Source organism: Episyrphus balteatus, chromosome 3, assembly GCF_945859705.1.
Source record: "Episyrphus balteatus chromosome 3, idEpiBalt1.1, whole genome shotgun sequence".
In the NCBI taxonomy this organism is placed as follows: Eukaryota; Metazoa; Arthropoda; class Insecta; order Diptera; family Syrphidae; genus Episyrphus; species Episyrphus balteatus.
In genome coordinates, this window is record NC_079136.1 from 1 (window position 1) to 535000 (window position 535000).

The 535000-nt window shown below is 31.4% G+C and overlaps 9 protein-coding genes and 1 long non-coding RNA gene across 25 annotated transcripts; 3 read left to right on the plus strand and 7 right to left on the minus strand.

Annotated features, from left to right (window-relative positions):
- Positions 1-2289: 2289 nt before the first annotated feature.
- Positions 2290-3395, minus strand: LOC129914363 (uncharacterized protein C16orf52 homolog A). Its single transcript, XM_055993569.1, has 4 exons — positions 3301-3395; positions 3132-3248; positions 2669-3072; positions 2290-2601 (listed from the first exon to the last, which is right to left on the minus strand). Exons 2-3 carry the CDS (start codon positions 3232-3234, stop codon positions 2672-2674), a joined length of 504 nt encoding a protein of 167 aa, XP_055849544.1. The 5' UTR covers positions 3235-3248; positions 3301-3395; the 3' UTR covers positions 2290-2601; positions 2669-2671.
- Positions 3396-4639: 1244 nt separating this feature from the next.
- On the plus strand, positions 4640-45415 carry LOC129913102 (polycomb protein Su(z)12-like). 4 transcript variants are annotated; one of them, XR_008771980.1, is made up of 8 exons: positions 4641-4853; positions 4946-4992; positions 5054-5332; positions 5398-5575; positions 7667-8504; positions 8567-9327; positions 9588-9710; positions 11921-12030. XR_008771980.1 is itself a non-coding variant. In XM_055991588.1 (7 exons), the coding sequence occupies exons 1-7, from the start codon at positions 4760-4762 to the stop codon at positions 45397-45399; spliced, it is 2298 nt and encodes a 765-aa protein (XP_055847563.1). In that variant the 5' UTR covers positions 4640-4759; the 3' UTR covers positions 45400-45415. The 4 variants fall into 4 exon arrangements, 3 of the variants coding, with proteins under 3 accessions (XP_055847563.1, XP_055847564.1, XP_055847562.1); XM_055991588.1 differs by lacking the exons at positions 9588-9710; positions 11921-12030 and adding an exon at positions 45299-45415 and having other exon boundaries at positions 4640-4853; XM_055991589.1 differs by lacking the exons at positions 9588-9710; positions 11921-12030 and adding an exon at positions 45306-45415.
- On the minus strand, positions 13818-39099 carry LOC129913101 (papilin). Of its 3 annotated transcripts, XM_055991583.1 has the most exons (19): positions 38626-39094; positions 27396-27456; positions 27157-27332; positions 27039-27099; positions 26493-26850; positions 25671-26280; positions 25487-25610; positions 25252-25431; positions 21675-25191; positions 20823-21002; positions 19408-19578; positions 18684-19312; positions 17776-17962; positions 16089-16657; positions 15382-15532; positions 14747-15223; positions 14438-14596; positions 14259-14375; positions 13818-14204 (listed from the first exon to the last, which is right to left on the minus strand). In XM_055991583.1, the coding sequence occupies exons 1-19, from the start codon at positions 38646-38648 to the stop codon at positions 14041-14043; spliced, it is 7914 nt and encodes a 2637-aa protein (XP_055847558.1). In that variant the 5' UTR covers positions 38649-39094; the 3' UTR covers positions 13818-14040. The 3 variants fall into 3 exon arrangements, with proteins under 3 accessions (XP_055847558.1, XP_055847560.1, XP_055847561.1); XM_055991585.1 differs by lacking the exon at positions 14747-15223 and having other exon boundaries at positions 38626-39099; XM_055991586.1 differs by lacking the exons at positions 17776-17962; positions 18684-19312; positions 19408-19578 and having other exon boundaries at positions 38626-39099.
- A 2866-nt stretch (positions 45416-48281) lies between the features above and the next one.
- On the minus strand, positions 48282-52962 carry LOC129917152 (translation initiation factor IF-2, mitochondrial). The gene is made up of 9 exons (XM_055997536.1): positions 52827-52962; positions 52636-52753; positions 51762-51888; positions 51183-51701; positions 50273-50322; positions 49888-50102; positions 49629-49833; positions 48646-49306; positions 48282-48581 (listed from the first exon to the last, which is right to left on the minus strand). The coding sequence occupies exons 1-9, from the start codon at positions 52859-52861 to the stop codon at positions 48409-48411; spliced, it is 2103 nt and encodes a 700-aa protein (XP_055853511.1). The 5' UTR covers positions 52862-52962; the 3' UTR covers positions 48282-48408.
- A 79095-nt stretch (positions 52963-132057) lies between these two features.
- On the minus strand, positions 132058-136566 carry LOC129917153 (protein fork head). The gene has a single exon (XM_055997537.1). The coding sequence runs from the start codon at positions 134915-134917 to the stop codon at positions 133454-133456; it is 1464 nt and encodes a 487-aa protein (XP_055853512.1). The 5' UTR covers positions 134918-136566; the 3' UTR covers positions 132058-133453.
- Positions 136567-136707: 141 nt separating this feature from the next.
- On the plus strand, positions 136708-159420 carry LOC129917154 (uncharacterized). The gene is made up of 4 exons (XR_008772592.1): positions 136708-137601; positions 158718-158859; positions 158949-159058; positions 159137-159420. It is a non-coding gene; the product is annotated as an uncharacterized LOC129917154 (long non-coding RNA).
- Positions 159421-181396: 21976 nt separating this feature from the next.
- LOC129913819 (dynein beta chain, ciliary) lies at positions 181397-222031 on the minus strand. Its single transcript, XM_055992695.1, has 31 exons — positions 221516-222031; positions 219359-219874; positions 219155-219243; positions 214759-215370; positions 214438-214672; positions 214184-214381; positions 213894-214132; positions 213365-213837; positions 209483-209772; positions 207832-207920; positions 207544-207758; positions 207255-207478; positions 206508-206684; positions 205818-206192; positions 205548-205721; positions 205134-205406; positions 200193-201578; positions 196526-196792; positions 195397-196451; positions 192245-192701; positions 191020-192122; positions 188617-189202; positions 186911-187159; positions 186339-186815; positions 185919-186283; positions 185720-185858; positions 185493-185659; positions 184244-185437; positions 182621-184186; positions 182340-182537; positions 181397-181544 (listed from the first exon to the last, which is right to left on the minus strand). The coding sequence occupies exons 1-31, from the start codon at positions 221669-221671 to the stop codon at positions 181445-181447; spliced, it is 13644 nt and encodes a 4547-aa protein (XP_055848670.1). The 5' UTR covers positions 221672-222031; the 3' UTR covers positions 181397-181444.
- A 1543-nt stretch (positions 222032-223574) lies between these two features.
- LOC129914029 (dynein beta chain, ciliary) lies at positions 223575-253011 on the minus strand. The gene is made up of 26 exons (XM_055993058.1): positions 252782-253011; positions 249614-249787; positions 249288-249547; positions 245609-245948; positions 245289-245554; positions 244666-245233; positions 244479-244591; positions 243311-243521; positions 243072-243170; positions 242838-242991; positions 242347-242756; positions 241903-242281; positions 241577-241845; positions 241343-241519; positions 240528-240737; positions 240306-240470; positions 238143-240242; positions 237675-238007; positions 234620-236292; positions 234274-234493; positions 230148-232186; positions 229820-229958; positions 229569-229735; positions 224661-227426; positions 224404-224598; positions 223575-223834 (listed from the first exon to the last, which is right to left on the minus strand). The coding sequence occupies exons 1-26, from the start codon at positions 252878-252880 to the stop codon at positions 223735-223737; spliced, it is 13626 nt and encodes a 4541-aa protein (XP_055849033.1). The 5' UTR covers positions 252881-253011; the 3' UTR covers positions 223575-223734.
- Positions 253012-257569: 4558 nt separating this feature from the next.
- Positions 257570-316595, plus strand: LOC129914190 (ankycorbin). 5 transcript variants are annotated; one of them, XM_055993319.1, is made up of 9 exons: positions 257570-257754; positions 257828-257916; positions 257971-258597; positions 288761-289019; positions 289078-289393; positions 289449-292373; positions 305853-306132; positions 306199-306319; positions 315471-316595. In XM_055993319.1, the coding sequence occupies exons 4-9, from the start codon at positions 288938-288940 to the stop codon at positions 315869-315871; spliced, it is 4125 nt and encodes a 1374-aa protein (XP_055849294.1). In that variant the 5' UTR covers positions 257570-257754; positions 257828-257916; positions 257971-258597; positions 288761-288937; the 3' UTR covers positions 315872-316595. The 5 variants fall into 5 exon arrangements, with proteins under 5 accessions (XP_055849294.1, XP_055849295.1, XP_055849293.1 ...); XM_055993320.1 differs by having other exon boundaries at positions 257980-258597; XM_055993318.1 differs by lacking the exons at positions 257570-257754; positions 257828-257916; positions 257971-258597 and adding exons at positions 265535-265738; positions 269740-270267.
- An 8643-nt stretch (positions 316596-325238) lies between these two features.
- LOC129917120 (hemicentin-1) lies at positions 325239-453913 on the minus strand. Of its 7 annotated transcripts, none has more exons than XM_055997470.1 (18): positions 452959-453913; positions 404831-405589; positions 382388-382520; positions 375604-375818; positions 375104-375214; positions 371240-371452; positions 370917-371086; positions 365834-365969; positions 365166-365302; positions 361168-361306; positions 360710-360858; positions 360429-360579; positions 356192-356394; positions 350541-350715; positions 349072-349273; positions 335247-335422; positions 331655-331862; positions 325239-325535 (listed from the first exon to the last, which is right to left on the minus strand). In XM_055997470.1, the coding sequence occupies exons 2-17, from the start codon at positions 404964-404966 to the stop codon at positions 331777-331779; spliced, it is 2532 nt and encodes an 843-aa protein (XP_055853445.1). In that variant the 5' UTR covers positions 404967-405589; positions 452959-453913; the 3' UTR covers positions 325239-325535; positions 331655-331776. The 7 variants fall into 7 exon arrangements, with proteins under 7 accessions (XP_055853445.1, XP_055853447.1, XP_055853446.1 ...); XM_055997472.1 differs by lacking the exon at positions 452959-453913 and adding an exon at positions 407946-408076; XM_055997471.1 differs by having other exon boundaries at positions 325240-325523.
- Between the last annotated feature and the right edge of the window lie 81087 nt (positions 453914-535000).

Below are 535000 nucleotides of genomic sequence, written 5' to 3' on the forward strand. Positions count from 1 at the left end.
CTCAAACTGGGAGAACTTAAAGGTTAAAAAAAAAGTTAAGCCCGATGCTGAAAAAATAGGCATGATTTGGCGGTTTAACAGGGAAGATGAGCTTTTTAAGAATCTGACAATGTGCAATGCGCAAGCCCATGACACAAGCTACCATTTGGCATCACTGCCAAAAATTTCCCTCAAGCGGTTTAGCTTGCAGGAGCGTTCAAAGGTTCGGGGATTTTTCGAAAAAAACAATTTACCCGAACTTTCAAACTGGATTTTCTCGGAATTTTGAAAAAAATCCAAAAACCCGATTATACCACTATCGGGTAGCTGAGAATATAAGCTTTCATATGGCACCACTCCCATGTCTCTAGGTCAAAGCGTTCAACAACCAGAAGCTTTTTCGCACCCCCAACTTCCAACGCCTATATCTCCGGATTTTGAAAACGGGTAAAATAATTTTTTTGATACCCAAAGGTAGTGGGGACTCTCACCTACATTTGGGTACAACTCCCATCACTGTAGGTCCACGGGTTCTCAAACTGGGAGAACTTAAAGGTTAAAAAAAAAGTTAAGCCCGATGCTGAAAAAATAGGCATGATTTGGCGGTTTAACAGGGAAGATGAGCTTTTTAAGAATCTGACAATGTGCAATGCGCAAGCCCATGACACAAGCTACCATTTGGCATCACTGCCAAAAATTTCCCTCAAGCGGTTTAGCTTGCAGGAGCGTTCAAAGGTTCGGGGATTTTTCGAAAAAAACAATTTACCCGAACTTTCAAACTGGATTTTCTCGGAATTTTGAAAAAAATCCAAAAACCCGATTATACCACTATCGGGTAGCTGAGAATATAAGCTTTCATATGGCACCACTCCCATGTCTCTAGGTCAAAGCGTTCAACAACCAGAAGCTTTTTCGCACCCCCAACTTCCAACGCCTATATCTCCGGATTTTGAAAACGGGTAAAATAATTTTTTTGATACCCAAAGGTAGTGGGGACTCTCACCTACATTTGGGTACAACTCCCATCACTGTAGGTCCACGGGTTCTCAAACTGGGAGAACTTAAAGGTTAAAAAAAAAGTTAAGCCCGATGCTGAAAAAATAGGCATGATTTGGCGGTTTAACAGGGAAGATGAGCTTTTTAAGAATCTGACAATGTGCAATGCGCAAGCCCATGACACAAGCTACCATTTGGCATCACTGCCAAAAATTTCCCTCAAGCGGTTTAGCTTGCAGGAGCGTTCAAAGGTTCGGGGATTTTTCGAAAAAAACAATTTACCCGAACTTTCAAACTGGATTTTCTCGGAATTTTGAAAAAAATCCAAAAACCCGATTATACCACTATCGGGTAGCTGAGAATATAAGCTTTCATATGGCACCACTCCCATGTCTCTAGGTCAAAGCGTTCAGCTTCAACACTTTTCAAAAAATTTTCCCAATATCATCTCGAAATTCTATCAGCTTGCCTTAAGTGGGTTATCTTTTTACATAAGTGAGAGAAGTGTTGGAAAAATGAAAAGATTTTTTGGACGGCATGACGGCCGCGCGCGCGGCCGTCATGCCGTCCAAAAAATCTTTTCATTTTTCCAACACTTCTCTCGCTCCGCTGCGCCCTCCTCTCCGCCCCTCTCTCCCTTTCTTCCCCTCTCCACTCCCCTTTCCACCCTAACTCCCACCCCCTGTCGTGTGACTACCACACCTTCCACCCACCTGTCGTGTGACTACCACACCTTCATCTCACCAGTCGCCACTTTACTTTGGAGCTAATTTTGTTCATAGCCCACTTGCAGGATTCGAACCTGCTATGGTGAAGTTGCCGACCAACAACTATATCCACTGCACCACACTCATTCTTATGAATAAGGTTGCGGATTTTAATCAGTTTCTAATTTTAGTGGTGGCAATTAGTAGAATTATTTAAAATTTTAAATGGCTGGTAAATATGAATATTAAAGTTCAACAACGTACCTTTTGACGGCAAAAAATTTTCCCTTCGGTAGCCGAGCGCGTCTAGATGTCTGGATTCGGCGACAGGGGTCCGGGGTTCGATTCGTGGTTCTGATGCGAATTTTTTTTTTTATTAATTTGATTTATAATTTATTTTCAACTTACCCCTGATTTTTTATTCGTCAATGATCAGAAGATAAAAAACACAAGATAAAAAACACTTTTATTCATAGGAATAACCCTTAACTGGGGTGTATCTGGCTATTGAAAAATTGCCTCTTAGTGTATTTTATTTTATTTTAATGAATGCATTTGATATTTTTAATTTATTTATTATTTTAATATGCCCTTTTCAAAAAAATGCTGCGGGCCATCGTCTCGCACGGCACATTTATTTATTTTTCAAATTTCAATAAAAAAAATAATTATGGAACAGCTTCTGTTCTGAATCGATACATTAGCCCCGTTCCATTGAAGGTGGTACTTTACTCATGAGTAGATCTAGTACTAGAATTAACACATGATCTTCTACTCGAGGAGATAGAATGTGTAGTTTTTGTACTAGATTTCTACTCACGAGTAAACTACCACCTCCAATGGAATAGGGCTATTAATCATCTTTGAACTAAAGTAAATGTCCAATCCATGGTCCACAGGGAAATCGCTCATGTTCCTAATTGTTAAATGAAATAAGAAATAAGTTATTGTACAAGTTTATTTACATGCTAATGTACCTACCTATTATATTAAAAATGTGGCAAACACACTTTTCCTGCAAATAGCTCTGACACAACTGTTATCCAGAGCGCCAACACGAACATGATGTACGAGATTCCGATCTTGTAAGTATTCGGAAGTTGATATGCTTGCCCACCGATTTCATCCACATGAAAACCAAGTGGAAAAATCACTGCAGCAAGGCAGAACAATACCATCGCTGTGAATCCTACCCATCTGGCATAAGGAATAACATTGCGGTCCCAGGTACTCGATGCCAAAAGAATTACTGTGGTGGTGACACAAATGCATCCAACAAATATGCAAATTAATGCCAACAGCCATTCAATTTGCAGCTCAGGAGTGAAACATACTTGCGGCCTATTATACAAAGTCATGCAAGTCCACATTAGCCCTAGGCGGATGTCACCTTCAAAGAAATAGAAATTTTCATTTATTTGTTTTTATTAAATATTTTTATCATATTACCAGCTTCTTCTGTAACAATCCAATCGGGCATGGCTAGACTTACGATTGCAAAAACATCTGCAGCCATAAATAATGTTGCACTAATTGTTGTCAGCTTATCCATTTATTTTAATTTTCCTACGAATAAAAAATAAATTATTTTCACAAAATTTTGATGAATACAACAAACCTGCAACACACAAGACACAAACCAATAATAACAAAACTAAACAAAGTATTGGTTGCCTGATTTAACGGGAGTAGTTTTGTTTTTGCAAAAAAAAAGAAAAAACTAAACGAAGAAAAAGACATCTGTCAACTATGACCCTTCAAGCAAGAAAACGGAGTCCAGAAAAGATAGTCCGACCTCCGACCGAGAAAAGCGGGGTTGCACTCACACACTTGCAACTTTTTGTGTATGAACACAAAGTCTAAGAGAATCGTGGTGAAAACTGAGAAAAGGAAAAAAAAGTAGACAGACATAGCCAACAAGAGCAAAAGCGTCATTTTGTTATTTTTTGTTGAAGTGTTTAGTCGCGTCGTGTCTCGTGTCGTTGTTAATAAAATATAAGTGTAATTATAAACAATTATATTAAACTATTAACAATATGGAAACAAAAAAAGGTATGTTGTATATATCGCTCAAAGTGTTTGGATTAAAATGATGTGTTTCTGTTTGTGTTGTAGATGTAATCTCTAATTATGAAGAAAAAGGCAGAAGGTGAAACATGCGATTGGGCATCTAAAGAAACACCAACAACAGCAGCAACAACAAATAAAATAAAATGAAAAAATGTATTCTATTTTATATTGTATATATTGTGAAAATTTCGTTTGCCAAAATTAAATAAAAAAAAAACAGTTTCAGTGAAAAAAAAAAATCTAGTTCTTTTTTTGGTCGCAAATGCGAAACGTCCTTTTTTATTCCTCTTTCTGGTAGGTTTTCGCTGCTCCGACTCAGGTCCGCCTTCGGCTCCATTTTCTCGGAATGAAGATTTTCACCACACCAATACATATGCAATCGACTTCGCGGTGATTATAATTTCCATACTAATTTGAGCCGCCTTCGGACCAGTTTCTGACCCGAAGTCGGACTCAGCTCCGCCTCAGGCGGAGCGGATTCGGACCGAGGTCGGACCTGTTTGCTTGAAGGGGAATACAAAATGTAGTTGTGTTTACACTGAAACACACGTTGCAGATCTTGGCTTGAAAGAAATGTCTGTATTTAAACGAATAATAAGTTGGAAGACCACGTTTGAGCAACCAATTAAAACAAATTAATCAAAGCAAATAAAAGATTGTTTGAAAATTTGCATGGTTTAATAAACTAGGAAACAAGAAAAAAGGTGTTGAACATCATCAAGCATGTTTAATGATAAAATATCTTTGGTCGTCAAGCCATACTGTACAACTTGTAATCTAGTGTAAACCTTCGTTGAATGACTACGTTGCTGAGAACAGATGTACCAACCTCTAGAAAATTAAACATAACCTGTCAATTCACACACAAACGAGCCAGACATAAATAATTTTCGCGCCGCTACTTCTGTCTGCACTAATTACTTTGAAACAAAATAAATTGCTATTTAACAGCTCCAATACGATTACTAATTGTTGATAAACAATTGTTTCTTTTATTAAAAAAAAAAATGCCACCTCAAAAAAAGAGGGAAAAAGACTTGGATATGTACAAATTGAGTGGCATACAGGCCGATCAGGAACTATTTTTACAAGCATTCGAAAGTAAATATTTGTTTTTTGTTTATATAAATTTATTGCCTGTGTTTATCAAACTACAAAACACCGTTCAACAACACAATTGTTTCTCCTTGCAGAGCCCACACAAATCTATCGTTTTCTCAGGAATCGTCATGGCACAAGTGTAAGATTGTTGTTTTAGTTCCCTGCCTATTTTAATTCACCTTATTTTTAATTTAACCTAGCCAATATTTTTGAACCGAACACTGAGCTATATGAAAGACCGAATGTCAAGGAGTAATAAAAAGCGTTCGACTTTTAAAGTAAACACACTTCTCGACACGATTTCACATAAAACTGATACTGTGGGTAACTATTTGAATATTGTGTTTATGGGCCTCTTTGACAAGAACGAAGAAAATGAGGAGTGGAAAACCGGAGACTTGGTCAACGTTCACACGACAATGTTCAAAATAACAAAAAATAAGCGCAAAGAGAGCAATGCCGATTTTCAGGAGATTTTGGTATGTGTATCTTGCACCCACATTGCAAGAATATGAGAATAGGTATGATGTATTTCTTTTTACAGACTCACATTTCAAGTGTAACTATAAATCCGCCAGCGAATGTCGAGAAATATCCAGCAGTGTGCATTCCAATGCAAGCTTTGCGTCCGCTGAGCGATCAACACACCATTTACAAGGTGTTATTCAGAGTCGAAGTTCTGCCAATGTTCAACAATAATTCTGCCTTAGGAAACGACGACGGTGCGTATCATAAATCTAAAAAATTTTAAACTTGTTTAGGGTAATTCCATGGTATCTCATGTTACATTCACAAAAATTTTCAATACATAAATAGTTTTTTTGTCAATTATATTATATAAATTGATACGAAAATACTGTCCATGAATTATTAAGCATAACTATTACTTTCATAATTAAGTAAAACATTTTCTTTTAGTTTAAGCATTTGCTTGGGAAAAATAAAAGTCTGTTGGTAACTCACGTTACACAAATCGGACACGAGTTTTAAGAGTCCGACAGTATGAAGTTTTTCTGTGAAATTTTGAGTCTTAATTTGTTTTTAATGAAGATTCCATATATAAAAAATACAATCTTTTAAAGTTAGTGACAAAACCAAAAATTTATTCAAACATTTATTTTTGAAAAATTTGAAAATATTCAGGTAACTCACATTACATAAATATGACAACTCCTGTTACCTGCGATTTATTGTGGCTAAATTAAAGAATAGGTAAATGTATTTTCATTAAAGTAATAAGTAAAGTAAAGTAATATTTATTTTAGCAATCAGAAGGGGATTCATCTTGTTTTTCCGTCACGTTCATGTGAAATTCTTCTGTAGCTGGCAGGCTTATGCCTTAGATTATTTATACTCTCTGAATTTAATTTCCAGCCATAAGTTAATATCGTCGGCGTAAAGCAAAATTGTTCTAAGTACATAGGATTTCTTAAGGACTTGAAACAATTTTTCTTTATGCCGACGATATAACAAAGAATCTATCCTTGCAACTTGCATAAAAAGTTGCCGTTTGCAAATATGTAGAAATTTGCTATTGGAAAAAAGCAAAAAAGTCTGAATAATTTAATTCGTGTCCACAATTCCATGGAATTAGACTGATTAAAAAAAAAAAAAATTATTTTGTTTTTTAAAATAATTGTTAATTTTAGGTTAATTTGTTTTCAAAACATGATAATTATTTATAAAAAATATATTCTGTAGAATTTTCCCCAGCTATAGAATAGCGTTTGGTAGATATTTAGTTTTTGGACCAATAGTTTGTTGAAAATATATAAAAAAAAAACGCTTTTGGATTTATCTTTTTTGAAAATTGGATTTATCGCTTTTGAAAACAAACGGATGTGAAATTAGGTCTTAAAAGTATGTATTTATTTATTTATTTTTGTTTCATTTAAATTTTTAAAATAAAAAAAGGAAATAAAAGAAAAAAAATTAAAAAAAAAATTCTTTGTCCCATCCGGGAATTGAACTGGGTACCCCCATCCCCTGACTGATTTTTTTTTTATTTTAAATTAATTTTTATTTTTTATCATAGCCGTGTTTTATTGGTACTCAGTATTTAACTAAGTAAAAATTGTATGCTTTAAACATCAAAAACGGATTACTTTTATTTATTTTTTATAATCCTATATTGTTTAAGCGTCAAAAATGTATAAGTGTATAACAAAAATTTCTCTGTAAACCAACAAATAAAAAACTTTGTTTTATTCTTAGCAATCATTTTTTGTTGTTTACCGTGTAAAATTTTACTGAGCTAAATACTGAGTTACGAATAAAACACGCATCATCTTAAAACTATCTTAAGGCTAGACAAAATTCCATAAAAACTAGCCTACTTATCAATTAATTACAACTAACTTACTGGCCCTATACGGGCACTCTAAGTTACTGACCAATTGCTTAATATTAGCTGTGTTTTATTGATACACAGTATTTTACTGAGTAAACATTTTATGCTGTAAACAATAACAATTGATTATTTTTATTTATTTATTAATAGTCCTTATTGTTGAAGGGTCAAAAACTTTAAAAAATTTCTCTGTAAACCAACAAATAAAAAACTTTTGTTTTTCCTTAGCAATCATTTGTTGTTTTTTCCCGTGCAAAAATTTTACTGAGCTAAGTACTGATTTACCAATAAAACACGGCTAATAATATTCTTACTTTTACAGATTTTTTTTCGTCATTTCCAACAATATTTTCGATACAACAAAAAAAGTTAAATTTTTCTTTGAATAAGTCTATTGTATATCTCTCCACATTAAATATTCGTTCGAATTTAAACATTGCATTTATCTTTATTTGCATTCTAGATATGCCATCTAAGCGACCAAAACTGTGTTCAACAAACTTTGGATGCGAACTTGTGGTTTTTGAAAAGAATTGTGGAAGTATCGGGGAAGGAGAGTATGAAGCTGCCCTCCAGGAATTTTCCTCAACTAGTCTCAAGTGCTTTTCACCCAAGAAAAGAACATGGGAAACACTGCCAGACAGCTACATCCCAGTTACTTTAAAATTTGAAGTCTTTAATCAATGTCCTATGCTTAAATTCCGATTAAATTGGTCAAATACATCCATATCAAACTTTGTCGATGCTAAAAATATGTGTGAGAATGTAGTTCCCGACATGCAGAACATCGAAAGCAATAACACATCTACAAATATTAACAACAACAATAATTCCATAAACGTGCAGCCAAATGCCTTGAAACCAAAAATTTTAGTTGAGGAAAAGCTTCAAATAGTTTATAACTTTATCTATAGCAATAACACACGGCAGCAAACAGAATACACCCAGGAGGTGGTTTGTCCGTGGTGTGGACTAGATTGTCTGCGTTTGTACTCTTTATTAAAACATTTAAAGCTGTGTCATGCACGATTTAATTTTACATATCATCCAGCTGGCAACGGAGCCCGAATTGATGTAACAATCAATGATTCTTATGATGGATCATATGCTGGATCACCCTATGACTTAGTGGGCCCATCTGGATGTTCTTTCGCGAGGACATGTGGGCCAGTAAGGCGAACATCTGTTACAAACTTGCTTGTTTGTCGCCCACGTCGTCAAAAAACTTGTCTTGATGAGTTTCTTGTTTTGGACGAAGACGATTTAACGAACCAGAGACCCTATATAGCAGGTCATAACAGGTAAGTTGAATATACATGATCTCTGAATCTTCTTTCAAATAACTTAAACGAAACTTTAAAAGGCTCTACCACCACACGGAAACGTGTTTACCTGTTCATCCTAAAGAGCTTGATATCGATTCCGAGGGAGAGAGTGATCCTCTTTGGTTGCGTCAAAAAACCGTTCAAATGATCGACGAATTTTCGGATGTGAATGAAGGTGAAAAGGAACTTATGAAACTATGGAACCTGCATGTAATGAAAAATGGATACGTTGGCGACTGTCAGCTTTCATTGGCCTGTGATATGTTTCTAGATGCAAAAGGACGAGAAATAATTCAAAAAAATCTATACCGCAATTTTATATTACATATGTGTTCACTATTCGATTATGGGCTAGTTTCACCCGAGACTTTATATAAGACTATTCAAAAACTGCAAGGAATTCTAAGCAAGTATCCAGATGGCCAAAAATTAATATCCGAGTCTCGGGCAACCCAGCTGGAATTCTGGTTAAATGTGGGAATTCACAAACAAGTTGAACAAAAACTTAAATCTCCACAAAAGCAAAACGAGAGTCGAAACTTAATAGATGGTTGCTCTACCAGTTCATTAATCAGCCAACCTTCGAAAAATATGAAGCCCCCAAAGCCAAAAACTATACTTATTAGCAAAAATTCTTTAGGACTCAATGCATTAAAATCACCCTTGAATCAGACAACAGCGAAGAACAATCCAAGTAAGACGGAAAAACGATCGCCAAATGATATTAATTCATCAAAGCACATTACCGAATTATCAGTTCCGAAACCAGTTATGAAGAGAAGACTTTCATTAGTGAAAGGTGAGTGTAAACCTATTATTCATCTCCCATAGAAATTTTATAAAAACTACGATCCATATCATCTGGGTCATACTAGGCACATAATCATTTCATTTTTTTGTGTTGGTTTTTTTTTCTGTTTCAAAATATGCAAATTTTTATAGCATATTGACTCATTTGGCGCGTTCATTCAATAGTTCATTTTCACCCAAACACATTCGAATTGCTACTTCTGTATGATAAAAATACAATTTAATATCTTCTTTTTTTTTCAATTCCAGACGATTTCTAATTGAATACATTATATACATATGAACTGATTTTAATGAATAATTTTATTGTTTCGTGATATAATACTTCGGTCCTCAAATCATCGCTTTTCGAGTAACCTGTCATATACCTAGGTGCCTTTAAAAAAATATTTAAATAAATCTACTGAATGCCTCCATATATTATGTAGATATTAAATTAAAGATGATTTTTTCGATCAATTTTAATCTTAGCCACGTAAATTATTGGAAAAGATTATTTTTTGTTTGTATTGCTCTACCGTCGCACGTATGCACCTATAACCCAATAGTTCTGGCTTCGGAAAAAGTTTTTAATGCTTAATTTAAGTACTGGTGTATTGCCACTTTACCAAAGATATTTGTCTGAAATACGGGAGGCAAGTTATATTAGGCAATTGCACATGGTAACTCAAGTTATGCCCGTCGTACACCTAGCGTTCAACGCATTCAACGCAAATTTAAAACCTTAAATTCTAATTGATGGTGCTTTCAATTATATTCAAACAAAAGTTTTACACAGTTGGAGATCGCTACTAAGCTAATTTATTAAAAAATATACGTATAGTGGCGTCGTTTTTTTATAATTAATTTGTTAAATTCGCGTTGAGTGCGTTGAACGCTAAGTGTACGACGGGCATTACATTCAGAAAAGTTTCCTAAATAGATAGTTTTTGTCAATTTTAAAATAAATTTATACGAAAAATAGTGTCCATGAATGATTTTAAGCATTTGCTAAGAAAAAATAAAATTCTGTTGGTGACTCAGATTATATTAATAGGACACATGTTTTAAGAGTTTTTCAAGTTTAGAGTTTTTCATGACCCTGAACTTTGCAGACAATTTAACTGCTGGTCTTTGGACTTCTGCCACTGCCGTAAATCGAATTTCAAAAACTTAACAGCAATAGGTCCGTTCCACACTAAGTTTGCAACTGCCGAATTTAGTAATATTTGGTTATTTTTGGTCAGAGTCTGTTCCCAACTTCAAAAATTGTGTAGAAGAGAGCGCTCACGAGAGAGTAAAAAATTTCCCCACCCTTTCTGTCAAATGAAAAGTTGACGTATGTCAAACAAATAAATAAAGAAGAAAACAAATCAAACTGTAGTGATTTTTAAATTGAATCGCGTTTACGTGTTTTTTACATTAAAAAAGTGTTAATGTTTATCGAATTAAGCATAAAATATGAAATTGTGTTGAATAATGGTGTTCAACTTGTTCCAGACTTTTTGGCAGTCTTTCGTAGTTTTATTTCCTTCTGAGAGAATTCTCTCCCAACTCTCATTAATTTTACAGACTGCCGAATTTAGTGCACAAAAAGTCTGGAACAAACCTAATCGCTTCGTCTGAAAAATACTCGATGTGCCATTTTTTATTTTTTTTTTCTATTTACCGTTTTTCTATTTACCGGTTGGTGACACGTTGCGTAGTCACGAAAACTATTTTTATTTTTCCTTTTTAATCCAGAAAATCGCTAAATAAAAGAAATTTTCATTTGGCTTGGTAGAACCAATCTGATATGGGCATGAAACAAATTTGAAAACAAAATTTGAGCATATTCAATAATGAGCCCTGATACAACATTAATCGATTTAATGAACTAATAAGATAAGTAAAGAATCTTTTCTTGGATTTTCCATAAAGAGTTGCCGTTCATAACTAGCATATTGTGTTCCCACTTTATATCCACTTTTTCATAGAATTACCCTTTATTTATTCATAGCATAAGCAATTTAAAATCTGCCCGACTACTGTGCGTTTGAAAAATCGTATATAAACAAAGTCTCTGATTACTTTGAAGTATTATCTGTAAATCGTGATGTTGTCATTTTTTGTTTTTCTTTAAACAATTTGTAATTTTACATTCCGAACACTCCCAAAACAAGTCTATGTTAGAAAGACTCCACGTTCCTTAAAATTATTTTGGAAATCAAATGGAGACCATTGTTCTGAGCTCAAACCTGATAATGTAACATATCATACCATTAAAACACATTTAATTGTGTAAAGAAGATGACCAATTGTCATTATTTAATGAAATGTAACTTGCAGTAAAATCTTTTATCCTAGAATGCGAATTTTCGCAAAAAAAAAAAAAAAATGAAAAAAAACTAAATGTGCTTTGAAGAAATAATATAAAGTGAGTATTTCATTAAAATTATTTGAAATTTTTTGTTGAAATGCAATAATCAAAATTTTGTAGGGAAACTTTTTTGAATCAGCAAAAGCTATTCTTTGGTCAAGTTTTCGAAGCATGCATTTAGGAAAGAACGAACTATTTATTTTTATGAAATATTTCTTACATTATAATTTCTATCCCAAATTAGATCCACCGCCGACTAAAAAAAGTAGTCCTCAGAAATTAACTGCACTGCCACCAACGGAAAAGCCAGTCCACCAAATTATTACTCGTCGACAATCCGTTTCAGCTTTGAGTCACCAGCAAACTCATTCTCTCCGGACTCGCTTATCTGTTCCTCTAACAAAAGTTGATAAAGAAAGACATTGAATGTCTAAAGTTATCCTTTTGATAAATAATTTGCTGTATAGAACGTGCGATAAAAAATGGAGGTTAAAACTATCAACCTACTAAAAAAATTAAAAAGCGTAAGAAAACTTCCCAGTTAAACACAGTTTTTTATTGATATTTTTAAGTTTGAATCCAAATAAAAGTACTTAATAAAAGAAATCTAAAGTTTTGTGTTCTTTTTTTTCATAATTATTTATAGGCAGCCCTATTTTTTATGGGAATTAATTTCCTTTCACGAATCTCCCACGAACTTTTTTTTCCCACCGAAAAAGTCGTATAATATTCAAATATTTTTTTTTTTCATTTTCGAAGTTATTTTGACATTTACAACAAACCCTGCCACCCTGCAAAAACTTGACGTGGTGGCCGAGTGGTTAAGGAGTTGGATTGCTAAGAAAGAAAAAAAGATTTGATTCCAATTTTTTATATTATTTCTTGGTGAAAAATAACAACCATTGAAATATTAGTATTAAAATAGTTATAAGGCCGAAAGGCATTAGAATTAAGAAAAATTAAGTACATATATCTTAGAGTGTCTGTATAAAATACATAATTTAATTCAGTTCCTTGATTTTGTTATTTCAAAGGTAATAAAATAAGCTTGGTAACACAAATGCTGTGCAAAACATATGCAACTGTTGCAACTTACTATTGCGCATTCATTTTCTGCATGCCTCCGCTCATAAAAGAAATATTCAATTTAAAAGGGGGAACGTCCTAGGGGTATACTTTGTATATCTCAACTTTTTATACAAAAAAATATTTCTTCAATGGGTTTTAAAAATAAAATAACAAAAAATCATTAAATTTTTCTGTGCAAAACATATGCAACTTTGTATGTCAAAGTACATGTATGACCAACGGAAAAAGTCGCACCTTTTTAGGAAAACAACCGTTATTTAGTTCAAACGAAAGGGTAAAGTTATTAAAACCCAAAAAGGATACAACAACAATTTGAAGTCATGCATTTGATCATCTAAAAAAATTACAGGCCATACAAAAACATGAAACAGTTGCTTATGTTTTGCACAGCACTGTAGGTACATAGGTAAATAAATAAAAGAATTGAGCGCCTCCTATATCAAAACAATGAAGAATGTCCAAAAATTACCTGATCTATATTCATTCAACTTCACAGTTTCTACGTACAAACAATCAAATGTTTTGGCACGATTTTTACTGCTTTACATGTACATGTCATTGTCTTAAGCTTTTCATCTGGGTTCATTAAAAAAACTTACTCTTGTAGGTTTATTACATATTTTAAAATAAAAATTACCTGATTCTATATTCATTCAACTCCACCGCTTCTACGTACAAACAATCAAATGTCTTGGGACGATTTTCATTGCTGTACATGTACATGTCATCGGCTTAAGCTCTATAACTTTTCTTCACCGCTTTACCTTACATTTTTTAGGTTCTCACGACTTACATTCGTCATTCTTTTCATCTGGGTTCATTAAGAAAATTTACTCCTTTATATTACATATTTTAAAATAATTATTTTATTTATTTACAAATAAAAAAGTTATTGTTCTTATAATTGCGAAATTACTCTAAGGTTTGTTCAATCATACCATCATACTGAATTTTGTTTAACATTTAATTAAATTACAATTTTAATGGAATTACAGAATAATTGTTCTGTTAAAAAATGCAAATTTTAAAATACTGCAAAAGCCCATAATGTCAATAAATAGGAACAAGTTTATCTTTATTTACTATAATGAAATAAGTAATAATTTAAGCTCACTGTTATTTTTTTTTTTTCAAGTGTCGTTAAGTTTAATACCTCGGTTTTTTGGTTAAGTTTTGAAATTATAAGAATACTGGCCTGAGAGTTGTGAAAGCAAATAACATGGAATTAACTATACCAAATAACTTATTTGATTATAGTTTGTCAAATAACAATTATTATAAGAAATTGGGATGTCCACCTGGCAGTTGTCCAGCAAGAGTGCAGGATCGGCAGCAGAACTTAGCGTAATAATTATGCGAGCAATACCTTCCTTTGACTATAAGGGCGCAGTTCGCAAAGAAAATATTATCTGTACAGTCGGAGCTCACTTGTTCACCAGCTAAAAAAGCAAGATATTTTAAAACATATTGTGTTATAAAAGCTTAAAACTTACATTCAATTAACACCTTCTCCTCGCTGGTATTGAAGCTAAAAGTATTTCTAGCTGTGCATCCATAATAGCCAGAGTCTTCCGCTGTTACTTTGTAAATAACCAAACGGTACGGATTTTCTGTAGACAGATAAAAGATATTTTGTCATTTAATTTTCTTTTCACAGTTTCTTCTTTATTACCAGTTATTTGAATTCTGTTTGATGAAAATACTTGTTTGCTGTCTTTAAACCAAGTAACATTTGGAGTAGGATATCCTCCAACTTCACATGTAAGCACGACATCTGATCCTATGGTGTAATTGTTGCTTGAATCACGTCGAATAAGAGCGCTGGCACTAACTGTCAAAGCAAAAATAAAAATAAATATTTAATGCATTCATTTATACATATATTATATTACATATTATGATTTCAGTTATTAGTTGACAAGTAAATAAATAGGGTCTAAATACATTAATTTATAAGAGCAAAGCTGAACCATTTACTTACCGGACTTTCTATATGGGGGAGACGTTATAAGGCTCTGACGCACATCAAAAACTTGTGTTTGAGATGGTCTGTTCGGTCTTGATCGATTGAAGGAGTATGAAGGCATGGATGTACTAGGCATTGTAGCCGGGTCAATTATATATTTTAAGAATGGTTCATTTGGACTAATATCATGCACTGGACCTACAGCTTTAAGGACAACAATCATTGAAGCTGGTTTTCCATGTCCAGTCCAAGCTGAACACTCGTATGGCCCTAAGTCAGATATTTCTATACTACGAAATACCAAAGAGTAGTCCCGTTTTGTGTCATAACGGAGCGTAGTGAGAGGCATTCTGGTCTTTCCTCGCCACCAATTAACATGTGGTTTTGGATAGCCTCCTGCAGGGCATCGTATCATTGCTGGTTGCTTTAATGTTACGATTTGGGTTACATTTTTAGGACCATATATGTATGCTGGAATGTTCTTTTTAGAAGCTACATATCCAAATACAAAAAAACCACAGGAATACATGCAATAGAGTTTTGTTAAATAAAGTTAGTGAAATAAACAAACACCATGTTAAGCAACGAAATTAAGTATTAAGACATGCCATGCAGCTTAGTCCTTTGAGTTTTAACTTTACGACATTTACCTGGTACTTGTAAATTAATTTCACGAGAAACCGGTGCTCCAAGTCCATTAGATGCAACACAGATGTATGACCCACTATCAGATTGGTGTACTTGCACAATTGTTAGGTCGCCAGATGAAGTCAGTATATAGCGACCATTGTTTGTATCGATCTAGAATTATAATTAAATTTAGTCAATTTAAAACCATTATAAAATGTAAAAAAAAAATTAATGTCTGAAAAAGAGAATGCATCTTCTCAGTTTGAGTTATTTAATAAAGGCAACATTGATTCACCTATGTCAAATTATCTAGACAAGAGTTACATCCTAATCAATTTGAAGAAACCCGAATCCATCTTTAATTTGGGTAATTGTTCTATAGCCTTAGAATTTAATGTTTCAGGGAACTTATATGACCATTCTGTAATTTTATCTTCGTTATAGACGTAATTTAAAGATTCCTCTATAATCAAGCTGTCATTCAATAACAGGACAAGTATTATTTCATTCAAATGTAATCTATATATTGATTACCTTTTAGTCATTTTAATCCTGTATAAGCTTAAAGTGTGATTAAAAAAACACATTCACCTTTATCATTTACACGAGTATTTAAAATTTAACAGGATCAATCACAGATAGGTAAAGGTTTTCTCATTTTTTCAAGAGAATATAATTAACATAGAAACTAAATTGTATAATAAATAATTTGATCTTGATTACTTACCAAAATGGCACCGCGTTTCCAGGTTACAACTGGTGCTGGATTTCCAGTAGCAAAGCAACGAAGAAGTGCTGTGCTACCAACTGAGCTCGTGACCTCAACTTCCTTTGATGTTTTTGGTTCTAACCCAGCTGCTGATTCTCCGGGTAGAGTTATTTCTGTTTTTGGAGCGGGTGGGCTAACTGTTGTTGTTTGTAACGGAGGCTGATATGGACGAACGCAAACGAAGCTGCAACCTTCAGAGCAACACTTGCTATCATCTCTACAATCAGCATCGTCATAGCATTCCCGACGACAATCTGAGCTATTGGAAAGTTTTGGACATGTTCCGATTTTGTTAATTTGTCTACAAATTGGAAGGAATTTTGTTTTCGAAGAAGGATCGTTTGATAAATCAACTGCGCATTTTTCGTCATCAGGACATGTGTAATCTGCGCAAGGGTTAATACAATCGCATCTTTGGCAACCGTCAATTCCTTGTTCAGATCGCACACCAAATGGACATTGTAATAAACGACATTGATCTTCTGCAGATTCACATTTATTTACTGCTGGTGCCATTGTAGTTTGATCTAAGAAAGTACAAAAAATAAAACAAACAAGTTTTTAAAATTCTTATTTTTTAAATTTTACAAAAAATTTAACTTCTTGGTGCAACATAAATATTGTATGGTGATTAAGAAAACAGAATTTTGTTTTAAACTTTCACATATTAGAAGTGCGAATGTAACAATCAGGTGCGTAGGTACATTGTACACTTTGTAGCAAAAATACATTCAATTTCAAATACATTGTGCAGGATAGAAAATACAAAGTATAATATAATATATTGGTTGTATTAAAATACAAATACAAAGACAATCAAAACAAAATTAGAAATAAACAACCAAACATGGGATACTGCTCATATAAAAAATATATACATACAACATGCATACATAACATATGAAGAGAGTTAATTTTCTATTAAGTATAATCAGGACAATAGCTATATTTATTTTTAAATGATAGATACACATTGAAAAATAAAACATTTTACTGCGTCAAGTGTCCTAGAAAAATGACTTCTGATGGTTGAGCTATCAGCTATGACTACGTAATCAAAATTGCGGGAAGTACATCATTCTTAATAATCTTATATAACATTACAAGTATTTGACTATTAACGGCCTTAGTAAACTTGACTGTTGCTTACTATTTTGTAGACAAATTAACATAATAGACATAAGCAGGCTACAATTCGCTGTGGATTTGGGCCTCAACCAACAAGCTTCGCCAGCCAGATCTATGCTTGGCTCGCTGCTTCCAGTTTCGTACGCCAAGTTGATTGAGTTCCCCTTAAACTGGGTTGCGGTACGTATATAACATTAAATAAACTTGACTATTTAATTTTTTAATTTATATTGTATTTTAAAAAAAATACGATTATGTTTCATTAAAAAGAAGAATTCATAATTCTGGGGCAAACGGGGACGTAATTAGATAGTTTTTATTGTGAGCAGAAAATATCCTAACACAGGAAGTAGCTCATTACCATCATTAATATTGGAAACTAACTAAGTTGTAAACTTGATTTTTGTTAAATGTACGACATCATCGTACCATTTTTTTTTTTACTCTTAATTATAAAAAATATTTTGATTACTTGGTTGGGTTTGGAAATTTCACTCATTATTATTATAAAGCTTACCAGTTTTTTTTACTTTAATACACTTTCTTTCACATTGATCCTGACTTTCAAAGCGATTTTCATTGCCATTACAACCTGCGTAATAAAAGTATTGACACTGCTGTGATTCTTTGTTGTAATACCAGGATAAAATGTTGTCGTTGCAGCCACTTCCTCTTTCCAAGGGTAGGTTACATTGGTTTTCATCCTATATGAAATTTAAACGTTTTAAAGATAAGTTGTTATTAAGATACACATCATTTTATTTTCTAGTTTAAAGAAGGCAAGAATAATTGACCCATTGAAAAAAATATTATATTTTTGATTTTTTTTTAATTATAATTTGTAATTTTTTTTACAATGGACTTATAAACTTCTTTAAACTGGTGCTTAATGAAATGTTTCCTTCTCCTCAAGAAAAGATAATTTGAATAAAAATAAAACGTATAGCTACGTGTGGCAACAAGGAATAACAACATTAGTCAACTTATGTCGAAATTGAGTTTTTTACAAAATCTGATGATAAGCGATTTCATATACCATATTTTTTTTGTATTTTTATCGTAAGCGGTTTATGAATTATAGGTAAAAGAAAAATGACATTAGCATTGATTTGTAAAAACTGACTTATGTTGTTTTTCCTGGTTGCAAAAATTTTACGCCACTATAATACCTATAAACACGGAAAATAGATTTTGCACAAAAAAAAAAATTAATAAAAAATTTAGTTTTTTACATAAGTTGTATGAGTTGAGAATTAGCATTAGGCACTAATGACATTATTATATTTTATTCATAGTTTTATCCATATACATATGTATATCATATTTCGTGTTTCATTTACCAACAAAAAAGTTCTATATCAGAGTTAGATCTTAAGGAGCAAGTGAAAACCATCATACATTTATTTTTTCACATTATTTTCTTACCGGATTTGTTTCAGCGTCGTACTCCGTGCAGTAATCCATACACTCTTGTTCATTAACGAAATTGTTACGATTTCCACGACATCCACTAAATTCAAACTCGAAACAACGTTTACTTTGTTCGTCATAGTGCCATCTTGTTGTATTATCAGTGCATCGCCCATATATTGGGGGTAGTGAGCAGGTTGAATGCACGTAAAAGCAGCTATCCTCACATTCTTTCTCTGAAGCAAAGTTATTATTGTTCCCACCGCAACCCCTGTAAATAAATTGATCGCAAATGCCTTCAGCAGCGTTATAGAACCAACGATGTAGATATTCATCGCAATCGCCAGCTTCAGCTGCTTGGAAGCACTTTTCTTCACTTAAAATGGCATTTTCGGGTGGAGGACCAGCCGTAGTTTTAACTGCAGCTATGCTAGGAGGTTGGCGAGGTGGAGGGTTAATTGATTCCTGAGGCCTCTTTTCACAACGCTGCAAGCATTCGTCTTCGCCGTTAAAATTATTTTCATTTCCACCGCATCCACCATAGTAGAACTGCCGACAGCGGACGTCCTTTGTATCCCAGTACCATCGCGCAGTGTAGTTTTGACACTCACCTACCTCTGCAGGTATTTCACAAATATCCTTTTCTATAAACAAAAATGGGTTTAAAAACAGTAAACATAAAATTCTTCCAAAGTCCCTTTACAACAACAAAAGCTTCATAGTCGAAAGTAACGCTCACCTATATTTTTAGGACAATGCTCTTCACAAGACTCCAAATTTTGGAAGTTGTTTTTGTTTCCCCCACAGCCAGAATAGTAGAAAGGTAAGCATTTTTTATCATTTTCAGAAAAGTGCCAACGTGCATGGTTACCATCACAATTACCAGTTTCTTTTTGAAGTGAACAAAATTCTGTGGTTTGTATAAATGAGCATGCATGCAAAATAGTGCAGAACATTCATGTGCAAAAATAGACATTTGTTAGATCATTCAGTAAAAAGAAAAAAATATGTTCACATAATTTAGATACATTAAAAGGTGTTTGCTAAAAATAAACCCAAACAACTTAAATTTAAAAAAATGGTGGCTACTTAAAAAAAAAAACAAAAATAAAGAATGAACTTGATCTATTAAATTGAAATTACTTTCATAATTTTAACTGGTACCTACATAATTTACCTACAAAAGTTGCCTAAAAAACTTGCTGTAATGTGCAGCTTAAGCAGCTTGCTTCACACTGCACTTTTTCCATTGATTACAACACAATGGCCCGTATGCATACAAAATAGTAAATACTAGCAAAATGAAATTAATAAGTATAAACTAGGTTTGATATGCACAAAATGTGGATAAAAAAGTTCATTCTTTACAATTTTTCACCAAGGACAGCTAATAATGTTAAAAAAGGAATCGTCTCCCACCGGATCACAAAACTTGACACAACGATTCATATGTGATAATAGAAATAATTATCGAATTTTTTTACTTGGCAAGTTTAAAAACATATTATGTTAGCGATGTAAAACTTAGAAATTTTTTAATAGAAAAAATATTTGACAGTATGACTTCAAATGATATTCAACATTAATTTCACCATGTGACCATACTTTGTAGAACAATGGTAAAACACTTTTTTTGTATTGAATGTGAGGATAAAAAGAAAATACAATCAAACTCTTTAACTGAAAAAAAAAAAAAAAAATAAAAATAATAAATACATCGTAGGGTTATTACAAAAAGTCATTAAGTAACATTTTATTGATTTTGAGATAATCAAAATTATAAAAATCATTTCATTACCATCTGTACGGAGTGAAATCTTTTTTCGCGTTTAAAAGGATTTCTGTTGTTCTGATTGCTTTGATGAGTTATTTAATCGATAGATATGATCGAAGAGAATAGCTTTGCATTTATAGATTAAAATCCATGGAAAGTTTACTTAAAGTGACTTTTTCAATAACGCGACAATATATTTTAAAGCTTCGTCAATTTAATTTGCTTAAAAAAGTAACCACCACCTTATAGCAATAGTTGCAAAATTTTCCCCAAAAGCGTCTAGCAACTGCTTAAAGAATACAGATATAATATAAGCAGAGGTTTTTGAGCCAATTAAATAATCAATCCAAAATATATTAGCATATTACATATGAACAAACCTTTGTGTACACCAGGTTGACGGCAATGATAGTTGCAAGCATGTTCAGTGGCATAGTTGTTTTTGTTGCCCTTACAACCACCATACATGAAACGTTGACATGTGTCAGTTTGATTATCATAGAACCACCTCTCAAAGTTACCCTGACATGGCCCATTGTCCATAGGCTGTTCACAAGTTGCTGAAAAAAAAATTAATATATTTATTATAACTAACTGAAGTCACAGTGTAATTCTGTTGTTTGTTAGTTTGATTAATTTCACTTTCCAAGAAAAATTCAAGACAGTTCTTTAAAGACTTGAATCTTCAAGATTGAGGTCTTCCCGCTCAAAGAAAAGACGTGGAGTTGAACTTTTCCTTTACACATAGTTTGCAAAAGTTTCGTAATAGAACTTTATTTTTAAGCTTAAGCAACGTTTACGTTTGTTCCAGATAATAAATTGTTAGATTGAAAGGATACTTTCCAAATTAATTTTCGCTTGTGAATCTTTAAATTCAGAAGACAAAACTGTACTTTTTTTTATTTACAATTGCATTTTAAAATTTTTCTATGTTTTGATTTACTGCAATATAGAAATATGCTATCAAAATAATGCGCTCGCGAAAACGAATTAAATTGTTTTTTCTAAGTCTATTGGATAAGTATGTATGTCGACTTCTTCTAAGTCGAATTTTCACAAGTTGGTTCGAGTTAGAGGAAGTTTGACTTTGAGGGAATCGACATAATTACCAAAAAGAAATGAATAAAATACAAAACCACCGACGAGTATAAAAAAGGATTTGAAACTTATTGAATCTTAAGAACACGACTTATAACTTATCTTCATAATATACACATTATTAAAATACTTACGCAAGCTATCCTCCACAGAACATTGCGCTTTGCACTCTTCAAGGCTATCGAAGCGATTGCTTGTACCATAGCATCCGCCGTAGTTAAACTCTTCACAACGATTTCGGTCAGAATCGAAATACCATTTCTTCTGAAAACCTGGGCAGGGCCCAGCACTTTTAGGCAACAAACAGGTATCTTTACCTTTGTATTCTTGGCATGTGTTTTTACAATCACTTTCTGTTTCAAATCGGTTTCCGTTTCCATCGCATCCACCATACCAAAATCGAGCGCAAGCACCATACGATGTATCAAAGAAGTATTTAATTGTGAAGTTGCTACATTTTCCTGTATCCTTCGGTAGTCCACATGCCTTTTGAGGAGACTCTTGTATAATGGCACAACCTTCAAATTTATGACCTTGTGCATCAGTAACACCATCAGGACAGCATCCAAATTTACTCTCAGCACATGTGCAACCTTCATAATTCGGTCCCTTTGCAGGAGTTTTTTCATCAGAACAGCATTTGAATTGTGTTTGAGAACAATGACAACCATAGTGGTGGGGCCCTTGTGGTATGGTTATTCCATCAGGACAACATCCAAATTGCATTGTCTGACATGGGCAACCAGAAAACTTCGGTCCCAGTGCTATTGTTAGTTTATCCGGACAGCAACCAAACGTGGATGATTCACAACCACATCCTTCATTGTCATAACCACGAGCAGAAGTAATGTTGTCGGCACAGCAGCCAAATGGTGAATATTTACAGCCGCAATCTTCGAAATTAGGTCCCCTTGCTGCATTAATATTATCGGGGCAGCAACCAAACTGGGTCTTTAGACAACATCCCTCACCGTTTTGACCATGAGCTGGAGTTAAACCATCTGAACAGCAACCATACGGTTCTTGTAAGCACAAAGCACATCCCTCCTTATTTGGTCCACGAGCTGGTGTTTTGCCGTCATTACAACATCCATACAATGAATTAGAACAATCTTTTTCAACGTTGGTATCTGGTATTATTGTACTCTCAGTGGTGTCTGTTGATTCTGTGTAATATTGGGGACTTGTTGAATCTGTAGAAATGGATTCTTCAGATGAGCTTTCGGTTATACTTGTAACAATAGTTGTCTCATCACTTTCCTCAGTTGAAAGAATTGTTGTGGGTGCAACTGTTGTAGGTTCAGGGCATCCTTCGTAGTCTTCACCTTCGGCAGGGGTAAATTTGTCTAAGCAACAACCGAACAAGGTTTCTGTGCACAGTGAACTTGGACATCCTTCATATGCTTTGCCCTGGGCAGGTGAGAGACCATCTAAACAACAACCGAATTCCGAATCAGAGCAAGTTTTTATTACTGGACAGCCTAAGCCGAAAGGTCCTTTAGCATTTGTTTTCTTATCAGGGCAACATCCAAATTTGGAAAGAATACATGTAAGTTTCTTTTGTTTTCGAGGTTTACATTTTTTAGATTTTGGTTTCAATTCTTTCTCTATAACAGCAGTAATACTATTAGGAGTAGTTTTAGAATCATCTTCAGTGACATCGGAACTCCATATATCAACCGTCGTCGATTCAACATCACTAATGTCAGTTGAAGAGACAAATGTCGTACTTTCTTCAGAGGTTGAAATCTTTTCAGAGGTAGATAATGTTGAACTTGACTCGTCTTGTGTGAAAGTTGTATCTGAACTATCGTCAGTGGTGAGAGTGTTCATTGGTGTTGAGTCAGTTGTTACAAGAGAAGAGCTTTCAGTATTGTCAGATGTTGCTAGTGTATCCAATGTCGTTTCAGATGACTTATCTTGTGTACTAGTTGATGTGTCTTCTAATATACTGCTACTGGAGCTCTCAATAATTGTTGAGCTTTCCGTGCTTCCCGAGGATAGGCTTGAATCTGTTACATCAACGGTTGTTTCTGAGTTTGCATCTGAGCTGCTTTCAGTAAATTGACTTGATGCTGTTTCTGAGCTTGTCGATTCAATATCGGTTGTTTCTGAGTTGTAATTTACAGTTGTGCTTATGGTCTCCGAGTCATCTGGTGTGATTGAACTACTCTCAATTGTTGTATCTGTGTTACTGCTTGAGGTTGTATCTGTTGATTTATCTGATGTTGAATCAGTGTTGATATCTGTAGTACTGCTTGTGACAGAATCTTCGGTGGTCTCTGAGGTGTTGTCAAGTGTTGTTTCTGTGCTTACTACTGGCGTTGTATCTGTGATCTCTTCAGTTGTGGAATCGGTGTTGAGTTCTGTTGTTGAGCTGTATAACAGATCTGTATTTGTAACACTGCTAGTGGCAACATCTTCTGTGGTATCTGTACTACTCTCTAATGTTGTGCCAGTGCTACCAATTGATGTTGTGCCTGTTTCTTCATCTAATGTGGACACAGTATCTCCATCGGATGTAAGATCCGTGGACGCTTCGGTCGTTGTTTGTATGCTAAACTCAGATGTGATTTCTGTATTCGTACTTGCTGTTTCATCTGTAACCAAAGTTGACGATTTTTGACTGTCGGTTGTTTCATATTCACCAGTTACAGTCGAATCACTATTTAGTGTAGCCGGGCTATCTGTTGTTTGTTGTGAAAAGGCTTCAGTTGATATTTGAAGTGAATCTGAACTTATTTCGGATACAGTAGAATCGGTTAATAGGGATGAAATTGTCTCAGATGAATCAGTTGATATGTCTGTGGTTGAATCATCAAAAATGGATGTTGTACTGCTTTCAAGATCAGATGTTGAATCGCTAGAAATAGTCGATACTTCACCTTCACCCCCATCTTCACTGCCACTTCCTTCGCCAGATCCTTCCCCTATTGTATATTCAGCAGTCGTACGCGTCGTTCTCAAAAGCTTATCCATTTCTAGAGTCGATGGTTTTGAATCATCAACAGGGTCAATTTCAACACCTTCGCCAAGTTCCAAGTTTTCTTTTAGTTTAGCAAGTGGGAATTCTTCTTCGTCGTAATCTTCTTCACATTCTTCTCCACTTTCATTATCCTCTTCAATGGATTTGCTTGAATTATCTAATGGAATAAGCTCATCATCCGTGCAGGCTTCGTTATTGCAATTTTCGGATGCAAATTCTAGTTTCGATTCTTCACATGTTTTAGCTTTTGTGCCATTTGCAAGACAAAGCACTTCTCGATATCTTTGTCCACCACCACATAATTTACTGCATTCTCCCCATGGTCCTGTGAACCATTCACCTGGACATTCTTTCTGGTCTCCTTCACAATTTTGCTCATCGGTCGGTTTTTCTGATGCATTACATTTAGAATCATCAAGAACTTGTGTTACTTTTGAACCATCGAATTCTCCACATATGACGATGCGAGACTGGATTCCTTCACCGCATTTGGCGGAACATTCACTCCACTGAGAAGTGAACCATTGAATTTCGCATTTTGTGGAGTTGCAGGATCTAGACAAAATTGGCTTTTCCAGTAAACAAAATTTATCATCGTATATTTTTCCAGACTTCGAACCACATAAAGCTGTTCTGGTTTCTTTTGTTTGACCACATTTTTCACACTAAATATTTAAAATTGAGATTTAGTTCCAGAAAGTTATATGTAAGTAAATGTATCTCACCCCACTCCATTGTGAAACAATCCAGTCAACTCCTTCGCAAGGAGTAATCAAACAGTTTTCTTCGGTATCTGGTTTTTCTTCTGAACATTCTTCACTAGGCAAAACTTTTTTTCTACCTCCTTCTTCCTTAAAACATGTCACTACTCTTGTTCTTTTTCCTTCACCGCAAAGCTTGTTGCACTAAAGAGAAAACATTTAATTAGAATTGGCATCTTAAGAACTAAATACAACTTACGGGAGTCCACGGGCCCAAGTGAAACTTTGGACAGTTTTCTACATCTCTGTTACAATCTCGAGTTTCAACTGGTTTACTTCCAAAAGCTTTCAAGCAAATGCTTTCATCCACAATACTTGCCACACTTAAAAAATATATTTATATTTTATATATCAAAATTTACTTAAATTGAATGCTAACATACCCGCTTGGTGAAATACGCTCACAGGATACTGTTCTGTTCTGGACGCCGTCTTTGCCACAACTTTTCGAGCACTTTCCCCAGGGTTCTTCTACCCATCTGGGAGCGCATTCTTCAGTTCCACATGTTTGCACATTACTTGGTTTTGTATTTGTATCGCAAAGACTTTCATCAACTTTTTCTAATGTAAGTCGGTTGTTGCAAGTTACGTTTCTGCTTTGACTACCACCACCACAAGACACACTACATGGTCCAAATTCCATGTGTGTCCAAGAATACGTGTCCGGAAGGTTTTTAGAAACGGTTTCTGGGATACTGTATTCATACTTAACACCTACGTTTCGGTCTTGTATAAGCATAACAATATATATGGTTTCAGTAGTTGGGCCACTGCATGTAAGTTGGTCTGGAGCAGCAAAACCTGTTGGTTTTCGTTGATAATGCCACCACGATCCAGCAAAGAACATGGGTCGAGGGAAATCTATTCGCCAATTTCCATTGAGATAGAAATGTCCCGTTAGATTTCTGCACGCTAGGTAATTATTCGAGGGTTCTTTCTCTTTAAGAACAATATTCGTAGCTCCAGTTGGAATTAAAAGAATATCATTGTAACCTTCAATGAAAAGTATGTCAGTATATTTATAAAAAAAATTAAAAAGATTACGGAATTAAACACCAATGTCACACATATCGTTTGGCGATAATCGTGACATGAACTTTTTGTAAAAAAAAAATAAATATGGCAGCTTCTAAGAACTTGAAGGCATGCTTACAGCCTTCAAGCTGACTTTCTATTCTTTAACTAATAATTAGATTTTAAATTACCTGCTGCTAGGTCATTTGTATCAAATGATCCAGAAATCGTTTTGCAGGAGCTTCCATCACCTGCGCATTTTCTGCACTTATCCTCTCGGGCATTTGAGCCTAGCATCATGTCGCATCCCACAGGTTGACATTCACCATCCACGCACACATCCAAAGATTTATCATTACACCTAGTGCCATCTATAACTTTTGCCTTATGTCTATAGTAGAACCGTTCGCCCCTTGGCATACAATTCAGCTCACATGGATTAGGAGCGTTTGTATATGGAACCCATTCATAGCGTACTCCATCGAACGGAACACTGTCAAACCTAGAGCACTGTTGCGCACGAAAGTCAGGTTCTTCATCCGGACAATCCTAAAAATGCGCAAACAGATAAATTCATTTAAATGTGTTATTTTTTAAATTCAAATAATATTTTAAAAAATTGTTAAAAGAATATGAATCTAATGTTCTCCAAAACTTTAAACTCTCGCAGATTAAAAATTCGAAAAATATAGTAAATTGAAAAAAAAAAAAAAATAAAAAAGATTTTGAAAATTTACCTGCGTATTACAAGAAAAGTATTTTCGGGAACCTCCTTTACACTGTTGTGCTCCATTCGATCTAGGAAAATATGGAGTTATAATAAGAACAAGCAAATACATAAGTCAAAATATTTACGCATATTTTAAGCACTCCCTCGTTTGAAAAGAAACACCACCGCCACATGATCTAGAACACTCAGATGGTGAACTCCAATCACTCCATTCGTGAATATCACCTTCACCGTTCGGTACTATGTAACTTTCTGGAAGATACATATGTGCGCCATAATGTCTTTTGTGTCTTTTTCCATGCTTCGGGTTAAATTAAATATAATTACAATCATAAAATATTAATTTAAATCTGATAAAACTTACATATCTACTGAATGAAGAATGTATGAGTGCAATCAGGATACAAGTAAGTAGTGTAGCTGATCTGTAAATAAACAAATGTACTTAATTATAAGCAATTCTACTAAGGTACCTTTAAAATTCTAGGCCAGTCAAAATTCATTTAACGTACATAAGTTAAATATTAAGATTTTTTAAATATTTTTATTGGAAGAAGGCACTTATCTTATTTCAAAAAGGGTCCGATTTATTCGCATACACATTCTACTAACGTTTGCTTCGGACGTTATATGATAGCCCGTTTCGACTAGCCAAAATGTGATAATTTCTTATACAAATTTCAAATGAAGTTATTTTCGCTCTATTAACCGACTCCAAAAAAGAGGGAGGTTCTCAATTCCACAGATATTTTTTTAATTATTTTTGTTACTTCAGAACGGATGAACCGATTCTACTTTTTTATTTGAAAACTGGTACTTCAAGTTTAATCTCATTTATATTGTGCCCAGTTCTGACTTTACCACACATCAGAAAGAAGTCGGTTTGTGTATTTCTTAAATTCTTCGATTTCCAAGTGTGGATCATTTAAAAACATATAACCACCAAGTGTTAAGAATGTTTCATACATACTGATAAGTAGACTTTTTCGGTTTCCTTTTTGTCTTAATATTGTGCCCGATTGTCATCTAGAATTTCATGTTTTTTACGATTCCTAAAACTCTTTTATTCAACAAAAAAAAAAAAATAATTAAGACATACCTACCTATTTTTTTTTTCTTTTGAGTTGAGTTACTTGTAATTACAAGAGTAAATTAAAACCTAAAAATCTGATTTGAGTGATTTTCATTAAAATAAATTTGTAGTAATTTTATGTTACATCACGAAAACGACGAACATGCTGACAGAACTATAAGCTTGAGTTAACAAATATGCATACAAATAAAATCTAATTCTTTCTTTTAAATTAGAAATTATAAAATATACATATAGGTAGGAACAAAGTAAGAAATAAATCTAACAAAGAAAGACGCAATGTGAAGGTGAATTCATTGAGCCATGTTAAGTTCATTCTAAGCTTATGAGGCTTCACGTGAATCGTTGTCTGAGTTCCAATACTTTTAAAATGATGGAGTTCAAAGAATGCAAAGAAAGATTTCCATGATATACTTAAATTAATATAATTTTATTTTTTCTAAGGGCAAGTATTGGTTTTGTGTGCAAGAATTCAGCAACTGCTTATTGAAACAACTTATGCCTAAGTTGTGTGCATTTGATAAATAAATAAATACGTCGTTCACGAATGAGAATAACGCTAAAAAATTAAAAAACGTACTAGTGACAAATAATTTACATAATTTACATGACACCTTCAGTGTCAAAAAGTCCTAATATAAACGGTCAAATAGGAAAATAAATAATATTCGTTATGACGCGCCAAAAGAAGTACAATCAATAGATAACGATACCGATGAAGTTAAAATGGATTTTCGAAAACAAAAACATTTTACCTCAAGGTAGACCTTCTCTAAAAAAAATGCACAAGTTCTTCTTTTATCAAAATCGTAGGAGCAGTTTTTGAAAAAATCCATATTTTCCATAATTGGTCCATGGTAGGCACCGTTAGTGTGGTCCAACAAAAATCTCTTGTAGAGAGCTAGGAACGCTATATACCAAGTTTGAGTGAGGCAAGATACGTTACAGGCAAATGGGTTTTTTTTTCGAATTGTTTATAATCAGAATCTCATGTTTTATAACTATATCAAGTTTGATTTTTGTCACAAATGCTTAACATACGGATTGGATATGGAACCTGCCTGTATCGTTAGTAAGAACTTTATCGAACCTGTAAAACGTTCGAAGTGAAATTATTCACAGACTTGTCACCTTGTCATCTTTAACCACGAAAGCCAGTACGTACGACCCAATTGTACATTTTGCTACCTTTGTATACATTTTGAAGATGTAAGTTTTACCAATTCCTATTTTTGGATTCACTTACTTCCTTTGCATCGTTGCGTTCACAGTTTCTTTTTCAATGAGTTTCTACCATACCTGTGTCAAGTATTTTAACCTATCATGTTTCATTGATGTGGTTTGCCTTATCGACGAACAAAATAAACCACAGCACAAGAAATTGCAAATATCTTAAATAAATGAATAAAAAACCAAGTATGCGCATCTAGAGGCGATCATCCTGAACTACCTGTTGGTCATGAGTATCCAATTCCAAACAAACTATAATTAGGTCATCCCTTCATCACCTCACTTGGTATCTGTTATTTGTGAATTAAATCATCCTATTTTTCAATTCTATTTTTTGACCATTTAATCAAATACTGAAGGATGTAGGTAATGAGGCGTACTCATAGCTAATGGTTAACTTATGATTGATCCACTCTATTTAAAAAAGGATAAACTCCAATTTTGCTTAAAAATAGCTTATTTAAGCTGTCTATGAATACACCATTTTCGTTTTATTCCAAGAGCAAATTGTGTGTGTTTTGGAAAATTGTATTTCTTCAAGTCTCTTGGCGAAAATAAAACGATCACAAACTGTAATGTCAATGTCACTCATTTTTTTTTTAATCTATAACCAACCCCATACTTTCAATGCAAAAAACATAACACAAATTAATGTTAATTTGCTTATTTTCAAATAAATTTATTATATTTGAATATGTACGTTTTCACAATAAACTTTTGGATTTTTAAGGTGATTAGATCGACTGGCCTTATACCTCATACAAATAGTTTACTAGTAAACCACAATTTTTCGAAATATTTTCATAACAAGCTAATTTTAATTTGAAAAGACTTTTCAAGGCGTTAAAAAAACTCTCAACACTTTTCTTTTAAAATTAATTCTATAGTTTTTGCTTATAAATACACCCATAGGTATCTTACATTAGAAAACATCTAAGCTAAGTAGGTATCTACATCACTAAGCATCTACAACAGTTCGCGTAGCTATTTACTTCGTTTGCTTTGAATATTTCTCTGCCATTTGACTTATTTTAAAATTGTTTGAAGTGGATGAAAATCTTATTTATCACTGGCTATGGAATATAGTAATGTAATGTAAAATCTATATTTAGAAACTCGGTCCCTTCACGAAATAGTTTTAAAAAAAACTATACTTACCCCATGCCGAATGTGCACTTAAGAATAGTTAAGTGAAGTCCTCTAAGAATCGAAAAACTAAAACATGAGATGGATGCCTCTGAGCATTTTAAAAACTCTGGCACATTTGATATGATTCATCGACCTTTAGGTAAGAGAATATCACCCAAAAAAGAAATACAAAAAAAAAAAATAATATGAAGAAGAAAAATCCTCTTCAAATGAAGGCTTTTGTCTCCAACAAAAATAATTGTTTTAAAAAATCCAAATATATTTAGGCTTAGCAAATCACAGTGAAAACTGGTTTTATATTGAAGAAAAACTAATTCATTCAAAGAGTCAAAAAAGGAACCTGTTCTTCCAAATATTTTTCTTTTTTTGCAGTTCTTTTGGCAGACATTTATCCATCCACCTGAAATGGAGCTCCATAACACTTACATATAATGGAGCATACATTCTTCACTTGTCTGGATTTGCTACACATTTTCGTTCACAATTTTTTTTTTCGTCTGCGCTGTCTGAGGTTTAAAGTATTTGCCAGTTGCCGTACTTTGTTGATACAAACGTGAACCATAATAATATAACGTAGGTACAAAACAAAGGTATCAACCTATAAAAAGTAATAAGGCCCAGCTAAAATTTCAAATGCAACATACGTAGATATACTTAGAAGCTTATACTTAAAAAGTATACGAAATAAGAATGAAAACAAGGACAATCAACTTCAAACCATTTTTTTTTTGTAAAATAAGTCAATATGTAATTAAAATTCATCTAGCTACTCAAAAGTTAAATTGCAACATCCAACATCAGTTTGTTTCAAATTTCCTGTAGAAATACCTAAGGTTTAAATTTCATTTTCTTTCATAGTTTCCACGAAAACATTGACATACTGACGAAACAAGACTATTCGCATTGTGTATCTATCAGAAAACTAGTCACCAAGATTTATCTTAAATCGTAGAACATGTGTATATAATTCTGTTCTACATACATAATCCTATTCATTCATTGCTGGAAGATATTTCGCTTATTCTTGTGGAGACTGGAGATAAAATCCTTGATAATGTGCCTAAGATTATAAACAAACTTGTCTAAAATGAAAGCATGAACTATTTTCCAAAGACGACATTTTTTTTTATTGAATTAATTCTCCCATTCGCAGCTACTTGAGATATAAGTGCAATCACTTGAAACTCAGCAGTTCATTTAAATTTTTTAATGATTTTATATGTGTGCATGTATGTACGTATTTTCATTCACAAAAACAAAAGTATGTTTGTTCTTTTTCGAGTGAGAATAAAAAAGAACAAAACTCAAGAGTACGTCTGGTATTGCATTTTGCCTCTTTTTTCCATTCCCAAATAAAAAAATGTATAATTAGGCAGAACAATTAGACGTACGAAATAAGAAAAAAAGATGATTTGGAACTGCATGGGTAAACACCTAATGTGACAAATCTATCTACTCCTACAAAATATCATCAGTCATAGTTTTTTTAGTATATGTAAGTTTTAAGATTTAATACATACAAATGTTTCCGTTTGTATTTTGTGCATTTAAATTAAAATTATAAATTTTTAATATTGTAACAGGAACGATAATTTCCGAAAATTTGTCCTACCGTTCCATGTACATTATATACGTAAATATGTACTGAAGAGTTGTTAACACATACGTTTGCCCAGCCTGCAAGATCTAAAGCTTTAGACTTCTTTTTTTAATGTTTTTTTTTATTATTTTAGCCATATGGTCATAAATATACATTTGGATTCAAATTCGTTGAATGAAGCCCACTAATCATATATTTTATTTAGCCAAGAAGCACTTTCATTAAAATTAATGTCTTTTTGGCTATTTCAAGCAATAAGGTAACTAACTTCTATACACCGGGTACGTTGTTGGATTTCATTTATCTTTGGTAGAACTTCACTTATGATCTTTTATTCTTCATACGACACTTTTTTGTTACATTATTTTCATTTTAGAGGGTTCAATATACTTCGGTCTTGCCTTGTCTTCATTTCAGAGAATCAATAAAACATTCTTAGTTTTTGGAAGTGTTTGTTTTTTAGTACCATTTCAAAGTTATCTATTCCTATCTTTAACGTGAGATCTTTGAACATTCATATACGGCTATTGTGCTCAACATCCTATGTGAAGAATTAACCATTTTTTTGATACAACTAAACGAGTTCAGTTTTAAATAGTGTGGGTGGAAATTACTATGATAGCCAATTAGGCTATCAAACAAGTATGTTTAGATGCATATCCAGTATGCATAACCTTGTTTAAGGGAAAAGATTATTTTTTCAAAATTTTATATTTTATTTAATTTTTTGTGATTATTCCTCAATGAAAAAAAAAATAGAAAGAAATTTTTATATTTATAAAACGTTTTTTTGCAAAGAAAAACCAGCAGTAGGTATAAGTAGTAGAAATGTTAGAATTCGAACAATGTAGCTTTCGTCATACGGCTTGAAAATTCCAATTTTTCGTATTAAGCTGTTTTGGTGTATTAGCAATTCTCAATTAAAAAAAAATTTAAATGTTTTTTAGTCTTACTTTTTAAATTTCGTACCTTTTTTGTCCAATTGTATTTGTTGAACATGTTTTTACGAAAATACGTTTTAAACTTTTGAGCATGTTTTTAAATTTAAGATAGGTGTTTTATAGATTGTTTAGAATATCTAGGCTTTGACGGTCGGATCGGAATAAAAAACTTGCTTGATTTAGCCTTGGGCTTGGAGTGTAAAAATCATTTCCTGTCCGTTCCGTACATGAGTAACATTTACAAGACAAATCATGCGAACTTGTTAAACAAAGATAGCCCACATGAAATGTCAAGAGCTACAATCTCTACAAATAAGCATTTTTGGTTATCATACAATTTATTAGTTATTATATTTTTTTTTTGCCAAACAAAAAAACAGCAGTTCGTTATAGGTATTCAAATCCAATTTTTTTTTTTCTAAAATCAAATTGTCGTTGACGCAATAGTAATACTAATGAAACAAAAATACTCATTTTCAAATTTTCATTATTAAAGAAACAGTTAGGTATAAACTGAAATAAATATAAAGCACCCGATTGGCATTCAAATCATAGCCAAGGTCACGAGATGGTACTCATTCAGTTAAAAAAGGCTTTTAAAACGAACACGACGTACCACTAAAAGAAGCAGCACCTTTCTGTTTTAAGTAAATACTGAAATGTTTACAAGCACTTAATAATGAAAGAAAAATATTAATGATGCAATTAAATAAATGCGTGAGAAAAATGGGATGGATCCATTTCAAATTTTAACATCATTATCAATTTATCATATTAATTTAAATTAATCTTTTGATGTTAAAAACACAATTATAAAACCACATCAAAAAGTGCAAAAATAGCTCTACCGTATCTAAATTTTTAGTGCAGTAGGTTGTGTTTAAAAAAAAAATAACTTTTCTACATCTAAAAAACGAATTCCAGCATCAAAATTTAATGTTTGCTTCGGCGCGATGGGTGATGGGTAAATAATAAACATACCTAGATATTTTTATGCCTTTAGTTGAATTTTGTTTACAAAAAGACTCTTTTAGATTTTGATACACTGAAACTTTTAATTCTTAAATCTGTTAACAATCTCAGAAATATGTTTGAATTTGGGGCACGAATGTGAATCAGCATTCTGCAAAAACGTTGTAAAAAATTTAAAGTTTAACACAATTTATGTATAAACAATTCAAAATAGATTTTGAATAAATATTTATTTTTGAATTCGCATTAACCCGAGTGGAATCCTGTATTTTTTGTGGGATGGTGCTAAAAGCTCGTTTATACAGATATCTATTCTATGGAAGATCGCACATTAAAGTATGCTTATTACTCAGGTATTTTATAGCCATATTGATCTTCGCAGACAGTAAAAAAATGTGTATCACATTAGAAACTAAAAAAATTAGTTCATTTTTTCAGAAACAAACTCAACAGGACGACTCTTCTAAAATTTGATTGTTTGAATATTTAGAGCGCCCACATGAAAAACTTTTATCTGAGTACTATTAAGAGCGGAATTCATAGTCGTTACTCAAGTTAAGATTTTTCTCGACTCCAGTAAGTTGAGAAATATTTCAAGCAATCGCTCAAGGGAATTGAAAAAAGGGCTGTCACTTGAATAAAGAAAAATCTTGAATTGAGGAAAATTTTTTCTCAAACTCGAAAATTTGACTGATTTGAATTAACTGTCATAAAAAAACATGTTTTTTTTTCTCGCGATTAAACAATATTAAAAAATAAATAAAACAAACTACATATTTAAAATATCTTTCGTCAAGAGAGTCCAAAATTAAGTTGTTAAATACAAAAAACAAACGCTCGCGATGACATTTGCGATTCAATGTCCACTGACTGAAAAAAAAAACTTAAGCGTTTCCTCAAGTCAAAAAACCTCTTCAGACACCGGCGGATCCAGGGGGGGGGCACGGGGGCACGTGCCCCCCCCAGAACTGGTTCATACTTAAAGCAAATCAAATTATAAGAGTTGTTAAAATATATGAATAATAACAGAAAAAACTTAAGTGAAACTCTTGTCTATTTCTGGCTGAAAATGCGAATTTATTTCACAAATAAATAAACTACTATTTGTTGGGTAAACACGAATTTTTTTTCGATTTAAAAAAAGTGAATTTTCTAAGTGTTTTTTTTTTAACTTCAAAGTGATTTTGGTGAAAAATTTTGATATGGACATGGACTATTAAGGTATGAATTGTATTCTAAAAAAAATTTAATTGTATATGCAACTCTATTTTTCCATACGAAGGGGTTGAAATACACACTTAAAAAATGTGCACTTTTTTCGTTATTTTTTTCTTACGTCAGTGTTTTTAAAATAGCGCAACCCGCCACAAATTTCAAAAGAATCGGTGCAGTAGTTTTGAAGTTATAAAGGGCACCGGCTTGAAAACATTAGTTGTGGGGAGAACGATTTAAAGTTTTGAACCCTGGACTAAAACGTTCGTAAGCGAAGTATTAAAATACTCATAACTTGGTCAATTTGGCTCCAATAGACCTACAATTTGAACACAATATTCTTGAGATATAAAAAAATGTATTGCAAATAAAAACAACAAAACTTTTCCCAGAAAAAAAGTACCTACCTATGTTTCAGTTTTTTTTTTAATCTTAGGAACTTTAATATTTTTTATTAGAATGAAGTCTCTAGTATTTGACTAAAAACTACGAGGTCATTAAAAAATGGTATAAATATGTCCATAATATTGCAAAATTTTATACAAAATCAATTAAAAAACGAAAACATTTTTTTTTCTACATTTCATCTTTAAAACTTAATTTCTCAAAAACTATTTAGGCCCATTTGCTCATACGGGTCATAAATTTGAGTCCTAACTACATAGGTCCAACATAGTTCTTAAGTTCTTCTTATTTTATTCTACGTTGCTAAAAAATATTTATATGGAACTCAGCAATGATTTTCTTTCATGATATAAATCGCTGAGAACTTCAAATCCAAATGTCAAATCGATAGAAAAGTAAAAAAATTCGAATTGTTTTTGAGAAAATTAAGCAGTTAGAATGCAACAAATTTGTTGTTAAGAAAAGTGTGTGTCTTTTTATTACAGAAAAAAAAGATTCAACAGTGAAAGTGACCAAAAATATATGTTAAATTTAATTTTGAAAAATATTCATTTGAAAGAATTTAATTTTTAAATGTGTGCATTTGACAAAACTAAGAATGAAAATTATTCTAACAAAAAGTAAACAGTGTTTCAAAAATTTGTGTTGAAAGTTTTTCCATCTGTAGATGGTAAATGCTAATGAAAGTGAAAAAATTTCTATTAAATTGATAATTGATGTAATTTTTGACTACATACATCCATTTCTTAAGCCGCATTCTTTTCTTTTTTATTTAATAAAAATACTTAAGTAGAACGCTAACTGCTTATGTTCTTAAATTTCTTCCGGCTAAGTTATGTTAGTTTTAAATTCGAGCAAACCGTTATGTGAAACTTAGCTCTTTAGGTTTTACTTAACTATTTAAGTTTCGTTTCAGCAAATGGGCCTTAATGAAACAACTTGACTCAAAAAATAAAATAAATAACGAACTTTAAGAAAAGTTATAGTACAGGGTTATACGTGCATTTTATGATTTTTAATATTTTTTTTCTCCCGGCTAATCGGGAGGTAAGTGGGTAAGCACTTAAGTGGCTTTTACTGTACCAAGAAAATGAAAATTTTTCCTTCCGAATATTTTTTTTGTAATTTGGTACCTATTTGATGTGGAAAATGTGCCCAAATATGTTTGGCCAGGTTTTAGACTAAAATACCGCACTGTGCGTCGTTAAAATTCGCTGCTTGTCAGTCAGTCGTATGATACTTCACTTTATTTCTAACTGTTATTGCTGATTTTTTTGCCAATCCGTCCCTTGTGCCCCCCCCCAGAAAAAAATCCTGGATCCGCCCTTGTCTTCAGACGTTCACTTAAGAAAAATTTCGACTCCAGTGATGACTATGAATTAGGATTCGTTTGAGCGAATGCTTAAGATATTTCTCAACTTGAGTGACGACTATGAATTCCGTCCTAAGAAAAAATGTTCTAAGTTGAAACAATATTTGCGTATACAAGTTAGGTTCTAGAAACCGTAACGAATAAAATTGAAAATCAATTGAATTAGGCAACATTTGTTTTTAATCTATTCTGCTAAAAGCTACTGGTATGTCTTAATTGTCAAGCATTTATACTAACTCAAAATAGGTAGCTTACTTTTTCAAAATCAGGAAATTCGTTCACTTCGATTGCGAATAAAATCGTACGATATTTAATTTTGGATGTCGAGTGAAATGAAGTTGAATATCCTTTTCAGAAAAATGTATTTAGAAAATGCAATGAATTCATTTTGAGGAAACTGAATAATAAGAAATAAAAATTTTCTAAACTATCGTAAATAAAATAAAATTAAATTGAAGACTTCATAACTGTGAAAAAAATAAAAGAAATCATAATTAATTCAACATCTCCTTTGATATAAAAAGTCGTTTAATTGTTAAAAATGTATTATATTTCAATTAAATTAACACATCAAAAAACCTAAAACTGTAGAGCTTCAAAAAAATACTACGAGTAAATTCAATATTAAAACGACTTTATATAGATGAATAAATCTTTAAATTGAAAAATCTGAGTTCTTCGTTTTGATTTATAGAAGTTACTAATCAGACGAAATAAAATGAATGTATTTTTTTTTTTAAATTTTTGTCAACTTGAATTAAAAATAAAACGAAGAAAAAATGTATTTAGAAAAGTTTCTTAGTTTTAACTCCAAATGCAATGAATTCATTTTGAGGAAACTGAATAATAAGAAATTAAAATTTACTTAACTATTGTAAATAATATAAAATAAAATTTAAGACTTCAGAACTCTGAACAAAATAAAAAAAATCGTAATTAATTCAACCGAATTTAGAATAATTAAATATTTTAATTTTTTTTTACTTTTCATTTGATATAAAAAGTCGTTTAAAAACGTGTTCCCTTTTGCAGTTAAAGTTAATAGGGAATTTTAGTTTTGTAATCATGTAAAATCATGTTTAAACATGCAGTTTTATAAAAATTACATTAATTTCGTTCTTAAAATAACTCAAATAATTTTTAAAAGTTTTAATAAAATAACATGGTTCTTGGCGATTATTCAAAAATATAGATCAAAATTTATTTTCAGACCTAGTTATTTTTCAAATACTATTAATTTATCAAAAACCCTTTTCGAATTTTCAGAAATAAAATTTAATTTCCACTCAAAAATGACTACACAAGACATTCATCAATAAAGAAAAAATTCGTATGTCGCGTTTGATTGATATATGGAATTCGGAGTTTTATACGATTCTTTATTTGAAACAGGATATCCTTTTGAAGATTTATTTAGGATAAAAATAATTTTCAAAAAAGGTTTACAGTTTAAAAAATTCCAACCAAAAAAAAAATTCAGTTTGGTTTAGATTGAATTTAAAACGAAAAAAATATGATCCGATTAGAAAAAAAAAAATAAACTCTAAATAAGTCCTGATCGTATCCCAAGAATTTATTAATTTTTTTCTTAAAATAAAAAAAAAAATTACATTAACTCACCTAATATTTTTAAATAAATCCATATTGGTTTTGATGTATTTTTATTTGTGTAATCCTTTTGGGTAAGTGATGTTTAAAATGTCCACATTGGTATTTTTTTATTTAATAAACCTTTAAAACGCGTTTTTTTCTCGTTGTGACTTTAATCACTTTTCGAATTATTTAAACACACAGGATATTGAAGTTAACTTAAACTATTATTTCGGTTTTGCAGAACAGAAGTATCACCCTCTGCTGCAGAAAACTAGCGGGCAACTGACCATATATCCACGGGATCACTTTAAATGTACCTACTTCCTCGCGAGTAGTGAAATAACAGAAAAGTATAAAGCCGATTATAAAATAGCATGGTCTCTAAAAAAAATCTTATCATACAACACAAGTCACACTTTATCCGTTTTTATTTTTAATTGAGGAAATAGCAATAGTTCTAATGTGTTGAGTTCCAAAGTAATGAATAACTGAATTTTAAGCAAATTGTTGTTTTATTTTTCTTTTTTAATAAAATGTTGACAGTATAAGTATCAGTATGTAATTTTTTTAATCTCCAACAATATATTTTTAAAACACTCAAATAAAGAACACTTTTCCAACTATCCTACTGAAAGGGAACTGGAAGACTAATTCAAATGTGGTGCGACGATGATCATTCAACTTCAATTTTTCTCTTGTATATCTTTGAGATTTTATGGCCGTTCATTCTACCATCAAACGTTTCCATGATTCATGTCTATATTCTCCGTCTCTGCGTCCCAATACTTTTTACACTTGCATACAGTATAGCCTGGTACAGTGGATGTCTTTTCCACAGTAAGCTGTTTGACCCATAGGCCGTTGGATCATACCGAAAGGGTTCCAATATTCAATTCCAAGGGCTTTGGATCTGGATGACGCATTGCACAGTTGCATTCTACTCTTGAATGGACAAGTGTTTGAACTTCGGAGCATCAAACTTGTGCTGGTCACTTTTTATAGAATCCGCATGCATACCACAGCGTAAATTGTTATGACTTGCAAATAAAAGAAAAGGATATGAAAAGTTACATAGATGATCGGTCTATGTTTTCATATCTTCAGTATGTGTAGCATATCATTTATTTTTGCTCTTTGTCTTGATCTCTCCCCCTAAGTGTAAATAAAAACTAAATGCGTATCTTTAAGGCAATATGCATGTTACTAATAACACTAGTGTCTGAGAAGTCGATGGTTTCCAGGGAATTCCGTATTTCTTAGTAGTCAGCCGACCGACGACGACGCGACGATGCATTGTACATGTGTTGACAATACGTATTCCTGAATGATCGCCGAAGTCCCACAAGCGGCACTTTTGTATTATTTATACTTGATGAAAAACTTTTCACAAACGCATTCACATATGTATGTAATTAGAGGAAATCCTTAAATTAAAGTCGGGTATACGTTGTACACAGCAAAGGATTTGAGTTATTTTAAAATATATAATTAAAAAAAAAATATATTACTTTGCTAAGTAGATAAATAAATGTGTGGGCCCAGATTAATAATAAACCAATGCTGGGGAAAAAAGTATTATTTTAATATTCTTCCAGAATGAGTAAAATTGGTTTTCAAAAACGATCAGTATCATCCATCACATTGTAAAAACTCGAACACATCTTGAGTTGAATTTTGACTTGTGCGATTTTCCCCTTGGACAATCTAAATATAGAATTCAGTTGAAAACACTAGTTCTTATTGGAAATTACTCTTGCAAGCATTGGAATTAAATTTTTATTAAATTGTGCTGGTTTTGGGAAATCTTTTTTCTTAGCATAGCTGATAGTTTATTGTTCGAGAATTAAAATGAAAACTCGGCTATATTTCGTTTTTTTAAATTGCCGTTTATTTTTTGTAAAAATCTCTCTTTTTAAATTAAAAAAAAAACGTATTTTTTCAGAGTTATTACGTAAACTTTTATTCTATTATTTATGACAAAATATTAATTTAAGGTATTTTCTTGATTCCGCGTCGAATAAAGCTTTAATTGGTCTTGGTCTTGATTTTGCAGGAGTCTTCGACTCCTTCCTCTTACTTCGCAGCATTATATTATTATTATAAGAGTGCAAAGGGTTGCTAATTATAAAGTTCTAAGCCTATTTTTATCATATCAAAAAGGAGGTATAATTTGTGATTGTGAAACTTATACTGACAGAGAAAAAGCACGCGAAAAACTTTGAGAACTGCAAACGCTTTGATCAAAATTTTAATTTTTTCCCAAACGCGAAGAGATACCACCGTCAAAAATAAGGCGAAACTTATAAAAGAACGCGATCTATTTCGATTGTTATACAAACATACAGAGGTTTTTCATGTGAAAGCGAACGGAGTCATGACCGTTATGCAGTACAGGTTTTCTTGATGATCTGATTTCAGTACACCACCATCCATGTGGGAAAGATTTATAAAATATACTTGCATCCATTCATAATAATTGTTTCATTTTAAATTCTTAATTATTAAAATGAACAAAAAATTGTTTTATTGACAAGTTAAATATTTTATTATATAATTCTTCTTCTGTTCGACGATTGTCATCATCTCAATTGGGATCAAAACTTTAGGCTCGACCTGTGATGCTCATCTTTATTGAAAAAGAGGATAAACCTTAGGTGTTTTGAGCCATCCAATTTTTTTTTTTTTGATAATATACTGCATATAACACACTCAGATATACATATGCATTTATATATCTCAAACGAGGCAACAGAATTTTTGTCCTCTATGATTTCAAATGTTAATTAACGAATGAAATAGAATAGTCAACTAATAATTGCTTTAATTAATATGGGAGTAATTAATGTTCATGCTGTCGGGAGTAAAAAGAAACTTACAAAATGCCCAGTTTAAGCATCCAACAGTTGATGGAAAATGTTTCCTAGTCTGCTGCATTTTTAGTGAACAAATGAATGCAGGGAAATCAGACACCACTCACTGGTTTCCACCAGCAGTTAACTGCTGGACCTAAGTCGTTTTTGAAATGACCGATTCAATTGTTTGCACCTTTAGCGTTTTATATTGTTTTTTCTCTAACTAAAATACCTTTACTATTTCTTCTCCTTGGCTTGGGGGTAATTCCATGGAAGGGTTTTGGCAGATTTTTGTATGTTTTTCGCTTTTATTTATTGAACTATTCACAAAGTTAAGTATCTTAATACATTAACACAGGATATTAATTTGTTTCATTGTCTAAAATATTAAAAGTATTCTAATTGTTGTGCTGTCTGAGAATATCTTAAAATAAGATGTAACGGGCGTGACTTTCTTAATAAACATTTTGAGCTATTGCATTGCATCGACTTTTATCCTCAGCAAAGTATAAAATAAAAAATAACGATCATAAAGTTCCTTTTCAAATTATTTATAAAGCCATATGACCGTTATGGAAATTCTATAAGAGTGTGAAAGAAAAAGAAACAAAAATAATTTTTCTAAATTTTACTTTAATGAGGGAACTATTCCTAATTTTTATTGACTGTTACTTTTGGTAATATATAAGTTGTAGATAAGACATTTTTCAACTTTTTCATCTCGAAAATTAATAAAGTAAAACCACTTCACATTGTAGGTGTATTTTGTGTAATGGAAACTCAACTTCCGGCCTCTGGCTTTTTTTAATAATTTATAATATTATAAACATGTAGGTACCTATGTACATTTCGTCTTATAAATTACATATGTATATTGCAGAACATCGTGAAATCGCTCTGCTATTACGCATTTCGCATACTCTTAAAAGATGCCTTTATCACACAAATAAAATTACAAATACAAGAATAAACCCCCATGCTTTTTGAACGGATGTGAAAAGTTGCACAGCTTTGGTTAGGTTTTCTACATAAATTATTACTTATCAAACCCCAACTGCCCTAATTATTTCAATTTTCTTATCGCAGAAAAAGCTCAACACACAAATTAATTCATTTCTGATTTATGAATGAACGCCAAGGAGTCTGCTTAGAACGTGTATTATTTCAAGAATGTGGTTATAACCACACGAGGAACGAAAAACTTATTGCAATTATTTTCATTAAAATAAATATGATTTTGCCTTAAGTGGATGTAATATCGGTGATACGAGAAAATTCTTATCAATGAACAGTTCCGCTTGTAGTGTTTTAAATTTTTTTTTACTATTTACAGTGTAGAGTATAATTTATACGAAAAAAAAACAAAAGCAGATTTTATATTTAGAAAAATAAATGATGGGAAGAAGAATCGAACTAGGTATATAGGTATATAATGTACATGGTTTTTGCCGCAAAAACTTATTTAAGTGTTATAATTAAAGGAAGCCAAACAATATTTTGTTTCTATGTGGGAGTAAAATTTTTGGAGATTTTTTAGAGATTGGTATAACGGAAGTTATCTTTATTTAACGCCTCCGTGCAATAAAAATATTATAGTTATTAGAAGGTCAAAGTCACAAAAACTTACATATTTCTTTAAAACAGTAGGTTTAAAACAGCAGAAATGTTCTTTATGTATGCAGTTAAGTTAATTTTAATTTAATTTAGCCAATAGAATGTTGGAGTACGTTTCTGTGTAGTTTTTTGAAGGGTTATACCATAGATAAAAAAATTCCTTGCAGTGCATGTGTTTACGATTGCACTTCAAGGTTTTACTGCTGATTTGATGGAACGTAAGTTGAAATTATAAGCCCTATTATGGGAAAAATTTGTGGTATCAAGATAATTCACCTTTTAAATAGCGACTCATCTTTTTAAAAAATTATATTTGCTTATCACTTTGATAATTTTTACTGCATTACTGGGATATTGTCGTCGTAGTTTTCTAACCGGAATATTACGACATGAATTTTTCCCAAATCGACACGCGACTCATACTATGCCCCTATATTTGGTATTTTTGTGTATTTATCAATTTATGCGGGACATTCTATATCTTGGATGCACTTTTTGATGCAATATGTTTTCATTTGTCCATTTTTTACAATTATCCACATTGCCAATTTAAATTTAAGCTAATAGGTATTTTATATTTATTTGATATCGATAACGATTTTTGAAAATGTACAAATTCTGTTTGTTTGTATGCAATAGAAATTATTTGAAAATAAAAAAAAATATACATAAATTGTCTGTTATTAGCTTCATATAATAAAAAAAAAATAAATAAAAAACTATTTTTTTAAAGCTTGAGACAACAAAAAAAAAGTAGACTGATATTTTTATGAACAACTATAGTGCGTTTTTTCCAGAAAATGTTAGGCTTATTGGAAAAGTTTAAAACCTTAGTGATCATGGTCACGACGAATGGTTTTGACGAATCTCAGAATGAGATTTGTGAATTTGACAGCTGAAAGGGGGGGTGAAGAGGGGAAATAGTGGACAAATCTCAGATTTCATGATCTATTTGCGTCTTGAGATTCAAAAAAATGACAAAAAAATGAATCTGAGATTCAAGATACTGATTCTGGATTTTTATCTAATATTGCATAATCGCAGCTTTTTTCGTAAACATAACTGAGGAGTGAGTTTTCAAAAGGAGATACAAATTTTTTTGTCATTTCTAATTTTGCTCAAAAATAGCTAAATTGATGTTTTTTTATACGCGATTTTCAGTTACATTTACATTTTCACCTACATTAGATTTAAAAAAAAGAGGGCACAGTGATTTTAACCCCTTGTGAGGAGTCACTTCTGAACTGTAAATTTTTCGTTAAAAAAAAAATAAAACATCATCAAAATCGGAGCTGTTTGGTCCGGCTCCTAAACAATGCAATTTTTTAGATTAAGTGCCCTCATTATAAATAAGTACCTACGTCAATAAATCTAGCCCTGTTTTTAATCAAAAATTAATCATTTTTTTACCGAACATATGCATAACAATTAAAACAATTAAAATTAAAAAAAAATTTACTTTCGGTTTTAATTCTTCAGAATGGCTCGTAGTTCAGTATTTAAATAAATATTTGGTCATATTACGATGCTTTTTAGTTGGAAGTACGGAGGTAAGGCCACATGGAAAAATGCTCTTTGACAATGACAGTAAAGCACAATTCTCGTTTACAATTTGTTCAAAGTACCTAGGTACATAATGTACGTATATGAGGCGATTCTCATTTATATGATAACATTAGAACACTACCTAATCAAGACACTTCAAAAAGTTCTTGCATTATCTTCAAAAGTCCAACTTAAGACTCTTGACATCAAATTACCTCTTTAATATCCAGGGGTTATGGAGGAATTCAAAATCCAGTAAAAATCACTTGGACGGAGAGGTGGTGAAATGGTGATTGGAACAATAACCATCTCACACCGCTCAGTTCCAATGATGCAATGGATGGTTCATTAGAAAACAATGCTCTCTATGCAAAAATTTTTTGTAAGAGAAATAGGAATAGATCATTGCGGAGCATTGCTGCCTTTTTTTGTATTTATATAAATGAATTAATGCAACATTGAAATTGAATACCTAATGAATACAATGAAAAATATAGCTGTAGCTTGTAGTAGTGTCAACATTTTAATGAGCGAAAACTGTAATAAAGTTGGCTTCAGCTGAGGTAAGTTGAGATTTCTTCAACTTTCAGCTACAGCTATAGAATTGTAGAGACCGAAATCGAAAATATGAAGCAAGGAAGCTAGATCAAAAAAACTCCTGGTATACACAAAGAATACAAAAACATTAGCTTTCAGTTGGCCTCGGAAATGGAACAATACACAACCCGGAGGCTTGCCGCCGATTTTTGAGGTCAACCAGGCGAACACCAGACACGGATCACTAATGTGAAGCAGATACGGGAGAGTTATGAATGGTCATTACATCGACGAATTTAATAAAGCATGAAGTTATAAATAAAATAAATTAATACGTAGTGTTTGTTTTTCTGCTTTATTATTAACTGTACTAAAACAAAACAAAAATGTAATGAAATTATTATTATATACCTTCGCAATAAGTCCTTTTTTTGTTCTTTTTTCAATTAATAATTATTACACATTGTTTATTACCAAATTATTTGATTTGTTTAACCATTTTTTTTTTTCTTTATTTTGTTTCCCAATTTCAATTTAAAATTTGTTAAATATTGTTTAAACATTGCTTTGAATTCACAGACAAAAAAAAATTCTTTGCTTTCTTTTTAGCAAATGAGCACATCCAATGAATTATTATGAAAATGAATGCATTCACCGAACAAATCGTTGGGTTGGTGTATCGAATACAGACAGCATTCAAAGTAAACAATGGAATGGAAAGTTTTCATTTTGTCGTGTTGTATGCAGCAAGTTGCATTTCTTGGGGATTTTTCCATTAACCTAATATTATATTCACTTTCGCTCTCTCACAGCTTCACCAAAAAACTAAAATTTAACTCGTGATGTTTTTCTTTCAATAAAAATGTAGTAGATTCGCCAAGGTATATTCAATACACAAACCAAATTGTTTATCACGGAACGCATTCATAAAGTCGAGGTGCATTCACAGTGGGTATTTTGATTTTACCGTTCCTTATTAAAAAAAAATAAACAAAAACATCTAAACAACTTTTGAATTATCGGTCGGCCTCGGAAAAAAATTAAATTTTGAAAAATAAGAAATGTGAAAAAACAACGATAATATAAATCCATTCCATAAAACTACTATTTAGATTGAATTGAAAGAAAGAAAAACAGAAATGGGAAATCAATGAAACAAAGAGCGAGTCATAGTGAGACCATTATTTTTTTTATTTTTAATTTTAGAGTTTGAATTAAAGTGAAGTGTGAAAGCAAAATAAATCTTAAACTGATCAATGTATGTATAATTTTATTTATTTATATACCTAATGGTGGCATCCTCTTAAAGCTTATTAAAAGAAAATGGTATTAAAAGAGTGTCTCCATGCGAGAACTCTAACATACTTTTGCCTACAACAAAGTGGTGCAGGATAAATCACAAAATGGTTCAGAAAGTGGTTCTCACACACCTCAAAGTTAGGACGACAAACAAGCCTTGTCGGCTACGTTACGTTTAGGTTTTTTTCACTTTCCATCTCCCCAAATGATCAGCTCCACTTATGACACGTACTCGCAGTGCCAAACTATTGGGAACCTCGGAGTCTAACCTTATTTTTGCAACTGAATCGTGTGAATGAGAATCATCTAGTGGGGGCCCCATCACTTGATGCGATCGAGTATCGGCAGCATCTTTTTTAGTTAAATCGAAGGTTTTCAATGGAGAACGCTCGATTCAATCAAATAAGGTAGTGCCACTGTTCAAGAGTTTTTTTAATTGTACAAGATAACTGCTAGCTTGGAACCCTAAATGAAAATTGTTTCTAAATGTTTTAGATAGACAGATAAAGCGTGTCCCAATATGAAATAGTTTGCAGTTGTTTTCAGAAAATAACTGAAAACCATTTTGAGAGACAAGTTTCTCGATTGAATCTGTTAGGTGCATGTGTCATAAACTTAAATTATTGTTTTAAATGACAACGTTTGCATCGTAGACTTAAAATCCGTCGCAATCTTGTGAATAAGTCTTTGAATTGTGTGTTTGTATGAGATGTTAAATTCGTTCAGAATCTTAGTGGAGGCAATTCCAAGTTGTAGTATACCTACTAAAAATGCAATTTTATTCGATTTAGTTGCAACACTTTTTTCGATTGCAAAGTTTGTGCATCATTGCATTCCTACCTAAGCATTTATAAAAACTGTCTTTAAAAAGCGGTGTAGATATATTGAGGTATTCCTCATTTTGTCATTATACCTTCGCTGCATTTTGCATTTAGGTTCACTTAACCATTGTTTTTTACTTGCGATGCGATATAGGAGAGCAAATTTTGGATTCGTAAAAAAAAAATCGAATTGGAGATAACAATCAGGCAGGACATTACGATGACGGAGAATGTCATTAAATGTGGTCCGGCAATTCTATATGTACCTCAAGCTACAGCCTAAACTATTGAGCGATTTTCTTCAAACTTGATTGTAAACAGTTTTGAGTGATTCCCTTGTGGGCAAATTGAAATTTGTTTTGAACCAAAACTAACGTTCCCTGCCATAATATAACGGAAACGGCTCAAACGATGTTAATTAAAATTTTTGTGTGTATGTAGTAAATAAATATTTTGTGTACTCTTATTAACGGTACCTGCCATAAAACGATTGATTTTATATTTATGAATTTCTCGTAAACGACCGGACTTAGCCGATTTCAACCTGAACTTGTATACAAAAAACGTTAAGGTAATCGTTTTAAAAAATTTGACATAAGAGTTACTCTTACCATTAGGTATAGCAAATGCGTGCGACCCAGTCGTACATTTAATTTTTTTTAAGAGCCCTTGAGATAAATTTAATGGTTAAATAGGAATTAAATATTTAAGTACAGAAAATATTGATATTCCCTCCTATTACTGTTATCAATTGATAATAAATTTGATATAAGTAAAAAATTTAACTCAATTTATAAAAGTTTTTGTCATTAAAAATGATGATGGCCATTGAAAATTGTGATACAATTCATATTTATTAAAAATAATACCAAGTGCATAGTAAGTTTAGATTTCTAAGGAAAAATTTCAATACATACATATTTATAAATTACTATCAATTAATAGTTAAGAAAAAGATGTATGAGTTGAGTAATAACAAATTGTTGGATGTGAACTTTCGAAATTAAAAAAAAAATTGAACTAATTTAATTTGTTTTTATTTGTTGTCATTTGGTTTTCATATTATCTAATTTCACTAAATTTATTGCGTTTACAACTTAAGCAAATACAATTTTACTCTCTTAGGTTAGACAACCTCAACTTTAGAATCCAGGATCCCAATCCGTCTTCTGATTTTCCATATGTGTCGTGTAGCATACAATTACATCACCTGGCTGTGGTACAACTTTAGCATCTTGCATTCGTATACCACATTCCACGTCTTTTTTAATTGTATCAACTTCATTCTTTAAATGTCTTATGGATTCAACTTGACCTGTCATAATAGAATTTTGTCAATTAAATATTTGTTCATAAATAAATTACTATGTTATATTTACCATCGTAAATAACTTCATTATTCCTAACGAGTCGAAATTTACTAGACTTTTTGAGAGCTCCTTTTGTACAACGGCAGCCAGCTACAGGAACTTCTTTTCTACCTTCGGTTATAAAAAACTGCTGTAAAACAGCAGCTTCACCAATTATATCCTCTACCTCTACTGGTTCCAGCTTTGAGCTTATAACTTCTTTTAGATCATTTATCAAGTGATAAATAACATCAAATCTTTTAACAGTTACCTCACTGGTATCTTTGGAAGCAGGGCTCAATGAAAAGGCATATATGATAGCATTGAATGCTTTTGCTAGTTCAATATCTCCTTCAGTAATATTGCCTACACCATAATGGACAACGTCTAATCGACATCGTTCATTGCTTGCATAAGTCTCTAAAACGTCTAAGATTGCCTCAACAGATCCATGCACATCTCCTTTTAGAATTATGTTAACACGAGGAACCAAACTGTCTGGTGCCGACTCCTTGGTACGCTGCCCTTGCTGTCGAAGTCTGAACCTGCCAGCCATCCGTCGTGCATCGCGTTCTTTTCTGTACTTTTCCAAATGTTCTTCTTCCTTTTTTCGAATTTCCACCAGGTCTTCCACAGCCTTTTCTTTTTGTGTTTCAGCTTCACGCCATCTTATGACAGAGTTAGCTTTTTTCTGAAATAAAACCGGGTCAATATTATTAATTTGATTTCAACGATGTTCAACTCTATTGATCAAGGCTCTTGTACTTAAAAACCAAGGAAACTATCCACAATTAAAGCAATAAAAAATGTTTTAGTAATCAATTGGTAATGTTCAAATTTCACAATATCAATCTCAATTTTTAATCAACGGTGAAGTTTCTTATTAATGTGTTCTTATCAATATTATTATAAATTAAGTGATGATGATTATTTTTATTGACCAAAACCTTTATCAATTGACCTATTAAAAATTAATTTTGATCATTTCGTCTTATTAAAAGGACTATACAAACCTCATTCTCAACTTCTAATATAATATCTCCTGATATAGGTAACTCCCGCCAACCAATAATTTCTACAGGAGTTCCTGGTGAAGCAGATTCAACTGGCTTTCCATTATCATCAAAAAGGCCTCGAACCTTTGCGTGAGCCAATCCACTTACCAATATTGAACCTTTTCTCAATGTCCCTCTTGTAACAATTGCAGTTGAGAGTTTTCTGAAATTTAATAATTACAAAAAGTTCAATAGCCTTTAAAAATATAAAAATTACCCTCGCCGAGGGTCAGTTTTGGACTCTACCACCACTCCTTCAACTAAACCCGTTGGATCAGCTGATAGGCTCATTAATGTGGCTTGAGTGCATATAGTTTCAGTTAGAAGTTGAAGGTTTGTCCCTTTCAAAGCAGAAACAGGTACAACTTGAATTTCTCCACCGTTTTCTTCTAAAGCTAATCCCATTTGCATTAGATCTCTTTTGGTTTTTTCCTTAAATACAGAAGATGCATATTTGTATTTTAAATTAACTTTTCGTTTTTTTATTTTAAATAATTTAAGATTGTCAAGCAAAACAATTTATTATAATAAATAACATTATAAAATTAGGAAAATTTATAAAGTTCCAAAAAAAAGTGTACCTACAAAATAAATGAACTTACAATGTCGGCTTCAGGTTTATCAATTTTGTTAACAGCAACGATTATGGGTACTGAAAGAGTTTTAAATAAAATTAATTTTGTTTTCTAAATATTTCTTCTAAAGTTAAAATGTAAAGACTATTTATTAAAAGGTGCATGTCTTTTAAAATTTAAAATACTGTCAAAAGTTGTAAAGATTTTGCGAGTTGAATTTTGTTAACTATGAAGATCCTTGACGAAAACAAAAGATAAACTGGTAATTTTTTAATTTATAATTTTTAAGTAATTGGTTGAAAGTTTTTCACCAGTGAGCTTAACGCAAGGGAGTTATGGGATCGAAGATGTCCTTTTTTGGTATTTCGTTAATAATTTGAAAAGTAAACTAACTAAGCAATAATCATGTTCATAATAATGAAAAGAATTCAACCGAAAAAATTGCATTTCACTTTTCTTCTATTGTGAGTTCCGGCAAAAAGTTTCCGAAAACTACAGTTCGTTTTGAAATTAAATTTTCGTAGCAAACTGAGTATAAACATGTTAACCGAGTCGCTAAATGTCAATTCCCTTCTTGTGAAACTTACGATAGCTTTTAAAATTCCGTCGAAAATATTTCGGGTGGAGAACATTCCACTTATATAATGAATAATCATCACTACGTGGAAATCATGCATAAATCTGGAAACACCGACAATCATATTTAAGCTCGACTGAAATAATTGCCTCAAATTTTTGTAATATTAGACCCATTTATTAACTGTCGGAATTTTAAGATATTGCATGACCTAACACATTTTCAAATACATATCTGAACAAAAAACAAGATAGTATACCCTTTAACCAAACCATTACACATGCTATATTGATATAATTCTTTTAAAAAACTTTAGTATTATTAACAAAAACGGTCTCGCTAATTTTTTCAAATACATACCTTTAGTATCCTGGGCTAACCTAATAACCTCTTTTGTTTGCGCCATAACACCATCTTCAGCAGCAACAACCAGGACAATTATATCGGTTATATTTGCACCCCTAGCTCGCATAGCACTAAAAGCAGCATGCCCGGGTGTATCAAGAAAGGTTACTTTTTCCCCTGAGTCTAGAATTATAGTAAACGCGCCGATGTGCTGTGTAATTCCACCAGCTTCTCCAGCAGCTACACTTGCTCCACGTAGAGAATCAAGCAGAGTTGTTTTTCCATGATCAACATGTCCCATAACAGTAACCACCGGTGGTCGTGGTTTTAAATTTTCTTCGGGTGCAGGCGGTTGAGGCATTATATCGCGATCTTTAATTTCGCTGGCGATTTCTTTTTGTGGTGCTGCAACCACTCGTGACTTCATGCCACATTTTTTTACTATTTCTTGAATTATTTTCAAGTCTTCTAGCCTGGCATGAGGTTCTATATTATCAGCTCCGTCCACATATAACATTACTTCTTGTACATCATCTTGGATACAAAAAAATATTATTTTTAAAGAACCCAAGAATTTTCAATAAATGTTTATACCTAGGCTGCGACTCAACGAATTGGCCAATTCTTCGACTGTCATTCTTCTCCAAACATCAACTACACCAAAGGTTAAGATTTTATTTTTAAGTTTTTTAGGTGAATACTCAATTATTTTTGGAGATTTCTAGAAATGATAAAAAAGAAAAAATTATTTTAACATTAACTGAATTATGGGATTCAAATATTTATTAAACACATTTTTAAAAAGGTTTTGGACATAATAACAATAATTTCATTTGATGCCGGTATAGTTTTTTTTATGAAAAATAAGCTTGTTCTTTTTTAACACCTTTAATCGCGTCTTCGGATCCAGGTTTTTTAACTCCGTGTAAGGAGGCTTCCCAGATTGCAACCTGAGTATTTGTCCAGTAGTTTATATGGAAACAAAATTTAGGGTCGTACTTTTGACTCGCGAGTCGAACGGTTTGGGAAACACTGATATGTATCGTGGTATTCCCATTAGAAAACTATCGCTGCCATGCAGTGAAATTAAGAAAAATCAGCTAAATAGCTTCTTAAGTGTTCAATAACTTTGGTTCGTTAAATGTTTCTAACGGTATGCAAGGCATAATAGGACCATTAATTTGAAGTTCTTATCATTTTCTAGGACAAACATAATAAATTATGTTGGAGGGTTAAATCCGATCTTTTTTTGTGTAGGTATCAAGAAGAAAATTTTCCAATGCATGTCTACAAAGAAGCATTCACTGTTAACAAAACAAAACACCAAAGAAATTTATTAGATAGGTAATTTGTATCACATCATTTCATTGAACAATATCTATTACTTCAACTTTGGTTTAATATTTAAGATGTAGGTAACTGCTTATTTTAAAACTACCTTTGTATATGAAAACAGATTTGAACTTACTTTTTCTTCTGCCGTTTTTCTCCGTTTATATAAATAATTGGTTGTGTAAAGGTGACGAGTGAGCATAGAACTTCTGGTCCATTTACATGTTAAATTAAATGGTATATGCTGGACAGCACTGAAATTGTTGTTTAATTTGTTGTTTATGATTATTTAATAAATAGTGCATGAATTTATAAATTAAATCTTACAAAAAAATTTGTGAACGAAATGATCCCATGAGCATTTTTACGTAGACAAGACTTGACGTTTAAATTGAAGTGTCAAATTTCCTCTTTGACAGCCGACTAAATGGCAGTATCCAATGAACTGACATTTCATTGAAAAGCTGAATGTAATGATTTAAGGTTAGTGCGCAATAGAAGATGAGAACATTGGTATCCGCTGTACACTTTACTTTGCGGGAATAGCCCTGTTCGTTTGGTAGGTGGCAAATAACTACTAGTACCCAGCAAACGTAGAAGTACAGAAATAACCAGTGAAATATGTATGTTTCAAGAAGTACTTCTTCCCACTGAAAAGGATAGGCACTCGGGAAAAAACTTAGTTTGTTTACTTCGTATACATAAAAATACGTGAAGTAACTATCTCTTTCTACCATGAATTTCCCCGCCATTAAAAAGTACTGATATGGAATGGAATAAGAAGAGAAGGTATGATTTTATAAATAAAAATAATTTTCTTCACAAAAAAAATTAAAACAACCACCCATAAAGAAAAATGTAGAAGTATTGGTAATCACTCCGTCACTTCTTCAAAATTTTGGGAGTGAAGAATTCACTCCTTTTTCAATTTTGGAATTTGAAATCACTCCTTTTAGGAGATAGAAGTGACACTTTTTGAATTTTGGACGGTGTTCACATTGGCCTTAGTCAACCGACTCATTTTTTCTTTCATCTAAAAGTTCTCGATATAGACTTTCTTCGCGTGATCATTCCTTCTTTTCTTATACCATGTGTTATATGTTATGTAATTCCAAAGTACATCAACGAAGTACTTCTGGATGTACTTCGTTGACGCACATTCAGCAGTACTTCTTATGCAGATATTTATCACTGAGATGCGTTTTTTTTTCTAACAATAGTTAACTATTGTTAACTATCGTTAACTTTTATCGTTCCTAAACTACAAAATAGTTACGATTTGTAACTATTTGACAGATGAACATCGTTCCTAAACTCGTTTTGAAGTGTCAAATAGTAACAAATCGTAACTATTTCCAACTCACCTCCATGATATGAATTGAACATTCATGAGATTGTTGATGTGTCAAAGTGGATGTTTAATTTACAAAACGAGCACAAAGATTTTTTCTTTTGAAATAAGCGGAAAAAAATGAAAATAAAAAGAGATTATTGTAATTTTATGATGCGAGAGAATTTATTTTGATTAAAAAACATGATTTTTTGTTATAATTGAATCATTTATTTTCAAAACATGATAAGTCCACTTTTTTTTAAAATTCGTTTTTTTGACTAAATTTGTACTCCAGGGATAACCACGTCTGTCTTCAAAATATGAAGTATCTACTCCAACTATTACAGCTACGCGAAATATTTTTTTAGTATCAAAAACAGAATAAGTCCCGGACTTATCATGTTTTGAAAATAAACAACAGCTTCTTTTTGTGTAAATGCTATATTTGACTAATGATTGAAAATCTTAAGTTTAAAGCTATTTTAAAGCTAAATATGTAGTCCGGACATTGTATTTTAATCTGAAATACAATTGTTTGATAGACTGGGGCTAAAAGCAAAATTGTATATCAAAATTTCGCATCCGTTTATTTTCAAAGTATGATAAGTCCAAAAGCGTTTTTATTTTTTATCTTTTGAACTATCGCTCCAAAAATTAAAAACGAAACGGTATTTTGTAGCTAGGCAAGAGTTCTACAGAATATATTTTTTATAAATTTTGCTACGCATATCAAAAGAAAATAGAACGTTTTTTTCTTCTCCTAAAAAATTAAAAATCATGGACTTATCATGTTTTGCAAATAAATGATTCAATTATGCAAATAAAAGTATTCTCAAAACAATTTAACAATTTATGGTTTGACAGTTTAACAATATCTAACAATAATTCGTTCCTAAATGATTTGTAAAAAACCCAACAATTTCTAACAGTGACACATAAACAATATTTTTTGACATAACAACCATAGTTGACTATTGTTAGAAAGAAAATGCAGCTCTGGTTTGAATTTGTAATGGGGTTATTTTTTTTATTAATTCGTTTGAGTTTTGATGTGGATTTTTTGAAATTAGCTTAATTTTGGAAAGCTGAAATATTCTTTTTAATTCATATATTGATAAAATGGTTAAAATGTAACATATTATGAACATGAAAACTTAATTTTTGTAAGAAAGCTGTGTTGTAAATTTCTAAACATGAACAAAGAAAAGACACTTTGCATAGTATACATCGCTCTCGTTCTCCCGTTTGCAAGTGAAGTGTTTATTTTTTGTTTAGAAGGGAAAATTCCTTGGTAAATAAAAAAACACATACAGTTACAGAATATTTTTTAGGTTGTGTTTTAAACAAACTACTGAGTTTTGGTTTGCAGGGTAGTTTACCAGGAAGTCTCAATGGAACGCATTTTCAACGAATTCAATACAAATCGTATCTACTCGGAAAAAAGAGCATGAGTAGGTGATAGTACTAGATTAACCAAAACATTTACTATTAGTAGTCTACCACGCCATGCTAAAAAGCGTTATGAGATCTATAACGTGTCTTGTGTCTTCTCTTCTTGACTGATTCAAAAACTTTATTGAAGCTAAGCAAAGGGGGTAATAGTTCACTACATCTTGTTTGAGCCCCGATATATCTGAACTGGCCTAAAATTAGCCTACTAAGTGTGTCGATTGAGTACTACAATTAACACATGATCTTCTACTCGAGGAGATGGGAATGTGTAGTTGTTGTACTAGATTTCTACTCATGAGTAGTTTACCACCTCCAAAGGAACGCGGCTAATATTTGACTTAAAGATTTCACCTTAGTTAAAATTTTAGCCTTCTACGGCAGGATAAATTTAAAGCTATTTTGTTCACCACCCTAGTGTCGAAATTTAGCCATGGTGAACATTTTAACCTTAATTTTAAAGCAGTTGAAACACGGCCTAAATGTTTTTAAGGCAGTGCGTGAATCGCGTTATTGATTGTTAATCTCTTTTTCCAATTGTTTCATATTAAAAAAAAAAACAGAAGTAAACTTCTTTGGATTTAAAAGGCGGACAAATAAGGAACGGTATTATAAAAAGCGGTATTTTTGAAATTCCGGAATAAAAAAAAAAAACATTATAAAAACGGGACGACTGTAAAAGACTGGATAGCGTACCCAAGAATTGTAAGTGTTGCCGTGGTGTTCAAAATTATATTGTGGGAAAATTGTTTTTACGACTTAAACCACGAAAAGTGAAATTCAGGGGTTGAAGTAACAGGTATAAGAATTAACAGCTTAAAACCAGTAAAAGGTAACAGAAATGAAGAAGATAATTATAAGGTAACAAAAATAAAAAATACAGACTAATTTAACTGTCAGTTTGGAGTTTGGGATTGCCATGTTCGAAGAAGAGACCATGGCAACAATACAGAACAGAAATTCTTTTGAGGTCAAAAATTACGCACATTTCATCGTTATCTATTTTCAAGAAATCCGTGAACACGTTTCGGCCCTTGGTTGATCTGCAGATGGACGCAAATACCGACGGATGGCATGCGAAAACCACTCTGAAGTGCTGGTTTCGATTTAACCGATTTTTTTCCACGTTACCTATAAAACAAATAAAACTCTACTATCCATACATGAACCATGTAACCATACCTACACATAAATGCTCGAATAAGTAAGAAGATATACATTCTCGTACATAAATAAGTTAATGTGGTCAGCAAATTTTTGAATGAATACAAATTAATTCATAAAGTTTTTAATTATACCACATTTATGTAGGTTCTCAATATTTCAAAAAAGTTTTACCTTCCATCCATAACAGCGGCATCCATATAAACCAGCTGTTAAGTTTATATTTTCAACATAACAAAGGTAAAGATACCTCTATCCGTTTAGCAAAGCTCACCTTTCCATCATTAGCTGCCGCATTTAATTCTGTTCCAAAGTGAGTCGCATGTTGAAATGATTGCTCTTCTGCAAATATAGCATCTGTTTAAGTTATGATGGAGCGCAAATATTCCAGATGCAAATATTTGCAATAAAACTAACTACACACTTGAGTGATGGCGCTGGCATGCATATTGGGGCCATGCCCATGCCCAGGCCCAGGCGCATATACCGGATGTTTTGTCGTGAGAGAAAGACGACAACATCGCCCGACTCAGTTATCACGATTTACCGTAAGGAAAATTGTGAAACGAACACTGAACACTGAAGCAGCCATCAAATGCAGCACAACAACAAGAGGAGACATATTGTTGATATGAATTCATACATACAACTTACATATCTATTCCTGCTCATGTTTACGGATTCAGTTACGTTCGAGGTTCGACCACTGTTGCCACTTCCTGCATTTTATGAACCCAAATTTAAAAACAATTTAGGTATCCTTTTTTCTGATTCTCGATTTGAATGGAAGTTTTCTTATTTCCGAATTCAATAAAGCGTGCCAGAGTTGCCGCTCCATATCTCGACAGGAGTTAAAAACTAAGTTTGTAACACCCCCCCCCCCCCCCCCCCCGGTATTATATTCATAATTTTATTGCATGGGTATTGACAGATTTACCACAGCAAAAATAAACACTTCATAGGGTTGCCATGGTTTATTTTTTTTAAACAATCCTGTTCCAGGGTACTGGGACAGGAACATCACGTTTAGCTTTTCTTGACCATATGTTTCCGAAAAGTTTTAGCGTAGTATTTGGTAAATGAAGATAGACGGATTGCAAGATCTTACAGTATTATCTTTTTTTTTACATTTCGATATAGGTAATATTTTATTTACCTGTTTACAATTCGGTGTCTGTCCCAATGAAAGTGCAACTAAAAATGGGGAAACATTGAATATATCTAATTATTAGTTTGGATGTTCAAAGAAGTGGTAACCATAGCTTAGAAAATGGTAAGAGCTCAGTGAATATTGAAACCATTTTTAGGGTGGAACGCAGGGCTGTCGTCTACAGTTAATTTGTGATTACATTTTTATTATTTTGATGTTGAGTATTTTTTATAATTTAAGGAAACTGAGTCAATTCTGAATAAACAGTTAGAGCTAAATAAATTGCAAGAAAAAAATTAGAGACAATAATTCTTATCCTGTTAAGTATTTAAACTTGGTACCAGTGGCGTGATGGTAAGTGCAATGAACTATTATGCCGGAGGGAACAGGTTCAAATCGAGATTTTTCATCTGGCTAGGAATTGACAAAGCCGTCAATGTCATTGTCATTAAGCACTTTCACCTTAGTTGTTTTGACTAGGCTTAAAACTGTAGGACTTCTCCATTCTTGAAAATTACATGCACACAGTGAAAGTTGTAAGTCACTAGGCTCATGTTCTGCAAGCGCTGATTGTGTTGCTGGCTTTATTTAACTTATACTGTGTCTCATGTTTATCGATAGCATAACATTATTTTAAATCACAGACATTTTTGTGAACTTCCTTTTTTTTTTACATAAAATGACAATTCAGGAACCTATGAGTACCTTTCAGTGGTAAGTTATGATAAAAAGATTTATCATTTTAGCAGCACTGGCAGTGCGTTTGCATTGTGCAAATTTATAAAATAATGGGAGAAGAGGAAAGGGAATACCTATTTGCTTCCTTCCTCTGTCGTTCACACTAAACGGATGTAGGAAGGATTTCGCGTCTAGCGTTAAATGTGTTTACATCCTGATGCGAAATGTGTATGCGTTGCAGTTTGTTCTCGTTTTTCCCTTCCGAGGGAAGCATTTCGATTGCTAGGATGCATGGCATCAAGTCAGCTTGAGGACTTGTGTTTGCTTTTACTAAAAAGCAAACAGTGTTCTGACGTTCTGAGGAACCTTAAAATCTATCAAGTAAAATGTAATTAGGATGGGAAATCTTGAAAGCTTTTGCAAAACAAGGACACGATGAATAAGGGGAGAAGGAAAATTAACGAACAAAAATATTCAAGTATGTATACTAGACTGATTCAAAAAAAATTTTTTTTTTTTTTGTTCAAAGCATTGTTGAAAATATTGTTGGAAATGACAAAAAAAAAATACTGTAAAAGTTTCAGCCCTTAATGTTAACATTTAGTACCGCCGCATCGCAATTTTCTATTTCCCATACGATTTGTATGGGAAAGATTGTGTATTTGTGTTTAGAATTTTGTATCTTTTTAATGGTTCATCCAAAAGGCTTGACAAAATCATTTTCTTTTATAAAATTGTCCGCTCTACAAAAAAGCTTTTATTAATTTTTTTGATTTACCCCCGCGTTTCGAAGTTATTCAACTTTAAAATATAAAAAGTAATTTTTTCTCATTTTTTTCCGATTTTTTGACGAAATTATTATGTTTTTCAAAAAATTTGGCAAAATTTTCAAATATTTGTATTCTATGTTGTGTTTTGGTTTCACAGATCCGTTTATATAACTCACAAACCCCTAAAACTATCATATTAGATTTTTTCAATAAATTCGAATTATTCATTTTTTCAATTAAACATTATTTTAATTAATTTTTCGCGTCCGTTTTTTTAAATTTCATAAATGCAATCTTGTAGAGCGTTCAATTTTATACAAGAAAATGAATAAATCTAGCATTTTTGATGAACCATTAAAAAGATACAAAATTCTAAACACAAATACACAATCTTTCCCATACAAATCGTATGGGAAATAGAAAATTGCGATGCGGCGGTACTAAATGTTAACATTAAGGGCTGAAACTTTTACAGTATTTTTTTGTCGTCATTTCCAACAATATTTTTAACAATGCTTTGAACAAAAGAAAAAAAAAATTTTTTTGAATCAGTCTAATGTATACATATTACAAATTATGTATAGAGGTATATAAGGACATATGTATTCTAATGCCAACCCCCACAAGTTGATTCACAAGATTAACTAGACAATTATATTTTTATTTTGTGATTCTAAATCGGCATATTTCGCATTCAAAAATGATACCTGATGAATATTAAGTAATGAACTCTGTCATTTTATTTAACAAGTTTATAGAAATTATTATTTTCTAGTGGCGGGTTTCGCATGAAAAATCGTTGTATTTCACAAGCATAAGAGACGATGGGTTTTTAAAAAACATTTCAAGTAAGAAATCCTTGGGAACATTTTTGCTAAAAGTTTTTAACAATTGAAATTTGATAAAAGTTAATGTTTTGCTGGTTTATACTTTTTTTCTTAAACAAAAAAAAAGCGCTGACTTTGTTATTGTATGGCCTTGAACTACCAGAGCTACCCTGTATTTATTTCTTACTTGTAAATCATTCGCACACTTTCTTTTCTTCTGTTGCGCATCTTCCGCAGCATGTGAGAAAGAGCACAAGTGTAATAAGGCGGAGTAAAAGTAAATAAATATGGCCGTCGATGTTATCATCCTTTAGGTATATAAAAAAAGTAGGGAGAAAAGTGATTGGTCAAACACAAGATAATTCCAAAATATGTACGGATCTTCAATCGGCTCTTGTTTGAAGGGAGATTGAAAGAAAAAATCATAGTCATCAAAACTGCTATTGATGAAAATGTAGATGGAATGACAGTCAAAAGCATAAACTAATTAAAATTTTTGAAGTTTATTTGCCTCCGAGATGTGAAGCAGTATACAATCAATTTTTGACAATTTATCAATTTTAAATTTTATAATTCAATCTCGACTGGGAAACCAGTGACTCTGAAAAAAAATGAAAATGTCCTAGCTAGGCTTTATACAGTTGTGGGAATAAGTATAGGATTAATGATGAATGAACTGAAATAACAGCCGCATCATTAAGAGGTGAGACTCAATTTTAGCAAAAATCACATGGTATGAATCAGAAAGTTAAATGCTGTGAAAAATTTTTTAAATCTAGGTCCTGAACGTTTTAAATGTTTCTTGCTTGACGAAATAGGAGGGCGATTGTATTGTTGGGGCTGTAATATTAAGAGGGAGATGAAGTAGGTTTGTTTGCCAAAGTTCATTAACAAATTCTTCATAGGTGGCGACAATATTGTGAGTGACTTTAAAATGAAGCTATACTTTCCAATAGCTTCATTTTACTTAGGCGAAGTATTCGACTTCACAGTCGAAGAAGTTAGTAAGGCGATAAAATACTCCAAAAAGAAGAAGGTGTTGGGCAAGACGAAATCCCCTTAGGTCCATTTTCTTCACTCGGAGTTGAACAAAACTTGAGAATTTTTATATTAAAAATTTTCAAGTTATGTTCAACTCCGAGTGAAGATAATGGACCTTAGAATATTGGAAAAAGATGTGAGACATCGGGTTTAGATGGCTCATGATTCTTGGAAGGATTCTTAGTTTTCACACAATAAATTGTGCAAATGATTCCTGGCATGAAATACTTAAACATCAAAAAAAAAGAGAATGTCAGTTAGAAATTGAACAATAACATCGAACCCTAAGCATCCGAATACGTAAATGCATGTGGTTAACTATTGCTTGCTTATAATCAAAAATTCTTCAGTAATGATTCAAGTGTCATTGAATAAATTGTTTGTATATGTTGTCAATCAAACTTATATCACTCACAGGATACAAAAAAAATCATCTGACCACTTGATAAACCGCTTGTTTGCCGTATAATAAAAATGATCTTAACATTTTGTAGCTTATAATTGTGAATAACTGTTAAAGTTGCATTTCAATTCATCCCTTAGCATAATATTGTACGCTCTTTTGTTACTTCTACCTCTCGGCCTCACTACTAATGCTGGGTGAACACAATAAATATATCTTTTTGCCGGTTTTACCCTCACAACTCATTGTTCACTTCCGAGGCTTAAAGAACACTTCTGGTTACCCATTGAAAGTCTATATTGTTAATACCTCTGCTATTTTACTAAACTGTAGTGCAAGTGACGTGCGAACAAAAATCATCAGTACGGTACAGCACGCACTATGTTATAAAAATACTAGGAAATGCTAACAATAACATCTCAAAAATTCAGAAGAGTTACAAGTTATGTGAAGAGGGTGGCTGTCGATGAGTGCATAACATAGGCACACTGTAACACTCCAAAATGTTGACAATAGGTTTGTGAAGGGCATTTTTAGGTAAAACAACTCATTTTAGTAAAAATTTGTTAATTGCCAAGAAAGGCTTTGTGAAAAATTCATCCCTGGCAAGCTCACATTTGTTTTATCAGATCTACAGTAAGATGCACAGAAAAGAATAAACAACATCGTTTTACAACACACGCAATAATATTATAGACTTTTATACAAGTCTACAAGATGCGTTGACTAAACACTTTAAGATTCGATTTTCTGTAAAAAAAAACTGTTAAAATTAGTCTTATACAAATTTTTCCACCGCAAACCTTAGAATTAATAAGAATTTTTCTTATTGAAAAAATTAAAAAAAAAAAAAAAAAACATACGGGGTGCATGCCATAGCAATGCCATCAGCGTTGTGCAAATGTGCCCAATTGGGCCATTTGGCCCAAGAATTTATATTTTGGCCCCGTGCCCAGGGCCAACAGCAAATGGCCCCATTTAATGAAATTCTTTAATTAATACAGGGATTTTTACAAAATAAATTAGTTGTATTAACAATTTGATGATTTTTTAAGTAGTTATCGACTAAAGATCGATTGTCAAAATATTTTGCGAATGCATTCACTGAAGAGAAAGGACGACAAATGATATTTGTTTTCCTTTATCTTTATATCTAGTTTAAACCTGATTGATAAAGGCTTCTGAAGTATTCAGTCCACTGTTATTTTTATTTCATTGGGAAAAAGACTAAAATGATTTTAAAAAGTTTATGGCCAAAAAAAAAAACAAAAACATTTAATAAAATCCAAAATAAATTAAATATATTAGATTGTTAAGAACCAATTTTCCTGGCCTAGTTCGGTAGTTCGGAAGCCCCGGTTGTTCGATCTTCATGAAAACAAATTTGGGGACTTTATTTATAAAGTTATATCTAACATAGAAGAAACAGTTTGGATCAAATAACTTATTCGGTCAAACCAATAGGCTGCGAGTTATAGATCAATTACAGTTTTCCAACATTGCGGAATTCGCCATTTGGTGATGGATGAAATGATCCAAAGACCAAGGCTTAAGTTTTTCTATTACCTTCCTTTTATTAGACTATTATTATTTAGTGACCCTTTTTTGCGACCGTTTTGAGTTTCCCAACGGCAACACTGCTCAGCGTTACCGCTAAGCGACTTTAGTCGCTATAAGCGACCTTTTTGAAGCCTTAGCGACCAAGCGACGACTTTTTATTCAAAGCGACCTTTTCACCAATTTCATAATAGCGACTTTTTTTTCTAGAAATTGTATTTCTTTTTACCTCTGAATATTTAGAGCTTCAATTTCTTTTTTCGTTACGAAAGTATTCTGAACTTGTTCAGAGCGCGAATAAAATAACTGAGCAGACCGAGTTGAATGCTGAACACAAGCATTTAGCAAGTGATATTGAAAAAAAGAATTTCAAACAAATAAAATAATGGTGCAAAAGTGCAGTAGTCGGTCTAGTTTTTTTTTATTTTAATTTAAGTTTTAAATTTAATTTCTTGTTTCTGTAAAAGAAAATTTAAGGTAAATAGACAAATGTTCAGAGGCTATTCAGAGCGTGCTCCGAATGTTCTGGTTCTGTTCAGAGCTTTTTTCTGAATTGAAAAAGAAAAACGCCTACCCATAAACTCATCCATTTTACCTACCCACAACTTCAATTCAAACTCAAAGAACAAAAAGATGGAATTTTCAGTGAAATTGGAAAGGGAAAAAAATATATTGGGAAACTTGAAAGTCTTTTTTCATTTAATATTTTATCATTGTTCAAATTAAATGTTTCATACTTCAAATCTTAACGGTCCAAGCGTAGCGTCGAACTAAATTTAAGTTCCTAAAATGAAGACTGTTTTTTTTTTTGTTTCTAATTTTGTTATTTTTTTGTTGTTAATAAAAACTTTGTTTCAAGACAACTTGAGTTTATTTTTCTATGTAAAAACATATGAAAACCGTTTAGTGACCTTCTTTTTTAAATAGCGAATTCTTCGACAAAAAAGCTACTTTTTTTCAATTTTTTAGATTAGCGACTTTTTTAGCGACCTTTTAAAAATATAAACGGTAACGCTGACACTGCTTACTTGTATCTATAGACTATAGTACCTACTTATGTATGTATATATTTAGTTTGTGTTTAACTTATTAGAAAAAATAATTAAATAAACAAAATATACCTGGTTTATGTGTTTAGATATGTGTTTTAAAAAAAAATTTTTACATGAAAAATGAAATGGCCCCTAAAATGTTGAAATGGCCCCGAAAGTGGCCCCTTATATTTATTTTCCAAGAACAACGCTGAATGCCATATCCTCCCCTTCGACTCCAAAAAGATGAAGGGGCAAGGCCCAGCGACTCATCTACAACTCCCAATAATTGCTATATGGGTATATTTTTAGTTTCCATGAAACGAGGGAACAATGATACAGTGATACTATTGGAGGATTTGTTAATTCTTCGTAAGAGTCAAGAGGCAGAACCCATGATAAACGATGTCTAAGTGATGGAGGCTGGGTTTGAACACAGAATTCTGGCGTGACAGTCCATGGCACTAAATATTGTACCCACAACAATATAGAAAACTATGTTAACACAAAAAAAATAATTACAAAAAGTAAACTAATATTTAACACTTTATGTTATTTAAAATTGGTAGCCAATTAGCAGTTTTGTTATCATTGTGATTATTTGACTTGCATTTGAAGATAAGTCGTCGACTTGACCAGATATATGTAAGTAGTTTTTGTAGAAAATCCTTCAGACCGTAAAACACAACATTGAAGCATCTGTCAAATAAGAATTTCGTTCTTTTGGTACCTATAAGTACACAATTTTGTAAATAATTCACTTGAAATGTGTGCACATGGCATGACGTGACTGAACAGTACACTATAACAGTCCTCTTGTCTAGTGTTTTCATAAGACAACTATACACATTTTCGCCCCCAATACAAGTGCACACAACTGCCAGTAGGTAAATTTTAAGTAAAGAGCCAGGGTAGCATTTTTCAGCAAGCACTCTTTTACCACACAAAAGTTTTCCAAAGACTTTCAACCTACCCTTTTTGTGCTGAATGTTTTTTTTTATTATTTTTGGTTTAGCTTATATAAGCGTTCTAAGGAGTTGAATTTTACAACAGATGTCCAAGAGTTCAGAGCTCTCCTGTTCACGATTTAACATTGATTGACGTCAAAATGTCATGCAAGGTATTAAGGTTTAAGGTATGTGTAAATGCAAAGGTGGAACAATGAAATATCTTTAGATTTTTTAATTATGATTTATCGAGGTATGTGCAATTGATAATACCAAATTAACGCGAAAGATTTTTATAGGCTTCTTAACAAAACATCAGGTGCTTACAAAGTTCAAAGATTGATTCAGCACTTTCAAGATTAGTGGCATTTTCATTATTTTGTTTTAAAGTCTAATTCTGATTTTCTATTGAGTTACTACAAAAACTCTTTTGGCCTTACCTTAACATTTGCAATTAAACATTCAAAAATATTAAACAAAAATCCATTCGATGTTTGAGACAAATCGATCTTTCGTTAAAAAATCAGTTTCTTGAAATTTTCATTCCATTTTTCATTTATCCATAAAACATATTAGGTAACTGAAAATAATTATTATGCTTTGAGTACCTGTCTATGTATGTATGTATGTAGGTACTCATACAATTTCAATGAAATGACTCTGGCGACACAAGTTTAACGGAGTTTTTTTTTCATTTGGTAGAATTATTCAAAACGAGTGATGATGATAATGATGACGAAGCTGTGTGTCTCAGATGCTTGACAAAAGGAGGCGATGTGAACATCATTAAAAAGCACTTCCGTTCCACTGCTACGAAGTACTTTTTTAATAAATAAGTAGGAGAAAACGAGGCGCCTAATGATGTTCGCTTAATGGAAGAGCCAAGTTCCATCTCATTCATTACCCATGCCAAATTCTCGAACAGAATAGTAAAGTAGAAGACAAAAATAAGCCTACTACGGAAACTATACTTTTTTTTAAATTAAAGAGAAATGTACACTTTGTGAATTTTAACAAGCTTATTATATAAAGTTCTGCATATCCATACAAGACACGATAAAGAAGCCGACAAAAGAGACTTTTCAATAGTTCTTTATTTTTTAATTTTTTTTTTCTTAGTTCTTTTGAAAACTGAAACAACCTGCCGATTATGAACTCTTTTATTTTTAAAGTGCTGCTAAACAACTTCACCGCTTTTTTAAAAGAAAAATAAATGCATACTGTTGAGAGTTAAATGAAAGTCTTTTATAAATTATTTCTGGTTTATATTTAAATTTGGTCTTTTTGATTTATTCACTTAAATTAAAACCTTGTCAAGAAACAACGAAAAAGTTAAAAATGTTTTTAGTCATGATCCTGGCAAATTTCTGGATTAGGTATAGGAAAAAATGACTGATTTATAGCAAATTGTAGCTATATTTCAAAATAGTAGTAGTATTTTGTATTTTGTATTAATTTCGTATTTTTGTTAACGTCAATTATTCTTATAAAGCTGGATCCACACTAGGTTGATCAACACGTTCAACATACTTTCCAAATCGACATAAATTGATCCTTCAATTAACTGGAAAAACAAATTTTCCATGAAATATTGAAATAGACAATTTTAAAACAATCACATTCTTATTAGCTATCATTTTTAATGTTTGGCCTCCTTGTACTTAGCGAAAAAAAAAATAATTCAATAGATTGCCAGAGTTCATTCAGAAAATATCACAACAATTTACAAATATGTGTTTTCATTTTAAAATGCATAACAAAAGCTATTGATTTCAAAATAAAAGTAATATTGTCTCTTTTATTGATTTTTCATCAAAAGCAAGAAATGTTCATATGTGCTGTGTTACCCAATAACTATTGTTTAGTCAAATTGATGATTCATTATATTTTTTCTCAAAGAAAAAGGAAGCAAAAAGAACTTCCGATGTCAATTTACCAGTATTTAACCTATGTTTGCCTTTTTCTGTGACACTTTGTCTGGTAATAAAAAGAACCCCGTTGTGCTATGTTCACTACACCACTAATTTTTAAATCAAATTATACGCCTTTTGACAAAATGCCTATACAAATGCAGTTACGGGCTATCATTGATGTAACCAGCAGGGGTCTCAGCTTGACATTTGGTTGCTGCTGTTGATAACTATGACAATACTATGTTTTTTTCGTTTAGGTAACAAGGGTTTACTGCGAATTTCTTGAAGAATTATTTCATTACCTGTTGGAATTTTGTAGTAAGAATTAAATTCGGTGAAAATAAATGATCATTTTTATTTTTCATGAAAAGAAAGACTTTCACTAGAAAAATGTATAAAGGAATGTTGAATAATTTGAAGAATCTATGAAATTCGATCGAAACTAAATTTGTACTTAATGAACACGAAGCTTGTTTCATATGTGTTAACAGCACTTAAAAAGTGTGAGTTAAATTTACATTTCACCGACAAAAAAGCATGAAAGCATGTATTTTGAAATTTTTAAACACAATTTTTTTAAGATAATGTTTCAAAACCTCGGAACTATAAAAGTTTTAATAGCTGCATAATATTTATAGTGTTCATTTACCTTAATAAAATCGGTCCCTGGCAAGAGTTGGGTTTAAAAATATATATGTTTTAACACTTCCTTTTTACACAAATCTTGAAGAATTATTTCATTACCTGTTGGAATTTTGTAGTAAGAATTAAATTCGGTGAAAATAAATGATCATTTTTATTTTTCATGAAAAGAAAGACTTTCACTAGAAAAATGTATAAAGGAATGTTGAATAATTTGAAGAATCTATGAAATTCGATCGAAACTAAATTTGTACTTAATGAACACGAAGCTTGTTTCATATGTGTTAACAGCACTTAAAAAGTGTGAGTTAAATTTACATTTCACCGACAAAAAAGCATGAAAGCATGTATTTTGAAATTTTTAAACACAATTTTTTTTAAGATAATGTTTCAAAACCTCGGAACTATAAAAGTTTTAATAGCTGCATAATATTTATAGTGTTCATTTACCTTAATAAAATCGGTCCCTGGCAAGAGTTTTGTTTAAAAATATATATGTTTTAACACTTCCTTTTTACACAAATCGTGGGCACAAAGCCAAAACCACGAATCTGTTAAATTGAAGTTTTGAGGAAAACGGCTTCAAAGTTTTGGAAACTCATGCAATCTTATGAAAACTCGTGCGACGGAATTTGATAGCTTGGACTTCTAGGAAACAGATAGAGGATTGGGATCGACGCAGTGAATAGTAGGACCGGTAACAAGAAAATGCCGCATTAAAGTGAAAATGTCCAAAAATGCAGATTCGCGGTTTTCGCTTTGTGCCGACGACATGTACATAAGTTGTTGAAGGTAAAGTTGTCGCACCCAAAAGTTACCAAGGTCCTATTTAACAGCTTACTACAACGTTACATCAGCTACACCAACGACTTTAAACATAGGTATTGAACTAGGTTTTATATATTCAAGGCTTTTTCTTAGTAATACTATGTAATTTAGGTATTATTAAAATAATGCTTTTTTACTAAAAACAAACTATAAAGACAAATAATTCTTATTGTGTGTTTGGTTTAAAGCTCATTCTTGTTTATAACTCAAATGTTTGCCTAAAATTTACAAGCTCTAAAGAATTTATTTGCAACATGCATTTCAAGACTGTTTTCTTTTATATGCCGAAAACTTGAAGTCAAGCAGAATTTATAATAACATTGTCGTTAAAAAATACCAGTTTCTTCTCATGAGATGAGACTCACATGCCCGATGCCCCTTTGAAAAATCATAGGCTGTTAGTCATCTCTTCAGACAAGCCAGCATTCGTAAATAGACTACGGGCTATTTGGCGTGAAGGAAAAAAAACGCTATACTTTCTTCCCCTTAGATTTAATATTGAAGAAGCCATGCCAGAAGTAACTATAGCCATATTGCATTAGATTGCATTTCTTGGTACACCGCTTCATCTTAACGATAAGATATTTATAAGGCGAATGCAAACAAACATTTTCAGTATCTTTTCTAGGACACAGCCACCCTTCTTGTCCACATTGTGTCTGTGCAACAAACGTTCATCAACATCTCTACAATTCTACATACGTTCACTTTTTGTGTTTACACACATACACACACACCCATATAAGTATGTCCTGGCGAATGTCATCCTTTTGTGATGGAGCTAACAATTTTCAAAGAAAAGACAGGCATCTCTGCCTCTGCCAAAGGTAGGTATAAGTACACTGTACTGTACCAGTTGCTATTATATGTGGGTCCATTTGTGCCGTAAGCAACAAAACGCCTCTTGCCGGATATAATTTCCGTCCACAATGGGAAATGGAAAAATGTTTGCTCTAACCTACAGATAGGTACTTGTAGGGGTTGCAATGAATAAACTATAGAGAGGCGAACAATTGCAGAATCAACATTTTAAGATAGCAAGGACCAAGGAGCAATATCCAGCTCTTAGAGAATGAAAAACCAAACACATTTTTTATAAAAAAAAATGTATCTCGGGCACGTATTGAAAATAATGTTCGGCATGTTCGGCTGCATACACTCACTCCTATATTCAATCCTTCAGATTGTTTATGTTTTGCCTTTTCCAATGTTGAAAGTTGAATTAAAAAAATAAAAACCGAAAAATTTCATGGCCTTACCTACCTTTATTTCTATTCATCAAATTATAATGTAATGAAGTAATCTTTTACATTGGGCAATGTTATTGTATCTAATGGTATACAGTGTCAGTAATGTGTCATGATGTATGGAACTCATTTTCGAACAGTTATTGATGATGTCGGCCGATTGCCTAAAAAAGTAGGTGTTTTGGGGCCAGCATTAACCAGACACAAGTTGTAGCATAAAAATAGGTAAAACCTATGTATAGTTTGTCAAGGAGAAGGAAGTCAGTTGAGTCAACAAAGACACGTGTGTTCAATTCTTTTGTGATAAAAATTTGGTCCAATGTTAAATATGAAACAGAATCGAGGTCTATTCAAACGTTTGCGTGTCATGAAATTATATGTTGTTTACTTTCCAGGTATTGCTGTTCAAGAAAAAGAATATTGATTTTGTGTTCTTTTAGAATTGATGTGATGTTTTGGAACAAAAAAACGCACGTTCTAGGTACAACTGTTTAAACAAAGTTCTAAATGACTTGAAATATGACGGCTTTATTCGTTTTCAAATAACGAGGGCCTAAATTTATCAGAAGTCTGGATAATACTCTAAGAAATTGGTGAAGGTAACGCCAATTTTATACATTATAAAATAATTAAATACAAGTCAGTTAGTGAAATCAAATGTTAAATGTATCAGTAAACTTGCCTTTATTCTTTTTAAACTCAATTAAGATAGGAATATGATTCTAGATTAGAAAGAACCGAATTGAAAAATAAAAAAAAAGCGAATATAGTTAAATTATAAGTAGGTATAATAAATGATAAGTTTTTTTCTCAGAGTTCGAAAATATTAGCCTTCACGATTTTACTCAAAATTGTTGTTTGTCTGAAACGATCAAAGTTACAATACGCTCTGGAGGAATTGGATCAAAAACTTGAAACAAAATACCTCAAGCATTTTCGCTGGTCATTTTGAGCATATCTCATAAAACTCTGCTCAGAATTTACATAAAGGTACTTATAAAAATTTGTCATCAAAGCATACAAAAGACCGAGTAATAAGAATTACCTATGTGCATATTGTGTCAGCATCAATGACGCCAAGTAAAACTTTACTTATTTTAAATAGTTTCTTTTGCTTTCTTAGTCAGCCTGGGGGTTATTCAGTAATTTTTAAAATGATAATCAAAAAGAGAATCTTTAGGAAATATTGAATCAGGCATGATTTCAAATAGCTTTAAACGGTTTATATAAATAAAAGTCGTGTTAGTCTAGGTTACTTAGTAGTAGCCTCTTACTTGAGTGGGCGAGGTTCGCCTCCCAAACTTGGAATTGTTTTTTTTCTGTAAGTCAATTTATCCTCAATATTTAAAGTCTTTTGCCTTTTGTTGATATAAGTCTTGAACCCCAATTGGTGTGTTTCGCATAGAAGTCTCCACCAACAAGAAAGTTATGCCCAATCTAGAAGATTTAATAGATCTGTATAGTCATCTGCTGCTATCTTAAACTCTTTCTTTTTCATACCAATACTAATAGTTGTTACTTGTATATTTTCAGTAGTAAGCTTGGTTTCTTCATAATGTTTTAAGCTTTCTTTTATAAGAATAGTCTTGTTTTCAAAAATTTATTCGTGCAATAGTGTATTTTATAAGTATTTAGGAATTTATTCCAATCACCGATCAAATTGCAAACTTCACAAACAAAAAAAAAATAATGATTAATTTCTACAATGTACCATAGTGTTACAGTTTATAATTTTAATATGTGTAACGAAACATTATACGCATTTTCCAAAATTGTATTCAATGTACATTAGGGTGGGTCAAAAAAATCGAAATTTATTTTTTTGGTTTGGTACTCAAAAAAATCGATTGCTAGACACCTCTAGAATATACACACCAAATATGAACTCTTTATATTAATGGGAAGGTCCTCCGCTTCGCAATTTTCCATTTTTACATCAAGCTTCTACTAAAAAAAAATCATTTTTTTATTAATTGACTTTTTAGCAAATTTCTTTGCATATTCTTGTAGGAAATTGAACGCTCTACAAAAAAGGCCTTATACACTTTTTTCGTTTATCTTACCGTTTAATAGATATTTGAGGTCCAAAAATCGAAAAAATCTTTAAAAATTCGTTTTTTGTTCTTAATTTCGTAAAAAATTGAAAAATTATAATCATCAAACGCGCAAGACATATTCTTGTAGGAAATTGATTACTCCACAAAAAGGTCTTATTAATTTTTTTCATTAATCTTACCATTCTAAAGATATTCGAGGTCAAGGTTAAAAAAAATTATAAAAACATTTTTTACTTTTAAAAATTTTCCAGTTCACTGAAAAATTATTATTTTCAAATTAGCAAGATATATTCTTGTAGAGGCTTAAACGTTCTACAAATAATTCCTTGACATCAAATTGATTGCTTTAACCGTTTAGAAGATATTCGTATCCAAATCACAATGCATGCGGGTCATAAGAAAACTATTGAAATCAGTGGGCATTGGTTTGGATTCGAATATCTTCTAAACGGTTAAAGCAATCAATTTGATGTTAAGGAATTATTTGTAGAACGTTTAAGCCTCTACAAGAATATATCTTGCTAATTTGAAAATAATAATTTTTCAGTGAACTGGAAAATTTTTAAAAGTAAAAAATGTTTTTATAATTTTTTTTAACTTTGACCTCGAATATCTTTAGAATGGTAAGATTAATGAAAAAAATTAATATGACCTTTTTTGTGGAGTAATCAATTTCCTACAAGAATATGTCTTGCGCGTTTGATGATTATAATTTTTCAATTTGTTACGAAATTAAGAACAAAAAACGAATTTTTAAAGATTTTTTCGATTTTTGGACCTCAAATATCTAATAAACGGTAAGATAAACGAAAAAAGTGTATAAGGCCTTTTTTGTAGAGCGTTCAATTTCCTACAAGAATATGCAAAGAAATTTGCTAAAAAGTCAATTAATAAAAAAATGATTTTTTTTTAGTAGAAGCTTGATGTAAAAATGGAAAATTGCGAAGCGGAGGACCTTCCCATTAATATAAAGAGTTCATATTTGGTGTGTATATTCTAGAGGTGTCTAGCAATCGATTTTTCGGAGTACCAAATCAAAAAAATGAATTTCGATTTTTTTGACCCACCCTAATGTACATATATGTAAGTTTTGACTTTTGGGTCAAAAAATTCAAAATGTTTATATGTACGTTTAACGCACTAAACATTTTTTACGATACGAATAAGGAGGTCACTTAGAGACAAATCAAATTCTTTGTCTCTTCCAACGCATATCTACAATGTAAGTGCACATGAGTATTTTGATCTCATATTAACGTTTTTGAATATTATATTAATTTAAATTATATTACTATAATTCCCACAGATTTGGAATATGCATTTTGAAGTAATGGTTTAGAAATTTATTAATCGATTTTTGGAAAAGCTTAGCTAAGTCAATATCTAGATATTGTTACATGACTTGAGCCCTTATTTTTTAATGTTATTTATTTTTAAAGTAATTGAATGTAAGAGAGAACTACGAGAACTGCTTTTAATAAAAAATACAATTAAAAGAGTCTTATACCTATGTTCTTGTTCATTGTACATAGAGTGTAAAATATAAGAAGATGGAATTGCGATCTCATTTCGTTTTGTAAACTAAAAGACAAATACAACCATGTTGATCGAGTACATATTTATTAATTTCAATAGAAATAATCTTTGGTTTGGGTATAGATTGTGCTCGTACTACCCTTATTCCTTAATAGAACATTACTCCCCTTTATATTCCAATATACACAACACATTAAAGTTTTCTACCATTCAATTTTAAGCGCTTTTATAGACGTTGTTGAATCAATTTGTCCAAAGCGGCGTAAATCCATTTTGAAAACTCTTAATAGTCAAACATTTTCCCACACAAGTCTTTCAACACCGGTATATACAAATGTATGAACATAAAATGGCGATGTGCAAACCACCCATAGGGTGGTTGTTGCAAGTTTTGTAAAATTGAAATCTAAACGCAAATAAAAGAGGGTGTGGAAGGCGTACTCTCCAAACAAATGCACGCGCTCGTAACTACTTCGACTATGTTTAACCTTTGGCGAAATGCCAACAATGTAGATTATTTGTTGCATTTCTAAAACCGTTTTTTAATTTGAAAGTATTGTCTGGGGATTTGAATTCATTTGACGTGTTTATTTAGACGTTTTTAATAGTAAATCAAAGTAGCTGCCCCTGGCTAGTCCTTTTAATCAAGATACTCTTCAAATCAAGATTGTGCAAAGTTTTATTGGTAACTTTTTCATTGGCGTATGCTTGCTGCTGCCGGTCTACACTTAACCCTCAGGAATATACATATAATATTTTGAATTCCAATTAAAAAAAAATTCTTTCAAATTAACAAATATCTGTATAATGTGGCTATAAGTATAGTATAGACAGATACTGAAATAAATTGAATGTTGTTGTTAATGACAGCAAGAAAATTATTGTAAAATAAAATCAATCTGCATAATTTGTAACTTTGTTTACATTCAATAAACATTGGATTGTTTAATGCGCACAACTTTTCCCAATTAGCATGGATTTCGAATGTAAACATCTCATATTTATAAGCTTACAAAATCTATTTAATTTAATTAGAAAATTGTGTCATTGCTCATTTGCGCAGCTGAAATAAGTTAAATAAATATGTAAGCAGGAAAGTCATTTTTATATCGAAACAATGATTTATATTCGATTGGTTTTACAAAATGACTTTAGTCTATTGTATGGTCATATGTATGGAATTAAACATAACAAATTCTACAAATTTTTGTTTAAAAATAATTTCATATTAAATGCATTTACTCATGTGGATTTGATTTCGTTTAAAAATTGCATCGATTAAAATCGTAGTTAAAGTGGAGTAATCATGGACGTCAGTTTATGTTCAATCCAAGTTAAAAACGCCTATATTGAGTTTGTTTGTCGGCCCGTTTAACATTGAAAAATAAAAAATAAAATGAAAATTCCTTATTTACCTATTTCTAATGAAGCTTCGATGTTTTTATCAATAATTTGATCGAAGCAATTGACATTTGGCAAGTTCCAGATTTCAAAACGTCAATAAATCATTTGAAAGTTAAACAAAATTTGAGAATTTAAATTCAACAGTTTTTTGTTGGCTTTTAAAATTAAATCTCCTAGTACCGATAGCAAATTAAGGAATGTAGGCATAGCAAAAACGTGAATACTTACCTACTTTTATATCATTATAACTGCTCTGAGATCGAATTCAAAAGTCCGCAGAAAGAAAACTTGGAAACATAAGTCCAGATTCAGTAGGTGAAAACTTTGAGTTGAAACCATTATCTCATTTACCAATTGTGATATTTGAATATATTCTCATTGGTTATAAAAGAAACGATTCCATAACTCAAAAACTGAAATAAAACATTTCTTCATGCATTTTTTTTCTCATTTAATTAAAGTTGTGTAAAATGATCCAAAACAAAATATCGTTAAATGTTTTGCCACTAACCATATCCATATTTCCTCACAGAAAAGATAATCATTTTTATCAAAATAACAAAACCGAACTTATCAAAATAGAATTAGGTATGAATCGAAACTTGGATTTATGGTTTTCTCTATAAATTCTATAGTCAGAACAGGACGAAATTGAAATGGGACCGCAGTGGTGTGGTGTGGCACCAGCTTTCGAATACAAAAAGAATTATCAAAATTGGTTCTCCCAATCAAGCTATGACGTAACAAACATACAAAAAATACAGACGATTTGATAACATCCTCCTTCTTGGAAGTCGGTTCAAAAAAAAATATGTTCGCTTTCTTCCTTCCCTTTACCTTCAGTAGCACTTTGGAATATTGGTATATATATGACTGGATGATACATACTGGGATACATTCAACTTCAGAACTGAGATTGTTTTTAATTATAAATTACCACCATTTCAGTCAAAAATATGATATCCTGAAGGACTGAAACACACAATGATTAGGTAGGTACTATATATGAACATTTTAATTAGAGCTTCCTAAAAAAATAAACATAGACAACATACCACAGCAGAAGTTCATTTAGGTAAAACATACAGCGTATTCCTAACTGCGCCCTTAAGGGTTTAGTTTTACAACTCCTTGCTTCTGGAATTTTTAGGCTCTGAAAAGCGGCTTCCTGCCATCGGCTCTTGAAAGGGAATATAAAGGAAAAGTTTAAATTAACTGGTGAAAATTTTCGCGGGCCGACATTAATTGTTTTTTTTTTTTTTTCAATATTTGGAAAGTACAGAACGGACTGTTTCTCTTGTTTGTAGGCAATTTTAAAAAAACTATTCGCACAGCCAAACCGTAGATACTTTAGCTTTGGACTAAAATCGAAATGTCTATGTACAAATGTTGGGTATACGGATTGTGTTGCAGAGTTCTTCTTTAGACCAAATGACTATTTTATTAACTAAGAATTGATTTGCATTTTTTTTTTTTTGATAATTGAATTAACCTGAAAAATCCTTTTTCAAACCCAAATTATAAAACTACATACAATCTATAAGGAATCTTAAAAACTGTTTAACTTTAAACAACCTATAAACTGATTTATAATCACAAAACTCGTATCTCGTATGCTCGTGCACGGCTCTTACCATTTCTCCATCGCCTAGTTTCTTTTTAGCTAGCATAGAGTGCAAATGAGCCCATTGATATTCGGATTTTCATTTTTCAAAAACTCATTTTTGACATTACGAACGTATATTTATAATAAAATGTAGGGAATCTATTAAAATTTGTATACCAAGAAGCAAATCACGGCATTGATTTGGTTATACCTACAGATGCGCAAAAATTGTGGAATCCAAGTTTTTCGCATTCTATATGATCGTATTTTATTTTATTTCAGCTTCACTTTAACTGTTTTTGTTGCATATTTGAATGAAACATTTAACAACAACAACAAAAACCAGTGTTTTCTATTCGCCTTCTTCAGCTTTTTTTCTTTCTTTTTTAATGTAGTGCGTTTTCTCAAGCTTCTGGTAATATCCATAATATTGTCTCTATAACAACTAATATATATTAAAATATTAAAATAAAAGGGTTTCTTTTGCTTTTTATGAATACCATCCAACCAACCAAATATTAGAAATATAGGGAAAAAACGATTACATCCTACAAAAGAAAGTAAACGCAATGAATGTCGAAAGTCTGTTTGCTTAGCCCTCTGGCGAAATATAAGAAAACATCTCTTATGAAATTAGGGTTGAATATCAGTGTAATTACAAAAGTAAAGTATTACTATGTAGGTATTCACGTTTAAAGGCAGCGAAAATATTCAACCCTTAAGAAGAATTAACTTTGTATATAAGTTGTGTATAAGACTAAACGGATGCGTCTTTTTTAAATGTTTTCACAGATACCTATTGCAAAATTTTTAACACAAGAACAACAACAAAATTAACCAAAAAATAATAAAATGTTTGTATTAATGGTGGTACATACACCATTAAAATTTCTTTATGTACCTAGTACCTACTTATTTCTTATTACTTTGGGTATTATTGCGTTATTCATATTAAAAAAATCAAAAAAATAATTTAATTGTTCAGTAATTAATATACATATTTGTTTGACTATATTTGACTGAAACTAAGCGCCCGCTGCTTTTAAGAATGTCAATGAAATTTAAAAAAAAAAACTAGGTTAAAAGGTTCAACATATTTCAACAACTTATGTACATAAAGTTCCATCCAGATCAGTCTTAGTCGGGTTAGCTCAAGAACTTCTGCCTTCAAAACATAATTGCGTATCTATTATTTTTTGGATAAGAACCTTTCTGGATTTACCTATGAATCTTAAATTGAATTACCTTGTTATTTTTAAAGTAAAAGTTCAAAATAAGCAGAGATATTAAAGTTTGTAAAAAATAACAACTTTTTACCTCAAAATTTTGAAATTCTGCGTGCCTTCAAATTTAAATATTTTTTTTTTATCGCAAAATTAAAACTTTTCGCAAAAAAAAAAAAACAATTTCGTAGAAATGAAAATCAACTAAATTATTATACCAACAAACAATATTTGCCGAGTACCAAGCGGTCTTTCTTATTTGTTAGATTTCCAGCAATTCGTTTGTCGGTATTGTTTTTTTTTTAAGTCGAAGGATTAAAAAACTTCACTGTAGCTATGATGATCATATGATAGATACATGCAGTCTTGGCAGTAAAGACTGCGTGGAGATACACGTACCTCTCTAAATGTTTCTACAAATAAGGGACCTTCTCTCAATTAGCGAATACTTAATAAAAATTTGCGAATGCATACCGTAGATATTTGCATCGTAGATCTTTACTTTTTTGTTCAAATCAGTGAAAGAGGATATGCAGTAGATGTGCTTCAAATTAGTTTGTACTCTTTTTACATGGGTAGGGTCACGTAGAGTAATATACTTATATTTTTGTTTCACTGAATTGAAATGGCATTCCACGTACTGAATAACCTGGTAATAAACCCCACACAGGTCGCAGTAGGTATGTAATGTCAATTGAACTGGGTGCACATTGCACAAATCACAATTTGGATTTATGAACAAAAATTGCTTTTTTTTCAGTTCAGCCATTACAAAAATTTTAGATTTATTAATTTTTTGTTTTAAGAAAAAAAAAAAATTAACGTTGTTTGGCATCCAAATCTTCGAATATCTGCTGAGTTAAAATCTTTTAAAATGATTAAGGCGTTCACCATAGTGTCACAAAAAATACCTTTTTGGATTTAGAAATACATACCTAAATATAACACTAATAGTCTTCTTCATTCGGCGCTGTTAGATTATTGCCCAATGAACATCCGGACTCGAGTGTCAAACGCAAAAATGTAAAAAAATTTTAAGATGCTTTTAGCCCATTCAGTGTAAAATTTCGTCTTTCACAAGCCGAATTCGTATGAATTTTGTAACATATTTTTTGGATACTCTCATGAAAACTACAAGAGCTCGACAAACATTTTGTGTTAAAAATTATCACAACAAAAACATTACTGTTAAAAAAAGAGCCAAGTTCTCCTATGTTGAAATTATGCTAGCACAAAAAGTACTGAAATGTAAAAGTGTACAAAGTTCTAAAGCTTGGCTTTAAATTTGTATAAATAAAATTTTGGTTGTTCCCTTGGCAATTTAACTTTAAATTACCGATTTTTAAAGCTATTTGAAAAATTGCCAAGTAAACAACCAAAATTTTATCTATACAAATTTAAAGCCAAGCTTTAGAACTTTGTACACTTTTACATTTCAGTACTTTTTGTGCTAGCATAATTTCAACATAGGAGAACTTGGCTCTTTTTTTAACAGTAATGTTTTTGTTGTGATTTCACTTCTTTTTGCAAAGTTTTGCTGTAGAAATTAAAATCTCTATAATTGATGAAAATTCAGATAAAATGGGTGGTTACCACGCCCCTTGTCTAAAATTCTCAAATTTTAAATTTTTTTCTTTTGTAATAACTACCAGATCTACCATTTTACCAAGTTTCAAGATTCTACGATAATCAGAAGTGCTCTAAAATATTTGATGTAAATTAAGCGAAAATGGGCGGTTACCACGCCCCCTGGCGAAAATTCCCAAATTTAAAATTTTTTCTTTGTATAAACTACCAGTTCTACCATTTTATCAAGTTTCAAGATTCTACGATAATCAGAAGTGCTCTAACATATTTAACCCTTAAACCACTGACATTAAAATATAAGATATTTTTTTATAGGAATTTTGATTCTTATATGATTTTAGGCTACAAAATACGAATATGAAGTCCGTTTATCCAAAAAATGTCACCTGGAAGCGCCAGGTGGAAAAAACGGAAGACCGTCTGTAGACGGTCTTAGTGGTTAACTACTAAGAAAATATGACAAATAACAAATGATTCAAATCCAAAATAAATGTTTTATTCATTTCAAAATTACAAATTATTTTCTAAGAAATGTTATAAAAAGCTCTTTAATTTTGAAAAAAACACTAATGCGTATTGAATTTGATACAAAATGTGTGTTTTGGACATTTTATTCAATGTACAATTTTTTTTCGTTCCCCATCTTACCCCAAATCACCTTTCTTTACAAGTTAAAACTTGTCGTTGAACGATATAATATTTTGTGAATTTGCTCAAATTTGTTTTTTGATAAACAGTCAGATATAAGCCGAAACCCATATTCGCTCCAATGCTCGATGTTGCAATAAGGAAAAATCGACATACTAATCAAAACTCAAATATACCTTCGGAGTCCGTGTTTGGCAACCTGGAATTTTGTTTAGACTTTTTTTTTATATCATCCCGATTTGTTACGAAGGATATCAAATCTATTAGACCGTCTCGGTGGAGAAATATGAGAAAAACTTAAAAGGTGTTTGAAGTTTTTTTTTTATTTCAGACGGAAAATCAGCTTTCCCCCTAAACGTAACTTCATTCCTCCATTGAAGCGACCAGCTGATATCATAATTGAAAAGCTTGAACTTTCTTCGGCGATGACCGAGCAATATTTTTGACTTAACCGGCGTTGCCACATCTTGTTGTTACTCTTGCACATGCATATTTTCATATGTGTGCAATACTAACCAGCTACATTGAAGCCACCAGCTGATGGCATAGTTGAAGGTCCTGAAGCTTCTTCAGTAGTTAACGGGGACGGAGTCCTTTTTCGGCTCTAACAGAGTTGCCACATCTGGTTGTTGCTCTGATAAAGTTAGCTCGATTAGAGCTTCATCGTGTGTAACTTTTTTTTACAACTCCTCTTGACACTTGTGGTAATGCGTCAATCAAATTCAAGCTGAGGTTGCTCACATTCTAAGATAAAATTAACAACACAAATGACGAAGTGTCTTTGAGCTGCAAGCAGTCACGAATAATTGCTGTCTTCAGGTGGAAGCTCATCACAACTATAGCCCAAATCTCCAATGTGTTTTTTGAAAACCTTGTTATAATCTTCGGATTCACATCTGCAATTTCTTCATCATTGAAGGCAGATAGATTTACTTTTTTACACCTATGCAAGCCTTGTTTCTATCACTCCGACGAGACATTATTATTTACTGAAAAAAAAGCATAGAAACTTTTGATTCTGGTAAACAAAACAAAATAACACTGACAAAATAACTAAGAACCAATAAGACTTTGGTGGATAATTTTGGACAATTTTTCACTTCTTAGCCACTAAGACCGTCTACAGACGGTCTTCACAAAAATTCGATTTTCACAAAAATTTTGTGTTTCACAAATCAAATAAAAAACAATATAGGAAAATGTTATACCTTATTATTTACCAAAAAATTCCCGTGTTGATTGAACTATTGGAAAATATTTTTTTTAATAATTTAATTTGACCAAATTTTCCAATTAATTTTTACACCTTTTCGCATCAAATTCTTGATAGAATTGACTATATCTATAGAACTATTCTACCCATAGGCTTCAAACTGGTACTGTTGTAGAGGTAAATTCAATCTGCATAAAACTTCTTTGGAGGTGGGAGCGGAAAAATTATTCAGTAATAAGACAATTGGATTTAAGCGAAGACCATCTGTAGACGGTCTTAGAGGTTTAAGGGTTAATGTAAATTAAGCGAAAATGGGCGGTTACGACGCCCCCTAGCTGAAATTCTCAGATTTTAAATTTTTTCCTTTGTATAAACTACCAGCTCTACCATTCTACTAAATTTCAAGATTCTACGATAGTCAGAAGTGCTCTATAATATTTGATGAAAATTCAGCGGAAATGCGCGGTTGCCACGCCCCCTGGCTGAAATTCTCAGGTTTTAAATTTTTTCCTTAATATAAACTACCAGCTCTACCATTCTACTAAATTTCAAGATTCTACGATAGTCAGAAGTGCTCTATAATAATTGATGAAAATTCGGCGAAAATGGGCGGTTACCACGCCCCCTGAATTGAAAATCTCAAATTTTCGATTTTTTCCTTTGTATACACCACAAGTCCTATCACCATGTAAAATTTCAAGTTTCTACGATAGCGGGAAGTTCTCCATAATTTTGATGATCTGTCAGTGAGTCAGTGAGTCAATGAGTCAGTTACGGTTTTCGCTATTTTTGAAGTCCTATATCTCAGAAACTGCTCATCGTAAGAACCTGAAATTTTGTGAGGAATTTGGGTTCGGCGAGCTCAACAAATGTAGCGAGTTTGAAATTTCTGACATATTTGGTGTGGAAGTTAGAGGGGGGTCGAAAATGGCCTAAGTTGTTTCCTGTAAATAAGGGTGTAGTGCCAAAGTTGCTAGAGAACTTGGCTGGGCACTACCGTCCCCCTTGATAATATCGGTTGAAAACTCGCGAACCTGCTGAAACTGCAGAAACTCGTTTTTTTGCTCTTAAATTCAGATTTTTGGAATGTACCTTAAATTTTTACATACCGTTTGATACACCGAAAAAAAAATTTACAATAAACCACCGTAAAAGTAACATTAAACGCTTACCAATTCGAGCTGATGTTGTTTAATATCAATTTTACATTATTTTCTTATCAATTTTGATTTCGAATTTTAATTTCGAATTTCGAAAAAATATTGATATGAATAATGTCATTTTAACATTATTTAATATCAATTTTACGTTGAAATTCGAAAAAAAAAATGTAGAAATGATATGAAATCAACGTAAAATTGATATGAATAATGTCATTTTAACATTATTTCATATCAATTTAACGTTGAAATTCTACAAAAAAAATGTAGAATTGATATGAAATCAACGTAAAATTGATATTAATAATGTCATTTTAACATTATTTCATATCAATTTTACGTTGAAATTCTACAAAAAAAATGTAGAATTGATATGAAATCAACGTAAAATTGATATGAATAATGTCATTTTAACATTATTTCATATCAATTTTACGTTGAAATTCTACAAAAAAAATGTAGAATTGATATGAAATCAACGTAAAATTGATATGAATAATGTCATTTTAACATTATTTCATATCAATTTTACGTTGAAATTCTACAAAAAAAAATGTAGAATTGATATGAAATCAACGTAAAATTGATATTAATAATGTCATTTTAACATTATTACATATCAATTTTACGTTGAAATTCTACAAAAAAAAAATGTAGAAATGATATTAAATCAATGTAATATTGATATGAATAATGTCATTTCAACATTATTTCATATCAAAATTACGTTGAAATAATATCTTAATAATACTTACATGGTTTAATTATAGTACATTCACGGTTTCAATCCATTCCTTAATAAAAAGAATTCGTTTACTTTTTCCTGAAACACTTTATTACGATTTTAAAATAGGGTTACAATAATAGAATTGGTTTATTTTTTTTTTCAAAGTCTATATATGTAGCTTAAAAAGAATTAAAAATATAATAACAAAAATGCAATAAAAACACAATACAAGAACATTTAGTAAACCTTAATAATTTAAGTTAAATATTTGAAATACTTTAAAAGAACTATCAAAGGCACATAAAAAGCAATTGAATTTAAGATAACTATTTCTAAAACTCACATAAAATTCCCGTAAATCCAAGATGTCCGTCACAATAACCATTACCAATATTAGATAGTGTTTTTGTTTTTGATGGATGTCTTCATTTTAAGCTCTCTAGCTTGCTTCAAATCGTTCCCTGTTTTGAGATGCAGGATGAAGCTGTTTAAAGCATTCCCTAGTGTTGCTTTCTGGACAGCCGATTTCCCCTCCTTTTTGGAAACAAAGCGTGAAGTCGGTTTTGAAACCGTGTTTTAGAGCTTTGTAACAATACAATCTCTTGAATCTAAAATAAATTGTGTTTTATTAAATTGAATAGGTTTTTTATTATTAACAACATACTTTTATTAAGATTTTCATCTTTCAGGGAATCAAACAAACGCCTGCACTGACCATCTTCAATATTGGCATTGTAGTACGAATAAATGCTAACGTACAAATCATCCCACTTGTTCATAAGTAAAATTTTTTCTTATTAGGGTACATAGCAGCAAAGTCGAAATCAATCTGTTGTGAGAGATAATACCTATAGGTAAAACGAAATAAAGCAAAAAGTAAAGTAAAGGGGAGTAAAGTAATATAATACAAGAAAACTTAATTGTTAAACGTACTTACAAATTGTTCCCGCCAGATTGTTTGTAGAAAGGCCATTCGTCTAGAATTCCCATCAGAGTTTCCTCATTGCGAATATTTCTTCCTGCCGAGTGGTTATGGTGTTTTTCTATAGCTCCACTGCCTCGCTATCGCCGTTTTGCATGAGTTTCATAAAAAAAAAAAAAACAAGTATACAAAATTAATAGATGGTGTCTCCGCTCGGAAAAGAAATCAGCGATCTGCAAATATAACTTTTTTCTCCTAAGAATATGATTTCAAGTCGAATCCTTTGGACAAATGTGATTTAATCTAGAATTTATGTTTAATTTTTTCGTTTTTGCAGTCCGGTGAATAAAATAATAAGAATAGAAGTAAAAAACTTACCAAAAAAAGCGTCATAAGCTGAAGGTAGCTCAAATTCCTCCTCAAAGTCCTTTTGTTTTGCACAATTGCGAGGATCTATAATTTAATTTTTGTTTTTTGTGTTGCACAATGGCGAGGATAATTGTTTTGTTTTTTTTTCCACAATGGCGAAGATAGAAATAAATTAATACTTAGTTATTTTAAAATCACGAGTAATTTCGCTGCTAAAAATCAATCGAACCAATCACTCGAGAAGCCAAACTCAGAATGAGAATGAAAATGAGGGATGTAAGGGCCAAAGCCGATAAAATCCATGTATGTGTAAAATATTTCTGTTTATTCATATCATTTTCACATTAAACATATCAAAGCTACATTGATTAATGTGAAAATTACATTTCTTTAATGTGTAAACTACATTTTTAATGTAAAAACTACATTTTTTAATGTAAAAACTACATTATTAATGTGAAAACTACATTAAATAATGTAAAAAACACATTATTTTTTTAACGGAACACGAAAACGTCTATGGATTTGTGTCTAGATTTCTCGTCGGTGAAATTTGGCGGATTTTGTGCGCAGGGATGTCGTTGGTAAAGAAATAGTAGTAATATTTACAAATATTGAGAACCAAAAAGAGATATGAATCTTTATTTTGTATAAATTATTAAATAAAAGGAGGCTATTAACTAAGTTATACCCTGTTTCGAAAGTAAAAAGACATAAATACATAGTTTCTAGAAAAAAAAGCTTTATAAAATCACCCATAATTTAGCAAAAAGGAATAAAGAGTGACCCAGCAACTTCGTGCTACATTGATTAATGTGAAAATTACATTTCTTTAATGTGAAAACTACATTTTTAATGTAAAAACTACATTTTTTAATGTGAAAACTACATTATCAACGTAAAAACTACATTAAATAATGTGAAAAACACATTAATTTTGCAACGGACCACAAAATGTCTATGTATTTTTGTCTAGACTTCACGTCGGTGAAATTTATCGGATTTTGTGCGCAGGGATGTCGTTGGTAAGGAAATAGTAGTAGTATTTAAAAAAAATTGAGAACCAAACAGAAATATGAATGTTCACTTTACATAAATTATTAAATAAAAGGAGGGTCTTAACGAAATTATACCCTGTTTTGAAAGTAAAAAGACATAAATACATAGTTTCTAGACAAAAAGGCTTTATAAAATCACACAAAAGTAAGCAAAAAGGAATAACGAGTGACGCAGCGACTTCGTGCGTGGAAAGTATTGAAATATTGAAACGATTGTTAAGCTGCAATTTGCAAAACGCATGAATTTGTAGATCGGGGGGTTTTTATTGAAAACTGACTAAACACTAGAAAATTTGACTTTCAAATAATCTCAAAATACATTAATGTATTGTGCGTCACAAAGTATCTCCTATAATAAAAAAATATTTTTCTACCATTTGGCGCGACATGGCGACGCAGCGTCAAAAAATCTCTTTGATGTGGAAAGCAGAAAATTGTGGACCATAGGTTTATGATCTATGCATACCTTAGTAAAAACCCCTTTAATACCGACCATATGGCGGGACATGGCGCTGAATCAGCGCGCCGGAACGGCAAAATATTCGCGTGCACAAAGTAGGTACTTAGAATACTTGTTTTTTAAGATGGTTTAAATGCATAAAAACATAAATTCTGAAAGCGAAAGGGTTATGAAAGCTATACGGAAACATCAATGAGAAAGTACTTCCTACCTTCTTTTATACAAATAATAAGTAGTAGGTAGTAGAAAAAGTAGTAAAATGAAAACCAGCATATTTAAAGAGAAAAAGCAATTTAAACCTAATTGAAATCATTCGAATAAAAAATCAAAAATCATTTGAAAAACTAAAATTGTACTGATAGATTTTAATGATATGATATAGCTATAACTGATCCCTTAGTTATGAATTTGTTTCATACTACTTATTAAAAATCTTCCGAATCCAGTGATTGTCACACTTGACAATTTTTGTGAACCAAAATCAAATCATACTTTTTGACGCTATAGCAGTGTTTTCGTGAGAATTCAGTAAATCAAACAAAAAAAAACTCACAAAATCCATCCATTTTCATTCTAGTTGGAACACGTTTTTTTTACATTCCATAGTTTCACATTGTTGCAAAACATTTACGTATTCCAACTCACTTTTATTGGAAGTAAAAAGATAAAGTTACCTATTCCCAGTAAGATTATATAAGGATGTATGAAAATTTTTTATTTAATTGTACTACGAAGTCTCATGAAAACATGCTTGCTTATCCAAAATATCGGGTTTCGACAACCACAGAAAATGTTATTCGTTTCATAGAAATAAATAAATAAATTTTTAACAAAAGCTAATAAAATTGTTCGATTGTAATATTTCTTTTCAAAAACGTTTCTTTGAGTCATTTGACATTGATTTATGCTGTATTTGTGTTTTAAAACGAGTAAAAACAACCTAAACAATCCATTAGAGTAGAGTTAGAGTAGTTTTCCTGATCAATATACATAACTGACCGCATAAAAAGGCTTCTAATTAAAATTTATAATTTTAGAGTAGAGGTCGATTAAATTTTTAAATTGAAATTATTCAATCGCTTCACTTTAAAATAAAAATAATTTTCATTTTTCTATTTTTCTATTTTTCCTTTATATAGGCTTTTATATTATTCATATACATTGTTTCAATGTGAAAAATACATTTTTTTTGCAACGGATCGCGAATATGTTTATGTATAAGTATTGACTCCCACTCACAAAAATTTGGCGGTTAAAAATCTTTTTTATATTATTCATATCATTTTGATATTAAAAATGTAAAAATTACATTGATGCATAAAGGCCTCAATATCAAAAATATATCAAAATATTGGAATATATTCAATGAAACTATCATTTACAAATTCATTAAATTTAACATTTCGATTATCAACACCTTTCTATTGATTGAGAATTTGCATTCAATATATTTTCAATATTAAATATGTAGAATTAACATTATTTGCATTTCATATCAATTTTACATTTTCAATATCAAAATCTTTCAAACAATGTAGAATTTCCATTTTTTTTTCTTTTACATTTTCATATCCATTTCACATTTTCGAAAATGATTTTCATTTTCATATCAATTTTACATTTTCAATATCAAAATCTTTCAAACAATGTAGAATTAACATTTTTTTTTTTACATTTTCATATCAATTTCACATTTTCGAAATCGAAAACTTAAAACAATGTGAAATTACCATTTAATTTGGATATTTACATTAAAAAAATGTCCAATTGATATGGCAGATTTTCGAAGAAGATTTGATATTTTTTTTTGACATTGAAATGTGAATTTGCCATTGTAAAAAAAATGTGAAACTAACAAGAAAAATGTGAATTAGACATTTTTCAACGTATAAAACACATTTTTTTCCGTTAATTTCAGTTATTTTTAAATTTTTGAATAAATTTTGGGTTGATATGACGAAATGTTAATTTTACATTGCAATTTTTTTTTCGGTGTATGAACAGCTCTACAAAATGTACTCTACCAGCAGTAGGTACTCCTACTCAACATCTTATATAGAAAAAAAAAAAAAAAACTTTTACTCTCCAATAAATATTGAAGAAAGAAAATCATATAAATTAACAATCAAGACTTAAGAAGGATTATCCCCAGCTTTGATTTGAGAATTCACTGATTTCATTCCCGGTTCGCCGGTACTAATCAACGTTTAAATGAAAATAGGGTTGCATGTTATGATAAGGGATTTTCCACGGCACGTAGTACATACATACATTTATATGAATCTCAATACACATTGTAAACTATACACATACTTATATTTTTATCCAAAAGACTGGATAATGGATTCCGTTGATTGAGGTCAATTGAATGAATGAACCTACCCTTCGGCTGCTGACAAATTTTGTTTTTCCTTTGTTTGGCAATTCATCATGATTCAGAGGAAACGTAAGGGTTGATTGTATGTAATAATAAATTAATTTTGATTACATTTACATGCCTGTTTCGTGGATCAATAGTGGCTCTCAGTGGAATTAAAATCGCTATTGGACTATTGTTTCATAATGATACAATATTGTTTGCAAAACAAGTAAACATACTTTTAAATGAATTTCGATTATTGAACAAATATACCTACGTGCAAACGCATTGCGAGGTTATAATCATTGCAAGGCTTTGAATTTCTTTATTTTGATTTCAAAAAAATAAAAAAAGCAAAAATTCTCGGCCATCTGAGGATAAGTTAAATAAATTAAATCTTTACGTTCACTCTTGAGTGCTCGCTCCCAAAACTAAAAAACTTTGAGCTTAAAGTGTAAGTTAGGAATACAGGAAAACGGGTGGTGAAATTCAATCTGTCAGATACGTTTTACGAAAAATATCGTCAACTAAAACGGTGCTTGGTTTAAGGATATTTTTCGAAGAGTGTTTGGTGAAGATGATATCACTTTAAAATCTACCAAGTTACTGTGCAGTATTCTGTGTAAGTATTTTTAAAAACTTATACTCAAAAGAAAAAAAAGAATTGTAGGTACCTTTATAATCGGTTTTTTTCAAAAATGAATAATTTTAGAAAAAAACTGTCAACAGATAAATATATATTGTTTATACCAAGCAATCATTTGTTGTTGTTTATCATGCAAAATTTTAATGAGATAAGTACAGAGTTACCAATAAAACACGACTGCTCTTTCATATATAAGAGCAAGTATACGTGTGATTCAAAAGTGCTTTTTACGAAACTAATGGGTTTGGTAGTTTACAAAATGCCAAAACTAGGTCTTTTTTCAGCCATTTACTTTTTTTTGTAGAGTACATTTTTACATTTCTTATAAAAATAGGTAGATTAAACTATTCTTTAATGAATAATAAAATAATAAGCTAAACCTAACATTCTAAGCAATTTAGAGTTTCCATTTTTGACAGGAACAAATTAAAAAAAAATTCTTTGAAACTCTTCATGAAATTAAGTTAAAAATGTTTCCTTCTTAAAACAACGTGTCAATTCAAATTACATAAATCCTAAGACATATCTAAGACATATGGTGATTATATCATGCAATAAGAAAAATAATAGTTTATTTAGGTAAGCTTTTATATAAATAATTTATTTCAAATACGAAATATATGAAAATCGCACCTTTTTAAAACTAGATTTTTTTGATGATGCGAACCAGAAATATCTACAAAAATTGTTATTAATACACAGAGAAAAAAATGTCTTTTTTTTCAAAAACAGATGTTTTATTTAAGTACATATTTCAAAATTTCCATAGACACAAATATACTTTATATCTAACTACGAGTATACATACATATTTGTAGAGAAATTTTAACTGGACTTTGTGTTGTGAATTTTCCCAAAGCTATCACTCACACCTCCCATATGGATAAGAGTAAATCCCATGAAAATGAAATTTCATATCCATTACCCATTAGGTCTGAGTAACCGCATACATAAAACAGCAATAAAGCGACTCAGAGTTTGCCTATTTCCTCTGTGTGTGTACTCACCAAAATCTGTAGTTAAATATTTTGCAGGAAAACAAACTTCCCTCTTAACTAGGTAGTTTCCACTGCAGTACAAGACACATTATAATTTGTTGATTTTCCACTTAAAACCCATGGAACATGAATGGATCTCTCGCTACAAGCAACGAGCTTCTGAATCCAATCCACAGGTGTATTTGCTGTACATGTGTGTGCGGTATGATGTGCATATAAGAACTAGTTCGAAACGTTCCGGAGCTGTGGCCATTATTTATGTTTCCTCCGCCTCTAAACCCCTTTGCTGGTCACCAGTGTCCATGTTCTGCCATAGACATTTTAATATTAAATCCCCTTTGAGTCTGTGGCAATGGGATTTGAGCTTAGGTAAGGAAATCCGCCCACAACTGGTTGATGTTTCGTCTACTAAACATTTCTATAGATATAGAGATGCTTGCAAAACGTGTAGCAGAAATATCCTTCAGAGTAAACTCAGTTGCATATATTGTAATTGTATTAGAAGCTATACATTATGTTGGTATATAACTTTATCTACTTGTTTTGTTTCACACATAAACGCATGTATGTTATGTATACCTTTGATATATTCACATACTTACAGTAATTAGTAAATTATTTACCTCGGAGTGTGTTCTCCTTACCTTTGAATAATAAAAAAAAGATACATTTTTCTTCTTATATTTATTAAAAGTTAGTACGGTGAAATTTAATAAAGAACTTTAAAGAAAACTTTATTTGATAGAAAGTCAGAGAAAATTGTTTTTTTGCCTTATTTAAAAAAAAGAACTGTTTGCAGGCTATAGCCTGCTCAGAAGAAATTTATTTAATTTAGCCCTGATTTTTCAATCGTCAGTTAAACTATCAGAGGAATAAATGTCAATATAAAAAAAACTTTTATTCCTAGGAATAAGCTCTAACTGAGGTTTATCTGACTATTGAAAAATTGGCCCTTAAACGAACAATAAATTGTAGTTTATTACAGTTAAAGTTTTTTTTTAGGTCTTCTAACTATTTATTGACTCTTTCTGGTTTGTAAAACGTTTTTTTAGCACATTTTTTTTGTCTTTCCTACCAATCTGACAACATTTACACTTTAACAGCATTATAAATAGGTATGTTTAACATTTTGTGTGACCTAAACACAAATTCTATTTATTTTATACTAACGAAGAAAAAACAACAAAAATAATAAAAAATTATTAAAATTACTTTTATTTTAAATGGAGCGATTGAATTTAATTCAATTTTAAAGTTCAAGTGACCTCAACTCCAAAGCGTTTCGCCCAGGTACGACAGTGGGCTCATCAGTAAGATCTGTAGTACCGTTACTAAGACGACTTATTTTGGTCGATGTTTACCGACACTATACAGGGTGTCCCAAAAGTAATGGATCAAACGAAATATGCTGATAGGCCAACTTAAGGGCTCTCAGAATTTGGTAACTTGTTCATCCCAAATATTTACGGTTTTCGATTTAAGGCATTTTTTGTGAAATTTCGAAAAATTCCTACTTTGCAACAGTATTTTACTTTCTCCGCCCCCAATTGATTTTTGTTTTTTATTATTCTTTTACTAAAACATTGTCCAACAATAAGAAACAATTAATTAATGAAAACATTTTTTATTTCATACGCCATTTTGCTGCAAGTTAATTAACAGTTCCAAGTTTTTTCAAAACTCAATTTCTTACATTTATTTGAGAGCAACACACCGAAAAAAATTTGTGTGGTGTGATACTGGTTTATTACTTAAAAAACTTGTCCCGTTATTGCAGTTTTCAAAAAGGTATACAAGTTTCCAAAGTTGAAGTTAGATCGAAAAATATTATAATTTTAATTAAAAAAAAAACAGGGGTTTTCAGAGCAAACTACAAACAAAAATAACACAGTTTCTCGAACTGTTGTTTGTTTATTTCTCTTTGAACAAAAACCTCTATTTCTGTTTGTATTTTTGCTCTGAAAAACCCTGTTTTGTTGAACTAAGATTGTAATATTTTTCGATCTAACTTCAACTTTGGAAACTTGTATACCATTTTGAAAACTGCAATAACGGGACAAGTTTTAAAAGTAATAAACCAGTGTCACACCATACAAATTTTTTTCGGTGTGTTGCTCTGAAATAAATGTAAGGAATTAAATTTTGAGAAAACTTGGAACTGTTAATTAACTTGCAGCAAAATGGAGTATGAAATAAAAAAATTTTTGTTTAATTAATTATTTCTTATTGTTGGACAATGTTTTAGTAAAAGAATAATAAAAAACAAAAATCAATTGGGGGCGGAGGAAGCAAAATACTGTTGCAAAGTAGGAATTTTTCGAAATTTCACAAAAAATGCCTTAAATCGAAAACCGTAAATATTTGGGATGAACAAGTTACCAAATTCTGAGAGCCCTTAAGTTAAGTTTTATTCTAAGCTTCTGTTTTCCAAAATTCTCCTTTTGTTTTAGTACTGACTTAATAATTATGGTACATCATGGTGTATACTTTACTTTTTTGGAATAGATAATATTATATTTAAGTTTTATTATTAGTTGGATAATTTACCAGATCAATGATTGACTTGGAGCCTGTTAATTCTAGTACATTCCTATAACTAAACTAATTTAGTCATATGTATAAAGATAGCTGGTATAAAAACAAAACTAGTTAATTGAAATTAATAAATTTTAATATGTTCTTCTTAACATATTACATATGTATATGTCGAATTATGGAATGATTTGTTAGATATAATGATTTCAGAATGATTTGCTAGATAAAAATAGATGGAACAAAATTAAACTTAAAAAATTAATGTAACACAAATTTACACCTCAAGAATTTTGACCAATAAATTGTTAGTTATGGTGTTATCTGCGATTAGATGTATTCGAACACTAATAGATAGACAATCCAAATAGAAGCTACGAACATAGAACACACACCTAAAAATGGCTTATTGGATGACCGATGAAGGCATATATTTCTATTTTATTTCTATTTATGTTGTTGTAGTCTTCGAAAAATGAAAGGTTTCACAAAAAAAATCCTTAAAAATTCCTGGCAGACCATAGCCTTATATTTTATTAACACAACGTGCTCATGAGAGATTTTGAAATTGTCATGCTTCAATTTGATGTTTATGGCTTATATTTACTCGATCAAATAAAATATCAAATCGGTCAAATGTAAAAAAACATTTTTAGTATTATGTATTTATATTAAGAAAATACTTACAGTTAAAAAAGAAAAAGCGTGTTTCTAATAATTAGTTTTCCACCACAGTATTTATATGTTTTCGCAAAAGTTAAAAAAAAAGAAATTTGCATCCTTGGAGTAAAATAGAATTCAGCATTAGTTTTTTCTCTTTAGAACATTTGATCTTATGGCAAGAGAGAAGAAATATTAAGTTTCATTGAATATCCAAGTTGTCTAATTAGTTTTTGGAAAAATAATAATAACAAAACTTAAAAAAGATACGTATACACCACGCTGTACCATAATTAAGTTAGTATTAAAACATAAGGGTTTTGGAAAACATAAGCATAGTATTAAAAAATTAAATTCATGATTAGGTGGTACATATTGATATATGTGTATTTAATGCTGTTGTTTTCGCAAAAGTTAAAAAAAAAATTGCATCCTTGGAGTAAAATTGAATTCATCATCAGCTTTTTTCTCTTATCTTATGGCATGAGAGAAGCAATATTAATTAAGTTTATTTGAATGTCCAAGTTGTCCAATTAGTTTGTTGAAAAAATAATAATAATAAAACTTAAATAAAATATTACCTATTGCAAAAAGATACGTATACACCATGGTGTACCATAATTAAGTTAGTATTAAAACAAGAGGGTTTTGAAAAAAAATTAGTATTAAATAAATTAAATTCATGATTAGATTCGTCGGAAGGACAACAACAAAAATGTGCTATGAAAACGTGTTTAAAACAACAAATGAAACAGTCATTAAATAGTCTTGAAAAAAACTTCAATAATAATAAAATTTAACTTTTAACTTTTATATTGTTTAATCTTACCATTTCCTTTTTTCTATCACATTCTATGCCACAACTGATAAAAAAATATTGACTGTAGTAATACTGGTACGATTTCTCATTTCAATATTTCTTGCTGTAAGTAGTCATTCATATTGACTTACTTATAGGTATGTTTAAACAACAAAAGCTGGTCATGTAGATGAACTATAGGACACAGAAAACAGAAACTTGATTTCCATCACTCACGCCCATAAAATGCGAAGGGACATGTTGTTTTGTTTCGACCAAGTTGGAGCTTTTAAAAAATATATGAATCCCCACATTGCAGCTCAACGCAGTTGTAATTCCTTCATTTCGAATCACCCTCAACGCACCCAGATATAAACCCATTCCAATGGCATATAGAAGCCGCCTCGCCACCGACCAGTGGACCCGAGACCCAACTCGACTGGTCGTTCGTTTACGTTATGTATATGTATGTGCGAACATTAATCGAACAGAAGTGAAACGAAACAAATTGGAATGTTTGCTATTGCGCTGGCTGATGGTTGTGAAGGAGGCCATTAAGGCCTTTTATTTGACTAGTGAATTATTCAAATTACTAATATTGATTCGAAAAAAAGGTTGTCCAACTTTTTCCCTTCATGTTTAGTTGTTGCTGGGTTTTAACTAAAGCAAATATGTCATGGAAATGCAGTAAGAACACTTTTGTGTTTACTGTCGTTATTTTGGATTTATATTCTCAGGATCGAAATGTAAATAGTAAATACAATAGCACTTTGATGGCCACGCAAATAAATTTGGATACATTTTCTGAAGCATGTCTGCCTTATGACATTTTCAAATAATAATGATGCTGATGCAGTAATCACAGCTAAATGGTTAACATATCGAAGTGTTCGATGATACTATTAAAATATGTACTTAGATTGTAGACATTATTATAATTATTCTAATTAAAGGCTTCTTTGCGTTTAGGTTTTTAAGGAAAACACTGGTTGTTTGCGAGGCACAAATTCCTTCTACCAACATAAAATGTCCAATAACTTCTTTTTGTGGATATGATAGGTAAAGAAATAACTAATATATGTAGGTTGCTTTAAACATAAATTCAAAGAGAAGGAGCATAAATGTATTTGAATCAACAACGGGGCATTTTTTTACATTGAATGGTTTAAGGATAGATTTGGTTAGTTTCAAATTAATTTTTTGTCATTTTCTCGTCTCTATTAACATTATTGCTTATAATAATCTAATGAATGTTTATAACTGTTTTATTTTTAAAACATACACCTAAAATTCGTTGAAAATTGACGAAGCATGTGAATTTTTGCCAAATTTGTACGTATGCAGTTTTACTATGGTCAACAAGCCCTTCAAATGGGTACAAGCTCCTAAGAAATGTGTTTTTATTTTTTTATTTTTATATTTTGTACCCTGCTCGAATTTCAAATTTCTACAAATCCTTAATATAAAATGTATTTCAATTATATTATCTGACTTAATATATTTTTTACACCTGTAAGGCCCATTTGCTGAAACGAAACTTCAATACCTATGTTCTTAAGTTTAACTTAAACACAGAGGATAAGTAAGGAATAATTTAATTTTTCCTCTGCGTAAACTGAGAAAAAATAGTTTATAAGCCCTCAAAATATATTAAATCAAATATTGAAAAATATGAAATCGCATTTTTTGCGGGACAAATTTTTTTTTCATGGAATGTGTTAGGGTGAATGTCCTTATCATAAAAGTCAATTTTATGGGATTATAGGATGTTTTGAAAAAGAGGTTCGTACCGGTTTTATTTAATAACTTCATTTTAACTCATTTTATCTAAAAATTTCCATGGACAGACTTATTCACAATAAAAATGAAGTACAATCGAGTTTGGTAAGTTAATTAAATTTATAGTTTGTCAAAGTCCGGGTTTGTCTCGCAAGATGAGGGCAAATGACATTTTTTCAAATATCTGACGTACTTTCGATTTGTTTGTGTAATTGTTCAAGAATGAATTGTAGAACTTTCAATTAACTGTAAAATGAGAATTAAATGTTAGTTTTTTTGTTTAACCGAGCTTTAACCTTAACTAGACTACTAAATTGGTTTTTGGTAGAGCGCAATATTTTGAGCTCAGTTAAATAACTAAGTGAGCTTTAAATTTGATTATTGGTAAGGCCCTTGTTATCGCTAGACAATACATGTGCAAACTTTTCTTTACATACCGTATTTTGGACTTCCAACTTGTAATATCCGAAATTATTTTAACAACACATAACAAAAGCAGCACGCCTTATAATTATCGTATTTTAATGGTGCGATATAAAAACAAAATATTGTGGGTTATTTTTCCTGAAAGCGGTACCATGTTCTTTAGTTGACTTCATAAAAACTGGCAGCAGCAATAGGTTATTACTCCGACGCGATGTGGTTCGGTTTATAGGTACCAAATTATCTTAAGAAAAAAAAATGTACATATCAGAACAATGCTTGAATCCAAAACAGTATAGAGAAAGAAATGAGATCAAACTGCTTATAATTTTTGTATTGATTTGTTTGCATATAATGCACATAATCATTTATATAAAAAAAAGCGACTTGTATGAAATTTGGACTTTGGTTTTCTCACAGATTATATAATGAGAACTGAACGAAGTTGAAAAAAGGAACCACATTGCAGGCACCAGCTTTCGAATACAAAAAGAATTATCAAAGTTGGTTCAACCAGTCCACAGTTATGAGAAAAAAAAAAAAAATAAAATACAGACTAATTCATAACCTCCCCTTTTTTTGAGATCGGTTAGAGTTAAGAATATTTTGATTGTTAACCTTCAGATTTCCATGGATTTAATAAATTCAAACTGCGGATCAAGAAATTAAAAGCAGGATAACCCGAAGTCCAGTCCTCATGCCCTGCTGTATAGCCATTTAATGGTCCTTTTCCAAATCAAATTTTTATTAAAAAGGTGTTCGAAAATTTCAAAGGCCTTTTGAACCTCGGTAAGTGCACCGCTCATATACCGCGGTGCCTGGCAACATAAAAACGAGAAACCAAAGTAAAAGACGCTCATTTATTCGTCACTCTATCTTAATTCCCTCTTATTTGAATAATGATAAGTTTCCAAGACCAAGATATCATATAGAATTGTAAATCTTTTCATCTCCTTTGTGTTGGTGATATGTCACGGCTTTCATTTCACACGGCTTTAAATTCCAAGCAATTAGTTCGAAATAATTGTTTGTTTCCTTATATTAAACGATAAGAGAACAAAGACATACAACTAAGAGAGATATTCAAATTGTTTTTCTGTTTGAATAAGATTGCGATGGTACACTACGTTTTTATTGTTCGCCATATAAAACATTATTTTTATTTGTTCATAGAAGGTAACTACGTGCGTTCGTATACGAATCACCTCGTAAATTCGTTTCGAGAAGATATCTCTTGCTTCGATGGTTGTTTGCTCGAAAACAAAATATTTTGATAAGAAGGGTCCTCAACTGCTGATCTCCTCTCAGGATTGGTGGTGTTTGCATCTTAGCATTGCGATAAGATAAAGGTATCATGTTTTTAACTTCTCTGCCTTTATCAAGACTGATACAAAGCTTGCAAATGTCACTCATCCGAATGTACTTACAAATTTCAGGTCAGTTTTTTTTTTTATTAATAATTAAATGATTATTTATATACCTACACATCAAGTCATAAATGACAAGCCTTCATTTTTGTCTTTTTTCTTCTGTAAGTTAGTTATTTAAGTGGACACATATGTACATATGTCATGAATGTGTGAAGCATGTTGCATGTAAAGCCTATACGAACGAACGAACTGCTAGCAAAGGTAAGACAACTGACCAGAGTCCAAAGAGGATTGTTTTGTTTACTTAACTAAAAAGTCATTCGATGTAGGAAATATGGTGTTTTCCAGATAAAAGGTCGCATCGCTATTTTAAATTAGTCAGAGGCTTTTCATGCAATGCAATCATCACCTTTTCTTAGCCAAGAAAGGTTTGACGGATATTCGAACTGTAATTGATTTAGCAAATAAAGATGGTTCGCTGGCCGATCTGTCTGTTAATATTTTAAAATGACTAGATATTTATGAAGGCCCGCAAAAGGGTGTTCAAGAATATAGCAGTGTAATTTTGTAGAGCGTTCAATTTTATACAAGAAAATGATTAAATCTAGCCTTTTTGATGAACCATTAAAAAGATACAAAATTCTAAACACAAATACACAATCTCTCCCATACAAATCGTATGGGAAATAGAAATTTGCGATGCGGTGGCGGTACTAAATGTTAACATTAAGGGCTGAAACTTTTACAGTATTTTTTTTTTCGTCATTTCCAACAATATTTTCGGTAATGCTTTGAACCAAAAAAAATTTTTTGAATCAGTCTACTGTATATGGTATCCTGGCTACGACGTACATATGTAGCTATAAATAAAATTGAAAGTGTTCAAAAACGATTTTTACTATTATTTGCTCTTCGTCATTTCCCTTGCGACCCGAATCTAAATATTCCGCCTTATAAAAATCGTTTAAAGCTTCTTGGACTATCGACACTCAAGAAACGGAGAGAAGTTACCAATGTTCTTTTTATCTACCAACTTTTATCCGGATCAATCAATTCACCTAATATCCTCAGTTTGCTGAACATCAACACTCGCCCAAGACATACTCGCAACCCTTCGTTTTTTTATACGGCTTCAGCCAGAGTTAACTATGGAATTAATGAGCTTCTTAATATTATGTGCATGGACTTTAATAAATACTATCAAAGCATTGATTTTAATTTATCAAAAAAATATTTTAAAGACAAAACTATTGAACTGTTAATAATAATTTGTTAAATTTTTTAAAATAATTACTGTCACTATTTTGAACAACTTAGACACTTAGTCTGAAGTTCAATAAATAAATAAAAAACTGTGCTCAGCTATAATGCTGATTCAGAATGAATCCATTGAAGGATTTCGATGAACACAACGTACTGGATCTGGTAGTGTTTCCATGATCTTGTAGTTTAACGTACCTATGCATAAGTATTTTTTATTTTTTTGTGTTCTTAAAATCTATGGTTCATTACAATTTATAGGTATTCCATGATAAAGTGAGCCACCAAAAATGTCCAAAAAATTCTAGTTTGGATTTTTCATTAATACCAACCAAATATTCAAATCATTTTTTTTTATTTTGTAGGGATTTTTTACGTGTCTCACCCGTGACACAAAGTTTTCCATCCCGGGATTTAAAATTAGGACTAAAATTTGAAAGTGAAACTACAAATTAATTGTAAATGTGTCCCACCCGTGACGTTGGAATGCCTCCTTCATATTAGGTTAAAAATTTCTTTACAGTGTATATTAATAGTGTGTGTTTTGCTTAAAATTTTATTTAGTATACATAAGTGGTGACTGAAAAACACCCTGTATGTATCAACGCTTACAGACATCATAAAGCGATGAAAATTTAATGATATAAAAATCTTAAGTATTTATTTCTAATGTGTCCGTATTGGTTAGAGAACAATTTTTAAATTCATGTTACTCTTCAGATTAGAAGTACCTACCTTACTATAAATTATTTAAAATTTTAATTTTTGCTTTAATGAAGTAAAATCCCCATGAATTTGAATAGTATTTTCCTAAAAAAATAATAATAATTCGCATACAGAGAGAGGTATAGGCATAGATAATTATTGTGAACACAAAAATGCACCAAAAATCCATCAGAGTGTAAATACATTAAGTTATAAAACTAATAACTAACGTTAACCATTAAGCGAGTTGTTTTCCATAAATAGATATTGATGAAAATTAAATGAAACGTACCAACAAATATGCGCATCGCTAGTGATCACTTTATACATTAATTCAGAAATGCAAATATTTGATTTGCAATTGTTTTTTTTCCTTATCCATTTGCTTTATTTATTTATTTTTAAATTGCAACTTCAAATAAATTTATTTTTCAGTTATTTTTTTGTGTTTTTATTATTTTTTTTGTTTTTGCTATTAGGTTCCAATTGCGATTCTGATGGCGAAGAAATTAGTCCCGCAACACTTTCGTTAAAATTTATTGCTGGTTAAATAATACGCTCGATTGGACTACGAGCATGAGCTATTCGATTTATAGCTAAAGTTTTCGCTTAGTATCGCTCAAAGGCATACCTGTGCACTTTCCCGGTTAGCACAACAACAGAAAAAATAAAATAAAAACAAAAAAAAATAACATAACATAACTATTGAAACAATAAATGCGGGAAACGGCATTTATTTATTAATTTAGTGTACACAAGCAGTCCTAACACACACAGTGTTCTCGTAGTTATCATCAGTGGTGATGGCGGCAAAAATGTCATGTTTGTGTTTCCGCCAAATATCCTTTTTCAAATATTTGGAGTAATGATTTTGACTTGTTTTTTTTTTTTCGCTGTTATTTTTGACTGTGGTGACAAGGACTTAACGTAGTCGTCCTTGCCGGTTCGATTCCTTGTTAGCCACTTTGTGTGCTTTGTGCAGCTTTCCATGCAGGATATTTATTCAGCATTCAGCAGGAAGAGTTTTCGCAAATAAATGATGATGAGACCGGAGGCTAGATGTGTGTATGTGTGTTTTTCCACGATCTGGGATGGGTCTTCGTCGGTCGTCGCGTCAGGGTATTGACACTTCTGTGACAGCATATGAAGACGTGGTGCCCGCCATATACATGATAAGACACATGAAGAGGCATCATAGACCTTTATGCAATGTTCGAAGTTTGATGTAAAGGAAATGAAGGAATTTTTCATGCAATAAATGTACAACGAACGTATACTTATTTACGTTACACCATGTTCGCATTGGTGTTTTTTTTTTTTTTTTTTATTTTAGAATCTTCAAAAGAACCTATAACTTACAATTTGAATGCATAATTGAACGTTTGTAACAGTTTCTGTTTTGCAGCAGTTGATAACTTTTTCAGAAAATGCTTCTGAAAAAATTAAGAAAAAGAAAACAAATTTTGTATACCTACCTACAAAATTAATTAGGTAACTAAATTCAAACAAAATTTTTAATTGTTTATAGACGGTTACGCCACAGCCTACGAATTTTGTTTTATTCTATTACTATTTTTATTTTTATATGAAGAGTATCAAACAAATACATGTATTAAATGTGAATTTTTTTAATAAAATATTTATCTATCAATTGAAATTTTTAACACCTCAGACGTCTCCGCATTTTAAAAGAATTCTGAAATAAATGTTGTGTTTAAAAAAAAAGAAAAAAATACTCAAATAAAAACTCAATTTGAGTTTTGCACCAAAAATAAAAACCTAAATATAACAAAAATAAAAACCTAAATAGAAAAATAATGCCAGAACTCAATAGAACAATATTCGAATTTAACACATTTACCTATAAAAATGTGATCTGTAAACCTTATCCAGCTGAAAAACGTAAAAGCTATGAACCCCAGTCCCACACGGAGAAAAAAGTGTCACCTTAAAATAAGATGATGCGCACATTATATTTCAAAAAATAAAAATTTTAAAATTATAGTCACACTTTAGTTTTTCTTATCATACTCATTTCCAATAGTGGGTCAACACAGTGGTAAGGCACTGGCCTAGGCACCCAACAGTTGTTGTAGGTTCGATCACCGGTGGCTGTCAGTTTTTTTTTTTTTATTTGCGCATTCAAGAAATTAATGTGACTTGTCACCTTAATTTAAAGTGATGTCACTTTAATTTAAAATGAAAGTCATCTTAGCAAAAAAATATGCAGAAATCCGCTTAAATTAAGATGCGATACGCTTAGTTCTATGTGGTCTGTTTTCTCCGTGAAGAACTAATAATTCAGGAGCGCAGCGATCGGGCAGATAAGATAGATAAACATCTAAAAACTTAAAGTTAATTAAAAAAAACTTATACAGTCTTTTCAATCTTATCAAATGTTATATAATATAAAGGAAGAATCTAAATTATGCTTAGAACAATAAATTCTACTAAATTTTTCCATGCATTTCTTTGAGAAACCTCTTACTTTTAAATATTTTCGGTAACTCAAAACTAAGGCGAATTTGAGAATTCAAGCAAAGATACAAGGAAATTTAATACAAACTCTGAAATAAATGCTCAAAAAAAAAATGTTTTTCGTTAACCATCTAAAATTCTATACTAGAAGACCACTAAGTATACCTACCACGCCGTTTTTGAAAGGATTGCAATACCTCGAATATTTTATCTGAGGATATCACAAAAAAAAAAAGAAATTCATTTAATCCAATTTCCTTAAGTTAGTCTTCCAAAACCAAAACCTTAAATATGTTAAGTTACCTGTCCAAAGCTTCAATCGCTTTTATATTTTATAAAAGATGGTTGAAACAAATTATGATATCAGTGGAATTTTAAATTCAAATTTGGAACATTGAAACCAGGGTTGTAAAAAATAATGTTTTTAATGTATTTGGTTCCATTACATATTAAAAAAAATATTTTTGCATTAAATAAAATCTTATTGCATGTAAAAAAATGTTTGCATTTCAAAAAATTCAACGCAAAATGTGTGCATTTAATAATTTTTTTTTTTAATTCGTCGAATTTCTCAAAACTTTTTACATTAAGTAAGGCAAAATAGTCAAAATTGTAAAAAAAAATCGACGAATATTAAACAAAAAATGGACAAATTTAGCATTTTGTTTTTTAATCCAGAATATTTTTAAGTGTTAACATTTTTTTTTTTTTTTTTGCAAAATATATTTATTTGCAATACAAATAATTTATACTAATAAAACAATTTTTTTTGGTTAGGCATATAAATATGTATTTAGAATTAGTTTAATAAATTAATATGAATATTATTTGATTTGATTAAATAAAAACTTATTTAACTTTAATTCAATCGTCACAGTAGCTACCATTTTTTGTTAAAGAAATCAAAAATATAACAATTGACCAAAGGAGTGTTTTTCCATTTTAACATCACTTTTATTGCTCAACATAAATAAAAATAGTTTATAATCCAACTGCATTGCACTTAAAAAAAAAATAAATATTTTATCTAATGTTAATATACCCACTTGGGTAGGTTTTAAATGCAAATAATTCTTTCCACTTGTCCCATAAATAAAAATAACATTATCTGTTTTCTTAACTTTGTTTAAGCGAGTCGTCCAAGAGTAAGGTTCCTTCCTGAGTAAATAGGAAATGTAACCAGTGCCATAATCAATAATCGCCAACCGCGCACCCCAGAAGCTAGAAAGGAAAAAATGCTCTTCAACGCCACTCAAAGTTTGCATTTCCCTGATCTCCGCTTCGACTTTACCCGCTGCTGTAGAACCTACACGAATAATAATATTTGCAATCAAAATATTTGTTAGAAGGTTTACTTTCATTCGTTTGTTTGCCGTATCATTGTGAACTTTTTCGCTTCGAATGGATGGATTCCTCATGGACCCACGCTCGTTGAACTGTGCAAAGCAAAGCAAAGTAAAGTAAAGCAAAGCATTTGGGCTAGGTCATGACCAATTGGTAATTTACATTTGATTATAGGAGTCTAAAAAAGAATAGAAAACATTTCTTTCATTGACATAAGCTGTATGTTGCTTTGTCGTAAAACAGTTGACTAAGAACTTAGGAAGCGGCTTTATAAATGAAGTGTTTGTTGTTGTACCTAGGTATATTTGCAAAGACATTTAATGATTTATTTCAGAGTTTATTTATTTATTTATTTTTTTTTTGTGTTGGTTTGGTTAACGTCTTGATTTATTTACATTGGGGTTGGTTGAATTGTTGCTGTAAAATTAGATTTTAATGTTGAGTTTTTAAACGTTAGTATTTCTTTGCAGTAAAAGGAGAGCTTCTGAATAGTCAGTACTTTGGGTTACATCTATATTATTTTATCCCTTATTGCCTATCAGATTGTTTCAATTGCTTGGAGCTGTTGCTGGAATATCCTTCAGTAAAAATAACAAAAGATCAGCCCTATCGTAAGTTTCACGTGGAATGTTTTTGTTCGCCCGGAATTTCAAAAGCTATCATGAGTTTTACCCGAAATAAATTTACATTTTCCGCTTAACTAGTTTCTTGTTCGGCACCAAAATTTTAGTGAGATAAGAGCACACCTCGCAAATTACCTGAACAAAGGTTAAAAACAAAGGAAAATGTGGGGAAAAGTGAAATTAAATTTTTCCGTGTGGAATCTTTTTCATGTGAAAGTCACGATAGGGCTGAATGTGTTTTATCACAATGCTTCGTAAAATTCAAAATATCATAAATTAGAACAAACGGACTGGTACCGTATTGACAAAGGTTGTCTTGAAGGTAATAGTTCCGTGGGATTGTTTTTAATTGTCATTGAGTTGATACTTTTTGTGGAAAGACCAATGTAACAATTAGTATAGTAATAAACGCCCATAAAACCGAACAATTAACACTGAATTGATCTGATTTTAAAATTCACATCGGGGTCATCCTTACCCTCACCCACTGCATTTAAAAATCAACCACCCCCGTATTAACATCATGAACTGTGAACACCATGAAAAATTATAAAACTAAATTGAGCCATTTGTCAGGGCTAATTTTCACATATGCTATCAAATGTCAAAGACACAGAGCTTGCCACTATCGGCAAAAAGAACACTCTAACACCTACTCACACATTAAGTTCAACGCATTTTCAAAACAACAAACCTCCAGCCCCTTGAAGGGTACAAGCAATAAAGCCAAAACAAACCCAATAACAAACCACCCATCAACACAGTTCACATTAATTGAAGGGAGTCCCGAACTATACAATTTATATGGTTATCTTAAATCCAAAAATCCAAACCGGCAACCATCAGGGTATACGACTAGATGCAAGACTAATGCAATGTTGTTGTTCTTTCATTAAAAACGTCAAAAGTTCCGAAAAGAACTTACGAGCGACAATGACAATTCACATTTATAGTCCAGTGCAAAAGGAAAACAAAGAAAAATCGCACCCCTCAATTTTGTATTATTTCGAACATTAAAACCCTTAAACGTTAAGGCGAGTCGAGCGAGGGTTGTAGAATAAAAGTGCAGACGCGACTCCATATAAAGTTCCAATTGTTAACACAGGAAAGAATAATGTAAAAAGGATTTACACATTGAATACTAGGCCGCAAAAATGCGTACAATCGCAATCACAATGAGGGCAATAAAATAATTGTGACAATAAGCGTCTTATTATTGTTTTTCTTTTTTCTTTCAATTCATATGATTCAATTCACCTTGTGTCTATTTGATGAATGTTGATATTATTTGGGTGCTTGGTGTTGCAGGGGTGGAAAGACTTGGAATTTTGACTGGGATCGCTCGAATGCTCGTCCCTCCTAGCAAAATAGTTTTTCAATTGAATGTTAACTCAACGAAGATTTGAGATTTGAGCTGTAGGAAGACTATTTTCCACATCAGAAAACGTAAACAGTATCGTGGTAATGTGAATAATAGCATGTGCGTTGCAGGATTTACGTATGTGCAAACAAAGAGTGATTAAACTGAGTTTAAGGCTGGAATGTCAGTCAGGATTTGTCATATTTGTATTAAGAATGTTGTTCTGATTTCGAAGATGCAAGTGCAACTGTCTGCAAATGCTCGAAATGTACACAAAACTGATTAAGCATTAGTATGACTCTGCTTATATTTGTGCATGGCGCTGAGTGTTGCACGGTAAGGAAAAGAGTTCTTAAATTAAAATTTTGAAATAAAAATCAGTTAATTTCGGAGAGATAGTCAAAAGCAAAACAAAAATTCTGTGGGAGGTATACACATAATTATAAAAAAATGACATGCTATTAAAAAATTTGCATATTTTCACATTTTTTTTAGTTTATATAGAAAATATTTGTAGTTACTGCGTTAGAATTTGGATCTGCCTAAATAAAAAATATAATAAGCTACCCCCTTTTGATGCTAGGTCCAAACCAACAGAGATCCCACAAACGCTGTACAAACTATACCTATATTTCTTCTTTTGAAGCTCATAACATAATTTTTAAATATCGCTTTCTCGAAATACTACACCATGCTTCAAATTAATTGCACCAATAGTTTTTATTTGGCATTTAATGTTGAATATAAATACCTAGATCTTATTTATTTCTTTTTTAGCTCAAGCTTTTATCAATTAATAATGTATTTTTAAACATAATATTTAATTTTAATTTTAATTCCAAAAAAAATATATATTGAACAACTGTAAAGCATTCACTATCTATAAGATTCTTCTTAATGTGAAATCATTTTTTTAATCAATAAATGTAAATGTAAATGTAATTTTTGTACTCCTTAAATTTCGAAATAACTAAGTAAATAATGAAAATATTGAATTTCTAAAAAATGCGTGTTTTATTATAGTTAATATAGTCGAGTGACATAATTTATTCAATTTTAAAATTTACGACCTTGCGTTACATGGGGTTAATTTAGTTCAAATTTATTGGAAAATTTTTCGGTTGTAACTTGTGTTAGAAGTTTGCGATTGCCTTGTTGCTGGTTAATAAATTCAAAAAAAAATCTTGAGAACATGTCGCGCCTTCAAGGAAAAACGGCATAAGTTGAAATTTTTCATTTTTGAGCTTATAAGGCACAGAACTGATTAAAAACAACCAAATGTTTCCGTGTAATCAGCGCTTTCCTACTTCTTCTAGTTTCCACGTTGTGAAAAAGTGCCGCTGTTAATTTTCACAAACATCTCTGTCATTTTGTGTACATTAATGGCATTTCTTTAGTTATGCTGTAATGCTCGATAAGATTGGTTTTGTGTGTTCGAAAAAAACGGCACAACTACGTCCAATAGTAAAAGAGGAACCCGGTAAGATTTTTTCATTATTTCGGCTTTTTTTTTTCGTTTCATACGGTAAGTAAGGAAGATGGTAAGTATTCCATCTCATAGCAAAAAAATGCAATTTTTTAGTGTATACAACTTGAGTTTGTTTTGTATTGACAACGAAAATCATTTTTTAATAATTCAAAAAACTTTAAATGTCTCTCCTAAAAATTAGCAAATTCCGACTTATGCCACTATGCCGTGAAAGCGACGATGTATCGTTCACCTTCAAACTAGTATAAACTGTTGGGTTTTCATAGATGCCGTTGATGAGTAGAACCTCTTCTAGGTACCCCCATAGTTTTCATTTTAATATTAATAGAATGATAAAACCAAAATAGCAAATTTCCAACATTCATCGGCGGCCATTTCGATCCAAATTGTTTTTTTTTTTTTTTTTGAGAATAATATTTGAAGTAGGTATAGCTAGTTTCACTTCAAATCATAGGTATACCGTGGAAGAACCCCTATTTAGAATAATTAAAGAAAACTGAAACATTCGGAGAAAAATTTCAAAAAAAAAACAAGTAATAGTTATACAATGTTTAAGGGCATATAGCATTGAGGGCATCAAGCATTACTTGATTTAGCCGTCCTTATTGCATAGAAAAGAATAAACATTGGTTTTCTGTTTTTTTTTTTCAAAAGTCTGTTTTTATCCTTAAACAAAGTAAAAAAAATACTCAACGAATTAATCTAAAGTACCATATTTCCGCGACTCAGTTGTGGATTTAATAGAAATTTTACTTTGTTTAATTTTCAGAATATCGCTACGTATTCCTGTAAAACTATGAAGTACATAGTAGATAATTTAATTTAATTTTAATTGCAACAAAATTCAAAAAAAATGATTAAACCAACAAAGAGCGTACAAATCTTAACAATAAACTGCATAACTCCCCATTTCATCGCAATGGAAAAAAAAAATGGATAAATGATGACTGTAATTTATAAGGATCTCTCATTCCACAACACAACGAATCAACCAACCAGAAATCAATTTTTTCAACAAAAGGAAACTTAAAAATTTCGTTTTTATAGCTGATTAATTGGCAAACTTTTACTGCTGTTTAAAAAACGAAGGCACGCCTGCCTGCCATAACGAATTCAAATTAGAGTGAAGAAAACGGTCGATGGTGTCCTCTTTGTGCGCGTTATTTAATGAAGTAAAGCAGATTAAAAAGAATTAGGAGGAGTAATGATTTGGAAACTTTTGAAATGGCTTGCAAAAGCTTAAGCATTTGCAAATAAAAAAGAGTTGATATATGTAAATATTTCTTTTTTTTATTAACTTTTTTCAGTTTATTAAACTGTCTAATAAAATCCTGGGGTAAAATCGGCCAAGGCGATATTCGATCGCTAATAGTCAATAAAGGACAAATTTTGGAGCAAAATTGTATTTCCTTACTACCGCGTTAGCGAATTCCACCTCTGCATTTTTATTGTATTTAAAAATCGGGAACTTTATCCCTTATATCCTATATAAAATATCTACTGACCTAATGGTATGTGTTCAATCTTAATTTTTGAGGCGTGGATATTTGAATTGAGCTTTAATTTGCATAACTTTTTTCCACTTTAAATTAGCGAAGCACCAATCACTGACATTAAGCACTTACTTGAATATAAGAATTTATACTTTTGTGTAATTTAAAAATGCGACCTTGCTATGACTGCGTGAAGATGTTAAGAATGGAGAGCCAGGTCGCCATTATGTCTGGTCTTATCTATGTCCTTTTTGCAGTTCACTGGTCAATAAATTATTATAGGTACCTTAAACGTGTACCTACCTATACCTAAATGTATACATATGAACAAAATCAAAAGGTGAGCAGTGAGCATAGTTCTGAACCCGGAAGCTCAATTCAATTAGCAATTAATCCTTACTCTAAAGAAAACAGAAAAAGATTTTTCGCTCAATTGCGCCAGCCAGAAATCAAGCACTGTATATTATAATAAAGAATCAAATGAACTGTGTTTGAAGACCCTTCAATCGTTATCCTTTTCTTCCTTTTCAAGTAGTGATTATAAGTACACATGCCTTAAATTGGATTGTCCGTTCCTGATACAAACGTAGCCATGTATCTCTTTCAGAGTCCTAAGTCTTATTTCTCTTTGGAATTAAAGTCGGAAATTTAGGATTATCCTGTTTCCTTCTTGGTTTGCGGTTCGCGATTGTTGTGTGAATGTTTTTATAAACACAAGAAAGCCAGATATGATGTTCTTTTATCACGTAAAATTCAATGTTGTTTGTTTTTTTTTTTGCTATAGGATTTGCCAAGTGTAATGCTGGATTTTTTAGGGAATTTTGCCGACAGGTAAGTTTCGTCATGTGCAATTGTGCATATACGTGATTGTTGATTGATTCTAGACGAAACGTATGTTAAGCATATGTGAAAAACTATAAAGGTTTTTTCTTTACAGTAATTATGTTTATCTTAATATATTTGTTTTATTTATGTAATTTGACACACAAATTGAAATATGTTGGAAACGCTTGTCAAAAAGGTGACTTGTAGTGGTTTATCTAGCGCGTGCAATTTCATTGGTTTTTGAATATGACAAGCGGATTTTCTCATTAGACTTAATTGACCAGGTACACATGTGACTCTTAAATCTTTAAAATTTGAAAGCAAATAGGAATACCAAAAGCAGAGCTCACAAACAAGCTCATTATTTTGTTATCTTTTCATCGACCATTGGATTGTTTGATTTATTACCCAAACAACAGTTTAAGGCTAGAATTTATAATATTTCTCACTTTTTATTAATTTATTTTACAGTTTTTAATCACCTATGTTTTTATTTTCTAAAAATCTAAAAATGTTACCTAAAAACTTTATCTTGAAACTTTAATAAATTTAATAAGACACTTACGGGCTTCATTGACAAATTTCTAAACAAAACTAGTTTATTTAATGCTTACGGCCATATTATTACCAAAACGTTGGTAAACAATGGACACTGAAAGAATTTTGCATGAATCCCTTTGATTCCATATTATACCTAATTACAAATTAAACGTTAGGTAGTGCCAAGCACTACTAGCTTTTTTATTAAAGAAAGTGTTCACAAGCCTCCTACACAGCGAGAATAATAATACTACCTGAAATGAATAAGATTGCCTTATAAAGCTGTTTTATAAGAAAATTTTATTAAATTCAATGACAAAGATGGTTTTTCCATAGAAATTTCTCATTATTTATATAGAGAGTATTTTCTTAAAATTTAAGTAAAAAAATTAATATATAAATTATGACCAATATTTTTAAAGTAAATTGGTTCAAGGGTATATACTATATGCATTTGTATATACATAAATAAGGTGCAATAACCGGCAAATTAATAAAAGTATTTTAACTCAATAAATTTGTTTATATTCTTTCCAAAATTATTTCTTTATTTTTTGGTATGGAAAGTTTTTGTTGTTATTTTTTTAAATAATGTTGAGTTTTTCAGTTATTGCACTGTAAATTGCTTTAATTTACTGTACATAGATGGGTAATTATTTTTTTTTATAAACTCAAATGAACTTCCTCAAGTTCAGCAATATCAAATGAAATGTGTTTGCTCGAAGAATTTGTTTATCGATTTGTATGCGCTATATAAAATATTTGCTTTTATTTAATTGAGACGTGCTGGTGATGATCACATGAACCCATCAACAACCACATCCCACACAGATATCATGACTGGGTGTCCCTTCTGAGTTTAGGATAACTCACTTGTTCCCAAAGTGTGTACCACGTATGTTTCTATTTGACAGAGCGTGTTTGTTTATTTGGGGAAAAGTTTTGTCATTCCACCTCCATTTGGTTGTCTTAACTTTTGCCAGACGGACAGTACATATTTGCAATAATGTATTTTGTGTGCAAACATCTGGGAACTAATAACAAAATTGGGTTATTAGGTGAGTTTATTTCTGTGTTTCAAACAGTTACGTGTTGTTTTATGTAAATTTGATTATGTTAAGAAAATTTAAACAAAAAATTGAGAATTTTAAATTTATTAAAGGGATTAATATTTTAAATAAAATTAATATTTTACCAATGCATCTGACATGCTTGTCATCAACTAAGGTTTCTTCGACACACAGTTAACTAGCCAGAAAGTAAAAGTTTAAATCTGGGAAGTCGAACCTAGCTAAATATCTAAAGATAAACATCGCCCAGCCGATCTCGAGTTTTTAAATGTGTAACTAACACGTTTTTGCCTAAATATTGAAGAAGAAGGTTAACATCATGATGTTATCTTTTTTTTTACTTGCTCTATAGGGCAAGTATTGGTTTCGTGTAGAAAAAAAAAAATTGGAGGGGTTAGGTAATCAAAACCAAGATTACGATAATGGAGAAGACCAAAAAAGTGGTTTTCGTCATGCCGTCCGTTGGTCTGTTCGTGTGTGTGTCTGTGAATCGAGCTGGAACCTAAACGGATGGTTGAATTTGCTTGAAACTTGGCACAGATGACTTTTGGGTAATTTCCTAGGTCCGTTTTTTTTTTTTTTTTTTTTTTAATATCACCTTTTTAACGCATATCTTCCATATACCGTTTTCGAGGTATTGCAATTTTCTCAAAAACGGCTCTAACGATTTTGATAAAATTTAGTGTACGTAGTAGTCTTATTCATCTTAACAAAACTGCGCTTTTAGTTTTTCTCAAAAAATTCGGAGAACGGAAATATGGCGTTGCCGTTTTTCAAAAATTGACATATATTTTTAGGTTCATATATTTCATCAAATTATAAGCCAATTTTATTCAAAATTTACAGACATGTGTTTCGTATTATTTTGCAGTGTAAAATAAAAAATTAAAGTTTTTGAAAAAAAAATTTTCAAATTTGGTTTTATTAAAATTTTTTTTTTTACAAGAGCAAGTTCGTGCGACCCAGGAGTCCATTTTATTTTTTACTTTTTTCCTAAACCTTAGCTATAATTTTTTTTTTTCAAATTTCAGGAATTCTGGGTTGTCAATTTATTAAACTAGAGTACAAACTTAAAAAAAATAAAACAGTGAACACCAACTAAATGATTCGGTGCGATGGCATTGCAAGACATACACTATGAGCTATGAGACATCTGAAAGATCAACGTGGTGAGTTTTTTTTTTATACAATTAGGTCTTTGATGTAGTTTTTTTTTGAGAATATCCAATCCAAACTCCTTTTAATGTAGGTACATATAAATTAAAGACATTCAGTTAAATTATGTAGGTACCTACTCAAAACTGGGCAACGTCTGAAATTTGAGCTAAGAATTGATAGATACATACATTTCGGTCGTATTCGTGTCCCGAAATTCGAGTCCAGGCATCAACTTTGTGCCAAAGATTAATAATGCTTTAGGAAAAAAAATATACCTATAAAAATCATATCTTGAAAACTTACCTTTTCGGAGGGAGAATAACATTTTTGTTTGCTCTAAATGTTCTATGAAATGAACTATTTTATTTTTGTGTATAAAGGTCCTATGAAGTCTGCAAAATAAAAGAGTTTGAACCAAACTATAATTTTCTAAAGAATTTTTGTGTGCTGCGAAATTGTCACGTTCTTATAGATTTATGTATTATAAAAAAAATAATTAAGAAAAGTCTATACCTACCAGATTTCAAGCTAATTAATTTGTCGTTTAGTTGAGATCATGAACAACTTGTTCTATAGAGAAAATTACAAAGTAATGAAGATTATTTATAATACAGATTCGTAAATCATAATAATTATAAAAACCAGAAGAAAATTGCTTCAAATAAAAAATAAATCACTAAAGCATGTTTGTTTGAAGCTACAACGTTACTTGAAAACCACCACCAGCTTAAACGATTTTTTTTCTCAAGATGCAGGAATATTTTTATCAATTTAACTGTTATTTGTCACTTAGTTTGATTTTATCTTACCCCACACAACAACCGAACGCAGCATCAAAAGCACAACAGAAAACTTAAACCCTTATCTGAGATTTAATTGATCTAAAGCCTTGGCAATTTGCTAGTTGACGACGACGACTACACAACAAATTGAAATTAATCCGGGAAACCATACGGATATTCGCACGTTTTATAAATGTAGGCACGTGGCGCTGGCTCTTGCTCTGCCATTTTTCCAACTTTAGTACAATCTTACCATTAAAACGTTCACAAACATCTGATTTTAAATGTTGTTTTTAGTGTCTGACCTAATCCGACGTCATCGTCAGAGTGAGGGTGAATTTTTCAAAGCTAAGGGGTGGATCTTTTAGCCGAAACAATATGTTTGTGTAAATAGATAGCTCACTATTTTGGTTGGTATCCAACTGAATGGAACAAAACGTTCACTGCAGTTTAATGTAATACAGATACTTTAAGAATCGCATTAATCACGTTCTGCTTAACGCTTGGTCATGTGCCTGTAGAAAATTTGAAGGGTGTGACAATGAATGATGGGAATATTCATCATCTTATCGAAAGGATACGAAACACACCTTTAGAAGTGTGTCGATTATTGAATGTTAGGTTATCAGCTAGGAACAAGAAGCACTTTGTTTTTATTTTACTTTAAGCTGTTTATGTGTGTGTGTGGGTTTATAGTTAAACCTAAGCAGTATTAAGTGAACCCATTTTTCTCCATTAAAATATAATCGCATAGGTTCTATGAAATACAATGCATGCATATTGTTTAGCTAAAGAGAGATATGGACTTGTCAAATAAATCAAAACGGTTTTTAAAGATAAAAAGCATTTTTGCGGTATGTAATTGTAAAAGGAAAATATGGAAAAGCTTGAAAGAAAATTTGAAAAATCGTAATTTTTTCGCAAACAAGCTTCATTGAATGTTAACATCTCTGCCTATGCCATCCCGCGATGTTTTAAAAATTTAACATAAATCGATGGGAAATTCTTCTTTTTGTGATTTTAAAATTGATTTTCAACATTAAAAAGATTAAATAGCAATAAAAGCGAAGATTTAAACAAATGCGTAGTAATTTATAAAATGGCGCTGGTAATAGATTTTTTTTAAACGGATAAATACTATGCTCATTTAAAATGAAAGCATTTTACCAAGAAAAATTACCAGAAACTTGAACAGAGACAACTACGTTGCTATGCTGTAATCTATTTCGCCCGTCTACGAGTATGAAAGCCGAAATATAACAATTAGATAAAAATAAAATAAACAAAACATATCTGAAAATAAAAACAAAATTAAAAATCTCTTAAATATTCGGTTTATTCTTGTTTAACGGAGCGCTTACCAATATAAAAAATTAATGTTTCGTCTTAGAATTTCATCAAACGTCAAAAATAATGGTTTTTCAAAATTAAATGTTCTTAAAAATGAATTTTACCTAGTTTGTATTTAAATGTTTTCATATTTTTTACACTCGCGATTCCAATAACGTAGAAGCGTTTTAAAAGTGCATTTTTTTATCTCTTAAAGAGGGAACTGTGACCAAAAAAATCATAGATTTAGAAATATTAAAGATCGTACATTCTGTTCCAAGACTACGATTGAAGAAATGAAAGCAAAGGAATCGCATTTGATTCTTGGAGAAATTATTGACAAAATAAAAAAAGAAATACTTTGTAGACAAATACAAAATCACATCAATTGACACACATAAAGAAAGAAATCTTATGGCCAATTTCATAAAGCTCTTTTAAATATTTATCAGGCTCTTACGTCCTATAAATTTAAAAGCCTTTTAAATGTTTATGAAATCGGCGTAGGTTTGTTATAAATGTGTCTAAAAAAAAGTATGTTTAAGGCACAATGTACATTTGAACATATGCACCACTTAATTATACTCTAATCTTATTCATAATTTTAATTTTGCATCTTTAAAAAAAATATATATATTCACTAACTGTTCTATTCGTCAACTTGAAAGCAAATTCTCCTTAATTGCTTTTTATGGTATGTACGTAGATTTCCGGACAAAGATACAAACTTACATTAAAATGCCAGCAGTTCAAGCGCTAAATTTCAGCCACAGCTCCAACCCCACATCTTATCATTATAATTTATAATTAGGTTTTCCGAAAGTTAATTAAAATTCGGTTATAAAAGCGGAAAAAGTTGCTTGGTTCGAGGAACAAAAGTTTTCATTTGTTATTCTGTTAAATTCGTGCTTTTTGTCCTTTAAATCATCTCCGTTTCTGGGATGCCGTTCGTTCGTCTCCATTATCCTCGTACCTTCTCATGTAAAACCCCTTTTCGTTTTTCTTTTAAGTTCCGTTAAAACAGAAATAGGTTGTTTATAAAACGAACAAACCTTAGGGTATAAGGTACATACATATATATATGAGGTATGGGTATGTACAAGTACATGCAAACGTTGTATATGTTTTATAAAACAAAATTAATATATATTATATTATGTTTGTGTCTGTAGTAAATCCAATATTTCCAACAAAAGAGAAAGACGGACATTTTAATTTTTCTGGATATATATAGTTAAAATGGCTCTGGAGAATCTGTTATCTTGCCTGACCAGCTCAGTTAAAGCAATTGCTCCAAAAATTATGTTGAACTGCATACAACTCAATAACGATAATACAAGTCAAGCCCACGACCCACAAGTCCCTAGTTTCAATTTCACAGAAGCAAAATAATTGCGCGACAGCCCGACAATGAACGTTAACGTTGATAACCCCATGGGCAAAGGGTGTGTCGTGTATATATCGCCCCATTGTTATGGCTAATAATAATTGCCATGGCTTGAAAGGGGCTGATGGGATGTGCTCTATCATCGCTTTTTGAATTTTCGTCCGTGACCGTATGCTGTGTTAATGGATTATACATACCAACAAAGACTGGATCTACTCATCATTCAATGGATATTATGGCAAGCAGCTTTGTTGTAAATATAAGGACTTACGTCAACGATACCGAATTCGTATTGTTGCCACTGAAACACTCGACTATATCTATTGCTTGCATGAGTCTCATTAAAACGGACTTTCTTCGATGACGATGGTCAACATAATAGCATATTTACATATGTACCTACCTACTCGGGTTCCATAGGTACTTGTTAGGATATATGCTAATGGCGATATATTCTTTGTTTAAAAATTAAAAGGATTACAGATGACATAGTTATTTGAAGATAGAAATAAGGCAGAAAATAGAACTAAGTAAAATGGCTTATCACGGTTCGCATCATTAAGCACCTACTTTTCAGAATTTGAAAAAGTTTTGTAGGATGAATATAATCATAAATTATGATATAAATATTGCAGCTGACTGACTTTTTTTATTTAAAAAATTGGAATCAACTCGGTCCTAAACTGCAAAAAACAGTAATTGTGATAAATTCTTCCTTATTGTGATGGGCTATTTTCTTGTATGCTAATCAAAAGAAAGAATGATCACAAAAAAATCAAAAACTTCTCCTTCAAAACCTTTTGAAATACAAAAAAAGTACGCCGCACACTGGGGATTTTGCGGAAAAAAGTCCAAAATTTAAAGTTCCTCGGAGAATATTTCAATAGTATTTCTAAATTCTAGAATAAAATCTGAATCAAAATCAGAAAGAATTACTAAAATCGGACTTGTAGTTTACTTTTTAGAGCTTTGTAAAGGGACAAGTTGTTGAAAGTATAAAAAACGAAGTGAAAATACCCTCAAATTAAAGCTGTGTAATTTTTTTTAGCTTGAGCCGACTCATACACTTTTATTTTTCCGTAAAGAAGCCATCGTTTGTCTATTGTAAATCGAAGAAATTATTAATTTTAAAGATGTTAATTATTTTATATAATTATTTAAAGAAAAGAGAAAAAAATGGCTTGATTTTTTCATATTTTTGTATATATTATTTTAGCTACACTTGCCTACAGTTAGAGACTATTAAAAACTTTTTCCTTATTAAATTCCCTTTCGATGAAGGCCAAATTTGGGTGCCACCAGGTGCCCCTGCGTTTTTTATTGGCAATTGAAAACTTCATTTGGTCGCAAAAATCATTTTCTTAAAAATTACTTAAAATAACAAAAAAAAATATTAAAAATCAATGGTAACACTTACAGTTATAAATGATACTTTTTTTAAAAGCCAAAATATTAGGCTTAATTTGAGCTTTTAAGTTAAGATCTTTAAGTGAATTGTTTTTAAAATAATCGATTTCAAAGTCAAAATTTTGAAAAAAAAAATAAAAAAATAATATCAAATACTATTTTTGACAAGGCTGGGGATTTGAATTCAATTTGAATGATAAAGAACACTGCCTTAATAAATTCCTTACCAAACACTGAAAACCATATGTTTCTATGCCTTCTAGTTTTCGAGAAAATTGAAAAGTAAAAAATCTCCTTTTTGTCAGATTTTTGTTTTTTTGGCTGCAAGCTTGAAATTCTTATCCGAAAGACAAAAAGACAAATATAGAAAATAAAATTAATTCGTAACACATTTTTTTAACAAATCTATGTACTACAATAAAATTACATTTGATTTTTTGAACTTGGCTCAGAAAAATTAATTTTCGTTATATGTAACTGAAATGTATGTATATACCTATTGAAAACTATTCAAATTAAAAACGAGTGAAAAGGGATTATGAGTCTTATTATTATACATTTTATTAATATTGGGAATTTTAAGCATTTCATGCGAAGATCCAAGCAGAAATTGAAATTATTATTGAAAAATACAGATCATCTGACCCCTTCCTTTATTAAGAAGAATCAGAGTCATTTAATTGAGGAAAAAATGTCTCTCTTAAAAGAATAAACTTTTGAAAAATTTGTATAAAAAATGAAAAAAGTGTTTTTTTTTTTAAATAATTTTTAACTATAATTTGGGTTTTTTATTTTGCGTGGACGTGGACCTCGACAACAGTACCTACTATGAGTTATTCTTTTCCATTTAATGTATTTAACATCGGTAAGGTGGTTCCAATAATACAGCAAAATTTAAAAAAAAAATGCTATAAGTAGGTACAAGTAAATTGAGAATCGGAATTCTTTATTACTTTCACAAATTTTTTTAAAAGGGCGTGGCAGTGGGCGGAAATGAATAATAATAATTTCTTACGACGAAATCTATTCAGTGGTTCAGTTTTTATTTAATTTTTTCCGCACTCCCATACAAATTTCCCCAGTGTGCGCCGTCGCACATAATGGTATTTGACTCAACATTATGTGTTCGTATTTTCAAATGAAAAAGGTTTTTAAGAAGTGTAAATAATAAATACAAAAATTATTTACCATAATTAACAATTTTTGTAATAACATATTTCAATATAAAAAAGTTACACATACGCAACAGTGACCCGCAGTAAAGACGCAAACAAAAGCAGTTGTTGACCATTAAATAAATGTCTAAATTTGATAGGAAGTGTGTTAAATTAGCAACTCAGTTTTAAATTACAGTACTTTACTAAAGTATTTAAATTTGTAGATTTATCAATTACTTGCCGCTTGATGTCAAATAATAGAAAATAAGGAGCTTATTTTAATAAGATCAAAGGTCTTAAAATGCAATTGTGTGACCTTCTATATTCTAAGATCTAATATTACAATATCATATTTAAGATAGGTATAGAAAAGAATTATGATGAACTTAAACAACTAAAGACGGCACCTTCATTTATTTTTTTTATAATATAAATATGGGTGTACGTTACCTATGTGTTTACTTTTTTTCTAAAACACAAGTGTGTTAATTTCTGAAGTTGATATTTCAATTAACTTTGGTATTGGTCATAAACGGAGTCCCACTTTTAATAAGCACATAGTTTCGGTTTCATTCTCTTCAAAAGTAAAAAAAATACTAGGCACGGCATAACTTTTTATTTAGTACCAGTTCAGAAATCTCATTTCCACATACCTTGCTACGAGTAGATAGATATTTTTATGTCACCTGATGATGGCAATGCAAACATTATTCTTGCTGAACTGAAGACCTTCACAGCCACTCAGCAAGAGAACTCGATTGATGAATGATGAACCACTTGTGGTTTTGTATGTTGTTGGTGTTGTTGTCGTCGGCGGCACTTTCGTTTGATTTCCAGCATACCTCTATGTAAAACATTTAAGTATCAGAAGACTAAGAATACCTAATGCCGTCCGCTCATAATATCCTTTTTTTTTGTTTTGTATTTTTAAGCGAAACATACTTGTTTCACGAGTACCTTGGTATATATACTGTTATTTTACTTGGCGTAGATATATATATATTTTTTTTTATTCGTTTACACTTTTGTCGGATGTGTCCCAAGTCCCAACTGCCATCAGACAGACAGTTAGAAACAAAAGATAGAAAAGAAAACGAAGGCAATGTCTCTTATCGTCACTTGCCACTTATTCATGTAGATCAATTGCACAAACATTTCAATTTTTCAATTACAAGCCTACGAACATACATAGAAAAGCCATAATATTGACTGACTTCAGGGCGCATGTCCCCCCGGTATTCGTCGTTTCGTTTCGTTTTCGTGTATGGCTTTGTCGGCCATATTAACGCTGGGTGGTGAATCAGTTCACCCCATCTGGAAATCTATTTACAAAAGTCTTCTCGAGTATCTATGGTCTATTTCGTCTGTGCACCCCCGAGCGATGTAGCTTGTAGACGAGTTTGCCCCTCTTTTGGTTTGTACAAAATGTCGCTTAAAGCTGAGCGAATCGATGTCTCCTTGTAAGGACTCCATAGAACTTTGAAGGTATACATACCAACATATAGTATATATGTATATCTTATTCATTCTGCTGGTAGTCATCTCTTTGAGTGTTAATGTTTCGACGATAGTTCAGGGAGAATCTTCTTGGTGAGTCGTGTCGTGTTCCTAGTGTCGTCGTGAGCTCTTCTTTCTCTCGCTCTCTCACTGTCGGTCGTTTTGCCCCTCTGCAAACAAACAGGTATCCTCTTGGGCATACCAAACCAGAGTCGGGGTTTATTTACACATGTTGTCTATGTATATACACATCCGAGTGGTGAAAACGTCTTACATACATATATACATTTGTGTGAGCTGTATAAAGTGGAGGTTTTGTCTTTCCGGAGGGTTTGTGGGAGCCGAACAATTTTATACTGGGACCCGCACGACCGGAACCCTTCCCTTTCTTTAATATTTTCTATATAAATATTTATGTATATGTATCTGAATCTATATATCTAAGCCTAGGTAATGACATTTTATTGAAGAGACTTTAATGTCCTATATCCATGTATACTAATGTAAGTACGTATATGTTGGAAAATCGTCGTCGCTCGACGTGGCATTAACGTCAGTTTGTGTATCTTATGCGAACAATGTGACATCATGGGTATAAAGCTATAGAACATAGCACACTAACCGCCTAGAACGCGGTGACATTTTACTTAAGAATTTTAAGGCAAAGCCTTGCCTCTGTCATTCTTCTTTTTTATATATTATTTTCTTTAATATTTTTTATTTTTTGAAGGTTTTTTTGCAATTTTAGTTTTATGATTTTGAATTAATTTATTAGATTGAAGAAAAAAATAAAAAAAAGAGGAAAAATCGTTAATCTTTTTATGAGTTTAAAAAGTACCTACGAATTTTTTTTTTTTTTTCAATATTGTGTTTGACACAAGTGGGAAATTTCGTGCTTCTGAAGGTGAATACGTTTAATTTTTATTATGTACATTAGGGTGGGTCAAAAAAATCGAAATTCTTTTTTTTGATTTGGTACTCCGAAAAATCGATTGCTAGACCCCTCTAGAATATACACACCAAATATGAGCTCTTTATCTTAATGGGAAGGTCCTCCGCTTTTCAATTTTCCATTTTTACATCAAGCTTCTACTAAAAAAAAATAATTTTTTTATTAATTGACTTTTTAGCAAATTTCTTTTCATATTCTTGGAGGAAATTGAACGTTCTACAAAAAAGGCCTCAAACACTTTTTTCGTTTACCTAACCGTTGAATAGATATTTGAGGTCCAAAAATCGAGAAAATCTTTAAAAATTCGTTTTTTGTTCTTAATTTTGTAACAAATTGTAAAACTATAATAATCAAACGCGCAAGACATATTCTTGTTGAAATTGATTCCTCCACAAAAAAAGTGTTGTTAACTTTTTTCATTAATCTAACCATTCTAAGGATATTCGAGGTCAAAGTTAAAAAAAATTATAAAAACATTTTATATTTTTAAAAAATTTCCAATTCACTGAAACTTCATTATTTTCAAATTAGCAAGATATATTCTTGTAGGGGCTTAAACGTTCTACAAAAAATTCCTTGGAATCAAATTGATTGCTTTAACCGTTTAGAAGATATTCGTATCCAAACCAATGCTCACTGATTTCAATAGTTTTCTTATGACCCGTATGCATTGCGGTTTGGATACGAATATCTTCTAAACGGTTAAAGCAATCAATTTGATTCCAAGGAATTTTTTATAGAACGTTTAAGCCCCTACAAGAATATATCTTGCTAATTTGAAAATAATGAAGTTTCAGTGAATTGGAAATTTTTTAAAAATGAAGTGAAACATCATCTGTATAAACAAATTGCAAAGCTGATTACTTATACCGCGATTTCCCAGATAGGGACACAATTTTATCTGCAATCAAAAAGTATTATATACCATCTCAAAAATCAGTTATAGTAAATGCGCATTATTTCTTAATTCATTGGTTGTTTTGGACTTTCATATTCCCAATTTTATGAAGATCTTATTTGTTTGAAAAGTTTATCAACAAACGAATCATAAATCAGTCAACCAGAAGTACCTTCTGCCTACTATACACGGTTTGAATCAAAGTACCTACAAAAAAAAATAAAAAAAAAAATTTGATTTTTTTCGCAGCATATGCTCTAAAGCTATGAAACTATGTGAGGGCTTTACTGTATTATTATGTCTGACTAGCATGTTTAAAAAAAACTTTTCTCATTTTGTGCGGGTTTGCTACTCTTTAAAAAGTTATTCATTCTCAAAACTCGCTCGCTTAACTCGAAAATTAAAAACCAAAATGAGAAACGAACAAAATTAACCCAAAGCAATGGAAAATATATCCAAATTCGAATCACGAACTACTGCATTGACACAGATTGTTCAGCACAACAGAAAGACCACGTTTGTACATTTAAAATTCTATATTCCACGACTTTGCTATACCTACTTGCTCCTATGTATGTGTTTCTCTATAGTCAACTACAACATCATAGAACCTAGGGGTTGTTGGGTTAACGTAAGAACTAATCGATGCACTGCCAGTGTGTATCGAACTGCGTTTCTACGGTATAAATTTTTCGTTGGTGCAATGCTTTACCATGTGGCTGCACGAGCCTGATGGTCATAGAGCAATGCTTTTACCTATAGGTTTTGTGTTAAATCGCAGTCGTGTGCAACGATAATGGAGTGGTTACCCTGACAGAAATCGAAAATCAAGCTTCATAATATTTTAGTGAGCTTATCAGTTTTCATTTTCACGATTACATCTATCTACCTACAATATAATAGGAGTCGAGTATGTATAGTGAACTCCATCCGTGAGCAATGTCCTTCCTTCCTCTATGCCACACACTGTTACATCTATCTTTAGAATAATAAAGATAAGGGTTGGCTTTTGAATTCGCGGTAAAAATCGATAAGAACTTTAATTAGTTGACAAACAATTTTACACTCATCTTCACCAAAGTGCACCGGGGAAAACACTCGGTGTAAAAATATTATTTTCTTATCAGTGCTTGTGTACATATGAGCGTGATTCAAGGTGTGCAATTTTCTATGGAATCATACAATGTTAGCTGGCTGTAGGTACTTTTCCTTTTTTTTTTTTTAATTTTCTACCCCTCATTATTTTTTTTTTTGCATTGATTCTAAAAACAAAGCTTAGCAGTTAGTGGAGTACTTTAATTTTATATTATACAACTTTTTTGATATAACAAATTTTTCTGCTTTCATAAGGTAGGGCGAACTTAAAATTTTATTGAAGTGGTAAAAAAATGAGATACGAAAAACTTCAAACCCCCCAATTCTTTTCCACTACGGCTATTAAATTTATTTGACAGACTTGACAAACTTGATAGGATAATATTGTTTTATTCTGATAGCCATAAAATTATATCGAAAGTTTATATTTTTGAGAAGAACTAACTTTTATTATTACTATTTGTTGATAAAGACAACTTTTGATAAATGTTTGTATTGCAATTATATTATTTGTTTATATATTCAAGTGTTTTCAAATCTATAAGTATTCTGATTAATGTAAGATGTGTTATACGAGGTTAGTAAGGTGGTTTAGAATTGGTCAAGTATTTAAAACTGAATAAAATGTTATGTATGCGCTAGCAATATTGCAATTTTTATTGTAACCATTACATTTAATAGGCATTTATATCATTTTATTTACAGATACCTTCAACTTAAATAATACAAAAGAGTAAGTACCTGTTTTTATTTTTAAACTCCTTCTGGGCCAGCAAAAGAAAAAAATTATTCGTCGATGAAATTTAAGAACATGCAATAAAGACTTGTATACGGTATTAAATTATACCTTATTTCATAGCACCGTAATTCAAGGTTTTTTTTTTTTTTAAGCGCGTTGTAGCTCTAGTACGAAAAAAACTGCCCAATAATAAATGTATTTATTTTATATTCTAATTCACTCTTAGTCCTGATGTTTTTAGCCTGTCCCGATATCTGTCCAAATTTACAAAAGGTCTCAATTATTCCACAAATTTCGTTGCTTAATTCTTCTTCGTTTGAAAACATTCGGGATGAATAAAAAAAAACTGACTGGTACAGTAAATTAATAATATCAAATGTCAATGTCAACCCTACAGTGTCTATTAATTTCCGCCATTTTGTTTAGCCAGCAGTTATAGTTTTTTATATTTACAACGACATTTAGATCTGTCTTTAAACATGTAAAATAAAACTACAAATGCTTTAAGCGATTGGAGATTACCTACTCTTAAAATAAAATGAAAAGTAACATTAATAAACCTCAAACATGCTGCCACCCATAAGTTAGAAAGGATTATTAGGTACGATTTTTGTGATTTTGTCATCTTTCGAAAAGTCATACGATGTTTAGTGCACTAAAAAATGCGAGCAAATTTTCCATGAATTGAAAACGCATGAGTAGTTTGGAATATTTTGTTGAAATTTATTTTTTTTTTTTTTAATTTTTCGCTGCATTTTTTAAGCAATCAAAATGTTTTCCAACAAGTTTTCAATCGGAATTTTACTAGTCTTTTTTTTTAACTTTTGACTATTTTTGCTTTTGATAAAGTTTTAGTCGAATTTTAAAGCATTTAAGACACTTATAAAATTAAATAAGCACATAATGAAATTAAGCCCTTTAGGCTTTAGGGTAATTCCATGAGAGCATAGGTATATTCTCATTTTTGAATGTTTTTTGCTCTTATTTATTTAGGCACCTATTCACTAAATTAAATATTTTAATACATTAACAGTAAGCACCTATATTAATTTGTTTCATTGTTTCTATATAAAAAGTATTCTAACTATTGTGCTGACTGCGAAATTCTTCAAATAAGATGTAACGGGTGTGACTTTCTAACGTCTATTTAAAAATGCTTTATTTTAAATTGTTCTTTTTTGCGGTTTGTTGAAATGAATTTTCTTATAAAAAAAATTTTTTTTTAATGCACATGTCCTTTTTTGTTAAAGTGAGAAATAAAATCTTTAATTTTCTTGAAAAGTAAATTTTTTTGATGAATAGTTTAAAAAAAAATTGGCTTATTAATTTTTAGTCAAGCAATAGAATATAGCAACATTATATAGCAACATAAAACATTAGTTCAACATAGGAAGAGAAAGCAGAAAAAACAAACAACATACAGAAGGAACTCATGATAACAGCCCGCAGTTGGTTTTTACGTTCCTCCATATTTAAATTAACAGCACTCAATGCTGCTTGTTTTCGATTATCTACATTGGAAGCCGATGTTTTATTAGTGACAAATAGGTATGGCAAACGCTAAATTTATTAATTTTAAACAAAATCACCTCAGATAACACCATTAACTTTAATAAAATAGTTAGATTTTTTGTAAATCTCATTCACAGAAGTTTCACTTTGTTTCATGGTTAAAATTACACTGGTTTACAGCCAAAATGGACACTCAATACTCGGAATTGATAAAAATTACAATGGTTTTCGAGATATGATTTTTCAAAGTTTTTTGTCATTGTTTTTCCATGATTTCATAGTATTTGGGCTATATCTTGAGTAATAAATGACCAGTCTGAACTGAAGAACCGGTACCTCAAAGCTGAATAAATTAAAAAGAAACACTAACTAACTATTAACTTTTGTGGCCCACTTCCAATATTTAGGTGCAATGAATCAAAACTTTTTTTTTAAATCGATTTTTTAAAGAAAATTTTTGAAAAAAAAATTCTTACTGGATGAAAAATTAAAAATCTTTCGAATCCTTGTATTTTTAAATGTATATAGTACACATACAAGAATAACAAGATGATTTTTATCAAAATCGATGAATAGGTTATAAAGATATGACGATTTTTGTAGCGATACAAAATTTCGACTCTTTTTGGTACTTTTCGAGAATTTATAGATAGTGAACATTTGAAAGAGAAAAGAAAATACTTTACCTTTTGGCATACCTAAGGAAAAATAAATTACGGGCGAGCCGAGGTCGGGAAGTGGGTGGGTTGAGTTTTTAATGGTAAAAAATGGTATATCTAGATTTTCGGCAAAACTACAAATCCTATAGAAAAAAAATCTGTGGCAAAGTTGTAGGTAATAAAAAGATCTTCAACTTTTGTATCAACAATTTTTTCACATAACCTCAAAATGTATGTGAAAAATTAAAAAAACCGAGTTTTTGGTTTTTTATTTTTATCTTTTTCAAAAACAAAAAATTTTTCTACGAAATTTGGTGAAAACTTACCTTATTATGTCCCAAATATACTGTAATTTATTTGATTTAAAATATTAATTTGTTCACCTTATTTTGACTTAATACCAAAAAAACACCCTAATTTTCAATCGAAAATTCACGTGTCAAAATACCAGCTTTTTTCAAAAAGTCGGTGGGCATTTCCTCCGTTAAAATGTCTATTTTCTGATGGTGTAAAAAAAATTTACATTAGTATACTATATAACATGTTCTAGTAAAATTCAAAAAATGAAAAAAGCTTGAATTTGAACAAATTTTGTCTATCATTGTTTACAATTTTGGCCTATTTATTCAAATTTACACGTTAATTACTCAAAAAACGTAAGATTTATCAATGTTACATGAAATCTTACGTTTTTTGAGTAATTAACGTGTAATCATCATATAATTAAACGGCGAGCATGGTTTTTGTGGTAGAAATTACCGGGCCCCCAAAAACCGAAGGGGCATAAATTATACACGGAACGAAAGAGAATGACGCGTAAATGTGCAGAATCACATTTGTTTTTACTTTTTATTAACCGAAATAACGAAATTAAACAAATTAAAATTCGATACAAAATAAAAAAAAAAAAAAACAAAAACAAAACAAAACAAAAACAACTGGAATTCTATTGGAAAATTTCCAATCGACTGGAATGAAATGTCATTCATGACTGAATGAATGAATGAAAGCATTCAGCGAAAATCAAAAAACATTAAGATGGGTTCACATTGGTGCGTTGTTTTAAGATCGCACGTAAACTATGGTTAACTTTCATTGTTTTAGTTATCTAAGTTTAGAAAGTAAGATGTTTGTTTTATTACCATGAATTTTTTTGTTAAAATCGAATTCTATTAAAATCAAGTCTATTACTAAGGTCCAATCTTTTGTAAACACTTTTGATACCTTTTCTCCTTTTCTCTCTTGAAAGAACATAAGAATTTGTCAGCAATTACATGAAGCCTCAAGAGGCGCGACTCTTTTTAAACATAATGAGTGCAAAAGAGAAAAAAGATGAATGAAAAAATTATCCGACCGGAGAGTCGTGGGTCGTGAGTACGAGACTCTTTTTTGACGTTTCTTTTTCCACTTTTTCTTTTTCAACATTCCCTCACATTTCTTTTTGCTTCTTGGTGCGATACAACAACAACAAATTTTAATTCAAAAGATAAATGTCAAATTTGAGTCCTTGACTAGAGGCATCGTGTAATAGTACGCGCCTCACAGAATGATTACACACCCGACAAACAATTTTGGTTCTATAAAGCTTTACAGATGCAATTGTTGCTTCTTTAAAGCATTATAGAAGCAAAATTGTTAGTAGGGCAGCCACACAAAAAAATATAAAAGTTCTGACCTGGGATTGCGACTAAATTTTTCATATAGTTTTTGGGTCGCTGAAACCGAATCCGAATTCCGTTTTACTCCATCACATCAGGTTTTCGAGATAACCTCATAAAATGTCACAAAAACAAAAAATTTGTTTCTCTGATCTGGATGTGCGAATATGTTAATCATATAGTTTTTGGATCACTGAATCTAGATTCGAAGTCAATTTCGCCCTATCACGTCAGATTTCTGGGATATCCTCAAAAAAGTGTCAAAACCAAAAAAACAAAATTTTTACCTGGGGTTGCGACTAAATTTTTCATATAGTTTTTGGGTCGCTGAAACCGAATCCGAAGTCTATTTTGGCGTATCACGTCAGGTTTTTGAAATATCCTTAAAAAATGTCTAAACTAAAAAAAGAAGTTCTTATCTAACATTTTTGGAGGATATCTCAAAAACCTGACGTGATACGGAAAAATAGAGTTCGAATTCGGTTTTAGCAACCCAAAAACTATATGAAAAACCTAAACGCAACCCCAGATAAGAAATTTAGTTTTTTTGTTTTTGACATTTTTTTGAGGATATCTCAGAAACCTGACGTGATAGGGCAAAATTGGATTCAGCGATCCAAAAACTATATGATTAACATATTCGCACATCCAGATCAGAGAAAATTTTTTTTGTTTTCGTGACATTTTTTGAGGTTATCTCGAAAACCTGACCTGACCTGATTCGGTTTCAGCGACCCAAAAACTGAAAAATTATATGAAAAACTTAATCGCAACCCCAGGCCAGAACTTTTATTTTTTTTTGTGTGGCTGTGTATCAAAAGAAGAAAATTCGAAAAAAGAATCAAGCCTCTTGAGGCTTCATGTAATAGCTGACTTTGACAGTTCCTTTACCATTTTACCAAGTTTTCACTTTTAGACGTTTACATTTTTGAATAAAAGTCACTAATATTTTATCGCCGCATGGCAAAGCGTTTTTCTTATGAGGTTCAGGGAAAACTAACAAAAACGTCTTTTTTCTTCCTTATACCTTCCAGCAGAAAGCTTATTTTTTGGTTTAAAAAACAATTTTTGTAGTTTTTCCAAAAAAAAAAAATAGCGCTAGAAAGAAATAAAAATTTTTTTACTTTTGTAAATTTCCCACTTTTTCACTTATTTTTTGGTTTGAAAACAATTTTTGTAGTTTTTTTCAAAAACAAATGGAGCTTGAAAGAAATAAATTTTTTTAACTTTTGTAAATTTCCCACTTTTTCACTGTTTAGGTCATTGTAGTTATGGCTTTAACATGAAAAAAACGTTGTTGTGCGACGTTGTTGTGAACGCATCTTTAATAAATGTGAACCTATCTTTAATCATTAATAAGTATCTGAACGCATTCATTAAAATTTTAATGGAAACCTTACCACAAATATCATTCCAAACTGGAAGTGCGATAAATAACGCCCTCTCCCTTCCGGAAATTTAAACTTCTACAAGCTAAGCTAAGACGAGAACCTACAATGTGAATGACAAATTTGAGTGAAGTTGGTGGAAGTTGAATGATTGAATGATGGAATTTGAATGAATGGAATATGAAACAGGTTGAATTGAATCGCAAAATGCAAGGTGCAAACACGATGCATTAAGGCGATTACACTTCGCATTTTCTTTTTCGATACTTTTTTTACGTAGTTGAGTGCAGTGAAAACGTAGTTCAACAATATCTAAAGCAGGTTTAAAAAATATCAAAAAGTAGGTATATTATATATACCTGTGTATTTTGTCTTCAAAAAGTGTAGTTAATCGCAATAACAAATACTATACAAAATAATGAAACTATTTTGGTATAATTGTGTTTAAAGTTGTTGCAAACAAAAAAAAATAAAGAAATTGGCGCTCGAATTTTGAGGGCGGGGTCAGCTAGTTTGAATAAATTGGCCAAAATTTTAAACAATGATAAAAATTTTTTTTCGAATTCAAGCTTTTTTCATTTTTTGAATTTTACTAGAACATGTTCTATAGTATACTAATGTAAATTTTTTTTTACACCATCAGAAAATAGACATTTTAACGGACGAAATGCCCACCGACTTTTTGAAAAAAGCTGGTATTTTGACACGTGAATTTTCGATTGAGTGAAGTTGGTGGAAGTTGAATGATTGAATGATGGAATTTGAATGAATGGAATATGAAACAGGTTGAATTGAATCGCAAAATGCAAGGTGCAAACACGATGCATTAAGGCGATTACACTTTGCATTTTCTTTTTCGATACTTTTTTTACGTAGTTGAGTGCAGTGAAAACGTAGTTCAACAATATCTAAAGCAGGTTTAAAAAATATCAAAAAGTAGGTATATTATATATACCTGTGTATTTTGTCTTCAAAAAGTGTAGTTAATCGCAATAACAAATACTATACAAAATAATGAAACTATTTTGGTATAATTGTGTTTAAAGTTGTTGCAAACAAAAAAAAATAAAGAAATTGGCGCTCGAATTTCGAGGGCGGGGTCAGCTAGTTTGAATAAATTGGCCAAAATTTTAAACAATGATAAAAATTTTTTTTCGAATTCAAGCTTTTTTCATTTTTTGAATTTTACTAGAACATGTTCTATAGTATACTAATGTAAATTTTTTTTTACACCATCAGAAAATAGACATTTTAACGGACGAAATGCCCACCGACTTTTTGAAAAAAGCTGGTATTTTGACACGTGAATTTTCGATTGAAAATTAGGGTGTTTTTTTGGTATTAAGTCAAAATAAGGTGAACAAATTAATATTTTAAATCAAATAAATTACAGTGTATTTGGGACATAATAAGGTAAGTTTTCACCAAATTTTGTAGAAAAATTTTTGTTTTTGAAAAAGATAAAAATAAAAAACCGAAAACTCGGTTTTTTTAATTTTTCACATAAATTTTGAGGTTATGTGAAAAAATTGTTGATACAAAAGTTGTAGATCTTTTTATTACCTACAACTTTGCCGCACAACTTTTTTCTATAGGATTTGTAGTTTTGCCGGAAATCGAGATATACCATTTTTTACCATTAAAAACTCAACCCACCCACTTCCCGAACTCAGCTCGACCGTAATTTATTTTTCCTTTAATTTTCATCATATTCACCTCCTTTTCCAATGGGTTTCATCCTACTATGATTTTTTTGTACTTTTTAATGTTTTTTAAGGCATCGGCACTGGTCTATGAAACATATTATTAAATATATTTTCATTTGAGTAATTTTTATAAAATAAGGATTTAGGATAAACTATATTAGCTGCGTTCCTTTGGAAATATTTATCTACTTTTTAGTACTTAAAACTACTTTGATCTACTTTGCTATACTGAAAAAGTAGTTCAAAGCAGCTTTAAGTACGTACTAAAAAGTAGATAAATATTTCCAAAGGAACGCAGCTATTATGTGAGTTTGAAAATCTATAAATCCTCCAATGCTTATGTTCAATTTAAATTATTTAAGTTTCGTTTCAGCAAATGGCCCTAAAACAAATAGTAAATATATTTTCATTTGAGACATTTTTTATGAAATTAGCATAATGGATAAACTATATCATATGAGTTTTTTTTTTCATTATACATACATATTAAAATATGAAGTATTTTCTTTCCTTTTTCACATGTTCAATATCTATAAATGCTTAAATCATAAAAATAAACTATTTAGTAAAAACATTTTTTCTCATTTTTTTAATATGTACTTTTTATTAAGGTTATTTTTTTTTTAATTTTTAAAAGTATCCATATTGATAGGAAATCTAATTATCTATAAAAAGCTACTTAATACAAATTTTCAAATTCACCTTGCTTTTCAAGTTATAGAAAAAAACTCGCCAAAAATGGTCATAACTTTATATCCTATCCATTGATTTTGATAAAAAGTATCTTTTTAGAAAGTGTACTTTGTACATACAAAATTTAAAACTCCGAGGATTCGAAAGATTTTCAATTTTTCTTTTAGTAAGAAATTTTTGTTGCCAAAAATTTTCCTTAAAAATCGATTTTAAATAAAATGTTTTGAAAAGTCACAAAAAACTTTGAAAAATCATATCTCGAAAACCTATCCTTAATTTTTTTTTTTTCGATTAGATTTTCTCTGGGATAATCTATGTTTTTTGAATGTATTACGGCACTTGGTGTCAAAAATTTTATTTTTTGTAAACAAGTGTTATACAGAGCTGTGGTTACGCGCAAATTATACCAAATGTTATCTTCTTTAACTGATTCTTACAAATTTTGTCCATAATATACAGATACACTTTATAATTATTTAAAAGCTAAGAATTAAAAAAAGCCTGAAATTTTCTTTCGGAGCTGCAAACTTGATTTTATGCGTTTGGCACAATATTTGATACAAATATAAAAAGTAATGCTTGATATGATGACGTTTCTAAAAAAGAAATGTAAAGTACATAAGAGTATTGACAAAACTAAATAATTATTTACATATTATTTGGGTTTTTAACCTCTATGTTCAATGTATTTTAGGAAAATATTTGCAACCATTTATCAACACAGTTATCAAAATACTGAAGTTGTGTTTCTAGAAAAAAAAAAAAAAAAAATGAGCAAGTATATTATTTGTTCAAATATTTACTGTCATAATTAAAAAAACAAAAAGAATTAATAAAAAAACAAAATTTTGCTTGACTGAACAACAAAAAATAAAAGCAGAATTGCTGTTTATGGAGTTTGGAAAAACAGAGTTTTGAAGTCATCTCCCTCCTTTTGCGCCAACTTCTATGATTAAATAATAAAATACCTACGAGTAGGTATATGTAGTTTTTAAGGATATTAAAATCGACCGCAACTGATGAATCATGGACTTATAATTTAGAGCGGCAGCTAAGTGCACAGAACTCCTTGATTTTAAATGAGAAAAATATTTTATTAATTTAATCTTTACATAATGGTTATTGAAAATTTAAGAAATTTATTAAGAATTAGTTTATTCAAACTCCATAAAATTTAAAATTATAAATCGGTAAAATCGCATACAAATTTTAAAATTTTAAAATGGTGACTTTAAATTTATAATTTTATAAAAAAAAATTTTGGTTATACAAAATATTTTTCAAGTAATTAAAAAAAAAAATTAAAAATACATTTCTTTAATGTATTTTCAAACACCTTTAAAAAATAAATTGCATTTTCAGAAACTTTCCTGCAAAATTTTAAAAATGTAGCACTTACTTTCTTTTGACATAAGCAAACAAAAGTCTTTTATAAGATTCTTGTAAAATAAACCCCGGCATAAATCAACTAGCTAATTTACTTTTATAACTGAAGCTTTTTTATTAATTGTTAAAAAAGTATGAACATTTTCTTAGTTCCAAAATTTGTCACCAAATAATTAATAAAAAAATGTTGTCAATTGTATAAATTGTTAAAGTTAATGTCGCTTTTACTACGTCATCAATGAATTAGATCTTCCTTCAGATCGTCCTATTTGAAAAATTAGCACATCGATATAGGATTCAATACATCAGAAACAATTACTTCCATGATCAATTTGTTTTTATGACTTAAAATCAAATTCAACGAAGTCAGATCTCCCAGGACCAATAAAATTGAACTCTCTTAATAATTTTAAAGAGTTCATTAAAACGCATCTATTTTAAATTTTAAACATTGAAAATATTTGTTTTTATTTACTGTGTTTATTATTTACATCTTTTTTGTTTTTATTACTCATAGTAATATGGATTCGTGACAAAAACGTTATTTGTTTAATCGTAAAAGTTTACTTAAGCTAATAAACTTATTAAATAATTAATAATTACAATAGCTACACTTTGTTGACATAACTTTCAGTGGATAATTTATGTTTTTTTGTGGCTTTTGCTGTATGGTTATACATAAATTGCATTTAATTACATTTTAACAAGTTGTTTTCTTTTTTTTTTTACGTTGGTATAGAATGTATTTTTTTTAATGGAATAAGTCATTTTTTTATTAACTTTTGCTTACTATCTAAGTTTTTAAAAACTGTACCTACCTTATGAAATAACCAATTTAAATTGCCTATTGAATAATATTTTTGAATTCGTTAGTTATCTATTGTTTAGCATTGATAGTAGATACTTTATGTGTTAAAAAATAAAAAAAAAATATATTATATTACAATGTTTACATGAAAACAAATCAACAAAATTATATTTAAGAAAAAAATACAAATACAAAATAATAACTGTAAATATATATGTATAAATGTTTTATGTGCAGATTCTGTATAGATAGTTTATATAATTATTTAATTCGATTTGTAAAATTCGATTTTGCTTAATTGTGCTCAAATTGGAAACTTAAATTGCACTTTTAATTTATTTATTTATTTATATATTTTGTATGTTTTATTTACATAGGAGAAAGTTATTGATTTTTACGTTACGTTTACGTTTGAAAATAAAATCAAACAAAATGGCGTAGATGTGACATTATGAAAAACCCAATTCTTGTTTTCTTGGAAAAACGAAATGCTTGAGTTTTGGAGTGTTTGATTTAGGTATTAAAATTCAGGAAGAAATATTTTTTTGTTTACCGCCAAATATTGCAAAAGTTTACTTTAAACAAAAAAAAAATTCAAAATATCTTACACGCTACGCTTATCATCTAAATCACTTTTGATTGTTGCTTATTAGAAAAAAAATTATAAGATTCTGGTGAAAAGGCATTATCGAAAACGGAAAAGTTATTTTATTTACATTTACGAAAACACGATTTGGGATTTACGTTGGGGAATATCTACAGCAATATTATGTTGGTAGTTCTACAGATTTTAGGTGCCATATCATCGTTGTTACATTCTATATAGATAACGTAAAATCGAATAACGTTAAAAATTCGTCAGAAACCGAAAGCCCGCCAAACACGCGAATATTCTTCGCAGCCCGCTGTGAATGAGAGATTCAGGATATTTTTTTTTTTTTTTTTTTTAATTTTGAGGTTTGAAAAAGCGGCATTAGCTTATGTTGCAATAATAGAACTTATCGGAATTCCAAATGCGCTTAAGCTAGGGGATACTGATGTCACAAGCTGGTAGTTCCTGTTGGCCCATGATAACCTAAACTTTGGTAGTAGGAATCTTGACCCAAGGCAGCGTGTGAGTTTGTGAGGGGACTGAGAGCGTTGTAACTAGCGGCATATTGGCTCATATCGTACATCTTAATATCCGCCTTCGACTCCGTCGGTAATAGGCGATTAATCGAGAACGGATGATTTGAAGGAGTGTAGCCAGTGGGTTCCTGCTTCAAGTGATGCATCGAGGAATGGTAGTCACTTATGAGCGATGGGTGACATCGGTTAACCATGGCGGATATTTCTTCTGGTTGCATTTGCTGATGGTGATGGTGGTGATGATGGCCGGGTGGAATATGCTGTGACGCTTGCTGTCCTAGACACAATTCGGCGTTGGCATGTAGCATTGCTAGGGTTTCGGCATCCTTGCTATGTGAGGATCCTAGAAGACCTCCACCTGAACCGTCTTTACTATGATGGTGATGGTGGTCTCGATTATGATGCTGATGATGATGGGAATGATCATCGTGATGGCTGTCTTTCTTACCGGGACTTGTAGCATCTAGACTGCTGTGCGAAGGGCTTTTGTGAAGTTGTCGAATAGCTTCTTTCTTTTCGTCTTTGAAACGCTTTTGACGCCTTAAATAGCAGCCATTTTCAAACATATTGCCAGAATCTGGGTGTAACGTCCAGAATGATCCCTTACCGGGCTTATCCGGAGTGCGAGGGATTTTCACAAAGCAGTCGTTGAAACTTAACGAATGGCGAATTGAGTTTTGCCAACGCTGTTGATTCTGCCTGTAGAATGGAAATAGATCCATAATGAATTGGTAAATTTCTGAGAGTGTTAGCATGCGGGTTGGATTGTTTTGTATTGCCATTGTTATGAGCGAGATGTAAGAATACGGAGGCTTAGCATGAGTGTAACTCCTTCGATAAGTTGTGGGCTTTTCAACCCGGGATCTCTGTAAAACACTTGAATTCGGGGACCCTGCATCTAGGTCCCTAGCGTTTGCCATTGATGTGTAGCCGCCCATCGCAGCCATAGTCGACATGCCACCTCCACCCATACATGAGCCCATGTTGCCAAGCGGCGAACCCATAGATGCGTAACTTATGGAACTAGGTGTCATGCAGTTGTTTGCCATTGAGTTCATGGCTGCCGCAGCTGCACCCATGCTGCTCATGCTTGCTGCTGCTGCAGATCCAAGTACACTGGAGCCGAAAGTTGCCGCACTTTGTGGTGAAACGGATGTCATGCCACCAACTGTCATACCCATTGGATTCATTCCGTAGGCCGACGGTGTCAAAGGACTCATGGTGCCGCCATTTGAAGAGGGATTTGTAACAGCTCCACCACCACTGCTATTCCCCCCACCACCTCCGCCTCCCGTGCCTCCTCCGCCACCACTGTTTCCCCCGCCCGCCATGCTGACAGAAGCGCTAGTCGGTGCGTCCGCATACAGCTTCTGCATGATGTCAATTGTAAGGGCTTGAGGAGGATATCCTCGGTCCGTTTGGAGCTTAATGTTTGCAGTTGATTTGTATCACTTGATTCAAGAAATAAATGTGTGGTTTGCTAAGTTTGTTTTTAGATTTTGCTTTTATTCAAAACACAGTACAACTATATTCATTGATGGCTTAAGGTTGTTTTAATAAGTCACAATTAAACAATCGATAAAACAGTTATCAATCAGATCACACTATACAATTATTATTGTTTTGTTTGTAAAATTTATTTAATTACAAGTGGGTAGGTAAATACACTTGAGCGAGCGAATCCACACCGAAAATTATCGAAATTGGGCTGTCAATGATTTTGGTAAACATAGTTCGATGTGATTTTGTGACCCGGCAGCGGTAACGTCAGGTAGTAAACACATTAGACAACAACAATAACAACAAATACAATTAATACTTTATGTATATTTAATCAATTAGACAATCGTTTGATAATATTTTCGTTAATATATCTTTTGTTTATTTACACAAATTCGCGTGGTACAAATGAGCGTAGACCGTAGAGGGTTTTGGTAGGCCGACCTACCTAATAGATATTATTATTTTATTTTTATCTATGGTCGTCGCAACAGGTTCGCGTTTGCGTTCGCACTCGCTTTCGCCCCTGCAAATTTAACTTAATTTAATCTAAGCGAATGTTGGTTCATCTTTATTGACAAATGCACAAGATTAATTTATTTATTTTAACCGCAATCGATTCGCAATAGAACAACAGCACGATATATGTGCGATGCGATTACAATGGTCGGTCGGTCGGTCTCGTTCTCGTATTCGTACTCGTACTCTACTAGGTGGGTATCAGTATAGAGATATATTTGTGGATATAGAAAGTAATTTCCGAAAACAAAACTTTTAAGAACCGTTTATTTTTGGTTGCAAATAAAAAAACCGAAATATCGACATAAAGTCGAGGTGATGACAATAATAGCAAAGACAACGACGGCGGTGATGATGCGCTGGTGATCTCTAGCTGCTCTCGAATGCGACTGTTTGCAGAGGGGAATACCTACTTACTATTTGGCTTACTAACAAACATTGAGCTCTCAAGTGTTCTTTGAACGCGGTGCTGGTGCAGGCCGCTGTTGTACGTTATGTTAACGTTAACCCACCCCAAGTCTTACACATATTTGTCTGCTAGCTATCCCGCCCTTCCTCACCGGTTCTACACACTTGTACACACTTTGTCGAAATTCAGCTACTCTGACTGGATTTGTGTGTATGTGTGGAAAGCGCGTGCGTATCAACCATTGAAAACCAGTTGCTTGACGTCCCCTCTACACCGCAGGGCGTTTCTTTGCTAGTGAATCAACCTCTGTTTGGTTGCCAAGGTGACATTCGATTGGCTCCTCCCATTTCTTGCCATTGGACACACCTCTGGTGGATATTTTGGAATGTCGGAAATTATAGGTGTAAGCGGGCGTCTCTCTGCTCTCAATGTACACTAATGACGTAAGCTCGCACATCCCCGCAAGTCGTGATAAAGTGCAGCAGCTGTTGTCGGAAGAAAGCCGTCAAAACGATTATCGGTTCTTCTGGCTCTGGGATGATGTATGCGATTCGGACTGGTTCTGTTGGATCTGCGTGGCGATATACCCCTGTCTCGCTCGATGTTTTCTATTTGTTCAGAGAATGATTAGGAGATATCAGAATGGAAGTCGAACAAAAAAAAAAAAAAAAGTAGGTACAAAAGAAAAAAAAAAAAAGAATACAGCAAAACCTAGAAAGAGGACAAACGGGAGGCATGTATCTCTATTGATGTTACTGCGTCCCATCTGCCACCCTTCACTCTCGAAGAATTATTATTCTATTCAATGAAGGACATGAGGCGCGCATGCAGTTGACACGCCGCAAAACCAGTCTAGTCGCCATCTCAACTCGAATTTGACGCTTATTGCTGTTTTTTATGGGATTTCAATTTTTCGTTGATTTTTTTTTGCACTGCGAGAACCTACTTTTGGTTGGCTAACAATAATTTGATAGATCCGAAAGCTACTTTTTCGATTTAGACGCCGTTGCTTGAATGTTTCGTTGAATTCTTAAACTTGATTGCATTCGCGGTGTAGGATTTTGTTTGATTCATACTTCTGAGGTACCTCAGAAGTAAATTTTTTTTTTTTGCATAAGGTGATGTTTTTTGTTTGGTAAGAGGAGAAGAGGGGTCCGCGAATATCTATAAAATATTCGCGCGCACTCGTAGGTACGCGTTTGTGTGGCCTTGACGATAGAAATAAGCATCCAGGAACATAAAACCAAAAAAGAAAAAAATATGTTCTCCTCGCTACAGTGACTCAAGTTTTCCAGAGCGTCTTATGTTTAAACGTGCCTCAACACTTTTATTTAACATGTGGTTGGCGATGGCAGCTTCGAGTTGTGTTTCAAAAAGTAAAATTCGTCTTGATAGTGAAATTATTTTGAATCGAATAGCAATGCGATACCTAACTAAAAAATCACTACAAAGAAATAATTCAATCGCGGAGTACCTACCTACCTAAAGCTATGTTTTTGAATACATTTCTTGTGACAAATAGTGATTCAAAAAAATAAGTGAATGGTTTTGTGATTTTTTCTGAAATGTGAAAAGTGAATAAGGAGTAACTTTTCTCTACTTAACCGGAATTGCTTTAAAAAGTGAAAGGAGGTTAGCTTTGTTGAAAATTTTATATAAAAATCTCTCTTCAGTATCTTATATGTACCATCAAACCGTCTTTTCATTGTATCCTTTTAAAGTGTTACTAAGTATTTCAATATTTTAAGATAAAGAATGATTTAGAATTAAAATTGAGCACTAATTTGAAGTAAAATATGATGTGAAAAATTTATTGCGTAAAAATTAACAATAGCGACGGCTGAGAATCCCTAGCGTCTGTGACAGATTTTTCTACAAAATCAAAACAATCGTGTAGTTTTGTTTCAAAACAGCCGTCATAAATAGAACATTTTCATTTAATTGTAACTTCAGAGATTTTTGTTACTTAACTTATATTTTTGAACCGGAAAAAGTAATCTTTCAATCTATTTTGTGTTTTTTAATAGTTCTACGAAGGCTCTAAAAATATGTTGCAGCTTAAATAAAAATTGACAGATCTTAGACTAGTATACTTATTGCTACAGCTACACAATTTTAATCCAAGGGCTAAGGACTAGTTAACAGATGGTTTTGAAAGTATTGTGTGTATTGATAAGATTATTTTGAAAGCATGTTCTAACCTCTGTCTGGTTTCTTTAAATGACATACTATACCTATATCTGGTTTCTTAATTTTTCAAAAAACCAGAAAACTTAAAACAAAAAAAAAATTAAAAGATTAGTTTTTGATTTTACTTGAATTTCATGTGATATAAAACTGCGTACTTTTGTCTTGTCTTTTCGTAATGAAAAAGTGTGACTCTATTTATTATCTCAAAATCGATTTTAAAAACTCTTAGATCCGTTAGTTAAATTTAATTTTGTTGGGTGTGTTATAGAATTTTTATTTGAATTTGGATGTCTTAATGTAATTTTTAACAAATGACTTTTGTATTGATTGTTAATTTTTAATTTTTGGTACTATCATTCTATCAAAACATTTAAGCTGTAAAATGATTATAAAATGTTGTAAACCAATACAGTTTGATTTTATTTTCTCTCTATGGTTTTCTTCTTGAAGTCAAACGTAACTTGCAGGCCCTTAAATAACAAGAATATTTTACAGTTTGATTCTAAAAGAAACTAAATAATTCATCAGCAGAAATTATAACAGATCTCTTTACTGTGCATGTGCATAATATCAGAGATGTAGCCTAGAAAGCCTGCGCTTTAGAAGAAAGAAATAGGTACAGCCTTCGGGATCATAATATTTCAGAAAGAAATTTCTAATTCTAATATAACTAATTAAGGGCCAATTTTTCAATAGTCAGTTAAACAGTCTGTAAGTATTTATTCCCCAGATAGAAAAAAATCAATTTTTCAACAGTCAGATATAGCTTATTCCTTGGAATAAAACATTTAATAGAGGAACTAAACTATCTGCTTCTTTCAGAGACGAATAAAAATTATTGTAAGGAATAATGTCAACAAAAACAGTGTGTCAAATGTCAAAACTGTTTTGAAGAAAATATTGATAAAAAATACAGCGGAACACAAGAAATCAAAAACAATTATGAATAAAAATGACAATTTATTTGGAATATTTTTGAATTTGACATTTTGTTATTCTTAAGAATAGCTAACTGGGTGATCTTTCCTGATTAAAAAATTCAATGTTTGTTATCTGATTGCTTATGAGCCTAATATCTTTATTCGTCAGCCAGTTAACTGACTGTTTATTAGAATATTGAAAAATCGAGTATAAGAAATAAAAGAATTTATTTCGTATTTTAAACCTTATAAAATTGTACATAAGACTCAAATAAAAAATATTTGTAGGTACAGTTCGAAACAAAAATGTGATTCTTTAGCTGGAACTGCACACAGTTCTGTTGACTTTGAGGAAAATTTCGTAGGTGAACTTAAATTAAGATCGATTTGGATACTTCAATTTTACATAGCACCAACACACGAAAAACGAAACTATGAAGATAGATTATGATTTTTTGTAGTTTGCGCACATTTCATATAATCTAATTTCACAAAAGACAGCGGAAAAAAGGGCTTTCAGCTTCGAAAATTTGCGTGCGTTTTAACAATCCTCTCAATAGGTTTGAAAACTCATTTGAAGTTGTAATACAAATATGCTAAATACTTCCACTTTATGGTATACCATGCATTGGAAACAATTCACTAGAAGAAAAGACTTCTATATTTATGTCAACCTCGAAACCTTCTCGAAATTATGTAACGTAACAGTCCATCAAATCTGTACTTAACTGTTAAGTTAAAAGTATCACTATTTTTTTTATAAAAAAAAAAGTTACGAAGGAAACTTTCATTTTAAAATATAAGATGTATGAAAAGTATTCAACTAAAGTAACTAAAGCAAATTATAAATGAACCCGGCCGAACAGCTCTGATTTTGGCGTAGGTAATTAAAAATACTTAAAAGTCTATAGATTAAAAATTGCCAATGTTGCCGTATTGTTTTTTAAAATTAAAATTAAATTTTTTTTGAACAAACCCATTTTCTTTTCTTAATGATAGCTAAAGATTCTCTAGGTAATTTAGGGAAAAAAATATAAGGGAGTAAGGGACAATCTTCCATCGTTTAAGCGATAAATGCAATTTTCTCAGAAACTGACTTTAAACACAAAAAAGAATATTTTGAACACAACGGCAACACCTACAATATTTACAGAAACGTTTTTAAAAAGCCAGAATCTCATTTCTATCTGAAAATTTAAATCCACTAAATGTAATCAAAAGTTTTTGAAAGAATAGTCCTCAACTCAAAATTTTGCCAGAAAAAAAAACGTTATTACAAAATTTTAAATGGCTTTTTTTTAACTTTTTCGTAGTAAAATATGAATTTATTTAGAAAATTTTTTTTGGCCATTATCAGTTATATGAAAATTACTTCAATTTCATCGGATTTTCTTGATAAAAACTGAATTTTTGCATTGATATTATTGAATTTCTCAATGACTTTGGCAAATAATAACATAAAACTTTTGCTGAATAAAAAATAACTTAGTATTTAAATGTTGAACTTTAAAAAAAATAAGTTAAATTTTTTTCAAAACTTCTATTAACAAAAATTTCTTCGAAAATTAAATACTTTTTAATTTTTTTCATAAACCGTAATACATTTTGACATTTCCTTTTGTAATTTCAAATCATAATAAATGTGGCCAAAAAAAATTGAATATAAATGCAATACGAACAAAATTTTTAAAACGACATGTTAAAATTTTGTCAATAATTTTCTTTTCAAAAATCTGAGTTCAATTACCATTCTTTCAAAAGCCCTTCATTCAATCAACTTAATTTTAATTTTACAAATATGACTAAGCTTTTAACTTTTTAAAAATGTATATTTAAATATTGTATTTGTTGCCGTTGTGTTCAAATATTTATTTTTGTGTTTGAAGTCAATTAATAAGAAAATTGCATCTATCGCTTGAACGATGGAAGATTGTCCCTCACTCCTTTATATTTTTTTCCTTGAATTTCCTAGACAATCTTTTGGCATCAATTAATTTATGAAATTTAAACAAAATTTTTGAAAAAAAAATGTTTTTTTGTTCACAAAAATCTTCAATTAAATTTAAAAAATCAAAACGGCAACACCGGCAATTTTTAATCTATAGACTTTAAAGTATTTTTTATTAAATACGTTTGAAAAAAAAGATCATCAAAATCTAATCTGTTCGGCCGGGTTCCCTAATATTGCCATTTTTTGAGCCTTATTAGTTACTCCACTAAATAATTTTGAGAGAAGAATACAAAATTTGCCTTATAAATTAAGAAAAAAAATCAAGACTTAAATTAAATATGGTGGTAATGTTCGATTTTGAGAATTGTCCACTTCGCTAGGTGAATCATAGACAATTTTATTGATTCATGTAGAAAATTTGTTCAAAGAAACGAAAATAAATTCAATCGTTTGTGTTTCTAGAAAAATAAAAACAGTATAAATTCGTATTATGTTTACTGCTATCACTCGTAGTAATACATACCTACTTGTATGTCTACATTGAGTACAAACTTATATTCAGACATTATTTCAAGATAAAAAAAAAACATCTAACGCTATAACCAATAACTTCAATAATTATAATGATTGTTTACATTCATTTACTGGATAAAAATAACCTAATTATGTACGCTGACTATATAACAAAAGAAATTTTCAAAACCCTTGAGTAAACATTTCACCTCTGCTAATTAGGAAGACATTTGTTTTATTGTACATAAAGATGCCTTATTCGTAATTCTTCTTGCATTTACTCGTTTTCCTATACCAGGCGGCGAAGTTATGAATGAATTGCTTAGGTAGATATATACATATTACTCGACGGACCAGAAGTAAATGAGAAATTGGATATTATATTCTGGTTTATGACAGGAAGAAGAAGGCGTCAACATCTTATACAAATTCTTAGGTATGTTTTAATGGTCATTAAAACTCCGTTGTTCTTAACTCATAAAAATTAACAAAAACAAAAGTCTGTCATTCAAATGTTTGTGCTGCTGAAGTTGTAATAGTATTTATTGTTTTATTTTAAAATATCCAGCAGTTTTTTATGAATAAAATGAAGAAGAAATATAATTTTAAGGAATGACAAAAACCCGCAAAAATTTTTACTGGAAAAACTTATTTCGTCATTCCTTTGTATCTACTAAATGACAACCAAAAACGCATTCAAATATTACAGCCTCCAGTAATTATGATAGAAAATTCTTCGTAGTGATTTGATATCCAAGAAACAAACAGAATTTCTACTTTTGTAAACTATTTATAGAGAAATTAATATTGATGTCTATTTAAACTCCCGAGGTGAAATAATGTGGGCCTAAGTACCGCGCACCAACTACCACAACATCACTCGCACTCGGCTTTGGCTTCAAGTTCTAACAGTAATAAGCTTGTTTGATTCAGTGTATAATCCCAACTTGCCATCAGTCAATGTATTAGTGCAGGTTTTTCCTATAGTAGCTTTGTAGCGGTTAAGTGCCTCTCGCGCGTCTTTAACGCACTCGGTGTTATTTACAATTTAAGTGGATTCTAAAACGTCGAGCAAATATTGAATTTTAATTTAAAAAAAGAAAAAAAAAACCTTCAGCCTCACCCGTACCACTCTGGCTGGCTATTGGTGGTTGTTGGTTGATGGTTGGGCCGGATTCCGTGCTGCTTCAGTATTAGGCACAAGTCGGTGTATCTCTTTTGGATATAGGAAGGGGTCAGACGAAAGATGTGGAACGATTTTTTCTGTTAGTTTAAATTTTAATTTTTGTGTAATTTCTCGAGTACCTACCTTTATGGATAATAGCGGTGAACATTGGCTTTGGCAGATAGTCTGGCACCATCTCCACTTTATCAACCTGTTACGTAGGTTGGTCGTCGTCGTCATCGATTTCGATTCTGTTTAGTTTTCAACTTTAGCTATTTGTTTAGCTTGGGAAGAGACTTCAATGGATGACGATGAACAATAATAATATCGAGATGGATAGAGGATTGTAAGTGATATGTATCATTTGTTTATATCTACTTAGCGATAGTTTTTTTTTTTTTTGTTTTTGTTTTTAAATAGAAATGGTGTCTTTAAACCGATGAGCATAATGTATACCTACTTGAATTTCTTAAATTTTCTATTGAGTATGCTGCAGATAAACAAAATGAGCATAACTGCAATTTCGTACTTTCCCTTATAGGTGTTCAAAAATAATTTAATTATTAAAAAAAAAAAAACACTCTTCAGCGTAGTCAATGGTGGACCGGAAATTTTCTTTCCTTTTATTTGTTAAAAGGTTTTTTGTATATTTTTAAAAATACTCATTGGCATTCGATATTTGTAAAATTTCGTTGAAATAGTTAACCATTGTCTTTAGTATGAATTTAAGAAAAGAGCCAACGGTTTACATCGATTAGGTTTAGGTTATTGGTACTCACAGTCGGCTCCTTCTAAGTCGAATTTCCCTCTAACTCGAAATTTTTTACCATTTACAATAAAAAAAATTTGAACACTGAGAGAAAAAACGCAACGTAAAATGTAATATGTTCAACATTGATTTAATGTAAAAAAAAACTAACATAAAATATCTCTAAATTAAAATTGAACCAACAACGTAAGAATTTGTTTTATTTTTGTCGGATTTCTGCTTTTGTTGCATTTTATCACACTTACCTATTTCCAACAGTGAGATAGCATGTGGTAGTCGAATGTAGTTATTTTGCTTATAACGCCTTTAAAAAAAATATGTAGATGAGTACACTGAACCAAAAAGGTACATAAAATTAATGAATTTGTACATTAAATTAATGTAAAAATTCATGGCAAATGAGCCAATGTAAAAATTCATTAAATTTAAGAATCTTTTTAAGAACAAATTCATAAGTGAATGAATATTTCTTAAAAATTAGGAATAAGTTCTTAAATTTTATGAATTCTGTTCATACACGAATTCGAAAATTTTTGAAAATTTTTAAGAAAAGTTTCTTAGATTTTAAGAAAAATCAATTGAATCATAAGTTGTAAGAACAGAATAAATGCATTTGGAAAAAATTGTTGAGAAAACAACTGAAAAGCTTCTTTATTTTATTGTTTTCAGATGTTTGACCTTCAGATAAAAGAAAGATTATGTGAATTTGAGTGGAATGAGAAAAAAATGCATTTTTATCGGGTTTTGGTAGACAGGTACAAATCAGCGTTTGAAATTTCAACTTAAAGTCAAATTTATAATGAAAATAACATATAATTTATTTAAAACTAAGGTTTCAATGATAACAAATTAACTATCGGTAGAGTTTGAGTAATCAAAAAAAAGTGTTATGCATAAGAAAATAGTAAAACAAAAACTTTTATTGTGGTTTAATTTTTACTTGAGTAAAACATAAAATGCGAAAAAAAGAAAGGTTCGAATGGCTTCCTTCGGTAAATTTTCACTGAAAAAAAACTTTTTGAGCCCAGCATTTCGAAGGAAAGGAGAATGGGCAAGTTTGTATGAAATGTGGACGTTGCGCGGCCATTAATGAATTTGTTATTTTTTGATGTAATTAAGGTTTACGTATATTGTGGAGAAGTTTTATCCTTGTGACGTACTCCAAAAACGGATAAAATGCATTTTTGCATATAACACTTTATGCAGATTGTCTCAAAGTTGTATCTTATGTGTGTATTGTAAGTGAAAAATACCATACTCTCTCATTTTTCCTAAATCTGAAGACCTTTATCTTGAATATCCAACCACTAGAACCCAAACTATAAGCATTTTAAAACAACAGTTTCAAAACTATTTTGAGAGTTTCGTTATTCAATTTTTTGTTAGTTTGAATTGTTTGAAAACTTTCGAACAAAATCTTGAAGTGGTTGTCTTAAAAATCTTATATTATGAGTTCTATTGGTCGGATTCTCAAGAGTAATGACTTCAGACTCAGGGAAAATGACAGAGCATCATATTTTATATTCCACATAAAAATATAAACCAATTTGTAGTTCATACATTGAATAATGCATTAACGATACTAATACTGCATTTTCTTACATTCTTAACGCAATACTGCGAAACGTCCATAGTAAAAGTTTTTCCTAAGTTATAGTCCTCTCATTTGACTAATTTTATTAATGGCCGCTCAACGTCCAAAATGCCCATTTTCCTTTAATCTTCGTTTTTTCCAATAAAAAAAAAGTTTCTCTACAAATATTTTAAACACAATATAATCAAAATTATGCTTTATTTACGAGATATGTATATTGAAAAATTCAAATAGGGGACTTTTGCACCCATATCTTAAATTTACACCCTCTCATTTAATAGCACTCAACGGTTTTATCTTCTTTTTTAACACATTCAACGTTTTCTCCGCCTTAAGCCTGTGAACGTCTTAGTTGCTTTCTATAAGACATAATCGATAGATCCTGGATTTATTCTGTTCTTCAAACTTATAAGATTTTTCAACCCTTGTAACTTCGACACCCAAAATATTTTTTTTTTGTTTTTGGTTTTTTTCAACTTAGACTTAACTTTTTCAATGGACGATTTAAATCTTGATTGGTATTTTGTAGTATAATAGTGTATAGTAGTTTATGGGTCCGTCTGCAACCTCCTGTCTTATACCTACATTATATTTTAACACAAAATTTTAAATATATTCTTCAAGTCGGTGTCAAAATCATCAATTTCGTTACCTAATTAGTTCTTTCACCAAATTGATGTGAGAAAAAAATCCAAAATCATCAGTTTGTTTATTTTCCTCATATCAACGAAAATATTTAAGAAAATAACAACACACGTTCCTGATCTTCTGTTTAACTATAAATGCACGCTGAAGATGAAGATGAACAACACCACAAAAGCTCTTAACGTCTAATTCAATAGGTAGTGATGATGTAGGTAGTATTGGTCTTGAATGAGGATTCAAGACCAGATTCGACTCATCATCGTCTCCATAGTGTTACATCATCGATCGTAAGAAGTCTACAATACCCAAAGATCAAGAATGCCATGCACAGAGTTAAAAAAAGATTTCATATCTTAGAATATTCGGATTGGACTGCTTCTGATCATTTATGCCTTACACTGTCCTCCTGATGAGATGCTTTTAAAAGATGTGGCGCTTATAAGAGACTCTACTTGACCCTTGACAGTGAAGGTAAATGCACTGCATGTTGATGAAAGACCAACGACTGCGTTAACATCGGTGTTATTTTAAACAAAAATTCGGGAAAATAATACAGCAAGAAAGTGTGCTCAGTCAACCCAGCAGCGCGTTTCAGACCCATGGCAATAATGAAGGTTAAGGTGCTTCCTTCACGTTCAATGGCACTCAATGGATTAAAAAAAATATACGCTGAGAGAATCTTTCTATCTTGCCGAACTTTGAACGCCTTGGGTGGCCATAATGTTCATAATGTCCGGTTCATACTTCACCTTATAGCAATAGAACGCAGGTGCACGGCCGATAAAAGACAAAACGAACACGTAGAGATGAATTGTGTCGTCGCTCTCTTCTGATAGTTAAGTGGGTATAGGTAAAATATTTACCCAAACACTTGAGCGAAAATGGATTTATTGTAAAATTTTGAAATTTTAAAAAATACCTATAAAAAATCGGTGAAATAAAATATGTCTTTCAAGAAAGTGATGTTTAAATTTAATGGATTTATCTTTTGGCTTTAACCATTTGCCTACATTTATAAAATGTAACTGAAAAATTATAGGTGTTGTATTACCACACCTTAGAGTTAAGGCATAAGGATCCAAAATATTTCAAATCGTAATGCTGTAGAAAATGTGTAAATATTTGAGACTGTTAAACCTCATTAAATATACGAAAAAAATGGTCTAACAGGAAATATTACATAGGTTTCAAGTATAGTTTTCAACATATAAAAGACTTTAAACTTCCCATTGTACTTCTTAAAGTCTTTTATAAATTAGGTGACTTTTCTTATATTTAAAATAAATTTTTACATTACATTACATTACATATTAAACTAGTCTGAAGATAAATCTCCGGACTAGAAACACTGCAGCTTCGGAATCTAGGTCCATTTTGCTGATACAACACAAGACATTAATACAACACAGAAAGACAAAGAGAGAAAGAACGAGAGAAGAACATACAACACTGAACTACGTGGCACAGAGGAGGAGACATAGTTGAAAATTGTCTCATGTTATCGCACAGGTGTCTTCAGTTAAGCTGGCGATTTAGAAAAAACTTCTGAGCCGACCGCTGGGTTTGAACCCACGATGTCTGGCTCTGAAGTCATCCATCTATTCCTCTGTGCCATGGCCACCTGCAATAATAAATTTTTTTATTGTAGACTTAAAGTTTTTATTTTAAGTTTATTTTTGGCTATCCCCTTCTTTAAATTAAAATGTTAAATAACTAATAAACTATTTATAAATATCAAACATGGAAACTTACTAGATACAAAGAATATTTGTTGAAAGAAAAATCATTTATGATTTTTACAAAATAAAAGATACAAATAAAATAAAAATGACTTTAAGCCTATAATAAAAAATTTTATTTTAAATAAAATATAAATTATAATATAAATTTATTTTAAGTACTTCTTGAAGTAAATTCAATTCGTCTGTATTTTTTTTTTTTTTTTTTTTTTTTGTATTGGAAGGCTGGTGCCTGCAGGTGGTCCCATTTCAATTTTGTTCAGTTTTGGCTACAGAAAATATGAAAAAAAAACATAAAACCCATTTTTGATCCATGGAAGTCGGTTTTGTTTTTTTGATAAAAATTATTATCGAGCCAATGTATGTAGTTGGACCTTAATTCTGAGTACGATGGCAATGACGTCACAGCGAGCTGCCAAAAATCTATCGAGCATGCCTTGTTTTCTGTTTATCATGTTTTATGTTAGTTTTATAGCTTTAAGCCATACTAATAATAGTACATTACCTTGAAGTGAGGTATAGAACTATTGACGCGGTTTACCCGAAAAGCACTCTTCTTATAAGTTAACTAAAAGTTCTAAAGTTCTAAAAGTTCTTATAAAAATAATCTTTGCGTTTACGAAATTTGATGTCAAAACTGTAAGTTTAAGCTGGAAACTAAAGATTTCGTTGCTTGAAACTGTTATCTTAGGAATAGCTATATAACATTTCCAAGCTGAAGTAATTTAGAAAATAGAGATTAGTTTTGTAGGTGAATATATGTATATTTACTTTATATCATCTGAACTTGGTTTTATCTTAATGTAGATAAACATCCAAATGTAACAGGATGCTGAATTGATGTTATTTTGTTTTTATAACGTTGTTGGTGAATTTCATGTCGGCAGTGTTCACAAAATAAAAAGAAAATAAACCGCGGTTACTTTTCCAACAAAGAACTATGAAAACAAAAGAAGGGAAAAGGAAACAAAGTCCTCAACATTCTACATCCTATACATACATCCATAGGTACATAAACACACATACAAACGCAAGTTAGGCATAAAATATTGAGATGGGGATGACCAAGACTGTACGTCCGTTGGTCGGTCGGTCGACAGCAGCAGCGGCGCGGCGGCGACTGTTTATTGCACAGACATAAGGACGTAAGCAAGCACAGGCACACAGTCTCTATTTACTCAACATGCTTTTACGCTGTTCGCAGGATAATGGAATAGCATTTGCTTAGGTAAACTTCCTTTATGGCTCTCTTTGTCTTATGCGGTGTTCCACTAAAATGTTTTGGAATCTGGTTCGGATTGTTTTTAAGTTGTGTGGTAAAATTAATATTGTTTCTCTTTTTTTTCATTTGGTTCTGTAATAATTAATTAGGTACTGTTTTTCTAGACTAGATAAAAGTGTTTATGGTTTTGTCTCGCCACTTTGAACGAATTGTTTTATCTGGGGTGTGAATTTCTATTGTATCTTACATATATGTTTATGGACTTTGTAGGTAGTATTTTTTGTATTTAGATACATTTTTCCAAGTAAAAGTTATGAATAAGCTAAACTTTAACATTGTGTATGGTATATAATTAAATTATGTATGTTGTATGGTTTGAGTACTTGTTTGTAGATACATATTGGCCCGTATGCATAATTTTTTATATGCACAAAATGTGGATAAAAAGCATTTACTATTTTTTATGCGATTTTTCAAAATACAGCAAAGTTCAACAAATCTCAAAATTAAAGATTTTTAATAGTTTTGTTCAATATTTCATTGACGATCAATGTGAAGTAAATAAAGCTGAAGATAGTTGCTTTTAATTTAGCGAAGAATAAATTTAAAAATATTGAGTTACCACAAAAACACTGCTAATATAATATAAAATATAATATTTTTAATAATTCCTGTTAAATCATAATATCTTCAATCATTTCATTGTGAAAAACGATTATTTGAGAAAAATTTAATTGAAGTTGCAGTGAGGAGAAATATTTCCAACTGAGGGAAAATCTAGAAACATTGTCGTTAACTATGTATTTCTTAAGTTATTATCCGAAATGATGACTTAAGCCCTCATCCTTTGGAAGTGGTATTTTGCTCATGAGTAGATAATCTAGTACTTTTTCTATTTAAACTACTCTACTCATGCTCTTCTGCCGGAGTAGATGGGAACTGTGTTGAAAATGCGTTCCATTGAATATTTTATTCAGATTTAATAGCTAGAACCGTGGTTTTCTAAATTGAAAAAATGTTGCTGAAATTAATTGAATTTTAAAATCTTAATCCAACATCATGCAAGTCAAAACTACGGTTTTTCATTGTAAAAAAAAAAACACTGTAACTAGGACATGAATTTAACTGTTTAGAGTACAATTTATTAAGTAACGATGTTCTTAACCGACGACGTCCAAAAAGGAAGAGGTTACCTATCAATTTGTATGTGTCTGTGGGCTGAGTGAACTTATTTTGATAATTCTTATTCGAAAGCTGATGCCTACAGTTTCGTCTAGTTTTGACCAAAGAACTCATGAAAAACCATATAAATCCAAGTTTCATAATTTAAAAAAAATTGATAAAAAATTTGATAAAAATAATAAAAGATAAAATCGAAATGCATATCAAAATAGTGTTATAACAGTTTAGAAAATAATGTAGGTACTTCAATAAATTGTTGAGAATAATATTAATCTCAAATCTTAAGTTATTAATTTATTTATTTATTACCATATGTAAGTTTACCAAACTTTCTTAAATAATTAAAAAGCAACAAATAACTTGGAACAATCATGTTCATGATATAATATTCGAACATATTGTATTTCTGTTTTGATCAAGGTCGAAAATATATTCATATTCATTGACTGTAATTTGATGTTTGACGAAAAATATGACAAAAATCATTGTGCATGTATGCTAAACAAGGCTAATTTAGCAACTCATATTACCTGCCATTTGTGGTTGCAAAAGTAAAGAATATATGCATTTTCACTAAAGTAATTTAAAAATCGAATATTGTGAAACAAAGCTGTCTTGAATGTAAATTTATTTTAGCAATGAGGGAGTATTTATCGAGGATATTTCCACTGTAAAATCCTCTGAAGTAAATCGTAAGTTCTACTGGTTATAACAGAAATATAAACTCCTGCTCAAAATTAACGCACACTTTTTTCTTCTTAAGTTATACCCCTGTATTTTATTTAAAATGGCTTTAAAATTCTTTGGTACATTTTTTTGTGATTGCATATTGTTTAGCAAGTTGAAAATATGCTAAACTGCAACAGTATTACCAACCAAAAAAAGATAACCCAATTTTAGCAATTTAAGGTCAGAAAACTGATATTAAAATAATTTTAGTTTTTTAAGAAAACAAATTTAAAAGAATGCAAGGAAGTGACAGTTCTTTCCAATAAATTTATTCAATACTTGGTATTGTCTCCTCTAGCGCATATGACAACTTGGAGTCATCTGTTCATTCCACGAATTAACTTTAGAAGGTTTTGATGTAACTTTTCCTTCACTGCAGTTTTCAGTTCATCAAGACTGCTTGGAGGTACATTTCGGTCGCAAATACATCTTTCAACATTTCCTAGACTTGTTCTATTGAATTTAAGTCCGAATTTCTGTGTGTCAATCCAAAGCTGACATATTAAAATCTTGAAGATATTCTCAAACCACTCTAGCATGCATTATCGTGCATCAATCTAAACTGTGGACCAAATCTAGTAGTGATTGGAACTGCATGCTGTTCGAGGATATCAGTCAAGTACCTTTTGGTACTTAACGTAGTTCTAGCAGAACTCACTTACTCCGTACGTGTTGTAAACCAGGTTTTACTGCATGAAAATTTATGACTCTGCTCTAAAACGTTCGCGGGATGACAGACACTTCAGCAAATCTCTCCCAAAATCTTCCCCACAAACATTATATTCGATACCTTAAATTTAAGATCACTCCTGTCTCGTTTGAGAAAATAACCATGATACTGTGACATAAAGTTATAATAGGACTTTTCTGTAAAAAAAATATTGGATGTGCGATAACTTTGAGCAGGAGTGTATATAAATAAGTTTATCATTTAATGTGTATGTAAATTCAAAAACCTTTTTATTATTTATGTAATGTAGTTTTTCGCATGATATAATTTTTCGTAAGTTCTAATTTTAAAAAATTAATTTACTAGTAGAAAAGTGCTGTTTCCATTTTAAGAAAAAATATCAAGCCGCATTATAAAAACTACCTTAAATTTTGTATAAACTAAGTTTCAAGGACTTTGTGAAAAAAAAATAAATAAAACTCATTTTTTTTTAAATTTTAAAGCGATAGATAACGTTTATCATGCAGTAAACGCTAAATATATTATTTATCACTAAGCACCTAGGACCTAACCTTTTTTTACTTGGAATTGTTGCAGTGATATAAATAACCTTAGGTATGGTTATGATTTATGAATCATCACTTCATCAGTGGCACAGATATCTTTTTAGGGTTTCGTCGTTTCGAAACTTCAAGATGTGTTATCTTCACAGAGACGGTAAACAGTCATTATTTGTTCAAGATAAAAACTTTAATATAATATATTTGATACTCAAGCTAGGTAGATACCTATGTGTATGTGTCTACCCGTGAATTAAAAAGAAGAAAGATTTTTTTTCTTGATTGTTATCCTAAAATAAACAACAACTAATTTACATCGTCATGTAATATCTGTACATAGAAAGTATATACAATATACAAAATCTTTGAAGTAGATACCTACCTACTTATCTTTGTATGTATATAAGTATTTCCGAAAACAACAATAACAAGAACGACTTTTCTGGAATTCGTGACACCAGCTTGTTCGTGCCAATTCAATAAACTCTATTAATATCAAGTCAATGGATTGATATTATGATAAGTGCCACAGGAGCCAGATACGAGTCATTCTCTGCAATAGGAACAAAAATATCTTCATGTTGTCGTCTTAAGGTCGGTTGGAGTACTTATTATGTTCGGTGTTTTTTTTTTACATTTTTGCTACAAAATGTGGCATGAGAGTGCTAATTGGTGGTTCGTTTTATCAAATTAACAACTTGAAACTCTCATGAGTATCTGTAAACTCAAGAATCATCGTTTCCAGTTAATTTTCGTAAATTGAATTTAATTTGTATTTTGTTGGTTTAGACCCAGGGAAAGGTATATTTTAGACAAATATTTAACTTTTCTTTTTTTTTTACAGTTTTATCATGTGTTGATGAATGTGAAAAAAACTTAATTGTTTATTTTATTTTTTTAGGATTATGAAAAAAAAAACTTTTTTGGTAGGTATGTACCAATCTCGAAACATTAAAAAAAATCAATTATGTAATTCAAAAAAATAAATTAAATTTTGTTTTTTAAATAAAGGCTTTAATTTAAAATTTTAAAATAAAGACAACGGTCTTTATGTACATGTATATCCTTCGGTCCATATTTCTTCTTTTACTTTGTAGTCCATTACAATCAAATTATGTCAATATTAAAAAAAAAAACATTTTTCTCCGAAAAATTATCTATGTACCTACCTATGATATAAAGCGGGTAGCGTGCACTTAAGCCTTTCGAACCCAAGCTATGAAAATCAATATTAAAATTTGTTTTCATTATTATCGTGTCAAAAACATTATAACTAAGAAATATGAATAGCAAAAAGTTATGTTCCAAAATAATAAATAGCAAAACTAATGTGTTATTCTGTTACATGTAAGTAACATACCTACACTGCCTATGACTACCAAAAAAAGTCGGAAAATAACTTTTTATAGAACAATAATGTATGCTACTTCTTCTAAGCCAAAACGCAAAACGCTTTCTGGATCACTGAAAATAATAAATTTCGTAAAATTACGAAAATCGTTTCATACACTACATTTTCGTTGGCCCAACGAAACTTTCGTTGGCTCAACGAAAATATGTAATTTTTCGTAATATGAAAACCTTCATCAATTAATGAAAACGTTTCATAAACTTTTTCTCCCTTTTTCGTGACAAAAAATCCAATTTAATGAAAAAATTCATCGCTTTACGAAAAATTTCATACTTATTTTAAAGAATAAAAATAAGAATTTTTTCCTTACTTTATCAAAGTTTTAATTAAGTAACGAAAAAATTCATTAATTTATGAAATTCAATATTAACTAACGAAAATCTTCATAAGTTTATGAAAATAAATAATTGTCTTATGAAAATTCTTCATATACTAATGAAATATTACATCGGCTTATGAAAAAATACATCAGCTACGAAAGTAACGAAAAAACACATACAAGGCACGCTTTATTTTCGTTTCTTTTGTGCCTTTCTGGAAGTCGAAGTCACAGCTCAAGCTCACAGTGAATATTCAATAATCCCAAAAGTGCGAAGATATATCTATCACGCGGAAGAAACAAAAAAAAAATATTTGGTACTGAAAAAGTTTAAAGTATATAACCAACTAACCAAGAGGAGTACAAAAAACTGGAACTTGGGCCTCGAGCATTAGATAGGTAAGATAAATTGTTAACTAACTCCCAATAGTTTTGATTATTTTTCATCTTTTCAAAAAGCAGGTGTGCGTTGACGTTCTCAAAATTTTGGAAAAGGGACACATTTACCTGTACTTATATTCTACCCCCACCGGTGAAAAAAAATGGAAGGAATCAAACGGAATTTGTTTCGAAAAAGGTCTTATATTTAAGTTTGGAAAAAGGAAAGCAAGTAGGTACCATTCGATTATTGCTTCCTATATTAAAAAAAAAAAACTATATTTTTGTTTTTTAAAATATTCTAACTTTTTGGTTTTGGTTTGGTTTTTCTACTTTTGTTTTTTTTTTCAGATTCCATAGATGTCATTCTGATGTATGTACCTCTAAGATAAAGTTCACCATCAAAAAATCCCAAGAAGCTTTATTTTACACGTGTAAAACCTCTAAAGAGGTGGACGACTAGCTGGCACAACTGAAAAGCCGATCTCCAGCATCCAACCATTCATGATCGGCATTGGAGATCACATCAAATCCCTGAAGGACTGTATAAAATATTCATTTTCCTCCTCCTTATTTAATTTATTTTTTTTATTTCATGTATGTATTTGGTTTAAAATATCCATTCTCATGATTAAAAACTCAAATTCAAATTAACAAATGTGTTTTTTTAAGGTTACAAATTTTTGCTCCGCTCCACTTTTTTTAAATTCCAGGTTTTTTATTCCAAAGTTAAGGGAAGAAAATGTATGAAAAATTTCGTAGGTTAACAAAAAAATTCGTAATTCTACAAAAAGAATGTAGTAAATCTACTAACAAAGTAATTGATACAACGAAAAGTTTCGTTAGCTAACGAATATTTTTTCGTAATTTCATTAAAATATTCATAAAATTTACGAAAAAATTCGTTAGCCTACGAAAGTTTACGTTAATTGATGAAAAAATTTCGTAAAGTGATGTAAAAATTCATTAATTCTCGATACAAAATTTTTATGAAAAATTTCATTAAAATACTACAGTTTTCGTTAATTGATGAAGTTTTTCATTAACGTATGAAAGCCATTTCGTTGAGCCAATTAAATTTTTCACCGGCTGAAAATTAATTAAATTTTCGTTGGCTCAACGAATTTTTTCGTTGTATTTACGTAAGGATTTGGTTCAGTGATTAACATTTTTTATATCTTTTTTTTCAAAATTATGACCATAAAAAAAAAATGTGGATTTCAGTCCCTTTTTTGATAAAAAAAATTTAAAGTATGATATTTGACTGATTTTTTGTACTAATCCAAACCTACAAAATTATTTAATGGAATATTTTTTACGAATTTTAAAGATACCTATGTTACATGAGAGTAACGCTGGTACCGAAATAAATCAGACACATGCATTTTATAGCGAATAATTATTTTTTATATATTTGAGAAATTGATAAATAAAATAAATTTTTTAATGCAAACAAATTCACGTCTTCAAATATTTGTTACAGGAAAGAATTAGCATTTCTTTTTAGTTTCCCTGACATTAAATAGTTTATTTTGCGGAAATTTAAAAGTCTGTTTTAAATTCAAAGTTTTTTGAAGCCTTTGAAGTTTACAGATCGAATTTAAGTAATTCGATTTATAGCACTAGATTATTTTACTTTTAATTTTACGAAAAATATTTTCAAACTCAACGATGTTTTTATTTTAGGAAAATCGATTGAGAATTGACACAAAAAAAAAATCCAATGTTAAATCAAATTAAAAAAATTGATTTTTTTTAAATAACGATTTTCAAACTTTTATATATTTTTTTTTAAATACGATTTGTAATGGTTTCGTGTTCAAATGACATGAATAATATTGAACAATGTAAGAACAAGATGTTTTAGTTTAGGTTTTCTTTTTAAATTGAAAATAATGTATTTTTCGAAAAAAAAAAAATTGAGAATAAAATCAAAATTAAATCAACCACACTCATTATTCCAGCTGTGCCTCATTGGTTAAAAGTGTTGCTCGGAAGCAAAAGTATTCCAGGTTCAACTCCAGAAGTTTTTTTCACATAAATATATGTCATTGTTTGCTATTAAGAAGAAAGACATGAACGAAATGTTGTTTTAACAGGAACAAAATCCTTTCAATAATCCGAAACAGTTATAAAGCAAAATCATAAGTTAAATATGATTAAGCATGTTTATTTTTATTGATTTTACATTGATTTTTTTTTCTGTTTGTTACACTAGCCCTAAACATAATACAAGGACGGGAAATCTCAATCAAGTTTATAAAGAAACAATTTTGTGACTAGAAACCCTAAAACAATTTCATTTCTCTAATAGAGTTTTTAGATCAAATTTAATTAATTAATTAATTTTGTTAATTTTTGTTATATTTCAATTCAATTGTTAAAAGAGGTGTTAAAGTTTTAATATTTGTGTGCCAATTTTACAGCAATAATACATGTATTTAAGACAAACATAATTATTCATATAAAATTTAGTGAGAACTAAATCATAAACAAAAAGATCCCTATTGAAAAAAAACTTCAAACAAGCATTACTGTCATTACCAATAAAAAAAAACTTGAATTACTATTATCTCAATAAAACAAAGCTTGTCCAAAACGCAAAACGCTTTCTGGATTAACATTTTTTATATCTTTTTTTTTTTTCAAAATTATGACCATAAAAAAAATGTGGATTTCAGTCCCTTTTTTGATAAAAAAAATTGAAAGTATGATATTTGACTGATTTTTTGTACTAAAACCTACAAAATTATTTAATGGAATATTTTTTACGAATTTTAAAGATACCTATGTTACATGAGAGTAACGCTGGTACCGAAATAAATCAGACGCATGCATTTTATAGCGAATAATTATTTTTTCATATATTTGAAAAATTGATAAATAAAATAAATTTTATAATGCAAACAAATTCACGTCTTTAAGTATTTGTAACAGGAAATAATTAGCATTTCTTTTTAGTTTCCCTGACATTAAATGGTTTATTTTGCGGAAGAAACTCAACGAAGTCCTTTTTTAGGAAAATCGATTGAGAATTGACACAAAAAAAAAATCCAATGTTAAATCAAATTGAAATTTTTTTTTTTTTTTTTTAAATAACGATTTTCAAACTTTTATATATTTTTTTCAATACGATTTGTAATGGCTTCGTGTTCAAATGACATGAATAATATTGAACAATGTAAGAACAAGATGTTTTAGTTTAGGTTTTCTTTTTAAATTGAAAATAATGTATTTTTCGAAAAAAAAAAAAAATGAGAATAAAATCAAAATTAAATCAACCACACTCATTATTCCAGCTGTGCCTCATTGGTTAAAAGTGTTGCTCGGAAGCAAAAGTATTCCAGGTTCAACTCCAGAAGTTTTTTTCACATAAATATATGTCATTGTTTGCTATTAAGAAGAAAGACATGAACGAAATGTTGTTTTAACAGGAACAAAATCCTTTCAATTTCAATAATCCGAAACAGTTATAAAGCAAAATCATAAGTTAAATATGATTAAGCATGTTTATTTTTATTGATTTTACATTGATTTTTTTTTTCTGTTTGTTACACTAGCCCTAAACATAATACAAGGACCGGAAATCTCAATCAAGTTTATAAAGAAACAATTTTGTGACTAGAAACCCTAAAACAATTTCATTTCTCTAAGGCCCATTTGCTCATACTAGTCATAAATTCTCATCTTAACTAGGTCGAACATAACTCTTGTGTTTTACTTAGTTTATTCTAAGTTGCTAAAAAATATTTATGTTTAACCTAGCAATGATTTACTTTCATGATATAAATCGCTGAGAACTTCAAATTCAAAAGTCAAATCAATAGAAACGTCAAATAATTTAAATAGATTTTGAGCAATTTAGCAATTAATATACAACAATATCGTTAAATTTTCAAGTTTGTGTCTTTATCTTGCGGAATAAAAGTGTAAAAAAGTATATTTGAGCCAAAAATAAGTGTTAATTGGTTAAACAAAAATTATTCGTGTGTGTGTGTAAATGTGCTGGTGTGTCAAAATTAGTCAATGAAATATGACAGCAAAATAGTGCCTCATACAAAAAACTGTGGTGTAAATTGTACCATCTGTGGATGGTTTAAGTTAATGAATGTAAGTTTATTTTTATTAAATTGATAATAATTCATGTCCTTTGTACTACCGACATCAATTTTTGAGCGACATTCTTGCTTTTTTCATAAAATAAAAGTGCCTAGGTAGAACATAACAGCTTAAGTTCTACTATTTCTTCCCCCTAAGTTATGTTAAACTTAGAGGAATTTATGACACAGTTTGAAGTTCGTGCAAACCGTAATGTAGAACTTAAGGGTTTATGTTTCACATAAATATTTAAGACTCGTTTCAGCAAATGGGCCTAATAGAGTTTTTAGATCAAATTTAATTAATTTTGTTAATTTTTGTTATATTTCAATTAATTTGTTAAAAGAGGTGTTAAAGTTTTAATATATGTGTGCCAATTTTACAGCAATAATACATGTATTTTAAAACAAACATAATTATTCATATAAAATTTAGTGAGAACTAAATCATAAACAAAAAGATCCCTATTGAAAAAAAACTTCAAACAAGAATTACTGTCATTACCAATAAAAAAAAAAACTTGATTTACTATTATCTCAATAAAACAAAGCTTGTCCAAACACTCGTCTCTAGGTTAAAAATATCTAATATGTCCAGTGTTCTGTTTATACTTTTCATTTAACTGTACACATAAATAAAATATATGTACATCTATATCGTCAATAAAACAAATATTATAAATATGATTCACAGATCTAAACCAACAATCTGGATCTGGGAAAAAAAGCAAGCCGTTAACGTTAGTCCACTTCTATTATTGACAGATAAGCCGGTAAATTGTAAATCAACGAAAAAGCCGGCCGGTTGCCAGAAGCCGCATATCGTGATCGATAAGGTAATTAAATTAAGTTCTTATCGGGAGATCCAAATTGTTTTAACGTGTTTAACATTGATTTCATTTGTTTTCGACAACAACCATGGTAGACAATTTGTTAGCCGATAATGTTGCGGGTTGTGCTCGGTATACATATAGTGGGCGAACAGCGAATACAAACAGATCTGGTTCCGCTACGCTTCTCAAATTATTATTTAAGGTAGGTCGCTACTGTTTTTCTGATACTAACATATTACCACTCAACAAATACTGATTATTTTTTTGTTTCTTTTGACAGATAACGAATCATATCGATTCTAGTTGCGCTATAAGTGTCGTTCCACATGTCAACTTGGCAATATGAATAAGTAAAACAAGGGAGGAATGGCTCATTCAAAACGTTAATTTTGACTCGTGGTTCGTTCTTCAGCTGTCATAACCAATTTGAACACTGGGACTATAATTTGGTTACCTACTTAGCGATCTGTAACCACTTGAGTTCTGACATTAAGTGAAATGAATTTCCAATATTGTACGAACGAGTGAAAATAATAAAAAATTGTGCAAGTCACTGGACAATGAGTTTGCGTTTGAGTATTAATAAGGATATGGAGCGGGCGGAAAGTCGAGGACACGAAGAGCGTAAAGTTAAATGTCAGAACAAATTCGTTTTGGAAGGACAGCTTGGTTAGCGCGCTTCGTCTCGATGCCGTAGCGTCGATGAAAATAAAATTCAAAATAATTAAAAAAAAGTACAAGAATATTGTTGATGATGTACATAAATTGTATTTATGCAGACAACTTTTTTGGTTGAGTTATAAAATTTTATTTGTTATACTATTTTTGTTTTATAATAATTGTATACTCTTCAACCTTACACACATACACACATTATTGTCATTGTCAGTATTCTATTAAATTTGAAAACAAAAATTTCGGGTTTTTTTATAACGTGGAAATAAAACAATTTTCATAGATCACATTAAAATTATTTAAATTTTATTTTATTTGAAACTCAACATAAGCCACGAGAAAAAATTACAAAACAACTAACAACAGTACGTATACATACACACTTATTTTGTAGAGTATCTAAAGTATGAATCTGTTGGTTATAACTTCTGTTTTTAGTTTGTATTTTGAGATGTGTTAAAATCCTTTTTTGTATGCTTTACATTTAACGGTAAGGTCGACTTAAATTTCAAATGTTGGTGGATGTAAGTCTTGAATTTAAGAAAGCCCATTCTCAGAATCTTCTTTTATTTTTTTAAAAAATGAATGCTTTGTTTGTTTAACCCGCCAATGGTGACGCACTGGTCTGTGAGACTGGGTGTACTAAAAATTGCGAATAACTCTACTCGCCGTTATTGTTTTTTGTTGCTGTTTGGAGAAACTATCCCGGTGACCGTGCGTCACCGTTCATGAAAAAAAAATAATTAAGGATTTAATATGAAGAAAATGGGCCTAAAAATCGAATACTTCAAAATACCAATTTTTGTTTTTTTTTTTTCTAAGTTTCTAATGTCGAGAGACAAAAAAAGCCCAATTTTCATTAGTAAATATTTTATGTTTTATTTTATTTTAACAAATGTAGTATTAAAAAACTTGTTATTTTGATTGCACTAAGAAAAAAATTTTTTCAACCCAAAAATAACAAAAAAAAAATTTTTTTATTCAGTGTTAAAATTGTTGCTTTTACACTGTGATTCGTTTGTCCAACGGTAGCCCAACTTTTTTCAAAACAAATTTTTTTTCATATCAGAAACGGAAAAAAATTGTGATTTTTTTTTCCTGTTGTGGGCTAACGAAAAATAGTGATGTAATTTGTTGGAATCAGCATGGTTAATTGAGAAAAAGTGTAAAAAGGACAATTTTTACACAGAAAAAAAAAACGAATTTTGATTTTTAAGAGGTTGGTACTTTGAAAAAAAGTTTGGATATATTTTACTAAGCATGTAGCTTTTCTAGGTGATATATTATGGAAAACCAAAACTATCAATGACTTTTACACTCAAAAAAATATTTGTATGGTGTGGTTTTTAAGGTGAAATATCAACTTAAGCTTCTTAACAGGATTGTTATATGGACTGCATTCACTCAAGTAAAAATTTTAAGTCAAATAAATAACATTTGGGGTGCAATGCAAACACCAGTGGATTTAATTTATTGTTCTTAATTATAAATTGAAAAAAAGGTCACTGTGGTGTATACGTACTTTTTTTTGGTGTTTTTGATATGAAAAAAAGTTTTTTGTTGTATCTTTTGAAAAAATAGTGGAATAAAGAAAAAAACAAGTTGGGCTATCCTGGGCTAACGTTGGGCAAACGAACCACAGTGCAAAACCAACAATTTTTACACCGAATAAAATAAAAATATTTTTTTTAATTTTTGAGGTAAAAAAAAATAATTCCGTTATAATTTTAAAACTAAGGGTGTGCTAGCGAAAAAAAAAAATCTTATTCTGGACTAATCTTGGGCAATCGAACCAGGCAGATTTGAAGAAAAAAAAATAGCATTTAGGGGTGCCAATTTCACATAGCGGTGAATTTTTCCTTTTCCCAAACATGAAAAATGGTTTGATGGATAAAAACTATCGATTCTACAAATGCTTATTTCGCAGGTTTTAATAAATCGAATCGCTCTAAAAAATACTAAGTTGAAAAATAAAGTCGATTTCAAAATAAAAAAAAAAAATTCATTTTTAAGTTATACCTAAAGTCCGAAAATATCGTGCACTCAAAATAAAAACTTATGAATAAAACAACAATAATGGGAAGAGGAACTTAAAAAAATGGAATTTAAAAAAGTGGCCAACAGTAGATAAGAGAACTATTTTAATGCAAAAAGTGATGAATATTGTCACCTAAACATTTTTAACAAAAGTATTTCGCTAAATCCTGGAGGTACTAGAAAGTCGATATCTAATAAGTGTATTTATTACAAAAAAAAACTTAAAAATCTAACTTAAGTATTTCAACGGTGTTTCACTATACCATTGTTAGAATGGATAAGTCAATACACATTTTAGACAATACTTCACAGAGGAAATGACTCCATTTACAAAGAAAACCAGTAGTAATTTTTCTAAATTTTTTCAAACGAAGCTTTTTAGCACTAAAAGTTCATAGACTGATTCAGATTATGGAAGTACATAAATTGTTATGCCAAAAAAGTTTCGAAGGTGACTTTTGGTCTAACATGGATTAGTCAGGTGTTATTAATATTTTATGGGGTTTTCTCTGTGGAAAAAAAATTATGTGACAAACATAATTTATTTTCTTGTTGTTTGATGACTGATGACACTAAAAATAAAAATTGCCTTAAGAATTCTTGTCTTTTACAACTTATCTGCTACTGGTTCATTGTATTGAGAGCTGTGATGTGACTAAAGAAACCATTATTTCCGACTTTTATTAGATGTGCCGCGCCGCCGGGTAGCCACGGCCGATGTTGACGACTACGCAGCGCACAAGTGTTGACAGGTACAAGAGTCATTTGTATTAATTTTCATTGGTTTTGAAGTTTTGTGTACAAATGGACACTGCTTTCAGTTTTACATCAGCCGTAAACTCTCCATCAGACCAGAGTTGGGGTCCACTACAGCATTTTATTATTTATTGTTTTTTTCTTTCTTTTAATGAATGACAGCTATAAAGTACCCAAAAAGGTGCTAATAAAGTGACTGGCAGTGAAGTATATACTCGTATGGATGTTTGATGGCTTTATCACACCGCTGCTAGTGCTGCCTTAAGACAAGATTAATGCCCTCTGGACCGTTGTCATCGTCGTCGTGCCTTACCATCTTATTCATATTTTGATTGTACGAGTAGGTTAAGTCCTGTCGAAGTTCCAGAGGAGCTCCCAGCAAGAACATCTCATCATTTTTATTTTCAGTAGCTGTACTCATATTCAATGTTGATTTCTCGGGTATCGTATTCAACAGAAGTTTAAATTAATTGCTGTCCATTTGTAGTTTTATTGTGGTGGCTTCCTGCAAAGTGATTGTCAGGGCTGCGTGAAATGTTTTTATGATGAACGATATCGACAGGTAGGATGGCAGGTAAGAGTTCATTTGCGCTGAAGTCACGATGTAGACTATTCCATAGGCTAAGGTACACCTTCAAGTGGGATAAGTGATGTCGGCAATTGTTTCATCTGCGAGACGTGTGGTCGGTCGACGGACGGAATTGGTTCGGTACTGTGTAAATGAGTGAAAAAGTGTAAAAAGTCTGCACTAACAATTGGCTTTGTTTCCTTGATTAATACACCATTATGATATTGGAGAATAATGAACAGACAAACATGTTAAAAATTCTAACTCTTCAATAGAACTTCTTAAAAATGTCACTACGTGCGGACTGTGGATGTCTTTATTACTTTTTGAATAGGTATACTTTTTTATTTTGTTTTCTTTCAAAGATTTGGACTTCTGGAGTAGCTATGTAAGTTTTATTGATTTTTTCCTTGCGTGCATCACTTGTATTTTTTATAAGTGGGGTATGACACGCGCATAGTCCTCTTCAATGATGATCAATCTACACAACATTATATAATGGTTGTCTTCTTCGTAACTTTCCCATCATTACAAAATAACGTGTATCAGATATTTGTCACGAGATATGCAATGGCCAAGCGGTTAAACTACAAGTGCATACTTGAAATAATCGCATAATTTTAAATAAAATTTCATGATGTAAAATGACACGAGTTTGAATAATTAATATATTGCATTATGCAATTTAACTGGGAAATATGGAGTTGTTCGGTTTTGTATAATTGCATACGTGCGTGACTACATTTTAGTTTTAAATTTGGTGTGGTTTTTAGAAAATCATAAATCGATTTGAATAGTAAAATCATTTTTTTAGGAATTCAGAAGGTTTTGGTAAATCCATACAATTCCATAAAGTTCAGGTCAGCTATAATCGTCTGGGAAGGAAAGGATTTAGGGTCAAACAAATTAATTCATAAATTTGTATCATTGGTATCGACGCAAAATTTTACAAAAATAGGTCCAGTCTATTCAGATTACCATGTTGACTTTTATAATGTGGGAGTAAGAAGTTGTGGTTTATATTGATACAATTTAAGAATATGACACTGAATTTTACTGTATTTTTAAATAATAATAAATTATTTGAAAGTAAATAAAATAGTCTGAGAATAAAATAGTCATCAGTTCTGATATTTTCGCAGAAGAGTGTTTTTTGAAGGTGATGGGAAAATCTGGAGGTAGTACCTAAAAAACTTTTTAAATTATGTTTTGTTCAACTTATAAATTAAAAAAAAAAAACCTGAATAAGTAGAATAATAAGAACAAGTGGTTTAATTTTCTTTTCAAAAATATTTTACTATACAAAATTTTTTTTGAACTACGTAATATGCGTAAATTAAATATGTAATGTTACCTTGATTTTACAATATAAATAAATGGAACAAAATTTAAGCTGAACTTTTGTTGTTACCTTTTCTTTCGTACGAACTACGAAGTCTTCATTATGAGCTTTTTAGTCTCTTTAACATTGCATTGATTTATTAAATTTCATCTGAGAAATAAAAAAACTATGAGATTTTCATGAAAAGGGTTTTCAGATTTTAAAAAACATTTAGTAGGTATTTAGACATTATTCCTCAGAACCACTAATAAAATGCTTATAATACCTACTCAAAAAATTGAAAACTTAGATATTTCTTCATTTTTCTATTAATTTTTTCTTTTTATTAGTTTCCTATCGAGAAAGAAAAAAAATCACTTTAAAATCATTATATGGTTTATAATAAAACCTTCACACAAAGATACATATTTAAAAACAAATTTTGTCGCTCCCAGTTTAGATTTTATCTCAGCGGCACACCATCGGCCACTTGAAAAAACATGCATGTGCCGTGTGCCTATGCAAAGTAATTACTTTGTACTTTCCATCTTCACATTTCCCAGCGAAAATATTCGATGAGTTACGGTGCGTGGTTCATGCTGATTTGTTTGTTCATTTCGGTTCAGCCAACTGGTTAGTAAGTACTATAACCTTCCAGCGGTTTTTGGGTGTACCAGTTTAACAGCCACCCTCAAAGGGAAACTTAAGAGGGTGTTTTTCGTTATTGCCTATTAAACATTACCTAACTTCTTTTGTGAGGGATAGAAACTGATTGATTGAAGGAAGAAGTAAAAATCTCAAAACACCCTTCGGTCAATTGGAAAGATATTGCTTTATGTTTATGCTATTTTTTTTTAAGGAAGATTTTGTGAGCTGTACGCAAATAGAGTTAAATCTCCTTAAATATCATACAAACTTTCATTCGTTCCCTTCTGTTTAACATAAACAAAAATTAAACTAACAACATTGATCTGGGTAATATTTTTCTTTATTTGTGATTAAGCTTAAGACCTTATTTCGATAAAACAAAATAAAAATAATAATAATAATTGTATTACCGTCTTGTTTATACTATTGCATGTGATTTACAAGGTTAAGGAGAAGATCAACTTATGCGGTAACAATAGGCAAGTACCTAATCAGTTACACGTCTAAAAGTATAAAAAGAAGAAGATTTCAATTATAACATCCTAAGCGGTATTAAAATTTTTTGAAATTTCGAAAGTTTAAAAAACCTGTTTCAAGACTTTCAATTTTTTTAATAGGTATTTCAGAAAAAAAAAAAAAACTTCGTTTCATCAACGAAAAACTGAATATAGGTAGTACCTACATATGTTACAATTCGTAACGACTTACAAAATTCTGAGTTTTAGGAGTATTTTTTCAAAAACACCGCATTCAATTTACTTGATTTTACATATTGAGGGCTCAAAGCTGAAGTGGACCAAGTCAAAAAAACGTGATTTCGGAGATATGTACATACACCGAAAAAAAAACCAATATCAATTTAACATTTTTTAAATATCAAATTAACATTTTTTAAATATCAGCCAAAAATGCTCTATAAAATGTGTTTTATGATATTTTAAATGTTAAAGCAACATTTTTATTATCAGGATGATATTTAAATGTCACATTTTGGAAATTTTTTTTGATATTTTATTATCATTTTTTCATATCAATTTCTCATTCCAAATTATTGAAAAGTATTAAATAAAAAATTGTTAATGTGTACTAATTTAAAGGCGCTTTGTGTTTTTTCGAAGTAAAATGTATGATTTACTGAGAAAATTTGATCGCCACTAAGATTTTACTTCACATAATTTGGGAGAAAATAACAAAACAATTATATCACCTATAATAGAAAAAATAATGTCACCATTATTTTGTAAAGAATATTTTCTTTCAGTAATGTTTTGAAAAAAGAAAGAAAATTCTTAAAATAATAAAAATGAAAAGGAAAGAAATAGGTTTCATTATAATAAACTAAAACGTAAAATCTAGTCAACATTGATATTTTAATTGTCAAAGTAAAATTTTCACTATCCACTTAAACTTAAAAAAATGTCAAAATGATATTTTAATTTTCAAAGTGAAATTTTCAGTATCCCACCTGAAATTAAAAAATGTCAAAATGATATGATAAAATATCAAAATTGATATTTTAATTGTTGGACGACTTTTGTCACTGAAATATGTTAATTTGATAGCTGTTATTATCAAATTTTGTTTTCGGTGTAAAACGAGTTAAAGTTAATAGGTACTTTACCATTGAATCATATGGTAAATATTTTTCTCAAAAATATGAAAATTTGAAAAGAAACACTTTTTGACCAAACTAATGATAGACCTAAATAGAGCTAAGCCTTGCGCAGATTTTGGCACCATATTTGTATTTTTTTATTTTTTGACTTGGTCCGTTACAGCTGTGAGAACTCAATATAAGAATAAACTTCTGACTTTGTTGTTTGTTGTAATACAGTTTCTTTACTTTTGAAGTCGATTTGTGAGAAAATTGCTTCTATTGCCTAACCGATTTAATCTTGCCCCTCACTTTAATACATGTAATTCTTTCTTTAAATAATCTAAATAATCTTTTGATACCATTCAATATACGTTTAAGAACAGAAATTATTAAAATTGGAACTGTAATTTGCTTTAGTTAATCCTTTAAGTGGATAACAATGCATACAAAAATCCAAATTGTTAAATAAATTGTTCGAAATTTTGTATTATTGTGTTTATGCTGGTAGAAAATAACGTTTGAGCAGAATTCATAGCAATATTAACAAGAAAAATGACTTTAAACCGTGCAAAATGCTTAACTTATGATGCCAATCGGTGAAACAGTCAATGGTGCAAATGCCTAGATTTCGACTTTCACAGTGTAATTTTTAGTACCTATAATTGTGCAAAAGTAGAACAAAATCGATAAACCGTAAGAGAGCCGAACGAGTAAGGGGTAGGTATAGATAAAAATTTAAAAAAATTAGAGGATTTGTTATTTATTCGGAGACGATTGTGCTGATGTCATCATTAATTTTGTGTACACTAATATATGTATATACTAATATGAACCAATATATTGATATGATAACAATTTATACCAAATCTTAAACCGACTTTTCTCCAAGGTATACTAATTCATTTACATACATATTTCAAGAAATCGAATAAAAATTCTAAATTTTAGAACATAACTGTCAATCGTTAAAACAAAAAAAAGGTTTGGCCTATCAATTAATCTAATAGTTCTTAGTGTCCTCTTTCTATTTTTATATCGCCACGAGTTCTATAATTATTTCCTTTAACATTTTCATCAACCCCTGCTCCCTAAATTGTACTAACTTGATGAGAAACAGTTCACCCCTGCTCTTTAACACAAATTTTTCAAAGGGTCATCATCATTATTATAACTCGAGCTTCTCCCACGATAAGGTAAGACTTTCACACACAAGTATAATTGCATTTATGTATATCTTTAACTGACATGAATAGAATAAAAAAAGTCACACTACCAACAACCGCCCGCCACTAGTGCGTCGGTCGTCATCGTGTCATAAGTAAACGCATCCTTTTGTACTTATGCCTATTCATGACCATCATGAATCACATTGTAATGCAGATAATGATAATGACTATTTACCTCCGCTGGCGCTCGATATTATTTATGCTGATGTTCATATATGATCTGGACAAACGCATCAACTCACCTGCAATTAAATTGTCACATAAAAATAATTTGAAGAACGAACAAGTCACGTGCCAATAGAAGAGAACTTAGGTGATGCAAATACTAATAAAATACTTCAACCCTATTTAAAGAGCACGAAATATTGATGGAAGTCCATACTCCCACAATGTCACAACTGTTCACCTCTTCAACAAATATTAATGAATATATTATACCATGCCTATACAAAGGATTTAAGAAGGCTTTAAAATGAGCTCACAAAAAAGAATGTTAGTAATAAGGGTTGATATTCACTGTCAATAATGTTTTGTAAAAAGGCTACTGAAAATCCTTGCTTAGGTTTAAATAAGCTTCTATAAAAGGGGATTGCGAAACAGGGATTATCGGACTATATTGCACCCGCACAGAACGGGATTAGTTTTTAAGAAGTAAAAATATTCTAATTAATAATGCACACATATGTATGTATATATGCTGTTATATTCCAAGAAAAAGTTAATAAAGACTGAAGAAGTCAGGTATCAAATTGATCCTTTCTTGATCTCTAGCATCGAAGCATCGCGTCGGTGACATTCTTCGCAATGTTAACATATTTTCAAATTATAAGGTATTTAGAACAAAAGATTCCTTTTATTTATTTTAATCGTTTGTTGTTGAAGGGTGAAAAACTTATAAATACTTTTTTATTCTTAGCAATCGTTTGTTGTTGTTTACCGTGTACATTCGCATATACCTACGCATTTTTTTGTCATATTTCTCTAATAAATGCGAAAAATTGGATCCGGTAATTCTGATTCTGTATTCCTGGGTGTCTATATATTTGTCTTTATCTCGAGCTGTAGCTGTAGCTCAAACCACTAAAGCTTTTTGCTTAAAACTAAATAATTCAAAATTAGTGTCCTAGATAGGAAATTGATGTTTTCAAAACTAAAATGCGTTTATTCACTGCGTCTTCGATCCCAATCCTCCATCTGTTGCCTAGAAGCCTAAACTATCAATTTCCGTTGCACGAGTTTCCATAAAATTGCTAAGTTTCCAAAACTTTTCAGCGGTATTCTCAAAACTACAATTTTGCAGATTCCGGGTTTTGGCTTTGTGCCCACAATTTTTTGATATGAAAATCATATTTTTCTGAAAAAGTGGCTAAGACTCAGAATTGTGCCGAAAGCTTGTAAGTTTAGTTGAGACAAGAAAGCAATCGTATGGGAAGAAAAATTGACCTAACATTGAACTTATTACTTAACTTAAACAAATAAACACTCAGAGTTTTATAAGAATACAATAAAGTACCTACCAAAGTATTGGATGAAACATGAATTAGTTTCCCTTTTTCATTGAAAACGCCTCAAAACTGATCTATGAATTGTTAGTTAGTTTAGTTACTTAGATTTAAAATCAATACCAAAAACAAAATGATTACAAAAATAGAAGTTTCTTTTGGAATCTATGTAGGTATATAAAACTGTAGGTCAGTTTTTGTATGGAACAATATTAAAACAAAATATGTACAAAAATCTGGATCGGGATAAGAACGGTTGGGACGAATGGGGTATTTTTCAATCAAATTTTAAACATAACCGTTTGTTTTATTTCCTTCAATCAGATAAAGGTTAAAATGTGGTTGAAATCAGTAGATATATCAATCTTAAATTTGATATCATAATTAAGTAGGCAGTGCATCTAATCATGGTCTCCGGTCTATTCAATTGAACAAAAATAAAACCACCCTTCTTCCTTCACACATCATAGAACTTGGTACTTATAAATCGTATAAACAACTCACTATGTACAGAATGACTCTGCGGTAAGTCTAAATTCAACAAATTAACGTCAACCTGCTGCTCGTGTCGCTTATGTTCTTCATAGAAGTCCCTTGAGTAGTCGTAGCCTTTTGTGTTTTGTAGTGCAATTTTCAACAAACCGTGTACGAGATAAACTTTGATTGCGTTCCGTTTCACTCAGCAAGTGTTTGCCCCGGGCGGCTGGCTGGCACACAACACAACTTTCTCTGTTGAGGCTGAGAGGGTGCTTTGAGTGAGAGATGATGAAAAGGGTGGTGAGGTTTTTTAATATCTTCAAGGACCTGCGTAATGTCGGAGATGAAATAATAAAATTGCTTGTTTCCTAACAAATAAATATATATAAACCGAATAATAGTCGCCTAAACATCCCAAGGGCTAAATCTTCTTTTGATTTCAATCAAAATGAATAAAATACAATTTTTTGGGGTGAAGACCAAGTATCTTTCGCAATCTCACGCTGTTCAGTAGGGCATATACATAAGTATGAAAGAACTTAGGACGGATTCGTTGAATTTAAAAAACAAAGCCATCTTTACATATTACGTAGGTATATCTTTCTTAAGATTTAACTCAACTTGACGTACAATTTGAAATCGTTTAATATATGTATGTTTGCGTGTATTTTATAATGAAATTTCAAAGCTTAAGATTTGAAATTTTTTACTGAGACTTTCTAGTTTGTTTTGCTGGGAATTTTGAAGATGGTAACTTTCAGTCTAAAAAATACTGATGTTATACAAAAACAAAAACTGTTTGCCTTTTCTTTAATGTTGAGAAAAATAAAAAAAAATGTATTCTTGTTGGAAATAAATAAAAAAATTAATAGCAATAAGTAGGTACATATTGTAATAATATGATTAACGCGCATGAAAAAAAAACAATATCAATTTAACATTTTTTAAATATCGAATAAACATTTTTTTAATATCAGCTAAAACTACTCTATAAAATATGTTTAATGGTATTTAAAATGTTAAAACAATATTTTTATTATCGGGATGATATTTAAATGTCACATTTTGGAAATTTTTTTTTGATATTTTACTATCATTTTTTCATATCAATTTCTCATTCCAAATTATTGAAAAATATTAAATAAAAAATTCTTAATGAGAAAATTTGATCGGCAATAAGATTTTACCTCACATAGTTTGGGAGAAAATAACAAAACAATTATATCACCTATAATAGAAAAAATAAAATCACCACTATTTTGTGAAGAATATTCTCTTTCAGTAATGTTTTGAAAAAAGAAAGAAAATACTTAAAATAATAAAAATAATAAAAAAAGAAAAAGAAAGAAATAGGTTTCATTATAATAAACTTAAACGTAAAATCTAGTCAACATTGATATTTTAATTGTCAAAGTGAAATTTTCACTGGGTATCCACTTAAACTTAAAAAATTGTCAAAATGATATTTTAATTGTTGGACGACTTTTGTCACTCAAAAATTTTAATTTGATAGCTGTTTTTAAATCAACTGTTGTTTTCTTTTGTTTTATTTATGTAAATATGTATGTACTTTCACCTGTAAGGTATTTATTTTAGTTTTTAAAATCATTTTTTCCTTAAAAAAACGACTCAAAATAAAAAAAAATTAATTCAAACCATCAACAAACTATTATCTCACTTTCTCTCTTACTATTCCCATGAAACTAAGCATAGAATGGTTTATGGGAGGGACTGTCACGCCAGAGGTTTTAGGTTCATATCCAGTCCCTAGACATCTTTTCAGGGATATTGCCTTTTGCAAGATCCAAGACATAATTGTCATGAATAAGTGGATCCAACCATAGTCTAATTTATTCGGCAGAAAATTGTAGTTCCCTCTATTTTTCCAAATTAATGGACACGCACATAAGAATGGTTGATCCCATTTTTGTTTTTCAAACTATCTAAGAAATTGCAACGAATGGACATATTTATCGCTCGTAGCAAGAGCAAAACTGTATGATTACTCTGGTTTACAGCTAAAATGGACACTCAATACCACTATTTTTTTCTAGAATAACTTTTTAGGGTCACCTCAGATGTTTAAGTCCAATGAATCAAAACCATAATTATTTTTTTTTTAATTTTTAAAATGATTCATATCGATAGAAAATTCAATTTTATACGGACTTTTTGCTTATCTGAACATTCTAGCGTCAATTTTTAACCGATTTCTTACTTATTTTCAAAGAAATTATTCAGGCTGTAAAGCATAAGGTTTTGAAAAAAAGAGATAGTAAAACCATTTTGTTTTCCTTAATGCAAAATTATGTCCCAAAATATTCTCACACAAACACATACCATTTACATAGATATGAATATACTGTGTGACATTTAATATTTTAGTTTGAAATTGATATCATATTCGATATTCCTTTAATTCAGTCATTGATGGATTAAAAGGCGCACATCGACTTATGGACAACTCATCCATCACATCCACTTAACTGTTTAAATATTTGCCAAAGAATAACTCTTAGGATTCTTGAATTTCCTTTCTGCAGTGTTAAAATGTAAGGCAGTAATCGCAATGCTTAATGGACTTTCAGATCCCTCTGGATTGAACGAATATTTTCAATGGAGAATATTTTACTCACATTGTAAAACTAATTGGACATGTGAACTGTGAACAACGAAAACACAGACTTTGCTCCATAATATTCATTCCTTCCACCCTTAGCATGATTTGTCGTCATCCATTGCAGTAATTTCCCCAAAAAGTTAAAAACATAAAATCAAATCCCTCTCTAACAACTTAAAGGATATAATTCCTTTGAACAATCTTGGACAGAATCAATAGTGTTGTTCTCGTGCTTGTTTCTTGTCAAATAAGCGGGGACCTCCCACGTTGATTTAAACTAAGTAAACAAATAAACATCACATCTTCGGTGCATCATCAAAACTAACGTGAGTGCTGAGTGGAAAAGGACTTATCCTTTTATTCAAAACAACTTGCTAAAAGCAAAAGGTTACCGAAACGAAAATAATACTGACCGGCTCGAATAGTTCAAAGACAAGAATGAATACGAGTTGAGTAGTTTTGAAAAGGTGAGAAATTGAAGATTCCTATGTAAATAAAATTGTAGGTTCATGAAAAAATCGTGTGTTTTAAATTAGACATTAGACATTCATTTGTATTCTTTTTTTTTGACAGAATCGGTAAATACTCGTTATATGAAAATTAAATTAATTAAATAATTCAGAATTCGAAGGTTCGACTATTCCATTGACTAAAAACACAAAAATGGGTTTTTCTTGAAAAATGTTAAACCTACAAATCTAAAAAACGTCAATTTTTTGTATCGAAAACTTAAATGCTATTATTTCCTTTTTTCATAAAACCAATTTCAGCTAATGTGATGGAAGCCATTCTTAAACGAAGAACACTTTTCATTAACGAACTTGGTATATAAGCCGATGGGGGATAAATATTAATGAAATGAAATTTGATACTTTTTTCCCGATGACGGTGAAAGCCAATCAGAATGGACAATGTTAATAAGAAAATACATTCATTGCCTTGCTCACTTAAATTAGAATGAAATATGATACTAACAGTTACTTCCATTTTGTCAATGGGAATAAACCAAATACATTTTTGGAAATGTATTTATAAAAACTGTAAGGTAAGTGAGATACAATATTCTGTTTTATTATTTTTGTTTTCTTTAAAATCATTTAATTCATTCTTCAAGATGCAGGAAAAAGGTGAGTTTTTTAGGTTCTTTTTTAATTGAATTAAAAAGTGGGAGCAAAAAAACTTCTTAAAAACGTATTATGCAGGTATTTAAGTACACCGAAAAACAATTTGATAATAACAGCTATGAAGTTAACATTTTTGAGTGACAAAAGTCGTCCAACAATTAAAATATCAATTTTGATATGATTATCATATCATTTTGATATTTTTTAATTTTAGGTGGATAGTGAAAATTTCACTTTGACATTTAGAATATCGTTTTGACATTTTATAATTTTAGGTTAATACCTAGTACAAATTTCACTTTGACAATTAAAATATCAATGACGTTTTACGTTTCAGTTTATTGTAATGATATTTTTTTCTTTTTTATTATTTTTATTATTTTAAGTATTTTCTTTCTTTTTTTTTTTAAATCACACAAAACATTACTGAAAGTGAATATTCTTTATAAAATAGTGGTGATATTATTTTTTCTACTATAGGTGATATAATTGTTTTGTTATTTTCTCCCAAACTAATGTGAAGTAAAATCTTATTGCCGATCAAATTTTATCAGTAAATCATACATTTTACTTCGAAAAAACACAAAGCGCCTTTAAATTAGTACACATTAACAATTTTTTATTTAATACTTTTCAATAATTTGGAATGAGAAATTGATATGAAAAAATGATAATAAAATATCAAAAAAAATTTCAAAAATGTGATATTTGAATATAATCCTGATAATAAAAATGTTGTTTTGATATTTTAATTATCATAAAACACATTTTATAGAGCATTTTTTGCTGATATTTAAAAAATGTTAATTTGATATTTTAAAAATGTCAAATTTATATTGTTTTTTTTTTTGTCGGTGTATAAAAACAAAAACTAATTCATGAAAAAATATTACAAAATGGTGTGTCTGCTTTGAATCTGTACGTACCTTGTGAAAAAAGTGGCTCAACGGCACGTAACATACCTTACTCGAGCATTTCTGAATTTGAAAATATTAAAATTTGGAATTATTGAACGCATTTGAAGGTACTTTGTACACTGAAAATAATAAATTTCGTAAAATTACGAAAATCGTTTCATACACTACATTTTCGTTGGCCCAACGAAACTTTCGTTGGCTCAACGAAAATATGTAATTTTTCATAATATGAAAACCTTCATCAATTAATGAAAACGTTTCATACACTTTTTCTCCCTTTTTAGTGCCAAAAAATCCAATTCAATGAAAAGATTCATCAATTAACGAAAAATTTCATACTCATTTTAAAGAATAAAAATAAGAATTTTTTCCTTACTTTATTAAAGTTTTAATAAAGTAACGAAAAAATTCATTAACCTATGAAATTCAACATTAACTAACGAAAATCTTCATAAGCTTATGAAAATTCTTCATATACTAATGAAATATTACATTGGCTTATGAAAAAATACATCAGTTAACGAAAAAAATCGTTGCCTTACAAAAAAAAAAACGTAGACTTGGGTGCATTTCTGTTTTAATGATTAAAAATTGAATCTTGCTTTATATAGTTCACATTAGGTTTTTGTTTAAAAATCTATGTAAGCTGAGCTGAATATAAAAAATATTTGCGTATTGACAAGGTGTCTCACGATAAGTCGGACTCATCAGTTGACTTAAGTGAGCTCCACCGGGTCGAAACGCCAATTTTTGGTTTGGACTATTGAATCAATGATTTAACAGGTCCAATTAAATATTTATAAAAATAAAAATGAATGAAAAAATTCGTAGGTTAACGAAAAAATTCGTAATTCTACGAAAAGAATGTAAAAATAATCTACTAAAAAAATAATTAATACAACGAAAAGTTTCGTTAGCTAACGAATATTTTTTCGTTATTTAATTAAAATATTCATAAAATTTACGAAAAACTTCGTTAGTTAACGAAAGTTTTAATTAAATTTTACGTTAATTGATGAAAAAATTTCGTAAAGTGATGTAAAAATTCATTAATTTTCGATCAAAATTTTTTATGAAAAATTTCATTAAAATACGAAAGTTTTCGTTAATTGATGAAGTTCTTCATTAACGTATGAAAGCCATTTCGTTGAGCCAATTAAATTTTTCACCGGCTGAAAATTAATTAAATTTTCGTTGGCTCAACGAATTTTTTCGTTGTATTTACGTAAGGATTTGGTTCAGTGTAGTAGGTTTTTTTATAATTAATTCCAAAAAAATACTTTTGAACTTTACTGTTCAAAATATCTGCACATATTTCTGTAGAGAAGAAGGTTGAATAGTGTTTAAAAATTTGTATCTAATTTCAACTTAAAATATTGAAAACTGCACAACAGTGGAAATTTATATGTTTAAGTATTTAAAAAATCGAAGCCAGGAGAAATCGAACCAATAGCTTTATATAAATCAAATAAGGCTATTACGTACAGGATTACATCGATGAGATTCTTTTGGAAATGATATATTTAACTGTGTGTATTGTGTTAAATTTCGAAACAGATTCCGAAAAATATTAATGCATTTGTTATTAGCTCGTATACATACTGAGACATATAAGGCACTTAGAATTAAAATAATGTTCTTCATAAATACGGTCGTCTTAAAATAAAAAGATTTCTATAAAGAATAAATGGAATCCTTTTAAATTCTTTTTAAAATGAACTTCACTTCATTTCAATTAAAGGAGAATGGGCAGATTTGTATGGAACGCGAACGTTGCGCGGCCAACAATGATTTTATCATTTATTGATGTAGTTAAATCATAAAAGTATTGTGCAAAAGTTTTTTCCCTGTGACGTGCCTAACAAATGGATAAAATGCATTTTTGCATTTAACACTTCTTATGGATTTTCTCAATATTACAACTTAAAAGTTTGTTTAAAATGCAAAATGCTGATACTCTGTCATTTTTTCTGTTCCTGAAGGCCCTAACCTTGAATATCCGACAAATAGAGACCAAAATATAACATTTTTAAAACCACACTTTTGAGTTTTTTACAGTTTTTGGTTCAATATTTTGTAAGTTTGAAACACATAAAACTCTCAAATAAAAAATCTCGATAGTGTTGGTTTAAAAAGCTTATATTAAGAGTTTTATTTTCAAGATTAATGTCTTCAGACTCTGGGAAAATGACAGATCATCATATTTTGTATTTAAAATCAATATATTATTCACATTGTCCTTTTCACATTTCACAATGCATTAACACCACGAGTATTGCAATATGTTACATTCTGAATGCTTTGCAGCAAAACGTCCATAGTAAAAGTTATTACTAAGTTATAGTTCTTTCAATTAACCCTCTGTCGGCACACAAAGTGGTCACAAAAAAGTGTCTTTATAAAGGTGAAAATAAATTTGAATACAATATTCGAATTCCTCGGAATATTCTACATCAATTTCATATATGATACTCTATAAAATAGGGAGATCGAAAAAAGTTCTAGCGACATGAAAAAGTATAAACCAAATTCGCAAAAAAGAGGTGTGCCTGAAGAGGGTTAATACTAATTTCATTAATGGCCGCCGAACGTCCAAAATGCACATTCTCCTTTGTCTTCTTAAAAAAAAAATTAAGTGAACGGTCTTAAAATTATTTTTATGTTGATGCTTATTGAAATTAAGAGATTAAACAAAATTAATTTGAAGAGGAATCTTATCTTTTTTTTTTAATGGCAGTTTTCTTGACAAAAAAAAAACTCTGCAGAAATGCACTTAATTTAATGCAGATTCTATTTTTTGTTTTTAGAATGTCTTTTCGCCATGCAGTTGTATTCAGGTGATTTGTCATCTGAATTTGTCATTTCAAACTCAAATGTAACACATGACATTTTGAAAAAAAAAACACAATTTTTTTAAAAAGTTAAGCATGCTTGAAAACTTTTGAATTCTAACGAATAACTACTTATTTATTTCAATTTGTTATACCTCTGGTACATTATCTGGGTGCCAATGGTTCTGGAATTAAGTTAAACTTTCTAGTCTATGGTAAATGTCCAGAATAAAGAGTAAGAGAGAAGAAGAAAAATGAAAGCTTTATAGGGTTTTGTTATTAGCATTCTTCAAGTGTATATGGCAAAAAAAGTACTATAAAAATTATATTCAAAAAGTGTACTAGATTAATAACATGTTTAAGGGTAACAAATTCTTTTAATTTTCTTCTCTTTGATGACCTCATGTGACGCACACTAATAAAAACTTTTACATATTTTTATTTATTCAGTGATTTTCAATTTTCGGAACTACTCCGTCAACAATATCTATATTCATCTATGTTCGAAATGTCATTATTTTCCTTCATTCTAGTACAATCAGATAACTGATATAGAGATAATAAAATAACAAATGAATTTCAAACAATAGATTTCTATGCCTTAACTTAATTATTGCACCGCCATCTGTAAACACTGAAACATTGTATAAAAGACGTATTTTATTGGTACTCAGTATTTTACTGTGTAAATATTTTATGCTGTAAACAGCAACAAACGATTACTTTGATTTGTTATGAATAATCTTTTAGAGCCCCCGCACACTACAAACTTTCTATCGGCCGATAGTTTAGTCGGGTTGGGCTCTTAGTGTGCGCACAATCAGGATACTAAATATTCGGCTGGGTACAAATAGTTTAGTTTGAAGGCAGTTGTGTAGCAAAACAAACTTTTTTTTCGATCAAACAAACTTTTTGATCGGCCGATACTTAATCGTTGTAGTGTGCGCACTCTCATATATTTTCATAAATATAAAACTTTTGTTTATCCTTAGCAATCATCTGTTGTTGTTTACCGGGTAAAATTTTACTGAGCTAAGCACTGAGCTACCAATAAAACACGGCTATATATTGCTAGAAATATACTTTTTGATGTGGAAATCGACTTTTTGATGTGGAAATATACTACGAGTTGCCACGTTTTGGTACCATTTTGGTTCTTCTATCATGTATACAAATGAAACTAGAGCGAAAATAAAATTGTGCAGTCCATACATTTCCTCGCAGAATAATTTTGTTTTTTGCGTTTCCTGAACAATTTTAGAAATGTCGCTGAATACATTCTTACGGGAAGGTATCGATATATACAACGAGGGAAGCATTATATATATACAGGGTGTCCCACAGTCACCGCCCCAAACGAAAACCATGGATTCCTGAGGCCATTTTAAGTCGAAAAACTTAAGAGGTAATTTTCTCGTTTTCGTCCCGTTTTCGAGTTACCACGGTTTTTATGATTTTTGTTCTCATTTCCCTTATCTGGCTTTATCTTTGCCAAACTAAGTTTGATTTGAAAGTTTTTTTTTACAACCAATCAAGAATTAATTACAGTTTTAGTTTGTCTCAAAACTTTTTTTCTGCGGACAACCGTTTCTCCACAATTTTGCATCAAACACAATTTTCTTCGTTTTTTAAGTTGTTTTTTACACTTTCATATCATTTAAGTCAAAAAAACACGTTAATGAGTATTAATTTTTTGTGCTTTTTATTAAAGCCCAGTTTATTTTAATAAATAAAAAATAAGTTTTATTTCATAAAAAAGGCTACTGAAAGTAATTAAAAAAAATAAACAAACTGAGTGAATTAAAAAAAAAATAATTTTTAAATACAAAATTTATTTAAATGAATTAAAACTTTTTCTGAGCTTTATTTATTTGTTCTTTTCTTAACCACAATAGCTCAGAAAAAGTTTTTAATTCATTTAAATTAATTTTGTATATAAAAATTATTTTTTTTTTAATTCACTCAGTTTGTTTATTTTTTTTTAATTACTTTCAGTAGCCTTTTTTATGAAATAAAACTTATTTTTTTTTTATTAAAATAAACTGGGCTTTAATAAAAAGCACAAAAAATTAATACTCATTAACGTGTTTTTTTGACTTAAATGATATGAAAGTGTAAAAAACAACTTAAAAAACGAAGAAAATTGTATTTGATGCAAAATTGTGGAGAAATGGTTGTCCGTAGAAAAAAAAGTTTTGAGACAAACAAAAACTGTAATAAATTCTTAATTGGTTGTAAAAAAAATTTTTCAAATCAAACGTAGTTTGGCAAAGATAAAGCCAGATAAGGGAAAAGAGAACAAAAATCATAAAAACCGTGGTAACTCGAAAACGGGACGAAAACGAGAAAATTACCTCTTAACTTTTTCGACTTAAAATGACCTCAGGAATCCATGGTTTTTGTTTGGGGCGGTGACTGTGGGACACCCTGTATACTTCTATGGTATCAACTATCAATCGAAGAAAATGTATTAGCCAAAAGATGTCGGTAGATCTGCATTTCAACTTCCTGCAAAAGTTTTAAATTTTAAATAAATTAGCGATCCCAGCGGTGGTCAAGCAAAACAGAAAATTCTAGTGAGAGTACTATAGGAATATATATACAATGGGGGAAGTGTAATCGGTTTGTGTCGAAACTAAAACCTCATACACGAACCTAATAAGGTGTGTATTTGCTATAAGCTAAATTTGCTTGAGAGTACGTAACCACAACAAAAACAATTTTGTTGTTTACGTACCGGAAAGAAAATTTAGTTTATAGCAAATACAGACCGTATTAGGTTCGTGCATGAGGTTTTAGTTTCGACACAAACCGATTACACTTCCCCCATTGTATATATATTATTGTGTGTGTATGAGGTTTTTGTTTCAAATGTCCCTTACTTTAAGCTGGTACAATATTACGGTTCTAGTTTCTGGTTATCACTATACAGATGATGTGGCAATTATAGAAGAATTTCCGTTATCCTTATGTATTTAAATGTAAGGGTTCTGGTACCTGCTAATTAATTCACAGGGTGATGTGGGCATTTTAAAAATTTTAAATATATCTTGAACAGATATGTATATGAAAATCAAATACATTTATTGATATACATACAATAAATAACACTGGCCAACAAGGTTTTTGCCACTAGAACCAAAATATACTTTTCTAAAGGTTTTTGATGTGCTGAACTAGAATGAAGTCAGAAATTTTTTATTGGCCTCCGTTTTCAAAATATTACCGTTAGAAAAGTCCAAAAAACGTAATTTTGGCTGTTTTCGAGGTTATGTTTTTATGTGGGGTAATTCATAATGAATAAATTTGTAACGGTGCCTGGTTTCATTCTTCCAAAAAATGTTTAAATCTTTCCGATATCTCTTTTACTGCCCGAGATATTTTAAGTTTAAGTAGCGGTCTTTGACTAAGAAACAGCACTGGCCAATCAAGTTAAACTTTTTTTGCCACAAGAACCAAAATATATTTTTCTGAAGGTTTTTGGGTTTGTAAACTCGAATCCGCAATCAGAAAAATTCTATTTGCCTTCGTTCTTGAAATATTACCGTTATAAAGTGCAATAAAGGTTATTTTATAACGGTAATATTTCAAGAACGGAGGCTATTAGAATTTTTCTGATTAGGAATTCGATTTCAGTAGCCCAAAAACCTTTAGAAAAATATATTTTGGTTCTTGTGGCAAAAATTCTGTGACCAGTGACTTAATCTTTAGATTAAGTTTAGTTTCTCTTTGGTCCATTAGCTGAAACTTGAGATATCTCGAGCAATAAAAGAGATATCAGAAAAATTTAAAAACAGTTTTTAAAAGAAAAATATCTGTCTTTTAATCACCGTTACAAATTTGTTTATAATATATTACCTCACATAAAAGTATAGCCTCGAAAACAGCCAAAATTAGGTTTTTTTTAGCATTTTATAACGGTAATATTTCAAAAACAGAGGCCAATCAAATTTTTCTGACTTCAGATTCGAGTTCAGCACATCACCCCCTAGAAAAGTATATCTTGGTTCTTGTGGCAAAAAAGTTAAATTTTGTTGACCAGTGTAATTTAACAAATAAATAAATAATTTAATAAAAGGCGTGTTTTTTTCTATTACTCATTAGCTACTCTTTTTTGATATTATTCGCAAAACAATAATAAATATTACACAAGTAAGTAGTTGTTTTTATTGTTTTTCGAATAAAAAAATGAGTAGCTAGTGAGTAATAGAAAAAACACGCCTAAAATAACTTATATTATTTTTATATTATTTATCCTATTAATATTTATGTAGTTTAAATCTGCCATTTCAGCACTGCAAAATCAAGGCCACCCCTCCTAAGATCCATTTAGATGGTTTCTCCTTAGTACTGAGGTTGAATGTCCACACATAGGTAGACCCTCGTGATCTACAAGAATAAAACAAACATAAAAAATAGACTTAGCAATTTCTATGTTCAAGCTTAAGTTATTTAAAATATTTCATTAAATATCCAAAAACAAAAAAAAAAAAATAACGCATAGGAATTGCGATTTATCAACATTAAAATTATTGAAAGATTTAGGTCACTGTAGTGTATACGTGTTTTTTTTTAATGAAATATTTTCTTTTATTTATAATTAGCAATTAACTAGTTTGGACTAGGTTTTTGATTATATTCAAAGAATATAATTTAAATTGTATTCTTTTTTATATAATATGTAACATTTTAACTGTTTTCGTCAAATATTTGTATGATTAATATTTACTGAACCAAAATGAAAATAACTACATTATTTCGTTAAAAAAATATCACCATTTTTGGTTTTAATTTTCGAGTATGTGAAACAAAAGAGCCGAGAAATTAATACATAGTTGCCTTGAATGTCCATTTTGCTCGCGAAGTATACCACGTCACTAATAAAATATAGACATACAAATGTGTTATCATATTTTCATGATTTCCTCGTACATACTCCCACATAAACGATAACATTAATGTATTATTTTATTGCTTTGAACCACGAAGGTTTCATAAAATAAACAGATAGGTACCTAGTATTTGTTAGCCGCTAATTATGTTCCACTACACACACTACCATCTGCTTTAAATTTCTATTAATACTCAAATAATATCCAACTTTCACAAAATGTTCTTTAATAGAAAAATAAATGTAAATTAAAACAATGCAAACATTTACCTCCCTTGCCAGTCTTTACATACCTTGTTTTATAAAGTGGACACTCATAAATTCGCCTAATAACATCTTGCTTCTCTTGAACTATTGATTTTATGTAGATGACCGGCATAGTGCAAATAATTTCCTTCGAACGCAGATTCACAAGAGTTTTTAAGTTACAATCCCAACTGGCCCCATCCAAGTAAAGGGAATGCACAAATGCTCCTTCCATTGGGGGTAAGCTGAAATGAGATTAAAAGCAAGGACTTTTAAGGTACACAGACACACCCACACACCCGCCAGAGGCAAGGCAATTCCATCTCACTTTATATCTTCTTTATCCTTTTTGGTGACATCGCAGCTTAGGCACATTCGGTCGAGGGGTAAATCATGCTTCCTCGCTGATTCCTGCATAATTGCTGTTAGAAAGCTTTGCGGATTAAAAAGGCCACCTAACCAAATGACACATGGCAGCTTAAAATCGTTAAGCCAGATTGCTAACTCTTTAATGCGATGGATCAGATCTGCAAACCATCCCTGCAGGCCCATCATACTCGGGTATGCTAATCTTGTCCAACTGTTTGGTAAGTAATTGTAGAAGATGGCATTATGCAATTTTTCCATTTCCGCAGTGATTGTTAATTCTCCCTTGAGACCAAGTAAAAGCTCTCGAAGAGATCTCTTAATCTCCCTTATGAGTGTATTTGTTCGTTCGCATTCCTGCAAGGCAACTACTACAAATGGAGTTTTCTTTTCGATTCGATTAAGAAGGCTATTTAAATTGAACTCGTCCTGTAATTTGTCTAAGAAATCGTCGATTGCAATTTTGACCAACTCTTCTCTCGGGGCTTCGTAGCTTGAGTTTAATTCAGACTCACGGGGCTGTAGTTCAAAAATCGATGTCAGAAGGGTCTCCGAAGCGGTTGTAAGAAAACTTATTTCGGCATTGGGATGGAGGCCATAAAGCACGGGGGACTCATTCGGCAATATTTCATTGATATACGTGTGATAACCATTAAAATCCATATTGGGAGGCGATGGAAAACCTGGGCAAAGTTCAAATTCCCCGTCAATGAGGTCTTGTCTCAATAGCTCTTCCAAATATGTCTGACATAGTCTACGATCCCAATCGTCTGTTATATGCCCTCCATACATTATTTCGCCAAAGAGATATCGAAGATCTTCCCAGGGTATTCGATTGCTACCCTCTAAATAGTTGTACAGAACATAAGCACTTATATTAAGGTCACCAATGTTAAAAGGATAAACCTTGTTCCATCCCAAAGGCCCAAATTTCCTTCGTTCTCCAACGACAGAGTGAAAATAACACAGTGTAAAGAGAATAGACTTAAATTCGGCTTCTTGTGTACATTTCTCCAGAAACTCTTGATTGAAATTGTCCCAAGCCTTGTGAAGATTTGAAGCCATGCCTGTCGGTGGCTCATTAACTATTTTTGTTGATGATTCAAGCACTCCTTGGGGAATTATATGGTATTGCGGATCAAGAGCCGGTTCAGCACTTATGAAGAGCCTGAAGTCTGGATGCACACTTTCGTCAATGTTTTCAATAATCTTGTCAAGTTTTGGTAGCCAATTAACTACCAGATGAATGTTTTGCAGGATAACCCATTGACCAAGTTTCAGAGCAATTTCAATAGCTTTCTCAGCTGCAATCTCTTGGCCTTGTCCGAGGGATATGTTGTAGAGATTTCCCTCTTCTACTGAAAATTTTAGTTGAATTCCAAGTTTCTCAACGTTTTGCATGGGATCAACACCCGATGACAATATGAAGAGCAGAGGTATTGTAGGTGAGACTTCTTGAAAAGTTTCATAAAACTGAACAACTTTAACATTCGAATATTTCTCACCCATGGTTTTTTCAACAAAGTGTCTTAAAAGAGAAAAATTTTTGAAAATCAATATTATTGGCAATGTTAATCAAGATTACCTCATAGAATAAGTCAAACGATCTGGCCGAAGAGCGCGTATAATGCAAAGCTTTTGTAGCGGACTTCTGTGTTTCCATTCACCTGGGAAGGTTTCTCGTTCGGGAACATTGGTTTCAAGAAACTTTTTCCAACGTTTTGGATAGTTTTCAATGTCCTTGTCTATGCCATAAAAATGTTCCATTGATGCAAGATGTCGAATACCACCCCAAGCTGCCCGGCTAAGAAAATCAACTGGCGAAATGGCATTAGGATCATGTGGATATCTGAGCAAAAAATCTATTTCGTCCTTGGTAATTGATTTTGAATGAAGCATTATGCGAATTATCATGTGAAACGTGAAAATAAGCTTATCCCGTTCAAACAGTCCCCTCATTGTGTATCTGAAACATTCATATGTTATAGAATCTACAAGTGAAGCAACGCGTTTCTCTAAGCTTTTCTGATAAGTTGGTGCCAATGCTATTGCTCGTCGAAAGACAACCATAAAGGTTTTCAAAGAAAACTTATACATAGGGTTTATTTTGTTGAGGTCACTTAGGACAAAAAATAATATTGAAGCTCTTTGAGCTGCTTCACGGTAGATGTTTCGTGTTTTATCTACCTGAAGAGTTGTAATATTTGCTTCTGCTACTTTTATTTCGATTTCGTCGACCGTGTTTTTGGTATTTTCGAGATTTAGAACTAATGCATGATCTTCGAGTACATTTTCACCGGAGGATGCAAGTCTTGCTAGAAGTTCATCCTCCAAGTCCTTAAGAGATATTTTAAATTTGTTTTGCTGGATGGTTACTTCAATTTTCATTTCCTCTAAATCTGGACGTTCTATTCGAACAACCTCGGCAAGGAGTTGTTCTTCAAGTCCATCTTGGGTGACAGTGAAATTAATCAAAGTCATCTGAGCTTGAAGTTCAGGTTTGTAATGGGGATTCGCTAATTTTGTTTGCAAAATTAAACGGAAATTTGTATTAAAGTCAAGTTCTTTATCTCCAATTTTTATGTAACGTCCTTTTTTGATGAAAGCACGATTTAACAATGGTTCAAGGACTGTATCGATTGTTTCTTCAATTTGCTCAATAAGAACTGTGTCTCCAGTAGAAATTGATCGTTCTAAGGTTTCTAAATAACCTTTCTGATTCAATCGAATGACAACAAGTTTACCAGCAAATGTATTCTTAATCCATTTGACACCTTGTCTGTTGAAATAGAAATTTTTAAGTTAAAAAATGTGGTATAATTTCGATATCTTACAATTGGGGATCAATCATTAGAGGCCATCTACTTGAGTATGTTAATATTGTTGCATTTTCAGTTGACATTTGATCCATTGGCAATCCTTGATTATTCCAAATAGCAATACGAGCTTCATCGTGTAAAGATGTGAAGAAGTCAGCATTTTCTGAATGTGGTATTTTTGGCTTTGAAAAGGATTAAAAAACTTAGCATTCTTTTTGTTTAAAGAATTGGAAATAAATTACCAAAATACTTTTGAAATGAGGCATCCACATTTGTTCGCGTAGCTCAAGTCTATACCTTCGGGTAAAACTCCCAACATACGAAAGAAATGAAGATATAAGAAGAATGTCTCCTGGAAGAGCTTCAATTTTCTCCTTGAGACTGTATGGATAAGGAAAAAAACTGATTCAAAAAAAATTCATCCGGTGGAGTTTTATTTACCTGAAAACAGATTCCTTCCAGCGCACATTTTCACTAGCTAGACCGTTGACAAGTCTACGTGCCAAATCAATTGTAAAAGCTGTTCTATCAGCTTCTTGCTGACACTTTTGCTTTTGAGCTATGGCCTCTTCAAATTCACACTGAATTTCGTGTAGTTTCTCTTCCAGATTTGAAATTTTAGTTTTCAAATACTTAAGACGTTCTCTAGCTGATTTAAGTTCATCTTGAGAATCTTGCAGAGCCTTCTGCTTAGGGCCAACAATAAGAAAAACTTGATGGTATCGATGTAAATTTATAACCCAAGCACAAAGTCCTGCAGCTGCAACTGATTTTTGAACAACCTTATCCGGATTAAATTCCGGATCCTAAAATGAAAGGGAATACATTCACCAAAAAGTCCCTTTATTTTACTACTCTTACCCTTAAATATTCTTGTAAGGTCTCAATAATATTAGGGTGTATATTATCTCGGTCATAATTTACCAAATCATTCAAGAATTGATCTACACGAGCCATCATCAGCTTTGCTGATTTCCAGCTACGATCGCGTGGTATTCGTCCATTCACAGCTAGAAGTACCATTACTGCTGCACATACATTGACGACAGCTTTTGGAGGTGAACCAAATGACTTCAACTCGGTTATATTGTTTTTGTTGAGTGTATTCAAAGCAGCCTGTGCTGCCACTAGAGCTGGTTCAGCTTTACGCAAATCTTCTTCGAACATTTGAGTTTTGATTGAAACATCCTCCTCAATTATTCGAACACGTTTTTCTTCTTCGGATGCTATGAGTTTTTCTCTTTGAACTTTAGTACTTTCGTCAGTTATGATAACAATGAGTTTATCGGCTGCCTCATTTTTTAAGTTCAATTGTACCTCCTGAATTGCGAGTTGATTCTTTAAAAGAAAATTGTAGTTTTGAATATGTCGTTAATTAAACTTTTATCATTCGTAGTATTGAGTATATTTTTACGCATATCAAACAAACTTACCTTCAATGTATCAACTTGTCGAGCACATTCTGCTAGCTTTGACATTCCACTTTCAAGCCTTTTGATGCGGCAGCAATGTTCAGTATTTTTTTCCAACATTAGCTTGCGATATAAGAAAATGTACTCTAAAAATGTTTTCGGTGTCGTGTAATTAAAACGTTTTTCATTCTGTAGATACATTTTTGATATGTGATTGACTGTTTCATGAACATATGCCATAAAGCTTCCAACTGGCGCAACAATGTTTGCCTGTTGAAAAGTATTCATTCTATTATTCATAGGCAACAAGATAAAAAAAAGTTTAAGATATCTAAATCTCATTTTATAACCCAAACGCGATGTACGAAAAATATGTGAAGTTGGCACCCCCAAATGCAAATTTTTTTTTTTTCAAACCAGTCGGGTTCGATTCCCCAAGGTTTGCTCAAGATAGCCTAAGACTTTTTTTTCGTTAGATCACCCTTTGTTCTAATATATAACGGAATTATATTTTTTTCACCTCAAAAATTACAAAAAATATTTTTTTTATTCAATGTAAAAATTGTTGGTTTTGCACTGTGGTTCGCTTCCTCAACGTTAGCCCAGGATAGCCCAATTTTTTTTCCACTATTTTTTCAAAAGATACAACAAAAATTTTTTTTATATCAGAAACCGAAAAAATTGTGATTTTTTCTTTCCTGTGAAAAAAATAGTTAGTTTAAAACCGTGGTTTGTTTGCCCAAGGTTAACCCAGGATAGCTCAACTTTTATTTTCGCTATCCAACGCTTAGTTTAAAAATTACAGAAGAATTAGTTTTTATTCACACAAAAAAAAGTACGCATACACCACAGTGACCTTTTTAATTTATAATTTAGAAAAATTAAATCCACTGGTGTTTGCATTGCGCTTCAAATGTTATTTATTTGACTTACAATTTTTACTTGACCAACCAACAAATATTTTTTCAATTGTAAAAATCATTGGTTTTTTGATTTGCCATATAAGCACCTAGAAAATCTACATGCTTATGTCATTTTCGATTGGACGCCCAGAAGCGTCCGAAAGCATCCAGAAACCGTTTTATTGACATGAAAATGACAGCTAGAACGCTTCTCAGAAGAGAAATTCTCTACTCGATTTCAAATCAAAGAAACACTCAATCATGTTTTTTTTTTTTCATTTCTGAACTAACCTTGGTAACTCCAACAAATTACATCACTTTTGCTAGCTCACCCTTAGTTCAAAAATTATGGCAAACATTTTTTTCAAATTACTAACCGCTTAAAAATCAAGATTTGTTTCTTTTTTTTTTCAGTGTAAAAATTGTTCTTTTTACACTTTTTCTTCTCTTAGAAATTGGAACTTTTTCAGCGTTCAAAGACATAAAACTCTTATTTAAAGCGGCATGCATTTTTGTAAAGTATTATATTTGATACATTTTTATTTGTTCAACAATAAACATGTACAACTTAAACAATTCATAGCTTTCAAATTTCATAATTACTTATACCACACTTCTTTAACCTTGACATGAACAAAATGTTTGAAACATAAGATCAATAAAAAGTATAACCCACTGAGCAAAAACAATTTCGTTTGTGTATATAAAACCAAAACAATTTCTGAATTAATTTTCACTACACAACGAGTATTTGTTTTCACATCTCTTTTGTTTCCTTTGTACCTTTTGAACTTTATTTTATATATCCTAGATACTTTTACTCACCGGCAAAACCATATCGATTTCTGATAGAAACTTCTTTGATACCGACTGCAAGGCTGTGTTTGGCCACTCATGAAACCAATCAATGCTAGTCCTACTAACAATAGCTCGAAATTTCCTGACTCTTATTCGTAATGTCGGTCCAACAGGAGAAAAACTAAGAACAATTTTAAGCATCCGTCGAACTTTATTGATGAAAAACCGCCAACAATTATCCTTCGTGTCTATCTGTCCACTTTGTTTTACTTCATTGCGTATTCCATTGTATATCATTTCAACTTGGTCCTCACTAAACAGTTGGGGAATGTCTCCGGACGCAAGCATATCATTACACAGTGTCAATAGCGATTCATTGGGTATCTGAGCGTCAGATAGTAAAAACACAGACATGACATTCTTAAGACCAACTTTAATATAAAGACTAGCAATATCTTCCTTCATATCCTGTAGACAATATCCTCGTTTCATTTGCATTTGAAACACAGTGAGTGAGGATATAAAGGATGCAAGACGAGCAAGAGTTTGTTTGCCAGAGCCACCAACACCAATGAGAAGTGCATTGCCTGCGTTTTCAAGGATTCTGTTGATTCTGTAATAAGTTGAGGGTATTATTTTACATAAAATTTATTAAAGACATTATATGCTTTTTAAAGGTTTGTATTCACTTACAACATTTTTTTCAGAAAAAAACATACAAAAAAATGACCGACACGTGAAGAAAAAATATTTTTTTTTACTGAAATATATAATTCGATATACATATTTATTGGTTAGTAAGTATTTAGGAGTACTTTCACGGCAAAGTATTTGTCGTTGAAATGGTCGTTTCTAAATTTTTAAAAAGCCAATTTTAATGAACTTGAGATATTTTCTAGCTGGTAGGTATTTCAAAACAAAAAAAAACATAGTTTTGCTTCTTTGCATACATATTATTGTTTACAAAACATAGTGGCATAAATTCACTTAACCACCTCTAAACTGTGTTCTATGTAATAAAATAAATTTGTGTGCAAGATTTTATTCAAATTCGTTAACTTTATGTAAGGGATCGTTACCGTTTTATTAATTTCTACAGGTTTTGTGTGATCCTAAAATCCTAAAAATTAAAGGATCGAAAAACAAATGTGTTCTGTTTTTTTTTTTAACAAATAAGTAATTTATTAAAATTTCAATTTCTAGTTTGTTATGAACATCTGTCCGTTTATAGGCTATGTGAAGTTGGCACCTGCCTGGTTCGATGCCCAAAGTTAGCCCAGGATAGCCCTACCCTTAGTTCAAAAATTATAGGTAACAGAATTAAATTTTTTTCACGGCAAAAATCAAAAAATAATTTTTACAGTCAAATATTTCTTCAGTGCCATAGCAAGGAAATAAAAATAGCTGCAATTTATCTTCTTTGAAGACTTGTAGCAACTATATAATTCGCAGTTGCTCTATGCAGCTCGGATTATATGGAGTCTCGATTTATTCGGGAAAATATGCGTCAAGACAAGGTGTAATGGTCATCTTCTGATGAGCCCAACCATTACATCGGGGCGAAACGCATATATGAACACTTTTATGCTGGTTTTCATATTTTTTTATATTTTTTTATTTTTTTATATTTTCATGATTTTAAATCATAATTATTAAAAATTTTTAGTTTTGCACTGTGGTTCTTTTGCCCAACGTTAGGGCAGGATAGTCCAACTTTTATTTTCTCTATCGCTACGCTAATTTAAAAATTATAGAAGCATTTTTTTGTCATTTAGAATTCCATTCATATATGTACATATATGGCAAACCAATAAAATCAATGATTTTTAACACTTGAAAAAATATTTGTATTTTGTGGTTTTTGGTGAAATGAAACTATTTTTTTTTTTTTTTGCGAGGTGAATAGAAAATAATTCTAATTCTATAATTTTTAAGCTAAGCGTTGGGTAGCGAAAGGACTGACGAACCACAGTGCAAAGCTAACAATTTTTACACTGAAAAAAAAAGTTATTTTTTGTGATTTCTGAGGTGAACAAAATTATAAAGTTATAATTTTAGAACTAAGGCTAAGCTTACGAAAGTTAGCTAATATACAGTTTTGAAAAAGAAAATTTTATTTAAACGCTTCTTCTGTCATCCATATTGGAACCGCCTTTTTTAATTACCTATATAAAAGTTTTCAGTTTTTCGTATTTCCTTTATTATTATGCTATGTAACAAATTTCCCGACTTTCCGTCAAGAAATGGTCGTGCAAATGTTTTTACGTCAAAAAGAACCAAAGGCCCGGCCTATATTGACCCTCGAATGCTCACATATTTTTGCTCGATCGATATGGATAAAAGGTAATTTTATTTCGGGATCTTGTACTATTTGTCGACAAGCACTCAAATATATACGAAAGTACTCAAAACAAACAATTAACTTATTACCTGCAAACATGCAGCATAGCATCCTCAAACATGACGAGATTCATATAGCCCACCGACTCGTTATAACTCGCCTGAGCTTCGTTGAGTAATTGATAGAGAGCATCCCAAGTAGGAATTGGCAGATATTTTTGATCCACCAAAGACTGTCCAAAATGACTATAAATTAGAGGCTGTGCAAACACAAACTCCTCATCGAAATCTTCAAAATTCTTCTTGAGAACGTCCCTGATGATGACATCAAAAGCCTTTATGTCATGCTGGTCCACAAGTCTGTCTTGGTATACGCGAAAAGCTTCATGCACATAGAGACGCACTAATTCAATTGGTTTTGTGCAGGTGGCTCCGGAACAGTTCATTAGTCCCTGGTAGATGTTGGTCATGTCCTGTAAGTTAAAGATGTAGTGAAACTTTAATGCGGTTGGGAGGAAGGCATTCTCCACACGACATTGCAAACACACGCTCACGTTAACTAAGAGTGAGCAGAGCGATCTAATTTCTTTGGAGAATCCATTAAGAGGGTTGTCGAGATGATGACTGAAGATGGTCGAGTAAATTCTATTTAGGGCTGCCTCATTTGGTGTATGCACAGAGAACACACAGAAATGGCGTTGGAGCCTGGGATCAATGGTAAAGGAGCCAGCTGTGGGATTCATGGAGGCAACAAATTGGCAATTCCGAATGTCCTTCAAGGCAAGCCGACTGCGGTCATACCACTGCCGGTAGTCCATAAACTGCCGTATAATTGTGTGGGGTTGAACAGTACCGTATGCATCAACTTCCGGCATATTCAGGTCGTTTATATAGTAAATCAAGTGTTTGTTTGCATTTGGGCCATAACATCTACCAGACTTCTTTTCGAGTGGTTTGTCGAGGACCTTTTGAAACATTTCCGAAGTAGTGTAAAAGTTGAAATGTGTTGTTTGTAAGATTCGTTCTGGGTGTGAAGTTTGCCATTCTGAAGTTGTCGTATTGAAAATGTCCCTTAGAATGGCACCCTTGCCACAGCCAGATGTACCGACAAGCAATATTGGAAGGTTACGCTTTATTAACAGCTTCAGGAAATATTCCAAACGAATGGTATCAGCTGTTGGCACCAGTATATTCTACGAGTTTAAGTATATACATATAGAATGAGTAGAGAGTGTGAAACAATTATTTATGTGTCTCTGTGTGTATGTATGTATGTGTGAATAAAATTGCGGAAGGCAATATTCAATATAAATACCTGCAAGGGAACGTCTGGCTGAACTTTAATTTCCTCAATTTGTGTCTCCCAACGATGGAACTTTTGAGTTAAATTATCTGGGAAGTAGTCAAAGATGGTGCCATGCGATGGGAATTTAATGTCCTTGAATTCACTCGTCCACCATTTGTGGAATTCCCGATGCCAATCTATTATGTTATCCTTGCATAGTGCTGAGCCGAATCCCCAAATTGCAGCGAATGCGAAAATAATCTCCAAGGTGGTTTCCATAGACTCAGCCTCAATTCTTTGATTGCTATCCAATAGACTCTCTATTAGGTGGCAGGTCATTTGGATCATTGCCATATCGGTGATTGGGGTTGTCTTTCGGAACTCTTGGCTTCGGTTTACCATACTGGGGAAGTATTTTTCAAAAAAACGGGTTAATAGACCGCGTTCAACGATATCCGGGCGAGTTTCCAGCCACGATGACACATAACTGCAAGAGTTTTCATTTATTTATAGAACTTTCAAATTATTATTGTCTCATAAAATTCAGTCTGAATGGGATGTCTTTTATTAAAGAAAAACAAAAAAAAAATATCTTAGCTTTTTGGTGAATAAGTAAATGTGTTCGATTAAGTTTAGATAAGATTTTTCCTGACGAGCATGAGGACTTACATTTCTCAATTGAATGATATTGAAATGCTTGCGGTTTTTTAAAGCTAATGAGTAAATGATTTTCTGTAACGTGTATGATTTCAATTTAAATTATTGAAATTAATTGTTGCAGTTTGTGGATAGTGTTTGCGTTGAAAATAATGAGCATAATATCTCGAGTTTAGTGTATTCGATTACGAATGAAAATTAGTTTAATTAAGTCAATTAAACAACATAATTAGTTACTGAAATGAGCATTCTAAGGCAGTTATAGCTAAATCTTACTCTTAGCTGGTAATTATTGTGAAAAATATTCAGCTACTTAGTTAAATGCCTTGTTCAAAACCAAATTTCACTGAAATAAATTGAATCTTAAAGTTCTAATAATTAAATCGCTTCTTTTCTATTGACTAAGGGGTCACAGTTTTTTTTATTATTGTTGGAATTGTATTTTTAAAATTATTCTTCATATAGAAAATACTTTTCAAATAGAAAATTAGTAGATAATGTCATTCAAATAAAATAATAAATTAAAAAAGAAAGATGCAAAAAACATCATCGACCTGTTTAACAAAAAAAAAAAAATAAAAAAAAAAATCCAAAAAGTGCTTTTCCAAAATTTTGTTGTTTTCCTTTTTTTTTATTTTACTAAAACATGTTGGTATAAAAATTTTCATTTAAATCGGTTGAATCGTTTACGTGATATAAAAAAAAGGTTCTACAAATGACAGGTGCCGTTATCAACGGTTAAATATTTTTTAAATTATACCACAGGTCGTACAAAAGTTTTAAACAAAATTGTTAGAGCACCGTTTATTAATGTTGGTCTTAAAAATCAAATTTCAGTTTAGCTTACACTGCAGGTCCAAATAGGTATATAGAGACAGAAATGCGGGACCCACTATGTTTGCAATCTCTGCCTATTATCGTAACATCATATCTGAATGTGAACTCAAGTTCGATTTTTACTTGCGATATAAGTACTATACAGGGTGTCCCAAAAGTAATGGATCAAACGAAGTATGCTGATAGGGGATCTTAAGGGCTCTCAGAATTTGGTAACTTATTCATCCCAAATCCTTACGGTTTTCGATTTAATGCAATTCTTGTGAAATTTCGAAAAATCCCTACTTTGCAACAGTATTTTGCTTCCTACGCCCATTATTAATTTCTGTTTCTTTAAATTCTTTTACAAAAACATTGCCAAATAATTAGGAACAATTAATTAATCAAAATATTTTTTATTCCATACGCCATTTCGCGGCAAATTAACTTACAGTTTCAAGTTTTATAAAAAATCAGTTTCTTACTTTTTTTTGAAAGCAACACCGTTAAAAAAATTTGTACGGTGTGAGAATGGTTTATTATTTTAAAAAGTTGCCCTGTTATTGTAGTTTTCAAAAAAGTATAAAAGTTCCCAAAGTTGCAGTTAGATCGCAAAATATTACAATTTTAATTCAACAAAACAGGGTTTTTCTGAGCATCTGTATATCAAGTTATGCATTCGTACAAAAAAAAAAGAGATAACATTTTTCCATGACATTACGATGATAGAGAATGTTAAAAAAGTGGGTCCCGCAAGTCCGTCTGTCTGTCTGTCTGTCTGTCTGTCTGTCTGTCTGTCTGTCTGTCTGTCTGTCTGTCTGTCTGTCTGTCTGTCTGTCTGTCTGTCTGTCTGTCTGTCTGTCTCTCTGTCTGTCTGTCTGTCTGTCTGTCTGTCTGTCTGTCTGTCTGTCTGTCTGTCTGTCTGTCTGTCTGTCTGTCTGTCTGTCTGTCTGTCTGTCTGTCTGTCTGTCTGTCTGTCTGTCTGTCTGTCTGTCTGTCTGTCTGTCTGTCTGTCTGTCTGTCTGTCTGTCTGTCTGTCTGTCTGTCTGTCTGGAAAAAGTTAATTTCACGAAAACGGCTCCAGCGATTTTGTTAAAAAAATTCAAATGCTAGTTTTTAATGAAGGTCTATCTTTTGAAGAAAAAAAATTTGTTTGAATATCATTATTAACGGTACCTGCCATAGGACCGCTTTTTTTAAATCGGATTTTCTGCAAAACCGCTTATTGTATTTCAACAAAATTTGTTATACAAAAGCACTTATATACTTTAAATATAAGCCAAAAATAAAATGTTGAAAAAAATAATTTTTGGATTTTTAAAAAAATTTTGAAAATTTTTTTTCTAAAAATGCACTCTAATATATCAAATAAAACTGCGTACTTGTTTTGTAGGGCGATTTGATTTCAGATATTGTTTTATTTTTTTGAAAAATGAATTTTTTTTTATTTGTTTTTTTTTTTTTATATACCTACATTTCCCAAGTTTCTATATAAAAAGTCTAAAACTTAAGCAACTTGAACTCCAAGAGCAAGCTCGTGCGACCCAGTCGTGCATTTTATTTTTTACGAATTCAAGACTTGCCCTATAGTAGTTACTTATATTGCCTTTTGGATCAGTCTTTCTTCATACAAGCTTAAGTCAAGTCGGATCATTGACCTTTCAATATCCTTTTATTTTTTGTTTAATCAAACACTTTATTATACTTACGGAAACCATCCCAAGTCCTGAGGATTTATATACAGTACTCCAGCCCGCGATACAGTTGCAGGTGTAGCAGCCTTAAGGTGACCTACCTCGAACAATAATCGCATCTCCTTTGACAAGACAATTCGTTCATTACTCGCCAATGTTAGGACCTTGTTATCATCCATCAATGTATTCAAGCTCTCAATCCACATTGGATCAATATCGCCATCTAAAACAATCCATTTGGGGCTGTTCACTTGATCTCCTTTAATATTTGCTTGATCTCGCATTATCGACGAAAATAAACCATCCTTCCACTCTCTTGTCGTAGGATTAACAACACCAAAAAGCTCATCACTTGACATCGCCTTTGGATTGAGAACGCTGCAAAGCGGCTTAATTTTTTGAATAATATACGTTTGCAAAAGAGTTTGCCAAATTTTAGTCTTCCCCGTTCCAGCGTCACCAACCACAAACACAGAGTGCCTCACATTCAGCAATTCCTGGAGCTGAACCACCTTCATAAGAAAACTTTCCTGAGGTTGTAGTTTTAATTCATGCGCTGCTTTGCGAACAGCTCTCTCAAAGTCAAATAATCTTTTACGGGGAACTTCAATTGCAGGAAACAAATCTCCTATTAAGCCCATAAATATCGAAACATCCTGCGTTACAATTTTTGGTATATTAAAGTCCCGCAGCGCTCTCATTAGCACTTGATCCTCAGGGCGCGTATGGTCCTCTCGCTTCAGTCCTCCCGCGACCACTAACACCGATTTAATGGCTCTCAAACCCCAATCGTAGTGATCTTGTTGTGACAACAATTCGCGACACAAAGTGTACAAGGTTATAAATTTTCTCGCCAACAATCGTGCGTCCTGGAATCCTTCGGCTACAAGCATTATTTCGCATATAAGTGCAAAATCCGGTACAATCATTGCACACGGACGGAACAACATTTTTAAGTTCTCTGGGAGTTCGGTACGTCCGGCATAGCCTGGATTCATGGTGATGAAGATACCCACAGTGCTGACCAGGGATATACTCTCGCCCATGAAGGCAAATTGTGTCTTCTTCATCTGAAAATAAGTGAACAATCACATGAAATTGGTATTGCAAAACTACTTTGCGTTCCCAGCCCTGCAGTGTGTACCTTTATTGCTTCTTGAATGGTTTTCACCTGCACTGCAACCACGGATAAAACTTCCACTGATATCCGGTTGAATTCGTCAAAGCATCCCCATGCACCGGTCTGTGACAGTCCTTTATAAATATTTCCACAGGACTTGTAGTCCATTTGTTCAGAACAGTTGAAAACGTACACCATCACTCCCAATGCCCGACCCAGATCCTTTGTGGTTTCGGTTTTTCCAGTTCCAGCTGGGCCGGCAGGTGCACCACCCATTACCAGATGCAATGACTGATGGCATATGGAATGGAAACGAAATGTTTAAAAATAGGTAGGTAGAAACGTGTGGTTGGGCTTGGGTTGGATGGAGCTTTGAAAAAAAGGAAAATGAAAAAAAAAATATTTTTCCTAGAAAAAAAAATCCTGCAGCACTGCACCCTCTTTAAAGGCTCATACACATTCAGGATTCAGAGTTTTGTATAGTGGATAGTGGTAGTGCATTATACAAAAAAAGAATTCGCAGCAAAGACTTTTTGGGAAAAAAGATGAATGTAGACTAGCCCGCATTTGAAATGTCTAGAAAAATTTGCTTAATTCAAATACTTGCAATATGGGTAAAATACTAGGTCTGCACAAATTGCTAGGGATTTAAACTGGGTTTGTGGTATACCTCGGTAATTCAGGTTTCTGTTTTTTTTTTTTTTAACCGTATATGGTCGGAGAATGTTTTATGTGTTCTTGAAAGCCTTGTGGCCTACCAAAGATAGTGTGTTGATTAAGTACGAATGCCAATTTCTATCTTAAATGGAAATGAACCAATTCGCGTGTAGCTTGCGAATAAGAGAAACGTATAATGACCAATTTGCTGGTATAAAAATAGGAAGAAGGACCTTTTTTTGCATAAAAATGCTAAAACTTCGGTGTTAAAATTAAAGATCCCGCAAAAAATTCGACACATTCGGCCGAATAACAAAAATCAAATGTACTACACAAAAGACAATATTATCTTACAGGTACTTTTTTCTTATTTAAAATTTACTAAAGAAAAGTTGTTGTTTTTAAACTTTCGTTGAAAAAGTGCGAGATTAAAATTTTTACCTATGTTAGTTACTTATTGAGAAGAAAGTAGAAAAGTTCCAAATTTTTTGGAAGATTCAGTATCCCTAAAAAAAATGTGTGTATGTGGCTGGGATTGGAACCTTACCCTCTGCCATAATAGTCCATCGCACTTACCATTGCACCATTACCATTACATGTCTATTACGCCCATATTATTGAAAAATTTCAAAACAAGTTTTATATAACAAAATTTTTTGTGAATGCTTTAATTTGGAATACCTCGACCGAATGGTAATCGAACCGAAATTTTATGTAAGATGTTGTCTTCTAGATGTCAAATCTTTCGATAATTGTGCCAATTTTGGAAAAATTTGCAACTTCTAACCAGTGGCGTACGTTGATTCGCCGGGGCCCCAGGGCAAGACTACATTTTGGGGGCCCTTTGATATTTGGGGGCCGCTTAGATACAAAAAACAAAAGTACCTACGTATACGCCATACTTTTTTTTTTGTATGGCTTATTTATTTTTAGGTTTATTTTAATGTTTTAATATGTTCGTAATGCACTTTGCTATACTTACTATAAAATTTCTATCATAAAAGTAGTAAAAAGTTGTACTAGGGGCCCCTAAAATTAAATGTTTGGAGACCCCTAAAATAATTTTTTTTTTAGCTTAGAATTGATAGTTCTTGGTGCCTCTGTTCTGAAGTAATAAATACATAGGTATTTGATTTTCCATCATCAGACATATTTTTTTTATTTTGGGGCCACTGAAAAAATTGGAGCCAAGAATTAATAGATATTGGGGCCTCTGTTCTGAAGTAATATTCGGAATGCCCTGATGTATTTATGTTGGGGCCCCTGAATTGATATTTAATTTTCTATTTGATTGTTTTGAACCACTGAAGTAATAGCTTTTGAGGATCCTCAAATAATATTTGTCATGCCATCAGAAAATTTGATGAATATTTTTGGGCTCCTTAGTAATACATTTTGGGGCCCGAAAATTAATATTTGATTGGCTCTCAACTAACGGGGTTCCTGAAAAATTATTTTTAGGGACCCTTCATATAATATTTTTGGAGCCCCGAAGTCATATTTTTTGGGGCTCCTAAAGTAATATTTAGTAATCCATGAACAAATGTAATTTAATTTAAAAAACAATTTTTTTTAATTTAATTTTTTTTTGCCGCCACGAAGTAAAGGCTTTTGGGGCCCCTGGCCTGAGGTTGTTTTTTTGCTTTTTTAGGGCCCCTAATGTATTATTTATGGTTGCAAAGATTTTTCGAGTAATATTTTTTGGGCCCTAAGATAAAATTATAATTTTTTCTTTTAAAAAAGCAGTTTATTTTTTTGTGTCCCCTGGGGTAACCTTTTTATTAAATCAATATGTATTGTTTGGCTACCAATGCCTTATACATTACACTGAATGATATAATTTCAAATTAGTTCAAGTAGTTCAGTTATTCATCGTTACAATACGATGTTGTTGGGAATTTTTTAAGCAACATATTTTCTTATACAAAGTATGCCTACAGTTTTTGATATTACCAAGGTTTTTTTCTGAGTGTCCTTGGCCGAATATTCGGCGGACGAATATTCGGTATTCGGCCGAGGAGCGTGGCCGAATATTCGGTATTCGGCCAAACCAATGTTCGCGGCATCTCTAATATAATTTGTCTCCCTTGTATCCGAAGTGATTCAAATACATTTTAATTTACTTCGTAGCTCAATTTATGCTAACAGTTTTCTTCTCTGCATTGTCTCCAGTTGGGGCCCTGGGGTCAGTCGGGGGCCCCGGGGCGCCGCCCCGCTTGCCCCAAGGGAGTGTACGCCCCTGCTTTTAACATTCACTAAACATGTTTTGAGATAAAACTTGTTTTGCAATCCCCAATATTGCAAAAGTTATAGGGGTTTCGAGTAACGTGGATGAGCCTTTGATCTTAAGATGTTTTTACTTCTGCTCGAAGAACCACAATAAACGAAAATCTGAAAACCTTAAATAAAATTTGGAACAATTAACAATAAGCAACATCCCATTTTCAGAGGTGTACCTATAATGGTGAGAAATTCGAAGCCGGAGTAGAGTTCAATAGAATATAGGTCGTTTCAAATCAAAAGTCCTGACTCTGAGTTTATTTTCTCCCTTCCAATAAAATTGAGAACAAACAAAAAACTCAATTTTATTGGCTCATTGCGACAAATCAACTCAAAAATAACAACAAATCATGCTTGTTTGAATGAAAGAAATGCTAGAGAATCAGGGGATATCAAGAACTGTTCTTCGTTATTTTATCGTAATTTTAGAAAAAGTTCAGCTGCCTCATAAATGCTTCCTTCCAGTAAGCTAATGATTTTTTTTTCATTTTTGCTCAATTTTTCATGGGACTTTTGATTTGAAACGACCTTTAGTAATAGTTTTTTTGAAGACCATTCCCAAATTTTTAGTTTTTTTAAACTATGTATTTTATTTTAATTTTAAACTACAGCCGAGCATTCATTTGAATCGAACTCAGACCTCTGGGCTCATAGTCCATCGCAACTACAAAGTATTGGAATGGGCTTATATTTTATTTATTTTTCAATTTAATTAACTGCTACCCAATAACAAGTGTATATTCAAAAATCTTACTTGTGTGAGTGTAATATAGCAGCGATCTGTGAGTGGCGTTATTACCAAACGCGAAGTATTTCCAAGGTATTCGAAATCATATTGAAACTCAGCGTCACATATGTTCGCAAAACAGTTGTCGACACTGTCGTCCCACCGATGCCGAAGTTGGCTTTGCCATTGAAATGCCAAAGCATTTTCAACCTTCTGTTGAATTATTTTTAAAACAACATCTCGATTATGCACATCAATCGTACAAATGGTCATAATTTTCTGTCGATCCCCTGGCTTAAGTTCACGCAAAAGTAAATTGATAAGAGCATTTAACTGAGCAATCTGATGTTTCTGAAGATCTTTCATTGCACTTTCATAACCTTCTTCCATCCATCCAAATGCATTGTTAACTGCAGATGTCCAACAAATCTGACTGCAGCAAAGTGCAACTTGTGCAGGCCAATCCAACAGCCAATTTTCGGTAGATCTGTAAGCGATTTCCTTGAGGGCGTTTTTGAACAATAAATGCAAAGTACTCTTCATTCGCTTGGTGATTTCATTAAGCCAACTTTCAACCTGTCCTGTGCATTCCACTACGTCTCCGGTGAAATCAACATACTCATCATTCTCCTTGGAATGGAAACCTATAGCGCTATTCGATTGGTCATGCAAGAACTCAAGAAGTAGAACAGAGTCGAAAAGTTTTATCAGGTGACGACATACAACTCTGGGAGAATTTCCATTTGACAGTATATCAAGGAGATCCGTCGATGATATAAAATAGAATCGAGGAAAAGCCAAACGCTTTGTTTCCAAGTAATCGCACAGTGCCTTCTCACAAATACCCAACTTTAGTTCCAATTCTCCCAGAAGAGTGTAAATGTGTTTATTTTCTGCTACCCGAACAACCAACTTAATTGTCTCGACCTCCTTGAGAAGACGAATGAATTCAGAGTCAATCGCCTCGAAGCGTTCCGCATCATCGGGCAATTGTGTTCGAATGTCCTCGGAGCCAATGAAAATACTTTCCAAATAAATCCATTTTCTTTGCACATCGAACCAGCGCGTTATGACCAAATCCACATTCGATAGAATCTCTTGCCAGTGATTAAGTTTGGGAAGCAAATAGTCAATGTGCTTGGATGTGGATATGTTTTGCAGTTGCATTTGATTATCATCCAAAGTTTCGATTAACTCCTCGGAGACTCGGAGTAGTTGGAGCTGCCTTGGCTTGTGTATTTCACTGTTGAATTTCATCTGGGCCCAAGTTGTTTTGATTTCTTCCAGAGCTTTGGTAACTGTTATTTCCTTAATGGCCTTGTCAACTGTACTTTTGACTTCCTCATCGAATCTGTGCAAACCCAAGTAGAGCAAGTCGCTTAATGTCGTTGTTTTGTCGCAGTGAAATTGCATCTGTGAAAATTTGTAAATACGTTCTTAATTTATTTAGGAAATTATAATTTAGGGTTAAGTTTTAATGATAATAAATGAGCGAAAAGTACTTAGCGTGAAGCCGTGAACATGTAAGGTGGTGCAGAGAGTTACTATAGTTTTTGAAAGATTTTATTTAAAATTAATTCTCAAGTTTATATATGACTACACATAAAAAAGGAGGTTTATACACATATTTTCACAACAAAAGTAACTATTTTAAACCACTTTTTCTAATTAATTAAGGGAAGTTTTGATTAAAACAATTTCATAATAAATTATCATTATGAAATGATACAAAATGTGTGGTTTTTCAATTCTAAATTATTTTCTGGGACAAATGTATTGAGGATCAATAAAGATTTATCGAAAACTTAACAAGACAGTTTCTGGGTATTTTAATTACTAAACGATGGTGGTAGACTGTTTTTATTTTTGTAAACGCCATGATCTTCTTCAAGCAATGTACCTACTCAAATATTTCTCATATTTTACATGACTTGCGAACTATCCCAAAACTGTCAGTATAACGGTATAAACGAAAGCTTAGACAATCAAAGCTATACACGCAAGCAAAATCAAATCTAAAACTAAAAATGGGCAACAAGAGAATGGATAATTAATTCGGAGATAGGAGAGAATTTTGATACTCATGAGAAAAATTTAGCTATAATAAAACACGTATTTTTTAAAAATTCAATAAATTCATTATTTGCTTAGTTATTTCGAAATTTACGCAGCAAAAAAAAAAAGTTTAAATAATTTATTTTTGTATATAAATGCAAAAATTCAAAAAAAAAGATATCTAATATTTATTTTTAGGCGCATTCCTAAAATCCAAAAATAAAAACCCGTTAGTTTATGAGTTTCGTAGTTTTTACATAAATTTGCTTGTTTTCCAAAAAAGCCGAACTTTCAACATTAACTGCCAATTAAAAACTATTGGTGCTATTTATTTGAAATATGACGCTTTATTTCGATAAAGCAATTCTTAAAGATTATATAAGAAGCTTTAAAAGAATAAAAATATGTTTTTTACAGCTTTTTGGCGATCTTTTTCGGTTTGTTACAGAAATGTCACATGGGGCTACAAGGGGTTAACATCCCGTTTCTAAAGTTCCTAGCAGTTCCTACATGTCAAAAAATGGAAAAAAAATGCATTAAAAAAAAAAAAATTGCATTGAAAAAAAAAAATGCTTAATAGAAAATGTGGTAAATATTGGATTTTCTTGAAATTTGGTAGAGATGATTTTTTCGTAATTTCCAAGGTTGTTTTTTTTTGTTTCTTAACACTCTACTGCATGAATTAATATTATCGGACGAAAAAATTAAAAAATGCTTTACATGGGTTCTTTGGGTTGTTTCAAAACGGTTTTCATTAAAAAAATTTGTTTAAATTAATTTGTTTAAAAAATTTGTTTATAAGCCAATAAATATTAATTTCTAAATATTCATCATTTAAAAACAAAATAAAGTAAAATAAATACATTGCATTTCAAAAGGTTAAGAATTAATTCAAATTTGGCGCATTTTAAAACATGGAACTGAGAAAAGCAATTTGTTTTTGTCCGTTATATATATTTTTTCTGGTTCATATTCTTTCCACTGTCGAAGTGAGTCTTGCTCCAATATTTTCACCCACTCCCAGATCTTACAAAAACTAAAAAGTAATAAAATGATTGAAAAATATTATAGGTGAGCCTACCTCCCCCTTAAATTTTTGTGGTTACGTCGCTGGAAATGGGGTTAACATAAGAAAAATGTCTCTAAAAGCGAAGGGGCTCCATTTCTGAAGTAAAACATAGCTTCCAAGCAAAATAACAATGAAAAGAAACAAAATTTTCCAACAAAATAAATTTAACAAAATTGTGTAGATTTACAACCCATTAATGCATACGAAGCCAAATATGGCTTCCGTACTTTTTGCCCTTCCAAGACCAGGCCAATAATTTTTTTTCAATAAAAATTGGTTAATAGCATACACAATTAGACAATCGATCAAAAATAAATTTTTAATTCCACTTCTCTTTCCAAACAAACGCAGGAATTAACACTTAAAGTATGAATATATTCTACACTTCCGATTTCAATGCACACGACTAATCGACTCACCTGTGATCATAAAATACACCTTTATTTTTTGTCGGAGACACATAAAATACAAAGAAGAGGATTGTATTGAATCTTTACCATTTTTTTGTGACAGAGAAGAGAAAAGTGCATACAAACAGACAAAACCATATTTGGCTTCGTATGCAGTAGAGGGTTTATCTCGCTTAGAACTTATACCTCCCATACAAAGTGTTCGAGGTATTGCAATTTTCTCGAAAACGGCTGTAACGATTGTGATTAAATTTGACCTACGTAATGCTGTAGATAAATCTAACATAACTGCATTTTTAGTTTTTCTCAAAAAATACGGATAGTGAAAATATCATATTACATTTTTTTTTAAATCGCTGATGTCGGCTCTTCCCGTACATCGTTAATGAGTTATTGCAATTTTCTCGAAAACGACTCTTAGGATTTTGATTAAATTTGACATACCTACAATATGCTGTAAGTGATTTAAACATAACGGAAATATGGAAAAATTTACATATTTTGGCATTTCTTATGAAATTCCTTAAAAAATCAAATTATACCTAACTATTTATGTACCTAATTCCAAATATTTTTCCTAAAAAGCTTTGACATTAAAAGCTACTTTTATCATAAGAGCAAACACGTGCTACCCCAGTCGTGCATTTTATTTATAGTACAGAGAGCTCAAATAAATCTGTGAATAGATAACTGCTAACTCTTTTTTAAGTTGGATTTTTGGAAAAACTGGTTGTTTGAGCAAAAGGAATATTTATAATTATGATTAAGTGTCGAATGTTCATGTTCAATTTCCTACAAGCTTTTTAAAATAAAACACCTTGTGTTGATAACAAAAGCGGAGTTATAAAAACAGAATTTAATTATCGATTGGTAAAAAAGCGGGATTTTGAAAAATCAGGATTTTAAAACTCAGTATTTAAAAAAAAACGAGATTTTAATATCAGAAATTTAAAAAACAGGATTATGAAAATCGGGATACCGATCTCAACCCATTCTAAAGTGTCCCTATTTTATTTTAAGTTTCAAATGCAAATGAAATTTTTGTTTTATTATAAGAAGATTAAAATTTTGTCTTTTGTCTATAACATTTTTTTCAAATACTGGAAAAATCAGGACATGACTGTGTTTATTATTTATATGTAGCAAAATGGGTTTATCCCTATTGAAAACATTAAACTCGTAATGAAAAAAACTATCTTTTCAAAGTCAAACAAAAACCAATGCAAAAAATATATATAATTTTTGCGCATTTTCAATTTAAACTTGTGTGCTTTGACAAAAAATAATCATTATATTTTCAGATTTCTTAGAAAAAAATCCCAACATACCAAAGTATTTATTCCATGTAAACTAGTGAGCTGAAAGTTTCACACAAAAAAAAAGAACAAACAGAACATAAAAAACTATCAAGCGTTGAAAATTTGAACAACTTACTCTTGTACATGTCATCAATTCCATCCAATGTCTTTCCGTTATTGCTGGGTTTTGAAGTTCGGTGATTACACGTAATGACGAAACTAAATCCTTCAATACAGAGACGATATATTCGTACGGTTTCCATGTTCGAACCCCCTTATCCAGCGTCCTTAGTTCTCTGGTGAATTTCTTGCATTCATTTTCTACATCGTCGGTGTCGATTTGGCACCATGGTGTTGATTTCCAATCAATAATACAAGACTGAATGACATGCACAAAATCCCACAGTTGCTGCACAATAAAAAAAAAAAAAACGAGACAAAAAGCACAAAATAGAAAACACACAAAAAAGAAAGAGAGCAAAAAAAAGAGAAGGAAAAGGAATTCCGTTTTAATGGAGCAGCCTTATACGCGATTGATGGAGTTGTGTACTTTAACCCTTTTTACTTCAGCTTCGCATAGAACGAGTTTTGTGCCATCAGAAGTTGGTATTTCTAAAAGCCTCGCACAATGCAAAATCCTCTTTCGAGACTTTTTAAATCCAACCAACCGTCTATACACAGCATCGCACAGAGAATACACTCCATCACATGGAACCGAAAAAAACTGCGAAATAATACCGTCATGTGTTAAAGTCAGCGTAACAAAGGGATAATTAAGTTCCTGGATGAGAAACTGACACAAAAATGACAACAAGCTTACCTTTATCATCAGAAAAGACTCATAAAAGCTATTTACTTGGCTGTTAAAAATTTCCACAATACCCCGAATGGCATTCTGTTGGTATTCTTTGATTTCCGCTAAGCCGTCAATTTTAGTCTCGGCAGTGTCCTTTAGAGTCTTCCATTTGATTGGCAAATGGTCGATGTCTTTCAGCAAGCCAGGATCAAAATCTGTGTTGTAGGACTTCAGCAGTGCTATTATATCCCTAAGCGGTTTAAATATATTGTTGGCTAAGCATTCTCGTTCCTTGATTTCGAACTTAATTGCCAAAACCTCTAATAGAGAACGGAAATCCTCCAATTTGATATCAAGCGATAATGCCTTTATACCAGAAATGATAAATCCCTCAAGCTCCTGCGGTTTTGAAAAATTGAAATCAAATTTACTGAAAAATTATTATATCCATTTTATTTTAAATTGCAAATCTATCAACAAATTGGATGTGCAGCATGGATTCAGATTCGGATTGTTGTTTTCTAATTGTTTATTTGCGAGCAAACCAAAGAGACGACGAGATGGACAATGCGATTAAATATTTGCAAACAAAGTGGTTCCGTCGCAATTAGCGAAAAAGTGTCAATGCAAACAATCAATAACCGAGTATTTCAGGATCCAATCTGCACCCAGTTTACCGCTATTTACATTGCAACCAACACCCAACACCTATACCTCTAGAGTGTCCAGGACATATTGCAGCAACCATTGTTTGAATGAATTAGCCCATTTGCAAGCGTGATTTAGCAGAGCATGTTTAAGCGGATTAACGTCAATTGCCAACCAGCCGTTGATTACATGATAGTTTTCGAAATGCTCAATATCCTCGTAGAGGTCATTGTAACGGTCAATCTATAAAATATTGAAAGCATCTATTTTTAAATCAAAAAACATAAAAAGATGTAGGATATGGTGGAACTTTAAGATTTAAAAAATACACTGAAGTGCAAGTATAACATCCAGTCTGTGTTTTGAAATATTGAAATTACAATTAGGAACTAATTTAGGATTGGTGAAAAGGAGGTTTAAAAATTAAAACAAAAACACAGGGCACAAACACATCTGTAATTATAAAAAAATTAAGGGAGTTTTGGAAAAACCACCCGCACCTCGTGGATATCTTAACAACCAATGGTCTTACAGAAAATTTAGGGTAACTCGAAAAAAATCTCTAAAAGCGTTGCTTCTTTTCAATTTCACAAGAAAGGCTTTCGGTGAATTTTTAAAAATAAAACGCTCAAATTAAAAAAAAAAAACTTGTTGGACCACTTTAACCATCTGGGGCTATGAAATAGGTATGAATGTTTGCCGATTCACAGACCTAACCGATATGCACACAAAATTTCAAAAAAATCGTCGTTTTTGAGGAGATATGTAGATACTTTATTTAAAAAAAAAAATACAAAAATACTTGGTGCTTACCTCTTTTTTGAAAGCTTCAAGAATTAAAAAACCATTAATGTTTGAAGAGTTGCCACATATTTCAACCTTTATAGTTTGCAAAACCTTTGTCATTGACTCAGTCCATAAAAATTCCATGCTTTCAAATTTCTCAGCAAATTTCTTTGCTTCTTCAATTGTCATTGAAGTTTTGTTGAGAATATCCTTCACACATTTTTCAAGTTCAATGTTTTGTGTATAATCAACTGAAATATAAAATTGCTCCTATATCTAATTTTATACAATTGAATACAATTGAAATTGATCTCACTTTTTTCATCAAATAATGTTGGTACACTCGAAGCTGCATCAAAAATGTTATCTATTAAATTGTTTACCATTATTTCAACACTTTCATCTGAAGTTGAATCCAGAGGTGGTTTAAAGGCAATAGTTTCATCTATAAGTTCTAATTTAACTTCAAAAATTGGGTTTCTTTCAATTTCCGAATCTTTAGATGTCATCTCTAAATTCAAATAGTCTAAGCTGTTTTATTAAAGATTAAAAACATTTCTTTTAAAAAGAACTATAATTTTGTCCAAGTATTGTATAGTTGTACCTTTGTTTTATTGAATCGTAAATTTGAACTTTTATCAAATCATTAATAAATCGAAGATAGTTTTCATTTTTTGTGTCAAACTTTGAGACCTGGAATTGTAAGAAAAACATAGATATTAAAAATGTTATCTTCTAGTAACCAGATAATATTTAAAAACATAATAAAAAAAAAGACTGCATCATGAAGGTTTCCTTTGTTAAAGCATACTTTTTATTCTACTTTTCTTTTCAAAAATATCTTAACTAAAGTAAAAGTAAACACGGAGGAAAAAAAGACTTACTTAACTATACGATTTCTCTAAAAAAAGAAATTTATTGAAAATTTAACATTTTTATCTAATTGGATTTAGATCAATCATTTGTTTTCCTCCCGAAAAAAATACCCTTTTAAAAAAGATATGTTCATTAGTTTTATTGATTTTTAATTGTTTTGAACAAATAATTTCCGCGACAAAATGTATACCTTTTTTCAAAGAGTATTCCATAATATCTTGAATCGTAAAATACATAAATAAAGTTTAAAGGTCAGTTTATCAAAGGCTAGCGATGTCTGAAAAAAAATGTTAAGCACCGTCGAATTAAAAAAGCTTGTGCATTGATCAGCTAAATCAAAAGGAACCGAGTACATAAAAAACAATATCATGAAGAATAGTTACAAAACCCAACAAGTATTTTAATAAAGTTAAAATTTAACTTTGTTTTATTTGTTTTTTTTTTTTTTTTATAAATTCAATCCAAAAAGTGCATTTAAAACAACAATGATTGATGCAGTGGTGTAAGAAAAATGTTTTTATATTGATTAATTTTAGGTTATCCTAAAATTGTTCTTCTTCCTCATGCATCTATAGTTACTCATTTTTTTTCTTTTTTCATTTTGATCCATATTGGTACCTTCTATAGGTACATACAAGATAACAATTGGACACAAGTATTTCATTAGCAGTCAGGTATCGAATTTATTCAGATAAAATATACGAAAGAGGATGTGTACCTACTTGTACGTGTACATGCAAACATATATACATATATTTGTAAATGTATCATTTTTTTTCAGTATACTTGCTATCGTAAAAGTAATTTTATATTGAATTCTGTATTCCTTTACCCTTTTAATAAAGATTGGTCTCAATTTTATTTGCAGCAATAAAAAAACTCGTTTAATTAATTGGGGATTTATTGTGGGAGTTGATATCTCTTGAAGGCATAGTTATTTTTTTAGCCTTTAAGATAGAAGTGCAGGAAGATTTTTGAAACCAACACTAAAACAGTAATTAACTTTTCTTCTTTGGGCTTTGTATTGCCCTCTAATCCGTATAACAAGATGAAGTACACAGGATTAAGATTAAATTCAAATTTACGTTTAATAGCTTTTTTTTATTCAATTAATCATAGATTGGATTTTTAATAGCTACAAATAGTTTATCTTGTTTTTTTTTTTTTTTTTTTTTTTTTTTTTTTTTTGAAAAAGTTATTACTTGGAATATAAATATACATAGCAAATGGGATTTCAATTAAAAGTCACCTTCATTCTTTTATCCAAAAATTCGTGTTTTTGTTTCTAACACAATTAACTTTTAAATATGCTTTTTATAACTGTTTAATTTATTTAAATATCATTGTTTTAAAATTTGATTACTAACACAAAATCATACCTCATTTTCAGTATATTCCTTGGAGCTGTTGTAAAAAAGACTAAAGTTTTCTCGTACTAGCTCATCAACAATTAGTTTACTTTCGTTGCAACGTTTTTTGCGCAAGTGTAATCTTTCCTTTTGAAGTTGTAAATTCAATGTACTTTTCCCAAATGAAGAATGTTGGTGCAAAGGTTCAGTGCAGCAGTTACTTATGACCTTAAATAATTCTTCTAAATTATATTGAGTACGAAAAAATCTCCCGTGAAGTGATGAAACTTTTTCCAAAATTTCATTGACAAGTCCAGAGTCTGATAAATAAATAAAAAAGAGTGTGTGTACACATGTACACGCGACTGAAGTTATACTTCTCATTCAGTATATGTAAATGAATTTCATTTGATATTTTTAACTTCTATTATTAAATTAATTAATCCACAATTCGTTTTTTTACATTTTTATCAAGTAAACAATAAATTAATTCTTTCATCCTCCTTGCGTCCATGTAGTTTTCAATTTATTCTGTGAATTTTATGAGAATTGTGTGTGCTTCAGCACTAGTAGTAGCAATATGGAACTTGCAGGGTTGCTACAAAGCTCAAAAGTTAGCTGAGCTCAGCTCACAGCTCAGCTCAAATTTTGAGCTAGCTCATTTTTGAGCTATGTACCATAGCTCAGCTCATTTGATCTGAGGTGATGGTTGAGCTGAGCTGTTGGGTGAGCTGAGCTGTCGGTGAGCTGAGCTGTTGGGTGAGCTAAGGTAAAGTAAGCTGAGCTGAGCTGTGATGGGTGAGAGGATACATTGATTTTTATTTGGAAAGTATAATGAAATATGAAGATATTTTAAACTTTTATAAAACACCATAGCTTAAGATGTTTAGTTCTAGTTATTAATGGAATTATTTTAACACATGGATATTTTATAAATAAGACAGATAATTTTTCGTGATCTTTTCTCTTGGTTTTTTTAATAGTAAATATATTTCTATTTTTTTAGTAAAATATTTCTTTTTTTATCATAAAAAAAAATTCCGGTACAATCCGGTTTTTCGACTTTTTTCAAAATTCCGAGAAAATCGCGTTTGAAAGTTGGGGTAAATTTTTTTTGAAAAATCCCCGTATCTTTGAACGCTCCTGGAAGCTAAACCGCTTCAGAGCAATTTTTAGGAGTGATGCTAAATGATAGCTTGTGTCATGGGCCTACGCTTTGCACATTGTCAGATTTTTAAAAAATCGCCTTAAATGTTAAACCGCCTCATCATGCCTATTTTTTCAGAATCGTGCCTATTTTTTTTTACTTTTAAGTTCTCCCGGTTTGAGAACGCGTGGACCTACAGGGATGGGAGTTGCACCCAAATGAAGGTTAGAAAATTTTATTTTCATTTTCTTCAAAATTCCGCGATATAGGCGTTGGAAGTTGGGGGCGCGAAAAAACTTCTGGGAGCTGAACGCTTTGATCTAGAGACAGGGGAGTGGTGCCATATAAAAGCTTATATTCTCAGCTAGCCGATAGTGGTATAATCCGGTTTTTCGATTTTTTCAAAATTCCGAGAAAATCGCCTTTGAAAGTTGGGGTAAAATTTTTTTTCGAAAAATCCCCGAATCTTTGAACGCTCCTGGAAGCTAAACCGCTTGAGAGGAATTTTTGGGAGTGATGCCAAATGATAGCTTGTGTCATGGGATTACGCTTTGCACATTGTCAGATTTTTAAAAAATCGCCTTCCATGTTAAACCTATTTCCTATGCCTATTTTTTCAGAATCGTGCCATTTTTTTTTTTACTTTTAAGTTCTCCCGGTTTGAGAACGCGTGGACCTACAGGGATGAGAGTTGTACCCAAATGTAGGTTAGAGTCCCCGCTACCTTTTGGCATCAAAAAATTTGTTTTCATTTTCTTCAAAATTCCGAGATATAGGCGTTGGAAGTTGGGGGCGCGAAAAAACTTCTGGGAGCTGAACGCTTTGATCTAGAGACAGGGGAGTGGTGCCATATGAAAGCTTATATTCTCAGCTGGCCGATAGTGGTATAATCCGGTTTTTCGATTTTTTTCAAAATTCCGAGAAAATCGAGTTTGAAAGTTGGGGTAAAATTTTTTTTCGAAAAATCCCCGAATCTTTGAACGCTCCTGGAAGCTAAACCGCTTGAGAGCAATTTTTGGGAGTGATGCCAAATGATAGCTTTTGTCATGGGCCTACGCTTTGCACATTTTCAGATTTTTAAAAAATCGCCTTCCATGTTAAACCGCCACATCATGCCTATTTTTTCAGAATCGTGCCTATTTTTTTTTTTACTTTTAAGTTCTCCCGGTTTGAGAACGCGTGGACCTACAGGGATGAGAGTTGTACCCAAATGTAGGTTAGAGTCCCCGCTACCTTTTGGCATCAAAAAATTTTTTTTTCATTTTCTTCAAAATTCCGAGATATAGGCGTTGGAAGTTGGGGCGCTCACTTTCAGCTCAGCTCAAATGAGCTAAGCTATGGTACCTAGCTCAAATTTGAGCTGAGCTGAAAAGTGAGCTTTTTGCAACCCTGGCAACTTGCCACATGGAAATTACCACATGCAACTTGCCACATGCAACTTGCCACATGTAACTTGCCACATGCAACTTGCCACATGAAACATGTTACTTGCAACGTGTTGTGTGTTTTATGTTTGCCGTACTGCGGCGTACTGCATTTTTAAATACTAAAGTACTGCGTACTCTAAAGGTGAAACGACAGCCCTGCTACCCAGGGTGATCGCGTCATAATCCCTTTGACATTCTTGTCAAAAAGTAAATTTTCATACCCACCCTCCCATAAGAAGTATAACTTCAAAAATATAGAATAATAACAAAAAAGAAAAGTGTGTGTACTGTACACGTGTACACGTGTTCACCTAATTGAAGTTATACTACTCACTCACAGAAATTCACTAAGTAGGTTCACACCATAACCAACAAAACTGTTTAATCATAATGAGAACTAGAAAGTGTTAAAATCACTAGTTAATCCTTTTGACATTCTCAACGCCGGAAACTTCAAACATTTTTCGATTGCAAATAATACAGAAACCAAGCGTACAAGAAACTTCTGGTTTTCAGTGATGAGTAGAGCTTGAAGAGACCTTTCTTTCGATGTATGACTCAATAGATTTAGGGGGAATTTTTGAAAAAATATTTTTTTTTGTCAAGGGGTACCCCTTGGATTTTTTTTTCAAAAATCCGAAAAAAAGTAATCCGTAATTTTTGTGCCAAAATGCATATCGTCGGTGAAACCAGAAAAGTGTGTAACTTCAAATCAAGAGCAAAAAAACAAAATCCTTTTGAAGGCATTTGTATGAGTTTTCATTTTCTAATTTGCTAATACAATAAAAACTATGAACTTTAAGGGGATTCCCAGTTTAAGGAACGATAGATATCAGGTTTGTCTAACAGATGGCATTCAAATCTAATTTTCAGAAAATTTGGAGTTAAACACTTTTCTGGTGTCACCGATGATATGCGTGTTCACTGTGAACTTATACCTGCAAACCAAAACTCCGAGACTTTGGCTCCAAATTATCTGCCTTTGAGTATAAGAAAAAAAATTCCATTGCTCATCAACCAAGAGTCCAAAAAAGTTTTGGTTTTTAATGATGAATAGAGCATGAAGAGCCCTTTCTTTTGATGTCTCACTCGATAGATTTTAAGAAAATTTTTGAAAAATTATTTTTTTTCGTAAAAGCGTAGGTACCTTTGAAAAGCCGAAAAAAAAACAGTGAACTCATAACTGCAAATTAAATATTTTTCCGAGCCTTTGGCTATAAGTGATCTTTCAAATTCCTTTGATATTCTTGTCTAAAAGCAAACAATTTTCACTCTGTACAAACGCGAGAGGGGAAGTACAACTTCAAATAAATTGTCGTCTTATTGATTTAAGCTTACCATAAGATTTCCAGATTATAGTTGCACAAGACAAGTCAATGAGATCATTGATATTAACAATTTCATAAAATATCAAATCAAATTCACAGGGCTTAGAAGAATCATTTATCTCATTGTAAGAGTCTTCAATTTGCAAAAGAATATTCTTCCTTTTCCACATCTCCTCTCGCAAACTATAAAGTTCCAAGCTCTTCGGTGTTAGCAAATCCACATCGACCCCGGTGCTAATCAAGTATTTCAAATCTTTGGTTGTTGTAAAAATTGTATTGGGAAGGTTTGCTGACAGTCGACGTCTGGATTGATCGTCCTCAATCTGCCATCGAAATATAGGCTCATTTAAAGAGCTTTCAATTTGGTCGTCTATTGATTCAATCCAACTTTCCCATGCCTCTGAATAAAGAGTTTTAAAGTTTTCCAACAAAGCATTTCGTTTTTTCTTAATTTCTTCATACTCGTTATTACCATCGATGAACCTTAGGAATTAAAATGATTTTAAATAATATATTAGAGAAAATGGTTCTGTGCCTACAAAGTATTTTCAAAAACATCACTGCATAGTGCTTCGGCCCGTTGTTCAACTTGATGGATCCACATTAGAGTGGATGGCAATGAAGAGAAATTGATTTTTTGAGGTGTTTCAACTTCATTTGCGCTCAGGAGCAAGCTTTCCAGTTCTTCATTCAAAATTTTCAAAGTCCCTGAAATGGTTACTTGAAGTTCGTTTCGAATAATCGTCCTTTGAAGAAAATCTCGAAACATTATTACCAACTGCAATTAAAATTCTCATTAAAAAAAAAAATGATTTAAAATAAAACTTACCTTCATAACTTGCTCAATATTGCAACAGTCTTCAAATGCCTTAACTAAAATCGTCGCTAAGCGTTTTTCCAAAATTTCTGTCTGCTGGAAAAAGACATAATGTTTCATGCTGTACTTCTTGCATTTGGGGTTTATTTTGTTGAGATCTATTTCTTCTTGAGACCAGTTGGCCAAAACTTGTTTAAAGTCTTCATTAACCTAAAATGCATTTAGTGTTGTTAAACATAGAGACAGAAAAAAAAAATGCCACCAACCCTCAAGAGAAGGTCTTTAAAGTATTTGCCACGAATTCCACCAATTTCAAGTTTTTCCAAACATTGGAAGGACGCTGCCAACTGAAATATGTTTTTCAACCCAGAAAGCTGATTGAGAAATCCATCCAGTCGAGCGAAAACTTCATCGGCAGAAAACTTCCACAGCTCTGAAGAGTTATGGGAGTTTTCCGAATGTCTGGTTGCATACTGGTTTTTATATTCGCACATTTTCGTCCTAAAAAAAAAGTCAAAAAAAAAGAAGAGAGAAAAATCATCAGATAAAAACTTTAACGTGTTTAAATGAATCATGTAATCAATTACTTAAAATACTCCAGTATGTTCACTGTTGAGGTTATTTTTGCAAGCCCCTCATCGGCTTCAGCTTCGCCTTGGAATAAAATGGCAAACTCCAAATCCTCACTTGCTCTGTAGACCAACAAATTACATATTGATTTCAGCAGGACTGTCATCCTTTTTAATGTACAATAGTAACGAGAGTTTGTCCAAATTAAATGAATTATGTGGACCAAGGGCTCTACCAGATCCATAGAATTAATAAAATTGACCGCACTAAAGGCTGTGGTGTGTCGTATAATCGGACTGAGCCATAAAGTTATGTCTTGGGCTTCGTGGAGTGCCATTATTAGATCCTTGAATATTTTATGAAAGGATTCTGAATAAACTATTGACCCGAAAGACTCGAGGGTTTGGGCAACAGCAACGATGGCAGGAGACTTCATTTGCTCATAAACATCTTGTAAATGAAATTTTCTGTTATTCCAAAAGGATACCTCGTTAGCAGGAAGTAAATTATCGTTATAATTATTAATGCTTTCGGATTTAACACTCAAGATTTCATGAATTTGTGTTGTCCAATTTATAATCATTTCTTCGAATGTATTAAGAAATTGGTCTTGGAATACAGATGTTTCACTGGAAAAGTTTATTAGGTTTAATTATAAATTAATAATAAATTATATTTTAATTTTTGTCATAAAATGAATAAATATGTTTTTTTTTTATTAAATACATTTTTTTATTTTGCTTACAGAATGAATTTTCGGCAATGGAAACTTTTATGATGCAAAAGTCCTTCGTTTCAATCAAAAACACGAATGTATGTATGAATACTATTAAATGTTTGAAAAGGGTCAAGAATCAACCTTAGCAACTGATTGAATTTTTACCTGACACTAATGACTTTTCGGATTGGTACATTATTCGTTTATTTGTTTGAAATTGAAATTTTTGTGGAGAAAAAATATTGTTGTAAATAAATTTATTTTATTAAATTCGGTTTTGGTTCATTAATGGATATTCGCTTACAAAATAACTTCTTTCAATTTCCGGTTCTTGATTGAACACACAAAAGTTGGGCGCGCTGAGGCGAAAGTCGCCTGTTCTGACCCAGGTAAGAACAGACATTTCAGTCAAATTTACATAATTTTTTTTTTTTCTCAGAAAAAATTATCAGCACAAAACGAAATTATTAAATAAAAGTTATTTTCATTTAAGTTAAAAAAAAGAGAAACGCCAGCTACCTTTCAAATTTTTTTTCCTAGAAAGACTTTGTTGTTACGGACCTACTATCGAACCTTCTTTTAAATTTTGACTTTCTCGTTTCAGAAGTTTCAAAATAACAACATTTTTCCTAATTGAAAAAAATTCCACAAATTCTTTTAAATGTATGTTTATTCATATAATTTTCTATAAATGGCAGATCAATTTTTTTAGCGATTCAAATTAAAAATAAAAATGTTTGAAGAAAAAAACAACGAGTATTTAGAAACTATTTTTAATTTAAGGGATTTTTAAATGTCTTGATTTTTTTTTCTAATTAATTTTTTCATAAGAAAACAAAAATAACATCTCAGTTAGGTTAGGTTAGGTTAAATGGGCTGACAGTTGATCTTGTTACCGTCACACTTAGATCAATGTAGATCCCTTGTGATACCCTGAAGTATTGTAACTTCATGAAAAAGTGATAACCTATGAATGCTATGGTTGTTCGAGCCATTTGGAGGACTTTACAAAGTTCAGTAGGCTATTGCCTGAAAGTTCCGAAAGTTCTTCTAATTCATTAAAGAAGTAGTTTCCTAAGAATTTTTTCCTAGTGCGACAGAGTGCTGGGCAGTGACAGAGGAAGTGAACAGTGTTTTCCTGTTCGTCCTCATTACCGCAGCCTCTGCATAGATCATCCGTACTAAGCCCCATTTTCTTTTTGTGGTATCCTAGTAGGTTATGTCCCGTTAAGATGCCTATTAGGGATCTTAAGGAAGGTTTACTAAGTAGTAAGATCTTGTTTGATTTTTTCTCGTCGAAGTTCGGCCATAGTTTCCTGGTGTGACCGCAGGATTCTAGGAGGTTCCATCTTTCATTTGTTTTTTGTGAAATATTGTTGACAATATTTCGTTTTATTTCACATTGTGGGATTCTGATGTTATGGTCTATGAGAGAGGGATCAAGAACTGAGCCCTCCCTTGCAAGCTCATCCGCTTTTTCGTTGCCGAACACATCACTGTGGCCGGGAACCCAGCAGAGTCTTACATTATGCTGCATACCAAGAACCCTAAGCTCTTCGCGACAGCAAGAAACAAGCTTTGACTTGATTAAGGTGGCAGAAATCGCTTTTATTGCCGCTTGGCTATCAATGAAAAAGGTGATGTCAGCAGGTGATATCGCCATCATGGATATTTGTTTAGCAGCATTTTTCACTGCCAATATCTCGGCTTGGAAGACACTGCTGTGATCGGGGAGCCTGAAAGAACTGGCAAGGTTAAGGTTTTCTGAGTAAAAACCTGCACCAACCCCAGTATTCATTTTCGAACCATCAGTAAAGATGGCGATAGTCGACTCATTTGAGAAAGGTACACTGTTTTCCCAATCTTGTCTGTTTGGGAAACTGACATTAAAAGACTTGTTGAAGTCTAAGTAAGGGGTCATGTAATCTGTACTTACGTTGTTGCCAACGTAGTTAGAAAGGATCGTAGTGTGGCCGTTTTGACTAGTATTCCAAATGTTGGTTTGACTGAGTCGTAGGGCGCTGTTTGCTGCTAATTCTTGTACAAATAGATCTAAGGGAGTGAGATTAAGGATTGCTTCCAGCCCTGCGGTTGGAGTGGACCTCATCACCCCCGTAGTGCTAATGCATGCTGTTCTCTGTACTTTGGTTAGGGTCTTCAAGTTCGTGGATTTCTCCAGAGCTTGCCACCAGACTAAGCTGCCATAAGTCAGAATGGGTCTGACAATGGCGGTATACATCCACATGATTATTTTAGGATTTGGTCCCCAGTTTCTGCCAAGAATTCGATTGCATGAGTAAAGTGCAAACGTGGCTTTCTTATATCTTTCTTGAATGTTTGGACCCCAGTTAAGTTTCTTATCCAAGATCACTCCGAGATATTTCGCTTTATCCGAAATCTTAAGTGGGGTGCCATCAATTTTTGGCACTGCAAAAGGAGGAATTTTCCTTCTGTTTGTGAAAAGTACCAATTCTGTTTTAAGGGGGTTTACTTTAAGACCGCATCTCCTGGTCCAGTTACTGACCTTAGATAATGCGCTTTCTAATTGTTCGCTTACAGTGGTTAGGTATTTACCTGTCGCTAGAAGAGCTAGATCGTCTGCGTAGGCTATAACCTTGACACCGCTGTTATTCAGAACATCTCAGTTGGAGATCAATAACTTTCAAATGGTAGTTATGGCCTTGAAAAAAAATGTATAAAATACAAATATATAATTTAATTCATTTATGTAGAACCAATCTTTCAATAGCTTGATAAACCCCAGTTAAGGCTTATTTCTACGATAAAGTTTTTTTTTTATATTGGCACTATTCTTCTAATATTGTAACTGACGATTGAAAAATCAGGGCTTATAATTTTTACAAAATTATACATACCTACTTACAAAAATTTTTTAACAAAAATTTATTCCTATACAATCTTAAAAGCTGTATATGTATAATTATCTTGTAAGTTTAGTTTTTAAAGCCGTATATTTATGGCAGTCGTTGAATACTCAACAAAAGTACACATTACACACTTTTTATTATTCAGCCATTAGTGATTGATTATTTATTAAATTAAAAAAAAACTAGGTCACTGTGGTGTATACGTAACTTTTTTTTGAAAAAATCTTACAAGCGGACGGCACAAGTTCGGTTACTCGAATTTGAATAAAAATTGGCAAAATTGTTTACTATTAGAGCATTTATATGGCAAAATATTAAGATGCCATTCCCGTCCATTTATGAAGGAATACATTTTAATTTAAAGAAAAAATTTCGAACCCAGACGAGAACCTACAAGTGAAGGCATTGACCTTATCAATGAGGTTAGCTTGACTGTGGTATTTCGATTTACTAAAATGCATATGACCTGCTTTAAAACTTTGAAGGCGTTCTTCTAGGTTCTGAGCAAGTAATGTGTTGTCATTTAATACTCTAATATTAAACTATCAACATGCCATGTTTCATCCAAACTCCCATATTCGTGGCTTCCCTATGTTAAAGCAAATTGTTCTACTCTTGACTCTAGTTTGCCATTCTGCTCTGCGGTATTCAAAACAGTTGAAATGAACATGCTAAGACTTACAAATGGGATGAAAATAGTCACTTTTAAGTTCTGCTGGTATTTTAACTATTTTAATATTCTTAAAGATTGGGGACAAAACTAATGTATTTTCAATTTTCTATATTAATTCAAATAAAACAACTTACCCCTTTTCAACTTTGTCCCTCATATCTAAGATTAAAGATGATGAAACCAATAACGATAGAATGGTTTTATTATTCGTCTTCCCCTTGATCTGTAATTTCAAACACGAGATACAAAAACAATTCAAATAGTGAACCTTATCCAAAATGAAATTGCCAAGAATCATCAATTGTTATCACACAAACGTTTAATTAAAATGAACTTACCTCTTGCACTTTGTTCCGGATGTCCTTCGTTTGAGCATTGAGATCCTGCGATACTGTCTCCGGCCACAATTTGTTATTGAGCGGATTGCTAAGCAATGGAATGTAAATTTGTTCCAGCAATATAGCCAAAGTTTCCACCTTACTATGCATGGGCAAGTCACCAAATAAAATCTCATTATGGAAATTGTGCAAAGTTACAACCAGAGATGTCCTTTTTAAAAAGAACGCTGCCTTGCCACGTGGTACACCATCGAGAGTCGAGAAACTGCTTCCAGGCAGGGGGAGAGTTATGTTACTAATTGCATTGATGGTGGGGGCAATTGTTACTGAAGTTGCAGCAACGGCAATGCTGGTAGCAGTTTCTCTGCTGAACATTGCAGTGGAGCTGGAGTTTTGTGAAAAACTCGTCCTTCTGATATCGCTAAGCGAATTTATCGGAACCAAAAATCCTGCTGGGTTGAGGGTAAAGAGCAGAACTCTTCTGTTTGCATTATTAAGCCAGTCTAAGACAATGAGCTGGAAAATTCCATTCGAAATTGGAAACATTAAAGTTTTGCAGTAGTAGTTGGCAAAATGTGTGTACGATGTAGATACGTGTTCCGGTAATTAATTGCTCAAAATAAAGAGAATGTGTTCCTGTTTAGTGTAGCAGGTATGTTTTTATTACTTTAAAGGAAAAAAAAAGGAAGTTTAGTTTGAGCTTACAAGTTTTGCATTAAATCTTAGAAGGGCAAAAAGCTGTTAAAATGGAAGCAGCATTGAGAAAAATTCTTCTTCACTTTTCAAAACCAAGAAAAATAAATTCTATGTACATAGATACTAGCTTAGTGCTCAATATATTGTTTAACCCTTTCGGACCCAGCGTTACTCTCATGTAACATATTTTTAAAAATTCGTAAAAAATATTCCATTAAATATTTTTTTAGGTTTCGATGGCTTAATTTGAAAAAAAAAAAAAAATATAAAAAATGTTAATCCAGAAAGTGTTTTGTTTTTTGGCTTAGAAGAAGTAGCATTATTGTTCTATAAAAAATTATTTTCCCAGTTTACTGACTTTTTTTGGTGGTCGTAGGCAGTGCATGTTACTTACATGCAACAAGAGAGTGACACATTATTTTTGCTATTTATTATTTTAGAAAATAGCTTTTTGCTATTCATATTTCTTAGTTGTGATGTTTTTGACACGATAATACTGAAAAACCATTTTTTAATATTGATTTTCATAGCTTGGGTTCGAAAGGGTTAAGTAGTTCACATATACTTCGATTGATGGTAGAGGCAATCTACTTCCTTTCTTTTTGAAAATTAAATATTTTTATAAGAATTATTTTATGTTCTCGAAAAATATTTTTAGAGATCGTCTGCATATACAAAAAGATAATGAAAAATAAATACATTTTTCACATTAAGGTTTAATTTTTATTTGCATCCTTTAGCTTTTATTATGTGATATATTTCCCGCAAATCCTCACTCACAGGTATTATGTTACATTGAAAACAATACAATATGTATTTTTCTTCCATATTAGTAATTAAAAAATCTTGTTTTCTAGAGCGATTAATTTAAAATGCATAAATTAAAAAAAGTACGCATACACCACAGTGAACGAGTTTCTGTTAGATCGACTGTATGGTTTGTGAATGATAATCAATTAGAATTATGGAAATGTTAAGAAGTGCGGTGGAAAAAACGCCAAGGCACTTTAAAAAAAAATTTAAGCTCGGCTCCAAAAATCGAGTGATAAATAGTCGACATTGAAAACAGGATGAAATTATTTTCAGAGTTCTATTCTGTTTTGTTCATTTTCATTGTAACTAAGAAATATCATGTACTCGACAACGTTAAAAGTGAATTATAAAGCAGCAGTTTTCATTTAAGACCGAATCCAACTCCGTTTGCAGCTACAGTGAATTAAAGAACCTTAAACATTAACTCCCGTATTTATAAACGTTGTATAACTTTATACAACTGTTTAAATTTGGAAAATGTGATGTGATGTGTTTATTGTTGTCTTATAGCTGTCAAACTTATACACAAGAATAGATTGTTTAAACCGCGAATAATGTTATTATTATTTTCATTAATTAAAATTCCAAATTCCAACAATTTGCAGTGTATAAGTAGAAAAAAATCAAATAAATAATTTACACACTGACCTTATAATTTCCGTTTCCTATCATTGTTTGCCACTTTTCAAGGTTCAATCCCAAAGTCATTATCGTATACGAACTAATTTTATCCAACCGAGCATCCTCAATCACAGTTTCCGAAGTTGTAATTTCGTCTAAACTCAATTGTTCTTCGTCAGTCATTTAAAATTTTTTTTTTTTATTTTTTAAACTTTTCACTTTCAAAGACGCAAAACTAAAAATGTGTTGTTTAACTTTCAATTGCAAATTGCATATTGAAATTAATTTGGATTGCCCAATTGGTGCTTATATGTGAACTGAACACCGAACGAGATTGAAAGTGACCATGGATGTGAGCTGCTATACAGCACAACTGCACTTTTGCATATCGATCAAACGAAATATGCTTTTGCAATTAAGAACACCACCTTGCCAATTATCCAGGCATCTAATCAATGATTATAAACTGAATTTTCAACCTATGCAGGCGCTGCTGTGGGTATAGTGTAGTTTGGTTTGGGTTTTGAGGGTTTTGACAGAATGTGTTGAACTTACTTATAGATACAGGAAGGTACGAACGTTTGAAAAAAAAAAAAATGATTTGTTAGAAAGTTACTCGTTACATAATTTGGAACACAAGAAAAATAGAAGTTATGGGCAATTATGCAATAAGAGAAATGAAAATTCACAGTTAAAATCATAGATAGGTTCAAAAAGCAAGTCATGGTGAGAAACTGTTAAAAAGGATCTTATTCAGATATATTGATTATTTCGTTTGAAATTTTTTAGATAAAAATTTATTCTCTGACAACTAATCAAATTCCTATAGTTGGATATGGAAAAAGTAGTTTTTATGAATATTAAACTACTAAGTATGGAGCTTCAGAGGGACCTACTAATAGTAGTGAATGAAGATGAAGAGTTTCTACTATTCGACATAAACATTTTGGAAGCTTATACAAAATGTTGCGTTACTGTTATTTTTTTTTTCAATCCCTTTTTTGAAATAAAAAAAATATGTAACAGAAAACAAAAATATATACATAAAAAGAAGTGAACTTCCCTTTTTTCTCATTTTTGACTGGTACACTGTATACTTTGACCTAAGATTGCTTCTACAATATGAAGGTGATAATAACGATTGAGGGCTCATTTTACTAATTTGCCTGAGCTATTTCGTTTTCATTTCACTCGATTTTAGGAACCGGGGGGCAGTTTCTCTTTTAAAGAGCTTTAAGTGTGGACGTATTTTTCACTGCATTTATTGACATTATCGATATAATAAATAATTAAATATACGAACATAAAAGCATACAGGCGATTAAACAAAAATCTCGTTCACTGTGGTGTATACGTACTTTTTTTGTTTAATATTTGTTAATCTATACTTTTTATACTCATCGCTTCAAAACAAGATTTTTTCATAAGTTATATCGAAGAAAAATACTCATTGCATTGTTTTATGATTCTTTATATACCTACAAAATTTTCCCGTTATACCTAACAAATGTCCGCTAACACTAAGTAATAAAACAAAGATTTCAAATTTTTGTGTAAATTGTTTCAGTAGTAACACTTTGTTTACAACTAAAGTGAACTCAAATCCATAATTTAATGAAAGTTTATCATCTTAAACAGGTTTGCAATTATTTAAATTATTTCATCTTGCGATATTAATGAAAATATATACATATATATATTTTTTTTTTTTTTCAAAATCTTTAGTCACGTTACCAACTACTATAGAACCGTTTAATAAATTTCTGGCTATCTCTTAAATGACTGATTGAATTTTAACAAACTTTATTATTTATTATGCCCCAAAATAATTCAAAATATTCACAAAGTACATTTTTGGATTTAAAAAAAAATGTTCTTCCTTGATTCGTTGAGAGAAGACTTTACTGCTTAAATGCATTCTAAGATCGAAGAAGCAGCGATGTGTAAGGTTATATTATACTTAAACAAAAACTTTATATAAATACAAAATTCCGAAGTATGAAAACATTATTCCTGAAAATTGTTTTAAATTGAGTTTTATTTGAAGGACATTGAAACAAAACCAATTGCAACGGAACAAAAAAAGTGAAATGCAACGAAAATAATTTAATAACTAATCAAATCAATAAAAACTCACAAACAAGATAACAAATCAGAGAACAAAATTAACAAGAAATGAAAACATCCCCAATTCGGCATTGGGAACCATTGAATAGATGGTACAGTATTTACATTCTTTCTTTTATTTATGTTTGCAGAAGGAGACAAACACCCGCAAGAGTCCATTTCGCAGCCTTCTCTTTAGTCTTCAAATTGAAAGTCCACACAAACGTTGGACCTCGCATTCTGAGTCATTCAACAGGAAATGAGTTTGATTTCAAGAGTCCGAGATTCCGATTCCCAGAGACGCCAAGTCGTCCAATGCAGTGTTAACATTTTTTTTTTTTTTCGATTTAGTTTAGTTTGGCAGAGTGTTGGGGACGACAACGACGACGACAAGGACGACCATCCAAAGAGTTTGACGAAGACATTCAACGAATCCAACATCGAAGGACAAAACCCACCATCCACCAGCCCAATGACGAAATAACGAAGTGGTGAGTGTAAGAATTGTTTGCGTTTAGGAGCACGTCCGTTACCAAGCACCACAAATCGTCCACAGAGAAAAGAAATAAATGAAAAGAATTGAATTCAATTCAATGATGATTGAGAAAATGTAGTGAATGCCAAAGAACACATTCTATCTTCAATGAAGATAAGAATATGGCCGTTGACGACTTAAAATCATTGAAATGCTCTAAAGAATAACCAATAAAGTGATACATTATATTAAGAGAGTGAGAGAAAGATTGCTGATCCTTTATCCACCCACCTACCCACGTACATCTCCAAACACAATAGATTCTTTTTCGTACCTTATTTTATAGACAGGACATTCGTAGATATTTTTCGTGTCCTGCTTGTCTTGGGTGACAGCCTTTATAAATAACACCGGCATTGATGGGAAAAGTTCCTTCATAAAGGCTGTGGCAATTGTTCCCATTTGAGTGTCCCAGCGGGCGCCTTCCATATACAAACCGTTTATGTATGCTCCCTCCCTCGGTGGAGCACTAGAAAAAAAAAATAAATTTAAATTTAAGTGGATAGGTTTTTGTGTAACACAATTTATTACCTAATTTCTTCTTTCCTTTTCTTTGTGACATCACAATTGAGGCACATCCGATCTAATGGCCATTCATTTTTACGGGCAGTCTGTTGCATAATAGCGGTAAGGAAGCTTTGAGGGTTGAAAAACCCACCTAGCCATACAGATGAGGGCATCTTGAAGTCAGCCACCCATCCTTCTAGCTCTCTCAGACGCATCATAAGATCCGCAAACCATGATTGCAATCCCCATAGACTTGGATAGGCCAGTTTTGTCCAGGATTCTGGGACTTGATCCATGTAAAGTGATTGCATTAGGTTCTCCATGTCAGAAGATATAGTCAGTTCTCCTTTTAATCCCAGTTCGAGTTCCTTGAGAGACCGGAACAACTCCCGCATAAGTATGTTCATGCGTTCACACTCCTGGAATGCTACGATTATGAACGGATTTCGGTCTTCAACTCTTGCCATTAACTCAGGAATATTGAATTGTTGAGGTATTTTGTCAAGCAGGTCCTCTAGAGTTGCTTTTACAACATCATCTTCAGACTGTTCGGCTCCTCCGGAAGATCCGGTACCGACAGGCAGGCGTGGTTGTAGCTCGAATACTATGCGGAAAAGACGCTCAGATACTGTGGTAAGGAATCCAATTTCGGCGTTCAAGTGTAAGCCGTAAAGGTTTGGACTTTCTGGTGGCAAGTTTTCGTCAATATATTGATGGTATCCATCGTACCGGAGTATTCCCGGGGCCGGAAAACCTTGACAATACTCCAATTCACCATCAACAAGTTCTTGCTGCATGAATTCCTCCAGATACGTGCGACATAATCTACGGTCCCAGTCGTCCGTAATGTGACCTCCGTACATTATCTCGCCAAATAGATACCGCAAGTCTTCCCATGGAACTCGACTGTTAGCTTCCAAATAATTGTACAACACATAGACACATATCGTCAGGTCACCGACATTGAAAGGATACACTCTGTTCCATCCTTGAGGCCCGAATTTTCTTCTCTCTGCTACCACTGCATGGAAATAGCACAACGAAAAGAGGATCGCCTTAAACTCAGTTTCCTTTGAGCACATTTCAAGTGTTTCGTCACTGAAATTATCCAAGGCCTTATGGATGTTTGCTTGCATTCCAGTCGGTGGTTCGTTGGTAATCTTAATAGCTGACTCAAGAATTGCTTGAGGCAGAATGTGGTAGGCCGGATCTCCAGCTGGTTCGGCACTCAAAAACAGTCTATAGTCTGGGTGAACGTTAACCAGTGTAGCTTCAATTTTCTTCTCAAGACTCGGCAGCCAACGAGCAACTAAATGAATATTTTGCAAAATTACCCAATGGCCGTTTTGAGAGGCGATTTCCATAGCATTCTCAGCAACGATTTCTTGTCCTTGTCCCAAGGACACACTGTGGAAATTTTCGTTGTCTGTCTTGAACCCAAGCACCTTGCCTAGTTTTTCAACATCCTTGAGAGGGTCCACTCCGGGTGAGAGAACAAAGAAAATATGTGTTTCCGGGCTCGATTCTTCGAAAGTCTTTGCAAACTCCATCATGCGATTGTCGGTGTACTTCGATCCCAGTTTTTCTTCGATGAAAACTTTTATCGCATAAGACATTCGGTCTGGCCTTAAACATCGCATGATGCAAAGCCTTTGGACTGCTGTCTTATTCTTCCATTCTCCGGGAAACTTTTCGTTTTCGGGACACTCGCCATCTATGAATTTCTGCCAACGTTTTTGCGAAGTTTCAATGTCCTTATCTAGACCGCGGAAGGCTTCAAGATTACTAAGAGCCTTGATACCACCCCAAGCGACATTTGTAAGAAATGGAATGTTCGATGTTACATTTGGCGAATAAGGGAATCTAAGGAGAAAGTCAAGTTCAGTTGGTTCGATTTCGCCAGAGCTCAGGAGAATCTGGATAGCGACTTGAGTGAGGAATATGAGTTTGTCAGCTTCGAAGAGGCCACGTGAAACATACACAAAGCTGTAGAAAGTTATGGAATCTATCAAATTTTCCACTCGTTCTTTCACCTTTTCAGCTGGTGCTGACTTGGCTATAGCATTCGAGAACACAACCGTATAAGCTTTCAGGGAGAACTGATATATCGGGTTGATCTTGAAGAGATCATTCAATATGAAGTAAATAATGGAGGCTCTTTGAGAGGCAGGTCGATAATGCTCACGAGCCGAGTCAATTTGAACAGCGGTTATCTTCGCTTCCGCAACTTTGACTTCTATTTCTTCAGCAGTCTTCTTTGTCTTTTCAAGATTCATAACCAGAGTAACATCTTGCAGGACATTTTCGCCAGCTGAAGAGAGTCTTTGTAGCAAGTCATCTTCTAGAAACTTCAGTGTGATCTTAAACTGATTCTGCTGTTGTGTCAAATTAGCCCGCATTACTTCCAGATCTGGGCGTTCAGCTTTTACGACTTCAGCCAGAAGCTGGTCTTCCAAGCCATCGCGGGTGACAGTAAAATTAATTAACGTAGTTTGTGCTTGAATTTCCGGCTTATAGTGAGGATTTGCTAATTTTGTATGCAAAACTAATCGAAAATTTGTATTGAAATCGATTTCCTTGTCGCCTAATTTTAAGCACGTTCCCTTCTTAATCAACATACGGCCAAGCAATGGATTCAATACTGCATCGATGCTCTCGCCGATATTTTCAATCAGAAGAACATTTCCGTTGCTGACTGCACGTTCGACTACGTCCAGGTAGCCTCGTTGAGTTAAACGTAAAACTACTATGTTATTATGGTACTTTTGTTTGACCCATTTGATGCCTTGCCTATGTGATGATGATAAAAACCAATCAAAATTTCGATTCAAAATTAGGAAAATCAGGGTATGGTTTGTTTTGTTTGTGAGTAAATGAGAATTGGCACAGTGAAACACAGAACTAAGCGTATGTTGTCGGTGGTTTTTTTTGTTTTGTTTGAATGAAAATGAATCAGAAGCCCAAACAAAAAGAGGTGGGAAGTTTAAATCAAAGAAAATAACTATTTGTTATTTTTTGTATTTGCATTTATGTTTTTGTTTCATAAAACAACACTGATTGTCGGAGCCAATAAATGCATATATTGACATAATTGTATATGTGTCAACAGTTTAAATTGAACGAAATGGTGCCGGGGTACTATGAGTGGGGATGCAGGTACGTGTGTTTATAAATTATGGCATCAGTCAAATTGTTATGTTTTAATTTCACAAAAGTCATTTAGAGTTATTATAAAATAATGTATTTGTTTTTTTCTTGATTTAAAAAAATAAAAATAATTTGTACAATAAATTTTTTGAAAATTCATGCCGAGAGCAAACTGGCTGTTTTCTTTTCTATAGAAATGTTTTTTTACTATTTCCGCCGTTTTTGATTAAGTTCTTTCCTCTAAGATTGCATCAAGGATTCCCAAGAAAAATCGATCTCGAGAGAAAACTGGGAAGCAAAAATGTTAATTAGGGTGGTGCAAAATATGTTTCTTTTTTTCATTTTTCGAAAAATTTAGATTTTGTTGACACCGAAAATTTTTCAGTCGTGTTTTTGGAGATAATGAGTTTGAATTGAAATACAGTCTACTCCCTCTAAGTCGAACTTTCACGGGACTCGAAAATCGGTTCGAGTTAGAGGGAAATTCGAGTTAGAGCGATTTATTTAACATTTTTTCTTCAAAATTGTTCATTAAAAATGGTAAAAAAGTTCGACTTAGAGGGAAATTCGACTTAGAGGGAGTTCTACTCAGAGGGAGTTGACTGTATTTCATATTAGAATGGCTCAAACATTTTTACTTTCTACAGTTCCTTGTGAAATTTAAAAAACTCAATGTGAATATTATTTTAAGCAAATTATCAAAAAAAAAAAAATGTCAAAACATTTTTTTTAATTGATTGAAAAAATTTTTTTAGATTAAAATAATGTATTATTGCACTATGGGGCTCAGCAAAATGCTACATTTTACATTTACTCTTGGAATTCAACTAAAATCGATTTGATTAATTTGATATAATGTAAGTTTTATATTAACGTACCAAAAAACGTATTTTACAAACTTTTTTTTTTCAAAAATGCAAAAAAAAAATACTTTTTTGAACGCCGCAATTGGAATAATTTTTCTTTTGTTCATTTTTTTCTGTTTTATTAAAAACAGTAGACAGAGAGCCAAAAAAGGAAATATTTTTTGCTCAACCGTTACTTAACAAAACTCATTCTGTGGTCATTTTTGATTTTTGGTGCGGTTTATGAACATTCGGTGACTGCTGAAAAATGTACTAAAGCCGCCTTACCAACGTTCTGCAGAATTTGTGTATTAATTTTTGAGGGAGCCGTTAAAAAAACAATTGTGTAGGTATTCAAATTTCAAAAACTTTTGAAATAAAAATGGCACGACGTCCTGCATAAAAATAAAATATTTTTTTTTATAAAATTTCAAGAAATTAAAAATTGGAATGCCATGATACATAATAGCAATTTTCACATTAAACAAAGTTTCGAGAAAAAAAATATTTATTTTTATCCATTATCGGTGTAGTCGTTTTGGTCCCATCTTTAATGAACTTTACTTGAATGATAAATAACACCCACACCTGTGCCTGCAGCAACAAACATTTCACATACCTAAGCTGAACATCTGAAAGCGACACTGTGGAAATTTTCTAAACTACATGGTTTATAGCTTTGTATATTCTACCAGTACCCGTCTGATATTACATCCTTTTCCACAGAAAAATTTACAGTCATTGGTTTAATCTATAGGTACAACATATGGCTAATATGTTGTGAGGTTTTAAACACACATTTTCTAATTTTTAAAATGTACTTTCATAAATAAATCTATGATACAACCCTTAAATTATGAGTAATGTCTGTAGTTTGTTCACATAAATGTGACATCAAATGACTTACCCACATGATGAAAAACATTAACCAGATACTTACAGTTGTGGATCAATCATTAGTGGATACCGCTCTGAGTGGACCAAAATTGCGGCATTTTCAGCCGACATTCGATCGCTCGGCAGACCTTGGTTATTCCATTCAGCTATCTGGGCATCATCACAAATCATAGCAAAAGGGTCACTGTCTTCCGAAACCGGAATAGGAGGCTGCAAAATAAATCAAATTGATAAATTAACGAATCAACTCTATTCACTACGCTAAATAACGTAATTATCTATCTCTCTACCCACCTCTGATGTCTTAAAAGTAGGCATCCATAATTTTGTTTGCAACTCAACCCTATACACTCTCGTGAAACATCCGACGTACGATATAAAACATGATATGAGCAGAATATCTCCAGGCAAGGTAATTTGACTAGCATTTAGGCTAAAACGAGAAGAACAACAGGCATTTTAGGGCTGGAAATTAATTGAGCACAAAGTTAGCGTTGCCATGACTCCGCACTGAGACAATAAATCCTGCCCACAGTACGAGTAAATATATCGTGTGTTTGCGAGTGTGTTTGTGTGAAAAATTGTATTGTTGGATTACCTTGCACCTCCGCTCCGCACTTACCTTTTCACCGATTCCGTCCAACGAATCTTCTCCGATGCAAGTCCACCAATCAATCTGTTTGCCAAGTCAATCGTGAATGCGGTTTTATCGGCTTCGTCCTGGCATTTTTGTTTCTTTGCCAGAGCATTGTCGAAGTCTGCCTGCAAAATGTTCAATTTCTCCTCGAGTTCATTCAGGCGATTATTAAGCGCTGTTAGTTTATCTCTGGCATCTTGCAGTTCTCGTTCGGCATCCACCAATGCTCGCTCCTTTGGCTCCACCACCAAATACACCTCGTAGAATCGATTAATGTTTATCACCCACGAACAGAGACCGGCTGCCGCTTGCGACTTCGAAACAATTTTCTCCGGATTAAATTCTGGGTCATTAATGTACGGCTGTAGAGCCTTAATCACATCCGGGTGGATGTGTTTTTTGTCATAGTTTATCAAATCGTTGAGAAACTTATCAACATTGCCCATCATCACACGAGCTGCCTTCCAGCTTCGATCTTTTGGTATCTTACCTTTGGGAGCGAAAAGAACCAACACTGCCCCACACACGCTGACTACGGCATCGGGGGGAGAACCAAATGATTTAAGTTCGGTGAGATTGTTTTTGTTCAAAGTATTAAGGGCTTCTTGTGCGGCCAGCAATGCGGGTTGTGCCTTTCGAAAGTCTTCTTCACAAAGTGAAGCCTTTGCCGTTACATCTTCTTCTATTTGCCTGACCTTTTTTTCCTCCTGTGTCGCAAACACTCTCTCCTTGGACACCTTTTCATTTTCTGTACTCACAACGACGATTAGATTATCTGCTTCTTTATTCTTAACTGCCAATTCAACTTCTTGCAGCTTGAGGACGTCCTGCAGGCCATCAACTTCTTGCGAACAAGATGCCAATTTAATCAGTCCATTCTCGAGACGAACAATTCTCTCTTTGTTAACTTTGACCTTTTCCACCAACAGCTTCGTGTATAAACTTATGAGTTCTAAAAAGGATTTGGGCGTTGTGTAGTTATACCTCTTGTCATTGAGTAAGTAAAGCTGTGATATATCGTTCACCGTTTTGTGGACATAGGCCATGAACTTGGACACAGGAGGGGCCAAATAAGTTGGTAGAGATTCGATTTCAGACAGAAAGCGGTATGCAACATTTTCCAAGGCTTCCCTTGGCCATTCATGGAACCAATCTATTGTTGTGTTATTGACAAGAGCTGGGAATTTTCTGGCACGTATTCTGAGAGTGGGCCCGACAGGCGAGAAGCACAGCACGACTTTGAGTAGTCCACGTACCTTGTCAATAAAAAATTTCCAACAATTTTCTCGGCTATCGAATATGCCAGCTTGTTTGACTTCGTTTCGTATTGCTCCGATGATGTTTTCTATTTCTTCGTCGGGGAAGAGTTCATGAATATCGCCCGAGGCAAGCAAATCATTGATAAGGACAAGGAAGTCCTCTTTTGCTACTTCGGCATCGGTCATAAGAAAGCAACACGGATTGGACTTGATGCCGCATTTCATGTAAAGCACTGCAATGTTGGATTTGAGGTCATTTATGCTGTAGTCCTTGGTCAATTGGATTTGAAAGACGTCCAGAGATGAAATAAAACTTGCCAATCGAGTAAGTGACTGTTTTCCCGAGCCGCCTACGCCAATAAGTAGAGCATATCCTCGTGAAGATTCAATTATGCGACTGATGCGGCAAACGTGACTCATGGCATCTTCGAAGAGGACGAGATTCATGGCACCCACAAAGTCATTGTAACGTTCTTGAGCTTCTTCGAGCAGTTTGCTTAGGCGCTCCCAACCTTTAACGGGCATGTATTTGACATCGGACAATCCTTTTGCGTAGTGGAAGAAAATGTGGGGTTTTTCAAACACAACCTCTTCATTATACACTTCGACGCCCTTGCGAACGTTCTCGGCAATCAACTTTTGGTAGGTGGCTATATCAGTTTGGTCGACCAATTTATCTCCATAGACACGATTGCATTCATGCACCCATAGACGGAGAAGCATATTGGGATTAGGACATGTCTCTGCGTTTGAGTATAACATACCCTAAATTAATTTAGAAAAAAAGGAAGATAGATATTTGAATGTCCTGGTTATTTAGACATTTTTTAAACATATTTTTGTATGTGTGTCGAATAAGGTGTTCAGAATAAAAAAGGGACAAGTTTATGTGGTTTTATTTCAAGAAAATTTGCTGTATTTTTAAAATTCTATTTTATTGATTTGTGTATTTGTATTATTGTGTGTCCCATTTTGAATTTTTCATGCAAATGAATGTTATAAAATTAAATAAACCACGACGGGGCATGGCCTTTTTGGCAAATCTCAACCATTCCTGTGAGCGTTTAATTAGTTTGCAAGAATGGGGGGACCTTTAATTTTCTGGCGCGTGTGAAGGGCTAAAGTGATATATACAAACATGCACTTATTCATGAGAAATATGTCAATTCCTTGCAATAGTCAGTACCTCTGAATAAATAGATTGTGTGTTCACATTTAACCCCGATAACTCACACAAATTCACTTAGGAGGTGCCAACATAACAAACAACGACTTTCCTATATACAAAATTGCAAACTTTTTGAAATTTGTTTCCTACAGATCGAAAACGGTCTGTCAAATCGAAAAACCGTTAATCTTATAAATGAAGGTAATAAAAAGATCTACAACTTTTACTTCAAAATAATTTTTCAAAAAGCTCAAATAAAAGAGATATGACGAAAATAAGAAAATCACCCTTTGAATGCTTCAAAAAAACCACCCTAACTCTTAAACCGCAGGTTTAATCGAAAAAACTTATTTAACATATTCTGTAGGAACTTAAATTATCTTTAAGATTGCTATAAAATTTTTTCTGCTAGGTCCAATAATACGCGAGTTATGTGAAAAAGTAAAATAAATAAATTTTCTGAAAAACTGCATTTTCGGGAGCGTCTGCCGGGGGTTTGGCCGCACTTAAAATGTCTGCCATGGGTATTTTTGTCATCAGGGAGTATGTGGCGTTGGTTATCTATAAATTTTAAGTGGTTACCCTCACTAAATCGATTTTCAGAAAAATGGTACTTTTGATGCGCTTTTTCTCGACAACGCCCCAAATAAATGCAGGCAGACTAAGGTATTCGTCATCACCATGACCCAGACTACCTCTGACATTCATATGAATCGGTTACCTCTCACGCAAGAAATCTGCTCCCGGCTCTCGGTCTAATAGGTATATTCTATGCATTTTGAATGAATTCTGTCAAGGTCCGAAATTAAATGAAAAGTTGAAGTTTTGATGAATTTCATTTTGTCTATTTCACAGGATTTGAAAAAAGGTCTCTTTAATAATGTTATTCAAATTTACCAGTTTTAAGTGTTTTTGATTCATGACTGTATCTTTATAAGCCCTTAAAAAGACCAATGGAAACATGACACTTTAAAGGCATTTCCTGAAACTTTGAAATACAGTAGTGTCATTAATGCAATGGAGACGAAATAAATTAAACAACTTTTTTAAAACCTATGAATAAGTGAAATTCATCTATGTTAGTATAACAATTTGGTTGCTTTATTACTGGAAACTGTTTCCATTAAGGTGTGTTAAAATTCATATTACATATTTGCAATCAAAACGCTTTCTAAAAACATTAATCACTTCATGATATCACTCATACGCAGCTCTGGGCTCTTGCATTTTAAAAGTTAGTATTAAAAAAAAAGGTTTAACTATTTATTTTACAACTCAATTATCCAAAAATAAAATTTCAGCTGAAAAACCTACACTTTTCCTTTTATTCAAAAGGTAATTTTTTTAATTCCTAGTTTTTATACCTAATGCGACATTTTATTGAATTTTGTGAATGTGGGAACAATTTTGAAGGAATTCTTGGAATTAACCGGTTCTCTCATATTGTCCCTATTTTTATCCGTTTTTCCATTGAAATATGTTAACTTTTTCATGAATCGATAAAAAAGTAAATATGAAAGAAAAATAAATTTTATCAGCTACTACACACACATACACACATAGAACGTAGAACAAATTAATGACAGAAATATCTCGACTTTATTATCCTTTTAGGACTACTTTTTTTTATATTATTGCAACCAACACCAACAAATAATTGATAAAATACCACAAATAAACTCACCGAAAATATATTTGCTAGATCCCGCAAATTAAAATTGTAATGAAATTTAACGGCAGTCGGGAGAAAAGTCTGCGAAATTTTCTGGTGCATTGCAATAGCTGCTCTGATAAGTGGCTCGCATATATCCTTCGTTGCCTTGGAAAACCTATGCTGTGAAGCATTCATGTGTTGGGAGAGGATTGAGTGCAAAATGTGGAATAAGGCTTCTCCACCAGGAGCGCTGTATATGAAAATTGATGAAAATTTAAATTTGATACTGTAAATCGTAAGAGCAGTGGCAGTGGCATGGCGACGGGCACGGCGCGGCGCGGCGGCCGACCGGCATTGCAGAGATGGGTTCACTTACTTTACGGCAAACGAACAAAAATGTCGCTGCAGTCTCGGATTTATGGTAAATGAACCAGCCGTGGGGTTCATGCAGGAGGCAAACTGGCAGTGATGGATATCCTTTAGTGACATTTTTGCACGGTCATACCAGTGGCGATAGTCCATAAATTGTCGTATCAAAGTATGTGGTTGTACGGTTCCATATTTGTCAACTTCAGGCATATTCATATCGTCGATAAAATAAACCATCTGCTTATTGCCTGGAGGACCGAAATTGCGACCTGCTTTCTTTTCCAGTGGTTTCTCCAGAATCCTTTGCAACATCTCAGAGGTTGTGTAGAAATTAAATGGCACGTTTGTAACAGCGAACTTGGCTTCAGGTAATGCGTTCAATTTCGCTCCCATTATGATGGTTTTTCCAGATCCAGGAGGTCCAATAAACATTATGGGATGGTGTTCGGCAATGAGAATGTCTGTAAAGTATTTAAGGCGAGTTGTTTCTGATGTGTGAACCAAATTTGATTGCAAAGGAACGTCGGGGTCTAGTTCAAAGTGAGGCACAAGATTTGTCCATGGGGCGAATTTTTTTGTTTCATTATCCACATAGTAACTGAATACATTTCCTCCAGGGGGGAAAGTTACGGTTTTAAATTCATTAATCCACCATTTATGGAACTCGTTGCGCCAATCAATTATTTGGTCTTGAAAAAGGGTGGATCCGAAACCCCAGATGATGCAGAATACGAAATATATTTCATACCAATCCTTTGGACAGTCTGTGGGCACATTTTGAGGCGTAAGCAGGCAGTCAAGCAAGTAACATGTCATTTGTAGCATAGCTATGTCAGAAATCGGGGTTATTTTCTTGAGTTTGGTTTTCAAGGCTTCTAGCAAAGGTGGGACATACTTTTCGAAGAGAATTATCAAGATAGATTGTTCGGTGTTATTCTGTCGTTTTTGTAACCATGAGGCAACCGAAGGATTCCATCCAAGATCTTGGGGATTTATGTAGAGGATTCCAGCTCGAGATACTGTTGCTGGGGTTGCTGTTTTGAGATTAGCAATTTCGAAAAGTAGGCGCATTTCTTTTGTTAAGGCAATCCGTTCGTTACTGGCTAATGTAAGAACTTTATTATCGTCCATGACGGTGTTCAAGCTTTCAATCCACATCGGATCAATATCACCATCTAGTACAATCCATTTAGGTCCATTTCCAGGGGTGTTAGCTTGATCCCGCATTATAATTGAGAAAAGACCATCTTTCCATTCTCTTGTCGCCGGATTAACAATACCAAAAAGCTCATCATTTGTGACTGCCTTGGGATTTAGGTCATTGTAAAGAGGTTTTCGCTTTTGGTTTTGATATGTTTTGAATAATGTTTTCCAAACAGCACTTTTCCCCGTACCAGCATAACCAATGATAAACACTGAATGGCGGACAGCAAAAAGTTCTTCGAGTTGAACAATTTTCAATATGAAACCTGCTTCGGGTTGTAGAGATAGATCTACTGCTGATTTTTTGATAATTGCTTCAAAGTCCAAATTTCTTTTGCGTGGGACATCTAGAGCTGGGAATAGATCGCCAATGAGACCCATGAATATACTAACGTCATCGGTTACAATTTTGGGAGTATTAAAGTCACGCAGAGCACGCATAAGAACTTGATCTTCTGGGCGATATCTATCATCTCTCTTAAATAAAAAAAAAGGGTTTTAAAATCAATAGGAGACTAGTTTTGTAATATTAAATCTAATATTTCAAATTAAATATGTACACAAAATCAAAAAATTAATAAAATCAAGAAAATATCGGCCATTAGAAATTTATTTATTAATGCTTTTTAGTCATATTCATTCATAAGAATCAACAAGAACGAACATTTGCTATAACCTTAAAGGACTTTTAATTTAACGAATACTTCGATTAAACAAGTGTTTCCTCTTACTCTTAAGTTTAATTTATTCAAACATCTATTTTCAAAACAGTTGACCTATCCCAAATGAATAGAGTAATTTCAATATTGAAAAAAAAACATTTTTTGAATACTCGTTATATGTTTTCCTGTTTTGAGCTAATGATAATGTTCAAAAAGTTGAACTATTGTGATATGTGCTACACGGTTAAAAATTGTTGAGTATTTTTTTAAAACAGCTCTTGTTTTAATGCAATTTGCAATACAAAAAGTATTACATTTTAATACTTTCAAAATATTGGAATTATTTTTATTTTATTTTGTATTAAATTGAAATATTTAAGTACAGTCGACTCCCTCTAAGTCGATCTCTCATGGGACTCGAAAATCAGTTCGAGTTAGAGGGAAATTCGAGTTAGAGGGATTTATTTAATATTTTTTCTTCAAAATTGTTCATTAAAAATGGTGAAAAAGTTCGACCTAGAGTGAAATTCGACTTAGAGGGAGTAGGTAGACTGTATTAAATTTAATACTTGAAATACAAAAATTATTAGAATAATAATATAAAAAGATTAAATTTAATATGCAATAGTTAAAATATAATACATTTGTTATTTAAATTGTAATATAAATGTATTATTTTTTAATAAAACTTTTATTGAAAATTAATACAATTGTATTATAAAATATTCTTTAAATGTATTAAATTTAAATATATTTTGTATTACCTACAAAATTTTAATATTTCTTGTGTATTAAATTTTAATACATTTCTGGTGTAGACTTATTTTATGTTACCCAAAAATTATTAAAAAATACTCCAGAATTTTTAACCGTGTATGGTGTATGTATTTATGCAGTTCACGCGGTATGTGTCTGAAAAAAATTTAATCAATTGTTTCCTACCTTATAGATTTTAGAAATAAAAAAAAAAAAATTGTTTCTTAACTTACAAAACCCTTCCAGAAAAAACATCGAATGTTCATTGTATGTATAGATTACCAATAAATGTACATTATACACTTTGCACCATACCTATACACAATAACGAAAGAATGCATTACTTATAAGAGATTTATCCGCGTTCTCCTAAATGACATCTTCCCGCAAATGACATTAAATTAATTGCAACATTAAGACTTGCAAAGAGATATTACATACCCTTAGTGATCCGGCAACCACCAGAACTGATTTTATTGCCCTCAGTCCCCAGTCGTAATGATCCTGCTTCGATAAAAGCTCTTTGCACAGAGTATATAATGTAATAAATTTTCGAGCCAAAAGACGTGCTTCTTGAAATCCCTCTGCAACCAACATGATTTCGCAGATTAGGGCAAAGTCGGGCACAACCATTGCACATGGACGATATAGCGCTTTTAAGTTCTCTGGAAGTTCAGCTCGGCCTGCATATCCTGGATTCATTGTTATGAACATTCCCACCGTTGGCCTTAGTGCTATTATCTCGCCAAGGAAATTGAACACAGACTTTTTAGCCTAAAATATATATATTAAAATATAAAACACGAATAGACAAAATGTTCACATGTGTATGTATAGGGTCTACATACCTACATAAATATGTTAGGAAGGATAAAACAAGAACAAAATTGATTTGAAATTATGGTGTACCTTTATTGCGTCCTGTATGCACTTCACCTGAACAGCGACGACAGACAGAACTTCGACCGAAATTCTATTGAATTCATCGAAGCAACCCCACGCCCCCGTTTGAGCTAATCCCTTGTGAATGTTGCCGCAGGATTTGTAATCCATTTGTTCAGAGCAGTTAAATACATACACCATCATTCCCAGTGCGCGACCTAGATCTTTGGTAGTTTCGGTTTTGCCAGTTCCAGCTGGCCCAGCGGGAGCACCTCCCATTATGAGGTGCAGAGACTGTGTGAGGGTGATGTAACAACGGTCAGTTAGTGGTGTTATAACCAAACGTGGAGTGTTCCCAAGATACTCGTAGTCGTATTTAAATTGGGCATCGCAGATGTTAGCAAAACAATCGTCATGTTTTGTGTCCCATCTGTGGCGAAGTTGACTCTGCCATTGGAATGCCGTGGCAACATCCACTTTTTGTTGGATTATTTTCGAAACAACATCTCGACTGTGAACGTCAATTGTGCAAACGGTCATAATTTTTTGTCTTTCCCCGGGGGTCAAGTCGCCAAGTAGAAGTGTGATGAGGGCGTTCAATTGGTTGATTTGCTTCCTGTTGTAGTCCTTTATGGCGTTTTCGTATCGCATGCTTACTTTAACAAAAGCATCGTCTGTTTCGGTTGTCCACCAGATTTGAGTGGTCACCAGGGCTGGCTGTGCGGGCCATTCGAATATCCAGATGTGTCGGGGTTTTTTCTCATAGGCAATGACTGCTTGACGAAAATGGTGACGGAGGGTGTTTCGCATTTCATCAGTTACACGATTTAACCATGTTTCAACTTTTCCACTGCAATCACATTTTTGCATGAATGGAATAAATTCTTCGAGTTCTTTAGCTACCATTCCTTTTGAAAGCTTTGTGCCCTCGATAAGTGAGAGGCTTCCAAGAGAATCATATAGTTTTGTCAAATGACGACTCACCATTTTTGGATTGTTGCCGTTCGACAGAATATCCAGTAAGTCTGCCGAAGAGACGAAGTAAAACCTGGGATATGCAAGACGTTTTGTTTCCAAATAATCGTTTAATGCTTTTTCGCATAGCAAGAGTTGCTTTAAAAGCCTTTCAAGGGTATCGTATAGTTTTCCCCCACCTCTGTTTGTCGATCTAACGACATTGCGGTCATTGGCCATTTGATCTAGAAGGTTTTTGAAATCTCTGTCAATTGAATCAAATCTCTTCGAGTCTTCTGGCAGCTGATTTCTTATGTCTTCAGAGCCGATGAATATACTTTCCAGATATTGCCATTTCCGTTGCACTTCAAACCATGCTGAAATAACTTGGTCAGCATTCGAAAGTTTATTTTGCCAATCAGTGACTTGTTTCAAGAAATATCCAATAAATTTGGAAGATAGCATATTTTGCAATTGAACTTGATGATCTTCTAAAGTTTCTATCATTTCTTCCGAAGCTTTAAGCAGCTTAAGTCCAGTACGGTCATGGAGTTCTGTGCCAAATTCCATTTCAGACCAAGTCGCTTGAAGATCTCGCAACACTTTTTCCATTGCCATTTCTTTCACCGATTTGTCGACAATATTCTTAACTTCTTCTTCGAACTTGTGTAAATTAAGGTCTATCAAGTCTTTTAGGGTGGTTGAGTCATGCATGCTGAACTTGACTTTCGTAGTTTGCATTAGCTCCATCCAGTGGCGGTCTTTGATTGCAGGATTTTGTAGCTCAGTAATTGCTCGCAGGGAAGTCATTAGGTTTTTTAATGAATTCTCCATATAAACATATGGAGCCCATGATCTCATTTCCTTGCCAAGACCGCGTAATTCCTTGCCAATTTTCTTGCATTCCATATCCATTGCTTCGATGTCGATCTTCTTCCATGGTGTAGTCTTCCAATCTGTAATAGTTGAGTCTATGCTAATGAAGTAGTCCCACATCTGTTTCAACAGAGCTAGGTCACTCCGGCAGCGGTTTATTTTCGACATGTCAGGCCCCTGCAATTCGAACAAAACAGCTGAACTGGCAAGATGTTGTTGTCTTTTTTCGATTTCATTTAGTTCCAAGCTTGTTTTATCAATAAGACGATAAGGAAAGTCACAAGTAACAAGGAAAAGCTAAAAAAAAAAACATAAGTTTTGAGCATTTAGAGGTTTTGAAATGTCAAAAAGCTGACTTACTTCTCCACTTAGGAACCTATTTCTATACAAAGTCGACATATTGTTGAACAGAGTAATTCGTTTCTCAATCAAATCCACTTGATAAGCCTGCATTGGTCCTATTGTTTGTTTAACACTCACAGCATCTCGTTTAGTTTTAAGCCACATGTCTGGCAAATCTGTCAACTAAAATGGAACAAAAGTTGAAATTTGGTACTTTTGAAAGTGACAAAATTGTTTAACTTGTGTTAGGACACTATTCGGGAATTCATAGCTATAGAGTTTCAGTAGTTCTACAATTTCCTTGATTGGTTCAAACATTTCATCGTAAATGAATTGTTTTTCATTGATTGCGCTCAGAATGCCCATGATCTTCAGTAAACCATCCAAATCTTCCTTATCCAATTCTAATGATAGTGTTGTTTTTGCTTCATTTATAAAATCTTCAAGCTCCTAAGAACAAAATAACAAATTATCACATAAGAAATATAAAAATTAAAAGCTGCTTTCATCAGCTCCAAGAAAATTAGACTTCTAAAATTGCAATAAAGTCAGAAACAATTTAGGACCTTTCTCCAAAAAGAGAGGAATTGCGTTCCAAAGTGTCAAGGGCCAACAATGCAAACAAATTTGTTTCCAACTATTCTTCCTTAAAAACTACAAAAATACTATCAAAGAACGGGTTCTCAGCTTTCAGATGAATCAACAATAGCCCTTTCAGCTTCACTTTCAAACTCAAGGATTGAGGGCGAACAAAAAGAAAATAAGCCAAAGAAGAAGCATATCAGTCGAGTTTACTGAGGTTGTAGTTCTCAGTAAAGGGGTCTACGATGAGCTACAAAGGACCTTGCAGTGACGTCATCGTTATATATGGGCTTAACAAAACCCGATTTTTCTAAATAAAACCAGAAAAGATAAAATGTTTGGTTTTCAGAGGTTTCGAACCCTGGATCTTGTTTTTGAAAGACAGTTAAAATTTCTTCTGACTTTATTGCACTCGAAATTTGGATTCAGCATCATTTCATGGCGATTGCAAGTATTTTAAACATCATACTGACCTGTAATGAATTCTCTACACGATCAATCAAATCACACTTAAACAAACTTATCCATTTGCCTATTTCATTCAGGACACCATTTCGAAATCTTTTTTTGTTGAGTCTTAACCAAACATTAAAATCTTGGAAGTACTCCCATTTCTCAACTTCATCTCGGAGGGCTATAAACTTGTTCAACTATAATAAGACCATTTATAGCCTCAAAACTTAACCATTAAAAAGTTAAAAATTCACCTGTTCCTTGTATACACTCAAGGGAGGATGAACTTCTTTAAGTGGGGCAACTTTGATTTCACCCCCGTCTTCAGGATCTCGTTCGGCAGGTGTTAAAGGTCTTCCGTACAACTTAATTTCTTTCAAATAATTGGGTCTTTCTTCGACCCAGATGAAACTATAATCGGAATAGTATTTGACATGGGTACGGATAGCTTGAAGCCCATATTTAACTTTTTGCAAAATATCATTACGGGTTTTGTGAATATCCAACTTGTCTCTTATTTCATCTTAAAGATTGACGCATTGTACTAATTTAATTTTGTTTTGTTTAAATTTTATTTTACCTCTGAAATCATCGCCTCTTGAATCCTCGCCTGGAACGACTACATTCGGAGACACTCGTTTGAGCATTGTAAGCTGCTGGAACATATCTTCCATAATGCTCTCAATCAGAAAAGTAAAGCCATGCCTTTGGGAAGTCTCTATGTTGGGGAAGAAAACAATGTGAGATAACTGGAGTTCCATCAGCACTTCAAATATTGGAGCATCATTTTCAAAGCGGTTCTCAAGTTCCATGCGAAGATAGGTCAAACTTGTGACTACCGCATCCAATAGTTGCTCGGCGATTTGCTCATCAACATAATTCTCATATTTATGGAAATTTGCAACTTTATCTTGTGGGAAATTTTGAAGTAATTCAAATCTTTGCTTTGAAGTAAAAAGCTTTAAATGAAAAAAAAAAAAAATTGAAAAATAACTTCAAAGTAGTAGAAATGATGATTTCATACCACTTCATTTGAAACGGATCCGTGTCTTTGAGCAAACTCAGGATCTAATTCAGGAATAACAGTTGGCTCAGCCGTGATACTTTCCACCCGTCTCACAGTGTCATCATCTGGAGTCACTGGCATTTCTGAATCCTCAATTGGCAAATCAAAAAACAATTTCAAATTCAGCATCATAAGCTGTTCTATCAGCTTCATTGTGCCGTTCGCTAAATGCTTTCGGCGCTGAATAATGGATGTCCTGTCCTTGCAGTCGAGCAATGCTTTTGGATTCTTATCTTTCCTAAGGTACAATGGAATTTTTCCCCACGATTGGATACTCCGCTTGATTGCATCAATATTATTTTGACTTTGCTGAAGTCGCAAGTGTAATCTCTTGATAGTCATGAAAATTCCGGCAATATATTCAATATCTTTAAAAAAAAAAGTAAAAAAAAATATATTTCCATAAATACGATTTTGAATTTTTGTTTCATAAAGGGAATTGCTTATACTAAATTTCTTCCATAGATCTGTGGTTAAAAGAGGAACCAAACGTTCATCGATTTCTGCCATTTCCAAGCGAAGCAGGTTTAGTTCATAGGAGTTGGCTCTGTGGTTGATATCATTATACCACTCAACAATTCGCATTAATTTTATCCTGGCCTCCTGAGAAATTAATTTTGGTAATGAATTTCGTTCACAGTTTTTGTTGATGGGTAATTGTGTAAGTTGGATAGAATACTTGCCCATAGTTTATTGTCTCTGTTGTAGAATTCCAATATAGGCTCGGAGATAGTGCTGCCAAGTAGAAGTAAGGTCCTTGTGTTTTTGAGGGTGGTTTGGAGCTGCAGTTGACAAGACAATTAAATGAACATTTAGATAATCATCAATCCCATTTCGAAATTCATCGTTATCGAAATGGCACAGTGAATTTATACAAAGCATTTCGATAAGGATGAATTGTATTTTTGTTTTATATAAAAACCTCAATATCAAAATTAACAACAAGTTTGAATTTGTCGACATTTTTTCCAAGTTCTTCTTTTTTCAAAACTGGTTGATTCATTTTTATTTCAATAACTTCTGTTATATGATATTGCCATTTTTCTAGGATTTCAAGTTTGAGTTCGTTAATGGACTTCAAGAGTTGGTCATATCTGGAGAGAGTTTCAATGCCAAATTCGTTTTGAAAGAACCTTTGGGGAGACATTAATAGAATTTCATAAATTTCTTTTGTGAAAACAATCTTGGTAAATAATTTTGTTGCGTGTCGAGTGTTCATAACTCATTTTTATGATTAAGTTTTTTTTGGCACTGAGTAAACGCAAGTTATTGCTGACGTAAACTATAAGAAGTATATAAGCAAACAATGTGAGAAGAAGGATTTCTTCTCGTAGCAAGGGTACAGTTTTTTTTTCTGGGATAAATACAGAATCATGTTTTTGCTTATTAAACAACAGAAATATAAAATTTGCAAGTAAAAGTTTCTATGTTATATGAAGTTTTTTTTGCTTTTCAGTATTTAATGTCAAATTAAATTTATTTAAAAAAAAAAGAAACAAGAGTTAGTCATATCTTTTTTTCCAAAACTTTAGTTTGATTTTATCAAATAATAACAAAAAATTTAAGGTTTAAGGAAATACTTTAAAATGAATCAGGTAAAAGTTTCTTTTTGTTAGCTTATAAGTTGAACCTATTTTATTGGCCGGAAGTATCTATATGAAAAGTACATTTATTTCTCAAAAATTTTGTGTCCGACCAATAAAAACTAAGATATTTGGCAAAGACTTAAATCCATGATAGTAGTTTATATTGGCTTTCGATAGCTCTCGCCGATAATTTTCCAATGATAAGGGACGACACCATTTTCCCATTTGTTTCGGAAGCGGAAATATATCCAACGCAAAGTAATACAATATTTTGAAATTTTTTGGTACCTGTTTTTGTTTAAAGCTCAAAATAATACAGATATGGTAAAAAAAAAAATGATTTTTGTGGTTTTATTGCAAATTCAAATTCATGCACGAAGAGAACCAATTCAACATTAAAATTTTAAAAAAGAACAACATAATTTTTTAGATCAATTTCTTTGTTTACTTTGCTAAATTCGATTATTTTAGTTTTATATTAAAAAATTGCATAATGGTACTTACTGAACATCATAGAGTCCAAAGTCGGTATTCATCGAAGCCACACGATTTCTAAGTTTTGTAAGCCAAGAAATTGCTCCTGAAACGTTCGGAAAGTAGCTGCCAGTTGACATCGCCTAATGAAAAAAATAATAAAAAATGTTAAGCATGAGGATTTCATTAAAATTTCAAAAATTCACAAAGAGCATACCTCGATTCCGTATCTTTTGAATATTTCAGCAAATTTTGCAAAATCACTTGCAGTAGCATCTAGCTCATTATTAAAGTCCTCCACAAAAGAAACAAACTGATTTTCTAGTTGTTCCTTAATTATTGGTCGATTAAGTAGGCTTCCACAAATTTTAAGTTCTCGGCAATCCTCAAAAGCTTGTTCAAATAAAAAAGCAAGTCTTCTTTCTAGAATTTCAGCCTTAGTGTCAAATTTTTCTTTTTCCTTGGTGAAATCTTGTTTATCTGGGTCTGTGTCGAGTGCATTAAAAGCAATATTTCCCCACTCTCTATAAGCGGTGTTATATTCTTCCAAAATAACATCAACTGAATGGCTTATGGAGCGACCCTTAAGACCACCGATAGTAATTTTTTCCAACTTGTTAAAACTAATGCCAATCGTGAAAATTTCATTCATCTTGTGAAGTCTTTCGATAAATGCATCGAATCTTGAGAAGATCGTATCAAGTTGCCATGTCCAATCTTGAGAATTGAACTCGGTGTTTTGTTTGAATTTTAACAAATCTGATCGACATTCGTGATAGATTTTCCTAAATGAAAAATAAATTTGATCAAAGTCTATTGACCATTAAATTGAGTTAGTACCTGTAATGTTCCAAATGGCCAATTACCAAATTAACTCTATTGTGAGCCTCATCAACGTCACCTTGAAATATAGCATCGGGCTCTATAGTTCTACTGGCACAATCGATCAATGTATTATTAACCAAGATAAATAGCAATGACATATTGTCAACGGTATGAAAGTACTTGGAATTGGCCCAAACCAATCCAATATTGAGTAAGAGTGGTCGGATGTCTTTGGTAGTTTCATTCAAATCATTGGTTTCAAAGCGATCCACAATTTTTTTCTAAAAACAAAAACTTTATTGCTTTAAATTTTTGAATGTCATGAAATTATTTACCAATGGTGACAAATATAACTTAATATCTCGTGCTTCAACTAAAGCTTCCATTATCTTTTCAACAATAGATCTAAATGACATTTCGAAAACGGAATTTATTTTTTCTAAAACAAATCCAATTGTTTTGATCCTTATGTCACCCAACTGGTCGACTAGATTTTCCAAATTTTCTAATCGAGCTTCCCAAAAGTTTATCAAATTTTCAGGACGTGGGTATTTTTCTTTTTTGAATATGTATTCTCTTGCAGATACATTAATGAAATCATTTATAGAATCAATCCATTTGACGATCATTCCTTCGAGTGAATGTTTCATTATGCTTGTGAATTTTGAAAAATTACTGAAAATTTGCAGGAAATTGGAGAATCGTTGATTTATTACTGCTTTTTAGATTGACTTACAATAAAAATTAAATATTAAAAAAACCGTTTAAAATGATACCTTAGTGGTGCAGAAAACTTTTTCGCGAAATTTTCGGAAAATTTCGAGCATTATGGACAATCTTGCTAATACGAGCAGCACTACCCCGCCAGGCAGTACAGATGCTTCGCACAATACTGATCCTGGACCGATTAGTAATAATCGGGTCAGAGCTATACGGATTCCGGGGGCTAGCAAAGTAATGCACGAGGTGAGAAGAAAGTTAAGAGTCGCGAGTTGGAACGTGGGCAGTATGAACGGCCGAAGCTGTGAATTAGAAGAGATGATGAAGAGGAGGCAAGTGGACATCTTGTGCGTCCAAGAAACCAAGTGGCGAAACACTGGAAACAGAGCCCGTTTCTTAGACGTCAAGACAAAACAATACAAGATGTTCTACTACGGAACAGAGCAAGGTAGAAACGGAATCGGTGTCATCCTTGCGGAAAAGCTTCTTGGAAACGTTTTGGCTATTTCGAAGTCCAGTGACCGATTGATGTCTCTAAAACTGGTGATGGAAGGAAAGGTGTGGAATATAGTCAGTGCATATGCTCCCCAAATTGGATGTGAGCAGGTGGAAAAAGATGCATTCTGGCTAGACTTCCACAACCTCATTAAAGACATCCCAAAGGAAGAGCTTTTGTTTGTGGGTGGAGATTTAAATGGACATGTAGGGAACGGCAACGAAGACTATGAGGACTGCCATGGTGGCCTTGGATTCGGAGCTAGAAACCCTCCTGGCGAAGAAATTCTAAGCATGTGCAGGTCACATGGTCTTATAGTGTTGAATACCATGTTCATTAAACAAAGCCGACACCTTATCACTTATAGCAGCGGTGGAAATGAAACACAGATCGACTACCATCTGGTATCTAGTTTCATGAAGCCGCTAGTGAAAGACTGCAAAGTGATATTAGGAGAAGCGATCGCCCAGCAACACCGTCTCCTACTGACAGAATTTTTTATGGAGACGAAGGCGGCAAACAAACAAAGAGAGGCTACCGGAGGTATCAAGTGGTACAACCTGGAGAAGGAAAAAGGCGATGCATTCATCTCTGTTATGAGAAATTATCTGTGCGAGACCATCAGCAGATTAGAAAACGAAGAGTGCAGAGTACAAAATATGTGGGACTCTCTGCAAAGAACTTGCTTGGTGAAGGCGAGGTCACTGCTAGGAACATCTAAAGGAAACTACCAACGGGAAAAAGAAACATGGTGGTGGAGCGACGAAGTCAAAGCAGTGATATCAAGGAAAAAGACCGCTTTCCAAGCTTGGTCCAAATGCCCCTCTCATAATAGAGATGAAAAAGCACGACTCGAAGTGGACTACAAGCGCTACAAGAAGGAAGCAAAGAAGAAATTCGCCCAGCATAAGGCAGAGAGTACGGAAAGCATGTATCGCGAGCTTGGGGAAATATCTGATCCAGCTGCTGATGCAAACCAGGCTCTCCAGGAACTGCGACATGCCAAGATGAACAAGGGTGCAGCTATCTTCAAAATTGCCGCTCAAAGGAGAAGGAATGCTCAGGAAATACGTTCACCAAAGTTCATTAACGATGCTCAAGGCCTACTACTTGTGAATGACGACAAAATTCTCCACAGGTGGCGACAGTATTGTGATGAACTCCTAAATGAGCAATTTCCCAGGATTTACTTTCCAACAGCCGAACCTAATTTAGAAGAAGTACCCGACCTTACAGTCGAAGAAGTTAGCGTGGCGGTGAAAAACTCCAAGAAAGGAAAGGCGATTGGTCCAGACGAAATACCATCTGAGTTCTGGAAGAAGATGGGAGACATTGGGTGTAAATGGCTCACGATTCTCATCTCCAAACTCATTAGCGGTGACCAAATGCCAAATCAGTGGAGAGAAAGTTTCCTTCTCCCAATCTACAAAGGAAAGGGGGACACACGAAACAGTGATAACTACCGATCGATTAAGCTGATGTCACACACCATGAAGATCGTTGAGCGGATTTTGGACGGCCGACTACGAAAAATAATACGGCTGTCTGATGACCAGTGCGGGTTTGTCTCGGGTAAATCAACCACAGATGCCATACAGAGTTTAAGAATCCGAATGGAAAAACACCGTGATTCCTCGAGGGATTTGCATATTGTGCTGGTTGATTTCGAAAAGGCATTCGATAGACAACCACGAGATCTGATATGGGTGTCCCTGAGACAGCGAGGGGTTCCGGAAATCTACGTGCGGATGATCAAGGACATGTACGAGGAAGTAAAAACGGAGGTAAAATGCCCCGCAGGAGTCACCGAAGAGTTCCCAATTAAAGTCGGTGTGCACCAGGGAAGCGTCCTGAGTCCTTTGCTCTTTATTACCGTCCTTGACTTTCTGCTTGAAGAAAAAGTGACGGATCCGAAAGTGAGTCAGTTATTCTTTGCTGATGATGGCGCCATCATAAGTGAAGATCCAACATCCCTGCAGCGAGCACTTGATGTATGGGTGGATGTTCTGGAGGGAAGTGGGTACCGGATAAGTGTGAAAAAGACAGAATATCTCTGCTGTCCATTTTCTGACCCAGACGGCCCTATTCCGGACATTTACCTGAATGGCACAATACTTCCCAAGTGCGAAAAGTTCAAATACCTTGGATCTATGATCAACAACCAAGCTTCTTGTGATGACGACATCCATCACCGAATAATTGTAGGGTGGATGAAGTACAATGTACAAAACGTATGAGAGTAAACTGACAGCAGCAGAGATGAAGATGCTTCGTATGACAGCAGGAGTAACAAAGCTTGATCGAATAAGAAGCAAGAAAATCCGAGGAAGTCTTCACGTCAAAAATACCGTCTTGGATAAAATACAGCATGACCGTTTAAGCTGGTACTGTCATGTACAAAGAAGAAACCCTGAGAACCCAGTTCAAAAGGCGATCGCATACGACGTTCCAACGCAATCGCGAAGAAGAGGCAGGCCTAAGAACTCATGGAGAAGACAAATGCAACGACAACTGCATTCAGTTGGCCTTAGACATGGAACAATTCAAAATCGAGAAGCCTGTCGACGTTTCCTGAGGTCAACCCGGCGAACCCCACATGCGGAGCCGTAGTGTGAAGCAGTAGAGTGGGAGAGTTGTGACCCCATCCGAGATCATGACTATCGTCGATAATGGAGAAGAAGAAGAAGTGGTGCAGAAAACTTAAATAATCATGGCCGAATTAATAAAGAATGTGTTTTGACTAAATTTTCCGGAATATGCTTTTAAACATCATAAACAAAATTCATATTATTTCTCACCCTTGAGCCATGTTTGGTACCATTTCCATCACTTCGTCAATACAAATTGGCAGTGGTAAAATTGTTCGATTGATCATTTGTCCTTTCATTTGAGCTATACAATTTCGAAATTCTTGACTTTCAGTTTTCATATCATTTACCATAACAGAAGTCCATCCGTTTTGATTTGCTGGATTATTTAGTATTGGGAAAATGACATCATCAAATAGTACGACCAAATTCTCAAGAACATTTGGTAAAAGATCGCCGTAGAGTAGAGCCTTAATGAAAGAAGTAAATGCCAAATTTAACAAAGATTAGAATTTTGATTTATTTTGTTTAATTACTTTTCTTATATTTTCTTCGGTCAATGTTGTTGGTAAATTTTGTCGAACAAAAAATACTATTTTACTTCGTGGCTTTGATGGAAAGTCATAGGATGGAACAGGTAATGATGCAGCATTCATTGTAAATATTAGTCGCTGCTGATATGGTTCGTCTAGGAATCCCATAATAGTTTCCTATACAAAAAATAGGTATGAAAATTCAAATACAAAATTAAAAACTTAAATTGTACCAAATCACTTTTCGTAAGCATTTAAGAATAATAGTCGAAAACCGATATTTTTGGTTCTTTGGTGTCTTCATTTTACAAAAGTCTCACTTTGCAAGAGAAAATTTTTGATTTTTGATTTTTGATGATCGGTTTAATCTTTCAATCTTTCCTAGACTTTTACCGTTTAAGAGCAGAATGCAAATAAAACTCATATTTTCCACATTTAACATATTTTAAAATTAAAAGAGATTGCTCGTTAGAGTTATACCTACTACTTTCTTATAGCTTCCACTGGGAAAGATTTATACATAGGTTAATATAAAAAATGTTTTTTTTTCGACTTTTAACCCTTAATAACTTTATATTTATGCAGAAGTCAAATTAATTGGGAGTTTTTAAAATCTATTTTAAATGATAAATCAATTAAATACTGGGCACGATTTAAATATTTTTCGGGGAAAATATTTAATTGAAACAAGATTATTCAGACAAAAATATATAAAAAACATTATTTTTGCTTAAGAATCACTCTAAATAATTATTATTTATTTAGTTTAATTTCAGGAAAATCTAATTGATTAAACTATATACAAATTTAGAAACGAACGCAAAATAGTAAGGAAAACAATGGATAAAATCAAAAATATTTCAAATAATTTCCAAAGAAAGTCTTCTAATACCTTCAATATTATATTTCCACTGCCTATACCCATTTAAAATAATTTGATTTACATTCTGTTGAACTCCAGAGAATATTTCATCGACATTCCCATCTTAATTCCTGGATTTGCCTTAGTGTAGAATGCGTTGAATGAATCATTTAATTAAAGTCAATTAAAGTTGAAACCAAATTGATAAATGACAACTGAAAGGCAAGGTACTCGCAGTTGTCTTGTTTCGTTGTCAAGAATAAGTAACAAATTAAAAGATTCTTCAGGCAAACCCATGTTGCCCCACTTACGTAGATATATTTGTAGGTAAATGTCTTAAATAAAGAACTATTTAATTTCTTGGTGTTTTGAAATGCACAGTTATTTATACTTGTGCCCACAATCTCATTCCACTTCTGGGTCTGAGTCTGACACAATTTCTTGGTGAATGCAGTGAAATTGTTTTCCAACAATGGCATCGAAAATTTGTACATTTTTTTTTAAAGAATTGCTACTTTAAAGTATCAAAGCTTTATCGGAGTAGAACAAACCAGGTGAGAAGTTCAGTAGGAGTAATGTGGGACTAAGTCGGTGAAAGATAAACGCGATAAAATTCAATTTAGTTTAATTAGTTACAAAAATACCAAAACTACCAAAACTTTTCCTTTTTTGGCTTGGTAGCTTCTTTTTAAGGTCATGGAGAAATCAATACAATTCACGTTTTGAACTATTCTGGAACGAAACTTTGAATCAATTTAACTAATTTCACTAGTCACATACATTAGCTTCCGTTTTTTGAAATATTATCGATAAAAAAGCCAAAATAAAAAATGTTTTTGAGGGTTTTTCTTCTTTCAAAAACTTTTTAAATCATATCTCTTTTATAGTCTGATTTCTTAGGTGTAAATCAATAAGCCAAAGACTAACTTAAATTAATCTAAAGTTTAAGCTAATAAGCCAAAGATTACTTAAATTTAAGACATCTCGGACAATAATGAGTTATCACAGTTATCAGAAAGATTTAAAAAGTTTTTGATTAAAAAAAATAATTCTTTTATACCCCGTTACAAATTATGTTGAAATTAATTACGTTACATTTTAAGCACAACCTTAAAATGAGTGAATATAACGTTTTTTTTTTGCATTTAATACCAGTAATATTTAAAAATTGGAGGCCAGTAAAATAATTCTGAATTCTTTAAACCTTTCCCTTTAAACTTTTAGAAAATTATGTTTGGGTTCTTATGTAAAAAAAAATAATTTTAATGACCAGTGATAAAAATTGATGTTTAAGAACACTACATTTTTTCCACTTTTTTGAATATTTTGTACATACTTGAAATAAAATCAATGATTAAATTAGTACGAATTATTTTTAAACAATAAAATGAGAGAAAATAAAAGGATTTATTTCCCAAATCAAAATTTTGTTTGACTAGTCTAATTATTTTAAAAGGCAATATATTTTTTTGAAAACAGTTTTTTTAATTAGGAATAACGTTATTTTAATTTAAAAAAAAATAAAAAATAAGTGCTTTTAAACTTTAAATCTAGAAAATATAAATCCCGTTGCTTTTATTTATTAGAAAATTTCGATTTTTTTTTTCAATATTTTGCTTACATATATGTATGTAACTTGAAACGCAAGATAATTTGAAAATTTTAGTTTGCTTTAAAAAAAACCATAAGAAGTCTTACTTTATAACCTCAAAGTAAACAAAAATTCTCTTATTAAAATTCACTTAATTTCATTGGTGGTGGAAAATATAGCAAAAATATTTTGATTATTGTGAGTTGAACACTTTTTTTTTAAATTAACCCAAAGAAATATTTCATAATTGTTTTTGTTTCAATATACGAATTTTCTTCACTAACAGTGTATCAAAAACCAATAAAATAAAATGCAACACTGGGTTGCAATAAGCGCTGAGGATCTTAAAATATTTTAGACATATTAATATTACGGCTTCTTAAAAGCCTTTCTATAACAATTTTCGTTTAGATCGGTCCAGCCATTTGTTCTATTACAGGTATTTTTAAAAATGATCCAAAAATACATTTTTTAAATTTACTTTCTCATCCTCACAATTTTTTTAATTCGAAAAGGTTTGTGGAAAAAACAAGATTTTTTTTGGTTAATGAAGAAATAAGAAAAAAATCCTTATATACATAGGTATAATCAATAATGGCTTTTGAAAACAAAAAATATTCAAATTGTATTCTTCTATGAATGTACTTTAAGCTTCAAAACATACAAATTTATGAAAATTCTCAATTATCTTATGCAATGCTTTGATATTGCTTCATACCTTATAAATATCCGTCGTGATCATTTTGGCCCATTTTTCTTGTTTGATTCTTAAGGTCTTAAGAACATGGTTCTCGAAAAAAGCCAATCGCTCCCCCATCAGTGGTAAGGTTTTTGATTTTCTACTTTTTTCACTTAAATTATTTAAAATTGCTTTCTAGAATTTCGCTTTTGAAAAATATTTTTGAATAAATAAATGGGAACGCCTGCTTCAAAAAACTAATTTATGAAATTCTGTTGTAAGTATTGATTTGATTTAGTTTTAAAAACAAGTAAGAAGTGTGTAGATTCTAAATTTAAGTGTGTTTCAGACTTTACTTTACCTTTTATGGAGGCAGACAATCACAAATAGACTATTTTATAATTAAATATCTCTCCCTTCATTTAATCACTGACGTCACATATTTTCATAATTTCCATTCGATTTAACTTGTATCAAAGAGCTATTTTTAATAGTGATAAAAATAAATGCTTTATTACAGGTCTTGTTCGACATAACGTGCAAATAATGAACAAGTCGATTTCTCTACTATGTATGTATCTCCTCTGCATCCAGTTCAATACTACAGCATAAATGCTCTTTTGATTTATTAGTAGATAACTGTGTGAACTACTGTAGGTAAGGGCTATCTTTTGAAAAGGTAAAATTCAATAACTATACCATTATTAATTAGCGTTCATGCTTTATGAACAACCTTTAATTCATACGGCAAGCATTGGTTCCAAAAAAAAAAAAAATTCGGGATTTTAACCAAATTTAAAATTGATGATGTAAAAGATCAAAAATGTAGTTTTCTCCATTAATTTTACTTTTCCTTTTGCTAGATTAAAATTGAGAAAATACTGATGTTCTTTTTTTGTCTAGATTTAAGATACAACAATCCAATTAAATAAAATGCACGACTATGATCCAGTGTGACGAACTAACTTTTGTGTTAAAATTGATGAAAATACTAAAGTTTTTTAAAAATTCGTAAAAGTTTTTTTTTTTTAATTAAATTTAATAAGAAAATTAATCAACACTTAAAATTAATATAAAATTAGTTTATAAAACTACAAAAATATCTCTTTAAATACAGTTTTGACCTTCAAACGAGGTATATCATAAAATGCCTTGTATAATAAAGAATTTTGTAGATTTTATTTGTTTTCAATATCGGAAGACGCGTTAAAAAAATATTTTTTTTTTTTAAATAGGGTAACTTCGGGCATTATGGCGCACCGGGCATTATGGCGCACCTCGCAACTACCATACTTCCAATACTCGCATTTAAATAAAACCAATGCAGAAACTTTGGCCTTCGTCGAACACTAGCCTTGTGACGATTGCAGGTCAGTGCTATTATTTTTGTGCCAAACAAAAAGGAAAACAAAAAAAATATACCTGTTCTGGGTTCCAATATAATATCGCTTTGTTTTTTTTTGTGTGTATCTCGGTTAGTATACAGTGCACGTGTTTGTTGTAAAGAGTGAAACGCAGAGTAAAGTTTTGGTTTGGTTATATCACTTGTTATATTTTAACTGAAGTAAGAATTGTGTTTAGTTTTTGGAGTTTTGTGAATATGTGTATATTTTGCAATATGGCGCAGATGTAATAAGGGCATTATGGCACTATATTATACCCGACTGCGCCATAATGCCCTTATGTAAAACTAATTTCAAAAGTAACTCTGCATTTTTTTAAATTTGAAAATAACCTCAATTTAACGTTAATTTTATGAAACTTATTTACAATTATATTTCAGAAATGCTGAATATACGTAAAAAAAGTAAAGGGTTCCGAAGTAAATGGGGTTCGCCATATTGCCCGTACATAGGGCAATATGGTTTTTTTTGGACTATTTTTAATTTAATTTATTTTTTGTTAAAAAGCTTGAATTTTTATTCTTAAATAATTTATTTATGTTACGTTTTTATGAAATTTGATTAAAAAAAATGATTGAAGTAAAAATTGTAGTCCGTAGTAAAGTTATTTGAGTTTGTGCTTAGGTATGCCATAATGCCCTAATTTACCCTAATAATATTTTTAATATCAACGTAAAAAAAAATTTATTGAACCGTTTTCAAGAAATAGATTTTTAATTTATATTTTGATTTTTTTTTTTATCCAAAATATTTTTTTTGTTTTTTTTTTTTTAATTCCTCTTTTTTAAAGACCTTTACGTGAAAGTAGGGCTGTAAAAGTAACGACAAAATGAGTACCCGCATGTATACGTTACTTTTGGTTTTAGTACCCGCATCAACGATATCGTTACTCGTTACTTTCGTTACTTTAGGTATATTTCGTATGTTTCGCATGTTTCGTATGTTTCGTATGCTTCGTATCCTTCGTATATTTCGTATGTTTCGTATATTTCGTATATTTCGTATATTTCGTATATTTCGTATATTTCCTACATTTGGTATTTTTGTTATGTCTCACGATTTACGTTAAGAACTTATTATTTTAGTTGTTTTTTTTTAATATATATTAAAAGTAAAAACGACATTAAAAATTTAATAATGCAAGATTTTGAATGACAAGAAATCTTTTTTAAAATGGTATACAAATATTCTCTAGCTCAACTAGCTTAGCAAAGAGTAAAGATTTCAAGAATCTGCTTTCAATATCAGATTTTCGATGTACCTAAAAGTATTTTTTTTTTTTTAAGATATGAATGTGCCGGGGCTGAATAAAGTTTTTACCAGATATAGTTAAATAGAATCATAACTAACATAATTAAGAAACCAAACAATTCAAGATTCAAATAAGAATATACGAACACGCCCATGTTTCGTTTCCTCCCGGTCCAAACTTAAAAATTGTCATTGCAGCCAACCTAAAATAAAAAACCCATTCAATCATTTCATTCAATCACATTCATTCCATATTCTCATTCAAAGTTGTCGTCACTCATGTCAGACACCACCTCACCACACACAAGCAAGAAAGTAGTACCTACTTGAAATCAAAAGAAAAAAAAAACAAAAACTTTAAACCATGAATAAAACCAAAATTGTAATTATTTGTTTGAATCAAACTAAAGAATAAAATAAATTAAACAAATCAAACAAAGGAAAAGAAAAATTCTTTTTATTAATTACAAAAGGAAAAAAGGAGAAAACAGAATACAAGTACGGCTACGCCCCAACAGATGCAGTGTGTACCATTTTGTTTTTGTTTCACATTTCGTATACCTATCCAAATTGGTATTCTAATTGGAATGTATCTACACTACACTCAAACACACTTTCACATAATTCACTCCACACGCACATGTCCATAAAAAAAAGGTACGAAAGAGAAAGAAACAGAATTCTTATTTACCCCTTTTGATAAACATACACAAAAACAGAACAACAAAATCGTAAAATACATAAATAATGATACCGAACCGATACGAGATGCGAAATAATGCGCACACGACAAATGCAGTGTACCATTTTGTTTTCGTTTCGCATTTCCAAATTGGTATTGGAATTGGAGTATCGTCGTTACTCGTATGTTCCGTATTTTTCGTATGTTTCGCACGTTTCGTATGTTTCGCATGTTTCGTTACTTGTTCAGTACTATAGTAACGAAACATACGAGTAACGAAATTATTTGGGCAGTAACGTTTCGTTACTCGTTACTGAAGTGAATACCCGCATTTAAGTAACGAATACATACGGTTTGCTACAGCTCTACGTGAAAGTACAATTAATGACGCCTCAAAAATATTTGTTTTATTTAAAAAGTAGGGCCTTATTTTTTACGAAATACGTATTTTGTTTATCAAAATCGTTAGAGCTGTTTTCAAAAAAAAATCTCTTCAATTTTGGTCGTATGGCAAATAAAGTACCTACCATTAATTTTGGTAGCAAAAATAAAACCTAATTCGATTTCTCCGAATCACCAAAAATCCTTGTTACGAAGTTTGAAGTAAATCGCTTCAGTGATTTAGACTGCAGCTTAAGATAGGTACCTATACCCAACCCAGCCAGACATAATTTCGAATTCCACTTTTTTGGTATTCTCTATTATCGTAATATCATGTTTCGAATTCGAGTTTTTTTTTTTTTTCAAATCATGTAGGTAGATACGTCGTCGCAAGTAAAAAATGTTTCCTTTGTAATGGCTTGTGTTTTTTTTTTAACTTTGATTTAATGATGTTTTATAAATAAAACCACTATAAATTGACTTGATTCTAATTTAAAATTAGTGAAATCAAGATATTATTTTTTTAAATTCTTGCTGGAATGCTCATTTCTAGGTTGCAAACATTGTTTGATTAAGATGATTAACAACGCACACCAAATTAGTGCTTAGTAAATTTTTTCGTAGTCTTTATTCCTTCTTTATAAAAAATGGAGATCGATTGTATCGCCGTTGTAGCCCACTCCTTAGACGATTTAGATGGCTTTCAGAGTCCTCACACAGAGTAGACGATATCGATCATATACCAACTCAATTTATATCGCAAGTCACACAAAAATTGAAGTTATTTCTAGCGAGCGGTTGTAAAGTTCGAAAAATGCTACCTTCTTGTAAATGTCCATTTCAACGACAAGACTTTCTATGGTAACCCATCGTTGTAAACGATTTAAAGCAAAAATTGTTTACGGTAAAGCCTTAATCAAAAATTACATATTAATTTTTGCAACTACTCCATTATTAATCAAGTGCGGCTATTCAACAATTTTTCCCATTAAAAAACAACTATTTAAAACACTGACCAAGAACAATTACAATTTCAATAAAATAAAAAATTACTTGAATATTTACGAGTATATCAAAGCTATTAAGATTGTGTGATAATCATTTCGAAATCTAAACTCAAATAATAATATTTACTTAGGTATAAGAGTCAACTATTGCGTAATCTGAATAATATTTGATCTAAATATTGTATGAATTCCTCACACCCATCGAATAATTCTCCTCAAAAACAACTATTAACCAAGTAAATCAAAGCGGCCTCAATTCAAACATGAAAATGAAAAAAAAAAGGAAAAGTTTGTTTCTATTGTCACCAATAAATTGAATAAGGACGAAGCTTATAACTTTTTCTTTTTTTACTCCTAATAGCAGCCAAGGCTATGACCTAGAAATAGTTTTGGTAACAAAAATTTTGTTCGTCATTCTTGCATGTCCATAAGGATCCAGAATATACATAGGTATGTATATAAATGGAACTTCAAGTTTACTAATAATAATGAATTTATTAAAAGCTCATTTAGTGTTTGCGGTCTGGTCTGGTCATTGAATGTGTATATACTCCTGCCCCGATAGTCTTGTACTTATTCCAATAAAAGTCTATATATCTGGTGTTTGATGTTGTTTCCAAGTCCAACATTTATATTTAGGACAGCTCATTTGCATAATATGCATAATTGAGATCTAGGGCATCGCGTTAAAGAAAATCGAAAGTTTCGACTCGACCCTTTCGAAAAAGAAATGAAAACGTTGTTGCTTAGAATATAGGTAGGTGTTATACTGTTGACCAACACAATGGATGAAAAAAAATCCTTTCTATGGAGTAGAGCACGCGCGAACTTACTCAATGAACACACTAACATATAACGAGGACTCTTACTAAGTAAACTGGAAATATAGAAAAGAAAATGCTCAAGGAATCGTAACATGTTTTGCCTCTGGCCAGTGATGTACCTACTTGCAATGCAAGGATTCATTCGAACGAACAAGTGAAAGTAAGAGCTGACTGCTGCTACTGACTAGTGACTGCCCATCCGAGAGGATTTAAGTTTTCATGTGGATAATAAACGAAAACAAAACTAGTGAATATTCAAGAGTTTTGTTGAGAAGTTGTGCCTAATCTCCTGGTCCTAAATAAATATGTGAGTAGTTGCTATTCAATTTGTTCAAAATGAAACTTAAAAGATAAGAGTACCTAAACTTTACATACCTGTGCTGAGATTCTTCAATCAGCAATCTTATGTGTGTTCTTAGAAGTGAATTGAAAAGATTTAGCCAAACATATGATCCTAATAAACTAGTGTAATATGATTAATTTGTGTTCTATGTAGTTTTTCAAATTAAAATTTTCTTGGTAATAAAATGTGTTTGTAGAAGAATTTGATTCTTTAGAAGGAAAAAATTCTGCTCTAGTAAAGTATTCATTTATGTGGTATTGAATGTGGAAAAGTTTCAATATTATACTAAATACCTATTATTCATGTCAAATTCTTGGTCTTTTGCAAATGTTCGGTCAGCTTGTTCTTTTAAAATGTTTGCTAGAGAAGTTCAAGACAAATCCAGAAATGGATAGCTTTGTTATTAAATTCCATGTATTTGTAAGTTCACTTATAAACAACAAAATTTTACATACTCACATTGTTCACTTAACTTTTGTTCTTCAGTAATTGATTTGAAATGAAAGGTCTGATAGTTTAGAAAATGACATCATTGTACTCAAGAAACTGAATCTGTTAAACAGGGTTATTGTACATTTAAAATTAATTTTCAAACAATTCTTTAGTTTATTATAAGTTATACCATCTTTAGCTAGCTAGTTTTCATTGAAATTTTGTTAAACAAAGACTATTACTGTTTACCTCAGGACATCGTTCTGTCGACTGGTATTAATTTTGTGGTTCTAATTTCGAACCTAGAAAATTAGCACCTCAATGGCTTACTTTTTGTAGTCAGTGTTCGACGGAAAGATGTTTAAGGACCCCTTACGAGAGTATCAAGTTTAAAAATGATCCTTTGTATTAACTACCAGCTCTTCTATTTTCCCAGGTTTTAAGATTGATAATTTTGCTAAATGAAAATCTTAAGTTTCGTTTTTTTCATGGTTGTACCACGACACCCATCACTTTACAAAATTATATGTTTTTACGGTTCCGGAAAGTTCTCCATTATTTTGATGATCTGTCTGTGAGTGAGTGAGTACGTTTGTGAGTCTGTTACGGTTTTTGTGATTTTTGAAGCCCTATAGCTCTGAAATTACTAATGTCAAGTAGCTGATATTTTCTAAGGACATGGTTTTTGGCTAGCTCAGCAAATAAAGCGAGTTTGAAATTTTGTCCATCTTTGATGATATAAAGGGTTACCCAAAAGTCAACGTCGAAACGAAAACGGAAGATAGGGTAGGTGGTGACTGTTATCAGAAAAATAATGTAAAAAAATCGCAGCCTTACATTTTGGGAGTAATGGGCATTGAAAAAAAAAAAACAAAAAATTGTCACCCTGTGACGGTTTTTCATGCGCTGTGACTACAAATCTTAATTTTTCTCAATTTGTTCTTTTGACTCTAATTTAATGAACAGTGGTCTACAAAAAATGCACTACGATATTTCGGCAAGTTACCTTAAAATTTGGTGTGTTAAATTCTCTTTTCAAAATGGTACAACATTGTTGAGAATATTCAATAAATAACGGAAATAAAAATGTTTTTTTTAAGCAATCTTTTCTTATACGGTAATTTTTCCTTTCAGAACTGAATTTGTATTTTTAGAAGTAGTAAAGTGCTAATTTTATAAAAGATAAAACAAGCTTAAATAATACTCTAGGGGTAATAGTTGGTAGACTACGTTTTAGTATAGGTTTATGAATGAAAATAGTAGCAAAACCTATCTTTTCGGTCTTTTGACCGGAAATGGCGATTTCTGTCTGCGCTCGTCAAAAAAATGCTATTGAAAACAGAAGCCTTGTCTTTCAAAAGCAGATCCCTCTTCTGTCCAGTTTCCCCTTCTTTTTTCTTTGACGGAGATTTTTTAACGTTTCCGCAGCAATGTTTTTTTTGACACCCTTTACAATATCGTTTTGTATCTATTTTATACTATTAGGCTAACTCACTGTTGAAAATAAGTATGATAAACTGCACCCGGAGTATTGTCCACCACTCACTCAATAAATTGAGTGGATTCCGTTTATTTTAATTAGAAATCTTATTGTTTGAAAAAGATTGGATTGCCTTGTATGTTTCTCCGTGCAAAGTTTGATTTTGTGACTAAAGACTTAGAAATCCGACTAATTTATTCTTCGCAGCAATACACTCGACATCAAATCATGGAGTTTTCTAATTCTTCGCCTAGGATTGGGATGAAAAGACTGAGCACACGGCACTTAAGGTTGAGATTCTCGGGAAGATCAAATATCGTCCTGGGTCTAAATTCGGGACAACCAACGTTGAAAAAATAGTTGTGACAACGAAGGGTTAAAAACTTATTTGTCGGTTTAAATGAAACTTTTTTGTACAAGCACTTAGAATTGGATTGTTCAAGGACAATGATTTTATAATGGAGCCAGGCTTTCAAACTAAAGGTAAACAATCGCATCACATCAGAATTTCTCTCATGAAGACAATTTTTGTCCACATTGAACCATTTTAAGAATCGTCCTTCACTTTAACATTTTTGGATTAATTCTTATACAAATACAGATTACAAGAAAAAAAAAACTATAAATCAAATTTATATAAGTTTTTCATTTCGCAATAAGCACTACTCAAAGAACCAACTTAAGGAAGTAACTTTTTTATATACACAAATTAAAATTATATATTCTCAAATAAAAAGCATACAAAGGTGAATCTTGAACTTTTTTTACACACAGAAATAAACATATCTGAAGAATATTATAGCAGCAGCAAAAATCGAAACTGTGTGTTTTATTTCATATACAACTAGCAAACTACACAACAGTCAACTTAAAGTTTTAAGCTGACGTTAGGTTAGTCCTTCAGCAGTTGTTTAGTACTGTGATACTGAGTATATCTTCAGTTCTCCACATCCGTATCCTCAATTTCCACTTTTAACGTGTTCATGTAGTTTTTATATACTACAGCAGGTTCAGTTCAGGTTCTGTGTGTGTTTCTCTTTTGGATTTGTTTTTGTATTTTTTTTTTCTTTTATATTTTTTTTTTAGTATTTCGATTGTGAGCTCTTATCGTGGAGCTATGGAGCCGGAGTAAAAGTTTTCTGAATGAAGTTTCCTGATTTATCATGTATAACTTTTCTCTACTGAAACAACATATCTGTACAAGGCGATTCCTGTGTTCAGAGCAATATTATAATGCGAGAGTCCTTCCGTTTGTATGTTTCGAATAAACATTGTAGAAGGATACCAATGCATTATGTAAGCAAAATCGTGTGCAAGACCAAGAAAGTTGCAAAATTTATATTTATACGTTTATCAGGTTTGCATTTGATCCCCTTCTGGATACATGATATACGCTCTATTCGACATGACTCGCCTGAAGTATGAGACTACGAATACAACTATATGAAATTCCTTCTTCTTCTTCTTTATTCTGTCAAAAAAAAAATAAAATAAAGTCAAAGACAAGAAGTGTGTTGTTGGAAAAAGGGTTCCGACATAGCATTAGACAACTCGAATTTAAGTTTCATTTTATTTTTCCTTAAAATACTTGTATTAAACTAAACAATATTCGAGCAAAGGACAGACAGTTAAACGTTCTTTGTTTAACTTTATGCAAGTGTAAACAAAAATATGTAAAGTTTGTAAAGTTCATGCAATATTATTGACATAAAGTGTAGAAGTAAAAAGTAAATGAACATGCAGAAGGACCACTCAATTCGATTATCACAAGTTTTGATATTTAATATTTCAGAAGTCAGGATCTGTCTGTAGTTTGGAATTATGCATAACACACCTCACCACCTCAATATTGGAAAGATTCAAAAAAAAACAAAACGTATATCTTGAAGAAAAAGACGTTAGAAGTTGTGTACTATCTGGGATAAGTAGTTCTTGAGATATTTCGAGCTTTGTGCTTTTATTTTATTCTTCTTTTGTGACATTGGGTAGACAAATTTACTTTTTGAAAAGAAATTTCAAAGGTATTTAGCAAGTAGCGCCATCTAGTCCTTAGGTGAATTTCTGTGAGTTTGAAGTTAACTATAATCGGTTGTATGTATGTAGGTACCTACACTGCCCTTAGTCTCGTAAAGGCTGAGTTATAGAGGGAAACACTAAATCTAATATCGCAATTTGCATATAAAAATGAAAAAAAAAAACAAAAGTAGGTACATTTTGAATTTTCTGACTTATTTGAAGACCTAGGCTAAAAAATAAATGAGAATAAATCAGAGACAATTCCCTTACTCCAAATATGCAAAAAAATCAAAATCGAAAATTTTGTAGTAAGGGCCTTTACGAGATTATGGGCAGTACAGTGTACACCAACTGTTTTTTTTTTCGTTCAAAATTGCGAAACCCCATATTCCATAATTCTTTATGTAAAATATGCACGGAGAAAAAAAAAACGCTACGCATAAGTTTATTCTAGACCATTTAATCATAACACAGTTAATAATACCTGATATATAGTTAAATATACCAGAAGTAAAGTTATCCCAGAGTTATTTTCTCTCTGTGTGATAATTGTCAGATCTTCTTCAATACTGTACTGAGCATCGCATAAGATACCAGAACTGATTCGCAAGGCCGATCACAATAAAGTGAAATTGGGAAGTTTTAGATGTTTAATAGGCCTTAGCTGCTGGAAAGTGCATAACAACTTAGTTCTCTACCTGATCATATTTTCGCTAGAGAAAGTTTTCAGCCGTGTCCTTCGGAATAGAAATTGTATTATGGCAATTTTGCAAAAGATAGAATTCGCGGTCGTTGGGATTGTACGGAACTAGTAGGTAGTTGTTGAAAGATTTCATCACCAACTGATATAGGGTTTTTTTTTTTTTTAAGAACAAAGTTGGAGTTTTGACTGGGTCCTGCTAACTTCTTCGGTTAGCTCCTCCTACAACTACTTTCTTATAGGTCTTTTCAAATCAAAAGTCCCATGGAAAATTGAGCAAAAATAAAAAAAAACTCATTTGCTTACTGGAAATAAGCATTTATGAGGCAGCTGAACTTTTTCTAAAATTACGATAAAATAATAAAGAACAGTTCTTGATATCCCTATTTTAATTAATTGATCCGTCTGTGAAAAAGCGGAGGCAAGTCTCCCGGGCTTGCATCACTCCATATCCGCGGGCAATACAAAAAAACATACAATTATTTAATTATTTATCATTTGAAGGCAGTTGGGATAACTTTGCCGAAGATATTGTTATAGGACTAGGTGAAGATGGACCAGAAATGGCCAGTTTATATGATAGCAATTCATAACTTAAAATTCTATTCACATCTTTTCATTTGTATAATTGGGCAGTAAATATCTTATTTTTATTTTTCAATTACTTTGGAGTCGTCACCATAAAAATCATTAATAAACAAATTCAGATTTTTCGTTTGCTTATTTTTTTCTCTAGCATTTCTTTCATTCAAACAAGCATGATTTGTTGTTATTTTTGAGTTGATTTGCCGCAATGAGCCAATAAAATTGAGTTTTTTGTTTATTTGTTCTCAATTTTATTGGAAGGGAGAAAATAAACTCTGAGTCAGGACTTTAGATTTGAAACGACCTATAACATGCTCTATATAGAAATTGGACCAAAAGGAAACAATTCAGGACAGGCTTAAACTAACACACTAACTACCCTAGAAGTAACCAACAAACTTCTGGGGTAGTTAGGGAACTCAAATCCAAATTTGAGCTTGTTTCTTGTAAACAGTGTAACCAATTTGTATTGGCTGTCGTGACGATTTTAACAGTTCCTAAATACCTACTTCCTATGGTACTTCTGGTTGGGTATTTTTTGGTGACAGGAAACATCAAACCCTAACAACAGAAATAAGATGCCCGTAAACTACTCCAAACTCTGAATTTGTCAGGACTTTAGTAGAAGCTCATGTAAATATAGACGTTGCCGTGATCTCATCTAAAACTAATTGCATTTTCATATTTCCTTATTCACTGATACCAACAGTTGGAAAACTTTAACGCCATTCTCATTGCTTATCCATATTTGTTCTACACCATTTTTCGAATAACATGTTCCATTACAATAAATATCTGTCCTGAATTTCATATACAAGCTTAGTGATTCCCCGAATCTACCAGTTTAAAAAAAAAATCGCTTATAGTTTATCATTGAACGCATGAACGAATTTCGTCTAACTACTCGAACCTATGCACATATACATTCCGATTAAAACTGCAGTGAAAATCACATTATTAATTCAGAATATTTCTGCCAAAATATATGCCAAATAAAAAAATAAATTTAATTCAATTTACCCAATTCAAGCCACAAAATTGTTGCTTTAAGTTCTTATCTTTCACTAACAACTTTTTCTTGCCTTTAATTTGTGGTTAGAAAAAAAAACTTTTCCGATTTAAATCGTATTTTTTTTTTTTCAATTCTGTTCGACCCCCCAATTTTGTCATCATTTCCTTCTCAGCAATTCTGATATTTTTTCCTTTTTTTTCAAATTTTTGTTAAAAAAAAAAACCTAATGAATCGTTATCGTCTCATCTTTAAATCGTTCCCCATCGCCAAATAGTCACTTCGAATTGAAAGAAAATTGCCTTTGCGTTGAAAGCTTTTCCTCGCCCAGCCCAATGCTTTGACTTTGGCATTGCTTTTCCTATTCCTACACTGGGAGTGACCACTTCTACAGGCAGTGTGTGTTTCCAGAGGGAAAATGGAGAAAAATATCATTTCCCTCCCTTGGGTTATACGACACTGACTTGTTGGAAAGTGGTGTATACGAGTATATACACTTGCTACCTACATACATCACTGTCGTGTTATGGACGAACTATTACCATAGTTACTAGCAAAGAAAAGTTTTCAATTGCTTGATTGCTGGCTTATGGCTATGCACAGGTCTATCACACTAACATCTCTTCTTTACACCATAACATAGATGACTCCACTCCTCAAGTCGTAACTTCCATGCCACCGCATCTAAACCTAGTAGTTGTGTCGGTGTTTACCTACAAGTCTATCGTGCACTAGAGGTTTTAATATTGATGCAAGTCAATCTGGCCTCTGATTTGTTTTCAATACCGTTGCTCAAACAGTTTGCTAGAAATTTTGAAATACTTTCACGCACACTGAGCACCGACTCTTAATCACTCTCGATCCCCAACACAAACACCTTTCGGTAAGTCTGTAAGGGCGATTTGATGTATCAGTCGGTAGTGGCGGTCGAGAAAGGTCAGAACTTGGTTCTGCAAGTGGATTTTTCCAACAATTTCTTTCGCGTTCGTTGTAATAGTCCTTGAATTATTGTTAATATATTTACCTAAAATAAAGATTTCATAATTCTATTTTTGAGTGGGTGAAATTGAGCTAAATCACGCAATCTTTTGGTGTTACTTATATTTAAATTGGATTCGATTCCAAAAGGCGGTGGTGGTGACGGTGGCGGCAGAGCAACTGTGTAAACCTACAAGCTTCAAAAGTTATGGAATACAGCAGACATCTTTTCAATTTGCATTCATGCTGAAAACATTTATAAATCTCTCCCCTGAGATTGTAGATACTTCGCATGTGTTACATACATTCATTTATTTTTGTGTTTTTCTTTTTTATTTTTTCAAATAGGGATAAAGGCACCACAAATGGTTCCTTTGCCATTGCCTTATATGCTCCATAATAAACATGCATATTTCAGATGAGGAATAAGGATGTGGCAATCTTTATTTTTTCTTTTGCCTTTTTTTTTGAAGAAGGAAGAATATATGATTTTATATATTTTTGCTTAAGCGGGTGACCTTCTTAGTGTATATTCTGTGATCTCACTTTCGTAGAACTTAAATGACAAAGCACCCAATCGATGTCGCCACAATAAAGAAAAATTCAGTCCGCACACTTAAGCATTTCCGGCGGAAGAAAAGTAAAAGAAAAAAAAACAGAAAACATAAAGGAGAACGAAATATAAACCACCCCATTCAATATCGACGTCGCGTCGGAGGGAGATGGAGACCATCAAAGTCTATTATGTAACGCAATAAGTGAACTGAGAGGAAAAGTAGAATAACAAGAAGATTTTTTTTTTTCATTCTTTATTCTTCAGGCTTAGCGCCTCATGTCCATGGCGGTCTTATATCCTTCGTTTCATGTTGGGTGTATATAGTGGTGGTGTTTGTCCTCGGGTGTGTCACGAGTTGGATCAATTAAATTTCAAATTTTTGTTAAGTTGCTGAGCTGCTACATAAATTTAAGGAGACATTAAAAAAAAATTCCGCGTAAACAGTGCTGTATGAAATAAAAAACACTTTTTTCAGGTACAAAAATTGATAGATTTTGAGCTTTTCCTAGTTTGCAAAGAGATTTCCTTTAAGAATTAATTTTGCTCGTGTCCCACGCGTGACAAACAACTGTTCATCTCACAACCATTTTTAAAGGCTCTGTATAAGACATAGATACTCTAAATCAAAATCACTTGTTTCTTTCGCAATTAGTTAACTAACTTTACAGTTGGATTTATGAAAGTATATGTTATACAATGTAGAATCTAAAAGGGAGACAATAAATTCATAAGGTACACAAGTGTATAATGACTTGGAATGCTAAATAAAAAAAAATCTTTTTTTGGGTCGTGTACATAAAAGCTATGCTGTCAAATCGAAAACTGTTAAAATTGAATATTATTCTTTAATATCTTCACATAAGTATTACCTACTTACCTACCTATTATTAAAATATAAAATACTTAGGTTTTAACAACTGTCTTTGCATCAAAAATCGTTATTTTGCTCCAAATTTAAATAGGGTTTGGTGAAAAAATGTGTTTTTATTTTACTTACGAAGAATTCTGTCTGCCAGTGTATATTGAATTTTTGTAATGAGACTATTGCTTTACTTTTACAAATTTTAAAGGCCTTTTTCTTGAATCTACGTTTTTTTTTAAGGAGCTATGGCGAGGTATATTTTTAAAATGTTTGAGAGGATAAAATGCACTTCTAGGGTTCCACATATTAAATTTGGATACAGTCAGAAATTTAAAATGTTCGAGATCAAATTTAAGACTTGGCATGACCAATACAACCATTTTAATTTGCGTCAACTTTGCGTAAAAAAAAATGTTCTAATAAAAATGTTACGCATACGCCTCAGAGCCTTCAAAGTTCAACCGCAAACAAAATATAATAACATTTTTGTCTGCTTATGTCCTCCCTAGTCTCCATCAGCTTATTAAAAGCCTCTACCACATTAGTGAGAAATGTTTTCGTGATCTGTGTGGTATCACAAACGAACTTTTTTTTGTCTCAAGTATGTATGCCTGACGCAGTTTTCTCCGTAAGCTTCTAAGTTTCTAATAGTTTCTATAGTTTCTAAGCCAAAACTGAACGAAATTGAAATAGGACCACACTGCAGGCACCAGCTTTCCAATACAAAAAGAATTATCAAAATTGAAAAAAAAAAAAAAACATACAGAAGAATTGAATACCTCCTCCTTTTTGTTTTCCATCCGGTATTTCTTAGAAAGGAGGAATATTGTTTTGAGGGCAATCATATTTTACCAAAAACAGGAGAACAAAGTTACCTTTTATTTTTACCGAATTAAAAAAAAAGGAGGAGGTATTGAATTCGTCTGTATTTTTTATTTTTTTTATGTTTGTTACCTCATAACTTTGGACTGAGTGAACCAATTTTTATATTTCTTTTTGTATTGGAAAGCTGGTGCCTTAAAAATAAAACTTAGTTTTGATCCATGGAAGTCGTTTTTTTTTTATAAAAATGATTATCTTTCATCATTTTGTCGTTTTTTTAATATGAAAAGCTTACAAAAAAATATACCATCTAAAACCCTATACTTTTTTCTAAAGAACAAAACATGTTCTTAAATAACCTGTACATATAAGGACTATTAGGTTTAAGATTTTGTGCAAGCTTTCAAAAATTCCTTAAAATAAAAAACAATTGTTATTGTCATTATTCACATTTCGAAGCATGGGGCTTTAGAAAAAAATCCGTATTAGACCTGTAAATTTTTTTCATTTTCTTTCTATTGGTATAAATAATAACACGGTGTAACACTCAAAATATACGCGGGCGGAGACCTATCACGTTTTGTAGAGCTAGTCGCACTGATAACGAAACGGTATTTAAAAAGTCCCTAACACCCCCAAAATCTGGAATTAGGGGCAAAAAACGGTTTTTTTTACCTTCACCCATTGAAAAAAATCTTGCTCGAGTTTTAGAAATCTTTTAATTGATTCACTTTCAGGATACAACTTTTCAAATAAGTTATAGTATATTTTGTCTTCAGTTGGACTTGCTGCGTCATATGATATGAGTTGGCCTTTAAGATAGAATGGCAACCTATATTTCTAACGGGATAAGTCACGCATTTTCGAGCATATAGCCAGGGTTGTTCGATTTATAAGACGTTACCACGTCAAAAAGACATTTTTTTTGACTGAATATACAGAATTTAATATTATTCTTCTTAATTACTTTGGTTAAATCGATCTGGATTTTTGCATTTTCTTTTAAGACTATTTAAGATTTTTTCTCAGCTCTGTAGACACATAGCGTTGCCGCCGATTAAAAGTTTTTTTTTTGCCTCAGCCGGCTTATGGGGCACTTGGTATGGGACCGTATAGATAAACACTGGCTTCATTTTATCTTTATATGCAAATATTTTTGGTATGTACACCGAACCGAGTACGAGTACATATCATCCCCTTAGGTCCGGGGAACAATAACCATATTTTGCACAGCAGAGACATGCAAATAGGGCATTGTTCAAAGTCAAAAGTTTTGTGGGCGAAGCCACATCATCACCCTTTTAAGCAAACGTCACAATTGTTAAGTCTTCACGTGATACGTACCGTACATATATACGTGTGACTTACACGCAACTTGTTTTTGCATTAAATAGGTCACAATCGCAAAAGTTTTTGGTGTTCATTGTCAGCCTAAGCAAGTTTCACACCGAAGGTTGAGTGAAATGGAATAATTAATTAAACTTTTCCGTCTTCTTTAAGAATTAACACAACTCGATTGAGTGTGTCTGGGGTAAAAGGTGGGTGCGAAATATTTAAGGGTGAAGGAAGCGCGGTTAGCAGGAGACATAATATTTTCTGTGTTATTCTCACTCAAAGAGATGCGTGATGCGGCTCCATTCATCTCCTCATTACATCTTTTTCTCAGACGTCTAGTTGTTTGCACAGTATGTGACATTAAACCCAACATAGCATACATATTGTAGCAGCCAGCAACATACAGAAGGATCTTTCTAGTTCAAAAACGCGGCGGCGGCGGTGATAAATTATCAAACTTATTCAATGAAGTGTAATAAGTACTACAGTGATGGTGTTAAGAGCTGGGTAAAAGCGAAGAGTAAAGAGGTCATTAAATATGGGTGGGATAGCGCCACCGCCAAAACCTCCGCGCTGCTATAATAATATCCTGTCGGTGGCGACGCGAACGGCGGCGGCGGCAGGAGTCCCATTGCAAGCTGAAGCAGTCTCTGGAAATATTACGACTAAAAGTGAGTTTGCAATAAAAACAAACGAAAATTTGTTTGCAAGTGCTTCAGCGAAAACAAATGAAAGTAGATGGAATGAAAATAGCTGCAAAGCAAAATCAAATTATCGATTGGCGAGGGGCTGTTCCCGTTTAATGTATGCTTGTCAGCATGGGCTAACGGACACTGTTGTTCGCGAACTAAGAACCAAGGTATTATAACGATCCCTTTTTAATAGAATTTTCTCTTGTTTTTTTCTATTTTTTTTCTTTACTTACAAAATGTTATGCCTGCAAATGGGCGTTAATTAATGAAAATTATTTTTTTGAAGTATTTAATTGAAGTTTTATTTTTTTAAGACCGAGTCAAATTAATTATTTAGGAAATTGTTTTTTTTTTTTTGTTTGTTCAAGTTCTTAAACTTAAGATAAAAGGTCAGTCGGAAGTGGTGTGATATTGGTGGTATTCCTAAAACAGTAAATAATAATAGAACTATTTTTGTCGGCTATGAATTTGGCATTAATTCACCTTGTAACTTTTAAATGTAAACGTTGGTTTACAAGGACAAAATTATTGAGGAGCGGCTTCAAAATATTTGTTGTAAATTAAAGTGGTTTTGTATTCTATAGTACAAAACTACTTTAATTTACCCAATTTGACATTTCTGAGAATTTTGTCTTTATAATATTAAAAAAAAACATCACGGCCAAGGTAAAGACTGCAAAATTTTGTGTAATTTAAGTTTAACCCACATCACTACTAGGTAAAGTTGGCAATAGAATTAATTTCTAAACTGTTTTAGCTGTACACAGCTATGCCAACTGAGGCATAATTATGCCTTTTAGGCATAATTTTATAAGCTAAGGCATTGAGGCTTACTTTTTGCCAAAAAGGCATAATTTTTTTCATTCTACTCTTGATTTATATTTTAAAAGTTTCTTATAATTTTTTAAATATTTTGATAAAAAGACTAAAAACTAATATTTTCTATATCTTTTAAATAAAGGTTGTTCGAAATTTTAGCTGCAGAATTTGTTTTTACCATTTATTTTTCGAAGAATTTTGTTCACACTAATCCCTATTACTAGAAAAGAATCTAATTTAGTTGCTGTAAAAAGGCCTAAAACGCTTGCAAATAGGCTAATATTTTGTATTGGTGAAAAAAATTGGCCGCTAATTTCTTCCAATTATATGAAGCAACGTCTTAAAATTTTCCTTTCGAAGAATATAAGTTTCCGTTACGTGACAAATAAGTTGCCTAAATTTTTCAATCGTCAGTTAGACTAAAGAATAAATTTCAATGTAAAAAATTTTATTCCTAGGAATAATCTCTATCTGAGGTTTATCTGGCTATTGAAAAATTGGCCCTTAATGTATAAATTGATTAAATAAACATTTCGTTTTGTGTACTTGTGTACTTTTTGTATACAATTTTTAAGCATAAACTAAGAAATTTAAATTGAGGCATAATTTATTTGAAAAGGCATAATTTTTTTTCAAGTGAGGCATAATTTTGACTGAATGGGTTTGCAACGCTGACATATGAGTACCTATTTCGATCAAAAACCTGGACAAAATTATTTTTTGAAGTAAAACTAATTATTTTTGCTAAAAATTATTATTTATGCAAGGAAATAATTTTTTTTCAGCAAAACTTTAAAAACGCTTGTGAGAAGAAAAACTAAAAAAAATAGTATATGAAATTTAATACACCCAAAATGTGAAAAAATTAAATATCTAAAATAATAGACCTTCTAGAATGGAACCATTGTGATTTTTAGGCTTAGTGAATCCAAATGCATTAATATCAATAAAAAAATTTCTGGAAAATGTTAACAACCAGTTAAAATTAAACGTAGGGCGTATGAGTGATTTTTCTAAAAGTGAAAATTTCACTCGCAAATTATTTTGTTAATCGCAAAAAATCGCACCCAATTTTTTGACATTAAATTTAAAGAATAGTCAAAGTTATCATAAATCTATGTATCGAAGCAGAATAGGAGGGAATACTATAACAAAACACTTAGACTTTAAAAAAAAGTAATAAAAATATCTATATGTGGCAGACTCTTTTCCCACTGTCATTTACTCAAACAAAAAAAATTTAATATTTCCATAACTACTCTTTAATTATTATTCAATACCTGCAATTGAATTTTTCATATGAAAATTTAATGTTTAAAAGCATACTTGCTCACAATCAATCTCTAAATATACTCACCAAATCAGCAAAAATTATACAAAAAAAATTCCAGAAAATAAACAGCTGACTTTGAACTTGTTTTGACACACCAAACACTTTACCACAAAAAAAAAGAAGTGCATGATATTATCTCATGTATATTTAGCATCCGCTTTGTAAAAACTTTAATTCAAAGTTAGATTTTTAGAAAATCGACTTTTGTCTAGCTTTTCGACCAGAATACTCCTATGTGCGCTGGCTGTACATCTAGTTAAGTAGCTGAGTCTAATATTTCGGTAGAATATTTGTTTAAAAGCTCTCCTATGAGGGAACTCCTTTCCAGTCCTGCTATATTCTATCCCGAGCAACATCACAACAAATTGGAAGAGTGCTAGTTTTTCCAAAAAAAAAAAAAAATAAAATCTTTTGTCAAAGAGGTGTCTTAAGTTACAAATAAGAGAATCAAAAACTATTCGTTTTCCATGTGGGATTATCATTCAGTTATCATGGTTAAATACTAAAAATATGGGCATGATGTACCAAGGAATTACTCTTTTACTGATTTTATTTTAATGCAGTTATCATTTTTAGGTATACCGTATACCTAACACCATCAGTCACTTGCTAATAAACATTATAGTTGTTTATATGCACTGCACCTTATTTAAAAAAAAATCTTTCTATATATAGATTTCATGTTTAAAGTAAATAAACATAAAATGTAAAAAAAAAGATCCAAAAAAGTACGTATACGCCATAGTGAACTTTTTGTAACTTTTAACCTCATTGTGTATGTGTATATTTATAACTCATTATTTCCCAAAGACACAAAAACATCCATCTATACGTAAAATGATCATTTCAGAGAAAAACGTAGGAAAAATATGATTTTTCAATTCTAAGAAATAACTAATTTCAAACCCTTGCCATTAAATATTCCTTGCCTTACCAAATTGTAATGAAAATTAAGCAACATAGAATTAAGAAATTAATTATTTTATATTTTATTTCAATGAAATATAAGATTAAAATGTTTTTATGTCATGAATTTATATGGTAGTACGCCCCCGCAAAAGACCATTCATAATCTACTTGGAATTTGTATTGTGTGAGGGTGTGAATAAAATTGTCTCAAAGATTTCATGCAACCATAAATTCATGGAAATTGCAATTATAGAAATTCTTTTGAAATTAAAACATAAACAATTCTAGTAAATCGCAAGTAGAAATTTTACTTAAGAAAATCTAAAATAAATTCAATGGAATTCTAGAGAATAATAAATTTATAAGCATTTAACGAGGAAGGTGCTTTGTCTACCTATGTATGTATATTGTGTGAAATTTTTTAAGTTTTGCAGATTCGGAAACAAAAAATAATGATATTTATAATATTATAAGATTAAATGCATCTTTTTATTCCTATGAATAAAGTACAATAATTATGTATACTAATTAATTATTAAAATAACATAAAAACCTTTTAATGTTATTCGAGTTAATTCTTTCGCTAAAAAAATGAAATTTGAAAGATTTGAAAAGATTTGCCTTAAAATCAATATATGAATAAATATAAAAACTTAATTACTTATTTATGTTCCAAAACTGTGATGTAAAACGAACAAGTTTCACTAAGCAAACACAAAACTAAATTTCTTGAAGAATTGCTTCGACACTTCTCAGCTTAAGAATTTAATTGAATGGTCTACTCAAAGCTTAGTAAATTCTTAGAACTTGTCTATACCTTGCTTGTTTTTGCTATGCCTGACTTAATGCAAATTATAATTTTCATGGTAGAACTTTGGCTTTTCTTTAACACTTGATTTTTGGTTTCAATCTTGCTCTTATTCCTTTACGGACCTAAAACTTAAAGCCATTGAAGAAGAGATAAATCATTTTATTATATAGCTTCCATCTTCGATTTCTTTAAGAATATTTCAAACAAAATCTTAAAATTTTCAAAATTCAACAAATTGCTAGTTTTAAATTTCAACATCAGCTCAGCACTATTTCGTGGAATTAAGGTACAAAAGACGCGCTCTCTTCTCACAATAATTAATATCACCACCTTTTATTTAACAGGCGATAAATTGCGACACTTAAGTTAAATTATCTTGAATTATTTGTCCCTTTCTTTTGTTTTCTTTTTGTAAGTCACTAAAACGAATAATGTATTATACACTTTTTGTGGATAAATAAATTTAAATGTTTTACCTCTATGATTTATCTTCATCAGGAGTTTCTTTGTTGTTGTTGTTGTTGAACCTTGAATAATGCTTAGCCAATGTAGGTATATAGGTTTGTAGGATATAATTTTACATAGAGGTGCGGCGGTATAAAAAAAAAATTGGAAAGGTACCTAAATCAATTTTTACACCCGCGAGCATTCGGAATGTATTTCAATCTGCATAGTCGTATTACGTGGTTTGCACTAAGGGTTGCTAAAGAAGCTTAGCAATGCTATTAAATCTTAATGATAATTGCCTGTTAATTTAAGTGCATACCAGTTGTCACGCAAAAAGGATTTATGGGATTGGTACGTGTAATAAGCTTTGATGCATTAAACAATAATATTTAACGTACACGTTTTATTTTTTTTTGTTTTATTTGAAAGGTACCTATACATTTCACAATACTATTTAAAGCGATTAATAAATATCTTTAAAAAAATTAATTAAATCAAAGGCCGATCGGGACACACGAGATACAAAGAGGATTGTAAAATTCAAAAAGGCTTAGGAAAATTGTGATAATATTGCTTTTAGTGACAAATTTTATGATTTTGAAGTCGTTGAATACAAATATTGAATTGTCAAACATTTATTTTAAGGCAAATATGGCACTAAAACGAGAATAAAAAATTCCTAATTCTTTTTATGTTTAAAACAGTGCAATTTTAATTAAACTTCTATACCTACAATTTTTCATTGTTGTCTAAGAGCCCACAGCCAATTTTAGGAGTAGAGGTATAACCAAATTCAATATATCTTCTCAATCAGTGCTCAGCCTTAAAAAATCCAACCCAATCGAATTTGCTTGGTCTTTTTGTTTATATGCAATGATGAATGTATGTAATGCGATCAAGTGAACAGGGAGAATATTAAAAATGTTCTATAATCTTAAGGATTTCACTGCTTTTTTAAGCAAAACTGCTCTTTGTTCTTTGTAACTTTACTGTTCTGCTCAGAAAATGTTACCGGCTATTAAAAAAATTCACAGATTTTTGTCATTATTTTTTTTTCCATACCTACCTAATGATTTACTTAACTAGATTACCATGATGATGACGTAACAGAGAAATTCAATTTGAAATACAATTGTGCCACTCCTTCAAAGAGTTATTTCTTATTATAAAAATTCGAAAATGGTCACTTTCCTTTTATACATTTTTCAATCATATTTTAAATCAGAAAGAAACTTAAAGAATAATTTACGGCGTAAACTTCATTTTAAAGAGTGATTAAAAAAACAGTTATTTAAAGCTGCTCTTTTTTTACGATCCTCACTGCTATCCCTGCTATTTAAAAATCACTCTTTAGCACACCCCTAGTTCTTATAACGAATTGTCTGGCAGCTTTAACTCGTGGCGTTACATTGTTGTCAGGGGCCAGAAACATGAGTTTTTACATTTATATCAGTACTTTCCCTAAATTCACAATATTTCATCTTCGCCTGCCAACGCCCGAATATATACATAACAAGAAAAATGTTTTTTTTTAGAGATCGTTCAGTGATAACTCTTGCTGAATTCTCAAGACCCCAAAGCAATACTTGCAAAACCTATTTATTGTGTAAGTAACAGCGGTTATTGTGGTAATAAGTTAAAATAGTAATATGAGAACCTTCAATATTCAATTATGTTTATTCTGTACTTCAAATACTATTTTTTTGCATTATCTATTCCTTATTTATTTTCTTCCAACAAATTTCGTTAATCTTATAAAGAGTTAACAAGTTTTGTGCACTTCTTTTTAATTTTCATTAGAATTTAGTTAAACTTCACATGAAAAATTATGTTTTTCGCCAAGTCGAACAAAAGCGTTTACCAGGACTTACTTTCCGGAGCTTTATTTCCCTGCACCACTGAGCACATTGAGCGTTACGCCAGAAAAAATTTCTAAAAATAACGTCAAAAGCAGCTCCAAAAATATAAGATGGTTATCTTGTGTTCTTGAGGGGTAGCAGCAGCGGCAGCGTACAAAGGTCTTAGTTGTTGTTACGTAAAAAACTTTTTAATTTGTTTATTGTTTGCGCAAAATATATTTAGTACTGCAGGACCTATTAACATAACAATGCTTATCAACAAGAGAGTAAACACCCATTGGTTTGCCCAAAAGCACCATCGCACCCGCCCGCCACCCATTCTCTGCCCAGTCTATTGTGTTGTTGGTTCTGAAATCCTCTGAAGCGTGCTTTGTACCAGCATAAAAGGTTGAAGAACAATTAAAAGAACCATTTCCTTTTGAGAGATTATTTTATTATCCTTAATAGGCCCACTCTCTCTTTCTCTCTCTTCACTCTCGCCCGAATAAACAGGAGAGGGGAGGTATACAGCAGTTAACAAACAATATGATAACACAAAAGGAAACTGCAAAAGCCCGATAAAAGAAATTTAAACAAAGAGCTCAGAAGATGCTATAACGTTACTGGACGGCTTTTTTTGTATAAACCTTTTTCTCTCTCACTATCTCTTAAGATTAAATAGTTTCTTTGCAATTTTGTTCAAAGTAAACGTTTCCTAATAATTATCATTATTAAATTGAGAAAGGAAAACTTTGCTTTTACGAGTACAAAAAAAAATATTATCTGTCAAACTCAAAGCAAAGATAGTCTTTGACCTTCGTCAATTGACGTTTGTCTATAATTAAAGAAAGTAAACCTCATGAAACTGTGCATGCGTTTGCAGTGAAACACGAAAAGGATCAAAGTTTACTCTATGTTACGGCAACATATCAAAATCGATACGAAACTTTCTGTTGGCTGCGAACTCCGATATGAAGGCAAGCGAGTCCCTCTATTTCTTATAGAATGTATACAAGGATGTATATAAAACACCTTGATTAGAAAAGTTCACTTTGTTATTGCTTTATTGTATATGTATAAATTATGATGTTGTAGGAGATGTAGGTAGGTGCTTTGAGATTGAGGAAAATTTATTGGATAGGAGCTGTTAACGAGTCTGTTCGTACACAATCATTAAGCTTTCTTCGACACAAGGTGTGTGGTGTGTGTGAGGAGGGTTAAGTATTAAGTTAAATATATGAAGTTTTAAAAGTGCCACGGGCTTGAAAATGGGGCACAATCAATTTCTATAAGTAGGTACTTTTAATGGAAAGAGACCTTTCAATGAGTTCTCGATAACAAACCTTTATTTTTGTAGAAAGTTAATATTATTTTTGTTTGTCTTTTCAGAATAATTGATTATAGATAATATTAAGAAGTCATGTTAAAATAGAAATTTGAAGAGAAGCTGTTTCTCAAGTAGCACAAAAGTCTAAAATACACCAAAATATTTGGAGTATTTTTTGCACTTTCGTGATATGCATTTTGAATATAAAAAATATACCATTTTCTCGTATATAATAAACTCCGCTGGTTAAAAAATTAAACCGATTTTGGTATATAAATAGAGCTAGTGGTATAAAAAATTAACTGGTTTTTGGTGAAAAATTATTCCTTTGAAATTGAAAAATACACAATAAATCTATGAATAAAATACACCATTTAAATTATTCTGATTTATAATTTGAGCCAAAGTTTATTTTTTAACCTTAAATAGTTTGATGAATTAAAATGTATACACTATTTCTTATGAAATAAATGAAAATAAATTATTCTCTATCACAATACAATTAACTAATGATTAAATATGAATTTGAGTGCCTAATTTAAGAACGAAACAAATTCCATCTACTGATTTTAGATACTACCCCGTCTAAAAATCGAGCGCCTCAAAGATTTCAATGAATTAATGATTTTTTTTTTCGATTTTAAAAATAAGTTTTTCAAAAATAATAATTTTTTTGTTGTTTTTACATTTTTTTGGAAAATTCTCTTATTATAATATAAACGAATCGAAAAAAAGTAAGAATGCGGGATATTAGGCCGATATAGTACTATTATAGTAAAATAACACTGTGATAGTTCAAAAAACCGACAGAGGGCTCTCATGTCTACTAAAGATAATTCGAGTATGCTGAACACGATGGCGTACTCAGTTTTTCTGGATTAGGTCAAATAAGAAAGATTTTTGCGTTTGAAATTTTGTTTGCACATGCCAAAAATGAGGGTATAAAACACAAGATATTTTCCAATTTTTGATTTTGTATGGATATTAAATGATGGAAAATCTATTTTTTGGAAGGATTATACGTAAAAGAAGTTATTTGAAAAAAAATCTGTCGAATGACATTTTAAATCATTATTTTATGGCAAAAAACGTCAAATTTTTTTCACTTTTTCTTAAATTTTTTAACTATAAAGGTACAAATTTATACGAAAATTCAAAAATTTTTTATGTGTTAGTACTCTGGAATATTATACATATGTAGATATTTAATTACAAAATTAGGCATGGTATCAATATTTTAATTTAAATTTTTTTTAAGTTCAAAAACTATTTTTTTTCTTAAGGTTCAAACCTTTGGGATTCACTCTTACACAAAAAAATACTCTTGAATATCCAACTTTCATTATAAAAAAGAATAAGTTAAAAACTTTAACTATCTCACTGTTAAAGTGCAACTTACTTTTAACATAAACTGTAATGATTGTTGATCAAATCGTTGCCACCGAGTGCTGCATTTTAATTTAAGTAAAACGAAAAATACAAGAAAAATCGAAGTTTTTTTGCCATAAAATAATGATTTCAAATGTCATTCGACAGATTTTTTTCGATAACTTCTTTTACGAATAATACTTCTCAAAAAATAGATTTTCCATTATTTAACATCGATAAAAAATTAAAAATTGGAAAATATATGGTGTTTTATACCCTCATTTTTGGCATGTACAAACAAAATTTCAAACGCAAAAATCTTTCTTATTTGACCTAATCCAGAAAAACTGAGTACGCCATCGTGTTCAGCATACTCGAATTATCTTTAGTAGACATGAGAGCCCTCCGTCGGAAAAAAAAAGTTCCATTTTCGAACACAGTGTAATTAATCGCTGTCTTCATTATTTAAATGGCGGCCATGGAAAAATATGACGTCTCCCACTTATGCAGTCTGGTGAATTTTATGTCCACAGGGTGTACTTACTACACCAAAGAGAGTGTACAAAATATACCGTTTCGGTTCATTTGAGAATCGAATAATTTTATGCACCAATAATGGTGTATTATAAAAACAATTGAATATCGGCGTATTTTTGCACGGAATCTTAAAAGAAATGTTGAAATTTTGCACAGAAAAGATGATGGTATAATTTTTATACCATCTTTTTTGATAAATACACCATTTTATTCAAATTTCTCAATTTTACACCAAAATTAATGAATTTACACCAATTTATACACCAGTGTGCTACTTGAGTTATGTTTTACTTGTAATTGAGAAGGGCATTTAACTTTGTTTATTTGATAAAGAACGTTTAAAGTATAAATTGGTAAGAAAAGGTAGTAGTAGGAATGAAATCTTTGAGAGAAACTACGAATTAGAGAAGTACGCCTCATAAAGGTCAGAAGGGGAAAAGAAGTTTTTACATCACCTGAGAAAACCAAAATATTTCACTGTATTTTTAACAGTATCTACATAATACCTAAATGGACATTGGTTGATCAAATGCTTTTTTCCAACCACTAAGAAAATGAGCCAAGGAATAGGATTGTTAAAAAAGGTTACGAAAGGGTTTTGCTAGCTTAGAAAAGTATTTCTTGAAAACAATGGGGGAATTACCATCTGAACCCGCAGATTTGTGAATGTTGACATATTTGAGTACTCTATTCCCTTTCTAGCGGTTCAAAGCCCAGGTGGACTCATTTTGCTACTTGATACAGTGAATTTTGAGGCAAATTGTTAAGCAAATTGTCTTTATCAATATACAAGGTTATCATTAAATATGAATGCGGAAACCAATTTTGATTATGATTTTTTGACATTTTTAACAAATGACCAAAAGTTCTTACTGTCTTTAAGACATTGCAGTATTTTCCTTCTGAGTATTTGTTCGTATAAGAATTCGGTTCTTATAATCAGAGCATAAAAGGTATTTCTTGCTTCTGTTTTCCTAAAAAAACGATTCTCGAATTTTAATAGTATCCTTACAGGTGGAGCAACACCAAAAGTTTGCTTTGGGTCTGAAGCTTTTTGTTCTGTGAGGCACAAAATTTAACCCAATCATAATGTTCTTAATTAGTTACCATATCAGTAAACGCATCCATCTGATAAATGATTTCTGGATGCTTTGTAAGTTTCGTAGCCATAAACGTATTTTTGTCAAGTATCTTTCGTATTAACAAAACAAAAATTCTTTGAAATATTAACCCAGTAGGTAAGTAATAAAACAAATTTTTTTTTGTAAATAAATTTACTATCTTCACTTCATCTAACGTTTTATCTGGCAATCAAAACCTAATCAAAGCCCAAAGATGCCAGACTAAATTTATGCCTTCAAAACATACTTCTTCTTTTTACGATATTTACTTTGACTCGTCATTAAACATCCGGTCTATCACAGCAAAGATACTTAATATTCCATATCAAGACCAGCTTGCCAAGAGTTTTATTAGATGCAAGAATATTCAATTTTCGGATCTCAAGCAATCCGTTGAACGTCGACGACCGACACGACGACGTTAACAAAAAACAAAAACGCACAATGTTCCCCCAAACACAAAAGAACATAATTATCAAGAGAGAAGCAATTATGGCCAACAATAAAACTTCCAATTGTGCTGAACTCATCGACATTTTCATGACATTTTAATTCCCAAAATAAACCAACCGCAAAGAAGCCCCCAAATCCTAGCATGTAATCAACTTGAAATGTAGATCAATTCAATATTGAAGACGAAGAAAATTTATATATACCTATTTTCCCTTTTTCCTTTTGGTAGGATTGTGTTGGAGAAGGTAGAAGGGAAAGGCTCCTATACATTAGGCTTCAGATGGGGAAACCAAAAATTAAATTAATTTCTACCTTTTTTCCAAGAAAAGTGAAAAAGTTCCGACATAAAGGATAGGGAACGGCTAGTCAATGCGCGACATGTCAAATGTCTAAAATGTCTGTGTGTTGTCGCATAGTCGACGTAAAGTCGGTCTTTGGTCCTTTTTTCAATTTTTATTTCTTCTTCTTTGCTAAATACTTATCGTGTCGAAAGATGACAAGAAGAATAAGTTCAAATTATAAATTGCTTCCTCCATTGCGGCGGGTTTGAGAACCACACAGCGCAGTCAATCGAGGAAGGTCTTTAATTGAATTTGATAAAATCACTGAATTCTTAGATTTAACGACATGACATAAAGTTTGAAATCATTGCTTGCACACCACCATTTATCATGGAATTGTGCGAAAAAATATATATCTCAAAAAGGATATGAGATTTGCTGTTGTGGAAAAAAGAGATAAAAATTTGTTTTATGAAAGCGTGGTTCGAAATGGAGGAAACCTAACATTTAAATTTATGGATATGTCTCCTGTCTCATTCCGATTTTTATTCTTGGTATAGTTTGAGCTGAATAGTTCGTTTGAATGAACAAAGATTGATTGTATTAAAGCTTTAGATTGTGAGCCAAATCAAACAAAGAAAATTAAAAAAAAAAATAGTTTAAAGCTAATTATTAGTTTGTATCAGAGTTATATAAATTGATTTGGAGTTGTACACTACACACACACATATATTTTGCTTTTGAGCAATACACCCTTAGTTCTTGGAACCAAGACAAAATTAATTTAGAAAATCCAGAGAAGAGTATGAATGTTTGGTCGTATGTGGTCAATAAATGATTTATTAATTGATGATGTGGGTTTATTGGAAACGGAAATTTGATATACAAAGACTTTGTAGTTTGTGTTTGTGGGACTAAACGAAATCACAATGGTAACAGTATACCGATAAAGGAATACGGCTGTATTTTTCCAAAGGTCTGAGAGACATACATAACCGAACCATACATAGAACCATACCACAACCTAAATCATGGTATTTTGACTGATAGTCAAGCAGTTATTATTTGGTATTACCGGACCATACATTATGGCACAAAGCAGAGGAAGTGGCTTCAAGCACGAATTAAGGAACAAGTTAATGGTGGAAGTGACCCAATATTTGAGAAGGACTTGAATGTGATTTCATTTCGCAGCACCATCAGCCGAAGCACAGCACCAGTATATGTTAAACAAAATGAATAACAATTATGCTACGGCAACACTTCATTTAACTATGCCATCTTTATTTAAATTATAGTAGGTACTTGAAAAAATTAAACTGTCAAAAATGTTGGCTTGGATTCTATGAAAATTTGGGTTAGGTACATATGAGCCAACACCAAAATTTTAATACTTTGAATGTACATTATTTCATTTATGAGCCTGATACAAGTTTTATTGAAATTTAATATTTTTGTATTAAAAATCAAAGACCTTTTCATTAATTTTAAGTTTCAGTTTATTATAATGAAATTTCTTTCCAATTCTTTTTGTTTTTTTAAGTATTTTCTTTCTTTTTTCTTGAAAATGAAACAAAACATTATTGAAAGGGAATAGATACTCTTTATAAATTATAATAATGGTGATATTATTGCCTTTATTTTTCTATGATATAATCGTTTTATTATTTTTCCCAAACTTTGTGAAGTAAAATATTATTATTTTACCTTTTTGTTTTACCTCTTAAAGTCCATTAAAAACGCATTTTTTTATTTTTATATAATGTATATATTTCTAATCTATATTTTCTAAGTAATTCATACATTTTACTTCGAAAAAACACAAAGCGCCTTTAAATTAGTACAAATTATTTTTAATTTATATTTTTTATCAGAAAAAGGGTTACCTAATGTTTTTTTTTTAGAATAAAATACTATTGTAGGTAACCTCAATTTCAATTTTAAAAAGGCTCTTCGTTTACATTTTTAATACTAGTTTGATTTGAATTTACTATTCTTGTATTATGAAAACGAGTATTAAATTTCAGTTTTTAACAAGATAAAGTTCTAGTTTAGGTGCTTATGTCTAGGAATTATTTTTGTTAATTCAAATTAATTACATTTAAATAATTTTGATTACATTTGAATGTTTTTTGCATTCAAAATAAGGTTTTAAATACAAAAATATTTAAAATTAATAAAAAGTTTATTTAAACATTGCGTAATAAAATCGAAATATTAAAAACTAATTTTTTAGAAGGTATTGAAAAAGGCCAAATTCCAAAGGCTGTCTTAAAAACTACGAATTTGTAACCACGTACTTACTAACTTGTAAATAGCCATCTTGTTTAAACATTGCGTAATAAAATCGAAATATTAAAAACTAATTTTTTAGAAGGTATTGAAAAAGGCCAAATTCCAAAGGCTGTCTTAAAAACTACGAATTTTTAACCAGGTACTTACTAACTTGTAAATAGCCATCTTCTTCTTCTTCTTCCTTTTTCTCGGCGCTGTTATGATCTCGATGTCGAGGGGATCATAACTATCCCACGTAACTGCTTCACACTAGTGATCCGACTGTGGGGTTCGCCGGGTTGACCTCAGAAATCGGCGGCAAGCCTCCCGGTTTTGTATTGTTCCATTTCTAAGGCCAACTGAATGCTGGTGGTTTTGCATTTGCTTGTACCAGGAGTTTTTAGGCCTACCTTTCTTTCTATTTCGTGTTGGAACGTTGTATGATATTGCTTTTTTGATGGGGTTCTCAGGATCTCTCCTTTGAACATGGCAATACCAACTGAGTCGGTCGTGTTCAATTTTTTGGAGATGGTGTTTTTAACATGAAGGCTTCCTCGGATCTTCGTACTTCTAATTCTATCAAGCTTTGTTACTCCTGCTGTCATACGAAGCATCTTCATCTCAGCTGCCGTTAACTTACTCTCATACTTTTTGTACATTGTCCAACATTGTGAACCGTATGTGAGTGCTGGACGCACAACTGCGGTGTAGAGTCTTCCTTTCAGCTTAGGGGGCATTTTTCGATCACAGAAGATGGCAGAATTTTCCCGCCAATTCATCCACCCTACGCTTACGCGATGATTGATATCGTCATCACAAGTACCTTCGTTATTTATCATAGACCCCAGATATTTAAACTTTTCACACTTGGGAAGCCATCTTGTTTAACTGAATTCTTAAATCCGCTGCAATCGCCGTTACAAGAATATAAGTTCTATATAACACATAACTTAGATTGGTTATTTTCTTCAAACAAAGTAAAGAAATTGGCTATTCTGGTAAATTTGGATTGCTGGAAATCCTCCGTTTTTTTTTTTTAACTTTTCCAGCAATTTCTTAGCCTATTCAGAGCAGTACATTTTTGCTCGGTAATTTAATTGCATAACACCTATCCTTTTCTTTTCCAGCTAATCTCAGACTTGCACAAGTTTCCCCATTGGATCGCCTGCATCAGAAATCATCAATTTTTAAAAATAAGGCTTTCCAAAATATGTTCGATATGTGATGAAATATTCTTTCCGTACTTTTCCATTTTCTTAATCCAAAAGATTCTCCCAAAAAATTATAACTCCTAGGTGTTTCTTTTAACGGAAGTTATAGTTACCTACACTGTTTAATGTTTAGTTACTGCGTTCCCTTGAGTAAGTAGACCTTGCTCTGCTTTCTATTGCAACAATGTCTACTAAGTCCTACAGTTGGCTTAGTTCCATGTAACTTGTTTCTTTACACCCGCTGCCATCTTTTTTTCGATCCTGTGCAGGTAAACATTATAATGTACATTTATTAAATCTCGTTTAGGTTACTCCTTATATTATATTAGCTTATATTAGAAAATGAAAAAAAAAAAAACACATCTTCAATTAGAAGAACTCTACGAACAACGTTTAAATTACGAACTAGCATGAACTGAACATATTTACACCTTTTTACCATTTTCCGTGCCAAACGAACGTTCTACATGAGCATGTTTAGAGGTATGAAAGGCATGTAAGCCTGAAGTAACATAACATTGCTCATAAAAAGAACTTTTCCTCGCGCTTTTATGTTTAATCAAAGCTAAATCTATGTTAACCCGGCGGTAATTGTTAATTTATTGCCTTGCACCCACACATGCTCGAAGAATGCAATACACTTAGCAAATAGAAACTTATTCTATGTTAGCAGAAGTAGAAGCAGCAGCAGTGGCAGCATCAACTCCATTTTTACGTCAAAGAATGGTAAAGAAGACCAGGGTATAGGTACGCGGTAACCGGTGTACAGTACATATTTGTTGTCCCAATGCGGAAAGGAAACTCAAAAGTTTTTGTTTTTAGATCTTTTACAAAAGTTTTCATACTCATCTCCTCAGTTGAAGTGCTTATGACGTGACAACTACAATGAAGCCAGCCACCAAATGTTGTTCGGTTCTGTACTGATATAGTATAAAACCAACGTTTACCGGGCAGTTCCAAACAGAATAATGAAACTATGGCATTCGGAGTCGGAGCCAGAGTCGGCAACTCGGGGAACAAACCACAGGAAGTAGTCCACCATGTCTACCAAAGTCGTTCACTCATATGCACTTCGAAAACAAAAGGCTTATGTTGCTTCGCAAGACAAGAATAGAACTTTATTATGGCAGTTCAGTGTTCAGTGTACAGAAGGTATAGGTGTATGTCCTTTTGCTTTTGCAACTGCTTTTGGGGACGATGCGATGCTTTCAACTTTTAACGTTATAGTTGCATGATGATGGGAACGAATGGGGCTGAAGCTGAAGCTTCGTCGGAAAACATGGAACATTTCCGTGCATCTGCTGGGTGCTGTGTTCTTGATGAGGGTTTGTCGTCGTTCAGTATTCATTCTCTATCTATCTCTCTCCCTCCCTCTCACTCTTGTTTGTTTGCTTGCTCTGTTTTAACGGTCATTAGGATGTGTCAGGAACATTAGCATAATAAAGCAGTGAAAACATAGCAGGACATCGATGGCAGGACATAAACAACAACGTGAATAATATAAAATAACACTGTCTACTTGATGAAAGGAACATCATCAAGCTGGAGGAGGCAGGATGCGAGTGAAACAGCGGAAGTTATCCTGCTGGCTGCTGCTGTGGGTGCTCTTTCTTCTATATTCTCTATATCCCTATCCTCTCTGGTTTGTTTTTAGAATGCCATAATAGTGTTTATGATGATGGGCGAACGCGAATGGATATTTGTGGGATCCCTAACGACTTCACTCGGCTTAGAGTTCACATTTTGTATATCCTTTAATATTTAATAAAAAAAAAAAAACACAAACAATAACAACGGATATAGCTAGGTATACAGAGAATGATGTTTAAACTTTTCACATCAAACGAGCTATGCAAGCTTGAGATTGACCCGATTAAAAGTCCTCCACTTAAGATGTATTAGAAAAACTTATACATCAAGGATAATCAAGGATGTTATATAAGCAAGTCCATTGTTTTTTTTTTTTTTTCATTTGAAATGTTTGATTGAAAACTATTGGAATCAATACTTATTTCTTTGAAAAAGCAAAGCAGGTGAAATTTGCTGACCCGTATGATGAAATACTTCATTTCTTAAGTAAAGTTTTTTAAGAAGGACACAGAAGATTTGTATTAAAATAAAACACATAACAATTGAGGTAGGTATTAGGTTGAAACTTTTGTATGACTTATTGGTGCATTCATGTTTAATTTGTGGAATTCTATGTCTTTTTTATTGATACCATTAATTTATTTGAACTAATTTTGCAAAAATATCGACTGGAAAGTTGGTTTGATATTATTCCCGAGCTTCTATATAGATTCGGTGGATTGCCAATAATATAAAAAAAATATTTAGAAAAACATACCTATTCGAAATAGTTAAACGAAATAAGAAAATTGTGGAATTTGTGAAGAGCTTGTGGTTTCGTGCTGCTTTAATTTCACTTTTTTTTAAAGATAAAAGTTTATGGTGCTTTTCAAATATTTCGAAGACGTTTAATTTCACTGTTAGTTGGGACAACATACTTTTCTCTTCAAAATAGCTCACACTCAAAAAGAGAACCTTCTATTTTTTGTTATATCAGGGGTTATTAAATTAGTTTTAGCGAATGATTCATTTTATTTTTGGTTTCGATGACAAATTGAACGTTGACGCTTAAGACGTTTTACACGAATTATTGTTTTTTTATGACCTATTACAGATTTTACTGTCTCTTCAAAAAAAAAAACACCCTTTCACCTAAATTTTATTTATGATAACGCTTTGTTCTTGCTCTCTTTTCCAAATTCAAAGTTTTCACCAAATTTCATTATGGTGGCCCAACATTTTTGCTTTCACTCAGAAAAAAAACACCCTTTCAACCATGATATTCTTATAGAAACTTTAGATTCTTGTTTCTAATCTCAAAAGTAACAGAATTGCTGAATTTCAATACGGTACCATTATTATTACTTACTTTTTTCAATATACCCACATTTTCTCTACACCAAAAAAAAAAAACACCCTTTCGCATGAAAAAAATGTATAAACTGATTTTATTCGTAATTCCCATGGGAAAGACAAAATTTTTAATAAATTTCGTGAGTGTAGGTACCTTATATGTATTGTATAGCATTGATTTTACCGGACCTATCGCAAATTTCCCTTATTTCCCAAAAAAAAAAACACCCTTTCACCTAAATTATTTGTATAGACTGCTTAGATTCTTGGTTTCTGTTATCAATTTTTGTACCAATTTTCATTGGTGTAACATTTTTTTCCCAGTTTTTGTGGTCCTAATTCCGAGTTTCATTATTTCTTTTAAAAAAAAAACCCTTCCTCCCAACTTTTTATATAGACATTTTTGATACTTGGTTCTCACCCCGAAAGCGAACTTTTTGGCAAGTTTCATGAGTGTAACAATTTTTTTTTTATTAAATGCCAATTTTATCTGTACTACTACCTACTAATTTTCGTATTCAAAGTTATTATCGTTCCTTTGTTACACTCAACTTCTTTATGTATACCTACAAGCAGAAAATGGTAACACCATTTGCTTTGGCACCACTGCTTCTAAGCAAACAAGCTTAGTGATGGTTGCTATAGAAAACAGAATGTTGTTTGTTTGAGGTTTTTGTTATTTAACAACAGTCAGTAGTGTGGTGAAAATTAACAAAACACCAGTAAGAAGTCTATTCTTTCCGTTCACATTTTCAATTTATGTCAATAAAAATCGACTGAAGCTCTTCTTAAAACATGTCATCTATTTTATTTATAATTGAAAAGCACTGAAATTTATTAACCTTAGAAAAATGTTTACTCTGTGATAGAAACTATTAAAAATAAATAGTAAGGTTCGGTTTAGTTTTTTCCTCTTCATGTTTTAATCCTTCTTTACAAAATTTAATACATAAAAACACTTTATTTGTTCACTAACATCATCATTAACAAAGCATTTTTATCTTAACAGCCCGAACAAATCCGTCAGCGTGACAACAGCAACAAGAGCGTTCTTCACTATTGCACAGGACAATCGGACCTCGTGGCTGCCGCAAGTGTTGCCGTCGCAGCTCCAGATCTTCTGGAGTCTGCCGACGAGGATGGGTTTACACCGCTTCACTTAGCTGTTATTCAGGGTAACTTGGCTATGGTCAATTTACTTCTAGCGAACAAAGCTGATGTGAATGCGGTCGACAATGAAGGACATTCTGTTGTCCACTGGGCAACTGGTAAATAGAGTTTAATTTTTCCTAATTTTCAAAACCTCTTATCTTCCTTTGACTTTAGTTTGCGGTGAAGTTGAAGCATTGAGATCTGTTTTACAAGCAGGAGCCAATGTCAAAACGCCAGATATTAATGGAGGAAGTCCTCTGCACTACGCAGCCCAAATGTGTGGAGCAAACTATGAAAGCAAATTGGGTTCAGCAACTTCATCCAAACTAGCCTTTGAAATATTAGACATTCTGTTATCGCATCCGCAGTCTTCGGTAGACATCACCGACAAAGATGGACGGAAGCCATTGCTTTGGGCAGCATCAGCTGGTTCGGCAAAGGCTGTCATAGCTCTTGTCAAAGCCGGCTCAAGGGTGGAAAGTGCTGACAAGTAAGTGAAATTTTGACATTGACCCATTGAAATTTTCCATATATCTTTTCTGTAGAGATGGCCTTACAGCACTCCACTGTGCTGCTTCTCGAGGGCACACTGAGTGCATAGATACATTAATCAGCTTGTGCGGTGCACCAACAGACCTGATCGATTCTAATGGCTGCACAGCTCTTCACTATGCAGTAACTCTTGGACATGCAGATGCCACATCCCGGCTTTTAGACCTTGAAGCTGATCCGAATCGTCAAGATAGAAAAGGTCGTACTCCCGCCCATTGTGGTTGCTCTAAGGGTCAGCTAGAAACAGTCAAACTTTTGAAAGAATGGGGCGCCAATCTTTGGTTGAGAAATGCAAAGGGGGACCTGCCGCTTCATGAAGCTGCATCATCTGGTCGCAGAGAGTTAGTTGAGTGGTTCTTGGAACAAAAACCCAAGCAAGTCAATACAACTAGCAACGATGGTCGCAGTCTTTTGCATATTGCCGCTTCCAATGACAATACCGATATTTGTAAGCTCCTTCTTGACTATGGCGCTGATGTCAACAGCATTTTGAGAAATTCCAGAGGAGTTTCTATCACTCCACTTGACTGTGCCCTTCAAAAAGGCTACAGGTCAACTGCAAAGTTCCTCCAATCCAATGGAGGACTGCCAGCAACTAAACTTCGTCTTTCAGCAAGACGCTCAAATGCCTTCAATGATCAAGAACAAGTTAAACCTCTTAAATACGTTGAAAAAGAGGAACTTCAAAACATTAAAGATTCAAAAAAGTGCATAGTTTATTCAAACCGCTCTGAGTCCGAATCAGGCGGACGCTGCAGCTGCAAGGAGCACATTTACAAAAAAGAACACACCTACAGTCACACCTGCAGGCATCACAGAAAACGATTTCGTCGACGTACCAGCAGCTGTGGAGACCCAAAAAACGTATGCAGAGAAGACAGCTGCAGCGACATCTGTCGCTCCAAAAGCAACATCGAAATTCACCGGAAGAAATCCCGGGAGCGCGTCTTCACCAGTGAAAGTGAAGACTCATGGGAAAACTGTTGCCATCACCGAAAAAAGCACAAACTGATGAAACGAAGGGAACGAACCTCACGTAGGACAAGGAGCATTCAAGATCTCCGAAAATACAACGACGGAAAAAATCATCAAGAACAAGGGTATGCAGACACCACACATCCTGATGCCAAATTTACAGCCGATGCCTCACAAAGACCTTTATCACGTCCATCTTCCAATAAAACATCAGACAAAAATAACCCTCAATCTGCCAAGAAACAGCAAACTGATGATAACGTTAAACACATTCCACCCATCCAACCAGTATCCATGAGCTTGACCGATGACGATGGAGAGACTGCGGAGCGGGCTGAGCAGGTGGGAATCACTCAGGCGGACATCCATGCCAGTGCAGAGCCACAAACCACAGACACTCATCCACTTACAAATACATCCGAAACTACTTCCAAAATTCAGCAGCAACAGAAGGACCTCAACAAAGCTGAAGAAGTTGTGAATGTTGAAGCTATTTCAAAAGAAATAAACAAAGTCTTAGAGACTGCCGCTGCCACCGCAGTAAAAACTGCGGTCGACAACGACGCCACCAATCAAGAAAAAAAATCAACTGGCGATGGTCATGTAACTGATAGCACAACAACTGAAATCCAAAAACCCCAAAAAATAATAGAAAACGCCTCTCCAATTCAACCACTACCACCAGCAGACACAGTAAACGAACAGAATAATGATGAAACTTCTGCAGATAAACCCAAAGAGGACGAAAAGAATTCAGCCGAACAATGCACCATTCAATCTGATTCCTCCAAACCCAAGGATCCAACTGAAAGCAATGAAATTCCAACATCACAACCCACTACGGAACCCCCAAAAATTCAAGAAATTCCGCAACAGTTGGCATTGGTATCCGATAACGAGGGCAAGGATTCAAAAGGAGGTGTTCGTCCTTCAGATCATCCAACAAAAGAAAAGCAAGAAAATCCTTCTGATGTCGAAGCACAGGCAAAAGCACAAAAAAATGCTGCAGCAATGAAAGGAGATAAAGTTAGCCTTAACAATGAGGTATCACAGCCTAAAATTGAAAATATAGTTTCGAATGAAGTGGTGGCCACAACTCCACAACAGGCACAACCAGCACAATTCAGTCAGCCAATCCAGCCAACAAAACCAAAGCAATCAATTCAATCTCCACCAGGCTCTATCTCTGCCTCTCCATCGGCCTCTGCATCTCCGACAAACGAAACTACGCAAAACATCCGTGACCAGGAATCCCGTCGTTCCTTCACCCTGCTCCCTGATTCACCCATTGAGGTGGTCGAAGCTCAATCGCGAAAGAGTAGCTTTCAAGTTTTGAAAAGCGATGAATCAGTGGACGTCGATGATGTCATGGAACAACTGAGGGAATCCGATGTCAGGACTTTTCAAATTGTTTCGGACGAACAAGCTAAATCTGACTTTAATGGCTGCGACCTAAGCAGCGACGGTGAAGCCGCAATGGATGACGATGAAAACATTGGTGACATTGGGGGTGACCTCCCTCCCAGAGAGAGAGCATTTACACCCCATACCGCTGCTTCTGTGGCAGTCCATAATGGGCACAATGAGTACAATAATGGCAGGAAGCGACGCCTAAAGAAACGCATTAAAAGCGGTGGCACAAGAGGGCGCAGTTCACTCAAAGTGGCATCCAGAGCTACAAAAACAAACCACCAGCATCATCATCAGCATCACCAACAACTCAATAAAGACCAAGATTCTGGCTTTGAGCCAAGTCCACGTGCGGCAAACACTAAAATCCCTACACCCAGGAACACATACACAGCCCATGTACCACGAAAAGCCATCTACACAACTCTGGATGGCAGATTTTGCAGCAGCCGCCTCGAGAACCGAAAGCCAGGAGACAAGGGTGCATGTGATATGTCTGCTGTCACCCGTTCAATTCAAAGGAATATCCGCAGGTAGGTTTTTCGTTTTACTTGATGATAATAAAAATAATAATAATCGTTTGTATCCGGTCCGGAGTAGTTTTGCAATTCAAATGAGAAAATAGTGATGTTTACCTACTCTCTGGGAACTGGGATTCGGATTTGTATTCGGATTCGGTTTCGGTTAAGGAAGTACTTGTGTAGCCCATTTTTATTATTGGCCTTGCCTTCTCTTCCCTTATGAATATTAGATAAGTGTCCGATGAGGGAAATTGGAATTTTAGCAAGGCAATTTCTGTCTCTTCGAATAAGGAATCTCTTTTAAAAACTTAATCTTTGTTAGGATTTTTGTTGAGGAAAATAAGAAATGTTTTCAAGTCTTGGAGGAAGGAAAATAAATAAATGCTTGCTTCTTATCTTCACATTGTTTGAAGTGAATAAATTCTTTTAACTGCATAGCAGATAAAACCGCTAATCTTAAAGGCTTTGATGAAGAGAAGGGATTTTATCCTTTACCATTAATTAAATTAACGTTTATGGGCAATAAAGAAGACACAAGAGCCATTCGATATGAAACAAAGTAAAAGCCACTGACCAGACCAGGTAATGTCAAGTTTAATAATTAAGTCATATTAATCTCACCAAAAACTCAATGACAGTATGAATTCTGATGGAACAACCGCAAATGAGTATTGTGGCGGTTTGTGTAAAATATCTTCCGGAAGAGAATTAAAATTTTCTTGTTTATCGAATTATAAAATATAAATCCTTTGGCTGGGGTAGATTAAAACTCCAACCAATCGCTATAAAGTTCAGTGATAAATCTGATACCAAGAAAGGCAAGAAGGTCTTGAAAAAATGGTAGGTCGGGCGTGTTTGATATTTATGTGTAAGGATTATAAAATTTCTTTTGAATTGGAGGTTCAAATGAATCAAAGGATAATGAAAGACAACAATGTCAAAGTTTAAGTAGATATGTTGTCAACAATTTGGTTAAGAAAACAACTACACCTGACGTAGGTAAGTAGATTAGAAATCTACTTTTTAAAAATTCAGTTATTGCGACCTCAGAGAGTTGAAAAAAAAATACATTTTCAAATATATAAATCAGCATTTTGCTCTTTTGGATACATACAAAGTTCAAAAGCATGACATAGTTTCAAAAATCAATCAAAAAACATAAAATAATATAAAAACTTTAAAAATAAAATATAAAACATAATTGTCTCAAAAGAGCGAAATTTTCCTATACGTCAATTTGAGTTCACACGGACGACAAGAGAAAATTGTTAAAATTTGGTCACCGCCACGGAAAACTTACTATTACAAAAATGTGACTCGGTCTTGGAAAAAATAATAAAAAAACAGACATTTTTTTCTGCTATGTTTTTGGCCACCCGACTTTCGGCTAAGGTAAAGATAAGGGTGTGTGAAAGTGCTCAAATATGAAATTTTTCAATGAAAATTAAATTTTGCGTTTACAGTTTTAATTAATATCTGTGGCCCGCTCAAAATATATGTAGCAAGAAATTCAAGAAATTTGGATTTTTCGAAATTTTTGAAATTTAAATTCCGCCATGTGGATACAAAAAAATTAAATTAAATATTTTTAGGCTTTCAAGTGAAAATAATTCCAAGGATAATTGTTTGTAATTCTCAAAAACCAATGGTATCACCTACATTATGCTGGTTTATATTTTTGTAAAGCCAAAAACTCCTTTGTTTTGTGTTTTAAATCAAGTTATTTCATGAACTACTTTTCGAAGTTTTACGTTGTTATGTACCTACTATTTTTACTTGCTCTATAGGGCAAGTATTGGTTTCGTGTCGAAAAAAAAAAATTGAGGTTTTAATCAAAACCAACATTACGATGATGGAGAATTCCGAAAAAGTGGGTCTCGCAATTCCGTCCGTGCGTCTGTGCGTCTGTGCGTCTGTGCGTCTGTGCGTCTGTGCGTCCATCTGTACACATTTCCACAGCCTAAACGGGTGGACGGATTTTCTTCAAATTTGGTACAGATGATTTTTATGGAATTCTGAAAGTTGGTTTTTTTTTGTTTTTTTTTATCTCGTTTAGAACGTATACCTCCCATACAAAAAAATACGATATTGCGAATTTCTCGAAAACGGCTCTAACGATTTTGATTAAACTTTGTATACGTAATATTTAAAGCAGTGGCAATAAAACTGCATTTTTATTTTTTCTTAAAAAAGTCAAATAACAAAAAAAAAAATTTTTCATTTCACAAAATTTTGCCCTAAATGTCGGCTCTTCCCCAATATCATTTTTTTTTAAATTTAGAGCCAGCTTTTAAAATCTACAAGTAGACTAACATAAAAGTGCTTTGAACTGCAAGAGCAAGTACGTGCGACCCCAGTCGTGCATTTTATTTTATTTCAAACAATGTAATCAATTTAAAGCTGAAGCCCAGATGTTTTTAGAAGATTTAAAGAGAGAAAAAAACTAATTTACTTATACGATTATTACTTAATAGTGCCTATATTTACTGTCTGATTTTAAAAACTCATTACTTTTAGGTTTTGTAATAAAATTATATTAAATAAAAAAAAAAAAAATACAAAAAAAAATAAAATCATTTTTAAGGTCTCACACCTTCAAAAATACAAAAAAAAAATAAAATCATTTTTAAGGTCTCACACCTTAAAAATGATTTTATTTTTTTTTGTATTGTTTTTTTTTTAGGTATTCAAAACAAAAAGTGTTATTTTGAAAAAAATAATTTTTTTTTACAAAAAAAAAAAACAACAAACAAGATTTAAAAATATTTTTCTCAGGACCTACATAGCAAGTAGATTTTTTAGGGCTAATTGAACAAAATTAAAATTGCATACTTTTTTATAATTTACCCCAGATATATGGGTTTAGGTGTAATAAATGATTTTTTTAAAACTTCAGTCCTTGCCAAAAATAAAGCTTCGTCAAAAATCCGTATCCATAAAAGTATGCTGTTTATTATGTTCAATAAGCCCCACAAATACAAACTAAACCCAGAGAAAAATATTTTAAGTTTTAATTTTTTTTTTAGTAAGCAGTTTATTTGAAAAACAAAAATATTATAATTTTTTTAAATAAATAATCCATAGAACTCAGTTAAATGCCAAGTTACGTGCCAAGTTAATTCTTATGACATAAAAGCAGTTTCAAATACATTAACCTATGTTAATTTTTTGTGAATTACTTCTCATGCCTCGAACTCGACGGTTTTGAATTTTAGACGTTAACACCTCTAGTTGTAGATTTTCAACAATTTTCGTTTGTATGTGTGACTTTAATATAATTTATAATATCTCTGGATTTCAATATCAATCTTTTTTTCTATTACCTTTGGTTAAGAAAATAGATTTTTTAACTTTTTCTAAATTTACCTTTGTATACTTTACTAAAATTTCAAATTTCGGCTACTCAAAAGTGATACAAGGGCCTTGAAAATACATTTTTTGCGCCTAAAAACACCAAAAGCACCACTCTGCGACGGTATAGCACAATCTTTTCCTGTTTAGCTATTTTAGTTAAAGTTTTCATTTAAACTTTAATTATTTTTTTTACAATATCAAAATTTACTTTTTGAAAAGAAAAATGTGTTTACTGTGGCGTAAACGTACTTTTTTATCATATAAATTATTGTTCGATTGAAGCATTGAAGAAGTACATTAAATATAACGATGCGCAATTTAAGAAGTTGTCTATTGTTAATTTTAAAAAAGGTACCTTACCTTTGTTCTATTTTCATCACATAGAAAAAATTATTCGAATTCGCATCAGACGTTAAGCTTTTTATTGTGCTCTTGGTTTTTGCATTTATTTCAAAATACTTTTGATTGATTTGTGTGCTCTCCATTGTGATGAGAATAAATCGTTCTTTTGTAGAATCTTCTACTCTTATCCAATGTTCTAAAATGTTTTCAAGTGCTTGTTCATAGATTGTGAGCAGTCTAATAGCGAAATTAAACCATATGAAATATACCATAAATGCAAAAAAATAAACAATTAAGTATGTTACTTGATTAAAATCAATAAACAAATCTTCTCATTGTTCCACATATTTATCTACCAACACAATAGAAATCAATCTTCTTAGGACATCCACACACATAAACTTCTCGTATTCAATGCATTTAAATAGTTGTTTTTTCATGAGAAAAAGACAACCACATCAATGGAAATCAGCTCAAATATACAAATTTTGTGAGTAGGGTATAAATGAAATTCTTTGTCCTGACAACAATAAAATTGCAAATCCAAAATGGCTAGCCATCAGGCGTTTGCAACGAAACTTTTCAGGCGGAGCTATGCTAACCACACTCAACATCCAAACCAAATTTTCAAACGCATTCACATCCGTTCGGACTTCGGAGTCAAGTGGGAATGGGTTCGTTTGGTAGACATTTTAGTTTTATTATTGGGACCTAGTCCAACATTTCGGATGATATGGTTCGGCTCTAAATGCAGGGTTCTTTGGGCCAAAAACATTTTAAAATTAGATTCAAAATGAGAGAGAGAGATAGAGAGAGAAAGGGAAACCGGAAGTATTGAAAACCCCACACAACTACCAACAAGCAAAACAACACCAATAGCGATACAAATACAGATATCGAAATCAGACGCAATCTGAATCAATTCGGGAATAATATTTCCACAATTTAAAATTAATCAGACTTTATTAGTTTGGTTGTAATTTTGCTTTGCTTTGTGTAAGTAACAGTCAATGCATGCATTCCAGCTGTTCATCCAATTGTGGAATTTAGGTAAGTAAAGGGTTACATTACGATATTGGGGAATTGATTTTAATTAATGCATCCATAACGGCAACGTTGCAAATTAATATTTGGTTTTGCACAAACAATGTGCTATACCATCCACCCTAACAATCTACAAACACCAACACACATATAGAATAATTCAATTTCAAATCGACCTGGAATGCGAACACAGGTGAAAATATGCGATTGTTAGCAATTTATAGAATCTACAAACAAAATTACAGAAGTTCGTAAACTTAGTCAATAAAATAAACGTTTTATGCTCGAGTTAGGATTTTGCCAAAGTTTAATTCAACATTAGGCTTGCAAAACAATTAAATGGCAGCTTAGTGAATGAACGCATAATTCTAAATCATACTTGGAACTTTTAGCTTAACAAACAATGACTTTGACTTGAAATAAAAATTAAATTATACGAATAGGTATAACCATGTCAGCAATAACTGCGGGTTGCCTTTAAGAAAAAAACTTTTAATATTTGAGATGAAAACAAAGGTCCTTGACTTTTAGACATTTTCAGATTTTGCCTTAATCTATTTCGTCTTATTTCTATAGAAGCAAAAAAAAATGTTCATATTAACTCAACACACAAATTAAACAAATACAGTCGAAATCAGAATCTACTTTTTTGAAGTCATTTAAAAATAAAAACTTTAGTGAGCAATCCGTGATTTTATAGGGGTGAATCATGATCTTCCCATGTAGACCCGTGATTTTACCACGGAAACTGTGATATTACTGGAGAAATCCGTAAAATCCCGGTAAAAACCGGGGAGAACCCGTGATTTAAACCCCAGATAAACACCATTTTATTAGATGTCTTTGTTACGAGTATGTTAAAAACAATTTGTTTTAATTAATTTTCACATACCTTAAAACATTGATTTAAAATTATTCGTTTATCATTCAAAGCATTTTTTACTATAACAGCAAGTTGTGCATTTTATTTCAAACCTAACTAATAATGATTCGTTCTTCGAATCTGCGGAGTCAGTGTCTGATTTTTGCTTTAAAGCAGAAACACAATCACGCTTTGCTAGACGCGTCATAGCGTTACGTTGAGAAATCCTCAAAGCGCGCTTCTGTCACTTTGACTTCGAACAGCTGATTGAAACATAAAATATGCTGTCAAATAAAAAAAACACAGTCACTTACAAAATTATTGGGCCAAGTCTTTATCTTGAGTTAAATGTGGAAAAATGAAGAAGTGTTTAAAAAATGCATAGAAATTTGTTTATTCCTTAATCCTATAGTTATAAAAACAAAACCAATAAAAATAAATTGTTTTTTAACCAGAACAAACAATAAAACTCAGTCTACAACATCATTAAATTATTGTTGTTTTTAATACGTAAATTGTTTTTATTTAAAATATCTCGATGTCGTTTTTTTGTGCAAAATCTATATAGAGAAACAAAAAAACACACCTAGTTTTGTAATAATTTATTTTTTTTTTATTCACATTTGGCTCAATAATTATGTGAGTGACTGTAACTATGTATGATAAATGTCAGAAAGCGAGCAAAAGTTCAGTCTGGTTGAACTTTTGCTTGCTTTCTTACGTTTCCTTACGTTTGTCAAAAAAGCGTACGTAGAAAAAGCGTCATTGTGTGAGGTTACTAGAGCTGTAGCAAATCGTATGTATTCGTTACTAAAATGCGGGTATTCACTTCAGTAACGAGTAACGAAACGTTACTTTCTAAACAGTATCGTTACTCGTATGTTTCGTTACTGGGTACTGAAGTAACGAAACATACGAAACGTACGAGATACGAAACATAAGAGTAACGACGCGATTCCAGTTTCAATACTAAATCCGATGTAAGAGATACGAAATGAAGTGATACACTCAATTTGTCGCATTTCGCATCTCGTGTCGGTAGCGTAACCATAGTCAGAATTCTAACTGCAGATAATTATCTGGAGTTTACTTTTGTCTCGATTAAAACAGTAGTGCCAAGGTTCAATAATCATTGTGTTATCGATAATTTATACAGAAATATCAAAAGAGACGTTTTTGTATTTTCTCTATTTGGCCGAAATATGTATATCCACGACGACGCAACCAATCTGTTTATGGCCTTGGTGTTAATGGTATTGATATTTAGCTTAAGAATGTAAAAAATTTTTTGGTTTTTCAAAAAATTAGTTTATTTTCGGTGCAAAATTTTCAACACAAAAAAAAACAGAGAAAACGAGGTTTGAAAATCACTCTCAATAGAAAAAATAAATGAAAAATTGTTAGACATGGTTGTATTGAAGTGTTAATATTTCGAGATCTGCGCGTTGCACTTTTGAAATAAAGGTCTCTAAAGAATTGTGATAAGATTACTGAAAGAATATAAGCAAAAAATTACCAAAGTTTTGTCTAAAAATTTGGAAAAAAATCAAAAAAGTTTCCACGTTTGATTAAAAAAAAAAACGAAAAAAAATCAATATAGCTACCTTTAAACTCTTATTACATGAGAATGCCACAACTAATTTTAATGTTTATGAACTTAAAATGTAGCTTAGATTATATAAATTGTTTTTGGTTTTTTTTCAAAAAAAAAATTTGTACACCCTTATACCAATGTACGAAACATACTTCAAATACGAAACATACGAAACGTATCAAATACATGAAATATACGAAATGTACGAAACACACGAAGCATGCGAAAGTAACGAAACATGCGAAACACACGAAACATACGAAATATGCGAAAAATGCGAAACATACGAAAGTAACGAGTAACGATATTATTAATGCGGGTACTAGTATCAAAAGTAACGTATACATGCGGGTACTCATTTTGTCGTTACTTTTACAGCCCTAGAGGTTACACAGATTTCGTATGGTTGAACTTTTGGCAGTTGTCAAAATCGACGGCAAAGCGTGATTGTGTTTCTGCTTTTAATTCTTTTGGCTTATAAAACTGATACATGCAAGGCTTTCGACATAATATACCCTGAAAGGCAATTCAAATCCTTTTTTCATGTAAAAACAGGTGCATATACGCGTGTATGCACTACTCTCTGCTGAAAGGAATTGTTTTGTTTGTTTCACCTAAAAATATTCAATTTCTAATTATAATATCTGCACTCCAGCTGCTACGTAATTTAGTTGTAATAACTAAACAAGAATTAAGTCAAAAGTAAAATTTTGTATTCAATTTAAAATCAACTTTCATGCTGTGAAACTTTATACATGACTAACTCTGCCTGCCATGAATTTTTCACTCTTCTATTTGGCAGGATTCAATTTTCCGAAAATAGTATAATTACAGAAAATAATTTCTTTGAATTCGAAATTTATTTTTCGAACTAAATATTTTGTTAACAAGTACGAATGAAAATTTTAGTGAGAAAAGCTTTATTTTAACAATGTCCTTTTGAAACGTTCGTTGTTGGGGAGACAAAATTTATCAAAGCTTGAGTATTTTTTATTTTTCAATGAATCACCCACAGGTATTAGTTTCAGAAACTAACAAAATAAATATGTTCATATCTGTAATTTTGAAATATTGAAACCATATTCATATGAAATCAATTTAATCTTTTGTTCGAATGAAATGGCATTAGAATCAAAAACCCCAAACTTTTATTGTCTATCAACAAAAATGTTGGGAAATCAAATTTTATTCTTTTAAACGCTATTGAATACAATAAAAAAAATGGATTAACTTTTACTGTCTGCTGTTAAAAAATATACCTGGGATTAGTGGTGTGCTAAAGAGAGATTTTTAAAGGTAGCGATTTTTAAAGGTTTTAAAGCAGTGATAGCAGTGAGCAGCATATACAAAAAGCAGCGATTAATAGCTGCTATTCAATCACTCTCTAAAATAGCAGTTAAAGCCACAAATTATTCTTTTATGTTCTTCCTTATTTAAAATGTGATTGAAAATATATGGAATACATTTTTACATGAAGAACAGAATGCTCACAAAAAAACATTAGAGTTTTAAAGAGCTCAGGACGTATTCTGAAAAAGAGCAATCAACCAATCTGAAAAAGAACAAACTGCTTATAAAAAAGCGCAGAAATCTTGGAGCATCGAAAATGTTTACTGTTTTCCGTGTTCACTTGGTTGCTTCATGGTTATCATTGTAAATATAAGAAAAAAAAAGAACACGGCAAATGAGATTGATTTGGATTTGTGTAAGGCTGAGCTGCTTTATTGAAGAACAGAGTCATTGAAAGCAGCTATCGCAATAGCAGCCTCAGCTCTGCCTGGGATAATCCTGACAATTTATACAATTACTGTCAGTTTAATTCAAACTTCAAGTTTTGTTTCTCCATGGTTGAGTACCATATTGAAGCTTTAAAATGTACTTTGAATGGAGACTACCGAAGGCGAAGAAAATAAATATATTTGAGGCGCGATACCCCATAAAGGAGCAACGTTTTGTAACTAATAACTCTCAACCATTCATGTGCAAGTTTAATTAAATTTAAAAGAGTACACAGTACTGCCGCAGTGGCACGATCGTGCACTTTTTATTTTAAGCGGCACTGTGGCAATTAAACGCTTCAAATGGCACTGTAGGATAATGCAATTTTTAAAATAAAATATTTCATAGAACATGTAAGCAACATTTACTTTAAAGGCAGTGAACGCATTGTAATAACGTGTAACACTGCTCGAAATTCAATCCGCAACTTTTTGCTAAGTCTTTGAAATTTAACTCATCGAAGTGATTCTACGACCAAGTTGGATCTTCTTCTCAACTTTTCCAACTAGATTATAAGCCTCTGCTTGTTTCTTTCAACGAGAAGTATCTAGCTCATAGTAGATGCTAGATCCCAAAAGAAGTTATATTGGTTAAATTATTGTTCTATTTTGAAAACCCGTTTATATTTATATGAGTTACTTAAAAATTTGCTTTTAGTTAACTACGACTAACTCTATAATATTTCAGACTTAACTAATTCTAAACTCAGCAGTGATAAGGAGGATCAAGGATGGTGATAATACATATATATTTAAATATTAGTAGATATGTATTTAATGGAATGTGAATTTGTTGTTTTCCTTCGTCGTTGTTGGTCGTTTTTTTGCAAATTTGAATAAACCACCCTAATTGAAAAACAATTTTTTCCCTATCTTGAATCTCGAAAATGAAATTTTCAATTTGAAATAATTTAATTCAAATCTATGTTCGAAGCTTGCGAAATATTCAATTGCAAATGGGATTTCTTGAGTGTTAAGTCCTTTGGTTATGTTCAGCTGCAGAGTACAAAGTTCTTATTTTCCACCCAGTCATCGGTCAATCTGCTGCTAATCTCATTTGACGCTATTTTAAATAATGTCACCATGGCATAGCATCGCATCATCGTCTCACTGAAGAAGAAGCTGGAAGAAGATGAAGATGATAGGTTACAGGAAATTTAAATCGATTTTTAAATAAACATCCGGTTAACCACCCACTTCGCATCACAGTATACTATGTACCGTATCTGTATAATATTGGAAAGATGAAGAATATATCGTATAACAACAATGTACAGGAAGAAAGAGTGCCGGGTGTTGGGACTTGGAGTATAATAATGTTGGCGATGATTTTTAGCAATAACCCTATAAAAATTCAGAGCAAATTTTGCGAATGAAGGAATCTCGTTCAGGTTGCGGTTCCCAAACCAGCTCAGTTAACCAGAATGTTGGATGAGAACGTCTTTCTTGTACAGACAATCGTATCTTCATATGTTTGACAGGGTGTGTTGGAAAAAAAATTGTAGACTTCATCGATTATGGTAAATTATTTTAACTTATGGGTTTTCACTAAAATTGTACTCTTATTTCTTTCCTCATAAATTCAATTTCTATATCAGTTTCTATCATTTTCCAAAGTCTGAATTAATAACAAGATTTATAAATATGATTTTTGTTTACTCTTTTGTTGGTTGATTCATTAAAACTCTCATAAATCCTTTCTCATTCCATAAATTGAAGATTACGTTACCAACTTTGTTGTGCAAAAACTATTGTTTCAAATCACTTTACATTTAAACACTAACACCTTGTATGGATTCAGTGTGGTACTACAAACTTTATTGGTTCCTTTTTTGGGGAGCTGTGGTTGTTGAGAAGATATTATACGAGTATGAAGAGCTTTTTAATACAGTGTTCGCATGGCTGTCTGTTGGGGTATGCATCGATTGTTCCGAATTCGCATGAATTTTATATACAGCCAAGAGTGTAGCAACGCTATTTATGTCCTCCTTAATGTAAATTTCATTGTTGCAAATTGCGATGTGCATTATCTACTTTATGGTTGGTTTTCGGTTGAAAAAATATATTTTCTCCTCTCTTATATGATCCTTTAATCAATATTCTTTACTAAGAGTATGCATATGAATTCGGTTCTTTAAATATTTGCTAGCATTATAATTTTTTATCAATGGTAATAAATCAAGCATTTTGACTTAAATATTGTCTATTAACCTTAATGTGAAAGCCAAGAAGGTAAACTCTTTGATTTTCGAATAATTTTTTTTAAGATCTATGTTTTCTTAGACCACTGCGAAAAATTGAGAGCATGTTTAAGCAAAGTTTTTATTTTATCAATCGTAGAACGATAACATTTAATTCGTTCGTACTAAAATTAATAGGTGATTTTGTTTCCAAAAATTTGATTATAAAAAAAGAAATTCCACTTAAAAATTAATCTTTTCGACACGTCAACATTCTAAACCAACCAATTGAGTCAAAAAATGGTCATGACATAGCATTTTTTTTTTCGCTGGACACAAGAAGCACCTTAACTGACCTATCATTCTTGGACTATTAAAGGACCTGGCCCTTTTGGTTGGACGCTCCTGGTTTCGGTTTAGGAAGAAGTTATAGATCGACGATAGGCTTTGGGTACGGATATATTAACTGATTACGAAACCTACAAACGAAATATAGTCGTCATATTAGGGTGGGTAAAAAAATCGATTTTTTTTTTATTTTGTACTTCAAAAATCGATTGCTGGACACCTCTAGAATATACTCACCAAATATGAACTCCTTATATTAATGGGAAAAAATAATTTTTTTTTTATAAATCCGGTTTTATAGCAAATTTCCCTATACGTATTTTTGTAGGAAATTGAACGCTATATAAAAAGGCAGAATACACTTTTTACGTTTAGCAAACCGTTTATAAAATACATATTTGAGGTCCAAAAATTTTGAAAATTTTTATAAATTTGGAAAATTTTTTAAAATTCGTTTTTTGTTCTTAAATTGAAAAATTATAATAAAATCAAACAGTCAAGATATATTCTTGTAGGAAGCAGATTGTTTCACAAAAAAAAGTCTTGTAAACTTTTTTTATTAATCTAACCATTTGAAAGATATTCGGTGACAAAGTTAAAAAAAAAAATTATGAAATTATTTTTTACTTTTCAAAATTTTCCAATTCACTGAAAAGTCATCAGGCATTAAATTGATTGCTTTAACCGTTTAGAACAATATTCGTATCCAAATCCCAATGCATACTGGTCATAAGAAAACTATTGAAATCAGTGGGCATTAGGGTTTGGATACGAATATTTTTTTAATACATGTGAAAAAAATAAATACTAATTACAGCACGTATACGCCGCAGTGTACCCAGAAAACGTGAAAATAATGTGGTGAATTACAGCATTAAATAAATACTTTCTCGTCTGTGATAAATGTTAACAAATAAATAATAAAAACTTAATATTTTCAAACAAGAATCAAAACAGTCTCGCATCGTCTGCTTATTTTAAAAATGTAAAAAAAAGTAAGTACATGCAAAACTTACACAAAACAAAGCAAATAGGAATACAAAAAATGTAAATAGTATTTTTTGATTATTGTTTCGATTATTTAGTTACCAAAAAGTCCTTTTCAAGGAACTTTTAGCAATTTAATACCCAATCCAGAAATGCAATAATATAGCAAATATTTCATTCAATTTTTAGGAATTTCAAGATCTCTTCATTCATTTTGAACGATAACTGAAAATCACTATTCATCGCTTACTTCTTTTTCTCCTTCCTTCCCTTTTCTTTTAACACTGGCAACGAACAAATTATATTAAAGATTATCAAAAACCGCTTTTGTGTTTGAATTTAGAACATTATTAAAGTGTGCCAAGTTGTGAACTTGCCAAAGACAACGTTTCAAAATTACTGAATAGAGTCTAATATTTTATTTGGCCATATGCATTGCTTTTGAAGGAAAAAATAAATTATAAAATTAGATTTTCCTTGCCACATACATAACTTCCTCATGGCTCATCTTATTTAAAATAAAAACTGTCATCCAAAAATAAGTTGCTATGAAATATCAAACATTTTCCTGTCATCCTTTATTGTCGTCGTCGTCGTCGTCCTTGCCGAAATGAACTTGCACTTTTTTGTGTATTGTTCCTTTAGAATAAAAAAAAGAGAAGTCAATATATACATAATGCTATCAAAAGTTGAGCATCAAGCTCATTCATTTCCCTTTTCCATTGAGAGAGTACATCCTAGTGGGGTATTCCGTATTCCCATTGTCCTTTGTCTGAAAACTGAAAAAATAAAATGGCAATTTACTCTGTTATTTGTTTCCTTGAATGCAGAAAAGAAGAGACTGGAAAAAATGTACATCAGAAGCTATTTTATGGAAATATCTTTAGCACTCTTTTATTTGTTTTGCATTTTCAATTGTGTGCTTCATCTTCTTTATTTTTTCATTTTTTTTGTATAGCTCCAAATATTATTATCTTGATGGGTTTTACTTTTATTTCATAGATATTACATGGAAAGAAAGATATTTCAACATCTGTTGGAGCTAAAGGGCCTACAAATACGTTCCAACAAGCTCAACGAAGCTGTCCTGGTGAAGCGTGCTGTTGACGAGTACCACAAATCATGCGTTGCCTTAGGGGGTGAGACTGGTACCACTCTGCGACGATATTCTTTCAGCGAGTATACTTTTAAGAATTTCGAGCTCTTTTTGTATGAAACACTCAAAACTCTCCAGAGGCCGGGAACATTTAATTTTCAAAATATAAATGATGTCTACGAGGAGGTAAGACTTTTAACACTTCATAAGATGAATCTTGTGATTAAGTTTTTTTTTGTTTTTTGTTTGCAGGCAGAAAGAAGACTTAGTCCGGACTATAATGCTTACGAAAAGGCCTTGCAGTGTACCACAAAAACTCATAGATGTTTGCATGCAGCCCATGCCTATACGGGTATCCCTTGCGCTGCATACAGTAAGTATATTTACAACAAAATATGAAGAAATGTGCATAACTTTTATTTACTGTGGGTAGCCCTTAGTTTTTGTGTCAATTAAATGTTGGAAAAAAATGTGCACAAGTGGGTCGCACAAACTTGATTTGAGCGGTTAGGAACTGTTTAGGAAATGAGTACATCCAAAGTGTAATTTATTATATTTTGACTGGATTCCAAGCTTTAAAAAAAAAAAGTCGGTCATTCTTCAGATCTTAAAACTTTTAACTCAAATTTGATTTGACGTGATGATTTCGAGATCTATAAAAGCCTTTCCAACATTGAGTGGAAAATCTGCGGGGTAGGGTTGAAGTTGGTCTTTCTCTCAAACAAAGGTTTGTGTCTTGGCTTAGTGTACGTTTTGCGTTATATAATTTTTGAGGACAATCCAACCGAGAAAACTTTGATTTCACTATTTTCGGAATAATAAAACTTGGAAAACTAACATTTTTAAATCAAGGTGGAACGATGTTAATTTTAGATTTTTCCTTTGAAAATAAAACTTTTCAACTTAAGTACTTTTACAGTACTTTTCCTGGTATACAAGATTAGTTTCTTCACTAAGGGCCATTCATTTGTGAAGAAAAACTTGGCACCACTTCGTCACAGTACTATGTTATAAACCAATCACTGCATAACTAATCATAAGGCAAGTCATCATAAACAGCCCATCGAAGGACAATTCAACACATCGAACTTTTTGTATCAAAAGAAATAAAAAAAAAAAAACTATAACCACCAAAACGTTTCATTCAAATAAAATGAACAAAAAATGAATTTGAATTGAACCTTGTGATGATGGGTTGTCCATGATGAGTTGTCTTATGATGATATGTTCTGTAATATGTTGGGTTGATCCTGTTATTTTAAATATGCCCTAAGATATGTTTAAAACTACGAAAAAAGGTGTTTTGAAGTTGATATTAGAATTGACCCTCATCATCGCCATAACCTGCACCGTCATAAGACTTTTCACTATTGTATTTTATTTATCGAATTAATAACTTACCTTTAAAAAGCAAAACTGAAACACATACAAATACACATATTTTCCATTACTTGTTATTTTGTTTAAGTTGAAATTTAACAGGCGTTAAGATAGGTACCTAGATAGACAGACTTTAATAAAATAACGGAAGCAGAGCATCATTTTTTTTATATGAACTGACAGCAAAGAATTGCAAAGAATTCTGAAAAAGGTGTAAGAAAATAGATACTGAAAGAAGGAAGGCAAAAAAAAACTAAAAAGAGTTATAATTAGGATGTCTATTTGTCTTTTTCAAGTATTATTATTCTTCAAAGAATGCTAAAAAACACGAGTGCTGCATTTTGAGTTGCTGCTGCTGCTGCATTTTCTGGTTCAGCCTTAATGAGATGATTCTGAGAGGCAATGTTTATGCTGTTTTGTTGATTTTTCATTTGTATAAAATTGTATAATGGGCTGTACATAGTATATCTTTCGCACTATACGTACGTACTACACGACTCCTATATCTACCTACCTAAGTACGCCTTGAGATCATGTTGAATTTAATGTGACATAAAGTTCTTGTTTTAGGTTTGGAAAGCGGAAACGAATGCGTTTAAATGCATTTCCGTGGTGTAAAGTTTTATGTAAATATACATTTTTTTTATGTCTTTTTTTATATGCAGAGGTTTCTTTACGGTTGTTTTTAGGACAGTTCACGAGATTCTGAAAGTAAAACAATTTATCTTAATGCCAAATGGAATTCTACATCGTTATATCGCTCATTAAGAATATTATTATCTCAAAAATTCAAAATTTTTCAAAAAAAATAAAAAAACAACACTCAAAAATGTATGGTTCTTAACCATTTTCATAAAAGTCTAAGAGCTGTCATCAGATTTTTGGCGTGAGAAGTAACCGATTCATATTAATATTGAAGTTAGTTAGACATTGTGTTGTGATGACGAAAACAAACGTCTGCCAGCATATTTCGGAGCCTTTGCAGAGAAAAAGTGCATCAAAAATAACATTTTTCTGAAAATAGATTTATTAAGGAAACCTACCTAAAATTAGTTGGATCCTCTCCCCGTTTCAAAAAAACACCCATGTCAGAGATTTTATCGGCGCCGGAACGCCCGACAGACGAGCTTAAAAATGCGTTCTTTTTCGCAAGAGCACGGACTTGGCAATCACTTGAAATTAAATGATGGACGTGCATAGTAATCGAACCATTTATAGGTGGCAAAAATGTTTGTCATGAGTATTTTTGCAATAAGTTAAATAAGTCCTACTTACTAGCAATCACTGATGGGCGATTTCGTGTTAAAAACTGTTTTTGACATTTTTTGTGTAAAAAACGGTAAGAAATGGTAAATAATGTGTAAAAAATTTAAAAAACGTAAAAAATGGTATAAAACGGTAAAAAAAATGGTAAAAAAACGCATTCGTTTTGACAGCTTGCCATTCGAAGTACATAATACTTTATATAGAACACTTCATTTTGCGGCATTGAATTCTAATAAACGTTTATAAATCATAATTAAAATATTTCCAAAGTCAATAATGGTCTGCTTTTTCTAGAGCCCAATAGAGATAATTCCGCAAATATGTAATCTCATTTGAAAGAAATTTCCTTTACGATTTGACATTCAAAATGAACTAATTTATGAAATTATCTCATTTGGACTCTAGTGAAAAAATGCTGTAAAGATCCAGTTCCACAAACAATAAACTTTGAAGCATTGAATTGTGTGCAACTCAAATCCAATGCAAAATTTTTTGGTCTCTCTTTATATTATTTGTATCAATTTTTCTTCTGAAAAATGTTGACAAATTATCAAATAACTTTAACTTTCTTCTAAGAAAGTTGTCAAGAGAGAGCTTTGATAAGAAAATCTTAATTTTAAGCAAAAAAGTGGACTAATAGAAAAATGTGATGTTTTTAGAACCACGACTGAAATAAAACGCGGTAAGATTTCCAAATTAGCTGTGAGGTTACTAAATTTTCCCGTTTCATCAACCCAAATCGACCAAAATTTAAATTAGCTGCAAGTCCATTAACATTTAAGGTCGAGGAAATTAATTCACATTAATTTTAATGAATTAAAAAAAATTGCAGTGTTTTTCTTTTCCTCCAAATAGTTGTAAAAAGCATAAAAAGAACTTTTTGTTTTGGTTTTCTAAAATATTTAATTTTTTGCCATTTTTTACATCAGTGAGTTTTTTACATGTAATTTTGAATTTTTTTACATCGAGTTTTTTACATGTAAAAAACCCTGTAAAAAAATCGATGTAAAAAAACCGTCAAAACACTGCCAACACCATCAATCAACCATTTTTGTACAATCCTTTCCATTTTCCAACCTTATATAATTTGTTTAAAGTCTCTCACTTTTTCTTATGGTACACAATTAATGAATAAATTGCCTTGAGAAGTTGTTACCTATAAATTCTAAGAACTCTGAGACCTGATTCTTCACGAACTTGCCTATTTTATCAAATCAAAAATATGTGAAAATTGCGTTTGCATCACAGTCTTTGATGTAAGCCCATCTTAAAAGACACAAAGTGTCAAATGTGGTATATAAAATTGTGAAATTGCGTTAACAATTTATATAAGTAACTTTCTTGAAACATATATCGTAAAATTTTCCATTTTGCAATGAGGAAAACCAAACAACGTTGTTTCAATATCCTTAATACCTGTTATGAAATTACGCATTTCATTCAAAGTTTTTTCACTTTATAACAAGCCTTAAGCCTCTTCACTTAAAACAAGCTACCTTGCGTAGTGAATTGAATAATTATATTCTACAACTGCATTCACCATCATCAGCTCAAGACATTCATTATCTTGAGAGTTTTGATGAGAACTACATAGATACTTACATCCGTCATAGTTTTCTGTATTAATCAGCTTTAAATCCCTCAAAGATCTTAGCGATTATGTTTTACGTTAGATAAAATTCATTTTTGACGTTTAACTATGGCAACAACTATACTGTTCTACTATACCACTGCCACAGCCACTTCTTTAGAAATATAGGTACTCTCATTATAATTTTAAAGGTGGGTGTTCTCCTTTTGTGACTTAAGGAAGTACAAACGTACCTACAAGATGTTTGTAACAACCCTCTGAGTAATTTCATCTTTGCTTTTTAAAGAAACTTGCGGAATGCTTATTTGCACAAGTTATGAATAACGGAGTCTGTGTTATAGCGGTGATGGTGGATACTGGATGCGGTATGAAATAAAAAAAAAGGAAGCGGAAACTGTAAAAAGGAAATAATATTAAAATGAAGTCTTCCCTCCATTAATGGCTCTAGATTTCTAAGGACTCATTGCCTGTTTGCCTGTCTGCCTGGCTGGAAGCTGGAGTTCTCTAGTAGGAAGAGGCAGAGATACCTACAAAACCATCGTTCCGCATATTGTGGGTAGAATTGAACTATATAAGAAACCAGTAGGAATGAGAAGAAGGTGCACTCAACGATGAAATATTACAATTTTTCACTAAGATATCAACTTTCCCGCGTGTCATCCAGAGAGTTTTATCTTTCTCCATTTCGTGTAAATTGAAGATAACTTTTCGTATAGCACTTAAGTGTGACTTTGAAGAGAAATCTCTCTTTCTCTCTCTTACTTTTTTTTTCTGGTGTAGAATAGTTAATCTTAGTGTAGCAAATAATCCCGAGGGATTGTTTCCTTCCCTTCCCTGATGCTCTTCATCACAGCAAAGGATACCTATTCGAATAGAAAAGAAGGGTGCAGATTTCTAAAAGACAAGCTTTGACTTGGCACTTTTTGCTTAAATCCGTTTTTAACAAGCTTCAACTTTTATGAAGAAAAACTAGCGCTACTGCTGTCTGTGTGATGTTTTGAACAAAATGCAATAAAATCAAGCTCGCACACAATTTCTTTCCTTCTGTTTCTCTTTGTTTTCAAGAAAACTTGTCATGTGTGATACTTTTTTTAAGTTTTCTGAATCAACTTGAAAAGACGTTCGTAAGGTACGAAAAAAAAATATCATTTTTGTTGCGGGCAAAGTTTTTTTCCTCTTTTCTTCTGCAAAACTTACAAAAACAAATATTTTTTTCTCCAACGTTCATCTAATACCTAATAGTTAATTTATCTCCTTCAGCATGATAAAATAGAAGAAAAACCTCATGTCATCGAAATAGAAATTCCTTTAATTTTTGATGACAATAGACTAGCTTACTGAAAATATACATCCTTAGGTCCATACAGACGTTTTTTTTTTGGGTAGCTTGATAAAGGTACCTACCATATTAAAGGCAAATAAATAAAAAAAAAAAAACAGCATATTTTTTTTGTAATAAAATCTGAAAAGTTGCCTTTGCCATGGCTTCTTCCCATGGCTCGTGCAGTTTCACAGTTGCATAAGAGTATTGACTTTTATCAAATAATAAATTGGAATGAAATGGGAATTTTCTGGGGAATCTTGTGGATTGTTTATTTTTCATTCACTTTTTTATTGCTTCCGTTCTTATCCTTTTGTGGGCAATACTGCTGAGAGAGAAGGATTTTGCGTTATGACAACCAAACTTATGCTTTAGTCTTTATTAAATGCTGATGTAACTACACCACCTTCACATTCTTAAAAAGGAGAAATAAAAAAAAAATGAAAGGAAACAGAATGTAAATAAAATTTTCCGATAATGGATTCATTTAATCGAAGTGCTTGAAGTAGTTACAGTTTAAATTGGAGAATCAGGAATTGAAACAGAATTGAAAACTTTAAGAGGATAGGAATTATTATTACAAAATGTCGTTTTTGGAAAGAAAATATCGTAAATAGAGGAAATTGTATTATGAACGCTTTTGTTATTTAAAGTGCATTAAATTTCGGGTATAGACTAACCGATACGAGGGAAGTATTAATAAGGCTATTGTTGGCACTGAAAAACAGCAGGCAATTTATACCTTTGGTTGATCAATAGCTACAATTCGCTTTGAATTATTACACAGGTCGACAAAAATAAAAATATTTTTTGTGCTTGGGTTTAATTTGCACTTTTTGGGTTCATGGTAAACCAAAACAATAGATAATCACGCTTTCCCCTACTAAGATTTGCTTTTGTAGTGTTGGAAGCAAAAATACTATTTTCATACCCTGTGAGCCTAACTCCAGTTTTATGAGCTATAGTGCAAGAACCGGGCATTGTACAAAAAAACTGTGAAGCTATAAAATGTAGATAATTTAGAGTTCTACATTTTTGCTAAAGCACTTTATTCGACTTAAATCATTAGAAAAAAGTTATGATGAATAAAAGGCTTTTTTGGTCCGAAAACCCCCGTTTTGTTGAGTTAAAACTGTAATATTTTTTTATCTAACTTCAACTTTGGAAACTTTTATACTTTTTTGAAAACTGCAATGCCGAGACATATTTTAAAAATAATAAACCAGAGTCACACTATACAAATACTGTTCGTCTTGTTATTTTGAAACAAAAGTAAGAAATTGAGTTTTTATGAAACTTGGAACTGTTAATTAATTTGAAGAAAAATGGCGTATGAAATAAAAAATATTTTTATTAATTAATTGTTTCTTTTTGTTAGGCAATGTGTAAGTGAAAGAATCGTAAAAAAAAAATCAATTATGGGCAGAGGAACCAAAATACTGTTGCAAAGTAGGGATTTTTCGAATTTTCACAAGAACTGCATATTTAATCGAAAACCTCAAGGATTTGGGATGAACAAGTTACCAATTCCAGAAATATCTAAAGTTGGCCTATCAGCACATTTCGTTTGGTCCATTACTTTTTAGACACCCTGCATATGCAACAAAATAATAAAAATACTATGCAAATAAAGAATAAATAAAGAATTTCAGTATAAACTAGTTTGGCTACTGTTTGGATACAGTTATTTTTGTAAGCAATTATTTTTGTATAATAAAAATACCATCGAAGTGAATTACTTTTACCATAAATATTGAAAATAGAAGGTATATAATGCCTCAAGCTCCCATCTGACAAAAATTCGAATAAAACGAAAATTTCGATTTAATTTTTCTTTTTTCTTCTTAAATTTCCTGATTTTTTTTTTATTTTTTCTGAATATGAATATGAAAACAGCATTAAAACGAAGAAAACAAAAATCAGCCAAATCGGTTAAGACGTTCTCGAGTTTTTGCCAAAATTACGCACGACAATTTTTGTAAAAGACAGATTTACTTGAATACTGGAAATTGCTCTGCTGACTTCAAAAGCAAATTAAAAAAAAAAATAAAAAATGTTTTCCAGAAGAGAATCAATATATCTATCATAATTTCATAGTCACAACCCAAGCACAAATTTCGTGTTGACCTGTGTCATGCCTTCCAAACCAGAATAAGAAAATAGAGTTAAAGTAAAAACCTATTCCATCTCAACGTGTAACAAATTGTGTAATTTTTTAACCAATGCATAAAACTTTGGAACATTCTCTAACAGGAAAACGATGAAAATATCCAAGCTATGATTATTATGCCCTGAATACCAAATTCTTTGAGAGTTTGATGAAACACAAATAAAAAAAAGTGCACAATTCGTTTATTTTTATTTGATCACAGCATCAAAGGACTTGAGTTTCATTCATAACTGCTTTATTTTTAATCCCTAAAGGGTTTTTTCATCATCTGTTTTGTTCAACATGCGATTCGTTCTTCGTTTCAATCATATTTTCGACTCATAATCAAATGTAGGGCAATGCTTTGCTGCAAATAATTGGAAATATCACCTTTATAATACTTTCTTTTGCAAGACGAGTACAGTTCTACTTATTCTGATATTCAAAAGTTGTTAATCTAAAAACTAATATGGAAATTTAAGATATACAATACAATTTCTGTTGTGGTTACTTACTTCTTCAGTATTATTGCTACATAAGAGCTGTCTTCTTCTTCTTCTCCATTATCGACGATAGTCATGATCTCGGATGGGGTCAAAACTCTCCCACTCTACTGCTAAAGTATGGAATTTTCAAATGTAATAGCTTTTAAAAATTGCATTACTTATCAAAAATAAATCCTGCGTTCACAATTTTCATTTTAATTAATATCTTTGGCTCGCTCAAAATATAGGAAGAAATTTGAATTTTTAGAGATTTTTTAAAGAAGCTGCGGAATAATATGCGAAGAACAAAAATCATTTTTTCATATAAACTCGTTGTTTTCCTAAAAACTTCAACCGATTTGAGCGGGCCAAAGACGAACGATATTTTAATTTTTGTTTACATATTATTAAACCTTAGACCCTAATTAAACTGTTGACCACTATTACATTGCAAAATTAGTTTACTTTTTTTCGGCCACACAAAAGTGACACACCCTAATGTGGGGTTCGCCGCTACCTAAGAGTTGTCACATGTAAAAATTAAACGAATGACTTCGTCGCACGTACTTCCTCTAACAGTTAAAAGACTGATTTTTTATGAAAACGTGACCAATTTGAGGCCCTAAAAATTACAAAAATTCGATTAGTATTCGGCTCGTACGCTGGAGACCTGGGTTCGATTCCTATCGATGTCAGTTTATATTTTAAATAAAAATTGAAATATTAATTCAATATTTTTTCTTAACAAGAAATCATAAACTAGGCCACAGACTAAAATGTTTGTTTTAATTAAAATTATAATGTAGTGGTCGCTCCCATACATTTTCTTATGTTCAGGTCATTCTTACGTTCATGTCATTCAAGTACCCTTTTATTTGGAAGGCACGATTCTAAGATATCATAACTTTTAAAGAAAAAATTACATACCTACGTGAAAAACTTGAAAAAAAAAATAAGTGTTTTGGTCAATACTTGTACTATCTCTTAAAATTATATTATCTGCAGATCTTTTTTTTTTAATGTGACAGTATTTTTGGTTTTAACATTTTTGTGCTATCGCATTTGAATTAATCTTCATCAAGAGCATATAACTTCCAGAAGCTAGAAAACTTCTCAAGTATAAGTAGACACATTGCTAAGAGAGAACAAAACAAAAAAAAAAAAACCTTAATATCAATTTGTCATATTTGAATGATTAATGTCGTCGCAAAAGTCCCTCTTTTAGACAAATCAAGTAATAATTATTCACCCAGCAAACATAATCTCCCTTTTGTGTACTAAAAAATCTTGTTTTTCTTTTCTATTATTTTTTTCCTTTCGTTCTTTTCACAGTTCCCATGATGAATCATCATACGATGCCGAAATTTGGCTTTGGACCTTACAAAAAGACCGGAGCCGGAAGTTTTTATCTTCCAAAGATTTTAAGCAGCAACCCCAGTTGTGGGAGTAAAGTCTCCCTAGAGCTGTCACATGGAAAAAACAAACAGCTTATATCACTGCCTTCAGAGAAGTTGGATAGCAATAAACGCTATTATGTGACATTTACTGTTAAAGAGTCTGGCGGAAAGCAACAAATTCACCACCAGTATCAACAACAAAAAGAACATTCCGCCCCCACCACCACCACCAACACCGCCCACAGTGGGGAAGCGGCGGCTGCTTCGGCTGTTGGGACTGGCAGCGAGAAAACTTGCGACCAGAAAAAAACCAAACAGGACAAGGATGACAAATAGACATCCTTAACTACTTACATACAGATACACAGCAAGATTTCTACAAAAGTATATTACCATCAACCTGCTAACTGCCAGTTTCATGAAAGAATAATAAAGCTGGCATAATAAGGATATCGAGTTTGTAGAAAAGTCAAACTCATCCAAAACAACACTTCACATATACATCTTTATATAGGAACAAGGACAGGGATAGAAGGGACATACACGGACTACCTACACACATTCATAAAGAAGGAATAGGTTCATTATAATAAAGCGAACACCTGCCAAGGATACTGTGTCCAGTTGTACATTTAAGTTACCTATAGCGACTAAGGATGCTGATTTTCTCATTAGAATGGCAAACAGGCAAAAAAAAAACAGAGGCAAAGGGACGAACTTTTACCTTGAGGAGCGCAAGGATATCTGAAATTATATTTATTCAATGTTTTTATTGCCATTTTCCGTGTTTTTCCTTTTCTTTTTGTTTTTATTTATTTTAATTTTCAGTGTTATCTGGCTGTGTATTATAAATATACAAATGTATGTATTTCTCTACACAGTTTTCTCGCTTATACATTATATAATAGTAATAATAGCAATAAATAAATATGGTTGTTCAATAAAATGTCTTCTAACGAAAGCAACTAAAATATATAGAAATAATAAAAAACAAAAAGGAATAAACTGGGTAACTAGCACCTTTATTGAGGTTATTCCAGGTGGATGAAGAACACATTAACATTCGGTGTCTCAATAATTGGATTGAAGGCGTTCCCAGTTGTTAAAGATATCGGTTGGAATGGCAAGTATTGTGCAGTGATAATACACTAAGTACTCCCAGGATCGTAGGTCGCAAATTCTTTTTATTGTTAAGCCCTACAACCAATTATGTTAAAGGAATGTTATATGAAAAAGTAACGGCTAAAGAGATGATATTTATATGAAATTCTAGAAATGAAAGGCAATGAAAGCAATGGACTTAGACTTAAATTCAAATAAGCTGTTGTTTGTTGATTTTGTTAAAAAAAACTTTAATACTACTTTTTTAAGTCTCTAGCTAAGGCTTTAACTACATCCTTCTTCGCCTCGGCCGACGCAGAGTTGTGCCTTTGGTGCTTTTTGGAGTCAAAATTCATTTGCACGGCCATTTTGTGACGAAATGTCATGAAATTTGGTACACTGAATTATATTTGTATGGAGAATACTTACGAAAAAGTTGCCAGCTCCTAGATTTTTTTTTACTTCAGATTTGAATTCAGAATATTAAAATCTATTAGAAAAGTATATTATCTTGGTTCACCGAAAAAATAAGTTCTCAGTTTTATTGAACATTGAAATTTTTCAGTATATCACGTTTTCTTATGTTTACTTAAAAACATAGTTGGCAACCATATAACCCCAAAATATGAAATTTTTTTATGAAACATAAATAGAAGAGACTTCAAAATGATGTTAATTAAAAAAAGTATCCATGAAATAGCGTAATAAGAGGTCTAAAAGTGTGTTTTACTAATTTTGCAATTTTTGGACTTTATTTAAAAAATTTTAGTTCGTTTTTATGCAATATGAATCTATGAATTCTAAATTTAAGATCTAAAATCTTTTTGACCTGAATGAAGTCAAATTTCCAGCTGGATAAGGAAAAAGGCGAAGCTTTTATTTCGAATATGCAAAACTATCTGTATAACAACACCAATATATTTCGAAATGAAGAGAGTACAGCACAAAGTATGTGGGACCTCCTACAGCGAACTTGCATAGAAAAAGCCAAAACACTGTTAGGGGTTTCAAAAGGACATAACCAACAAGGCAAAGAAACATGGTGGTGGAATGATGAAGCTAAAGCAGTTGTAAGTAAAAAGAAAATGGCTTTCAAAGCTTGGTCGAAGTGCCCCTCTAATAATACAGAGCAAAAGTCACGCCTCGAAGTGAAATACAGAAACTGCAAGAAAGAAGCGAAGAAGATATGTGCCCAAATTCAAGCCAAGAATACGGAAGACCTGTATCGGGAGCTAGATGAAATTTCTTCCCCGACTGCTGGTGCTATTCAAGAGCTACGACAAAACGTGAATAAGGGCGCAACCATCTTCAAAATAGCCGCTCAAAGAAGAAGAAATGCTCAGGAGATCTGTTCGCCAAAGTTTATTAACAATGCTCAAGGCCAACTACTTGTGGAAAACGAAGAAATCCTCCACAGGTGGTGACAGTATTGGGACGAACTTCTAAATGAACAATTTCCAAGGCTACACTTTCCAATAGCTTCACCTAACTTAAGCGAAGTATCCGATGTCACAGTCGAAGAAGTTAGTGAGGCTGTAAAATACTCCAAAAAGGGAAAAGCTGTTGGGCCAGACGAAATACCCTCATAGTTTTGGAAAAAGATGGGAGACATCGGGTCTAGATGGCTCATGGTTCTTGTTTCCAAGCTTATACGAGGTGATCGAATGCCTAATCAATGGAGGGAAAGTTATCTACTTCCAATATACAAAGGGAAGGGTGATACTCGAAGCTGTGATAATTACCGTTCGATTAAGCTGATGTCACACACCATGAAGATCGTTGAGCGAGTCTTGGGTAGCCGACTGCGAAAAATAATAAGGCTATCTGATGACCAGTGCGGGTTTGTTGCGGGTAAATCAACCACAGATGCAATCCAGAGTATCAGAATCATTATGGAAAAACATCGAGATTCCTTGGAGGATTTGCATGTGGTATTGGTTGATTTTGAAAAAGCATTCGATCGACAACCACGAGATCTGATATGGGTGGCCCTCAGACAACGAGGAGTTCCGGAAACCTATGTGCGGATAATTATGGACATGTATGATGGAGCAGTTACTAAAGTAAGATTTGCAGCTGGAGTCACCGAAGAATTCGAAATCACAGTAGGTGTACACCAGGGAAGCGTCTTGAGTCCTCTGCTCTTTATTACCGTTCTTGATTACCTGCTCGAAGGCAAAGTGACGGACCCAAAAGTGCATCAGTTATTCTTTGCTGACGATGGAGCCATCATAAGTGAAGACCCGATATCCCTGCAACGAGCACTTGATGTATGGGTGGATGTTCTAGAAGGTAGTGGGTACCGCATAAGCGCGAAAAAGACAGAATACCTATGCTGCCCATTTTCTGATCCACACAGGCCTATTCCTGACATTTATTTGAATGGTGTAGTGCTTCCCAAGTGTGAAAAGTTTAAATATCTGGGGTCTATGATAAATAACGAAGGTACTTGTGATGACGATATCAATCATCGCGTAAGCGTAGGGTGGATGAAGTGGCGGGAAAATTCTGCCATCTTCTGTGATCGAAAAATGCCCCTAAGCTGAAAGGAAGACTCTACACCGCAGTTGTGCGTCCAGCACTCACATACGGTTCACAATGTTGGACAATGTACAAAAAGTATGAGAGTAAGTTATCGGCAGCTGAGATGAAGATGCTTCGCATGACAGCGGGAGTAACAAAGCTTGATAGAATTAGAAGTACAAAGATCCGAGGAAGCCTTCATGTTAAAAATACCATCTCCCAAAAAATTGAACACGACCGACTCAGTTGGTATTGCCATGTTCAAAGGAGAGATCCTGAGAACCCCGTCAAAAAAGCAATATCATATAACGTTCCAACACCAACACGAAATAAAAAGAAAGGTAGGCCTAAAAACTCCTGGTACAAGCAAATGCAAAAACACCAGCATTCAGTTGGCCTCAGAAACGGAACAATACAAAACCGGGAGGCTTGCCGCCGATTTCTGAGGTCAACCCGGTGAACCCCACAGGCGGATCACTAGTGTGAAGCAGTAACGTGGGAAGGTTATGATCCCCTCGACATCGAGATCATAACAGCGCCGAGAAAAAGGAAGAAGAAGAAGTCAAATTTCTAGCTATTCTATTTTGAAAAGAAAATTATATTTAAAGACTTATTGTGACCGCCATTTTGAATATAAAAAGTTGGCAGCTTTTTCGTATTCTCCATACAAATATCCTTCAGTGTACCAAATTTCATGACATTTCGTCAAGGAATGGCCATGCAAATAAATATTGATGCCAGAAAGCACCAAATGCACCACTGTGCGGCGGCGGCGGCACAAATCTCGAAAGATAAAATTTTTAAAATTATTAAAATAAGAACATTAACTACATAATTTTCGTAATATTTGGTAGATTTATTTTTTATTTGGCAACAAAGTCAAAAGAACGTTGTTTAACCGGTACGTAATATGAATGTTTTTTGTTCATCTTTTCCATCATAACTTCGAAACTATTTATCCTAGGTCGAGAAATGAGGTATCGTTGACTGTTCTAGAAGGGCTCTAATATAACTCTAATGTTTCAGCAGATTTCAATTTCTCAGAAGAGCTATGACTTTGGTATTCCGAAACCAAGTGATATTTTTCACTAAAGGTCTTTCAAGTCAATAAGGTATTAGATTAAGTTGTTACAAATATACCATTCTACCCAAACCTAACCTTTGAAAGAAAGTGAAAAATATTACAGCTTATTTGAAGTTCTATTGTCCTCAATGAGAGCCACTTGTAAATATTATAATGACTACTTACTTCACAAATACAAGCAAAATGTGCTCTTATTTTTGTCATATTTTTTTTTTAGTCTATCTCATCGCTCATCCTCTCAAGAAGCTCGAAAGATAATCGTTTTCATTTTTCAAGTATGGTGTTAAGCTGATTTCGCCGTCGTCATCGTCATAAAAAAAATAAGAAATCACATTCTCCTGGAAGTCTAGACATCAACAATCCCACTTATACTTTGCGTTTTGTTCTTCTCCTTTTATTTAATGTTGCTGGTTGAGAGTACAAGAGTTTCATACATTTTTTTTATAATACGGAGTACAGAGATGATGTTGCTCAACACAATAAGTAGGAATAATGTGACAAATGTAGATGAATATCCTTAAAATAGAAATGTATGAGTTGAGTTTTAATTTCCAACAAAACATGACGTGTGCAGTGGTATATCTGCAGAGATACTCGACAGTACATTCACATTAATCAGATTTCATAATGATGGGAGGGAAATAAGGATATAAAATGCTCCTGCTCCTGCTCCTGGATTCTATACCACACTCTTGGAGAATAGCAGTGATGGGACAAATAAAGATTAAAGATATCTTCTTTCTGAAACCCGAATTCCCAATTACTCTGACTGTGAGTCTACTCTGCGTTCTGCTTTAGGTTAATAAATGGATGTCACTGGAAATAAATGGGATGGTCTGTCAGCAAAATGACAAAATATAAAACTATATAAAACTCCCTTCGTGTCTCCTCTTCCTTGGGAAAGCCAAGAGGGAATGCTCACAAGATGTATTGATTCCAATATAAATAAAAATACTCGAATACTATGGTAACGATAATTATGTTGAAGACTTTTGATGACAACATTCACCAAGCAGTTCCAGGAGATTAGGCCCTTAGATTTCCTTATCGATCCCTTACTTTTCTGATATGTTTGATGGTATAAAATTAAGTACTGCCATGGGTCGCATGTTTTAGTTGGATATTCTTTGAATGGAACTTTAATGTAACAGACAATATTAACCCTGAGAAATACAAACAGGAAACTTTCAAAGAAAGAGACCAATGTTTGTCCCTTAAAGATGGTATCAAAATGCCTATAAAAGCTAGAAGTTTGCTTAATAAGACGTTATGTTTGGATTTATTTGAATGAAAGAACTCAAGTGTTGTTGGATTTAATATAAACGCTACATACATATAGAATTTATGTACCTACTTCAACATAATATATCCACTTCCACATGTTTATTTTGATTGCAAAAACCACAGTGACTGCGTGGGGAATATTCAGAAGGTATATTGCAGAAACTTTTGTTTGTGTATCCTTAAGTGGAATCCAATTTTGAAATTGAGTTTCAAGCCTTTAAGTTCAATTATCATTATGTAAAAAAAAGTGTTTGTAGTCATGTACTAACATAATGCGGAATACAAATTGTCTCCAAACATCACATACATATATAATTTATGTTAGGTAACGATTAAAAATGTTTGTTTATAAATTCGATCAAATCTGTTGCCTCTGTTGTACCAATTTGAGAGATTGTTTGGATTGTTTTTCTTTTTTTTTTTATAAATTTTAAAGCTTAAATTTTAGACTTATTATATTAGGACCCTGCAAAATATATTCTTTTAGAAATCGTTGAGTACCTCTGTGGTACCAAATTCGCCAGCATTTATAACTATCTGGTTAAGAGAGTGGAGTATAAGCTTTTGACGTAGATACAAGATGATTCATATTCAATGGAAATATGTGTGCAAAGATTGGGTCAAGAATAGAAACGAAAAAAAAAATCATTATTAAATAATTTTTTTTACTATCATTTTATTGCAATTTTTATATTAAAAGTTGTTAAATGTACTTATCATTTATCAAAACTATTTATCTTTGACTTTCTTGTAAAATAAATAATGTTTTTATTGCTATAGAAATATAAACATATTTTATAGCTAATACACTGTTGACTTTGATGACCCTATAAGTGGTGGTAATGAGGGTTTAGAGAGGACATACATAAAATCTTGAGTTTTTATGCAAGGAAACAAAAAATAATCAAAAAAAAAAAAAGTAATTATGTAGTATTTGCAATTTAACTTTTTGATGTAAGAAATAATTTATTTTAATTTTATAAACAAATTGTTTAAAAATGTTTTATCTTTAAAATGTATCCAAATAGCCTACTACGGAACAAATATGCAGTAGAGTTCTTATCAAATGTTAAAGTCAATATAATCACCGGTCACTGTGGCGTATGTGGAATATTTATTTTTTTTTTTATTTTTGTTAACCATATTCTAAATATTTTATATTATGTAGTGATTTCTTGGGTTTTTAATTAGGAAGTTTTGGTTCTTGTCCACTTTTCAAGTCATTGCATCAATGGGTTCATGCCATTCTGTGGTATAAAGATCTATTTAAGTGCATTGAAAGACATTTTCCTGATATATGAATTGTTTAACAAAAAAAAATAATTTTCGTTCTCAAAGTTTTTATAAAAAAATTACAATTTTTTTCTATAACCTAAGAAGACAGCCAGGAGATAAAAAAATTGTAAAAAAAAAGTATAAAACTCATATAGTTTTAGGACACAACAGAAATATAGAATTTTAACTTCGAAAACCGTCGGTAACTGTTTCTCTTTCAAACGTGAAAAACCGTTAAATTTTAAGACTTTATGGAAAAAATCACAAGAAAGATTTGCTATAGTATTAAGTGTAACCATAGCTCTTTAGGTTCAAAATTTCTTGAAATACATCACTCCAAAGATTGGAAATTTTTTCCACATTATAAATGAGACCTAAGTCAAAGGTAAACAGCCCTGAGCAGAGGCATTAAATGACACATTTAAAAACTGGTATTTTTGAGCTCTATTCATATGTAAGTGAAAAAAAAAAGATTCTCGGAAGTTTGGTTGATGAATTATTTCACATTCGTAAACCGATAATTTGAAGCCAAAATCTTGAAAAAAAATTTGTTTTACAGATATGAGTTCACAGTGAAAAGGCGTATGCATTTAGGTAAAAAAAAATAAAAAAAATTTGCCAGTTTTTCGTTAAAATTAAAGGGGTATCAATTGCCAAAAAAAAGATAAGCTTTATTTAAATTAAACCCAAGAGTTTCTTGGAGTTCTGGTTGCTGATTTATATTTTATGTACTATATTAACAGGATTCTTCACTTCATGATTCCTTGTGGGGTCTTGGGAACCATTAGGAGCCCCGGAACACTGTCTTACCTTACACACTGGTATTATCCTTGCAGTGAGACTGGTGTTAAATCAAATCTGAAGGCTACTGCATTTAAATTATGAAGATTTCTGAAAATCGTAATTGTGGTTTTGGAGATATTATCGTGTGAAGTTCATATTATGAATGCATTTTCCATTTGAAGTCAAAGACCTCCAGCTCGCATAAACCTAATCTGTTTTCGGCCGAAGTATCCTCGGGCTATGTCGACCGAAATCGCACATGAACCAAGTATATAGGAAGGAAAGAGATAACGCCTTATTACATCTGATAATAATCAGCGTTGAACCAACATAATCTGAATATGTTCGGATTTTTGTGTCCAGTTGATTCTTGCAAAAAAAAGTTTTTTTAGAACAGGCAACCTTTCTTGGACAAATTTTCTAAAAATTATAGTAAAAGAGATGGATCTGACTAGTGCAGGCAAAAAGAAATACTATACCTAGAGTAATTTAACAGATCAATTCTTCCATATTCAAAAAAGGCTTTGTTGTAATCAAGTTTAGAGAACAACTTAACCAGAAAAACGTTTTACTATTTATTTTTTTTCTTGATGTTTAAACAAGGAAATAAGTTTAACAATTTAAATTACTGACATTTTTTCAGTGAAATCATTTTCAATCTTTTGTTTCCTTTTTTTTTTTTTTTTCAGTAAAAGGTTATATTTATTTAATTAAGAGTCAGCTGGTCTCACCCACAACTGATTTCTTCTGAGAATTAAACATCGTAGCTCTCACAAAGATCTTGATACGTACTTGCAACACATTTCAAAGGCCACATGGATATAGAAAAATATACTATACCTACAGCATGTTTTCGAAACAGAATATCACGTTTCATATATTATTCACTTAGTTGTGGAATAATTTGTTTCAACAACCATCCAACACATTGGATTTCATCCCATGAAATTATTATTGTATAAAAGGGAAGAATTTTCTATCTGCTATTTCATATATATCTATCTACTCACACATCACTGTGAGATACTCCTTAACTGAAAAAAAAAAAAACATATCACATTACACGTTAACTCATCATAAATGATAACAGCAACCTCATTCTGTGTGAATTCAATAAAGATAAACAACATAAAATGGTTCTTGTTTTTAAAATGTACTTTATTTGATTTACAATTTAATTAGTCTTTATGCTTAACACTCAATATTTTCATTTGTTTTAATAATAATAATTACATCATAACATTACTTTAAAACACAATTTGAACTTTTATTAAAAAATCGTAATATTCAGTTAATTTTATAATTATTGTTTTTTGTATTTATTTATTTATTTTTTTTTTGTATCTTTTATCGATTAATTGTTTTTTTTTTTTCTTTTTGTTTTGATTTATTTCAAAATACTACTTTCAACAGTTCTTAAAATTTAATTTAACCTAATACTTTATACAGATTTATTTATAACTTAATAATGTGCTAAAAGTCTATAGATTTATTTTATTTTTTTTGTTTTAATTTATTATAAATACGTTTATTTTTGTAATTTTATTTATTTAAAAATATTTTACACTTTTATATATAAATTCATTGTTAGTCTAAAATTAAAAAAAAAAATAAAAATAAAAATGAAAATATTTTTGGACTTTTCATGTTTTTTTTTTTTTTTTTTTTATTTAAGTATTGCTAAAGTATACGTCATATTGATATTTAATAACAAAAAGCACAATATGCACCTGGTAAATACATTCGAAGTTCTTCTCTTAAAATCTATATTTTTTTCTATTCCTTAAGAACCAAACACGCAGTCTAATACTATCGAAGTATGTGTTAACAGAGAGAAGCTGCATTTTGTGTTAAGTATTTTTTGTTTTCTTTTTTACTTGCAGTGTCCATCGAGAGTGGTGAATTCTATTTCTCCTCGCGATAATATTAGATCCGGGTCTGCAATATATACTGCTATGCAAATGATTTCGAAAGAACAAATTCAAAGGAGGGCAAAAAATCAAAAGGATTAATTGTTATTTAATGCAATTCAATTAGTGGAAACACACAGATAGTAACAACTACATACTAAAAAAGTAGGATAGTTAAAAATAAAAAAACAATAATTCCATTAACATAACAATTTAAACAGAAATACGTTACACATTAATACATTTATTACGATGACATATAAAATTAATTTCATACATAAAAAAATATTCTTTGATTTTCACTGGGCTACTCGTAAAGTCCGAAATATGCCTTGTAAATGTCTCTAATATTTAGATTGGCAGTTAAAGATATTCGATTTTTTCTTATTTATCAATAACGGAAATAAACGAGTTTTCATGCATATACTTAATTTTAATTTAAAATGGCAGGCGTTTGTGTAAATCATTGAATAAAGATATGAATAACGAGAGTTGTTACGGTAACTCGGACAACATTCATATAAAAAAAAACTCTTGACGAGTCAGATATAGAAGATGTACCTACTTGTTCCACGGTTTTAATGCAGCGTTGATATTATTTTATTTTTTGGCAGGACTATTTTTTAAAAAATAATCTTACCTGTGGTAGGATTTAAAAAAAAAATTTATATGAAGCTCGATTCACATTTTATCGGTCTTTCGAAAAAGTGCTACATTTGTTTGTAGTGTCTTTTCTTTTTGATTTTGATTTAAATTTTAGTTTTAGTGATTTTTGGCAAACTCCACCAACAGCGTTAAGCTTTTTTCATTTTTAATTTTATTCAACATACATAAACAAAATACTCTAAAATTTCGTAGATGCCTTTTCCTCAATTATTCAAAAATTGATGTTATCTTGATTTAAATCGAATAGGAGAATAATATTATATTGTCTTTAAATTAACTATTTGTTGTGTATATATAAGCCAAATTTGTTTCAAATTAATGACTATTCATAACATATTAAATAGTATTACGAAATAATAATTAAATTTCTGGTCAGTCATACAAGACCAATGATTGGTATAGTCTGTTTCTGAAATTTGTATGTTATTTAGTAATCACGGATAACCTCAACGAAAATATGTTACAAAATGAATTGATTTTCATACGAAAACTCTGTTTTTGACTTGTTGTGTCTTTCTGTAGCTCCTTAAGTTCTACGAACTTATCAAATTTCAAACAATATACACAATATCATAAATTATAACAAAACCTAAGCCATTTACAATCTGAAAAGTGCTCTCTTCTGTAAGTGAGTGAGTTGAATTATTTATATACACAATTCCATGTCATATTTTAGAAATAAACATATCAAAATATATATAAAGAACAGATTTCTTTTTATGTCATCATCATAATCATCATCAGAATCAGAATAAAATCAAATGGAAAAGTTACTTCGCACAAGGATCAACACAATGTCAATGGCTTACATATTGTTCTATCATCCACCTACAAATGTCATCTACCTTAATCGAGTATATAAATATAACAACAATATAACACTCTTTCTCTCTCCAGAATACACTAGAACGATTTGTAAATGACAGATATCAATTTTGGACATGTGTTCCATTTTAATTATATGTCAATTGTGCACAGGGAGGTTATAACTCTTCTCAATAGCTAGCTACACTCTTGTAACATAAAGACTTGATTGATGAATGAAATCCAATTTCAGAAAGGTGACTGTATATGTTAAAAACCCTCAAACAAGTGATGAAAATATTTGTATTAAAAAGCTTTAATGAAATATAATAATTAAACAAACAAAATACAGTCAAAGTTCTGTAATCTGAAAAGTATATTCAAATTGAAAGTCCTTTTAATATGGAACATTTTTTTCTGTTGAGTGTTCTTATAACTGCTTGCCGAAATACACAGTTACTTCTCGATTTGATATAAGTTGAACCCACACAAACAGAATGTTTTTTTCTGGAGGGTCATTCCGTAATTTTAGCTATCGTTTATTTATTGACGATTATTGACTCACAGAAAAAAAAAAACAAAAAAAAAAACAAATTTAATTTACGGGAGGCGAACCTCGGCCACTCGATTAAGAAGCGACTACTAGCTCCCTAGACTAATACGACTTTAAAGGAAATATAAACTGTTTTGGAAATATTGAATCAGAAATGACTTAAAATAGCCTTAAAGATTCTTAAACTGTAAAACGATTATCGTCAATTCGATTATCATTTTCAAAATTACGGAATGACCCCCCTGTTAATGTTAAATTAACATGAAAAATGTTGATTTACGATTATATTCTGTTATTTTACTTTAAATGTTAATTCATCATTTTTTCATTCTAAATCGATATTTTAACTTTTATTCAATCTAATTTTCATTTTATTTAACATTATAAAATGTGCTTTCAATACGAAAACATGTTGAATCAATTCGAATCGGTTCGAAAACTAATAAATGTTGAGTTATATTTATTTTTGTTGATTTTACATTGTTATTTTACTGTGTCCAATCTCTGCAATTTATTCAAAATTCACAATAATTGTTAAATTAACAATTCACAATAATATCAATTTTTGTGTTAATACATATAACAACCAATGGGAAATTTTTTTCTCAAATTTTTTTATTAAAGAATATTCTTAGATCTTCAAATTTATGTTTGTCATTTTTTATGGATAGCTCTTCTATTAGATCTCGTAAAAGAAAAATTCCCCAGACAATTGCAATTCCATTCCCCCCTTTAAGAAAGACAAAGCATCAGTAATCAATATTATATCATAATTTTCAGTTTTATTTCAGTTGTTTTGCAGTTACAGAGTTTCTACATCGAGAATAAAATACTTCCGCCTTGCTTTTATTATTTCCTTTTATAGCGTCAATACGTAAATAGAGTATCTGGTATCCGTATCCTGAAAATATACACTGTGCGTACTCTGTTTACATGGCGTCACTTTCAAGCCATAAAATCAACCATTTCTACGCGCGCTATATTCAATGAAATTATTATATTGATGTGACGAATCCATAAAAAAGGGAAGACAAATCCTAATAAAGTATTATTACCCTCTCCCTCGTCATCGTCGTCGTCATTTGCCCTACATTTTTCTTTCTTCCTTGCTTCATTCATTTTTGAATGAACTGATGTGTATTATATAGAAACCGTTTTATTTGGATTATGTTAATGCATAATATATATTTTTTTTTAATAGAAGCTTTTTGTCTTCTACTTTTGGCCTATTATTCTCTTAATTACACATGGCGGGCGGCAAATTAATACTACTATATATCGCCCGCCATCTTGTATACTAGGATATGCCTCTACTATTCAGTGGTTGACATTTGACATTTATCCACACATAAGTGCAGAAACAAATATTTGCTTGTTACTCTATATGAAGGACGTGTCTGCGTTAAGGTTGAAATAGTTCAAGTTTTATTATATGAAGAAGAAGAAGAAGAGCGAGAAGGCTCTTGAATTGAGGAGGATCTTTGAAACTTAATGGGTTTTTTTCAGCCGTCAGCTACACCTTATTGCAAATGCTTTGAAAAGATGTTAGATGAATGACAAAGAAAACCTATTTCCTTAGATAATTTATATTGGTTTTTGAAATTTAACTCTCTGACAACTGACAGTATAATAGTGGTTTGTGCGTGTGAGATTTATTTATAGAATTCGATGTATGTAAATGAAGTTGGAAGAATAGATAAGTACTTTAATGGGAAATTAAGTGTTTGTGAAAATAATATTTTTTTTTTTATAAAAATACGGCATTGTTTCAGATTGGGTTGGAAAAATTTAGTTAGTTTGAGTAAATTTAATTAGACCTGAATTTCAAAAATAAAGGAAAGGTGAAGTTTTACTTTTACAATACAAATCCAAATTTCAGAAATAAAATAGTTGAAGTCTGAAGTAGGAACTTTTGAAACATTATTTATTCTGCTCGTAGAGTTTCTTTTTCGTTTTTTAATTGAAAAAAGAAGCCTTTCATAATAAATGAAAACCTCTTAAATCTCAGACAAATGAGGAGGAAAACCCTGCACAATGTTATCAGTTTATTCTTTTAAACGAACATACAAAGTACTGAATGGTTTCATCGTGTACCTTTCACATGCTTCTAAAACCTTTGAAACGAAAAACTTGTAGCTGTATAAATAGAAAAAAGTAAAAAGTTTGAAAATAATTTGGATTTAGTTCAAGAAACATGAAGGTACGCCAGGTTTTAACATTTATTGACGTTGGTAAGTTTCTCTGTTTTTATGAAAGTCGGTATCAAGCAACATGTAGCAATAATTGGCCGTGTGAAGGAATGTCATTGCCCAAGCTATTTGTAATACAAAAATATTTCGACAAATTTCTACAAAATTGATAATAATTGAATAGCTATCCTATAGAAATTAAACCCGTAAATCAAATCCAGTTTATTTAAAATGTTGAAAAACATAAATTTTGTTAAATAAAAGCCTTAATTCAACAATTTTAAAATTAAATAAATAAAACAAATATAAAACTTAAGCTAAAACTAATTGAAGATGTTCATGTATTTACTTATATTTTTGTTAAGTCAAAATTAAAATAGGGCTAGGTGGCCACCTTGGCTTTGGTCCTTGTCATGCTTATGAGTAAAAATTTGAAAAAAAAAACACATGAAAAAAAGCCATAGGTATGTGATTATTCTTTCGTTTAAGGAAAAAACAATATAACAAGTGTTTGCATACCTGCCCTTATCCTTAAACTACAATTCAAACTTCCAAATCCTAATATTGGGCACGTGTCTTTATACTGTACAACACACAACAAGAAATGGAACTGCGTACATCTTTCAATTGCCTCTTCATTTTTCTTAATTATGTATCAAGGCTTACTTTAAAAGGTAAGGAAGTCCCTTTCCGAATACTTATTATCAAAAAAGGGATATTACTCTTGGTCTTGGTATCCCTATCTTCCTACAAAATATTTCTCAATTTAAATAATAAAGTAGCCTCACAATTCTAATATATTTTTCGTGACCGTCCATTTTAAGAAAGGCACTATTTTAAGCAATAATTCCTCTTTCCTATAAATATGACCAAAAAGCTTGCCAAAAAAAAAAATAAAAAACATATCTTTTTAGATAAGAATAGAAAACTTTCAATGCATGAACTCTGAATAGGAATTTTCTAGGATAATTTACCAAAATAATTTGAATGATATTTTTATATATAAGATAACCAACATAATATATATACATACATTTATGTATATCTCAGTACATATGTGAATTTCTTATATCATTTTCTGTTGTGTGTAGGGAGGAGTAAAATTCATACCATGAAGCAGATTGATATTCTTTTCCTCGTAGTAACTCATAAAAGCAAACATATTGGCTCTGGAATATAACACTAAATGTTGAATGAATTTTTTTTCACTATTCGACCGAAACGAAGAAGGCGGAACACAAAGTGGATTGTTGTAGTTCTCAGAATATAATAATACAATTCTTTTGGTATTTTTTTGCAAATGAGGAAAGACTTTGACTTTTGTGTCCAACTAATAGTTTTCTTTTGTAATTTGTGGATACAAATACTCGTCGTCTTAGGTAAGTTAGACATTTTGTTTGGTTTCTTGATGAACAGATCGCATTTCCTGTATCATTATTTATTCTTTTGTTCTTTTATGTAATTGTCAGGACAAATTCAGAAAAATTGTATGTTTTCATTTTTAATTGACATCTGATTTATTAGTGCCAAGTTTCAATTTCACCAAGAAATTTATGTTTGTTTAAGGACTTAAACATATGAAAGAATTTAAGTAATTAAGAATGGATTTAAAGTGAAGTCTTTCAAGAAGTTCTTAATCCAATAATTGATGGTTTTGTTTAACTTTTACAGATGATATGAAATTGTTTGTTTTTTTTTTTTTTTATACATGATATGGTGCGGAAATACAAATTCCGGAAATATAAACAAAGCCCAAAGCATGCTTCTTTTAATTTTTTGGGAAATTCATATCTAAACATAAATTTGGCACAAGATTAATGGAAAACAAAAACTCATAACAGAGGGAAAGAGAGACAGAGAGATATGTATTTTGAGACTGAACGAACCACATGCTATACATAGGAATTCTGTGGGGTGGGTTAAAGTCACAAAAGGATGAAACCTTACCACGTCTTTTTCTCAATGAGATGAGATTTAGTTTAATTTGAAGAGCAGAGGTACTCGAAAGCACGTGTTTGTTTTAAAGCACATTCAAATTATTATTTATATGATTTAATTTACACATCCTTTTAGGAAGAATCTTCACTTGTTTCCCAGAAACTATACAAGATGCAACCGTCAAGTCTTTCGCATGTTACATCAGTCATCCACCTACCTAAAATTGACAAAGAGATAAATCATTATTTCAGTCACTATTATAATAACAAGATTGCCTTAATTAGGAGCAATCTTTACATTAAGCTAGGTATACTAATAGACTTCTAATGTCTGGAAGAGTTTCAACTTGATAAAGGTATAATAAAATCATGTTTAAAAAACTTTAATGAGAGATTTGTTGTTTTAAACTGTCAATGAATTTTTTTTTATTTCTGATAAAACTTGAATGGGGGACAAAGCAAGGATTTCTACTATTAAAAAATGCTTCAGCTTAAATATACTTATTAAGTACTTTTCACTAAATTAATTTTCATAATTAAAGGCGTTTTTAATAAAAAAAAATATATATAAAAAGGTACTCAAAAGGTCGTTAAGCTCGAAAAAGAAGGTTGTCTTAATTGAAGAGATGAAATGAATATTGAATATATTTATAAATGAGTTTGTTAAAAAATGGGTCTTCTTCTAAAAGCCTTCTTAACATGTAATCAAAATATCACTCATACCAATACTTTATTGGGACAATGTTACTTTTTTTTAAATATTTATAAAAAATAAATATAAAGGTATTGATTTCATGCATTAAATGGCTATACCCTCGTTTCTTATGTCAAATATTCAGTTGTTGCCCAAAGTAGCAATTTCATTCTACTTAAACAAACTACAGGCTTGTTTGACTCTTTTTTGTATTCTTTTAAACTCCTCTAGACTTGGATTCATATAGATAGATAAAATTTTTGCCACCATCTTCTCTCATTACACAAGCAATCAATGCAAAACAAAAGAGGGTTTTTATTGCTTCATGAATTTGATAGAACTTTTTAATTCGCCCCTTTTACCTCAAAATGTCAATCAAAACAATAAAACACCTACCTTAGAGCTACTCCCAGTGAGATTGACATTATTGTCTCTTGGGACTGACCTTTACAAAACAAAAAAAAAAAAAAAACAACTCAATGGCGTTGTATGATGTTGTGTTGTGAAAAAGGGTTTGACAAAAAAATAAAACCATAAAGGTTTTTTTTTACGATAGACAGCGGCATATTCCTAACAAGAGCAACAGGACAGACATTGAGTGTTTACGAGAAGAGGACACAGCAGTTAAAATGAATTTCCTACTCCAAAGATACGAGTAGCTATTTGACATTGTTTTATTAGTTATATATTTTTGAGTATATTCGCTTAAGGGGGGAAATCCCTCCAAACGACACCTTTTTCACTATTTTTTTATGAAAAACTGAAAGCACTTATTGAAATTTGGAAAAAGACAAGATATTACTGACATTATCAAGAATTGAAAAAAAAATTTTTGAAATGAAAAAATAACAAAATGGCGGCTCTGGAGCCTTTCAAAGTTGACGCCTCTAGTTTGCGCCGTGCAATGTACAGGTCCAGGAAATCATCTTAAATCCAAAAGGAAATTTTTTTCCGTTTGATGATATTAGTACGCATTGCATGAACCTACATTTATTTTTTTTAAATGAAAAATAAAAATTAGAAATCAAACGAAAAAAACATGTTTTTTTTACAAAGAACTAGTTAAAAAAAATATTTACTGTACAAATTTTATTCAACTTTTAGGTTCATGTTGTGGCCAATGATTTAAGGAGTAATTTGCTTCAAATTTCAAGTCGATAGCTTCATTAGTTTTTGAGTTACATTGCTAATTTAGTTTTAGTTTTAGGTTTTTGATTCAAGTTGTTTCATTGAGTAGTTTTTGAGAAATTAAGTTTTAAAGATGAAATTTAGAAAAAAAATTTCGTTAATTCATTGATTCTGTATAAAATTTAGCAATATCATGGACCTTTTTTATCATTATTTGATGACCTGGTAGTTTTAAGCCAAATACTACAAAGAATTCATTTTAATAAATATCAAAGTTCCTAAAAAAATTAAAAAAAAAAAAAAACTGAAACATACTTTTTTATTGAGATATTTTTATTTGCATTAAAATTTTGTATTTGCATTTTTTTCTCTGAATGTATTATATTTCAAGAATATTATGTCAACATTTTAGGACGATTGGAGTCAAATTGACCAAGTTATGAGTATTTTAATACTTCGCATACGAATGTTTTATTCCAGAGTTCAAAACTTTAAATCGTTCTCCTTACAACTAACGTTTTCAAAGGATTATTACTTCAAAACTAATGTTTAAACAAAAAAAATTTTTTTAAATGTGTACTTCAACCCCTTCGTATGAAAAAATAGATTTGCATAATATGCAATGCATATACAATTAATTTTTTTTTAGAATACAATTAATACCTTGATTGTCAATATCCATATCAAAATTTTTCACTAAAATCACTTTTAAGTAAAAAACAAAATACTTAGAAAATTCACTTTTTTTTAATAAAATTCGCAGAAAAAATCGTGTTTACCCAAATAGTGCAAGTTGCAACTGATGGTGTGGCGAACTGGGTTGACCAATTTATAGATTGATTTGGGACATAAGCCTAATCCTGGATGGCAAAATTGAGAAATTTGATTTATGACCACGTTTTAAGTCAAATACCGCACTTTGCGTTGTCAAAATGAAGATAATGCTTTTGGTGACATAGGTAACGATTTTATTGACTATTTACTATTAAACAAATTCCGTCATTAAACGTGTATCTCTAAATATTTCAATTTTTAGTTATTTTATCAATGAAAATAAATTCTGAAGTATTTCATAATACAATTTAATTAATAAAAGTAGTGTAAATTCAATTTTACAAAAAAAATCAATGTATCATTTATACGTATAAAAATTAAATTCTAAGAAGCAGCCATTAGTGTGCATATTCCTAATTATATTTATAATCAAACTTATTAGATACTTCATTATAAAGCATACAACATAAAATGCAAAAAAAAAAAAATTAATTAAAAATCAAGCACCTGCCATGAAGAATAATTGAAATCACTATACCACCCAGAATCTGCTATAACTAATTTTCCTATGATATGCAGGCCAGGTGATATGGTTTCATTTGGTTATGCAAGTGTATGTGTGTGTGTTTATCCAACGCAACATCCGGTGCAACGTAGAAAAAAAAAAACTCTACAGATTTAGTATCTACTCTCTACATAATATATACAAAGGTTTATGTGCATGAAATAGAAGAAATAAATCTACAATCTACGTTCTACGTTCAATGCTCTACATTCTACAGCTGCATGGCGGGTATGATTAAACTATACTGCGAGTGGAAAAAAATTAGATAAAAAATAATAATAAAAAAAATATATGTGAAACAGTAATTTGTACTGCATAGCATTAATGCACGAGTATCAACTAGCATGCAGTCGCATATAGAGTTTAAAGCTAACACTCAAGGCTCCATGGTTAGTTTACTACTTTAATGCTATAATTTATTGTACAAGGCTAATGGAATACCGTTCAGACTCGGTTGCGGATATTGGATAAATCCTTCGGAGACATAATGATGACTACTGGTGCTGCTCCTCGGTCCGACAACTCTGCTGTGTCTTATGTCCGCCGGTCTGGGATTTTCCTCATCATTAAATTCGTCTTCTTCTATGTACATCGAAGGGACATCCGTGCGGGCGGGTCTGGAATGGAATGGAACGAAAATGTAATTAAAATTATTAATACAAGGATTAGCTGGAACACACAAAAAATTGACTTTCCCCAGAAATATGTATGTTAACCCCATTAAAATCTTCTTAGCAGAGCATTCCAATTGGGAATTTATATAGTTCTGGAGCCAGAGTGCCACCCGTATAAACTTAGCATGACAACTTTTGAAAAGTTAATTTTTTTTTGGCTCAGTAATTGCCGCATAATTGCCGTGTTTATGCCGTGAAGTCAAAAAAATTGCCGCGCTCTTAGTTTGGTCAGAATCGGTAAACCAAGTTTGTCATGCTAACTTTATATAAAGTTAGCATGACAAATTTTAATTTTTGATCAATTTAAATTTTTTTTTCGCTAATTATTTAAAGTTTAATTGCCGTAATTATGCCGTGAAATCGAAAATAATATATCTCTTTTGGTTTTCTAAAAAAAAAATAAAATGTATTTTTTGTTAACCCTATTCCATATAAAGTTAAGATGACACACCCTGTATTTCTTAAATCCTTGGTCAATTTTTAATTTTTTTTGGCCAATTAATTGCCGCATTGGGTTAATATAAAAACTGCAAACTCAAAAAAATTGCCGCGCTTTTGGTTTTTTCAAAAAAAATTAAAAACTGTTTTTGGCCTCATATCGTATAAAGTTAGCATGACAAACCATCTATTACTTAAATCCTTGGTCAATTTGAAAATTTTTTTGGCCAATTAATTGCCGCATTGGGTTAATATAAAAACTGCAAACTCAAAAAAATTTCCGCGCTTTTGGTTTTTTCAAAAAAAATTAAAAACTGTTTTTGGCCTCATATCGTATAAAGTTAGCATGACAAACCATCTATTTCTTAAATCCTTGGTCAATTTGAAAATTTTTTTGGCCAATTAATTGCCGCATTGGGTTAATATAACAACTGCAAACTCAAAAAAATTGCCGCGCTTTTGGTTTTTTCAAAAAAAATTAAAAACAGTTTTTGGCCTCATATCGTATAAAGTTAGCATGACAAACCATCTATTTCTTAAATCCTTGGTCAATTTGAAAATTTTTTTGGCCAATTAATTGCCGCATTGGGTTAATATAAAAACTACAAACTCAAAAAAATTGCCGCGCTTTTGGTTTTTTCAAAAAAAATTAAAAACAGTTTTTGGCCTCATATCGTATAAAGTTAGCATGACAAACCATCTATTTCTTAAATCCTTGGTCAATTTGAAAATTTTTTTGGCCAATTAATTGCCGCATTGGGTTAATATAAAAACTACAAACTCAAAAAAATTGCCGCGCTTTTGGTTTTTTCAAAAAAAATTAAAAACTGTTTTTGGCCTCATATCGTATAAAGTTAGCATGACAAACCATCTATTTCTTAAATCCTTGGTCAATTTGAAAATTTGTTTGGCCAATTAATTGCCGCATTGGGTTAATATAAAAACTGCAAACTCAAAAAAATTGCCGCGCTTTTGGTTTTTTCAAAAAAAATGAAAAACTGTTTTTGGCCTCATATCGTATAAAGTTAGCATGACAAACCATCTATTTCTTAAATCCTTGGTCAATTTGAAAATTTTTTTGGCCAATTAATTGCCGCATTGGGTTAATATAAAAACTACAAACTCAAAAAAATTGCCGCGCTTTTGGTTTTTTCAAAAAAAATTAAAAACTGTTTTTGGCCTCATATCGTATAAAGTTAGCATGACAAACCATCTATTACTTAAATCCTTGGTCAATTTGAAAATTTTTTTGGCCAATTAATTGCCACATTGGGTTAATATAAAAACTGCAAACTCAAAAAAATTGCCGCGCTTTTGGTTTTTTCAAAAAAAATTAAAAACTGTTTTTGGCCTCATATCGTATAAAGTTAGCATGACAAACCATCTATTTCTTAAATCCTTGGTCAATTTGAAAATTTTTTTGGCCAATTAATTGCCGCATTGGGTTAATATAAAAACTACAAACTCAAAAAAATTGCCGCGCTTTTGGTTTTTTCAAAAAAAATTAAAAACTGTTTTTGGCCTCATATCGTATAAAGTTAGCATGACAAACCATCTATTTCTTAAATCCTTGGTCAATTTGAAAATTTTTTTGGCCAATTAATTGCCGCATTGGGTTAATATAAAAACTGCAAACTCAAAAAAATTGCCGCGCTTTTGGTTTTTTCAAAAAAAATTAAAAACTGTTTTTGGCCTCATATCGTATAAAGTTAGCATGACAAACCATCTATTTCTTAAATCCTTGGTCAATTTGAAAATTTTTTTGGCCAATTAATTGCCGCATTGGGTTAATATAAAAACTGCAAACTCAAAAAAATTGCCGCGCTTTTGGTTTTTTCAAAAAAAATTAAAACCTGTTTTTGGCCTCATATCGTATAAAGTTAGCATGACAAACCATCTATTTCTTAAATCCTTGGTCAATTTGAAAATTTTTTTGGCCAATTAATTGCCGCATTGGGTTAATATAAAAACTGCAAACTCAAAAAAATTGCCGCGCTTTTGGTTTTTTCAAAAAAAATTAAAAACTGTTTTTGGCCTCATATCGTATAAAGTTAGCATGACAAACCATCTATTTCTTAAATCCTTGGTCAATTTGAAAATTTTTTTGGCCAATTAATTGCCGCATTGGGTTAATATAAAAACTGCAAACTCAAAAAAATTGCCGCGCTTTTGGTTTTTTCAAAAAAAATTAAAAACTGTTTTTGGCCTCATATCGTATAAAGTTAGCATGACAAACCATCTATTTCTTAAATCCTTGGTCAATTTGAAAATTTTTTTGGCCAATTAATTGCCGCATTGGGTTAATATAAAAACTGCAAACTCAAAAAAATTGCCGCGCTTTTGGTTTTTTCAAAAAAAATTAAAAACTGTTTTTGGCCTCATATCGTATAAAGTTAGCATGACAAACCATCTATTTCTTAAATCCTTGGTCAATTTGAAAATTTTTTTGGCCAATTAATTGCCGCATTGGGTTAATATAAAAACTGCAAACTCAAAAAAATTGCCGCGCTTTTGGTTTTTTCAAAAAAAATTAAAAACTGTTTTTGGCCTCATATCGTATAAAGTTAGCATGACAAACCATCTATTTCTTAAATCCTTGGTCAATTTGAAAATTTTTTTGGCCAATTAATTGCCGCATTGGGTTAATATAAAAACTGCAAACTCAAAAAAATTGCCGCGCTTTTGGTTTTTTCAAAAAAAATTAAAAACTGTTTTTGGCCTCATATCGTATAAAGTTAGCATGACAAACCATCTATTTCTTAAATCCTTGGTCAATTTGAAAATTTTTTTGGCCAATTAATTGCCGCATTGGGTTAATATAAAAACTGCAAACTCAAAAAAATTGCCGCGCTTTTGGTTTTTTCAAAAAAAATTAAAAACTGTTTTTGGCCTCATATCGTATAAAGTTAGCATGACAAACCATCTATTTCTTAAATCCTTGGTCAATTTGAAAATTTTTTTGGCCAATTAATTGCCGCATTGGGTTAATATAAAAACTGCAAACTCAAAAAAATTGCCGCGCTTTTGGTTTTTTCAAAAAAAATTAAAAACTGTTTTTGGCCTCATATCGTATAAAGTTAGCATGACAAACCATCTATTTCTTAAATCCTTGGTCAATTTGAAAATTTTTTTGGCCAATTAATTGCCGCATTGGGTTAATATAAAAACTGCAAACTCAAAAAAATTGCCGCGCTTTTGGTTTTTTCAAAAAAAATTAAAAACTGTTTTTGGCCTCATATCGTATAAAGTTAGCATGACAAACCATCTATTTCTTAAATCCTTGGTCAATTTGAAAAATTTTTTGGCCAATTAATTGCCGCATTGGGTTAATATAAAAACTGCAAATCGGAGTTTACACTCTAACTGTTGCAAAACATACTTTTTGCTAAAAATTAGTGTTAAAGCCATTTTGAACTCATACTCGCCACTTGTTATGGAATTTATTTTCTGACGAGAACAATTTTTGATGTATTTTCCCTGATTTTATATTTTCCTGATATAGGTAAAAGAGATATGGAAAAAGAAAATATTTTTCGGTAGGTGCATTTGTACTTTTCGATTGACTAATTTGCGTTTCACCGAGTTTCAAATTAACTCGTATTATTAGGCCCATTTTTTCGATAAAGCAGATTATTTCCATCCGAATAACAGGTAGCTACCTATTACATATATTATAAGATAGTAATTTTTCGTTTGAGCAATTAACATTTCACTGGCTAACAGAATAACGTTACAGACGTCCATCCCAATAACAGCTATTAAAGACTATTATTACTTTTATTATAATAGAAGCAATTATATATTACGTCCTCGCAGAGATTTTTTTCTCGTTTATTACAATTTTAGAAATGCTTAAAATATTAATACTTAGATACTTTGCTTTATGAGCAGTGAGTTGTTGTTGCCACTTAAAAACCCATCCTTCCAATACTTGTTATTGAAAACAAGTCATTGGAATATCGCTTTAACAATAAAAATAGTTATTGGAATACAAATTATGTTAAATTAAAATAAAAAAAAAAATAAAAAAAATAAATAAAAAAAAAAAAACTCGTTCCCATCACCGTACTCGAACTCATGTACGTCGTGTAAGAGGCCGACATCCTGTCTATCATACTATCACTCAGTTATAAAAATCTATGTCCTAGAATGTACAATAGTACAATAATAAATGGTGTATGTGATTGACCTACAAAATTCAAGAACACCTTACATTGTAAACAAAAATGTTTTTTTGTATGACTTTATAGGAACCACTTAACAAAGAATGTAGTTACATAAAAAATAGTAGTTTTTTTTTCCTTTACTTTGAATAAAAAACTGGCCAAAAAGAATTTCGAGTTTGCATTTTACAAAAAAACCAAGTGTGGCAATTATTTCGCAAAAAAAAAAAAAATTAAATTTTAATCAGCGATTTAACAAACAGAGGGTATGCCCTGCTAACTTTATATGGAAAGTGACTCAAATAATAAACTTAAACTTTTTTGCAAAAAAAACCAAGAGCGCATCAATTTTTTTGAGTTTGCGGTTTTTATATTGACCCAATGCGGCAATTAATTAGCCAAACAATTTTTAAAATTGACCAAGGATTTAAGAAATAGATGGTTTGTCATGCTAACTTTATACGATATGAGGCCAAAAACAGTTTTTAATTTTTTTTTAAAAAACCAAAAGCGCGGCAATTTTTTTGAGTTTGCAGTTTTTATATTAACCCAATGCGGCAATTAATTGGCCAAAAAAATTTTCAAATTGACCAAGGATTTAAGAAATAGATGGTTTGTCATGCTAACTTTATACGATATGAGGCCAAAAACAGTTTTTAATTTTTTTTGAAAAAACCAAAAGCGCGGCAATTTTTTTGAGTTTGCAGTTTTTATATTAACCCAATGCGGCAATTAATTGGCCAAAAAAATTTTCAAATTGACCAAGGATTTAAGAAATAGATGGTTTGTCATGCTAACTTTATACGATATGAGGCCAAAAACAGTTTTTAATTTTTTTTGAAAAAACCAAAAGCGCGGCAATTTTTTTGAGTTTGCAGTTTTTATATTAACCCAATGCGGCAATTAATTGGCCAAAAAAATTTTCAAATTGACCAAGGATTTAAGAAATAGATGGTTTGTCATGCTAACTTTATACGATATGAGGCCAAAAACAGTTTTTAATTTTTTTTGAAAAAACCAAAAGCGCGGCAATTTTTTTGAGTTTGCAGTTTTTATATTAACCCAATGCGGCAATTAATTGGCCAAAAAAATTTTCAAATTGACCAAGGATTTAAGAAATAGATGGTTTGTCATGCTAACTTTATACGATATGAGGCCAAAAACAGTTTTTAATTTTTTTTGAAAAAACCAAAAGCGCGGCAATTTTTTTGAGTTTGCAGTTTTTATATTAACCCAATGCGGCAATTAATTGGCCAAAAAAATTTTCAAATTGACCAAGGATTTAAGAAATAGATGGTTTGTCATGCTAACTTTATACGATATGAGGCCAAAAACAGTTTTTAATTTTTTTTGAAAAAACCAAAAGCGCGGCAATTTTTTTGAGTTTGCAGTTTTTATATTAACCCAATGCGGCAATTAATTGGCCAAAAAAATTTTCAAATTGACCAAGGATTTAAGAAATAGATGGTTTGTCATGCTAACTTTATACGATATGAGGCCAAAAACAGTTTTTAATTTTTTTTGAAAAAACCAAAAGCGCGGCAATTTTTTTGAGTTTGCAGTTTTTATATTAACCCAATGCGGCAATTAATTGGCCAAAAAAATTTTCAAATTGACCAAGGATTTAAGAAATAGATGGTTTGTCATGCTAACTTTATACGATATGAGGCCAAAAACAGTTTTTAATTTTTTTTGAAAAAACCAAAGGCGCGGCAATTTTTTTGAGTTTGCAGTTTTTATATTAACCCAATGCGGCAATTAGTTGGCCAAAAAAATTTTCAAATTGACCAAGGATTTAAGAAATAGATGGTTTGTCATGCTAACTTTATACGATATGAGGCCAAAAACAGTTTTTAATTTTTTTTGAAAAAACCAAAAGCGCGGCAATTTTTTTGAGTTTGCAGTTTTTATATTAACCCAATGCGGCAATTAATTGGCCAAAAAAATTTTCAAATTGACCAAGGATTTAAGAAATAGATGGTTTGTCATGCTAACTTTATACGATATGAGGCCAAAAACAGTTTTTAATTTTTTTTGAAAAAACCAAAAGCGCGGCAATTTTTTTGAGTTTGCAGTTTTTATATTAACCCAATGCGGCAATTAACTGGCCAAAAAAATTTTCAAATTGACCAAGGATTTAAGAAATAGATGGTTTGTCATGCTAACTTTATACGATATGAGGCCAAAAACAGTTTTTAATTTTTTTTGAAAAAACCAAAAGCGCGGCAATTTTTTTGAGTTTGCAGTTTTTATATTAACCCAATGCGGCAATTAATTGGCCAAAAAAAATTAAAAATTGACCAAGGATTTAAGAAATACAGGGTGTGTCATCTTAACTTTATATGGAATAGGGTTAACAAAAAATACATTTTATTTTTTTTTGAGAAAACCAAAAGAGATATATTATTTTCGATTTCACGGCATAATTACGGCAATTAAACTTTAAATAATTAGCGAAAAAAAAATTTAAATTGATCAAAAATTAAAATTTGTCATGCTAACTTTATATAAAGTTAGCATGACAAACTTGGTTTACCGATTCTGACCAAACTAAGCGCGCGGCAATTTTTTTGACTTCACGGCATAAACACGGCAATTATGCGGCAATTACTGAGCCAAAAAAAAATTAACTTTTCAAAAGTTGTCATGCTAAGTTTATACGGGTCAGAGTGCCACATCAAAAACACAAAGTTATTACGTTTATATATTTTTGTTTTGTAAATATACAGAATGTGTGTGTGTGTGTGTGTGTGTACACACGTATAATTCCTTCCCCAATGGCTTCACAATAAGACCACATTTTGCCTCACTAACCTATTTTATCTTGTTTTAAGGGACTTTGATTCCCTCGAGGAATTAAAAAGAGATTTTTCATTAGTTCGAGAGTAACTTTTTTTTTTTATTTTTTTTTTTTTAAACATCACCATGTCAATGTATCATATTAAAAAGTACTATTTTTTTCACATACACATATTTATACTTATTTTGATCCTGGAATTTAAAATATTTGTTGCATAGTATGTAACATTAAAAACGAGTAATCCTTTAATCCCCGCAACGTGTATAGGGGAGCAGGTGAGTCTGAGCGTTAAACATTAATTAAAAAGACAACAAAATGGGAGAACGTTTTTAAAAACATTAACTAGATTCGAAAAATGAGCGTAGGATTGTGATTTATGTTAAGAATCACTTCGACTTTAAGAGGATTCAAATACAAATAATTACAAACAGTTTCTATTTGAGGATGCTAATTTTTAACTTACTTTTTTTCTGAGTAGCTAGTTGTCAAATGTGTTTCGTTGTACCTTGAGCTCAGATAATGCAACTCCACCTAAGAAAATTGCTATTGGAACAATATTTTTTTGTGAAAAAATTCATAACAAGTCTCTTATTTGCTCTTAAAAAATTTAAATCAAAAAAATCTATATAAAAAAAAAACCTAGTCTCTCGAATGCAAAATGTTATTTTTTAAGAAAATTAAAAAGATAATTTGCTTTAAAAATAAAACATTTACAGCAGTATTACACAAGTTATCATAAATACATTATATAAACCGATTAAAATTATCAATGAAAAAAAAGTTACGCATACACCACAGTGAACATTTAAATTAAAAGCAAGAGTTTGTGGTGATTTTCGAGGGGAAATATTCAAGTCTTTATTTTTTTTTTCTGAAAATAATTTGTTAAATAAGAAATGCTTGGTTTGGTGTTCAAAATATTTTAAAAGATATTTTGAAGATAATTTTACAATTTTTTAACAATTTCTTTTTAAGTTTTTTTTTGAATAAATTTCTCGTTAAGGTAAGTTAAAAATATTCTTTAATAAGTTTTTACATAAAATGCTTTAGTATTCCGAACAACTTTTCCCATAACTGCATATTAATAGTATTCCAATTTGTTTTCATGAAAAGCTTTTAGAGCTTCTTTTACCATAAGAGGAAGTACGTACGAAGAACTTTCACAATCCTGACACTTTTGAATTAAACAAAAACAAATCTTTAAAAAATCCAGTTTTTCCAAATTTGAACAAGCATGAACAGTATTTTCCAAGAATACTCGCATGGGTTGGATTTCATTCCATATCTGAAAGAAAGGAGCTCATATTTTGTACAATCTCACAAAGTAAACGCGAACGCCACTTTAATCACAAGCCCTATAGGTCTAAAGTGAAATACTGAGAAATCTACCTCTAAAATCAAAGTCTTTTTTCTCTTCACTTTTTACAGTTGGAAAAGCGGCTATGACCATTCCTGGAATTCACTAAGCAAAAAATACTCAAATGTATTTTCAGAAAATCCAGCATAAAAAATGCACTTAAGTGGTTGTATGTAAAGTGTAATTCTGCAACAGGTATATCAATTATTTTTTAAGATACTGTTTTTTTTTATGACAAGATAAACAAATGAATTTTGATAAAACATTTTTATTTAAATTCAAAATCTAAAGTGTTCTTCAAAAATGAAAAAAAAAAAAATAAATATTATATACTTTTACGCCACATTTCAAGTATCTTTGAATTAAATTTTCTGCAAAGGGTGAGCCCTAAGGATAAATCTCTTTGCCCATTTTTAACTTAACACTTTATTCAAAAAAAAAAATGAGAAAAAATCTAAAGTACATTCACCTAGATTAAGGTTTCTCTGTGTTTTGCTGCTTCGTGCCCCCAGGGATGGAGCGTAGGTTTAGCTACTTTGCGAGTGAAACCTACAGGAAAGTTCTTCTATGGCGAATGGGGTCAAACTTCTGTGCAACAAAATAATGCAGAAAGTTCTTGTTTATGAAACCAACAGCACTAACGATTTCCAGATATTTTCCACTTACCTTCCCTTATTTTCCTTTATTTTTTTTTTTATTTTTATTTTTATGATAGCTTAGTACCAACATCCAACACACACACAGGCACAGCATAGAGAGAGAGGGAGAAATGCATTCACATTTTTATCATTTTGCAGTTGCAATGCAAGTAGGTTCAAATAAGCCAAAGCTATATAGTGACTTGATTTCGCATGGATGCAGCAAGAAGTAAGTACTTTCCAATTTGTTTAAGTGAGGCAATTCATTGATTTAATTGAACCGTTGTTGGGAAAGGATTCTAATTTTTTTTATTTTTTTATTATTATTACTGTGCTGAGCGAGCTTTAAGTTTTTTTTACTTTTAATTTAGCAATTAAAATTTTATTGTAATGTGAGGTGAACTGGAGTTGGCATTGTTTGCCAACCAATGCGTTAATCAGTTCAATAAAGCTGAAGAATTAAGCACCACTCAGCCTGAATAAAGTTTACTTAATTTTCTGCTTCAGTGTTCGATTAATATTTAAAATTCACTTAATTTTTATTTGTTTTGCAAAAACAAAAAAAAAAAAAAACAAATATAACTTAAAAATATTTCAATTTAACACTATTCGAAATGATTAATGATTAGATCTCGAATAAGAAAATAATATCCATTGGTTGATGATTTTCAAATTCCGTTTTCGATTTTCAAATTTCGTTTCAAAATCCTATGTTTAAGAAATGAAGTTCTTAATAACATCGAACTTTGGGAGTACGAATCCGATATTTATTTTTAGAAAGTGTACGTCCCATAGAATTTAAGAGCTCAAATGCTCCGAGATCTTAGCATCCCGTTCGAAATTTTTGTAAGGGTTTCTATGGCGTATGTGCAATTTTTTTTAACTTTTAATGAAAATTGCTTTATTCCGAGTAGACCTTTGTTGGATATGAGTATAAAGAAAACTAGATAATGCATACCCAGCTTAAAATTAAAAAAAAACTTCATCTATACGAAAAAAAGATTCTGCATTAAATCCTAGATTTTTAATTTACAATTTTTTAGGTTATGATTCAACAGTTTATATATTTTTTTTTTTTTAATGCAGCTTCAATGAAGCGTTAGGTAACTTCTACACGTCTTATTTAATACAAAGAATATAAGTTTGAAATTTGTTCCAAAATTATTATCATAAATTTAGATTTTATCACTTTTCACAAATCAAATTGGGAATAGTTTGTTATTTTCTTGCTTACTGGCTGGTTGCTCTAGTTTCTTCTTTTTTAAGGGTGCTTCGTGAGGATCATATTTTCAGTTTGTACATGAGACATATATGTATAACAATGAAAAACTGTGTAATTGCGGGAGAGATGCCGCGTCGGGAGAGTTGCCGCAGGCAACTGAAATCATATATCTAGTCGTCCAGGCAAAAAATTTTTTTTGTAATTTGTTCGTTTAACATTCAAATTAAAACGTAGCAAAAAAAATCTGCACATATTGTATATGTAACGGAAGTTTTTGTCGTTTGTTTTGTTTTTTGCTCGCCTTTTGACTATGGAAATTTTTCAGCCTGTGGGAATTTTTCGTTTCTGAGACAAGTTATTGCGTTTTTTTTCTAAATGTAATGATTTTGTTTAGTTAATATGTGTTTCAAGAAGTGATGGGTGTGATTTTTTTTTTTTGTTCTTATTTTTTGTTGTTGTGTGGTGTCGTGCGGCATCTCTCCCTCACAAAAGGGAGAGATGCCGCATTTTTGTTGGGAGAAGATGCCGCATTCTGATTTTAGTGTCTTTTTTCGTTTAAAAGAAAATATTAAGCTTTATTAGGTCACAAAAATGTATCTGTAAGAGTTAAAGAGGAAGTTAGACCAAAGATGTCTTAGAAAAAGCTTTAAAATGCATCGAGAAAGGGATAACCCCGCAACATCTCAGCTTTCAGAAACATCTCTTCTTCCTACAATAATTTCAGAACTGACATTCCCACGTAAGCAATCACGTTCACTCTTGCAAATCATTTTGAAAAGGGAATTCACACATCATCTTGTTTCAAAAGCGCTGCGCCAATAAAATTATTTTAAGAAATTCACCACTTCCTGAAAAACCGATGCCCAATTTTTAAAAACTTAAGGTATTTTCAGACGTTTTACCCACTACCTAACTACCTCGTTAAAAAAAAAAAGAAAAACAGGTTAAAAGAAGACAACTACTGAAAAGTGAATGTTGCTTTGGCTGAGCCCGCTGAGAACCGAAAAAATTGTGACCAATGTTGAAAAAACTATTTCTCAACAAAAAAAACAAGAATGTATCCAATGCAAAAAATGTAGCAAACGGGTACTAAAAAATCGTACCCTGTACAAAAAAAAAAACGAATTCATCAATCGTACAGATTGTAGGCGTGATGAATAAAGAATACAACACGTTCCACATTAATTAACAAATACAAATTCAATGCATTTACTATGCGGCATCTCTCCCACACATGAAGGGAGAGATGGCCCACTTAATACTTTTTTCTTTATTGTTAATTTCATAAAAAAAATAATTTTTTTTTAGGTTAAGTATTTTTTTAGGATAGTAAACAAACCCATTGTTTAGTTTTTTTAAAAAAATTTAAAATTTTTCACCATTATATAATTTAAAAATTAATTTTTCAAAAACCGCGGCATCTATCCCGCAATTACCCTAACTATTTTCGTTTCAAAACTTTCATTAAGTTTCGGGTGTGACATTCAATACGTCACGGGGTGTGATAAAATAAGTTACGGATGTGACATTTATGACCGTATCTTTATTGTTTTTATAAGAAAAACTTTGTTATACAGATAAAAATTCTATTTTAAGAACAAAATGATAGACCAAAGAAATTTATCGCATACACCACATATTTCGACTTGTTCTCCAAAGTAATAATTTAAATTTCGACTTGAGCCCAAAAAGAACCAAGATTCTTTTAATAAATATAAATTATCAGCAACATAAATAACAAAGTAAGATCTCCATTTGCATATAATTACGTAATTAAACCCTTCAAATAAATATTCAAGACACAAACGAAAAAATACACAACAATTTATTTAAACATTTACTTTCGTTACTGATGAGACCGAGCATTATAAGCTTGCATCATTTGTAGTTTAAAGTATTTTAAGTAGGAGATTTGTTTTGTTATTAAAATGAGTGTCCATTAAAAGGTCTTTGTCGTGGGTGGAAAGGACGCCCGACAAACAACGAGCGGTCGAACCGATGGATACGGATGTCCAAAATAGGGTACCTTTTTTTTTGTATTATCCTTGTACTTGGTGCAGACAAACTTCATTCATTCAAATTGTGTATGTACAATGGACAATGTATACAAGAACAAGTTGCAAAGTAGTCACAATTTATGCGAATGTTTTATCCATGTTTATTAGTCAGAGTTTACAAGTTATTTTTAGGAATTATACAAAGTAAAGGGGACACCCAACAAATCCACTCCAACTCCATCCCACCGAATTATACGCTAAGCTAGGCAAGCAACACTGGCTATCCCTGGAATTTTTGTAGCGAATTTATTTGTATATGGTTGTGGCGGATGTTGGACAAAGGACAATAAGGACAACCAACGACATAAGCCAAGTATTTTCTTTTCCTACAGTTGCTAAGAAAAGAAACCATTTTCGTTGCTATAAGACACCACTTTCTATAAGTATATAGTTGAGTTGAAAATAGAAAAAAGAAGAAAAGAAAAAAAAATATTAAAGCAAGGACTCGTATAAATTTCAATCACAGGATAAACTTTTAACAAGTTGAATGAAAACAAATAATGTTCCTAAGTCCTTTCCCCATTCTGTATAGGTACCTTTTCTATACCAAGAAAAGTGACTTTCGACAAAAGGACACAAAAATCCTGACAAGCACATCCTTCAAAACTGAATTTAAAAGTAAAAAAAAAAATGACTGCTTTTCAAAAGCAAATTGCCTGCTTTTCTTATACAAAATTCCTCCAAAATGGCAACTTCTAGGTAGGCACTTTATTTGAGCTTTAAATTTGGACGCTATTTACTCGTACATCAGCGAGCAAGGGGTTGTTGAAAAGGAAGAGTAGGTACAAAATGAAAGTCAGCATCCCAGTTAATCAGCGATGAACCATCTCCAAGGTTTCCATTTCCATATTTCCTTCCACTTCCACTAACCTACACACACTTTGGGGGTCATTTATTTTGTGTTTCATGCAACGCACCTCATACTCTTTCGGACGTCCTGGGGCTCAGGTGGTCTCGGCCGGTGTTTGCAAACGACTACAATTCCAGCAACTATAATTGACGTAACTATAACGGCGCCTATCGCTACCACAGCAGCCAGTATAAGTAAAGTTGATTGCTTCTCATTGCCCTGATGTGTTGTTTCAGCTGGGGTCGGATCCTCCGATAGGATTGTTTCGTCTGAAATTAAACATGAAAAAATGAGTAAGGCATGACGCAAAAAAAAAACAAAAACAAAAAAAAAACTGTTGTTGGAATGAAAATCTAATAAAATCTGAATGGCTATGAGCAAATTGGGTGAGGGAGTATGAGAGATTGGAATTAGCATCATACCAATTGGAGAACTGGAGTTGAGTCTAATAGCACGTTTTCCAACTTCAAGACCCTATAGCCTATTCACTCTCCCAAGAAACACGAAATGGATATCTTTGTAAAGTTCGCTACAGCTGGGATGGAAAAAAAAGTAGTAGACGTTCCGCAGAACAGCTTCTCTGCTTGTCTTTAGCCATTTGCCATTTTGTATCGAATCTAATGGGGGGTGAAGACATAAATAACATCCTGGCCGACTTGGCAATTTTTCTTCTCGTATTCGTAGGCACGTGTGTGTGTGTGTGTTGCGTTTCACGGGAAAGTGAAATATTGTTGTGTTGAAGAGGCACACACTGCTCAACATTTGGTTAGCATGTGCACGTATTTAGGTATAATTTCTTCAGCCTTATAACTTTCATTCCACCTGAAATTGTTTTCGATAAAGGTAAAGAAACACATCTGGTCCTTTGGTTTGGTTTGAAGATTGGAGTAACCCCACCTTGTCTTGTGTTGTGTTCTCCATCTTATAGTAGGAGGTACACAGTTTTCCCTGGAGACTGACGAGGCTTGTTATGTGATTTTCAGTGGAAAAAATTAGATAAATAATTCCCAAAAGGGGTCTTTTTCTTTGCTCTTTAATTTGTTTGAGATTTTGGCAGGAAAAATGTTTTCTTTTTTCCTGCGAGGTATAAAGTGAAATGAAAAATGTGTTTTTTTTTTCTTTGTTTGTCTTGATTGAAAGTTACAATAAAAAAAATTCTCTAAAGAAGGTTCTTAATTGATTTCAAATTGAATCACAAAATGTAGCCAAATAACACACAAAAAAAGAAGAAAAAAAAATGATTCATTTAAGTGATGTGTTGCTGAGCAAATATGAGGCAATTTGTGTGCTTTTATGTCCAGCAAAAAAAAAAGCCGAATGTCCTTGCAGAACTATTAGGATTTTTTTTTTATTATTTTTATTGTGGGATTTTAGAGAGTATGGTATTTCGTTTATTCCTTGACACAAAGTCTAGACAGAAAAGTTTGAATTTTTATTTAAAATGAATAAAGTTTTATACTTATATGGAAATAATTAGGCTAAGATGTGGTTAAGGTTAATGGGTTTTTTTTGGATTGATTTTTATAGACTACTCACCGTATGGTCCCAATTGTGCGGCAACTCGAACTCTTTCGATAACTACTGGCGGCTCACTTCTTCCTTTGGCATTAACAGCATAGACTAAGAATTGATATTCCCTTCCTGGCTCAAGATTATTTAATCGAAACATTGGGTTAGATTCTTGCATACGAAACAGTGGAGCAAGCGTTGCCTGGATTAAAAAAAAATTAATTGTAAATAATTTATTTTTTTTTTATATTTTTTATAGAAAAGTATATCATTTAAAGAAATACAACAACAATTGGCAAAGCATATCAATTTCTCAAGAAAAATTGTGAAGATTGTTCGTTTGAGCCGGTTTTGAGAATAAAATAACATTTTGGCAAGTACCTATACCGTTAATAGCAAGTCAAAAATAGGATTGCAAACTTTTAAAATGGGAATTTCTAATCCTATATTGAAATTGCTACACCACTAAACTATAAAGCTATTTGTCATAATATTTTTAGTTTGGGCAATTACTCGGCAACACTATTAAAATGCAAGAAATACTCATTATCCAGTCAAAATGTATGATATTTGATAGAATTGAAGGCTTAAATCCACAACAAATTTTTCCGTTCCGTTTTTATATCTAAAAAATTTCGGGTGACATCTTTTTATCAACAGCAATTGGCAACCCTAATCGAATGCTAAAAAAATGACTAAAAATATATGATAGATATGAGATAGTTAATCCTTATAACTTTTTTTGCGATTTTTTTTTAAGCAAACGAAATATTAGCTTTGAAAATATGTATTCGATTTTCCTAGAAAAAAATAAGTTTTTGGAAACATCACTCATGTTACTCTATTCTAAAACACAGATTTTTTTCCAATACCAATTAATTTTAGGTACTCTAAGAAAAAGTGTTCAAAACTTAGTGAGGTGTTTCGTTTTTTAATAGTTATTCAAAAACAAACAAAAAAAATATGGTTTGGGATTTAACTCTCAAAGTAATAATACCAGGAAAAAATATTTTATAAAAAATTTAATTAGCCATCACAGCAATTTGAAAATCCCCATGTTTGACTTTCAGTTGGACTTTTTTTGTATTCTTCTTCAAATCCGATGGAAAGATTAAATTTATAATTTTTCAATATAAGTGAAATTTTTGGTTTTATACTTTCTCTGAAATGAGACAAAGCAATTCCCAATTCGACACAATTTACTTTTTGGAAATGTTTAATTTGGTTTCTGTTACAGAAAAAAAAATTAAAGCATTTGTTGACCAGTTTCATTAGTGCAAAATTTTAATTAGTTGAAAGTTTTTTTTTATTTTATTTAATGACAGATAATAAATCATGAACAACAAAAAACAAGAAATCCTTGAGTTATTTATAGGTCCCCGGGTTTGAACATTAATTTGATTGCAAGAACTGTGAATTAGTATGAATAATATTTATTGATAATTCAGTTAATAAATTTATTTTCAACTGAAACTATAATTCCTATTCAACAAATCAATTTAATGAATTGTTTTAAATAAATTTTAATTATATTTAGAAAATGAGATTTTGTTTATGTAAAAAAAAATTCCTAATAATATCGATATTAAAATAATTATAAATTAAATTAAATTATTTTGACAAGGAAACAAATAAACATCAGATATATACATAAATCAAAAATCTCATTTCAAATTAATTTGTTTTTTTTGTTTGAAAGATATGGAACAATTTTCAAAATCCTCAGAACAAAACAAATAATATTATTTTATTTGAATAATTTTGTCAATTAAAACGAAAACAGAACAAAACCTTTTTTTTATCCCTATCAATCCTCAACAAATTGAATGAACTCAAATTAAAACAAAAAAAAAAACGTAAATACAAAAAAAAAGGGATGATTGTTTCGGTTTGGCCTCATCTCGCAAATGATTTCATATTCATATTAAAATTCACAAACTTTTTTCCTCGGGGTTCATTGAGAAGAAAAAAAAAAAAAAAACGCAAAACAAAAAAATACTTGACTAGGTCTTTTCTCATTTGAAATAATTGTTAATTAGGAGTAAACGTCGCTTAGACGTGGGATAGACCAACTTCAGTTTTTTAACAAGAATAATTACAAAGAGAAATATGAAATAGCTGAAAGAAATTACCTTAATAATTCTCTGGAAGAATTTTTTTTTTGTTTCTATTAAATATTCACGCAAAAGATAACATTTTATTTAATTACGAAATAATTAAAATTGAATTTTGACTTTAAAAGCGGTCTTTACAGTTTTTGTTCGGAAAAATTAGTATGCAAAACATTTCTTTTCTCAGAAAAATTCTGAAGCTATTAAAAAAATTATAACACTCTTTTAGCAGAGCCTAACTTGACAAAAATTGAGGGTAGATGGTTCATCAGAATAAAAGTTATCAACAGGTTTGGCTTTGTATTTTAATGTTCTTTCAAGTCTGCACTTCTGCAGGTTACCACAGAAAGTTGGAATATTTCTTTTAAACTCTCCATTTTATTAAGCCCTTTAATCGATTTTTTTGTTCAACTTCTATTGGTAGAAGTATAGTATACAAATTTGTGGCAAATGGTATGAAATTAATTTGCATTTCACAGCACAGGTAGGAGTTTTTGTAGTTTGTATTTATTATCGTTGATTCAGAGAGGAAGACAAAAGACTGCTTCCCAAGTTTTACAAATGATTTCTAATACAAATATTTTGCATCTAAGCTTAAAACATAATGTATGAAAATATAAGAGTATCTAAATTATTTACCTGAAATAGCTACTATGTGCTATTGCACTTTTATATGCACATTTATTTCTCTTTCCGATCTAACTGAAACCCGGAAATTTTCAGAATCCCCCCTAGTCCTTACTAAATATTTAGATTTTTGGAGCTACTTTACCCTAACTTTATTAACACATAGATCTGACACTTTTTTAAGTGAATTAGTTACCATGTCTAACACACGTACATAAGATCGCTAATTACTCTCAATTGTCTGAAAAACTAGTAAATTTAAAGACACACTATGCTAATTTTTTGTCTATTACACACAACAACAAATTCTGAACTCACAAGTGTACTGAAACTGGTAATGGGTTTAACGGAAAAATTCAATAATAACTAGTACATTTCAGCAGATAAATTGTAAGTCTAAAAGGAAACTGTTAAATTTCTGGAAAAAAAAAACTGGTGAATTCGAAACTAAATTAGTAATCTCAGAAGAAGTAAGTTTCTGACAAAATTGGTAAATTTCAGCTCAAATAAAAAAATGGTATTGTATATTTCTGGATAAATTGGTAAATTAAAAAAAAAAAATCAAATCTAGAAAAAAAAACTAGTAGGTACCTACGTAAAGCTTAGTCAAAACTTGGGGAAAACTGGTTAGAGCCAGCGCAAGTTATTAACATTAATCTTGATTGTTAAATTTAATTTAAAAAAAAACTATAAACTAATAAATTTAAGTTTTAAGTTCTAATTTAAAAGACTATAAAAATTTAAAATAATTCCAACTATTAATAATTTTAGTGTTCAATTATTGTAAATTATTATTGGTTTTATAAAGTTGGAAATTTATTAATATAAAAATGGTGGATATTGTAGACATTTTGGAAAACACTTGTATTAATTTGTTCAGTGGTGCATTACAATTTATTGTTTGTTCTTTTTTGTTGGAATACCCGTGTTGTTAAGTAAGAACATGGAATTTTTATTATTTGTACCACTTTCATAAAAAAAAATCATTTAAGTAAAAAGTGTACTTAGTAAGAAATGATTACTCCTTTCAACTGATGTTTTTATCTTGTTCCTTAATACCTTCTTTTGAAAGTTTTCATAAATTACTGTCAAGAAAAGTCTGCTTTTTGAAAACCCAACAAAAATTTAAACAACAATTTAATTTATTATGTTGTTTTCTGTGATTCGATTTACATCAATTCGAATCAATTTCTCAAATAAAATGTTTTAAATACATTTATCAGTTTAAGTAGCAATACCTTTGTACATTAAAAACTAAGATTTCTTCATAAACCCAAAAAACGGTAAAAATTTAAATTCAATTCCTCCCTTTTTTTAAAAATTTATTTCACACCATAAAAACGACTGCTAGCCGCGTTCTGCCGCAAAAATATTTTTTTTTCTTCTTATACCTTTTTTTTTTGTTATTGGTGTTTTTTTTTTGCAAACCTTTATCTAGCCTGTTTTTTTTTCAATCCCTAGGGTATTTATTTTATTTTGGGACTTATTGAAGCCTACTTGTAAATGTTTATAGCCAACCATTTCCGATGACTTTTCAGTTAAAACGTGACCGTTCGTTATCAGTCAATTGACTACGAAATTATATCGCATTGGGAACTGAAATGGCCGAAACTACCCTCATTATCATCGACCTGTGAATTTATATATTCTCCTGCTCCCTTTGAGCCATTATTATACTCTGGTTACATTATGAATTTCTCAAACTGGCCCTATGCATATATGAATGTATGTTTGTGTAGTATTTTTATATTCCTACACAAAAGATAAACACTTAATTGCCAAACCTTTGTGTATAGATATTATATTCAACTCAAGTTCTTTTACGATAGAGTTGAGGTTTTTAGAATAGGGTTACCATCAAACTAAACAAATTCTATGCCAAATGTGATATTTTATTGTTTTTTTTTTACATTTTTCAACGTCAAAATTCTGTGTTCCTTTTATAAGACTTTGAGTTTAATTTTTGGAGGCACACAAATTGTCTCTCTTAAAAACATTCACAAAAAACTTAGAAATTTGTGTTCACTTGGCAACCCTATCTTCGGCTATCTAAATAAATAGCCATATTTTGATTCGACCAGCAAAATGGCAGACAAAAAAAAACGGTTCAACATGCGCATACATTTCACAGAACAACGGGTTTTAAATCAAAACGAACATGAACTTGAGGAAGGAAAAATTAGGCCTGTCGGAATATTAGATAGGTATCTCTCTACTTATTTACTGAATAAATTCACAAATTCACAAACAAAAAAAAAAAATAAGAAGAAGAATTTTATTTTCATTTATAAAATCTTTTTTATACATTTTTGAAGAAAGGTCACTAAATGGCCCATGAATTGAACGAAACAGGATGGATACCTAACGAATAAGAAAATAAAAATCCAAAAAAAAGTACAGAAAATCATTCAATCAGAGGAGAAAAAATAAGAAGAATTCGAAAACAGGATCCGCATCCATGTGTAAAATATAAACAAAGCAAAGAAGGCCAAGCAAATCGTCGAAAGAGTCCATACATTCCAAGATTACTTGACGAATTACAATTCGACCGGAAAATGGTTTCGCATCCTTATTTCCGATGATATTGTACGGATTTCTCTTTTGAAATGGAAACAATTTATGTGACAGGGATTGGTTTCACTGTCAGTTGGGACTGAAGACCAAGACACTGAAGACTGTGAGAACAGAGAGGGAATGAGTTGAATTGAGTTGAGTTGAGTCTGAGGTCTGGTTTGGTCTGTTCTGGTCTGACTGACTGACTGAATGACTGAACTGACTGAATGTATGTATTTTGTAGTTGAGTTTTCTGATGGTGATGCTCGCTCGCTTCAGTTCAGTTGAATCGTATTCTCTTTCGTAGGTATGCGCTCATGTTTATAAATTAAATTCTCAAACCTTGCCCGCCACCGCCGCGCCGTTAGCTGCCGGAATAACCCTCACCTGATCATTCATCGTTGAAATCTCATTATCGTTGGTTTCAGGTTCGGTGAAAGTTCTTGTTGTGTCGCTCGAGTAGATTGGATTTCCCCCGATAACCTCGAGAAGAAAGTGTTGCAGGAGGCCTCCATCACTGCCAGCAACGCAAACAACCTCCAAGAATGTATCGTTACGCAATTCACATCCCTTCGGGGCCTCAGGTGTATCTGAAATATAAACAATTCTTATCGTTATATTATATCTACACAGTGAGAGAGAGCCTTGCGGCACATCAAATTTAAAATAAAAGTCAGTAGGTGCGGTGCGTTAACGTTAAAATGTATGTAATGTTAATGTGCCATATTAAAAATGTTTAAAATGTTAAAAATGTCCTGTCCTGTATTTTTCTTTTTTTTTTTTGTCATTGCTTAAGCATTCGCGATGACGATGACGGTATAACATATACACACTGCCGAGACTGAAGGTCCTGATTAATACAAACTCATCATCGGTGTTGTCTTTTCGTGTCACACTGTTTCAACCCTAAGTATTTTGCTTTACAGTTTATCAGGAAGCGAAATACATATAACCGTGTGCTTTTTAATTGCCAGGACCAGGCGTTATCAAAAATGGCCAGATAGAAATAAAGTGTTGTATGTGTGTGTGTGTGTAAGGTAGGTGCTTTTGTGATATGATGCCAGAGTGTAATTATATACACAAGATAGGTAAATGTGTTTCTGCTCGTTGCGCGCTCTTAAAGGTTACTAAAACATTTGTGAATTATTATGACCTGACCTCAATTAAAAACAAAAGTATCACCTTTTTTGACACTTGGCTGGATGTATACCAACCTAACCGAAACAAGGAACCTTTTCATGAATTTAATTATATTTCTTAAAGTGGGCAAATATTTTAAAAGGTACCTAGCATTAAAGGGAAAAAAATTGTGATATTCCTTTATATGTAAATCTCCACATCCTTATAAAATTATTTATGAAACATTAATGGATTTATTGAAAGTTACTTAATATTTAAAGTTGAGTTTTTTTTTGTGGAAAAAAGGCTTTTATTTATCGAAATCTTAAAATTTACGAACAATGTTATGAGCAAAAATTAATTTTGTAAAGTTACTGGAAATTGACTGATTTCGATTTGGAAGAAATTTTTGAAAATGTTTTTTTCTTAGGCAAGGGGTTAAAGTTGATTTTTTCTCGAAAATCCGAAAAAATAAAGTTTGAGTTTTTTACATAAATTGATAGGTATGCCAATGAAAAAAAAAATTATTTCGATTGCAAATAATTCAGCAACCAGACTTCACAAGATTAGAGAGACCTTTCTTATGATTTCTCATTCGATGGATTTGGAAAAAGTTTTTGAAAATGTAATTTTTTAGGCAAGGGGTTAACCTTCATTTTTTCTTAAAAATATTGAAAACATTATTTTTAATTTTTAACATTAATCTCACAATGAAACAATCTGTAAACCAAAACTTGTTTCGGGACTTTGATCCGAAAATATCTTTTTCTGAATGAAAAAAAAAATTATTTCGATTGTAAATAATTCAGCAAACAGACCTCTTTTGGACCTTTGATTTTTAGCTTTATATAGAGCTTAAAGAGACCTTAATTAAGATGTCTCATTGGATAGATGTGGAGAAAATGTTTGAAAATGTATTTTTTTAGGCAAGGGGTTAACTTTGATTTATTCGTGAAAGTCCGAAAAAAAGTTTTAATTTTTTTAAATAAATAGTTAGGCATTTCAATTGTGAACTCGTATCTGTAAACCAAAACTTGTTTCGACACTTTGATTCAAAAATATCTGCTTCCGAATGAAAAAAAATTGGGAATTGGATCGGGATTGGAAGCCCTAGGTAGGTGGTACTTTTCGTAAGTCGTTATCGGCTATTGGCTTTGTTCGCTATCACTCTCAACAAAAGTCATTTAATTTTTGATGGGACTCTCGAAGTTATAAGATCGTGTGGTCAAAAATATAGGCTTGTCATGTAAAAAAATATACTTAAATGTAATTTGGGCTATTTTTGTCACTCAGAAACCAGTCGCTTCTGAACGATTGATTAACCGTACCCCCTTCTTTAGTATGAATTATTTGTGTGTTCTTGACCTTTTTTTGTCAAATATTAACTGAATAAGCAAAAATCTAATTTTTACAATACCGATCTTTATGCCCAATGAAAAAATATCTTCTAATTGGTGTCATTTCCGTAATTTCAATATTTTACAAAATCCTTATTTTCTTAAGTTAGAATTTTTACTTTTGATCAATTATTTATTTATTTATTTATTTATTTATTTAACATCAATTAGAGATAATTAAATCTACAATTAGACCACAAAAAAAAAAGAATATCAATTAATGATTTATTCAACAATACTTTGGATTGGATCAAGAAAACAGTTGCAGATAGAAGGTACAAATATAATCTGCAAAGTCCTCTTTATCAGAATCATCAATTACAGTATTGTTTGGCGCCTGTTGCTTAGCTTTTTGGAAGATTTAACGGTGAACTTCTTTTTTCACTTTGTTTGAGCTACCAGAGCTTCCAATTTCGCCCATGGACGGACTTGCCCAAGTCAGATCATATTTGATGTTCTGTATTATTTTTTTTTTTAATTTATCTTTATGACTCCTTCTTTCGCCGAAAATACTTTTTAATATTCACTTTCTATTATAAAAAAAGGAAATGTTAAAAATTTTAATTATTTCAGTGTCAAAAATACAACTGACTTTTCACATGAACGATAACAATTTGATGAAAAATCACAAAATTTATTGTAACTCTTCGGGGTCTTAACCAAATTGGCACCTATTTTATATTGCAAGTGTTGCCAATTTTACTTTTTTTCATACAACATAGTACGAAAACCGTCTTGCCCCCATAGGCGGTCTTGCCCCACTTCCCCTACTTGAAAATTTATTTGCAAATGTGAGATTTTCCTTAGATACTTACTAGATATTGTGTTGTGAAAATTTTAACTAAATCGAAGAAGGTATTTTTTAATACTTTAAACAAAAAAAATATCACATAACAAAAGCTAAGGAATTATTTAACGATATTATAATTGCCAAAAGTTAGCAGGAAAAGGATTACAAACGAGCTTAAATCTTCATCTTTAGCTTCATTCAATATCTCTCAAAACTCACAAATTATGTTTTCCTAAAATTTAATCAACAAAACAATACAGTACGAGTAATTTGATTAAGCAAGTTATTTGAGTTAGCTTGAAGCCTTATTGCATTATTAAGCCTTCTCATCACATCATATATCCACTTTAATCTCTTTATCCGGTTTTCTGTTCTGTGATAGATAATAATGAAAATGAATATAAGTACACCATACTTTTGTATGTATATTTTGAATTTCAAAAAAATATTTACCTCTACCTACACCTACCCACAATTTAATTTTTTTATTTCACAATAAACATTTCACCCCTTTGCATCCCCCCCCCCCCCCAACCAAAAAAAAAAACATCGCATACACCTGATCAACAGTTTTATTCAGAGACTTGACAGCAAAATTGATTATTTTCTTTAGTCCTCTGCCGTTGGTTTTGGTTGCCGTTACCCTATATACTCGGGAAGTTTTGCGAAATTAAAATCCTGATACAGGATAAACACACACCCACAAAATGCCATCCCTACAGGTGTAGGTAAACGAGTAGAGGAACAGGTAGGCATCAGGCATCTCCGCCTATATCTATGCGTGTGTTCATAATGTGTTTGCGATATGTTAAGCTGTCTGGTTTAAATTATTCCACTTTATTGAACTTATTTCGGAAATGATATAAAACCCCTTACGAAAAATAAAGAGGATTGTCAGTTTAACTAAATTGTTGTTAGCTTTGTTGGTTCGAATTGGAGTTCGATGCGACGCCACACAGGAAGAAAAGGAGGTATAGAGGTTTTATGTTTTCATGTCGTGTCATATCGCGCAGAGAGCAAAACGTTAAGACGAAGAGCCTAAAACCCAATCGGATTTGGCTTGGGAAATGATTTTTTAAAACGTTTTTAAAATATACAGCACAGAGTCGTTTGCGTTGTGAAAATGTTTTATCGTTTCACGTTCGCATACATTGAAATCCCTAAGGGCCACTTAATATTAATTTATATTCGCCTGATAATACAGTCATGATAAATACTGAAGTTGTTTATCCAGAGCAAGTAGATTCCGATTCCGATTCCAATATACATTATGCATTACGACCCCAAGGAATTTCAAAAACGAATCAAATAAACTTACTGGCAGGCAGAATATGAACCAAACAGGGCGTCGTTTGACGTCCAACAGCATTGCTAGCCCAGCAGGCAAGTGTTATTAGCTCGGAATCGGTTTGGGGTAGATATGTCATTGTGCTCACCAATCCATTCGATAGAATTCTTGAATTCAAAACCTTGAAGAGAGAGAAGAGAAGACATTTTAATTTAAATGCAAAATAGATCAAAGTTATTACAAAAGCCTAAATGATGTGTTTTTAAATAGCAATTAACTATGGACAATGTCATGGATGGAATCTTACTTACCGGAGATACATTTCTTGTGTTGTTGTATGTCCAACTGAATTTAACTGAATCTGATGGATCGGCATCTACCTCACATTTGACAGATATGGAATGCATATTTATAGCACCCACTGAGGTTTGTTCTGTGCCAGGCTTGCATCTTGGAGAGTCTGTAATTGCAAACAGTTTTGACCACAAGTATTTTTACGGTATTTGGTTTCAAATTGCTTAATCTGTTATTAAAAGTTCTATTTTAATATTAGATCTTATTTAAGAAAATCGATTGTAAATCATATTAAACTTTATTTTTAAATTAAAATTTAGAAAAAAAATAATGAAAAAAGAATTGGAGAAAGGACAAATTCACAAAAATTTATAATGTGAAGATCGAAAAATTGTACCAAACCAGACACATTTCTATGGAATTTATTCAATCAAAAGATTTCATTGAAGACCTAATATCAAAAAACGTTACTTACATTGCACTTTTAACGTTAGACTAGAACTTCTGGTTTCTCCTTCGGTATTCGTTGCTCCACATGCATAAGAACCTGCGCTTTCTCGTTCCAACATTGTCAAATGTAATATTTCCAAGTTTTCCCCAGACATTCGCATTCCCTGAAAGAGAAAAATTATTGAATCTAGGTTTATTGGTCTAAAATTAAAAGTCTACTAAATATTTAAGTGTTTTTTCTTCACTAACCAATAATATAGTAATGGGACAACATTTATGTATATTTTTCAAGTTTTTGTATGTTAAGAATAAAGAAATCCCCACAAACTATAAAATTCTGTTTAGCAAAATTTGTCAGAGCATTTGAATATTAAAAGTAAGAAATACCTAAGTAAAAATGCAGCATCGACGGTATTTAATACTGCCCATAATCTCGTAAAGGCCCTAACTACATTTTTCTTACTTCTGAGTTATAGAGGGAAACACTTAATCCAATATCGCAATTTGCATATAAAAATGAAAATTTGAATTTTCTAACTTATTTAAAGACCTAGGCTAAAAAAATAAATGAGAATAAATCAGAGACAATGCCCTAACTCCAAATATGCAAAAAAAATCAAAATCGAAAATTTTGTAGTTAGGGCCTTTACGAAATTATGGGCAGAATACTACTAACTTAAGTATTTGTATCAACCATATTTGAGCAATGTTCTTTTATTTTATGTAGAATTTTCTTGGAAGGATGCTCGTTTTTTAGATATTCTACTAAAATATAATATTTTTGCCATCTTTTCATGAATTTAAACTGAAATAAATTTTTTATGTGGGACTTTTTAAAAGAAAGATTCCATTAAGTACCTACTAGTACTACGTAAATTAGTTCTTTAAAGAATTTAAAATGTTTTTTTTTTAACTAAATTTCTTTTAAAAGTGTACTTTTTAATAAATTAAAAAACTGTAATGGTTTCGTATGAATAATTCTGAAACTGCGGGCTTTAAAAAAAAAAAAAAGAAAATCAGCTTCACCAGCAATTTGTCGTTGAATTGCAAATAAACTAGAAATCGTTTTAAATGCTTTATTTATAAAAGAAGTCCTGCTCTTCAAATCCTTACACTTACACTACGAATCTTTGGTTTTATAGGCTCAACATTTTTTTGTTGAAAGTGGATTTACTTTTAAAGCAAACTCAACTATGTTTTCAGAATAACTAACACAAGAATAGAATAAGTAGTATTTTCTGTTAACGTAAAACAAAACGAGTTTTTATTCGAAGTGATTGCATTCCACCTATGTATATTGTATTTTATGGTCATATATTTTTAAATAATTTAAGAAATAATTTTAAAAAAATCACTTCAAAAATCATTTCGTTACAAGGATAGATATTTCTTAAAAAAAAAAACAGATGCAAATACATTTTGGTAGGATTTTAGTATGATGTAAAATCTGAATTACAAATCTCGGATTATGATCGTAGGCAATAATTCATATTTAAAAGTCAGAGTATGACAGTCTTAACTTATTTCCCTTCTTTAGTTCTTCCAAAATCACATTTGAATTAAAAAGATAAATTTGGTCACTGTGGTGTATACGTACTTTTTACTCGCGTTATAGGTAGTATACATATATCAAGTTATGCATTCGTACAAAAAAAAAAAAGTTGAGATAGCATTTTTCCATGACATTACGATGGTAGAGAATGCCAAAAAAGTGGGTCCCGGAAGTCCGTCTGTCTGTCTGTTTGTAAACGAAGCTACAGCCTAAACGGATGAACCGATTGATGTCAAACTTGGTATGTGGAATTATTTGGCGACTCTACAGAGGGGTTTTTGGAATTAATTTTTTTGGACCAAAAATAACGGTACTTGTCATATACCGATTTTAGTAAAATTGAAATTGCTCAAAAACGGCTCCAACGATTTTGTTTAAAAAATTCAAATGTAAGTTAAAAAGACAAGGTCTATCTTCTAATAAAAATTTTTTTTTTGAAAATCATTATTAACGATACCTGCCATAGAACCGTTTTTTTCAAATCCGATTATCTTCGAAAGTTCTTATTCGATTTCAACGAAACTTTTTGTAGAGAAGCATTTATATGATTTTAGTATGAGCCAAAAATAAAATTTCCAAAAAATAATTTTTGGATTATTAAAAAAATTTTGAATTTTTTTTTTTTTAAACCAAATTTTCGAAAACGGGACATTGAATTTTTTGAAATTTTGTTTTTAGATGTTGATTAGTGATTTCTACAAAATGGCCTACCAATTTTATTTTAAAACTTTTTTTCCAAAAAATTTATTTATAAAAAATTAGTTTTTTAAAAAATGGCTCTACACAGAGAAAAATAGACCACATAAAATAGAACAAAAACAATAAGATTTCTCTATGGTTTTCATCCAAGAAGGAAACCTTATTAAAACAATCGGGTTTTCCTTATTGTTTTAAAATCTGCAAAAAAATAAAAAAAAACGATGACCAGGCTGGGAATCGAACTGGAGACTTCAAATCATTAGTCGCCCACCTTACCACCTGAACCAACCTGCCATGAAAATATTGATCGCGATTTTTGTTCTAGTGCTAAGTTGCAAAAAAAATCAACTTTTCAGTCAAATTTTAATAAGATTTTCTCTATAAAAATAATAAGAAATCTCCTTAAAAAAACCTTATTATTCGTTGATTTTAATAAGATTTCCCTATGAAATGTATGGACGGTAAAACAATATGGCAATCTGTTAGTTTTTAGCGGGTCATATTTTTCTCTGTGTAACGATTTTGAAAATTTTTTTTCTAAAAATGCATGTTAATATATCAATCAAAACTGCATACTTGTTTTGGAGGGCAATTTGATTTCAGATTTTATTTTATTTAAAAAAAAAACGAGTTTTATTTTATTTTTTTTTTTTTTTTTTGTACCCATATAGTAGGTACCTACATTTTCCAAATTTCTATATAAAAAGTCTTACAAAATTAAGCAACTTGAACTCTAAGAGCAAGTTCGTGCGACCCAGTCGTGCATTTTATTTTTTCTTGAACAATTAATATAAAATGCTAAATTGCTTTGATTTTTTTACATTTACTGTCAATTTTCTGAAATAGTTTAATTCTATATTAAGCTTTTTGAGTATTCGCCAAAATACATAATTTTAAAGCTTTTAAGGACTTTATTTTATTAATTTTAAAAGTGAATTTCATAAATTGTTTCCTTACATTTTTCAAGAAGTTGCACGTTGAATAAATTCAAATTATAATAAACTCAAATATAATAAACTCAAATATTCTCAGCATCTTTGAGAAGCAGAACAAGTGTGTACGTGCAAACTAGTCGTGCGTTGCGTTTTATTTTAAAATGAATTTATGAGTCTTAGTAAAAAGCTTTATATAAATTGTAACCCTTTTAGAGAGATCAAATATATGTATCATAAATATTGAAAAAAACGTATATCGTTCAATAAATACTGAACAACTTGATGCATGCATTTACACAAGAAAAGTCAAATAAACTTGTTAAGTTAAAGTTCGAATTTAGAATTACAATTTTGTATCTTTGCCAAATTAAGAAAACTTTGTTAAAAAAAGAAACATGAACCTAGAATCCTTAATGGTTAGGTTAGACCTACAATTCCATTTAAAAACTTAATATGCTAAATTGCATTTCATGTAAATCAACATGTTCAATTTAATTTCAAAAATTCCCTCAAATATTTTCTATAAATCATAAAAGCTTCAACCTAAAACTATATTTTTTTTTATTTTGAGCAAATTCAGTAGAAAAAAGTCAGCAAATAGACAGTAGATTGTAGACACACAAGACTCTAACTTTAAATGTGTAACTTTTTACATTTTTTTTTTTCCTTTCCACTATTTACTCAGCACTCAATTGAATATGTTTATGAAAAAATCCTACCAGCTTTTAAATTCTTCCCTTTTTATACTCGTGTACAATCGGCATTTATTTTAAATTTATGTATCTATAGGTACGAGGAGTATCTAGTATTTTATATATCAGCACAAAATATACTCACGTTTTTGAACCATGAATAAGTCGACACGGGTGGTCTTGCATCAGCTCTGCACTTAAATGTGACATTCTGTCCCTCCGCCCTTGTAACCACCCGACTGGGATCTTCGTTTGCCAAATGCACCGATACACTTGGTGGATCTGAAAATGGAATAAATGTAATGGAATGGTTAGAATAGAAAGCAAAATGCAACCCAGTAGCACAGAAAATTGAATTTCACTCTTACACAGAGACAAGAGAGTAGGTTAGTATAGTTTTTAGAGTATATTTGAATATTCTCTATGATGATGATGATGGTTCTGGTGAAAGTTTGTTAAGCTCAATTAAAACTCAAAAAGAGCCCAAAACATTTTACTGTCTACTCAAATTTAATACCTCAAATAACTTTTAATCAGAATGAATGAAAAGGTATTGCAATTATATAATTGGCCAAAATATGAATATTTTGTATTTTACAATGCGTCTGTGGAATGGAAAAGAGTATAAGAGATTGAAGCAATGATACAATTTCCAAACCAATAAGAATTCTTTGGTAAACAACAAGAATTTCGGATTTAGTATTTGAAGTTCCTCGGATACCAAAAGTTCCAGCAATTGGAATTTTTTAAATTTTATTTTTTTTTTTTCGTTTCAAAAATATTTGTATTAAATTCAAAGTAATTTGTACTTACATGCAACTCGGATTATCCTTTTGTCCTCTATAGCACCTCCAGAAAACCAGGGGTTCGATGCACGACACGTGAGCTCTGAGTTATCATTTTCCGAAGTTACTTTTAACGTTAATATGCTTGTGGTTAGATTAGAATCCTGTAAGAAAAATTAATGTGTTTGTGGTCATAATATAGCACAGGTCAAATACAATATAGGCATTTAGAAAAAAAAAATAATATTTTTTTTATTCTATAATGACATAAAAATAAAGTCAATACGATTGCTCTCAAGAAAATTTTTAGTGAAAGGGTGTTTTTTTGAAGGGTTGAGTTATGAGTGAAAAAGCTATCATAACAGCAGATATAATTTTGTTTTTTTTTTTTGAACTACTTGGTGAAAAAGTATAAGAACTAAGAAAAGTATCTTGAGTGAAAGGGTGTTTTTTTTTTTAACTAATGTGGAAATTTCGAATTAGTACGACAAAAAACTGAGACAAAAATAGTAGCTTAATGAAAATTGGTAAAAATGATGCATTAATTACAGAAACAAAGAATCAAGGCTGTCTATAAAAGTATTTAAGGAGAAAGGGTGTATATTGGGAAACCATGAAAATTCGCTATAGGTCCAATAAAATCAATGTACATATAAATGGAATTATTTATTAAAAATGTTTGTCTTTGCCATGGGAATTATGAATAAAATAGATAAGTGTAGGGGAGAGTGGGGCAGTTTTGAACACGGGGCACATTTGAACACTGCATATAACATTTTAGTATATCAATCTTTTTTAGAAGTATTTCGATATTTGAACCCGTCAATATGATATCCATAAATGTCAATGACTTTCCATCGTTATCTCGGCTGACTTTCAGATTTATAGGTGGAAGGTGGTTTTTATAGTGGTTTTGCATTATTTCAGTTTTTTAGTTGTAAGAGTTTAAAAAAAAATTGGTAGGTGATTTCAAAACGCAATACAATTTTTGTTAATGGTTAATGAATTTTAAACTAATTGACCGTGAATTTTTGAATGAATATATTAATGTTAAATATTTATTCAACATTTTATGTCGTTGACACAGTTGGGGCAGTTTTGAACAAGTATGGTGGTGCACTTTTGAACATGTTCAAAACCGCCCCGAGCAGTTTGTATCAGACATTTTAAGGATACTTGAATGTGTTTTATTTAATAAATCGTAATGTTCTTATACAAAAAATAATGAAACTAGCATTTGTGGGCAAAATTAAAGAAAAAATAGGAATATGTACAACATAATTGTAGATTTAAAAAAATGCCAGAATTCTTCAAGTTCTGCTAGACTGTTCTCGATGAGAACTCGATTATATACCGCTTAAGCGTTATAAAAATTAAAGTCAAGCTACCTACACCAATTAATGCTCCTGGTACATGAAGAACATCCGCTTTGTTAACATTTGGATTTAATGTCTAGAAATATATCTATATATATACCTATTGAAAATAAATCTATTTTACTGTGAGAAGCATAAATGGTATGAATACCATTTTTCTAAGATATATTTTAAATGAATTTTTCTTGGTTTTTGTTTTTCTTTTGAACTTATAAATGTGATAAACTGATAACTATAGTTTAAATTTTAATGTTATTTTTTCTGAGTTTTTATTATTTGTTGGTTAATTGAATATGACATAATAATCAATTTGGAGTTTTTGTATGTTCTTATTAAAAAAACTAATAAAAAGTTGATTATTTATTCATTACAACGAAACTAATACTGCTGTTCAAAAGTGCCCCTTCCATGTTCAAAACTGCCCCATACATGGGGCACTTTTGAACATAAGAGCCTATATTTTTAAAACATCAAAATTCAATATAATTAATTTGTTTAACTAACCAAATGTTCTTTGAAATCGAAGTTCAATGTTACTGTTCAATGTTAGTAAACTTTACAGATCAAGAAAATGAACATATTTCGTTCATGCAGTGGCGAAAGCAAAAAGTGTTCAAATGTGCCCCACTCTCCCCTATACATTTTTTTCATGTGTAAGGGCATTTTTTTTTTGAAGTGTGGACAAAATGTGGGTCTATTGAAAATACTAAGTAATAATAACGGTAGCCTATTGAAGTTCAGCAATTATGTTACTTTTGAGATTGAAAAGAAGAAGAATATTAAGTGTTTATAAGAAAATCATGGTTCAAAGGATTTGTTTTTTTTTTTTTTTTGAAAAAAAAAAAATTGATGGGTCACCCCAATAGAAATTTGTGGAAAGGTTGCATTTGGAATAAAGAGCAAGAATAATGAATAAAATTATTTTTGGTGATAAAGTGCTTTTTTCGAAGAGACAGTAAATTATTTAATAAGACCCAAAACCCCAATGAGTCGTTATAAGAAGAGACACCCTTTCATACCTTTTTTTTTAGTTTGGACAACTTTCTACCAAGTTTTATTGAAGTTCGGATTCAAAAATACTTTCTAAAAAAAAATTATTGGTCTTATTTTGTTAAAAAAATTACTTCAACTTGGAAATCGAAGCATATTCAAGATAACTGGAACGACTTCAACCTTTACCCAACTTAAATATAAATCGAAAACATCATATAAAATTATGCATTGTATCGTCCATCCACAAACTTTAAACAATGACGTGAACTTAAACTGGTATCTCATTATCTTAAAATTGAGGTATGTAATACATAATATATTAAATACAAGGACATTGTGACATAACTCGATGATATCTCAAGAAACCGCCATCGGCCATAGATTGTGGCTCTCTGATATCCAAAGTTTACTGCATATTGAATGTGAATGACATGATAATAGTTCCCACATAAACTGAATTATGTGCTGATGAATCACATAAAAATATATAAAAACAAAAAATACGGTTCTTGCCACATCTTGCAAGAACTGCGACAGATTGTATTTTTATATACCTACACTTCTAACAAGTCAACCTTTTATTAATAAATTTACTCTAAAAAACTTCTGTTTTTTTTTTTTTTTTTTCATTTTATTTATTTATGAAGAAGACTTGAATATTCACAAAACTTGACCTTGTGGCAAAGTTTTTTTTTTTTTTTTTTGTATAAACGCGTTAGAATTTTAGAGAGATACCAAAAATCCTACTTTTATGGGGTTTCGTGTGTATATAAACTTGCGGGTGGGTGGATAAATTATGTAGATGCATAAGTATATTATATTCATGGGGGAGGAAAAACGACTCTCTCTTTCGTTATGTTTTTTTTTTTTTTTTCTTTAAAAATGTCTACAGTGAACTAAAACGCTGTGCCATATTCCAGTCTTTTGATGTGCATATATTGCGCAGTATTTTTGTCAAAAATACGTACGCCATAAAATATAATGATATACCGCGCACAAGGGCTTAAAATGTGTAGTTTTGTTTTTGTTTTCTTTACATTTAATAAGCTTAGTTTTTTTTATATATAAAATCGTTCAAAAATATTATAAAAAGGAACAAGAAAGTCGGAAGTAAGTGAAGAAAAAAGAAGAAGATAAATTGAAAATTTTGAATTTTATGACCATTATATTTTTACCTAGGAATGAACATTTTGTTGGTTCTTATCAATTTGAGTATATGAGTATAAGAAAATAATTCTATATCTTTTATTTAATTTAAAGACTCATATAGTTTCCAAAAAAGTAATTTTTTACTTGTTCAAATTTGAAAATTGTAATTAGTCCAAGCCTTTTTTCTATTTTATTTAAAATCGTCATTAAAAATGGAAAATCTTTCAACCTCATACACATTTTCAAAATGACTATTTTAAATGACCACTTCAAATTTAATCGAATGTGTGTAAATTGGGACTAAGTTCTGGTCCGGTTTTCTGGTTCCATGAAAACTGAACGTAAGTCTGGAAGTGACATTAATTATTTGTTATAGTACTTTAAAAAGCTTTGGAACAAAATTTCAATAAAAATTTAAGAGCCTTTAAAGAAAAATTTCCATGTTATCATGTTTATCAAAAACAGAACTGATATTTCTTTTACAATACAATAATTCCTTAAACATTTTGGTTCTTCATGCCAGTTCTGATCTGAATTCTCTTCGTTTCCATTCTAGAATCTCTTGTACATATGTAGGACTTACTTGTGGGTTCCCAAAAGAATTCTCTCAAAATTGTCTTTTTGAGATCTAAGGTATTTCACATATTAGAAATACCAAAAAAATCCATCGAGTTACTCTTCAAGGAACACTTTTTATGGATAAAGGTTCTCCTAGCCAGTACCAACCAGATTTTTCTCTCCGAAATAAATATTTTTATAGAAAACTGAATTAAACGTTATGATGAAAATGTTTAACCAACAAGAATATAAAGATGAAGCTGATGTTTCTTTTCATGGAAATCGGATCATTCAATCCCAAGTTTAGTTGCTTCTTTAGAAATAGTCCTGGAAACCACTGAGCAAAAGAATCAGAATAACAAAAGACGAGATGAATACATGGGATAAAATTTAAAGTTTTCTCTTTAGAAAATTTGTTGGAATCACTTATCAATGCTTTATTTTTTCTTTTCTATTTTTCTGTCATATTACTTGCTAGAAAATTCACTCAGATCTCACTCATTTTATTTATTGTACTTTCTATAGTTTCATAAAGGAGGATTCTTTGCTTCGAAGTTTATGATGAGTTGTATAGGTCTCTCTTAAAATAATCTAACTTAACTTTTAGCTTCTTAGCTTTATCTTGGTATTTCAGCATAGAAACTAACATTTCTTAACTTATTTTCTTTGGTAAAAGCAAAACAACTGTGTACACTGTATAACCTATTTAATTTTAAAGTGTTAACCTACCTGGTAACTTTTCCTTTAACATTTCAAAATTAAACTTTTTGCCACAAGGAAAGTTTTGTAAGGTTGCTAGCAACTAGCTCCATAAAAATATTCGCTTTCATGTATAATATCTACTCTACACCTACATTCCACCTTCATACATTTATAAAATTCATACGTAAAGTCAAGAACTTTTCGTTAGACAAGCTAAAGGAATGACAAGTAAATGCTTTTAATACACAAAGCCTTAACTTTACATATATATTCGTATAACATTAATGTATGTATGTGTGTGTACATGACATTGTGTGGAATTTTCATTTATACCTCTCTATCACTATGTACGGTAACGTCAGCACTTCGTATAGGTTCTCCATCAAGCAACCATGTTATTTTCGCTGCGGGATATGATCCCCACGATTCACATCGCAAAGGCACAGGATGTCCAGCTGTAAGTAGGTCATTGGGCGTTATAATTTTCACTCGCACTGGTTTCACTGCAACGATATTGAAATGGGGGAGGAAAAGTTTATTTTATTACAACGTTCTTTTCAGTTTTTTTTTTTTTGTTTTTTTTTTTTTTAATTTCTTTGTTCAAAGTGGATTAAAAAAAAAATGTGGTAAGTAATTACGAGAATGATATGACTTACGATGAACTTGTATAGTGACATCTTTTTCTACTGGAGGTATGAGCCTTGTTCCCTGAGCTCTGCATTGTATCTTCGAACCATAATACTCTCTCGTCACTGTTCCAATTAGTAGTTGATTTACCATCACCGCAACACCTTCTTCTACAGATGAGTGACTGGCTCCAATCATTTCCTTATCATCTCTCCACCACGTAACCTTTGGTGGAGGCCGACCTATTTTAACAAATAAACAAGGTATTTTCGTTAATTAATAGTATTATAAATTGTACAATATAAAAGCTTCTTACATTACAAAAAAAAAGGAGTGGAAAAATGAAAATGCGAAAATTCAACAAACCAAAGTGCAAGATACGAACCAGGACAAAATTCATTTATTATTTCAAATAGAATTACAAGAGTAGGTATGGCATGGAATTCACAAATAAGTTGAACCCAATTAGCAGTTTATTTATTATAATTATTAAAATAACTCTACACTGAGTGAATTATGTAAATTTTGAAGCATTTCTACAGGGTTGAATAAACTTTTTAGTGTCAGGTTAAACTTTTTTTTAAATGAATGAATGAGACTTTTTGGGAATATTTTATAGGAAAGTTACGTGAACAATGAATGTTACAGATACTTTTCTTTTCTTATGACAAAAGCATAAATATGGCTTGTTTTCCAAGTTGCACACGTAGTTCTTTGCAATGCAACCATTTTTAGAAAAAAGCTAGAGTAATAAATTTCGTAATTTTTGACATTTCAGCACTAAATGTAATCATGTTAAGCAATTTCTTATTTATTTTTATCTGAACGACACATTCGTGTCAGCCATATTTGGAGCTACATATCTATGAAAAACAAAAAAAAAATATTATTTTTTCCACTCCAAAATCCAAATACCTTTAAAATTGCATTTTCAAACACACTGAAAATAAACTTTTTTTTAAAGAATATCCATTTTTACACCCCTACTGAAGTCATTTTAAAGTACACACATTCTAATCAAAACATTTGAAGGCGATTTTGAAAGAAAAATACGCTTTCCCAGAGTTGCAATATGACAGGTTGCCATAATTTCATTCAAATTAAGAACGAACAAAAGCGAAAACTAAGGTAATAAGAGATAAGAAGTATAATCTTAACAAATTCAAGAATTCTTTTTTATTTGCTCTATATGTATATTCAATTATTCAGTTCCAGCTTGTGTTTGTCAGGTTGAAAAGCTACACCAGAACAATGAACATGTGGAAGAGTAACAAACCCAACTAAATTTCAAAACTTTTAAGAACATGAACAATTAAAGATTACACAATTTCAAAATTATTTAAAATAAAATTAAATCCTTCAAAAACAGCTCTCACGAATTTGATTAAAAACAATTTAAAGAAATTAACAGTTTAAAAAGTTATAAGCCCGTGTTCTTGATTTCTGACTTCCTCCTTAACAACTTAAATGATTTCAACGAAAGTTATGCCATAAAATCGTTTAAGAAATCTTGATTTCAAAATTAGGAAAAATTAAATCTTGTTTTTTGAAGAATCAGTATTTTCAAAACGATCCCATAAATTTTGTATCTGTCCCGGATTTCGTTCTTAGAAATATTGTCACAGCATCAATAGGGAAAGTATTGATTTTTAAGGTTCATAATCGAAATGTGCATACAATTTTCGACAATGTTAAAATAATAGTTGGGTAGTATAATTTCTTTGCTGTCAGGCATTTCAATTGCTTTTATCGTTTTTTGATAGGTAAGAATGATCTCTTTGTTCTGTATTATTATCAACAACATAAATCTTAGACAACTGCTTCATATAGAAATAAGCGTGTAATTGCTTAAAAAGTTATCGATTCGCATGCATTTATAAAACTTCAATCTCATTTTCTGAAAAAAATTTAATTTGTAACTTAGAACCTTATCGCCTAACGCTAAAAATTTGGTTTGAGAAAAAAAAGAAAAATAATCAAAGGCGTAGGCAGGATTTTAATCAGGGAGGAGGAAACTTTTTCGAGAACAAATTTAGCATAGTTATTGTATATTTTTTTCTGGGTTCTCCGGAAATCTGTTAAATAGGTACAATTGTACAACCTCAATGATTTTCTCCTTTCTTTCCGAAACTAAATTTTTTTTTGTGTAGACTCTGCATACATCCTATAAGTTAAAACATTCAACAAAAGAAACCATAAATGAAATCGACATTAATGTGGAACATCATTGACATTTGCATCATTTCCGAGAATGCTTATGTAGGGTAAAAGCGGGTGAGATGGCATACCTTTTTTGTTTTTGTCTTTTTTTTCAAAGCAAACCACATTTCATATTTCTAACAATGCAAAAATGTTCTATATTCAATATCCAACGTATTGTTTGTTTTACAGAATTTTATATTTTAAATTTATATTTTTAAATTAATATAGAAAAAAAGTTTTAAAAAAACCATCTCCCCCTATAGGGTGGGTGAGATGGCGCATGAGTTTGTTTTAGATTTCTATTGCCAAATTCATTGCACAAATGGTTGAACGATGTGAAGGAGTCAAGCACCAATGCATGCCGTATAATAGATTGCAACTAGTCGTCTTTTTTTATAAAATTTGAACTTGGCTGAATTACTTAAAAAAATATTTGTAGGGTGATATGGCACATGCTAACACTATACTCAATTAAAAAATTCTAGTAGGGAATGCGCCATTTCACCCGCAAAAAACTGCGCCATCTCACCTTTTTGCGCGTAATTCATATTCGTAAGCACCCATAAAAAGCAGATAGAACTAGAGCTCAGATTTCACACGCAATGCATAACTTATACTCTCTTGTATGTATTGGTGTATCAAGGACATCTAAGATCCCAACGACTCACAAAATATCAGAACAAAAAAAAAAGGGCGAAACAAAATTTGAAAAAAATCATCACACGATTTGCTTTGAATTTTTTTTTTATTTTTTGTATCATAGATAAAAAAACGCATACTGGCTACTTCGATTTAAAATATTTAAAGACAGTTGAAAATATTTTTCATACATTTTTAGAGCAATAAATGTAAAAGATATTTAAAGTGCGCCATCTCCCCCGCCGCGCCATCTCACCCGCTTTTACAATAGCAAAATAATAAATTTTTACTAATCAATTATACTATCTCCCTATATTTTTTGTAATTTGAGACTGTTAGTTCAGATAGAAATAATCATTGTATTAAACTTTCTCCCTTCGCAAATACTGTGGCAAACCATCTTTAAATTTTACTAAAATCCCTATAAATTAAATACTTCTTCAAAAGACCAATAATATTTGCCTTACACCCTCTCAAAGATTTATACACTTAATGTAAAATTCAATTCCATAAAATAAATTGAATACTGAATCTTAAAGCCAACAGCAAATCCATAATCAATTCTAAATTTAATTATATATACAGCTTGAAGAGTTTCCATGGTTCCTTACTGTCTCATGTTTAAATGATTTATATTACCAAGTCCAAATGTCCTTACAAAATCCATTCATAAACAAAAAAAACAAACACAACAACCAGAAAAACCACCAAAGATGCATTAATAAAATGAATGACAAATTTCAACATTTAAATTGATGACAACGCTCAACAAGAGAGCATTTTTTCATCCCATTCTATCCTCTATCTTCCATCCGTAATCCATCCATCGATCCACAAAAAAGCACTGGATTCTGCACTTATTGCAATAAATGTTTATCTTTATTGTTCTGTCCAGAGATTAATTAAAAAGGAAATTTCTTCACACAACACAAAACGAACAACAAGCGAATGACGAAGAGAATATTCTCTATTCTATAGTACACAAAACACAACAACCACAAAAGAATAGTAGGAAAAATGTGACAAGGGTTTGACTTAAACAAATCACTTACCTCCCTTAACTTGGCAGCATAAAAAAAGTTCGTATCCTTCTCTGAACGGACCGGCCACTTGGGATATTTCCTTACCCTGTGCATCGAATATACGAGGTTCGTCCGGAGGAACTTAATAAAGAGAAGAAAATGAGAGGGGGGTTTAGAGAGTTAAAAAGTGTAGGTACATCAAAAGAATTAACAAAAACAAAAAATCGAAAGACGATATTAAAAGTTTAAACTTTTCTTAAGAATATAGATAGACTCGCACTCGTCCCGCATCGTACCCGGCCCAAAAGCCGAACACCAAAGTCCAAGACCAAGCCGAAAGTACTAAACAAGAAGCTCAGCTGAAATTCTATTAGAGAACCAATGAATTTTAAATTAGTTTCGGATCTTTTTAAATTTGTTTCTTTAGTTTTTTTTGTCGTCTTTTTATTTTTTATTTTCCTCTATTTCCTCATGACTATAATACAAACGAGAAGGAGAACGAAAATAAGAGTCCTTTTGTACAAACTTACCTACTAAAGTTAAATTTATTCTAAAGTTTCGTGTTGGTGAATTAAAAAAATCTATCCTACAACGGTAGACGCCGCCATCGGATGTCTTGACGTCGCTAATCTGCAATCTTGAATCTTTGGGGTCGTCGCCGATTGAAAAAAACAATCGTTGCCCCAAATCGCTAGCTATTGCTGAATGTGGTGCTAATTTGACATTTCCTCCGCGTGAATCCAAGCTAAAATGACAAATAATAGAAAAAAAAATTAGTATGTAATAGAATAGATCATTTTGATTTCAAATAGTCAAGAGGGGAATGTTTCCTCTTAATCGATAAATTTTTAATTTGGAAAACAAGAAAAAAATGGAAAAGTGACAGACAATTCAATTTTTATATTTTAAATGATTTTTTTAATTAAATTTAAAATTAGAACACATTTATAGAAAAAAGTAGAAAAAACTTGAACAAAAAATTGAGTTTGTGTCAGTCAAGGCCTAAAAAGTTTTATTTGATGATTTTCTTTTAACCCAAATTACAACCTAACATCTCAGAATATAAAAGTATCTTGAGTTTAAGAAATAATATATCATCTTTTAACCTAAAAAACTGAATTAATTACTTTTTTTTTTCTCCGCAACTTGCAATAGATACTAACCACATGCGGCTTGCATAACGTTATTGCAATGCATCATCATATATTGCCAGGAAATTATATGAAAACTTTCCCCATCACCACGACAGCGACGCCATGAAATGAGGTAAGTTTTTTTTTTCATTCAGAAGCAAAAGGGGGGAAAGCCTGTAACTGGACACTATTACCATCTTTAAAATTAATCTCATATTCTCATGGTAGAATGTAATGAACTTTTTCATTACGTCAAGGACCTATATGATGCTGCAGGTTTGCTTACATTCTATCCGGGGAACCCAGGGCCATGGACGTTCATTGACTTAATATCCCAGAGGTAACCGAAAGTGACGTGCTCTTGTGATGATGGCGGGGATGATGGCAGGTGCGGGCTTGGTTTCGGATAACACCAAAGTTCTTTTGGAGGCACCTAATGATGCTATCGTTCAAATTCTGTCTAGCCGGGTAATACGAGGACTTTTATGTCAATGGTTTTTTTTTGTCTTATTCGAGAATATATGAACCTTTATGTAAACAAAATAATGTTATGGGAGTGAAACGTAATAAAAATTGAAAGGTCACGTTTCTGTGTAACGTGTAAAATATACTAAGAGAACTATCTATTAATTTAAGCCAGAGGCTTTGCAATTAAGTTTGAAATAATAAAGCTAGCAGATGTACCAGCAGATGCTTACTTTTGGAAGGAGAACAATAAATTGAGGCAATATGCTTCAATATAATAATTTCAGTTACTTTGTTGTTTCCGAAGAAGAAAAGCGTGTAGCAAATCTAATAGTTTTGATTTTTGACAAGTGATTTATGGTTGTGGCCTTATAACATTCGACTCTTCATCAATATTTCAAAATTGTCAAAATTACAGAAAATTGTTAAAAATAAAACTCTAAGGGCCATTTTATTCACTCTCCATTAAATTTAAAGTCTCCATTAAAAAACGGATATTTTAAAATTTGTATGTAATTTGACAGATTTTTTATTTTAAATGGGGACTTTAAATTTAATGGAGAGTGAATAAATTGGGCCTAATTTCCTAATTTAATATTGTTTAGGTACCTTTTTTTAGTTTGACTTAATTTATAGGGTTGCTGCCCAAAATGTCATCATAGCAATTTTTAATAAATTTTATTAAGAAATTACATTTTTCGAAATGTTCTGTTTTCCACGAAGTCAATTGGAGGTGTTTTAAATTTTTGGACATTTAATTCAAACTATTCAAAGAATTGATTTTAATATTCAAAATTTCATAAGGTGAATTTTCCTTTGAACAATATGTTCATCAGCTAGTTGAAGTATCATAAATGTTTGTGGACAACATTAGTTTTGAAAGCTTTCTACAACAATGTTCAACAATCGGTTCATGTTCAAATGAGTATGACTGCATGTGCATATTGAATACTTCTTTAAGTTTATAATAAAATTGAGATGAAATTCTTTAAGTTCATAATATCATAATATTATTATGAGAAGCAAAGCATCCTTTGAATGAAGAATTACCATTGTTGAATGCTTCCACTGACACTCTTGGTGTGAAAAACTTGCGATTGGCAGTCTTGTTTCATCATCTCACAAAATTGTAAATAATTCGTTTAAAGGATGGAGGTTTTTATCTTCTGTAATAAATAATTTAAATTTATCGTTAGGTATGGGGTCAAAATTCTGCTGGGGTCAAAATTCTTTTGTCAAAATTCTGCTTTACAAAATTCTGCTTTTCAAAATTCTGTTTTTCAAAATTCAGTTTTTCAAAATTCTGCTTTTCATAATTCTGTTTTTCAAAATTCTGCAAAAAATTAAAAAAATGTTTGGAAAATGTTCAAAAGCGCGCGCTTTTTAACATTTTCCAAACCCTTTTTTAATTTTTTGCAAAATTCTATAAAATCATCTTCTTGAAAAATTATCTGTTTATTTGATTACTTACCTACATAATTTGCATTCTTTGAATGTATATTAATTTTTGTTTTATAAATGAATAACTTTGAAAATATTAAGAAAAGGTTTTGTAATACTAGTAGAGTAACTAAAGCAAATTATTAGGGAACCCGGCCGAACAGCTCTGATTTTGACGATTTTTTTTTCAAACGTAGGTAATTAAAAATACTTTAAAGTCTATAGATTAAAAATTGCCGGTGTTGCCGTATTGTTTTTTAAAATTAAAATTAATTTTTTTTTTAACAAAACCATTTTTTTTGCTTAAATTTCATAAAACAAATGATAGCAAAAGATTCTCTAGGTAATTTAAGGAATATATATATAAGGCAGTAAGAGACAATCTTCCATCGTTTAAGCGATAAATGCAATTTTCTAACATTCTGACCTCAAACACAAAAAAAATATTTTGAAAACAACGGCAACACCTACAATATTTTAAAATACATTTTTAAAAAGCCAGAAGCTTATTCTTATCTCTTAAATTTAAATCCATTAAATTTAATCAAGACTTTTTGAAAAAATGGTCCTCAAACTCAGAATTAAAAAAAAAAATGGTATTACAAAAATTTAAAATGACTTTTTTCCAAACTTTTTCTAATAAAATATGAATTTATTTAAAAAAAATTTTTGGCCATAAATATTATCAGTTTCGAAGCAAAAAAGGTAAAATATATCACACTTTTGAAAAAAAAAATGAAAAATTACTTCAATTTCAATGTTTTTTTTTATTAAAACTGAATTTTTGCATTGAAATGATTAATTTTCTCAAAGACTGTGGTAAATAGGAACTTTAAATTTTTGCTATTTAACTTTCAACAGTAAGGGTTATTAAATGAATAAAAAATAATTTTATGTTTAGATGTTGAACTTTAAAAAAATAAGTTACATTTTTTTTCAAAACTTTTATTAAAAAAAGTTCTTCGAAAATGAAATACTTTTTAATTTTTTTCATAAACCGTAATACATATTGACATTTCCTTTTATAATTTGAAATCATAATAAATGCAGCCAAAAAAATTTGAAAATAAATGCATTTTATATTACGACCAAGTTTAAAAAACGACATGTTAAAATTTTTTCAATAATTTTTTTTTTCAAAAATCTGAGTTCAATTACCATTCTTTCAAAAGCCGTTCATTCAATTAACTTAATTTTAATTTTACATATATGACTAAGCTTCTAGCTTTTAAAAAATGTATATTTGAATATTGTAGGTGTTGCCGTTGTGTTCAAATATTTTTTTTTGTGTTTGAAGTCAATTAATAAGAAAATTGCATCAATCGCTTGAACTGTGGAAGATTGTTCCTCACTCCCATATATTTTTTTTTTGCTTGAATTTCCTAGACAATCTTTTGGCATCAATTAATTTATGAAATTTAAGAAAAATTTTTGAAAAAATTTGTTTTTGTTCACAAAAATCTTCAATTAAATTTAAAAAATCAAAACGGCAACACCGGCAATTTTTAATCTATAGACTTTAAAGTATTTTTAATTACCGACGTTTGAAAAAAAAGATCATCAAAATCTAAGCTGTTCGGCCGGGTTCCCTAATATTGCCAATTTTTGAGCTTTAGTTACTCCACTATACTAAACATTTCCGAAAATAATTCAAAACTTTTTAATTTGTCAAATAAAGATGAATATTCAAAAATTTGAATAAGAAAAGGAATATCTTGTATCAAACAACATCGGTTCCAATAAGTTATAGATTTTATTTGAAAGAAAGTCAGTCTATGCATTTTAAAAAATATTTGCGACACTTAAACAAAAAAAAATTAAGAAAGTGCCAATGTTGAATTACATTAATGAGGTGTATTTTTCTTTAGTCAGCGCATATGCTATAAAAAAAACAGAATTCGCAGAATTTTTTTGTTCAAGTATAATGCTGGCAGAATTTTGAAAAGCAGAATTTTAAAAAGCAGAATTTTGAAAAGCAGAATAGAAAAAAAGCAGAATTTTGAAAAACAGAATTTTCTTTAAAAAAGCAGAATTTTGAAAAGCAGAATTTCGAAGCCAGAATTTTGACCCGATCCCTTAAAGTATAGTTCGTTCTTGTTGATTGTCATAGAATCCAATGACTCTATTTTTGTGAATTTAGTAAGTCATTTAATTCGAACTGCTTTTAATTATTGTAGTTTTTTTTTTATTAATTAATACATTAAAAGGCATTCTCACACAGTGTTTTTTTTTTAAATTCAAACATAGGTACAGCTTCTTTCAATTTATCTCAAAGTTAAAATCGACTATGTTAAAAATAAATTGTCAACTAAGATTAATATAGGTATTATTTCTATTGTGTTTTATTATTGCTAACTTTCGCCTTTCTGATCAGAAAATTGCACCTCGGCTCTTAGAAAAAAACTTTTTTTTTGTACATAGATGAAAAATTTGATAGAGAGAACAGAGCATAAAATGTACTGATTGAAAGAAAGCAATAGACCAGGCCCTTTAAGTCCACTGTTTCCAGTGCAAAAATGCTTTTAGAACTGTTACATTCCGATGGTTGAGGGTTCAATGCCGAATAATATCCTATTCATCACCAAACTGAAAGTATACCTACTGTAACGTTCGTGGACGACTTTAAAAAAAAAAGTATTTCTTCCTAGAAGTTTAAGTGAAAAAATGCAATTCAAAGTTTTAAGGATATTTTTTTTTTGGTGAAAAATTCAACACGAAATTTCAATCCCACTGAAAGGTAAACCACCAATTACGAACGAATATAATTGGAACGAATACATTGCATGTTGTTTGATAGCAATTTTTTTTCGTTTTTCTTTTGGTTTGTTTTTGAGCTGAAACGCCACTAACAAAGTATCAATCGCAAATTTATTTGATTTGGAGTCTTTGTGAGATGAAATTAAAAAAAAATCCAAAGAACTACGGACAAATGTTTGAATATGATGTGCGGATCCAGTTATAAAAGGTGATACTGCGAATTCCACATAAATATAAAAGGTAAAAAGATTCAAATTCTACAATGTGATTTATTTTTTTGATAAAGCACTGAATCAAAGCTTTATCATATGTGAACAGTATTAATATTACTCACACAAAACTTAATACGAGCTGTTCTCTCTGAGAATTGCTGGGCCGAAAGAATAATTATAATTAAAAATAAAAAAAAATTGAGAATTTTTTATTTTATATTAGAAAATCTAAAAAACGATACAAGAGTTAAATAAAAGAATATTCGAAATGGTTTGTGTATAGCTTTGTAATACTGGCAGGGCAGCTGCTTGTGTAATCAATTTTTATTGAAGGTTTTGAATGAACAACAACTTGTGTGTGTTACCACTGTTGTTGTTGTTCATTCAAAACCTTAAAAGAATATTTATTTATGGAATTTTGAGAGCAGTCTTTTTATTTAAATTGAACTTTCATAAAATAAAGCTTAGATGAAAGCAGCCTCGAAGCGTTCGTTGAGCTGAAGGAGAACCGAGAAAAAAATATTTTTTTCTCTTGATCAAATGGGACACCTAAATTTCATATAATTTAATCGAGAGAGATATCAAAAGAGAAGTGTTTTAAGCTCTAGTCATAACTGAAAATCAAAAGATTCTTGGAGGTGTGGTTGCTGAGTTATTTGCATCCAAACATATTTTTTCTTACATTCGGAGGCAGATATCTGCGGACCAAACATATTAAACTTGGACAGCTGTTTGAAAAATACTCATCGGAAACTAATTATTCAAGTTACTGACCAAGCCAAACTGGAAACTATCGTAATTCACGGTTTCATAAGCTCAATAAAACAAAAAAAACTATACCATTTCAAACTTTAATGAATTGGACTAATTTGGCACGTATACGTAAAAATGTCCTTTTTGGAAAATTAAATACGTCACTAGTTTACAAAAAAAAAAAAATTAACGAATAAGGCTAAGTACCTACTAATGATAACGAAAAAAAAAAAAAAACAAGCAAAAATTCCAAAACTAAAAAACAAACAAAATGAAAACTAAAAAAAAAAAAAAAAACTTCACCACTAAATGTCCCTCGTCTAAAAATCAATAAAGCGAACAAGAAAATCAAAGTCCTAATTATAATATTCATTGAGGACACAAGAACGTTAAAGCAAAAAAAAAAAAACACACAGAAAAAAAATGCTAATCAATTTTCTGAGTGGTTAAGCCCATTTGCCAAAGAGGCACACAAAACGACAAACGAATCGATTTACACAAAAAGTTTAAGTATTCATTCAACATTTGGAGTAAATAAAAGAGCAGTACAATACCTGTAGAGGGGAATTCCGGTTGTGTCCTTGAACCACAGAAGTAGTTTCACAGAATCCTGTTCTGTGGGTGGGGTTAAATCGCACGGAAGATCTACGCTCTTTCCCACAGCCGCCCACACAAGTCGTGCTGGAACTAAATGAATAAAAAAAATAAAAGAGAAAACTTATTAAAATTCATTTGAATATATACCTACGATACCTAAAGTATAAAAACACACTTTTTCAAAAAGGGAAAAAATACATAAAATGAATAAAAAATTCAAAGTCACTATGCCAGTATTTTTGGGGTATTCTTATTCCGTATATCAGGGACTTTGATGTATTAACTTAAATCGAAGTAATTTGATATTATTGGCATGTTAAAAACGTATAACTTAGGTTAAAGCAGTGATTTAAGGGAATTTCGAATCTGCTTTTATGGTTCTTGTTTTTTTATTTTTTTAAATCTCAAGTGCTGTGAAAAATATCTACTCAAAGATTTCAATCAATTTTGACACTATGATGAAGTAGAAAATCTCAAAATGGATCACGTACTTCTATTTGCTGTTGGATATGTATATTTTAGCACCTGAAACCCAAATAGATGTTCTCGATTGCTATCAACCGCTCTAAAAAAATTCGTGTTACATCTCTAAAATTGTGTAGAGGCAATTTTTTTGGAGAAATATGATAGGTACAAATCTTGAAAAGACCCTCATGATTGTGTATTTCTGTTATAGCTATTCTATTGAAATTAAACATTCCTATTTACAAAATTGCTAAGATAAATGGACCGGACGTGACTTGATGAATCAAATTTATCTTTTCAGAGTCTCGCGCGGAAATAAAAGAATATTTACGTACACTTATTTAGGTATTTATTTTCTACGAGTATAACATTTGACATATTTTGGCAAAAATAAACAAACAAAAGAAAAAAATAAACAAAAGCATTTATGCAAGTAGGAAACTTCGTAATATTAATAAGACATCTTTAAAAGACAGTTATGAATGTGATATAGTTCTTAAATACATAATTCTTTTCGTTCCTTTTTTATACTAAATCAAGTTTTTATATGCATTTTAAGACAACTTAACGTATTACTGAAAATATTCATAATAGGGGTACCTATCAGAATTATCCAATTATGTAACAACTGTATTTGGCAAAAACATCTTTCATTTTCGAGGAAAATGATTGAACTCTTTATTTTTATAAAGAGATTTTACATAACAAAGAAACGTCACGTACAGACACTAAAAGACAACCAAGGAATTGTATATATGTATAACGTCTATTATACACTAAAGTTCTTTGAATATTACATGAATTGTTGGGTTTTTGGATTAACTGCCTCTTTGAAAAAACACCCTTTCTTTATTATTTTTATTTTATTTTATTATTAAGGGGGTAAATCCCTCTGGAAATTTTTTATTTTTGCATTAATTTTTTTTTGCCTTATAAATTCATTTATCAACCGATGAATCTATTTTCAGTGGTCTAAGCCTTAAATGAAGCCTCAAATGCCCCAAGATAGTCCCGAAACCCATGCCCTACCTCAGTACGAAAACGAAAACTTTAAACGCTTTTTCCTCAAAACGCGCTTATTTCCGCGCCGTGCAACAGAACTCAAAAACTAATGAAGCTATCAACTTGAAATAAATTGCAAATCCCCTTAAACGAGAATATTTTTAAGAAAGTTGGCCACCTAGGTTTCTATAGATTTATTTTATACCACAGGTGTTTAAAATTTTTCATAAAATACTTTTTTTACATTTTGCATCAAAAAACAGATTTCAAAATTTTTTTTACAAAAATGTGCAATAGCTGTGCAGTTTTTTAAGCATTTATGTACTCATACAATTATTGAAGAAAATTATAAAAAAAAGAAATAAATAAAATTCATTCATTCGGGGTTGTAGTGAATGAAAACACAAGATGATAAAATTTAAAATACACTGAACGAAAAAAAGCCAATATTTTATGAACTGGTTGCGATAGAACTTTTTTCTATCTGTTTTTAAGAACAGTCATAAGTGTAGCTATCAGCCGTTTTAGAGTTGTCCATTCTCTATTGCACACCCTGTATATATTCAGACATATTATAAACAAAAATTCCCAGGGAAATGGTTTCGGGAGAAGGGCCCCAATCGGAAAAATGGCGAAAAATTCCATTTTTTTTTGCTTTCCCATATTCTTAACCGTTGAAGAACGAAATTCAAGCTTAAATAAAATGCACGAATGGGTCGCACGAACTTGCTCTTAGAGTTAAAGTTGCTTAAATTTTTAAGACTTTTTATATAGAAATTTGGAAAAAAAAAAATTCGTTTTTTAAAAAAAATAAAATAAAATCTAAAATTAAATTGCCCTCCAAAACAAGTATGCAGTTTTGATTGATATATTAACATGCATTTTTAGAAAAAAAAAATTTCAAAATCGTTAGAGCCGTTTTTTAAAAAACTAATTTTTTATAAATAATTTTTTGGAAAAAAAGTTTTAAAATAAAATTGGTATGCCATTCTTTAGAAATCACTAATCAACATCTAAAAACAAAATTTCAAAAAAATTCAATGTCCCGTTTTCGAAAATTTGATTTTTCAAAAAAAAAATTTCAAAATTTTTTTAAAAATCCAAAAATTATTTTTTTCAAAATCTTATTTTTGGCTTATATTTAAATTATATAAATGCTTCTTCACAAAAAGTTTCGTTGAAATCGAATAAGTAGTTTCGGAGATAATCGGATTTGAAAAAAAAAACGGTTCTATGGCAGGTACCGTTAATAATGATTCTCAAAAAAAAAGTTTTTCATTGGAAGATAGGCCTTAGCTTAAAACTAACACTTGAATTTTTTAAACAAAATCGTTAGAGCCGTTTTCGAGATATTTCAATTTTACTATAATCGGTATATGACAAGTACCGTTATTTTTGGTCCAAAAAAATAATTCCAAAAACCCCTCTGGAGAGTCGCCAAATAACGCCACATACCAAGTTTGACATTAATCGGTCCATACGTTTAGGCTGTAGCTCCTTATACAGACAGACAGACAGACAGACAGACTGACAGACAGACTGACAGACAGACAGACAGACAGACGGACTTCCGGGACCCACTTTTTTGGCATTGTCTACCATCGTAATGTCATGGAAAAATGTTATCTCAACTTTTTTTTTTTGTACGAATGCATAACTTGATATATATATAAGTACCTATATCGCAAGTAAAAATAATGAAATTTCAGGAACTTTTCAGTTAGGAGTTTTTTTTTTTCAAAATAGGCCTGATTATGACGATGTAGGCTTTAATTTATGTAACCGAAGTGTTACTTTCGTTAAAAGTTATTTTATAACATCTTTTATTTATTTATCGTATGTATTAATGTTTTAATGTATTAATGTATCGTATGATTCAATTCAAAATATGTTTCTAATTATGTATAAATATACATATATTCTAATTAGGCTTAATGTATTTTCTAAATATTACCGTATGCCCTTTAATGTACTTTATTCAAGTAATCGTATCATGCACATGCAACTCTAGTTAAGCTTGACAATGTAATCTTTAAGAAAAATAAAAGCTCAGTTCTTGTCCATCGTCTGAAGCGATAACATCGTGTTTTCTTTTTAATTATGTTATATGTTTGGCCGTCTTACAACGATTACAACTCAACTTCAACTTTTTGAATCGTTATACCTAAAAACGGTGAGTCTTAGGAAAAAAAGTGTCATGACACTTTTTATATATGATAATCTGATCTACAATTCTTGCATTGAAAATTTTTTGATGAGACTTACCGTTTTGCTGAAAATCGTGAAAAGCCAGTTTTTGTGACCTTTGACCCCCCGTAAATTTTTTTCCAGACCTCGGATCGATGAGGACTTTTTAAATTTAATTTATGATGGTGTTTCCAACAATCCTTCCAATTTTCAGCTTGCTGGGAATTAATGTAACCTCGGATGTCTAAATTGACCGGACTAATATCACATACTTTCCCAAATTTTAATAAATGCTTTCAGTTTTCCAAAAAAAATTATTGAAAAAGCTGTCGTCCAGAGGGATTTCCCCCCTTAAAAATTTTCATTGGAGAATCATTTTTGTCATAGTTTTTAATGTGGTAATTTGAATTTCACCTTACATTAATAAAAAATACCCTTTCATTCAACATAATTTTCTACAGTCTATGGATTCTTTGTTCTAATAAAAAACGAAACTTTTTTAAAAACTAAAAAAAAAACAAATTTTTTGTCAGCTGTTATGAAGCCTTTCTGACCCATAATTCAAGCCCTAAAAAAACACAAAAAATATTTTTGACAACTTTATGGATTATTTTGTCCTTGCTTCATCTAAAACCTTTACCTATCCCCAATTACATCAGTTATATTTTACTTGCTATCGTCAAAAACAAGCACCTTTGCGTTAAATCAGCAATAACTTTTTTTAGAGCCTTTGCTTTCACCTAATTTTGATGTCATTCGATTCATCATCAAAAAATAACTTTTAAACATTGTGTCATATGATTATATTTTTTTCAATGTTTTGTTGACATACTCTCCACCCAACCTCTCCACCCAATTTCAGTGTGTCATTGAATTATCTATAATTGTGCGATAGATATTGTTATCAATTGAATATTTCATAAAGTTACTTTTGAAAAATCATTTCCAAACCCTAAACAAATTTCAGCCCACGGCCTTGACCAAAGATACCCAGAAGTAGATTGGAAACTTCTGACGTCATACTGGTTTGCCAAAAAGCTCGGATTGATACTTTTGGCTAAGTATGTGTGAAAACACTGTGGTTACACAGTGTGTATTTTACATTTTATCCGTGATACAAAACAAATTACAACAGCACGAAACAAACAAATGGGTTTTTGGGGGGTAAAATGTACGAAAGTTTTCAATCTCCTTCTGGGTGCGCATTCAAAAGTTCTTGTTCCTGTGCTAACTCTTGAAGCGGTACTGAATCTTCATCAATTTCTAATATTTTCGTTTGTACCGTCAGACGGCCCCCTAATTACTGGGCTTTTGTTTGATGTTTTCGATAGTTCCAGGGAACATATTAGGTAAATTCTTTTGAAACTCCAGAGCGAATTCGTAATGTTAACGGTAATCCACCATAAAGCAAAAAATACATCACATCACTAAGAATATTGGAAAAAAACTTCATTGTATGTCAAATGATAGCCAAAAATGGAACAAAATCAGCACACAATTTTTATTAAATAAATGGAGGTGCTTATAAACTTTAATAACATAAGCTCTTAAAATCACATTAAAAAAAGAAAGAAAAGAAAAGAAATCACCACACAGATTTTTGTGTCGAACTTAAAAATGTATGTCTTTTCTGAAAGCAAACGTACCTATCTGAATCTAAATCAAACTTTAATCCAACATTCTGCAAAACTTCAACTTGTGACTCTAATCTCTTCTCTCTTACGCCAAAGATTTATTGTTGATGTTTTAGATCTTCCTTTTTGTATGTGTCATTAAAGCAAATTCAAGAATCAATAATTTTATCTACCGCGACACTCTTGTTTTTCTAACCATCACTGTGGTTTGTTTATTGATGTGTATTTGTGTGTATCTATGTGTGTTTTATCATATACATAAATGCAATGTAGGTTTGTGTTTCATTTAACTTTATTTGCTTTAATTTGAAAACTCAATTTCACCTGCAATCTGCAACAAAATACCACAAAAACAATCATAATTTTTCCCAAAAAAAGAAATTTAAAAATGCATAGATTTTCCGCTGCTATATTATTCACTCATTTGCATTTTAAAATTACTTAATTTTTCCATCCGCTTAAAATGAAATGAAAAATTTAAATAAACCCCTTTTTTTCGCACACAACAAAACCCACACATTATAAGCTACGACGACGCCAGTGAGTGTGTATGTATGTTGTTTACATTGTTCGAAAACATCAGGAAACGGAAACTGTTGTGTTCGCTGATTTTTTCGGGAATGCAAACTCTGCTCGATGATTCTGAATAATCATCTGAATTTTTTTTCCTCTTCTGATTAAAAATATTACAAACACTTATATAATTGAATAACTCTACTTATTATTTTTTATGAAAAATAAAAATAAAATATTTACAAGAGTTGTTTTCCTTTACTACAAATTCATGGAAAAAAAAAAAAAACAACCCTCTTTAAATTCCAATGGTTTAAATGCAACTTATTATACCATAAAACATGACACACAAAAAATAAAAAAAAAAAATAAAGAAAAGAATGAAAAAAAAAAAAACATGAGAAGAGATATTATCATATCATTTCAAGTCTATAAAAGAGGCTCTATGTCAACCCTTCTTAGAGACATAAAACCTTTTTATTTTGAATTGCAAACATATTCAAGTCTTATAATATGTTCCATCGCTACTGCTGTCCCCCGCCCGATAAGTTATTGATTATGCTTATACTTGAAGAAAACAAATGTGAAAACACTCACAGCACAGCCTGCCATAGGGACTTTTGTTTACTAAGGCTTTTAAGGTTCAAGATGAAAAAAAAAAAGGAACAAAAATGTAATAAAAAAAATATATTACCATGCGTTGGTTGTTCTTCGAAAGATTTATAATCCCACGTCAAACAGTGGCCATGGATACGTGGAAAATTGGACAAAATTTAAAGAAAGACAAACATTAGCCTTATCTTTTATGAAATGTTATTTTAGCCTAAAGTTTTTTTTTTTTAATTTCCAGCGAATTTTGGAAGAAGTTTATACCAAAAGGGAATTTTTTCGTGCGTGACCTGAAGAGAGCATTCTAAGAAACGCAGTTAAGATAAACTCATAAGAAGAAGGCAGTTTCTTTATGGTTCAGTGAACTTTGAAAAGCTAAGCTCTTTTAATAGAAATTTCCAACAGGAAATCAAATAAATACTTTGCTCCATGAGACTTTTTCTTTTATTGGTGGTAAAGCTCCCAAGAATTGATGAAAACAATAAAATCTAATACTACTATCTACACATGATTTTCTGGTCGAGAAGATTGAAATTGGATTGATTTACATGAATGTTGTTTTCCATTGGAAATTTAGTACGCTACTTGGAAAGGATTTCTAGCGTTTGGAAATTTTGGCATGCTATTCTTAATTGTATATTCAACTAGAGAGGACCTCATCTATGGAATCATTGGCGGTGTCTATAATGAAAAGTATTACCTACGACTAGGTAGGTACTTTAGTATTATATAAAATTGGTGAAAATATCAAAACTTTAAGTACCCTTTCCCAGGGCATACAAATCCCTCTTCCACGAACTATCTTTTTCACAGAAATCAGAACTTTTTATTTTCAAAATAGTTCTTAGTGATTCAGGTCATGAAGTAGTACAACTATCGAGTAACCTTAAACAACTTCAAGAATTACAGAAGGCTGGATGTTGAAAATGTATGTAAGGCAACCTCAACCAAATGCATGCTAGTTCACTAAGTGAAGAGTTTTGAATGTGATGTACGTACCTTAGAATGTGTGCTCCTATAAACGATATAGAAAAAGGGTGAGTCGAAACAAAAATTTTTCTAAGTGCGTGTGTGAGTTGCGTAAAAATTTTGTTTGAAATTTGACGTTTGGATACATTTTGACTCTAGCGTGGTGAATAAAATGGGTTAAAGTTTATCGAGCTGTGGGGCAGGTTTAAATGGGTTAAAATTTGACGTTTCTCATGAATGATAAAGAAGTTTGCATCTATTTTGTCTTAATCAACCAATTAAATAAAAAGAGATGAAAAATCAAGAAAAATAACGGAGATTTGCAAGAAAATTTATAAGAAACTTTAAATTGATCACATTTCAAAATCGAAATACGAAATAATTGTTTTTTTTTTTCTTTTGAAAATGATGACATATCAGCTGTATAAAATCTAGTTTTCAGTGTAACCATACACAGAGAAAAATATGACCCGCTAAAAACTAACAGATTGCCATATTGTTTTACCTTCCATACATTTCATAAGGAAATCTTATTAAAATCAACGATTAATAAGGTTTTTTTAAGGAGATTTCTTATTATTTTTATAGAGAAAATCTTATTAAAATTTGACTGAAAAGTTGATTTTTTTTGCAAATTAGCACTAGAACAAAAATCGCGATCAATATTTTCATGGCAGGTTGGTTCAGGTGGTAAGGTGGGCGACTAATGATTTGAAGTCTCCAGTTCGATTCCCAGCCTGGTCATCATTTTTTTTATTTTTTTTTAGATTTTAAAACAATAAGGAAAACCCGATTGTTTTAATAAGGTTTCCTTCTTGGATGAAAACCATAGAGAAATCTTATTGTTTTTGTTCTATTTTATGTGGTCTATTTTTCTCTGTGTACTGAATAAATTCCAAACGAGGAATTTTCGTTTGAAGATTTTTTACTGTTGTATCAAAAAATCAAATTTTCAGTTCAAAATCGAGAAAAACAGAGCTTTTTATAATTTTTAGAGTTTTTTTATTAACTTTGTTTTTTTTTTTAAGTTTAATTTTGTATAAGAATTTATTTTACCTGGAAAAGAAAATTGTTTGCTGAGAGAAATTTCTTAAATCCTTGCAGAAAAGTTGGTTCAAAAAATTCTTTTTAACGCACTTCACACAGAAAATGGCTAAATTTGATCCTATACAAAATGTCAACTTTTAATCGTGGTAGAAATTAAAAAAAAAAAATTCGTTTGGAGGAAGAAAAGTGAGCTGGACAATGAAATGTGAGTTATTTAACACTATCCATATATTCTAGTATAGGTAAGAACGAAAGCATAACAAAATCTTTGTTTACGATTTCGTTGCGTTCGTTTTCAATGAAAATGTTCGTATCTCTCCAGCAGCATACTTTGCTCTCGCTTAAGATGGAGCTCTATCTTCTATTCAGTCTTTACCTAACGAAGAGATCTTCGAGGCAACTTGTTTGGCCAAGGGATATGTGGAAATCAAATAAAAGCCTTCGATATTGACTATAGGAAGTTTCAGAAGGTGCTGAAACAGGGGCTATCCTGGTAGAGATCTGTGATAAATTTAAAGGAACTTTCATGCTGTTGCTAGACTCTGGATACGGAGTTGTCCATGGCTATGCAATAAAGGCCGGATATAGTAGAAAGTTTGATTTTGAAAGTAAAAAGTTTCAAAGATTCAAGAAAGTCCAATACCATATTTAATTAATCAGTCCTGTGTTATGGAAAAGAGTAACGGACACTTGTAGACAAGAGTCCAAGAATAACTTCTGGTTTGATTTAATAAAAAGATTCTTTGACCTCAACCAATCATGACCATGCCATCAGCTGGAGAGACTTGATGAATGACAACTGTGGGTGCCATTCGACGCATGTCTTTGGCATGCGCCCAATAGGTTGGTAATAATTTCCCACTTTTGTGCTTTTGATCTGAAGAGTTAAACTCCAGTGCTGCATGTCTTTGACATGCGCCCAATAGGTTGGTAAAAATTTCCCACTTTTGTGCTTTTGATCTGAAGAGTTAAACTCCAGTGCAGAAGTTTATCTAGAAACAGCAAAAATAGGTTCCAAGTGTCAATTCAAAGTAGCCAAAGGAATTTTCTTTATTTAAAGCATCTTTATGCAAGGCATGTATTATTATAGGCCTCTATAAAATATGTAAGAGAAGTTTCTAAGAAACTAATTTGAATTTATGATTTTTGAATAAACATAGTCATATAACTGTTTCTTCTTGCGTGACCTTTTTTTAAGAAAAATAAATTCTTCTGTTTTATTTTGTTTTGTTTTGAAAGACCCATAGCCCACAAAACAGAAGAATTTATTGCACAAAGTTATACATATTTCACATCGGTTGCTGGCATCAAGAAATTAAGCTAATCAAAGCTAACAAGCAACAGGATAGCTTCCGTTAAGCAAGAAATAGATTTTAATATGCATTTCTTCAGAGACAATTATTAACTACTCTTAGAGCACTCATGAGCAAAGGCGGCAGTCAAAGAGATTCTCTCGAAATACAGCATTTAAGCATTTCTATGAAAAGACCGTATTGTCTCTCTGTTTGTTAAAAAGCTTCTTGATTATGAAGAAAAGTTTAAAAGGAATTCCTCAATTTATCCGGAAAAGTCGGTTCGGTACTCATCTCTATTAGTCGTTGTCTTCAAAATTGATCCTTCCACATAATTAACCTACATGCAACTGCCTGCTGTCTTCTAATATGAAAGGTCATGGTTTATGCTATAAGCATGTGTGTTTCTTTTTTTGGTTTTCTTCCAAATTTTAAGTTATACTGACCCACTGTGGTTCGCCATGCGTTGTATAATTTGTTTTGCTCGTATTTATTTCTTTCGCTGTTGTGTTCGATACGACACAATTATGCAAATTTAAATCAAGCTACAGCCAATCTAGGCCTCAGAGATCCAATAGATGAATCAGTGACATCGCTATTTCTATTCAACATTTGCTCGAGTATACAAAACAGTACACTCTCTACCCACCACCGTATCGTCTATACCCGAAGGTATTATACAGTATTCTAACGAGAACAAAAACCAAACAACGAATCGAACAAAAAAAAAACTGGGAATTTAGATTGAGTGTCCTAAAAATAGATACCACAAAAATAAATTAACTTTTTGTCGTTTTTTTCTTTCGTTTATAAGGTGGAGGATGGTCGCTGCCTCTTGTGTGATGCCGAAATGTCGAACGTCGTCGAAGCCATATAGCCAAATACTCAGCTGAAGTATAGTCGAGTGTCGAGTCGGCCTCGGCAGTCGCAATAAAAGGCGCCTGGGGGAATTAGTAATTGACTTATGCTTTCTGTAAATATATATCAATTAACATAAATCGGTTCTATTTAGGGCTAGCTTCGGCTTTGGAGTTGAATACGTTTTGAAAAACTTCATTATCTCTGATGAAAAAGTGTCCTAATGTTGTGAGTAAATGGAAAATGGATGGAAATCTTGTGTTTTATTTGATAAAATTATATCCCAGAATTAGCTAATAGCTAAATGACACCAGTTCCAGTACAGAAGAAAAGATGAATAGATTGATTTAGGGTTGAATAGGAAGGAATTGGTTAAATGAAATGCTTCATTAGATGTTGACTTTACCTTTTAATTAACATTTACCGCCGCTTCAGCATAAAACACTACTTATTCCAATCCCACCAATCCCATTGCCATTGAAGCTTGTGATGCTTGACAAATATATACGAGTAAGGGTAAGGAATACAAATGTTCAAGTATTAATTTCCCCTTTTGCTGACTTGAGTTTGAGTATTCAACCAACTACCTTCTACCAACTATGTTATGTATAGGTACCTAAAGGATAGGCCAATTTTCTTCTTATGTTAGCCAAATGAGAAAATTGTTACCGACGACCCACGACGATAGGAAGGAACTTAGAAACGAAGGGTAAGCACAGCGCAAATGGTATAAGGATCGAGCTCTCGAGCCTGATGGAAATGAAGCGTAAACATTTTAGATCTGTGTCCAAGTTCATGCACAACTTATTATTCTGGCCACGAACTGGTAGAAGCAAGAAGGTTGAATAACTTTTTGTGTCACGCAAAGAAAATTGATTTTTTTTTTCTGTATTTGGTTTTTTTTTTATCTATCTTTTTTGTGTGCAAAAAAAAAAAAAAGGGAGATATGACAAGAGGCCTTCATATCATTTAGCACAGGGACATCTTAAAACTTTTGCCGAGAGTTATATCTCTGCCTTGAAATCTCTTAAATTCAGATTGAATAGAGGATTAAAGTAAAATATTATCATGTACAATCTTATCCTTTAGTTGGGTTAATGTTGTTTTCATAAGATTTATGATATCATCTGATGCTTATTACATTCCAATGCGGAGTAAATGAAGCTTAGTAATGTTTGCATATTATTGATATTTTGACCTTTATGACAGAGAGTAAACACATTATTTTAGGATTTAAAGTTCAAACTGCGGGCGGGAGGAGAATGACATTTGTTTGTGTAAGATTGTTATTCGTTTTCATATTAAAGGTCGAAGGATATCATAATAAAGACATTCTAATTTTATTATTTTACATAATTAAACGTGTAAAGATCTATTTTTGAACTGTATTTAGAATTTATTTTTGGGACTAATAAGATATTCACAATGAAAATGCTAGATTGTTAATATTGTGAAGTTAATTAGAATGTTTAAATGTTTTATTCTTTTGTATGAAAATTTATAAGGGTGTACTTTTAAAGAAATATCAAACAGCGTGAGATTCATTATTGAAGAATTCTTGAAAAAAAAAGTACAAAACAAGTGTTTAAATATGAAAACTTTCGGAATTTTGTGTTATAGAATGGTTAAATGACCACCTTCTGACTGTCCAAAGTGGTCTCTTAAGTATAGAATTAGATTGAATAGGTACTTAATTTATACATAGCTCATATATTTTTATAACAGAAAAAAGCATGTGAGGCAATCCTTCATAAAATTCAATTTCCTGCAGTAAAATTAGTATAATTATTTTGTTGCTGAGAAGCTTTTTTTTGAAATATCGATTTTTCACTTTTTTGGAAAGGAAAAACGCGATTTTTAGTGGAAAAAACGGCTTTTTTGTTACTGTCAAGTAAAAACTAAAAACAAATTTGAAAAAAAAATCTCCAGCCTTACTTCCTTTAAAAAAAAATTCATAAAAATAGTGCTTTAAGAAATTCAAAATTCGATATCTCGATAGAGTAATTGTGATACTAGATTGGAGTTCAGAAATTCAAAGTATCATTTGGTTTTCTATGACTAAATCTGGCTGGCCAATATTGCTGTTATTAACGGAAAAATCCATTTTAAAAATAATTTTTCTGTTTCAGTTTTTTCCAATATTCTCTGAAATAAAAGGGGAGTTTTTCTACATAGTCTAATTTAAAAGGTGTTAATCTAAAACTTTTCAAAAACCAAAGATTTTTTCGGTAACTTTTTTGATTGAAAAATAGGCTATGTTTTCAAATTAAAGTACAAAAAATAGTATTTTGATGAACAAAAATTTTAAAGAATGTTAAATAAAACAAAAAAATAAGTTTAAAGAAAAAGGTTTGTTAAAATATAACTACTTTTCCAACTACGATTCTAGCAATATTCCAAGGTTTTGTAATCTAATTTGTTGGTGTTTTTTTGTTTGTGTTTTTTTGACATAACTTTTTTATTAACGAAAATAAAAAATACTAAACAGCAATTGCTGTTTAATTTTTGAAAATCAGCCGAGCTTTGCGACTTTTGTGGCTTTCTAAACTTCAGAAGACAAAAAATTCTGCAAATTTCAGGATCATCAACTCCAAACATCTCTGGATGACCCTCAATCCAAAGAATAAGATACTCATTCTTGGAAAAAAGACAAATTCATAAAAATGTGTGTCAGAATGTTGATTCTTAACTCGCCTATTTAATATAATAAACATAAGAATGCTAAGCATATGGACTTATTGGAAAGGCGTATGCTGGATTTTATTTAAATTTTGTTTCGCTGGTTATGTTGTGAATTTGCTAAATTCTCAGAAAAATTTAATTTGATCGCCCTGAGTCATATGGAATTTTGCAAATTATGACGCATACCAAATGTGTTCGAAGAATGTGCCCAGATGTTTGCATAAAAAACAAAACTGCCTCCACATTCACACGCATAATAATCTACACCAACATTAATATGTAACTCAAAAAATATTTCAAAACAATCTCTCAAATAAATTTTGGAAAAAAATATGAGTCTTCTACGTTATTTTCTTTTATCCCACGTAAAAAAAATTCTTCCAACGCAAAAAAGCGTAAAAAATAAATTGCATTACGTAATAAAACAAAAAATAAACAAATAAACACAATAAATAAAGTCCTCACTCTTCTTCGACCGATTTTTGTAAGAATTTCTATTTTTACAATTAAAATTTTTTTTTTGTTGCTTTGCCGCAAAGGAAGCAGATGTCAAAATACTCAAGTGCAAAGATCAACATGGTTTTTATTTTAAGTTACGATGTGAGTATATGAATTTTGTACAAACGATTTGGAGGCTTTCCATGAATGAAAAGACTCGTCATGCCCAGCACTCGTACACTCGTAGTCAACAATCTGCAGGCATTTCAGTGAAACGTTGAATGGAGAGGAGTCAGCTTATTTTTCTTTTATAATTATGGCACTGTCCACCCCTTGTATCACTGCATGCCGCTATACCATCGCCACCGCCAACGCCATATCGCCACCACAAATTGTATACACACATTTTGTCCTGTCAAAGGGTTGTAGTTGTAGATAAAGAGCCACACATGTCAAATCCGAAAATAGCATTCCATAAAACACTCGCATTAACTGAACCAGATGAAAGTTTACATACTTGGGAGTCAATGCCATCAAAGAGCTCATTCATTTGATTTTCATTTTAATTTTACTTTCAGAGGAAATGCTTCAGTACAAAGCACATTAAATCTGGTGCCTCCATCTTCGTGTCCCGTGGGTACCTATACGACTACGTACTCCTACAAACCCGACTCTGATTCCATTTTTAGAAGAGAAAAAAAAAAGGATGTTTAATTGAATAATTCAATCTGTATGACTTGAGATTTCAATTAACGGGAGAGCACTTTAAAAGAATCTTTTTTACCTTCGACTTGAACAGGCATTCTGGAATTTTGGTATAGATACTCGTAAGTAGGCAGATTGCTATCAGATTTTGCTTCACAAAACATCTCATTTGTTCGTCCTGCATCATACATATATGTTTGAGTTTGTATGTTTGGTAGGCATTTATGTTAAGTCTTCACCTGTGAACTTACATCAGCATCAGCATACGTACAGTTTAAGATGGATGTTCATATATTAGAAGAAGAAGAATCTTGAATCCTTGTTTTGTATATATTGTGAATGTCTGTACTGTATATGTATTTTTACTCAAGAATTTTGCGATCTTAATTTTATCTAGACAACATACCAACATACAAACACATTCATTATACTAGTATGATGATAATAAGTCGTTTTCTCTGCAGCATATACATATTTCAAGAGTGACAAACCTCCTGAATTTTGCTTTGAGGCTTTTGTGGTGTTCAATGTTCAACACAGTAATAGGATTATAGAATAATATGTATATTGTGCTGATGGTGATGATGGCTTTCTCTACCAAGGACCTTTAATTTTGTTATTTTAATAAAATTGGAGATTGAAAATGTCAGCATCATATAATCGTTTATAGTAAATTGTGTAAAGCTCTTTTATTATATAAAACCCCTTTTATAGGAGACTTTGCTGAATTAAAATATCTATCCTATTGGACTATGGTAGTGTAGAGTTAATTTTTATGGTCAATATTTCCACAGAAAGAGAGAGATAGAGAGAGAGAGAGAAATTGTATTTAAGTAATTGAAACCAAATTTTGCAGCACAATTTTAGTTATACCCTACCAACAGAAAAATTAAGTTATTTTGGTTAGTTTTCGCTCCTCTTCAAAACTTCTACCACAAAAATTAATTATTTTGATAATTTATTTTGAAAAATGGTGAATTATGGTAGAATGGAATTTAATAGAGCGAGGCTAGGGTACGTGGGAATAATTAGGTGCAGATAGTTTATGAATTTGTAATTTTTGATTTAAGTAAAAATATTTAGTGATTTCACTTGTTTTATATAGAGAAAGTATTGGTTGTGTGACAAAATATAATTTTCGTTATTTTTATCAAAACCAACTTGTAGATGTTGGAGTAGCTCTAAAGCGATTAATTTTTTATCGAAAATCGTAAATGATGGTTTTAAATATGAACTTTGAAATATTTTTAGTTATTCAATTGTTTTTATTTTTTAATGATTTTATTTGAAAAACTGCTTTCTTAATAATCTTTTAAGACTGAAGACAAAAATTTTTAGTTTTTTCGCAATTCAGTGCTGCTCTTTATTTATTCCTTGTATGTGCTGTTTGCCGTCTGATGTATTTTTTGTTTTAATGCCAATCAAAGGCCCTCACATCACAAAAAAAGTCTGACGGTTTTACTATTCAGTCAGTGATTAAATTGGAGGAAACTAAGAAAGTCACTGTGGCGTATGAGTAACTTTTTTTTATTTCATAATTTTTGTGCATTCACCTAACTTTTTATTTTGGAATGTCACTAGACAAATAGCTATAACAATGAAAATCTGAAATTGTAAAAAGTTAAGACTTTCTACTTCCGTCTCTCATAGTCATTGGACTTAGAAGAAATCAGTTTATCTGAACATCATAATTTCATCTAAAAAACACAAACATCTAAATTATCTTTTTAATTCCACACCTTAAAACCTCTTGAAAATCTTTTGTGGAATGAAATAACACACATAAACTGTGTAAATTCAACAACAACAGCACTCACTCGAATTAAATACTCGAAAAAAAAACAGAGTGTTTATAATTGAGTAAGAGAAAGATAAGTAGGTAGATAGTGTGTTGCTAAGTTTAGTGATTCATTAATTCCTTTTTTTTGTATGTTTATTATAATTTTGTGCCATTCTACCTAATTCGAAAGAGTGTAAATGTAGTGTTTTCATTATTTTTTAAAAGGGGTCAATTTAATGTCCTTAATTTTTTTATTTTAATTTATGTACATTTCCCATTTATCGGGATTACGAACGATTTTAAGTTAAAAATAACTTCGAACAAAAACACTTTTGCACTTACAGTCTCATGTGTTTTTGACAAGTTTCAATTTTTGTTTTTTTTATAAAATACCTCAAAGCTGCTTTCAAAAAAGCAAAAAAAAAGTTTAAAAGGAATCTTAAATCATAGTGCTTTGAGTTAAAAGCCTCATGTGTTACCAATGTCAGGTCTCCTGTCATAGAACAACTAGAAGCCTTTTTCCCTTTCACATCCTTTATTTATTACCTTTACAAACTTTTCAAGTCCCCATCAATTTATGTCAGTAAAAAAAATTAACATTGAGAAGCTTTAAATATTCAAGAATAATTTATCTTAACACCAATAAAACCCCAAAATGTCTAAAAAATACAAAAAATTTAAAATCGATCTTTTAATGCGGTCAACATTTTCAGATTTATTATTCCTTGTATTTGGCCACCCACGACTCCAGCTTCCGCACTCCGTTTCATTAGCCCATTCCATCATCGTGCTTGATGATAAACCCACTTGATCCAAGGATTCGAAACTTTGTGCACGTCAAACAGAAAATGACCTGTTCCCAACCAACCAACGTACACTACATCAATCAAGATTTTTAAATTGGAGTAAGCGAACCTGCCAAGTGAAAAACATAAAAATAAAAAAAAAAAGTTAAAAAAAAAAACAAAAACAAAAAAAAGTGTGAAGAGGAAAATTTATCGGTAGGACTAAAATGTCTTCTGATTAACGTCGTCGTGACGTTTTTTTTAAACTGTTTGGGCAGGCAACACTTAAAGTGATGGCGGACGACGGATGTGGGTGGGGATGATGGGTGGACACATAAGGGATGGGACGGTTTGCAATAAAACAAATAATAAGTTAATTAACATCCGCAACAATCGACAACATACAACGCTCCTTAAGTGTAGTCTTCTACCCGATAACTCCGCATTTAGTTTAAATTGTTCACCCACTGGGTGTACTCAACAGCCTGCCATTACATACTTTTTTATGTTTTGTCAGTTCATGAGCAATGAAGGCGAACCAACAGAAAAAAATTAAAATAAAAAAATAAGAGAAAAAAATAAGGAAAAAATGCGAAAATAATTTGAGAGCTGGATTTTCGTCCCTTATCGTTCTGCGTCAATCCACTAACTCAGATATTCAGATCAGGGGCGCGTGGTGGAATTGTGAGTTGGGAGTTGCTTCGGGGCAGTGCCGCATTTCTTCACATTTTCAGAAATTAGGTCACATTTCCGTAATGATACCAAAAAATATCGAACAATTAATTTGTAACAAAAAAAAAGGGAATCATTGCAAGAAATTCCTTAAATGCATGTAGATTTAATTTTTTGAATAAATACCTATGGGATGGACTGACAGCAGAAATCGTACATTCAGAGCAAGGACGACGAGATGCGGGTAGATAAATGAGTTTTTTTTATGGTGAAGAATTATTTTACCTTTTGTTTTCAGTAATGAAAAACTTTCTTAATGATTTGTAAAACACGTACGAGTAACGTGCAAACTTTTTATTATTACTATACCTACTTAAAAAAAAAGGATTTGTAATAGATAATAATAAATAAACACAGCAAAAAAAAAACTTTCAATATGATACCGAATTTGGAAATCTGCTTTATTTTGTCAACTTCTTCAAAATAATATTTTTAGCCTTATTTTAAAATTATTTTCTCATAAAAGTTTGCTCACTGATGGGCGATTTCGTATAAAAAACTATTTTTTACATTTTTTTGGGTAAAAAATGGTAAATAAGGTACTCAAGCATGCCTTCTGAATTTAGATGATGACGATGATGACCGAATTTAATGAAATTTATAAAGTGCCCATCGTTCAAAATCTGTAAAATTTTTCTTTTTCTCCGAATAGTTAAAAAAAAAAATACCACAAAATAATTCAATCATTTAATTTTTTGTTTTGGCTTTCTAATGAAATTTCATTTTTTTTTTTACAATTTTTACCTCACATTAGTGAGTTTTTTTACAAGTAATTTTGCAGAAACTCGATGTAAAAAAATGGCAGAAAACTGGTTTGCTAAAAAATCTTCACGTGAAAAAATTGCAGTTTACAAAGCTCAGCTTTCAAATTTCTATTGCTAAAATTCTGTTAAATGAGTCGTTTTTTTTCCATTTTCTTACTTTCTCTCAAAAGACATTCATTTATAAATCAAAACAAATAATTTTCATAATAAATTAAATAAAATTGAAACTGTTTCATTTAGTATTTTTTTTTTTAATTTTACGTGAGATTATACAATGGCTTAGATACTAAATAAATATTTGAGTTTTTAATTACTCTTAATGTTTGAAATTCCACTCAATACATCTTAATTAATAAAATAAGTTGGGTAATTTTTTTTAGTTTAATAAATCAATGATTTTCCTTTAAAGAAGAATCGGCGCCGATACAACCCGAAATCTGCAGCCAGATCTCGGTCTAACTCTTTCTACTTTCAATAAAGTCACTAAAAATAGATTACGAAAAAGCAATAATATGTATCTTATGCAAAATATGGGCTCAAGAATCAATATTTCTTTCAAAATAACGACAGCAAACTCACTTGTAATGTATCCATCCGCATGTAAGTGCTTTTGAGATATGAATAACATTTGAATTTTCACAGTTAAAAAGTTGAAGTTTATTGTAGCAACATGAGTTTAAGAAGTAAAGGCAAGAGTTCTAGCTTATTCATGTAAAAATGAATTTATTACCTCTCAACTTTGCGAAGTGAATGTCCCTTTTCAGCTTTTACGACTAACAAACCGAGAACCATAACCTAATTCAACATATACAAAGTTTCAAAAGAAATGAGTTTACTCGAAACTTGACGAATCTAAATTCAAGTTGATTAATATCATTAGTTAGGTAGATGGTACTCAAATATGCAATGTGATATGGAATAAAAATGTTATGAAAACAAAATGTTTAACTCTATTAGTTTAATGAGTCCCTGAAAAACTGTGCAGTTTCTAGCTGTTGGATTCTAGAAAGCTATGTTAGATGCAATTGGAACTTTGAAACTTTCCCCTATAGATGTCTCAAAATAACCAAGAATGGCATTCTAATTGAGAAGTATGAAGAAAGAAACGTAAGGCCCTTAAATACACAAAACAAAACTTTAAAAATTGATGTCGTCTTAATCCGGCACTGCTTAGGGATGACTACTCTGGGTGGTATAAGTAGAAAAGGACAAATTAAAAATCAAATTAACACTAAAAACGGAGGAAAATATTTTAATTTGGGTTTCGTAAAAGCTCTTTTTATGTGTGAATGAGTATATATCTCTTTTTGTCATTTGTCGGAGCTCGGAGTGTCCTTTCTTCTGCTCGATTACTTACGAAATGAATGGAGTGAAAATCTGGCGACACGAGATGAAAATGGCAGCTGCTCATTTTTGTAGGTTGGCTGTTCTTCTTCTGTACTTCTGTTGCCATTGCTGGTTGCCGTTGTTGTTGCCGTTCGCGTTGCTGTTTGCCGCGAATGGATTGTTAATGCAATTGTGATGTAATTAAATTAAATATAATTACTTTCCTTCCTTAATTCAATGTGGAACGGACAATTAAAATGAGTGAAGACATCCCTTTCCAAACAAATGCTTCACATGTATACACGAGAGTATAATAAATGCAAAGTAAAATTTAGAAAAATATCACAAGAATGTGGTGTGGTTTTTTCGTTTTAGAAAAAAAAAAAAAAAAAAAAAAATAAAAAAGAAAATGTTACGATGGGAAATTATTGTTGTTAACACACACACATGTTAAACATTTGTCGTTACTTTGATCTATTTAGTGTGTGAACCAAATTTGTTGGTTTTGTTTTTATTTTTTTGGGAAATTCTTTGTCACATTGTTGATTGTTGGAAATTAAAATAATACACATTTTGTGTGTGAGTTTGACAATCATTTAATTTGACTTGGGTCACTGAGTTTTTTTAAATTACATTTCTAGGAATTTATTACATTGCGAGGCTGTCAATGTGTGTGGAAATTACTTTTTTTTTTTTTTTGTTAATGTTCTCATGATGATTTCAAGTGCAGATTTATTTACAGAAAATAAAAATAAATGGATTTTGTTATTTTTTATTGAGAAATTGATTTACATAGTGGAAGAGAGTGTGGGTTATTGTATATTCAGCTTTCTGACTAGAATTCTTTTTTTTTTATATTAACTAAGGATTTGTAGATACATACATGGTTGGTTACATATGTGAATTTAGTTTTAAACTTTAAAAAAATATTGATTTAAGGTTTATAAAAAAAAAGAAATTAAATACAAAACTGGAAGCATTCTGATGATTTTAAAGTATGAAATGATCCGAGTCCACTGGATTTATAAAACAGTCCAACAGTTATAGAAACCACCCCCAGTTTTTTTTATTTTTTTCATAGTATTCCTACTAGTACTTTCAAACTTCATCACCTTGAATCCTTAATTGTTTAACTTAATGTCTTGCATTCTGTTTATTTATACTAAGAAAACTTAAGGATGCAGTTTGGAATAAATATTATTTACATGATACCAGAGGCAAGTCGACAAAATATTGATTATGATCCTCCTGAAAATGATTATGAATTTAAGACAAGAACACCTTGTGGTTCTAACCTTTTTTGCACTTCTTCGATTTCAAAAACAAAAAGAAAAACTTCACAAAATTCAAAATGATTTTGGAAAAAAAACTGCTTTCTTATTCAATAACAATAAACCGTTAGTAAAATAAAAAAATCAAAAAAAAAACAACCAATTTTCATGAGTTTTATTTTCAATACTGTATACTTTCAGATGTTATTTATTATTGAGAACGTTTGACCCCTTTCAGGTTGAAATTCAAAATACTGGACGACCAAGTGTGTACCTACCTACAAAAAAAGCAAACATCATAAAAGAGTTGCTTTTCATGGAAAACCTCACTTTGATCAGATTCCAAGAAAAAATTCATTTGGTTGAGAAGTTAAATTTGATTTTAATTGCAAAAAATACTTCACTCCGATGTTGATGAAGGTGAAGTGAAGAACCTACTATGTAGTTCCACATGTGAAATGATTAGTTCAAATTTGAAATCAACTTCAGAAGAAATTTCATATGACGTTGAGTTTAGTTGCTAAGCTATGTTCATTGAACCATTTTCGTATGAATTGAGACAAAACAATCATTGAAATGGGAGTCATTGCAATACAATAAAATACAAGTTTTGAAAAATATATTGACTCTCTGAATGTTCTAAGCCTGAGATTGAAAAAAAAAAACGAATGTACGTGAATTGCAGTTAATACGTCAGGATAACATACATTTTTACAAACATAAAAGAAAAGGATATTTTCTCTACAATATCATATTAGTCCAGTGCATTTATAATTTGACCCCCAAATTTTTTTTGCTCATTTGATAGAATGATTTGGATAATGGATTTTAGTTTTTGTTGAATATCTCGATTTCTATTTATCCTACATAAAAGTTGTGCATACAAGAAACGTAGGCAGTTAAATTTCGCGTCTTTTATGTTAAGAACACTTTTTCGATATTCTGAATATCAAAAAAGTTACAAGCCAACAAAGTAAAAAAAAAACAGAAAAAAGTGACAATTTTAAAGTTTTCAGCACTTTTTATCAAAATTATGAAATAGAAATCGAGATATTCAACAAAAACTAAAATCCAAGATGGCGGCCGAAAGGTGAATTTCGCGAGTGCGAAAAATGAGGGCAATGATATTCAGCCAATGTTCTATCGAATGAGAAAAAAAAATTTGGGGGTGGTACAAACTGCTGGGTCGCCCATATATGAACATCATAAATGCACTGGACTATATGCCTAAGTAAATTTTGTTGGATACCAACTATGCAAAAATAAACTAAATTATCATATTCATTTATTATTAAAAATATAAAAATGTATAAGCGGATTAGTATAAAAATATTGACTTACTGTTCTTTTGGAAATCCTGTGTATCGTCGCATCCCGTTCTTCCAGCCAAAGACGTGAGTACAGTTAAAAGAACTAGTTGCTGGGAAACGATACTCCAAAGACATTTTGTAAGTATTGAATTTTGATTTGTTCCCATTTTTCATAGTACAACACATGGATGGGATGGATTCTTATCCTTGAAAGCTTCGTTGTAATTGTTTCTTTTTTTTTGGTAGTATTTTAAGTATTATAAAGCCTTTAAATTGTTTGATCACACATCATCTCTTCACATAAAAGCACTTTTTTTTTGGAAAGCCGATTATAACTTCTTTTGATATGTTTTTTTTCTTTTATTTTTTTTTTGTAAACTTTCCTACAGTCAATTAATTCATTAGAGGGATTTAATTTTTTACTTTCCTTAACAAGGATTAAGCTCTAATTCCATTATTTTCATTTATGATGGGAAACAATTTGGGACATAACTTTAACGTAAGACAAAATATAAAATTAAAAGGAAGAGAATTTATACTATCACTTAACATGTTTGCGCTTTCAATAGGCTTTTTACTTTTTTTTTTGTTTCACTTTTATCTTCGCATTAAACCGCACAAAACAATCATTCCTTTTGTGTTCGACCCACACAAAGGACTTTTTGCCTTGGGATAGAATTCACGTTGTTATTGTTGTTGTTCTCAAATTGTCGTTCTTGACACATCGTGCTGATCAAAACTTTCCTTTGCCATCCAAACGACATAATAACATTCATGGGACATTTTAAATCTAGAAAAAAAAGAAAGCATATAAATGATATTTAATTACTTTTGTTTGTTTCAAATGTGTTCAAAAAAAAAAAAAACAGAGGAGAATAAATAATTGTTCATATAGTTTTTATTGCTACATGATTGTGGTGGGTTATATTATCATGATGAGTGGTAAAATGTATTATCCTTTTGTTTAGATAATTAAAAAGGTTATACACTTTTTCAAAGGGTTAAAAGTTAAAACAAACAAAAACTATGATGAATGTTAGAAATAAAGTCATCACCAACCCCCATCATATTAAACAGGGTGATTTTATATTTAACCCAACAAACTTAATTACGTAATATATTTTTTTTTTTTTTTGAAATAGGCATTATTTGGGTAGTTAAGGGAACAAAAAGTGCTATACAAGGTTTTGGTTTTTTTTTTCAATATCTAGATTTTGGTTAACCATAGGTTGATAATTTTATTTCTAAACGGGTTTGGAAACTTATAACTACATACTCTCATAAAAATATTTGTATGTAATAAAAAAAACTATTTAAGGCAATAATCAACTTCATGAGGCGTCATCGTACGGTTTAAAGTTCTTCTTCTGTCTATACAAGGTTAAAAATTCTATCGTAGCTTTTAAGACAACTTTTGCAATAATTATATAGTCCAGTCAAATTGTATTGAGGCTCATATAAAAGTGAAAGGCTTAATAAATTAAAATGGCTAACTTTATTAAAAAAAATTTTTATCTATTTTATATTTTGATTTTATAACACCAGTTTTTAAAAATATTATTTTTATTTATTTCAAAAGTTTTGTATTAAATTCTTTGAATTAAAAACTAATTCTCTAGGACCCAAATAACAACTTTTCTTTGTGGAGAATTAAAATTAAATATTTTAGAATTTTTTTTAAATCAAACAAAATTTTAAATATTAATACAAATTCTTTTACAGTTTTGTTTTTTTTGTAAATAGGAACAAATGAGTTTTGAACAAGTGAACTTTGAAAAAAAAAAAAAAAATTCGAATATTTGAGTCTAAAAAAAAAATAAAATATGGAAGCAATGGATTTTAATATTTTTTTTAGTCATAATTTTTTTTTTTTTTTTCAGTTTAAAAAATAGATTTCTTTTAATAATTTTATTTACTTATCTAAAAACAATTTTCAAAGTGTGGTAATCTAGAAAGTTTGTTACGAACTGCAAATATTCAAGTTATTAAAAATATACCGGAAACTTGATGTGCTTTTGAGTAATCCACCATCCACGCCCTCTTGAAAAATATGTGGAAATACATGTATACAGGATGTAGAGAGAAGAATAAAATAGTTCAAGGCAAAATGAGTTTGAAAAACCTGGAATAAAAAAAATTGAGGCCGTTTATGACCGATCTATAAGCTTATTTCTTATTTTAAACTCGACCGATGCTACACAAAGAAGCGATAACGATGTTTCAAGTCACATTTTCAATTTGAAATATTATTTGATTTAGCGAACCCTCCACATTTTATACACTAACTACTCTGAAGCCCCATTTATTCGCTCATAGAAATTTTCAAATAAAAGCATTTACTACTTTTTAGGTATGGACCAAAAGTGTGTACATTATGTAAACCGTCTACTGTATTTAGGAGTAGACTATTCTCAATAAACCTAAGTTTCCTAAACGTAGGCATCCAAATATATTGTTGATATCAGTCATGCTATATTTTATATTAAGCATCCTTCTAAAGCACAGAAGAAGAAGAAATATCATGTATCGAAACAATTTCACTTACATCTTTAATTTGTATACTTTTTTTTTGATGATAACTCTAGTTGCTTATAACTAATTCAGAACGACAGGAGATGTTAGGAACACAATGCCTCATTAAATAAGTTTCTGACTCGCAAATAATTGATTAAATTGAATATCAATTGACCCAAAAGTCTATAATTTAGAATTAGAAACACCCTGTTTACATATTTAAAATTTTCTTTCATAAATGATTTTCATCTATTTACAAATTTTTTGTTTTTTGTTTCGTCTTACTAAATTTTACTACCCCACAATCCTTTTTGCAACATTTCGTGTCGTCGTCGAGGACATTCATATTATAACCATTTCAGCATCATGATTGTTTCAGATTACCAATGCCAATCGGATAGTCCTTTTGACTTCTTTCCCACAAAAACAAAAAACAAAAAAAAAAAAAAAACTTTAATACCTACATGGATTATGGTGTGTTCTATGGTAATTATTATGGTTGCGGATTCAATGTGAAATGTAATAAAAAACTTGATGAAGGTTATGTACGGTTTTGAGGAAATGGGTGAAGCATGCAAATTTTATGACACTTTGTCTCTCACTCTCTTTCAAAAAAAAAAAGAATATTATACCTTGATATCCTCTAGCGGTTGATTTTGAATGTTTAAACCAAAAACGATGAAAAGAGAAGAGAAGGGTCTTGTTATCTTCCACGATGAATGATTATTATGTTTTTCGATTCTCTGGGATGTTCGCAACTTGAAGTTATAGATATTTTGAATAAAAATTCAATAAAAAAAATATTGCAAAGATATGGATTTTGTATTTTTATTATTTTTTTTTATCTTGTTGTTGTTGTTGCCTATTGAATTATTTATTGTATATCTGTTAGATATTATTTTGTCAACATCAGACACCTTGTTATCTCGGATGTATAAAATTTCTTGATTTATCATTATAGCGTCCTCTGGTCTTTCTTGGTATTGATATTTCTTCTCGATTGCGAAAAGCAAAATCAGAAAAAAAAAATCGAAATAAAAAATAATGGTTGATTTATAAGCTTAAAACAGAATGAGAATAAAAAATGAAAATAAAGGTAAAATATAACAGTTTTGACCTACTAAAATATGTGAAGGAGAATTACTTTTTCGAAGTTGGTACATCGTTTGCCCAATGAATAATGTCTTACGAAACATGAAAAATATGTTTAACTAAAAAATTAAAATAATAAAATACATTATTCAATTTATTCAATTGAGCTTAAATGTTGTGGAAAAATCTAGAAATTGAGCTTAAAAGTCCAAATTTGATTTGTGTGTGATAAAATGGCAATTGGGAATCAATTTTGTCATCATTTTAACACATCGAATACCAAGAATTTTGATAACTTGGGCTTTGAAAATGTTTGAAAACAATTTATTCCTAAATAAAGAAGATTTTGAGAAGGGTCTAAATTTATAAATTAAGAACAAAATTTATATGAAGATGATGATCTGCATTTGACCACTACAGACAAGAACGGAGGCATTAAGATATTTTAACAAACAAAGAAAACTGCATGAAATGGATTGAGAAAGAGAAAGAAGGCTCGTCCTTTTCAGACATTTAAATAAAATTTTGCAAAGCATGAAACTAAAAATAAACTCTTTTAAAACTAAAAAATCAAAAAAAGGCTTAATTCCTACTGGTGTCAAATCGAAACTTACTCCAGTTACGGTCTGAGATAATATTTCTTATGAGGACAAGAAAATCATGAACAAAGTTTCTAATTTTAAACCTATTTTCTCATTTTCAGTATCAATATTATGTATCTTTCATTTGGTAGGTACTTATATTAACCTCTTACATTATAAAAAGGTCATCGAGTTGAAAAGGTATATGTTTTTTAACTTAAACACGATCGTAATTGATATTCTTAGTAAATCCTTTCAGACATTGCACCCTTAAAAACAAAAACAAAAAAAAAAAAACAAAAAAGTTAAATGCCAGTAAAAGTTAAAAATAACTAAACGATTTATACCTTCGTCAGAATTTGGATTTAAAAAAAATCTTCTTCTCAGTATTCAAAATAGCTTCCTACGCTTAACTTAACTTCGATTTTGTGACTAAAGCTTACTCCTAAATAAATATTATCAAATCTCCTACTGCAGTTGGTTGGTGTAATCTGTCCGTTTTAAGGATACCCAATACAACTACACGCACCCATGAGCCACTCACCAACAATACACTCGTTCGTAAGTACAGAATTTGATAAATCAATATCCAGTACACCCGCACCCCTACCCCCAACCCCATCAACCAGCCACCACTCAATAATCCAGTGCGTGACAATGCCAAAGAAGAGAATCTAACTATCTATTATTTCTCTCTGTCGAAACCATTATGTACATTGTACATATTTCTGTGACGTAAATTGATTGTGTTGGAAAAACAATGGACAAGAATGTGAATGTTTGTAAATAATCTATTTTTCACTAAGCTCTACTTACTCGAACATAAAATAAAAATAAAATAGAAAAAAAAAGAAAAAAAAATACAAAAATAATAAAAATAGTTTGAGTACTTCTATGTTCTTTAATCGCAATATATCGTTCAAATATTTTATACGATTTTCGAGAAAATGTAGCTCCGGGGATATCCTGTCGACAAAATGGGACTCTATTACTTTCAAAATAAAACAAAAACAAAAAAGTTACACAAAAAAAAGTTCTTTTTTGTGTTTTCTTGTTCTGAAATTTATTCAACCCTTATTTATCACCATGTTTGAATGAATGAACGGATGGTGTTCGAGTGAGGGATTTGCCCAATTACTTAAAAAGCACAGCATCACACAGGACAAGGACACAACTCTACGATGCGATGCGATAGTGATGGTGAATGGTGGACTGGACAGGACAGTATAGTGATTAAGAGACCAATACTGAGCATCATTTCATTTATCTCCTTTCCATTGGCATAGATATGGCGTCCTATTTCTTAATGTATCATAGTATATAGTTCGAACCTAACATGAATGTAGGCGAAGGCAAAAGCGAAGGCGAAGAAGTTCGGTTAATTAAATGAGGGAAAACTCTATCACACCCTAGAGACGATATAAACCAGGGTTACCGAAAGTATATTTTCATCAGTAAGGGTTTTCCGTGTGGCATATCGTAAATTAATGAAACTTCTATAGGACTACTATGTAATATTAACTTTTTCGCTATAGACAATAAATTTGTAGGTTTGAGTGTGTCAACCCTGAAAGTTGAAACGAAAGGACCTTTTATGTGGAGAGGATACCTACAAAGTTCTCTCATTAATTTGAACATACGATTACTAGGTTTAATAAAATTAAATAACTTATTCCTGTGTTCGCTGAAACAAATCACAAATATTTTAAGTTGAACATAAATTGCTAAAGGGAGGGTTTTTTTTTTTTTGTTTTTGTTGAGCCCATTAAGTGGAATTCGTTTTTTGTTGAAAATTAAATTACATTTGGAACCAACAACAAAGGGTATGGTTTAAGTTAATAATATAATAATCGAGAGCGTTGACACTTTTTTTTATTAACACTATTTCAAGTGGCCACAAAAATCTACTTAAAAAAAATGTTTAAATAATTTACAAATGTATTTTTGTTTGCAATTAAAACAACGTGTTTTTTTTTTAGTTTTCAATGTATTGGGTATTCCATAAAAAGGACATTTCTTTTTTATTCTCACAAATAAATGCACAAATAAATATTTTTTAATTGAAAAATGACGCTCTGCAATGCATATCTTGTTACCGTAGGCTCAAACCTTCAAAATATCTGGAATTTAATTAATATTATAATAAGGTCACAAAACTAATTATTTTCTATCTTTAACGAGCTTTAGTTTGTTATCATTTAAATATAAATATATATACAGGGTGTCCCATAAGTAATGGATCAAACGAAATATGCTGATAGGCCAACTTTAGGGCTCTCAGAATTAGGTAACTTGTTCATCCCAAATCCTTACGGTTTTCGATTTAATGCAGTTTTTGTGAAATTTCGAAAAATCCCGACTTTGCAACAGTATTTTGCTTCCTCCGCTCACAATTGATTTTTGTTTTTTACAATTCTTTCACTAAAACATTGCCTAATAATAAGAAATAATTAATTAATCAAAATATTTTTCATTTCATACGCCATTTTGCTGCAAATTAATTAACAGTTCCATGTTTTATAAAAACTCAATTTCTTTCTTTTATTTCATAGCAACACCCTGAAAAAAATTTGTATGGTGTGGCACTGGTTTATTATTTTGAAAACTTGTCGTGTTATTGCAGTTTTCAAAAATGTATAATAATTTCCAAAGTTGAAATTAGAACAAAAGATATTACAATTTGAATGCAAAAAAACAGAAGTTTTCAGAGCAAAATAACAAACAAAAATCGAGGCTTTTGTTCAAAAGGAAATAAACAAACAACAGTTGAGAAAATGTGTTTATTTTTCTTTGTTATTTTTCTCTGAAAAACCCTGTTTTGTTGCTTTTAAATTGTAATATCTTCAGTTCTAACTTCAACTTTGGAAACTTTTATACATTTTTGAAAACTGCAATAACATGGCAAGTTTTCAAAATAATGAACTAGTGCCACACCATAAAAATTTTTTTCAGGGTGTTGCTCTGAAATAAAAGAAAGAAATTGAGTTTTTATAAAACATGGAACTGTTAATTAATTTGCAGCAAAATGGCGTATGAAATGAAAAATATTTTGATTAATTAATTATTTCTTATTATTAGGCAATGTTTTAGTGAAAGAGTTGTAAAAAACAAAAATCAATTGTGAGCGGAGGAAGCAAAATACTGTTGCAAAGTCGGGATTTTTCGAAATTTCACAAAAACTGCATTAAATCGAAAACCGTAAGGATTTGGGATGAACAAGTTACCTAATTCTGAGAGCCCTAAAGTTGGCCTATCAGCATATTTCGTTTGATCCATTACTTTTGGGACACCCTGTATATTTTGTGCAAGAAATATTAAATATCAATTTCTAGGAAATAACTCTTGCTGGTTGGATTTATTTAAATATTTCCAACAATTAAAAAATTGATTTTTATGAGAACGTCAAAATTTAAGCAAGTGTAGTTACAAAAATCTACCCAACGCCATTACCACTTCTTATTTAGTCAACATCTTTAGATACGTTTTCGATAAAATTGGAATATATTGAAAATATTTTATGGAAGGTACACATGCTAAACAAGATATTAAAAACCAATAAACCCCACCTTGTAAATTACAAAAAAAAATTACATTATTTCCAGAAAATCTGTGCTCTAGCTCTAGCTAATTTACTGTGCAAATGGATGTAAAAAAGCGTTCACTAAAAATCAGATTACAATCCATACGAATGTTGGTTTTGATTAAAACCACAAAATTTGTTTTCACATGAAACCAATAGATGCTAGTAAAATAATAAAAAAAGATTATATTTTTTTTTTTGACAATTTACAACACAAGAAAAAAAGAACAAAACTAACCTTTATATTAAATTTCACATGATGAACTTTTTATTGATATAATAAACAATAATAAAATAAACTCTTTATAACAGCTATAGAAAAATATTTATCAAACGTTTATGTTTTTTCAATAAAAAAAAAATGTTACTCATACACCCCAGTGACCCACAGATTAAAACTCAAAATAAATACACAAAAATTACATCGGTTAACAAATATAATGAAACTAATTAACCTATGTTGACTAATTGATTGATTTTCAAAGCTTATTATGCACAAAAATTATTTAAATAGAGTACACTAGTTTGAAGGCTAATAGAAAATGAATAGTAGCGACAAAAATTAGTATTTAGAATTTTTTTTTGCTGATTGATATTAAGATTCAATAGCTGGTCTAATGTTCTCAAAAAGATCCTTATTTGCAATTTTGTAAATGGTTTTGGTGGTCGTCGTAAGAAGGGAAGGGGGCAAGGATATTTAATGGCTTTTGAATCTTGAAAACTTATGTACTTAAGTTTCGACAAATCTCAGTTGTGGTTTCACTAATATGCTGAATAAATGCAAGCATTGTTCAGTTTTCATAGATGTTGCTTTTTCCAGGAAATTTAATAAAAAACCAACAATATACAGGGTGTCCCACAGTCACCGCCCCAAACGAAAACCATGGATTCCTGAGGTCGTTTTAAGGCGAAAAACTTATGAGGTAATTTTCTCGTTTTCGTCCCGTTTTCGAGTTACCACGGTTTTTATGATTTTTGCTCTCTTGTCCTTTAACTGGCCTTATCTTTGCCAAACTACGTTTGATTTGAAAGATTTTTTTTACAACCAATCAAGAATTTATTACAGTTTGTCTCAAAACTTTTTTTTCTACGGACAACCGTTTCTCCACAATTTTGCATCAAACACAATTTTCTTCGTTTTTTAAGTTGTTTTTTACACTTTCATATCATTTAAGTCAAAAAAACACGTTAATGAGTATTAATTTTTTGTGCTCTTTATTAAAGCCCAGTTTATTTTCATAAAAAAAAATAAGTTTTATTTCATAAAAAAGTAATTAAAAAAAATAAACAAACTGAGTGAATTAAAAAAAAAAAAAATTTTTAAATAAAAATTAATTTAAATGAACTAAAAACTTTTTCTGAGCTATTGTGGTTAAGAAAAGAACAAATAGATAAAGCTCAGAAAAAGTTTTAATTCATTTAAGTTAATTTTGTATTTAAAAATTATTTTTTTTAATTCACTCAGTTTGTTTATTTTTTTTAATTACTTTGAGTAGCCTTTTTTATGAAATAAAACTTATTTTTTTTATGAAAATAAACTGGGCTTTAATAAAAAGCACAAAAAATTAATACTCATTAACGTGTTTTTTTTGACTTAAATGATATGAAAGTGTAAAAAACAACTTAAAAAACGAAGAAAATTGTGTTTGATGCAAAATTGTGGAGAAACGGTTGTCCGTAGAAAAAAAAGTTTTGAGACAAACTGTAATAAATTCTTGATTGGTTGTAAAAAAAATCTTTCAAATCAAACGTAGTTTGGCAAAGATAAGGCCAGTTAAAGGACAAGAGCAAAAATCATAAAAACCGTGGTAACTCGAAAACGGGACGAAAACGAGAAAATTACCTCATAAGTTTTTCGACTTAAAATGACCTCAGAAATCCATAATTTTCATTTGGGGCGGTGACTGTGGGACACCCTGTATAACCACCTAAAGTTTCACTTAATGAATCAAGAAAAAGAAAAACCTTTCATACAATTTTGAGCTTATACCTGTATTCAAAGCACAATTTTTAAGGCTAATAACTTTGAAAAAGTTAAAATTTTATAGTTTTGCATATAGTCACTCCTCTTTCGCAATATACATGCAAATAAACAGAGAAAAATCATTGAAATAAATAAAAATAATTTATACAAATAACCAAAGGTTCACTTAACCAATACTATTTAGCAAAAAAATTTTTTTATTTCGTTGTTTTTTTGTTTATTTGGAATACTTCGAAAACCTCACGTAATTATTTTTGAGGGTAGAGTAACACATTATTTACATTGAGAAATGTACTCTCTAAATTCGGCTATAACGAAATTCTTAAACTTTGTTGACCCATGTAATGAACCTAATCAAAAACGAAAACAATAATAAAAACAAAACATACAATTTTCAAAACTTTCAACATAAATGCAAAAATATTTCTGTTGCCTAGCTCACTTCAACTTTATAGTCAACACAAGCGAAATAATATCAAAAAACAAACATGAGCTGTGTGAGCTCCCATATCCCATCAAGCATGTTTTCCCGCAACAGCACCGGGCACCTCATCAAGTTTTATTAATAAACAAGCATCAGTTGCTAGAAACAACGAAAATAGTATTTTACAATATTCCATCATTTTATTTGTCGGAAAAGTTGTTTGCGAGTTTCATAGCACCCAACTAGCGCTCAACTCTCGCTTATTTCCATACAAACACACCAAACCATATCACCCAAAGCAGCTGTTGGCAACATGTCAAGAATTTTATTTTTGTTCGCATTTACGAGAAAAGAAGGGAACTCTCGACTCGACTCGTATTTTTATATTTTTACAAAAACTCAAAATATACTTTCGAAAGATACAAAACCAAAACTTTAAAAATTCTGAACACGCTTGTGCCTATTTTCGACAAAAAAATGCACCTGCGAGCCGCGACTACGAGCATCAATTGTGACGTACATCAACACATGGTACATGTATTTAACTTTAATTTGTTGCATATATGCAACAACATTTAAAAAAAATTCCCATATTCTTGCGAAAATAGCAACAATTTTATTCTGAGCTTCATATGATGCGCGCCATCATAGTCGCCGTGTGTAAACAATTGGGCTGGGCGTTTGAAGAAACTCCGCATAGCTACCAACGAACTTCGCGCTGTGCCTGCGTTCCTAGAGTTCATATACAGAATGATTTAATTGGAAGAGATACCTCGCTGTACATCAGTAAAAAGATCCAAGGCGAACAGATGGAACTTTTCCTTAATGGAATGCGAACAACATTTTGAGTTTTATTTTTTTGTTTCAAAGTGTTTTTTTTTTTCTGACTGAATGAAAGTAGTAATTAATCAAGAGGAACAAAACATGCTTCCACTTCCAAGAAGCACCTATGAGAGAGCTGCTGAAAATTGAGAGATGTACCCCGATCCATGCTTTTAATAAAATTCAAAAGTTGTGTTTTTTTTTGTATTTTTGTAGAGTGCCGGCTTTGTTTTTGGTACGCCGCGCTAGTTAGATTGAGTTTTAATACAAAACAGAAAAGTAGAGATGTATTTTGTGTTTCCTTGCTAATGAAATACAATTATAGAACTTTATGCACACTTGGCTTTGTGAGCATTGCAAATGACGTTTGCAGCTTGTCTGGGTTGTTTATTTATCGCAACTAATACTTGTTTCAAAATGACATAAAACAAGAGTTGAAAAGAAAAAAGCACGTTAAAAAAACACTAAAGGAAGAAAAAAAAAATAAACAAAATGGCGTTATTTCTATGGCGGAATGCAAATTAAAAAGATGCGGTGATGACAAGCAACTCCTTGCATTCAGAAACTAACTAATGCCCAACACTTCCTGAAAAACCTTTTTATTTTCTAAATTTATTTAATTGGGAGATGAAAAAAGTATAAGAAAATGTATCAAAAAGTCGTCTGCGTTTTGAAAGTTTGTAAAAGTTTCTCATTTTCTTCTTAATTAAAAATATTGTAATAAGGGTTGACTCACTCTAACTTGACTTTAATACAAAAAAAAAATTAAACTTAATCTTACTTTGAGATAAAAAAAAATATGGCCGGCATGGGTAAGGGCTCAGTTATAGCTATCAGTAAAATCCATCAGTAAAAATTGAAACGTCAGGAATCTGAAATGTTTTACTGATGAGCGTTTATAGCAACTAGTAAATTTATACGTCATTAAAATAAATGCTTACTTGAAATTCGCTCTCCAAATAATTTTTTTACTGATCATTGCATCAGTAATTTTTTTAATGATGGCACCGGAACAGTAAAAAATGAAATGCCATCAGTAAATCGAAATTTAATTTTTTTTGGCATTTGTAAATTTGCTGTTCAGTAAAATGAAACTTCATCAGTAAAATTTATAAAATGAATTTGTGAATAAAATTTGAATAAATGTATTGCTTCTTTTGAAATAAAATACTTAACATCAATATTTTGCTCAAAATAAAAGTTTAAAGTATTCAAAACAGCTAAACAAAATTTTTACTGATGGATATTACTGATAGCTATAACTGAGCCCTAATAAGTGCGATTTATATCTATTTGCTATTGACTCAGTCATTTTTACCCTAAACCAAAATATACTTTTTTAATAGATTTTAATATTCTCAATTCAAATCCGAAGTTGAAAAAAAATCTATGATATCACGTTTCGTAGATAAAAATTCATTTTTAAACTTCTTATATCTCAAAAACGTGACGTCATAGATTTTTGTTCGACTTCGGATTTGAATTTATATTTTTATATTTTAAATTCTCAGTTTAATGGAACATTCATCAATCAATATTTACCTTGAACATAGTTGGAAACCATATAACCCCAAAATATTCATTTTTTATGATTTTGTATTTATATTTAAATAGAAGAGATGTCAAAATGGTGCTAAATATAAATAAAAATATCCATGAAATAGAGTAATAAAAGGTCTAGAAGTGTGTTTTACTAATTTGGCATTTTTGAACTTTGTTTTCAAAATTTTTGATTTTTTTTATGAAATATGAATCTATTTAAAATCTAAAATTTTTCTTACCAAATTTTATATAGCCAAATTAATGGTTTATATAATATTTAAAAAAATAGAATTCTAATTCTGGCCACCATTTTCAATAAAAAAAAAAGTTGACAGCTTTTTCGTACTCTCCATATACAAATATCCTTCAGTGTACCAAATTTCATAACATTTCGTCAAGAAATGTCCGTGTAAATGAATTTTGACGCCAAAAAGCATCAAAGGCACCACTGTGAGCCCTATCTCAGTAAAAACTCTTTTTAAGTAATTGATATTATTTAAATAATTTGTTTTTACAAATAACGTGAGTTTTAAACATCTTTCTTCTTTTCTAAAAAAGTTAAAAAAGGGCGGGTGAAAATGGAATGAATTGCTTCTTAAAATGAGATTGTTGTGCCAAATTTTTGTAGGTATACAAAAAAAAAAACATGCATGCAGAAAAAATAACGCCAAGAATAACACTTTAATTCTGGTATATTTAATCATAATATGTATGTAGTTAAATTTACCAGAAACAGCTTAAATTTAAGTAAAGTTATCCCTGCGTTATTTTGTCTCTGTGTACCTAAACTTTGAATTTCGGATAACGTAACTAATATAGAGTAATTTAAAAGCTATGAATATTTTCAAAAGCAGATAAAGGAGAGAGGTTTTAATTGTTCATGAACAACAATTAAATATTGATTTTAAGGTAATATAAGGATTTTCCGCTGTAAAAATTAAAATATCTGCCTACACGATTCCATTGTGCATTCAGTTTCAAAAGAGTTTCCAAAATATATAGGTAACCCTCCAATGTTACTTAAATATCAAATTTCGAAATCACTATGTTGATGGTATTATTATTTTGTTGACACAAAAACAAATAAAAAAAACCGTGAAAACAGGATGAGTACGTACTTCAACAACAAAAATAACAACATAAATCAGAGCACAAGAACCTACTTCGAATCTCGTTTAAACAACCTTCAACAATATGGCTAGGGTTTCAAAATTACTCGCTTTTTTAATTTAATTTATTTAAGTCAAACTTGGGCTTCCCCCATTGAGCCTTTGATAATGAAAAAAAAAGGAAAAAAAAGAAATGGATGCTATTGTGGCGAAAATTAAACAACTCCTACACTTTTACGGCTTCCAGCAAGCTCCAAAGCGCACAATATCTAGGAAAGCAACAACAAAAAAAATTAAAACGAGAAGAGGTATAAAAATAAATGCACCCTACCAAATAAGATCACATACACAAAGTGATGAAATTTTATTGCAGTCATAAAAGTTAAAGCCTCGAGAGCTCAAAGCAAATAAATCTTTTTTTTTCAGAGTAATAGGAGGAGTGTTTATTTTGTGTTGAACACACACACATTTCTAAGAGATAGATATAGATACATTCATGCAGTCAATAATGATGAAATTTAATTAAAGTCGAATTTTCACCTTCGACATCATCATGGGAGACTGGTGAACGTTCACTCAACGAGCCACGACTTAGATAGAAAAAATCCCCAACAGTTTCAACATCAGGAAATTAAAAATTCTAAAAGCTGACCAAAAAATCAATGCATGCGCTTTCCACATCAATTGGTTCAACGTTCAACATAATCTGTTGCACAGCAATGTCCTCCACTTAGAAGTATCTCTGCTTTCTGCTTCTGCTATCTGGTGGAAAACTGGGACTCGGGCAAAAGGAAAACAACCAGAAAAACGACTACAACGCCCATTGCATGTGTTTCATAAGGTAAATAACTTTCTGAATGTAGTCTTCCGGGAATATAAGGGACGAAAACAGAGAAAGTTTTAAAATTGCGCTCTCCTTATGTGGATGTTGAATGTTGGATGTATACGCTTTAAGCAGTAACCAAGAAAAGTATATTTTTATATACCCTCAAGTGTATAAGCATTTGTTTCCTTCTTCCCGACCGATTTCTTATATCAACCAGGGATACCTACCTACACATGTACAACATTTATATAGGAGATATATTTGTATCCATGGTTATAAGAATTTTTACTTGAGAATTCGAATTCCATCAAAATTCCACTTTACTGGAGAAAGGAAAAAAAAGTGAATTCAGCTTCAGCATGATGGCGATGGCTAAAAGGTAAAGTTAAAACATTTTTAACAACTTTTACATTTTTGTTCTTTGCTTGACATTCTTAGTCAGCTCCTTGTCGAATGGGCTCTGAGTGAGAGTCGAAAATATGATATAGAAATGGAGGCTGTTTACGCAAAACTGCGAAAGTGTTTTGATTGACTTCATTGAAAATGTGTGATTTTATTCATCTTTTGTTGTTATTCTTCTAGGAAACGGTTTATGCATGTTTACTTGAAAATCATTATGCATGTCTTTCGTAGTCTTAAATGCAAAAGAGTCCTTAATACAACATTTCCAATTACTATACATTTCTCAATTAAACTCCAAACAACTTTGTATTATTTCCAATTTGTTTTGTAGTATGGGATTTTTGTGTAATCTTTTATTAAAAGGAAGGTATTTGCTTAGAAACAACTTGCATAAAAGTCTGTATCTTTTGCAAATGAGATTAATATCTCGCTTTCAAGTTAAAACCAACAAATCTAATTTAAATTTTAAGATTTTCTTTTCTCGCACAATATGCAATGCGGGATTCTCTTTCCAGAGGAATAAGAAGATTAAAGTCGTTAAATACCTCTCAAAGCTTTCAAAGAGATTCGTTTATCCCTTTTACAAGTTTTTAGCTTTGTTTTTTTTTTTTTATATTTTTTTTCTTCTAGGTATGTCGTTATTATGTTGTAGTTTTTGTCTTTTTTTTTATTGTATGACTATACAATTGAATTTTTGATCCTTAGAGTAAAAAGTGTATAATAAACCTAATTATGAATTTTTAAAAACTTAGTTAAAAGTTGAAATTAAATTTCTGCAACCATGTACGTTATTGGTTTTGAGAGTGTTTGTTAAGTTGTTGGCGATGATGAGGTGAAAAGAATCTAGAAAATGTGCCGACAAAAGAGCCTCTTGAATGCCATTTCTTAAGAACTTTTATTATTTTATTTAAAAATTTTCATTATATCATATCATTAGAACATCGTTTACTCAAGTAAATTTTTCAGCGTTTGATTCTTGAATTTTAGGACTAATAAAATCCTCCCAAAGTGCCACTAGTAACAACAAAAACTAAAACTCTGTGACTTTTACATTTTTAAATATTTCTATAAAACAAGACATGAGTTTAAATTAATGAATTTAACAGCTGAACAAAAGAGAGGCGCCAGTTTTCCGACTACCCCATTACCACAAAGTATTTTTTTTTTTTAATATAGTTAATTCTAATATTTTATGTCACCACTCAATTCGATTCAAAAGACGACAGGAGTCTTAAAACTTATAAATATAAACGTCAATGTATTATATCATATTTGTTTTACATTTAAAATTCAAAATAACCCATTTTTGAGATTAATCAGCCTTCGGAAATAAATCAACTTCTGTGTATATCTGTTTATTCAATTTTCTATATTTTTTCGTTTATTTATTAGCTAAAAACGGGAGGGCACAAGACACAAGATGATGATTTATACAAAAAGAGAACTAGAAGACCGATTGTTTATTTATCAGCAATAATTGTGATTACTTAGAAGAAGTCTTTTCATCATTTTATGTATTTTTTTTTTGTAGGACGAAACGCCCCAGGAAGAGATGTGATCAGAAAAATTAAAAAAACAAAAAAAAAACAGAAAAACTTTTATAGATGTTGCTAATATGCACTAAAACCTGGTAGTAAACTTTTTTTTACATTTGTATCAAAACAAATGGCGGCGTATTGTCGGCAAACATTACTTTGTTAACTTTACAGAGTTCTTAAAAAAGTAACAGCTTAATAATAAATAGAATAATAGGTACACGTGAAGAATTAAAAAAAATATATTAAACTGAAAATTGGATGTTCGATTTCTTGTACTAATTAACTTCGAGTTTCTTAAATTTATTAAATAGAAAAAAATCAAAATGATACAAAATCATTAAATTTTTTCATTACGAACTTTTTCCTTTGGCGTTGATTCGATAATACTGTTTTCTTCATAAATTGAAGATGAATGATATTAAGTATAAATTAGACAAACTTTTCCTGATTTTAGCTATAAAGTTTGTTGATCTATATCTATGGCAACTTTTTAAGGGGTCAATATAAATATTAATTGTTTGTTATAAAACTCGGATAATGTTGGTCATTTCATGGGCAATTAGATTCTATATTTTAGTGACGGATTCTCCAATGACGCATTTGCGATTTGATTCATTTCATATAATCTTTTTAGAAATGATATAATTTTAGCATAGAATGATGGGTTTAAGATGATAAATGATGTATTGAGAATAAGAAAATAGTAGAATAAAAGGATTTTATAACTGAAAAAATAAAACGTTTATGTTCAATTTTTTGACAATTAATCTTTGTATATTTCCTTTAGGCAAAGCTGTTGCGTTGTGGATGAAACAATTTGTTCTAAGCTTATTATAACCACATCACATTGTAACTATTACCAAGAAAAATTCAAAAAGACCAATTTTTTTTTAAGGTTGGGACGATTTCCTCCCAATCAATTTTATAATGACTTTTTAGCCGAACCCCTTTCTAGACAGGGATACTCTCAGTACATAAATGGATCAGTGTTCAAGGACAAGAGCTCTTTTTTAATGTTAAAAATGTGGTTAATTTTGCTCATTTGACTTTTGGGTTGGACATATGAATTTATTATTTCTCTTTTTAATGTACAAAATTTACGTAGACAAATATTTCAAGTCGATTCAAAAACACAGGATATTTTTTTCTGTCACAGATAAGACATACAAAGATAAGACATACTCCAGTCAAAGCGTCGGAAAAAAGGGCCTCACCTTGCGATGAGAGGCACTGTCAGTTTTTATTTCATGGATCGATAGGGGTATATTTAAAAGGCTTAAACCCAATTTCTCACCACCTGATCATTCTTTTTAGCGGAGTTATTCACAAAAATGCATTTTTTGGGATATTTTACTTCTAAGCTAATATCTTTGCTCCAGATTATCGTAGACCAAAAAATAAACATACATTCTCTTCCTTATAATATTTTCTATCGTTGTATGTAATTTCATTGTATTTGAGTGAGTAAATATAAAATGGCAACCATTTAAAGTCAAATTCTTGTTGTTAAAAAACACATTTTTGTCATTATTTCGAAAAAAGCTTATATCATGATTGACATTTTTCCAACCTATTTTGTAGTCCTGTTCATGTCCTGCATTTTACAGAAAAAATCAGCTCTGTATCACCAATGATGGCCGAGCTATTGATAAATGAACGCATGCAAAACCGGTGCGAAAACACCCAAAAATATCGTTTTTTGGGAATAACTCGACTTCAGAATGTCCTACGGCAAAAAATAAAGCAATGAATTGTTCATTACAACATTTTCTATCAATTTAGTGCACAATCTTTTTGTTGAAACAAATAAAAAATAAGTAATATTAAGTCAAAGTCGTTTTTTTGTTTAGCAAACGCTCACCTTATTATTTTGCAAACGGTGCGAGTATTGGCTAAGAAAATGAAATATTATTGTAGTCCTTTAAATTATCTACAATTTAAAAAAAAATTAGCTCTCTATGACCCACACGAGCCGAGTAATTAATTTTTTAAAAAAGGTCCAAATGACCAACGAAAAAACATAAGACAAATTCTCTTATAACAAGAAACAATGAAAACAACCCCTCTCACTGAGAACTAGTATTCGAATCATAAACAAGGGAAATTTTTTTGAATTTTCGTACGGATTAATGCTTTCTTAAAATTATAATAGCTCGGCTCCCGTGGGTCGTAGAAAGCTAAATTTTTTTTTAAATTGTAGATAATTTAAAGGACTACAATAATATTTTATTTTCTTAGCCAATACTCTCACCGTTTGCAAAATAATAAGGCAAGAGTTTGCTAAACAAAAAAACGACTTTGACTTAATATTACTTATTTTTTGTTTGTTTCAACAAAAAGATTGTGCACTAAATTGATAGAAAATGTTGTAACGAACAATTCATTGCTTTATTTTTTGCCGTAGGACATTCTGAAGTCGAGTTATTCCCAAAAAACGATATTTTTGGGTGTTTTCGCACCGGTTTTGCATGCGTTCATTTATCAATAGCTCGGCCATCTTTGGTGATAAAGAGCTGATTTTTTCTGTAAAATGCAGGACATGAACAGGACTACAAAATAGGTTGGAAAAATGTCAATCATGATATAAGCTTTTTTCGAAATAATGACAAAAATGTGTTTTTTAACAACAAGAATTTGACTTTAAATGGTTGCCATTTTATATTTACTCACTCAAATACAATGAAATTACATACAACGATAGAAAATATTATAAGGAAGAGAATGTATGTTTATTTTTTGGTCTACAATAACCTGGAGCAAAGATATTAGCTTAGAAGTAAAATATCCCAAAAAATGCATTTTTGTGAATAACTCCGCTAAAAAGAATGATCAGGTGGTGAGAAATTGGGTTTAAGCCTTTTAAATATATTCCCATCGATCCATGAAATAAAAACAGACAGTGCCTCTCATCGCAAGGTCAAATGACGCTTTGACTGGAGTATTTTTCATTACGAACTTTTTCCTTTGGCGTTGAGTCGATAATACTGTTTTCTTCATAAATTGAAGATGAATGACATTAAGTATAAATTAGACAAACTTTTCCTGAATTTAGCTATAAAGTTTGTTGATCTATATTGATGGCAACTTTTTAAGGGGTCAATATAAATATTAATTGTTTGTTATAAAACTCGGATAATGTTGGTCATTTCATGGGCAATTAGATTCTATATTTTAGTGACGGATTCTCCAATGACGCATTTGCGATTTGATTCATTTCATATAATATTTTTAGAAATGATATAATTTTAGCATAGAATGATGGGTTTAAGATGATAAATGATATATTGAGAATAAGAAAATAGTAGAATAAAAGGATTTTATAACTGAAAAAATAAAACGTTTATGTTCAATTTTTTGACAATTAATCTTTGTATATTTCCTTTAGGCAAAGCTGTTGCGTTGCGGATGAAACAATTTGTTCTAAGCTTATTATAACCACATCACATTGTAACTATTACCAAGAAAAATTCAAAAAGACCAATTTTTTTTTAAGGTTGGGACGATTTCCTCCCAAGCAATTTCATGATGACTTTTTAGCCGAACCCCTTTCCAGACAGGGATACTCTCAGTACATAAATGGACCAGTGTTCAAGGACAAGAGCTCTTTTTTAATGTTAAAAATGTGGTTACTTTTGCTCATTTGACTTTTGGGTTGGACATATGAATTTATTATTTCTCTTGTTATTGTACAAAATTTACGTAGATAAATTTTTCAAGTCGATTCAAAAACACAGGATATTTTTTTCTGTCACAGATAAGACATACAAAGAAAAAAATAATAAATAAATTTTTGAAAAATCAGGTTCTCGAAAACAGGACATACATACATCATTACATTTTTTATATTTTGATTTTAAGTGATTGATTCATAATTTTGTTTTTCATTTTTTTTTCAAAAAATTATTTATAAAAAATAATTAAAAAAAAACGAACGATTTTTAAATTTGTTAACACATTTTCATAAACGAAATTGAACTGCCTACTTTTTTAGAGCTAAATTTAACGAGCTGTTTTTTATTTGAAGAACGAATTTTATTTATTTTTAATTTTTTTATTTTCTTATACAATTACCTACGATATTTTTGTAAAAAGTCTTAAAATTTAAATTCTAAGAGTAGCTGTGACCCAGTCGTGCATTTTATTTAAATTTTATTTAAAACTTAACCCAATAACTAATGATGTCAATATTAAAAAAAAACATTTGCTTTTAATAAGTTAAAAAAAAATAAAAATACGCTTTTTCCCCTCACTTAAAATGAGAAAATTGACTATATTGTTATGAGATTGCTCCCAAGTCTTCTCTCTTGCACCCGTACTAGCAAATCATTGATCTTACATTCATTCGACACAATGTACCTACATCCGAAATATTCCAAGTTTCATTTCAATACGATAATTGGAAGAGTATGACTTCTAATATTTGATTACATTGCTAGTTACTTACATAGTTACTTAGTTTGTCAGTTACAAGTGAAGCTAATAAAAGCGTATTCAAATTTAAAAGCATACATCGAATATATTTCCACTAAAACCCACAAATAGCTGACTGATTCGAGACAGAATCCAAATGAAACAATATAATGGTTTTTGAACGGCTACGTATTTTGTATTTTCTTATCAAAATAAATATAAACCTCAAAACATGATAATGGCTTCAAATTAAGATCCCACTGCCAACTACTAATTGGTGTCTTAAAACTAGAGATGCGAAGTCAAATAGTTGATTCTTCAAATATACCCTATTAACCCTTTAAAAAGAAAATAATAAAGGTAATAAACCCTGTTGCCAAAAATTATTATGAAATCTATGTCTAAGAGTATGATTTATACAGTTTTAATAAATATATCAACCTACATAACATACATGTACACCATACACTCATAAAGTTAACAAAAATAAATGAAAAACCGAGAAAAAAAATTGCATAACCATGATTATCTCTGATATCCGTTTAATTTTTTTTTTTATTTTTCAACCATATACAGCTTTTGGCAAAAATATGGGAACCCCAAATGAGAAAACTTACAACACAAAACCCTTCTATATCAAAGTTGAAAAATGATAATTTCTCTTTCTCCTTGTCGTAACATTTTCACATACTATGAATATGTACGGAGTAGGTTTATATAGAAGATATGCACCAACTGTGAATGAGAAAATAAACTTTTTTGGCTATGTTCGATGCTCTCTTTCTATATTGAATCTTATAAACCCTAGATACTTTTTCAACAAAACTAACTATGAAATTGGCAATTAAGTTTCTGGACTTTTATTGGGTTATAAAGCTACATATTTGCTTTTGCTTTTCGGTAAAGATATACATTTTCATGAGTTTTTGTTTCACATAAAATACACAAAACATAGATAAAATATCCTTAAGGCATGAACCAAATCCTTAGTTGTTGCCTTGCCTTGCCTAGCAAAATGTATTTATATTGTCGCTGAGCGGATTAATTTAAAGGGTAATTTTGTTATCCTTCCTATCGATTGCCCCAAACAATCCGCACATTTTGTCAAAATTATTCACGACCCAAAAACAGTTTAATCCTCGCAAAACGCTGCGAGCCTCCAATGTCAACCCCTTTTACATCCTTTCAGCACCTATACCAATACCCCAAATACCAATACCAATACCAATACACCCCGCAGCCACACACAGTGTCTGGATGGTGGGAATTGCCTCAGTGAACCCCGCTTGCCAGAGTTCAATCCAGATCTATCACAAAGCGATTATTTTTGTATAAATGTCATTAGCATCCTTTTGAATCGATCCCAAGCACCAAGAGCACACAAAAAGTCCTTGGAAATGTCGAAACATTAAGGCCAGAATAGCAGAACTAAAATACTTCAGACCTTTTCATACCCCGTCACAGTCCCCGTCATCGTCAGTCGTCAGCAGCAGAGCCTTTTCCGTCGAACAGCAGCAAAACATCAATTAAAGAATACAACAATGTAAAACCAGTCAGTATCAGGATTCGTTCATGCAGATAATAGAATTTACATCACAGAGAATTTCAATACCAACGCCATTACATCAGAAGCTCCAACGCCAACACCAACACTAACTCCAAGCAGAGTAAAGTTCGAAATTAAGATGTGAAAAGCATTGCACAGCATGCGGCGGGCGACGCGGCACTGTGCGACAGATCACATCACAATTAAATCCTTGACAACGGGACCTGAGCTGAGACTGAGAAAAAGGTGTGGAAAAAGGTGTCCCGAATCTGTATATATCTGAATCTGAATCCAGAACAAAAACAAAAATACCGATGAGATACACATTGTCTGATGGCATTCATTTAAAAGTTCAGACGAATCTCGACGGGGCAAGGAGCTAATTAGGTGCACGTTTATCAATACCAATGTGCTACCAATTCGTTGTCACATTCATCGGATAATCAGAATTCAAGGCGCGTATAGTCCCCATGCAGTGCTGCTGACACATTTTGCAGTCCTTTGAGTTTCCTAGAAAACGAAATTAAATCGGCAGCGAAAACTGGAAACTACTGAAACACACTCTTTGCCCAGTCATGTTTTTTTTGACGTGATTAAACAAAACTACTTCCCCTTTCATTGCTTCCATGGATATATCCTTTATGCTAGGAACATTTTTATTCATTATTAATGATAATTCTACCGTTGGCAATGGAAAAGGAGAAGAGCGGAGAAAAGGCCAAGTAGTGACTAGGAACCATTTCGCTTCTAACCAACACTTTGCCGGCCGAGATAGATGAAATAATTGGAAAGCCAAATTTATAATTCTGCTTTATGGTTCCTTGGAAATTTGATCCTTTTTTTGGAGAAGTATTTTGGTTTTAGCTTGGGGAACGGTTCGTTCTTGGCTATGCTTTAATATAATGTAGTAGTATTGTTTGTAAGTTGTGTCCAACCTCAATTCTTTGATCTTATCGTTGGTGAAATTCAAGAATTGGTATGCATAACATTGTTTTAAGTCGATTGGGAGCTCTTATAACTGGGGCTTTTATAACAAAAAAAAAATAATATTTTTTTTAAGGAACACATCTCTATAATAACCATAACCACTGTTACTTATCCTGAATTCAAAGTAGTAGATTAAGTATCTTTGCTGATTTTTTTTTTTATTCTTTATTTTTTAAATTTCGAGATTATTCTCAAATGGGGCTTTAGGGAATGAAACCTGATTATAATTACGAAGTGGCAATATTTTACGTGGAAGTAAAAAAGTGAATCAAAATGTAATGAAACTTTTTTTGGCAAGGTGTTTTGTGTTGTGCTTGAAATTTAATATACCTGAGCTCAGATGGTTCATTTCAACATTTATTTGAAAAATGTTCATTTACTTGTTTTTTTTATTAACTGGTGAAATTAAGTAAGGAAACTGGTTGTCTTTATTTAAACTATTATTGAGTTGTAAATAAATTAAAAAACAAAACTTGTTATTAAAAAAACAGTACAGGTTGTTCCAGCATATTTTGTTTAAAACGTCAATTTTTCTTAATTTGGGTTGATGGTGTCTAACATATTTTTCTGTCTGTCTGTCTCAACTGCAGCCTGAACCACTTAAGTAATTTACTTTAAACATCCTAGTTAAGAGTTTCTGGTGAAGTTAACATTATTTTAGGACCAAAATTAACGGCCAACAACCGAATGAGAAAAGGTTTTTTTTTTCTCGAAAATAGCTCTTCAGATTTCAATTTTAAAAATGCATTGTTTGTACTTTGGGAAGAAAGTTCTTACTTTAAAATATTTTGCCCTGAAAAAAAAATTTTATTTCAAATAAAAAATTTTTGGCACTGAAAAAAAATTAAATGCAAAATATGTGCATTAAATATTTTTTTTTTTATGATCGTCCAATTTCTTACAAATTTGACTTTTTGACCTTATATTATCAATATTATAGTTGGAAAAGTGTATATGGTCAAATAGCCAAAATTTTAAGAAATTCGACGAGTATTAAAACAAAATATTTAATACACACTTTTTGCATTGATTTTTTTTTTCAATGCCAAAAATTTTGTATTTGCAATGCAAGGTTTTTTTTTTAATGCAAATATTTTTCAGTTGCAATAATTTTTTTTTAAATCCAAATATTTTTAAGTTGCAATAAATACTTTTTTCAATGCAAATATTTTTTATTTGCAATTAATATTTTTATTTTTATTTCAAATGCATTTTTTTTTAAATTGATATTTTTACAACCCTGTTTTGGTCCCATATTATCACTTTCACCTGAGTAGTAAAACTGAGTTCGACGACAATTTAAGTAGAATCAATGCCAAAATAAATTAGAGTTTTCAACAAAAAATAAAATTTGGATTTAAAAAATAACTCAAATTTCTTTTATTTTTTTGAAAAATCAATTTTCAAAATAGCTCAGTGATTACTTTTTCAAGCTTTGCCTACATGTGTAGATTAGATACTATTTTATTTCTTAGCACATCATTTTTTTTTTGAAATATGTATTTAAGAAAATATTTAATATGCATACAAAACTTTTTTTGAAGAAAACAATTAAAAAAAAACAAATACAAATATTCTGAGAAATTTTGTTGGCCAACTACAGGGTTACCAACAATTATGAAGATTTGTTTGCATATATGTGCCCATGATTATGAAAGTGGACTAAGTCACTTTTTGCATTGTTTGAAGAAAAACTTACATAATAATTTTGTTACAACGATTTCTTTTATAAAATCACTAGAGGAGCAATAAAGAAGTTTATTTACTGCAATTTCGCTTTCAAATAAACTTTACCCCTTAAATAATAATTATTTTTAGGCTAGATTTGATGCCATTTTTAGGAGTGACTTAGTCCACTTTCATAATTAAGGGCACATATAGTTTGCAGATAGACCATATCTGCTTTTATATACTGCACTCGATCTCAAACATACAAGTTCTTAGGTAAACTTAAATATTTAAATTCAAATTTATATAAAAATAAAAAAGTACGTATACGCCATAGTGAACATTAAATTTAAATTTTTTTCGTTCATAGTTATATCGGAAATATTGTTGCTTCTAAAAAATGTAAAAGTTACCCTTAATTACACTGAGGGAAAAGCCACCATAAAACAAGGTAATATCAATGAAAATCACATTATGGTTTAACTATTATTCGGAATGATTTTGCGTTGAAAATAAACACTTTAAAATCAAAGTGGAAAAAAGGTTAATGTTTGGTGGTTTCGTATCTTAAAGCAACTTAAATTGAAGTAGGTTATCTTTGAAAAAAAGACGTTTCAACTTGAATTTATTTTTTCCCTCAGTGTAAGTACTGTCGCATCGCAAATCATGATTTACATGGGAAAGATTGTTTTTTTTTAGTTTTGAATTTTATAACTTTTTAATGGTTTATCAAAAAGGCTAGATTTTATCATTTTCGTATATAAAAAAAACCGACGCTAAAAATTAATACAAATAATTTTTAGTTGAAAAAATAAATAATTCGAGTTTATTGAAAAATTCTAATACGATGGTGTTAGTAGTTTGATAGTTTAATTAAAGGATCTATGAAACAAAAAAACATTATACATAATACAAAAAATTCGAAAAGTTTACCAAATTTTTTGAAAACCCTAAAAATTTCGTCAAAAAATTGAAAAAAAATGAAGAAAAAATTACATTTTATATTTTAAAGTTCAATATCATCAAAAACGGGGTTGTTTATCAAAAAAAATTTCTTTGGCCTTTTTTGTAGAGCGTTCAATTTTATATAAAAAAATCTAGCCCTTGGTATCAGTAAATTTTGTTTTTGTATTATTCGTGAACAAAAAACTACTTCCGGTTAATTGAACTTGCGAGTTGTCGAAACTCAGTTTATGTTTAAATTCGAAAAATAAAATAATAGAGCTTGTTTCGAAATTAGTTCCCCATAAAAATGTAAATGTATTTTAAAACAACATTTGTAAAGGTTAAATAAAAAACCTTTAATTTTCAATTACAAACAAACAGAACAATTGCAATTGATATGCTTATAGCTGCTTAATAAACTTCCTTCTAGCTGACCACATTTATATCGATTAATAAACAAAGCATTTAACTTCTAAACCACACTAATCATGATATTTTAGCATCATACAAAATTAACTACAAAAACACATAATTATTATTGCATAAATGCGCATTGTTTGCAAATTCCCAAAAATCATTTATAACTTTTTGTGAAATTCTATTTATTGGCAGGACGTGTTAAATTCTCATAACCATATCCATACGTCCTGTATGATATACTTGCATTCTTCACTAAATTAAATATAATTTATTATAAACATATCAGTTACGAATTATTATATTGGCAAGCGAAATAGCTAAAAACCAAAAACAAGGATTTAGTGAAGTATAATTAGAGCAGATAAAGTTTATATTCAATAAGTGAGATATGTGGTGCCTAAAATGCAATTAACATCATACTAGCACCAAATTATTTTGCGGTAACAATTTTATTTCGTGTATTCAGATTTATACGCAGTCATTTTTAATTTATTGCTTTACTTACATGTGTTTTATGTATATCTACTATCCTACTCGTATGTATAGATACATTTTAGAGGTAAAACCATTTGCCAGGGATTTACAAACACAAACTTATAGAATATTCATAGTTTAAATCCGTGAATCCATGGTGCGTATAAACAGGCTATAATGTGGGTCTAATCGCACCTGTTTTTGAACGATGGTAATTTATCGATTTCATTGCTTAGCTGGAATCATACCCTTGGGTGAAATTTAACCCGTTTTTATTTTTTAAATTGTTTTTACCTTTTTTTTCTCATTTTATTTATTTTGATGAGATGGAACATATGTTAATTCATGCAGGGACTATAAATAAAGTAAAGTTTTTTTTTACGTAAGCAATTCAAATAAAATTATTCAATCACGTTTTTTTCTTATTTTAACTCACCGAAGTGTTTAAAAATTAAATTAATTGGTAAACGAATTAAAAACAAAAAATATTGAAATGCGGATGTTTTGGAAAAATATATCATATTTACAAAACAGGTCTTTAATAAATAATTTAAAATGAACTGTGAAATCAATTCGAGAATACGATATGATTTATTAGATTAAAAAAATAAAGCAAAAAATTGTCTCATTTTAGATTTTGCTCAAACTTTGTAGGGATGTTCTCTAGGACTGTAAGAAAGCAAATTCATGATGATTTAATTTTAAGTTGCGTGGTTTCCCCGCTTAACGCATTCGGACTTTTGGAAAACGTCATTTTCATGTTACTATAGTTTTGCGTCTAGTGAAGATATCTTTTTTTTTTGAAAAGGCATTTTAAAGCTTAAGAATAGTAATTTTTGGAGAAATATTAAAAAATTACAATTACAAAAACAATTTTTGAAAAACTGGTAATTTTACTGATTTTTCATGGTTTTTGACTGGGTCCAGCACCTTTGCTATTTTATGTACGAGGCTTATACTTACCAAATATTAAATATATGTAGATATTTTTTTTTTAAGTTTCGTATGCTTCCATACTTGCAGTTTTGCTGCTGTTTTATACCGTCAATTTCATTATAATCTTTGAACAACAACAACATTTTGAAGGTGCTGCCACCAAGTGTTCATGGCTAGAGTTACAGTACTGTTTCACGGATGCCAATCCGATCATCAGACTCCTTTATTCCATTTGTGTGTGGTGCTTAGTCTAGTAATATTTGGTAATATAATATTTTTCAACAAAATAATCTTAAATCAACTCGATAACTGTACTCCTTAGCAAACATTTTAAGCTCAAAGTATTGAGTTGACCTTTTAATAATGCAGCCCTATACACAAGTTTTACAGATTCACCGACTTTCCCTGGATACCGAGATTTTACAAATTTTATGCTTAATTTTACTCGACTACAAGGAATGTATTGAAAACAAATTTTATTTAGTGTGCAGAGTTAATGAAGATCTTTCAGCTATTTATAACTGGTCTCTAGCAAACAAACTTACCTTGAACGCTGCTAAAACTCAAATACTGCCTATTTCTAAGAACTGCTTAGATATAACAATTATACCCCCAATATTCTTGTCTAATAACAGAATATCGTTTGCCGATATTGTCACTACCCTTGGGTTCAAGTTAAATCGTATTTTACCTGTAATCAGCATATTATCTATGTTGTTGGTAGAATTTATGGTGGCCTTCGTAAACTATGGCAATCTGCAGAGTTTACACCACAAGAAACAAGACTGAAACTTGTAAAAATACTTATTCTCCCTTTAATTTGTTATGCAGAAACTGTCTACTGTAAGCTTGACTCTGTGTCGCATAACAAACTCTAAGTCTCTTTTAACAATTCTGTTCTTTACATAAACAATGTTCGCCGCTTTGAACACATTACGCAATACAACTTACTTTTCTTGGGCTGCTCATTAACAAATTTTTTAAATGCAAGGAAATTAATAAGATAATTGTAATTAGTAAGATAATTTGCTGCAAATAAATTAACAATTCCATGTTTTATAAAAACTCAATTTCTAACTTTTATTTCAGAGCAACACCCTAAGAAAAATTTGTAAGGTGTGACACAGGTTTATTATTTTAAAAACTTGCCGTGTTATTGCAGTTTTCAAAAATGCGTACAAATTTCCAAAGTTGAAACTAGAACGAAAGATATTACAATTTGAATGCAAAAAAACAGGGATTTTCAGAGAAAAATAATATAATAAATTCATGCCATACTGCATGAATGTACTATACAGGGTGTCCCAAAAGTAATAGCCCAAATAAAATGCGCTGAAAACCCAACTTCAGGGGTCTCAGAACTTGGCAGCCCTCCGCAAAAAATGTATCGTTTGTCCCCGGTTTATAATTTCAATAACTTGGGTTGGTATTGCAGTTTTCAAAAAAGTAAGAGAAGTTAAAAATCTAAATTTCGTACGTCCAATTGCGAGTTTGCTCTCGAGATCAGTTTGATAGCTTCTAGCAAATCGTTTTAACAGGGATAGCCACTCTACGAGCTGACAGAAAAAAGAAATAACAATGCAGTTTTATAAATATTTATGGAACAAACAAAAAATGTTTCCACTACAACAGTTCATCTTTCTTTTATTACATGAAACCAAAACTTTAAGTTCAAATGACGTTAGGTACTTGAAGCCTTATATTCCTTCAATCAAAAAATTATTCTAAAAGTGAAAATTCAAGTGTCTTCATTTAATCTTTCATAAATCAGTTTTTGGTTTTGTATTTTGAAAAATACAAAAATCTGCTTTCTACTCTCATTCTACGAAAAATATATAGAAATAATTCTACTATTTGAATAAGATTAAACATTTTAAAGCCAATTGTTTATTTGTTTATTATTTATTTCAAGCTTTAAGCAGTTTAAAGCGTTACAAAAATCCATTTGGTGTAAAACCACCTTCACTAATATTATTATGTCTTTGCGTCCCGACTTTTTAGTCACAGTCATTAATCTATTTTTATTGTAAAACTTTACCGCCATCATCACTTCAATCATCATAAGATTTAATAAATTTTAATAGGCACCATGATAATAATTATCTGTTATTGTTTTATTTAACAACAAATTTTCACATTTTTATTGTTTAAAACTTATCTCTTCAACACACACATCAATTTCCAAAATGGATACTCTCTTCAAACCACTGTTTATTGTGAGTATTTTAATCTTTTTGCCAAGATATAATGCTTTCTCTGTGAATATCATTAAGCTCTTATCTACTCAGCATAAAATTAAATTACTACCAAGTTTAACCGCTAAAACGTTTTAATAAGACTTTCCTAACTTTCATAAACCAAAAATGGCAAAGTGTTTAATTTGAAACTCTGTTCATTACTATACAACTTCTAGTTATTAAATATTTTATGTTATAGGCATAGAGCATAGAAACAAAACATAGAAGAACCCTTTTTCCATTATCCTTTCTTTTGGATGATGATGATGCCTTGATGGGCCCTGGCTCGAGCATAGAAATACACACGAGTTCAAGTACCAAAGACACTAAAAAAAACAAAAACAAACTGTTTTTTTTTCTCATACGAGAACAACCTAAAGTGGTCAAAGTCATGTGTATCTTTTATAGCAATTAGCAGCTAAGAGTGTGTCTAGAGAGTGTATGCGTTCTCCATAAAGCTCAAGTGATATGCATGTAAAAGACAAACGATTCTTGGAACAACACACAGAACATAGAGGTGATATGCTTCCAACCAAATATAAAACAAGGCAATGGACACACGCCCGAAGGTATCCTGCAACATTCACTTGGCAACACATATAACAACTAAGGGTGAATGTGAAGCGCGTTGAAAGAGTGCAAGGAAAATGAAGAGAATAAAAACAAAACAAAAAATAAAAATATAAAAGAATTTCACACACAATGCCTTTTACATTGGGTTCATATTTCATGGCTATTTTGTATATAAATAATAATAAAGGACAATTTGCCACTATGAATTTCATGACTAACTAGCTTTGCAATATAAAATATGCAAGCGAATTTATGACACCTTCAGCCACATAGTCGAAAGGAAGTTTTTAACAACATTCTGTTCTGTACTGTTCTATGAAATGTGTTTTTTTTTGTTGTTTTTTATTTCTTTCCCGGAGAAAGTTTGTGAAAGTAATTATGAAAATTTACATTAAATTTAAATACAACGTTTTTGAATTGGTGTTTTATTTTTTTTTTTTTTTTTTTTGTGAAATCGCTTCGAGCCTTATTTCTATAAGGATTATGAGTTGGTACCTATAACGTATAGTTGAGCCGCAATTTTCTGAATTTTATTTATATAGCGTATAGGTGAAGGATATGTGAGCTTGAAGGGGATTTAAATTGAGTTTTAAATAAAGTTAAGTTGTTATTATGCATATTATACATGGAAAAGCACCTTTTTCATAGATGGAGACCATTAAAAGCTTTAAAACTTTATTCTTACATCTAGGTAGACAGAAAAACTAAAATCTCTATATGCATATTTTTACGCTATCCTTTTGTTCCAGGTTCCACTTTACCCTAATCATGTGTTCACACTATTTTGTACAGAACATAATACAAATTTACAATTTTTGTAAAATTGTTTTGAACTTTTTGCAGGCAAACTTTTTAAACAATGTATGCATTGAAATTTATGTATACAGTTGGTCTTGAAGGCTTTCGACTAAGAGGGCATCGACGGTGTTAAGAAATGTTAATTGTCCAATGCTTTTATAAGTATAGTTTGTACCATCCTCAATTTTTTTTTCATTCGATCGAGAATTGATTTAAATTTCAAAACTTTAATTTTTTGCACTTGAGAAATTCATCCATTTTTGAAAAATGGATAATGTATTAGAAGATTTATTGTTAAATATGACTGATCAAAAAAACTAATGGAATCCGTGCATTTGTGTTAGCAATGTGAAAAAACTTAAGATTATAAGTTAAAATAATTTATTAAATTAATAGTCTTTTTTTGCAATTTGGTACCAATAACTTCCTAGTAACTCTAGATTTGATAAAAACTATTAATATTCTGCAATCCCCTTTGGACGCGCATATTTTTAGAAAAGTTGGCCACCTACGTTCCTAGGTATGGATTTTTTTTATACCACAGGTGTTTAAAAATTTTCAAAAAATATTTTTTTTTACATTTTGCATCCAAAAACGAATTTCAATATTTTTTCAAAGAAAAAGTGCAACAGCTCATGGTTTTAGTGAATTATTGTAGAAAATTATAAAAAAAAGAGTGTGTGTACATGTACACGCGACTGAAGTTATACTTCTCATTCAGTATACAGGGTGTCCCACAGTCACCGCCCCAAATGAAAACCATGGATTCCTGAGGTCATTTTAAGTCGAAAAACTTAAGAGGTAATTTTCTCGTTTTCGTCCCGTTTTCAAATTACCACGGTTTTTATGATTTTTTCTCTTTTGTCCTTTAACTGGCCTTATCTTTGCCAAACTACGTTTGATTTGAAAGATTTTTTTTGCAACCAATCAAGAATTTATTACAGTTTTAGTTTGTCTCAAATCTTTTTTTTCTGCGGACAACCGTTTCTCCACAATTTTGCATCAAACACAACTTTTTTCGTTTTTTAAGTTGTTTTTTACACTTTCATATCATTTAAGTCAAAAAAACACGTTAATGGGTATTAATTTTTTGTGCTTTTTATTAAACCCCAGTTTATTTTCATAAAAAAAATAGGTTTTATTTCATAAAAAAGGCTACTGAAAGTAATTAAAAAAAAATACACAAACTGAGTGAATGAAAAAAAAAAATAATTTTTAAATAAAAAATTAATTTAAATGAATTAAAAACTTTTTCTGAGCAATTGTGGTTAAGAAAAGAACAAATAGATAAAGCTCAGAAAAAGTTTTAATTCATTTAAATTAATTTTGTATTGAAAAATTATTTTTTTTTTCATTCACTCAGTTTGTTTATTTTTTTTTAATTACTTTCAGTAGCCTTTTTTATGAAATAAAACCTATTTTTTTTATGAAAATAAACTGGGGTTTAATAAAAAGCACAAAAAATTAAGAAACATTAACGTGTTTTTTTGACTTAAATGATATGAAAGTGTAAAAAACAACTTAAAAAACGAAAAAAGTTGTGTTTGATGCAAAATTGTGGAGAAACGGTTGTCCGCAGAAAAAAAAGTTTTGAGACAAACTTAAACTGCAATAAATTCTTGATTGGTTGCAAAAAAAATCTTTCAAATCAAACGTAGTTTGGCAAAGATAAGGCCAGTTAAAGGACAAAAGAGAAAAAATCATAAAAACCGTGGTAATTTGAAAACGGGACGAAAACGAGAAAATTACCTCTTAAGTTTTTCGACTTAAAATGACCTCAGAAATCCATGGTTTTCATTTGGGGCGGTGACTGTGGGACACCCTGTATATAAATGAATTTCATTTGATATTTTTAATTTCTATTATTAAATTAATTAATCCACACTTCGTTTTTTACATTTTTATCAAGTGAACAATAAATTAATTCTTTCATCCTCCTTGCGTCCATGTAGTTTTCAATTTAATCTGTGAAATTTACTCATGTTGTGCGGTTCAGAACGTACGGTATATGCTTAACGAAAGTAAACAAATTGCGGATAAAATATGCTATATGGTAATTTTATGAGGATTGTGTGTGCTTCAGCACTAGTAGTAGCAATATGGAACTTGCAGGGTTGCTACAAAGCTGAAAAGTAAGCTGAGCTCAGCTCACAGCTCAGTTTAAATTTTGAGCTAGCTCACTTTTGAGCTATGTACCATAGCTCAGCTCATTTGAGCTAAGCCGAAAGTGAGCTGAGCTGATGGTTGAGCTGAGCTGTTGGGTGAGCTGAGCTGTCGGTGAGCTGAGCTGAGCTGTTGGGTGAGCTAAGGTAAAGTGAGCTGAGCTGAGCTGTGATGGGTGATAGGATACATTGCTTTTTATTTGGAAAGTATAATGAAATATGAAGATATTTTAAACTTTTATAAAACACCATAGCTTAAGATGTTTGGTTCTAGTTATTAATGGAATTATTTTAACACATAGATATTTTTATAAATAAGACAGATAATTTTTCGTGATCTTTTCTCTTGGTGTTTTTGATAGTAAATATATTTCTATTTTTTTAGTAAAATATTTCTATTTTTATCATAAAAAAAAAAATTCCGGTACAATCCGGTTTTTCGACTTTTTTCAAAATTCCGAGAAAATCGGTTTTGAAAGTTGGGGTAAATTTTTTTTTTCGAAAAATCCCCGAATCTTTAAACGCTCCTGGAAGCTAAACCGCTTTAGAGCAATTTTTGGGAGTGATGCCAAATGATAGCTTGTGTCATGGGCCTACGCTTTGCACATTATCAGATTTTTAAAAAATCGTCTTCCATGTTAAACCGCCACATCATGCCTATTTTATCAGAATCGTGCCTAATTTTTTTTTACTTTTAAGTTCTCCCGGTTTGAGAACGCGTGGACCTACAGGGATGAGAGTTGTACCCAAATGTAGGTTAGAGTCCCCGCTACCTTTTGGCATCAAAAAATTTTTGTTCATTTTTTTCAAAATTCCGAGATATAGGCGTTGGAACGCTTTGATCTAGAGGCAGGGGAGTGGTACCATATGAAAGCTTATATTCTCAGCTAGCCGATAGGGGTATAATCCGGTTTTTCGATTTTTTTCAAAATTCCGAGAAAATCGCCTTTGAAAGTTGGGGCAAAATTTTTTTTCAAAAAATCCCCGAATCTTTGAACGCTCCTAGAAGCTAAACCGCTTGAGAGCAATTTTTGGGAGTGATGCCAAATGATAGCTTGTGTCATGGGCCTACGCTTTGCACATAATCAGATTTTTAAAAAATCGTCTTCCATGTTAAACCGCCACATCATGCCTATTTTATCAGAATCGTGCCTAATTTTTTTTTTACTTTTAAGTTCTCCCGGTTTAAAAACGCGTGGACCTACAGGGATGAGAGTTGTACCCAAATGTAGGTTAGAGTCCCCGCTACCTTTTGGCATCAAAAAATTTTTTTTCATTTTTTTCAAAATTCCGAGATATAGGCGTTGGAAGTTGGGGCGCTCACTTTCAGCTCAGCTCACTTTCAGCTCAGCTCAAATGAGTTAAGCTATGGTACCTAGCTCAAATTTGAGCTGAGCTGTCAGCTGAGCTGAAATGTGAGCTTTTTGCAACCCTGGCAACTCACCACATGGAAATTACCACATGCAACTTGCCACATGCAACTTGCCACATGCAACTTGCCACATGTAACTTGCCACATGCAACTTGCCACACGCAACTTGCCACATGCAACTTGCCACACGCAACTTGCCGCATGCAACTTGCCACATACAACTTGCCACATGCAACTTGCCACATGAAACATGTAACTTGCAACGTGTTGTGTATTTTATGTTTGCCGTACTGCGGCGTACTGCATTTTTAAATACTAAAGTACTGCCTACTCTAAAGGTGAAACGACAGCCCTGCTACCCAGGGTGATCGCGTCATAATCCCTTTGACATTCTTGTCAAAAAGTAAATTTTCATACCCACCCTCCCATAAGAAGTATAACTTCAAAAAGAAATTTATAAAATTCATTCATTCGTGGTTGTGGTGAACGAGAACGTAAGATGATGAAATTTAACATACACTGAACGAAAAAAAGCTAATTTTTTCTAAACTGGTTGAGAAAGAAATTTTTTCTTTTTGGTTTTAGTGCAGTCATAAATTTAGCTATCAGTCATTTCAGGCTTATCCATTTTTTACCGGACACCCTGTATACATACCTATTATATAGTTTGGCGTTAATAAAAATATATAAAAACATACAGGGTGTCACAAAAGTAATGGATCAAGCGAAGTATGCTGATAGGGGATCTTAAGGGCTCTCAGAATTTGGTAACTTGTTCATCCCAAATCCTTACGGTTTTCGATTTAATGCAATTTTTGTGAAATTTCGAAAAATCCCTACTTTGCAACAGTATTTTGCTTCCTAATGGGAGCATTATCGATTTTTGTTTTTTACAATTCTTTTACTAAAACATTGACAAATACAACAATTAATTAATTAAAATATTTTTTATTCCATACGCCATTTTGCTGCAAATTAACTAACAGTTTCAAGTTTTATAAAAAATCAATTTTTAACTTTTATTTATGAGAGCAACACCAAAAAAAAATTTTTTTCTACGGTGTGAGAATGGTTTATTATTTTAAAAAGTTGCCCTGTTATTGTAGTTTTCAAAAATGTATAAAAGTTTCCAAAGTTGCAGTTAGATCGCAAATAATTACAATTTGAATTCAACATATCAAAGTCCATATCTGAAAAAATAAAAAAAAATTGTAAACACTATATACAATATATAAGCCTTTGAATCCGGATACCTAACAGTTTTATCTAGGAAGTTAATTTGGGATGCCTTCTACTTGAAAAATGCACCCCAAAAATTGTACGTAAAATGCAGTTTAGTAAAGAGCATTCATTGAATTCTCAAAACATTGAATATTTTTCGAGTACGAATAGAATACATTTTATACAATTTCATTACTTGGAAGTTTTTTAAATCTTTGCAAGAAAAATATCGTTTGTTTTTCTTTACCATAACCATTTAGTACTTGTACATAATTCTCTTTTATTTACCAATTTCGATAGTACCTATCATTTCTTGTTGGTAAAACAGAAATGTCATTCCTAAAATTGTATAATAGAATGAAATCGTAATTTTCAATGTCGTAGAATATAAATGTCAAAACAGTCAAATTTCCTCCTAATCTTAATCTACTTTTCTCCAAGAAAAAACTTTTGCATTACCAATGTCTTACAACATTGGAAATGAGTTTAACTAAGAGAAAAATAAATTCTAATTTCATAGAAATCAGTTAAAAGTCCTTAATAAATATTTTAAAAATTTCTCAGAACTAAAATCCTTTTCTAAAAAGACAAGAACAATACAAAAAAAATATAATATTCCCATACTTCTGATTTTATTTCAGCGATGGAATTAACTTCAATCTGAAAATATCTAAATCATCTCAAATATTTTAGAAAATAAAATAAAAAAACAAAACAAATATTCTAAACTCAAACATTCATATTTTATGTTCATCATCAATAAATACAAAAAAAACAACCTCTTTCTCTGTTTGAAAAGTGCTTAAACCTCAGGGCTTATAAAAGTACAAACACAGCGCCTTAAAATATTGCTTCGCTCTCTAAAATATCCAAAATGGAAAAAATAAACATCTTTTAGATCACCGACGGCAGCGATATACCATAAAGGGGCCCTCTGTCTGTTCTTTTTAGCTTAAAATTCTATTTCGCCAAACAAGACAACAAACACAAAAAAAAGTATATATAAAAAAAAAAAATCTCCGGGTATTAAACGCAACCCTCACAAGAAAAGTTCAAATCCGGTTCCGGTTACTTCATTTACATCTTCAATGTGTCAATAAATACATAAAAATATATTCATCCATCTCTCCAGCCCGAGGATGATGATTATACACAGAATTGACCTTTTCTAGGCTAAAACTTTTTTTTATACAGGGTGTCCCACAGTCACCGCCCCAAATGAAAACCATGGATTCCTGAGGTCATTTTAAGTCGAAAAACTTAAGAGTTAATTTTCTCGTTTTCGTCTCGTTTTCGAGTTACCACGGTTTTTATGATTTTTGCTCTCTTGACCTTTAACTAGCCTTATCTTTGCCAAACCACGTTTGATTTGAAATATTTTTTTTACAACCAATCAAGAATTTACTACAGTTTAAGTTTGTCCCAAAACTCTTTTTTCTGCGGACAACCGTTTCGCCACAATTTTGCATCAAACACAATTTTCTTCGTTTTTTAAGTTGTTTCTTACACTTTCATATCATTTTAGTCAAAAAAACACGTAAATGAGTATTAATTTTTTGGGCTTTTTATTAAAGCCCAGTTAATTTTCATAAAAAAATTAAGTTTTATTTCATAAAATAGGCTACTGAAAGTAATTTAAAAAAAAAAACAAACTGAGTGAATTAAAAAAAAAATAATTTTTAAATAAAAAAATAATTTAAATGAATTAAAACTTTTTCTGAGCTTTATCTATTTGTTCTTTTCTTAACCACAATAGCTCAGAAAAAGTCTTTAATTCATTTAAATTAATTTTTTATTTAAAAATTATTGTTTTTTTAATTCACTCAGTTTGTTTATTTTTTTTAAAATTACTTTCAGTAGCCTTTTTTATGAAATAAAACTTATTTTTTTTTATGAAAATAAACTGGGCTTTAATAAAAAGCACAAAAAATTAATACTCATTTACGTGTTTTTTTGACTAAAATGATATGAAAGTGTAAGAAACAACTTTAAAAACGAAGAAAATTGTGTTTGATGCAAAATTGTGGCGAAACGGTTGTCCGCAGAAAAAAGAGTTTTGGGACAAACTTAAACTGTAGTAAATTCTTGATTGGTTGTAAAAAAAATATTGCAAATCAAACGTAGTTTGGCAAAGATAAGGCCAGTTAAAGATCAAGAGAGCAAAAATCATAAAAACCGTGGTAACTCGAAAACGTGACGAAAACGAGAAAACTACCTCTTAAGTTTTTCGACATAAAATGACCTCAGGAATCCATGGTTTTCATTTGGGGCGGTGACTGTGGGACACCCTGTATATGTCGGTTGGTTGAGATTCAAAAATGTTGGCCTCTTTAGCGTCTGATTTGGGGATGTTTGTTAACAAATAGTTTCCACAGGCATCGGAACCAGAACCAGGGCCAAACAATTTGAGAGCTAATATGGAGAGCGTCAAAAATCCCAAACACACAAAACTAATTCCAAATCAAATGAATGTTAAATTGCGGTCTATGTATATGTAAAACTATAAAAGCTAACTTTTTCGAATCTCTTCAAAAAGCTTTGAAAATGGTAATATAAATATACACATACACAAACCAGTTCACAGGACGAAATATAGGTATGCATTTGATGGTATCGTCTGTACGACGTACGTACACACATATGATGTCGATTGACCCTTATCTTGGATCGGAAGCATGAGTAAAGGACTTAAACCACACATTGTTCTTAGTTAAGATAACAATCCCAAACGTGGAAATCCAATTATATCTGCAAAAAGGGTTTGGGGTTTTTCAATGTGCTTGTTTCTATCAAAATATATCGTTCCCAATTTCGTATTCACATTTCGCACCCTGATTTCACATTGAATTCGGTTTCGTTCGTTTCGGGCCCACAGACCACATTTGTAAATTAAATTGTACGAATATTTCAAGACAAGTAACTAGAATCCGGAGTAGGAGTCGTATGTAGCTCGAAGGATTTATTTGTAGGTTTCGTTTCGAGTAGGTGTACACCTTCATAACATTTTAATATGAAGTATGATATATTAAGAGGAAGAAATATCCTTCAACAGGATCCCAATCCTGAAACCTAACTTATCTCCTATGAACGCAAGTATAAAGGGAAGAATGGGAAACCTTATTTTATTTTCTGGTATTGAAAGCAAGTTGAAAAGAAGCCTCTCATACACACGAACTACCTACCAACACTGCATACAAATACATATATCTCTAGATACACATATTATGTTCTCAGTTGTTTTAACACATCATATTATATAGGTATTGACATTCTTATCCCATCATTCTGATGATTCCTCGGTTGGAATCCTGGCGCCCAGATTTCTTTCTTCTTTCAACCCTCACTCACATCGTCCCATCACCACCTGCCCTGTCCTCTGAGAGCTGAACTGAATTCCCTGTGCTGCTAGTCTTTCAATCGATACATTATGATGTGCTCTCTGCGATGTTTTCACAGACAAATTATTATTTTTTTCTGATTTTGTATTATTTTTTCTGGGATGCCAACGCCAAGCCAATGCCGATATCGACACACCTTAATGTCAAAATTCCTAAATAGAATTTCGAGTTGACTGCAGAATATGATGTGAGTGAAGTCCCTTCACCATAGGAATTATTTATGTCAGTGTTTGCGTATGGAACGTGTTATTAAAAAAAAAAAAAAGTAAATAAAATCATGCCGCAAAATCAAACGTAATGTTTCCAATATATAGAGTATAGAGAGTTCTCCGTGCAGGGCCGGTTCTCGCACGTAGGAGGTTATTGGCTGGAGGGCATAAAATATAGTGGGTCAGTTTGAAAGCAATTTGGATCAGCAAACTTTGCAATTTTTGTGAATGTTAGGGGAGACCAGGGATAATGGTAACAAGTTTTACTTATTATATGTAGGTATATGTCTTCTCTTAGTACTAATACCAAGACGTTTTTTCCATAATTGACTAAACACCGTTTTATATGATCTTTGACACAAAACCAAGTATACCATTTGATTGTACCTATAAAAAAAATTTTGAAAAAAATTTTCGAAAGTTTTTTAAAAAAAGTTTGGAAACCAGATGATGAAATGTTAATTCCGAAACTCGTTGTCATATTTTTAAATATAAGTTGTGTAAAAAAGACTGAGTTATATTAAAATAACCATTTAAATATTTAATTTATTGTATTTCATTTTATTTATTTATTTCATTTTTTTTTTACTATAGAAATTTTCTAAATTTTGAAGAAATAATTAATTTCCACATAAAAACGAAATTTCAAAATTTTTCACCAATCCGTTTTCAAAAAATTGATTTTTCAAAAAAAATATTAAAATATTTAAAAAAAAAAAATTTTACTACTACCCTAAACTAAACGCTTTCGTTAAAATCGGGTTAATCTTGTAAGATATTCAGAAACAAAAACTTTCTATGGCAGGTACTGTTAGTAACGGTATTTCGAAAATTGGCTCTTACGTGTAATACTACACACAAAAATTTTAATCAAAATTTTTAATTAAAATTTTTAGACCTGTTTTTAAAAAACTTTAATTTTCTATTTCCGTTATATGGCAGGGATACCGTTAGTTTTGGTCATAAATAAAAAAAAAAGTCATGTGTGCAATTCACACGTGGTAGAAGTAAAACCTTAAAAAAAAAATCTACCTATTTTTTGTACTGTCTCCTTTAAATACATGTTTTTTATTTGACAACCTATATTAATTTTATATCATCTGAAAGCTTATTGTTTCAGCTCAAAATATTTATATCGTCCATGTCTATACAACATCTACAAAAAGAGCTTATTTTTTCAAACCAAATCACTTTTCATCAAAAAAGCAAAAAAAAAAATCAATCTTTTTTCTCTTTTAACACCTTCTTCTTCTTCTTCCTTTTTCTCGGCGCTGTTATGATCTCGATTTCGAGGGGATCATAACCTTCCCACGTTACTGCTTCACACTAGTGATCCGCCTGTGGGGTTCGCCGGGTTGACCTCAGAAATCGGCGGCAAGCCTCCCGGTTTTGTATTGTTCCGTTTCTGAGGCCAACTGAATGCTGGTGTTTTTGCATTTGCTTGTACCAGGAGTTTTTAGGCCTACCTTTCTTTTTATTTCTTATTTTTTCTCTTTTAACACCATTAAATATATTTTTTAAATGACAACCTATAGTAAATTTTATATCATCTGAAAGGTTATTTCACATTTTATATGACGTATATGAATCATATTTCTACCATGCCTAGAAAAAAAATAAGAATTTTTTGAAGCCAACTATGTCGAAATTTCAAGCTGAGATTACGGTACTTCCCACACTGGTCATCGTCAACAGATCTCCACAGGTGTTTTGAGGTATTTTTCAAGTTTTTCAATTTAAGATTGTGTAACTTGTAGAGCATGTACAGTTAATTGTGATATATCAAATGAAAGGTTATGTTATCAGCATGAGTATTAAATTTAAATCAAATTATTATGTGCACTTGATCAAAAGATATAATATATATATATATATGTGTAGGAAAAGAACATCTTTTTACCGTTATCTCAGAATTTTGTATATGAAATTTATTGAAATTTTGTACATTTATAGTTTATTTAATTACCTATCTACAGTACAAATTTCATTTATCTATCTATTTAAACAAAAAAGTTATAACAAGTTGAATGTTCGTGTCACGTTTTCGTTTCATCTTGTTTCAAATCACTACGATACTAAAGAAGTTTTCACTTCAAAAATTCAATTTCCCCCCTAGAGAATCTGCCAAAATTGCTAACTGCAAGGTTTCTTCACTCGTTTTGGCTGTAGCTCGAAGTACAGACAGACAGCCGAACCCACTTGTTTGGCATTCTCCATCTATTTAATTTAGCCCAAAAAAAAATATTCTGCTTAGCTTGATCAGTCTTTCATAAAACTAGCAGAGTAGCAGGTGTTATATGTACAATTTTTTTCTAAAAAAATTGATACAAACAATCTTAAAAAAGATGAAAAAAACGTATAAAAAAGAAAAAAAAAAGCTGTTTTTTCCCCCCGATAACTCCCGAATGACTGACGTGAATGTTTTCTTATTAGGGGTTAGTCTTCTTGATTCTTGAGCCAATTATCCCCGGTTACTATAATGTGAAAAAAAAACTCTTTAGAAATTTTATACGGCTAAGTTTCCAACTCGGCAAGAAGTGTTTAACTATTTATTTAAATGTAGATTTAATTCCGACTTCTTACAAGAATTTTGTAAATATTGAACTAAGGCGCCATGATTGTTTCGAGTCGGCAATGAGTTCATGTAATTTTTTTTTTTTTTGTTTTTTTTTTTTCAATGTAAAAATAAAAGCTCCTTTCACTTTTACTCATGACGAGGCTTCAATAGGTTTTCATAGACCAAAAAAAATAAAAAAAAAAAAACAGAAAGATACATACATTTATAAATATGGGAAATGTAAATATAATTTAAGTTATTCTCCATCAATAAATAAATATGACAGAAGTTACATAAAAATCGAACGCAAATTATGGAGAAATAATTTTATTTTGGCTTTGTTTGTTTTTTATTTGCAATTCCGTCCCGATATGTTTGTTTACTTTCTGATTGATGTCAGTTTTAATTAACTGCCATTTTCCAAATGTTTTCTTTTTTTTTTGTATAATTTAATGGAATTTAAAGAAAATCCCTAAAGGTGAATGTGCTAGGCGTTTCGTGTGGATTATTTCTTTTTTCTTCAATTTACAGTGAAGTTGATTTAAAAAAAAGTTTTCGAGTGGCAGTTTTATTTATCATTTAGGATTTGGGGAAAAACACTTAATGAAAGCATTTTCCCCTCGCTATAAAAGACTTATAATTTATTAATGAATAGTTTATTCCCAAATAGCCCTTAAATCATACTTCGTTTTTTGAGTTGAAAATAAAGGTTAAGCCAACAGTCCTATTATACCTAACAGAAAAAGTGCTTCCAACCATTTATTTATTCTTTCATATTTTTAATTACTATTGTAAGTTTTTTTTTTTATTTTCGCAGGTATTCAACCGTTTTCTGATATTTTGTTTTTCTTTTCATATTTTGTGAACATTTATTTTAATATACTGGATTGAAATCACTCGAAGTGAGATAAATAATCATTGGAAAAAAATTGTGAATAAACATATTAATTATGAATTTATTCAAATGAATGAACTTGTTTGATTGTTTTCAAATCATTACAAAGCAGTTAGGTAAGGAATAATGAAATAGTTCAAAACCGTTAACAGTTGTTTAGCAATTCACATATTAAAAGATTTGTCGGCATAATGACTAAGGCTTTTTGAATGAACATCACATAAACAATTTAGCTATCTGAAATATGTTTTTAATGCATACTTTTTAGAGCGTGATTTTGGAGTAATCTGGTTTTAGTTTTAAAACTTTTTTTTTAGACTTAAAAGTTATATAAAATTTATATTTTTATAATAAGGATTTTGTATGCCTTTTGTATATTAAAGAAAAATAATAAGAATTGGGTCATGACTTTTTCCTCTAGAGGGCAACGTCTAACAGCATGTTACCATCGAAGGAATAAGACGCTTCTAAAAATGTCTTATTTTTAATATTTGGATAAGTAGTTCAGGAGTTATGATGGAACAGATGAACAAATATATATACAAAGTGAACATGAGAGCGAGTAGAATTAAACTGAATTTCAAAATTATATTTCGAAATTTCATATTTGTAGGTACCTTAATTTTTATTTTAAAAAAGCAAGTTAATAAAATACAACAATTTTGAAATAAAATTATGAAAATAAAAAAAAAAATAAAAAAAGAAAATATTTACAATAAATATAGGGAGGAAGCAATTTAAAAATTTAATTTAATAGTTTTGTTCAATACATACGAAATTTGCAATGTTTGAAATATTATATGGCCAGAAATAAAAATAAAAATAAATATTAAAGAAAAAATGAAATAAAAATTAAAGCATAGCAACAAAATTGATATTGAATATTTGAAACTAAATTCAAATGAAATATTTATTCGCAAAGTTTGTGGAATGTGTTGAATTCCGAATGCACTTTGACATTTCAAGGAATTTATATTATTAGTCGCACAGTAAAAAACTAAAATGTGAAATTTTGTAATTCAATTGACTTGATTACTTCCTCGAATTGTTAAACCGATATAAGAATATTGAATTTGCTCTAGAAATTCCTAAATTCCATGTCAAAAGTATTAATATCGTATGTTTTATATTAATTTTGTTTTAATTAACTTTTTATTGTGTGAAATATTTCAGTTAATATTCTCTTGTTTCAATAATACCCTGTTGGGCAATATTTTGTGCAATGGAATGTCACACCAGAGGTATTTTTTTTTTTTAATAGATTATAAAATTGTAAGTCCTGGTCAAGAAAAAATAAAATATCTACTCGCAAGAATATTAAACAATGTTAACAAACCTTAAACTAACTCAAGTTCTGGTTTTTTGTTTGCCAAGAAATATTTCATCATGTCAAAGCTGTTTTCAATATGTCAAAGCTGTTTTGAAAATAGTTCCAAAAATTAAAAAAATTAAGCTACAATGCCAACAATGAGTGACACTCACAGGTACCTTCTCAAGCAAGAGACTTGTTCACACTACCAAGCTCACGCAGACATTTGACCAAATTAGGCCCAGACCAATAATTTCTCAAAACCAAAACGATCAATGATCATAGTTTTTGTATTTCATGGCCAGAACCAAACTCAAGATCAGAAAAGCTATGTTATCAAAACGGGGCAAATCAGTTTGCTCTGATAAGACTGAGTACGTACATAGTTGCTCACAGAGAAATCTTATAACTGAATTATGGATTTACCATTTTCTTTGGGAAAATTGACATTTTCCGTTTTTTAACTAATAGGCTACCAAGACAAAAAATCCGTTTTAAGTCACAAACAAATACCGAAATTGTTCTTTGGTAAATCATTATATGGTAGAAACCAATACTATATAATATATACAATTTGTTCGTGCAATAAAGCGGATTTTATAACCAATTTTTCAGCTTTGAAAACCCTGTGCTAACTGCTTCTAACTCGAAAAATCTATAAGTTTTCAGGTTTTTTTCAGTTTCCAACTACTTATGTATAACTTCAAAAAGTGGATCTTAGGAAAAACAAAATTTGAACCGGATATCAAAGACAAATTTTGGAACTATTTCAGGTGTAGGTATAGGTCCAAAAAATCTAGAAAACTTATTGAATTCAAAAGTTGGAAACTTGTTCACACTGTGATGTTCTATGACATGATTATTTATCATAGAACATCACAGTGTTGCCATAATTTTCTATTTTCAAAACTTTTGTTAATTAGGTAGTAAGATATCGAAATTTAACGTTTATCAACTATCAATTAATTGATAGTTGTTAATCTATTATTTTCACAAAGCACTTTCGTTTTGTTAATTTTGCAATTAACAGTCGAGAGATCGCTAAATGTACCTACTGTTTTATTAAAAAAGAATATCCCATCTTTTTAGCAGAAATCTAATATTTTCATCTGATCTAATGCATTAAAAATGAGAAAAAAAAGCATCATGCAGGCCTTACCTACAAGAAACTAATAAATTTAAAGTATTATAGAGGAAACAATTTTTTGCTATATCAAAGTCTAACATTTACTTAAATTAACTAGAAAAACCAATTTGCAAGAAATTAGATCACAATTAATCTAGTCATAAGGAAGTTATTATTAATTTACCCAAGTAAAGAAGGTAAACCGATTTCTCATTAAAACACAATTTTTAAAAGAAATAAGACGTTTTTCTAATTTTTTGTACTCAAGCTTGATTTTTTTGGAAAAATATACCTAGGACATGTAAGATAGCTGACCTATTAAATCAAATAAAGTTCCAAAAAGTATAAAACTTCATAACTAAAAACTTACACTCCATTCACCTGTGTGCATATATATATATCTTTCAATTCAATTATGAAACTCAAATACTTCTTTTTTTATTCATTTTTCCAAGTAAACCCAACCCCTGAGGCACTTTAAAAACTATGAAACACAATCTCGTTGAAGCTAGGTATATTTTCTGTCATATAAAAGTACAAAAACTGAATCATCTTAAATGCTTTACGATTCCTATACTCAAATTCGAATGTATCCAAGCGTATTGAATTGGATGGGGGAGGTAGGTACCTAAACCTATACTATATGGCAACTTTTTTAGTTTTTTTCAAAAAACCAGGAGGTGGAATTTAATATTTGCTCTATACATCAGCATCAGTACACAAAAAAATAAAAGTTTAAATCCTTCGAATGTGTATATATGTATGTATCTGTGTATCATTGTATGTGTATGTGTGTATGGTACAGAACGAACAGGCCTCAATTGCTTCATTCAACTTTTATAAAAGAAGCTTAAGAAAAATAAAGAGGTTCACGGTTCGCCGTACAAGTTCGCCACGCAATATAATTTCGCAAGAGTTGAATTGCAAGGTAAGCTAAATTAAGTATAATGAAAATTGTGAGGTAGGGTAGGTTAGCTAGCTGCTATATAATACGCTACAAGAAATTGTTGTTTGACAGTTTTCATCACTTTAAGCGGCTAAAATTTTATATTTTTCTTCGTGCGAAGAATTCCCTTGCCAGGGTGGTCTCTCCTTTCCTCTCTTTAATACATAAACAAACATATATGTGTGTTTGCGGTATACTCATTCTAATAATTATTTTAAAAGCTAAAATCTTGGAACCACATAACTCTGCTACATTAAAGATGAGGACTGGGAACTGGGGGAAGACTATACAAATATCCTTGGTCTCTCTACGGGGCTCCAAGTCCTTTTATTTTTTAATTAAAACGCGTTAAGGTTTGACTTCTTTTTTTTCCTCTCAAAGCATAACACAAATATACTACTACTCTATATATGAGGCTTAACTTAGCTTGACTTACAAAATTGTGCCACAATAACTTACTGTTAAGTTGCAATAGAAGAACCAACAAACCAATGTCAACCCAACATGACCTTAATATACTAAAGTGCTCAAGTACTTAAACGCAGGTTAAACTCTCACAGAAAATAAAAAAAAAATGCAAGAAGAAAAAAAAATCAGGGAAAAAAATGAGAAATAAAAATCTCAAGGATAAATTTACGTGTGTTTCAGATATAATGAGCACGAGACATGGTGTTATCTTTTTTTTTGCCATAAGATGTATCTGTGAAAGATCAATTGCATGGATAAGCTACTTCCGCTGTGTATCATCGTCCTTGTCGTTGTCGTCCTTTCATTCTCATGTTTTATTCGACACGGATATTATTTGTGTACAAGAACTTTTGATAAAATGACAAGGGATTTTGCTCTTAGCAAGAAATATATATGTAAGGACATTCCCTAAGTATAGAGGTAATAGGTAGAGTATCTATATAAATGAGTACCTACATAATCTAATACGAACGAAGAAGAACCAGCAAGATAATACATAATCATTTGTCAACGTTCTATTAATAAAAGTTTGCCACCTCAGTAACGTCACACGCAAGTGATAGCAATACATCAATCAAATTGGAAAAGCAAGAAACTTATTTTGACATTAATTTATTCAAAAGGTTCCTACTCCTGCACAAGGCTATTTGAGTCGTAGGAATCGTGATGGCGTTCGATGTATGAGTATACCTATGTTTTCTATTGAAACTCTTGTGATGTGTATCCAACTATAGACCGAACACCACTCCAGAATTGCATTGACACAATTTTGTATCTTTTGAATATAGTTTGTGCCTGCCATTCGACTAGAGAATTTCACGCACCATCTCACAACGAAATTACTGTTTATAATTAGCAGTGATTCCTATGTAGTACGATTGTTAACGAGCACGATGATGATCCATCAGCTGCTGCAGCAACAGACCAAACCAAGCAAGGAATTCGTTTAATAATTTTCTAAAGGATTTATCAAATTCACGAATGATGGAATCATTAGTGCATATGTGTGCTGTGATTCCAATTAGGGTTATCTACCATATTGGCATAGCAGAGAGATTGACATATTATACATAAGTACTCGTACTCACCAATTTCCAACTGGTCGACAAACCAGAAGTTGCTGCTATTTTAATATCCACATTGTGCAATGCAATTTATTGATAGTCCAATATAATTAATCCAGTAAAGATGATTTAATGAAAATTATTATTATATTGCAACTGGGTTATGGATGACCTCGTTTTTCACTCGCTCGCAATTACCGGTGAAAACACAAATAATAATTATTCAAATTAATGTAAAGATTATCCTCTTCCGCCAACACGTTACCGTTACGAATTCCCATAAACAATTTTTACGTAATTTTTGAAAAAAAAAACTGATTTCAAAACTTCCACTAATTCAATTAAATTTATTTTTTTTTTTTGTTTGATTTTATTTGAAATGAAATAGCGACGGCAGATGAAGTGAAAAGGGAAAGTTGGAGTAGGTCTGGTAGTGAAAAACTTTCATTTGGGGTAGAAAACGCATATTTTTCGAAAACGACACACGCAATTTATTTATTTCTTTTTTTTTTTGAAAAAAACTTAATCCACAAAAATTATTTCGCGTACTTATAGTACACAGAGAGAAATGCAGAGAGAAAACAAATTATCATTAATCACAATTTATTGCTAAAACTGTATCTGTATCCATTACCAGAGTAGCAGAAGCAGCTCCCGCTTAATGGTGCTGTTGACTTTTTGTTGTTATTATTTTGCTCTCATGGAATCGTTATAAACATTATTTTCAATTTGAAAATTTATTTGTTATGTATTTTTTTTTTTGGTTTTGGAAGAAGTCAGTATGTCTTATACCGACACATTGCACTTTTGACAGTGAGTGAATGAAAATATATAGAAAAACGAATTCCCACTCACTATGCGCTCACTGAGATATAATAATTTTATTTTTTATTTATACACGAAAAAAATTGCTGGCGCCCCCGATGCATCCGATAGAACGAACCGACCAAATCAACCCTCGAATCTAAACTAAAAAGTACTAAGTGCGGCTGGTATCCGTATCTTTTGTATCAGACATCGTCGTTCTCAACATTTTTCTCGCCCAGATAGAAATGTCTTTTGATGTGAATGTGATGTTGTTGGTGAAATTGTGTTGTCGGATTTGGCTTGGTGGTGATGCGCTGGTGGTGTGGACGGTCGGCGGGGTGGTTGGTTGGTTGGGTGCTTTGGTGGATGGACGCACGACGACGACGAGGGCAAGGCAGATGGGCACAACTGAACAGTACTGTGTGACATGACAGTATTCTCGCCGGAAGCTGAGTGAATTACCGCTGCAGCGCGCATGTTAACTGTGACTATGAGGCTGCTTGTTTTGCTCTCTTCAACCAAAAATGTTGACAGCGACAAAATGTTGCTTACATTTGGAATTCGATTATTTTGTTCCTTGTTGGTTTTTATTTCAGTTTTTTTTTTTATTATTTGGTTGTGGTTTTAAGAGATGCGTGAATTCGCAAGAACTTAATTTTATTTCAATTTCAATATACAAGTCCAGAGAGATTATGTAGAAGAGAAAAGATACTAAATCTGCGTTTGGGAAAGACATTTACGTGACAACCAATAATTTCAGTAGAAAATTATAGGAACTCCTACATACCAATTGCTTTGATATTCGAATTCTATAAGAACGCCTGAGACGATTTTAGTGAAAAATATTTAAATGTCTTCAAATTCTCCCATTTCTATACAAGACCAAAAAACAGGCTACTGAATGTTTTCGTATCCTAATCATTTCCCGCAGCAAATTCCAAACAGTGTTCAATAGGATTCTTATCTAGGTTCATCGAACACTTAAAAAATTCCAATCTTTAGAGCCATTTTTTAAAATGTTTTTTGAAATTTTCTAACATTTTTCAACACAAAAGTTGGTATGCCCTTTTTCCGAAAATATTAAACAAAATAAACAAAAATTAAATAAAAAAATTCACTAATTAATTCAAAACTAATGGGTTTTTTTTTTTTTTATTTAAATATTAAGGTTACAAGAACTTTAACGCTTATTATGTGGTCGAGAAATTCAGAAATAAAAAAAAACTATTCTTTGGCAGATACCGTTTATACATAATGATTTAAAAAGTATTCTTTTTATCAAGAAAAGTATTACCTTATTTGCAAAATTAAAAGCTAAATGACCAGACCTGCGATCTCAAAATTTTTGAACCTAGTCTAAATCGTTAATCCAACTTTTATAAAAAATTTAGAAATTTTAGGACGCTAAAATTTCGAGATAGATAAAACAACTTGCTACATGCCGATTTAACGAATTTTTATTAAATCTCAATACAATGAAACAATTCTTTAACCACATTAAAATTAAATACGATATAGAAACATCTATCACATTAAAATACTAAAGCAAACAACAAAAAGACTCATGAAACGGAAAGTAAGACTAAAATTTTTACTTTCTTACTTAACTTTTATATCAAATTTAACAGATTTAGGCCCAATTTATTAACATTCTATTAAATTTTAAGTCTCCATTAAAAACGGGAAATATTAAAATTATTTTGTGATTTGACAGAATTATTTTTTTTAATGGGGTCTTTAAATATAATGGAGAGTGAATAAATTGGGCCTTAGTAAAATACCCCTGATGAAGACGAGAAATTACGACGAAGCGTAGGGAAAAAGTATAGAACAAACATTTTAATTTGCATATAGAAGGAAGAGACCAAAAATCCTGATTCAACATAAACATCAATTGCTACCGTTTGTCCACCCTGGGTTCTTTACACATACCAAAAATCATTGTTTTTCCGCCCTTCGTTTATGAGATATTCAAAAAAAATAAAATTATTATAGATACAAAAAAGTTACGCATACGCCACAGTGACTTTCTTAGTCTCCTCTAATTTAATCATTCACTGAATAGTAAAACCAACTGACTTTTTTGGTCATTCATTAACTGTTTAAAATTACACAATTATAATTATTGTAGAGTCAAAATTTTAACTTTGAGGTATACAGATACACAGGGCATAATTTGCCTTATCATAAAAATTAAAAACAAAACAAATAGGCTTGGATGATGTCATTTCCATTTGCAATCTAGAGTTGTACCGTCGTGGTCCTAAGAAAACGTCAACTTCTTTTCCAGGGAATTACAATTGCAATACCTCAAAATTGTTATATGGGCTGTATCCGTTGCAAGCGAAATAATGCAAGTAAGAATATACATATAAAGTAGATATAGCGTAGGAATAAAAACATGACATACATAAGTGCTAAGGTTGGCAAAGGTTCTTGCTTTACTTGGAACCGTTTAATACAAGTCGATGCACGCGACGTGTCAAGTGTATTCATTATATTCATTATATTATTTAACAATTAAAAATCTCTAAGAATTCAATAAATTTACAAATTGGTACTGAAAGGAAAAAAAAAAACATATTTTTAAACGGCGGTAAAAACCAATAAACATTTTTCTTTCGAAATTTTCATTTAATATAAAATTAATTATTAATTTCATAAGAAATTTTAAATTATTTATGGATTTTCTTTTTAATTTTTTTTTTGTTAATTTTGAGTGACATTAATACAATAAGGGCACAAAAATGCATTTTAATCATACGCCAACAAAACTTTAAAGAGAAAATGTAAATTAAACGACTGGATTCGTTTTAATTTCGAAATTTCATTTCATTAAAATTTTAATTTTCGCCAAAACCTCACACCCAGAACAGAGCATAATATATATCGTTTTCCAAAAATACACAAATACATCTCATTGACATCAACTCAACTCAATATCAGGCATCATGTGTGTGCCTTTGCCTTGCCGTTGCTGTTGCCTGTTCGTTCTGAGTAAATAATGTTATGTGTTTGTTGAAGTGTAAACGTATCAGCCTCAGCTCAGCAGCGTTCAGCCTTCAGCCAGAGGCAACATTATTTATATATGCAATTATTTTAATAAATTCTTTTCACGGAATGTAGTGCAAGTTATTCGCTCTCAGTAAATTTAGGTCTCGCAAAATATGTTCTCCTTTTTTCTGAATTAGTGTAGAGAATATTTTACCAGCACCTACTATAAGAACTAAGAGTTTCGTTGAGTTTTTAGGGTGTCGTCCTCGTCTTTGGACTGGACTAATAGCATGCGTATGTGAGCTCTGTGCACCCACATTGCTTCTCTCTTTGGACTCAAATGTTTTCCAACAGCAAAATCCCCAACGAAAACTTAGGAATAAACAACAACAAAAAATAGAAGGTTGGAGGTGCCACTATATATAGCTGGGTTTGCTACACAGTTTGTCTTTTTACCTTCCTCAATCTTTGGAAATTGTTTCTGTCTCACTGTTAATGTTTTTAACACACTACACACTCCAAGACCTTGTGGTAGGACACTGTGTAAATATAAGGAGCAAAGGAGCTGCTAACTAAAGGTGGAACTGGAACTTATGCCTAAGTATTTTCTTTTCCGTCGGTCGATGGCGGGCGGTGGCAATGGGTAAAGAAAGTAGGAAGGACAGACATAAGGGTATGATACTTCTAAGGGTAGGTTGAGGTTGTTTGGTACACAACTTGCACAAAAAAATGAAGAAGAAGAAAAAAAATACTTATAAGGGTGAAAAGTGTAAGTGAATTTTAATTGAAACGAGTGGATGATGATATTTATTTCTGGTTTCATGACACAGGTTCATAAAAATAAACAGATTTTTTTATGAGATGTGTTAAAGGATTTGGGGGCGGTTTGGTTCGGTTCGGTTTTTGGTTGCCTGATGTGCTGATACTGGTGCTGGATGGTGTGTTGCGAACATGAAAACATTTTCCTGTTGTGCGGAAATTATTTTAAGATAAAATACATACTCACATTATGATAAACAGAAATTATTCTGTCGTTTGTGTTAATCACAAAAGCTTGATTAATTCAAATTATCAACTTGAAATGGCTTCAGAAGTTAAGTATATGAATTTTGTGGATATAAATCTCAGATATTGGTATCAAAGGGTGATGCGCAGCGAAATCAATTTATATGAATGGAAAAAGTTGGTATGTCGCATCATTTTGAACAGAACAGAGAGGATATTGGTTTATAAGGATGTGCAAATAATTGAAAAACAAATGAACACACAATGCAAACAAATTTTAAGCTTGATTGATGATCGATTTATTTATTTTTTTTTTTTTTGTGAGAGAAAAAAAATCTGAACTTCATTAATTGATAAACAAAAGTTATAGTTTTCAACGAACTGATCCGAATAATTGTGTAAATAGAACAACTTGTTATCTTTCAGGCCGTCTTCAGCGCCGTACGGTGACGTCCCTGATGACCCCACCTAAAACTGGCCCTGATCCCAACGATCAATAACTAGATACAACACTGTAAAAAGGTATATAATCGGCTCCGCTTAACTGTAAAACAATAATTGCAGAAAAATTGTTTCAGTTAATTGGAGATCTCATTCAAACGACCTTTGAATAGCTGAAACTACATAGCTTACAAGCGGAGTTATACAATTTTTTTTAAAGAACGCCTGAGCCAAAAAATAAATTAAACTATAAAATCAACAACCGGTTAGGGAATTACAGAACATACGAGAATGAAGAAATAAAAAACATTTTGAAATTTCAAATTGAAAAGTTGTGTTTAATTGAACATTTTGTGGCAGTGTTCAGCGATAGTTTCTGTTATGCGGAGCTGAATAGGTGAAAATATTCATTTGAATCAATTGTTTGTTTCAGTTAACAGATTTTTTCAGCTAAGCGGAGTCAACTGTATCGTCGAAAATAAAGGTATTTTTTGGATACTCTGAGGTAGTATCTCGCCTTAGAAGATTGATATTCTCTACTGAAATAAAGGGATTAAATAATGGCCGTATCTTTAACTAAGCAGATAATTTCAATTTTCAAAAAATGCTATTTTAATGGTAATCGTAAACGTAAACGTATATTCGACAATGATTTAAAAAAAAATATAAAAATGGAATTGAAATTTTTAACTTTCAAGAGTCACAAAATTGAGAAAAAATTGATATCTACTAAAAAATTACCTTTTTTTTAACTAATGTTAGTTAAAGTCTATTGACGCGCCAATTTAAGTTTTTTTTTTTTTAATATCTTTTTTTTAACCACCTAAATATTCAACAAATAGATTATCAGTTTAATAATATTAAAGGATTTCAATTATAAACTTATGATTTAACTTCTGGTTTCCCCATCGCCATCCGTAATCATCGTTTTATTTGAATTTACCCGTCTACCAAAAGCATCCGCTTCGAAGTTTTACCTACTTCAAAGGTTTCACTTTGAAAGATTTGCACTCCATCCAAAAAGTAAACTTAATCAGGTAGTCAAATTAATAGGTATTCTGTTTTAATAGTTTTATCTTCCTTCAACATACTTATCAATCAAGTTTTCCTATATAGACTAACTACTTTTCATGGAATGCATTAATGTTTGCTACCTTTCTGTATGCACAATTGCACATAATTTTCTAAGATACCTACTTTCATGCGATAAAGTCAGGTGAAATAAAACAAACATTGGACCTGTTAAAGGCATCTGCTCTATACTTTCTAAGTTGTTTAGGTTATTTAATATTTTATACTCGATAAGTTAGTTGGAAAAAGACTTATAACAATAACAAGAGGAAAAGTAAATCAACTCATATTTTTCGATGCAGAAACTTTTTCCATTTTAATATTTTTACCCCTGGAGTTAATAGTAATTACATGAACTTTAAGATATTATTTGTTCTTTTGTTGAAGAAGCACTTATTTTTATGAACTATACAATAACTTACAAGTCTAGTTAAATTAACGGTGTAATTGTGCAACTAATAATATAAATTGTCATCTAACAAAGTAATTGAAAAGAAGAGTACTCACCTTCCGTTGAGTAGAAATAAGCAGGTGCTTTTTTAAGCCCGTACAATCTACTTACAGCAAAAAGGAAATGAAAGGTCCCTCTTTGGAATGTATTTGAAAAAAAACTCCATCAATGGGTCGCTCGTGTCAAAGCAATGTTTGCTCACAAAGAATCAACGATAAAGCAGAAGGACTGACTGTTCAGCGACACGGGTATTTTTTTTAAAAAGAAAACTCACATACAGTGATCCCCCCCCCCCAATCCCAAGGGACAACGAGACATTTGCACCCTCCGCTGTTGATGGAGTAAATAGGGGACATTGGAATACCTATAGAACTGGCAGCATCTGGCATTACACAGATCAAAATGGTTAGATACAATTTTGAAGGTCAGGAATAACTGAGAAGACCTCATAGTCAAGGAAAGAAAAAAATTAAAAAATTACCACAATTATTAACATTTTGCGGGCTTTGTATATATCTCTTCATCGTGGATTCAACTTTATTGTGTAAGAAAAAAAAAAAAAACATTTCGAGTTCAAGGCTTTCATTAACTGAAGGACAAATTTTAAAAACTTAGAGCTTTTAAACTAATTAATATTTAACCATAAGTAGGTAATCTAATTGAATTATATTTTTTTTGTATATTTATTTTGTTAATGTCCTGTGCCCTCGAATTACAAGATAAATCACCAACTGTTATTAATTCATCAGTAGCTAGTCGTCGTGTCGTCGTCATTCTATTTGACGATGAATGTTCATTTTTGCTTGTTTATGAAATCAAACTGTCACAAGGTTCATTGATGAAGGTCAAATGCGATTAGAGAGAGCATATGACATGACATACTTTAGCGGCTCAAAACACATTAAAATTAAATGCCACATGAAATACTTAGAGAGACTCACGGTAAGGCAAGGCAAGCAATGGAAAGCAAAGGCAAACATCCATCCCTTGACTTAATCACGTCAGCACCCCAACATCCGAACATTTGAGTTTCTGAGTATCTGACTTTATCCCTGAGTTATTGATTTTGCTCCCTTAGGGAATTGTGTCAACACAGAAAATGAAGGAGGACAACGAACACGAGAAGAAGGAGGAAGGGAAGGAGCTCTCATCGTGTCGTTGTCGTTTTCGTTTGGTCGGTCGGTGTGTGAATTATTATATACTCTATCGCCCTGTGCAAGGAAATTAAAATACATCACCAACCCTGATGTTCTGCTCAAACACTCAAAACGCGGGTAAGATTTATATATTTTTTTCCATCTGCAACTGCAGCATCAACAACTGGACCTACGGGCAGTAGCATTTTCTTTTAATTACACTCCTTTGATCCTTGCTTGTGTGGTGTGGTGGTTGTATATACTCCGGGGATGGTATTGGGTGCTGTTGGGTGATGATGATGCTGATGCAATGATTTCCTGGAAAAATGAACAGAAAAAAAACACTGAAAACGCTCAGCAAGAACGTCGTCGTGTCGTCCTTGGCTGAAAGATATAAACTGTTTATCAGAAACATGTTTCGCATTTTCATTTTCACTTTAATAATAATTTTTACCTTATAAAAATAATATAAAATACACTTTTCTTTTTGTTCGTTTTGTTTATTACTTGTCCTCAGTTTTTTAATGGCAGTGGTAAGTTATATGGAAAAAAAAAAGTTTAAAACGCACGACTGAGTCGCACGTACCTGTTTGATGTTCAATGGTAATGAAATATTTCAAGAAAATTTGAATTTTTATTTACAAACATTGGGCTCAAATAAATTAGTGGATTTTTTATCATTTCCATTTGCATTATTTATCGGAATCTTATCTGAAATTCTGATGATTTCCTGGATAAATCACAAAAATAGGTGAAAAGATGAGTAATTAATAGTCACACAGGGTGTTTCTAAAATCAGAAATTCGAACTAAACGATGGGTTTTTTAGATAGTTGTTATTTTTTTTTATTAAGATTATGAATACGGTTTTTAGCCCAGTCATTTTAGTCATTTTTAAGCCCAATCTGCGGAAAAATTCCTACTGGGCTGAATTTTGGAATACAGCTTAATGACGGCTTTGTTATGAAGATGTGAAAAATCGACATTGATATCGTGTCCGCGTTAAGAGTTATAGGGGTCAAAAGGTCACAAAAACTGGTTTTTCACGATTTTCAGCAAAACGGTAAGTCTTATCAAAAAATTTTCAATGCAAGAATTGTAGACCATATTATTATATATAAAAAGTGTCATGACACTTTTTTTCCTAAGACCCACCGTTTTTTAGGTATAACGATTCAAAAAGTTGAAGTTTAGTTGTAATCGTCATAATCCTATTCCTGAAAAAAAAACTCCTAACTGAAAAGTTCCTGAAATTTCATTATTTTTTTAGCTTGAATTTCGTTCCTTAACTGTTAAGAATATGGGGAAACCAAAAAAAAATGGAAATTTTCGCCATTTTTCCGATTGGGGCCCTTCTCCCGAAACCATTTCCCTGGGAATTTTTGTTTAGAATATGTCTGAAAATATACAGGGTGTGCAATAGAGAATGAACAACCCTAAAACGGCTTATAGCTACACTTATGATTGTTCTAAAAACAGATAGAAAAAAGTTCTATCGCAACCAGTTCATAAAATATGGACTTTTTTTCGTTCAGTGTATTTTAAATTTTATCATCTTATGTTTTCGTTCACTACAACCACGAATGAATGAATTTTATTTATTTCTTTTTTTTATAATTTTCTACAATAATTGTATGAGTACATAAATGCTTAAAAAGCTGCATAGCTATTGCACATTTTTGTAAACAAAATTTTGAAATCTGTTTTTTGATGCAAAATGTAAAAAAAGTATTTTATGAAAAATTTTAAACACCTGTGATATAAAATAAATCTATGGAAACCTAAGTGGCCAGCTTTCTTAAAAATATTCTCGTTTAAGGGGAATATTTTTATAGTCTATTTAATAGACCCGAGCTCCAGAGCAAAAATAGAACAAATTCGTTCAAGACTTTTTATTGGCGATTATGGTTCCTTGGCATACAAGAATACTCCAGCCAAAAGTGCTACTAAATCCATTGGTGCATTTCTGAGAAAACGGCAACACTGGTCGGTTTTCAGTTTTTTTGATTTAACTCGAAAACCAAGCCTGACTTTGAAATTGTTCAAAGACACTTTTCATAGCAAATTAAATTTTCTGTCAAGTTAAGATGGTTAAAAAATTTTAAAAATTATTTTTGACTAAAATTCTAACCTAAAATCAAAGAAAAAAAAGTTAAAAAATTGACAATTTTATTTTTTTTTACTAAATCAAGGGGCATTTTGTGTATGTAGCCGAGACGTCCAAACTTTGAACTAATGAAATAAAGTAGAGGTAAAATCCTTTGATAATATGCAATTTTTAATTTTTTTTGTCAAGAAACAACTTAAATGTACCTATTCAAAAACTAGCACTTTTTCTAAATTTTTGACTTTTTTAGTGAAAAGCAAGTTTTTAAAACTCGATAAAATCCTATTAATTGGTAACTTTTAGACTTTTAAAGTAAACATACTTCGAGGGATTGATTTAATATAAACTAAATATGACAAACAAAAAAATTTATTTGCATCCTTATGGCCTTTTGTGCAATTTTGTGTATGTGCATTTTTATAAATACGGGTCGAATGGATGGACGGAGAGCCATTAGCTTTGGTCTATTGCATAGAAGAACATTTAATACCAACTCATTTACTGTTTTCAATGGCCTGAAAAACAATTCTTGTAAAATCCGCGACCAACGAAAAGTTTCTCTTGAAAAACGAAAAAAATACTGTAATGAGTTTGAAACAAAATAGCTCAGGCAAATTAGTAAATCAAATTGCACTTTTCGCGGGACAAATTTTTTTCATGGAACGTGTTTAGGTGAATGTCCTTATCGTAAAAGTGAATTTTTTGGGATGATAAGATATCGGGAACAGCCGCCATCTTGGAAAAGAGGTTGGTGCCGTTTTTATTTTATAACTCCATTTTTACTCATTTAAACCAAAAATGTCCGAGGATAGACTTATTCACAATTAAATTATCTAAAAAATGATATACAAATGAATTCCGTGAGTTAGTTAAATTCAATTTTATAGTCGGTCAAAGTCCAAATTCTTCTCGCAAGGTTAAGACAATATGATATTTTTTCAAATATCTGAAGAACTTTTGATTTGTTTGGGATTTTCTTCAAGAATGAATTATAGCACTTTTGATTATCTATAAAATGAGCCCTTTATCTAAACTGTAACCAACATAATGTATAAGCCATCTAACGTCGAAGTTCACATTCTACTAGTCAAAAGTGAGAAAATAACAAGTTTTCTTCTATTAGACCGAGCAAATTTTTGAAGTGGAGGTATAACCAAAATATAAGTAAACAGTTTTTTAACTATATTCGTCTAAATATTGAATTCAAAGTTTGAAATCTTTAATGTTAACCTTTATATGGTTTTCGAGGTTTTAAATGAAGTGAATTTTCCAATTAACGTGAATAAGCTAAAGTGACACTATTTAAGATTCTAAATATAAGAACTGATGCCCTGTCATTTTTCCAAAACATGAACACCTCAATCTCAGCATTACGATAAGTATAACTCAAGATATGAGGTGTGTAAGCCGTTACCTTTTCGAGACTATTGTGTTTAATTTTTGATTGTTTATTTGAACTATTGAAATCCCAAATAAGTTCAGTTAAAAAATCGTATATCATGACCTCGACGTTTGGTTGCTTCTACAATGTGATGGTTACAAAAACAATAAAGGGTTCATTTCATAGATAATTAAAAGTGCTATAATTCATTCTTGAAGAAAATCCCAAACAAATCAAAAGTTCTTCAGATATTTGAAAAAATGTCATATTGTCTTAACCGAGCGAGAAGAACCCGGACTTTGACCGACTATAAAATTGAATTTAACTAACTCACGGAATTCATTTGTATATCATTTTTTAGATAATTTAATTGATAATAAGTTTATCCTCGGACATTTTTGGTTTAAATGAGTAAAAATGGAGTTATAAAATAAAAACGGCACCGACCTCTTTTCCAAGATGGCGGCTGTTCCCGATATCTTATCATCCCAAAAAATTCATTCAGGACATTCACCTAAACACGTTCCATGAAAAAAATTTGTCCCGCGAAAAGTGCAATTTGATTTACTAATTTGCCTGAGCTATTTTGTTTCAAACTCATTACAGTATTTTTTTCGTTTTTCAAGAGAAACTTTTCGTTGGTCGCGGATTTTACAAGAATTGTTTTTCAGGCCATTGAAAACAGTAAAAGAGTTGGTATTAAATGTTCTTCTATGCAATAGACCAAAGCTAATGGCTCTCCGTCCATCCATTCGACCCGAATTTATAAAAATGCACATACACAAAATTGCACAAAAGGCCATAAGGATGCAAATAAATTTTTTTGTTTGTCATATTTAGTTTATATTAAATCAATCCCTCGAAGTATGTTTACTTTAAAAGTCTAAAAGTTACCAATTAATAGGATTTTATCGAGTTTTAAAAACTTGCTTTTCACTAAAAAAGTCAAAAATTTAGAAAAAGTGCTAGTTTTTGAATAGGTACATTTAAGTTGTTTCTTGACAAAAAAAATTAAAAATTGCATATTATCAAAGGATTTTACCTCTACTTTATTTCATTAGTACAAAGTTTGGACGTCTCGGCTACATACACAAAATGCCCCTTGATTTAGTAAAAAAAAATAAAATTGTCAATTTTTTAACTTTTTTTTCTTTGATTTTAGGTTAGAATTTTAGTCAAAAATAATTTTTAAAATTTTTTAACCATCTTAACTTGACAGAAAATTTAATTTGCTATGAAAAGTGTCTTTGAACAATTTCAAAGTCAGGCTTGGTTTTCGAGTTAAATCAAAAAAACTGAAAACCGACCAGTGTTGCCGTTTTCTCAGAAATGCACCAATGGATTTAGTAGCACTTTTGGCTGGAGTATTCTTGTATGCCAAGGAATCATAATCAGCAATAAAAACTCTTGAACGAATTTGTTCCATCCAAAAGGGTCTATTCAATAGACTATTAAGAAAGTTGTCCACCTAGGTTTCTATAGATTTATTTTATACCACAGGTGTTTAAAATTTTTCATAAAATAATTTTTTTACATTTTGCATCAAAATACAGATTTCAAAATTTTCTTTACGAAAATGTGCAATAGCTATGCAGTTTTTAAAGCGTTAAGGTACTCATACAATTATTGCAGAAAATTATAAAAAAAAGAAATAAATAAAATTCATTCATTCGTGGTTGTAGTGAACGAAAACACAAGATGATAAAATTTAAAATACACTGAACGAAAAAAAGCCAATATTTTATGAACTGGTTGCGATAGAACTTTTTTCTATCTGTTTTTAGAACAGTCATAAGTGTAGCTATCAGCCGTTTTAGGGTTGTCCATTCTCTATTGCACACCCTGTTTATATTCAGACCTATTATAAACAAAAATTCCCAGGGAAATTGTTTCGGGAGAATGGCTCCCAATCGGAAAAATGGTGAAAATTTCCTTTTTTTTTGCTTTCTCCATATTCTTAACCATTGAAGAACGAAATTCAAGCTAAAAGATAGTAAAATTTCAGGAACTTTTCTGTTGGGAGTTTTTTTTTCAAAATGTGCCTGATTCTGACGATTACAACTCAACTTCAACTTTTAGAATCATTATATCTCAAAAACGGTGGGTCTGAGGAAAAAAAGTGTCATGACACTTTTTATAGATAATAAGCTGGTCTACAATTTTCGCATTGAAAATTTTTTGATAAGACTTTTCGTTTTGCTAAAAATCGTGAAAAACCCATTTTTTTGACCTTTGACCCCCCGTAAATTTTTTTCCACAACTCGGATCGATGAGGACTTTTTAAATTTTATTTATGATGGTATTTCCAACAATCCTACCAATTTTCAGCTTGCTGGGAATTTATGTAACCTCAAATGTCTAATTTGACCGGACTATTTCTGAATTTAAAAAGGAGTAAGAAGCTGCACCAAAATATTAAAAAGAGGAGTTTTTGAACGTTTTTTTTTTTAAGTGGAGGGAAAGTGGATTCGAAGGTAGGTCGCATTAAGGTAAGCCTAAGAAACTATTTAAATATTTTTAATATTTTATTTTCAAGAATTCTTTGCTATAGAAGAATTGGATGGAATATTTTGTTTGGTAACCAAAACCGGTTAAAAAATTTCTTATAGAATTACATTAAATATATTTTTTAATGAGTTTTTATTAAAAAAGATTTATAGTTTTAAGCAATTTTTTACCATGAGAGCAGGTTTAGTTGCTCTGAGGGAAAAAACGAACTTAAAATTAACGAAAAACACTTTGATTTAACTGTTTTTCGGAATAATTCTGCGTTGAAGACGAACATTTTTAAATCAACGCCGAACGACGTTCGTTAAAAAAACGTTATTTCAAATTTGAAAAAAAAAAAAGAAATAAAAAAACTGGCAGCGAATGGGGATCGATCCTTCCTTCTTTCAATTGGTGTAATGTTTTATTATCAGGCAAAATCAGGCACTGTTCAAAATTTCTCTGTAAAGTGAAAATATGAAATTCAAAATTAAAGTGTAAAGTGAAAATATGAAATTCAAAATTAAATTAAATCAAGAAAAAAAAACATTCAAAACATAGGTTCTTAAACAAAAAAATTTTAATTAAAAAACTATCAACAAGATCAAGGAATATAGTAAGGTCTCAGGATCAGGACAGTCAAATGTGAGAGACAGTAGAAACTTTCAAAATAATATAGTATAGGTAGGTAAGAGTTTCGTTTGGTAAACTGGGTAGTGTGAAACGAAATTCACAACGAAATTTTTCCGTAGCATTTCGTTGCGATATTTTAGTACAGCATTTTTCGTTTCACTTAAGCAGCATACTAGGCTTAAACAAAAAAAAACTACATATTTATTTGAGTATTGTATTAAATTATTAATTATTCTTTTGGATGAAAAATCGAAAACGAACTAAACTCAACGCAAGCAATTATTTCGGTCTTTCTTTAGTTAAGTGTTCGGCTTTCTTTTCACTTATGTACCTACATTTATCAAAATCCACCCTTTTTAAAAATAATCTGATTTAAAATTTAACATTTCACATTTGAACATTTATGTACGATTTCACCCAAAAGGATTATATTTTTCTAAAGACTTTGGCGTAACCAAGAATGGCGTGATATGCGCATCATGCAGTTAAGAACTCTTTGAATTAAATTTTGTGTGAAATGGACAAAATACTGTTTTCCTTTGTTTGACTTTTTCCAATACAATTCTCCAGTTAAGTGTTATTTTTGTTTAAGCAATTTTTTGTCCTAACGAAAGCGCGACTCATTTAAAAACTTCCCATAACATGGTGAATGCAAGATAAAACGTTGATACTCACTGCAATCGTTTTCACTCGTTAAAAAGCCAGAAATTCACAACCATATTTTTCGTATATCTTCCTACCTTTTTTTTGCAATGCCATGCATCGTCGTGTTGTTTTACATTCAATTTAAATATCGATGTAATTTTCTTTCTTTTTTTTTTTCTACCAATGCACGATTCACCCTTATTGTGCCTTAATCATTAGTAACAAAAAAAAAATTATTTTTCTCGGCAGCTCGTTAACTTAATGAAATATTATCATTTTTATTTTAAGGGAAATTCTCGCAACGAAAAGTTGTTTAAAAATTTATCTGTAGACTTTAATTAGTTCCGTTTGTTCTCCAATTTGTGATACGATCTCGGTATTTACTTTGACCATATGTGTGTATATTTTGACTTTAATTTCACACACGCATGTCATTGATTGTTATCGTAAAATCATTAATTGATTATGATTGATTAATGTACGGCATTATATGTGAAAGTGCGTTTTTGTTTTTTTTTGTTTCAATTTAAAATCAAATGTCCTTTCTTCTTGTATCGAATGACAAAGCCTAAAACCTTTCACAGTTAAATTGTCATTGTCAACAAAAGAAAGTAAAATTAACTCTCATTAAAAAATTCTTTGAAAGTTTTTCTCAAAAAAAAAAGGATCGAATATTGAAATCAAAGCAAAGTTAAATCGAAATGAAAATTGTTTGCAATCGGATATAGGGTTCATTAAAGTTTATTCGAAAAACCGTTAATTGCAAAAAAAAAAACATAAACTAGATCATTTTGACCATTTTTTGTTTCCTCTTCTTGTATTGCCTTGCCTTTGAAAAGTAAAGGACATCTTGAGAGGTTCGAAATAATGGATTCTTTGACAAGGATTCGGATGATGATGAGAATTATTCAATTGTATCTCATCTGGTAGTTGCCATCAACCCGTTGTAATTTGTCGCACAAGGATTCGAGTTAGTTTTCGTTTAATTAAAGAATTTTTTTGTTGACTTTGATGACATTTGTTTTCTTTGTTTTGGAAATATACATAAAAGCTAAAATATCAAAGCAAAGGTATATTTTTAACGACCTAGTATCGATTAAATGAGATCTAATGACATAAGTGAGATCATAAAACGAAATAGCTGTTCCCTTCTTGACAGGTAAAAAAATGAACCATTTATTAGATTAAAATTAAACTATTTAAAAAACCAACTCATCGAGTTAATGCTTAGAATAAAATCATGAACAAAAAGTCAAAAAATATCAGCGTGCACACATATATACCTAAGCATTGCCTAATGCAACAATGTTTGCGATTTTCTTGTTTTTTTTTTTTTTTTTGTCGAAAATAGACAAATCTTACTAAAAAATATTTTTTGTAACTTTTTTAGCATTGATGCTAAAAATTCAATCCTCCTGTCTCTATAGTTCCCTTTGATGTTGTAGGTGTCTTAGGAGCATTAAACATCGTGTCGACGTATGAAGAGATTCCTGTACTAAAAGTATCTGAGATTAGGATTACATAACTCTTATGCAAAAAGTGCGGAATACCAGAAGTTTATACTTTGGAACCAACAAAACCTGAACAAGTCCTATCAACTTTAGTTTTCACAAGTGAAAAAGTAAATGGGTTGACATAGCAACGTAAAAAAAAGCTGAATTTGTAGATCAAAAATGTGCAGTTCATAAATCAAGATGTGTTAACTTTGTGCAAAAATGGATTTCTATTAGTATTTCTATCCCAACTGAAAATGGAACTCCGCCGCCGCACCACCGCTGCACCACATCCGCACCACTTTTTATCCACCGCACCACGTCCGCACCATTTCATTTTGAATGAAAAATTCGGTGCAACACCGCCGCACCATGATCAAAAATTCTATTCTCGTATTTATACAAATGTTTAAGTCGTCTCAAAGTTATTTTGACCTAAGCATCAAATTGCCAGTTCGTACATACATGACTTGTTGGTCGAGTGGTTAAGGCGTGGACTTCTAATTGAAAGTGCATTGGATACTTTGGATCGAATTTCCTTCTCGTCGGTAGTTTTTTTTTATATTTTTTCAATAATCCAAAATTATGTATCATGCAGCAAATTTTTCATACAAAATGAAATGGTGCAGTCGTGGTGCGGCGGTGGTGCGCTGAAATTTTCCGCCAAACTATTTTACTCGGGATAATCCTGAGAAGAAAACAAATAAGTACACGAAGTTGCCACTTAAAATCGGAACAATTATGCTTTTAACAGTCTATCCATGAAATTTGCATAGAAAAATGTGTGCTCATAAAAAATGTCTCAATACTTGTCCATGCCATTTCAATCTATGCTATCGTTTCAACATTTCAAATAAACTTATGAAACTATAATTTACAAAATTGAACTCAATTGTTGATTAAAACCTCGTAAATTTGGCCAACTCCTCTTTTACTTTTATCTACGGGCTATATTTTTGATAATTTATGTTGATTTTTTTTTATTTTGTTTTTGTTCAAACAAAAATACTAGATAGAAGTTATAAGAGGGTATCTAACCTATAATACGCTTAAAATTCCTGTTTCCACCTTTCTCGTATAAATAAATAAAATATATATCTTCCCATACCTATGACCATCCTCAAAATTTGCCTGAAAATGACAGAGATTTAAATTATTTATTTAGGATTATTTATTTGCAGAGGGACAAATCCTATTAATTACCATGGTTTGAGGCAACAAAAAGAGGGGGCAAAATTGTTCAGTTTCAGCAAAATAAATGATTTTCATTCCATTTTCTCACTCAATCTTTTGGGTTTGTAGTTAAAATTCCCAATAAACACTCTCATTCAAATCAAATTTTGAAAGTGTAAATAACATCCAAAAAGCAACTGTTCAAGCATTTTATTGTTAAGTTCTCAAACTTGTGTAATCAAGAAGAATTTATGGGCACCAATATAGGTTTGGTAGGGACCCTTCCTACCTGTGCCTATAAAATTTTTTGATTAATTAAATGTTTCTGGCCTACAAGAGGAGATCAAGCACCCAGAAAAGGTCTATACCCTACCTACCTACCCTAACTTAAGCCTTTAGAATTACAAAATTAATGATTGCTATATATTGGAGATTCTTTGATATTTAATACACAACTTCCAAGAAAATATCGTAGAACTTTTATATTAGAATTTATTTTTAGGAGATTTGCAAGTCTTGAAAGGCAAGACTCGCACTCTCTTGTAATTAAAATTATATTTGCATAGCAAAAGCTGAAATCCTTGCTGACAGGCTACACAATTATCTCCGCAACCATTAATTATAGTTAACAGAGCAACAACACTTCCCTTTGCTGTGCGCATTGCAACCTACCACACCTTCATTATATTTCTATTTATGTATCGTGTCAATGTATGTCGTCGGTCGAAATAGGTAGGAATTGAGATTAGAAAACAAAAACAAAAAACAAAAAAACTGAAAACAAAAAAATACCTGATCTGTATTCCTCAATTAAATTTCTCGGGGTTGCTTTATATTAACGGGCAGACCTTAGCTAATTAAAGTTAATTAGTCCTTCCAGATGTCGTTGCTTTATCCCGACACAGTAAAGTCACCAATTATCTACCATAGCATCGCAACTTACATCCCCACACTGACAAAAATATAGTAGATATAAGGCGAAGGCCCAAACATCAAATGAAGGAAACACGCATTTCATCACTTGAAAATATCCTTAACACTCACGCAACACATTTGTATTCCACTTAGGTAGGTATACTAACATCTAGGAGGCTATATATTATCCCTCTATAACACACATCCAACCTCTGACAGTTTTATTCATTTCCACCTTCCTCTAGTTCCTATTCCTACCTATATTTCTATTGCTGCTATAGGTACATTTTGCTCAGTTGGTAGGTATTGTGAGTTGGTGTGTCCTCGTCCTCGTCGAGTTTTCGGTGTTGATGTTGACACAGCCCCGACACCAAACAAGGATATGCCCTATGCTATAGAAAGTGTGATGATGAAATCCCATAAAATATACAACAGATGTGTACCATTCAGGTTATAAAAATACGAGTCATTCTAGAACACTGTGCTGATGATGGTGTAGGTAGGTGTTGTGTTTTGGGTATGGGTCCTTACGACTTTGCATTTGGTTCAAAGGTGGCCCACTATTTTACTAGAAATAAACAAAAAAACAAAAAAATAAAATAAAATAAAAATGCAATGTTCATTCAGTCTCCTGTGCTTTCTATGGCTCTCTCTCTCTCTCTTTTTTTTTTTTTGTTTTAATGGAATGACAAACGAAGGCATAAATATAGTCTCGAATTTGACTGCGAGCACAATAAAAAAGGACGAATTAACACCACACATGGCGATATATTTTCAATTGCTATACACTTGGGTATACAAATACACATCATGCCCTCACCCAATACTTTATACTCGAAACAGCACCTCCAATTTCTCTCCACAAAGGATTACATAAATCATTTCCCATGTTGTCGAAATAACCTCTGCTATTGACATCTGACCCAGTTGCCATTGCCATTGCAATCCACCGACCAAGTATTTGGCCATGCGGCTAACAAGCTAGAAACAATAGATTGCAGGATTTTCCCCACAATTGTTTATACATTTTTCATATTGATATCTCTATCTCTCTATATAAATTTCTCTGATTGTAAAGTAATTATTATTAATATTATTATTTTATTTTATATTTTATATAATTTCGAAAAAAAAACAAAAAATTAAATATTAAATAGTCAAAAACAATGCCAGATAAATGGTAAAATGTCAATATTTTAAGTAATTTTGCATAATTTGCATTGAAAGGATTTGAAATTCAATATTCGGATATGGATACATATCACATGTCTATACTATATACATTATACCTACATGAATATGGTACATACATATATGACAGTATTTTGTTTTGTTTATCTTTTAGAACAATCGACAAAACCAATTGTTTATGAATGGAAAAAGAAAAATATTTAGTAAGCTTTTCAAGTTAATTTACCAACCAATTATTGAAAATATTATAAATTCTATAGATATGAGAGTTGATTAAAACTAGAAAAAAAGCCAAATAATATTCTAGGAAATATTCATCACATCAAATTGTGGTAACTATTTAAATACCTATACAAAAAAGGTTTTGTTTGGAAAATTTAGTAGTTTTTTTTTTGTATCTAAACAAAACAAATGATTTCATGGAATAGATTTCAAATTCTAAATAAATTCTTTCATGTGTGAGTAACCTTAAAAACATGCTTTGTCAATAAACCAGGAGTTGTTTTTATTTATCATTAAAATCAATGTTTTTTTTTGTTAAATTAGTTTTTTTTTAGACAAGGTCAACACATCAAAAGCAGCAAATCCAACTACATAGGCGTTACCACCAATAATGCCATTAATTACTGCCAATGGATAGCAGCTCGGTTCTATGCGAAAACACCTGAGCACCTAGAAAATTAACTAACTGAAGACGAAGAATATCCATATCCACAAATTTTCATTTGTTCGTGAAAAGAATGGAATAGCTTGAAAGGTTATGTTACTAAAACATGTCCACTATAGGGTGTGTCACTTTTGTATGGAAAAATAAAAGTACCCTAATTTTCAAATGGAATAGTGGTCAAAAGTTGTATTAGGGTCTGAAATTTAATAATATGTAAAAAAAAATTATAATACCGTTCGTCTTTGGCTCGCTCAAATCGGTTGAAGTTGTTAGGAAAAAAAAACGATTTTATATGAAAAAATGATTTTTTCCTTGACTTATTATTATTCAGCTTCTTTACTAAGTGTTCAATTTCAACAAATATAAGCTTAAAAGTTTTTTCTTGGAATTATCTTTCACGTGAAAGCCTAAAAATATTAAATAAATATTTTTTGTATCCAAACGGTGCAGATTTGTATTCAATCGGTGCAGATTTCTTTCTATATTTTGAGCGAGCCAAAGATATTAATTAAAATGAAAACTGTAAACGCAGGATTTAATTTTGATAAGCAATGCAACTTTTAAAAGCTATTACATTTGAAAATTCCATACTTTTGCATTTTGACACACCCTAATGTCCATCACCATCATTCACGTTGAAGATGAATTTAAGATCGAAAAACTTGTAATTGTAATGATACATTACAAAAATAAGTACATACCTACCATTCACTCTGCTATTAACCTTTTGCCATGTGAACGATCGCAATTATAACGTCGCTGTACTCCCTTCACAACACTAAACAAACAACAAAAGGTCAACAATAGAAGAAAAACACAAAGTGAAGCAAAACATTGTGCTAGATTTTGTCTGTGTCTTACAGTTCACATCTGGTTATTACAGAAAAAAAACATAATACAACGTTAAAACCAGTGCAAATCGAGTTGTGCTCGAAGTTAGGGAAGTACCAATCGTGAGTACAGAGTACATCTCCACTTTTTGAAGAACTAAGGTTCCACAAATGGAATTCCAGGTTCTAAAAAGCGACGTCTGCTATGCCAGACTGTACTTAATAGTGACGTCTGCAAACTGCAATCTCAGATTGTATATTGTAATTTTATTGACGTGAGCTATCTTATGTCGAATTCCTTTCAATTTTTTGAATCGCCTCAAAAAAATCGAATTTTTGGTGTTAAAAAGGAACATGAAAACAGACCGAGTTCTTTATGCGATTGTATGTGTGTCATTTGACAACAATTTCTACACGAACGTCAAGCTGAAACCAAAACAATTTCTGCAAAATAAAACCAGAGATTCCTTTGATCAATAATTTTGTTTATTTTCTTCGGTAATATAAATTTATTTTAATCAGAATCAAATGGAAATTGCAGTTATTACTAAGATCTGAGTGAAGATGAAGTAGAAAATTATTATTTTGGCCGCATGCTGTGGTTTTACAGAGAAAAAATTTTCTGACGACAATTACGAGAAGAAAAGTCACAGTAATTTGACTTTTTCACAAGAACTATGCCAGGAAAAATATATATTGATCGCACATTGTTTTTTTTTATTTATTTTATATTTTTCCGCAATAAAAATACGATATTCTATTGAAATTTACTCTTTATTTGAAGTTGGTGTTCTCAAATGAACAAACAACACGAAGAAAACTTTCAGCTTGACGTTTGAGAAATATCAAATGTTCCAAGTGTGTGTGCAAATCCGTGTAAATCTCTCAAAAAAGAGGGATTAAAAATAATTCGAATTCTGCTTCGTATGAGGCGAATTTTTTTTCTATTTAACATGATTTTCAGAAAAAATTCGCTTCGAGATCGCCGAAAATTCGATTTTTCAATTGAAAGGAATTCGACATTAGATTGTAATTTATAATGGGTACTGCTATCACAGTCGAACTAGATTTAAGAATTGAACTGTGTAAACATTTTGTGGAAACATTGTAATTTGTAAATCATTGTGAAAAACCTGGTGAAAAAAGATAATAAATAAAAAGAACCTCAAAAACTAAAGTTTGTTGTTTCTTTAGTAAAACCCTGGACGATGAACTAAGCTTCGATCACAGAGTTTCTCTAGTATTGATCGGTTTTTTACTGTAGACTTGTAATTTTCAAGCAGAACGATTTCGGATTTTGGAATGTCGAGTGTATTTATTGAAAACAAATTGTAGGTCAGGATTTTGTGAATTTTTACAGAATTTTGATGATATTGTGAAGAGAAATTTTGACTCGTAGTTGAAATTGTTAGTCCCGTTTTTCGATATTGGAACGAGCTTCAAGAACTTGTGTTTCAAGTTGAAGTCAACTCTCAAGTTCGCCAACACGAGTTTGCTTTAAATTGAGTAATAGTTAGTTAGGCAGGTGCCATAGAAAAGTTTTGATATTTGTTCAACTAATAACCTGCGACAATTTATTTAACAAGCTTTAGTTTTAAATTTCATTCAGACATTAAAAACATTCTTCATCTTCATCACAAAACTTATCATTCCTTGCAAACAATAGAAACCCAATATAAAAGAAAGAAGAAAACAAAAAAACAAAACAAAATAAAGGAATGAGTTGATGCATTCTGACACAAAGTCCTTTGTGCATATACAGACATTTTTAATATCGTTTTAGAGTGAAAACAATTTCACAAAATGTCTACTTCATTATTGTATACCCTGACATAAAAAGGCTTAGATGTTTTTTTATTGCCATATCAAAAATCGATTTCATTCCACTCAGAACTGAAAAAAAACTGAAACAACAAGAAAATACTTATAAAAAAATTTCTGGGCACGGGTAACGGCAACGGGTACGGGTACGAGGAGCATCGAGCATGTATATATAATCCAGTATTCTCGGTTGGGTTCGGTAAGATATTTTGCTTAATGTTCCGGTATGCGAACATTGTTCGTCCTTCTCATGTCATCCGCTTTTTTTTTTTATTCTAGATCCTTTTTCTTGTCGCTTGTCGTGGCACTGTTTGCATCGTGGTTGTTCTAAATATTCAAACGTTGTACTTGAACAACAAAAACCACTGAAAACTTGTTGAATGCTGTTAAGTTCGTTTCGCTTTGTGTATTCCGTTCGGTAAGAGAGTGGGTGGTAAAGGAGAGGGTAAAAGGGAAGCTGAGGTTGTTTTTGGGTTGAGGACTTTGATGGCTTCGGGGAGCTTGAGGGGAAATATTTATTTTCTTTCAGACCGTGGAATCAAAATCATTTCAAAATCTGTATCTTTATGTGTGTACCTACCACCTTCCAACTGCTTTTACCTATAGAATAATGTGCTTTTCATGTAAACTTAATATCTCGAGGAGACCTAAGAAAACTTAATCGATGCGATATCACCTAGTCGTTAGTTATTACCCAGACGGTGTATTTTTTCCTTCTGTGGGTAAGATTCTAATGTAGACAGAAACGTTTTATTTTCCTCGTTATTGTTTTCTGAGGTAAGATAGAAGAAATTGGTAATTGGAGACACTATAAATAAGTTTGGTAAAGAATAAGTTTCAAATTTGAAATGAAAACAACGTTTAAAGCATAAATAGTATTTTTTTTTTCTGTAAAAATATAGGTAATTTTCTCCAAACCGGTCCCTGCGATTTTGATAAAAAAAATTAAACTGCAATCGCAATATAAAATGTAGTATGGTCAATATTGAAAAAAAAACTACATTTAAAAATTATGGTCGTCAACTCATAATCACTCCGAAAATAGTTATATCAAAGTGGTTTCCGTTTATTTTAACTAGATTCGCAATTCACAAAGTGTAGAACGGTTCTTAACTTCTAACTTTGTTCCAAATGACAGCCTCAATAATTTCAACAGATTTTTTAAACTAAGGCCTTGATTGTATTTATCAAAAAATAATTATTGAAAAATTAATTTTTTGGATAAAAATTAATTTTAAATATCAATTTTTCGAAAACGGAACTTTTTTTTCAAATCATGGTTTTTAGTGTGTAAACAATTACAATTAATGGTATACCAACTATATTTTAAATCATGATTTTTTAGTTTTTTTAAAAAGCCGCTCGAACGACTTTAAAAAATTATGTTTTTAAAAAACTTCTCAATAAAATAAATCAAGTTGACTACTTGGCTTAATTAAAGCTCCGAAACAAAATCTTCTCGAAAATACATTTGATCTAAAATTTTGGATAGAATTTTGTATGTTATAGCTAAAATTAAACTTGTTCTACATACTTGGCTTTAAACATTAAAACAAAACTTTTAAAAATATCAATTTCGTTTTCTTTTAATAAAAATATTTTGAGCACTTGATCATTTTTTTTTTTTGTTTTTGTTTATGTTGGAAGTAAGTTTGTGTAATCCTGTGACGAACCCAACCCAATTTCTAGATCAGCGCCTGCCTTAGAAAGCAGGCATCGCAAGACATAGCCTCTTATTCAGTCTTTGAGTGACTTTCTGCATTGCTGGACTGGTGAATACCGCGATCAGCAGACTTTTTTGGCTTTGTATTATTTAAGGCTTTCCATTAAAAAATATCTGATATGATGGAAAAGGTTATTGTGGTGCTGTTTTTTGTAGAAGTAAAAATATTTCATATTCGTAGTGCTACTGTAGGCCTCCTTTTGAAAAATATAATTAACATCAGAACTCATAGCATAGTTTCTATTAAAATTCGTGTAATCGGTATTTTCAAAATCACATGATACTTTTTTGGAATTTTCGATAACACACAAACACAATATAGACCACGCGATGTAATAGGTAGAGCCTGCTCTACCAGCCCGCCGAAAAACTTGGCACAGAAAACTAAAAAGGTCTATGTTATACAATGCACTCTCACATTGAACTGATTAGAGGGATTTATGTGTGTAAAGGTTGGCCTACGTTTTGCTTATTTTAGGGATGAAGAATTTAATGAGGTGTAGGTTTAAATTTTATATACGTGATTAAAATTAGAAAATCCCACTTCAACGAAATGTAAATTTTAGGGACGTTCACGTTATACTACGTGTTCACCTACTTCTCTATGGCGGGCGAGGGTGCTCACAAAATATTTAACGTTGCCAAACCATGTAGCAAAGTCCTCATATATCCCATATGCGGGTAAGGCTAAAGGAGTTGGGGCATGGTCGTTTACATGTTTATTCAAGAATCTTTCGTGGCAACACGAATTAAACGGTGGTGGCAATGGGTGGCAGGCAGTATGGCACTATAGCACTGGCACACACGAAAAGCGACTCTAAAGTCCATAACATGCAACTCTCTCCTCGCTTCCTTCAATGAAGGAGGATGAGGACTCCAAGACTCGAGGACTATATAAGGGTACATGTGGGTACGTCCCAAAAAAAAACAGGAAAAAAAAATGAAAATGAGATTTAGAAAAACACTTTTATGTGAAATGAGTATTATTTGCGAAAATGATACAAAAGCCTGTTCGGAGTTCTAGTGACGAGATAAAGAAATATACTTTAACGAAAAAAACCACATGTCGACTGTTGCTGTTGCTGGTTGTGTTTCTGTTTCTGTTGCAAACACGTTTGCGACATTTTAAATATTAATGCCTTGAATATGGCCACGACTAGAATTGTTGGGATAATGCGAGAGAAAGGGAAATGCTGTTTGTTGGTTGGTACTTCAAAGCGTATGCTTAATTTCTTTTGAAAAGTATTTTAGATGCATAGATTAAATTTGCATTCAGGACAACCAAACGAACGTTCGGAACGACCGTACAACCCACCGACTATATACCAACGACCGACCGACAGCACAGGACAAGAGATACGAGGGTCCTGGTAGTAAAAATTACTGTGTTTTTGTTTTCGACAAAGAGACAGAGACAGAGAGTGGTTGTTTATCTGGTGCATGATTACCATGCCAAATTCACTTTGTGTTTGTTTTCACAAAAAGGTCGCTTTTAGGAGGAAAAGCAACCAACACAAGCCTCGAAAACTTTTTGAAACTTCTACAAACTATGAGCAGAGGAATGGGAAGGTTATAAACACGTGGAGAGGAAGAGTGTAGTAAAACATCATCACAATGTGATGGTTAGACATAAAATATAATTTTATTATAAAAAATTTTCAACAAAAAAGGTTAACAAAAAATAAAATCCAACGTTTCAGAAAAAAAAGGGTTGGTATATACTCTTGCCCACAAACTATGACGCAATAAAAAATCCTATAATTTATATAAAAAAACTGCAGATATGAAGGACTTTGAATCCTTAAAAATGAAAGTTGAGAATGATGGAGGTGTTTGGAAAAACTATTTGTTCTCCGAGGCATAACCAAAAATACGTGTTATTTTTTTTATTATTATAAAGTAAAGGATTTAAAAAATAAAATAAACCTTTTTAAGACACAGCAAACACGATTGAAGAGCTAGTTTTTGTAAAAGGGAAGGGAATATTTTTGTGAAGAAATTGCTTTACACAGAACGCAAAGATTATTGAGAAGGTGATGTCAATGCTTATTAACCTACTTTGTGTTGTACTTTGGATCAAAAGCTGAGGTTTTAGTCGTCGGAATGCCAAGATTTTCCTAAAGAAAGAAAGAAAGAAACTTTATTTATTTAAATTTAAAGTTATTTTACTAAGCCCTGATTTTTCAACCGTCAGTTAGACTACCTATCTGAGGTTTATATGACTATTGAAAAATTGGCCCTAAAGGTTTTATTTCTTTAAGTGTTTCAATATTTATAATTTTATTTGATTGACGGGGTTCTGGTATTCCGGTTTCTTGTTTTTCTGATGTCAGGTACGTTCATCTATTCCCTTGTATTGATACTACACAGCCAACGTTTGCAATCAAACAACTTTCGTCGGTATCAAACTGCTGTCAAATGGCTGTCAACTGAAGTCTAGTTTCTAAAAGACCCCTTGGCCCTTACCACTTTTTGGGGGAAGTCACTCTAATCTTTTGTCGTTCAGTACTCTAAAATTGTCAACTTACTGGAGCTGGTCTCCATGCTTCTAATTCGACGACTACAAATGAACTGGTGATGTTTACTTGTCAACGACTGGGGATCAACTGATTATTGAATGTGATTGCTGTCGCCCTTTTATAGTAAATTGAGCTCTGTAAGGAGATTCTTTTAATGTAGCATTAGAGAATTAAAGACAGAATATTAGTTCTGTATTCTGTTCTGTTCAATTTACCTTCCTCAGAGCAACTTCTCTGATATCGATGATCACGGGCTTGAACAATTCACAATTCTTGAGCAAGAGACTTGAAGATGTATAAGTGAATCCACGTTTCTTTAAATTCTCTTTAGCACCTAATAAGTAACGAACCTGCCTTTCGAAGTTCATCATGTTCTCGTCTATTGTCCATAATAAATTATGAAGGAGAAAATCCTTTCATTAAAAGTGCATTCGAGTAAAATCTAATCTTCCCGAAAATCTTGGACGTAGATATCTTGAACTTGCTATATTCTGAAAGTTTGTTGCCTAAAACTTGAATCCTTGAATCATTTTTCTATGCACTTTATGTATTTTATCTAATAATAATATCCATACGTATGGATAAAATAGTTATCCTTTATGTGATGAAAGTATTAAAATCCCGTCTGAAAGTCCTAAAAACTGTCGTAAATATAACAACAACTTTCAGCAAAAGATTCCTTAAATTGTTGGACTTTATAAAATTGTATACTCCGGTAATAAGAGTTTCTATCCTGCCTAATTTAAAGTTGCTTTTGTGCCCAAACATTTGTTCCTTTTTAATTTCTCCTTCCTTCTTCTTGTTAATTTTAAGACCTGAGAGAAACTTATTTAAGAAGATACATAACAGAGACTCACTGCAAATAAGTTTTTTTTTTATAGTTATACTTCAACAAATTCATAAAGTTCAAACATTGTTGAGAATTAATTTCGTACTTCGGAAAGTTCCAACGAGCGTCGACGACGACACAGTGCCAACTTTACTTAGCAGTTATCCAGGTATTAAGGAAGTTTTCATCTTCCAGAGCTTTTGACACACATTTTCAATTTAAAAAAAAAAATAGGCAAGAGAAGAAAAACAACATAAAAATAAAGAAAAAATAAAAAAAAAAAAAAAAACAAAAAAAAAACAGGTACAGTAATTCAAAATAAGAATTGGTAAACATTTTTAAGTGTTCTTTCCAAGAATCCCAAGCAAGCTCTTAAATTAAAACATAACATTGATAAGAGGAAGAGGCTTTTTCGTATTTCATTTTACGTTTTTCGAACAACAAATTTGATATTGCTCTTGTTGAGCATGAAAAGAAAATATTTTCGATTCGTGCATTTAGTGAGAAACATCTTTGCGCTTGGAGTTTTGTTATTGTTTTGTAATAAAGTGTTTTTTAGTGGAAGTTCAGAGAAGAGTTATGAATGAATGAATTTTTTTAGCCAATTTTGAAAAAAGCTCGAGGCTTCGAGCAAGGTATCTTATGTGGAGTTTTGTGTTAACAAAAACAAATAATATATTCAATTTGGCCACATGAAACTTATTATTTATGTTAACGTATGTATCTTAGACAGTAAGAAAGCTCTTTAAATAGAAATATCTTTAAACTCAGATGATTTTAAGAACACCAGATTTTTTTGAGTTAAATGTAACCGATTCATACTTATTTTATAATTAGTGCTAGTAATTGTGATGACGACGATTCTGCCTGCATGTGTTGACATATGTAGAGAAAATAATTGGGCCAAAAGTTCCATTTTTCTGAAAATTGATTTAGTTATGGGTTACCAAACAAAGTTGGATCCTTATGCTTTCTTCATTTCTTTAATAGTAAATCTATGGGGAACGGGTCGTTATTCTGTATTCCAAAATTCTGTATGACCAAAATTCTGTATCTGAAGAAAAAATTCTGTATGAACATAATTCTGTATTCCATTATTCTGCTTTTCTATTATTCTGTATTTCAAAATTCTGTAAATCCAAAATTCTGTTTTTCAAAATTCTGCAAATCCATTATTCTGCTTTTAAAAATTCTGTAATTTTAAATCTCTACATTAAAACATGTCCCTCAAGTAAGCAGAGCAAGTACCCCAAAATTATATCAAGTGCTCCCCTTCTTTTGGAAAAAATTAATGTTCTGCTAACTCGATTTAAAGTTAGTAAAGCAATTACGAGAAAATGCCTTAAACTGTTAGTAAAAAATTCGGGTTTGGTTTAATATTTAGGTGCCAAACAAAAATTCAAAAAAAAAAAAAAAAATTTTACAAAAATGATTTTTTTTCTGTGATCTTGGAAAACAATTTTTTTTTTTGAAATTATCTTGAATAATTAAGTGCTTTGAGTTAAGTACCAAATTTTCGAAAAAACTTCCGTGATTTTCCATTAAAAAAAAATATTTTTATTTTCCATACTAATTCATGTTCTACTAACTTGAATTTGTTTTTTTTTCAAAATATTCCACTTTTTCGAAAAAATTGGACATAATTAATTGAATGTTCGACTAATTTGAATTAAGGCTCCATTTTTCGATAAGTTTTCCGAGATTTTCATGTTCTGCTGGCTTGAATTTCATTTTTCTCAAAAAATTCAATTTTTGTCGACAAAATTCGAATGGACTTATTAAGTGCATGACTAATTTGAGTTAAGTACCCTATTTTCCGAAAATTTTTTCTTCGTTATTAAACATAAAACCATCGACACACAATTTATCCTTTCCTTTATTAGGTTTTAATAATTTAATATTTTCCATTTTTCTGAATTCATTTTATATCACGATTAACTCATAACACTTAACTTAAGCTGGCGAACGCAAACTGCTTCAAGGTTCTGCATAGAAAATATCAAAAATCTATACTCCAAAATTCTGTAAATGATAAAAGAAAAATTGTTTTGATAATGAAAAAAGTGCGCACTTTTTTCATTATCAAAACAATTTTTCTTTTATCATTTACAGAATTTTGGAGTACAGAATTTTGGAATACAGAATTTTGAAATCCAGAATTTTGAGTTTACAGAATTTTAGAATACAGAATTTTGAATTTACAGAGTTTTAAAATACAGAATTTTGAATTTACAGAATTTTAAAATGCAGAATTTTGGAATACAGAATTTTGGAATCCGAATTTTGGCCCATACAGAATTTCGACCCCAACCCAAATCTATGTCCTAATGAAACTTGGTAACAACGCACATAAGGGTTTTTATACCAAAAAACTGATCAAAAGTCTTAAATAAAAAAAGGAGCATAACATAAAAGTTTAACCGTTATGTCATAGATAAGGCACTGCTTCATATTATACCTATTCATATTAACCATTCCATGTCAATCGGTTAGAGCTTATCGGATTGACTTTTGTATTGTGCGATTTTGTTTAAGGGTGTTTTTTTTATAAGGTGAATTAAGTGTTTTTTTTTAATATTTTGAGATTTTTTTTTTCATTTAAATATAAAGGTATTAACTTTATTTATTTATTTATTTTTTTTTTTTTTTTTTGACGGGAGGAAATCTTCAAAACACACTTGGCAGTATTCGACACCAAGTAGTGTGATACTCTTAACCACTAAAACCACCTCTTTATCAGGACCAATCTTGAGACATCGACATCAGATTTTTCTTTCTTAACTTTGTAAAATCACTTTGGGGGAAGTTTAAACTTTTAATACTTTCCCATGTTTTTTTAGACCATAAGCTCATGAGGCTTGGTTCTTCTTAATCTCCGAACATGGTTTCTGGAATTCAAGACGGACACCATTTCAGAATTGGTATGACTTTGCAGTCTCTGATTATGCGATAAAGCGTATTTTTTAACAACTTCTGTAACCGTTTCTATTTGTAAGTCACGATGTAGATCGCTATTTCTTATGTACCAAGGTGCATTAACTATTCCACGAAGGACTTTGTTTTGGAATTTTTGGATGATTTCGGTATTTGTTTTCTTTGTACAGCCCCATAATTGGATACCATAGGTCCAAACAGGCTTTAGTACTTGATTATACAGAATTATTTTGTTTTGGGTTGATAAATCAGAGTTGTTACCAAGTAACCAGTACATTTTTCTATATTTCAAGTTTAGTTCTTCTCTTTTCTTTTTGATGTGCTCTTTCCACCTTAGCTTTGCATCCAAAGTCATTCCAAGGTATTTGGCCGTATTGGCGTAAGGTACAGCTTGATTATTAATGAATATTGGAATATTGTTTAGGTATCTTTTTATTTGTAAAGTTTAACTTTATTTAATATATAATTTTTCATTTAACAAATTTTTTTTATAATGATCATTTAAGGTCACAGTTCAAATAGTTTTTTCACTAAAACTGAAAAAGAAAAAATTACAAAAAAGTAATATAGTAGGCCTTCGTACCAAAAAATTTACTACATAATTTTCACAGTATTTTTTCTATCAGGTAAGAAAATAAAAAGTTCCGCCATTTTGTTTTATGATTTGTTTTCTGCATGCGTTAGTGGTAAAAACTACTTAATTCATTTTCTTTTGATGGCTCCGAAATCCAAGCATCCCATATACATATAAAATTTGGACATTTATTGAACAGTCAACAAAGGTGAACTGTTTTAATTCTTAAGTCAGCTATAAATTTATTTTAACTATTATCTTTGACTCCAAACTGCGGATCACTGTGGCGTATGTGTAACTTTTTTCTTATTTGTTAATACATATTGTAAAAATTCTAAAATTAAGTATTTAATTTTTGTATATGTCTCACCAATGTGAAATTTTCGAACAATACCTGTTCTCAAAATACAAAAAAAAATATTTGCTTTTTTTCTAACATAAAACTAGGTATAGGTACCGGAACGCCTTAAAATTAATTCGTTTTTTTTTTTAGTTTTGTACTTTGAATTCCAAGAAACTAAGATTGGACTTCGCATGGCAGAATTACGTTTTCATTGTTTCATATCACATATCTCAGTCCATTTTCATGGAATAAATCCTTTTCAACTTGTAGTAAAGTAGGGTCAAAAAATGTATTTTGCCATTGAATATTACTTAAATGTTTCTTAAAAGTTATTTTTTTTACAAAAAGAGTATAATATTTAAACCTTTTATTATAATAACAAGAAAGAAATAAATCTTATGTAGGATGAAGGTTGGTATATGTATACAATTTGATTGCAAAAATATCTCTTTAAAATCTTACTTTACAGAAACAACACGTTTCAGCTTAAAAAAATAAAAATAGAATACGGCCAATAAGTCCATGTCCAATAACATTTATGAGAATAATAAAAATACAAAGTAGATGCTTGCAAATATTATGAATGTCAACATTTTCAACATTTTTATAAAGAAGTCTGTGTGCTTTGCGCTTTCTTCCACCTTAAGTCCTTACTTCAAAGTAAAATTAATATTTTAATATTAAAAATAATGCTAATCAGAGAGAGAGAGAGCTACAAAGCAAGTATTTATTAATAATTGTAGTTCATTTAAAATTTCATAATCTTTGTTTTTGAACAAAAAAGAAAAAAAAAATCCAGCGCATCTTCAAGAGGATTTCTTTTCTTCTTTAAGCTCAAATTGAACTAATGAAAAATTGTACCCAAGAAGCCTATTATCAGATTTAATTAGAATAAAAAAAAAAAAAAAACTCTCAGTAAATATAACAAATCCTCAAAAAAAATTGTATACATATTTACTTAAATATAGAAGACCTACAACACACATTTTCATTTTATTTGTGTCATTTTAAGTAGCTAGGGTAATATTAATATGCCCTTATGGGCTTTTTTGACATTTTTACAAGGTCTTCTTTAGGAAATGTCAGGGGCGGCAGCTAATCTCAGTTTTCAACTCTTCCAAACTGGACCTTTTCACACATATAAAAACAGCTACATATATTATAAGGACACATCACGAAACATAATAAAATGCTTTGCTATTTGTTTGACAGACAGAATACCGAATATCCTATATATGTACGAGTAAATATAACGATATTCTATGTCCTTGACAGAAAGGATGATGTCAAAAGGACATTGTTTGTTCGATTAAAATCTGCACAAATAAAGTATTTGATTCAAGAATTAGAGAACCAAACCCTAAAATACAACAACAAAGAAAAAAAAAAGAAATAGAAAAAAAGAAAAAGTAAACCCAAAATGCTTATAAATAAATATCTACTCATACATCAACATCAACATTACGAAAACAAATAAATCCTTATGTTATGATAGACCATTCTATTTCTTTAAGTCAAATAAATTTGAAAGGTATTTCCAGAGTTGAATGTTTTGCTGACCTTTCCATTCGAGTTCTTCAAATCGATTTAAATCGAGTGCCGGATAATTTTATGAAAGCTTATATGACAGGTTTGTATACAGTCAAGACTCTGTTAACATGTTCAGGGTGTGGGAAAATAATCAATACGTTTAATAAAGAAGTTAAATAAATTTGTATGAAATTTGTCCATAAGAAGTATATGAGACTTTTAGGTGAAATAACAAGTGGTCCAATATCCTTAAACAATGATTAAATGTACGAGTATACTGTACTTACAATGCTATTAATTTAATACCAATAATAAAAATTGAATATAATTTTTGATAGGTACTATTACTAACTAACCTCATTCTGCCTTAATTTTTATAAAAATTAAATAAAAAAGAAAATAAACTTTTTAATAAATATTCCATGGTAAATAAAATCAATATAAAGATTTAAAATTTTGAATTATTTAAGATTTATTATACATATCTTAAGATTATAATCTTAATAATAAATAATTATTTATTGTTTTTGTATCTAATTTTTGAAAAATAAAATACATTATTATTATTAGTAACCACTTTTTTTATTTTGACCTTTTCCCAAATATGCAATGGAGTGTTCTTTTGTGTTCTTTTTTACTAAATCTTTAATCAAAAATATTTTGATAAGCACATATTTTATTGTTCTTTACGACATTATACATTTGTAGCATATAACATATAAAACTAGAAAATCGTATCTAAAATATGTTTGTGTGAACGTTTTCGAGATATGAACTTTGAAAGTTTTTTGTCGTTGTCAATTTTTTTGAAAACTGAAATTTCGTTTTGTATCAAATGATATTTTTGAAGAATGGCATGTTTTAAAAAGTTGTAGGAAATATTAAAGCTTTTTAAAAACTCATAAAATATTTTTGTTATGTTTGGAAACAAAAAACTGTAGAAATAATATAAAATCTGAATTAAAGTTACAAAAACATCTTTCATAATCGTCCATTTAATATTTTGATCTCCAACCGATTTATGCCATTTTATTATTCTACAAGGAATTTAACAACAAAAATTGAAATGCCATTAAAAAGGAAATATTGATGGAAATATAAAAACAAAGATTCAATGAATTTCATTCATCCGTTTTCAAAATTATAACAAAAATAGTTTTTTTAAGCAATGATTTGAATATAACTATCTGATATTTTTTCGTATTTATTTATTTAAATGCAATGAAGTTACACCAAAACGTAAGAAAATATTAGACGCATTGCAGCGGCTCAGAGCGAAAACCTACTAACTTCACTTACAAAGGCTTTTAATTTATTAAAAATACAAAATCTTCTTCAAATCTTATCAAAGAATAAAAGATTAACTTTATATCGTATTGGACTTATTCAAATATTTGATAGGTACTAGGTATTCGCTTGAACCCAAAATATCCCAAAAAATTAATGTTTGTTCATAACTCCACTCAAAGGAACGGGCAAACGACTTTAATCCGATGCGACTAGATAATATTTTAGAGCAAGTACCTATAAAATTTGAAATTTTTTCAATAGTCGGTAATCATCTACAGAATTTTTGTTTTTTTTTTTACTTTTTTTTATATAGTATCAGGCTTACAACGGGTAATTCGATATATGATTTTTTAGGTATTAAAATTTTCTTCCAAATTCTAAAAGTTTTGGTAAACATTTGGCGTGCTTGAGCAATTCTAATGTGTATTTGGAATTCAATGCATTGGAAATTCTATGACAAGTATAATAATTAGGTCTCTGAATTAAGGTTTTTGAAAGACTTGTTTTTGGAATTGAATAGTTTTTTTTTTTTGTTTTTTGTTGACAAAATTCTCAAAAATATATCGCAAACTGATACCGAGTTCTTTTCCATGAACTCAATTTTCAGCTTCAGTGTTTTAATATCATAACTTCGACTTTAACTTTTACCTTCAACGTATTTTCGTTCTACTAACTGACAATACAGTGAAGAAGCTAAAGATAGGTCGTACATATATTCAAACTCAAATTATTCTTACCTACAGAATAATTATATTACTATTAGAATTCAAAGAAAAAATTATCATTTCACCGAGTATTTTTTGGAAAATTTAGCTTAATGAACATACTGTTTCTGTTATTTTTCTTTCAGATTTTCCAATCAAAAATATACCAAACATATAAAAAAATATTAAAAATGCCTGCGGAAGGAATAATTAAACTAAACCTAGAACTGCAAAATTAAAGTTGGAAAGGGTCACTTAAGAAGTCGTACAAACTAGGGTGAGCAAAAAGATTATCTTTATGATGTTGCAATAATATGAAATTAGTACCTACTTTTCATCAGTATAAGTTTTTTTCTAAATTTAGTTTTGAAGAATTATGAACAATCTCGACTTCAGGTAGTTTTTTAAATACCATCCATTTATAACGTAAGTATACCGGAACTTTTCTTCGAAACATTTCCTATACAATTACGACTTGAATAATTCTATTTGATGTATTAGAAACTTCTTGGAATGGGAGTTTTGACTGTGAATCCATTTCTAATGGATAGATGGGATTAATTCTCCGTATTTCACCTACACAATACTCTCACAAATACATCACCCAGAGAAAATTTAGTTCACAAAATAATTCATTCAAATTGATTTGAGGTGTATTAGACGAGTAGGTACAACATTCTAATGTTTATAAATGATTTTCTGATTATTATTCGGTGCATTTTGTATCTCATTTGTTTAAGTAGAATTCATTCAATATGGAAATGAAAGTTGTAGGCTGAAATGTCGACAAAGGTACTAAGAAACATTTACCCCGCCATTCAATGCATGTTATTACAATAATTGTTTACATTCCAAATTGTTTTCGTATTTCGTTTTTTTTTTCATTTTTGTTTTTGAATTTTCAAATTTCCCTTTCTACCTAGTCCTAGAAATTGCAATATAAGCAAGAGACTTCTTATAGATCTACAAGAATACTCCTAAAAACGCGGCGAAAATTCCATGCAAACTTATAGCAGAACAACGAAACGACAACTCGAGACTGTGCTGCCATCCATTCGCAAAGCCTCACCAACCACAGTGGCTTGTTTTAACTGCATATTTATGAACATTTTGTCAACGAAATAATTAATGTAAATTGCATTTACTGGAAGTTATTTTGCATAATTTCCATGTCGCCTTAAAACCTCAGCTCTTTCTGCAGGCTAAATTGTTTGAATTACATAAGCAATATAAAAATACAAAAAAAAAAAAATTTTTTTCTATAAGTAAAATAAACCAAAAAGAAAGAAAAAAAAAGAGGACACTGAAAATTTCTATTTCAAAGTTCTGCCAGTGAGTGGAAATTAATTTTATTTTATTACCGAACTTTTACTTTCAGGAACATTTTTAAAGCACTTTGGCGTGGTCGGTGGTATTTGGTCCGCGGACATTTTTCGCACTTAATTAAATATAATTTTGCTCTATCTGTTTCTGGGCGGATGAGGGCAAGAGGGGTTGAAATGGATGACTAGGGATAGCTGTGGATAGCTTTACAAGCGTTTAATATTTTCATTTAGATATCCTATGAGTGTGGAAAAGTTAAAACCACCTGCGCTGCGTCGTCGTCGGTCGGTCGTCCACCCGTAAACTCGTGCTCTTGTTACTGTATAGTTGTTGGATGTTGGGGCTTACCTTTACAGGGATTTATACTGGTACATGGTAAATAACACCTCTAATTTGGGATTAGGGAAATCGATTTTATTTAGTACCTTGCCTTGATATTATATTCATTATCATGAGCATTAAATTAACATTCTCTCTCGAGTTGAAATTTAAATATTTTTGAATTCTCAATACGCCAGATGGCGAGTCAGACACCAAATAGCCTGTTTATGGTGTTTGGCTTGCAACAAAAAAGTTAGCTCTGTTGAAAATAATATCTAAACTTTAAACTTGGAGGAGTAAGAATTATATCGTTTAATAAAAGAAATTGGGTCAAGTTTGTACGAGTACCTACATATTATGCGAACAGGAACAAAGTTATCAAAAAATGAGTTTGTTGATATTTAAAGTATCTAAATAAGGTGAGTACATAAAAAACGGTAGTAAAAACATTCTTTAAACTCCCAAATGTTCAATTTATTTGTAAGCGCGCTACTCGTTCACACTCTCAATTAAGAGTGGACGTGTCATTGTTGAACTTGAATGTCAGTGAAATGTGATGTGAACGCAGCTTTACAACGAATATCTAATAAAAGGTGCAGGTTTCACTGCGAACTTTTAGGTCTATTGTGCCCAGCGTTGCCACAAAGTGCTCGATCGGGCCCTTTGGACCCCTATTTTGGCCCTTTTCCCGGGTCAATTAGAAATTTAACTTCATATCGTGCTCAGTAATATTTAAAAGGCTTTACAAATTTAAATATAAACCATCACAACTAGGTACAATGTGTTTCCACCACAAACAAATAAATAATAGGTTTACTTGAAAAGGAACTTTTCTAACGTCAGTTTTAAATTTATTTTTAATAAGTGGCGCAAAGCTAAAAGATGTCTGTGAATTAAAAATTTAATATGTATAGGTACATCTGTGATTAAATTTTTTTTTTTTTATAAACTAATTAGATTTATAGTCTAAGAGCCGGCAGCACATTTTGGCAGTTTTGATATAACCGAAATTCGAGTGTGCACATATCTAGATATGCACCACAGTATGTCAACGGAACAAGTCTGGCAGTGATCTTTTTCAGCTTTCCCTTGCCAGACGCATCCAAAGTGCAGCAAAAAATCTATTTTTGGCGTTTTGGTATAACCGAATAAATGATACACCAAAAAATCATAAAAAATCCCCTGATTTCGAATCTGTGGGTACCGCAAGTTTCTTTTTCAGCTTTCCCCCCGCCAGACCGCTTTAAAGCATTTTTAAGTGCATTTTTCTAATAAAAAACCTAATTACTTATTTTCTGTTAGGTATAACCGTATGATGGTAACAAATTAAAATTCTATGTCTATTCCAGGTCTAGAAAATATAATTTTAAGCCAGCTATTTTTCAGCCTTCCCTCTGCCAGACGCATCCAAAGTGCAGTCAAAAATCAACTTTTGGCGTTTTGCTAGGTATTACCCCAATAAATGATACACCAAAAAATCATAAAAAATCCCCTGATTTCAAATATGTGGGTACCAGAAGTTTTTTTTTAGCTTTCGCCCCGCCAGACCGCTTTGAAGCATTTTGAAATGCATTTTTCTAATAAAAAACCTAATAGCTTATTTTCTGTTGGGTATAACCGTATGATGGTAACAAATTAAAATTCTATGTCTATTCCTGGTTTAGAAAATATAAGTTTAAGCCAGATATTTTTCAGCCTTCCCTCTGCCAGACGCATCCAAAGTGCAGTCAAAAATCAACTTTTGGCGTTTTGCTAGGTATTACCCCAATAAATGATACACCAAAAAATCATAAAAAATCCCCTGATTTCAAAAATGTGGGTACCAGAAGTTTTTTTTTAGCTTTCGCCCCGCCAGACCGCTTTGAAGCATTTTGAAATGCATTTTTCTAATAAAAAACCTAATAGCTTATTTTCTGTTGGGTATAACCGTATGATGGTAACAAATTAAAATTCTATGTCAATTCCTGGTTTAGAAAATATAAGTTTAAGCCAGATATTTTTCAGCCTTCCCTCTGCCAGACGCCCTTAAAGGTTTCCCAAACAGGTTTTTCCATAGAAAAAACACCTAGTTTCTGTTTTTTTCTTATAAAATTGAAATAATATTTTTTTGTTTAGAGTAACCATATGATGGCCAAATATTAACTTTCTCTGTCTTTTCCTGATTTAGAAAATGTAAGTTTAAGCCAGTTTTGTTTCAGCCTACCCTCTGCCAGACGCCCTAAGAGGTATCTCAATAGTACGGGAAAGTTAGATTTTGCTATATGGGGCATGGGGGTCTGGGAAAAAATCCGAAATGCATTTTGTTTCAGGGATTAAAAGAGCATAAACCCAGGGATCGAAAGAGTCTAAAACCACATTTTGTACAACCGCACCAAGAATCATTTTGTTTGTCCCTATACAAAAAATTGCAAGTTTTTGAAGTTTTTTGCCTACAGATCGAAAACGGTCTGTCAAATCGAAAAACCAATATTGTAACAAATGAAGGTAATTAAAAGATCTACAACTTTTACAACGAACAAATTTAAAAAAAAAAAAACGCTCAAGTAAAAGAGATATGACAAAAATAAGAAAATAACTTTTTGACGTGTTTAAAAAAAAAACACCCTAACTTTTAAACCAAAGGGATAATCGAAAAATGTTATTTAACATATATTGCAGAAAATTAAATTATTTCAAGTTTGTCATGCATTGTTTTTTCTGTAGTTTCAAAAATACGCGAGTTATGTGAAAAACTAAAATTTGTATTAAAAAAAAATGGCGGCCAAATGACTCTTAGTGCGATTGAAAAAAATTTGGTTTACTACTCGTGTCTTTATGCCTTTCGAGCCCTGAAGTCAAAATGCATTTCGGATTTTTTGCCAGACCCCCATGCCCCATATAGTAAAATCTAACTTTCCCGTACTATTGAGATACCTCTTAGGGCGTCTGGCAGAGGGTAGGCTAAAACAAAACTGGCTTAAACTTACATTTTCTAAATCAGGAAAAGACAGAGAAAGTTAATATTTGGCCATCATATGGTTACTCTAAACAAAAAAATATTATTTCAATTTTATAAGAAAAAAACAGAAACTAGGTGTTTTTTCTATGGAAAAACCTGTTTGGGAAACCTTTAAGGGCGTCTGGCAGAGGGAAGGCTGAAACATATCTGGCTTAAACTTATATTTTCTAAACCAGGAATAGACATAGAATTTTAATTTGTTACCATCATACGGTTATACCCAACAGAAAATAAGCTATTAGGTTTTTTATTAGAAAAATGCATTTCAAAATGCTTCAAAGCGGTCTGGCGGGGCGAAAGCTAAAAAAAAACTTCTGGTACCCACATTTTTGAAATCAGGGGATTTTTTTATGATTTTTTGGTGTATCATTTATTGGGGTAATACCTAGCAAAACGCCAAAAGTTGATTTTTGACTGCACTTTGGATGCGTCTGGCAGAGGGAAGGCTGAAAAATATCTGGCTTAAACTTATATTTTCTAAACCAGGAATAGACATAGAATTTTAATTTGTTACCATCATACGGTTATACCCAACAGAAAATAAGCTATTAGGTTTTTTATTAGAAAAATGCATTTCAAAATGCTTCAAAGCGGTCTGGCGGGGCGAAAGCTAAAAAAAAACTTCTGGTACCCACATATTTGAAATCAGGGGATTTTTTATGATTTTTTGGTGTATCATTTATTGGGGTAATACCTAGCAAAACGCCAAAAGTTGATTTTTGACTGCACTTTGGATGCGTCTGGCAGAGGGAAGGCTGAAAAATAGCTGGCTTAAAATTATATTTTCTAGACCTGGAATAGACATAGAATTTTAATTTGTTACCATCATACGGTTATACCTAACAGAAAATAAGTAATTAGGTTTTTTATTAGAAAAATGCACTTAAAAATGCTTTAAAGCGGTCTGGCGGGGGGAAAGCTGAAAAAGAAACTTGCGGTACCCACAGATTCGAAATCAGGGGATTTTTTATGATTTTTTGGTGTATCATTTATTCGGTTATACCAAAACGCCAAAAATAGATTTTTTGCTGCACTTTGGATGCGTCTGGCAAGGGAAAGCTGAAAAAGATCACTGCCAGACTTGTTCCGTTGACATACTGTGGTGCATATCTAGATATGTGCACACTCGAATTTCGGTTATATCAAAACTGCCAAAATATGCTGCCGGCTCTCGGTCTATTACGGAGTCGTACGAAATCCCCAATAAAAAATATCACCATGGAACAAAATCTCCAAAAAATAAAATCCAACTTTCCAATATCTCTAAGTGAAAATCTCCATATACAAAATCTCCAAAGAAAGATTTTTTTTGCCAAAATCTCCACGAAATCTCCAAATCCCCAATGTCAAGTTTCAGTTGTACTAACGCTGTTTCTCTTGCGGTATCGACATGACATTCTTTTACCGTTATGACATGATAACGATTGTGTTTTTGAAAGACCAACCCTTAGATTTAAGTAATTTGTGCCTAGTTTTATAAAGCCCTTTTTAATATTTATCAGGCTTTAACATCCTAAAATGACGATTGGAGCCATACAAAAAACGTCATTTAACATTTTAAAAGTCTGTTAAATATTTATGAAATCGGCTATCAATGCATTAAATAAATAAAAAAGAATAAATACAATGTTTAATAAATTGCAGTTTTATGTTTTAAGGATTGCCAAATGGCAACCTAAAAATTTCAAAATGGCCCTCTCTGCTTTATTCTTCGCGGCAACTCTGATTGTGCCCCCATTTTTAACTGCAAGTTACTTTTTACAGCACGGTCTACAGGTTGCTACCTCTTGTTATCTACAGCCTTATATATAGTTTTTTCCCAATCTCAAGAGATCGTCTTCATTTTAATTTAAGATACTTTTTCCACGAAAATCAATGAACACATTTTCTTGTTTCATCTTTAAAAAAATAAACAAAATCCATATAAAAATTATACATATACAAATTTATACTTATTCATTCTAATATTTCTTTTTATTATGTAGAAAAAAATAATACAGTAAAAACTCCACCGTAAACAGCTAGACTTTTATTCCCATCTTTACTGCCGATTTCAATGCCATTCTAGGAAAAAGGAAACAAATTAATCATGTTTATTGTTTTGCTTCTGTTTAACGTAGTACATATGAGATTTATAGCTTAAAATCTTTGAAGATTAATACTCAAAGCTATAAACTGAAATCGACCAAGGAGTTCTAAAGTTATAATCATCAAAGTTTATTACATATACCTAATACCTACAACCTACTACAGCTTTTACAAACATAAAAGTGCTAACTGTGTATTTTTTTTTTTTAAGAAAAAAAAGCAATCCATTATATTTTCTACTCTTACCAGTTCTTATAGTAAAATTTATGAGAAAAAATCAAGTTGTAAGAACATTAAAGTTTCAAAGCATAATATTTAAATCTGTTATTGGAATTTATTTAGAGTGCATACAAATATATATTTTGAAGCTTTTTCTGACTAATACCAAGAGGAGCAAATAAAATGTTGATATCTTGAACAAGAAATGGAAGAAATGGGACCAAGACATAAGTTATTTTATAAAATATTGATGTAAAGGTGTTCTTTAAAGGATTTCTAGTTTATACTTTTTTCTCGCTATAATATCGTTTGCTAAATTGGTTTAACGTTTTTCACCAATAGGTATGTCGACTGTGGTAGACAATTAGGTTCAAAAATACTCAATTCGTTTTCGACTAGGAGCTTGCCGTTTCCAAAACGTTTGTCACTAAAATCAACATTAAAGATGATTCCTTTGGAAACTTTGCAACACATCAAATTCAATCCTAAGTGGACTTGAGGTCTTGATTATATATTTTGCCTACCTTTCACTCCGAAGCACGTTACAGTCTTCTTCAGGGCTAATTACACTGGTTTGCAAAATTTATCTTTTTTTTTTTCCTTCAAAATTTTTTTTTTGAAATTATGAAAGATTTGACTTTCCTAAATCTTAACCTGGTTTCAGAAAAAAAAATTTTTTTTTTAATTAGAGTGGTTTGTTGAAAATAACCCTTTAAGATAAAAACAGCAAAAATATTGAAATCCTACAGTTTTTAGTAAATCCCACATAAACAAAAAAAAAAAAGGAAAATGTAAAATCTCAATAAAAAAGTCAAATTTGTAAAAAAAACTATAATAAAATACATTAAAACTTTATACGTGTTTTGTAATTTTATGTACTATTTTTCTATTTAGAAATATCTTATTTGTGATAAACCATTCGATAACCTGCCTTGTAAAGCTTCAGATTTGTTCCTCCTAGGGACAAAATTATACTTTTCTTATGGTTTTTGCTGTGCTGAGTTCGAACTTTGAGATATACATACGCATTAAAGAATCACAAAATAAAGTTTTTTTTTTAGAAAATCTCAAAAAAAACTATTATATCTCAAAAACTGAAGCTGAACGAAATTTTTTTAATTCGGATTCAAAATCAGCCACTAAAAGCCATTAGGAAAGTATACTTTTGTTCTTGGGAGAAAGAAATATGAATGTTTAAAGATCAGTTTCTTTATGGTGATAAGCCAAACTTACTTAAATTTGCATATCTCTGAGTAGAAAAGAGATATTTGGAAGATTGAAACTGAATTTGAAAGAAAAAAACGAGTTCCTTCATAAACCTTGTAAAATTTAAGTTGAAAAAGATGACCTTAGGCAAAAATACTGCTTCGAACACAGCAAAAAAATGGGTTTATAAGATTTTCTAACGGAATTTAGAAAAGTATAGTTTTATTAAAAGGATGATTTCCTTGCCGACCAGTCTTATTTAAAAAAAATTATAAAAAAATGTAATAAATGCTAAGAGTATTTTGTCTTCTAATCTTAAGAATTCAATCTTTAGCACTTCAAGCTTTGGTTGGTTCTTGGTTTTGGTTTGTTTTTACTTATTATATTTTCAAATATTTTAAAAATTCAAGAAAGGTAACGAAGATAGAAATAATTTGCAACACATTCACAATTGCAAAACCTACAAAGTGAAAACGATTGTGAATATGGGTAAAATGGGCATTACGCTGACACGGATAGTCAGCAAAAAGTAATCCAGTGGACAATCTTCATCTTTGTATTATCTTCAACATGACACCTATACAAAATAAGAACAAATTCACACAAGGAATCTTTTAGCTATACACAAATCCATTCTTGGTCAACTAAATAATCTTATTTTCCAACAAGTATAATCTCCTTTCTCAACAAAACACCGTCATTGTCGTTGCTCGATATGAATTTAAAAAAATAAGCAACAAAGACCACACATGTGCGATTCTAAATCAAATCGCAGAAATAAAATTTAATCCGCAGATTGGATTTGTCTAGCTTTATATCTTTTAACACATTTTAGTCTTGATTTTATGTCAAAAACAAAGACACAAACAACAATTTTTTCTCAAAAAAAAAAAAAAAAAAAAAAAAAAACATTTCTTCACTTTCACACAAGAAAGTCTACAAAACAAATTGCCATTAGATGAAATGTACCCAGTGGATTTGAAATGGATTTGTGTCAAACCACTTCTATATGTTCTAGTCTCCCAAGCATTCACCATCACCATACCATAATAATTTCCACAAAACAAAAAAAAAGATGTATTCAACTAAACTAGTCCTCTGAGATCCATTACGTGGAGTCCACACATCATCACTCTTATCGTAACATATTAGGGGATAATTCAACCGAATACAACATAACTACCAATTGGAGTTATGGGTCAGAGCTGGAACTGCGGGATTAGGGTGCGACCCGACCCGACCGAACCGACAAAAAGAAATAAAAACCAGCTGGCCACAATTAGGGAGCAATAAATTATTGATGTCAGTATCAGCTCCACTCATTCACTGTCAGGAGGCAGTAGCACCAGCAGCAGCCAACAAGCTTGTTCGTCATATGTTTCTTATTATTATTTATTAGTACCATTCTCAAAAATAAGTTTAAATAAAATCTGAAACAACAACAACCACACCCACACACACACACACACAATAATGAAATTGGTGCACAATGTGCCAAGTGACAAAAATTTGATTATCCTGGTTTTTGTTTTTTCTTCTCAACTCAAACAGTGAAAAAAAATAAAATATAATTTTGCATTATTACATATTAGCATAGGTGTACAACAAGGCCCAAGGACATATGGAAGGACATGAATAAGGATTCAGTGTTTGAGTGTGGATAGAAAATTGAAAACAATTCCAAGTAGCTAGGTAGAATGGTGGCGTCCAAAACAGCAACTGTAAGCAAGGAAAAGAAAAACAAATTCCACATTAGCGATAAGAAAGTGTCAACGTGAACGTGACGGGAATTCACAACCATGCCACCATAATACAATGAAACTCGAAACTGAGTCGAAGTCATGCAAGGAATATACATACACATAAACATACACTTTTTGTATAAGGTACCTGTACATTTGAATGAAAGGAAAAAAAAAATAAAATAAAACAGGAAAGAAAATCACGTTCAAGAAGGAAAATTTTAAAATTTCCGCCCATATCATTTGGCAAATAGGTATGGTCCCAACAAAGTCCCAAGTCCTTAGGGTGTGAGCATGAAAGTCGTGTGCTTAAAAGGATGTCACTCACAAAACAAAACAAAGTTTTTTCTTGTGTTATTGTATTTACTTCTTTCTATGATTTATTTACATTGGAATTGATACTAAAAGAAGCTAGTGGGCTTTCAATTTTGGTGATATCCTTTATATAAATATACAGTCACTCCTTTAACAATAATAATGGTTTGAGAGTTATATCCCTTGTGTCAAATAAACTTAACAGTCTAGAACACTCAAACTTGGATTTTTTGACGTGTAAGATTTTTTTTTTTTAAATCAGGAGACAGTGAATGATTAATAGCTCTTAAATATTTTTGAGGTGAAAATATTTTGTTTAAAATATAATTTTGTATATTTATAACCTAGTGTGGCAAAACGGCACAATTTACTTATTCATAAGCATATACCGAGACCTAATTTTTGTTAGCATTATTTGCCTTTTTTTGTTATAAAATGTATTCGTAAAATGTATTATTGCAATAACGAATATGCTTTTCTAGCTTCAACCTTATTTTCCTTTTTGGAATTCCAAAATTTTGAAAGTTTTAAACATTAAATTAAATTTTGCCATTTTGTTAATAACACAGCCACACAAAAAAAATTTCTGACCTGAGGATACGATTATGTTTATTATATGTTTTTTTGAACACATTAACTGAATCCGAAGTCCGTTTTACTCGAAAACGTCAGGTTTTCTAGATAAACTCAAAAAGAGGTCAGAGACAACCTGACTAAAAAATCTTTTTGGAGGTTATCTCGAAAACCTGAAGTAATAGGACAAAATAGACTTCGAATCTGGATTCAGCGACCCGAAAAACATATATTTAACATAGTCGCACCCCCATGTCAGTACTTTTTAATTTTTTTGTATGGCTGTGTACCTAATCTTTTTTCCTAAAAAAAAAAAAATTCAAGACTTTCTTTTGATCGCGATATTGGTGAATTAATGTTCCGATATCTTACTAACCCACACATCAAATTTCGACTCAACAATCTTACAATCATTAAAAATCGAGACCTGTGATAATTTTTTTCACTATACAGTCAAAGATTAAAATGAATAATGAGGGTCACTGTGGCGTATGTGGAACCTTTTTCTTAGGTAAGGTACAGAAACAATTCAAGTTTTTTTTTCTTAACGAGAACTATTTTTTTGCCATTTTTCTTTTCGAAATGTCTCTCATTACCTCAAGGTAAGTCAGCCTACTTATCGAATGCCAAGTTTATCGAACGCCAAGTGGAGCTTAAAGTGAAAAAATAGTGGTCTATCATCGTCAAAGACTTGTAAACACGTTGCATTTAGCAATTCGTGTTTAGCTTTCTCTAGACTTCACTGCCTTTTTCATTTGTCCTATTGATGTCATTCTGTTTATGGTTTTCAAAAAAACCGGTTGAAAATTTTGAGGAAAGCTGCATGCTTCAAATAAGCAACAGGCTAAAAATTTCCCAAAAAAACAATCAAACAAAATCATGACTTCCGATGCTCTGAGCCGATAATTCCGAAAACCAAATCTTATAAATCATTTCGACTCACAACAATAGAATCGACAACAAACGATTGCAAATTAAAAATCCGAGAAAAAAATAACTAACAAAACCAGAAGCTATGTTCATGGCCTATTTATCACAAGAAAATAACGATTAAGAATAGTTTTCCAACGTTTAATTTTAGGAGAGAATTCATTTACTCAGGTTCAAGCTATGCCTTGAGGTAGACAAATTCACTGACCTAGAAGTTTAACCTGTCAAAAGTCACTTTCTGACCCAGCCTACACCATGAGAATGTATACCCTATATTGTAGATAAATACGATGTTCTTCTTCGTTCCCTAATTTATGACAAGACCCATCCTCCTTGCTTTTGGCTTACTGATGTTTGCAAAATCACCAACAGTAACTGCTCGCTTTATACTTTCCATCACGTAGAAGCCATCACCAAATCCACGATATTGTGTGAATCTTTGCAAAATAGTTCTGGGTTCTGGGTTGTGTGATGGCCTGAGCTCAGCTACGGACTATCTTTTGAAGAACAATAAAAAACCATCTACACGATGAGGATGGCAACGCATAATTTTGCCAAAGTCCTCTGGTCGTGTTTTGTGTTTTTGGTAGAATCTCTCACACTTTTGACGATGGTGCAGCGAGCATTCTCCATCGTCATCCTAAAAGACGTATTATTTCGGCAGCGATACTAAAACCAAACATACCACGGTATAGCATCTATCCCATGCTTCAACTTTGTTTTAGAATAGAGAACTCATGTAATTTTGTATGTATAGCTATCTTGAAACAAATTTGATTGAAATTGAAACGTATGTTAGAGTTATGCACAACAAGGAGCATTATTTCCCAAATTTTCACTTATAGAGTGCGAAGTACATTTTGATAGCTACGAGTGCTTTCATAGAAAAACGTTCAACTTACAAAATCGTATTTGAATATTCTCATTTCAAATTGAACTTCAATTGCTTCCCATCGATGGAGTTCCACAAGACATGTAATTTTACAAATTACTATGTATTTTGGCCACATACGATGTTCATTGCAATAAGTTTTTGACTCCCGCTCTCCTGCACCATGATTACCCATTGTTTTTATCACCTTCAAGAAAAAACTCGTTGTAAAACCCAAATCTCCCAAAACAAAAAACAGAAACAACCAAAAGCAAATTCCTTTTCTGTTTAAGACTTTCAGATGTTCTATACGCCACATGTAAAGGTATGCCATTGTACTTTTATCATTATTATTACATGAACATTGAACATACATATAGATATATTTAGGTTGTAGGTATGAAGGTAGATTGGTAGCGGAATTATGTTACATTGTTCCTTTCAGCAAACTTTTGCGGAACATTAGACACGTGTTGAATACAACTGCCATTTTACAAAACGTTGGCTTTGTTTTGTGGATAACGCGCTGGTTTTATCAATATTCATTTTAATATGGGGATGAGGAGGGAGAGTCCTATTTCGTGTAATTCACAAGTCAACTTGGCGAAACGGAACTTCCTCGATAAACGGTTGGGGCTCTTAGATTTACGAAATTATATAAACACATACATTTAATACAACATAGCTTCACATAATATATACACTGAGAAAAAGAAATGGTATATAACATAAAAAAGGTATACAAATAAAAATCTTCAATGAATCTTATATACCCAAAATTTGTTGCATCAACGGCATATGTTTAAAAATGTAATGTTATTTGGAATGATATTGATAAATATTATAAATAGCAAGGGGTCATTGCGACTTCCTTGAGGTAACATCAAAAGCTTTGGATTTAGCACTGCCAATCTTAACGAACATCCACAATAATTGAGAGTGAAATCCAAGCTGAGACATTTTATAAACAAGAAGCTCAGGATAAGCTCAGTCGAATGGTTTCGCAACGTTTGTCGTCCTTATCAGTAGTTCATACAAAAAAAAAAAAAACATAATATGTACCTTCGAGAGAAAGAATTTTAAGGCTATTTTTTTTTAATTTTTTTCTATATTCTTTAACTTACCTCAAAAGTCCGACAGTTCTATTTTTTAAATGTTAAACTATGTTAGGTGCATACATCAACTGCAAAATCTCAAATTCTATCTCATTCGTTTCATGAATTTAGATGAAAAAATGGAGCGAAAATAGACTTCAGTCATTACAGTTACACCAAGAAAAATGTAAAATAAACTATTTAAATTACATACAAGTTCAAGAGCTGCTTAATCACAAGATCTATTAACTGGGTTTTCTTTACAGTTGTGCCCAAAGTTCACAAAAAATGTATAATGACACTTCAATATTGTAAAAGATGGAAATCCTGAAAGAATATTTACATTTTTTTCAGGAAAATCTATTTTTTTTTTAAGTTTGGAAAAACTTAAGTCTAAGTGATAAAAACCAAAGTAGAAAATAAAGAAAATACCTTCACCAAAAACTAACCAATATCATTTAAACATTTTATCAATTCAGTAAAAAAATGAAAAAATGTGTTTTATGATAATTAAAATATCAAAACAATATTTTTATTATAGGGATGATATTTAGAAATCAAATTTTTGAAGTGAAAACTTCTTTAGTATCATAGTGATTTGAAACCACAGTACACATAAATATCTTCCAAACTGATATTGTTCGCTGAATTGTCAAAACATGACAATTTGGCGACCAATGTCAGCTACCGTAATTCTTAATTATTTTGAATTACCGACGAACAACGCACAAAAAACGAAAAACCAGGCACACCACTAATATTTTAACAATTATTGACCAGTTTCCGAGAAAAAACACGAAGAAAATTTTTTATTTTTTTATAATTGTAATTTTTATAATTTTTTCAAATGACATTTTATAAATTAAAACAAAAACAAATTTCCTCTTTAAGCCTGCTACGCTGCTGATGCGAAACGAAATTTTCCATACAAAATTTCGTTAACGAAATCTTGAACGAAATTAAATTTGTTTTGTTTTTGCTTTTAAACTTATTTTCTGATGTTTTTTCTTGAATTTTCTAACTTCCATTTTTATTATTTTTTCAGATGGAAAATATTAAATAAAAAACTCTTGATTTGTACTAATTTAAAGGTGCTTTGTGTTTTTCAAAGTAAACGTATGAATTACTGAGAAAATTTGATCGACAATAAGATTTTACTTCACATAATTCGGGAGATAATAATAAAACAATTACACGTAAAATATAGAAAGTAATATCACAACAAAAACATTACTGTTAAAAAAGGAGCCAAGTTCTCCTATGTTGAAGTTATGCTGGCACAAAAAGTACTGAGATGTAAAAGTGTACCAAGTTCTAAAGTTTGGGTTCAAATTCGTATCAATAAAATGTTGATTGTTCTCTTGACAATTTTTCTTTTAATTACCGATTTTTAAAGTTATTTCAAAAATTGCCAAGTAAACAATCAAAATTTTATTGATACGAATTTGAACCCAAACTTTAGAACTTGGTACACTTTTACATCTCAGTACTTTTTGTGCCAGCATAACTTCAACATAGGAGAACCTGGCTCCTTTTTTAACAGTAATGTTTTTGTTGTGATTTCACTACTTTTTGCAAGGTATGGCTGTAGAATTGAAAATCTCTATATTTGATGAAAATTCAATGAAAATGGGCGGTTGCCACGCCCCCTGGCTAAAATTCTCAAACTTTAAATTTTTTCCTTTGTATAAACTACCAGCTCTACCATTCTACCAAGTTTCAAGATTCTACGACAATCAGAAGTGCTCTATAATATTTGATAAAAATTCAGTGGAAATGGGCGGATGCCACGCCCCCTGAATTGAAAATCTCAAATTTTCGATTTTTTTCCTTTGTATACACCACAAGTCCTATCACCATGTAAAATTTCAAGTTTCTACGATATCGGGAAGTCCTCCATAATTTTGATGATCTGTCAGTGAGTCAGTGAATCAGTGAGTCAGTGAGTCAGTTACGGTTTTTGCGATTTTTGAAGCCCTATATCTCAGAAACTACTCATCGTAGGAGGCTGAAATTTTGTGAGGTGTTTGGTTTTGACGAGCTCAACAAATGTAGTGAGTTTGAAATTTCTAGCATCTTTGGTGTGGAAGTTAGAGGGGGGTCGAAAATGGCCTGAGTTGTTTCCTGTAAATAAGGGTGTAGTGCCAAAGTTGCTAGAGAACTTGGCTGGGCACTACCGTGCCCCTTGATCACCATTATTATCTTTATATTATTCACTTTCAGTAATGTTTTGTTTTGGTTTTTTTTTTGTTTAAATTAATAAAAAAGAAAAAAAAAATATCATTATAATAAACTCAAACGTAAAATCTGATCAATATTGATATTTGAATTGTAAAAGTGTAATTTTCATTATCAACCTAAAATTAAAAAAATGTCATAATGATATGATAATCATATCAAAATTGATATTTTAACTATTGGACGACTTTTGTCACTCAAAATATTAATTTGATAGCTGTTATCATCAATTTTTTTTTTCAGTGTTGTTTTCAACTTTGAATACCGAAAACTACTCTACCAACATATTGACAAAGAATTCTCTCAATGTATTTTATGCAATGGTAGTCTATTTAATTTTTCAATAAGATGTAAAAAACTGTTTTCAACTCATTATTGCAGTGTTTCTTGGAATTGTTCGGAAACGAGTGAAGGTCTTAAACAATTTTTTTTTATTAAATGTGGTCTCATGATAAAAACCTTTAAATCTCACTCATTTCACAAATTTGTTTGAATTCTTAGAAATTTTTTCTCTCAGTGTACTGGCCCTTATAATGTTGCTTATACAATGTACACGCGGTTTTATTTGGCAAAAGAAACACGTATTTTAAGCACTATTTACGTTTATACTCATTGCAATCATCCTTTGTTGGATCATCGGGCTTTCTTTGTTTTAACTTTGCTCCACAACGTGTATCTAGATACAAAATATTATTTGCATCCAGGTGGGGTTCGGTTCGGGTTCACTCCAGTACGAGATACGAGTATATGAAGATGTGAGGTTTTATTGTCATTTCTTCATGCAAAATTCCTTCGTCATCGTCAGTCGTCACGGTGTGGCAGCGGTGTTAGTGTATCTATGTACATCACTGAAGGAACCTGAACCTTTTTGCTACACCGACCGGGGACTCGGGGTATACTGAAAACTTTCAACTTTGCCTCAAACACGAAACGAATGGAATTTGGTGAACTATTTCTCAAGTAAAAAATACAAAAAAACAGAAGGAAAAAAAACTTGGATTGAATGAAAAAGTGTGAAGAAAAAGAATAGCGGGGGTAGGGATGACGACCGACGATGCCACGAACGCTATTGTGGGTGACGACATCGGGTACTATGGGGGTACTAAGCGAATGATGATGCCGATGCCGAGTGCGGAAAGCTGCAAGGAAAGACGAAGAAGAAATAGGTCAATTTGAACTTGAAGGATGTTGGCACTTTTTATTTTGTATCCGCTCCTCTCACTTAAGCTATATAGCTGGAGCTCCTACTGATTCTTTTCCACAGCACAACATGCCTAGGAGGAGCAGCCTTCATCCGTTTCAATATCACGTTTCAAAGCATCGATTTAATTTTCGTATCTTGAGGGAATTTTGCTATTTTGCAAGCAATTAAAAGAGGGAATATATATTTTTTTCTTCTTCTTTTTATTTTTTTGTTTTTATTTCAGTCCTAGCAGCCCTCTCTTTGGTGCTCTTTTGCTGGTTGTTAGTTTTTTTTTTTGTTTTTTTCTTTGCTTTTAAGAATCTTTCTGTTCAATATATCTAAAAGTTTCTGAACTTGGGCACCTACATCCGAATATAGATGTATCTTCCTCCTTTTATATTTGGCTTAGAGTTTCTTGCCTTCTGGTAAAAACTTTAATTTGATAGTGTTGCAAGGGAGCTGTTTGTGGGTCGATTCTGAGGTAAAGTTCTAAAGTCAAAGTTTCAACGTGGTGTTTAAGAAAAAAAAGTTAATTAGATTTTAGTCATATTAGTTTTCCGGTACAGTGCCCGTCGTCGTATTCGTCGTCATCAATCCGAAAGCTGTTGAGATGTTTAGGTCAACTGAACATGAAGATTTATATTGAGGATAGACGTTAGAATTAGAAGAGAAACTTGGACCGCACAGAATAAGTTGTGTAATTAATGTGATTTGATTCCTAAACTGTATTATTTAAATGATAAATTCGTGGTTATCTATGGAGCACGTTTTTCTACAGCAGATGGTATCTTGCAATTATTTTTTCAAGAAAATCCCGTCATTGGAACAAACACACAAATTTTTGCCATTTTAGTTGGTGCTTTAGTATAAGGAATACTAATATATCTGGAATGTACCTACTGAAAACATGGTGCTACTAATAATTATTTGACTTTTAGAGTGAAAGTCCTCTTTTTTCTACTTAACTTGCTGAAAATATTTCGTGTTGACTTAGGTAATTCAACTACATACCTACCTTTATTATGATAAACACATTTTTCTGGAGAAGTAACATAAATCAATGCACTTTTCTGGAATTGTAACGTAACCACATAAGAAAATTATTGAAATACATATCTATGTGGTTTCTCTTGACTACATTGAAATATTTACAAAATTCGAAGAATTTAATATCCATGGTTTCTTTTTAAAAGATTAAAACTATGTATGCAAATGAGGGTGTCCTGGTGTGTGAATAATTTTTCATGCATATAAGATTCAAAATTGTATAAGCTAAAAAAAAATCTTCTATTTAAATATCACCTGGTAAATTATTATGGGTCATCATTATCATAATATATTTAATTCAAAAATTCTTTAAAATTGGAAAAGTTGATAGAAAGTCCAAAATTCCACAAACTTAGTAAATGCATTATCTTCAAAACATTTCTTGTATTATTGTATTTTAAGGTAAGGTTTTTTCTTGCGATATATAGGTACTACGGTATACCGACAAAGTAACCAAAATCATCACACTTTTAAAAATCCACAAATTTACTATCTCCTAGCATAAAATCTCCAACCGAAAAATACCGGGCTTTCACACCTCGATGGCATAGTTGTTCGAAAAAAAAAGGTTTATGTATTAATAAAAAAAAATTCAAAAAGATGACTGTAATTCCTACTAAAATTAAAAAAAAAAGAATTGAGTTGAAGATTCGCCATATTTTGCCTTGTCGAGTGCATCTAAGAAATTATGCTTGACACATTATTTATAAGATAGGTACATTCGAAATATGGTGAATCTGTGCTTCAAACAAGACAGAGGGGTTTTTGCAACCAAATTTTCTTGGATCAACAATTAAAAAAATAGTTTTCTCGAAAATGGCTTCAAAAATTTGGTTTAAATGATTTTAGTATTAGTATTTTAGACAAGGTTGACCTTTTGACGAATATCATTATTAAAGAAACCTACCATAGAACCATTGTTACTCTGATTTCTCCATGATGTTTTTGGAGATCGATTTTCTTTAAAATATTTTTTCTTCCTTTCAAGAACGAAATTTATGTTTTATTTTTTGTTTTGTTTTTTATTTCATCTTAAAAACTTTAGCAACTTCAATAATAAGATCAAGATCGTGTGGCCGAGTCGTGCATTCTATTTTGTATAATTTATTTCGAAACTTTTGAGTTAGCACTTGGATTGAAATAACAAAAAAAAGTAATATATGCTACACCCTAATCAATCTGGCAATCTGGAAACTAAATATTACATATTTCTAAAAGAAAAACTTGCGTATTAACTTCCTGAAATGTTCTTTTCTAAGTTGTGTTTCTATGAAATTTTCGGAAGAATCAAATGTTATTCTCTGTTTTTCTATAAACTTATGAATAGTATACTACTCGTAGATGATAGTAAGAAAACAGGAATTTTATGGAACGAAATACATTATTATTTATGCAGGTGTAAGTTAAGTTTTTTTTTTACCCAAATTAAATGAAAGTTAAAGTTTTATACCTGAGTAGCTAGCATTTTAAATTATTATTTTTCTACATGACGGTAGCATCCTAGCATAATATTTTAAAACAACAACGTTTTCAACGTATGCATTTACTTTTTAAAGGAAAAGTTTAAGACCACCCTAGAGTTATTATATTTTTAAAGCAAAAATCTAATTTAACTAATAACGAGTATCCACAATACACATAGTCCAGGAAAGATAGGACTTCAAATACGTGACGTAAAATAATGCCCTATGATATAATAATCCATTTGAAATGCGGCTTTATTTCTATGAAAAAAAAAAACTGAATTTACGCTCGTCAGGACTTATTTCAATTATTGCAATATAGAAATAAGGGCTCATTTGAGATAAAAAAAAGACCGCATTTTTGAAAGAAGAAAAATGTTGCTCAATACTTATGGTAACTTAGAAATAAAGATAGCTCTACTTATTTAGGGAACGAAATTTAATTTTGGGTGACTTTTATATACTGGCTATTGTGATTAACTTTAAAATCCTTAATTTTTACTTACATTCATAAAAAAAAGTTGAGATAACAATTTTAAATAATATAACGATGATAGAGAATGGGAAAAAGTGGGTCTCGTCTGTCCATCTCGTCTGTCAGTATGTCTGTCTGTCAGTCTGTCAGCCAGCTATAGCCTAAAGCCAGAACTATAATTAACTGAAGCCTAGGGTGAAACGGAGGGGAACAGCGCTCGCAACCGCACTCGGCTGATGAAAACTTATCGAAAATACAAAGAAAACAACAACAATTGACAGTAGCTTTAGACTCGATCCGCCAATTATGGTTCTGACTTAAAGGGATGGGCCGATCTATTTCAAACTTGGGATGTAGCAGTTTTTGGATCATGTACAGAGGGGTTTTGAAATTAATTTGTTTGGACCAAAAATAACGATACCTATCATATGTATGTCATATTATACCTCCCATAGAACCGTTTTTTAATTTCAAATTAGTAGTTCAATTGCAACGAATTCTTTTATGCAAAAACATTAATATTTCTCAAATATAAAACAAAATCAAAATTGTGAAAAAAATAATTTTTGGATAAAAAAAAAATTTTAATTTTATTTTTGAAAAATCATATTTTAGAAAACGTGACATTGAATTTTTTTTTTAAAATTCGGTTTCTCGTGTTGATTAAAATTTTCTACAAAATGGCATACAAAATTTATTTTTTATTATTTATAAATCTAAAGATTTTGAAATTTTATTTTTTTCTAAAAATGAATCTTTATAAAAAAAATTGAGCTGCATAATTTTTTTGGAGCTCAATTTCATTTAAAGAGTTGTTTTTTACATTTGAATAAAGAATTTTAAGTTTTTTTTTATACATTTTTACCAAATTTGTAAATAAAAAGTTTTTAGTGCGACTCAGTCGTGCATTTTATTTTTTTAATTGCTATAGAAAAATCATATTTGATGGGGTAACACTTTTTTTAACAAAAGTCTGAAAACCTCGAAAGTAATTCTCACATGCTTCTGGATTAAATAGAATCTTCTAGAACTATATAACTCAAGTTAATTTATGTTGAACTTGAATGAATTCTTCCTCTTCGAATTGTAGGGAGAAAAGTCTTGATACAATTTTCCTGTCCGAAAACAGTTTTCGTCAATATATTTCAGAATTTAGTTTTGAAGTGCTGATTTTTGGTTTTCTATACTTGCAAAGTACCTACCTAGTTTTTGTTCAAAACCTTGAGATCCACTCCTTGTTAATTTATTTGTTTTAATCCATAGCAAACAAAAACCATTTAAAACTTTAAACTATTAGCTTGTGTAGCTGCTCTTATACCAACAGACAAACGAGCGAACAGATGGACATACCAAACTTAACTTTAGAACCCATTTATATTATTATCCTAATGTTATGTCCGATTATTACCTATACCGAGTTCGATTTTTATTACGAATCCTAAATCCACCCCATCATAGTGCCTATGTAACGCATAAGTAAAAAAAAACCTAAACTACTTAATTTATGCTCAAATATTGCTTTAGGATTTTACCTTTTGTCCTTTAGGGAATTCGTTCGATATAATAATTTCCAAGTAGCCGTAGGAAATAGTGCAACATTGCTATCTAGAACTGCTCCCTTGCGTGTATTGTTTTGTAAACCCAGAATATATACAAAGTCACATAGATTGAAGTGTAGTATGCTACTGCAATTGCACACACATGTTGTTGTCGGGAGGCAGCAATTAGCTAATTGTAGACGCTTCCATTTCAGAGGTCCCAAATTGCATCTAATTATTTATAATGTATTTGCCATCCATCATATGATTGAGCTGTGCCTAACAAATGCGTAGTCCGCACGAATCCATATCTTTCAATTTCTACTGCGGGCTAATAAAATGCTTCTCATAGTCGTCGGTCGTCGTCGCTGTAGGCCGGACTTCTATGAATTTAAATTACGACACGCTTCGGGATTGTTTGTATACATGTGCACTATGTATGTATATATTTCAAAATTTGCGCCATAGATAACCCAACTAAGTATATGTGCATGACACAGAGAAATAAATGCATCTAGTGAATGGCCGACGGCTTAATTAACACCGATGTCGAATGCTTTGATCTCAATATCAAATGGCAAAGACCTTCTGGAAAATGCAATAAATAAAACGCTCATAAACGATTTATCCTTTTGTATGAATGACTATGTGCGAGTCAAAGTCGAGAATCGACAATCGGGACTCGAGGGAGGATCGTTCGTTATAAATTGAATAGCATAAGGGTGTTTGTCCATAAAGGCGTTTAATGTGCCTATAGCTCTCTGTATATGCCTTCTGGAATACAAACAGAATAGATGTAGATACAAAAACAAGATACAATGGAAACCGGCAGGAATCACTTATGAAAATCGACTGTTGTTTTATTTGGCGCCTGGAGTGACGTATGATTCCTACATCATCAGAGAGTAACAAAAATATTCGGTATTCTGTTTATCTCTGGGAGAGAAAATCAGTGCAGCATCTTTGCAACATGTTGATGAAACATGATAAATGTGTCTTTTTTCTAAAAATGTGTGAGAATGTTTTTTGTTTCTTCTAAGTTTTCTTAAGAGAACAACAAAATATTGAGTTGTGTGATTAGGTATGTGAGATATTTAAAATTTATGGTGATGTTGACACTTCAAAACTATAAACAAAAGTCGAGGAAACCTCATGGCAACATTATCGCATGCGCGCTCTTAATTTGTATGATATATTTTCGTTGAGTTTGGCCTTAACGTTTCTAGTGAGTCTTTTATTTATATTTTTCCAAGTCTACAGATATCTAGCGCACGAGAGAAGAGAATCAAGGCTGGGGAAAGTGACATACCTACAACAACAACAAAAAAAAGCAATAAAATTAAGGTGTTAGAGGGAAGCGAGGATTCTCGAAAAATGTTTATGGCTTGGCCTTCTTTTTCTTTTTTTTTTCTCTCCTCACAAAATATGGTCAACTTCATCACAAAGTGAAATATTGAAATTGACTTTGCATAAAGTTCATAATAGATAATGATTGAAAGCTAGAGAGATATATTATTATTATTTGGAAGCTGGTGAAAGCACCACAACAGACATCGACTTTGGTTCGTCTTATCTCTCCTTCTGCAGGGTCACGTTTATAGGAGAAAAAGACTATTGGCAAATAGCAATATGTATTCTCTTTGCAAGTTAATAACAGTCTTTTGTGCAAACAGCCTTAACCTACTTTAAATTTGTGTATCTATCGTTGTTCTTTAAAGCGATGCGATGGGAAAACAATATTTAAAGTAAAATCATAGACCAGTGCCGATGCCTTCAAAAACATTAAAAAGTACAAAAAAATCATAGTAGGATGAAACCCATTGTAAAAGGAGGGGAATATGATAAGAATGAAAGGAAAAATAAATTACGGGCGAGCCGAGTTCGGGAAGTGGGTGGGTTGAGTTTTTAATGGTAAAAAATGGTATATCTCGATTTCCGGCAAAACTACAAATCTTATAGAAATAAAATGCACGACTGGGTCGCACGAACTTGCTCTTAGAGTTCAAGTTGGTTAAATTTCTAAGACTTTTTATATAGAAACTTGGGAAATGTTGGTATATAAAAAAAAAAAAATAAATAAAATTAATTTTTCAAAAAAATAAAACAATATCTGAAATCAAATCGCCCCACAAAACAAGTATGCAGTTTTATTTGATATATAAAGGTGCATTTTTAGAAAAAAAATTTTCAAAATCGTTAGAGCCGTTTTTTAAAAAACTAATTTTTTATAAATAATTTTTTGAAAAAAAAGTTTAAAAATAAAATTGGTATGCCATTTTGTAGAAATCACTAATCAACGTCTAAATACAAAATTTCAAAAAAATTCAATGTCCCGTTTTCAAAAAATTGATTTTTCAAAAAAAAAATTTCAAATTTTTTTTTTAAATCCAAAAATTATTTTTTTCAAAATTTTATTTTTGGCTTATGTTTAAATTATATAAACGTTTTTGTATGAAAAATTTCGTTGAAATACAATAAGTGGTTTTGCAGAAAATTCGATTTGAAAAAAGCGGTCCTATGGCAGGTACCGTTAATAATGATTTTCCAAAAAAAATTTTTTCTTCGAAAGATAGACCTTGTTAAAAAACTAACACTTGAATTTTTTTAACAAAATCGTTGGAGCCGTTTTCGTGAAATTAAACTTTTCCGAAATTTTTGTATGACAGGTACCGTTATTTTTGGTCCAAAAAAATTAATTCCAAAAACCCCTCTGGAGAGCCTCCAAAAAATGCTACATAGCAAGTTTGGAGTCAATCGGTCCATCCGTTTAGGCTCTAGTTCCTTATACAGACAGACAGACAGACTGACAGACTGACAGACTGACAGACTGACAGACTGACAGACAGACGGACAGACGGACTTCCGGGACCCACTTTTTTGGCATTGTCTATCATCGTAATGTCATGGAAAAATGTTATCTCAACTTTTTTTTTTTGTACGAATGCATAACTTGATATATAGTACCTATATCGCAAGTAAAAATTTGTATGGCAAAGTTGTAGGTAATAAAAAGATCTACAACTTTTGCATCAACAATTTTTTCACATAACCTCAAAATTTATGTGAAAAATTCAAAAAACCGAGTTTTTGGTTTTTTATTTTTATGTTTTTCAAAAACAAAAATTTTTCTACGAAATTTGGTGAAAACTTACCTTATAATGTCCCAAATACACTGCAATTAATTTGATTTAAAATATTAATTTGTTCACCTTATTTTGACTTAATACCAAAAAAACACCCTAATTTTCAATCGAAAATTCACGTGTCAAAATATCAGCTTTTTTCAAAAAGTCGGTGGGCATTTCGTTCGTTAAGATGTCTATTTTCTGATGGTGTAAAAAAAATTTTACATTAGTATACTATAGAACAACGAAGAAAAAAATAACAAAAATAATAAAAATTATTTAAATTATTTCTATTTTAAGTGGAGCGATTGAATATAATTCAATTTTAAAGTTCAAGTTGAGGTCACTTGAACTTTAAAATTGAATACTATAGAACATGTTCTAGTAAAATTCAAAAAATGAAAAAGCTTGAATTCAAAAACAAAAATTTTTCTACGAAATTTGGTGAAAACTTACCTTATAATGTCCCAAATACACTGTAATTTATTTGATTTAAAATATTAATTTGTTCACCTTATTTTGACTTAATACCAAAAAAACACCCTAATTTTCAATCGAAAATTCACGTGTCAAAATATCAGCTTTTTTCAAAAAGTCGGTGGGCATTTCGTTCGTTAAGATGTCTATTTTCTGATGGTGTAAAAAAAATTTTACATTAGTATACTATAGAACAACGAAGAAAAAAATAACAAAAATAATAAAAATTATTTAAATTATTTCTATTTTAAGTGGAGCGATTGAATATAATTCAATTTTAAAGTTCAAGTTGAGGTCACTTGAACTTTAAAATTGAATACTATAGAACATGTTCTAGTAAAATTCAAAAAATGAAAAAGCTTGAATTCAAAAAAAAATTTGTATCATTGTTTACCATTTTGGCCTATTTATTCAAATTTACACTTTAATTACTCAAAAAACGTAATATTTCATGTAACATTGATTAATCTTATGTTTTTTGAGTAATTAAAGTGTAAATTTGAATAAATAGGCCAAAATTGTAAACAATGATACAAATTTTTTTTTGAATTCAAGCTTTTTCATTTTTTGAATTTTACTAGAACATGTTCTATAGTATACTAATGTAAAATTTTTTTTACACCATCAGAAAATAGACATCTTAACGAACGAAATGCCCACCGACTTTTTGAAAAAAGCTGATATTTTGACACGTGAATTTTCGATTGAAAATTAGGGTGTTTTTTTGGTATTAAGTCAAAATAAGGTGAACAAATTAATATTTTAAATCAAATTAATTGCAGTGTATTTGGGACATTATAAGGTAAGTTTTCACCAAATTTCGTAGAAAAATTTTTGTTTTTGAAAAACATAAAAATAAAAAACCAAAAACTCGGTTTTTTGAATTTTTCACATAAATTTTGAGGTTATGTGAAAAAATTGTTGATGCAAAAGTTGTAGATCTTTTTATTACCTACAACTTTGCCATACAAATTTTTTCTATAAGATTTGTAGTTTTGCCGGAAATCGAGATATACCATTTTTTACCATTAAAAACTCAACCCACCCACTTCCCGAACTCGGCTCGCCCGTAATTTATTTTTCCTTTAATTTTCATCATATTCACCTCCTTTTCCAATGGGTTTCATTCTACTATGATTTCTTTTGGTTTCAAAAATTATCGATCCTGGTCTATCAGTACTAAAATTGTTTTTTTTTTTTAAATTATGAATATGGGAACTTGAGATATTTAGGTATTTAATATATTTTATTTTTTTTTTGCACTTTAAAATAAAAAAGGGTTCTTAATAAATCATAGTTTAAAATTGTAAGTCAAGATTCATTCCCTAAAAGCATTGAAGCAAAAATCTAAATGTATACAATGTGTTGCATTTTTTCGTTAAAATTTTTTCTCTAACAGTTCAAATGCAAAGAATGTGTTAAGTTTTTCAATGAAAATATTTTTATAAAATGGCCATTTTAAAAGGAAATTTCTATTCCAAGACGTTTTTTTCCTTGAAATTTTCTTTTAAATAAATATTGTATGCCACCTACTTCTAGAGACGTTTAGCAAGAAGCAAAACTAGGTTTTACTCTCATTTCAATTGCAAGGAATTTTGTATATTTTTACGCTATTATAAACAGGTACGAATGAATGGTGATTTGAGCTTATCTCTCAGAAACCCTTTATTAGGATTGGGATTAGTAACCAATAGTAATGCTCTTTTGATAAAATATCGAACTAATACCGAAATTAACAAAATTGTTCTTCTGGTTAGAAATAGGAAGAAAATCAGATATGAAAAAAATTGAATCCAGCTGTGAAAAGGATAGTTTTGATATATGTCGTAGAAATGTGCTATGTGAATGAAACTTACTAGAATCCGTCTTAATCAGAAATACCAATTTTTGAAAGAGTAACAAATGATGCAAAATCTGATTTTGCATCATGCGAGAAAAATTTATGAAAAGCTGTAAATTTTTAAAAACTCAGGAGACGTACATAAAATTTAACCAAGATAAAAAAAGGGGTTTGCATTTTGAGCCGACGATATGTACCTACGGTACCTGCCGTAGAATGCTTTTTTTGGTTTCTGAACATCACGTATACAACTAACCCGATTTCAACGAAAATTTTTATACGAAAGCGTTTAAGTAACCGTAACATAAAATTTTCAAAAAACAAATTTTTTGAATTTAAAAAAAAAATTTTTTTTTCTAAAAATCAAAAATGAAATATTTCGAAATTTCGTTTTTTAGTGTTTATCAATTACTTTTTTTTAAATAAACGGCTGAAACGATTTTCAAAATTTGTTTTTTTTTTCAAAAATCTTTTTCATACAAGAAATCATAATGGCATACTTTACTTTTTTGTAATCAAAATCATTAAAAACCGTGTTTCGTTAGTAAAAAACAAAAAAAAGATTTTATATATTTTTTAAATTACTTGTGAAATTCCTTTAGTAAATTAAGTTATAATTTTCCCTAATTTTTGTTCATGGAAAGCTTTAAAATAAGAGCTACTTAAATTAAATCACTTATCACAAATCAAAACAAGTGGCATTTCATAACCTATATGTATATACTTCTCTCAAACAATCTCAATAAAAAAGTCATTCTAGATTGATTTATGTGCTTTATTATAAAAAGAAACTTTTTATTTCCTCAGATATTCGAAAATCTATGTCCAAGGCGACATAAAATCGAAGTAAATACAAACACTGATTTTCTGTAGAAAAAAAAAATACGTATACGCCCTAGTGTACCTAAATTTAATATTTTCTCTTATTATGAATTAAACCTATTCTTATACTGACAACCTTTACAAATTAAACCTGTATCTTCTATTCGAAGGCTTAAAAGTTAATAAATGCATCCACTTTGTATTAAAATCAGTTCAATCCAAATAACTTTGATGAAATTAAAATATACTCATTCGTCCTTGAGTTTGTAATTTCGTAAGGTCCATCTGTTTTTTCCCTTTGAGCAGTAGTAAAACTAAAGCAGATTGAATGTCTTTTAATCGTCAAGAGACAAGGTATAAGAGTAACTTATAAATAAATCACCACCCAGAACAACATGTAACTGACTAAAACAACTTTCATGTACTTGTCCAGCATCCAACATGACCTTTTCCAAGTAAAGTTTCATAAGTGCTTATTCTGTTTGGGTCTTCAGAGGTTTGATTATGATGAGACGATTCTGTTGACCAAGCAGTTTGGTATAATTACATAGCTAGCACGTGCCCAGGGTAAAAAAATAGGTGGACATTTAGAGATATCAACTTCAAGGCTAATTTGCACTTATACAAGACACAACATCCCCCCATCTTATCCCTTCCTCCGTCTTCAACTACTTTCTGTTGCTATGTGTTGTAAAACAAACATAGCTTTAATTTTATACAATTATATATGACAAAGTACAGAAAAAGTACTTTCTGTATATATTTTTGGGGGAACATTTTTTGGTGATCATCTTTTATTTATTTGAAACGAAATTGCCTAAAACAGTAATTGAATAAGAGATTATCCAGGGAGGCTGGAAAAAGTAACTTTAGGATCACATTCTGTCCCTCATTCTATCTCTGCCGACACGACGACTACTCTCTCACCTTCTTCGGTGCCCTCGCACGCATTACGCAAATTCAAAATATAACCTAACACTGGAATATACCGTCAGCAAATAAACATATATTATCTTATCTTCTATGGCTTACCTGATGTAACTACGTAGGGATTTTAAGCTTGTTTTCCATGATTTGGGCGTTTGTAAGTCAGATTCAGATTCAGTAACAGAAACAAGAGGCAATGTGTAGAGGTATGATGATATACAAAAGGAAAAAAAAGTAACTTAGGCGAAGATGACGCCTTTAAATCTATGTTCATCCGAACAAGGAATGCGATTGGTGTTTCTCACCTTTTGTGCCTGCGATAAAAGTGCTATAAGGGTAAGTTATTCTTTTCTGAAATACAAAAAAAAATTGAAGTAATCCTAAAAGGCGCGAATAGGCCACAATAGGTTTCATAGGGAAACTGTTAGGAATTGATTTTTTTTTTTTTTTGTTTGAGTAGACTTAACCTTTAAAGAAGATAAACTGCCATTAAACATGTAAATTTGTAAGTAAACATGGTTTCAAAGCAAAAGGAACTAGTGTTGCTAGAATGATCGAAATTGTATTTTCAAAATACTTCTCTATTATGTTGACTATAAGGAAGATTCGGAGGTTCCTAGAAACTAATTTCAATGATTTTATAGAGTTTTGATTGCGGTTTACTAGATTCGCTTGCGAAATACTAGTTTTGGGGCAATTTGCAACATTTGACCGTGAGATACCAGTATCGGTGGCGATTTACCAGTTTAAGCTGCTACTAACCGGGTTTTGCTGTAATTTAGCAGCTTAAGCTGCATTTTCGGTTCCAATTTACTAGTTTCGGATTGCGGTTTATAAATTTTGATACGATTTTTCAGCTGTGGTTTATCACTCTACTCTATACCACTGAGCAGAGACCAGTTGCAATTGCTCTTCAATATAACTGCTCACTGCTCAGTCCTCAGCCAAATCCAAACCAATTGAATTTACTGTGTTCTCTTTTTTTTCTTAAATGTAGGTGAATATGAAGTGAACAGATAGATCAGTAGAAATGTTCTATATACTTTTTAAGATATCATTGCAGAAAAATTTACTATGTTGATGACGACACAGAGAAGTTCAGTTTGAAATACCATTGTTTCATTGCAGGCATTCCAGGAGTTATTTCTTATTAAAATAGACTAAAATAGATAAATATGGTAAATTTCTTTTATTTTATTTTGTATTCATGCTCTCAATCATATTTCGGGTCAGGAAATAGTTTAAAGAGTTATTTGCAGAGTTAACTGCTATTTAAAGAGTGATTAAAAAACAGCTTTTAATAGCAGCTCTTATTATATGCTGCTTTTTGCTTCGGCTTCGATTTACTAGTTTTGGCTACACTTTATCACTTTTAACTTTAATTTAACAGTCTTGCACTGTGATTTGAAAGTATCAGACGCTGTTTACCAGTTTCAACTACGTTTTACCATTCTTGATGAATATAATATGAGCAACTATTTGCAACCTAGCCACATACCCTTTTTTCATCCCAAGTAATGTTTTTATTTCTTATTTTTTTTTTTTATTTGTCGTGTCAAAACCAAAATTGAATAAGAATATTTGATGATTATACTCGTAAATTTGAAGATGAAAGACATGTTTACAGCCCTGAGTTTACCTTGGGAATCAATACATACACTTATAGTAGAGGTTAGGTAATCCCACTTTCATGTGGGGTTAATTTTTTTTTGATAAATTTTTAAATATATGCACACACAATTCTTGTTTTCCCTTTTTTTTTATATATATTTTTGTGTGATAAATTTGTGTACAATTTGCAAATTCTCTTAAATGGCTCACATTACTTCTTGGATGTCAACATACATATTTGTTAAAACACTGGAAACAAGCTAGCATTTTTAGAGTGTGAATATAATCGCAAATAATTGTTTTTGTGGTTTTTATTTTTGTGTATTTTTCTATGGGGGGGTATAAAATGGGGGTAAAGTAGAGTAGCAAACAATGTTTTTTTTGGGGATCGTGTGTATGGTGAAAGTCGAGTATACCCCTGTGACAGAAACCCTATGTCAGAATGATATAACGACACATTAAGCATGATGACGTGGTGTTATAGTTCTGATTAATGTGCGTACAATAAAATATAGCTACACTCAACTGAACTATGTTTTTTAGTTGTGACTACAATTCATTCCGAGGGAGGTATAGGTTTTTTGTGATGTTTTTTGGTTGTTTTTTTAAAGCTAGTCATACCTTCTTTAAGCTATCAAATTTGATGTGGGTTTTTGTTTTGGGTAAAAAAGAATTATAATTCTAAAATGTGTTGATTTACAAAATAAACTGTTTTTGAGTAGGCGTACAAAGGTAATATGAAATATACATATATGTATGTGTGAGTTTATGTAGACTTACATGTTTTGAAAAACATTTTTTTTTTGCGTTTTGATTTTATCGTCAAAATAGCTATTTATAGCTTTGCAACCCGGTGCAGGATGAGGATGTTGAGAAGAAAAAATAGAAAAGTTTTTATTCATTCATCAACGGTTCAACGGATTTTATTCAAAATAATTTTAGAATGAGGAAGGATTAAGAGAAAGAATGTTTAAGTTTAAAAATTCTTTTCATCAAATACTTAAATTGTTTTCAAGATTCTTTATATTTAAAGCTACTGAGATGGTTTAAGGTTCCAATTCTTTGAACTCAGTTCTAAAAAAAAATTAAACTTTGAAATCAGACAGAGGTCATAGAAGTTTAACATCTTATCTTGTAGTCAGACTATATAATGTATCTGTCTTACGATTTCGTACACTAAATTTGGAATGAAAGCAATTTATCGTCTGAAAATAAAATTTATAAGGATTTTGTTTACTGTAAATTGTATACAAAAGAGTAAATTAAAATGATAAAAGAAGAATACAATCAATTAAATAAAGATAATCATTAAACAAAAAAGTCGAGCACATACTTCGAAACTTTCCACATCATCAATGCTTTTATTTTCATTATTTTTCCATTAAACACTTGGATATGAATCATCTACATATTGTTGAAGTACTTGGTTAATGGATGAACAAATATATATGGAAAAGACAGATGAATTGGTAGGTCTGGTGGTAACAAGGATATTTTTTTGTTGTTGTTTAAGGGTAGTGTACTTAATAAATTAATACTGAATGTCTGATTCAATGGACTTAAATCTTGTTTTGTTTGGACTATCATTTATCTCTTTTCTTATAATTTGTAAGAGAAATTGGTCCTTTATCAAAATCATGGGTTGTAAAGGACATTTTAAGAATATCGGCTAAAAGCATCACATTGTTTTATTTTGGTTTGTTCGCAGATCATTTATTGTAAATCGAGATTGGTTACTTACACACTTCGTATTTTGAATGTTTGGTTTGTCACAAAGAAAATAAAAAAAAAAATTAAACTCCTAGCAAATGTTAAATCATTTGTTTGGTAGTAATTTAAAATGTTATGTATTTTTTTAAGAGATTTTAATTTACTGACTCTGACAACAAATTCCACCAATTTGTATTCAATATTACAGGAATTAGCATTCATAAAATATAATCTGAATAATAATCATATCGTTGTCTTTTGAAAAACAAACAATGCAAAATTGCTATAATTAATTTTTGCATATTATTTACTGCATAAGTAGAAACAAAAAAAAAACTGTGAAACGAAATTAATATCCTATTTTATACTAAATAATTTAAGAGATTGTTTTTTTTTTTTCAAAACAAATAAATATAATATTAAATCTATAAATTAAATAACATTATGATGTGAATCCAACAATATAATGAACAAATAATTTCTTCCATTTAAAAAGGATGTAAAAATTCAATCCACATCATGTTATTAAAACCAACAAAAAAAAGGATACAAATTCACCCTGATGGAATGCGTTGCGCACTGAATTCAAAATCAGTGGATAACAAAGTGCATCGCTACATCTTACTCTAAAACTCCATCAAACAACGAAAGTACTTGAGTTTTAGATTCATGGAACACCCCTGTGTTATAGTTGTTGTTCTTGTTAATAGGCGACGTGTGTGCGAGCGATATCCACTACCCGCATATCACCCTTCTATATACGCCACCCACCCACATTCACATCACACATGTGAATGTTGGGAATGCGGTCGAGCGTGGCAACCGAAACATACTGAATTATTAAACCAAAGCATATTGAGAGCGTAGCGTAACTAGGTTTCCGTGTTAATGGAGAAGTGTTTTTTGGGGACCTTTTTGAAATGGTTCCTTTTGTTATGCATTGTATGGAACATACACAGAGTTCCTTAATATTTATGATGCCGGCAAGACCTTTAAATATTAAGCTTGTGGCTATATAAGGTAGGTTAGGTATTTTCCAAAGGATTGTAGATGTTTGCCAAAACTATGTAATTTCTTATCTATATTATATTTCTAACTAGAGAGGTATAGAAGCAACTAAATTAATCAATTAAAAAATACCAACTGACCTCATAAATTTTATAAATATAATTTATTCAAGATTTCATATAAATCTAGTAGAAATTTACGAGGTGAACCCAAATTTTCATATCAAAACTTAATATTTATTTGGCAAGGGAGCAGGGTCGTCACAATACAACTAGTTGTGAAATTAATGCCGAATTTTCATGATTCTAAAGCTGTGTAGCTTTTTGCTAGGTTTTTGCGGTGCTGAACTCGAATCCGAAGTCAAAAATTTTCTATCAGCTTGCGTTTTCGAGATATTCCCGGTATAAGAAGTACCTTTATCAAGAAGCAAGAGGTTCCAGAAGAAATAAGTGATGCCAAATTAGCAAAAACTGAATAATAGAATGATAATCGAAACTTTATACATATCATCAATGCTGACAATACCTTAACCGACGAACTGATATCTTCTTCTTCCTTTTTTCTCGGCGCTGTTATGATCTCGATGTCGAGGGGATCATAACCTTCCCACGTTACTGCTTCACACTAGTGATCCGCCTGTGGGGTTCGCCGGGTTGACCTCAGAAATCGGCGGCAAGCCTCCCGGTTTTGTATTGTTCCGTGTCTGAGGCCAACTGAATGCTGGTGTTTTTGCATTTGCTTGTACCAGGAGTTTTTAGACCTACCTTTCTTTTTATTTCGTGTTGGAACGTTATATGATATTGCTTTTTTGACGGGGTTCTCAGGATCTCTCCTTTGAACATGGCAATACCAACTGAGTCGGTCGTGTTCAATTTTTTGGGAGATGGTATTTTTAACATGAAGGCTTCCTCGGATCTTCGTACTTCTAATTCTATCAAGCTTTGTTACTCCTGCTGTCATGCGAAGCATCTTCATCTCAGCTGCCGTTAACTTACTCTCATACTTTTTGTACATTGTCCAACATTGTGAACCGTATGTGAGTGCTGGACGCACAACTGCGGTGTAGAGCCTTCCTTTCAGCTTAGGGGGCATTTTTCGATCACAGAAGATAGCAGAATTTTCCCGCCACTTCATCCACCCTACGCTTACGCGATGATTGATATCGTCATCACAAGTACCTTCGTTATTTATCATAGACCCCAGATATTTAAACTTTTCACACTTGGGAAGCACTACACCATTCAAATAAATGTCAGGAATAGGCCTGTGTGGATCAGAAAATGGGCAGCATATGCGGTACCCACTACCTTCTAGAACATCCACCCATACATCAAGTGCTCGTTGCAGGGATATCGGGTCTTCACTTATGATGGCTCCATCGTCAGCAAAGAATAACTGATGCACTTTTGGGTCCGTCACTTTGCCTTGAAGCAGGTAATCAAGAACGGTAATAAAGAGCAGAGGACTCAAGACGCTTCCCTGGTGTACACCTACTGTGATTTCGAATTCTTCGGTGACTCCAGCTGCACATCTTACTTTAGTAACTGCTCCATCATACATGACCATAATTATCCGCACATAGGTTTCCGGAACTCCTCGTTGTCTGAGGGCCACCCATATCAGATCTCGTGGTTGTCGATCGAATGCTTTTTCAAAATCAACCAATACCACATGCAAATCCTCCAAGGAATCTCGATGTTTTTCCATAATGATTCTGATACTCTGGATTGCATCTGTGGTTGATTTACCCGCAACAAACCCGCACTGGTCATCAGATAACCTTATTATTTTTCGCAGTCGGCTACCCAAGACTCGCTCAACGATCTTCATGGTGTGTGACATCAGCTTAATCGAACGGTAATTATCACAGCTTCGAGTATCACCCTTCCCTTTGTATATTGGAAGAAGATAACTTTCCCTCCATTGATTAGGCATTCGATCACCTCGTATAAGCTTGGAAACAAGAACCATGAGCCATCTAGACCCGATGTCTCCCATCTTTTTCCAAAACTCTGAGGGTATTTCGTCTGGCCCAACAGCTTTTCCCTTTTTGGAGTATTTTACAGCCTCACTAACTTCTTCGACTGTGACATCGGATACTTCGCTTAAGTTAGGTGAAGCTATTGGAAAGTGTAGCCTTGGAAATTGTTCATTTAGAAGTTCGTCACAATACTGTCGCCACCTGTGGAGGATTTCTTCGTTTTCCACAAGTAGTTGGCCTTGAGCATTGTTAATAAACTTTGGCGAACAGATCTCCTGAGCATTTCTTCTTCTTTGAGCGGCTATTTTGAAGATGGTTGCGCCCTTATTCACGTTTTGTCGTAGCTCTTGAATAGCACCAGCAGTCGGGGAAGAAATTTCATCTAGCTCCCGATACAGGTCTTCCGTATTCTTGGCTTGAATTTGGGCACATATCTTCTTCGCTTCTTTCTTGCAGTTTCTGTATTCTGTAACCGACGAACTGATATGGTGTAACGAAATTGTTACAGGTAAAAAATGAAAAGTTGGGAACGAATCTGTGATTTTCAAGATGAATCTGTGCACAACTGGGTTGAAATTTTTCTATGGGAGCTAAAATTAAGTCGATCTGCGTAAATCTCAAAATTGAATTTTTCATGCTTATACTGTTCTAACACTATGCTCACCGATTCAATCATAGTTAAAAATAATATTTTTTCTATTAAATACATCACTGTCATAATGGAAAAATAACAAACAAATAATATGGAAAGCTTCCTTGAAGAGTCTATAGAAAAAAATATTGTTTCAATATTTTAAATCTATCATCTATGCTGTTCTAATAACTGAAAGCTGTTACGCGATCTTTCCTCAAAATAAAACAAAATTATTGTCTCTTATCAGTGTTTTTGTCTTGTCCGCGTCTACACATACGATCTTGAACTTGTTGTCCCCAATGTTATAGGTCCATCAAGAGTAGAAGATAATTTTCACAATAAGAAATTTACAAATATGTACCTTTGCATATGTAAAACGAAAAAAAATCAATACCCGTAGATTAAACATAAAAATAACAAACAAAAAATATTCCAAATTCGCTTTCATGGCTTTGAACTTTAATGATTTAACTGCAAGATGAATCGCAATTAACTTACACTTAAATAAAATATTTAATTTTGAGTAATTAGAAGCAACTATCATAAAATCGACTTACCTTGATTTTTAATTTATAATATTTACAAAAAAAAATATCAGAAGAAATATAATTTATAGAATGTGTGTATTCTACCTATAAAAAATTTAACCATCTCACATGAGTAGTTATATTCTGAATTTAAAAAAAAAAAAAACAAATCAGTCTAAATAGATTGAATATTTTCAACAGAATGAATGAACTCAACATTATTTTGGTGACTTTTCGAAAAAAGTTTGAATGGAAACAAGAAAACTATTATGCCCAACCAACGAAGGTACACTATTGTTGTTGTTTTTGAAGTTATACTTCTTATGGGAGGGTGGGTATGAAAATTTACTTTTTGACAAGAATGTCAAAGGGATTATGACGCGATCACCCTGGGTAGCAGGGCTGTCGTTTCACCTTTAGAGTAGGCAGTACTTTAGTATTTAAAAATGCAGTACGCCGCAGTACGGCAAACATAAATGTTACATGTTTCATGTGGCAAGTTGCATGTGGCAAGTCATATGTGGCAAGTTGCGTGTGGCAAGTTGCATGTGGCAAGTTGCGTGTGGCAAGTTGCATGTGGCAAGTTACATGTGGCAAGTTGCATGTGGCAAGTTGCATGTGGTAATTTCCATGTGGAAAGTTGCCAGGGTTGCAAAAAGCTCACATTTCAGCTCAGCTCAAATTTGAGCTAGGTACCATAGCTTAGCTCATTTGAGCTGAGTTGAAAGTGAGCTGAGCTGAAAGTGAGCGCCCCAACTTCCAACGCCTATATCTCGGAATTTTGAAAAAAATGAAAAAAATTTTTTTGATGCCAAAAGGTAGCGGGGACTCTAACCTACATTTGGGTACAACTCTCATCCCTGTAGGTCCACGCGTTCTCAAACCGGGAGAACTTAAAAGTAAAAAAAAAATAGGCACGATTCTGAAAAAATAGGCATGATGTGGCGGTTTAACATGGAAGGCAATTTTTTTTAAATCTGACAATAAGCAAAGCGTAAGCCCATAACACAAGCTATCATTTGGCATCACTCCCAAAAATTGCTCTCAAGCGGTTTAGCTTCCAGTAGCGTTCAAAGATTCAGGGATTTTTCGAAAAAAAATTTTACCCCAACTTTCAAACGCGATTTTCTCGGAATTTTGAAAAAAATCGAAAACCGGATTATACCACTATCGGGTAGCTGAGAATATAAGCTTTCATATGGCACCACTCCCCTGTCTCTAGATCAAAGCGTTCCAACGCCTATATCTCGGAATTTTGAAAAAAATGAAAAAAATTTGTTTGATGCCAAAAGGTAGCGGGGACTCTAACCTACATTTGGGTACAACTCTCATCCCTGTAGGTCCACGCGTTCTCAAACCGGGAGAGCTTAAAAGTAAAAAAAAAAATAGGCACGATTCTGAAAAAATAGGCATGATGTGGCGGTTTAACATGGAAGGCGATTTTTTAAAAATCTGACAATGTGCAAAGCGTAGGCCCATGACACAAGCTATCATTTGGCATCACTCCCAAAAATTACTCTCAAGCGGTTTAGCTTCCAGGAGCGTTTAAAGATTCGGGGATTTTTCGAAAAAAAAATTTACCCCAACTTCAAAACTGATTTTCTCGGAATTTTAAAAAAAGTCGAAAAACCGGATTATACCACTATCGGGTAGCTGAGAATATAAGCTTTCATATGGCACCACTCCCCTGTCTCTAGATCAAAGCGTTCCAAGGCCTATATCTCGGAATTTTGAAAAAATGAAAAAAATTTGTTTGATGCCAAAAGGTAGCGGGGACTCTAACCTACATTTGGGTACAACTCTCATCCCTGTAGGTCCACGCGTTCTCAAACCGGGAGAGCTTAAAAGTAAAAAAAAAATAGGTACGATTCTGAAAAAATAGGCATGATGTGGCGGTTTAACATGGAAGGCGATTTTTTAAAAATCTGACAATGTGCAAAGCGTAGGCCCATGACACAAGCTATCATTTGGCAAAAAATTACTCTCAAGCGGTTTAGCTTCCAGGAGCGTTTAAAGATTCGGGGATTTTTCGAAAAAAAATTTACCCCAACTTTCAAAACCGATTTTCTCGGAATTTTAAAAAAAGTCGAAAAACCGGATTGTACCGGAATTTTTTTTTTATGATAAAAAAAGAAATATTTTACTAAAAAAATAGAAATATATTTACTATCAAAAACACCAAGAGAAAAGATCACGAAAAATTATCTGTCTTATTTATAAAAATATCTATGTGTTAAAATAATTCCATTAATAACTAGAAACAAACAACTTAAGCTATGGTATTTTATAAAAGTTTAAAATATCTTCATATTTCATTATACTTTCCAAATAAAAATCAATGTATTTTCTCACCCATCACAGCTCAGCTCAGCTCACTTTACCTTAGCTCACCCAACAGCTCAGCTCAGCTCACCGACAGCTCAGCTCACCCAACAGCTCAGCTCAACCATCAGCTCAGCTCACTTTCAGCTTAGCTCAAATGAGCTGAGCTATGGTACATAGCTCAAAAGTGAGCTAGCTCAAAATTTGAGCTGAGCTGCGAGCTGAGCTCAGCTCACTTTTGAGCTTTGTAGCAACCCTGCAAGTTGCATATTGCTACTACTAGTGCTGAAGCACACACAATCCTCATAAAATTACCATATAGCATATTTTATGCGCAATTTGTTTACTTTCGTTAAGCATATACCGTACGTTCTGAACCGCACAACATGAGTAAATTTCACAGATTAAATTGAAAACTACATGGACGCAAGGAGGATGAAAGAATTAATTTATTGTTCACTTGATAAAAATGTAAAAAAAAGAAGTGTGGATTAATTAATTTAATAATAGAAATTAAAAATATTAAATAAAATTCATTTATATATACTGAATGAGAAGTATAACTTCAGTCGCGTGTACATGTGTACAGTACACACACTCTTTTTTTTTTCTTTCGTTTTTGTTTTTGAGAGTTTATTCTGGTTTGGAAAAAAAATTTTTTTTTGTTAATAGAAATCGAAAATGCAGGGTGCTTTGAAGAAAGTGTGACTATTGGTTATTAACATAATGAATGGAGTTGCACTTGAAGCTAAAAAACTTCTTATAATACAGTGTCAAATTGTATTTGAAGTGGAAAGTTTTGGCGGATAATTTTTTATTTTTGGGATACAAAAAAAAAACAACACTAATCTGAAACTCTGAAACAATCATAAGAAATTACCGAAAAAATCAAAAACTATATTTTTTTACAAAAACTGTTTATGTTTTATAAAAGAATGAAAAATTACCAACAATTTATGACCAATTATTTTTTTTTTATGTTTCCGTTCAAATAAGCGTTTTATGAATACAAATTACCTATTTAAAAAGACTTAAATAAATAGTACCTAAAGATCATTATTCAACTTATTTACCTATACAATATTTCCCAGTCAGAGATGAGTATTTACTTCATATGTAGCAGATCTACTTCATTAATTTATTTTGATGTATTTGCTACGTAGCAACCTATTTCTACTTCGTTTGACAAATTTTTTTTTTTTTTAAATGTATTGTTAGTGCACTTTATTTGTGAATTAGCTTACTAGGCTCTGCAAGAATTTCACATCTTATACATCAAAATCAAAGACCCATCCAAGATATCAAATATTTTATGTAACCGCCCAGATCCACATAATGGATGTGGGTCCGGTCATGCATTTTGCATAAAATAAAGTAGACAGCGGCATTTAAAAAAAACAATCTTAGGTTATTTTATGGCAGATGGCACATCTTTGCTCATGGAACTAAGACCAAGTTAATCTGACTTCCGTGAATGAAAATAGTTTTGCAATAAAAAACACTTTATAATTTGAAATTAAAAATCATTATAGCAATTAAGGGGATGGCTTTTTGAGAAAAAAGTTCATATTTGTTATGTACGAGTGATACGCCTTCAAGCCATGTAAGCCTCATTTAAATCGGTGCTGGGCTTTTTTTTAAATATATTTATTTTTGGGCATTCTCCTTTGTTTTATATGTATATTTTTTTTCATTATCTGCTACATATTTTCCAAATCTACTTCGTCTTTTTGGGCAATATGTTTCACTTTTCGGGCTTAGCATTCTCATCCCTGTTCCCAGTATGTGTGAATATATGTATTCGTAAACTGTACGTATAAATTAAGTAATTTTTAAGAAAATTATTTTATTTTTCAAAAAAAAAAAAAAAAAAAAACAATATAAATTTTAATTTAACACCTTTAGTTTTACAAGTTTTGAATAGCGTTAAACATTGTTTTGTTTTAATAAATAAAAATAGAAAGAAAAAATTTACGAACTCATTTTGTTTAAAATTCAATAACTTTTTTTTTAAACTTATTTTTTACGTAAGTATGTTTAAATAAAATGCACGACTGGGGTCGCACGTACTTGCTCTTGCAGTTCAAAGTATCGTTATCTTAAATAGCTATTGGAAATTTAAGATTTTGTTTAGTCGAGAAAAAAAAATCAAAAAATAAAGTTGCAAGTTAAAAAAATTAAAATTAAATTTTTTTTTCAAAAACTAAAAAAAAAAAAAAATTTCAAAAACTTTTTTAATTTTTTTTTTTAATTTTTGACACTTCAAAATTATGTCTGTAAATTTTGAATAAAATTAACTCATGTTTTGATGAAATATATGAACTTAAAAAATATGTTAATTTTTGAAAAACGGCAACGCCATATTTCCGTTCTCCGAATTTTTTGAGAAAAACTAAAAACGCAGTTTTGTTAGAATCAATAAGAGTATTGCACACACCAAATTTAATCGAAATCGTTAGAGCCGTTTTCGAAAAATTTGCAATACCTCGAAAACGTTATATGGGAGATATGCGTTAAAATGGAGATATTAAAAAAATAAAAAAAACGGGTCTAGGGAATTATGTAAAAATCATCTGTACCAAGTTTCAAGCAAATCCATCCATCCGTTTAGGCCCTAGCTCGATGTACAGATGGACGTACAGACGCACAGACGCACAGACCGACGGACGGCATGACGAAAACCACTTTTTTGATCTTCTCCATAATCGTAATGTTGGTTTTGATTAAAACCTCGATTTTTTTTTTCTACAGGAAACCAATACTTGCCCTATAGAGCAAGTAAAAAACTCATAACAATCAGTTCAGCCATTTAAGCGAGAATAAAAAAATACGGTGTTTGGAAATTATCATCAATATCGGTTCTTAACCCGTTGCAACCCAAGATCGTAAATTTTAAAAGTAATACTGTCAAACGACTTGTATTGAGTCGGACTGTCTGAGTTGGAGTGTACAAAGTCGTGTTGTCCTGAGTCGAGCTATACCCTTCTCGGATATAGCGACATTCGCTTATAACGACCAACAATTTATCTCCGCGAACTGTCGTTCGTTTTAAGAACCATACCAATGTTTGATGTTTTTTCTTCATTTACAAACTAATGAAATCAATTTGCAAAATGGTGAATTTAATCGAGTCACCCTGTATGCTGAGTTTTAGACAGATAATAATACATACATAACCTTGAGTGTCAAAAAAACCAAAGAGTTCATCACTCTTACTATAATATTTGTTTAGCTACAAAACGTTTAGCAATAAGTAATCAAATACCTACACTCTGTGGTAAAAAAAAAAATTAGTTAAGACTTTCCCAATGAGCAGCGAAAGCCAATTCTGTTGCTAGATGAAAAACTATTTATAAGAACAGAGCACACTTGTTGATAAGAAGATTTTCAAATGCTATCAAATATGATCAAAAGCTAGAAAGCAGTGGCAAGAGGTTTTTTAAAATAGCTGATGGGCGAAGACCTGACTTATATAGACCAAATGGGTTGATTGTGATACCACTAAAGACTCGCGATTTAGGAACTCACAAGTCGAAGCACTCAATTGACAAACTTCACAATGCACATTCAGCATATTTTCCCCTTAAATATTCATATCTACTCAACCCTACTTAAATGTTAAGGCTTCTTATAAAATCTAAATTAGTCAAATCAATCATTATTAATTATAATAAATTTATTTTTGATCCTGGGAGAATAATTAATCAGGTCATTGCTTATGCGCTTGTTTCTTATGCCTCCAAACTAAATCTATTGATCATTTCTTTATTAGAAAACTGTGAACGCCGCTGGTTGGTTCTGCTATTAATCTGCATGCTGATCATAATCTCCATGATGGCTTCTCCTTTATTTCCTTGCCTACACCGAAATGAAGAGTGCTTTTATTATTTCTCTATTAGCCACAGAGGAGTCATGTCTGCTGCTTTGTCACCAAAAAACCACCTACACAAAGCATTGAAACCACCAAAGTGCCTAAGTCAAGCTATACAAAATCAAGGTAATCGAAAATCAGTATTGCAATTCATAACACGTCCTCGCTGCTACCATTGGTATGTTGCTGGCTGCTGCGACGTTCAGCTTCAGCCTCTGTTATTAATGTCTCGAGACATTTAATATTTGGGTAAATTACCATCGAAATCCTTTCTAATTTGTCAGAGATATTTTACAAAGAAGCCTTAACCAGCCCGTGCGTCGCATTTGTTCCCCCCGTCTTGTCCTGCCCAACTTCACCCGCATACGGAATTGTGTGCGTCACTTTGTACTACTTACCGTGATAAATGGTATCCCAAGTCGTGGTAAGGTCTCGAATTTCTAGTCGAATTCTCATAACTCATTTTTATGGACTTGTTTTCCACATGATAGAGTTGAAGTTGGAATACACATTAGCTTTAGCTTATGTAAGTACCATGTATATCTACATCCATACGTTTATAGTCGAACAAATTAATACTGCAAAATCCTTTAAAAGTTGAACGTGTGTGTTTGGATTGTAGAAGAAGAACAAGGGCTTAGAAAGTTTTCATATATCCGGAAAGTGAGTAAGTGAGTTTTGTTCCTTTTACTTCTTCAATCAGACTCATAAGCCAGAACCCGCACCCGTATTTATATGCCAATGGTTTCGTTTCGTTTATATGACATGACATGTGGTGCGTGCGGATGTCTGACCGAGTGCCAATATATCACCAAGTTTGAGGCTCATGTCCACCCATCTGTCACTAGAATGAGTATTGTAATGCCCTTGTTAAACATTAATGAAATGCATAAATTTGCGATGATATCTCGAAATGCATTGCTCTTAACTCAACTTGGTCTACTTCACAGTGTTCACAATGCAGCAGTCCAAACCATCTCAACCCTCAACCGAACAACTACCTACATACAACCGTATCGTATAGCCGAACAACCAAGCCAACCATTTGCGTGCATGTTTTTGAGTACCTACTGCATTTATGTGTTCTGGTGTTTACAAGCATTTTGGAAAGCATTAATTTTTGAAGTGCTATTGTCAGTGTAGGCCCACTTCGCTTATCAGCTTTGCGTGTTTCTTTTTAATGTTTAATGCACTCGTTATTATTGCTTTTGTATTTTATTTTTTTAAATATTTTTTTTCTGTGTGATATACCATAAAGGGGGTGGGGGTAAATGTCCTTAATATGGGTCAGCATGTTATGGTCCTGAAACGTGTTTCGTGCTGAAACAAATAACATTTAGGAATATTTAAACTGGGAAATTACATTAAACCGAGTCGAATTAATGAGTGAGTACTTGGTGAACAAGTAGATTTTGTCAATCAATTTAAAGTAGGATCACGGCGTTGTTCAAGGAGCCATAATTATAGATACTAGCTTTTTAAAGCGAAATAATTTTTCGTATAAAGTAGAAAATGGTCAGGTTTTTAATTCATGTAGGTATAGTAAATATTTCTGTAGTATCCTTATTGACAGATTTTGAATAACTTTTCAAACGAAAATAATCGTTTAGTCCTTTCGGTAAGAGAACAATGAAAAATTTATTGCATGTTTTTGTGACATGAACTTGTATCCAGATTAGCAATGTGATTGAATATGAAAGAACAATATGGACTAGAGCAATCAAAAGAGGTCAATTTTACTTTCTAACAATTATTATTTTTTGAACTTACTATTTAACAATTTCTATTAAAGTTGTTGGTGAAATTTTTCACAGTAGGGTGTTGTTTTATTGAAAGTGGTTTGAACAAAAGACTATGGTGTTACATCACCGCATGTTTCACTTTTTGAGCTAAATAGAAGAAGTACAAAGTTCAATAGAAAGCAAAAATGAATGCACTTCTATGAGTTTGTTTTCTAAAGCTTTTGCATTTTATTTGTATGTGATATTTCAGCTGGTTTTCAATGTAAAATTCATCAACAATCACAAAGTGTGTTAAACTCGTCAATTTTGTATGGATTTGGTATAGCCTATAACACTCATATCGAATTCTATCACTATTGATAAGCTTATTGCAGTGCATTTATTCTGAACCCAAAAAAATTCTTATGATTAACAAAATAAACATAAAAAGGTGTTTTCGAGCTTTAATCTGTAGGGTCACTGGAGCGTGTGTGGAACATTTTTTTGAGAAAATCTAAAAATTAAAAAAAAATCACTTAGAGAAGATATTAAAAAAAAGAACCTAAGGAATGTTTTGGATATGCAAGCAATACATGCCCTATAGAAAGTTAATATTATTTTGCTCTAAAAATTTTATTTTCAAAATGTTTAGACACTTAATGGGTCTAATAATCGAAAAGTAATGTAACCTATTTTTAACAAATTTAACAAATTACTACCAATAAACAACTGAACCCTTTCAGTAACTAGCCCCCAGACTTTTTTTCTTTAATCTATTACAAAGTCTACTACAAATGAGAAAACAAAAGTGTATTCAAACCTATTTCACGAGGTTCGCGCAATTAAAATTAATAAGGAAAGGGAAGATCCAATTTCGAAAGCAAGAACTATCATAAATTGTTATAGACGATAGATAAGCAAAACAAAGATACCAAACTTTCACCCTCTTTTTCAAATAACATAAAATGCACAACTGGGTCGCAATTTTTATGTAATAATTTATAAAAGAATGTTATTAATTTAATTTTATAAGAAATTAAAAACTAAAAAAATAATATATAATTTTGTAACTTTAATAATAATATGACTTAAATTTGTCTGCACAAAAATGTACGTTGAAAACAGTTGAGTTCTTTATGAAAAAAATCAGGAAAACTGTTCTTCATTTGTGTTATAATGCTAACGTTAATATCAGTTCAAAAAAAAAACTTATTTCAAAATTAGGAATTTACTAACATATTTATTATTTTTCCTTTACAATCTTCAGAACCGTTTTTGAGAAAAAAACATTTCCATTTTTCAAAATCTATACAGAACAACTTTATGCATGCAAATTTTTCAAAATTTAAAAACACTTATTAGAATTTACGGTTGATAACCTCACAATAACTTAAAACAAAAAGCTACTTAAAAATTCTTCTTCTTAAAAACAAAATTCACAGAAAAATTGTTTATTATTATTATTTCCCAAATTTATCTCCTTAAGGAATCTAAATTTGTGGCTGTCCAATAATATTATTCCTGTGTTAATAAATACTGTAACGAAGGAGAATATAAGTGTGTTTTATTTCCCCCCACTTACCTCTACTTAAATAATATAAAATATCCCCAAATATACACAACTTTGTGGGAAATTTTTATGCAAACTAACTTTTGGAAAGTAGGTAATAGAATCTAGATCCCTCTTGAAGCTAAACTTGTTTAACATGCATATTTACATCACTAAAGAGATAGGAGATAAAATGAATATATGAAATTTTAATAAGTAAATTTGGCGCTTTCATTCGTTAGTGAACTCTCTCCTCGCTCTGCTCTAGCTCTGAGTATAGGACAACAACAGAACAGACACAACACACTCATGATTGATTGTCCAAAAATGTAAATTTGAACTTAATGCCATTGTATAAATCCACAACAAGCAAAATGGACAATGTTTACAAAATATTTTACCAACAACCTTTTGTTCAAACAATTATTTATAGCAGTGGAGCTGAGCTCGAAATGAAAGTAGGTAGTACGTCGAGCACGCCGACATTCCATTGGCCAAAAACACACTGGTGTTCTGTCGATTGAATTTATATGTACCACACTCACATTTCGCATTCATGTACAAAAGGATGTAACTCCATCGAAGGAGGCAGTCACCACATCCGTTTCATTTGAATTCGTATAA

Bases quoted from the DNA above. Each gene is read 5' to 3' on its own strand.
- LOC129914363 (XM_055993569.1), bottom strand. From the start codon at position 3,234: ATGGATAAGCTGACAACAATTAGTGCAACATTATTTATGGCTGCAGAT. The intron at 3,073-3,131 runs GTAATATGATAA...ATTTCTTTGAAG, and splicing joins GATTGTTACAGAAGAAGCTG to GTGACATCCGCCTAGGGCTA.
- LOC129914029 (XM_055993058.1), bottom strand. From the start codon at position 252,880: ATGGGGGAGCGATTGGCTTTTTTCGAGAACCATGTTCTTAAGACCTTA. The intron at 236,293-237,674 runs GTATGTAATATC...TTTTTATTTAAG, and splicing joins TGGTTGCCGGATCACTAAGG to AGAGATGATAGATATCGCCC. The intron at 223,835-224,403 runs GTACGAAAAAGA...TGAATGACTCAG, and splicing joins TGTCCTGTCTATAAAATAAG to AATGCGAGGTCCAACGTTTG.
- LOC129913819 (XM_055992695.1), bottom strand. From the start codon at position 221,671: ATGACTGACGAAGAACAATTGAGTTTAGACGAAATTACAACTTCGGAA. The intron at 207,479-207,543 runs GTGAGATCAATT...TTTATATTTCAG, and splicing joins AACATTATTTGATGAAAAAA to TTGATTATACACAAAACATT. The intron at 192,702-195,396 runs GTAAGTATAATA...AAACTCTTGCAG, and splicing joins CAGGACTTGGGATGGTTTCC to TTATGTGTCATCGTGGCTGG.
- LOC129917120 (XM_055997470.1), bottom strand. From the start codon at position 404,966: ATGGGAACAAATCAAAATTCAATACTTACAAAATGTCTTTGGAGTATC. The intron at 365,970-370,916 runs GTATAAATGAAA...TTTTTCTTACAG, and splicing joins CCGTACATAGTGATAGAGAG to GATTCTAATCTAACCACAAG. The intron at 349,274-350,540 runs GTGAGTAGTCTA...GTTTAATTTCAG, and splicing joins CGCACAATTGGGACCATACG to ACGAAACAATCCTATCGGAG.
- LOC129913101 (XM_055991583.1), bottom strand. From the start codon at position 38,648: ATGGATTTATTTAAAAATATTAG. The intron at 14,597-14,746 runs GTAAGTAAATGG...TTGCTTTGACAG, and splicing joins TCCCCCATATAGAAAGTCCG to TTAGTGCCAGCGCTCTTATT. The intron at 14,376-14,437 runs GTAATAAAGAAG...ATCTGTCTACAG, and splicing joins AAACAGAATTCAAATAACTG to AAAATCCGTACCGTTTGGTT.
- LOC129914190 (XM_055993318.1), top strand. From the start codon at position 269,947: ATGGGTGGGATAGCGCCACCGCCAAAACCTCCGCGCTGCTATAATAAT. The intron at 289,394-289,448 runs GTAAGTGAAATT...TCTTTTCTGTAG, and splicing joins AGGGTGGAAAGTGCTGACAA to AGATGGCCTTACAGCACTCC. The intron at 306,133-306,198 runs GTAAGACTTTTA...TTTTGTTTGCAG, and splicing joins TAAATGATGTCTACGAGGAG to GCAGAAAGAAGACTTAGTCC.
- LOC129917153 (XM_055997537.1), bottom strand. From the start codon at position 134,917: ATGCAGAAGCTGTATGCGGACGCACCGACTAGCGCTTCTGTCAGCATG.
- LOC129913102 (XM_055991587.1), top strand. From the start codon at position 4,760: ATGCCACCTCAAAAAAAGAGGGAAAAAGACTTGGATATGTACAAATTG. The intron at 4,993-5,053 runs GTAAGATTGTTG...AATTTAACCTAG, and splicing joins GGAATCGTCATGGCACAAGT to CCAATATTTTTGAACCGAAC. The intron at 8,505-8,566 runs GTAAGTTGAATA...AAACTTTAAAAG, and splicing joins TATATAGCAGGTCATAACAG to GCTCTACCACCACACGGAAA.
- LOC129917152 (XM_055997536.1), bottom strand. From the start codon at position 52,861: ATGCTCATGGGATCATTTCGTTCACAAATTTTTTT. The intron at 50,323-51,182 runs GTATGTATTTGA...AAACTCTTTCAG, and splicing joins GTTAGCCCAGGATACTAAAG to TACCCATAATCGTTGCTGTT. The intron at 48,582-48,645 runs GTAAATATAACA...CTATTATGACAG, and splicing joins TAATGAAGTTATTTACGATG to GTCAAGTTGAATCCATAAGA.